This window comes from Strix aluco, chromosome 1, assembly GCF_031877795.1.
Source record: "Strix aluco isolate bStrAlu1 chromosome 1, bStrAlu1.hap1, whole genome shotgun sequence".
In the NCBI taxonomy this organism is placed as follows: Eukaryota; Metazoa; Chordata; class Aves; order Strigiformes; family Strigidae; genus Strix; species Strix aluco.
This window is the reverse complement of record NC_133931.1, coordinates 131,089,298-131,666,013: the sequence shown is the minus strand read 5'-3', so window position 1 is coordinate 131,666,013 and position 576,716 is coordinate 131,089,298. Positions and strand designations below refer to the sequence as shown.

The 576,716-nt window shown below is 41.2% G+C and overlaps 4 protein-coding genes and 1 long non-coding RNA gene across 15 annotated transcripts; 3 read left to right on the top strand and 2 right to left on the bottom strand.

The window, feature by feature from the left end:
• Positions 1–70,920: 70,920 nt before the first annotated feature.
• On the top strand, positions 70,921–77,220 carry LOC141928256 (uncharacterized). Its single transcript, XR_012624706.1, has 3 exons — positions 70,921–71,079; positions 74,979–75,072; positions 77,026–77,220. It is a non-coding gene; the product is annotated as an uncharacterized LOC141928256 (long non-coding RNA).
• Positions 77,221–184,351: 107,131 nt separating this feature from the next.
• SLC25A13 (solute carrier family 25 member 13) lies at positions 184,352–286,798 on the top strand. Of its 3 annotated transcripts, none has more exons than XM_074836169.1 (19): positions 184,386–184,421; positions 186,647–186,732; positions 207,779–207,832; positions 211,882–212,024; positions 218,627–218,742; positions 234,452–234,591; positions 241,592–241,738; positions 243,297–243,435; positions 244,267–244,360; positions 244,537–244,621; positions 246,806–246,890; positions 247,347–247,505; positions 254,313–254,365; positions 256,361–256,441; positions 268,690–268,830; positions 280,519–280,657; positions 284,355–284,513; positions 284,593–284,683; positions 285,581–286,798. In XM_074836169.1, exons 4-19 carry the CDS (start codon positions 211,915–211,917, stop codon positions 285,768–285,770), a joined length of 1,929 nt encoding a protein of 642 aa, XP_074692270.1. In that variant the 5' UTR covers positions 184,386–184,421; positions 186,647–186,732; positions 207,779–207,832; positions 211,882–211,914; the 3' UTR covers positions 285,771–286,798. The 3 variants fall into 3 exon arrangements, with proteins under 3 accessions (XP_074692259.1, XP_074692270.1, XP_074692249.1); XM_074836148.1 differs by having other exon boundaries at positions 184,395–184,421; positions 186,718–186,732; XM_074836158.1 differs by lacking the exon at positions 186,647–186,732 and having other exon boundaries at positions 184,352–184,421.
• Positions 286,799–293,113: 6,315 nt separating this feature from the next.
• Positions 293,114–493,539, bottom strand: DYNC1I1 (dynein cytoplasmic 1 intermediate chain 1). 9 transcript variants are annotated; one of them, XM_074836069.1, is made up of 17 exons: positions 493,400–493,539; positions 476,944–477,061; positions 473,639–473,753; positions 470,630–470,771; positions 452,864–452,923; positions 448,619–448,734; positions 387,629–387,718; positions 378,590–378,752; positions 377,330–377,429; positions 372,273–372,398; positions 344,422–344,568; positions 340,101–340,214; positions 337,177–337,310; positions 334,406–334,550; positions 319,186–319,326; positions 312,670–312,795; positions 293,114–294,078 (listed from the first exon to the last, which is right to left on the bottom strand). In XM_074836069.1, the coding sequence occupies exons 2-17, from the start codon at positions 477,049–477,051 to the stop codon at positions 293,968–293,970; spliced, it is 1,938 nt and encodes a 645-aa protein (XP_074692170.1). In that variant the 5' UTR covers positions 477,052–477,061; positions 493,400–493,539; the 3' UTR covers positions 293,114–293,967. The 9 variants fall into 9 exon arrangements, with proteins under 9 accessions (XP_074692170.1, XP_074692200.1, XP_074692219.1 ...); XM_074836099.1 differs by having other exon boundaries at positions 470,630–470,720; positions 493,400–493,538; XM_074836118.1 differs by having other exon boundaries at positions 470,630–470,687; positions 493,400–493,538.
• A 32,971-nt stretch (positions 493,540–526,510) lies between these two features.
• Positions 526,511–537,171, top strand: PDK4 (pyruvate dehydrogenase kinase 4). Its single transcript, XM_074836054.1, has 11 exons — positions 526,511–526,885; positions 527,745–527,886; positions 528,901–528,972; positions 529,551–529,735; positions 530,171–530,260; positions 530,765–530,842; positions 531,494–531,570; positions 532,292–532,390; positions 532,672–532,782; positions 533,499–533,612; positions 534,653–537,171. The coding sequence occupies exons 1-11, from the start codon at positions 526,732–526,734 to the stop codon at positions 534,794–534,796; spliced, it is 1,266 nt and encodes a 421-aa protein (XP_074692155.1). The 5' UTR covers positions 526,511–526,731; the 3' UTR covers positions 534,797–537,171.
• Positions 537,172–553,250: 16,079 nt separating this feature from the next.
• On the bottom strand, positions 553,251–564,519 carry ASB4 (ankyrin repeat and SOCS box containing 4). Its single transcript, XM_074849074.1, has 5 exons — positions 564,306–564,519; positions 560,400–560,699; positions 557,499–557,989; positions 555,724–555,837; positions 553,251–554,113 (listed from the first exon to the last, which is right to left on the bottom strand). The coding sequence occupies exons 1-5, from the start codon at positions 564,517–564,519 to the stop codon at positions 553,925–553,927; spliced, it is 1,308 nt and encodes a 435-aa protein (XP_074705175.1). The 3' UTR covers positions 553,251–553,924.
• Positions 564,520–576,716: the final 12,197 nt, after the last annotated feature.

Genomic DNA, 576,716 nt, shown 5'->3' with positions numbered 1-576,716 from the left:
TGGTTTTGTCCAGGAAAAACTCAGAGCAGAACTTTGTTTTTGAACAGTTACTGTCTAACTAAATCGCTTTTCTGCTAATGGTACTGGTTGCCTTCTTGATCAAAAGATGCATTTTAAAATAAAACCTGAGGGGGGTTTTTTGGGACAAGTAAATCTTGAGAACATTTCCAGATGACCACTATGAACAATACTGTAAGGAAAATGGCAGATTTTGAATGTGAAGTTTCAAAGAGCTTCTTCACAAAGGAGCCATCACAGTTTGCCTGCAAGGAAATTGGAGAGGCAGGGTACAGCCACCTACCCCTAAATGGAGCTCCATTTTATATGTCTTTTTCCTTTTCTTCTGGCAGGTCATTAGTCACAATGACAAAAGTATTTACCAGGTAACTTGAAACAGGCAGTATTCACAGCAATGGGAAGGAATGCGACAAGATTTCCAAATCAGGTGCCTTTCATCTGACCCCCTTCATTTGCCCACAGTGCCTTATCAGAGCTGCCTACGCTATGGTGACAACATATCAGGGAAAACTCCTGAGTTGGCACTGTGACCTAGATGTGACTGACCAATTCTTCTTCCCTGACGTGTTTGGTCATTCTGAAGCACACACCTGAGCACACTGCAGCAGTGCTAAAAGCTCACGCATGGGCAGCAATGTAGGATGTTTCCACACTTGTATGGAGCAGTATGGAGATGTGGGATGAAGATGCATTGAAATACGGCCCTTTCTCCAGAAGGAGCTGAAACTCTTGTGAGCATCCCATGGCACACCAAAGCATTTTGGCAGAACTTCAAAGCATAAACTTATCTCATAGAATCATAGAATGGTTTGGGTTGGTTGGAACGGACCTTAAAGATCATCTTGTTCCAACCCTCCTGCTATGGGCAGGGACACCTCCCACTAGAGCAGGTTGCTCAAAGCCCTGTCCAACCTGGTCTTGAACACTGTCAGGGAGGGGGCATCCACAGTTTCTACGGGCAACCTGTTCCAGTGTCTCACCACCTTCACAGTAAAGAACTTCTTCCTTATATCTAATCTAAATCTGTCCTCTTTCAGTTTAAAACTGTTACCTCTTGTCCTATCACTACACTACATGACAAAGAATCTCTCCTCATCTTTCCTGTAGGCCCCCTTCAAGTACTGGAAGGCCACTATAAGGTCTCCCCAGAGCCTTCTCTTCTCCAGGCTGAACAACCCCAACTCTCTCAGCCTGTCCTCATAAGGGAGGTGCTCCAGCCTCCTGATCATCTTCGTGGCCTCCTCTGGACCTGCTTCAGCACGTCTATGCTCCTTCTTATATTGGGGGCCCCAGAGCTGGACACAGGACTCCAGGTGGGGTCTCACAAGAGTGGAGTAGATGGGGAGAATCACCTCCTTCGACCTGCCACACTTCTCTTGATGCAGCCCAGGACAGGACAAGGAGATGGAGAGAAGGTTGCTATGGACATCTGAGTAGTGAAACCAAACAAAAGTAGGAGTAAACTGAAGAAAATTCTCCTTATTTCATATCCTTTGTGTCCCTCATGGATGTTTGCTCTGAGAGCATTTGTTCAGTTGCCTGTATGAATTAGCATGAAGATATCTGACCTTGAAATTCTGGCTTGAGGGACTGACCCCACCATTTGTACCACTTGAAATGCAGGCTTGTGCTGTCTTTGTAGCTAGAATTAAAGCCGATTTCCAGAAATGTGTCCTGCTGAAGTTAGGCATTGCACTTCTCAATATCTCAACATAAGGTATTTTCCATGTGGAATTGGCTGAACCCACTCTAAGTGATCACTGTATCTAACATATTTACCATGGAAAGATTACTAGGCCACTAAGAAGAAGGGATACAGTTCAAAGGCTCAGCTGGTATGTGTTCAGATTTCCTTGTGTAAGTATAAATAGCCCTGAAATAAATGCTTGAATCCAAACTGTGAAGCTTAGTGAGGGCAGCTTCAGGATCCAAACCTAGAACTGTGTAGGAATTTCATGGCTGGTCATTCTCATGGGTTGCCCTGCTCACAGACAAAAATCAAGACAAAAGGGCAGATTTCCAGCTCCGAAGCCTTCAACAACCTTTGCCAGGAAGAACAGGATTGTGGCTGTCACAGCACACTGGAGGTCCAAAGACCTTGATTCCCTTCCTAACATTTGGACTTTGGGAAGTTGCTCTCTCCTTGAGCCAAACTGTTTTCTCTCTGAAAATGGAAGATAATACTTCCCTAAGCATTAAGAGTAAAATCTGCATGATACTCGGTTGCTCTGATAACGACTGCTATTTTAAAGCCAAATAGAGAACCGAAATCTCCAGTACAAACCTATATAATCTTCTCTTTAAACATAACTTTCAGTATCCATACTACTTGCTTGAAGCTAGAACGCCACAGAGAAGCCAGCCAGGGTGGTCCTAATGTGATAATTTTGGGTTTCTGGTGGCAAAAGTTTCCTTTTCTTTTCCAAAAAAAAGTATTTTCCTTAATGCATTGAAAACCAGCCACACAAAGACCAACATTCCCTAGTGTTTGCATTAAAAAGAGATGTACTCATAAAATGCAGATGACGGGCAGCTTTCCTGCAGTCACAAGTCAGTGTATTCAAAGCACTAACAGATGTTATTTGCTAAAAGCAAATACCTAAATTTGGATCAGTTCTGGCTCAAGACTACTTTTATTAGTCATTGAAAACATGTCACCTTGTTCATCAGCTCTCAGATATAATTTTAAATAGATTCAAAGTTAAACTGAATACCATAAGATCTCTCAGTTTCTTTTGAGTTGATTTTTCTCCGACATTCAGAGTCTCCTCTAATTAAGATTCACTGTTATTAGATCCTCTATTTATGCCCATGTTTTGTGACTGTCAGTGACCAAGATGATTATTCTTTTTTTGCATACCAGGTCATCAGTCCCATCATAATTGCTTGGTTTATGTCAACAGTATTCATGATTTCTGAGTGGGCTTCCATCCCAGCACTGTTCAGGCCCACAGCATTTAAACTTCTAACATCAGGCAAGGATGGAGCCATTATAGCCAGTAATGCTAAGGCACAAATAAGATTAAGGTAATAAATATCAAATATCAAAGCAACTTCAACACAGCGTATATCAAAATCGTGGAAAGAAAGAATTTTTCTGATTCATCAGCAGCTCCAAAGCATAAAAAGCCTTTCTGACCACTTAAATGAAATATTCTGTTTGATCCCCAAATGAACGGTTTTATTTTGAAATTGAGATTTTAAAAAATGTTTTCAATTTTATTTCAAAGAAAGTTGAAAGGCATCTCAAAACAAAAAGTTGTTTTGTAAAGAAACACCAAATCCTTAATTTTGAAAGTGTTACAACAAAAGATTTTAATTTTCAGGGAATTTCTCCTGTTTTGTGTGTGAAAATAAGTTGGTGAAATGGGACATTCCTGGAAAGTTTCAGTGTTGACAAATCTGCATTTTTCATCCAGCAGAGTACTGATGAAAACATATTGCATACTCTAATTAGTCCATAATTTCTTAAATCAGTTGCCATTCCTTCACTTTTCCAATAACATTTATATTTTGAAGATGAATGCACAGTTTTCCTCAGGAGAATGACAGTCCTCGGCCGGACAGACTTCTAAATATCACTATGCTCAAACCCAGGATAGGCTGTCCTGGACTGTGCGAGCTGTCAACATTACATTGACTCCATGGGAATGATGCAACTCAAACCAGAGTTTAAAATAATACAAGAGTTTTCTATCAACACTAGCTCATTGAAGATGTTTCATCTTCTAAAATTAGGCAGGTAAGCCATCAGCTGATGTCACGGAAGTTTAGCTAAAGTCGGTCTGGTTTCCCATTGCCCTTAAAGGTCTGCTAGTGTCACTGGACCTTGGTAGGACAGCAGTGCAGCCTTAGACTTGTAATGCTCAGTCCTTCTCATGTCTCAGCTATGGGAAGCTTACAGAGGGATACAAACCCCAGTCTACTCAAGAAATATAAGATGCTGCAGCATATCCACCTCATTGTAGGTCATTATGCCATTAATCTCTTAGCTAGGTCTAATGTAAGTAACTTGCAAAAAAAAAAAAGAATACAGGATTTGCTCTTTTTTGGCATTAACACTGATTATTTTCTTTGAAATTAAACTCATTTTGAGATAGGATCAGTTCTGTATTTTCCACGAGTTTGGCAGATGGAGGAACATTATTTTCCCCCAGTGTTTTGAAGAACGGAAAGGCACTTCCTAAGGATGGAGTGTTAGGTACTTTTTGACTTTGAAAGCCAAGCTAAGGGAATTACTGGGAAAAAAAGGGTAAAGAAGTAGTAAAAATCACAGTTCTATGATTGGTATATAGTATTTTCCTTCTGAGACTCTCAAAGAGAGAATCACATTTACCCCTGCTCCTCTACAGAGGCAATGCTTTTACAGGGGTGTTTCATGCCATATGTGTGTGGAGGTGTGGATGTCCTACTGGAAGGTTTAGAGGAGAAATTCAGTAACAACCACACTCATCTTGCAGAGCAACAGGCACAGCTGCCTTTCAGTTTTTTTTTCTTTTTCTGATTCCAAGATGAAATACTTCATCTGTAATTATTATAATTTGTTTGTATCAGAAATGCCAGTGTGAAGAAGGTTTACAGACAAATGTTTTTATCAACTTCCTGAGTGAAAGAAATGCACCCTACTCCATTGTATTCTTTGCCCCATTACAACTCCATCTCTCATCACCCCTCCTGAAGAGATTTAGTTTGGTGCTGGGCAGCCTGAGAACCACAGCTTTGATCTGTAATTTCTGAATGTGGGCAGAAAGCATGCCTAAGTACTTATGGGTTACAAACTGGAGGTTAGGGATAATATCCAAGTTAGCACACTATGCAGCCTATTATGGAGCTTAATTAGTGTTCAGGTCATACTCCTCTGAGATGCTTTAGAAGCTGAGGAGAGCTTACATTGAGTTGGAGCTGTGAATCTGAATCTTCACAGGTTGAGCAAGCTCTGGTGTCTAGGTCTTTTTCTTCCTGAATGAATGCTAGGCTGGTGCTATCATCATTTCCTCCTCCTTTCTTGTCATCAAAAAGAGACATGCGTACACTGACCAAGTCACTCTGCCTCATTCCTGAATTTAGCACCAATACAGGGTGAGGGTGAGCTGCCACCTGAGAGATGCACCTTATGGCTGCCTGGGAGAAGGACGCTGCTTTACGTGTGCCTCTGTCTTTGGCAGCTCCAGCTGACTGCACTGAAGCCTTTCACAGCTGTGAATTTGATCATTAAAGTCTAACTTGGCACTGTGAATTTCACGCCTGCAACCGGCTGCTTGAGTTTTCAGTAGAGCAGGACTGGGTTTCACGATGCCTTTGTTGCTCTTTGGATTAAGCCTCAAGAGACTATTTCCAGGACTGAAGCTGCAATCTGTCAATCATGCCCAGCTCTAGGTGCATAAAAAGTGAGAACGGACACACTGAGCCTCCCCAAATCCCTATGTTGGTGTGTGCTTTTTCACTGCTGAATATCAAAGTATTTGAAGTTAATCCTGCAACTCTTCCTGCAGGACAAACAAGTCTCTGAGTCAGTTGTGCACACAGAAAGGAACCTCTTCCCCTCCAAAACAGGGAGGTGTTTTATAGCAGAAACTGCTAGACGCACGCACACACATCCAGCAACCCACTGAAATCAGAGAACAATGACGAGGGCTATATATTTTTTTTTCTCCCTCTTGCCTCTTTGGCAAAAGGAGAGTGGGTGGAGACAGACACTTTGGCTCCACATTCACCTAGAAGCCCTTTCAAACACCCAGCGCATTGAGCAACACAGAGGCAGCAGTTTCTGTCTTCATTTCTGTGTGTTGACAGGGAGAGAGGAGAATTTTAACTGGATCAGCTCGTTTCCTGTGGTGAGGCATGGTTCGCATGGGTGTAGCAGAAGTGAGGTGGATGCACAGCCATGAACAAGGGCCGCCATGACACAGGGAAGCAGCAGTGAACTCGTCCATGGTTCCATGTGGATGAAGTACTAAATAATGCTCCATATTCCAAACTGGATCCAAATCTGAGGCAGCCACATCAAAGTAGCAAGAGGCTCCAAGTCTGACTCACACCAGCCTGTGATGCACAAGAGATCTCCTGCGCGAGTGGAAAGGTGTGGGAGCTCCAAGCCACAAGGAAAAGGACTGTTTGGTGAAATTCCAGCCAAAACCACTTCCATACAGGCCTGTTAACGAGGTCTGTACCACAATCTCCTGCCCATCTCTGATTTTCACACCAGTTCTCTACTTAAGGAACATTTGTGTTATTTTTCTTGCTTGGACTGCTCAAAGTTGACCTTGTAGAGTGTCCTGCCCATCTGAAGAAAAGGGCCAAGCCCAGGAAGCTGATGGGAAGCTAGGGGGAAATAGAAGAAAAACTGGCCCCTGCGTGGAAAGCTGCAGCGTACTGCTTTCTTCTAAGACCAATTTGCCAAGATGGAAGTGTTTTGGAGGCAAAGGGATTACACCAGACATGAACCTGTCTTGCTGTGTTTTGTAAAAAATTGGGTGTGTAGAGTACAGCTGCCTTCAGGCACGTTCAGCCTGCAAAACCTGTTCGTCTCTGTAGAAAATAGGATTTACTGCCCTCAACTGCATCATGAGAGCTCTGCTCCCATACAGGGTAGTGTTTGTATTATTAAAAATAATTTCTAGCATTACTTTAAAATGTATACAAATGGAAAGAAATGCTTTTCCTGCCTCAGAAAGCATTGAAGAAAATCCTGACCACAGAGATGTGAAGCTAGAGTTCAGTGAGACTTACTGTGCTTTTTCAGTGGTGTAAGATGGATCTAATTTCTTACATAAACTTCACACAAAATTCACTGATGTATGAGGCCCAATATGACTATTCCTTGCAAATGGACCATCTGCTACTGCCAATTTAAATACAACTGCATGCATCCATACATGGACACTGAATTATTGTTGGTATTTATGACAATTTAATTTAATGACTGAATTTCTCTGTCTCTTTTAATGGTGCATGAACAGCACCAATAGCAAAAGTTCATGCTCCTGCTCTGTGATCATATTACACTATTCCAATCGATGCCAGATACATTTGTAGATTAAAAGCAACCTTTAAACTATAAATAACCTCTCTATTTCTCTTATGACAATTCAGTTATTTGCATTTTGTTCACTCAGGCCTATCATATAACATCACAGATGTAAATTTTTATGTACCACTTCAAAATCTGAATGTCTGTCAAACTCACACAGCAAAGAACTATTATTGCTTGGAAAACACTGTGAAAATGGATAAAACCCCAGATATGAATATCTGACCAGTTAGACTTTAGCTGGCTGGATCTCCAGCTCTCACATGAGGTTGCTTTATGATGCTTCATGTTTGGTGCGTGGCTCTGAGCTCATCAGCTGCACTTCCCATAGTGACTCATGGATGCATTTGGGCCCGAGGGGAGGAGGTGAAAGGGGAGAAGGCATGTGCGCCTGTGCGTGGGTACCTGCACAACAAAATCTGAGGCACACAGCGCAGGTGATGAAGCAAGGCAGGCAGGCTCTCCTGCATAGTCATTGGAGGAGGGAAGGCTCCCTGGAGGATGGCTGGCTGCAGTAGCCTACTGAAAGTGCACTGAAGGAGCCATTGCCCATACGACCAAGATAGGTCATACTCTAACATGGGCACTATGTGAGATGCTTGGGGTTATACGCTACAAAGACCTGCCAAGAGTCCCCAAGAGAGAAAATCCGTCAAGGCCAGTCAAAGGCACAAGCAACTTCAGGTGGTTACTTTGGGTCCTATACTTCTGGGGTCCTTGGGAGCCTGTGTCACCCATGCCTTGCATCCCTCCTGGCAATCTGCCTCTCATTAGCTGCTTTGAAAAAGCTGCTGCCTCTCTCAGCATGCTGATGGGAACAGATGCCTTTGATCTGCAGGGGTGGAGAGTTACCACAGACTAGCCAGTACAAGGCAACTTGCTCCACCCCGAGTCACTGCATGGACTCAGTCCTGGATGAGAGTAGCCCTTTCAGGAGAGGATCTGGGGCAGTGGGCTTGGAGGTGAGATCCTCATTGGGAGAGCTGGGATGCTCTCATTGGGAGACCCACCAGAGCAGTGGGTGGTACTGACAACAAGGGCCTGGAGATAGGAGTTTCACAAACTTTTAGAAGAATTTAAGATTCTGCTTTTAAATCTGTTAGTTCACCAAGAAAGAAAACAAGGGCCAGATTCTGATCTCAGTGATGTCATTGCAAATATGGATAATTACACTGATTTCAACTACTTCTAGAAGTGATGATCTTGCACCACTAAAACTAGTGGTAAAACTCCCCGTGATTCAGTGGAGCTGAGAAATCACCTCAGCAAGACACAACTGCAATGCATTTTCAAATGTCATCATGTCTGACTCCAGAAACCCAGCTGTGTCCTTGCCCGCATCCCAGCCAGTAATTTTAACCCAAATGAGATGCCCTATAGTTGCAGCTATCTAGACTACTGTATGCTTTAAAGTGAGGTTGTGCTTTTAGAATCATTTGAATAGTTGTGAAAAATATATCAATTCAGCTCATTCTCACATGCCAGTTGGCACACAGGACAACAGGACTGGAAAGGTACTTTCAGGGCCAGAGAATCTGACTCTGCTTGATTGTGGCCATCATCTCAAGCTCCTTCATGAAAGGGGAACATCAAACTGGTACACAACATTTGAGATAAATTCTCACAGGGAGCTTGTAAAATGTCATTAACACAGCCTTATCTGCTTTAGCCACTGGTCATACGGTTTCTGCAAACACAGGTAGACAAAGAATCAGATCATTGATTTGGAGCGAACTTGCAGTTGACTGTGAAATTAAATGTAAACTGTACACAGATACTTTGGGTAATTTTGTGGCATTTGAGAATAGTTAGCTTTCTGTCAATATTTCTATTTCAAAAGAATTTAGAAGATGGGTCAGTGAAAGCTTGTTACTTAAATTATAATGTGCTGAACAATAATGTATCTCTATCATCATCATGATATTAAGACTTCATCATATCTAGAATTTAAAATGATCAAATAACAATTATTCAGATGCCACAATCTATAAAGCTTCTTGAATAATCAATCTATAGTCAGCGAAGTGGTAACACCACTAATAACCTAAGAACCTAAGATAAAACATGTGTGTCCATAAAGAGCTACAATGAATCCTTGGCTTAGTAAGCATTACCAAGTTGTATGACAGCAGGACAGTTGATAGTGGGAAAAGATGGCAAGCTACTTTCATATTGGCAGTCAGTGATGTGTTGAGGCATGAGCCCATGGGGATAGATTCAGGTACTCACTCATAAGAGATCGTCCCTGGCCAGCAGCTCCTGCACCCCACTGCCAGACAGACCAGAGTGTGCTATCTGTCCATTGTAGATGACTCCACATCGCCTGTGCAGCACATCCAGTCGCCCTGCACACGGGCGGGCAGTCACTGGTTAATGCTCTGCAGCCCTGCCTGGGGTCCTGAACACTGCGCAAGGCTTTGCAGACAAGTGCTCAGGAGTACTACCCCAGCACAGCCTGGCAGTGCTGGTCATATTGGGAATCAAATTACTGGATTCCCTGCTCACCTGAATTAGCGGTAAGTGGTAAGTACATGTGGGGACCTTCAGCACGTTTGTCTCAGGATACAAATCCACATCTCACGTCATGCTTCATAAATGAAGGTATACATAGCTGAGCGGTGGGAAGGAGGAGCGGTGACAGGTAATATGGAATTGGAGCAATATGGTATTGCAGCACAGACCATAGACTGGGGCTTGCACACATGTGATGCTACAAATGGCTCTAGCACATGACCAGACACCCTCCTGAACCAGAGTACATAGGTCCTGTGACTGTATGAAAAGAAGGATCAGTAATTTTTGAGGTGAAAAGAATTCTGCAAATGCATACTTTCATGTGTTTCCATTCCCTCACATCTCCTGGCAGCATGTGATGTTGCCTGGCTGTGCCAGCAGTGGCTGCCTACAGCTCCTCTGACCTCAGTATCGGGGTAGACGAGAAACAGACCATTGAATATTTTGAAACCACTGTCTCATTCTGGGAAAGCATCTGTAGAAAGTATCTCAGCAGACTGCCCTCCAGGCTTCCCCCTTGAATTTTTCCATCATTACTAATGCTGGTATGACTCCAGTGATAGTAGCAGGGGCTACTGCTGGCAGCAGGAGTCTGCACCACCGTAGTGTGTCCTGGTTCATGTTAGGTGACACAAGGGCAGGAAGGCTGAAGACCTGTTTACACAAGCTTCCCACCACTACTGCAGAGGCACCTGTGGCCAGGTTGCAGGGAAGGAAAAAATGTTGGGTGGAGGTTCCTGGAGGCTGCTCTGCATGCACAGGGCTGGGCTGGCTGCAGGAAGGAATGTCCACGTGCTGCAGGTGCTACCTGAGGTTCCAGCCCTGAAGCCTGGCCCATGGGGCGAAGTTGTCCCTGAAGTGCTTGGGAGGGGAGGTCAAATGCCCCAGTCTCTCACCTAAGCAGTCCAGATGGATGGGATATAAAAATCTTCTCTAGCAGCAGGTGACCTGAGCTTGGTTTTTCCTGAGCTCTTGGCCGGTGAGGCTGGGACGGGAGGTGTGAGGGCTGGAGCAGTCACTTGCCCTGCTGGGTCCTCCAAGGCAGCAAGATGCTTCCAAACCAGAACTCTCTGCCAACTATGGCCCCCCTTCTCAACTTCTAGCTAGACTCTGCCATTGGCATTACTGTCCTAGGCAGTTCCTTGTGCATGAAAATTGGTCCTGATTTTCTGCTTCACTTCCTTTTTTAGACAGGTACCAAAGTGGGGAGTATCTATGTTCCCCCACAGCTCTTCCCAGTGATTGAAGTGAAAGTTGAGGTTTCTCTTTTTACAGTCCCTGTGTCTTCTCAGTGCACGGGAATCACATTTTGAGAGTGGTATGTATCGTGGCCCGATTATTTACATTCATTGCCTAGTTATTTTTATTTGCGTCTGAATGTGTGGGCTAATCACACAGGCATATGTGCACAGATAGGAACCACTTTGGCTCATTCCCAGAGATAAAGTAACCTAAAGCATGCATTACCAGCTCTACTGTTTATCTGATAGATCTTTAAAATAAAATGGTTTAATATGCCTTCAAATGAAAATACAGAACCACCATAACGAGGGTTTCCATGCTGAAGGCAACCAAATTACAACACATCAAAGTCTTTCCTAGCATAAGTCACACCACGTTTGGGTGCCCATCTGAAGCTTCAGAAACCACGGCCCTCCTCCACGTGGACACTGACACACCACGTGGCATTTCTCACCCTGAAGTAGGTGTCAATCCTCCCACCTTACCATGGTCCTGCCACACTTGCCCGCTATCTGCATTTAAATGGTGATGCTTTTTTTAATTGCATCATTGCTAGAGTACCTGGGCAGTCCCAAGAGGAAGATCCATCCATGTGGGAGACTCTTTGTATTGGGAATGTGCCAAGAGCTTCCCTGTCTCCAGTGGTCTGAGCCAGCTTGGATGTCCTTTTCCACCTCATCCTTCCTATATAACTAAATATCCTTTTAACCTTGTGGGAGCCTGACCAGGGAATCTAAAAGCCTTCTATAAATTACACATTTAGGGAAAAATATTCTGGACCATACCCTTGGAGGAGAGGCCATGGTGTGGTTGTGGGTAAGCATGGGTGCACCCAGCTGAAGGGTGGGAGCAAGTGGGGAGCTGTGGGGGAACAGGGTGTGTGGCTAACCTTGCTTTTTTAAAACACACTTGTTCAGTGGGAAAAAATGAACAGGATTTTTGGAAGCTTAATGAATATTATGTAAGAGAGCTTTGAAAAGTTTCCCTTCTTTAAAAAATAGAGAAAGACAGGCCAGAAACATGCCTTCCCTCTATTGTGTCTGATAGTTGGAGCAGGTGACTTGAAGGCAGAAAGGAGAGTTTTAGGGAAATACCTCCAGACTGGGGGTCCCAAAGGAAGGCAGGCAGGGAACTCTGGCCACAGGTAGGACTGGAAATGCTTCACTTCTGATAAGCTGCTGCTGTGGGTGACAGCACTTTCCATGTATTCACTGAACTCAGAGAAAAGCCAGAAGATTATGGGGGTTTAAGAATTGTGTTTTCATTGTAGCTGTGTTTAATTTTTGTTTTTAAAACTTGTACTTTACCAAGAGACCAGCGTTTGGGGCCGTTCTTCAGTTAGGCTTTAAGGTCTGTTATGTAAGATTAAACATTTTTCTTTTTAAACTGTGATAAGAAATATGACTTAGTTTAATGTTTGATAGCATCTCAGGTGAACCTGTTAAGGATGTCCCAAAAAGATGGAAATTGAAAAATACATCAAGATGAAGACAGTGTGATTTTTTTAAAGTAAAAACATAGATAATTTTCAGTAAGTAATAGTGATCAAGCCTGATAGAAGCAATTAGTGGTTTTGGGTGTCTGGTTCTGCAGGGCCATTTGTACCTTGGAATGAAAAGACATCAATACTTTTGCAAATAACTCTCTTTTAGAGTGTAACATCATGTATACACCTATATATTCACACTTATATACTAGCTGAAATAGGGCTTAAGAAAATAATAATATAATGGAAAAAAAGATTCCCTGTTTTCACAGTTTGGAGTTTCATGGATGTTGGAAGCAGAGAGTTATCTGTTTGAAACTTTGCCATGGCACACTGGCATATAGTAGCCATAGACTGGGCTATTTTGATCATAGTGCAGTAAGTGTATGCACATATAAAATAGTCATATAACATGTTTTTATCTTTCTGTACCAAAAAGCTTACCATTGCTTTGCCTCTGAATGCTATCTTCTTCAGTTTTGAAGGGTAAATCCTCCGTGGTTTTATGTGGCATTGGCCAGGCAGGAGGGTCCATTATGTTCTCACACCTGCCCATCCTCCAGGGCCAGGGCACACCTGCTCTGATGGCTGTGAGGGCTCATGAGGCCTCATATGTTCCCCTCTGCCTCTGGGTTTGCTTTTGGCTTTCTTCTAATTGAAGTGTCCTCTTTTCCTCATGGAACCAAACCAGCCGGCAGCACCAGGACAGAGATGCTGTCATTCCTCTGGCACAACCAAAATGTTCAAAATATTCCTGGCAGTTACTGCTGTGAGGAGAGCACAGCAGAAGGAAGAGGTTAGTGGGAAAACACAGTGCAGGCTGCAGTGGGTCTGGTGGTCAGGTAATTGCTTGGGAAAAGGTTACAGGACATAGTGATAAAACCACCTCCATGATGTCTACGCTGTAACCCCACCACTGCAAAGCTGTACTCATGCTGAATACAAGTTCAGAGGCACCTTTGGAGGATTTGGTTATAGAAATGTTGAGAGCAACAAAGGGAAAGTGTCCTCCCAAAGTTTAATTTTGTAGGATACAATTTTTTAACCCATAAAACCTGAGTAAGTTTAATATCTCACATCAAGGAGAAAGGAATTTGCCTTATGCCCAATATTAGAAAATGTCAGGACAACTCAATCTCCAGACAGTGCTGTGACCCTTTGAAAGCATTTTTGTGGTCAGGGTTTGCTTCTACATCTAAAATTAACTTCAAAGCGATTTTCCCTCTTTTCTAAAGAACCCAGTCTTTGGGTTCATAAATAAATAAAAGAAGGCAAAGTAAAGGAGACCAGATCTTAACACTTCCCAAAGCAAAGGAGATTAAGAAATTTTTTAGAATTGCTTTATGATCCATGGACTCACAGCCTTCCCTTGATCTGTGTGTGCACAAGAATGAAAAATGGCATATCTAGCTGGAAAGTTCCTTTTTAGATGGCGAGATTCTTTTAAAATCATAAGCCCTCTTGAGAAGGCAGACCCCACCTTTCCCTTCCTGGGTCAGACTTAATGTAGTATGGGCACTCAGTGTGCGTTGACAGGGACTATGGACGTATGTCTTCATCTTTTAGTGATGGCTCATTACCATTTATTCGTATAAATATCCAATTGGTTTGTAAGATTTATAGCAAAGGGTGCATCACTGCTTTGCCAGCCAGTGAACCTCAGCACTTCTCTATCTGTAGCATTAGGAAGGTTTTTCCTAAAGTGCTCAGCCTGAGTCTTTCTGGGTACAATTACAGTAAGTTGCTGCTTCTTGACACAATAGAAACAGAGGTCAGATGTTTCTCTCTTTGGCAATGGCCTTTTACATACTTGAAGGTGCTCTTTTGGAGTCCCTAGTCCAACTCTTTTGGTATTTCTTCAGTCCCTCCTCAAAGGGATGGTATGTCTCTGGGATGTCCTAACTTTCCTTGATGCACAGTAGCCAAACCTAAGTGCATCCTTGCAGCTGAAGCTGGACCAGCACTTCATGGAGCAGAAGGACGCCTGCAGTTGCCCAGCAAGCTGTGGTCCTGTATGGGAGCATACTCCAGACACCCAACACAAAGTCTGACTTCTTTGCCACAGCATGACAGGGTTGACTTTAATGGTTGCACAAAGTGATCTTCAAGGTCTTTTCCAACCTGGATGATTCTGTGATTCTGTGACTCACTCAGCCTGGGATCCATTATAATGTTTGTCTCCTTTTTTGAAGAACTGTTCCCTAACCAGTTTTTCTCAATCTTGTGCTTTTGCTTGAGTATTGCTACCTAAATTTAGCACTTTGCAGGTGTCTCTATTAAATTTGCCTTTTTTTTTCAAGCCCATTTCTTCAGCTTGTCCAGATCAATTTGAATTCAAGCCTATCCTCCAATCTGCCAACAATCTCTGCAGTATCATATAATCTGTAGCTGTAGTAAGCATACTTTCTATTTCATCACCCAGCTCACTAAAGGGGGGGAAAAAAGCAGTGTGTTTAAGACAGAACCTGGCAGGAGTGGGTTTTTTATTTGAGATTTATTTTTTTTATTTTAGTGTTGAAACACTAAACTCTTCCCTGGGTATAGTACCCAGTCAGTTTTGCACCTCCCCTCTGGTATTTCTCCATAGGTTCCTTACAAGAATGCCATGCACGAAGGTGACAAAAATCTTACTGAAGTCAAGCTAGACAACCCTGCAAGACCATGTGAACATACCAGCCTGCTGGCAGGCCTCTACTCTTTTCTATGCCTGTGTGGCTACACTGGGGAATGCATTGCCCAGACTGTCACAGAGGTTTGAGGTATTCATGTCTCAGAAAAGATTTAGACAAACTCATGGAGGATGGAGGTGGCTGTTCATTATGATGGCATGAATGCCATCTCCTGCAGAGAGACCCTGATGATAGCTAGAGGCTGAGGGGTAGAGAAGATGCCTTGCCTAGCACCACCAAGAAGTACGTCTTCATGGGTCATCTATTCATTAAGCTAATATCCATTTGTGGTGGATAATGAAAGTCTGATTTCATTAATTCATTGACCACATTTTGGTCTAGATTTGCCTAAACTAGGTGCTAAAAACCAAACACCCAGTGAAGTCTGAATGTTCCTAAATTCATGCACTGACATTTTGCTGTTCCTTCTTTAAAGGCTCCATACCACTTACATAATGCATAATGTTACATGAGTATTGGTAGATCTCAGTATGAAAAAGTGAAATTTGATTTCTATTATTTTTAAGTGGAATTTTTTTTCTGCAAAACTGTAAGCCAGAAGCATGTGATTGAAAGGCCAGAGTAAGGTACCTAATGTTAATTTCATTGTATGGTATGTTATATGTTGGAAGTGAAAGCCAGAAATCACAAGATTTTCAATGTGACATGTAATATGATTGGTCTTAGCTACTGGCCTGCTTTATTTCCAAGATTTCAAAAATTACATTGTGAATACTCATACTGATCATAATAAAACGATTGCCTGAGAAGTGTGATTTCCATTTAGCCTTTTCAATGAAGCACTTAGTGGGCTTTGCACTGGGTGGGCACGACCTTAGAAAAGGCCTATCATTTGACTATGAAAACATGGCTTAGTTCCAGTGCTAACAACATAGCTCTGCTAAAATAACTTTGGTGGGTGCAATGACCTATAATTTTTGTACCATCATTGAAAAAAGTGTTTTCCTTACAGCAGTGTTACTTGTGTATGGGATAACTTTTTTGTACGCATTAATAATATTGGTTTGATTAGATATTTTTAACAAAAATGGTGAACAAGCGTCTCTGCATGCTTGTTCCAGTGAAGGGTGAAAGCACTCAGGCCTTACGTTAGCAGTGCTCGATTCTATTATCTCTCCATTTGTTTTTTTTTTTGTGAATCTCAACACAGCAGTTTGAGCCACATCAGTCATATATTACTGGTTGATATAAAAATATGATGCAGAGGAAAATATGACACTGTGCACTCAGAATTATAACCTGAAAAAGGCACTGGTGGAATAGAGATTGTTCCTCTGACCCTGTTTCCACTTGGCCTGGTTACAGAGCGGTCTAACTCTGAATACCTCAGTACTAATTCCTGATTGTCCCCAGAGTGAATCCAGCCCAGGAAATAATGTATTTGCCGTCAGTTCACACTGTTCAGTGCCTTTTCTTCATTTCAGCTAATGTGGATGGTGAGACTGACTATCTTTCTAGGTTGTGTCCTCTAACTTATGTCATCACTGATGTTGATGAAAAGAATGTAAAATGCAGCCATTTCAGATGAATTTTGAGCCACTATGACTGCATGAGGTGGAGGGCTCATGACAAGTATGCATGCTCACTGCAAAGGCAACAGAATAGGTGTTTTTATATTCACTCCAAAGGATTTGCATGAGGGCAAGTGCCTTTTTCACATTTTGGTTCTGTTTGCCTTGATATAATCCTGCTATCCAAAAGCCCAAGGGGAAGTATTTCAACACAGGGACAGTCTTCAGTGATTAAACTGTCATGAAACACGGACGAAGTTGGTAGGGTTGATTGGCTCTCACTGTGCCTTGACGCAGCTGTGGTTTGGATGAAGCAGAACTGGTTATGAGTCAATCAGACAAGGATGGGATTGTGCTAGAGGTCAGGGGAACCAGCTAGATAGAGAAGCACAAATGGCTATTTTCTCCTTCAGGTTTTATTTTTTTTAATGCTGGTGATTTGTGACACTTAACTGAATGAAGAAGGTATCCTCACCACAGTCCCCATCATCATGGATCAGTGTTATTCAGCATGGTACTGCTGCGGTCCAGCACCTCCAATCCTCCCCCTCAGCAGGACCAATGCAGGGCCCTGAAGGAGATTTTTGCAAGAGACGGTCAAAGCCTGGGGACCCACCCTGGTTTGTAGGTTACGTCTGCATACAGGCCAGGAGCTCATTTTAAGGGGTTCCTATATGGCTTCATCACTAGAGCATCTGCAAATCAGGGAAAACGTTGGTAAAGGTGATGTCTGTCATTCTACCTCTCAGCTCTGCCCCATTTTCTTCTTTGCACTTTATTTTATCCATCCTGAAGGAACTGCATCTCAGCCACATCAGATAGTGTCCTTCCTTGTGTAATAGCAAGGAGGCCTCAATTGCTGACTCTGAGACATGATGTGCTGTTGAAAAGTGAGAGAACTGTACTGTGGAGCTAAATTTCTGTCTCAGTTCACCAAAACCCTTGATTTGTTGACCAGCAAATTATGTCACGAAGCACATGGGGCACAATGTGCAAGGAGGTACTGGTGACTTCTTTTACACAGGTTTGAAAGGATCTGGAAAGACTTGGATACTGCTATGAAAAGACTGCTTTAAACACAAATGTATGTATTGCAGCAAAGGTTAAAGAAACTTCAAAATTCTGAACTAACGAAGTAAAACTGGAATGGTGTGCATATCAATAAAGGCAAAGAAACTATGTCCACGTGCCTTGGCTTAGTGGTCCTTCTGTGCTGTGGGAGGATCACTAAACAGGAATGAATTTACTCTCTGGTTGGGTTTTGTTAGAGTTTAGAAAGAAACTCAGCTAGCTGAGATACAGTTGATACAGACCGATGCTGCTCAAATGGAGTCTAAGCTGTAACTTCCATAAATTGTGTTAGCAGATTAAACAGTCACAATTGAAAGGTCTTGATTTGTAGGCACCAGACTGTAAATTAGCTACTAAGGTAGAAGGCTGTGAGTTTAAGAACCTGACTGGGAACACCCATCCTGCAGTACATGCATTTGCCGATAAGCCTCTATTAAGGGACCAAAGGAAGACAACATGGCTGTGACTGATCAAGTGGAAGAGAAGTAATGCAAAATACACAGCAGTTTTGTTGCTTATAGAATATCTGAAGGGATTAAAGAAGTAAAAAGTAGGCAAGAGAGTCTGAATCATGGCCTTTCAGTAAATGGTCACTGTTCTGTTAGTGCATTTCTTAGGTATTGCAGTGTTCCTGCAAAAGTGTTCTGAAGTTCCTTGGGCTGATTTAGGTTCATGCATATCTTTTCCAGCATGTAGGCCATCTCCCCTGTTTACTATAGAGACCCTATCTTTAAAGGTTAATTGTGGATGCTATGTTGCAATCATCCTCATTTATATCAACTTTTATGGTTGCCTGTGCTTAAGATGTGGAGTTCAGCTTTGCATTTAACACACTCTTAAACTATCTGTAATTCCTCTTTAAGCTTTCTCTCTTCCCTCTAGTTTAGCTGGTTTCCTTCATTATTTCTTCACCATAATATTCATTCTGTGCTCATTGTTTTTTATCACACAGTCCAATAGATTTACTGGTACACTATCTGTTTTAGTAAAGCCTGTCTGTTTCTTGTGCTTGGAAAAGCTGCAGATAAATGGCATATTCCTCATGCTGGGAGGAATGCATGCAGAATATCATATTAATCTCTAAATACAGAGCTTCTTAAGCTTTCTGATTCTCACTGGAAAGATATGTGGCATGAAAAAGGAGGTTGAAGATTTTTTGAGGATGGTTATCTAACAGCATACAAATATCTGGGAGCAAATTATGTCATGACATCTCGTGATACACTTCATGCAGAAGTGTCTGACTGTTAAATGGTCACACTGCAATGCTGGCTAAAGTTGTGGAGGACTTTCTTCTGGAAAATGAAGTTTGTAACAAAACCCCCCAAGCACTTTGAATAATCGCTAACAATAACCTGGACTATAGTGCTTCAATTGTACAGTTCAGGAACATTAAACCTCTTAACCTTTGAGTTGCCTACTTGATTTTAAATGAATATGATACTCAAGATGATAACAACTGTGCTGCTTCGTTCTTTATTAAGGACACACATGATTTCTCCCCTGCACATTAACACTCTCATTATAATAATAAAGAATGGCAAAAATACAGATATCAAAAGATTATTAGTACCTTCTAGACACGGTCTTTTCACAGTTCCTGTTTCTAGAACTACACCACTCTAATTAGTGTAACAACTATTGCTACATTCAGAGTGTCAACAATAACATTTGATGACACAGAAACCTTGAAGAGACTCATTTCATCCATTGTTCTGTCTGGAGTTTGTTTGAAAAAATCTATTTTATGTCTGCTCTTCCCTTGTGTTTCTTCTACAGTGTGCAGAGAAAAGCAACAACAATAGCACCCCTTTTTGGGGTTAAGGTGAATCGATCTGTACATCACAGGGAAAATCTTCTTTCTTCTAAACACCACTGTGCAAACACACTGCATCCAACACAAACCATTCTGTTGAGTTTAGATGCATTTGCATGCTAAAAGATCTTCTCCACAGCAAAATGTAGATGCCACACAAAAGAAAAGATGGGCCAAGAAGTAAAACATGTTTTGCTAACAACAACAAAGGCAGCTCAGCTTTTAGTAATGGATAAAATAAAGTATTTTGCCTGGATTCAGCTAACTCTAAGTATAAAGTGTAACATTCCTACTACAGAACTTAAAATAGATGCTGGTTGCACAAACCAAAACTCAAAGGACCTCTGAGAAGGGTGCCCAGACTGACTGCCCTGAGCCTCAGCAAGGGGGGTGGGGAGAAGGCAGATCACAGCCACACAATGTGCTCTGGGGCAGCCACGCTGTAGTAGCCCGTAAGATGTTATCAGAGTAACATCAATGCAGCCATGGGAGATGAGGTGAACAGGGCTGAGCTCCCCTGAAGTGCCATGGCTGCATACATCCATCTGCAAGCCCGGTGCCAAACGAGCGCAGGAAGCACCGCTTCTGGCCCTAAAATGAGCAGCATGCAGGGTGCCTTTATCCTATCCAAAATCCTGCTGGATAACCCCAAATCTGAAACACAAGGCAATTTTCTCCAAAATAAAATAATTTTCACTTAAAACGGCTTGAAATGCTCTTACCACAAGAAAGATTTGACGAGCAGGCACAGACCAGATTAATTATCCTGCCTGCAACTCAAAGCAATTCTATGCATCAAGGTTTGAGGGAGGCAGAGGCACTTGTGTTTTTACATAAACACAGTGTAAGATTTCAGTCTATTCTTGGGACATGATCGATTCTGCCAGCCACGTTCTAGCCACCCTTCTCCGTAACTCAAATTAAGCTACAAGTGCAGAGGGTCTGATTTTTAACAGAAGATTTAGTATTGCTACACAACCCTCACTGGATGAGCTCATTAAATGGAATTTTTCTTTTCCATTAGTTCTCTCTTGGTGTTATTAGCCTCCTCCTTTTCAAGTCCACACCTCCTTCAGTTCACTGTTCCAGCATTTCAGATATTATCCTTATTTACATGTAGTGGATTTGGACTAGATTCACAAAAACGTTTACTTAGCTAGCACCACTTACCTGCCACTGTACTTCTTAGCACCACCATTTGCATTCCCATTGAGCTCTTGCATATGCCTGGAGGTTTCTATTTCCCTGCCAGAAAAATTCCTAAATATCGGCCCAGAACTTGCCAAGGTCTTAACAGTGTGAGCCTCTGAGCACCTAAATCACATCTAAGCTCTTCTGGGATTTGCAAACAAAGCGTTACCCCCACTTGCCAGGCCTGACCTGACATGCATTTTCAGAGCACATCTTCCAGATCAGGCACCATGCAAAGTTCAGTAAGAAAAATGGTGGTGAATCTCCATGGTTCAGTGGTCAGAGAACCTGTGCAGCATGTGTGAACTGAGGTTCATCCCCTTTGAGTGAGGGAGGCCTGTCTGTCTTACAGACTCTAGTCTCAAGTCATTTCTGTGATTGAAGGTACTCTTGCTCATGAAGATGCCCCTGTGGATGGGCCAGTCAGGAGGTACTCATTGGGCCAAGTGGGGAGCAAAGTAGGAGAGAAATCAAGTGCAATTAACATGGATGAAATTGCTAGCGGTGGATTTACTGAACCAAAGTGAGCGCTACCCTCTTTCTCTGTCTGTATCCTCTCTGAAAGGGTCAGCATAGGCACTAACTGTACAAGAGAGGACTCGCTGATGTAGAGACAAGAGATAGGCTGTCTACCAACTTGGACAAGTCAGAAAACTCTTTTTGAAGGAGAAAGCTCATGCTTTTCTATCTCCTCATTTCCTTCTCCTTGCCTTTTGTTGGCCCTTTTTTTCAGCACAACAGCCTTAGTACACTACATAAAGAGCTTCAGTTCCAGCAGGCAACACCACCAGAGACCTTTTGACTCTTCTCTGGAAATCACTCACTGGCCTTATCTAGTGCATTAGCCAGGCTTGAAGTGTCTGGAATTGTGTGTTTCCATGACACTTTCTTGTTGGGACAGCATGTGTAGGGCTTGTCAGGTCTCAACGACTTGTTTGTTGAGCATCAGTGGACCTTCTGTAACATCATCCATAGAAACAGAGGGCATCCACTGTTAGAAATAATCATTATTTTGCAGGTACCACCCTTCATCTTTCACTCTATCTTAAAAGCACTTGGGATTTTAACTGCCCTTTCCCCTGTCATCATATCTTATCCTTGTACTAAAAACCAGAAGAGATATTTTAGGTCTGTCAGTGTTGAGTGCAGCTGTACCAGCACTGGCTGTTTTGCTCGGAGGGTAGAGGAAAGAGAGACAGTGCTTAACAACTGCAGAAGTCTGGCAGAGGACAAGAAGCAGATGGTTGGCCTCCAGTCTCTTAGGAATGGTGAAAGGGAAAAAAATGTTGCCTCCGTCGCTTCAGGACAGCTATGTAGGTTGCTGTCTGAAAGCATCCTCAGTGTCTGAAGGCTAACTCAAATTGTATTCTAAGTGGAATGAAGCAAGTTTCCAAGAGCCTATAAACATCATGGGGCAGATGAAAGGGCCCTGTATGCCTGTTGTGACTTTTCCACTACTTTGACTGTGTAATTGTCCCACAGCTTCTCTGCTTTATTGGTTAGGTTTATTGTGCTGTGAAAGATGCAAAGACTAAGCTTTACAAGAGTAGATATCTGGAATTATAGTCATAATTATTTTAATATTTCTTAAAAAACATTCCAAGTCAGTGCAGATCAGTTACGGAGTCAGTCTTAGTGTAAAATGGATTTGCGCAATCACTATGGGTTTCATAATGTCCTATGGACACAGCTAGTGTGTCTGATATGCTTGGGGAAGATGTCCATTGCTGTATCTCATTACGGGACATAGGACCTGATCCACAGTAAGCACTCCACAGCCCCAGATGGAGAAGAGCAACAGGGCAGCTACAGCTGCACAACCTGTGGGGCTTGCTCATCCTGAGCACCTTAACAAAGAGCTTTGCCAAACCCATCCTCTACCACCATCAGGAGCACCTCTACTGAAGTAGAGACCTCCTCTACTTTGTTTCTGATTCTGCTTACACTGAAGTGAATGGAAAAACTCTTATTCTCCTTAGAATCACTAAAACCAGATATGACTGGTAGGGATCTCTGGAGGTATCACAATCCAAGGCAGAGTGGGCTGTTACTGTCATCCGGTCTTTACTGATCTCTTCTTAAAGACCTCCATAGATTTTTCAAGCAACATACTCTGCTGCTTTGCTACCCTTACTCCTCATTAATTCTTCCCACTGAAGCTCAAGCCTTGCTTTATCCCCTACAAATATGCAGGACAAATCTTTCCTTTCCTCTTTGCAGCAGCCTTCAGTATAGACTCATTTTGTTACCCCTTAGCATTTGTTTTAAAACTAAGAAACCCCAATGCTTTTGCCCTTCCTTCAGAGATCCTGTTTCCTCCAGACCTTCTCATAGTTGCTCCATAAAACTTCCCTGGTTGTCCTGTGCATTCTGAGAATGCAGCACACAGGACTGGAAACAGCATTTGCAGCACCATGAAGTCCAGCAGCCCAAAGAATGAGACCTTGACGTACGTCCAGACAGTCAATAGAGACATTTCCTCAATTGCAGAATAGGGGTAATTTAAAAAAAAAAAAATGAAAAGAAGCTTCATGTGCAGGCATCCCATCTTTCAAGGAACCGTTCTGGTCATCTGAAAGCCATGTCTCTGACTATGCAAGGCAAGCTTTGCTGGATGTAAGGTAGAGGGATTCAGATACTGTCGGCATCCCATATCTCACCTGATAAAGCCTGATGTGGGTGAAGAGGGCAAGGAGAGGGCAGCATGTGACTCCTTACCAGTGCAACAAGCCAGGTGCATACATTCATGTTCAGCTGCTATTTCTTTGGCTCTGAGACAGCAAGTGGCATGTCAGCAACAGCAGGACGCAGCTGGGAGGGGGCAGGGCATTTTGGGTTGCTCCTGGGATGTTGGGTCCATACGCACCCCCTTAGTGCCTTTCTATATTAAAATTTGGAATAAAGTAGGATACAAATTCAACACCCAGCAGCTGTGATGAATCAAGAACTGACTGAGTCAATCCACAGTAAGGGCCTTGCATTTCAGAAGTACCCACACATGGCACGTTATTAAAAATAACTACTTGGAAATAGCTGTTCTGGCTCCAGTCAGAGACAACCCAACTGGTCATGTGGTAAAATTCAAATGTAGCCTAGAAAAGTGGACAGGTGAAACCATGTTACTGGTGAAACCACCACCAACAAAATCTTACCAATTTCAACAAGGCTAAAATCTCCATCTTTATTTGAGTGTGGATACACCCATGCGATGGGTGCTGTGAGAATTTATAATCATAGATGCTGTGACTGAAAGGAACTGTCAGGTCATTCAGTCTCTTCTTCCAAATAATAAATAATTTGTTCCTTAGTGAAACCAGAAAGGAATTACAGCTCATACTGAATTCAATTATCTGCCTAAAAAGGCAATGAGAATCTAAGGACTGGCAAGCAACCTTTATCATCTTATTTATTTCCAGGTGATTTCCTGAAAGTAGTCACAGCTTGATGCTTTTGTGAGGTCCCATAACTCCTTTCTCAGAGAAGATGTATTTAAAGTAATCATCCATTTATGCCATTTATACCTGGCAGATAACTGAACACTAAGCACCATTTTAGATTTGTCTGATAAAAAAATTTGAGAGAGATTTCTGTGAAAATAGGATTTCAATGATATTTTGGGGAAAACACTCTGCTTATACTGTTTCTCTAATTTAGATGCTAAATTTCTACTAATGGACCACAGAAGAGAGTCATGTATGAGGCTTTGGTGTGCCATGAGCTCCTTTACACATGGAGGGGGGTTGTTAATTAAAAAGAAGCATTTCTCTCATTTTGCACAGAGGTTCCCGCAATGCCATGGAAATCAACGGGATTACAGCAGCACAACCAGGAGACATGCAGTCGTGAATCAGACCCTGAGCTAACAGCCTATTTTAAGTCATGTTCAAACTGTGTTAATTGGCAAAAGATAAAACATCCACACTGTTTGTTTTGCTGCTGTAAGGAGTTTGTGTTGAAAACCGTGACTAAATAATAATTAACAGGCTTCAAGTAATCAATCAATAGTATTTCATGAAAATAAGTTGTAAACTAGAATCTTGGACTCAGCTTTAAAGTTTGATGGTGTGTTTTTTTTTGTTTGGGTGGGTTTTTTTGTTTTTTTAGGACAGCAATGATGCAAAGCTGAAACTAAATCCAGGCTTGCACTTGATTAGCAATTCCTTATTGTGGTTTTACAATGTTAAATTTGTACAAACAGATTAAGTGTGTTTTTAAGCTGTTCCTAAATAGCCTGGGAACTGAGAATTAAGTGCAGATTCTGCCCAGCCCCTCAAAAACCAACACACCCTTCTCCAAGCCCAACACCTGCTGTTAAAAATACATCACACAATGGCTCTGATCTTATATACCAGCAGATGTGAAGATGCCCAGAGGTCTCTCAGATGTTTGTGTTCCTGGGTCACGTGAGGGCACCAGGAAGGGGAGGGAAAATTATTGTGGAATTCCAGAGGTCACTGCTGGACAAAAATAGTGAAAATTGCCCACATGTTGAGAAAAACAAAAGGTTCAGAAATCTGGAAATTTGGCCAAGAAGCTTTACTGAGGGCAATGTTTCATCCCTGAATTAAAAAGAAAAGAAAGGAGAATACAGAAAAGAAATGGAAAAAAAAGTCACCATGAGAAAGAAAGGACTCTTAGAATGGTCTCTATCCTCAAGCTGAAAATAATTCAAAAGTTCTAGCCAAGAAAAGCGAAGATGATCCTCTCTTGCCAAGGCTTCCCTGGGTGAGCTCTTAAATATTCCTACCTGCAGCTAGCTGATACATTTTCAGGTTACAATTAATAACTACCATTAATGATCTGCTGCACGTTTTTGTATTTGGAAGCATTTTATTTCCAGCACACCTGGCTGGTCTGCATTTACTTTACCTGTACATCTTTATCCAGGGAAAGAGCCCAGAATTTGGCCCCACGATTTTACTGGTGTACTCACCTGGCTGATAAAACTGGTTTTAGGGAGATTGTTCACACCAGCAAGTCACTATTTAAATCAGAAAAAGCTTTGCAGCTCACGCCATGGTATTTGTAATTTCATTAGTATTAGCCTTTTGTGAGTCTGCATCCTTTTCCTTGCACCGGGGAAGGTCTTGTGCAGTCCCCGCTGGAGGAAATGGTGTTTGAAAGGCTCTTGTACACATGTGGAGGGGGATGAAAGCCTGGGCCGTGCACGCACAACACATGGCAGCACTAACAGTGCTCAGAGCTTCTCAAAATAATCAACCGAGCTGTAGTGACACAGCAAAATACATCATAATCACATCAATTATGCAATCACTATTTTGTGAAAACAAGCCTCTGGGATTTCTTTTTAAGTAATCAGAGAAATATCAGACAGGAAAACAATGAACCTTCCTATTACAAATGAGCAAGTCTCCACTAAGGAAGGGAAAAAAAAAGAGAGAGAGCGAAAACCAGCCCCAGACAGGCCATAAAAGTGTCTAATTCTGCCTGCAAGAGCATGACCCCCTTGTCTTTAGCCCTGGGAGAGGGCAGAGCTGCTCAGTGCCAGCTTGCCCATACCCCTCCCCACCCGTGGGTGCTTCACAGCCCCTTTCCTGGGGATGCCACCAACATGACACTTGTGTTGGGCTTGGCAGGGAGGAGGGAGCAGTGCTGGGTACATACTAGTGCCCATCACCACGGATTTCATACCCGGCCCTCCTCTGCCTGCCCCTGGGCACTGCATGAGCATCAGTGGCTCATGGTTCCCATTGACTGGCAGGTAAATCCCATCCTGGGAAGAAAGGAGCCTGCAGCCTGCACCCTGAACTCAGGGGAGCCTGCAGTGCCCCCAAAACGTGCCTCAGAGCTCGGCTCCCCCCGGCCCCTGCAGCAGCCAGGCTGTCAGGGCGTGGCGGTGGGATTTTGCCGTGACCACGTGCATTTTGGCAAACCACTTTTGCGAAAGCTGGCAAAAGCCCTTACAAAATGCTCACAGCACTGCATGCGCAGGGGCCTTAGAGAATACCAAAATCTTCTGCCCGCCAGACTTATGCAAGTGCTCTTAAACACTCCTGCCGAACTGCTCCCAGACCAGGGGTGTGCAGGCCTTGGGGGATGGGTTACAGCTGCTGCAACCGCAGCCTGAATTTGGCAGCAGCGCTTTGGAAGGAACTATAAAGAAACACTTTGCCCTGAAGCTAAAAAGCCTGATAAAAATCTGTAAGCATGTGAATGGTAAGGGGAAAAAAGGGTCAATTCAGTCCTCTCCCTTCCCTCTCGCCTTCCTCTTGAATTTTCACATCATCCCTCGTGCCCCTGGCCGCTCAGTGGGGCAGTTGGGTGTCCCTCCTTGTCTCCTCGTCCCAGGGCTGACTGCCGGGAGCAGCACGGCTGGCGTGGCCCATGAACCTTGTGGCGCCCGTCTGCCGCCGCGGCACCCATGGCTCCCGCCTGGCCGACGGCTGTCACCCCGGGGAGCTTGCAGCCTGTGGCAGGGCCAGGAACAGCCACTTCTCGACAGCCACTGCTGTCCTTCGGAGGCCGACGGAGTGATGTCTCCTGGGACATGGGATAGATGAAGCGGGCGCCGCGTGGGGCTGAGGGTGCCGGCCCTGGGCCCCCGCCTGCCTGGCACCCTGTGAACCCCACCCCGAATGGGCTGGTGCATGTCGGGGTAATCTGGCCCCTCGGGGAAGGGATCTGGGAGCAGCAAGTAGCAGGGCCCTGCCTTGCTGACATCAAGCGTGAATAATCGGGCTTTAATGTGGCTGAAAGGTGGGAGGGGTGAAGGCGGCAAACAAACCACCTTTCCGCCCGGGGCCAGGGCACGGGTGGCTGCCGGTTCCTACCCCTTCCCTTCAGCCCTCCTTTCAACCTGGGGCTGGAGAGGCAGCCCTTCCCCACCCCTCACAAAATGCTTTGAGCTCAAAGAGCCTCATAAACCCACTCCCCTGGCACTCCCCAGGTCTCCCTACCTCAATGTGGCCTCTGCCACCTCGGCTCTGCAGGGCGGCTGAGCTCCCACATTGGTGGCCACCGCAGCCCATCCCAGGGGGATGCTCTGCTTAGGCTCCTCCAAGGCATGACCCCAATGAGCATCTCTTGCCCATTACATTTCATTGAGGGTTAGTGCCTAAACCCCTTGGATGCTTCTGGACAGCGAACCCCAAGAGTCATCCCCTCTCTCTCCCTTCACTGAACAGAGGGAAATCCCTATAAAGCTGCCAAGGGTACTCAGAGCTCATGGTTTCTCTGGTGACACAGGGGATGCTTCCTTCTGATGTGCTCTATCACCACCACCTGCAGCACCCCCAGCTTGCTATCCATGATGGGGTGCTTCAGTTCATGCCCAGCAGGACAGGTTCTTCACAGCAACATTAAAAACTGGGCAAGTGAGATGATCCAAGTTTTAGGGGTTGAAAAAAATAGTTGTTATTTTCATTAGCTCAGATAGTTTAATCAAGGTGGCGGAAACCTGTTAAATCAGCTTTGCCACCAGAGGAAACTACTCCATGCGTCTACCCCTTTCAGTATCAGCTCATTCCTGTAAAAGACAAGGTTAAAACAGGAACTGGTATAAGCTAGTACTTTGTATGGCTTCATATTAAATGTCCCACCTGAAGAGTCTTCCAGTTCAAGTGTGAAGAAAAGATTTCATACTGCATCCCCATTACTTCTTCCTCTCCCTCTCTTTCCAGACTAGCTGTTTCTATTCCTTACTTTCATTCTCATTTACTCCCCTCATTTTCTTCCACCTTGTGTGTTGTCAAAGTTGCTTATCTCCCTTTTCCATAACCAGACTATACAGATCTGGCTCAATAGATTCCAGTGCATTAACAGGGTAGCCAAAGGCAGGCAAACCAATACACAGAAACTCATTTATCTCAGAGTGAGATCTTTTCTTTACACTTCCCTACAAATCTAATTATAAGATTGTTCTGCTGTGAAGTCTTTTCTATCTGCTTGCATTTTCCCAGCTCTGAAGGATGTCAGGGGGCATTGAAGAGATGGGTTACCATGTTGAGCTTTCTTGTGTTCGAGTTTCAGGACTTTTCAGCCTTGCTGTGGGGTGAGGGTGCAAGGAATCTCCCAGTAATCCTCTCTTTAGATTGTGTGTAAATACATACTGAGAACATAAAGTTTGATTCTGCATGGGAAGGGCACTCCAGCTAGGTGCTGCTACTGACCCCAGTGGAAAACTTTGGACACTCAGCCCTGTGCAGCACTGACCTCTACTAAAAACAGCTAATATGTCAAATACAAACACATCCTAATCATATATAAAGTAAAAATTAATATATGTAAGGGAGTCATCCTTTTGTAAACATTTCCTGTAAAAGATGATCAAAACAGCAAATCAAATGCACCTTTGACTAATACCTAATAGCAATTCAGAGCTTTTGAATTATGGTTTTGAAGCAGAAAAAAAGAAAGCTAATTTGGCAGAGTGGAGGAGATACAACACATTGTATTGTACACAGCACACAGTATGAAGGCCAGCTAATGAATTCAGATAGCTTGAAAGGAAAGAAAAATGAGTGCCTTATGTACAGATGCTTCTCATTGTCATTTCATTTACTCTAATTCTGTGTATATACAGTCATATTTCTTCAGTTTAAATTTATAGTAATTCTTAAGGAAACCAACGATACGTTAAGATGCAGTAATTAAAGAAGAACTGGATCTATAGTTTGCAGTCAGTATTTCATGCTCTGAAATGCCTAGATATCCAAAGAAGCAGGGGGAGAAACTATAATAAGTTTGAGGGAATCAGTCTTGAATTGATCTGGCAACTTTCAATTACTGGAAATTCTGCTTTTGGTTTCAATGATAGTAGAAGAGAAACAAATATGGAAGCCCTGCCTTCAAACCTGACACGTACTTGCAGAGGAAGGTTAAAGTAGCAGGTAGGGCATTAGATTAAGACTCAGAAGACCTAGGAGGAAATCCTTTAACCCCTCTCTGTCTCACTTCTACATCAGTAACACTGTCTGGACTGGAGAATTTCTGTGTGGACATTCTTTTTTTGTAAGCAAACCTCTCTATATCCATCAATATCAAACAGAGCAACCAGACTGTAGTGCAAGGATAGCCCAGATTATACATACACACATATTTTGCCTAAATAAAATGCAAGCACAGATGTAGAGCACAGGAGATGCAGACACTGGGGCTTAGCTTCTATTGCATTCCCGATAGGGCACGTGTCCAGTCACATTACATGATACGCTGCAGTCACCCCTTCCCTCTGATTCAGCCAGAAAAAGCCCTGAAAATGAAGGTTTTATGCTGACTTTAAAATAGTGCTAAAGCTTTCATTTAAAATGTGTAAAGGCACAGGGTAGAGTCTTAACTGACACCTCACGAACACGAAAAAAAATAGAGGAAAGAGTGCACCAGATTCAACTGTTTTTTTCTGTGGTTTTTTTAGAGAAGAAAAGGGCATGGGAGGGAGAAAGAAAGGTCCGAGCTGAATAAATGTAAATGTATGAATGAGACACTTCTAAGCATACCCAGGTGTCTTGCCAGCTCAATGCAGAGAGGTCACAGAGAAATAGAATGTCTAATCATTGGAATAAACACAGCTGTGCATACTTACATTTTCCATACCTATTTTGCTAGTGGGGAAAAAAAAAATCACTCCTCAGAAGATCTTTTCCAGCCACTTCTAGCTTCTTTATTTTTTATCCAAATTTTTTGCTTAAGAAGTGTGTGAGAGTTATTTTTTTATTTTTTGGGGGAAAAAAAAAATTAAGCTCCATACCCTGATTGGTTGTTCCCTTTCAGATGTTTTTTAGCATTTGGAATGTTGCTTTGCCTTCCAAATATTTTTGGTATTAAATTGTATGGAAGTGTGTGAAGACAATTTTTCAGTATGGAATTTAATACTTGTGAAATCTTGAGGCAGAGAAGAAAGAGACTAAAAGGATTTTTGGATGGCAAATGCAAAACTGGAAGATTTTGTTTGGACGGAGCCAATGGGGAAAAAGAAAAAAACTAATTCTGCTCAACATGAGGCACACAAAATTCAGCAGGAGCCACTGAGGGTTATAATTTTTAAAAACTTCTACAAACCTGAGAAGAATATTTGAAAACCTTTGAATTCATCATGAATAGTTTGAATAGATATGTTGTTTTGAGATTTTATACAAACCAAATTCAAACCAAGAAATCTGGCTGTAAAAAACCAAACATGCTTTTGGATAAATCGGCTGGTCAAATAACAGATATTAACTCTCCCTAGAAACCTTACCCCACTTGTACTTGCTTTTAAGGAATTCATTTTGCAAAGAGAATTTATGACACGGTAGGAAGGCTCCTTGCAAAATTAAGTCAAATAACTGAAACTATTCTTGTCTTGTGGCCAGAAAGCTGCTTTTAGCACGTCATTTGAAAATAGGGGGCTCAGCCAACAATTACTGCTGCACTACATGCAAAGTATGTATGGATAAAACTTGTAGATACCAGTTTGCTATTGAGAATTATAGCAGCTGCTATCTGCATTTCCATAAGAAACCACATTTTTCTTTGTTTACTTTTCTTATATAACTTGACCAAAAATATTGCTCCAAGCTGAAAATTTCTTTTAATTTATAGGATGGGGAAAAGAGTTCTGTTGTTTTATTAAAATAATCTTGAGTCTGTTACAACTCAAAATTAAATTTTATAAAATGAGATTTTACCGTTGTTTTAAGAATGTGATACATTCACTACTTTGGAGATTGAGCAATGAGCGAACATGTTTACAGGGCTTGATGGTTCTCTGAAGTCCCATAATTTTCAGCCTCCCTGCACAACTGTTTTGTCTGCAGTGGGCAAATGTCCTTTTGGGAGACTGCTCCCACCCAGCTGAGGAATCATCACCCCTTTCCCGACTCATGGGATCTCCATGCAGGCTGCTTTGTTGTAACAGAGAAGCCACTGACTAACAGGGCAAACTGACACGCTGAGCACCCCTTGAAGCTGGACCTGGCTGACCTGTTACCTCTTTGGGGGTAGCAGACAGTAGTCAAGATGGCGAGATTATACAGGAATGATTTTGTTGATGCGGCTTTCCATCTCTATAAGTGCCCTTAGCACTCCTTCCTGGGGCAGACATGGACGCAGCAGAGAGATTGGTCGGACACAGGAGATCTAGGCAGAAACCCCAACCAAACTGTGTTGATAAACCAAATTAATTTTTTTTTTCTGGGAAAAGTAGAAACAAAAGGAAAGCGACAGAGTGAGATCATTATGGCTAATTCTCTTTTAAATATCCAGGCCAATTCAGATAATGTTATAGCGAGGGCCATATTGAAGCAATTTTTAAATAACCTTTACCGCCTGCTTCTGCACAACCTTATCACTGTTTTTCCTACACAGGGAAGCAAAACTCACACCAAGCCTTCAAGCAGTGCACAGGGCTTGCAATGTGCTCCAACAGCAGCTCCCTTGAGCACTCCAGGCAAGTGAAGGGCTCTGCTTCACCTTTTAAGGTACAGCTTCATAGTTGTGTGCTACACAGGTTTTAAAAAACATTTTTAAAAACCACAGTGCTGGCAAAAACCCACATGAAGTGAAGTAATCTCTTTAAAATGTATTTTTAAACAGTTTCCTCACACAGTGGAGCTCATTGAGTATACAAATAGCTAGTTGTAAATAACTGGGACACTCAAAGCTGCAGAGCAGATCAAATGCTCACAGGCAGGGGCAATCCAAAGCCAAACTTTGATTAGGTGCATTTAAAAGCTTTGCAAGTTTACAAGAACTAGAACCAGCTTTGTCATTTTAATGGCCCAACGCAGCTGTTGACTTCTGGAAGTCTAGTTCAAATCTGCTGTGTAGTGAGAACATGTCCAGACACTTCTCCATCATAGCAAGGGGAGGATGAGATGGGCACTGAACTTCCTGAAGGACTGAGACTGCGAGAGAGCTCAGGAGAGCAGCAAGAATGAGACATCTGTATAACCTGCCACGTGGGAAAAGCCTAAGGGATTGGGGCAGTTCAGTCTGGCGAAGAGCTGAGAGGAGTAAGAAAATATCTCTAGATATGGAAAGGAAGGCAGGGACCGATTAATCTCTAATCTACAAGGCCAGAAGAACAAGTAACAGGGTTTGAATTACCCAAGTGGTACAATAATAAAATGCTGCAAAACATACTCTGTTACAAGGAGTGAGAAGAGAAAGTGTTGTCAGGGCATGGGACTAAAATGCAAAGGGCTTGATTTATTTTCTAGCTCTGCTGTGTATTTCCATCATGTCTTCAGCTTTTCCTTTGCTGAAGGAGGCTCCAGGAGTATCAATGAGTTTATATTGATGTACGCAAGTCATAATAGAAATCGTGATTGAACTTATGTTACATCAATTTTACACCCATATAACTACAGCTGCATCAGTGTACATGAAAAGAAGATAATAAACAAAGAAGCCATGTAATTTCTTTACAGTAAAGGCCATATAAAAAAAGCACATCATCAGATAAACCATTCCTTGTGTACAGCCTATTCACAAGTCATTCCTAGAAAGACAGGATCATCCGGGGTTATTAGCTACTTTTTGGTTCTCTGATTTAGCAGCCAAAAGAACAACTCTTTAAAGAACAGTTTAAATGACTTTTTAAAATGTTTCAGTTCTTCTGTATCAAAAAATATTTTGCTTTGGTCAGTATGAAATATTCCTTTTGGTCATTTCTAAGAGAAGCATATGAGACTACAGTCACAGGGAGGGAGAAGGAGACAACTTTTTTCATCCAATGGCTCCTACTGCAGAGGAGAAGGGGTTCAAATAGTCCTCTTACCAGGAGCCATAGCTGGGAAACTCCGTATCTGACAGGCCTCAGCATCCTGAGGCAAAGGAAGCTGTCAATTTGTCTTCTTGGCACTGTTCCACTTTTTATGCCTATATTTAAATTTTTTGCTTGAGGTGAAATGTTCCACCTTTGGAATCAGGGTTCTCCCCACATGTCCACTTGCCACCCCTTCTGGCTAAACGATATGTCAGCATCCCATGCAAAGAGCAACATCAGAAAGGACTGCTGGACCCCCCACCTAGAAACACCTAGTGCAACTGTGTCAGAGCCATGCCAGGCACTGGCAGGTCATAACCCTCTCAGACAGATAGCAAAATTGAACTTGGGTTCAATTCAGCCTGGAAGAGTGTCCTGGTTGTTGCCTAAAAGGGGAACAACATCATCACCCTTTATTTAGGCTGTCTGGCAAATCTATCTTTCCTGCTCCCAAATGTAATTTTACTGAAATTATTCAATGAACTAGAATATTCAGCTGGAATTAACTAGCAGTATCAGTCCAGCCAAAGTCAGGGATGCTAATTTTTTTGCCCAGCAACTGAAAATCAGCAAAAGTAAGGAATATCACAGTTCATTATCATTACAGAAGGTTACACGTGCAACTTGGAGAAAAGGCTACTGAACAGAAATAGGACTTCTTTTAAGGAGAGTAATTAACCCCCAGATCAGGTCAGATAGGAATGTGGTAGAGCTTCAGTGATTTGTAGCCTTTAAGTCATGATTGCCTGTCTTTCTGAAATGCAGGCTGTAATTCAAGCAGAAGTTAAGGGCCCGATGCCCAAATTATTAGATAATGTTTGATGAATTGTGCTGTGCAGGTCAGACCATGGTGTTCCATTACGGCCTTAACGTCTCCAACAGCAGATGACATGAAAGTCAAGAATATGACTGTGACCATGACCAGCTTTACTCTTAGCATTGCATTTGATGTGTCACACTGAGGGCTACCTATGAACAGGAACCCACTGGAAAAGCTAGTTCTGGTTTCATTTATATATTGAATTAGTTGAAGGTAATTGTGTGATTATTCATTTTCCATTCACTCCCTGAGCTCTCACTTTTGATTTAATTTGAGTGACTTTGAACAAGTTTGAGCTCCATTGAAATGGAGAGCGCAGAGATAAGAACATCCACGCACAGGCTCATGCTTAAATTACAATGTGAATTAAAACCTGGCTTGTTGTTCCGCTCCCAGGCTGGATGCAAACAAAATCACTTGAGGCACCACAGAGCCCTGAATGGTGTACGATTTAATTGCTAATCACCACTGACAGCCTGTTGGCTCAGTAGGCAGGCGACACAACATGCAAACTGCCAACAAGAAGTGAGTTGGCAATAAATAAAGTTATAGATTCTGGGATTTCGGCTGATTCCAGCCAGCCCATGGGGATGACAGAAAAGGGAATTGTGAAACCTCTGATCACTTAAGAAGCCAGTTGCAGCTAGGCCCAGTGGAAAAGGAACATGGGCCAATTGCTCCATGTTGTGGCCCCAAACTGAGCTGGTTATTACGAAATGCCATTCTCTGTTACTCAGCTGGTGTTTCAGAGTATCACTGATCCTGAATTTACTGGTACAATCTGCCTAAATTCGATTGCCCTGCAGTCACTTGATTCAATTTCATGGCCAATTTGCACTACGGGTCTGGTGCATGGCAGAGGCTGTCCTGGACACTTCTCATGGCAGCATCCAGTAGAGATCTGCTGGACCCAAACTAGAGTGACTCAGTAGAGAAGTAGGTTTTGTGTGAGCCTGACTCATCTTCCAATTACCAAGGAAAAGGTTTTATCCAGGAAATAGCCTACACCATCAAGGCCTTTTCACAAAAGATGCTTTCCTCAGCATCGTTCCTAGAAAACTATTCAAACACACGCTCAAAACCAAGACAGATTAATCTCTTAGAAAGAGAGATTACAGAATTGCGTGGAGAGCTTGGGGGGGCAGGAACACACATTTTCCAGTGGAGATACCAGAGCTCAGTGGCAGATGAAGACATGAAATGCCGAATTGGGGGCTGTACCAGAGAACGTTCCCTAGTGAGGGTTCTGAGATCTGAGTAGTTGTCAGGGAGGGGTTAATCTAATGCAGGCTAACCATCACCTCTGAATGACCAAGCAGAAAAAACTTTACCTCCCTTGGTTCTAACCTCGCCTGTCCTGCAGTGGGAGCAGAGGGCAGCTCATCTTCCAGTATCCTGGCATCTCCCAGGTTGTGCTTCTGCTCCCTGCCTAGCAGGCACACAGCCCTGCTCAGTCCAGGGAACTGCATTTACTGCAAAGCAGAGGGAAAATACAAAATAAAGGAAGTTTCTCTGAGAGAAAGGAGTGATCAATGAAACCGTTGCTTCTGCAGTGCAGCTGCTTGATCCTGCAGAATATCGATGAACTGCCTTTTGTGGATTAGTAGAAAGAACCAGCACTGTCATGTTACCAAGATAAAACTATTCAGGTGTGAATTTCCCATTCCTTTAAGACATAAAAACACCCCTGACAGCAACTTCTGAGCACATCCTATTCTTCTTTCCTCCTCAGAACCATGGTAGAAAAACAGTTTATTGATCTCTGCTAAGAAATCAAATGTTGTTATAACTCCGAAGGGTGTCCAGTTACAGAGAAAATCGGTGGTAATCGGAAGTTTCGCACAGACCTCGCGTGACCCTGCTCATTCCGGCACAGAAAACTGTTTTTGTCTAACTTCGAAAGAAACCAGACAAACCCTGTGAGGTTACTTATAATCCTGACACTGCTCTCAGAACTGCCATATGCTGGGAACATGCCTTCTTGCCTATCTACAGTATATATCTGAAGGACTTTGTTACAGCCCTGATATTTGGCATATCTTAAGCCTATTTAGAACATCAACACCATCAATCACTTGGTACGGGGCCGAGCAGCTGGATGAACCTTGGCTATCATGCGAAGGCTATTTGTCATCTGGGCAAGTCTGTTTGGCGTATAACGCTCCAGTCCCAGAACAATTTTCCCTCTCCAAAAATATTCTCTTTGATTCAGGAAACACGTGATTAATAACAAACAAGGGCTTAAAGATGGAGGTCAAGGCTGAAGTCTTAACCAAACAAGTGCATTGCTTACTAATGTTTGCCTCAGTCTTCAGACATTCCCTTGAAGAGCACCGTCAGTGGAGAAATGCAAAACTGTTCCTAAATAACAAGAGATTCAAAAGACCTGCGTGGCTGTGGCCACAACAGAGGTTTTCCTCAACTGTGATGATGCTGTTCTTACAAACTGGTAGCCAGACAACAAATCTCTAACAGCAACCCACATTTAGGATGAACTGTGCCCACATTACATTCCCATTCTCTCCAAGACAAGCAATACTTGGCGCTTCTGACATTTAGGCAATTAGCCCTCTCTTTAAAATAAGAAATATAAGCTGAAGTATCTTAACCATCTGTGTGAGCCAAAAAAAGAGCAAGGGAGTTTACATAAATAATCTTAGCATGCTGAACAAGCATGTAGCTAATGATTTATTTTTTAAGCCTCAACAATAGAGACTACTGGGTATAAGAAAGTACTTCATCATTTGTGTCTCTGTGCTGTTAATGGAAGACTAGTAATTAGTGGGTGACTAAACTTCAAAAGTACATGTTGCTTCAATACATGGTGTTTTAAAAGACAGATTCTGCCCAGCCATCTGCAGAGCCAGAGGAAAAGGGAGCAGAAAAATATTTTGAAAGTTTGCCTTATCAATTAAAGTATTTTGTTCATATCTTCAGCCCCACTTCTTAACCTCTCTTCATCGCTTATCTCTCCCCATCTTCTCTGCCTTTGTTAATTGCCTAATCTTGTTTAGAGTGTAAATAGACAGGGAAGTTGTGTGTCACTGTATTTTTATAAACAGATTCCAACATAAAGCAGTGTAATCTAACATCTAACTTGCTGCGAGATTTCCTGGGTATAAGGCATAGGCAACGCCTGTGGTTACAGGGACGACCCTGTTAAACAATGACAGTGCATGCAACCCCCAAATTTGTTAGCACTCATTGTTACTAAAGCAGGGTGAGTGACCTTGTCATATTTAACAGCTCTGAGCAGACACAGCAGTGGAGATCCTGAGGGCAAAAACAGAATTTCCACTAGTGATGTAATAATATACCAAGATAATTAACCCCCTTTCCACTTCCAACGGCTTGAATAACTGCATAGTCTATCTGGCAAACTCCCGATGCTTGGAATCTGTGCAGCCAGGATTTGTACAAACAAAAACCAAAACAAAAGTCATAAGCTGTCTGTCTCGTCTCCGAACAAGTGCAGCATTCAGAGGGGAGTGTGGCTCTAGACCGGCAGCAGTCACGCTAGCACGGACACCACCACCTCCGTCTCCCAGCGCTGCTGGAACAGCAGCAGCAGACACAAAGGGTGCAAGCAATGGCAAGAAGCGACCCAAGGATATGGCAAAAGATGCACGTTTTAAAATGTTTTTCAAATGGAGCTGAAAACCCTAGGGACTGAGGAGTAAAATACCTTGTTTACAGTTAAATTCCTGATCCACGTAACTAAGCAACACAGCACTATAGCTCCATAAAATGGAAGCAAAGTTAATTTTTTAACAATGCCACATTACCTTTGTACATCTTGTTCCTACTCTGCCTCAGGGTCTTACATGAATGAATCAGAAAATTGCTCCCTTATGTTAGGCTTGTGTCTGCACCTGCATTAAATTCATGTCAGAGAGGGGTGGAGGAGGCAAATGTTGGGAGAACCAATAGGATGGTACCTCCAGATTTCAGCTCTCGGTCTGTCCAACATGACAATTGCCTTTAATAGCTTTTTGAGGCACTAAAAGAAATGATCCTCGCACCAGTGGTGGTCCCTTCAGATAAAAAAGAGAATAAAAGCAATTTGGGTCTTGGTTAGCTTAATGCCTGTCTCCCATATGGCTGGTCATCCCCCGCAAACAGTCAGAGAAACAGAGTCCATGCAAATGGAAATGAATTACTTACACTTATAACATTTCTGTAAATAAAAGTACTTTCTTTGCACCGGGCTAATACTTTTGACAGTAGAAAACTGGAGTTTCAAGCCACTGAATCTGGGGCCTGTGGGTGTCTCAGCGCTGGATTCCTGGACCAATGCCTGCAGCCCTGGTGTGGCTTTGGGCCAGATCCAGAGCTGAAAGGGCCTGCTCTCTGGGTCGGGTTTTGGATGTCGCTTCCATGATTTTGGCACAGGCGGATCGGAACGCAAGCTCAGCCTTGAACCCCAGCATCAGACTAAACCTAATCCGAAGCTTCAGCCTGCTTCACATTATTCCTGCTGGTTAATTCCAGCTGTTAAACTTCTCCCCCCACTACCAAGCCAGAGAGTGTTTTGTTGACAAATTTGCCATGCATTTCAAGGAAAGAAGGATCTGGCCAAGGCTTTGAGGTTATATATTTTTTTTCCGCTGCAGGAAATGGAAGTGTTGGCAAAAATATTCACTGTTGTTTAGGATAAGAGTGTGTTTGGACATATCCAGTTTTAAGCGGTCTGCTTAGTCTGATACTCTTGATATATGAGACAGCAAAGAAATATGTCTAGGAGTCTTGGAATGAGGCATCTTTTTTATAAGATGAGTGAAATACACACGAAGATGAAATATTACTTGCATATTACCACCAAAGCTGGTTAAAATTCACTCAATTGACTCCAGATGTGGGTTTCTTCAGCAATTTTAAAGTTAGCACTACTGTAACTAGGTGTGAGGCCAAGGCAAACTACTCTAGTGCTTTATAGCACTTGGAAGCTACAGTAGTCAAATCAAAATATGTTACAAGAGAATCAGTTTCTTTAAGCTTAGCAGCAGGAAGGATTTAATATACTGAATACAGCCAACCCATCTTCATTTGAAAGAACATAAAATAAATCCTTACCACATTTGTGACTTATTATTTGCATAAAGGACCCGGTTCAAGAAGCAGATCCCTGGCATTACTCATGCAAGCAGTGCCATACAACTCCACAAAACTTTTCATTTATTTTATTTCCATGAGATTGCAACTGTACTTAAGGTGAGCATGCACCTCCATGTTCTACTGATGCAGGTCAGTCGTTTGAATATTTGAAGCTACTTTTTGGCATTTATTAATGGAAGACATTAATTCTACTTTTTAACTTTTTTCCTCTGTGTGCTCATTCTCCTTGCAATTAGTAACTCCACGTAAAAAGAGGAATCCACTGTGGTACTCACTAGCAAGAAGTCTGACTCATCCTACAGTGATGGCACGGTATATTTTAACAACATCCTTTCGTATCTTATCTATTCACTAACCGCTCGTATTTACACTGGCACTGAACATTTCAGTTACTGCCTTCACCTATTATTTCATTACTAAGCTGTGAGAGTGATCCCATAATGAAAGGTAAGCAGCTTCCTCTGTGCCTTCCTAACTAACAGCTGATGTCATCCTGGTCTCCAGCCCAGTTCATCCTGGTGGAGCTTTGAACAGGCAATGCCCATCCTCTGCCATGTTCAAGGGAGAGAGGGTTTCCATGGTAATAGATATTCAGACTCATCCTTGACCCACTGACACCTTTATGGTGATAAACCAACTACATTTCCCCTGCAGCTCCAACCAGTTCTGATTTTTCCATTGCCAGGCTGGTAAGATCTTGCTCATAAAGCCCCAGGTCCTGGAGCAATGAGGTTGCCACCTTTCCTGAAGTTGATTTTGTCTGCTTTTTTATTAATTTTAAGATACAGAAGGGGCCTGGAAATATGACCCTACGGCACCCTGAAAAATAAGAAACTGGAAGAGAAAATTATTTATTTTAAAGTAAGGACCTTGGTCTGTGTAAGCCAGTCTCCTGACTTCTGAATATTTAATGCTGGCAATATTGCAGCCGTGCTATGATGGAATGACAGACATGCTCCACTTCCACGACAGAAAAAACTTTCCCTGGCTTCAAAGGAAGAAGTAAGATTTGCCAAAAATTCCACAACAGCCTAAGTGTTTAAGACTTTCTCTAAAACACTCAAAACCAGCTCCTTTCTTCCTGACATTTCCAGTGTGGGCATATTGCAAGAGGATAATTTTAGTATATAATTTAAGGCGGTCAGGTAAGTCTGTTTTAATATATTTCACAGAGTAAAGGTTTAGAAAGAAAACCTGAGTTCATTTAGGGGTTTTGATTGACCTACTGAAATAGTTTTATCAGAAAACCGCCTTAGTGTGTGTTGGTGATGTAAGGACATATCCTCAGCTGGTAAAAATCAGTTTGTAGCTCCACGCATGGCAGGGGGGCTTTGCCAAGTTACAACAATCTCATGCAAATTTCCCCTGATGATCTTAGAACTTTTTAGTTCTTCAGTAAAAGATCACTTTGCTAAAAGTTTAGGGGAGATGTAAGTAGCAGAGAAGAGAAAAAAGTGACAACAAAAAAGAAGAAAATATCTTACACTTAAGAACCCTTGGCATGCTACACAGTACTATTTGATTAAGTGAAGTTGTAATACAAAGACAAGGATTAATCACACAAAAGAGCAACATAATTAATTGCAAAAGCTAAGGGAGAATTTCAAGAAAGAATGCATCCTTTCATTTAGCTTACAAAAATACAATTAGTAATTATTACTGATTTCCTGGAGAAAGTCCAGAGCAGAATTAAAAATATCTCGAGTCACAGGGAAGTTCATTGGTCCGCAGGGACAGACATGCTGGGCTGCGGGAAGCTTATATTTGTTCAGCAAACTTCTTGTTTTTAAAATGATCTGTGCTGAGTTACACATCAGGACACCCATGACTGGGTCTGTGCCAGGACTGGGGAACTCTTGTTTTTAAATCCCATTATCTATTTTAAATAAAAAGTAAATCGTATTTCTGCCTGAAAATTTTGTTACAGCTGCTGTTACGAGTAGTATTTAAAGATCATTGTAATTCAGAGAAATCGTTACAAGCAATCAGAAAAACCATGAGCAGATCAATTTTACCTAAATTATTTTAGCTCACGTGGGGCAAATTGACACATTTCAGAGGAACAATATCCTTTAAAAATTTATCTGCCTGGGATCATCTGATCAGCCTTCACATTTGTTCCAGGCTGCATACACATGAACAATGTTCAGCCACAAGCATCTAGGCAAAACTTGTAGCTGATGTTACCCACCCAGGGGGTCTGTTTCATTCCTCCCTCCCTGGGACAACAGCAACTCATGCACAGGGCCGCTGCCTCCTCTGCAGGGACGTGGGAGGATGCCACAAACACAGAATCACCACACACCCAAAACACCACTCTTATAAAAAAAAACTCCCACAAAAGCATTTGGCTTTATATCTCTGCACTCACTTGCAGCCTTTACTTCCACAGGGTCTGCTCGGCAGCCCTGGGGTTTAGTGGAAAGCTTCCAGTTGACTTTGATAGGAACTGAATCATACCATAATGATGTGCATTCTGAGGGTGATCAGCAAAATGACCAGCCTCACATTTCAGATTCATGCAACATGTGTAGGATGAGAAATTATTGTCTATGGAAACTAGCGAGGAAAAATCAATTGATGTCAACTGAGAATCTGGTCAGGCAGTTTTCAAGTGCATGGAATATGCCTACAGCATCACACTGGTGCAAACAGCTACAGATTCAGATAAATAAGCAGTTAGCTTGGGTATGCCGAGATTGCAGTGAAATGAACTTACTTACCCCAACTCTCAAGACAAGCTGCATATGCAAGTTCACTTCCAGGCTTGCTTCATACACTGTCTACCTTCAAAGGCACTCCCAGCCAATTCTGTTTCTAGCGGTATATCTCTATTATTGAAAAAGGGATTAGCGCCAAACTTGATCCTAAATTCCTGTTGAAGCTTGGCCCATTGGTTACAAAGAGCCAAATTGTGATCTACATCCCTGATGCTTTGAGCTGCTGACTGAGAGCTGCCCTCTGCTTGAGAGACCCTTGGTGGGAGCAGAGCCAGCACAGCCAGGCCTCCTGCACAGACCAGCAGAAAGGACATGGGGGAGAAAAAGGAGCAGGAAAAAATTATTTTGGGAGCTGAGATGGGAGAAGTCTGAGCAACCCTAAGGTTGTTCTAGCCTACCTTTGAGGTAAAGACAACACACAACAAACCCCAAAACTTGGCAGACACAAACATCTCCACATGCCCCTTCCCCGCTTAGCTGAGTACAGTCTGGTGTCACCCAGAATGATTCTGGTACATTATTTCACTGTAACCAAGCATCTCCCTTTGCTTTCTTTCTGTGCTGCATGAAGAGTTTGTACCTCTTCTGTGGCATGTAAAAGCAAAGACAACCCATTGTATTTAAAGTTGTAAAGCAACAACATGTATTTTAAGCTCCAGGTACTCATAGAACCAAAAGTCTCTCCAGAAGGACGTTGATCTGGAAGAGCAGAATTGATGTAATTGTATTTTCAGGTGAAGAACAGATGTGGTAGTTGTAAAGACTTCTTACAAATGCCCGTGTGAAGTGGCACTGATGAAAACACAAACTCAAGCAGTGAACTGCATCTTACAGAAATCATCAGGGAGATTCCTGTATTTACAGGGAGCTGGACTAGATGTTCTAATAGGTCCTTCCCATCTCAGATTTTTATCACTATGATTCATGCTAATTGTTAGTGGGAAATCACTTAGTGTCAGTAATAGAGGTGACACGTTCATTTCTTTTTAGTCATTGCATATATATTGTATTTGAGGTGAAAGAAAGGATTTATTTCTCCTCTCCTTTCCCCAGAAGCATGTTTGGATTTCATGCATAAATAGTCTCTCTTCCCTTAATCTGATTCACATGACAGTGTGCATTTGCATAAAGCTTCTTCTTGGGAAAACCATTCAAACCTTTATCTAGAGACAGTAGACATGTCGCAGAATTATGTCCTGCTTTACAAGACAGGTTTTTTTTTTTTTCTTTTTCTGATGCATTATTTGTATCATATGCTAATTTATTATAATGGTTATTAAGAGCACCAGGCCTTGCCTTTCAGCTTCCCACATTTCCCCAGGCATACCCTAACGTTCCTCTCTTTTCAGATATGCTCATCTTCTCCTGTCAGGAAGCAAAGAACAATTAATACATACTGCAGATAAAAATGTTCACACCAACCCACTTGTTATTTGTTGTGGCTACAGCTCCAGTGTGCTTTGTGCTTTCTAGACATCCAAGCTGGATCTGCCCCAGCAAGAACATGAATGGTAACATACCATAAAGGTGCTCATTTTTACTACACTACCTGTGGTGGGCCAGAGGGCCAGTACTATAATTCAGCCTAAAAAACAAGTTCTGGGTCAAATAAAGCTCAGATTCAGACATGGGACTTTAAATTCTTCCAGTCCCTGCTTCAGAGGTACTTACCAGTTGAAAGGGGATGAGGGGTGAAGCCAGGATAGCAGTTGCTCTCACTGGCTTTCTGCCACTCTGAGCTAAAATCTTACCCCTAGTAGCTCCACTCAGGAGAAGCTGAGCCCTCTAGACCAGTGAAGAACAGGCTCCCTTTTCACTTCAAACACACTCAGTTCCCTAATCAAGAGGAAGGTTTCAAACTCCCATCCTATCTTCCTAAATTCCATGTGGAAAAGCTCCCACCTGAGATGGAATTCATACTTTAAGGCTTTGAGCTGCTATTCTTGAGTCAACAGAGTCACACTGTTATAAAACTAAGCCCCAACTCTATCCCTGGCTTCCACTTTGGCTCCTTTCTAGTTCTTGGATTCACAGCAATATAATTCTGAACTCTGACAAAATGTAGTGCATGGGATAACTTATTTTTGTGGCTATGTAACTGAAGAAAGAGAGATCCAGTCTATGCATTTTTAGTTTTGAAAAAGCCTATGATTTATAATGTAACATCAAATCTAGATATATTTTACGGATTTTAATAAACAATAAAATTGCTCTGGACACTTTCATGAAACCAAGGTTTTTTTGTCTCAATCCTGAAATAAAAGTTTGAACAGAGCCAGTATCAATATTTTTCCTCTTGATAAAGTATTATATGTTTTACAAAGCTAAAATCTATATAACTTCACTAAAACATTATTTTTTCATGGAGTCACGATGTCTCAAGCTGATACAATATTTACCATCATAACAGAATTATAAAGTGTCTTCTTGGGAAAGAGAAGTATACGATAGATGTTATATCAACATTAAGTCAATAGTTAGAATAAGAATACATTCATATCCATTCAACAGAGAGCTAGAATTGTGTCAAGGGGTTTGGTGACACTATAAACCACAAAAGCACAAGTCAATTAGCCTCTCCTATGGGAAGACTTTGAATCTGCAGCTCAGCTGAAGTGGCTTTTGGTGAACTAAACCAGTGATAAACATAGCAATACCTCACTATGTGCATGTTTAGATACCCACATAAAATAATTTCAAAGCAGTCAGAAGGATGCAGGGAACTACCTTCCAATGAAATGAATAAAGGCAAAATTCTAAATCCAATTGTCTATATATTAAAATCACAGCTATTTTTACACCAATTATTCCACTGAGATAATTTGTAAGAATAATGGTTTTCAGAATGGGGCCCCAAATTTTCAAAATGCAGCAACAGTCCTTAATTATCAGGCCTATTTAATGTGCATGCAAACCAAAGGAGGTGAAGGTTAAATATTATGTTTAAAATAATTCAGTAATTGGGAAATGAATCCTTTAAAGAGACACAAATGATTCAGAGGGAGGCAAGCATTGTCCATCTGCTGCTCAGTGCAACCTTTGCATTCCTAATTATTTCATGTTGAGTAATATATTACAAAAAGGAGAAAGTAATATGTATGTGCAGAACCAATTCACTTATGGTAAGGAGAAGTAATGAGAATACATCCATTATGAATGTTCATAAGGTTTTGCCATTGAAGGTTTACAATTCAGGATCACTTTGGTAACCAACATACTGAAGTCCTGAGATATATCTCCTTGGCTGATGGAGATAACCATCCACATGAAGACTTAGTTTTGTTTTTTGGATCTGGACAGCTGTCATTACCACAAAACCCCACAATGCTATGTTACTTGGACAGACCTAACCCCCTGTCTGTAATCGAGTTTTTTCTGCTCAACAGAGAGAGAGACTCAAACACACACTTGTGTTTTGAAAGAGCAAGTGCTCACAGCGCTCATGACACTGCCAGCCACCTTATAGCCCGTGGATCTTACAGTCTCTGGTGAAACTGGAGGTTTATTTGAAGCGTGCAGGGTACTAGCATACACAGTGTCCACAGACTAGCGAGATTCTTCCTTAGTAAGGAGTTAGCTCTTCCCACACCCTCACAATCCTGTTTTAACACACCCCAAGACCCAGAGAGAAATTAAATGAAAAGAAGAAGGGAGAAGTTCACTGAAAAGGGGACAACTCTTGACAAGCACACCTCAGATATATTCCTTTGTATCCCCTGTAGCGAATCATGTACTCAGCCCTTAGGTATAAATATCTCTCCTATAATGAACAAGCAGCTTTCCCTGGAGACCAGGGCCTGCTCTAAGGCTCAGGTTGAATTACACTCCACCTGCTCGAGTTTTTCTCTTGTTGACAATGGTACAGCCTGCACAGCTGAAGACGGGAGAGAGAGTGCCAATGAAAGAGCTACCGGAGCTCATCCCTGTTTCTTCCAACAAGCTGGATCTGCAAAAGGTCTGCACAACATCCGTTTAAGGAGCATGTGTGTCCACATGTGGTTCCTAGTCTGTCTACAATGTGTATTTCCCAGGGAGATGAAGGGGAATATCCTGTGGCTGGGGGACAGCTAGGAAATGGTGACAACACCAAGTTATCTCTAAGCTTTTGTTTTACCACAGTATATTTCTCTCCATCCTTTATTAATAATTTATTGCCAAATATTAGAACAACCAAGAGACGAGATTCTCAGTTTAAGAATTCAAACCAGTCCCTGAATGGGACTGCAAATATACCACATCCTACAAGGCAGAAACTCTTAGAAAGTGGGGTGCACAAGGGCAACCACTGGAAAAGGGATGGAGGAACTAGCTTTGCTCTCCGCACTGCTTCATTGCTCCTGTTCTCCATGAAAATCCCTGCTGTAGAAACACTTTCCTGCTTTTGGTGTGGTGTGGCTAACAGAAGAAAACTGCAGCAATGACAGAGACATTCATCTCCCACTGCCCAAAATGCTTCCCTACTCTACCTTCAAATCAATAAAAACCACTCCAATTGTTTGGGTTTTTTTTTCCTCCTGTCCAGCACATGAAGACAGCCTAAGACTCATTTGCAGGATGGTTTGAGTAACCACTACTCTAAAGCATTGAGGGATCAAGTGACTAGTGCTAGCTGTTGAGACACTTGCATGTTTCTTGCTAAAGAGATGCTGGGGAAGAGCATCTTGAGTGGGACAACTGAAATGAGCAATGTGACAGTGAGCCCAAAAAACCTATTTATGGATAAGTCCCTATAGTCATAGCTATAGAATAATGGCAATACCCTAGCAAGCACTAAAGATTGCTCTTCTCCCAAATACAGATCTGCCAGACCAGGAGAGTGCTATCTGTTGAGTGTGCTCATGCTCGAAGAGGGCACTGAGGACACTCGACTTAGGTGTACCTGTCCCTAGAGGTCTCCCATATCTGTAGGTAACAAAAATCACATAAACCTCTGTTAGTGGCCAAAGTTAGGACTCAGGTTTCTGAGGTGAGGAATGGCTGCTTTTTCTTGCTACGATAAGTAACAGCTGAAGAAATCCAACAACCTCTTTTTATGAGCCCCTTAGAGCTTGTAAAATGGTATTAGCTATTATCATACTTAATATTGCTTGATGTGGAAATATAAACTTGGGAAAACAAGTACTAAAACATTTGTGTAAATGTAACTCCTGACATTTATATTTATTAATTTCCTTTTGAGCAGTTTTCCATATTAAAAAAAGAGATTGATTACTCTGAATGTGGAAAATACCACGTTGTCACTAATATATTTTATTTGATTACAAAAGCAATAGAAAAAGGTTTTTAATATTATTCTTATGCACAATTCAGTATGCAAGATTTTTTTCAAATCTAACACACACTTGACAAGAAACAGATATGTTGAAAGACATCAATAAATGTACTGATTAAGAGTTTGAGACACTTACTTTAAAAATCTGGAGCAAAGGATGACTATTCTAATTACCTGAGACATGTGAAGTCAATTGTCCTTAATACTTTAAGAATGACAGATTACAAATGAATAGATATTAGGGCTTTCTGCTCTGTTGCTTGCTGAAGAATCTGTTGAAGGACAAGTACTTGGATATGTCACCTTGTGTCTGGGGAGGGGGAGAGTGAAAAAGAATGAAAGGATGATGATGGGAAAAGTGAGATTATCTCAGTGTTGCATTCTTTCCTAAATCCAAAGTGGGAACTGATTCTCCAAGAGAAAACAATGCTTTGCTTTTTTCAATTAGAAATACTTAAAGGTATATGCAGCTAAACTCCAAGCGTTACGTTCTTGTTCACAGTTCTGAGTAGTGCTAAGAAACTGCACAGACCGTATTTCCCATATATAAAGAAAAAAGGAATTAAGTCTCTTTAGTGCTCGAATGACATGGCCCTCTGACCAAGTTGTTTGCTGCTTTCAAAGGGCTCAAAACAACAGCTAAACTTCTAATGATGTTAATACAAACCCTCAGCTAAATAAAGATTTGGTCTTTCTTCTAAGCAAGTCTGTGAGCAGCTTTGCCTTCAAACAGAAAAGGCACACCTGGCATCCAACCCTGCTCCTCTACAGGTCAGGAAGAGTATGGATTGAGGTTAGCAAGTGTGGCATTTCCTTTAAGTAATGATTTTTACATTGAAACAGACTGTGAGAACTACAGTGTGAGGCCAGAGTTAGCACAGTCATCTAGTTTACATCTCCTGCTTAAAATAAGCCATAATTTGCTGCTTCCAGCACATAAGCCTGTTAGGGACTCTTTGCCATTGCATTTGTACACAGCTGTATGAGGTAAAGAAAACCCAGCAGAAGTCGCACAGCAAACACAGCATGTGCTATGGTCCGCAAGGTCCTCCCAGGACAGCTACCACAAACAGCTGCAGCCTATGCCAGGGTATATGGCAACAGCTTGCCATGGCAGAGGGTCCCCTTGGTCATGGGACTGGTGTGAACCTAAACAACACAGCCCAGTCTTCACAATTCTGTGTCAGACAGAAGTGGTGTATGACCAATGCTCATGCATTAATGCATTCCTGCCACTCTTGACACAGACCTCATTGAAACTGGTGACCTTGCCATGGAGGTATTTATGACACGTTCATTACCCAGCATCTGAACACCTGGAAGAGAAAAGGCTCTGGATACTATTACCAATCCTCTGAGTTGTGCTGTTCCACTAATTACTTTTAATTCTCATTTATTATGAATAACATGTCTATTTCTCTGCCCTTCTTTCTCTTTCCACACAAAGTGCAATGTAGAAAAATTATTTACTCTTATGCAAGTCACCAAGAGAGAAAATAAGACTATATTTTTCTTCAAATCCACAAGAAAGAAAATTGTTTTAACAAAAAATGCTTTTGCAAAAAATAATAATGTTTATTTATGTAAGTAAATATTGTCATCCATTGTCCCCAACACAATTAACATTCCATTTCAGGGGAATAATTCAGGGGCAGTGACTGAACCCAAAATGCAGCTCTTGAGAAGGAAGATTTCAACAAATACTCATAGAAATGCACCTAAGTACATCATAAAGGATAAGGGACACAACAAAACCAGTAAATCACTGGTAGCCATTATAAATTCAGCAGCAGATCTGCAGTCTTTTAAACACAAGGGATATTTACCCTGCCTGGGTTTTAGCAACACAACCTCCCTTGTAGATACAAAATGCCAGTTAAATAGGGGGCTTGTTCTCCTGTGGCTTTCCCAGAATTTAACCCAAGATGAACTCTAGCTAATATATCTGTGCTGCTATCTGGTACAAATACCCCCACTGCACACGAGACCAATGATAAATGTTTCTGTGAGATTTTTTTGCAGAAGGACCGTTCCCTTTAGAGTGAACAAAGTAAAAAAGCAGCAGAAAAAAGGCATACATTTAGAAGGCTCAAAACATGGACTACTTATTCTTTCCCCTGTGAGAGGCTTAGAAAAAATTGTGGGTAGCAGCAGAGCCCAAAATACATATTACAAATTTTAAATAAATGTATTTGCTCAGAAATACTTTTAAAAAGAAAACAGGACTCAATGTTATTTGGTGATGTTCTCCTCAAAGTGTATGAGATAAGAGGGAAAGGTGAAATTTAAAGGCAACAGAACTGTACCTGTCTTCCAGGACCAGATAGTAAATAGAAAACAGTCCTACTGAAAACAGTACCACTTATTTATAACATGAAATGAGTGAAGAGGTAGAAATTGCACTGGAGAATTGTCTTCTCATCCTCCCACTTTACTCCTTACTTGAGAACAATCATAAAAATTCAAAGTAATTTGGCGCAATGGCCCGTTCTCCAGTTAGACTCCTTAATGTATTTCATTTCTTCTAGTTATTCTTAAGAGCTTCATTAGGCAAATAATTATACAATTCATGCACATCTAGGACAGCAAATATTTTAGTGGACTATTACGGTCCTTGACTCTACATTCTTATGCTCAAAACCACAGGGAGACAAGACAAATTTACTTGTATAACCACACAAACCTTTTCATTATCCCCAAGGTATAACAACTAGGTTCAACTATAATTAAACCTTTACTTTAATGAAAATATTTCCATATTATTTCTGTCCAGGTGTGACAAACTCATCTGTATTTCAAGGACTTAGTGAAAAAAGAGTTCTGACACAACTGAAAGACTTTAAGAGACTGAGCGTACAAAAAACAAGGTAATTTCCTCCAACAAAAAGTGTCAGAATGTGGATTTTAGGAAAGAAAAACCCCAGCACATGTTCCAAAGCACATTTGCTCCCAAGAGTGCTTGCTAAAGGAAGAAAAATACAAAAAGAAGAATATTACAAAAGAGAAAAAAATCCACCTAACTCAACCCATAACCATTTTCTTGTCTGATAAGTGTCCAGAGCCAGGTGGCTAGAATAAAAGATTGGTTTATCTGTTGGAAGATCAGTGCTGATTCATTCTCATTGCTGCAGCAAGCTCACCTGTGAGGCTTTATAGATGCCTTGGGGGAAAGAGCTCAGCAGGGGTTAACTTTTTGTTGAGGGGGAAGAAAGGAGAGGTGAGATTTGGGTTTTAATTGCTGCAAGGGGAAATCCCCTCTCTTTTATATACCTGGTTCAGAGAAAAACACAGGTAATAATAATAAAAAGTCTTAGGACAAGAGTTTTGCTAAGCACAATTCCCTAAGCATTTCCAGGTCAGCTTGGAGGTGGGGGAAGGGAGTTATCATTATAAAAGCTTCCCCTGAGGTTCAGTAGGGAACTTGGTTGTGAGATTTGTAGGAAGCTTTGGCTTCTGTGAAATCTGTGAGTTTATTGCTTGAATTAACTCTGAGCTGAGGAATAAAGTATACTTAATGCACTTTTAAAGAGTTTTACTTCCCCGTTTGTTTCTACAAAAGGATGTTTTCCAAGCTGATCTGTGCAGTATATTTGTCCCTCCGTTTTACCTTAATTTTCTTGGTTGATCCAGAACTAAGAGACTTGAATATCTGGTCCCAGAAGTTATTCTTTCATTGTGAACCACTCATTTCTTTCTTGCTTTCCATATAAAAGACTCCAGCTCACAAGATTGCAGTTTTCAGGTGCCGGAAACCTAAAATGCCAGTGCTTCTTTCTAGAGTAGTAACTGCACAGATAAAAGAAATCAGTTAAAAAACCCAGAACAGTTGCTTTAGCCCATTTTGCAGGTGATGTGGAATCAAACACCAGACTGTTTAAAACTAAAAGTGAGAACAAAAAAAACCCCCAACTTTTACATATGGCTGCAAGGCAGTTTATTTTGAACAAAACCTCTCTAAAGTTATTCCAAAAGTATTTGCTTGTAGAGGCAAGGCCTTGCTGTAGCAGTGAGTGTGTTTAGGTGTGTTGGCCTCTGCAAGGTTAGCAGATATGCTCTGACCAGCCTCCTTAGCCATCGGCTGCCAAAGGCCACCCCACCTCAAATAGCAGAGCAACAGGAGACAGAACCAGCCCTCACCCCTTTTATGTCAGACACACAGACTTTTCCATTTCCTCCCCCCTGGATATATTGCCTCTCCAATAAAATATTAGAAGAATTATATTACTCTCTCTGACCAATTTGATCAGGAAACACTTACTGCTCGCAAATAACAATGTTTTATATTTGCAAATTTGCTTTTTTTTTGGTGCATCTAGCTCCTTGTTAAGGTAGGCAGCTGCCTACTTTGCCTATCCTTAAAGTTGGTCCTGGCAAATGCTGTGTTGTGTTCCCACTGAGTCTGTGAAGTTAACAGAATAACAAGGCTGTTTTAATGTGGCAAATGGAAAGGCCGGAGAGAGGCCAAAATTACTCTGACGTTTAAAAATTCCAGCATCTTTTGCTTTACACTTTCACTTTGTGCTGGAGCTGAGACACATTTAAAAAAATAAAGCTTTACAGTTTCCTGTTAAATCTAACTATTTCATACTGTGTAATTAATTGTGCCCTTGCTCTTTCAATCCTCTCAAACTGAAATTAATAACACTGTGGGAAGCTGTGACTTTTACAAAGATGTGTAGTTTAAAAATTGCAAAGAAATACTGAATCAAAGAACAAAGCAAGAGGAACACAATAAACATTCTGTCTGGGGGAGAAATGAGTCCACTTCTTCACTTTTTGTCAGCTGGAGTCTCTGAATTCCCCCACCTCAGTACATCTTGTGAAGTGAGTAATTTGTAGTAGATGACTGTGGATGTACAGTATGGTAGCATGGTAATCTTCTGGTTCCATTCCTGTACTTTCATCTTTGTTATGCTCTGTCAGGTGCACAGAACTCAAAACAATACCCAGTTTACCTTTCCATCCCTTTTAATATCTAGGATCAATTGAAGATGAAAAATTGGGGACCAGAGTTATTTGTCCTTAGTCCATCTATTTGTTTCATAGAGCAGGATAAGTAACTCCATGCTGTTGATTTTATTATACTGTAACTCAAAAAGGAAACACTACTGTGTTTTTCCTTACTATTTTCCTGCAGCCTGGCCTGCCCTGAGCCACACGATTGCTGGCAAAAGCACGAGGACAAGCAGTGGGATAAAATGTGGGTGGCAAATGCTCTTGGCAGTGCTTCCCACACAGGTCCTACTGGTGGCCTCTGTGTCCCTCATCTGGGGGTCTTTCTGTCTCTGGAGGCATGCACTATCCTGCTGATAAAGGAAACAAAGAAAGTTCATTACTGCAATGCCAGATCAAAACCAACGTGAATCCTGATGATCAGAAGGGTGATGACTCCCCAGAGCTAGTCATTACAACTTTATCACACTGTTAGAAAGATTGAATAGTATAATCCTAATTTAAATGCCTAGCCTCTGGCTCTCTCATCCCCTAGCAAAGCAAACAAGAAAATAAAACTAAAGGTGCCTGAAGTTTCTGGCAATGTTATTGACATGTCAAAATACTCAAAGAACCAAAAGTGAATCTTGTTTGAAGTAGTTAGGGAAGAAGTTAGGACTTACCACCAACTCCGGTAGAAGCAGGCTGTGTCTGCTTTAGGGCAGGATGAGGTGTAGTTGCTTTTATCCCATAACCAACTAAGCAAGTACACAGGGTCCTATCAGCTTTCTCTAAGAAGTCCTGGAGAGCTGCACCCAGTGCTTCCCACCAAGAGGACTCGAACATGGCTGCTGACTTCAAGGAGATGGATGCAGGGTCTTTCATCTCAGTGGCTCCTCTGCTGGTACCAGTGGATTACCATGCTGACTGGAGAAGAGATCTCCTTGAGCTTGCTACCTTGAGCTCTCCAACTGACAGAAGTGATTTTTCCTGGCATCTACCTGTGTGTTGAGTCAAATTCCACTGCAAACTTTAAATAGAAAATGTAGCTAATAATCAAACAAATCCTTTGAGGGCAGGAAGAAGAAATAATTGCAATAGGAATAACAGAAAAGGGAAGAAAGGTTTGGCTGGGATCTCTAAAAGACACTTGGGAGGTATTTGCCATGCCTGGTGGTTAAGCATCATGCTAGCCGCATGAGTTTATTACCCTGAGTTAGCTGCTGAGGGTCTGTACGGAAGGTAAGGGCTTAGTTTCTCAGAAAAATTAAAGCAATTAAAATTAGCTGCTCAGCATCTAGGAAAGAAAGTCCTAAAAGCCAGCAGTTGGAGGAGGGAACTGCCCAACCTAAACTCATAAGAAAGGCCAGTATTTCTAACTTGCAAAGAGAACGTGTTACACCAGAGCAATTTTCCCTCCTTTATTTATCTACAAATATACTGGACACCCTCATATGATTTGTACGTGCCTGTGGAGAACAGTAACCTGGATTTAACGGAAGCTGTTCCCAAACTGTGGGTAAAACAAAATGCAGAAAGAGATGTTGATCTGCCTTCTCCATTTGTTGTTCTTTAAATGAGGCAGTGAGCCTGCTCCTAATGAGTAACTCCAGAGACAAAAGAACTGGGAGGCAGGAAAACAGAAGGCACTTAGACTTAGGTGGGAACTTCCCAGGAATTCAGGAGTAAAATCCTGCTTTTCAGTGAGGTGAAACTATTTTCTGCAGTTTTACCCCAAGATAGCGCAACTCAGACATTAAAAGTCTGTATTGCTTAGGGAATCAAATCACTTGCTACAGTTCCGGGAGTAATTTATTCCTGAAACAGAATATATTTTAGTCTTTTCACTTCTATTTTTAAAAAAAGTTAAGATAGTCGACACACATGCAATACTAAGGGAATTCTTGTTTGTAACAACAGTGAGAATATAGTGAAATCCAAAATACTCCAAGTGGTAACATTATAGGAACACAAAACCTCTGTCCCTCAGATATTTCAATCTATTGGACAAAAAAAAATAGCTGACACAAATCACAGTCCTTTAGCACTGATTAGCTTCACAGACACCTCCAACTACTCCATGCACCGAGCCAATTTATACACTACACGAGCTTTTACCGTTTCCTTTTTCCCTGCCTTTCAGAGTGATCCCTATTGATCTTAATTCCCACCCTTCTTTTCTAAAAGTCTTGTGTGGGAATACTCTGGGGCAGGATGTACTTGCTGGTTTGAACAGGGATCGAACAGAAAATGCCCCACTGCTGTTGTCTTGGCAATATTTCACTATCATTATGGAAAAAATAGATTTGCTGGATGTCTAATAATTATTGCTGGTGTTAATACTACTACTAACATTATTTTTTTTTTAGTCAGCTACTGTTATCTATTTACATGATCCTATTCAAATCTTAACATGTAAATTAATAAAATAAAAAAGAATACTGCAATACAGCACTCTCTTCTAACTTAATTTCTTTTGGTTGCTCTTTACCTACTGTGGGACAAGCCAAAGGATATAGCAGGGGCAAAAAAATATTTTACAGGTGGGAACTTAATCCCATTGGGAGAAGAATTATTTGCCACAGCTGGCTGTAGTAGAAGACAGCTGAACCCCAACAGCTAGAACATTCATAGCAGTCCTCCATTTCAAGCTTTTTCAGTAACGTTTCTGATGTGGAGGACACTTAGTGGCTCAAATCTGCACACACAAGTTGTTTCAGTCACAGGAATACCATGTGAAGCGTGTGCAGAAATGTATCCACAGAGGAGTCACTTTGCACAGTGCCTTGCAGCTGCCCTCATTTTCTGAACGTGAGTCCGTTGAGGGTAAGCAACTTCCCACCTTGTTTCTCATGGAAAAGATATTCCAACGCAGTAACTCTCAATCTTTTTTTTTTTTTTTTTTTTTTTTTTATGTGAAAGCCTGAAAACCCTTCCCAGGGGGAGAAGTGGATCAGGGTGAAACCTGTTAACAATAAGGCTGCTTTTCATAGGGCTTTTTGCAGACTTCCCTACGGTAATTGCTCTCTCTTCTCCTTCCAGACTGTCTCAGACCATTAGTTGGAAAACATTGTTCTAAAGCTAGTTTCTAAAGCTAGTTTCCAAATGACAATATAAGGCAATGAAACAGAAATCCCTCTGATATTAGAATATTTTAGAACTGCAGGGAAAAATGATGTTTCACCAAAGAAGAAAATGGTAAAGTTGTTTCATAGGGACATAATCTAATATTGACTTCAGAAAAATGTAATTGAGTCATAATCGATTAGACAATTTAAAAGTCTTTAATGAGTTAAAGATGTGATTTCTTTGTGGTTGCATTACGGTTGGAAAATTGATTTCTTAGAGACAAGACAGCAAATGCTTAACCTGGGTTACTGTGCTGTGTCACCCCACAATCCTCAGACAAGATTGAGTTTTTGAAGCAATTTTACTTTTCGCTGTGTTGTTATTTAGATGTGAGCATCAAAGCTGTGCAGTCCAAAAGTTACAGGTGTGAGGATTAACTTCTTGCATCCTTCCTTACCCCCATAACACATATCAGATTGAGATGGGTTGGTGACCAGTTTTTTACTATAGCTCTTTTATTGTGGTACTTTTGTCAACTGTCTTAGAGGAAAAGTGTTGTGGTTTGAAAGTGTACCTCGGGGATTTAGACACTTTCTTCCTTCTGTGGCATTATACAAGTAATTTGGTGGCATCTCAGAGCATAAAAACAATCGTCTGTGGATTTGTAATGAGCTGGTTATCTTATTTCCCTTTGCAAATCAAATGAAAGAAACAAACTGGAAAATGTCCTGTTTGAAGGATGGGTGGTTTTTTTCAGGGATGACAAACAGACAAAGTAGATAAAAGCTGATATTAGCATTCCTATGTTTAGTTCCTGTGACTATAGGCATTATAGGCATTAACCCGTTTAATATGAATACCGTCTCTATAGCCCTCACAAAATGCCCATAGTAGGCTTTATGCTGGTAATAAGAGCTAAACCGTGCTGTATTTCATTTCACTCCCGCTGATAGCATTTATCAGCAAAATCTGGATTTAAAAACCCCCAAAATATGCAATTTAAGCCTCATCATAACTGGACTGCTGAGGAGGAAAGTGAGGGGATTATCTGGAGCCTGGAAGCACAAATATAAGAGTGTATTGTCAGCATGGGCTATAGGCCTTTTGGCAAATAGTAGTGTAAGCTTCAGCTGACAGGCCTTTTCGCAACTGACAGATGAAAATATGAAACTTAAATTCTTCATGACAGATAGCTGTGCTGAATGAAGAGGCCAATGGGACAGTGCTGGGTTGGGGGTGAGAGCAACATATACAGGCCCTGTGTCTGCAGTGCGGGGCGGCTCTTTGTAACTTGCACACAATTAATTTCTCCTTAAGACTCTCCCACTTTGCCAAGCAAACTGTTATAGCAGACTGGGTTTTTTTTCCCCCTCTCTTTTTCTTTGAGATCAACATCTTTTTTTCAGCAGATGAATGCCGAGTCTTAAAAGAGAGGGATGGCAGGTTAAATTTAATATGCAGACATGAAAGATGTTTCCTGGATGCTTCTCCATCGGACCTTTCCACCCAATCTAACATGCTGCTATTGTAGGAAGCTTATTCACTGGTTTATGAACTGTGCTTAATCCTCAGTGATGGCAAGCTTTGTCAAAATTTAGAAAAAAATTGTATTTTGAAATGATTGCTCTGTTCTGTCAGCACCCCACCCCTCCAGCCCTGCCTGCTCACAGGGTTGCACTCCCAACCAAGATGCCCCTCGGTGCAGGATGGGGCTCCTGGTGTGAGATGGAGGTCCTGTGAGCAGAACCCAGCCCAGCCCCTGCCTCCAGATGTGGTTTCAGGATAGCAAGGAAAGCACAACTTCCACACCTGTGGTTCTCTGCAGTCAGAGGCTGACAGGGGCCATGGCCACCTTCGCTTGCTGCGCCACCCCAGCCCTGCTGCCTAGCTCTCTCATGGCCCCACCACCGGCGCTGGCAGCACCTGCCCATGGGAAGGTCACTCTTCTGTGGCCCCTGAGGAGCCTCCTGAGGCTGCAGTCGCCCGCCGTGGCCATGCAGCTCCTGCTCCCGCTGCTACCTCATCTGCCAGCACCAGTTTCCAAGCCAGGTTCCTTTGAGCCGTGCTCCATCAAAGACACGGCCAGTGTGGCCGCCAGCTGGTTTCCTGGCAGGAAAGCTCCTGGCTTGGCGTCCTGCAGGGCCACACCAGGTGATGGCAAAGGTCTCCTCTGGCCTTCAAGTCTATGAAAAAGAGGAAAACACTCAAGCAGGTTTTGTTTGTTTGTTTGCTTCTCCTTTGCAGAGGGAAGGGCCTTGCTATGGAGCCGTTATGGTCTCCCCTGTGCTTTCAGCCTCATTACTGTGCTATAAAAAGGGGAGACGGGAGCCAAGAATAACAAGGCATAGTACGGCCTCTGGCCAGTGCCGGAGTCATTACCTCTGTAGAGTTCCCTCTGAAGTCAGTGGACTGTAGGATCCAACCCTTAATATTTGTCTTCTTTTATACAATTTGTAATTATCAATACAAAAAAAATAGAAAACCCTAAGGTAATATGTTAATTCTTACCAGATGTACTGTACGTATCCTTATATGCTAGAAGCCTGGCAGGACTGCAATGTCACAACAGACATTTACTGAAGTACCTGGGGAAATGTAACAAAAAGTGTTAGTAGAAAATGGTCTTTCAGCTAAATTACCTAATATATTTGCTAATGGTATCTGATTTAAAAGCCATAAAAATACTAAGTTAAAAGCACATTAGAAGATGTGGTATATTTATAAGTGTTTGTCACCTTGGCAACAAAAGCGAAATTCCAAATCTAACACTAGCTTTGATGGGCCAAGACCTTTGAAAATTGATAAATACCTGCTCTTTATAGCAATGATCTGCTTTCAGTGAAGAAATACTGCACTGTAAAAGGAAGTTCTTCATTGCATAACAGGATTTCTGTTAGCTTTCAGCTATGGTTTTGCCCTGTCTGCCCACTGTAGGATAAATTTTTTAAGTCTTCACAATGAAAACAATACATTTTCAAATATGGTAAAGCACTGATCTTTGTTGTACCCTTTTTTGTAACTTCAAGCCATGATTTCTTGTATACAAACTAGGTTTGTTAGTATCACACTGAGCTCTAAGCTGCCCTTGGTCAGTTTGCAGATCTATAGCTCGGATCTGATGGCTGTGATGGGGGTTCTTTTTTTCTTGCCTATGAATAATTGTGCCACAAGCACTGAACTATGCATGCCCTGATAAATGTAGTACCATTTTCAGCTCTGCTTTCCAATATAACATATAGTCCCATAGAACTGTGCTTTAAGACTAAAAGGAAAGCTATTTACTCACTTGTAATGCAAATTCTTGCAGTGTGTTACCTCTGCATAACAACTGGGTACAGATCCTTATTGTGCTAATTCTCATAGCTCCACTGGTTTGCCCACTGACCATGGGTGGAGAACACAGGGACAGATCTACACAAAGAATCAACAGTAACCAACAAGATATTAATTCTGTCTAGTGAACTCCCTTCAACACGCAAAGCTCTTGTTCTGTGTGATGGCAACAAGCGCCTCTGAGGAACTGGGAGTCAAAGTAACCATGAGAAAGAATGTCCCCAAAATTGAGCAGAAGGGCGGGGGGTAATGTGTTTTCAGAGGTATGTAGACAACACACTAATAACACCCTTTCTCTGTCGAGGAGTGTTTCCACGAATTCCCCTCTTGTGAGAACAACTACTAGCAACCCACCTTTGCCAGATAACGGTAAAGTTAATGGAAGATACTGATACTGCCTAGAGTAAGCCTCTCATTTGGCCCCTTCCGAGACGGAGAAGCATTACCCAGCATAATTGCCCTTCACCTTGTATCCTCACATCTGATGGAGCTGATTAAACAACTTGGCCGCAGAAAGGAAAGCAGAATCTCTTGTATGTGGGTAATCTCTGAGCAGATGCAAACCCCTATGGGTTCAAGGGTCCAAAATGCCTTTAAGGATTAGAGAAGCCTTTAGAGAGCTTTAGGTAGTACTAGATTAGACACTGTTGGTCATCTCATATCCCTCTTTTTCTTCCTGTTTTGTAGATGCTTTCATTTTCCTTCTTCTGTTGATTCATGAGGTTTACAACTGGCCAAGAAAGCCAAAGCAGGCATGAAAATCAACAGGAAAGGAGAGAACCAAAAAGGGCACGTGAAGGGCAAGGAAGGAGTGGAAAGTAGGAGAACTGGAAAGTGGAAGAAGTTTCCATCAGCAAAATTAGGTTGGGACATGTTCAGAAACATGTTTTGTAAGTTTGGCTTGTGAGATGGAAGTACCTAGGATTTACTTAAGGCAGAGTAAAGCACAGCTGAATTGCTCATGATCTCAGATGACACTGAGCTGAGCCGCTCAGAAAATCTGTATTTATTTTTCATTCGAATCAAGTATCCAGGAGAGAGAGGAAATGTGTGAATATCAATGAAGACTTTGGAGAAGTTGCTTTGGAAGGAAGAACTTTTTTCATTTCAGAGTTGTTTAGGATATCTCATAGGATATCAGAGGATATCTCATAATTCTGCTGTCCTGACTATAAACAAATCTTTTTTTGACATTTTATAGGAAATTTAAAAATACATATTTCTATTCTGATTTAGATCTCCTAGTGGAAGTGGTGGTGTCTAACTAATTTTCATCATGAGCATACTTTACTTTTGTTAAAACCTATGAGGACTGAGAGAGTCAATCAGACTGGACCTCCAACCTTGTACAGTGTTTCAGTGGATTGAAAACCAAGCCTACATCTCTATCCATCTCTATCCATCCATCCAGTTGTGCCCCAACACCTCCTGAGTGAACATCTCCAGTGAACCATGGAACTGACCCTTATATTAGTGAAATTGTTTTCTAGCGAAATACATGCAATTTATATGGAGCTGATAAAGCGTCTATTAAGACACTGGTTAATAGATGTGGTTGGAGCTATTTTTCAAGTATTGATAATAGGGTGGAAAAAGGGTTTCAATTAACTGAGGTAGCAAGAATCATATGGATAGACATGTGCTCTTACACTCAAGTGCACAATTTTCACTGATTGATAAACCTAACACACCACTTGAGACTATATTCTAGTTACATCACTTCACCATTAAACTCTTCATTTACCCCCAAATGAATAGATTAACATTAAATAAACTCTACTGAAAAATTGTCCAATTCAGTGAAGCTTTAATATAAATTTGTAACAGCCATAAAAGAAAATTACAATTTATCATTTGAAAATCATTATTTAAAATGTACAATTCAAGGTTTCTATGCAATAAGTGTTTCAGATGTGCTTGTTAAATAAGTTTATGCAAAACTGCAAAGGACCATCTTCAGCAGGTATATAATAAAGTATATATGTATATAACATACACAACTACCCATGTGAATAAAAAAAAAGGATTAAATTTTATTATGAAGATTATCAGCCACATTGCTTTAGCAAATTTGTATTCATAGTTTTTACTTGTTCTTATGTATGCCTCAAATAGATTGGATTTTCCTGTTGTTTGAAATAAATAAGGTAGGTTTTATGATTCTGTCAATCAAATCAGCATTTTATATCCTGAAGAAAAATTGCTATATTATAGGGGCATTTCTGAAAGTCATTGAAAATGCAGAGAAGGTGGACTTACCTTAAGAAGAGGTGTAAAACCAGTACTGTTAAATGATCGTCAGTACTGTGGGCCAAATTTTGAGGAATGTGGAGTTGTTCTGTGAACACCAGATAGCTGAAATCCACCTTGTAATATTTCAAAGAATTTGGACTTCAGTATGCAAGTTTGGCTGCACACAGAACTAAAGGCTAATTGCTACTTGCCTTGTGCTTTTAAGAGAACATAGTTTTCCATTATACCCAAAAGGCAGCTGTCACAAGTCCTTGGTGAATATTTGGAGATCCTTAGAGTCATTAAGAGTATGACAAAATATGATGTTTCTAAATAGTCTTGTATATCTTAGTTAGGAATTCTGAATTCTGACAGCATAGGAGAGATCTGTCAACCTCTCTTTCTCTTTTTCTTTCAGCATTAAAAATATACCTATTTTTTCAATTCTCATTTTAGCTTTGGGTTTAAACTCATATAAATCAAGAGTGAGGCATTGGGATATATTCAGTTGCACTGTGCCAATAAACCATGTGTGTGATAACTGGTTGGGAAATCAAATTCTAAATTTAGTCATATTTATGGGAATTGAGGAGCTATTGCTTCAGTTGCATCTCTCAGATCTGCATGTGATTGTTTAAATTTATTTTTTCTTGTGGCTTCCATACAGCCTGCATAAACACTGAACATACAATTTCAAACCTTATTGTTTTGTTTTGGTTATACTTCAGACTGCAGCCACCTCAAACCACTTCTGAGGGAAGACACAATGGCAAATACGGATTTTTCCTTACAGATGACAAGGCAATGAAAGACAAAGAACAGAAATGTTTTTTATTTTTGAGGCGCTGACTTTTTATATAGCCTATAAATCATTTGCCATTAATGTGCAGAAACTTTTGTGAAGATAGTGCCATAGCCAGGCAGAATGATGCAATGTAGAGGATCTAAAAGCCCCAGCATTGCAGAGATCTGTTTTTTAAATAATTAGTGTTATCTTAATTTTAAATATACTATCAGTTTCCTGGAAGAAGGGAAATTGTTCTACTGACTAAAGTTATTTATCTTACCAGTTAGCATAAATCTGTTGCCTTAAAACATAGATATCTGTTCTGAATGTTTTTAATAAAATCTGTGCTACTACATGGGAAAAAAAAAAAAGACTTTGTAAATTTGCAAGAGCATGAAAACAAGATTATAAAACAATCTTTCAGACCTCAAAGATCTGATCTGCAGAAGTGCTTAGCATTGGCATCTCTGGGTGTTCGGGATCTTTCAAAATCAGGCCCAGAGCCTGAATAAGAATGTCACCACAAGACATTTTCATGCTATTTGCAGATTTTCTTTACAATACCTCCAGCTTTTGATTGTGCTAAAGCCTTAAAAGCAAATCAGAGAAAAGACTCTCCTATTGTGTATTACAAAAGATACAGCCAGAAACAGTAAAACTGAGGGAGCTGTTTCTTAATGCACTCCTTCACATGACAATCAGTTTAGATCTTTCACTTTCTTTCTCAGCCAACCTAAGTAACAATGTACTCAAATCTAACTTTTTTTTTCTGTAATATACTGCTGTAGGTGATCCTACTTACTTTTAATTTACTTCGTACATTAGAATAATAACTAGCAACACTGTACTATCATATGAGCCTGCTTAATTGTGTAGTTTACCTGTTGAGTTTAATAAGTACTGTACACAAAAGTATATGAATTTATATATACGTATACATAGGATTTTATATATATATTCTGTAAAGCCATTGGTTTTGTAGACTGGTTTGACATGCTCACCATTTACTCTGATGCTGGTTTTATAAGCATTCCAGCTGTCACTGGTGCTATCGTATTTGCTATGCGGCTAAGAATTAAAGTTACAAAAGATTTATGTGCTTTGGAAAGCAAGTCAGGAACAGAGAGAGTCTGTTTTCTAGGATTTTCTTTAAAATACTATTCAGAATAAGCTATTATCTAACAGAAACAAAAAGGACTATCAGTTTTGCATGGTTGTATGTAAAACGGCCCAGAGACTGCCCTGGGCTGCTGCACTCATGTGGAAGGGTTGGATGAGCCAGATTAAGATCAGGACTTGACCCAATAGCTCCCTGTGGTTCTGATTTGACATACTGCATCAACTTCACTTGGTAATCTAAGATAAAGAGCAGACTTTGATTAAGCTCTCAAGAGTGTCCTCATTTAAAAAGAAATTAATTGATGCCTCTGCTAGTGGCATAGCATTTCTTCATTCATTGCTGTGGAAAACCACTAGATGGTTCATCAAAACCTCCACACATGCTGAAGAAGGTGTGACAGGTTAGCAGGAGCTCTGAGGAAGAAGGTATCCTCTGCTTTGCAGGACAGATGAGGAAGAGCTTTGGGGCTCTGTGTGTTTCTGCATATAAAAAGCAATGCTTTGCATCACACCACAGGCACCACAATCTGCTTTTCCAGCTGAAGTGGCCTTGCAGCCCCTCTACTTGTGTGACAGCTGGCAGTGAGGGAGCTGGGGTGGCCAATGTGGTGGTCCTGCTCTGCTGGCACCTGTGCCATATCTCCCAGGAGCTACATCCATGGTTTCAGCATCAAAATATACCTTAGATACCTGATCTTCATTTACTGCATAAGTCTATGTGATAAAATACACCCTTCTTGCTTTCCTGTCGTGTTTGCAATGAAGACGTGTATGCAAGCTTAGGAAGTAAGCCACCAACTACAGATCCTTCTTCACAGGCCATGGGTGACCCGTGCTGGGGCAGAGGAATAGCGAGAAGGAAGGAGCAGTGGAGGACAAGGAGTGAACTGTAAGGGGCAGCAGACAGAAACCACCATGCCTTGACCCCAACTGCCTGCGTTGCCCATCACCTCGCTGAAGGTACTGGGAGGGAAGGAAAGTGGGAGCCAAAGGTGAAAACAAGGGGAGTCGAGGTGAGGAAGGAGGGAGGAGAGGTGTTTGTCTGAAGCTAGGCCTGAGGAAAGGTGAGGAAAGGTGAGGAAAGGTGTTTCCCTGAGTGTTTGTTCAATAGTAGATTGGGTTTTTATTTCCTCAATACCCGAATCAGTAATTAAAAGTTTGTGTTAATTGGCAATAAATTATGTGAAATTCCCTGAGCTGAGACTGTGTTGCCTGTGACACTGCAGAACAGCTGAACGACAGCCAGGGCTGGTGAAAAGCAGTCCCCAGGGGAATGGAAGGGCAGTGAGTATACTCTGCCTACGAGCACGGAAAAGCCAACACACAGCAGCAAGCTCTGAGTGACACATAACTGCCACTGCCAGCTGCCACCAGACACTGGTGAAGCTCCTGGGGGAGAGCTGAGCTGATAAGCAAGCTAAACTGATACATTTTGGGCTAAAAATGCCCTGGAGGAACTTTGCCAGAGGAAAAAATATGACCAATGAGAGTGACTGTTGTTACCTGAACTTGTAAGAGATTATGACGTCCCCTGACTTTCAGCACATAATTACGGGACAAGTCTTCCTGGGCTCCTAATACAGTCAGAGATGAGACAGGTTCCTTCAAATTACATTTCAGGGCTGGTACTTAACCCAGGTGCTCTGAATCTCCACCTGGAAGAGCCCATTTATCTCTGTTTTCTGAACTGAGAATCCAGAGGTGTTGTCTGGCTGTGTAAGCTCTCTAAGGTGAGGGTGGCCTTGTTTGGTGGCCTGGCTCTTGTCCTTGCAATGGTCTAAGCATCACTAAGTCCTTCAGCTTGCCAGGATTGCTAATGAGTAGCCCTGCTTATCTATCAAAACATCAGAAGTAACACTTGGTAATTCTTCCTAGGCTACAACATTTGATTTTATTTGAGTTGAACTTCATCCTGGCCCCGCCTTAACCACTATCTAGATATGTAAAGTTAGAAGTGTGTTTTACATGGAAAAAAGGCCTAGTCTGTTCACCTGATTCCTAATGATTCATACTAACCTATCCAGTGAATATCTCATGTTGAGGTTATCACAGCATAGTATTCTCAGGGTAGACTTGGCAGAAATAAACAAAGGCAGTTGTGCAGTAACATGAAAAAGACACGTAAGCACCAACAGCTGTTATTCCAACGTACAGCAGAAGTGCAATTAAGCTGCTTAAACACAGGCAACTGGTACCATTTTAGAAACCCCATGGTGTTTTTCCCCCATCTCTGACTGCCATTGGGAAGAGCCAAGGTCTCCCATACTACACCAGGCAGTCCTGTGTTTTAGGGCATCTTGATCTATGACGTTAGAAACTCTTGTTTAGGCAACTGAATTGTACTCTGACAGTCTTGATATTTGCATGGAAATGCAAGTCATGGTGAATGGTACCTAGTAATTAATCACATTGTGATTACCCCTTTTATGTTCAAAACATCAATACAATTTGCATTGAGGCTCAGCAATAAACATTCTGCTGATATAGCTACGTGGGATATACGGTTATCCCAGGATTACTTGGCTTGTCAAAATCTGGTTCTAGATGCATCTGCTACTTTTCCAGGACGTAGAGCTGGGAAGCCAGAGGTCGAGTGGCCAGAAAATTAAAGGGGAACAACATATAGGAAGCTTCCTGCACCCTGTATGGAGGAAGATTGTAAGGAAAATAATGGTGAAAATTTGCTATGATGGACTGAGAGGAGGAGAAAGATGATACTAGGAATGGTAAACAAAGACAGGAAATAGCCTGCTGATGGTGTTAGTTCTTGATTAGGAGCCCGTTAAGTTTTGGCTAGAGGGCTAAACCCAAGGAGACATTTTGTCAGCCCAAATGTGGAGAGAAAACAGAAAGACAATAGAACAATTAGACAGAGGAAGAGAGCAGAAGTGAACAAACATATTGCCCCTATTACAATGACACACAGCTAGAGCTTTGCAGCAATACTGCCCAGCTGCCTTTAGACTAACTGAAAATGAGAAAATAAATCAAACTTTCTTTTGACTGTCAAGGGTAAAGAGAGAACTGTTTCTTTTTCAGCCACCGGTAACCCGATAGCTTGCCACAGTGTATTTCACATAAGGAAGTCTGTAAAGCAACATCTAAGTGTTCCTTGTGATTAATATTCCTTATGATCTCCAGCCACCTAATCGCATCCTGACCTCAGTGAGGGTCAACTGTGAGAAGGGATGGGCTGTGGGAGCAGGGTGGGCTACCAGGAGGTGCTGGTGAATGATGGAGCAGCTGGAGAGAAAAAGAGGACCTCTGCAGACATGAACAAATAAATAGTGGCAAACCAAAGGCACTGACCTCAAGAATAATGCCATGCGTCCAGAGTTGCACACAGCTATTGAGAGAAGTGGAGCAATCTATTCCTAACATCCAGATGCACTGAATGTAGGATATGCTTTTTTCTTCAATTTAATCCAAAAAACTACAGCATGAAATGCAGTGCTATCCTAAGACACAGAACGCCAACTCTGCAGGGATTCCCAGGATGCATTAACCAGTGCTTGGAATGCCAGATATACTATATAATGCAGGATAGATATTCTGCACTGCACAGTTAATTCTTGCATTCTGAATGGTAAAAACAGCAATAAGATTTCATGCATTTTTTTTCAGGAACTAGGTGCTTTCCTGGATATCTAACAGCCTGGACTGTAAGACATTCCCTCTCCCATCCGGATAAATTGCGTGGGCACTGCTGGCCTGAGCCACGCATGTCTGAGCTGGTGGTCCATTAGATGAAGTGCCTGTGCGCACGGATTTTGCATTACGTCGATGAGGCCATCTGGATGAAATACACACACTGCCAATTTTCTTTGCAGCATTGGGTTTCTCTGAATAGGCACTGTTTGGTAGCCTGGGACCATGAAGACCTCCAAACCTGGGGTGTCTAAAATCCTAAACATGGCTCTGAGATTTTTTTCAACAGGACACCTTTAACTGCTTATAAGCAAATTCGTTTCCAATCTGTTCTATTTCCTCTTCTTAATCTTTTCCTCAGAATATGCTTTCAGCCATAAAAGTGTCCAAGTCGAAGAAAATGGGCCCAGGCATTGAAATGACTAATAGTCCCCCTGAAAAAAATCTGCAAATCTGAACTAGTGTACTACACACATTTTTGTTTCACCTTGAAGAAAAAAAAGGTCTCTAATTCAGAAAAAATGCTCTATTTCCATTTTTCATTTATGCAAATTACACTCTGAATAAATAAATCTACATAATCTCACCTCCCTGCTAGACAACTTGCAGTAACATTTGCCAAGAGAAAGACAGGCTTTTCTGATACTAATGCATAAAACATGCTGAATAAAAAAATTAAAACAAATCATATTGAGTAAATAGCTGCTGTGCAGCTCTGGAAAGAATAATAGAGGGACTGATGAGTTACTCAGGATTGTCTTGTTCAATTATTTCAAACATGCTACCAGTTAAGGGTATATTTAAGTTAAGGACTTAATAATAATAGAGACGGTCATACCCCAAACCACTGAAATCTATAGGAATTTTTTCCTTTAATTCCCATGGAACAGGCGTGTAGACCTCTCTGCTGAAGCACCCAATAGTGTCAGGCTGTTGGTCCTGGAAGACCAATCTATTCAGCGTGTAGCTGAAGTACTGTGCAGGGGCTGCAGCTCCAAGAAAGCAGATCTCTTATGCTGTTTTAGGAATGTAGGAAGTGCCTTTCTTAATTTGATCAAAACCATTCCTTGCTCTGTGTGTCCTCTGTCCATGTGAGATGCAGGCTTGGTGACTGTAAAGATTGCCACTGGTCTTGGGACTACAGCAGGGGAAGGATCAAACAAAAATCAATGGCACTATGTTCTGATTAGGTATCAGTGGTCTTTTCCCAGTCTGACTGCATAGGGTAGATGCTGAAAGGCAACTCTTTTTCCTGATTGCCCATCTAGAAAATATCAAACTCCAATCGTACTTGGGGCTTGGACACTCTCCTGTAACATTTCAAATATCTTTTCACACTGGAAAATTTGTTCTGGACAGCTGAATCCTTATGTTCTTTTCTCTAAAGAATTAAGACTGGTCAATGGGGCAAGGTCCACCAACCAGCTTGAGTAGTATGAACCGCATCATCAAATTTTTAGATGCTGTGATGCTTTGTGGAATTTGAAGATGTCTTTTCTCAGTGGAGAAATTTAAGTTCCTTACATGCTTCCTGGGAGCATGGGTATGGGATGGGATATACAAAGCCTGCAGGCTGAGTAGGAAGCTACCTAAGAATGCCAGTAAGAAACTTAAGAAAATATAAGACTGTGCCTCTGGTAAGAAATCACAGTCACAAGACTGGCACTAAAATCAGTGTTTTCTAACAACTACCTGCAGGAGGATAAGTTCTGTCTACTTATTTAATGTATAGTCTGGTTGTTAAGAGCATGCATCTGGGATATGGTATGTTACCCACATCAACCAACTGCCAGAATTTCTCTTTGGTAGACTATTTGGTGTTGCAGACTGAGTTATTTACTTGTCACATCTGCTCCACCATGACTGAAAATACCTAAATATACTTTGCAAGAGAGAAAAAGACTGACCCCCAAATAACCAGCAAACAGCTTGGTGCTTGTGGCACTTGTCTTTGACATCAGGTCATATCCAACTTGGACACAGTGGAGATTTGAAGGCAAGCCTGTCGCCTTGCCCGCCTCTTCCTGCAAGGTCTAGTGGGCTGGCTTGGAGAATGCCTCACAGATCAGGTCCTTCAGGCAACGTAGGATGGGCATAGCTTCACGAGAGAAACATGGCATGGCAGATACCTGTGTCCTTGGAGACCTTACTAGCTTTAACTAGAGAGTTAAAGGGTTTGAGGAATTACAGTGAAGTCTGCATTCATCTGCTAGAAAGGCTAAATAAGGTAATGTAAATTCCAGGATTTCAAAATCTGTGGTGTTGGATTTAAAACAATGGATTTAAAGTTTTTATTTTTAAATCAATTATTTTAAAGCAATCTTACAGGTAAAACAGATAAATCTGAAATACTTTTTGTTCATATTTTCAAGCTCATTTCGAATTGCTTGGGCTAGAAAGTTATTTTTCTCCTTTTAAAAGACGAGCTAAGCTCCTTAGTAACCACAAAACTCCAGAAACCACAAATTTAAAAGAACAATCAAAAATTTTGAGATTTATAATAAAAGGAGGAGAATTTGACATTACAGATTTTTGTAACAACGTAAGATTAAATTTGGCTTACTGGTGATATGGGAATACTCAGCTCCACAGATGGGAAATGCAAAGGAGGACTCAGATCCGAGACTGACTGGTCAGTCCCTACATAAGTAAGACACTGCTTCAGGAGTCCCTGATTTTCCTTGTTTCCTGGTGCAGTGGCTGGCCATATCCCCTAGGGAAATACAGATTCTTCTCTCTGCTGGCACTCCAGAGCTTCCTAACCAGCAGCTTGGCACAGAAGGAGGAGAGAAGAGGGTGGAAAGGACTGCTGTATCTTTTCATCACAGCAGATGTGGGTAAAGTCTTCAAAACAAGTTCAAGCTGCTTCCTGCTCCAGGGCTAATTGAAGCTACTTGTCCATAGGAGTTTCCAAGTTACATTTTTTCTTAGATAATCTAGGTGCAGTTGAGCATCTCAGTATTCCCCAATGTGCTGCAAACTCTATAGTTTAGTTCTAGGTAAGGTAAAAACTAGAGGGTTTGAATATGGGCCTTAGTAACTAAATGATCACAGATCTTTGCAAGCTTTTCGTACAACAGACCCCTATCCACTTTATGACTTCATCTTGTACTCCCTGGATAGAGCAGGCTATCTATTGTTCCAAAATGCATGGCTTGCTAAAAATCCCAGCCAAGTTATAACTAGATTCCACATACTGATTTATTAAACTGGAGTTTTCATAATTTTCACAATCATCAGTGTCAGTCAGTCCTTCCGTCACATAAAAATAAAATGTGACCGCTTGATTAGACTTTTCATCTGGCAGAAGGACTCATTTCCCACCTTGCTTTAACTGTGGCCACATGCCAGAACATGCTTATACTGGGTTGAAACTGAACTATGTATGAATTCCCACACGTTTTTTGTTCTGTGTTTCCCTGACTTTAAATCTAGGACACAGTATAACCCAGCTGTGCAAGTCATTGTCTCGTGAACCAGCTTCTCACAGTGCAAGGGAAAGAAAACGTATCGCTCCAACAAACTGGCAGGACTGCTAGAAGGTGGTTGCCTAGAGAGAAGCCATCGGAGCCACCACACGCACAAACTTGTTCAGGCTAGTAAGCGTTGAACTTTGCCTTTGTTTAAATCATCAACAGAATCTAGAATGAAGTGAAATGAATGCACTCTGGAATATTTAAAGAACAAGGCATTTCTATTTTTTGTACAACATCCTAACTCTTATTGAATAGTTTAGTCAGAATCTCCTTTTCAAGCTGCTTCCTTGCTTCTCTGATGTGATGGATAAGGAATTTAAAAGATAGTAAGTGAGATGTAGGTTTTGAAGCTGTGTGTTAAAATGCCAGAAGGAAAAAAAGACACCACCGCAGGTTATAGATTAGAAGGACAGAAGGCTGAGACTTGGTAGGTTTTGCTTGAATATAAATCAGTAATGAAAGATTGTAAAGAGAACAGTAGCTTGTGTAATTCTGCCTAACGTTGCGGTGGACAGATTTATTCCACCCGCAGTATTGAAAATACATTTGACGCTTTCCACACAGGGTATCTGCTCTCAGCTTCGGCCCGTGCGGCACGTCAGTCAGCCAGCTCCGGGGAGCCCCAGCTCATGCCGGAGCCATAAATCCCGCCGCCACCAGGCCCGGCCGGTGTCCCCCGGCCTGGCAGCCGCAGGAGCCGTTGCGGAGGGCGGGAGCACGAACCGGCGGCGGCGGGCGCATATCCCGCTTCCTGGCCTGTTCTTCCCGTTCCAGCTCCCCGGCACCTGCTCCCTCACCGCCCCCCGGGGGTGAAGGGGGCCGCGGCCCGCCTGCAGCCGGAGCTGCCCAGCGGCTCTGGGGTAGCGCGGGTGCCGGCGGGGAGCCAGGGACGGCGGGCGGGCGGCCGGCGCCAGGGAGGCCGCCCTGAGGGGACCCCGGCGAGAGGCGGGGAGGCCAGGCCGGGCCGGGGAGGCCAGGCCGGGCCGGGGCGGCGGGAAGGCCGGGGCAGGCGGGGAGCGAGGGGGCGGGAGCGCTGCGGGGCGGCGCTGCCAGGGGGCGGTGAGGGCGCGGGGGCGGGGCGGCGGGAGGGGAGGGGACGGCCCGGAGCCGGGAGCCGGCGGGGCGCAGGCGCGGTGGCGGTTGCCGCCCGTATCCCATCAGTCTCCGCGGGCGGCGGGCCGCGGTGGTCGGGCGGCGGGCCGAGCATGTCGGAAAAGAAGCAGCCGGTGGACCTGGGGCTCCTGGAGGAGGACGACGAGTTTGAGGAGTTCCCGGCCGAAGGTGCCGGGCGGGGCGGGGACGGGAAGAGAGGCGGCGGGGGCGGCGGTTCCGCCGGTTCCGCCTGTAGGCCGCGGCCTGGGCCGGGCCGGTGGGCCGAGGCGGGGAGGGAGCGGGCGGCCTCCGGCGGGCGGGGGCGGTGTCGGCGGGGCGTCGGCGGGCGGTTTGTCAGCGGTCCCTGCCCGCAGAGTAGCCCTCGGGGCCTCCGCGGCGGGGCGATGGGTCTCGGCACGCAGCGCCCCAGCGATACGGAAGCAGCTTCGCGGTGCCCCGTGGGTTCCTGCGCCCCTCCGCCCCGGTCAGCGGTGGGGGGCTGCAGCCCCCTCGGGGCCGGGTTTCAGCACGAACGTGCTGCCTGTGCCCAGCCGTGCCGGTTCCGCGGCGTTGGGCGCATCGCACCCGAAGTGCTGCGTCATTGTGCGGGAGAGCTGGAAACAAGTGCGGGAGGAACTTGCAGCGTCTCGGCTCTGGAGATGAGAATCGCTAGGGAGAGGAGGGGTGAGGGGCGGGAACGGAGTGTAAGGTGGAGAAAAGTGTGAAAAGGAAACAACGTGCTCTGTAGTTACTCTGAGTCTCTTTACCTTTTGAAGCACAGATATTTATGTGTTGGTTTGCTTTTCATAGGCACAGCTATATTCAAGGAGGAAATTAAATCTGAATTCAGTAAAACAACTCAGTGTCTTTTTACAGATACAATCTTGAAAAGATCCCCATCAGGGCATGATTGTTTTCTCCATGTCGTTAATTCTGGGAATTGTCTTAAGCTGTGGGTAATGAGAAATGATACAAAACATGATGGATGAAATGTCAGCATTTTTCTTCTGTAATGTCTTCATTATATTGTGGGGGTTTTTTGGGGCCTGACAAGCCTTAGATGTTCTGAATCCTTCAGTACCAGTAAAAATACTATTTTTGCACTTACTGACAGAAAAAGTTATTAACATAGTTGAGATGATAGCTAAACTAAACTGAGAAGACTAACCTTTCTTTTCCATACGTGTTTCCTAAACAGGCAAAAAATATTTATCTTATTTAATGTAAATTAAGCATTTGCAGTAGGGATGAAGGAAGTCTTTGAAGCATGCTTCAGAACCTTGTGTTGGTCAGAGCGCTGAACTGCTGTTACAGAAGGTGAAACTAATTCTACTTGAATCAAGCTGTACTACAAAAGCCAAGTACTTTGCAAACTTTCTGAGTAGAACAGAGATTTTTAAAGAGTGACCACAATTAGGCTTTGTGCTGATCTATCTTGCAAAAAATAAGAACCTCTAAAGAGGCCCATTTAAATCTTCAGGGGAGATAGTAGTTTTGAGATGTTATAAAGAATGTTCAGACCACTTTGAATGTTATCTTCAGTGCTTAGGAAAGAATTATCATAACTATGTGCTGAAACCCATGCCAGATTGTTGTTCTTTCAAATTAAAACACCATTTTCTGTGCAGCAGAAAAACTCTGTGTTCTATTACCCAGTTTTTATCCAAAGGAAATTAGATAATGCAAACCTAGGTTAAGGGATAAAAACACTGGCTCTTTGGGAATTTTTTTTATTCAGATGTAGAGTTTTTCTTCAAATAATTTATCAAATCAAGTTTATGTATTCAAAGCAGATGTGCTGTATTTTTGTAAGATACTTTATTTGAAGTATAGCATAAGTATAGCATGATAGATACAAGTGTATGTGAATTGGTCACGAACTTTTTGTACACTGCTTTTCAGAATGTAAAATGTAATGTGTAATATAATAGGATTTCAGGTTTTTTGTCCTCTACTCTTAAACACTATTTTTTGTTTTCCTTTCCCAAGTGCAAAATATGGCAATCAGTGATCAGTATACTAAAATATTGTTTTAAAGGAGTCCAGTCGGGACAACGTTATCAAAATTGATTCTGTAATTTTGGTGTATATTGATAATACTTAATGGTAGCAGGCTCTCAAATGTTCTTAATACTTTCAATCCCAGATAATGCTATATTTTATTTAGTCACAGGCTTATAATGTTGTTGGGAATAATAACTTTAGTATGCAATTCTGGAGTATAGTGTCAACATATAGATACTGTAGAATCTTGTAGATACAGCAATGAGAATATAATTTAGGCTTTACTTTCACTCCGTCCCCCTCAGTGTCCAAAGGTCCCTTTTGGACTCTTCTTCATTCAGTGCAATTTGGAACATGGTTTTGTAGTCTTCTGAACTGACCTTTTATGATTGAAGCTGCTGTTCGTTGGGCTGGTTACTAGTTACTATGACTTTTCTCAGATTTGTAGATCTGCCTGGGCTGCTTGTAAATTAATAGATAGAAAGGTTTGACTTTGTGTTCTTTTTAAACTGTTTTGAGCTTTGTTATTTTTGTATCTTTGAAATCCAGATAAATGATGTGAGTGGTAAAGCTTTTATTTTGACAAAAATAAATCCATTGCCTATAAATAGGCAAAGTTTATTGCAGATAGTACTAAAATAAAATCCTTCCATTTGAGCAACTAGTAGTACAACTAAATTAAAATAATGTGCTTTTCTTATACTGCATTTTTTTCCACTTTTTTGTCCCAGTTCCTTCTTTTGCTGTCCTTAGGACCAGTAGGATTTCTATGGTCCTTCATCTTTTCCCATTATATAATTTATTTGAGTAGGGAAGTTTAATTGTAATGCCTTGTCTTTAATCAGTTACAAATGGATTTTCTTGTTCTGGTTAATCTCAAATATTAATTTAGTTGCCTGTCAGTGTTAGAAAAAGGATGAGCAAATGCAAGGGCCAGCCCTCATTCTTGTAAAGTTAGTTGTTCACAGTGAATTAGTTCTTAATCTTTTGCCTTACTAGCTTTTTTCCATACTTCATCATAATGTTACTTTGGGCCTTAGTCCTCAAAGCTTTCTCTGGATAGGCAGCAGATGGCTTACTGAATTGTAATGGGAAGAATGGTGTTATCTCTTTAAATATACTGATAGACTTTGAGAAATACAAGGTCACAAGTGTCAAAATTGGAGTGCTTCTTTTTTTGGTAACTTTATAAAAACTTGGTGTCTGTCAGTAGAAGAAAACCAAGAAACTGTGTTACCCAGTGAAGTAAACTGAATTGTATTTACACACAGATTCTGAGCCTTCCTGATTTTTAATTTTTGGTTTTAAACTAGCTAGTTGGTTTGATGTTATTTTTTTTAATGAAACATGAAGTGGGTGATCAGTAGTTTGTCAAGTAAGATGTGCCAGGTTACTTTGTTACAGGAAAAATAGAAGTTAGGTTAGCAAATGGACATTTAGTATCTTGCCTCTCTAAGGAAATAGCTTCTGCTGTTTTGTGAACCCAGAAGTGGTTGGTTACAGGTAGCGACTGCTGTTTGCAGATGCTTCTCTCAATTTGCCTTTGCTTCCGCATCACAGATACATCTTTGGCATTTATCCATAGACTCTGCATCTGATCTGAGTGAACTGAGGATCCGTGTGTATGTGTTTTGGCAAAAGCATATGATATATGTTTACTTTTTTAGTTGGAAAAAACCTATTTAACTACAAACCTGGAATTGCACACCTTTTATTGAGCTTTTAGGAGTCAAGTACTCACTATTGCTTTCTTTTTAAAATGGTGCTGCAGCTTGTCCATTTGTATGCAGAATGTCTCTAATGAATGTGTAATCCTGCAAGCCATGGTGTGAAGTGTGTAATGATTTAACTTTTTTTACCAAGCTGCATTTTTATTATAGTTCAAGAAATTGCAGCGTGTTTGTTAGATCTTTCTGTGCTGTTTTGTCTCATAAATGCTTAAATATGATCCAGACTCTTCTGTCAAAGAGAAATTTGTTACCAGCAGAAGTCTGCTTTGTCCAAAGGCTGAGCTAATGTATCAGTAAGACACAGTACCAAAGCAAAGCAGCGTAGAATATTTAGACCTCTTTTTTTGTCTTTAGATTGGACTGGTTTAGATGAAGATGAAGATGCGCATGTCTGGGAAGACAATTGGGATGATGACAATGTAGAAGATGATTTCTCCAATCAGTTAAGGTAATTTTATTTTTAATTTACTGTTCTAGAAGATGGGTAAAATGTTTAAAATGGCACTGTTAATATCTGAAAGTTTGAAGTCTGCTTACTTTAAAAACAAGAGATCTGAAACACAAATAAATAAATAAAAGCTCTGCTTTGTGCTTTTCTGTCTAAAGCCTTTCAGAACCAGATTTAAGGGACTACAGCAGAGTGAAGTACTGATAAGCATTTAATCTTTTAATAATTGTACTGTGAACCCTGAAATGTGCCTGATGTGTTCAGGCACCCTGTGTGCCTGAATATGCCTGATGTGTTCAGGCTTTTGCTGTGCTACACAACTTAAACAGTACAAAGATCATTGGAACTTGTGATACAGTTGACACTTTTTCAGTTTAACATGAATAAATCCTTTTCTAAGGATTTGTTTGAATATGTGAAAATTCTGAATCATACTGCAAAGATTAATGTCAAGGGATCCAAGATTCTCTTCTGTGTGGTGTGGTATGCAAAGTGTGTTGTTATAAATTTTTTTTCTGTACCTTCAAATAGTATTGCTGTTCTTTGTCCAAATGAACAAATTTTCTAGAGATCAGTTATCTATGTTAATGTTAAGGTTCCCTTCTTGTGTGTGGTGAGCATGCTGTTTATGAGCAACAATAGCAAAGTAATTGTTCATCACATGCCTTAAAAAAGGTGATAGCAATTTGGGTACCTCTAATCTAGTTGTTTAATCCTCTTTGTCACTTGTAGCTTCAGTTAATCCTTTACTGATGCATAATTATGACTTAAATTGTTTCAAGCAGCAATACAAAGTCACGTTTTATAATTAATCCCCAGTATTTGCATGAGGAGCAAACTACCTGTAGTACAGCCTGGTTGAACTATTCCTGGGCTGATCTCCCTTGTTGTACTTGGGTGAAAGTGATCCTTTATGTAGAAGATACAACAGTCTGTTGGTATAGTTGTTTCTTTTAAGATTGAAAGGCAGTTAACCTGTAATATTAGAAAAGAAGTTGATATGTAGTGAAATAGCCTTTCAACAGATGGCATAATTCTTGATTGACGTAGTTCATCTTGGCTAACCTTCACTAACTGTAGCCTGTAGTATTGGTGACTGCATACTAGTGTTAAAATGATAGTTTTTAATGTTGCTTCGTGGCAACATGTTTTTATTTCATCTTTAGAAAGAAAATGCTGCAGTTCTCCACTTCTAAAATTACGCTACTAATATGTAAACTAACCTGAAATAATTTTAGAGATTTGAACTACTGCATTTAGATACGTGTATGGTAAGACTAGGAGATAAAACAGGATGTAGTTCTGGCTGGTGTGTTTGGAGGCAGGTGAGAAGCAAAGTGGCGACAGGGCAGGAGCAATAGCTTGAGGTTGCTGACTTGCTGTCCTGGCCACAACTAAGGGGAACAATGCAATCCTTTTCCCTCAGAATTGTTCCTTGGAAGGTGTATTGCACCAAGATTTAAAAATAATGCAGTTTGGTATTTTTATTTAAAAGAAACAAAGAAGAAAGTGAAAATTATTTTGGAAGTGCATGCATTTAAATTACTTAGATTAACAAGTTTTATTTGGCTTTCAGAAATCTTGAAAATAACTGGTATAAGAATATTTTGATTTTTTTTTTTTTAATGTGTCTGGAGTTGTTTCAGGCTCACAGGTGCTGCTTTGTGCCATATAGTTGTACTCAAGCCATGGTGGGTCAGAGGACAATAACTATGATTAAAAGAACCATTTGAATTTTTCACTTAGAAGTCACTTCCAGTGGTCTAAGACATTAAGCTGAAGTTGAAGAACTATAGAGTAAGTGAGGTTAAGGTATGAACCAAAAAGCAGTGTCACATGTTCATATTATTTCTAAAAGATTGTATATTGTGCAATATATTTAGTTTTTAAGAATGCAGATGTCTGACAGTGTTTATTTGTATGTTTTAATATACTTTTCTTTTTTCTACACAGAGCTGAATTAGAAAAACATGGATACAAGATGGAAACCTCATAGTTTTTGCTGAATATGGAGTGGTTTAACATGGAACTGTGGATAGACTATATTGAGAAAAGAAAAGGTCGAAAATGAGATGACACACTTAGTTCATTATCTGCTTGGATTTATTGTTGTTTTGTATAAAAAATAAAGTTTTTAATCTTAGCCTAGTCATATGTTCAGCCTCTACTCACCTGGTAGCTTGTATTTCAGTTCTGAAATGCCTTGTGTGACAGAATTCATGGACTTGCCTAGAACACTACCAATGGTGTCAGTGGCTGATGCTATTGCACCAGCTTCTGTCCTGGGGAACCAAATAAGCATTACCAAAATGAAGAGTGGTGAACGTTTGTCATGGGGGTGTGGAGATGTCAAAAAGAAATAAAATACCCATGTATTCCAGTTAAAATGCAGCGGAGGTAGAAAGGATTCTGGGGAGTGATAAAGCTTATTTTGCCTCAAGCTTTGTTTCCTAATGACTTGTTTTATTTTTGTTAATAACTTCATGTGGGTGCCAGTTTGATAGACTCAAAAGATAAAACCCCCCTTTAAAGTGCATCTTGCCACAGCAGAAATCCAAACTCTCCAATCCTGTCCTGTCACTTCTTAAGCCTATTAAAGAGGAGCCCTCTCTGGAGGTGAAAGAAGTTCTATGCTCATGCTTATTTAAACCTAGGAATCTCTGCTGAAATTGCCTCCAATTTGCCAGTTACAGCCGTTCATCTGTATCACGCAAACATGCCTGCTGAGAACGGAAATCGAACTTCCAATTCATTTCATGGAGGCCAAGAAGTAGTTGCCAGATAGATACAGCAGTAGTGACTGGATTCGATTACTCTCTGAACTAGAAAACAGAAGGTGGAAATTATGAAACCTATTACCAATTCCAGGAATCCTCCCCAAAGGAGCTGGTGTATGCAAAGACAGAGGGAGATATGGCAATCCTGGAAGTGTAGGCCGTGATTGCAAATTTAAAAAAAGTTTAATTTTAATAAAGGGGCAAATATAATGATGTACTCCTGGAGTTTGAATTAGCTGCTTGATTTTCAGCAGTTTACTGTAGAGAAGCAGAGATGTAATTGTTACTTAAAGTGAGCTTTCAGAATAAAGGTGTTAGTCGATGGACCTGCAATAATGGTATTAAATGCTTTAACCTTGTTAACTGAATGAGTATCTTATAATTGCATCTATTAATGCAAAATGCTAGGAAGCTTCCCCCTCCCCAAATTATTTACATGGTGCTGTATTTATGATGGAGACAAGATTCACTGTGACCCTTACTGCTTTCTGAAGATGACTCTGCAAAGCCTGAGACCTTCCATCGCCATCTCAGTGGTTCTGCAAAACTGGATGTTTCAGATGGTGTTGGATGCCTTCAGATTGTCTGGTTCTGTGCTGCTTGGGGAAAAGAAAGGGAGGTCCTGTCAAATAGACTTGCGCTGTGTTCAAGTGAGTGACTTGTTGGGATTGAAATGTGGGGCTCATGCAGCCCAACTCCGTAGAATAAAGTCCCGGAGCTTGTATTTTGACAAGTAACAACTGAAAAATCTGTGTATGGAGTGGAAAATAGCAATGCAAACATATTCAAGTTAGTGATGGGAGTTTAAGAAAAAAGTGCATTCAGTACAGTTCTGGGATTGCTGCTAGTGTTACTAACACATCAGGATTGGAAGTTGAGTAATGACACTGACCAAAAGAAGATGACAGAAGAGTTATGGAGATGTCTGGTGCAATCTTAGGGTAGGGACAGCTGCTTTCCATTACAGGATTCTGGAAACCTGGCTAAAGCAGCCCTGTCCCATCAATTGCTAGCAGCAGGAAGAAACCACGGATGCGGAAAAGCATCTTTGCCTCAAGAAATCTTAGTATTTTGCTGAGCCACAGTTCTCTCAGTATCTTTTTCTACTTTATTCACAAAAGCAGAATGGGCAGGGAAGGCTAGGCTGGGTTAGTCTGATGGCTCCGCACGCTTGCAGTAATAACCTTCCTTTGGCTGCTAGCACATGACCTGAAACCCCCCAGCTGGAAAATAAAGAGCAGTCTGCTTTGCAGGTCAGTTTGATGATACGGTCTGTATAATGCTGTCTGCACAAGAGAATTTGTTATGAAGGAGTAAACAGGAAATCCTGTGCAAAATGGTACCCGAACGTAGCTTATCGTAGAATTAAGCATTTCACGGAGGCTGATGGCCTGTATAATTACCACTCTAGTCTTAATTTTTTTGCCCTCCAGTTTATTGTGTGGCCATATGGTTCCTTTTATTTTAAGCTTACCAGTATAAAAATGTCTTGGGAACCTTTCTACTTCAGATTGGCTGCTTTATTTCTTTCTAAAAATTTTAAAACCCAGCTGGTTTTGAGCCTGAAGCTAGATATTTTTGTGCCATTTTTTTTCACCTTTGACAGTTTTGGTGTTCTAGAGGGAAGTCGAGGTGGTTGTCCAGCATGTCACTGTAGCGATTGACCCTAATTTACCTGCCTATACAGCTTTAAAAGGAAATAATCTTCCCATGTGCTTGGAGGCTTGAGTTTTTGATTGGCCGTGCTGGGAGAGGGTTTCTTTGGAGGTCTTTCCTGGAGATGTTCCAGCAATCCATTAGCTGAGGAATGCATGAAGTGTGGGACATAGGAATGCTTTGGGGGCTGAGGGAGAGAAGACAGGCATTTGGGAAGGAGCATCTGCAGCCTGGCAAGGGTGGGAATGTGGTGGAGAGAGGGAGGTTTGGCAAAGGTGTAAGCACAGGAGAAGTTAGGCTTTCTAGTTAAGAAAGTAGGACAACAGGTAGAGGGGTGTGTGTGGTGGGAACAGAACTGTGGACTGTTGTCTGAGTGTGGGCTGCTGGGTAGTCTCTGTTCCCTGTTGTGGGAAGGAGATTCAGGTCACAAAGAGGTTGACCTTAGGTGTTTGGGGACCTAACCTCCTCACCAGCTCATGCCTCAGCTGAGCCGTACAACTCTTGGACATGGTGTCATTAGTCTGAGCCATGCCAGTGTATGCAGCATGTCTACAGCTCTCTGCATGAAGACTGAGGTGGCATTCTGCAGTGTGGGGAAGGTTGACTTGCTCTGGCCTAGATGCTGAGGATGGCCCAAGGCAAAGCACTGTTCAGCTAACTCAGGAAAGCTCTGAAGGGTCCATGAGTGCTAATGAGTTTGGTGCTCTTGCTTTACCTTGATCCTTAAAAAACAATATGCACATAAGAAGAAATGCAAAGGCACAGATAAGCACACAAAATGGTGAGCAGTCAGAATTAAGGCTGCCTAGAAAGCCTTCAGTTCACCTCTTTTGTCTCAGAAAAGCCCTGTTTTCCCATTGGGTCCTTGCCTCTGTTTGCACAACAGCACGAGCCGCTTCCCTAGATACTTTCTGCTCCTGGGTCACAGTCTGTCCTGTTCCCCACTAATTGTGCTGTGTCCAGGCTGTGCTGTACAGAACGAGTAAGTTTGGGTCACAGCAGTCTGTGTGCTTTGCAAATGCTCTAATACATTTTCCACTGTCCCTGGGAGACGGAGAAGTGTTTACACCTATTTGAAGTGTACACTAATTTTAAGTGCTCGGTGTAAGACCCCAGGACCTCATGGTTCAAGGGATTCAGTAGTATATAAAATGCTCTGCAAGTTCGAATGTTTCTTTAGCGTCAGTTACTGCTGTGCATGTTCAGCATTTCTGCCGATCAGGATTTATGGGGTATCAAGTCAGCCACCCAGAAAAGGAGGAACACACATTACAACCTTTTCAGCTTTTTTAAGGAGTGGGGCAAAGACTCCACAGGTCACTACCTTCCCCTGCTAGCTTTTTCTTGAACCTTATTTTTTCTTATCCTGTTTTTTCTTGAACACTAACAAGGACTAATAAGTCCCCTGAGGGAGGGAGTGAGTATAGGAAAATATATGATCATAAAACTAAAGACTATGAGAATACATATGTATGGGAAAAGGAATTTATATTGCACAGAGTTACAGTTCCAGCATTTATCTTTTAAGTGTCTGACTTTACAGCCCTAATAATAACCTTTTAATGCAGGTATGATTTTGTGTTTGCATAATAATACAGCTAAATTTGATTTAATTCCAAGGCATGCAGGGAAGTAAGAAGATTGATGCCCAGAAAGTTTTTGTGATGGAATTTTACTAAAGAATGAATGTTATGTAACATTTCAAACACACCAAGATCCTTCAAGATGAAGTGTGTGATATAAATGTAAAATATTTGCAAACTATAATTTAGCAACTGTTTTAAAATCACAGTCAGTATTCCAACCTCTCACATGTGGTAGGTGAGATCCTTTGTCAGCTGAGAGCTAAGGGCAGTGAATGTGAGATTCATTAAGTAATTATATAGGAACATTAATTTCAAATTAATTTCAACAGTTGTCTTAGACATTAGCAACCAAATTAGGAGACCAAAGGCAAACAGTAATGCAGCTTAATACTTTTAATAAATGAAGGCATTTGAAGTGATTTACATAAATCAGATGATAAGCCCTCATTTAATGGGCTTCCAAATGCTCCCCACCTCCCCTTCCCGTTCACCTTTGCATGTTTCCAGGATGTGGCAGTGCTCCGCATCTCCCTGGCTCTCTCATTACATAGTGCTTTTCTCAAATCCTTCCTGTGTTGGCTTTATAATAAACGGTCAGACTTTCTGGAATTTGTTAGCGTGAGCTGGAACCTTTTAATGCTCTGAATCTGCAGCTCTGGGAGGCCTGGGGAAGGAACGGAGCCATCACTGACAAGGCCCCCAGGAAAATAAATGGCGGAGAATAAAAAAAGCAGATTAGGGTATGGGAGGATGCTTGCCTACAGGCAGGGCAGGGAGATGAAAACCATGCCATCAGCAAGTGAATGGGTCACATGTAATGGGTAATGACCAGCCCTTTTCATCTTTTCTGCAGTGAGCTCGAGGCTCTTAATGAAAGGGAAGAGGCACTGGTCTGGATTTACATTGCACCTGATAGAGGCACGGCAGCTCCGTGACTCACTGAGGATGTGAAACCAGCCCTGCCAATACTCCAGCCACTGGCCTTGGGTTCCGCCTGCCATGAGCAAAATAAAAGTGCTTCCTTCCCGAGGGAGCTGGTAGTCTGTGAGATGTAAAAGACAAGATAGGGCAGCTGGGAAGGATGCGTGGTGGGCTGTGTTTCCCTTTCTTGTGGTATTGGTTTGCAGTGTGTGAATAGGATGTGGTGGAACTATATAATCCAAGCCTCTAACATGCATAAAGACTAAAAGGATGAATTGTCCCAGACATGGGGCTGTTCAGTGGTACTGTCAAGCTGACAGTAATGTTGGGACCTTGCTTTTCAAGACTTGGGTAATGAACTGATGCTATACAGTCACTCATTCTCCCTTGCAGAAAGCATTGGGATGGCTGGGTGGTATCAGCAAATCCAGAAAGAGAGGTGTAATGATCCTGTTTGTGCTCAGCTCACTACCGCTTTCTTATGCCAAAGAGAATAGGTTCTGGTCAGAAATGCACGAAGAGGTGTAAGCTTTAGCAGCAGAGTTTGATCAATCTGACTCTGAAGTATTTAAGATGTTAGCTTTCCTCCTTCCTTCCCAAGCTGTCTGTTGTGCCCTCTGTGCAGGTGAGTGTGAGCTGGTGCTTAAACTGTCAGAGCTGACACCCAAGCACATTTCTTCTTGGCTGACAGTTCACCATGGAGGAGGATCCCAGCAGGGCGTCAGGACAAACAGGAAATCGTGGCAGCAAGGGGCCAGATAAAAAAAAACCCAAACCTTTTCTACCTGAAGGTTAAAATGGGAAAGGATGAAAATCACTCCTAAGCAGAAAGTAGCATGTGAGAGGGTAGGTGAGCACATCACATGGCACTACTGTTGAATCACTGTAAAGAGGAATTCACTCCAAATTATAGGTGTGACATGGCAAGATCTCTAATGTAACCAGTAGTGTAGATGGATCCATTACAACACTATTACTTCAGTGGCTTTTTAGGGCATGTTAGTATTTTTTTTCCTGAGGCATATTAAAAATCAGAGGGTACAGTATAAAGCAGACCTCATCCCACAGGTATGAGCTCAGTTCTCTGGCTCTCCCATCTTCTGAGCACTCAGCACTGCAACCAGGTGTGGCTCTTCAGTCTCTTCAGAGCCAGGTTTTGGCAGCAGCTGATTCCTGGTACCACAGAAGAGAAATGGGCTGTGCAGATGTGGCAGCAAGACCGGTGCTACTGTGTGTTGCCTACTGGGAGCCTCAGCTCAAGCCTAGGAATGTGACTTTCTCCCAGTCTCTGACTTGACATTTCACAGATGAAGCATTAGGTGCTAAAAAGTTTAAGGGATTTCATTAAAATGTGCATTAGATTCTCTTCCTTGCTCAGCTACTCTATGATCAATGTCCATTAGAAGAGAGAGAAAAATACTGTTTCATTGCCTGTGAGGACAGGTAAGGTTACATTGGTACTGCATGTCTTTACCAGGGTGTAATTTCTAGGCATTACTAGGCTGAAGCTTGCCTCATTAGGGACTGTCTGTTCCCCTTTGCAGGTGCTTGCTGTCTGTACCGCAAGAAGGTCTGGCATGGGGTAAGCCTTAGAGGTATTACAGCAGTTATAAGAGTAATTATAAAACCAATGGGTAGAGATTTGTTTGTAATTTGATGGAACTGCAGAAACTGTGTGACTTATCTTAAATAGAATATATATATTACAGTTATAAATAGGCTTTTTTTTTTTTTCCAGTTGCGATGACGTATTTAGAAATTGCTATTCTTTTTAAAAATAACTTTGATGTTATACAGCTATCTAGGGCTTGCAGGTTATATTGTTTGTTGAGAAAACACACACTTCAGCAGTAGCTTTCTGTCACGCCAGGCATGCATGGTGCTTTTACAAACACAGCATCAGACATGGCCCCCCTGCCCTGAGACTCTCAGTGAGACAGAAACAACACACAGGATACACTACAAAAGAGGATGGAGTGGGTTGCGATGACCATTGGTAAAACAGCACGAATAATGGATGTTTGGGGGCAAACAGAAGAAAGGAGAGTGTCCTGAGTGAAGAGGTTAGGATGAAGCAAAGGACACCCTGATTCAGCTTCAGTGCGTAAAATGGACTGGATCCAGGTTGCTTTGGGATTAAAAAGGCCAATATGAAATGAGCTCTCTTTCTAGCTTCAAGAAGAGCATTCCTGAAAGGCATAGGGAACTTGGTCAATTTGTTTCATCTAGGAGATGGTTGAGTGGTGATCTGATCGTAGTTCTCAGGTTCCTTTATGGAGAAGAAAATTGTCCCATAAGGAGATGGCTTTTTAACATCACAATAAAGGCAGAGTAAGACTGAGAGATTGGAAGCTCAAGTTAGACAAATTCAGGCCGCACATTTTTACAGCAGGTTCTGCATTGAGCCATTGAAAGATTTTTCTCCCTCAGATGTAGTGATCTGTCCACCACGGAGCTGGTAGTCAAGATTAGGCTGCTTCTTGATGCTTTGTGATGGCTGAGCAAGAGGGTGTAGGTGTCATGCAGGCATGGCAGTATGGAAATATGGACATGGTAAAGGGGATAAGTGCAGATGCGCATTTCAGTCCTTTCTCACCATCGCTTTTCTGTTCTCTTGCTCAGCACTGCAGTGATTTTTGCTGTGCGTTAATGGTATGCAACATGAGTTTGTGTGGTACCATGTCTAACCTCTTCCATGATAGAAGACAGTAAATTATGCTGTCTGCCTCCCAGGTCCTTATCTCCTCCTGCTTTAGTTTCATTGATGTTAAAGGCTGTTTATCAATTTCACATTGGTGTGGGGCCAGAACCTGGAGTCTGAGAACATGGAGGAAAAATGATCTGCAGCCATGGACTCAAGGAAGCACCACAGGGTTGTTTGTGCTGTGTACGGAGCTGCTCCCTGGGCACCACTGGACTGCTGGGTCCTTCTGTGTGTAAGGAAGGGGCACAGGTCTCCTTTCAGTCTTCCTTCAGAAGACTGCAAAGGTAGTTATTTAAATACAGCATCTTAATTAGATGCAAACTCCTTACAAGCTTTCAAAATACTGAGTAAGGTGTACAAATTCTCAAATATTTGATGTTTCCAAGGAACACTAGTTGTAGTCCAGTGGCTGGAGTCCATCCTATTGGAATCATGTTGTGAGCTTCAGCTCTGTAAATTTGGAACATAGAAGTGATTTTTCCCCTAGGAAGTCATATTAGCAAGAGCACTCAGGGAGCTTCCACCTCAGTTTTGCTGAAGCCAGTTCCAGCAGGTGGACGAGTCTCATGCTGGTCTCACCTTTGCTGTTTCCACAAAGATCTTGAAAATGGGAGAAAGGGGTAGGGAAGAACCACAGAACTGACTCAGGAGAAGATTCCCCATATCAAGAAATGCAAATATTCTGCATATTGACAAGGTAACTCAGAGGTAAGTGTCACAGTACGAAACCACCTTAATACACTGAAAGCCCCACATGCTTGAAGAGCAGCTGTAAGAGGTCAGCCCAGAGGCTCTGTGCCTGGAGGGGATCAGCTGCTGGGAGAGCCTGGCTGGGATGAGCATCCCTACAGCCAAAGCTTCCCATCAGAGACATGCCTCTAACACTGCTGGCAGGTAGACACTGGTGTCTTGTTTTGAGTGGGAAAATGGTCATGGAGGAGCATTTTTGCCTTCACAGGAGGATGTCTCCATGGTGCAAGCTGGTGACTTTTATAGCTACAATGAGCGACAAGCAACAGTGATCATCTGAGGCACTTCAGCATCAGCTCTGTAGTGGGCATCGTTAATCGTCATCACTGATTGCTCTTACTGAGACTTCAAGTGATTGGAGAAACTGCCCCACATTCATGAAAGGAGTTGAACCTCTTCAACCTACTGCTGGAAAATCTTGAAAACAAGTATATGGTTAGTTTGGGAGGGGATGGGGTAAGTCAAATATTGCATTAGTGGGTTTGGAAACACATATGAGGAAAGAAAAAATGTGAAAATGCAGAGAGGTAAAAGCCACAACAACCGCTGAGCTGAAGACGGTAAGAAATGTTGACTTCAGGCTGGGACCACCTCAGAGGCAAAGGATCCGGCATTCTTCAGGGAGATACGTGTTGCATCAGGATGAACGCTTGTGCTTAATCCCCATGCCTGAGTGCTGTAGGTGTTTTGCCAGTGTCTGGTATGCAGAGTTGCACCAGGGCCTGGGCTGTGCCTCTTTGTATATATGTTAACATATCTGTTTTACAAAGTGATGGCAAGCTCCCAGGTGGATGTCCTTTGGGGAGAAACCTTCCACGGGGTAGATACTTCTCCTGCAGGAGGGTGTTCTGGTTTTGCTTACTTTGAAATGTTGGAAGTAGTTGCTGGTTTTCCAAAGACACCTCATTGTGCAAGCCATTATGCGTCCTCACCTGGGCACACCCTGTGGCATTAGCCAGAATGTCTCTGGACAGAAATTTTTATTTTTTAGAAAATATTTAGTTCCTGAAGCCAAGAGTCTCTGTGGGAATGTACCATGTAGAGCTACACGTTTCAGATCTGAGATTAGGGTAAACATGGAAGAGAGCAGGAGACTGTACAAGGGTTACTGGCTACTCCTTAGCCCAGGGCAGGGAGTGGCTGGGTGGGTGGATGTCCCCTTCCCCACCCCTACACACCACCCACCAGCAGATGACCTGTGCCCTGGGTGTAGGGGTGGCAGCCAGACCCACTGGTGATTTGCCAGGCAGGGTCTTTCACTACGTCACTTGTTGTGCAGTTTCAGCAACTCCTGGCCCTTTGTTGAGGAAATGATAATAAATGAAAATTCCATATTTTGGGGGGAATCCCACACCGCCTATTTAGGAATATTTCTGCTGGTTTAAGGAATTGACAATCTGAGACCCTGTTGGTCTTTTTTATCTAGTGAAGTTTACTGAATTTATAGCAGTGTAGTTCTCACTATTTTCAATCACCTAACACATGTATCTGAAATTTGTATCTTCTCATAAAAGATACCTAGTTTTTTTTGCTTTCCCCTGCCAAAACAGTCTTGTTCAGATTGCCAGAGCTGTCTTTTAACAGGCTTACAGACTGCAGGAGAGCTTCAAGCTCAGTACAACCCCTACCCTCCCTGGGACTCGACCCAGATGGGTCCGTATTTTGTTACACCTCCTGTGGATCCTGCGTCCTCCAATCTGCCATCTGTCCTTCCCCTTCATTCAGGGGATTTAGTAGATGTAGTTGCCCACAGATTTTTCACTTCTAGTGTGCAGGGTTAAAAACTATCCCCTGCTCAGAAATGGGGCAAATTATGTGGAGGGGTATCAGGCCAGAGGAAGGGGCACAGAGGTCTGGGACACCAAACAGCAGAGGTGAACCCTCTCAGCTGCCACCTCAGAGGGGGGAAAGGTGGTGGGGTGGGAAGAAGAGCGGACATTGCCTTCTCAGCGGGGTCAGCACTGTGATAACACAGGATGCCATTTTCAATATTCCACTTAACTACTACCACTGGCACTCTTATAATTAGCAAATAAGTGAATTACATGCTATTAATGATCACTAGAAATTCCTATAAAACTTTCCTATTAAAGTGGTCTTTCATGTTATCAGAGGCCAATGCTCTCTTTGATAGTCACTCATTGCTTTGATGGCTTTGAAGTTGCATTTCTGTTTCATTTGAAATAAAACTGAGCAAAGGCGATATTACAATCACAGGCCTGTGTTTGTTTTCAGTGGGAATGCATTAGCATTTCAAGGAAAAAAAAATCGGCCTAAAAATCACCAGGTGATCAACAGAGCGATGCTCGAATAAGGTTGTAAAGTGACAAGGTGGAAATCTGTGCTCCTGGTAATGAGATGGAAGTTGAGTAACAGCAAAAGGAACGTACATAAAACAGGAGGTGTGCAGAGCTGCATTACTATAAGGGCCATTGAATCACACGCACGGTGTTGGGGAGTTGGCACTGCTGATTTTGCTGGAGATTCAGCAATTTAAGTAACCTAATCAAGTGTTATAATTGATTGGAGGTTCATTTCCTCTCTTGGAAATCATTAAGGGTGGTCATTGCTTGCTAAAAGCATTTAATACTCCCCGCAATGGAGTGAGGGCGTTTCTCCTCCTCGCTGACAGAAAGCCATTGCCAGCATGTGGCCGGGAAACACAGTGGCCAGCAGCTCCATGCCACCCAGCATTCAGCCCCTAAAAAGGGGTGCTATATCTCCACATGCAGAGGGAGCCCCTTCGGGAGGATGACAGAGTTTTCACGGCAGCTTTGCCAACCATTAACAAGCTGCACTCAATGCCAGGGAAGGATGTGCATCGGGAAGCAGCGTTGCGTGACATTGCTCGCTTTTTTGTGCGAAGAGTTGAGATGTCGGGACTTTATTATTCAACTTGCTGAAACGCAGAATTTCCTATTAAATCCTCCCCTCTGAGGCCGACAGCTGCCCCATTCACCCCCCACCTCTGCACAAGGGGTCACAAGGAAGACCTGACTTCTGTCCTCATCTATGAGTGCTGCTGGGACACATTAGCCCCTGCGTTTGCTGGCAACCCACTGCCCTGTTTGCAAGGGAGGTGGGAGAGGTTGAGCTTGTGAAGCCAGTCCAGCCCCACGTTGGCAACATTCAGCTGTGTACAGGTGTTTGCATCTATGTGTAAAAAAGATGTCCACGGGCAGAGGTGCCCAGGTTTGCTCCTCGCAGGCGTGGCGGGCACTGTTGGTGCAAATTCACTTCTTGCTCCTTCCTCCCGGTGACGCTTGTCTGAGTGCATACCTAAAGCTGAGCAGCAAAAACCTCTGTGGAAGAGCACACCTCCAGCAAAGGGGATCACCATTGCAATGCCCTATCCAGATCACAGACAAGTTCAGTGGTGTTGAATGCTTCCCATTTTACATGTAGAGAGCAAAGTGTTACTTCTTTAATGTGTTTTGAAATAACCTTTCTTGGATTTAGCCCATACAAGCAATAACACAATCTTAACATTTGGCAAAAGGAATATTTCAGCCAATAGGAAAGGGTTTTTATTTTTTATTTTAAGGAGCACTTGGAAAACAGTCAGCTTTATTTTTACATTAAATGTAAGCAATGTTAAAAAGCTGCCATCCTTGTAAATAAGAATTTCTGACCTCCAAACATACAATATGGTCTCCAGTGAGCAGATTTCTGTGGGCTCTATAGAAGTACTTTCACCAGATAGCTATACTATTGTGCCAACTTAGTGTAATCATTGTAATCAGCCAAACCAATTACAGAGTAACAACCTACTATACACATAATATTCTAGGTATATATTAAGGATGTTCTGTTAAAATTGGTAAAAGTCCTCTATTTCAGCAGCAGGAAGAAAAGCCTTCATCACTTTTTTTTCATGCTTCATTTCAGTGAAGACTTAAATACAGTTGCATTTATATTTTGCACCTTTGAAAATATTTGTATTTTAAAATAACACATTAAAGCTCTGAGCCTGAAAACAGTAATGCACAAGAGTAACTTTATTTATACATTAGGAATATTTCAGTCAAATGGTCTAATGTTTGCAGAATCAGATTCTGAAAAATAATGTACTATTTTATGTTGTACCACTATTGGTGCAAAAATTAATGGATGCATTATTTAAATCAGGCATTTAGAGAGAAGCTTTGCAGCTTGGTTGTTTTTTGCTATCAAACTGTTGGAAGACATAAGTAAATAAAATCTGAGGAAATGGGAATTGAAAATAGAGGGAATGAAATGAAAGCACATGAAATGTTCAAGATGTGAGGCACACTTGCTTCAGCCTGAAAAGTCCCAGATTCAGAGCAAAGGCAATTTTCAACCTTCCCTTCGACCCAGGATTTAGTAAAACTCTTGATCCGTCTTTTCACATCTAAAAAATCCTTTCATCATTTTGGTCTCTATCACTCCAGAGGTTAAAGCTTCTCTTTCAGCTCTGATTATCACAGATGTGGCTCTGCATGAGTGGAGACCCTGGTTTTATCCAGGGCTGGCCTTTGCATTCAAACTCAAATGCCTTTTCTTCCAAAGCTCACACACATCAATTTGTTTAATGCGCTGGATATTAAGTATAGTCTTCAGGGAGAGCGTTTGGGACTTCACTGAAGCAAGATCACTTTTTAACTAGAAGAGCGAATGGCCTGTGTCTTCCGCCAGGATGCCAAGCTGTGCTTGCTCAGATGATGGAAGGAAGAAGCTGAGGTCAACAAGCAACACTGCTAGAGGAAACACAGCAAACCTTTCCCATGAGGAAATGAAATATTAACCCACACGGGCCAACAACAGAACTGTTGGATTCATTAGGCAAGTGAATCATGCCTGCTGCCTGATGATGTCCTACACCCAGATAACCATGTTTGCTTCTGGGACCAATCCTTACTATTAGACCTTTTATTAGAGATCTAACTAGCTGGTAATGGGATAATACACCACCTGCCTCCATCAAAAGCACTTCTTGACTTGTTTAAGATTAGATTTTGGCCCCAAAGTTGTGGTACCCTTTTTTGCTATTTCTGCCACTCTCAAGTAGCTGCTGTGGTCTTGGTGCCATTGTGGTGTCTATAGAAGGTGTCCCCGCATGGAGGCTGGGTCTGTAGCACACTCCACTGGGTGCTGAGGTGGGTGAACTGTAGCTCAGAGCCAATGTGGAGATGCAGTGCTCTTGGGTCATTAAGCAGTTCCTGCCATCATCACTATAATTTACTGGTGGCAAAAAGAAACCTATATTTTAAAAAATGTCCCCATTAAAACACCTAGCTAAATAACTTTTATCTTGTCCTATCACTTTATAGTCACAATCCACTGTTTTCTGCCTGAGCCACCAAGCTGTGGAGACCAGCCCTCCTCATACACTCCTTTGGCAATACTTGGACATTTCACTCAGAGGTGCACCAGGGAGTTCCCAAAAGCAGCAGAGTTGGTTGTGTGGGGAAGCTAGGAGTAGAAATGCCAGTATGAATGAAACAATGACAGTTGCAACCCTCCGCCTAAAATAGCATCCCAGTTGCACAAAGTGTAGTATCACGGTGACTCTGACTCCCTCCCAGGCCTGAGGTCTTCACGGAGATGAAGAAGGGACAGAAAGGGACCCCTGGATGGGATGTTTTGTGCTCACTGAAATGGGTTATTGCTTTTCTGAGTAAACGCAGTGCGAACTTGTTGAGAAACAAAGCTGAACTATTTCACTTTCTACATGGTAGGTGGTTTCTACTGCATCATGACCCACAGGAGCTCGGTGTCCCCCATGAAGACCTAACCATCTCTGTTTTTTTCTGTTTTGTCTCTCTGCACCTGTCCAGCTCTGCTTCCTGCTACAAACATTTTGGGGTAAAGCTTTATTATACACTTCATGGTGTATATATACTCTTTGACTAAAGGCTTTCAAAAATGGTATCTGCCTTTTCTTCCTAAATAGACCCCTTTTACACAATAACTACCATGCATTTCTGACTGTGAATATGTAAATAGGTGAAAATGAAAATGCATCCACTGTCACACAGAATAACATTGCAGGCTTAAACTTCAGATCCATTCAGGATGATTTGCTAACATTTGGTACTCCAAGCTGAAGTGCCAAAATTGCCTGTCTCGTGCAATTTTCAAACATTCCACCCGCACAGAATGAAGAAAAAATAGCTATCTCCAAGAGAGAGCAAACTCCATTTAACATGTTTTACAAAGTACTAAATAGCTTTCCTATTTCAGATGAAGAGCAGAGAATATGTCCTTTGTGCTGTACTTACCAAGTACTTGCAATATCATATATTCCAGGTAGTTTCAAAGTTACTATAACATACTGCATTACTATGATTATTTATCAAAATGACAGTCACGTAACTTTGTACAATCCATAAGCTCAGTGGGGAAAAACTTAATTTCTATTGCTTTTAATTTATTGAAGAACCTCTCAACCTATGCAAAAGTTTTTCTTCCATTTGTGATTATGCACACCATGTGAGAACTTCAGCTGCAGGCATGGTCTGTGGATTCAAGGCTATATCACATCACCACTGTAAATAATGGGCAACAGTGGTCCTAAGGTCTTAACTGTACAAAGTCAGGAAAAAGACTTCATTATACAAATCACTTGTACCCCTTTGTCTTGAATGCTGGTTTTGTTTCCACTATCCTCACATCTATAGCATATTTATCAGCAAAATAAGAACCCCAACAAAAAGGTAAGATACATTGTCAGAGGGCTGAAGCACTGATATGTGAGGATACTAGAAGATTAGGTCTATATAGATTAGAGAAGGGCAAATAAGAGATGAAATACAAGTATGCACAGCAAAAAGGGAAAGACTGCTTGCTAAATACAATTGCAACTACAGGGTGTTTTGGGTATCATTCAACAGAAAGCTGAATATTCAACTGTAGTCAGTTATCCTTAATCCTAGGACTGGTACTGCCTTCTGTAGTCTGGGTCTTCTGTCACATCAGAGGTTTTTATAGACACAGGTGATTATTTTTCCATATGTAGAGACATTTACAGAGTGAGCTTCATAAAAGAGAACTGCTGTTTAATCTGACAGGTGAAGGGTGACTCCCTGTAAAGTCTATTTGTCTGTACAACAGCCATGTTTTTACAAAGAAAACCTGATTTCCACAAATGCAAACCTGAATTACAGAAGAAGGTAAAGGAAAGGCCCAGTAAGCCTTGTGCAATGGAGTCCAGGCTCAGTGGGGGGGTTTGAAGCTCTACAAAAATTATTTGTTACTAATAAATATTTTATCTGAGCCAAGGACTGTCCTTGCTGTTCATAGAAACTAGTCCACAAACATGGATAACCACAGAGCATATACACCATTTTGGTTTATACTACTTTTCTCCAAGAATATTGTTGCTTTATGATTGTTTTTTGTTAGTAATTGTGCTTACAAACTTTTGGGAGAAGGAACCATGGTTTCTCAACATGGATGAGAATTCAGAAACCTTTGAGACTACTTTGTATTAGGTAATCTTCCCACATATCCATGCTTCCTAAAAATATCTAAATTATTCCCATGCCCTTTAAATTGCTTAATTCAAGCAAATTTTCCCTTAAAATAATTGAAGGTTCCATGCCAAATTGTTGCTAACTTGCAATTGGTTTGTATGTGATGCAGAGTACCTTGGAATTGGATATAAAGAATTGTGTGTTTTTTTCCATAGACTTGATGTATTTGATCCAGGTCAAAACCTGTAGTCAGGACAACCGGCCCTGGAAAAAACGAACTTTTCTAAGGCAGAAGAAAAGCAGTCTTTTGAATGGGGGATGCTTAATTTGTGAATATGACATAGTGCAGACTTCTTTGTCATATTTCCAGCGTTTTGTCTTGCCCTCTGGGCATGAACTACCAGGAGAACAATCTGTTTCGCATTTCTGCTGCTGATGCCAGAGTAAACTAAGGAGAGAAGAGGCGAATGGAAATTAAAAAGGCGTCACATGCAACTCAAAAACTAACGTTAAACTTTAGATGCCTTTTATTTTAGCTTCTGATTTCTCTCTAATATCAGCTGAAATATATGGCAGACACCTCTGAGGGTAGGTCTCTGTGGTTTTTGCCAAAACAACCAAAAACCACACAAACACCCTAGAGTGAAGTCCAGTCAGAAGCAATGTGAATCACCTCAAGCTCTGAGCTGATGCTGTCTCAGACAGAATGTCTGGCACCTAGCCAGCACATCCTTCCCTGAGCTGTGCATGTCCCCACCTGCATGTCCCACCATCTCCCGTGAAGGTTGTGCCATGCTGCTGAGCCAACCCCTGCTCTGAGGAGCTGCCACGATGGTCCCTGCTGCCAGTGCAAGTCTGGGGTGCATACTACCAGCATCCCCAGGGAGGCAAGGTATCCTTCCCTAGGGATGTGGCCGTGACACTGGCTGAGAGCCAGGCCCAATGGAAAGCTGCCTTCTGCAGTTGAGGCAACAGCAGTTTTCCCTGGTGGGAAGGGAAATCAAAGGAGAATTTGAGTCATCTGCTTGGCGGTTGCCTGTGAATCAGGAGTGACGGCTGGTGGCCTTGGCAGCTGTTTCAGCCCTAGCCTCTTCAGTTTTCCCAGCAGCAGCAGGTGTTGCCACATGGTCATGTGGCATAAGAAAAACCTTTGATCCAGAGGAGGTAGATTTGATGGAAAACTGAATAAGGAGGATTACAGCCATGTTAAAGGACACCTGAAAGCTTAAAAAACATTACTGATCTACCAGCACTGAGTGAGGGAGAGCAAATCAATAGCTTAGTGAGAAACTGTGATGATGTGCCCTTCATGAACTTGAGGCTTTCTTGTGGTGGTGCAGGAATCTCCAGCACTGTGGCTGGAAAGCCAACAGGACTTTTGCTCCCAACGTACTGGGCAAACACCTACAGGGTCTGCGCTGTTCAGAAAATGTCTTCCTGATCAGTTCCTGGCAACTTAGGGAGAGTTCACGGCTAACCACTCAGAAATAGCAAATGTTTGGCTGCACTTACGGTAATTTCTCACTCTCTGCTCCCTCTGCGTCATTCTTCAGAGTCGATAAAGTTACTCAGCTCTGAAGCCAAAAACATGTGTTGAAAAGCTGAGGTACATTAAAGGCTCTTTTTTGATTCTAGCCATTTCACACACATTTTCCTTAAGCTGCGGCAGGCTTCCAGCATAGCTGAATCTAAATGTTGCTCCTCTCACAGGCACATAGTTTGTTTGCATAGTAAATATATGTGGTACGTCTCATCCAAGGCTCGGGTTATTTCTTCTTGCAATGCAATGTTTGTTACTGACCACCGCTGCATAGAATGAACCTGGTGACACCAGTTTGGCTGCTGCATGTGAAAAAAAAATGCTGATCCCTCAATTTTGGGAGTTTTGACATTTTTTATTTGCATTTTTTATTTGCATGTATTTTCACATCTCTAAGTACTATTCAATTGTCAAACAATCATGTGTTGGTGGTGAGGAGGCAGCTAAGTTATAAAAATGAATTGGCAAGATTCTCATTTGCAGAGAGTAATTTGTCTCCACTGTAATACATGTGTATATTGTCAGGTCAGTAGAAAGGAGCCTTCTCAAGAAATGAGAATCAGATTTATCAGCTCAGTTTCAGAGTCATGTTCACTTGCTTTATTTGCATAGCGTAGCAAAGAAAATCCAGCTCTCCTGCTGTTTTCCATTTCCCGAGAGCCCCCTTTGCTAGTCCCACATAAATAGAAAATGGTGCTGGCATATTTTTCTAGGTAGAAAAAGCAGAGATCTTGTAACCTTCCCCTCCTGTCAATTATCACATGAAACCATGTAGTCCTACCTCAGCTGAGAGCTAGGGGGTCTATATAGCTACATCATTGTCAGAAGGCATTTCTTCCCAAGGGCACACGATCGCTGCCTCTATTTCCTGTCTTCACCATAAACCTGCACAAAAAAGGATGCTTCTTTTTTGCTTTGCTTTCTCAAGGCCCTGATTTTGGCAAGAGTCTTTGGGCAGAGTCTGGTGACACAGAGGATGAGGTTGCATTGTGTCCTTTTGGGGCATGTCAGTCATAGGGCATTTGGCTTGCCTGAAGGTCACTACATGTCTGGGATGGTTATAACAAACTGAGATTCCCAGACCATCTGCTTACTCCTGTCTCATTTTTCCTGCTGCACCTGGAGATTGCTTCTTGGTTTTACTGAGATCATAACTGGTACATCAGGACTCTACAGCCACAGTATGGCTCTACTAACACTACTACTCAGCCATGATATGACTCTACTAAGTATGGCTTGTAAAACCATACTTAGTTGGAGAGCTGTCCCTCACTTTATGACAGCAATGACTTCATCACAGTGTCTTCATCACTGCAGCATCTTTTGCATTAAAAATAAATTTGAAGCAATGAGACTGGCAGCAGCCACGTTGTCAGTGGGGTACAATGAAGTAAAGCAGAGACCTGAGCATGACAGGAGAAAGGCTGGAGTAGGCCACAGCTATTAACAGCTCTTCCATTCTTTTCAGAATAATTTTTCTGGCTTTTATTTTTGGGATCCTTAAAAAAGCCATGGGACCCTGCCTTTTCCTTGTCTAGGGCTTCTGCGTCTCAGCTTCTGGTGGCTGTGCTGCTTATCCTGTTCCACGGAATGTCAAGCAACATGTGATATATTGCAATTACCCCAAGGGTGGCAGGCCCTGGGGAGAGCTGACAGCACAGTTCAGAGTTATTTTCAGGTAGTTTTAAAGATCATTCAGTAATTCCCTTACATATTCTACAGATTCTGATCAAGATTTTTCCTCCTGCAGTTTTTCTAAGTCAGGAGCAAAAATCACTCCATTTCCTCTTGCAAGCAAGAGCAAGAGGACTCTGCACTTTGGAGAAGCTATGAATTTAGAGCACCAGACTTTGGAAATAAAAGTCCAAAGGAAAGGTATCTGGTCTTTTTTTCAGATTCAAAATACCTTCCAATGATTTTGAGCTAGTGTCCTTGCACGGTGTCCCTGGTATCTCCTTGGATGACTCCTTCTGCATCTTCCCTTCCCTCACTGGCAGTCACAGCTTTCTGCCTATGTCCTGATAGCCACCCAGAGCCAGTGAATTCTGTCAGACATTTTCTTTCACTAGACATACTCCACCACAGATTGTGAAGCCTCTGGAGTCCCTAAAATGTCAATGGATTTGCCCTTCTCTGTCCTCGCCAAGGAGATTCAATCAAGCACTAGAACAGGTTGCCCATGGAATCTGTGCAGTCTCCATCTGAGTGGGTTCAAGATCTGGCTGCATAAAGCTCTGAGCAACTTCATCTGATCTCAGAACTGACCCTACTGTGAGCTGGAGATTGGATCGAGATCTCCTGGGATCTCTCCCAGCCTGACATATCCTGTGATCCCATACAGTGAGTCAGGTCAGTATGGTATGGTCTACCTAAAGCTGCAAAAAGCTAAAGGAGGTTCTTTACTGAGACATAAGGAGGGAACCCTGAGGAGAAAAACAAAAAAAATCCATCTTCCTCCCCATGAGAGGTAAGTGATAAGTGTGTTTGCACAGAGTGTCTTTCTCTTCATGCTGGATTAGTCAGATAATCCATAGCCTGGCTGTATGGTTTGAGCACACAGCACTGGCATGTAGTTTAGGAAGACCCTCCTCTGGCTGTAAATGATACCTCACAGTGTGGCATTGCAGTAGAGCTGGAGCCCTTCTAGGGTTAATCACCACTGCTCTGGATATCTGCTGGCACCTTTGTCCTAGCACCTTCCAGCACAGCCACACTTTGGGCACCCCAGGTGCCTGCGTGAGCAAGTGTAGGCTGATAGCAAGGAGTGAGAAACTCAGGTCTCTGCATCTGGTGGGTCAGGATAAGGCCCTGCATATCTGTGTTTTTGTCCTAACAGAGGCTGGTGCGGCAGGGAAGGGGGAATCTGACCCTGAACATTGGCTGTGGGACTGCTCACAGTTATCAGCAACTACTCAGGATATGACTGCGTCAGTAATTTGCCAACATCAAATAGTTATTGTGAGCAACATGTACCAGGGACGATGGAGGTCTAAACACTGAGAAGCTTTGGATCTGAATATGGGATATGACACTGAAATTTGTGGGGTTTTGCAGCTTCTTGTGATTTTTCACTCCTGTATTGTAACTGCCCTATAGCTGGTATGATTGCTAGGAGAAATAGCAATTTCTGGACTCATGGGAAACTCCCTGATACCAGTAGAATGATTCTCACTGATTCCATCAGGAGATGATTAGATATGTAAACAAAAGTGTTGTCAATTTTTGTATATTTGCTGTGGCCATGGAAATATTTATTCTACTTAGAGATCCTACTGCTCTTGCTATTTCATACCTTTAACTTTTTATTTGAATGAAGAGTACATTTCTAGCCCTTATGGCTGGAGAGAAAAGCTTGAGGTCCAATAACTTGTGCAAAGACTCTGGCAAAGGAGATGTGTGATAACTTATGAGTGATCTCCTTCTTGCTTCTAATTTTGGCCAAGCTGAACTCAGTACTTCCTAAGCTATGTTGTCACCTGCAGGACTTGCTCTGACTGTTGAATATGGCTGTGAAATCAGTTTTTCTATTGATGGTGCCCCCATCCCAAGAGTTGTTTGTTACGATACCACATTGCTGAATGTTATCCTCCAACTGAGCTACTAAAGGGCACACTTGGGCACCCCTTAAGTGTCTCTCCAGCAAAGCCAGCTAGTTTAGATAAAGGACTGAGAATGCTGATCTACGCTTACCCAGTCAGCTTTGCTGGTTGAACTCAGGATAACTCACACAGTAGGAGGGGCACAGCAGACCCAAAAGGTGACCGTGGTGTGTGGCCATTGCTCCCATCATTTAGGCTGAATGGAAGTCCCAGGTGAAGCTCTCCACACAGGCAGGGTCTTGTCCTCTCTTCACAGCAGGGACGTGATGTCTGTATTTTCCCCTCTCGGATGCTGTAGCAACTTATTCTGGAGAATTTAGTTTCTTCTGCCCAGGATACCTTTTTCAATCCCTTGCTTAGCACTCCATCAGAATTTCACTGCAGAAGGAGGTGGTGATTTCTGCATCAGGGCTGCTGGGCACAGAGCAGGACCCAGATGACAAATACAATAGAATGAAGGTGGCAGATAAACACCTTTGCAAAGCCTTAAAAAACAGCTGATATTCTCCTTCCACAAAATTAAGCTGTTTCCTCAGTCCATATGTATTGATCATTCATGGTCACTGATACCTAGCTGGCCAACGAGCTGCCCAACAGATCACAGGGGCATGGGGCTCTGCTTCCCAGCCACAGCACTTAACACCTTTTGTGTGGGTAACCCGAGGCAGTTAAATTGCCTGGTTAGCATCCCTTTTGCTCACCCCCTGCCATGAAAACCACTGCAAAGGAAGGAGAGGTGGGGAGAGGGAAGGGGGAAGGGGAGCTCTTGCAGGAGTTTTCACCTGGATACAGTTGCTATAGGAACCACTTACGGAGCATCTCAGTGCCTCCACTATACAAGGAAATTTGCTCGCGGGTAATAGCAGGCGAAGTGGTTTACCTGCAAGCGTAGACATTTGGCCCCTGCTCACCCCCCGTGGGATCGGAGCTTCTCGGTCCCTGCAGTGGGGCAAGGGGCTCCCTCACCCCATGGGGCAGGATGTGGAAAGAACGATGCTGTCTCTGCATCTGCAAAGACCAGTGGTGGCGGTCAGAGGGCTGCTGAAGTAAATGGCCAGTGGTGGAGGGCTTGGGATGGAGGGGGAGGATAAGAAGAAGCCAAGAGGTAGTGACAGAAATCAGGACTCTTATTGCAGAGGGAGTAGGAATAGAGAAAGTTTATGTAAGCTCTGGAAGAAATGGAGTAGTGGAAAAGAAATCAAAGCTGTAGGAGATGTGGGTGGCATTAAAGGTAGAAACCTTGGAGAGTGAAGCAGCATTAGTGGAAAGTGGCCTGGTGTTTATAATGTGCACTGGGATCCTTGGATGGAAGGCCTACGTAGAAAGAGCAATACTGTGGTTTTTAATATAATTTTGATAGCTTTTGCAATAGCTATTGGTTTCAGTCCTTGAAACTTCATCTCAATGGAAGCTCTGGTGGTGGCTCTGTGTCATTATCCTGCTGCCAGGTGTACATTTATACTTGATGGTGTGGTACAAGTGTGAAGATTGCAGCTACTGGAGCAGGGGCTTATCAGCTGTACATTAGGGCAGCTCTTGACCCTTGGTTTGTGGGGAACAGTTCATTGGCAACCAGGAATAGACTGCAGACAACAAGTTAATGACCTTTTCCTACCAGTTCAACAAGAAAAGTAACTGCAAAATTGACATTGCTGGAAGAGCCTATATCAGAGGAGAACAGTACTAATCACCACAGGGCAGTGAGAGGAGACTGCGAGGCAGGGAAAAGATTAAACTGAATTACACACAGGACACCCAAGTTCAGCAAAGCACCTAAGTAGCTGCCTAATTTTAAACCAGAAGTAGTGCAAAGTATGAGACAATTTGAAGCGATCAAAGAAGGAACACTCTAAGGGTGGCTCAACAGAGCAATGTCACTTAAGCAGGAGCTCAAATGAGTGGAAGAAAAGCAGAGGAAAACTTTAAAATGGCTCAGAGTAGACAATGAGTAGGTGAGCAGAGGTCAGGTGAAGAAGTGTACCATGGCAGAGGAGGAAGGTGGCAGCAATAGCAGTGAATTATAAGCTATTATGATAAATGACAAATGGATTATGGTAAATCTTTTTGATGGCCTATTTGTAGGCTGCAAATCAACAAGGGTTGGAACCCATTTACCATGTGATGTATTTTAACTTCACAAATTAATGGTATAACCTTAAACAACAACTGCTAAATGCACCACTTCACAAAATTACACAATTTATGTAAGGAAACCCAGATTTCACATGTCAACTGATATAAATACAATATTGATGTAATTGTATTTTTTCAAAGATATGCATTAAAAACCCCACACATGTAAATTGAGCAAAAGAAAAGCATATAGACTATCGTGTACTGTTTGTGCACTGCCAACAGAACTTGAATCAAAAGTGTTTTTCTTATAGTCAGCTCTGCAATGGTCTGCCACAATGGAGCTCCTGACCTCAACAATTAAATATGTTTCTGGATAGATATTTATGCATAGTTTCTTTCAAAAATATCCTGTCACTACTGCCAATGTCTTTTGCCTAATCCCACAAAAGAAACAAACCAGAGCATTTGGCAAAAGCCAGGAGCCAGTCATACACTGGCAGCTGACATGCACAAGACTACTTCAAGTGGCGGTGCGCTTTAAAAATGCTGGCAGTTGTGGTCTGCTCCCAGACATACTCTATACAGGCAACGAGTTTCCAAAAAGTACTGCTTGTGGTCAGTGGATTCATTGGTTTGGGCTCAGCATTCTCAGAAATCTGGGACAACCAGTTCTTTCTTGACCTTGATGGGCGATACACACATCTAACCATCAGGCCTCGCAACTGATCTCCCAAAAATCAGTCATAGCGCAACAGATTTTAAATATCTGTAACACATGAAAGGCAGGAGTCCAACAACAAAACGATCATATTATGGGCTTCTGTAGCAGAAGGATGTCATACAAGTAGTGGAAGAGAAACAGTGGGGAAAGACATTTATGTTGCCAATATTCAAGCTAAAGAAACAGGCTGAGCTCTGGGTAAGGGTGATAAAGACTAATTGAAGAGTTTTACTACTACATCTCAGGGAAAAGCATATATGGGAGAGAAAAGGTTGTCATATGAGAGAACTCCAGCCAAAGCACCAAGCTTATCCTGTCTCACCAGCGGAGGTGGAGGTAGGAAGAGATGATGAAGACAGCACAAGTATTTCAGCATGGAAATGCTCCTGAGGGTCAGGAGCAAGAGGGCGGGATTCAGGAGATGGAGGAGAGGTTAGCGGCAAGAGGGGTGCTGCTGCGCCCGGGCACAGACCCTGGGTGCCCTCCAGCCCAAGGGGACTGGCAGCTCTTCCCAGGCAGCAGAGCTTCTCTTCTCTGTCATGTGGGGATTGCCTTCCACAGGCTTCTGGGAAGAACTCCTTTACATTAAGCCTCCTCCTCTGCTCTGCTAATTAACTGTTGACCTGGATTCTCCTCCAAGAGATCCATTGTCTCTTCTGGTTCTTCTGGATGTGTTTTATATCCATACAAATTGAAGTATCATAACATCCCTGGGACCTGGTGATGGCATGGAGCTCTGCAGACTGACTACAGGTTGTGTAGAATAAGCATTTCTGTGTTTTCTAGTTCAATACTCTCTCTTATTAACAAAATTGAATGTTTTCTTTTTCTGGGTTATTAGGAGATGGAGAAAACAGACTTTCCCACTGTAATTTCTCTCATGCATTCATTCTTCTATTATCTACTTTTTTTTTGCAGCTCCTCTCTGTCTCTTATTGAAAACTGACCCTGTCTTTTCATTCTCTCTTCAGAGGACAGTTTTGCCAGCCCAGCTCAGCAGGCATCCCTTGGCCAGCAGGATCTCCTTCTCCTCTGAGGTGGGAGGAAGCAGAGCTCTACCCATCTTTGCAGATGGGAATCTCTGCTGCTTTTTACAAAGGCTCTGCAGCATTCTCCATACAACTGAGCATGCTGTTCCTTACACAGCAAAGTGGTTATTTGATTTTGCTCTGTAGCTGCACATTAGGCTGAAGTCTTCCCTGAACTGCCAGTAGCGGTGCCTGTCTCCCTTTCACCAGTTGCTAGATTCAGTGCAAACACTGTAGGATATAAGAGTCACTATTTCTGTCTTCCTCCCACCCCAGTGTGTGTTATTTTGCTTCTCTGTTGTAAAGCAATATTATTTATTACTAACATTGCAATCTCACTGGCTTCCTCATGCATAACAATTATTATTATTACCAGGGTTGAGTGGCGTAATAATATCCAGCATGTTGTCCCACAGGATTTTTATCCTGAAATGTGAATTCCTGGCTCCATTGAAATCCTAAGAGTTTTCAACAGATTTTCAGGATTTTGTCTCCAGTAATATTTATAACATCACTTCAAAACTCACAGCAGCCCAAAGCAATAGATTCAGTGAAGTTCTGCTCATTCAAATGAACTTACACTGGCATGAAATCAGTGTAAAATAGTAAGAGATCGTGTCAGAAATATTCAGTGTTTCTAGGTTACCTTGCACTAGCTTTCATTACAGCTAGAAAATTTTCAGATGTTTTGCAGTGTTAGTAGGATGGGTCATGATTTTCAGGTTTGTTTTTTATTTTCCTGAGACTAAAGTCACATAAATAACAATAGACACAAGCCATTTATTCCCATAACATAAAAACAATACGGAAATATTTTCTTCCCATGAAATCCAAGAGACAAAATATCCTGTTTGGCAAATGAATTTTCAGTCCTTTCATCAAGCAAAACCTGGATCTTGAAGCTAAGATTTGAGACACTGACTCATTTTTTTGAAGGAGCCTGTCCAACAAGAGATCTTTGACAGGCTTGAAACACTGCAGCAACCTCTAATTTAGAGAAATTATTTCCAGTAGGGAAAGCGGCTGGTCATGTGCAGGACTCAAATTAGGACCAACAACAACAAAACCCCCTCCCAGAAATCAGGATGCATCATACTATCCAGGCTTGGCTCAGCTCTAAGGCTGATTTGTGCCTCCCCAGCAGCTGTTCAAATAAGGAGCTGCCCGGAGGAAAGATCTGTACAAATGACTGGGCGTTTTTTTTTTTTTTTTTTTTTCAGTTCTTTGCCTCTCACCTAAAACCCTGAAACAACTAGTTGCCCTTGTGGTGGATGATTATAATAATTATTGGAAAACAATTGAAGTGTGATCAAGCAGGGAGGGCAGTAATTGAAATATTGACAGGTGGTTGCTTTGTGCCAAACAGGAATTTTTAAGATCAGCTGTGCTTTGAAGGACTTCCAGCTAGGATCCTTCTGATAAACTCTTTAATTAACTGTGTTATAGATTTTACTACAGGATCTACAGAAAGACCACAGCAAGGCTTTCTAGAAGAAGCTGTGAATCTCATACAAGTAATTTTCTGTAAAGGAATGCTTTAGTGCATATATTTTTATATCAGTTTTTCCTGATTGTTCCACCTTTTTGTTTACATAGATGATGTGTATAAAACCAAAAAGTTTGTCTATCTTCTCTGATGATTAAATATCATTGACACATGATATTATCAAAAAACATCATTGACACATGATATTATCACAACTGCGTGATACTAAGGTAATCACATCATGAAGCCACAAGTAGGAAGGGCAGAATTTGATACCCAGACAACTATGCCAATGGTAAGAGGATGACTAATTTTTAAGGGTTCTGTGAGTTTATTTGTGGATGGAATGCAGTTTATGGCCTAAACAGCAGATGTTGTGAATTACTGAGAAACTAATAATGTTAAAAAGTATATTTTTGTTCAAGCATTGCACATAATAGAATAAGATAATAAAAGTGTTTCCAGGATCCTAACAAATATATATTCCTCAAAACCTCCTGGTAGGCAAAAATACTTCCTGAAAGGATGCTAAATTTGAACTGCTTCCTGAGGAATTCCTTTCTCATTAAAGATAATTTCATCAATTATTGTCCAAGAGTTGTACAGGAGATTTAAACACCCTATCTCACAAAAGTTTCCACAAATGTAACATTTTCCTGAAGCATGAAGTCTGAGACAGATACTGTCCATAATTTCGGACCTTATAAATAATATATGCACTTTTCCATCAGCTGGTGAAATGGTATCCATTCCTCTGCCATCAGAGAACACATCCCTGGAAAAAAGGCAATGATCAAGTGTCATAAGTAAGCAAAACATGAAGGATGGGGCAGGGAACTGCAATTCAGTGTGCATAGGTAAGTGGCTTTTACAAACATACACTCACTGGATGAGGCTCCTGCACCAGCTGAAACACCTTTGTTGTTGCACTTGATATTTCTGAGCGAGCTGATTATTTGTAATTTAAGGCTACTGATCTTCAGTAAGTGTTGCAAGTAATTGAACTATCTTTTTAACTGTCTGCACAACTTCTGCCAGGCCCACAATTAACTAGGCAATTTAGAAGTATCTCTGTGGTAGCATTTATTGTATAATTTATTGCTTCATTTCTACTATTTTTATATTAACGTTGTTAATAAATTGCAGTATCCTTGCTAAAACCTTGGAAACAGCACGAGAAACTGTTTTCTGCCATGGCTTCCCCGGAGAGCACACGCACACAGCCTCCCTGAATTTCTCTAGCAGGCCAAAGGGGCATGAGCAATGGGTCTTGCTCCATTTTTCTCCCATTTTTGCTTCACTTGTGCCTGAGTGAGGCTGCTCTCTCCCTACAGCCATCAAGGACTGCATTTACCAGGGTGTATTCCCTGCTGCTCGACTTGGTACCTCATGGCATGTTTCAAGGGAGGGGCATTAGCTATGGGTCTGAACCATGAATACAATTGAAATGTACCCTGCAACTCTTCATGTCAAACCAAGTAGATGGCTTGTGTGCTGCCAAAGTCCATGGGAAATGGATGGGAGAGGAAATGGGAAGGGGATTATCATGCAAAAATGGAACACAAATGAGGATCATCACCTCTGGGGGACATGAGGACTCTGGCTGAGGGACAGAAAGGGAAAAGGGACCTGTACCCCTGCACCAGCTTCCCAGTCCTTTTCTAGAGATGATTAATGAGATTTTTCAGGTGGTCAGTATGTTCCCTGAAAAACACAGTGTTAGGCAATGGAAAGTGTTTGTAAATTCCAGGTGAATTCAAGGGGAAATTTCAGTGCCACATACAGCCATAATGCAGTGGGGGAACAATTCAGAAAAGCTAAACCTAATGGGACTTTCCTTCTATAAACCCCTTTGACTTTCTGAAATAAAATATAACTTTGAATGTTCAATTGATATAACTCATTATTTTTTCTGATATGGATAAAAATACCTTCCCAGGGCCTCAGAAACACCTCACTTTGGGTGGACTGAAATTATCTGGATCTCAGTTACATCTTTCCTGTTGAAGAACAAAATTTTTTTTCAAGCTACTTGGAAAAAAAAAAGGAATTTAAGGAATTCTGCAAATCCTGCCTCTAGCCAGCAGAGCAGGTCACGTGTTGTGGGACCCAATGCGGGAGAGACTGTGCTGGCCCACAGCCCTGTCCTCCTCAATACACAGTCAACTGCACAGCCAGACCTCTTTATGAGCCTCTTCCCATGCCTGGCAAGTTGGAGCAGATTTACCTTGTCAGTACCTGAGGCTTTCTCCTGCTTAGAAATAAAATTTGATCATCCATTGCCTTGTTTTCTCACCCTTCCTTCAATCCTTCTCACAAGTACCTGACCAGAAGAACACATGAGAAAACAAAACAGGTCTGCTGAAGTTCAATCAGTCCCTTGACTTCAGTTTGTTCTTATCTGTTTTGGTTGCCAGACCCTGCAAAGTACATGCTCAGAAAAATCAGTAACATAAAGCGTTAAAACCACAGGCCAATGTTTCAAGGCTGGGCAGTGTTTCAAGAAGCAGTTTTGGATTCCAACTCATAACGAGTTTTCAGAGGGGTTGCAACTCTGATTTAACAAGAGTTGAAGAAAATTAGGTTATTTATTTGGGTTGTTAACTTCAGCCAACACACAGCTGAAAATGTTGGCTTTGGTGCTTTGATGGTCACCTTTTCAGTGGAGAGAACATGTTTTATGCTACAAGGTAAATGCTGAATTTCTCCTCCAAACAGGTGATCAGCTTTTGCTCCCATTTGAGGGCACTTGGTGATTCACACCACTATGGTGATTTTCTCTCAAGTGTTTCTAAAATGTACAGTGCTAAGAAGACCAAACAAGATGAACATTGTGGTGAATGTGGGCTTTTAATGTGGAACAAATCATATCACTATGTAATTGAACCATCAGACACAAAACTGCGTAGTAGCTGTACTTATGAAAGATATGGTGAGCTCTAGCCTCCCATTTAATGTGCACAGGTAAGAATCCAGAATTATGGAAAGAAAAGAAAGTTTCCCAAATAATAACGAATGAAGAAGACAAGAATTCTGAGATTCAGAAATATGATCTTTTTACTGACTAGATTCTCTAATGTGTTAGAAAAATGTGTTAGAAAACAAATATAATAAAGACATCCAGAAAAAAAATTGCAATATTAAACTGAGCTTCTTGTGTCCACTCTGGAAGGAGTCCCACCAAGCTGCAGTGATTATTTAGAGCTGGGTCCAACCTGAAGACTGCGCACAGATGTAGAAGATAGTCCTACTTTGTACTGATATAAGAGTAGGAGACTCATAACCACATTGTAAATGTTGTCTCTTTATGACCACATAGATTTTTCTTTTTAATCAATGTATCTATTTATCCATCTACCTACATATTCAAGGAAAATTTCTGTACTTAATAAAAAGATAGGGCATTGATAGAAATAATTCAATCAGTGCTTATTTGAACAGCACTAACAATAATGTTTTTTTTAAACAAGCATCTCACTGCCTGGCAGTAGAGGTAGACACAGAAAGCCCTGATGTAAACAGGGATAGGGAGGACAATATCCTCAGACTACAGCATGTGACCTGGGATGCATCACACTAGCCTTGTTGGAGGAGAAGGACGTATGGGGGTGAGGACAGGGGAAGGCAAACCTCTCCTTCCCATTTCCTCTCTGCCCCCAAATCCAGGAAACCAGCTTCTGACTGTTTTTCTCTTAATTTTCCCATTCTTAAAAGCTGGGCTAAATCATGTTGCCTGCTGCCACCTAACATTGCTTTCTGCAGCACCTTAGTAATATAACAGGTATCAGAGCATTACAATGAGCACTTTTTAAAATGACCACACAAAACTGCTACATAAACGATTCTGGTGGTGTTTTGCACCATTTTAGCTCTGCTGGCTCAGACCTGGTGGCCAGTAGCTCGCTGGCTTTGTTTCTCCGTTTGTGGAATTGCCTTTCTGGTCTTTGTGTAATCGCCTGATTCACCAGTGTCGTGGGAGCAGCTGAAAAATGCATTCTCTGTACCTAGGAAGAACCTGTATAAATATTCTCAATAAATAAATAACAGTTGTCATTTTCAAAATATGACAATCTCCAGTTGCCTGTGCTTAAATTGAATGACATGTCATTTATCCTAATAGATGTGAATGCATGTATAGCACATATGAGTGAGTCACCTAATTCTTATTCACCTCAGCCTTGGTCTCAGTTGGGGGCAAGTGCCTCTAACAGGGTTTGGATGGATCAAATCACAAGCAGAAAAATCTTGGTCAATTATAGACGCCTAAGGCTAAAAGGGAGGTGTCTTTTCCTCTTCTTTTTTTTTCTTAATCTTGTCGAACACAGAATGCCCCTCCTATCCATAGGCTTACTGAAGGAGCAAGTCAATCTCCGATCTGTGGAATTTCTGGGAATATCTCTTCCCCCTGTAATTTAACATGACTCAATTCTCCATCCTGATAATACAAGCGGTGAGAAAAGCTCCTAATCCTATTGGCATACCCTCTTGTCAGCACCTCTTTATTTCACTGCTTTAAAGGCTCAACATGTTTTCATTTACAATAAGCACTAAGATAACTGCAGGTGCCCTCTCTAAAAGCAAGGTTAACTCACCTGAGATGAATTCTTTTATTGCAAACAAAAGCAACACATGAGCAGGAAATACAATTAATACAGGTGCTTCCCTGAAACTTAGCAAATGCCATTTGTCTTGAAATGACATAAATCCCCATTATATAAACAGGCCCCAGAGGCTTGATTTGTATTATTTCTAGAGAGGAAGGATTTAAGCAAAAGATAAATGGAGTGGTGGTGGTGGAGGGAAAGAAATCCTTGTACTTACAAGGTATTTATTTGACAGTAAAACTACTAGTGTGATATTTTATGATTGTATTTAAAAATATGCAAATGCCTTAATAGAACCAGAAAAAGCCCAGTCTAGATGGGATTTCCAGGTTAACTGATTTTTGGAGATGATGTGTAATATCCTGTGTATTTGCAATATACCACTCAAGCATTCAATCTGACACATGAATCTCTTAATGATTTGCTGTTTGGTGATATTCTTCTGGGTGTGAAGCATTGCCAGATCCCGAGTGCCTTTGATCTTCACAGCAGCAGAAGGATGGTCCTTCCCAGATCTTTTGAGGAGGACCCAGCAGGGTACAGCCTGAGCTCCTGCTCCTGGTAGGGCCCTTTGCACTACCAGGAGTGGAGCTCCAGCCCTCCTGGAATCAGGGAGCAGGGACAGGTCCACGAAACTGCCTCTACACCCACCATCTGCAAGGATGCTGCTGTTCCTAGGGATGCTGGAGCTTAGAGCTGGGATGTCTGGTGAGCCCATGCCACTGCCACAGACCTGGAGAATAGGGCACCTCCTGGACAAAAGGTAATACAGATGTTTGGTTTGTGGCTGGCACCAGGGTTCCATGTTCATAAGTATGCTAGAAATATGTCAGCAAGAAAGGACACAGGAAAGGCAGCAGCCTGCTAGAGGAGGTATACTGTCAAAATACTCTCTTCTCCTTCCCACTCTACTACTGACTTACACTGAGCAACCTTAGAAAACCACCCCACCTCTCTGAGACTTCTCATGCGCCTTTCCTCTGCCAATTTTGTCTAGCTAGTCTTTCACTACAGGTAGACCACAGGGCCCCAGGTTTTATAGATCCAGCAGCTACAGTACTATGGACAACAGTCTGTATTGCATGCTTTTCTGAGAAATGCATGTTGTTTTCTTGAGACCATGTACTTCCTTTTGCAATTAACAGTATGAACCCTTGGTGTTTATAAACAGTTAGGAGGAAAGTGTAAGGCTATCATAGCTGCTTACAGTCTAAAAAGCCAATTCAAAATGGTATTTGGATTATAATTTCTCTTATTTCCTTTATAATTCATACATAACTGCTTAAAAAATGCACTCCAAAATTACCTAAAACAAACAAAAAAAAGGGGGAAAAAGAAATTGTAGTACTTAATAGGATCATCAAACAACTGCAATTATGTTGACAGGTTTATTACACTGTTTTAGATATTCGCTGCATCATCACCAAATCCAGTATCCTCTCTGTCTTCACCCAAAAGCTGTGTTTTGTCTGGTGAGTGATCCTGATCCCCAGTTTTTAACAACTGAGGCTCTGCCTGGTTGAATTTCTGTAGCCCTGTGGAAACTATTGCCTTTAGGTTAACTATGACCCCACCAGGAGTCAACCTATAGAAAGCCAATTGCATCATCTGGGCCAAAGCTGAAATACTGAGTCGAGCTGGTCTCCTTTCTCTTCCCTGTATTCTAATAAGCTGATAACTTCCAGTATCAAGAAATCAAAGGGGCAAAGCTTTACTGTTTCCCCACACACACCTCCCCAGGCTTGAATACTCTGCACGTCCCAAACGTTCTCCATTATCCATTGGATCTTTAGGTGTCAGAAAAATGCTGGTCGGTCCGTTTCCCCTGAAAATTCAGGACTTATTCAGACAGCTACAGCAGCATTTATCAACCCCAGTCTGCAGACACTACCTGCCTCAGGAGTGACAAGTTGACATGGTTGTATGCTCAATTAAACCTGCTCTTCCTTTTTAAACAAGTGCATTAGACTACTAAATTATGTGCAAGTTTTCTCGTACACTTTGACTACATTAAACTTAAGATGCCAAACTTTGGCTGCAAACCTTAACTTGGTTATTTGGAAAAGAAATACTTAACATAGCTTTTTTGACAGATATTGAACTAAAATAAAAATTGCCTTAGAATTTTTTCCATTTTGTAGAAAACATGAAGCTTCTCCAGGAAACAATTCTTAAATGTGTGATGTGTAAAACAAAGTATGAAAGCCCTGCTTTCTAGAAGTCTCAAGAACAAGCAATTCCAGCTGACGCTGGAGATGGAGAATCATTACCCAAAAATCTAGTACTGACGTTCCACAAAACCTGCTTTGAAAACTTTACTAACTATTCAACTCTATACTCAGATGGCAGGTGTGGTATTTTTGCTTTAGGGCTCTTTTCTTACAATTAGTCTCCCATGAATGGGCCCTTTCCTTCATGTAGAGCCCCACTGAAGTCAGCAAAGGATTTACATCTAAAAATAGAAGTAAGTGTGACAATTTGCTAAAATTATATTCCGGGCTGGCTGATTGACCTGTGGATGTAAATGTCCTTTCAGGAAAATGGGACATTTTTATGAGAAAAGCTATTCCTTCTTGAATTTCTTTAGGGTTTTTGTTGTCAGATAAATGAATGAAAAATTAACATAGCAGAATCGGCAAGCTTCTTCTGGTGTTGCTATCTCTTTCTAGGGTATTTGTAACCCTTTCTTTAACAGAATGAAGAGTCAAACAAGCCTCTCTGAATGCCAAAATAGTTTCTAATTTTCTCTTAAATTAGAGGTGGGTGGGGAGGGTGGAGGGGTAGTTTCTGAGGAATAAAAGGTCCCTGAGGATCTTTCAGAAACTGAAGGTCATCACCAATTCCTTATATGACAGATTCAGACTTCCAGAAAGACCACCTTCTGCACACTAAACATCCCCAGGAGAACTAGATGTAGATAGCCTACCTGTCCTTCTCACTGCCACGAGCAGCCTCAGAGGGACATGTCATGTCCATCACCACAGGTTGGAAGTGTCACCTTGCCACAGTTCAGCCTCCAAAGTTGGAGGCTTCAAACTCTTCTCTGCTTCATGAAGCTATTTTATTTTCAAAAGACCAGAGTTTGCTGTATTTTAGGAGGTCACTGAGAGGCATTCATGCCTGCGATACCAAATGCTGAATGGAAAAGGCTGATGGTAGGAATAACACCACTGTGCTTCAGCGTTGGCTTTTACTGTAGGAATCAATCACATTCCCTGGTCTTCCCACCCCACCTGAGAAGGGAGCCACTTCATTCATGGGCATTTCAGTGGTCTAAATTGAATCTTAACCAGAAGTAGCTGATGGTGTAACGAATTCAGATGGGGGAAACTGAACTACAAAGTGATGAAAACATCATAAGCGATGGGCACTGACAGCAGAGGAATGGGAACTGATTCTTGTACCTGGGCACATTGGCCCTTCAGGGATAGAGGAGTAACCAGACCTGTTTTGTTACAGACTACTCAGGGCATGGTTCCTGAGCATCAGGCTTTATTTGAGGGGGTGAACTACATCTTCCTTATGCTGGATTGCAGAGTACAGCCTGGTGCTGCTGTAGCAGCTCCTCAGCTGGGCTGGTCACTGGCAGTGGCTGCAATGTAAAATGTCCTATGCCATGAGACAAGAATAAATGGCATGGGCAGCAAGAGGCAGCAGCAACCATCAGAAATGCAGCAGAGGTACATGTCAGACCATGGTACCTGATACATCTTACTCACTCTTTTCTGGGGAGTGGGAAGTTGTCCTACCAGTGCCCCACACCTTTGGCACCTGAGCCAGCCCAAAGCAGGGAGTGGGTGCTCGTTGCCAGTGTTAGGGGAAGGTACACTGTTCAATAATGTGTGACATACTCCAGCTCTGTGAGGACTCTTCCAGAGACAACAGTGGGGAGTTGTCCCAGTCCATCCCAACCATTCTTCAATAGTTGTTAATATGGTTTGCAGTCACTGGCTTTAAATGATATAAAGAGAGTCAGAGAAGATGAGGATATAGTTGTAGCATATTTAATTTTCAGTCTCTGGATATCTCCTCCTAGGAAATATCCTCAAAGCCTTTGGATTCATAAGAAATAACAGGAGAGGAATTTCTTCCGCCAGAAAGTATAGAAGCAGAAGAGGTCTCTTGCAAGGTCATGATTTTCAGTAGGGCCAGAGGGTATGACCTTCAAGCCCATGCAGCAGAAACACAAACCTTTCACTAACATTTGCAAAAATCTGTGGTGAGCCAGAAGCAGAACAACACTGTCCTTCTGCTACAAGTGATAGAAAGGACTCTGTCCCCTAAATGGAGGAGCACTGTAGTAGTGCTCAGGGTTGGCTCCAGGGGAACCTCTTGGCCCAAAGAGTGATACCAGGTAAGCCTGTGGGATCCACCACAAGGAAAATCTGTGTACAGCTGAAGACTTTTAGTTCCTAAAGACCAACTAAATCTTAAATATAATCTTAACCCCTCCTTCAAAATTCCATGTGAAAAATGGGAAAAAAATCTGCTACCAAATGTTCTTATGATAGACCTGGGAATGTCTTTTATTTCTTCCAAAATGTAAAACACTAAAAGATATCTGGCAAGGAATGGAAAAGACACATGTGTCTGAGTCTCCCAGACTTCCAGGAAGACTTAGGTGCCTTTGAATGCAATGTGACCAAAATGATGATAATATTTTGTATATTAGTGTTTTGATTTGAAATATTTGCAACTGAAATAAGCAATGCAATTCACACCCTTTGCCCAAAAATTTGTGTGGGCTTTTGTTAATTTTAAGTTGGAGGATATGCACTACAGAAGATACACAAACATTTAAAAATGCCGTGTTTAGAGAGCACTGCATTCATTGAAATGGATCTGGAGAATGAGAGCAATATTTCCATTTGGATCCTGAAAGAGGACTGCAGGCTCTGCTGTGGGGAGGGGAAAGAGTTGCATGGCCTGAATGAAACCCTGAAAGAGCAACAATGACTGAAAAGATGGAGAACCAGAGGAAAACAGGCTTTCAGAAAGTGGGCCTGGTGGTATCAAAACAAGTTAAATGATCACTGAGGAGGAAGTAGAAGCTACAGATATTTGATGCAGGAGAGGTCATTGGCCATAAGTTTGGAGCTGATCAGACAAAGTAAAGGCAGAGGAAAACAAGGACTTGGAGAAGGAAAACCACATTCATTTTTTTCTGCAGCTTAAATGTGCTAAAGATAAACATCTTAGGCATGATATGAAACTTATCTACCAACTGTTTGTGAAGAACTTAGAATGAGAAACACTGTTATGTCAATAAAAAATACACTTTGTATCTTCAAAAATGTGCTGTTATTTCTGGATATGATTTTCAGATGTGCCTGATCCCCAGCTAGTATTGCTCTCAGTCAAGTCAAAAGGAGTTTCAGTATAAAAGTTTGATTTTTTTGAAAATCACACCTAATAATCTCTCAAAAGTTATAGGGGAAGTTACACTAAATCTAGGGAAATGCAGTATCTGCAGCACAAATTGACAGGATTAGATATAAAAGATGCACATGCAGATAGAGAGACACAAATGCTCATTTGCAAACAGACTGAGACAGCCGTTACCAGGCGCTGGTGCTATTGAGCTGCTGTGGCAGATTTGGCGTTCTAATCTCATTTTTGCTTCAAAGTCCAATTGTGCTTGCAATTGTTGTTCTGATTATTTAGCAGAACACAAAAGTAATATTGTTCTCCATGTTGCTATGCTAAGAGATGTTTCTTATGCAGGAGATAAACACATTTCCTTCTTTTTGAACACTGTCTTCTCCCCTTCTCTTTGTCTATAAGCCAAAATGTATATTAAAAAGGTGTTTGTCCCCTAATTCCTCTAGTTTAAAAATCACTTATTGTGACAGACCTTTTCCCCTGCTTTTATTCCTATGCCAACATCACGTCGTACACTACATGAGCAGAAAATACATGTCAGTCTCCTGCTGGGGATTTTTCCAGCGTGGCAGATTTCCCCAGTGTGCAGAAGGATCCTGACTGGTGCCCATCTCGCTGCCCCTGCTGCCTCCAGCGTGGGAGCAGGATGTGGAGAGGGGGGGTGTCCCAGCCATGGCTCGGGTAAGCTGCATCATGCCAGAGCTATGGGGAAGCAGGAAGCCAGATTTCTTTTCAGACCCTCTGGTCTCACCAGGTCTTCAAAACAAAGCCTCCTGCCTGCCCTTAAATATACTGAGAATTTTGAAGCTGAATACAATTTCCATCCCTGTAAGCTCACATGTGGGATACACACAGGCCATAGCCACTGCCAAATTTCCAGTGTCTTCTGTGAATGACACCAAGGTGATAGACATCATACGGAAGAACAGATAACTAGAATGTGTCCTGAATTCAGAGCATGCAAAGAAAGAGTGGAGAGACGTAGTAGCTAGCTGGCACTATTTTCATAATTATAAGTAAATAGGTTTTTAGCATCAGCAAAGCCCCCATAATCTAATATTAGTAATCTAATCACAGAGCCCGTGAAAAACAGATTCTATATCCATATGATGATGTGATGACCTATAAAATGATGATAGATGTTCCTAGCTGGCATTGGTAACTAGGAGAGAAAACCAGGTTTATTGTGTGCATTATCTGAAAATGTAAATTCCGTAGTTATATGCTGATCTGTCTGCAGAACTCTGGAGTTCCAGTTGTTAAGTCTGCAGATGGGTTGGATGGAGATATATGAACTAGGAAATAAAAAGGCATTATAAAACATAGACTAGACTAGAGCAGACTAGACTAGAATACACTGTGTCAGTTGGAAGGGACCTACAGTGATCATCTAGTCCAACTACCTGACCACTTCAGGGCTGACCAAAAGCTAAAACATGTTATTAAGGGCCTTGTCCAAATGCCTCTTAAACACTGGCAGGCTTAGGGCATCAACCACCTCTCTAGGAAGCCTGTTCCAGTGTGTGATCACCCTCTTTTCAAATCTTTTAAAACATCATTGCTGAAGGCCTATGCTAACAAAAACAACCCCTCTCCCACCTATTTTCCTAGCAACAGACAATATCAGCAAAAAAATTTGCACCATAGCCAGCAGAAACCAACCCTGCCTAGCACATGAGAAGAAAGTCAAGACTGGCAGAAATAAAGGACCAGTGTCTCAGACTTTATCATATTTCACTGCAAAGATAGGACATCTTTTGACCAGGTCTTCTGCAAAATAAATGCATTTTAATATGAAACATTAAATCTAGAATTGGTACTACCAAGACAAGACACGCTTTGTGTATACATCTGTCCATAGAGATTTCAAAAAATGAAAAAAATATTGAAACAATAATGAAAAATAAATTATAGGATTAACAGACTGTATTGGGTTTGCATGGCAAGATTTTGGTAGCGGAGAGGCTACAAGGATGGCTTCTGTGAGAAGGTGCTAGAAGCTTCCCCTATGTCTGATAGAGCCAATGCCAGCCGGCTTCAAGACAGACCCACCGCTGGCCAAGGCCGAGCCCATCAGCGATGGTGGTAGCGCCTCTGGGGTAACACATTTAAGAACAGGAAAAAAAAATCCTTGTGCAGGAGAGAGGAGTGAGAATACGTGAGAACAACCACCCTGCAGACACCAGGGTCAGAGAAGAAGGAGCAGAAGGAGGCACTCCAGGCACCAGAGCAGAGATTCCCCTGCAGCCAGTGGTGCAGCCCATGGTGAGGCAGGCTGTGCCCCTGCAGCACATGGAGGTTAACGGTGGAGCAGATCTCCACCTGCAGCCCGGGGAGGACCCCACGATGGAGTAGCTGGATGCCCAAAAAAGGCTGTGACCCCATGGGAAGCTCAGGCTGGAGCAGGCTCCTGACAGGATCTGTGGACCCACGGAGAGAGGAGCCCATGCTGGAGCAGGTTTGCTGTCAGGACTGGTGACCCCACAGGGGACCCACACTGGAGCAGTCTGTTCCTGAAGGACTGCACCCCATGGAAGGGACCCACGCTGGAGCAGTTCATAAAGAACTGCAGCCTGTGAAAAGGACTCAACATTGAAGAAGTTTGTGGAGGACTGTCTCCCGTGGGAGGGACCCCACGCTGGAGCAGAGGAAGAGCGTGAGTAGTCCTCCCCTAAGGAGGAAGGAGCAGCAGAGACAATGTGTGATGAACTGACTGCAACCCCCACTCCCCATCCCCCTGCGCTGCTGGTGGGGAGGAGGTAGAGAAAATTGGGAGTGAAGTTAAGCCCAGAAAGAAGGGAGGTGTAGGGGGAAAGTGAGTTTAAGATTTGGTTTTATTTCTTATTATCCTACTCTGATTTGATTGGTAATAAATTAAATTCCCCAACTCGAGTCTGTTTTGCCTGTGACAGTAAGTGGTGAGTGATCTCCCAGTCCTTATCTCGATCCATGAACCTTTTGTTATATTTTCTCTCCCCTGTTCAACTGAGGAGGGGAGTGATGGAGTGGCTTTGGTGGGCACTTTGTGTCCAGTCAGGGTCAACCCATCACACAGACTTACCTCAAAGTCAGCTGGCATTCAGAATAAGGAAGGATGGATTTTGTCTATGTGAAATGTATAAGAATGAACTGCAGGTCTTGCTTCTTTTAAGTACGGAGTACATATTTAGAAGTACTGAATATTTCAGTGTTTGTGTTAAATTCCCTTCACTTTTATATTTCATAGCTTCCTTCTTTCTATTTTCCATTTACTCAGAAAAAAAAAAAAATAGGAAACTTTAAGTTTAAGAAGAAATCCCTGCTATCCAGCACCTTGCAATTAGCATAAATGAATAGGAAATGAGTTCCTGCTGCTCTGGACCATTGTTAATCCATATTGATGGTGTAGAAAACATGACATCAACTGTAAAAATCCAAGAACATTCCTTAAAATATTCAAATGATGTGCCTGGCCCTGTATTCACTGTGCATCTCAAATTCTCATTGACTTTGTGGGTGCCTGGAATGCAGGAGGAATGCAGGATTAGGTACAAGGTGTGATATGCCTACCTTGACAGAGAAAACAGTTTTCAATTCTGTCTCAAATTCTCTGAGACGAATATTCAGGTCAAAGGAACTGTACAAAAAATACACACAAATTTTGTACGGCTGCTGTTTGTTCTGGGCCAGATGCCACCATGAGTTGGATGGGGCTCTGTTTAGCTGCTGCTGAAGTGTATGTGCATGTCGCACCATGCAGTGCTAGAGGAATGTGGAGCTAACCACCCTTTGAGCTCCCTCACTAGACCCACACCTGCTTGTTCTTTTTTATAATCTTTTACAATTTTTATGCAAATTGGTAGCATTACAAACTTGTCTTTATTTGACGGCTTGTAAGGGTGGAAGAAAAATATCGTCAACCTGATGATGGTTGAGACAACAATTCTGTATTTTCTGGGAAGTTCTCAAGAATTAGCACTAAGGAAGTGCCTTGGGAATCACTGGGTAAAGAAGACTCAGGAGCCATCTCAAGTGGTGTATATTAGAGCAGCCCTGAGGCTGAACTTAAATGCAGCCAAAGCCAAAATTAGCCCCTATAGCACTAGAGATAGAAGCAGAGTAAGAGGTTAAAATCACATTCACTTTCACCATTCCTCATCTTTTTTTGTCTTCTTCTGTGTAGAGAGAAGTGTCCCTTTTCAAGCCAACAAATTTTATCTGTGTAACTTTGCCTCCATTAAAAAATGCACATAGAAATACCATAATCCATAACACGATGTACCTCTGAGTTCAAATCTCTTGGTGAGAGAATATCTGAGTATCCCTAGAGTCTCCAATGAAATGTATCTGTCTACCTAATGTCAGCCTGCCATGGTGTGGGCTGGCTCAAAGGTTTTCTCTCAAAGCCCATTTACTTAAATCGTGGTTCACAAATTGTTCACCTTCTCAACTTTAATGACATCTTCTGAACCATTATTATTGATAGGGGAAGTGTGTGAGCTGTTTCTCATCCAACAAATAAAGGTTCAAAAGTTTCAAGCACAAGATAGCCCTTTACTTTTCAGACCAATCTTTCTACCCCAAAAAGTCAAAGCCATTAGTCCATTTTAGGATTTGCAGGCTGCGAAATGTCATTCTAAAAAGAACATCCATTTTTGAGTTATTGGAGTACAAAAACTGCCTTATAAAGGTATCACAGTACCATTGATAATAGCTTTGGAAAAGACCTTTCAGGTCATCTAGTCCAAACTCCAGTAAGGAATGGTTATACTAACCTTTTGTATTAGCCTCGTTTTGAACACCTCAAAACTGATGCAACTCCATGACTGAAGGGTTCGTTCCAGCACTGATTTTCTTCTCCTGTAATCCCCTAAACCTGACTTTTCCTTTCTTTAGTTAGGCCTCTAGTCTCTTTTTTATTAAATTCAGCAGCACAAAATGTTTCTTTTCTGAATTTTTATCTTAGCTGAGTGGCAGGTCTAGTTTGGATGGGTAGCTGGGGAACTGATGGCTTCCTCAAGCTTTATAGGGCTGTTTTCACCCTCTTATAATTTTGCTAGGCTTAAACTATTTGAGCTGACACTTTTCTGCCTCTAGGTGATTTCTTTGAGGATGCAGAACTTAAGCTGAAGGATCCAAGAATTTCCAAAACCATCGATAGGAAGAAACATGATGTTAAGATATTTGGGTGGCATTTTTTGGCAGAGGGATCTCAAAATACAGGAGGGACTGCTTTCCATGGAAAAAAAGTGCTTTTTTAATCAGCACAGAAACCTGTTCATCATAGTATTTGTTTCTGGAAAACCTGCAATGAGAAAGGAGTAGGTTGGGACAGGCAATCTGTCAAATCAGTATGGAACACCTGAAAAACTGGCAGTCTTTAGGCAATAAGACCTGACAGGGAAATGCAGTAGAGTGTTAAGTCACTTGGCTTCAGGAAAAACTGAGCTTAGTAGTTCTCACTGACTTTGTTGGGATACCAGACTAAGTCTCAAATAACTGTTGCAGAACAGCAAAAAGAAAATGTCAAAGCATTTCAAGGGCAAAAGTAAAATCTTTAACTAGGAATCTTAATTTTTAATGGATTTCTTTTGTGTAGCCTAGTGAATAAAGCATAGTGATTGCAAATCCTCATTGGATTATACTTTTAGAACAATTATTTATCTTGCTGCAATCACCACATTTACCAATCAACTAATTCATACCAAATTCCAGCTGAAATCTCAGAAGAATCAGTTTTCTCATGATATTTCAGTGTTTCTTCTCTGCATCAGCCATGAAGTGGAGAAACGCCAAGTTTAAGCCTACTGAAGAATAAGGAGAGGTAGGAGGGCCTCTGAGCAATGGGATTTAGAGCCATCCATGCACAGAGGACACACAGGCCTCCAGAGGTGGGATCACCTTCCAGTCCTCTCCTGCCAGACCCCGTGCCCTGCTTTCCCCTGTCCCCCCAGCTGCCGTCTCCCACAGCCCCCATGGGGGCAGGCAGGCGGAGGCAGGCGAGTGCTGTTTATTTCCATCTGCCTATTTCCTAGTTGCTACGACAACCCACCAGAAAGTACATCAATACCTATATACATCGAACTTCACAGACCCAGTGACAGGAGGTGTCTGTCACATGAGCCTTCAGCTTGGGCTGTACGTGCTGGCAATGCTACCCTGCTCCCTCTGCGGCAGGGCAATGACACACAGCCAGATCACCCTGCTCAAAGCCACAACGTGTTAGCACGTGGCAGATGCAGTAGCTGGCTCCCTGCACTTTGAGCTGCTAACATTAAAATGACTTCATGAGGTTTTGTTTTCTACGCTTCCTATCCAAACTTGGCATGAAGTCTATGTAAAATGAGTCATTATTTTCTCTAATGCCTTGCTCCTTCCCTGGGCTAGATATCCTTTCATTCTCAGTGTTACCATCAGTGTCTTTCTTTTTCTCAAAACACATATGAAATTGAATTATTTTTTCAAACTCTTACCAAGTTCCTGTCTAAATGAGATATCTTTATTAGATATTGCATTCCCTGCTTTGTGTGCTTGGCTGTGTTTAGGAAGTGAAAGCAGAGCCTACCTCTATTTCTCAATGTAATAAAAGATCAAAGCACCACAGAAGCTGTGTCACATAGTGTGTTTTCCCCCAGTATGTGTTATTAATTTTGTCCTTCTCAGCAAAGCTGTGTCATTTCGACTACAAGAGGAAGGGATAGCTTCTCCCTCCATGCAAGTAGGTGGCAATGCTGCCATTGGTATATTAGACAATGGGTGAGTTTATCCCACCCAACCTTTGGGAAAAACTGAAGAAATGAAAGCCTCTTTAGTCATTGTCGGATATCAGCTCCTAATTTTAGCCCCTCAGCAGTATTTCTGAGGGTAGATGATTGCTTTGAAAGGCCCTTGTGATGTTTCCTCAGCCATTCAAAAGCAATGTATTATTTTTAAGTTGGGGCATTTTACCACCTTCTTGCCCACCAGCCTGCCTGGATTTCTCCCTTATTACAACTCCTACACTGGAAACATTTTCTTCACTCATTATTTGAAAAGTAGAAGTTACCAAAGCTATATAAATAATTCATGAGCAAGCATGCCTGCCATGTGTGGGAATAAATTGTATGTGTGTGAGAGAAAGAGTTCAGGGGGTACAAAAATTGGAACAAACGAGTGCAAAAGACACTAAAACCAGGCTGGATTTGTGGCTAATTTTTACCAGGCCAATAAAATGCGAGAGAGAAAAAGCAGGGGAAATGGGCTTGAAGTGACAACCTAACCTGGAAGCAATTTGGGGCCAGGACAGCATGTTACGTGTGTGTACACCATCTGAGTACATGCTCTGTGTAGAGGGGGAGTGAAAACCGTTTGTCTATATACATACCATAATATGGCTAACCACGCTTATATTCACTACTAATGAAAACCAGTAAGTAGTACCTTTTACCTCCCTCACAGTAAAGGGGATTATGCAAGCGGGAGACAAGGAAATTAGTGGTGGAAGATGTCCTTATTTCAATAAAACTTAAAAATAGATTAAAAAAATTAAAAAATAAAAGCTACTTTGAGTAGAAATAAAAAATAATAATTTTAAAAAGCTACTTTGATTTCGATACATTTTAGCTGACCGATTGTGTGTTTGGCAAACTTTGCAGACATGTTGGCCTTCATAGTCAGTTTTGTCTCTTTCTTTATCCATTGATACCACTAGAAGAAAAAGAGTTGAGATACTGAGTGCCCAGCCACTTCAAAAGGTGAGGAGAGGGCTCAGTGCTTTGCAGATTTTGGTCCAGGATTTGAACTGGAGTGCAGGTGGTGCAGTTGTTTCCCGGAGAGATTCTTAACATATTCATTTGAATTAAAAAATATCAAAAGCTATAATTTGCAAAGTTGTAAGGATGCATAGGACAGATCTGTCAGAGGATTTAATCCTTTGTATGTTGGGTGCTGGGATTTTTGACTCATGAATCCATCTGCTTTTGGCTCCATCATGAGTACATTTGGCACAAGGACAGTGGGGTGTGTCCCAGCAGTAATCTGGACATCCAGCCCAGTGAATTGGGAGCTTGTAGGCAGGTGAGTGGCCACTCCTGAGAAGGCTGTGTGTAACACGCTGTCCCTCTCCAGGACTAATTGCCTGACTCAGGATGGTGGGGAAATTCTGCAGAGTCCTTGGGACACAGCTAAGGTCCCCCTCTGAGTTTCTGGACATGATAAGTTGGGCTCCATTTTAGCTCCCACTGTTTGTAATTAGGAAACTGAGAGGTGGATTATGCATATTTCCCAGTGACTTTTTACTGTGAAGTACTGAAATAAGGTCAGGAGCTGCCAGGCACTGCTTCCCAATGACCCCCAACAGCCAGGCTACATTGACAGTGGCCTTGAAGGGTATTTGGGAGGGGTGCAGGTACTCCTGCCTCCCTCTTCTCCACCCACCAGCTTCACCCTGAACTTAGGGAGACACTCCTTGAGTCCTTCAGACAGATCAGGCCCCAGTTGGGCTCCCTCACTTGATGAACAAGTGTTGAGCCCATGATATCTCTGAATGGGATGGAGAGCCAGCCCTGCATTCTCGGGATGGGCCTTGGCATGGGGCTTGTCCCATGAGTGTGTCATGGCCAGTCTCTGAGAGCATCAGCTGAATTAGGCCCTCATGGGACTTAGGTGGAGGGAAAACTGTATTCTGTCTTGAGTTGGAGAGGAATGCCAAGGGGTCCAAGCTGAGAAGAAAAGTGAAGTTAATGGGTTTAACCTCAGCCTGCCAGGGATAGGTGTTTTGGTTAATACCTGTCTGAGCTCCTGCTATAGCCACTGGAGATAAATGGGATGAAACACCTCAGACAGACACCCATTTCTTTCCAATGACTATTGCCATCGTTTAGACAACTTTCTTCAACTATATGTGACTTCTGGTTACTTCCAAATGGCTAAAAGGAAATCAGCTGGATCCTGTTCCAGGTACCTGAAAACAAAAGTCAAGCAGGGGGCACTGAAACATCCCTCACCTGTTTTAGGAGTTAAGCAGGCCCTGTAAACAGGCCTTTTGGCTCACAGGCTTTGCTTTAAGCAACTCTATCCTGGCCAACTCTTCTTTCAAGCAAGGCTGCTGGTGTGTTCACTTCCTGACAGGAGGTTACGAGGAATAGACAAGGCAAAGCAAATGCTGAAGATTTGGCCCACTGAGTTTTAAAATAGAGAGAAGTCTTAAAGAGCATGTGGACTGGAGCGTAGAGGTATGTGCAATGCAGCACCAAGATAAGCTTAGCATTTTCCTGTTATCAGTATGCACATCACCTTTGACATTGCTTGACAAAAACATATTTTATAAAACAGGCACGTTCCTTCTCCACAGCTCATACAGATACAGAAACTGAAATCATATTTTATGAATGGAAAATGAAATTAGCCTGAAATTACAGTGATAAATGTAGCTTTAGAAAATCTTAATTCTCTTCAGTTGAGTGATTAACTTCTGCCACTCCACAGTGCTCAGTTATTGCAAAGTCATTTGGTGACATTAAACAATTAAACTTTAGACCTGGGAATAATTTTGCAAATCTTTATAGAACCATAAAGTTCATTATTGTTTTACATGCTTGCAATGAAATATGGTGCGTAACTCCAGCTGTTTACTCTAGCATACAGCCAGCCTCTGGATAGAAAATGATAAGCTCTGGGCAAACTACCAACTCCCCATCAGTCCAGCTCTCCCAAATGGCTATTCTCTGCAGGGCAGAGAGTTTCTTTGTTTCTCATAGTGAAAAGTTCCTGGAAAATAGTTTCTACTGTAATAGTCTGACCAGAATGGTAACTGTGGGCAACAGTGGTCAGAAACAATCCCAGGGGTGACCGGGCTCTGCTGGGGCCAGCTCTGCAGCTGGCGAGCACCGGTGAGCCTTGTGGTGTTTCAGAGGCTGCAATTCACCTCACCTGGCATTCAAAGCACTGGAAACGCAGGCATTTTAACTTTGCTTTGCAATATTCAGCCTGGTGCCTTTCTTCGTATCATTATTCCACCACAACAGGAACGTTTTCATTGTAAATAGCCCTATTTCTGAGGAAGAAAACTGGGGCCCTTTAGGAGGAAAATTGTTGTTTTACTGAAAACACATGTGAAATGTCATGATTTCTCATTTTTTCACCACCAAATTACCATTTTGTGTGACACACAACAAAACCAGAACATATGTATGGGTGTGAAAACGGGTAATAACATAGCAGAAAAAATGTAGTGAATGTTCTCAGTGATTTTTCAAGACCCTGCTCTTTTTAACAGAGTAGCTCTAATACACATTAAACTAATAAGCAATAGGTATTTGATTTCTGTAACGTCCTTGTTGACAGTAAAGGCAGCTAATTAGCATAATTGATATTTGTATTTACTTCTCGACTGTTTTCTTGTGTAATTTTGGAGAGAGGCTGTTCCTTCTTGCTATCCAAGTGCTGGGTATAGGCAGCAAAAATGCCAGTGGCACAAGGGATTTTTAGGGATGAGCATGGACCCTGGGAAGTTTCAGTGAGCCCACAAAGTCCCAGTCTGTCGCGACAGCAAACCTCCCAGGGTCTGCACCCAGCCACCATCCCCACCTGGCCCTTCTTTATTCCTGGGGCCATTGCCCAGGGTCTACAGCTTGGAAACTAATTTTTGAAGCCTGGAAAAGCTAATTTCCAAGCAGAAGCTTATTTCCACGCAGAAGCTTTTTTTTTTTTTTTTTTTTTCTTCCTTCACATTCTGGCTACCAAATGTTATTTATAATAAGCTGCAAGACTCCAGAGGTGATATGAGCGTGCCAACAAATCGCTGCATGACAATTCTACTTATTGTAGCAAGAAACAGCTTTTCTCTGTGACCGCATTTCTAATTGGCCTGTAAGAAATAGCATTAGAGCAGTGGTGTATAAGCAAGAATCATATTTGTATGAGGCTCATGGCTCACTGTGGCTCATCCAGATACCACTTTACAACTTCAGTCATCAAATCAGCAGAACCACAACAGGCTCTGGTACAAGCCAAAGGGGAAAGTGCCATTGTAAAACTGAATACAGCTGCTTCCATAATAGAACTAATTGCATATTGCATCGCAGAGCTAAATTAGTAGTGAAAACAGTTATAAAACCAACAGACAGTGAAACATGACTCACCGAGGAATTGCTGCCAGTTCGGTGAATTCTCATTGGCCCCAGTTCAACAGCCCACACCTGCATTTTCTGAATAGTAAATATATAATAAGGCATAATTACTAGAAAAATACGCAGCACTCCAAATGTGACAACACACTACTTGTTTATTGGGATAGTGAATAGTATATAATAAGTTTGACCTGAAGTACTTCTGAGCCACCTGGGGTCACAACGCCAAGGGGAGATGGACAGCATGATCCCAAACCATGTAATCCATGAGAGGTTATCTGTAACATAACTGAGGGCTGCTTCCAATTGACATGCTAAAGTGTTACAAACCTCCCCATGCTACTAAATCAAAGGAGAGTAAATAGGAAGAAAGCATAAACAATAATCACTGTTAAAAAAAAACCCCAGATATTTATAGCCTGGCTTAAATATTCAAGCTGCAATGACTTGGGATGTCTCAGCTGACTTTACTCACAGTAATAGCTTCCTCAATAAAAAACAGATGTAGAAAGTAAACTTCAACTGTTCCTTCTGCTTATAGTCCCCTTCTTCCCTCTCTTTCCAGAGGAGTTTTGTGACTGTGCTGCCCACAAGTCCCCAAGAGAGGTGGAAATCAGACTCAGGATTCAGGGAGTGCATACGTGGGGTTTTACCCTCTCTGCATCAGACCTCGGAGCCAGTGCTGACTGCCAGAGCCAAACTCCTGCTCAGGCTCTGAGAGTGGCAGCACCTGGGCACAGCTCTAGGCCCAGCAATGATTCCCAGTTTGATCAATTTTGAAGGATATTGATGTGCTGGGGTCCAGCCTTCCTCTTCTCCCATAAAATTCCTTCCTCACTTATTTCTGCAGAGGGTACGTGTGAGATCTTTGCTTCTCCCACACCTTTATCAGCCCAAAGACATTGCAATACCCTAACTTCTTCTTTCAAAATCTACTTTTATGCCTGTCTCTGAACATGATTGGGGAATAGCTCTAGAACAGACACATTAACTTTTCTCACCACCAGAGTAGCAGCTTTCACTGACCAAGAAATTCAGAGATCTAAATTCATTTAGCATTTCCACTAGTGCTTCTGCATGTAGTTCATGGAAACAATCTCTCTCCTACAGCTCAGCTCTCAGAGGTGCTGGGGTCTCTGCCCTGAGCTACTTCAAACTCACAAGTAGTCTGACTGAGCTCAGGTAGTTTGATGGCTCAGGTCACAGAGCTGAGCAGCTGGCAGGACTGACCTTGTGAGGGGAGGAAAAAACTAATTTGGGTACCTTCAAGAAACAGCTCTCCCTGCTTTCAGCAGTCTGATGTGGCATCACCTCCTCAAACAAACCCATATTCTTCTGGTTTTCACTCCCACGAGCATTATCACTTGAAACTGTTCCTTGAGCGAAAAATCCTCATCATTTCAAGGTTATTCCCTTTAGCAGAAAGGAAGCGGAGCTTTACCTATGCTTCTGGGGCAGCACGTGCTACAGCTGACTGTTGCCAAGGTTAGTAAAGCAACTCCATGCCACTGTGCTCTGGGTCTCAATACAAGCTATGCTCTGTGCAGCAATTTCCTTTATCTGTTCTGTTCTGGACTTTGGATCCTTGTAATGCCTCTTACCACATTGCTTTTGGGGAACAACAACAAGAGGCGTTGGTGGACTGCACCTTAAATTGGGCATGGTTGGTGATGCTTCACTCCATACTTCCAGAGTCTTGAGGACCAGCTGGAATCAGGGGGTCTCGTTCACTTGATAGGGCACATATGGACATTTTGCAGTACATCACACTTCTGCCATGACTTAAAAAAAATGTAAGGTGTTTAAAATGTGTCAGATCAGAAGCAGGTACAAAGCAGAAGGCTCTCTGCCTTCCATAAGACAATGCCAACCTATATAAAGGTACATTATTATGCATCAGGGCTTTCCAAGCATCCCCTCTTTTTCTATCCAGAAATTTTGTCTTGGCAGATTTTTAGAATTGCCCATGTTTATCTGGGATTTCCAGACATCTGGGAGTGCTATCAAACTGGCAGCCATGCTGAATCAGATTTACTATGCATGCACTGAACTGTATGCAGTCTAGAAATGCCATACAGGGATAAGGTAGATCTATTCCTGTACGAAGTAAAGCAGATGGTTGAAACAATGGGAGCTTTATTACTGACACAACAGGGCTAGGATTTCACTCTGCATTTTGATAAACTTTTTAAGAAGCAATATTTTGCCCATGATAGTACAATTGTCAGGATTGTTGAGTACAGTAGCTTTTTACTTGTAGAGATACAGGTTCAAATTCATGTTGTAGGACTATAAATCCTCTCTGGTCCCACTTCTATACATTTTCTTTTAATTTTCATAGAAATTTTGGGGGGCATACTCCCTGTCCTGAAGAACTCAGATTACAGCAAGAAGAGATGTTATAGTTAAGACTGAAAGGCATCAGGAGCACTGTGTAGAGAGCTGCTTGCCTTACATTATATGCTGGTAAGTAGCAGAAGCCTCACACACAGTTAGAAACAAAAATTCTCTTAGCTCTGAATTAAAACTGTACTACCAGGAAGGAAGGAAAGACAGAAGGGAATGAAAAGAGCAGGCATCATGCTCTGAGTTCTCACTTGGTTTAGGACACTGAGAAATAGCTAAAACCTAAGTGTAGGGTGACCAGGAGCCTAAATCCAACTGAGGTGTTAAGCCATTTGTGTGCTACAGGGGAGAAATTAGAGTGCAAAACAGAAACATTTGTCCTACTGCTTATGTTCAATCTGCACATGTTAAACATTAGTATTTTCTTGTGTACAATGTCAGTTTTTCTCCTGCTATGCATGCATACATATGTGTGTGGGGTTCTTGCACATATCTAAAGCCACTTTTCTCTGGTAAACTGTTAAGAGCTTAAGCGTAAAGTATTAAGCAAGCAAGGATTTCTGTGAAGCTTTGGAAGATATTCAGAAAGTCTTGTTATCAGCTTCTTGTTGGCAGGCTCAAAGTATTGCTTAAAACCCGGTGCCAGCCAGTGCTAACAAACAACCTTTTATTCCTCCACCACATCAGTTCCTCAGTGCTGAATATTTCTACTCATATGGCAATATTTTAGCAAGCTGTTGAGTTTTACTTCAGTGTAACTTCAGGGACCAAAGAGCTGCTCTTTTTCAAAGTTTCAGAGGAATGGAATAAATTTAGGCTAAGTAATGATGATTATTCTAGGCAAAGATTTCCTTCATTTAATCTTCCCATAACCAAAAAATGCAAGCAGCATTACTACTCATTAAAAGAAACTAATGAATTTCCAAGGGAAATTAGAGAATCAGTCCTAAAGTATTTGGATTAGGGAATCTAATTCTGCAGCCTCTTTGCATATGAAGCAAAAAGCAGAGTGGATGAGAGCCACATGCTATGCAATTTCTCAGCCTGGCAGATTTATTTTTCATTCCCCCTCTCTCTGGCCAGAATGTCTGTTTCATTCTCAGCACCCTTCTTGCTTCAATAATGTTGTTTTTCTTTAATTTCCCTAGAGCAGCTGTAAATTCAGACCCATATTTAAACTTCTGTAGAGGTCTGACCTTTATTTTTATGCTTGACCTCCAGCGCCAGGACTTGGCCTCACCTTCAGAAACAATCTGGGTGTTTGGTCACCAGCAGGTGAGTCTTGGCTGCACCTTAGGTGAGGAGACAGTGGCTGCTTTGCTGCCTAAAGAGATGTTTATATGCTTAAAAAACACACTGACTAGCACAGTGAACTTCATCTTTCAAAAATTTCCCCATCTCCTTTCAATTTTGAAGCATTCCCAAGGAAAGTCAACAAACCAAGACCAGATGTATCTTCTCTGGCAGTGCTGGGGGGGGCCGGGGGGCTGCCCACGTTCTGAAATTGCCATGGTTTTTAATTGCCTTACAATGGGGCAGCACCCAAGAATGTGGGGCGCGCCGGTGGCCTCCAGCACCCTCCTGGCAGGAATGGCAATGTGGTGACTCCCCGGGAAACTGTCTCAGGAGTTGTGGCACTAAGAGCTCCATGTTTTTGGCATCTCCATATCATATTTGCTTAGTTTAAAATGTAACTCTTTCTTCTGTCTCTGACTTTCAGTTCCACAAACCTCAGTGTGCGGTAGGAAACCAGTGAATGACATTTTGCAACAACTATATATTTGCAGAACAGTACAACTACCACCAGGTGCCCCTTTGTTTTCATATAGCACCTCTGCAACAAGTCCATCCTACTTTGCCTGTACAACCTCCCAACTGGGCAATTTTCTTCAGACAGTTAATATTCTGGACATGCTTCTGGGCCACCCAGTCTTTCCTCAGCTAAAGTTCAGTTTGACTTTAGAAAGGTTTCAGGCAGTGAGGAGTGCAGGACATGGGAGGAGGGATTTCTCCCATGCTGAGGAACCAGCCATCCTCCCCCTCCCATAAAAATGAGCTCAGGGTCAGACAGAGAAGGGGGGGCAAGGGAAGGAGAAGGTTCTTGTGGCTACGTTGATGGACAAGGTCTCAGAGATCAGAATTTAGTTCATTGCTGGACCTCAGGTTGCCTGGGTGTTCTTTAGAGTTTTATCCTATTCATACTGAGCCTTTCCACTGATTCAAACGTGCTGTGGGTAGCTCTGCCTCAGCTCCCAAATTGCCAAGCAATGCTTCTTCCCCAGTCCTGAGCCTCTGTGCCACCTTGTCTATTCAAATCATAACAAGTTTGAGAGAAAATATGTTTCGGACAGAACAGCATGCCAAATTTTGTTTGTGAGATGGGACCTGCAGATTTTTCTTTGGCAGTTATCAAGTGATTCCTGCTCCTGCCATGATGTTGGAGCCCATGAGGGAGGTGATGAGAGCGAAGATGGGGAGGCAGGGACCTTGGGGAGCTCTGTCCCCGCTGCTGAGGAAACTGCACCCAGAAGACATTCATAATGTCATTTCAAAACGATCGTCACATTCCCAGAAATTTGTATCTCTTCACGGACATTTGCTAGACAGAAGAACATGGCAACATCCTTCTAATAAATTGTTCCTGTGAATGATTTGGCCAGCATGCATGCGCACATATCAGGCACTGCTACGAAGATCTATTGTAGGGATATCTCAGGCTGTATCCTGAAGCCCTGAAATATGAGGGTGAAAGAAATTCTGGAAACCAGGGTAAAACCAGGAATGGATGCAAACACAATTAGAATATATGGTGTGCCGTCTGCATCTTTAATAAATGTTTGTCTGCAATGAAATACAATTAACGTGTAAGATAATGCAGTTTACCTCATTTAGCTCTTCACTGGGTTTATAAACAAATTCTGCCAGTTAACTGTCCTTGTTAAGCAGATGCACTCACCATACATGAGCTAAAACACACCGCAGACCACAAACTGAACAGGTGCAGGGATTATAATGGGATGATGAATTTGTCAATTTACCAGCTCTACATGTTGACAACAATGAATGCATTTTATTTAAAACACTCAACATTGAAAAGCACTTTTTTTCTTGATCTACGGAGTCTAAGGTGAGGGGAAATAATGCAATAAAACTTCATAATGCATGCTAACTTCTAATTTTAAATATTGGTACAGAAAATGTCAAAAAAATATTTCAGATAAATTCTACGCACTAATTAAGAAGGCCAAATATGCCATTCATTTTGAAATTGAGGGTTTAGTGGAAGAAGAAAACATGAGGGGAGCTTCTGATTCCTCTAAGAAGATCCTGTGAGCAAGGAAGCTATCGCAGACATGAAGCTGCATAGGGAGAGCTGCTGAGGGAGAAGGATGCGCATAGCACAAAATTAACTCCACAGAGAACTGACTACTTATGTTAATATTTTGTTCACATCACAGTTGATCCCAATGCTGGTTTTGTGCTTATCTGAATTACCATAAAGTCTGATTTCCACAAGCATCCCGTGGCTGAACGATGCTCATAGGTGCCTTTCCAGTTCAGAGACAACAAGAAAGGTAACAGCTCTAAGTACCAATTTGCATCTTTGGGCACCTAAATACCTTGAAATCTGGGCTGTAGTGTCCAGATGCCCAACAAGCATCAATGCTTCATGGTCAGTCCTGCTCAGAAGCATGCTGAAGGACAGTCATCTCTCTCCAAGATGTCTTATTGAAGCCCACACCTTTGCTTTGTGTTGCTAGCTTATACTGGAGCAAATTAGTTGGTATTATTTGTTTCATCAGTCGTTATGATTTCATTTAGTTCTTCAAGAACAATTCAGTTTAGGTGAATTTTCTTTGTCTTTGCTTTTCAGCTATGGCTGGGTCCTCACCCAGCATAAATCAAGGTACTTCCATTGTAGTCAAAGGAGTTACTAGGGAACATTGTGCCTATAGTGAGAATAACAGCTGAAATGTTACTATTCTCAGCTGCTTTTTCAAATAAATTATTCTAGGTTTAAGTGTAGATAATGAAAGCCTGGAATCAGTCTTGGTGTAAATCGGTATAACTCCTCTGACAGCAGGAACATTGCATTTGGTTACCCCACAGCTGAATTTAGCCCAGTCAGTTCAGCTTGGCATTATCAGTGGGAAGATGTGGCTGTGAGTTCATGAAATGTCACAGTCTTTTAGCTATAAAGGTGACACTTTAAATTGTCTTAAAGAGTAAGTGTGCATTTAATTTACATTTAACAGGATGGTTACTGTATATAATTTAAATACTAAATCAGTCTAAGGTTTAGTATGTGCACTAAGGTTTAAGAGTTACAGCAACTGGGAAGAACAGGCCAAATTCACCCCTAATAAAAGGGTGTTGACTCAGTGGAGCTCCAGAAGGGAACATCTTTGCTCCCTTTTTTTTTGTGGTATTTTTTCAGAATCTTTCAGCACAGAACATAGAAGAAGCTTGAGACAAGCTAAACAATCTCTTGCTCATGTTTTCTTCTACCTAGTAAACCTAAAGAAAGATTAGCATTCCTAAAGGCTGACTCTTCTACTGCTGACACAGTTGCCCAAAAAATTTGTGGCTGTATTCTTCAACCACATTTCAGCTGGTGATGCGCCTTTTAAAACTGCATATCTAGGTCCTAAAGGCATAGGATAAGTAGCCAGAGACACAGAGGTGGGCTTTTTTTGTGGGGGGAGACCGATTTTTCATTTTGAGGTGAAATTTCAAAATGTAAAAAACCGTGATCATTCCAGAATAGAACAAACCCCAAAGCATTTCTCAGAAATGGAAATTTCAGAGTGCAAGTTGATAGATGTGTTTGTTCCAGTATTTGTTTTTTTATATCATTAGAACTATTTTGTTATAATATGCAATGAAAACTTTGTAATAAAGAGTCATCTTTCAAAGAAATTGAAGTGCTCTGTGCTAAGACAGTAGAAAGATTTCTTTTTCTCCTGTTTCAAAACAGATTCACATCAAAAGTTTGAAATTTCTGCAAAATATTTTTGCCTTTGACAGTTTTAGGAAGGGAAACAGTCTGTGTGTAAGGTTGCTGCTAGCTTTGGCAAGCAGAGCAGTATCAGGCGTACACATGCTAACTGCCTACATACACACAGAGATGGATGTTTGAGGTAATTGTGCCTGCAGATACTTTAACTGAGTGCTTGAATTTCTATCCTATGCAGAATGCTCTTCAGCTTCCCTTTATTTTCCTCTCTGCAAGATTTCCAATATTGTTGGATATTAAGGAAAAAGATGGAGAGGGAGGGAAAAACATTCTCCTCTCCTTTCAAAGGTGAGTGTCATGGCTCTGCATCTGAATTTTTCTTTCAGGAATTTAAGGCTGAGAATTACTGTTCCTGGCCAGAGCAGAAGTCATTCTAGCTCAGCTCCATGATTGTAGCAACAAATGAGAAATGGATTTTTACACTTTTTTAAAGCATATACCAAAATCTCAAGAACAAGAATGCGACAGCAGGATCTTCTATCTACAGAAGGCAAATGGAAACTTCTCAGTGCCTGAACATGGAAGAAACAACATAATTTGAGACTACCAGCTTCTTCTGTTTGTTTATTTTTTTTACATCATTAGACAGAGAATATCAGATAAGGTCCAACATGCTTTGGAAATTTGAATTTCACTTTGGCACCCACATTTACAGCTGTATGTAACAAAGAGGGTATATCAGAGAACAAGCTCAAATTCGTATTGAATTGAAAATTGTCATTAATCGAAAATATGTTAGAGGCAGTTTGTACTGATGAAACATTATGACTAGAACGTGTTTGTTTTAGACTTCCTTTTTATACCTTTGGATTTACAGAAGGTAGTAATATTCCTGTGAGCCACTGATACGAAGCCTGCCCTTGTTTTAAGGCTTAGGGTTGAGGAAGATGTTGGAAGGGCAGACTCCGCTAAAGCCACTGAGAAACACACGTTTGCTTTACTGGAACCAAAGTTTCATCTGAGGTTTGGTTCAGACTGATCTCTAACACTACATCTTCTGTTGCAGCTTGACAAGTAAAGCTAGGATTTTCCTATGTAAAGGATAAAGAACTTAATGCACATAGCATTGGGAGATCATATATTAAACAGAAGATTTTAAAAAAAACCCTCCTTTGGCCTTGAATTATGATAGAAAGTATTGGCAAACAGTGCGTTTACATCCAAGAGGACATTTTTTATATCCTCTGGGGATTTAGGATCCAAGGGTCATGTCTGGTTTGCCAACCAGGGAAAAAAACTTGTTACTGTAAGTTACTTTAAGTCACTCCTGCTCTGCAGCACGTACCATGCTCATGCTTTTACTTGATGGTATGTGCAAAGTATTTTAGAGTGGTTTACCTTGACTAGACTGACTGTCTTTACATATATATATATGGGAATATATATAAATAAATATATGAATACATAAATAAATAAGATTTAAACTGTTTTCTCTTAACCAACCCTGAGAACCTGTGGAGTTACCTGAGACTGAGAACCACCAAGGATTTGGCTGTGTATGGTAAATAGTTTTTCCTCAGCATGCTCTGGAGATCATCAGCCTTTGATGAACCCATACATTGTTCAGCAACTCACCCTGTGCTCAGCACTGGCTCTGTGAATCTTGCAGCGCTTCCCAAGCAGTAATTGTTCATTAGGCAGCACCTCACCACTGCAAGGCAGATAACTGCTACAGAAAGGCCTTGGCAGAGGTTTTAAGTGCCTTTGCAGCATCGGACGGAGGCAATGTCCGGGTTGGAGTCCAGGGCTCTTCCACCTTGCCGTTACCTTCAGTCCTTAGACTTCACAGTGACAGGAAAGAGGATGGATAATGTTGTAAACTTCTTCCTTAACAGCTTATTTTGAATTTTTGAGCTTGTGTATCTTGGTAAGTAGCTGTCAAATTAAGCAAAATAGGAGTGGAGGAGGAAGCATTAGATGTCAGAGCCCAACTTAGTTGCTTCCATTTAGTCTAGTTCATGCACTGACATTTTCAAACAATGCATTCAATTTTTTTATGTTAGAAATGAAAAAGCATATTTTCCTCTTTCAGCCTGTGACCTTGTCTTTTGCTGATGACTTCAGTCATTGTTTGTAATAGTCAACTCCCTGGGGCAGAGAACAGAGTGATTCATTTCTACTTGGGGCACTTGGATTTATAGACCACTAAACAGACTGAAATTATTCTTACTTGAAGCTTGCATGAGACAGTCTTCAAAACTAGAAATGTTGCCAAACCAAAGCCCTAGATCCAGATTCAGATTTCAGTGGGCAGTGCAACCTGTTTCCATAGCAGGCCAAGATGTATATCAAACTTTTGGAAAGATCTCTGTTTTGGTTATTCAAATTTACAAGCATTCACTTTATGAAGGAACGCACCAGTATGTAAATATTAGTCAGCTTTACTGTCAATTAAGGTAAAGCATGCTGTAAATCTCTGTCAACATATTTGTGCTAGATAGAGCATAAATTAATACTCAAAAAATGGCACTGGCTTAAAATGTTGCAGTGTTCCCTGTCAGCAGCTGCTGACCTCTGCAAGTTGCCACGCTCCCTGGTGGGCATTTCCTCACCCACTTCATGTACCATCAGTAGTTTTGCTTATCTGGCTCCTATAGATATATACCAGGCACTAGAGAGGGCTTAAACAAAGGGCCAGATTTGATAAGTCACAGTGCAACTTCCCAGCAGCGAGGCAGGTTAAACAGGTCTACAGCACTGTGTGGGTGCCAGGAGCATCATCTCATCTGTGAAGGGACATCTTCCGGGCAATACCAGCTAACCTGTTAATGAGAGAAAGTTAAAGCCAGGATTACATACTCAGCTTCACCCAAATCTGAGCCAGCACTGGTTTTCATTTTGCAAACGAGGACCTGACAGGTGAGGATTTGCAAATCCAAATCTCCTTTGGTTTTTGTCTGTAATAGAGACAGGTCAAACACAGAACTCACTGCTAACTCTGAGGAAAATTTTGAATTAAATCGGAATTGGCCTGACCTCCCTTCTGGATTCGACTTTGCAAAACCAAGCTCTGACAGACAAGCTCTTGTGAAACCCAAACACACTCCAGTTTGGTCATCTCTGCTTTGCATATTTCAATAGCTCTTTGCCAGCTACAATGCTTATGGTAATAAGAATAACAGAAACCAAAGTGAAACCACAAGTTAAGCTGCTTATTATATAATTTAATTAGACTCCACTGCACTTTCTCTTCCAATTCCCAACTTACAAGGATTGAATTGTTAGGTACATTTTTCACATTGGGATTCTGAAGAGTTTATTTTGACCTGGCAAATGATTTTAAGTCTGAGGAAAAGCAGGTCGAGCAGTGCTGAAATAAAATAGGAAGTATGCAGTTTCTTCTCACTAAGCCTGGTATCTGCGTGACTCCAGCACACAAAGAGCTGGTGTGAATTTCAGGTCCTGCGCCTGCCTTAAATCAAGGCATTTGCACAAATTAGTCGTGACACGGTTTACCCAGTGGTCTTTGCTAAAGGAGCATTTTTGGGGGGAACTTTTACATCAGATGCTCATAACTTATTGGCTTCATGAGGTCACATGTGCCATTGAGTTAGGAAGGAAGGAAAAAACATGTTGTTATTAGCGAGCCCCTCACCTCCCTGCCCCCACCTTCCTCCCTCCCTTTATTCCTCTTGCATGTGCTGTTTCCTCCACAGTATCTGCTAAACCTGCACAGGCATGACAAAATGGTCCCTCTTTCTTTGACAATGCAAGGTCCAGTGTTTCTTTTCTGCGTGCAGAATGTTGATTTATACCCCTTTTTGCTGATTGACTGATTGTCCCATAACACACCATTTAACTTCTATGTCGCCAGGACATTCGTTGTCTCCCCTTCATTCTTCTTTCCCCTGACTTTGGCTTTAAAGGCCACATTTTCCAAGAGGGAGACAATCATGAGAAATAATGTTTTTTTGAAAAGGGAGTGATTGTCACTGAAACCGATACGTCTGTGCGATAACAAAAACTGTCATTGCCTCACATGGAACATGTGCCCTGGGGACTGGGAAGAACAAAGAGATCCTTAGAGAGGAGCAGCGAGCCATGTGCGTCCTCTCATCTCTGTGGCACCAGGCAGAGCCCACAAGCCATTTTTCTCATACGCTACTGGGACAGATAAATGAAGGAAGCATTTGAACGGTTTCCATTTAAGGAAGGAGTTAAATAGTTGAGTCATTCTTTTCAGCTGTATTATTCCTTCTGCAGTTTTAGAGGCACCCAGTCACTAGAGGAAGGACCAGGGAGAAGCTGCCTCTTCCAAATTTTGGGGCTAATCCTGCAAGTTCTCCACATATTGAGAGAAATATCAGCTAGGGAATCTGGCCTTTTCTCCCATCCTCCTCCTACCATCAGCTCTTCAGTTCTCAGGAGGGAAACCAGTCACCTTCTCCTCATGTTTGCTTTTTTAGCAGACTGAAGTGATAAAAAGTACTCTTGTTTTCCTGAAGCATTTCCTAGAGAACAGATGAGAGCAATATACAGAGTTTCTGGATGGCAAATGCCGAGCTTTCTGCCATCTGTTTAATCAACTGATCTGCTGCTATCTGCCAGCTATTAGCTGTTGTGAATTAGCTTTATTGCATCAACTGCACAGTGTCACCACTCACGTCCTTTGTGTCACTTTCCTCTATTATTACGAGATGCAAAATGAATAAGTTGCAAAACGGTAACTGCAATCACATCTGAAAATGAGCCCTAAATAAAATTAAATAACGTTAGCTGTGCTGATCAATGATCGCTATTAAGGCTGTACAATAAAAGGAAATGTAGCTCAGCTCTAGTTGGAGAGAATAGGACTCTGTGGGCCACTCGGAGGCCTGTAACTTCTCCCTCTGAGGGATTCTGTAGGCATTCATTCAAACAGCCATATTTTCCCTGGCTTACATGAGAGTAACAAACGGGGCTTCTATTACTGACAGCAGTATATGGTTGAGCTCATGGACCAAGATGTGCAAGCTCTGTCTGCAGAAGCTTTGCATACCAAAGTGAGGATGCTGAGGGAACAGGGACATAGGGCTGGCTTGCCTAAGCTAAGTTAGAGATATAGAATTCAGGTGAAGCTCAGGTAAGTGACAGATTCCCATACCTCGGTAAGCGTACCATGGTACTGAGGTATAGATACCATCAGAGGCTTGTCGGCTGTTTTAAACAGATAGTACCTGTTGCCACTGCTGCTGTTGTTTGCAGTAACTGATATTTTTGCCACTGTTGAGGGTGCACCTGGCCAAAAAAAGCTTGGGAACTACCGAAGACAATTAAATTTTGAATTGCTTTTTTTGTGCTTCTTACAGATGAATCTTCCAGACTATAGGACACAAAATTAACTATCTATTTTAGAGGTCAGATTCTCAGAGTTTTTAAAGTTTTTAAATATTATTCACGGACCATGGCTTCAATTGGCTTCTACATTTCTGAGAAGGATCTGAAAGCCCAATACCTTGGAGAATCGTGGCTAAATGAGTATAATCAGGTGCGAAGCAGTAATTCAGTACAGACACATAAGGGAAGATAATTCCTCACGCAAACTTGTTGCTTGTCTTATTTTCTAATATGGTAAAATCTCCAAAAGAATATTATGGTTCATTATAAGATTGCATATAAAATGAAACAATCCTGCACTACTTCTTATTTCTACGTTCCAAGCCCCAAAGTTAAATTATGATAATATTCAGCAGCAGCAAGTGCTTACTTTTGTCAAAAGGCATAAAGCAGTAAGGAATGTGTTTTGTTGAGAACAATGTAAGAAATTATATCTATGTAGGGGGTTAAACCGAGGGAACTTAAGCATGTGTGCTAGGAGAAATGGAGAGCATGAAAGGTCTTTGCGCCTTCGTTTGTACAGATGGCTGGAAGCTGTTCATCTAGGACAGACATTCAGGCTCACAGAAAACCTTCCCAAAGGGCAACCCACAATAAAATCATATTGATAAAATCAAAGAGAGCTTGTCCATCTAGCCCCGTCCCACTACTTTGGGCTGCAGCTGTGGAGGTTCTAGGGACTCAATAACTTCCAGTGGTGCCAGCAGTGCTCACATGGCCATACTGAGGTCGTACTGGGGCTGCACAGAGCCACTAGATGGGAGCTCTCAACTCCCTTTGCAATGCTGCCGAACAAAAGACCATTATTCTGAGAATTTCCATGTTATAGACAGAAAAACAACAACCACACAAGCCGAATGGCCATCAAGAGCAATTACGACTACAGAGCACATGATGCACTATTGATTTAATCTGTTTCTCTTTTAAAAATGCCTCAGACTGTGTTTGTTTACAAGCTGTTTTATCAGATTCAGGCAATGCTAATTATAAAACAGAGGCAACAGAAGTGTGCTCTCCACGAGGGCTCTTGGGGCTCAGGAAAACTTGCACCCTCTTCCCAAAAGCCCTGAGGCCTCGGTGGGATGTGTACTTGGGAGCTGTGCTGGAGCTGTGGTATGCACCGAGGCAGGATGGGGAAAGCACTGAGGATGTTATGCAAATGGGAATCAGGCATGTTTTGCTCTCTTTAAGTCCAGATAGACAAATCATATATATAGCATTAATGGTCACCAGTGAATAATTTTGCAACACCATAAATGTAACATTTATTGCAGGGCATGGATTTAAGAGCAAATCCAGCTTGCTGCATGCAAATAAATAAGACAATCCAGATTTTGCTCTGTCTGGATACTTACAGAAAAGAGGGAATTAACTCTGCTGTTAGGTATGGCTGTAACACCCGCACCTCTCTCATGGCAGGGCTCACTGGTGCACAAGTCCAGAAAGGGAGCAGGTTGCAGGGCTGTGGCATCGCTGAGGTCCCATCACTAAACCTCTGGGAGATGCCACCAGTGCCCCGCCATAGTATGCTGGTCATAAGTGCGTGCTGGACAAAACAGCGGTCCTTGCTCTGAGGGGCTCACGGCATCAGATTTTTAAAGGAGACAAAAGTCACACCAAAAGATCACATGAAAAAGAGCCCAAAGCCCTAGAGGGGCTGGAGGTGGTGTCCTTGGAGGGGGCATGTTCCTGTTCCCATTCACCCCACCGAGCTTTTTCCCAGAGAGTCCAAGGTGAGCCAGAGGAAGGCCAGGTGTACCAAAACCAGACTATCCTCCTACACACATTTATTTATAAATTTACACCTATTTAAAAAAAAACACCCCCCAAAGCCTCTGCCTGGCAGTTATTAATCACAAGTCAACTGATTTTCCTCTTAGACACACTTCTGCTCATATACTTCATGTTTAAAATCCAGCACTAGGTCTGGTGTTACAAATTATCCCCATACACTTTGTCTTCAGTGCTATCTGCAGATACTGGCTATCATGGTCTGTCAAAATGCTTCATGCAGAATTACTCACAGAAGACGCCTGTACCAGCCTTGCTACATTATAGTTTCTGAATGACTCTGTGCACATGCAAGAAACATCCTTCTGAAACATGCAGCTTGTGTATCTTGTAAAAATTACTTCTAAATCTTACATTTCCCTTGCAGCTCATCTATTATTTGTGGGGAAAGCAGAAAGTTTCTTTTTATTCCTGTCTGTCTTCCATTAAACTAAAGAACTCTATAAATCAATAATAACCTTTTAGAGATGAACCTCTTTGTAATTATGTCTCCAAAGCCAGGTAATTGTTTGCATATTTTTATAGAGAAATAAAGAAGGGAAACATGTGTTCGGTTGGGATTGAAATGGAAAAAAAAAAACCACACCGAAAAAAAGAATTGAAACTGGTTATCAGCATTCATTACATTCACACTTTTCATCAACCTTTTATATTATTCGTTGCCAATTAATTTCTTTTGCACAAGAGTCAAATCACTCAATCAGACAACAGTACATGCACTGGAGAAGGGAAAGTACAGTCTCTCAATTGGGATCTGATTTGGATTTTATTACAATATGGTCTTTATTAAGGATAATAATCTACAACCCCTGAGTTAAGAGAATGGTTGATTTCAGTCAAATCAATCTCTGTGTATCTCTCTGATGCCTTGGTGACATTTCCCAACAGGAAGGGGCTAAGAGCCCAAACGGGAGTGATCTCCGATTAAGAAACAACACAGACATCTTGAAGGCACTTGGTTTGTAGAATAAGATGACAGCAACCAGAGCACCCCGGGGCACTTTTCCAGGATGCCTACTCCCTGTGTGCCAGCCATCTGGGTTCATTTAAAGTCCCTGCATGTGTGTGTGTGTGTGTGTGTGCACACGCGTGTGCGAGAGGAAGGTGGGGGACCAGCAGCTGGGGGGTGGTCTCAGGTTGCAGGCCTCAGTGTGGGCTGTGCTGGGGGCTAAATCCTCCCGCCTGGACCTTCTCAAATCCACCAACATCATCTGCTGGTCCCTCCAGAGGAGCAATTTCAGCAGAACCAGCTGCAGGGGGGATGTTTAGCGTATTCTTTATTCAAAGTGAAAGATGTTAAGCAGGAAAATTCAGGAGCCCTCTTGTTCAGAGAAAGAGAAAGGAGGATCGTGGGGAGAAAATAGAAACTGGAAAACATCCATGAAATTAGTCCCAAATCATTGCCTATACCAAGCATTTCCTGACAAGCTGTCTGTCATATATTTGCAGCAGGTTATGCAAAAGTCTCCTTTGCCAGTAGCATATCCACATGACTAATGTGAAAACTCAGCTACCAGCGTTTCAGAAACTGCATCCACCAGTGTGTTTTATTTGGAATTAATTTTAAAAAGGAATGTAATATTTTTTGAAGGCAGAACTCACATAAGATCTGGCCAGCAGACAGCTCCAAGCCATACATTCCCTCTCCTTATTACTCCTAGAGCTAAGACATTTTAAAAGACAAGTGTATCAGTCTGAACAGATGGGCTGCCCCTGTCCCTCAGCTTTCGGGTAGTTTGGCCATGGCAAACAAGCTTCAACATGGCTGGGGGAGAGCTGCAGAACTTGGAGGGAGGGAAGGACTTAAATTCTGCAGTCCCACAGGGATGGAAAACAGGCAGAAATTCAGTAAGTCAATGTCAATTCACAAGACATGAAGCCTGAAAAACTCCTCAGGAAAAAAATCAAGTGGATTCACATCCTACCGTACCGAGTGACATGACACCAGGGATAAAGAAGGACCATGCGGAACACATATACTGAACACGCATGACTGAATATATAACAGAAAAATCGATAATTTCATTCTTTTTGTGTTTCTATGCACTAAATTGTAATGGAAATTGAATAAATTATACAATTTTGATAGCAATTTTTTAAATTTTAGAACCCCCAAGTTACTTCCAGAGCTGTTAGACTGGTTTCATTAAATTTAGTGGATTTGTTCAATGGTCTTCACCAATCACAATCTAAGAGCCTAATTGGATAAATAATAATGCCGTGCAGGTAGGAGGTAGAGCTGTGACAGTAGCATTAGCCACAGGGCACGGGGAACAAAGGAATGACCCACCTTCACGCAAGAGCAGCTCAACTAGACCTTTTATATCCCAATAGAAAAAGGCAGGATCCTTTTTATATCCCAACAGACAAAGCACCTACAGAGAAAGGATGGTGCTGAAGCTCTTCCCAGAAAAGGAAGGTGTTTTTTGGTTAAAACTTTGTCTCTCCAGTTGTGCTGGTTACGTCACTAGGTACCAGTTTTTCCAGTTTCAGGTGAGATCCGCAGTGGATGGCAATGATTTCACTGGCAGGTCTGTACTTCTGGCTGGTGGCATATCTCCTTGACAAGTGCTGGAGGGCAGGTGAATAAGAAAACCCATCCAAATCCTGTCACCCTTTACCAGTCTGACGGATGGGGAGATCCTTGGATCTCACTACATCTGTGGAGGTGCAGAGAAGACTCTTCTCCCATGAGTGGGGCCTCAGTAGCCATCACTTAACAGAGCCTCAGCTCACCAAATTGCTCATTGCTTGTAAGGAGCTGTATTATCCACTGGTTCCCAGTGGAGTATGATCAAAGAAAGTGGTAGCACATAAGCAAATGCCCTCCTGGGGCTTTACAGTAAGGTTAGATTTGTGTATTCAGGTTTATATGTGTACATTTTCTGTCTGAGCCAAAAGGAAAAATGAATGAGGGAGGATTTAGCCAGATGGGACTTTGCCAAGCCTGCTGAGATGTGTCCAACTTTTTAAAGCAAGAAAGCAAAACCAGAATAAAATTGTGGAATTACCTACCAGTTTCACCTGTATCCTCTGATGCCATGTGGTGATAGATGCACAGCAGGGCCAGCTACCTTGAGCTGAGCAAAATCCAACACAGGAGAGAAGATTGGACTAATTCTGCTAATCATTTCTCCAGTTAACTTGTTGTCCTTTCAATGAACAGGTAGTGTTAATGTCTTGCAATTTTTTATATGATTATTTTTAGAAGCCTTTAATAAAGCAAAAACCTGCTTGCTTATGTAGTGTAAAACACATGATAAGAAACAGTCCCTGCTCCCCAAAAAGTATGTGGGGCAAATAGCTACATATTAGAAATAGCAATTGTGACAGAGGCACAAAGGAAGAACCAGAAATGATATACAGGTCTTTGCAGTCCCATTTCTGTGTCTTATCAGCTGGACCATATTGAATAGCCCATGAAAAAATAATTATGTTTTGAATGAAGTGGCACTAAGAGAAAAATTGCAAAATCATTCCCTGAGTAGCTCCTCTGAAGCTGGTGGAGTAGCCCTGGGGATGAATTTGGTCAGGTATATGTCAGCTGGCTGTAAGACATAATTTGAACTTCTACCTTTGCCAAATGAGCAAATATACACACACCATTTATTGCCAGTTCTGTTGGTTTAAGAGGTGCTCTGTATTTCAAAGCTAACATTTGTACCACTTGTTGCTGTGGTTGTCTCTTATTAACACAGCAAATACCTAATGAAAATCTATGGCCTTGGAAAAACCCAGCTCATAAGTTAGGACTTTAAATTAGTCTGCCTGTCATATATACGTAGCATGGTACCCCACTACTTTTTGTCTCATTCAGTCAGCCCATTTATAAGGACACAAAATCACTGGGTACAAAGGTTGCAAGGAAAATTTTTTCCAAGAGGAAACAAGCCTGGCTCAACTGCAAACAGCTCATGCTCTATTTAAAGTCAGGCAGCATTCATTTCTCATGCCAGAGAACCCGATTCATCCAGGGCGTAACTCCACAAACACCAGCAAAGTTCCACCAGAGACTAATTTAGCCTGAAGTGCTTTAAAATCTTGCTTAATTTATACACATTTCAGTTTGGCTTTAAAGCTGTCAGTCCCTGTGCTTCACCCCCTGCCTTCTCCTACAGGACAGGATGCCGCTGCGCTGACCCACCCCTTCAGTTCCAGTGCAGGGGGGCTTGTCCTTGTTGTCGCTTGGCAGAGTGCAGAGGGAGATGCTTGAAAGCTATCTGCTTTCTGAGCTGGTCTCCTTCCACAAGTGTCCTCTTCTGCAGAAGATGTGACACCATCCTGGCTATGAGAACAACGTGACCTGTCCAGCAGGCAAGTCTGTCTCCAGTTTTGGGCAAGCATTTTATGAGATTACACTTCCTTCAAGGAAGCCAAGTTTGTTTTGAATAACAAGGTGATAGTTCTTATGTGTGTCCATTTAGCATAGTTTTACATTGCCACACATGCAAAGATGCATTTGGGTAAAGCAGTAATAAACTGTGTCAAGTTCATCTTAGCAATAACTCCCTAGCCTACATCAGAGACTAATTTAACCCATAACATTTAAACAACATCAGAAACTTGGATTGTCTGAAGTGTCCTTTAGTTTCCTTTAACCTTGAATATAACACTCCATCTCTTAACAGGACATTTGTCTTGGAATGTCCACCCTAAGAATGTCATTAACACATGGCATGAAATCGTGGCCCTCTCATGAGGAGATTGCATCCAAGCTGTTATCACCAGACTTTCCCTAATAGGAACTATATGCAGGTTGGATTTGCAGAAACTCCTCCCAGGATAATTAAAGCACTGAGCTGTTAGGATTTTTTAAACAAGGTTTCTGGCCCTTCACAAAACATGTGTGCTATATATCCTTAAACATGACATGTTTTCCTCAAGGAGTTCCTTGTCAAGATTCTTTGTATTTAATAGTGGGTGATGATGAGAATATGCCCTAAATGAAACATAATTGAAAATGAGATTATGTAACTTTACTTCCTCTGTTAAGTAGACTTTCCCTTGACATATTGTAGTCAGGTTTTGCATTGAAGTCTTTAGTGTTAAGCAAACTGACAAATACAAGATTTCTTCGAGAAATGAAAAAAACCACCGAGATCTGATTTACATCTGCAGGTCTTCTGCAGCAAGAGGAAGCAGAGTTGTGTTCCAGAGGAATATATTTGAAAGGATAAAATCCAGTAGGTGACAAATTATTAAAAAAGTAAGTTTAGAGTGAAAACCCTGATGTCACTCAAAAAAATCAGACATCAAAACAAACTAGCTTTAATTTACTAATTACCCTGTTGGTTGTCAAATAAAATTTTAGTCACTATTAGTACAGCTGCATATGTTCCTTTGCAATAGCTCTTGAAGAAAATGGACTGAGTTTTTGTTTGATTATAGACAGTTAAATTGAATAATTTTTTTTTACACCCAGGCTTGAGAACATGAGGCGATATTTTGCTTGAAAGTTTTTATACCCTTTCAGCAGGCAAAACATGAACTCCGATTAACTGATTCTCAGTGAGACCTCAATCAGAGGTTGGCTGGCAATTCTCATTCAAACCAAAAAAAAAGTGTTAATTTACAATTTTGAATAATGCAACAATGCCTATACTTTAAATGTCCATACGCTGTCAGAACAATAATGGAGTTTGTTGTTTACAAAATACCAACTTCCAAAAACACTATAGAGAAAAAAATTGGTACGCTACTCTTTTGCAATGGACCTGATTCTTTTTAAACTTGGTCTGTGATTCTGCAAGTGATATTATTTCTGGTGTGTGTGGCAGGTCCCTTTTTAAATTTTTTTTTTTTAACCCTTAAAGACTTGCAATTTGCACTGCTGAGTGGCTATGGCAGCAAAAATTATTCTTTTCTCTTTGCAAAACTGATAGGAGTTAATAACAGTGAATAGTTTTACTCACCACGTTTATCATAAACATGCAGCAGGGTTACTGGCTTGCGGGATTTAGTTGAAACAGTCTAGATTTTCCTCATACAGCTTCTTTCTGGAAATGATGCTGATACCTGCTCCACCTTTCCTGTCTTTGCCAGGGGAATAGTGCTTCTGTCCTTGAGTGCAGACCACATGTGAATGAAACGATCAGTAAAAGTAATTACAGTATCAACAGGAGCTAAGCTTCTGCCAATACTGCTGTTCCCATCTCAATTTTCAGTTAAACCAAAACACTATAAAGTGTCTGGGGATGAGGTTTAGGCATCTGATATTCAGATTAGAAATATCCTTTTGCTGGGGGTGGTCTCCTCTGACCATGTATTTAACATATATCCAGGTGGAAGGAGATGCAACTTTGGGTAGAATAATTGCTCCTGCTGTGCTGTGGAAGTTACGATAATGCACTTACGTGAATCACAGCCGTAGCAGCTCAGCAGTGGTTGAATGGCCAAGGAGAGGAAAGAAATAAAACAGCTGTTGATCTCTGAGCCAAACAAATAAACAGCACTAAAATTATACTGCTGCAGCTTGCTGGCTCAGGTCCTGCACCTGAGAAGCTGTGATACATGGGTCAAGCCTATGCAAGAGGGAACTGGGTTCTGATCTGAACACAACTGCACTTTGTTACATGCAAGAAACAGGCAGCCCCAACAGAGAAGGTCACTGCCTTACTCCCCTGTCTAGGGGCAGTTAAATGTGGAACAAAAATTCTTTATGATAAGGTAGATTTACCAACCTGCATCTCTGAATGCTGTAAAAGATGAGTAGAATGACCTTTATGTTCAGAGATGGTTTCTTATTAATATATTTTCATCTGCTTAGGTAGGTTTGTTGACCAGAGTTTCATTGTGATTTAGGACAGTCAACAAACCAGAATTTTCCTTATATAGAACTAAAGAGGACCTCTACCAAATACACCTTAGCAAAGGGGTAATTCCACCAGTCTATATCCTTTCTTACATTTTGAATGAGAAATTATAATTTTCTACTGCAGGTTCATTTCCATTTTCTAAAAAGTTGTGCCTGAGGCTTAGAGACAAAGCTAGGCACAAAAGAGCAGCTGAAGGCAGCAGAGTGCAGCCACGGCAGCCATGGTTCCTTATTCCCGGCTGGGTGAATGCCAAGAGCATCCCACTGAGACTCTCCATGTGCAAAACGTACGCTTCATGTTTGTGCAGTGGTAAATATGTGTGTGTGTGAATGGGACAGCAAATGCTCTGAAGCATTAACAGACTGTGGAGCTGGTACCTGTCACTGAGGAGCTGGGGGCTCTCTGGGACCTCCTGGTACCAGTTTTGACCCTTAATGTCCCAGTTGGGGTAAATAGGACATCACCATGATGGTTAAATAACTCCAAACTCAGCATGGACTGAGTCCCAGAGGCACAGTTCAGCAGGAAGAGCTGGGACAGCCTCTCTCCTCAGGCTTCGCACCAGGACTATGACTACTTCGGCTTCAGCCTGTCAACGGAGGGGCAAGGGGCAATGGCTGGGGACCTCCAGTCAGTGTGCCCAGGGCTGTTCTGGCCCTGAGGCTCACTGGCATGGGATGGCCTGTGTCCATGCTATTAAACTGTCTGACCCCCCAGACAATTTAAAAGGATGAATGATTGATTTCTAGTGCCTGGAAACATTCTTTGGTACTATTTAATTTATTAGTATGGACAGAGTCAGTGTGAACTAACAACCAAGTCCAGACAAGGAGCTGCAGTCCAGCTGTGCAGGAGGAGCATCATCAGCCATGCACCGCCAGGAGGCAAGGATAGGGAGATCAGAAGTATTGCTGCAATTTACTACCATATTGCTGTTTTTCTCTGTTTGCCATCCCCTATCCCAGGAAAATTTTGCTTTCTTCTCCTTTTGGACTCAATTGTTGTGAGTGGAGAAATATTGCCACCTGTGAGCACTCAGCCATGTCACCAGGTTTCGGGGTTCCTTTCATGGGATAGATACTGAGCCTATAATATTTAAAAGTAGATGCTTATACCCACCCACCCACACCTCTGAACACTAGATTATTGCTGAATAGATTTTGGAATAAATCTATGTGATATTAGAGAGATGGTTTTTCCATTTCAGTAACTAAGTTAGTTGAAAAAGTGTGGAAAACCCACTTGTCTCCAGCCATATATTAATTTTACAGCATGCAACTAACAGAAGGGAGAACTCATGATGATGGAGTGCAGTTTACCAACAAACTTTTGATGACAATGCCATCAAACTCTAGTATACAGCACTCTCTATTAGGGTATCATTTTTCAGCAGCCCCAGTGGAGCCCTCCAGCCTTTCCAGTGAAGCTAACACCATAATTATTCTTTTATTTGGGCTGGTCTGGAACATATCATCTTATCATGCACATATGCCATTTTATAGCCTGATTCTCCCTTGTAGTATTCAGCTAGAAGCTCTTTCACTCAAACCACCACCTACAAGCATGGTGAAAGTGGACCACAAAGCAGCCAGGGTCAGACAAAGCATAAAAAGCATTTGAAGAGAAACTGGAAAGCAGAAGGAATAATTCTGGCTGAGACTGGGGGGAAAGTTTTGTTATCTCTTTCTTTCCAGTGTCTTCTTGTCCAGTGTTTGCTCTGTTTTTTATCTTATCCCTTGTACTGCTTTGTCCTTGCATCCCCAGGATCCTTTTTTTTTTTCTGCCAATGCCTGGATGTCCTGCCCCACTCTGCACAGTATATTCCTTGCTTTTCTATTTTCACTGTGCTTACCAATCCTCTTGTAGCCTTATAGCTTAGAGAAATGGATGTAAAATTCTTTCTATTACATCTGACTCATTTTCTTTCTATGACTGCTGCATTTTCTACTTCTTATCTGTATTTGTATGTAAATATAATTTCAAATTCCCTTTATATAAAAGAGGGGCAGCTAGCACAAATGGCCAGCAGAGCTATTGAAAAGCCACCACAGGACATACATCTGTATGAAAGAATACACTGCTTTTTGATACCGGTAGTTGCAAGGTCATTAATGGCAGGAATAGGAGACAAACAGTGTTAATAACAGACTAGTGGGGAACGGACAAGGGTTCACACTTCCCATGAAAGCTTTTAGGATTTTTTTCAAATCCTCCCCTAACAGGAAAGGGATGAGAGGACTGGGAGATTTCTTCCACCCTAGTCATTTCTTTGGTACACCATAGCCAAAGCAGGATGCCATAAGCATCAGTGCTTCCTAACCTGGCCAATGAATATGTTTTGCATTGACCATGGAGGCAGTAGAGCCACCTTTATCTGCTGCCTTCTACCTGCAGTCCTCTGAATTCATAGAGGATTTAGATTCTATCTTTTAGGGTAATTGTAGAGATCCTCACTCTGTGAGGAAAACAGAGAGATTATGAGAGAAGAAAGAAGGCAACAGAGAAAGTTACAGTCTGTTTCCTTTGATACTTTCCATATTAAGCCTTCATACTCTCAAGACTCATCCATCTGCATAGAGATGGGTGAGGTGGCTTGTTCTTATGTGACTGTGAACCAGAATTTGGCTCAATGACATAGTTGGTTTTAAAATTTGGGAATAAAATTTTCTCCAACAATAGTTCAATTAAGAACATCAATTAGTTGGGATCTGGCTTTCATTTCTGCTGTTTATAAGTTTATAAGTTTAATTTAGGTTGGGTTAGACCTCTACAAACTTCAAAATGAGCAATTGTGATCAGCTGTTCACTGACCAGCTGATCAGGAATGGCTTGCTTAATTAGGGAAGAAGAGTAATTAGCTTGTCAACATTTAAACCCCAGAAGTCTGTAGGAAAAGTCTACATTGAAGGATTCCTATCACTGTATTTATTGACCTTTAAACCCTTCAGCTCTTCTGTTATTGATGTTTAATCGAGTCACTTAGGCTGTCAGGCTAATAACTAAGATAATGAAGTAGTTTAGGACCTTGGTTTACTACTTTGTTATTCTAGTGCTAATTTTAGAATGCTAAAAATAGGTTCACTAAAAATAAGACATTGTGGGTGGGTTTTTCTCTCAAAACAATTAGGCTTCTGTTACTTCCCTCTGAAAACTATTAAGACATTATTAGATTTCAAAGAGGTTCTTTTGTAGTAAAAGTTAATCATCATTTTTGTAGTGAAGGGATTTATAAACCAACTTCATGTGGTGATTATATTTGAAGAATAAAGAAATGTGGGATTTGTTACTTTTTTAGAGATCTATTTCTAAATAAATTTCTAAACATGAAGGAAAAATAACATGGTGGAATAAGTGCATCAGAAAGGTGAATAATTTTTTTTGAAGGACAGTATCTTTAAAAATCAAAGTCATTGAAGCAGAAGTGATCACTACTAAAATGTTTTAATAGGATGCTGATTGCATGGAGTGCCTGTAAGGTCAATTCAGGTTCTTTAGATATTTACCTGAGCATTTTTTTATTAAACACAAGTTGTTCAAATTTATTTTTAAGTGTGATTCTGTTTAGCAAATTTCTGTGCACACACTTGGGCTTCAGATAATGTTAATATAGCCGCAATTTCTTTATTTACCCTTAGGTTACTAGTATATATTCTTAACTTTACAATCATTTTAATATATTTGTATTTTGGTATAAGTAGTAATAGGCATAGAGGAAAGCAGTGTGTGACTTTGCAGGAAAAAACATGCTACAAGAATCAAATTCTGAGGAGAAATAGCAAGCATCTAAGTATGTTTTTAAAAATACTTTCTTTGCTTAACACATATTTTTAGCAAATCATTTTCTTAGAAAACCTTCCTCTGTTTTGGTTTTATTTGCAGATTTTTTTTCACACAAAAGCTCTGTCTCTTCTGATACTCTTTCATGCCCAGAATGTTAAATTCATTTATGAATTTTTTATTTTCTTTTAAAATAAAAACCATTTTCTTCTCCAACCTAGACAATGACGTACCGTTAATACCTGTAAAGAGTTCTATGAGATTTCAGACAATAAAGAACATTGAGGGATGTGTTTTTTAGGAAAATGTGTTGGAGACTGTTTTAGGTATTGGAAAATTGTGTTTCAATGGGATTTTACTTAATGGTAATAAAGTAAAATAAATTTCTTACATTTTAGATCTTTTTTCCCAAAGTGTTAGCTGCTCTTCTTCATTTTAAAATTCTCCATTTGTTACACCAGGGCAGTTTGACCTGTCAGCTTTGCAGCCATAAAGATGCCTGGCTATTTTATCGGCTGGCAGGTCAGCAATTGCTAATTTTACTTTTTCCTCCTGTTGAGAAAAATAATTTTCTGAGTTCCCATCTCTTCAGAAGGCATTCTCTGAAATGGAAGTTATGAGGACAACCTTAGATGTCCTATAGCCTGACAAATTTCTCAGATTATTATTTTGGAGCACACAGCTGATGTACCAGATAGGGGCAATAACGCTATTGCTACTCACGGAGTCTGTGGAAACCCCCATCTCTCCCAGCCCCCTACTGACTTGTGATTTAATGCTGTGCACTATGTCTAATAAAAAACCTCCTTCATGCTGAAATCGTATCAGTTTTATTTGTCTGGTAACCACTGTGCACACATTAAGACACAACACAAACAACAGTAATGTCTTTGAGACTGGATCCGTTATTTACTGCACTTTCATACAGTGCTTAAACCTGGTGGCAGCTTCAGCATTAAATAATTCAGAACACTGCTATGATCTTCCATGGTGGTGGCTTATACCATCTTCTGGGTCACATCTTTCTCCTTGTGGATCCCTGGCTTTGAATGAGATGAGATTTCGCTTTTAGTCAAAAATCTTCTCTGGAATTTCTTCACTATTACTCTGGGCCAAGCAGGCTGTCAAAGGCTTTATTCAGCAACAAGACTTTTACCCAACCAAGCTAACTCATGCTGATTTCTCCCCAAAGGACATCTGACTGAAGGTACAGTTCCCTGCATAACCTTCTGATACATCGATTCCCATACTTCCATCCAGCATCACCAGCTGTTGAAGTTAGTAGGCAGCATGGAGCATCAGCCCCGTGGGATATTTTTTTATTTTTAGTCCACAGCAATCCTTTTGTGAACCATCCATGAGTTTCTTGACTTGCAGTTTTAGGGAATGAGGGGGTTCTGGGTTAGAGATCAGGCGGCATCGGAGATAACCACATTTCACAGGTGTACTGACTCACCCCCCACTCATCAGGAATGCTTACTGACCTTCATGCTGTATAATGTGACGGCACTTTCGTGCCCCATTTTATAGCTGCTGATAGAAAGCACATGGGAGCACACATACCTGGTGAAGTAGTTTCTGCCTGTCAATATGACTGCTGTCAATGGGTATCTCAGTTAGGCATGACTAATAGGTAGCATATATAAGAGAGTATTATTCCCCATATTTCCCATACAGAGAAAAGGTATTTTGTGTCATCAAGTGCACCACACATAGATCACAACACCGTTGTAGACAGTGGACTTGGGGGTTGCTACTCTAAAATAAGATATACTCCTAAAAAAATATATATCCATTACTATGCCAGGAGAATAATTTTATATCTGTAATTTGCAAGAGTGTCCTGGTATTCCATGAATTATACATTTTTCATTTTTTAAAAATTGTGCTGCTGAAGAAATGTTACATTAAGTCCACATTTCATCTGCATCTCCAAGTTATTTCTCTGATGAGCATTCTCTCAATTCGCTAACTATAACTCTGAATTTGTCCTTGACAGATACCTGATAGCATCTCTGTCCTCAATGCTTTGGGAACAGCTGCTGCACTTTGGTTTTTCTTCTCTTAGAGGTTATTATAAGGGAATTCACCACTTCCATTGAAACTTGCAGGCTTTCCCAGCTAGCATGTGCTAATCAGCACCTTGTTAGACTAAGTTTACATAGGAGCCTAGTCTCTGACCTCCGTGCAGCTGAGAGCAGGTTGCACCACTAATTACGAGGGAAGGAGGCTTGTGTCTGCAGCCCTGCTGGTCTGACCCCACCAGAGCACAGTTAAGGACATATTCCCTGACTAAATATTGCCTCTGCCTTAGCAGAGATCATAAAAGCAGCCCCATGCAGACAGAGGTACAGGAAGTAGAGATTATCTACACTGAGTAATGCTCCTTTGCATCCTTGCATGCACACAAGCCTGAGGTGCCTCTGGATGCTCCTTGATCCTATGGCTATGAGCCTCCCTACCTGGAGTCACCTCCACCCACCAGCATAGACCTCCTGTGATAACACATCTGAGTTTACACCTCCGTGCCCTTACACTAAGTCTTTGCTCCCAGACACAGCGTATTTCTTCAGTTTCTGTGGTACAGGCAGGGAACCCAGCCTTCCCATCTGCTGGACTGACCACGCAGATGTCCCACCATCCCTGCCACCATCAGGAAGATGGTTTTCTGCCACCACAGGTTGTCAATCCCACACTGGATTCCAAGTGCACCAACAGTTTATATGTATGAAAAAAACTATGTGTTTTTGGCTCTTGCTGATCATTATCTATTGCAAGACGACATGCCTCATCTGAAGAAGGGCTCACCTCCATAAATCCTAGAAATGTCCTTCCTCCTCTTCCCAAATAGCTGATGACATGTTCTTGGGCAACACTGGTTTCTGCTTATCTTTGGCCAGGCCACTTGACTCCACCAGAAAGAATCAATCAAGGCCTTGGACTGTGGGCCACAGAGAGGGTGGGGGACACTAAGGGATGCAACACCATGGCTGCAGAGTCCTGCAGAGTAGAAGGGAGTGAGATAGTGGTACTGCAAGGTATAGAGCAAACTAGCTGTAAGGTCTCTCCAAAATTAGGCTTCTGCCCCAAGTTCCCCCTTCCCCCTTTTGCAAAGAGCCACTCTGGCCCAATAGAAACAAAGACTACTAGCAGGAACCTGCTGCAGATTTGCTGCATGATTTTCCTAGTCCTAGGCAGGTGCCTTAACTACCTTAAGGCATCTTCCTGGCACTAGGTTTAGGCACCTGAATCCTGCCCTAGATGGCAGTAGTAGGACAAAGAGAGATGTGGAGCATTTATCTTCAGTGGGTGCCCTACCTTGGAAATGACACTGCAGCATTGCTTAAGCTTGTATTTAACAATGTACATGAAAATGAAAACTCATTTAGGTTGCACTCCCAGCTGTAGCTTGTAGGCACACCAAGATCATAAAACTCAGTATTTCTACTCATAGTCAGCCAGAGTCCATTTCTCAATACGTATTAAGATTTCTCTTGCTTGTTATCGTCTGTAGAACATAATTATATGAGCTCCTCATTAATGGATAGACTTCAGTGTCTGATGCTGCCCCACTCTGGGCTTACTACAGAAGGCTTAAATTGTCTACCACACTCGGTTGCGAATAGCACATGCTGGTACACTCGTGACTTGGGTTAGTGCTGGTTCAGCACTGCCCTGAGTAACACTGCAGCCACTCATCCACCCTCCTGTATTTGCATTCCTGGATATTTCAGGAACGCATCTGAGTTACATGCTTCACCGCAGCTGTATTGACTCTGAAAGAGAAATGGTGGCCTTAGAAAAAAAACCACCTCTCCAAATTGTGAACTGAACTTCTTTAATGTCAAAGATATTACAACTCTCTTTGGCCATTCAAAATACTTGGATGAGTTGCCTATTTGTTGTTCCCTTATGGGCTTTGTAAAGCTATTCCTTTTGTTTAGAAAACACCTTTATTAAACTGTAGGTACCTGAAAAATATTTTGCCATGAAAAAGAATTCAAGTGACTAAGAACTTTGAAGGAAGCCAGAGTCTTTGCCACAGATGCCTTTCATGTGAGAAATAGCTATGCTTTTATTTATACACTTATATATGTGTGGGTATGTCTGTGTATACATATATGAAGATATTTATTTTAGAAGGTTTTAAAATGTATTCATCAGTTTTCTTTCAATATGGATTCTTCTCTTACAGTTGCATTCATTGCACTTAAAAAGTTTATAAATATAAGGGTACCAAAAATTACAATGCAGAGTTTTTAATCTCACACATTTTAGAAATAGCTGCTTTTCCCTTTGTGGGAATGCGGTGGCATTCTGCCATCACCCATGCACACAACTGCTTGACTGTGGGATTCGTTAAACAGGCATAGCTGACACACAGTCTAAATGGCTCTACATTTTCATGAATTTGACTCAAATGTATGATAATATAAAGACAGTGTATATGCAGTTGATGTGTCATAGGGAATAAAGGATTAGCTAGCTACTACAGCAGCAGCACTGCATTCTCCTGACAACAGCATGATGACTGCATTTTTGGATGTTTGAGTAAAGAAAGGGTTTGTATGTGCAGGGAGAGATTGGTTTTCCCTGGAATAGCTGGAAGTCCTGTAGGTGCTGAGCTCAGCTTACATAAGATTTTTCTCAGAAGGCAAGCTGGGAGTTGGCTTTATGTCCACAAGTCAGTATTTGTTCTCTTCTCTGTGCCAAATCCTTCCTGCCTCTGTGTACTGAATTGATCACTGGTTTATGATTCTGAAAACAATAATTTGAGTCCATACTTCAGCCAGCAGTCTCTTTTTTTCTTCCTCTTTTTCCTCCTGCTTGTAGTTTGCCAGTGTTTGCCTCTGTGCAGTGACCTACTGCATACACATAGTTCTGGACATATCCCAAACTGGTTAATGATACCCTTCCTACCTCAAATGATTCACCCTTTGCTTCCAAAATGGGAAGTCATTTCTCTTTTCCTCTCCTAAGGACTCTCATATGGTGCTGCTGGAGAAAAACTATCCACTATATTTAAATGGTATGGGTGGCTGTATTTCACTGATGTTTGAACCAGCCTTTTCAGGATTGTTACAGATGAAAGCATGCCGTGCTAATTCCTGTTAGTATTATCCAGAAATGCACCAGAAAAACTTTATTTCAAAGTGGATGCAGATGTTGCTCCCTAAGAAAGACGCTGGGGGTGACATCCAAAGGACATTGGTGGCACTTGTCATCTTCAGCCTGCCACTGGAATATAAAGCCCCGTTGCAGCATCCTAGAACAGATTAACCTCCAGAGCAGCCTCGATTCTCTAACAGACACCTCTCAGCCCAGGGTCAGGACACTGCCTTGTAGGGCCTTAGAAAGTATCTTCGAGAAAGGACTTTTTGAAGTCCTGTTGCCATTTCCTAGTTCCCACCAACTGGACATACAAATAGAAGATAATGAGATTTTCCAAAGTAGGATAATTTTAAAATGATGTCTGAGGGTCACGAGATTTTTCAGAAGAAAATTTCTAGTCAGTAGATATTGTAGCAGCAAAGTTCTTCAAAATCTGCTGATCTCAAGAATAGGTTCTCATTAGTAAGAACAGGCACTTCATTAAGAAGGACCATGGTGCCATGACTCCCAGCTGTGATTTATCTAGAAATGTTTCAAAAGTGTCTGTCACTGTAATATCTAAACACTGTACAGGGATTATAAAAATGCTTAGAGAGCCACTCAGAAAGACAGTAGATCAGTTCAGAGATGAGAAGTCATATCGTATTTCATCAAATATAATTCTATTCATTTATTCAGTTGTACCCCACTTCCAGCCATTCTAGGAAGCAACAAATGTGGTGTTCAAAATCTCAAGCCTCCTCCTAGAATAAGTGAATACCAATGGCTCAAACCCCACTCAAAATTTCTGGGCTCACTAAGCAGCCTCCCAAGGGGCCCTCAGAAGACGCCAGCTCCACATGTGCAAGTGCAGAGGTTACGCAGCGAAGGGAGGATCTTCATGGAGGGAATGGTGCTTGGCTTGGGAATGCACACCACATCATGTCTGGGGCCACATGACAGCATCCGTTAGAAGGAACATTCCCATAGACAAGTGCCCCATCATTGCACCTCTTCCCATGGGCTGACAAGTTTAGTGTGATTACATTTGACGCCCCTCCAAGTCCTTGAAAAGTGCAACTTCTTCCTGTTTCTGCTAATTCCCTGTCTGAACCAGCCATGGTAACCTTTTGGTGCATACAGAAAGGTCACTCAGCTCTGCTACTCTCCTCATACCTCTTCCCTTCACGAGCCCTGCCAGTGTTAGGGGCTTCTTGCTCGAGGACTACCACAGCTCCCTGTGTCCCTGAGCTGGAGGCCTGCATTGCCCACCACAACATAGGACCTTTTCTGCCCTCTTTCTTTCATCTGTTCTTCTTAACCTCTCTGTCAGTTCTCCATTGTGCAATATTGTTTTGTCTCTTCCCTGGCGTTTCTTGTTCTGGCCTTCCCTGAGCAGCAGGCCACCGTGGTACTAGCAGGCTTATACTGCTGAGTACTTCCAGCACATGAAATAGGATTTCTGTCTGACCTAGCTCATCTAGTGATTGCCTGCAGGTTTTGAAAGGAATCAAAGAGAAATCAGTCTCTGTGGCTGTACAAGATCTTTTTGCACTGTTACCACTGATAGAAAACCTTATTAATCAATGAGCTACAAACTCAAACAAGTGTTGAACCAAAACCATGTGCTTGTAATATGCTCCAAAGTTCAGGAGCACTCAGGAGAAGGTGGAAGAGCAACAGAACCACAGGGCTGGGACCTCTCCCTGGAAAAGGTGTCATCTTGCCTTCTAAGTGGACATATCACAGTACAGTCAACAAAAAGCATTCAGAAAGATCTCCTGCACTGCACTGCAGCATTGGATCAAAGGAAGCATCTGATCAGATCTCATTTCAAGTCCTGAGAAGGCATGGCAGGTGAAGCAAGCACATGGGACTGCAGGGTCACACCAATGAAACACATTTGTTAAATGTCTCTTCTCAAATCCCAGCAAGGTATCCCAGCATATATCCAAAATGCTTATAAAGACCAGAAGTAATTTAACTGAAGTTTGGTGTAATCTACTACAAAAAGACAAGCTGTAAAAAGTAGCAAATTTAAGCTCAAACTTTAAAATGTTCAGAAATGTAAAATTGGACAGTGGGACAACTAAAAGCTTACCTTCTTTGTAGTAGCTTAAATTTTCAGTATGTTAGCACAGAAGTCTTCATGTTAAAAGAGGGCTAATAATGTTGTTAATTCTTGCAATTCTATCATAGAATTTTAAGTACTTCAAAAAGCCAAATGATAATACAGGTCTTCAAGTTCCATTTTTTAAAGATGATTCTCAACATCACAGCAAATAAAAATCTCATGTTGTTTGAGGATTTAACTCACTCTTGGCCATAGTGGGTTAACACAGGATATTGCAAGCATATACCTATCTGGGAGCAGCACGGAAATAGATGCTTTTATTATGAAAGACATTGGGTGTAACTACAGAGGACAAACATCACCCTCCATTCTGGAGATGAATCAGGATATAGAGAGTTTTAGTTCTCATTTATTGCAGTGTTTGTTCTTATTTAATGTAGCAATGGGAGTCATTTCATGGGCTCTGAGCCTTGCTTCTCTGCTTGAATGCAAAGAACACCGAAGTCTCCCTTAACCAACAACATAAATCTGGGTAGCCTTCCCAAAGAAATCAGCCAGATGATCAGGGAAAAATGATTAGGCAGTCTCAGCAGAGGTATTTATGCCTCTTCACTACTAAATAAAAAACTAATGGGCATGGAGCATTAACAGCTGGAATTTGCCAATGTATTGACTCCTGGTTTAACAGTTCTCCCACAGAAGTAAAGGGCAGTCCTTTTCATTACAATGACAAATCTCACTGGCATCAGAGGGACCAGCATTAGCAAAACCTGAGCGCTTTTGAATATCCCATCAACAGTATTTTCAAATCAGACTCAGCTTCATTGGTGAGTTGTGCACTATCATATAAAGTAATAGACACAAACATCTTTTTTGCTCAGCCTATGGGAGAAGAAAGTGAAAAGGGAGATGATTTGCTTTTTGGGATGCTGAAGGACATTTACCATGGAAGGTAGAGTGCTCTCTGCTCTATTTCTTCCCTCAGTTAAAGCAACATTCACTATTTTGTCCTGCTTTTTCCTATTTCCTCTTTACATGATTACCAAAGCAAAGTTTGTTTTTTGTCACCGTAACATCTTTACACCAGACAAGAATGCATCTAAATAACCGCTGTGAGCCCACTGCCAAGGCCACTCTGTGGACGAGCTGGCAGGGGATGTCGTCAGAGGCATGCAGCCAGGACCCCCTCCCAGGGACACTGCACCTAGTCCTCACACTCTGCCTGTGTGCCCTTGCTCACCTCAGGCTATGGCCTCCCACCTGGACGGTGGTTTTTGGCTTCCAGCAAAACAGGGCAGTGGTAAAGAAGCCCTTTCGTTGCTTGACCCCATCCACAGACTCTATCCATCCAGGCATCATCACCCACCAGAGACTGTTTATTTTTTTCATGTCTTCATTTTTTCATGGCTCCATGGTGAAAGCTGTAAATACTACCTTTTATCCCTCTTAAAACTCAGAAGAAATGTGAATGTTGTCTTAGTACATTTGAGACTGAACTCCTTTGAGAGAAAAACAAAACACATTTTGCATCCAGTTATTAAGAGTTCTCTCCAGCATGTGTGAAGGGCTCTTTATTTTGCAGAAATATGAAGTGGAAAAGGCCCATGGCCCATAGTTCTACAGATGTGGGGTGCTCATACCCTCTGGTTGGCTCAGAGCAACAGGAGGGGTGTTTGTTAACCTCCCCAAGAACGGAAATTTCTGCATCTACAGTATATTTAAATCACTTTTAATGGGATGACTGAAAATCCAGGTAAAGAATTTGGGTTCAGCTATTGGCAGCACAAGAGACCAGGAGAAAATAGAACAGAGGATTATATCCGTTGAGGGACCAGGAGGCTGGGTGGGAGAAGTTGATCCTGATCAGGTGTGAGACCAGGACTGCAAAGTGCAGAGCTCAGCCCGATGTTCATTTCAAGCAAAGAGTTATAAAAAAATAATATAAAAATATAACAGAAAATGAGTGGGAGCTTAGGGAACACAGCATTTGTCCTTTTGAAAGTTCTCCACCCTTTGGGATAGCCAAAACACAGTTTGCATGAAAAGGCTGTTTCTAGGCTCTTGCAGAGCTTTTGCCTGTGCTTTTGCAGAGTTTTTGCTTTTTCACACTGAATTTGTGCAGCAGTGGCTTAGCCATGTGCATGTTGGAATTGAGACAATATGTTTGTTCGTTTACTCAAACACAGTCTGGTAACACAGGTTCAAAATATTATATCCTTCCAGTCTTGTAGTAGAAGAGTGACAGGAAATAATACGGGCACAGAAATATGCATCATCATTCTACTATTTTGCTTTCTTTCTTTTCTCCTCCTTGTTTCTGAAAATTGGCCTTTCAGCAGAATCCCCTTTGATTCACAGCAACCATCAGTGCACATCACGGAGAAAAGATGGACTGGGCAGGGATGCTGCTGAGAGTCTGGACCAGTGCAACAGCCCCATGCACAACACATGCACCTCCACTGCCCCTTCCTTTTCCACACCTTTGCTGAATGAACCACTGCTGCCTCTCTTTGTTTTGGAGATGTCCCTTTTCTCCAATCACTAATGTCCTATCATTTAACATGATGTGAATGGAAACACTGATTTTGCATTGACTTAGCCCTAGCTGCTCAGCTCTGGGAGCTGGACCATGGCTGAAAGTCTCTGTGAATAAGCACTGGGCTAAGGAAAACCTATTTGGATACTGCAATTGTAAAAGCTTACATGTAAATGCAAGTGATTGTACATGCTTACAATTACTAATTTGTGCTAGTAGGTAAACAGAAATGTCAGCGGTCAGGGAATAAACAGGTTTACACATCCTGTGTGGAAAACCGGGTCTGTGCGCTTCTTCCATTGTTTGCTATTTACATTATGAAAATCAAATTGACAGTTAAGATGCCAGAGGTTAAAAATATTCTGCAAACTTAGCTGAAAAAAAACAACTGTCAAGAGTTCAGGTAGTTTCTATTTTATTTTATGTGCTGTCAGTAATACATTCACACTTCAAGAGGCTCTCGTATAAATATTTGCTTGCAAATGCCAGCAGAACGGAAAACTACATAGTGACTCCTGATGCTTTGAATCAGGATCCAAGGCTAAATTGACCAACTGTTTTAAATGGACTGCCTTCATAAATCTACTACCTCATTTCCAAACAATCTCATTTACTCTTTATCGTCCAAATATTTGTGGAAAAATTGTTTACTTCTAAGTTTGAATAAGCCCCTATATTTTCAAGTATCATCTGCAATGTTGTACAGTTGGAGGGCTGCATGCTCAAATGTAAATCAGAATAGCTACGGTGAACTTAAAGGAGAGACCTTGGTATAAATAAGCTGAAGATCTGGACAGCCTAACCTATGTGAAGAATTAACTGGTTTATTTTTAAACTGTTTGTAAATTAAGTTAAACTGCGGTGTAATGATAATAACGTAATTGGTAATTGGCTTCTAAGCTTTACCAGATTCTTATCGTAATAGCTATTAGGAGGCAAATCAATGGCCTTCACTGATGACTTACAAATACACTCTGTAATACCCTCTTCCCTTTAGCGTGGATGTTCTAAGGTTCAGGGTCTGAAAAATTAACTTTGTCTTCCCTGTGGACTCCTGTCTGAAACCTCAACTGTCTTGAGATCAAAGAAGATCCCTTGCTTGTGTTGTCATTTTGAGTGACAGATCAGCAATGTGTAATTCAGTAGATCAGCCCTACTATGAAAATAATAATACCTCTTCCTTAGTTAGATCGGTAAAATCAAAGTGATGGTCTAGCACAACTTAATTCCATCCTTCAGAAAGAAGTCATTCTTGACCTCACTATAACTTCAGAGATCTTTTTTTGTAACTGTTTCCTAATTAACCATTTCACTGCCCAAGCCTGTGCTTCATTTGTCTTTTATCACTATACTGCATTTTCTTCTTTCTTTTCTTCTTTTTCTCCCCTCTTTTGATAGTTGGGAATTTTTTTAATGAAACAATTCAGAGGGAAATCTACATATGGAGGCCATCAGAAAGCAGTGAATATTTGTGGCAGCAGGGCCAGGAAACCCTAATTTCTGTAAAATCTGCCAACAATGTCAGTCAAGTTCTCCCTGAATATCTGTGTGTGTCACAGAGTTCTTCCTGGGGTCATAAAAATACATTTCTACATGCTGCAAGAGAAACCTGCTTTGTTAAAGCTCAAAACTGGTGAAGATGAGAAGCATAACCGAGCTTTTGGGCTGTAACTAGGAGGTGAGTTGACAAGGCATTTGTTGGGGTACCACATTTCCATTTACAGGAAGAAAAAGGAGGTGCACAACCTCCCTTTTGACAGTGTGATCACCATTTTTCTTGCCAGATTTGAAGTGAAATTTCTCCTAGATACTCACTTTAAGACATACTTAATCCTTAGTGCACTAGAGGTGTGAATACTCACCTGGAAAATTTCTAGCACGTGGGCACAAATAACATTTGTGACCCAAACATCTCTGGCAGCTGGGCTTTGTACCTGGAAATTGCAGAACGGCCATATGGGATCAAGTGGTTTACTCTGCACTAGTGACTGGTAAGTACCAGCTGCTTCAAAGGAAGATGCACAAATCCTTGCAATAAGGTTTCACAGGATAGTTTATCCCTAAGGTAGTTTACCTCTCATTTTTGTTTGTTAAGCATGGTTCATGTGATGGTGTGAAAAGGGTCAGCAATTCTGAAGTTCTCATTACTTAATTAAAAAATATTTTCAAGCTATTAAAGTTTTACAGAAATATATATTTCATGTAAATGTCCAATCCTTGTTTCTTTGTGTTTTTAATCTTGTTAATTTTTTGGCATCAGGGTAACTTTAGTAACAGGCTCCTAGTTTCCCTAGCACTTTCAGGCAAAAGGAGAAGTTCTGCCTTTTTGTCTGTCTGGGGATGCAAATTCTCTTTCCAACTCTTGCATTTGCAGGAAGGTCTGGGAATTACTTAGGTCAAACCCAACTATTCAGAAGAGATGGCTACCTCTAACCACACCAGTTCCACCACCCAGTTCATTGTTTCACAAGAGCTTTTGTAAACTTACGGGGGACAAGAAAGAAGTAGCCAGGGTCAGAAGAAAGAGGGATCTAATTTGCATCACCTTGCAGGAAGAGAGAGACCCAGAGAAATATTTATGAACATCAGTCAATGGGTGACTCATTCCTTCCTGCATTTTTTTTTTTTTTAATTTTAATTTTTTATTTACTTCCTTACTTTGGCCAATTTTTCAATTATTCTTGCCAATGGCTTGTACAGTCTGTGATCCAAAATGTGAAAGGATTATTTCTATTTAGGTTGAATGGTAGATTCCCTCTCTCTTGATTGTTCCTATAGTTACTCTCATTCAGAAGGACCCAACATGTTATCTGATGTCTATTTTGTTACTACTACGTATTTGTGTTACTGTGGTCTTAGACACCTGGCCTGGTCCTAAGGTTAGGACTGTTAGGTGCTATTATACACTGTATAACAAGTAAATAATTTTAAGGCCCTCTAGCATTGTCAGAGTAGTACAGGAAGGTCAGGATCAGAGTAGGTGTGAATGTTGGCCTGAAGCTTTGTTAACTTTTCCCCCTCAAATGAAAAGCCTAGCCAAGGCTGAAGCAGAGGCACTTCTGCTGTCTTATATCACTAGTTCTAATAATTTCACACTGTCCCTTTTCCACTGCAAGCTGTCAACATGAACCCCATCTTTCACCAGCCTTCAAGCTTTCAGCTACCCACACCTGTAGTTGCTGGGAGGAGGTCCCTCAGTCTCTCGGGGAAGTCTCTTCACATTTGCTCAATCAAGCCATGTACACGCTGTGTCATGATGACATGTCGTGTCAGCTGGATAATAAAGTGCCACCACCTAACTGGAGGCAATGCAATAAGATACTTTCCACCATTCCTAACTGCCTTGTCTGACTTTGCAGATAGAATCATGGGCTGTTTGGGATGCCGGCCTGCACAATGTATGAACTGCTGTGTATCCTAAAGCAAGGCGAAAAGATAAAATTGAGTGTAATAAGAAATAAGTTCATTGGTTTTCTTTATTGATATTTCCTCCTGATACCTTTCCATAGGCATAAACTACTCTGATATTTTCAGACTCCTGCACCTAAAATACCAGGATATGCATTTCCTTCTGATGAGAACAAGAGACTGTTTCACGTCACAACATTGGATTTGCTCAATTTGCCCAACTGAATTAATGTCAGGATTTTGTTTATGTTAAAAGTTCAGGATGCTTATTAACTTTTGGGAGAAAACACAAAAGCTCTATTATATACCTTTACTGTATTAAAAAAAAATATCTTTGATGTGTTCAGCATGCGACTTTTTGAAGTTTCAAATAGTATAGCAGGCGAAGCGTGGAGCGGAGAGCCTTTACTTTGGTCCCTGAGTCTATTGACCTGTGATCTCTTGCAATAAGCAACTAATAAAAGCAAAATTTAGATACTGGAACAGATTTCCTTATAAAATTAGACCTTTTTCCCCTTCTAGTATCACAAGTCAGGGTATGTTTGTAATTGTTTTAGCAGTCTCAGAGTCTCAGCAGCTTCTGCATGCTTATAGAAATTAAACTACTTTCAAAGGGAATAGCAAGCTGTACAGTCAGAGAGAGGGAGTTTAAAACCCTTCACATTCATTAAAATGTATTTGAAGAATGATAAATCTTCCCTGCATGTCAGACAGCCATCTTTTCTGCTTTATTTTAAAAGCTACTTTTCAGAGATCTGAGAGTAAACAAGCATGCAAAGGCTTCTTTAACTGCACAATTTTTTACTTTTCTCCCCCTCTCTAATAAAAGAGTGTTTATGGCTTCATACACAGGACTGGAAAGAAAAGGATGTGAGTAAGAAAGATTAAAGGTATAAAATCCACAGGCTACACTTAAAGTAACTTTAAGAAGCTTTATTCAATAAAGAATATGAAAATAAATTAATTCCCCTTTTTGTTTAAACCAAACTATTGCAACCTCCTTTTTCTTTTTGCATTTATATAATTTTATTACTTGGCATCAGCTTTTATCTGAACCTAATGAAGTTTTGGCAAAACCTAAATACTGTAATGGCATTTTCTGCATTAACTGAACATATAACATCAAGTGATAAGTTTTAGAAACAATTTCACATTTAGCTAGAAGACTAACCAACTTTATGCAGATACAGCATTGCAATCAATTGATTCTAATTTCTTGCTGTTAAGTGGGATAGCTAACTGTTTCTACTGTCAGATTTATGGTGCTGTTTGTTTTCATAAACACAGATTATTTAGAAAGAGAAAGAAAATCTTCAAGCATTATAACTGTCACCATTCACTGACCTCACTAAGGCAGCAGAGTCCCAGGGTTTTCTTTTCAACTTGCTTACCCATAAAACTATAAAGTGCCATCTCTATATTGTCCTCAGTGAAGGACTACATAATTTATGCATTCTTACCATATAGTATTAAGAATGCTACTCTAATTTACTTGAAAGGAGACATAAACCACATCTAATATATTTTGTAATTATGGCAAGTGACTTTGCTCATTCTCTGTGTTCAGCCATGCCTCCTATTCAGGGCAATGGGAACAATGTTGCTCTATACTCCCTTTGCCATGTGCACCATGGAACTCATCATCTGCTTTAATATTGCTGTCCAGCTCCAGATAGTCCTCTCACCTTCTCTTTCATTCACAGTTGCCACTGCCCTCTGTGACAGCCACAGTGAATATCTCATGCTGAGACATCCTAAATTCACTCCCAATGCCATCTGACCTTCTAAGTGTGATTTTCATGCAAAGCAAATATGCCCTAAATGATCTAGAATTGTGCACTTTCCTGCCTTCCCTACAGAAAAAAAGACTTTTGCATGTAAATATGTACCCCTTTTTTGAAAGGCATTTTGCATTTGCTCTGAAAATAGGTAGCTTGCTAATGATGTTCCAGTATATTTTAGAGCACCAAAAATCACCATTAGCATATTACAACAGAAAGCAGCTTCTTGGGAAGGATATTCAGAGAAGCAAAGCTTTATTTGAGGATATTACCGAATTTCAATTCCTTCTTCTCATAGGTTTTCTACATGACCTCAAGACATTCTCTTAGGATAAAATTTCCAAGAGGGATTTGGACATTAAGCCTAGATCTAGAAAAAGGCTTATGTGATTAAAATGGAACTTAGGGAGGTTTTAAGTACCTGTGACCGAGACCGCAATCCTGCCAATTCCTGCTCAACTACAGCTTAACCTCGGAGGCCCCTAAGGAACATATGGGCCTGAATTTTTATTTTTTCTTAAAATGCTTTAGAGGCATAAGGTATTGCAAAAGTCACGAAAACACCCATGCTGTAGCACACAAACATCCCTTAGCAGCGTATATGGAAAATAAATGCTTAATGAAAGGCTCAGTGGTTTAACTATAGGAACTGGGTGTCTGTTTTCTTCTCATTCTGGGCTTGCAAGTGATAATATTAGTGACTTTCAATGAACAAGGTTACAATATTCCCAGGTTACAATATTCCAAGGCCTAATTCCCAATTATTTTAGTAGGAGCTGACAGCCCATACAATACTGAGGTTTGTTCTTTGGATGCATAACCTGCTTTTGAAGATGCAACTTACATGTTTTTGGCGATGTTACTTGTGGCATGTCTGGACCTCAGTTATTCATCTGTGAAGGTGATTCCCTGCTAACCAAGCTGTTATGCTAGTTAACTACATTAAAAACCATGTTGTTCCTAGGCACTAATGGAAAACTATACTAGATTAGTTTTGGCTGAATTCTACCCAGTTAAAATTTATGTTACATTAAAAATAATTTTAAGTGCAGAACAGCTCCAGGAAGTGTCAGGAATTAAAATTACACAATGATAAGTGCTGGAATTGCCACGAAACAGCCACCTTAATATTCTGGTCCTTCTCTGAAATGCTAAAGGAATTTGGACATCAGTATTGCCTTTTTTCTTAAGCTATTAAAATATATTATCAAATTTGTCAAAAAAGTAGAACAAACAAGTGTCACATATCAAAAAAGAATGGCTTCTTCAGAGTCTTTTGACATCTGACAGAGTAGTATATTTGTTGTGCTAATATGACAGTTATTTGTCCAAAGTTATGTGCTGGTCACAAGAAATGATGTACACTGTAGTTTGTAGGAAATTATTATATTTTGCAAAATGTCTCACTGCTTGTCTGCAGAATCTGCATAAAGAATAGGAATCTAAATGTTGCAGATATCCTCCTGAGGTAAAGAGATATTGACCTCTGGCACAAACAAGATCTTAAAACTGGATTTTTTTTTCAATCTGACATACTTAAAGTTGGTTTTGTTTTGTTTTCTAGGCAATTGTTTTACTAGGTAAGAAATTATTTTCATTATTCTTTGCAATATTTCCTCCCTGGTTTTATGTGTCTGTCCAAATTAGTTTAAAATAACTCTTAACAAGGGAACTTTGGGAACCATTTTTCTTTGGAAATTGTTTCACAGTCTCATAGACATTACTGCTTGGAACTTATTCCTGTTATTCTTCTCAAAAATGTAATTTGTTAAAATAATCACATTAATTTTTAATCCTTGCAACCATTCCCTTCCAAGGCTTTTCATGGTAACAGGCAGCACTTAATCCAGCTCTCTACCCTCCTCCTTTGGCCTCTTCTGCAGTCCCTCACACATGCTTGACATCTTACTCTTCATTTGGTCCCTGGGCTTTCTAGCCCCTGGTGACCACCAATACTAGAAAATACTGTGAGATGATCCTGGAGCTCAGCTTCAGGCCAAACAGGTGAGGAAGCTGGTAAAATTCACTGTTGCTGTGAGTTGCTGCCGTTACACCCAAAAGAACAGGTCTCTTTCCAACCTTGCTGGCATATGCCTGGGGGACAACTCCACCTGAGACTTCTTGTTATCCTCACAGCAACTTCTTTGCACACTCTCTGCTCCATGAGCACTGAGGGCAAAAAAAGCAGCACCTTGACAATGAGCAGTATTTTGCAGAGCAAGTCATTCAGACTACACTATTGCTGTGCTAAGCCCTGGTTTATCTTCAATATTCTCGCCTATTTTTCACTAGCTTAAGCAGCTCCTGCCTGCATGTTCTCCTGTTTAGCAATAGCCACTCTCAGCTGGCTGTCCTGGCTCTGTATCTGGGAGACTTTTTGTCTTGCTGTGTATACTGTGTTGGTTGTTTGGTTTGCAGGGTTTTCCATATCTGAGCTCAGCTGTGGGGTTTGTTTAGTTCTTGGGGTTGGCCATTTGAATTCCTAGGTCTTGTGTGTCTGAAGCAAACCAGTTTGGTTTTACAAAAATATTCTATGGTATGACAGGCTCTTGAATAGCAATCAGTGTTCAGGAGCAATGACAGACAGCAGTATCCACAGGAACTGGGTAATCAATGGAGACTCGAGTAATTGACATGCTCATGGTAAAAAAAATTAACTCATTCTAGGAAAATTAATGGCATGGACTCAGGAATGGTACTTTATTCAAAAAGGTTGTGATATCAATATCAATAACTGGCCCCTAGAATATTAGCATAATGGAAATATTAGCAATGGCTGTGTCCCTCAGGGAAGAAAACAATCTGTCACAAGGAAACATAATGGTAAATTAGTTACAGTATAATAAAAACAACATATACTCGAAGCCTAAAACAACATATACTCAAAGCCTAAAGGCTTATTTGTATGTTCCAATTAATACAAAACCTCTTGTTGCATAATTGCTAATGACTTCATCAAGTGTTTGAATTTTAAGCCCTCTTCATGACAGCAAATTGAGACCTTTTGAAACTGGAAGTTCTTTGGGGCAGGCACCTATTTTTGAGAATGGGCATGTGTACTGCATTGCACTAGCCCATCCAAATCTCTGCACTTAAGGTATCTCAGTAATGTTAACTGTCATTAAGACTAGACCTCTCAGGCACATGAGATGAAGAAGGTCTTGTCTTCTAAGGGGTCACACAGGGTTACAACTCATTGTAATGTATATTGCAAGGTATGACATTTATACCATACCTTTTTTCACTCATTGGTCATAGCATTATTTTTCCTTTCTTTTTTGAAGTTATTTATCATAATATATGTACATTTTTTAAGTGCCTGAAATGACCTAGTTCTGAAATGACATGATTTTCCACACCTTGTTAGCATGAAGATATCAATAAAAACAAGCAGTTAGATTTAGTTTTATGTTGTTCTCTATAAGCTAACACTGATAAAAAAGGCCTCTGCTAACTCCCGTTTCCAGCTTTCTGTAGGAGAGGAGATGCTGGTTTATTCAGGAGATCTACTTCCTTTACCATAAGAGTCCTCTGTTACACATAAATTAGTCTGTATAAATACAAACCGCGTTTGAGAAAGTTATTCCAAAAACGCTGGTATGCTGATGTCTCACAGTAATGCAGCCAGTGGGAGCAAAGATGTATAGTGCTGCCATTTTTCACAGAGGGAACAAAGGGACATGCTAAGTTACTACGTCTCTTCTTTGTTGATATTGGACACTTATCCCGGACAAAGTGATCCCGAGGAAGATAAATAAAAATACTTTGATTTTTCAAAATAGTGACTTTGAATTGGCCAGAAAAGAAAAATAAAGAAAGCCAGTACCATGTTACCACATGCCAGGAGACAGTGGTAAGTTTTTATTTTTATAACACATTCTGGAAAACATCAGGGAAGGAAAAAAAAAATCATAGAGTCACATAATTATAATCCTCTATATTAGGAATTTAAATACATTTTTATATCATTTCTCTTATGTCATATTTTAGAAGCTTTTGTACATTTTAGATAATTAACAATACTAACAATTAAAGAGATTAATGAAAAAAGAAATATAAAATATGTCTGCATTTTGACAGTAGGAAAATATCAAAGTAAATCTGTCTCAGTTTCTGAGCTTATACCTTCAAAAGTGATCTTTGATGTTTCTGTTGGCTGCAGTGGGTCTCTGGACACATGGGAAGTTCCCCTCGTGTGTCTGATTGCAAGACTGGGACTTCATGTGGTAGGTCTTTGAATGTTCACCACTTTACACAGAAAAGGCTCTGGTCTACTGGTTACCACACTGTAACTATTGCAAGTCTAGAAAAAGGGAAAATGGAAGAACTGCATCATTTTTATCCTCGTGTCCAAAATAGTAAGCCCGTTAAAATGTCAGCTATATAATATACCTTTTGTTAGTGTACAGTGAAAGTGGCTTTTGGGCTTTTGTGGAAAGCTTCATTCTTTCTTCTGAAGTTTATAAAAAGTTCTGTCACTCCTATATAGAGATTCAATCCTGAATGACCTCCACAGGACCTCAGTGGACTACATGTGGGTTCCTCTGGCCGCACTGGAGACCATTTTGCCTTCAAGACCTTATGTGTGAAAGGCTATCTGGACTGTGCTGTGAAACCAGTCTGACATTTCATAGAGCTGAGCACCTTTGAAAACTTTGAAAAACAAAACCTTGTAAATAGAGAAAAGCAGAAGCTGAGGCTGCTTGAGGCCAGGGAGGCACTGAGCCAAGCTGGGGCTGCACAGCCACATGGCTACAGGCATCTCATGTGTTGTGACGGTAGAAGGGCCAACGTGTGCCTAAAATGGGCATATCACAACAGTTCCTCATTACAGAACATGGCTAATACTTACCTATTGGTAATTGCATAGAATGAAATCCCTTTTATACCAGTGTAAAGGTTATTCTTAAACAGAGTAATGTACTACCAGGCAGAGTACTACCCTGCTCGCTCTGAATAAGACAACTCAGGCATCAGAAGCAATACAGTCATATTTTCCAATGCTTATGCTAGTGGAAAAACACCCCCGTCTCATCAGCATGGCTCAAAAACTGTGACCAAAGGGCCAAACACTCCACAGAAGTTACTTCAGCGTGATTTTCAAAGATAAAGAAAATAACAAGCAGATCTCTAATATTTTTTAGAGAAGACAAAATTTATAATGTATAAATTAAATTTATAATTTTGCCTTCTGTATAAATAAATAAATAAATTTTTAAAATCCTACTGATAGATTATATCACACGTAACACAGTGAAGGCCCAACCTCTGCTGGAGTCACTGCTAATAATATAAAATGAATGAACAATAACACCAATAACAAAAAACAGCTGAAGACCTAGACTGGAGTATTTAAATGCTAGAAATCCATGGGCTTTAGTAAAAAGTGGAACTAAAGAGATCATAAAGTTAAAAGCTCTTTTGAAGTAATGTAAATGTTTGTAATCAAACCCAAATCTAAAGAGGTAACTCTAAAGAGGTAACTATCTGATGAACAAAGCATCCAAAAGAGAGGAAAAAATGATGAAGCAATATAAAAAGAGAACTTATTTCAGGATGTATGCACAGCAACAGAGTCTTTCCATCCCAGGCAATACAGCATTCTTATTACTCAAAAGTAGTCATTCTTTGAAATCATAATAAAAATTACCCACAGAACACAGTTTTAAGTAAAAAAAAAAGAAAAAACAAACCAGAAAGAAAAAATCACTGTAGAGAAGTTATCTTCTCTTGGCTCCAGAAGCATTTTCTAAAATTCAAACACAAATTGTGGGCTGAACACAGTTTTATTCTAGTAAATGTAACAGGATGGGATCCTTAGTATTCATATCAAAAAAATAATCCTTTTGGACTTTCACTGAGTACCTTAATGCAGCAGTATTTTGTAGTGGTGTGTTCTAAAATGTAATTATGTGCAGTGGAAAAGGGCATATCTTTTTGTAGTTTTAGATTTATTGCCTTTCAATTTCTTTGAAAGTCAGTCTGCTCTTGCATTTTTGAGAGAGCAGAGACTACCAAGCTAATTTTTTTTCTGGAACAATCCTTTTTTTACAATATAACTACCATATCCTTCATGAAGAAAAGACCTTCAGTTGTTATCAGTGTCCCCTCAGACTCTCCTCTTTTCCGTCCTCTAACACCTTGACTTTTGCTTGCTTTCACTTCATCAGCATTTTGAGATTAACATGATGGAAACCAAATATGATATCCACAGGCAGATATCCACAAATGCAACTGTATCAGAAATGCTATAATTGTTTACTGCTATAATTCCAGTTACATTATAAGGACTATTAGCTGCTTTCATTCTTAATCACCTACCATGTTGTTTGCTCCTGCTTTCTGTTTTCTCCCTGGTGGACTTTGATGTTTATAGTAGGATGCTGAAAGCAGTCTAAGGACTTTAAGCGAGATGGAATGGGCTAAAAGGAGCAGGTACCTTTTCACAATTTTCTGTTTTTCTTTTAATCTCACAAAGTGTTATACACCAGCCTATATGAAAAGAGAGGAAGTAGACAGACCAGGATTTAAAATATGTTTCTTCTGCTCGCCATCACTCCTTTTCCCATAGACCAGAAGCAGTCATAAATTTCTGAAGGGATTTCCTCACCATTCCCTTCATGCACATGTCCTCCGCCCCCTTGTTGTTCTACCTCAAAAAGGAGTCCCTACAGATGCCGAGTTCCAGCTAGCCATAGCTGGAAACAGGCAAAAGAAATGCAGACAAACAAAAGAAAATTTATGTGTAACATTATGAATATTCTAATAGCAGATTTTCCTTCCAGTTTCCAAGGAAAATATTGTTGACATCTGTACCACCTGAATCCATTCCAGCTGGACTAGACTAACCATTAAGAAACTGAATAGGATGGTCCTATCCTCGGGATGAAAATGGCTTAAATACTCTTTGCTATCTCCACTTTCTAGGATTTACGACAGATAGTTTTTAGACAAGTAGATATGATCCTATATATGAAGGTGTATTTATCTATGCAAAGCTCACAGCAAATCACGAGAGAGATGCTGGAGTTCATGGTTATTCAGCTGAGGAGACACACTTCTGTAAATTGCTTCCTGAATCAGCTATGACTATGGTACGACAGGTCTGAAGAAGAATAGGACACCCCTGTGACTGCATTCTCATAGACAGTGGTCAACTACTATAAATGCCAGAACATACAGTGTGGGCAAATATCAGCTTTACCTAAAGCTGTAGACTGTATATAGGGTTTGGATCAACAGCTCATAGAGTCTTCTCCACTCCACCAAATAATCCTGTTGACTTCAGAAGGATTTTAACTCACACGAATCAAGGCCACTAGATCTGCTCCTGGAGAATGTGATTAGTTTACTTAACAAAATCTTACTGTGGGTATCCTTAATTGTAAGCTGAATTGTAAGCTGTCATGCACCCCTTGGCAGAAATTGCCTGCTTGGGACCTTAAGGAAAATATACATCACAAAACTGTCCCAACAAGTAAACATGTTTGTGACCTGAATCTACTTTTGCTTTCTAAAGGCTAGTTTGAGAGAGTCATAAAACCTCAGACTCCCCCGGTTCATTCATTGCAATTGTTGTTCATAGTTGTGGTTGTTCTTCTTTGGGTGCTCATTCTCCTTTTCCTGCTCTGTGGCCTGTTTTGCACAGTTCACTTGCTCAGGCTATGGAAATAGCCTCCCTTGGAAAACAACGCTGGAGATCTGCAGCTTAAAAATGTCGCAATGGTGCAGAAAGAATTGCAGAAAAAAATTCAGAAGAAAACCACAAGTTTTCAGGAATGTCCTTCAGCTTGAAAACTGGTCCTTTACAAAATGGGATATGCTGAAGATGAACTGAATTTCTCAAACTACCAATACATCTCTGTAACAGAAGAATACCTTTTGTATTTGCTTTGCACTAGTAAGAACTACGATTTACAGTTAATGACACCTTCAGGTTAAAATTAGAGCACTGTTCTGGTTTGTTTCTTGAAGACTAGTGAACATTATACAATTTATAAATAATTAATCTATAATTAACCAATTAAATCTTTCAGCCTTTGGTTTATTCTTGGATAACTTTGTTCTTCAACAGCAGTAGCCTTTAACCAGTTATTTTCTGTGCATCTATTCAAAAACTTTTCCTTCCACTTCCAGGACTACTGCAGTGTGAACTCCGAATTTCCCTCAGGCATCAGATGAAAACAGTCATATATATGTGACTTCCACTCCAGAGAACTCTGTAAGAATACACTGCAGCATGTCGAAACTTCAGTTCCCACTAAAAATGAGTGGTGCATATTATCAATGCAAACTATTTATTTTTTTACTTATTAAGCAAAAGGACTGTGCGGAACTAAAGGTGGGATCTGTCATCCTTATTAACACTAACTTCTAAATTCAGGAGCGCACGTCTCTCCCCCGTGAAACTAATTATCCTTTAGGGCACTGTTCATCATGAGGAATTAATTCATCATCACGAGGAATAAGGAAACCATTAAGAAACAGTGTATTTCTACAGAACACTGCTAAACCATGGGTGTTGGAATAATATCTGTAATCTTTAAGATTTTGTTTTTAAGTCTGGGATCATAACTTTTACATCAAAAGCCGTATTCAAGTAAATGTTTTTATTTTCCCCAGTAGTGTAGAACTGATATTTCTTTTGTATTTGCAAGTATAAATCTGTAATCCATTTGCATACTACATCTACAGTTAGTTCTAAATTAAAGAATATTAGACCAATAAAATTGGATACCAGCTGAAGCAAAAGGCAACAAAGAAATTAATAATTTGCATAAATCCCATTTCTAGTTGGAATGCTTTCTAGTGTTACATGATTACTTATACAACTGTGTCAGAAAACATTTTGCTTCAAAAAATTTGGTTCTGTCTTGCCAAAGTAAATATTCTTAAACTGTTCTAATTTTCTGTCTTTCTCTAAGGACCAACGTACCTCTGTCTGAGGCTTTACAGTGTCTGATCAATGATTGTTTCAAGGGATGTCAAGACTGTCTATAACAGACCATTCTGTGCAGTCATTTACTTCTCTAGAAAACTGAACATAAAAAGCACTTTAATTCTGACAATAAATACTGTTTTTTCAACCTGTCTTTTTCTTCAAAGCAAGTGGAATCTCTCATCTAGCATTTCGATGCCACAAGCAATCACACTTATTTTTCTGCTGTTGTAGTGTTTCTAATTGTACCTACTTACATTCTATGTCTCAAAAAAGAAAAGAATGAAATAAAGAAAAAAATGGGATTATACAAATAATTTATTCATCATACAATTGGAGATAAAATATAAAATTTTTTCAGCGTTTTCCATTATAAGATCTTATTTTCAATTGCTTACATATTAACCCATCACTCCAGGCCAGATTATTCCATGGTAGCTGGCTGGCTCACAGTAACATTTTTTTGAAAGTTTTAGCAAAACGAATGCAGTCATTCTGAAGAACAAGATGAAAATAATGTTTTCTCAATGCTAGAAAAGTTTTCAGAAAGTTAGCTGTGGTACCCACCATACTTTGGAACAGATGCTTGAAAACTAATAGACAGCTAATGCTTGTATTAGGGATGTGCTTTTTATTACCTCATGGCAGTAAAATGATTTAATTTGGACAAGACGAAAAGTTTGGAAAATTTGAAATCTGCAGATCCTCAGTAATGGTTTGCTCAGGGTTGGTACCTAAATTCTCCAAATATTTGTTCTAAGTTGAGCCAGCAGCTCAAGGATGTAGGCTCTCCGCATTTCCATGGGATGACTACTCTTTGCTATTGTTGGCTAATGCAGCACTTAAGAGCCAAACTAAAATTAGGGAATTTCTTTTCTGCTTCCAGTGCACAAAAGAAGGGGAAATGGCTCGATTAGGGTGCAAGAGAAACAAGTCAGAGCTGATATGTTGGGAGACAGCAGCAGAGTTTGAGGTAAGAAAATGGAGGCTGAGGAAGAGGAGCCACTGAAAAACTGTAAAAGGAGTTGGCAAAGGGCTTCAAGCACTGGGCTAAGAAGGAAACTAGACCAACTGAAGAGGGATGAGGTTGCAAATAGCAGGATTAGAAATTAGAGTGGGGAAGGCTGCTCAGTGGCAGACAGAATGAAATGAGGACCAAGGAGAGAAAAGGCGATTGGTCAGATAAGGAGTTTCATGAGGACATAGAACAGCTGTGGGGGAGAGATCAATATATGAAAAGGAGGGAGACAGGGACAATAAGTTATCAGGAGGGTAGTAGATGAAAGGCCAACACCGACCTCTGTATGACTGGGCCAAAAAATACCCATCTGAAAATACAAGCACTGGACTACAGTCCCTTCAAGAGCTAGAATATTTTAACGTGTCCAATGATCCTGAATTATCTTCTGCACCAGAGGAAAATATGATAGGAATAATTAAAATCAGCTGCCACTAAGCAGCTGGGGGCACCACCATTTCCTTCTTCAGGTTCTTCTGAAGCTTTCACTGGCTGTCCACTGCAAGCCACGCTGTGTGAGAATCTGTTCAGTGTCTGAAGTCCTTGCTGGATCAAGCCCTCTGAGGCAAAGGAATGCCAGTTTCTGGCCCTTAAAACCTTGGCTGAGCTATGAACTAAGCTGCTCAGCTCTGACAGGAATGGGCCAGGTAAGGACCTGACTGAAGACATTATCTTGGGCGCCTACAGAGCTGTACAAGGAGGCTTCTGTGGATCTCCAGTGCTGACAGACTCAATTCAAGAAAAAACACAGCTTTGAGATCACATTAGGATATCTCTTCAGGTAGCACTAAACAAGTTACAAAAAAGACCCAACCAGGCATTTTAGACCCTCTAACAGAAGCTGGATGCAGGTTAGTTATGCAAAGAGAGCCAGAGGTACTGACCTCTGAAAAGCTGTCAGGAGTGCTTGGAATCACCTTCTGATATGCAGCAAGTAGCTGACGAGTAATGATTAACAGATTCCAAATATCAACTTTAGACCATGTAGCTGTGGTCAGAATAAATGGTTCATGTTAATGATTTACATAAACATTTCAAACTCAGTGGACCAAAGTGAGTATCTTTCATTTTAGCAGCAAGAATACAGAAGAACTGCCTGAAGGGAAACTGAAAGCTCAGCTATTGTGATACTTGACCTAAGCATCTAAAGTTCCTCCCCGAAATACAGAGTGTATCTTAAATGCCCAGGCTCAGCTTGCTTCTACATAATCACTCCTGGAATATTTTTCTTTCCTTCAGATAACAGTCTGGCTCGGACTAATAGGACTCAAAAGATCTGATTAGTTAAGCTTCACTTAAAACGTGCCAATGCAAAGTGAGATAGACAATCCCACAAAAACTGATCAGAACTCATCTCCTCAGTTCTTGTCCAAAAAGCACTGAACAACAGGCTCTGAAACAGGCACTGCAGGTCTGCAAACTCAGGCCTTTCAGGATGGAGCTGAAGGTTGTTTCTGCTTATGCCCAGCCTTTGCAGGATACGGGTCTCCTACTTGATATCAAGTATAACAAGGGAATAAAGAGAAGGCTGTTAGTGTGCTTAGTTTTTAAGGGCAAATAAACCAAGACCAGAATCTCCACAAGATACCTAAGAACTCTTTGGAAACAAACACAAGCCTGACGGGGTGGGAGATAGGCGTTGCATTTTGCAGTTGCCCAGAGCCAAGAAGTCTAACAGATGTGTTTCATTCACTATAAGAGTTTCAGCTGCTAAGTGCTATTCTACATGAGTTTCTGAACAATATAGCAATACTAGCAGGCTCCTTCAGGGGTCTCATAAAGATACAATTCCCCCAACAAGCCACACCATTAAGTAGACAGAGATACTGTTTTGAAGTTCCAAATGTTCTTCAGGTTCAGCTTCTCTGTGGACCTCATCAAGCCCAGTCTCAAAGAGATAAAATGAAAGTGAGTTGATCCACGCCCAAAGAAAATGCTGGTCCCTTATGGAAGAACAACCAATCTGTAGCTCTTCAATGCTGGTTATAATCTTAGCATCTGAGCTGTGGCTCAGGATTCAAGAAGGTATTGCTTTCAGATCTCAGTAGCAAAAGTTGCACATATTCTCTCAATCAATATACCCTACCTATTTGCGTTATCAGGCTGAATCTAGTAATAAGCCTCATGGCGATTGTACATATCCTGTAGTGACAGGCAAATACCAGAAGAAGAGGAAAGTACACAGGACTCGAGTGCATTTTATGACTACTACTCTGATGCTCCTACAGAAGGCTAAGTTAATGGATTCCCTCACCAGGCGATGAACGTTTCAGTGATGTGCACTTTAAGTCACTTGTATTAATATAAACAAGCAAAGCAGTACATGACAAAGTTGTTCTCTTCACCATGGCAGAGATGAAATTTTTTTTCCCTTTTGTGAGTTTTTCTCTCTCTCCCTGGAAAAGGACACTTTGCTGACTCACATCTGATTAGCCCTGTTTCTGTAGTAGAAACAGTGGAGAAAGAGAAAAGAACTGGATTCTTTTCTGCCTCATACATCACTATCCACCCACAAAATCTAATAGAGGATAAATCATATTCTCAGATGGGAATTTTCCTATTGATTTAAGTAAGCATAGCAATGGATTTTCTGTATTTATTGTTTAAATTTTGTTACCCACATAATTAGTGAGCTAAACAATCAAAACATCTGCTGCAGTTCAACTTTCAGGAACTTAGCCGAAAGCCCCTACAATCTCCTTTTGATATGTAGAATGTGGACATCTGGCTGGGAAAGCTCTGAGACACTGAGCACAAAAGCTGCATGACACATTTTTACTGAGTCACCGCAGATCGTACAACTCATCCTGAAATATCATGCCTGCTTCTGAAGCATGAGACTGTAGATCCAGGTGGTTTCTTCCCACCTCTCCAAGGCTGGTTCCAGCCAAAGTGAAAACAGAACAAATAAAATCAGAAAAGAGGAGAGAAACAATCCACCAAACAAGCAGCTATGTGGGCAGAGCAACACAGAAATCTGATTTCCTGTGGATTCTTCCAGAGTTTAAAGAGATCAGTAGCTGGGCTGATGCCTTCCCCTATGGTTAGGCTTTCCTCTCTCTTTGGATACGGATTCTTTGGAGTCTATTAAGAGATGAACTTACAGTGTAGTCTCTTCTTCAGTGGGAGCAATAAGAAGTCTTTATTCTTTATCAGGCTGCTGTTTTTTACAAAATCTGGAAGAATGTAATACCTCTGAGACCGCTACTTTTCTCTCAGGCCTGGTTGAAATGGGCTAACAGTTGACTTTTGACCAGATGCATACAAAAGCAATGTGATCTGCTGTTCTTGGTAATCGAATTAAAAACAAGTGCTCCAAATAATTAGAAGTTATCATCTTCCCTAGGTAAACACACTTGCTATAAATGCTTCCCAGTCTTGTAAGTCATTAAAAACCTTTTGAACTTTTGTCTTTATCCAGCTCTTTTTAACAAAACAAATGCCGGAAGCTGGCACATACTGATAACGAAGAGCTGTAAATACCTGGGTGGGTGATATCCCTAGAGTCTATGCAAAGTGCTGAAACTAATGGAAAAGCTCCAGCTGGCTTTAATGGACTTTGGGCTAGACCATCTTTCTTGAGGTGTGGAAAAAGACTAGCTCATAGTGGGTCCTCTGGAAATGTGTACTAATCATTAATAAATGTCGTATCTCCATGGAAAATAAAAAATGATGGGTTTTGGCTAGAAAATGAAAGAAAACACTGAGTTTCAAGATGACCAAATGTTTATCTTTTCAAACACGTAGGTTTGCTGAAGTGAAGAGAAAGTCAGTGCTCTGTACAAAACTTTGAAGAAGTTCTATCACTTTCTGCAAAGTCTTGGCTAATTAAAATCCAGCTGTCTTCTTGCACGCACTGTATGTTCAGCGTGTGCAGACATTCATACATACACTTTACAGTCATACACATGTTCTATGAAATGATGCCTAGTCTCTTCTGTGAGTAAAGTCTGGTTAAAGTAGTGCGGCTATTCAAATATGACTAACATTTTGGCAAATGGTTTTATTAACAGATTTCAGTCAATCTTGTTATGGATAATGCTTTACATTCTAGGTATTTTGGTGACTAGGTTAACTTTATAAATAGCAAATTAATATGCTGTGTTGAAAATTTGATCTACTTTTGCTCTTTATTTTGCAGTGATTGACAGATTTATTATAATTCTTTCCTCTTCATAAATGCTTCAGAATTGAGAAGATCTAATCCTTCTTTTGACATTTTAACTTGGTGTTCCAATTTTGTTTACTTAATAAATAAAATTGCAAGAATAATAAGGTAATTTTCCCCTTGATAAACCTCCTTCTTGTTAACTTCCCTCTGTGAATAATGGCCAATGAGCATGCAATGCGGCTGGTACAGACTGGATTGGTGTAAGCAGAAACAATTCTGATGGTATTGTTAGGAGCTGGCATTTGCACTTATGCAAATTTTTTACTGGTTCAGAATAACAATGACTTAATGCAGCAGCACAGTTCAGCACTTGACATGCAAACACAACTGTTACTGTGTTTTAATTTATTTTTTTAATATTCCTGTTATTAAAAAAAACCCAAGAAAAATATAGATAACTCCTATATCTGTAATATAATTTACACTGAGTACTGAGCTTAAAAAATGTGATACTATTAGTACACAGTATGATAAATATTCTAAGCATACACAACTTGTGCTAGGTGATAAAATATTCTGAGCATGTCCTAAACTGATTCTCTCATCAGAGATGGCTTGTTACCTCCACCATCAGCAGATACTGATAATTAATCAACTGAAATGAATCTTTACAGAATAAACAAATCTGTTATACATGAAGGATGATTATGTTCTTTTGGCTGTGAAGATTTTTCATAACTTATTCATGCCAATGGTGTGCCTGAGTTATGAAGTATTTTTCACTTATGAAATAAATATAGCATCCTTTGTTTGTCATATATCCTCTCTATTTTCTGGGCATTACCAACGTAAATCAGCACAAATCTACTAGCTATGGTGATTTACACCAACAGAAGAATTAACCCTCTATTTGTCAGCAGCATCAATGTTTCCTGAGTTATTTCAGATGCATTTCTAAAACATAGCCCCAGTAAAGCATTTTCAACTGTTCCATTTTAACCATAATGTCTGTGTAAATGCCATCATCAGCCATAAGACAGAATCATAGCTGTCTCCTTCCAACTTTGTGAATTCCACTCTCCTGGTAGACGTAATACACACAATGGGGGATAGTGTCGTATTTTCAGATGGGAAAGCCATTAAAATATACTACTATTTGTATGGATTTTTAAATGAATTCATACTTCTGTGTGCTGCTTTTATGCTCACCTTTCCTTGAACTACTTAAATGACCAGTTTGGTTTTTCATTGGCAGAAACACTGATAGACAATGAATTTTAGACATGTGTGTGAAAGTATCCGAAAACCTTATGTTCTAAGGAACAGGAAACAAGATCATGCTTGGCTGATCTCCTCAGCAATCACAGATAAACAACAGGGTTTAAATTACAAATATGTGTGATGTGTTAAAAAACAACAGCAAAAAAGGAAACATTGGCAATGTTGTAAATTAACCAGAAAAACAGCAAATATATTTGAGGAAACCATGATCTGCTGTGCATATTCTTCAAATAGAGAAAGAAGAATTGTGAATGATTCATTCAGACTGAGTCATACTTTATTTTATTAGTGAAATTCTCAGGGTTAGGCCTACTGTGTGAGCACAGATTCTTGGCTAAGATTCAGTAAAACTGATGTGCTAACTCACATCAGCCAGACATCCTTTATTAAAAAAACCCAAAACACAAAACCACAGAAACAACAAAAAAACCCAACCAAAGCCTTGACCTAAGGAAGGGGATACTGCTTCATGCCCTTCCTTGAGGCTTCACTGACGGAGAGGAGTCCATAAAGAATTTTAAGAACTATTTAAACAAGGTCTGCTCAGGAAAACCTTGTGCTCATTTCTTTTGAACATTTAGCTCTTTCCCACTAGGAATGAGGCCACTTGTTTATTTCTACTATAAGCTATACTTTATAGGAAGACATACTTGGTACAAGTTTTGTGGTAAGTTAACATACAGCATGCTACCCATACTGCTGTATGTATAATGTAACACAAAAGAAGCTGTCAGGAAAACAGTTACTATGTTGTGGGGCAGACAGAGGGTATACTGAGGAAAACAGCTCAATAATTTGGATAGTATAATGGATCTGGAGGGCGTTGGGTCAGTCTTTGCTTTACCTCAGCCTTTCACCAAGGTACTCAGTGCATCCAGATCTTTCCAGATCTGATTTTTCCAGATCCAGTCCTTTCCATATCTCTCCCGATGCACTCAGATCTTTCCAGATCCAAGAAGATATTTTCTTGCCTTTAAGCTACATACTGCAATGCCTACATTTTAGACATCTGCCAGTGCAAAATCCAGAGCATTGTAAGAGAAATCATAGAGAGAGTAATGAATGTCAGAATCAGATCCAAAATAGCTAGCACACTGAGCTCTGCCTTACACTAGTCAACAGGAAAATGTTGATCCTTTATCAGCCCTTTATCAAGTCTAAAAAATCATAAGCCCCAGGCTGTCAGTCTCCTCAGCAAAGATCATATGTGCCTACTGAGATATGGTCGCCCTGCTATACGATACCTTAATAGTAAAAACACCCAGTAGTGAATCAGCTCTCATTCTCTCTTCTACATGAAAACAATCAAAACCTAATTTTTCACCTCAAGGACGGTGCCCAGATACTAGGTTGTGGCTTATTTTGGAAACAAGCTACAGCTCTTTCTGCAAAACCTGTCCCCATACGTACAAACAAACTCAAGATGCCCTGTATCAGAAGAGGGCACAAGAAGGAGCTAACCCTAGGTCATTTCTCATTGCAGAGGGGAGCCCTGGAATGACTGTGCTCTGTTTTGTGAGTGTTACATGTAAGATACAGAAAAAGCCACTGGTTAAGGAGACAAAATCTCCTAACTTCTCCAAGAAATGCTTATATGTTTTGTAATGAAAATTGACTCACAATTTTACCCTCATCCCATTGCATTTTACCATACAAAAAGAGTCTTGCTTCTCTCCAGCCCAGCTGATCTTGGATTCTCCTCTGCACAATGACGGATTCACTAGAAAGAATGAAAAATGTTCCTCCTCCATTCCCCAGAGCAGTCTATGGCTTTGTGGTTAAAACATACTGAAAGGAGTATGACACATGGGCCTGAATCTAACCTCAGTCAACAGCGGACTTTGAAAGCAAGTTGCTTATGTAGCCAAAGAGAGTGCTGTAATCTGCTACAGTCATATCGCATGGCATTTTAAAAGTGAACATTAGCTTTCACTGCATTTTCTATGAAGATAAGGAGCTTGGGCCTGTATGTGCGATTGGACACAATCAGAGACCTGCCAGGCCAAACCCTTTATGCTGATTGCACCCAGGTTTTCATGTAAGCTAGGCAATGATCTTCCAACCTTTTTGGGACCATGGCACTGCTGAAGGCATGCTCAGGACTTGAGGCACCTGGAGCTCTTGATGGCTGGGAAATGAAGTAGATTCAGACTAAATATAGAACGGGGCCTTTAAAGATCATCTAGTCCAAACCCCCTGCAATAAGCTCAGAGCCCTATTCAACCTGATAGTAGATTCTGACTAGATATAGGGAAGAATTTTTTTACGATGAGGTTGGTGAAACACCAGAACAGGTTACCCAGAGCGATGGGAGATGCCTCACACCTGAAAACATTCAAGGTCAGGTTAGACAGGGCTCTGAGCAACCTGATCTAGTTGAAGATGTCCCTGCTCATTGCAGGGGAAGTGGACGAGATGACCTTTAAAGGTCTCTTCCAACACAAACTATTGTATAATTCTATGATTCTAAGTGCTAGAAGAGCTCAGGTGCTGTCACATTTAGGGAGCAGTTGAATGAGGCTTTCTAGGGTCATCCTTTCATATTTGCTTCTCTGAATTTCACCATCAGTCTACTTGAAACATTGGCAGTTTTTTTGCTTGTGTTTTTTCCTGGCAATTGGCTCAAGACTATGTGGCAGTATAACATGAGAACTGTAGTAATTTTCTTAGCAGTCTCAATATGGGAAAAAAAATCCCATTGAAGACTGTTTTCACAAAAATAAAGCTCAATAGGACAGACTTTCAGCCTCACATCTAAACATCCTGGATTCTGTATATTCACAGAATGTTGAATTTGTATTCTAAGACAGTTATGCTATTTTCTCTCTGTAATTTTTCTCTTCTTAGTGGTATTATTAAAATAATCTCAGATACTGTTTTTCTGTTGTTTATAAATGGACTGCTATTATCTATTCATTTATGACAAGGTGTCAGTATTTACTTATCTGGTTGTTTGCAGATAGGCACTACATAATCTGTTTTCTGTGTTTATTTGAAAAGGTGTGGCTGAAGGAAGGTTCCAAGTCTGCTTTGCTCTAACTGCTGTTTTCTAGGTCAGGGAGATGCAGCAAGAGGAGAAAGGCTGTGCTGTCTCACAGAACAGCTGAGCACATGCAACAGGCACACGGATGCAGGGCAGGTAGAAAAGGCAGAGAATTTAGCAAATGGGAGGGTTTTACAAGAAGCAGAGACTAGACGAATGCTGAGAAGTGAAGGAGGTAGATACACTGCCAGGCCTCACGGATGATGGAGGAAACTTCTGAGGGACAAAAAAGAGACTGTACAATCTGCTGAAAAAAAAAGTCATTAATTCATTGGACTGAAAACAAACATAAAAAGAGCCATCCTGCACAGATTTATAGTGGGCAGGCGCAGATGCGTTTATGCATCCTTGTAATTTCTCTTCCGTCTCCCTCTAAGACAATTAAAAACAATTAAAGAGTTGTTCTGGTTTATATTTTAATAGATCTGTCTTTGAGAACCTTTGCCTTTTTCGTGTCTTTACAAAACTCACTTTAGGGAAAGCGCTGGAAGATCCACCTCAAAGCTATCACTAACTTGATACCCCATTATAAACACAAAACCTCACCCCCGAGCTACTCTTATAAGCAACTTTCAGTTACATACAGGTGACAAGTCCTCTGTCTGCACTACCAACCTCAGGCCAGCCTAATAGCCCCCCCAGGAGCCAGAAGCCCCGAGGCCAGGCAGCTTGGGCATCGGCAGGGCTGGCAATAGCCCTGGTCGAAGCCGCGGGCCTGCCTGCCAAATGGTATGCTGCCAAAGGCGCCCAGACAGGCTGTCTGTAGACAGTCTGCAAACTGTCTGTGAGGCTGACCGTGCCATGCTTGTGGTCATCCTGGGTACAGCTGTGGGCTCTAGTGGGGCTGCTTACGTGTCACGTTCATGCTGACTTAAGAGCTAAAACGGCATTAACAAAATTTGTTTGAAAGCACGGCTGGTGCTCGGGACATCCCAGAATGGAGCCTCGGGGTACAGCAACTCGGTGAAACCTCCCTCAAACAGCTGCCTGACTCGCGGGGAAGAAGACAGCTCTGGGCAGGAGAGCAGGGTTTGCTGAGAGGCGCAACACATGGCTGCTGTGAAGGTGTTTGGCATTCTCCCGCTACTTGCCCCGGTGTGCTCCGAACTCGCCGGAGGCATCATTTCCTCGGGTTAACAGCACGAGTCACTAATTGGCGACATGGTCACTCAGGACTCTCTCCAGCGGCTGGAGGGGCTGCAGGGCCCCTCAGAGCTCCGAGTCCCTCTGAGGCGACTCGGAGGCAGTTAGGCCGCCAGCCGTAAACGGAGGAGAAAACCTGAGGTAAACCGGGTCCCCCTCCCAGGGGCGAGGCGGTGCCCGCCCCGAAGCGCCCGCGGCCCGCCGGTGCCTGAGGCCGCATCTCCTGCCGCCTCGCCCACCGCGGACGCCGCAGCCCCCCGCCGGGCTGGGCTGGACCGGGCCGGGCGACCCCGCGGGCTGCAGCCGGGCCGGGCCGGGGTGCAGCCAATGGGCTGGCGGCGCCGAGCGCCCCGTCCGTGCCTGGGAGAGCGGTGACGGCCGGCGCTGGCGGGCTGGTGCGCAGGCGGGGAAGCTGCCTGCCGCGGTCGGAAGGGAGGGGAGGGGAGGGGAGGAAGGGAAGGGAAGGGACGGGAAGGGGGTGGCCGCGCCGGGCACAGCATGGCTGCCAAGGTAAGTCCCCGCCAGCGGCGGCGGGCGGGGAGGCGGCGCGGGCGGCGGCGGCGGTGCGGGCGGCGGGTGGCGGCGCGCGCCAGCGCGGCCGTCGGCGGCGGGGAAGGGGCCGCGGCGGGAGGCGGGCGGCTGCCGGGTTTGACCTCGGGCCTGTCCTTGGCGAAACTCGGCGAGTGGCGCCTCCTCCTCCGTCTCGCGGCTTCGCGGCCCCTCGCCGCCGGCCCCGGGGGAGGAGGGGGGCGGGCTGGGGGGCCGGCGAGCGCCCGCGGCGGGGGCGGCCTCCCCCCCGGCCGGCGGGGTTGGGTGCCGGCGGGTACCGAGGCGGCGCGGCGGGGATCCCCACCTGCCCGCCCCGGGGAGCGGGCCTGCTCTCTGCTTGTAATGCACCATCTGCCTGACACTGCGCGGCCGCCTGCCGCTGCCGGCGGGGTGAGAGGCGGCGGGTCCCGCCGGGCCGGCGCCGCCGCGGCTCGGTGCGGCCCTCCCCGGCGCGGCCCGCGCACTGCCCCGGCCCGGCCGCGGCTCCGCCGGGCGCTCTCGGGCCCAGGTGTGCCCCAGAAGAACCCCGCCATACGCACAGTGTGGGGATGCATTAAAATATGCAGCCTGCGTGTTCTGGGTACAGTTATTTTTGGACGAGAGGATGCAGGGGGCCCTTGGGACGGCGGCTGGCGGGGCTCGCCGTGCCCAGAGCGGGCACTGATGGTGGCCCTGCCCTGCTTGCAGGCCTTAGCGTGGTGGTCCCATTTAGCATTTTCTCCCATTTTCTCCACATACCTATTTTTACCTTCTGTTTTCACATTTGATATAATTTCCAACCGGTTTCACTTCTTAGTGCTCTCTTGTCAGAGAGAGATACCTGTTAGGCTTTTCTCCTGTTTTAGAAGGATAAATGAATTGAAATACTTTTATCAGTTGGTTAATAACACACTTCCAGAAAACAAATACATTAGCCATTAGCTGGATCAAGGGCATATAAAAAGTAGGTATTCCACTTCTAATGGCAGATAAAATTAGTGTTGGTGTTTCAAACACTTTTATTAGGTTTCTTTTTTGAATACTGAGACTTTAAAAAAAATAATTGGGCCACATCCTGCTTTTGATGAAGTCAGTGATGAAACTTCTATGGAGAAAACTTCCCCAAGCAATCCAAAGCAGCACATGTGCTCAGTCTGGTGGGAGTTGCATGCTCCTTTATTTCAGAGAGTCCGTGACAGAGCTGCTCCTGTCAACAGCTTGCTAGTAAGAACCTGGGTTATCTGAAATGCATGCTGTTTTAATGGACTGGGCAATATGTGATTCCTCTTTGCTAGGCTGTATGAAACAGTCATCACCAAATCTTATGTTTATTATTTATAAATCTTAGATGTCCTGTCTAGCTTTTTTTTTTCTTTTTTTTGATTGCCCACCTGACCATACGCACAGCGAATCAATTGCATCTTACCAAACTACTGGTGTTAGATGACTTAAGAGTCTTCCATTCACTGAATTTATGAACCATTTACTTACCTTTTCCTCTCAAAGCAGCAGTTCTTAATCTGCAATCTATTTGAATCCATACTACTTACATATACTTAAAAAATGTTGCGTATGTAGTTCGTGTTTGTCTAATCAGGTAGACATGTGTGCTCCATGCTACACATTTGCATGGTGTCTTTTTTTTAGCTTGGTTTATTACACAGTTCAGGTCACCAAAATCTATATAAGCATATGTTGGAAAGACTCAACACTTAAAGAGAAAATGAACTGAGTATTGTATGTTTTCGATTACATCAGGCTTGGCAGAGAGATACCTGATAAAAAGAATAATGGTTTGTCACTAGTGTCATAAGCATCCTTGGTGCATTGCAAGACAGAGATACAGCACTTTGTACTGCAGTGTTTACAGCCCTCAGGTAGCTTCTGAGGAAGGCTTCTGGTTGCAGGCTTTAATGTGTTTTGAGAGACTTATGCTTAAAAAAGCCCCAAGTAGAACTGGGAGCAGCTAGAATGGATTAATTATTAAGTTACCTTGTGAGACTTCAAGAGGTTTTATCTTTTGAGGTGAAATAGTTGCTGTTAAACACGGGTGAATTTCTATTTTTATTGAAGTCAGTGGCAAAATCTAAGTAGCGTTTTGTACTCTTAACAGTAACGTCTGAACTCAGGTTCTGCAAGCCACACATATGAATAACTGTGCCACATAAAGAGCTTCTGGGCCTAAAGTTATTCACATGTGCTTGCAGGCACGGGCCTTGATTTGTGTTCTAACTTCCTCACTGATGCATCTCAGTAATGTTTGCCTTTTTCACCTCAGCCAAACAATGGACTGGTGAGTCGAATGATTTTTCTAAAATCCCTCCAGTACCTTTTCCTTGCCAGTGTCCTGCATGACCGCTTCCTGTAATTTTTTAATTATACCCTTTTAGGCATATGAGTCTTTGGAATTGAATGTAATTTTTCTTCGCTAGCAAGATTTCAAATGTTGACATTTTAAGCAGACTTTTGGAATTCAGTCTGTCAAGAGGAAAACCCAAATGGGTTAAGGCTGCATAGTTAAACACTCAGGTATCAAGAAATGGGCAAAGCTTTTATACGTGGAATCTTTAATGTCCATTACGGTGCCATTTAATTTCTTCGTTGTATGTTATTCAGTGTCTTACAATTTATACAGTGTTTTAAACAATGTATATTGCACATCAGTGTCTTTTCTTAATCTTTGAAAATGCTTTCTGAAAGTGTTTTGTGAAACCTGCACTGTAAATTATATTTGCACAAATTGCCAGCAAAAACTGCAGGTGAGATGTTCCAGTAGATTTTTACCCCACTGGTAACTAAATTACCATCATAGATACTGGCTTCTTTTTCTGAATTGCACAGAAAACAGACTATGTGGAAAGTCTCTATGGTAATACATATACAGAGCAATAATGACATTTTATATAGTGTGTCATGCTTTATTTCTTCATTTTGAGTGTTTAACAATGCAAGCACAATGTTTTTTCTGCCCTTTAGCCAGATATTTCTAAAGAGAAGTTACATAGTCTAGCTAATGCCCCTCGCCATTCACCTGGTGTGTATTTTACAGCAGAATTAACTATGCCTGTTGAGTGAATGTAAGCTACCCTTGGTCCATATACTGCTACACAGTTCTGGGCGTAGCTCTTGTCTCATGCATGTGCGAAGTGTGACGTGCTATCTTTTTGAAGTCCTACTGCTTGATAAAATATAAACTTATTTTCAGTGGGAAGTTCTAAGGTACTTCTCAATGAGACCTCCTTCCATAGCTGATTTTGCCTTTGCCACTGTGCTACTTTGTCCGTTCAACTTAAGGTCAGAAACTGATACTGTGAGCTACTATAATATGCTATAAAATGAGCTACTATATATATTTTTAAACTTTTTATTTCATAACCACTAAGTGACGTTCAAAACAGTTAAAAATTGCATTAACGAAAATACCAAACTTTAATAATTTCAGTAGATAAAGCTTAGAAACTGTGTAAAAACAGTGGGTTTAGCATGGAAGCACTTGTACACCATCTCTGCTATGGATAGCATGTGAATAAATGTCAATACTTGTATTGAACTGCATAGTGTTGATATAAGAGTTGATTTTTAAATACTGTGGAATATCTCTCTGTTTCTAATGTAATTGGTTTTTTGTGCATGTGTGTTTTGTCCATTGGTCACATACTGGTTGCCTCTGTAACCCAGAATGTATAAGTTATTTTAAAATTATTGTCTTATGAACAAAGTGAACACAAATGTCACATGCTGAAAAAAGCTAAATGTAAAATGACTGTTCAAGTGAAAGCATGAACTTTACATCAGTACCTGATGGGACTACTTGCATGCTTAAATTTAAGTGCATGTGTAAGTCTTTTGAAGAACAGGTGCCTGACTGTCAGAAATATATCAATAAGGTAACATGAAGAGATTTGTTGCTGACTTTACTTACATGACAGTATTTGGGATGTTTGTAGTGCAAGGTAAAGAACATTTGTTACACAGTTTTCTTATATTAACAGTTTTTAAATTCTCTTTTGGCTTGTGTTTTTCTGAAACTGTTTACTATGGAAGCTGTATCAGTGGAGTTACATCTTCTTTCTGGTTGCTGCCATATTTACCTTTAAAGTCCTAAACCTTGTCATGTCAAATATAGTTAGTCCTCATCACAGGCTGCTTGTATGTCTTGGTTTTAATATAGCCAGACATTTCCCACTGAACACCCCAGTCCTGCAAGATGCATCACACTGACTGAATTAATTTGAGTTCTGTGAAGGATTGATGCCGCTGGCCCTGGCTCTGTGGGTCTTTTTGTGTGCAGAAATGATCCAGTGCCTGCACTGGGTGATGTGAATTAATGAGGTTTGGATAAGCAGTGGTTGAAATACAAACACCATGTCAATGCGGTTCTAAATGAACGTGGTTCCAAACAATGCTGAAACTGTTAGATGCTGGTGCAACCATGCCACCTTGATTATTTTGCAATCTCGCATGCCCAGCCTGTCCCTTTGTGCATCGTACTGCTCCATTGTGCCTCTTCATTCAGCTCTTTCTCTTGTGCTCCTCTCCCCTGTGCTAGCAGTAAGGTGGGGTGTGTCTGGGAACGGACTGAATTCACTCCTCTTGCCCTTGATGATGCATTCTTCCCTTCCTCCAGCAAAATGGAAGAGAAGAATTGCATTGCAATGCATGTGGATTCATTGGGCCCTCAGAAAGGAACATAGTTAAGGTGAGGGATCCTAGCATCATGATGGGCTACTGTGTCTGTGAAAGGAGTGGAGTCCCTTGTGGACAGGCTCTAGCCACTCGGTGAGATCAAAACCATGGGGGGAAAGTGGTTGGTGAGTAAGGAGAGAGCAATCTGTTTCCCTGAAGCATCACTGAGTTTGTGTACTGTAGACTTAATAGTGTCATGATACTTAATGGCACCATTTAATTTTTCTGGATGTGATAGTCCTATGCAAGATCCACGTGGAAAGTCCTATTGCTAGTCTGTACAGAAGTTGCTGATGTGTAGTTACATTTTGGAACTGTGCATACGTGTGTAAATTCTTAAAACACCTTACGTATCATGAGACTCTCTTTTCCACTTTCCCCCTCAGAAAAAACGTGTATTTATGCTGCTTATGACTTCTTACTGCATCTTGACTTCTTAGGAGACCAGAATTTGCCTGATAAAGGGACACTGAATTTGTATGAGTGCTGATAACTTCAAACCTTTTCTAAGTATGAAGTAACATGCATGATGACTGCAACTGAAACAGAGGAGAAAGCAAATCATTTACTCCCCTTCCCTGTCCTCCTTGCCATTGTTTTATGTGTTTAGTTTCTTTGGTTTCTTTTACTGCACAAGTCTTTGCTTATGACATTTACCCATAGGAGCGCTGCTTGAGTCCTAATCCCACAAGGTGCACAGTGAGTTACGGGGCCCACTGGCAAGAATAATCCCAGGGAGTGCACTCGTGGAGCGACTTTCTTGTGGAAAAAGTCTATACAGCTCTATTCTGCAGTGAACACCAAGTAACCCTGAAAACGAACTTTTATTACACTGGGATTTTTGTATCAATTGAGTTTATCTGTTTCTTTGAACTACTCTTTCTCCCCCACTTTCTTTATAAGAGCAAGGTGGGGGCTAGAGGAGGTGGTGAAAGAGGTTGATTTGTCTTTAATATGTTAGAGAGTTAATGATGAGTTCGCATGTTGCAACTGCCAGTGGTTTTAACAAGTTTTCAAAACTTGCTCTTTTCCATTATGGTGTCCCTGTACGAGGAATTTCAGGGTGACCTTGCTTCATGTATAGCTCTAGGAGAGTGTTACTGGACCCAGCAGTTACGTGTACATCCTTACGTGCATCTCGTCTGTTGTGATGTCCGCTGAAAAGTGTTTAAAGTTATTTGGATCTTATCACATTGGGAAGTGAATTCTTCTTTCTATGCAGCTTTGTGTCCTAGGAGGTTAGAGAAGCCATTCCAAGTGTGCTTCAAACGATACATTAAAGGCGCCCCTCCTGATCCTGTAATGTAGACAATCTTACAGCCCTGAATAATAACAATGTGTCTTCTGACCAGCTTGTTTAGGCCAATATCTATTTTATTTATGTTGTCCAAGGAATATGAAAAGGAGGTATGTGATACTGTATTTCCTGGAAGATGGCATGAATGTGCTGCTTGATTTTAGCTTCATTTTTGCTTACAGTCTGTGGAATTGCTGCTGCTTTGGATATAGAATGGCTTCACTGTACTGAATAAAGCCTGTATGTTTGTATGGCACCAAACCTAAACTTGCATAAGGCTTCTGGGCTCTGCTGCGACTTTGCTAATCATGCTGTTTTGCTTCAGCTACAACACAGTCTTCAGAAACACAGCAGCTGATGTTTTATGGTGCTAGATGACTATGGCTAGTAAAATGTAAGGTTGCATATTTTCTGGTGCATTCTCTTTCTGGAAAGTATCTGTATCTCAGTCATTTGCTGGGAGATAAAGAGGTCCTTATAAAAATACTCTATCTTCGATTGCTTTGGAATAAAGCAATTTCAACTGAAGCTTTGTTAAAACACTTAAAGGAACACTGCAAATGCATTTTTCATAACATTTTAAAATAATTTCATGCTATTTACAATACCTTAGAAACGTGCAATTGCAATTATATTCTTTACCGAAAATGTTACTTGGCCTGCACAAATCCAGTGTGTTAAAGGATGAAATTGCTCAGGAGGAGTGGGTTGTTGGCATTTTTCTTTTTCTCTGAAGAGGGAAAAAAAACATTTGAGAGAGAGTGGAGAAGTGAATGGGTGTACACCAAACTGTGTACATTTAGATAAGAAACAGAAGAAATAGAGCTTGTCACAAGCCTGATCAACTACCTGTTGTTGGATACTCGTGAGGTCCCTAACCTCAGTTGCTGGATACATGTGCTTCTGGTGTCCTGCATGGCTAGGCAGCCTGCAAGAACTGTTCGCATGCTGACCAGTAAGGTCACTCTTTGGATCTCTTTGAAGATACTTGCCTTACTGCCTGGCTTACTCTTGGCCATGTGAAAACCAGAGCCTGAAATTTAGGCTAAGAAGACTTCAGTGTTCTCTAGGTCAACATCTCCATGCCTAACTTTTGTCCACTTGTCTTTGGAAGTAGAATTAGGAAACCTGTCTGAGGTGTCCAGGAACAGGTACCACAACAGCCAACGTGCTGAATTGGGACCATCTAAGTCAGCCAGTGGGAAATGAAAAGATAGGGATGTCCCAGAAGGATCTTCAAACAGCAAGGCTTGCATCTTTGTTTCAAGCAGGGATGCTGCATAGCTAGCAACTCAAGGACTGGGGGGACAGAGGAGTGGGCCAGAACCCCATCCAGTTCCTAGCAGTTAGGGCACCCAGCTGAGAGGGTGGAGATTTGGATTCTCTGTTGCCCATGGTGTTTATACATTTTGCATGAATGATACCTCCACCTGCCACAGTTTCAGAGGATTGCAGTGCTTGATGCTTACTGCAATTCTGCCAACGCACGTTAGATGTGCTGCATGCATGGTTGCTGGGCTGGAGCGGGGGCACCTGGTCATTGTGTCTGAAATGTCTGTATGTGCTCAGCCAGGGCTGCGTCGGTTCTGGATGTGCACCTTGGTGGAACTTTTGGAATCCTAAAAATCTTAAATCGCATGTGCCTTTCTGCTCATAGGTGGATTGTTTTTTGCATCATGCTGTGACTGAGGTAGTGGAGTGTGCTAATGGATCTGACCCTCAGAGGCTGAGGAAAGTGGAGTTTGCAAACACACAAACACATTTTATTTGTAGAGAGCACATTGAGATTGGCAGACTTGTGTCCAGTCAGCCAAACCTTTTAAAAATAATTTTAAAGTCTTCTTAGTATCATCACTGCTTCCATAGTTTTAGGAAGTTACCTGTTCTTTTTTTGGAGCCCTAGCCTAGGCTGGACCAGGCCTCTGGGACTGGTTCTTTGCCTGTTTTGCCTTCCTGATACTGGGCTGATTGTCTTTCTGCTCTGATGCCAGGGCTGAACTCAGTGTAGTTGTTCTGTTGGTTGGGTTGGTGTGGAGAGGTACCTGTTTGTTTCCTGAACCACTAGGTCACTGCACAAAAAGCAAAAAAAGAAATGTGGGAGAGTAAAGGGGAGTGACCTTAGTGGTGAAGATGCTGGAACCTTGCATGTGATTGTTTTTTCCTTATATTGGTAGTTTTTGAATTACTGATACATGTGTGAATTGTTAAGCACTATGGCATCTTATGAATTATCCATATTAAAACGTATAAAGGTCAAAATGAAAAAACTAGCTACAAAGAAATTTCATGCATTTGTGTTTTAGGTTACCGGTGCCTTTATGACTATGACCTCCTCATCACTTCAGTACTGCTCCCTACCAGCCAGTCCATATTAGCATAAATAATGTTGGTGCTTTGTTCATCCCTTCAGCAGGAGACCCAATCTCAAAGCCTTTAGACCAGAGCTGCAGGGAGGTTTCTATCCCTCTGGGAACAGGCACCTGGGGCCTTTTATGAGAGTTGTCATTGTGGTTTTTTTTAAACACAGACATTGTATTTGGAAAACTTATCCAATCCGAGTTTATTGTAATAAATAGTACTACTGCAACTTGTGATTGCTTTAGTTATTCTAAAATATGTTTCCATTCTTAAGCAACACATTTTCTTTACTCTCCACATCTCATGTCTTTTCTTATGACTGACAGTTTGCGTTCCTTGTCAGGCACTGTTGCTTGAGTTTACTGAATTTAGATGTAGGCTTTTTGGAGGATCTGGGGCTTGCCGCAGTTAGAGCTTCATTTGGTTTTAGGTAGGGCGTAGTTACACCACAGTGTTTGCTGTGGAAGCTGAGAATTTTGATTCTCGCCCAAGCTCTCAGTCCACTAGTGTCCAAATAGCCTCTTGTTTTCAGTAGGTGTTGCAGATTTTTATATGAGCCTCTCTTGTCTCCTTAGTCTTTCCACATTTTTGGCATTCTTACTGTTAATATTGTAGGTGGCTGTGCTTGCAATGAATAGGACAGATAACTGCTCTTGAAACTGTTAGTTGTTGCTCCACAAACTGTCATCATGACAGGTGAAGACTTCCCAGCCATATTAGTGCCCTTTGAATTATTACTACTTCTCTTTGATAAAAAATAGATGCAAATAATGAAAAAAGATGTTGACGCTGCATCTTATCGCATACTGCTAAATTAATTAAATTTGGTGTAACGTGGAGAGAAATGCACAGATGTGTCTTTATTCAGACATGTAGGATCATCTTTTTTGTGAAGTGCAGTGCTTCACAGAAAGCAGATGAAGACTGTACTGCTCCAGCACCTGTCTCAGGTATTTGGCACAGGAATGTCTGACAGCAAAACAGACTGATCAGGGAGGCAAATGGTTAATGATATGTTGTAAATTGAAGAAGAGTCTTTTAGAAACTGACCTTTTTAAAGCACATTAAGTGCTTTTTGACCAGTGTATCTTATTTTCTAAAAGCTTCCAGAATACAGAAGTAAATTCACCTGCTAAGGTCTAAGTTTTGGTAAACCAGCAATGGTAGTCCTAGAGCTGTAGTAATCTGTAGAGCTATCGTTAGGTTATATTAAGATTAGCCACAAATTATGTAGTTGGAACTTGATTATGTCTTCTGTTCAAAACAGAAATATAAAGAAAATAGTTTTACTTGAAGGGTATTAGCATGTAGTCTCTAATTTTTTTTCAATCTTCAGATCCCACCATAAATCAAACTCATAAAGTCTAGTTTTTAAAAAAATTCTCATAAGTATAAAAATTTCAAGGCTTTTAAAGGCTATTTTTGCAATTATGGGAACCTATCGGAAGGGTAGTACATGTGCTTTTTACAACTGTGATTTTTATGTCCTTGATGATTAGGGCAATTGAGGAATTGTGAAGAGCAACATTAATTCCAGAGCTAGAATATGGAAGAAGGTGTTGTGTAGCTAGATGACCATAGTTATTAACCAACTTTATAAATAGGTAGAAGCAGGCCTTTTTTCCCCTCCTCCTTCAGATGCCTTTATGTAATTAGTGTTCTGGAGTATTAAAACCTTGGTAGTTGAGCTGTTGAGCGAATTTAAAAGATAACATTTCTGAGCAGTTGTGGAACTGCACGGGGAGGGAAACATAGGGGATCAAAGTCTGAATATTACTGATATAGTTGAACAAGTTTTTCTTAAACTGAAAACTTTAGGAAAAAGATGATTTGATGCATTTGAATTCAATTTGTTATTTCCCCAATAGAGTTTATTCTTTCTCTCTCTCCATTTGTGACACTGTAATCTTGTTGGTACTTCCTTTGTAATTGAAATTGATTTACTGGAATTCAGATTGTTGTGTAAAATGCCATTGACCACAGATTTTTCCAGCTTCTTGCACAATTTTGTAGTTATCTTTTCACATATTTCAGTTTCTCTAGGTCAATACTACTTGATCTTTATTCACTGAGGATTTAAAAATGTTCTTTTTTGGAGCCAACCTTCATTTCTATCTGAGAGGATAAGTTTAAACTTACCAGGAAGTAAAAGGTTCCTTCACGGGTTGGAGTCTTTTTTAAGTTCTAGCTCTACAGACAGATGAGGAGAGAACAACAAATAGCACTCTCTGTTCTTTGTTTTTCTTTCTGATGTTGTGTACTGGGAACAATGTCTGTAGATTTCAGAATATGGCGTCACAGAAGGGCACATATTTTTCTACCTTCTTCCTGATAGAGTTTGCCTGAAAGTGCACTTAGTCACTTAAGGGGGACAGTGCTTTCACAAGGATGATCCTGAGCCAAATGCCAATCACCCAGACAGTAGGAGGAAGAAATTCTAATTGTCTTCATATTTAAGTTGCTTTTTCTTATCCCAACTTCTCTGAACTCTCTCAACAATAGAACCATCCTTTATTTGGGGTTTTGAGGTTTCGCCTCAGTCAATGGATATTTAATTCTGGGAAGTTAGCAAATGTGCCCCCTTCATCTAAGTAAAGCTGTAAATTAGAATAGTTTTGAAGGAATAAATTAGAGCAAATTATTCAGTGTTGGAGTAGCTTGAGCGGCATCTGACTACATCTTCCATCAAAGACTGATAGGTGTTAATCAAAATGCAGGTAAAATCTCCAAAATATAAAAAGCCATCAGCAGGATCATGACACAGAGATCCTATGTCTATGCACACAACGCTGGTTTGGAGGTCAGTGTTCAAATGTGTGTACACATGGTTTCTTACACTGAGAAATGAGATCTCCTGCCTTAATGCTTCTTTCTACTTTTGCATGTTTGTGGTTCTTTGCATTTTTTCTGCAGTTCTTTTATGCCAGGTGCCCGCTACAACTTCTTAGTCGAGTCTCTGGTCTGGTGTGTGATGTTACTGTGTAGGAGAGAGACTAGGATGTTGTCCTGTATCAGTAGCAGAGCGGCAGGCTCCCGACTTAAGGGACTTAATTGAAAGGTTTGTTCTGCAGTAGCAGTCACGCATTATCATCTGTCCTTTGTTACATGACTTTCCTGTCACATCCATCCATCGCATGACCTGATACATAGGTCTGATTTTAGGATAGAAGAGAAGAGGTCTGAAAATTAGTATTACTGAACAAACAGCAGGCTGTTTGTTATTATTGTCATCTTTCTGTGCCTTGGAAATATGACCTATTTCCACTCTTCCCTGGATCCTTGGCTAGTAAAACCTCTTGGTCACGTATTTTATTATTGTAGGCCTTTATCATGTTTGACAACTACTGTTTGATGGAACATCACCGATTTAACAGATCTTTGGCAGAAGAAACCTTTAAGTGAGGCACCAAATATGAAAAGCCATTAGAAAAAATGTGGTATGTAAAAATACCGTGTCTGGCTGATTCCTGCTCTCAGCCCATTGTGCAGTCTGAATCTGACTAGAGAAATCTTCACGTGTTTAGGGGAAGAAATTTTTGAATAATTTCACATTTCCATTAAAATAGTTTTTGTCACTGACATCAAGTCAGCCTTCCTCCTTCCTGTCACTTCACCTGTCTAATGCTGCTTGCCATTGTGTGTCAGTCTAACTGGAAACTACTTTGTAAAGATCATGAATTAGTCCCATGTTGATGCTGTTCAAAAGGAAGAAAAACATGGCAACAACAAACTTTCTACAATTGCTTTTATGCTGTTCACATGCCCAAATCAGTTACTTGGTCTGGGTCTTTTCTTTCAAGTCTGACTGGTATGAAGCAGTGGGTTCGGTCTTTTCTGCTGGGCTTCTCTTTTCTTCTCACAGTAAAGAAAATGATAGTGACTGTAAACCTCTTGAGAATTGCTTTTGGTGTCCCATTACATTTAACCTATAGAGTCAGTATCTCAGTTATGAGAATAGCTCAAACTAGAATACTTAATTCTGAAGTGTGTAAACATCAACCCAAATAGTATATAGTTAAAATAACACTTAAATAGTTCCTTATTCTGTGTGTCATTTACAAGTTAAGGATAGTAAACCAGCTATTTCCCTTTTTCTTGTGGTTGGGTGGGGAGAGAAGGAGGGAAAGAGGGCACTGAAGTTTTGACGATGATGGAAGGAGCTTAGCAAAGTATGCACAAAAAGACTCTGTCAAACACCCTATTTTCCTTCCGTCTTTTTAGAAAGTTTTATACAGAATATGTGTCTACAGTTCTTTTGTGGCTTAGTGTCATGGTTTAACCCCAGCCAGCAACTAAACACTATGCAGCCGCTTGTTCACTCCTCCCTGCTTCCAGTGGGATGGGGAGGAGGGTTGAAAAAAAATGTAAAACCTCATGGGTTGAGATAAGAATGGTTTAATAAGTAAATAAAATATAATAACAACAACAATAATAAAATATAGTAATAATAACAAACATAATAATTGTAATGAAAAGGAGTATAATAAAAAAGAGAAAGAGAAATAAAACCCAAGGAAAGACAAGCAATGCACAATGCAGTTGCTCACCACCCGCTGACCGATGCCTGAGCAGTGATCTGCCCCTCCCGGCCAACTCCCCCCAGTTCATATACTGATCATGATGTTCTATGGTACGGAATATCCCTTGGGCTAGTTCGGGCCAGCTGTCCTGGCCATTTGCCCTCCCAGCTTCTTGTGCACCTGCTCGCTGGCAGAGCATGGGAAACTGAAAAATCCTTAAGGTAGGATAAACCCTACTTAGCAACAACTAAAACATCAGTGTGTTAACAACATTATTCTCACACTAAATCCAAAACACAGCACTGTACCAGCTACCAGGAAGAAAATTAACTATCCCAGCCAAAACCAGCTTGCTTTATGTTTTGTGTGACCCACAGTTCGATTAAACAAAGGGGTATATAATGAAAACTAGTGTGAGGTCTCCTGGCTTTTCTGTTCACTGTTTGAAGACTTCCTGGGCTGGCACAGGTTGTGAAAGCTGTGAGGAGGAACCACTGGTAGATCACCCAGTGTTTTCATGAGGCAAAGCATTAATTTTTTGTATTTCAAAGGGCTGGATCAACTGGTCAGAAATAAGTTTTTGGAATTTTACTACGTTTTTGACAGTTGATGACAAAAAGTGAACTCCACTGTCAGCTAATACCAGTACCTACTGTGGGGTGGCAGACATACTGCTCTGAGTTCATTTGGTGATGTCGGGGTGCTGACAGCAACCCAAGTGTCCAAGGAATGACACAAAAGAACTCCTGGTTAATGAGACATTGAAAGAATAGTGCTAGCATTTCTGTAGTATCTTAAACTCTGCTTTATGTTTGGTTAATCTGGTATTTTTAGATTAGTTTAAGTGCCCTCCCCAAAAATGGAAATCCCTTTCTTGGCAGAAGATATTATTTAGTTCTGTTTCCCCCTCTGCTAAAGACGTCTGCCTGAAAGTAATCTTATGATTTTTTTTTTTTAAATTCCTGCCTTTAAATCAGAATGCTCGGTTTGACATCATCATCATTTCCACAGCAACCAAGTGATCTCACAAAAATATTCTGAGGGCAGTGCAGCAGAAATAAATTTAATGTTTTAATGAAACAGTTACTGCTTTATGCAAATATATGTAATAAAATAGACTCAGAGATGAGAAGCCAAAATCATTCAAGCTAAAATCAGAATAGTTTCTAATTAAAATGTATTAAAATGCTGGAAATATTTCTGCAGTTTCTTAAGGAGATGAGAAGTTCTTAATTATTGTTGTCAGGTATCTTACAACTTTTGAAAATTATGGAGAGTTATTGTGAACTCTGTAACAATTTTGATTGAGTTGTGGCAAGTCACTGGCAGATAAATCATTAGTATTACAGTCACTGCCCTACTGTGATTTAGGTCTTCATTGGATTATTTGGTATTCCCACACGAAACTGAAAATTACTTCCAAGTACCCTCTCTGATACCTTCAACTTTCTGTTCAGGTCCTTAGCAAGAATGAAGGTCATACACCCACAGTGGCCTGTGGCAACTGTGTAATCTGCTAATATTTAAGCACCAAGTATTTGTTTATTGTTAATACTGAAGGTTAGAATTGTAAAAGAAAATGTTAAACGGCCTTTACTTTGTAATTGCCCTGTCTTCGGGGAGATGATCTAATAATTTCAAACTGAAGCCCATATGATGGGAGTTGGACAAACAGTGATACCGTTGCTTGCAAGCAAAAGAGAGCTTGTTTGCAAACTCATACTTTGGCATATGTATTGTGAGACGACAGGCAAAAATCTTTAAGGGGAAGAGAGATATTTTGTTATTTGAAAGTCCAGGTTTTCCATCGTCAGAGGTTGACTAGCATGTTTATTTGGAAAAGGTATATAGTTACTGTGACTCTTTCAGCTTTCACAGAGCATGGGCATGGTCCCCATGACCCAGTACTCTGCTGTGCTGAGTGCTGTACAGACAAAAAAGAAAAGAAAAAAAGAACCGATGTTTTTTGCTTATTGCTTCAAGTAGCACAGTGTTACTTTTTGCCCAAGTATGTGTTGGAATGCTGCTGTTATTTTTGTTAGCTATGAGGAAGGATTCTGACCACAGGACTTAAGATTTTCTTTGAGTCTCATCATTTACAGCCTTTAAGTTTGCTTTGTGTGTGTGATGCTGTTTCCATTGTACAGTTGTCTTTTGTTCTTTTTAAGGTTGTGGAATTGGATCCATGCAGACATAGGGATTCATGCCCACTCCCACACCCTTCCCAGATCTCTGAACTGCTGAGGTGTAGCATTTTGAATAGAGTTGAATAGATGGATTTGATTATAAAGAGGATCTTGAAAAGTGAACTTCTATGTTCAAAGAAGAAAACACAACACCGAAACAAAATACATTTACCTGTCAGTTCTTCCTACATAATTCCTGTCACGCAATTATTAGTCAAGACGTGTAATGTATAGGAACTTTTCTCCAGCACATTTCTTTTACTTGCTCATTCACAAGCATGAAGTCACAAATAACAGTTACTCTAGCAACAACTTGAGACAGAGCTTTCCACAAGTTTATAGGCACTGATTGCACGTTTGTATAATTTTTTTTCCTTATCACAGAATTAATAGTTATCTAAGAGCAGATTATTCTGTTATGATACCCCTATTACCCCTATATGGCACTGCTCCAGATTTGCTTTCTTCAAAGGGCAGCAGGTTTTTGTTTATTGCTGCAAATGATCCTGCTCACTCACTGGGACCTTTGTGTCACAGTATAACTTCCATTGCGTTGACATGTGGGAGGCAAAATCACGGAGAAACCTCTTGTAACACTGCTCAGGGTGTCTATTCCTGCCATTATTTGCTGTCCTGGTTCTGTAATTTATGAAGGTGTCAGATAAAGCCTGGCTCACTTCTTGTTAGATTGCTGTATGCACTTCATGGCATCAGGCACAGCACAGGACTCTCAGGAAGTTCCCTGGTGGTGCAGCATCATATCTATTGTTTTGAATCATTTAATTGTGACTCATCTTGGTAGGAGCACCTGATCATTTAGGCTATAAAAACTGCTTTGTGCCATGCCAAGGGGCAGAGTGAACATTTGGGCATTGGGGGCTGGAACTAGGAGCCGGGTGAAACCAGGAGTGATTGTCTCTGTTGAGCTGTGAGCTGTTGGAAATCTTAAGCACCATGAGCATGGGGACCTTGGAGAGACTCATTAGTAGCTTGTATGTTGCATTCAGGGATGGTTCTCCCAGAGCTCACTGGTGCTCTGCATAGCTGTGAGACAACCTTCCTGAAGGTGTCACCTTGTGAGAGCCGTGGTGTTAAATGGCATTCTGTCTTAATTGTGGCTTATCCATTGCTTAATCCTGGTCCAAATACATATTTTATGCTAATAACATTGGATGCCAGGTAAAATTCATGCTGCACTAATAGCCTGCCACTTCTCCCTGACAATTTTTGAGTGACAACAAGTATCTAATCTTCTGCTTCCTCCAGGAACTACTTTTGATCTTGCTGTTACACTGGAGAATTTTCCTATCCTTTGCTTCCTTGGGTGAGGTGACTATTTTCCTGCCAGAGTAAGCCTGAAGTTTAGCTCTAGAAGATGAATTGCTAGCACTGGGATGTGTACAGTACTGGGTGTACAGTAGCACTGTTGTAACAGAACAAGCCTTGGGAGAATCAAAAGGGAAAGTCAACTGGGCTGAGGTAGCCACCAAATATGTTTTAGCAGGTTGACATTCATAATGTTTAGATGTACCTCCATTTCTGAAAGGTGTAAGGAAGCAAAAAGGAGAGCCAGGTAACAGTGTTAGCATCTATTATCCCATCCATCTGTGGTAAGCAGGAGGGGGTATTTTTGAAAAAGTTGATGGAGTTTGAGTTGATGGAAATGTCATTTGACCATTTTGTTAGTAACTCATTTGGAAATAAACTTTTTTATTGAAGAATGCCTAATATATCTCACATATAATTATTGCATTTCTTCCAAGTGAGCTCTGGTTTGCTGAGATACATTGAGATATGTTAATATTACATAATGGCCATAGCAAAGTAACTTGCTTGTGTATCTTTGGATCACAGTCCTGAAGATCATCTGCGTAAAAATGTGTTGTAGAGGATCTGTGAAACAATAGGGAATGTTACTTTGAGGAAGAAGATGGAGCGATGCAGTCAGAGTACTTTAGCACTTTATGATAGAGAGGTAGAGAAAGTGATTGGAGAGCTGAGCTTCTTCTGATAGCAACATGAAAGGTGAAAGAGAAATTCCTGTTTTTCCCAAAGAATTGGTTTTTAGGTTCAGTTTCTCACTGTAGTGTACTACATCATGTTTTGCTGCAGGAATGACAGCAGTTGTATCCTTGTCCTAGTCCAGAGGCTGACTACGAACTAATAGTCCGGTTTGTTCCTAACTGCATGTTCTGATATGTGCTTAAAGGTTGGAGTGAATAGTATTGGTCACAGTATGATGCTTTTTCCTTTTGTTAAACAATTTTGCTGAGTGATGACAATGTCTAACTATTTTTACCACAGTATCGGGCAAGTTTTATGGTCCATTTTCCAGGTCTTTAAGTAGGCAAATTGTACAAGTGTAGATGTATTTTTACATAGCATTAATTAGCTTTCTTGGAAATCCTTGCAGCACTTTCCCTTAAGGTACATACTACTCCCACCTTGGTTTCTGTACCTACTTGGAAGCATTGGACAAACTGGGCAAGTGTTTTCCTGTGTGTATGTAATTGATAACTGTGTGTTGGTCCCCAATCAGTTTGCATGCAAAAATGCTGTCGTTTATTGGGAATCTCCTTGTGTGAGAACCATCTTATGAACAAGCCAGCTGCATTTGCTTTGGGACTTTGAAAGCAGGATCAAAGCTAGCAGGTAATTGCCCAATAAAGTAGGTCTGTTAGCTTTGATGCAGTTGGGGGAAGTGAGGCTTCCACTTACCATGGTGCAGAAGCTGGACTGGGAATTGCCCGGAGATTTGTAATTGTGACAGAGTGAAGATGGATGCAGATAGTTTTGCTTGAGATTTGCCGACTCTGTTAGCTAGCAAATTTTGTTCTGCTTCACCATTGTGTGGGGTAGACTCAGCACAACTGTCTAGTTTCAGTAGTGTTTATTCTGTAGTTCTGCATACTGGATCAGCCTGTAGGATCTGAGACTTTGTTGATCAATGTTAATAACTTTTCTTTTTCTTATGTTAGCTAGGGTTATTAGATTAAGGAATGCAGTAACTGCTACTTAGTGTAAGGTTACACTTTTGCAAAATGTAATGTTTGACTATAAGGATGAGAACTGTTTTTAGAAAATAAATGTGTTTGTCTCAAGGCTGACTGTGCTCAGACTGATCAGACTGAATGTACCTGCTTAGTGATTATCAGCTTCTCTTACAGTGCTTCTTACCCTAAGCCTTTGGGTAGGTATGCCAAATGCCATCTGATTGTATTTTCCTAGGAGAAATACTCAGCTTACTGTTAGGAAATTTTGGTGAAAAGGTCTTTTTGAACTGCATTCTGTGCCAGCTCTGCTTGCAGTTGTCTGGTTCCCTGCTTGGTGAGCTGGTCCACATCTTCCTTGTAAACTTCCCCATGATGCCGAGTTCTGCACAGTTCACTTCCCATTGCAGATCACAGTCAAGTTCTTTTACTTGTAATCCATCATGCAGAAGCAACGGCAGTGCTTTTACTGAGGTGAGAATATGCTGAAGCATGTTGGGCTAATGAAAAACGGTTTTGGGGGCAGCTGAAACAGGAGGCAGTGCCCTGGGCAGATGTTGATGCAGAACACTGTTGTAACTTACGATGCTGCGTGTGATGATGGAAAATGACCAAGGGGAGTTGCTAGGTTAGAAGAATGATTATGTATGTTTGTGATAGTATTAGTGTAAATATGGAAGAAGGGCGATTTTCATCTAAGTAAGCAAGTTAGTTGTATTAAAATACAAACTGGAGTGTTGTTTTAGCGTAATACCCAGTATTAATAGATTTCTGGTCTGAATTCAAACTTGGCCAGTAACTGCACGTTAACTGGTTTCCAATATTTCAGTCACTCATTTAAACAAGAATGTAAGGTCAAACCCTGGTTTGATCTCCTTTGGAGTCGCACATTTTGAGTGTATATATTTAGACAGAAAGAAAATATTAACAATGATCTAATCTGACCTCTTACATAAACCCGGCCACATGTGTTTGAGACTTACAGGTGAACTGAATAACTTGTGATGAAACTAAAGAATACCTTTAGAAGACAGGAGGTTTCAATCTTGATTTGAGGTCTTTTAGTGGTGCCAAATACATGCATTCTTTAGTTGTATTCAAGAATGGAAGAACTTTTAAAAAATAATCTTAATTTCAACATGAAGCTACTGGAGTTTGTGATCCCTTGTTAGGCCTTTCATCAAACATCTTCTCTCTGTATGTGCCTGTAGGTGGTCTCTAGAATTAAGCAGACTGAACTCACCAGTGCCCAGAAGCAAGGCAGCTCCACCACAGCTCCGGTTCTCTGCTTGGAGAGGGGCTGCTCTCCAGCTTTTTACCTGCTCAATTTCAGGAGTTTTTAAAGATAATGAGGTAGAGGGGGACATCTTTACCTCCATCAACTCTCTCCTTTGCACTTGAGCTCTGTTCAGCTTAAACTGTGGGGAAGAAACAATGTGAGAAATGTTTATCTCTCAATCTTTGGTTAGGACTTGCTGTTGTCTCAGTAAACCTTCTGGAATATTGTAGCAATTCTCAAGTATTCCTGAATCCCCATCACCTTTCTACCCTATCCAAACGGTGGCTAGTAGAGTGATCTTTGCCATAAAGGTGAGAAGGTCGGACATTTTATATTTGCCATTAGGTTAATGCTGTGTTGGCATTAATTGATTTTCCTACTGTCCTTTTTCTCTCTTGCCCATCCCTGGTGTTGTTATTCTTTATTGGGTGGAGCATACTGACTACTTTATTAGTCTTTTTGTATCTTTTGATACCGTATACCATCTGACAACCTGTTCCTTCTGCCTTGTGTATGACAAATATATTAATACAGTGGATTGGAAATGTAATATAATTTTCTTTGATTCCCAGTGGATTCTGTTTTCTTGCATTGTTACACAGTTATATTTTTCTGGGAAGAGTCTGTTTGCATTTGTTGTTGAGAGTGAAAGTGAGACTAAAAATGCATGTCAGTGTAAACTGGGCAAAAGTCAACATGGAGAAAAGAGCTCCGCTGGAGAAAATGGGCTGAAATTTAGATCAAGGTGCGAGGGAGTCTAAGGACTTGAACAGCTCCAGCGTGCAAATCAACCCATGTGTTACTGTCCCTCACAGAGCTTTCCCTTTCCCTGTTCAGCCTCTGTCTCCCTTTGCTAAATGTTATTGCTAATGGGAGGGATTTGGCAGTTTAAAATTCAATTCTTACATGGCCTGTGCTGGCTGGTTCTTCATATACATTATAATGTACATATACACATAGTCTGTGGGCTAAAACTTTCAAGTACCCACTTTAGGAATGAAAATCCCTGCTGACATTTTCTGTATGTTATCCCAGTCTTTTCTGTAGCATGTCTTGACTTCGTTATAATCCTGCACTTTAGTTTCTGTACTCTCTGTTGTCTGCTGTTTTTTTGAAAATAAATGTTGTTTGTTGGAGAGATTTCTTCACTGAACCTTACTTAGTAAAAGTTACTGGGTTTTTTTAAGTGTTAGTGTCTGTTACAAAGCATTTCTTTGTAAAGAGCAGTAACAGACATTATTTCCCTCAGATCTGCTTTATCAAATGCCTCCTCATGCAACTAGAGAGCTATCATGCCTACCAGCTCATCGCTGGTTTTATCTCAGGCTGGTTTGCCTTTATGGAGAGAAGATAAAGTAAAATGGAGAAGTCTTTCCAGCAACAAAACACATCACCTAAGCCCAGTTGTATGAAAGTCAGTAAATATCGCCTGAGTTGACTGAAGGAAAAGCAGCTTGTGTCTGTGGGTTATTTTTCATCAGGCATGCTACCCCGTTGGCTTTGCAGTCTTGTTGGCATCAGGTTACTTAGCCTAGCTTCAACTGATAACATAACTGGGAACAATTTTCAGAATGGTATTGAAAGTGATATTTTGACCTTTTTGAGAAGGGGAATCGCTAGTAACGCCTGTCATCGGGATCAGTTCTTGTGTCTGTGTGTGCAGCTTCAGCTGTGCCCACAGCAGGAGATGAATGAAAGCTGAATTAAATACTTCTTCTCTTAGCACTGGTATGGCTGCATTAGCATCGGTCCTCCTGAAGCTGTAACATAACATAATAGAGGCTCTTTTCCTTAATTGGGATCAAACAGATCTTTCGAGATGGAGATTGGTGGATGATACATGGACAAACCAATTAATGCCGTGCTAACCATCCCTTTCCTCTCCTGTTTCCTGGGAATTGGAAGAATGTGGAAGTAGACTGTGGGAAATGGAGGGAAGCCATGGTCCACAGCCACTGCTTGGCCTCTGGTCTGCAGTGTCTCTATGCATTCATTGACTTGAGCAGCTTCAGCCTGTCTTTTAGTATATGGTTTGAAAGAAACTTGCTGTAAAAAAAATCACCCAAATCCCCCCATAATCAAAAAGGGGCTGAAAAGTGGCAGCTGGGCTGTGAGCACATTATGTCTCCCAAGTTTCTCAAGATTGTTCGTGTCAGTGAAACCAAAGGAAAAAGAGTGTAAGTTCAGCTATCAGCATGTACCCTTTTCCTTTGTTCTTTTCGTCCCTGGTTTCTTTAGGCTTAGATTTCTGGGACAGTATAAAATTGAAACTTTAAGGCAGATTATTTTTAATGGCTATAGGTGTGTGAAGTGTCTTTTGTTTGTCTGTATAGTGGCAAGATTCTGGATTGCAGCAGTATAGAAATGTTGGGGGTTTTTTCCACAAAGTTCCCAATTGCTCTAGAGTACCAGATTTTTACAAATGGGGTTAAATTAAATCTCTGCTTACTACACAGTGATTACATTTAGGACAGCTTGTACTTTAGAAAATACACATTTTTAGATTCCCAGCTGCACAATTACACTTTGATTTTTTGCAACTGCCTCCAAACGGATTTCTGTGCAAACACAGAATTGGGACTCCAGCTGTGGACTCTGTCAGTTGAGTCCTAGCATAACTTCAGGTGTGGTTTTTCCCTTTTAAAAAAAACCCTAAAATTTTATGAGAAACATTATTCATACACTTTTCTTAAAATACTCTGGGGTTTTTTTTGGGGGGAAGGGGTGTTTCTTGTATTTTTTTTTTCTTTTTTTAAGTTTTTAAATGACCCATTTAGGGTGAGGAAAATCTTACTAAAGATTCTTCATTAAATGTACATGTGATGATATAATGCTGTTGTACAGACTTACAGAGACTCCTACCATTTTCTGCAGTAGTCTAGTGTGCTACTAGAAATGCACTTGCAGTCACATTCGCCCTTACAGTCTACCATTGCCCTGGAGCGTCAAAAAAGTAGATAGTAATGTTTTATTGATAATGTTTCTGATGTTTAATTCTTAGGTGAGGGTAAGATTTTACATCTTACCCTTTGGCTCTTTATTCCCCGTTACAGAAGTGTTTTCACAAGTTTCGTGAAAATCCAGGTTTGCTTACAAAGTAATTTATTTTTATTAGAAATAGATTGATGTGCTGAATTGACTTATCAAATGATGGTTATTATGTTGGCAAGCAAGATTTTATCAAAGTATCCTGAAGAAGCAAAGGGAAACTCTATAACAGGCACAGACTGAGGGGATGAATCCACTTACTGCCAAAAGCAGCAAATGGATGGCATGGTATGTCAACAAGGAAAGTACTGATGGGCTTTCTCCATAGTGGATATAGAATATTTTTTAATTTAGTGTTTTGGGAAAGAAAAAAATTCTAATTACTTTGGGTTTGTGGTGGTAAATTTAACTTAGATTTTAGTTGGAACTGGCTAGTTGTCTGATCTGCAGAAAAATCTAGATACTGTACTTTCTGAATTTACCTCATCAAAAAGGTCTACACTGTGGGTTTAAATAGTTTAAAATGTTGGAATTAGGGAGTTGAAGTACCAATAAACCAAATAATTATGTTGGAATTCAGTCATTTAGGGAGTTGCTTTTTTGGACAAGTTTGTAAGTCTGAGTATTTTATTCTTGCCATCTATCAGTTGGGGGCTGCATGTGGTACTCTGAAATCCTTAGATGAAAGGTGCTGGAAGTATAAAAATCTATATGGTAAAGATGGTATAATGCCGAATCCCAGCAGAGAGGTATGTTGAAAAGATTGATACTTGAATGTCTTTATGACTGTTAATGTGTGCTTGTTTAAGAACTGCAGGGTTGCGTAAGGGAAGAAGTTGCAACAAAATGTTGAATAACTTAGTGTAAATATGAAGTGAGCAAAATAAGCATGGCTAGCTAAAGCAGTACCTAATTTATCTAAGGTGAACATTTATTTTCATCACTTGTTCCATTGTTTGAATTCTTCCTTTTAAATGACACTTTGACATCTTTTGTATAAATTATGCATATTAATGTAATTATATTTACTTGTAGGTGGCTCTAACCAAGAGAGCTGATCCAGCTGAGTTGAAAACAATATTTTTGAAGGTATGTATAAAGTAAATATTTTACTCTTTCTGCTTAAATTTTTCATATCTTTTGCTCCTTTATTGCAGCATACAACTCTTGATAGTTTTTCCAACCATTAATCATTCACTGTATTATTACCATGTTACACTTAAATACCATTATGGGAATTGAACAATGCTCACCAAGAAGTCAGATACATTCCTGAGTGATTATTGTATTGACTCAGAAGTAGTATTACTATCTTAGAAAAAAACCCACATTGTTCGGAGAATGTGGTGGGAGTTTCAGTATTGTTCCTACACGTGGTAAAATGTTCGTGTAGACACCTTGCTGTTAGACCATTTGGTAAACTTCGTTCTCCTATCCTTCCTTCCTTCAGGGTTATCTCTGCTTCTCTTATTTGCAGAAGTGTTGGGAAGATCACCTTGTGAAGTGGTGGCCATATTTATTATTTAACTAAAAGTCCTTCTGTGTTGGCCTGCTACAGAAGTATACCAGTAAAGAAATGACTCATGTACTTGCTTGTATAGTTGAGAGAAGTGTGCTTTAGTGTTTTGCTAGAAATTGACTTTCTTTGACCCATTTCCTAAATTTAAATACCTATTCCTAACCTTCCTAAGATTTATTAGTACAGTGTCTGTATAGTTTGGTAGTCTGGTATGAAAAAAGAGTACAGAAATTGGTGGGTCTGTAGAATATATATGGGGTAGGTGCCACAGTGCTACAGGGAGCTGTTGTATCTGAATTATTTTTATGACGGTGTTGAGTGCCTAAGAGAGCTCATACTTTTTCCAAGTTCCTCCCTCCACCTTCCCTCTCTCCAGCATCGTGCCCCACTCTCTGTGCACTTCTTGGCATGTTTTCCATTGTCCCTTGTGAGCTATTATTAACTATATGTGTAGGTGTCACTATGTATATTGCCAGTATTTATAGTTTTATCATTTACTGTCAGTATTTATAGCTCTGAAATCAGATTTTCAGTTGAGAAAGCCAGGATTTAACTTATGAAGTCCTGGAACTTGTATCTGTCAGGAGAGCAAAAAGACTTAAAAAAGAATGGGATAATGTGATTTTCAGAGGTAAATGCTTAAAGAGCAGAAGTAAGGCAGCAGAAAAGGCAGACAGGGAGTAGACCACTGACCTGAAAAGATGGTAGCGTTGAGGAAGGGAATAAACACGGTAGAGAGAAGCCTGGTCCCTTCTACTATATGAAGTGGTATTCAGTTGTGGTGGGAGGGTTGGTTGGTTGGTTTGCTGAGAACAGTGTGAAAATTGTTTCCTATCTGCCTGTGGGTATTCACCTCTCTTGTGCTTCTGAAGATGGTAGCTCCCTCAGCTTTCAGTTTTGGTGGATTGAATGGGTCATGGTTGAGCACACTAAACATCGCCTCCAGCTCCTTTTTCTTCCTTTTCTGCTTCCCCTTCCACTGAAAAGAAGGGGTCTCAGTGAAGTGGAGTAATGAAATATAAGCTAAACATTTTGTTCAGTGTAATACAGAAATTGTCATGCCACTTACTACTGAGAAGGAAAAAGGATGAGTGAATGTGGTATGTTGTTTTGTGCTCTGCAGTTAAGCGATGGCCAGATTGTTAATTAAGCTGCTTCAGACAATTATAAGTGGTGAGGCCAGTACAGTTGCTTCTGCAGATTGTGGGATCTTCACTTATAAAATAACTTGACGGACATTCCTTCAACTTCAGTTAAGAATTAAAAAATAGATTGCCAGGTAGGAATGTAGAAATAAATATGAAGCTATCAGTTTAAATACAGTTGATTACAGTCAACTTTTAGCATATTTAATACATCAACCCCCCAATAAAATGTTTGCAAATCTTATTTAAAATGGGGTTGAACTGGTTAATACTTGACTATGTAAAATGTATGTAAATAAGTTACCAAAAAGCCATTAAGTACTATTGTATAATATCAAATTCTCCGTGGGTATAATTGCCAAAGTGGGGAAAAATACAATTGTAAAGAACCATTTTTTTAATGTCTCTCCTCCAAAGCCAATAGAATTGATGTTTTTCTCTTTTTGTTATGATAATTTCCAAGAGTAACTCTACTTTTTCTAAGTCTTCTACCATAACCCCTAAGAGATTAGATTTTAGTCAAAGTGATCAAGCTGACATTTTCCAAGGTCATTTTCTATATGTAGTATAGAGTACGTGATTGGATTTCAAATACACTTGAGTAAATCACAATGACAAGAAACAGGGGGACACTGAAACCTTGTGCTGTTTTCTGTTATTGAGTGCCCTAGCAGGGGGTTAGCCTGGATGAAAAAAATGAAATATAGAAGCATAGGCTGTCTGACTTATTTGATTTGTTTCTCAATAGCAGCTGTGTTAAAAGTTTCTGAGGCTGGGATTCTGAAAGATTCTGTCTCCCTGCAAATGATTACATTGAAATCAATTGATCTGCTAGTTCTTATAAAAGTATACAATTCAGAATTCCTTGCAGTGTATCAACTAGAAAGCTTGTGTTACAAACAGTGTCTATTGAAACAGGAATCCTTAAATGCTAACCAATATATAGATGCCAAAGCAAGTTATGTTTTGTTTGGGCTTGCTTCTCTGAAGCCTTTTTTCTTGAAGATATTGCTGTACCTGAAGACTGTATTTATATAGCACTAGAAGAAAATAATCTACTTACTGTTACACTTTGGCATCCCTCTGAGAGTTATATGCCTACAGCAGGTATAACGGTACTCTGCAGGCACCAGTGTGGCTCTATGAAATGAAAACTGGCAGTTTCCTTCCCTTAGCAGAGCCATAGCAATGTAAAACAAAACATGTCTTTGAAGTACGCTACGAAATAGCAATAGACATCTAATTTATTTATTACTTTAGTGTGGATAATGCTCTGTGGGGAGCTGCAACAATGGTTTATCATCCTACCTTGCCTTAAAAAAAAGAAATTAACAGTTGCTTTCCTGTTCTCAGTGCACATTTGTTATCCCAAGACAAACTGGTTTTTCTTAAAGCAAACACGTGGTTCTGCAAATGTTGCCTGGGATTTCTTTTGCTCTTAATTATTGTACTTAACCTTTTGCTTTCCTTAAAAAACATTTTTAGGGTTGATTTCAAATTTATCCTTCTACAGAAAATGAGGGCTTTAAACTTTGAGGAATGACTGAGGAATCAGGGTAAGGGTGGTAACAAAGAAAATTTTATTTATTTATGTACTATTTTCAAGATATTTCAGTGTTCTTCCTTGATATGTAACATGTTACTGGAGGCTTCTCTTGAGAGCAAATACGCTTGGGTCCCTTCGATAGCTGTTTTCTGGAGTAGTATGCTGGTAACTATGGTATGAAGCAGAAGTAATGTGTGCCAGTGGTGTTTGGTAAGGTGTCAGACTTCTTTTCTTGTTTCTGCAGTGTGCTGAACTGTCAAAGTTCTTGTTTTCTGTTATGTTTTTCTGCAAATGCTATTCTCTGGCCTTCTTTCAGCAGTTCAACCAAGGAGGAGTATCTGTAGGTTCTGCTTTACTTACTGACCAGCTGTGGCTGATGGTGATGCTGTGGAGTTCCTCCAAAACAGCACCCCCAGGTGGACACTCTAGTGGGATCATTTACTCCACTGGCACTGCAATGTTATTTCGCAGGTGTAAACCTCCCTCCTCATCCCGAAGTAGAATGGCTACACAGAAGAGTCATTTCAGATAAATAAGATATGCTGGAGTATCCCGTTGCTGTCAGAGTTTCAGTGGGCCTCACATGCCACATGCAAGTTTGCAAATGCATGTGTGCTTCTTGTTTTACTTCAAAAAGGCATCCAGTACTGGAGCATTTCTAGACTACCATGGAGAAATTGTTGACATGATAAACAAAAAATCATAAAATCATGTAGCTACTGCTCTTCTGGCTGAGAAGCCAAGCCTTTGACTGCTTGAGTACTCTCCTCTTACTCTTTTCTGTTTGGGTGTAGGCTATAGGTTCTTCAGTGCAGAACTGTTACCTGCTGTAACGTAAGCCTGCTCCTGATTGGAAACAATGAGTGGTGGTAATAAATGCCTGGAGAAAGATGTATTTGATGCACTAAATATTGCATTCATTTAACAGTATGCAAGTGTGGAGAAGAATGGCGAATTCTTCATGTCTCCTAATGACTTTGTCACACGGTACCTGAAGATAATTGGAGATGGTTTGCCTAATACAAGCACGGTACAGCTCCTTGCAGGTGTGGTGGATCAGACAAAAGATGGGTAAGTGTGTTTTTCTGTGTTATTTTTTTTCTTTTTCTGTTGTTCATTTAAAAAACACAAAGCCATTCTTCCAAAACAGTCTGATCCCTGAAGAGTGGTGGGGTTTTGTTATGTTTTGTTTTCTCTTGTTACTTTTTTTGGCCTGCAGATACATAAAGCAATACAGTATCTTTTACGTGGAAAGAGGAGAAACAATGTTTTGGGCTGTATGTACCACTTGACTGAGCAAACCATTTTCTGTCTACTACCTATTTTTAATTCCTTGAACCTTTCGTGTTTGTTGGCTAGCCCCCCTAACTCTTGCTTTTCTTTCCTTCCCCGAGGCTTTCTGTCTCTGTTTACTTTATCTATCTGTCACAAACACATTTAAATAGCAATCCAAAATAAGTTTAGATGGTGTAGGAAGAGATCATAGAAAAAGTGCCCCTGCTTTGTTTTGCTGTAGCACTGTTAAAGGTTTTTGCCACTGTTTTTTCGCTTAAGAGGGAGGAGGAGCAACTAAGGTATTTAGGGAGCCACTTTGCAATCTTGGGAAGACAGCAGCAAAGTTGGTTGCACATGGTTTGCATTTGAAAGGCTGACTTTGCCAATAGGCAAGATTAGCTACCCCTCCATCTTCCTCCCCCATTCTTTAATGAAATCCTAGCTTTTGCTTTTGGTACTTGCCCAGGCAAGCTGTCTCTTCACCCATATGAATGCATTTTTTGAACCCTGCCTTTAAAGTATCTTTAGAGAAACTTTAGAATAATTAGCTGTGGACTTAAAGTCTGTAGTTGTGGCATTTTTAGAAACCAGAAAACTTCAAGCATGACTCATATCAGTGGTTGCAGAGAATAAAATGTGAGATAAATAAAGCATGACTAGAGAATGAAGGCTTCCTATGGGACAGATGCATGCATAACTGAGAACTTTTGTAATAGGTTCTGTGCTCTCTTTTCTGCTCAGCCAGCCTCATGTATCTGGCAGCTGGGCACATTAAACCTTGCGGATGAGTTAATGTGATGATTGTTACCCCTTGTAAAAGAATTCTGTAAAAGGTTATATTGGTAACATTGGCATGATGGCAGCAAGAAAGTGGTGGCTTCAGATAGCATTTGACTGAAAATGTTAAACATTTCTCCGATTTCTTCCCTTGGCCTGATGCCTGCAAAAATGGCATTTTCCAAATTGCACAGCTTCAAATCCATTTTGTAATAAGAAGATTGAGAGTATAATCCACATCTTGTGATTTGGATCTCCCTCACAAGAATAAGCTGGTGTCAGGAAGAGCAAAATGTAAAACTGTAGCTGATGTGAACTTGTTGACAAGGTGGGATTTCATAACCTGCCGTGATCTTGTAGGAGTTTTGTGGTGTAGAACTGAGGCTTCTAATTGCTGCTTTCTGATGTGGGCAAGGACTGGCTTTGCAGTCCAGACTCTGCAGTGACAGGGGACTGCATGTTCCTAACGTGTCTTTGGAGAGTCTCTTCTGGTATTCAGGCTGTCTTCTTGTTTAGCTGCTATATGAATATGTGGAAGAATGGAGAAAGTTCAGGAAGTGATTGGCATCCTTCTCCCTCTAACCTGGCATTGTAGCATTTTTTGCCATGTGGCCAGGCATTTGTACCTTCTTCTAGTGGTGTATAAAGTAATTCGCAGAGTGGTCATCTGAAGCAAGGGTCAATTGCTTTTTGGTTCCTGGAATGAAATCTCCTAGGGATGGCAATAGAACCTGCTGGTCTTCTCCTATTGAATTCTTTCCAACTTGGCAGTCCAGAGCTCCTAGTTTTAAAGTGAAGTACAAAACTGCTTTTGTTAGTGTTCATTTTTAATAGGCTGCTCAGTGTTTAGAGACTTAACACGTGTTTAAGGTCTTGAGAGCCTGTTCCATAATTTAGCTTTATTTCTAGTATAAAATAGAAGGTAGCTTGCAAGAGCAATGACAAGTTAATTTTGTTATACTGTTAGTGGCTTAAAGTAGTGTGGTTCTGAAAATACTGCTAGGCTATTTCTAGAAGCATTTATCCACTGTCTTGGATCCCTGTTTTACTTTGAAGAAGCATCTGTTCTTCATGACTGGTGAGCATGACCACTCTTTACTAAAAGGGTCTGAGCCCAGAATCACCGGGGTTGTTCCTAGCACTTTTTAAAATGCTTTTTAATTCCTTCTGATTTTGGTGAGAAGTTAGGTATAGGTACCAAGTGTAATCAGGGAGAAATACAAAAATGGGTAGGTGACAGATGAAAGGCAGACAGCACAAGAGCTTCTGACTCATGAGCAGAGCAAATAAATGGGCAAGAGTTGCTTACCCCACAGCTGAAGAAGTCCTGAGTGTGAAGTGTAAAGAACAGTAGCTCTTATGTACAATCTCATTGTGGTTGCTGTGGACAAGATCTCTCATGTAGCTCTAGCACAATTCCTGCATTGCCAGAGGTTAAGGATTTGAGAGTATCTATAGGAGCTGCTGTTGGTGTGACAAAGGTATGAGACCTCTCAAGGCAGACTGTCGTTCAATGAATATCTGTTGCCATGGAAGCAAGTTTTGCCTCCATCTTAAATCAGGGCACAGGGTTATTTGGAGGTAGGCTTTCCTTCTGTCCTCTTATGGAAGCATCTTTTTAAGGTTTTCCTTAAGGAAAGTAAATGCTTTTCTTGCCGATGGCCAGAAAAGCCTTTCAAAGTAGTCGATCAATAATAGCACAGATTTTTTAAAAGAGTTGTATTGTGTGGCTGTAGTTTGTATGAGCAGGCTTAAGAGCCTTCACTGGTTCCTGGCCTTAAGCTTCTCATTTCTAATTTTAGATTAAAAAAAATACTTCAGCTGGATTAGAAACTCCCCCAAAATACAGTGGCTTTCTCAAGGCCTATCAGCAACAGGCCAGGCATTTTTCATCTTGCCTACTGTAACATACTGTTTTTCAGTCATTTGTTGTACTTTAAGCATCTGCCTGACAAAATAAGTATTTACTGCACATCTCTGTTTGGACTGTAGTAACTAACACTTTACTGAGAAATACTGTATGCTTTATTTTTAGAAAGGACAAACTATTCAAAAATAACACTTGGAAATGCAAGCATTTTCCATTATTATTGGATATAAATTTATCTTCTAATGCACCAATTTACACTATACTTAGTTTACCTAGGTGCAGCGTAAAATAATAGATGTAGCTTCAATTTGTGTCCCATTATGTTATCATGTTTAAATTGCTGATACAGTAAAAACACATGCATTGATTTCTGAAGAAACCTCTTCATCATTGCATTTCTATGTATTATTACAGTGGGTAATGCCTTTTTTTTTTTTTTTTGCATGGGTACATGCGGACTTTCTCTGGTGGGAATGCATCATGTCTGTGTGGTGCACAGATACCATGGGTGTGAAGTAGAAGCATGGAATAAAGGAGAGAGTAGTAAATTTTGCTGCACCATACCCAGTTGTTGTGTTTGGACGGTAGCTCTTGTGTGTGTATTTTTTTAAAATATCAAGATTTCAGCCTTTCCGAAAAAATTATGCAATATTGGCACTGATAATGAGGATGTGAAGGCGAGGGAAGACTTTGACCAGTTGAGTAGGGTATCTTCAAGACTGAAATAAGATTTTGTAAACATTTCAGCTTCCTCTCTTTGCGCCGTTAAAATCACTAGGCTTTTCTCTGCTTTTGTAACATAAATGAGCACTTGTTTAGGTAGATAAAATAACTCCTAAGTAGTATATTGAAGTCCATGTTAATATGTGCTGTTTAATGACACCTAATGATATTCAGTGAAGGGTTATGCTGAACCCAAAAGGGTGATGCTAAACCAGAGAGAAAATGTGTTACCCAGGCAACTACCCGTGTGCGGTATAGAGAAGGGAGCATATGGCTATGTAGTACACATTATTTCAGCATCTTTAAGCATTAAGAATCACACGTGTAATTGACTGTGAAAAATTACTGCTCAGTTACTGTATTGTATGGTCATAATAGAAGTAAATGAATACGTCATTGTTGTTAGAATAGATCTGTTGGGAATCACTACCAGGCTAGTCTACTTAGGGAGCAAAAATACAATAAGAAGAAAATAGCTGGTTTAATTAACATGTAAAAATTGGGTTAATTTGAATTCAGCTGGCACAGCAGATATTAATGTCTCTTCTTTAACAGTCTGGCTAGAACAGCACAATTTGTACATTTTTAATCTTCCTAGTACTATGAATAATTGTTTTTAAAAATGGATATGGGGTTATTTTAAGCACCTATCTCTGACTTATTAGGGGGTTTATTACTTGCAAGTACTGACAAAGAATGCTTCTACCAGTATAAAATCTTGTAGCAAGGTTAATAGGTGGAGTTTCATCAAATCCAGTCCTAATAACACAAAATATGTTCTTAGCGTGGTGCTAAGATTCTGCTGGGATAGGTGCTGTATTTCTTTTTTTGTGCTGTCATACTGTGTTGGGATCTGTTGGTAAGGACATATGCTGCTGTTGTTTCACACAAAAAGCAGCTTTATCAAAATGATGTTGGCAGATACTTTACATTTTTAATTCTAAACCTATTCTGGAGTCTTGTTGCCTGCTCACTGTTTTGTTCTTTCTGTGTGTGGGCTTTATAATCTTTGGGGCAGAAGAACTCAGTGCTTTGTATCTGTTTGCTGTTGTGGAAGTTGTCAGGTATGTAATCAATAATAATGGGTAACAATGAGCTTTTATAACCTGTAAGTCACATAATAACAATAAATATGCATAAATGCAAAACTAAGTAGGTTGTGATGTATTAGTTTAAAATTGAAGGAAATGTTGCATTTTTAAAAATTTCTTTTGCCTTAGGAGAGATGGAAGTTTTCTTTCCTATAAAGACTGAGTATCTGTGTATTCTGTGTCTTAAAAGTGGCGAGTACTGAGCGCTCCTAAGGAACTTTGAATAAATGACTTGATGGCTTACCCATGTGCTAACATGTGCATATGTAGCAAGTCATTGGCTTCTTTGCCAGTAAAGCTTAAGGCATGCTTATATGTTTACTGGCATCATCAATTGTGAGTTTAATATTAAGAATACCTGAGGAGGTTTCTTCTTATTTGTTTCTCACACTGTATAACCTATGGTGGCAAGTTCCCAGAGCTAATTATTTGTTAGACTATTTCTGACTCTACATATGCTTTCTTTTACTTTTATTTAGTGCATATATATTGAGGGAGGTAAAGTAGAACAGCTTTTTGGCCTTCTCTGTACCGTGGTTTTTTTTAATGTCCTCTTTTGTTCATCTTCTCGTGTTCTTCACGGAAATCCGCTTCTGTTACCCTGTGGGTGTTTGGCTTCTGATGTTCAGCAAGCACACTTCTGTGTGGCTTGAAATTAATTCCCTTAAGACAGGGTGACTGGAAATTGCTGTATAGTCATGGGTCATCTTAACTTGATGGAATGAATGTCTTTTCCAACCTATTGAAACACTTTGTTCTTCACTGTTATTGCATACTGAGTGGAAGTTTTAATTGAACTGGCTGCAGTGTCATTTTGAGTCTAAGTCCTAAGGGTACAGTTAGTTTCTAATTAAAAAAAAAAAAAATTTGTTTTTGTGTGTGTTTCTTGACATTTGTTATGCTGAATTTTGTGCTTCTCAAAAATAAATCTTTGTTTTCAGCTATTGCCATGTGAACCCATTAAAGCTATGTGCTTGCTACACTGACATAAAGCAGTCTTGAGAGAAGGCAATCTTAAACCTCCCAGATTGCCAGCAGGCCCTGCAGCCACACATTTGAAGATGATTTTAAACTGTGCAACCTAGACATTAAAGAAGTAGCAAAACAGAAGAGTGGTTGGCCTTTGCCTCTTTAAGAATAGAAGTTTGATCTCCATTTGAACTTTTGGGTGTGATCCAGAGAAATTAGAACTACTCAAGGTCTTTGCTGTATCAAATCTACTGCTGGAAACAATGCCAAGTTGTCTAATTATGTATTTCTGCTTATTAGCTAACTTAGGGAAGGGCACCTTTGCTTTTATCTGTGCTCTGCTACTGCACTTGAGTATTGGGAACCTAGCTGTAATGATGAATTTGAATAAACTGCTCTTGGGCTGAGGAAGAATGTGCAGACTACTGCTTGAAATTTGTGACTCAACACGCAGGACTGGAGGGCTGTGATGGATGACTAATAAGTTGCTAGCAAACAGATTACACATTCTGATCGGTTCCTTCTGAAGTGACTGGCAGCATGTAGGTCTTGAATGGATTTGCTTTCCAAAAGCCTTAAGTACCGATTCTTGAGGGAAGTTACTCATATCTTTATTGGCTCTCTGTCTTGCCAGCGGAGGGAGGTAGGCTCCCCCAGGGGGCAGTTCAGTTAGACATTAAAGCTGAGGTGAGTAGCCACACTGAGTGCTTTGCTTATTTTATGTTCTGTTGTGACTTGCTGAGAGGAATAGTTCCTTGTTAACAAAGTCATTTCCATCTAGCAATATAAAGGCCTCCTCACAGCATTGGTGATAGGACCTTTTAGGATAAATTTTAATCCCTATTGATAACATTTTGTACACACTTTGGTTGTGATCTTATTTCTTTTGTATAATCTATGTTATATTGTATTTCAGTTTTGTGCAAGCAAGTGGTTTCATAGCTCTTGCTTTTTCCTTCGTCCCTTAGGTTGATATCCTTTCAAGAGTTTGTGGCATTTGAATCAGTCCTGTGTGCTCCAGATGCATTGTTCATAGTAGCCTTTCAGCTGTTTGACAAGACTGGCAAAGGAGAAGTTACTTTTGGTAAGATTGTTCTTAAATGTACACTCTGAGTTTAAAAATACCTACTTATGCCAAACTCTATTTCACCTTCTGTTACTGTAGGAAACAGTGATTGGTAGTGGAACTACACTAGTGCCAAGCAACTTTCTGGCTGAATTTTTTTTAATCACTTACATGTGTACGATATGAAGTCAAGGTCATGGTCATCTTCATGGTTTTCTCTGGAGAACTGGTCACATCTCTTTTTCTCTTCCCCAAAATGCTTGTGCAGGTCTTCAGAACAGCAGTGGAAGGTGACTATAGGAAATGATTGTAAAACTGCAAGAAATTTGTCAGAAGACTTGGGTGAATGTTGAGTCTGAAATTACTCTGAATTAATTTTTGTTGAAATTGGCTATATTTCAAGCTGGCTTCCTTTTAAGTCTTAAAACTTTCTTCTGTGAGATTTTAGAGTAATAAATCCATTATTACCTGTTGTGTCCCGCCCCCCCCCCCCGGTGCATTGGAGGTGTGGTGTTTGCACTGACAACATGAGAAATGCTCAGGCCAGTTTAAAACTTGATTATGGGGACTATTTATTTCTAAATACCAGAGAGACAGCTTTTAATATCTGCAGGACGATCTGCCACCTGCCTAATGATAAGGGCCGTTATGTCTGGAAGAAGGATTCAGAAATTAGCAGTTTTGAATAACTTCAGACATTGAGTTTGGACTTCAAAAAGTATGGGGGATTTTTTTGTCCTAAGTACTTATGCGGGATAAAATTTCTATTTCTAATCTGCTACATTTGGACATGGTTATCCATATGTCTCAAGTTTTATTAACTGGTTGTTAAACAGTTTTAAGTAAAAGGAAAGTTGGATGACGTTGACTTCTGTCTTTCCAAAATGTATGGTTCACATGTCCTTTGTCTTTTGCTAGTATTCCCCACGTGTTTTATGCTCAGTTAAAAAAGCCCTTCCCTTTCCGTTTGAACTGAAAAGATCCTGTTACCATTGCTTGAAGCATCATTGTATTCCTTCTACCATCTCCAAAAATCTGTATTTGAAGTTGCAGCTGGTGAGAAGACTTGCTGTCTCTTCTTGTGTCTATTTTGGTTTTTTATTATTTTGGTTGTCTGTTGAGGTTGTGAAAGATGTGCTTTTTGTGTGCAATATTACTTGTTAGAACAGCTTTTAAAAATTACTACAGATGCTAAAAGATTTGAAAGAATTTCAGGAAAAAGTTATGCTGATCATAACCTTGATGAAGGAAGTATTTTGTGCCTAACAGTCTTGTGCATGTGTGTGGACAGAGAGGCAACGAGAGATGGCATGCTTTTAAATCGGGAGGGTGCGCATATTTTGCAGAGGTTTTGTTCCAGTGCAGACAAACCAGGGTTCCTGGAATGCCTGTGATGTGCAGGTTCTTGTCTGCGTCAGAGCCCCCGGTTGCTTGGAGCGCTCGTTCATAATCTAGGAAAAACTGTAGTTGTTTGATCTGAATGCTGAATCAGTCCGACTTAACTTTTTAACTCTTGGCATTCTTGTTCATATTTTTCCTGCTGGCAAATGCTTCCCTTGGGGTTTGACACAGTGAGTCAAGAGATTTGTTTGGCATTTGAAGTCCGTTGAAGTCCTTCTAGTGATGCGAGAAACTCCTGTGCTGGGCTGTATTTAAGGTATTTGAAAGAGGAGACAAGCCAACATTGGCAGAACCTCAGATAGTTTTTTCTAATTCCTTCCTCTCCCCCTTTGAAAGCATAAATGCATTTGTAACTTGTGTATAGTACCTTGTGGCTACCACCCCAGCAAATGCCTGGAGTGGCAAGGATGTGAGGGCTGTCTCAGTGTTGTGTATTCTCAGCAGAAATGGTTGACCTTTACACAAAGCTAGTTTCTATTTTGTGTCGTAAGAAAAAAAGCTTTTTTCCCCCCCTATTATGGAAAAAAACCCTAATATTTTCACAAATAAATTATTACAATACTGTCCTGTAACTTTGTCACTCAGTGCCTCAGTCATGTGTCTTTGAGGTTAATTATGAGATCTTTTTCCATTGACTTGAATGAGAGTGGGATCAAGTCCTTATCAAGGTTAGGAGACTTAAATAGGGGTTTTGTATACTGTGGAATTACAGTGTGAAAGGAACAGAAGAAAAGGGAAAGGATCGTTTTTCACTATATTGCTGTTAAGTGTAGTATCTCAGGGATCCCATTATAAGTGTGTATCTCATTTTATTGTTGTAAAGAAACAGCATGGCTTATCTGTGCAGTCATTGTTTTTCTGTATACTGAGATAATGGTATAAATATTTTAGCTTATACCGAATGGAATATAGGGCTTCCCAGCTGTGAACTTCACATTTTCTACTAAGGAAATCATCCAAATCTTATTCATCCACAGGTGCACTTAGCTTGGCACCTTTGTAAAACAAATTAATAATGGGCTTTGTGTCAGTGAGCTTTTACACTGAATACCACATCCAGGCTGTGGATATTTAGAGAAGTGTTCTGAGTAAAGAAGTTCCAGTATTTAATACTTTGCACTTACTTTTCTTGCAAAATGCTGTACTCTTACTATAGCTTCTGGGTTGGAAATGCCTTTGCATTTAAACCATATGTTGACATCTCTACAATTCTAAATGTTTCATTTCTTTCAAGTTGCAAGTTAACTGTACCTGGTTCTTTGACAGAGCTAGCATCTATTTAAAAGGGCTGATGCACTAGCAGTGTGGGTACATGGAGCGGCGGGTGGGAAGTATTTCTAGTTTATTGCTTTTCAAGCTGAATGAAATGGCCACTAGTAAATTAGTGGCCAGTGGCTGATTGAGACTACACCTGGCCGTTGCATCATGTCGTAGATTTATCTGCTGCTGAAGTGTCAAAGCTTTGACAGTTTGCAAGGAGTTAAAGCTCTCAGCAGGAAAGTGGGAGGAAGTTTAGCTGGCTTTTAAATTCGAGGCAAAGAGCAAACCATTGCTTCTTACTGTTGAGTGTTGACAGGCACATAAAAGCTGATAATGTAAGTCCAGGGGTTTAAGAGACTTAGTAGAGTTGCTTTTTTGTCGTATGACTGTATTTTAATGCCTCATTAAAGAAGCAGAGCCCTTTGAAATTCTTTACTAGATGGCGTTTAAAAAAAGACAAGGTGGTTGGGTGAAAATGTCAGTGTTTAAAAACTAAGTTGTCTTAACCTCCATCTCTAATTTTGGGTGGATAAATGAAATGATGGGAGCTAACAGTTCTGAGCTGTGAATAATGCAGCAGTGATATTCAGGGACTGGAACTTTCCTTTTCTTATACTGGTTCTCACAGCCCTAGTGAAGGGCAAAATAAGTGGTGTCCACGTTGGTTTTGCTCACAGAGAAAGGAGAGGCACAAAAAGAGATGTGATTGCCTGAGTCTGTGCTGCCAACTGGCGTTGAACCTGGCTTTGAAAATTTTCATTCTGATTTGTTTTAAAGTAGAATTTCCCACCAGACAGAAATCCTTGCTCTTGTACTTAATGAAACGTAGATGTGGTATAGTGTGTGTTTTTCTGGTATTGGGGTTTCTTTTAAAGGTCCTCTAATTCAACCTAAAGCTGTTTCAAAATGGATGCTGTGCTGTGCTGCTTTGAGAAATATGAGTATGCTGTAAAACAAGTCAGTCCTTTAATTTAAAAAAAAAATGAAAAAGCAAAACAAAACTCCCCAAACCCAGCAAAAACGCAAAGGGAATGGAGAACCCAAACCCAAAATTACTGTTTGTTTAGTGTAACAGCTGCAGAATCGAGCAATGTATTCTGATTTTGTCTCAAAACAAAACTTTATTTACATGTAGACAGCAGCTATTGTGGGTCTCTGCTTCTGTTATTAATTATATCAGTACAGTTCTTAGATAAACACATCAATTAAGGATACATCCTACTAAGCTCCTGTTTGCTTATCTGATACTTGAGTTGCCTGAATACTTGTTTGTAAACTTTCTAAAAGCACATAGCTTGTAACAATATACAGCTACACAGCTATTGTGATGAGCTTCAGAGTTTTTCTCTATGATAACGCTCTGATACTTTTCCAGTATGCAAAGAATTATTACAGGAGTCTCACAATTGCTTTCCTGACCAAAGGATTAGGTTCAGACTGTGTGAGCTAGCTCTTGCTTTTGTCGCAGAGGATTATTTATTTTATGCTTTGCCTTGTAATTGCTTCGTATGACTTGGCTCTTCTTATGGGATCTGTAATTCTTTTTCTTGCTCAACACCCAGCATAGTGATGCCCAGCCTGGTAACAGTCAGTACCATGTAAAGCAAGGAAAAGCTAAATCTGAACTTCCAAAATAAATTGCTGAGGCTGTAAGCTTTGATCACTTGATAAATTGTGATATTCAGTATTTCTCAGTGAAATTTCCATTGCTGGTTCAAATTGGTTAGAAACCATTTGTAGCTAGCGATGTGTTAGCTTACACCTACACAGTGAAACATTTGTTGGTTTATAAATGACAGTTGCCTAGATATGATGATCCCAATGGCAACATTACAAATGCAAAATTTGTTTAGTCTCTGGTATTTTTTGTTGTTTGTACTATATTTTGCACAGTTTTAATTAAAAGAGGATGTAAGGTAGACTCATTAGTATATTTATTTTCTTCAAAACAATTTTTGAAATCTTCTTGATAGTATTTTTGGAGAACTTCATTTCTAGACATATGTCAACTTGGCAAGTTTTTTTTGTTTTGTTTTTTCTTTTAAATAAAATGTTATGTAATCAGGAAGACTTTCATGAAGGCATCTTAAGTAAAACAAAGCCTGTTTAGTCACAAAGTGAATCTGTCATTTTAAGTATTAGGAGAAGCTCCATCCTCATATACAATTGTGTTTCATTTGTCTAGAAAATACGATTGAGTTTTCTAAATCATCCAGAACTGAAATTTGGTGTTTTGGTTTGTTCTTTGTTGTTGGTTTTGTTTGGTCTTTTTTTTTTTTTTTTTTTTTTTTCTTAATCAAAGTTGCCTACTGACAAACATCAGGCTGAAGGCTGAGCATATCTCTTGTTCATTACCAAAACCCAATGAATGATCATAGAATCATCAAACAGTTTAGATTGGAAGGGACTGTGACAGCCATCTGGTTCAAACGCTTGCAGGGCCATCAAGACCAGGTTGCTGTGGGGCAACATCCAAATAAGGTTTAAAATATTTCTGAGGATGAAGACTGCGGCCTCTATGAGCAAGCATCTTCCAGTGTTTGACCACTGTTATAGTGAAAAATAATTTCCTGATGTCTAGTTGGGATTGCCCATGTTCCACCTTTCATCCATTGCTTCTTGTCCTTCTCCATCTTCCCTTCACCCTCCTGTTGGATAGTTGTAGACAGCAACGAGGTCTTCCTTTAGCCCTCCATTCTCCAGGTTGAGAAAACTTCATACCGTCAGCCTCTTCATGCATGTCATGTGCATCACCCCCCAACTATCTTATATGGAGAAAATAGAAGTGGTATTTTATTTTAGTTAGCCAGGTTATGATGTTTACCTTGGTGAAGTGATCTGTTTTTTTTTTTATTATTATTCTTCAGGGCAAAAGGAGTAAATTTAGTTTTTATGCCCTTGTGTGGCCTAGTGCTTTCCAAACCTGTGGTCTTTGGGTTCTGGCAGTTTGTTGCTCACTTCTAAGGAGGCCAGGAAAGGTAATAAAGAAATGTAAGGCTGTTGCCAGTAAACTGAAATTATGGATATCGACGACTCAAATAGAAATATTTTTAAGGGATTGCATCTTGGAAAAATATTGAAAACCTTTTCTGTAAGCCAATTATGTAATATTCCGTGTATAAATTCATGTTATTTCCCCTTACATCCAAGGAGGACAGAAGCAGCAGGCAAGCTTGGAACCAGAGTCTTAACTGCTGAGAGTGATGGTACTCTTGGAAAGAGCCTGCTTTTTTTGTGGGGTATTTCCAGTGTTTACCAGAGGTAACAGAAGTGCTTAGGTCTCTCAGTGAAAAAATGGGGCCAAGCTGAATTGGACAGTGTATGGGTATGTCATGAGGAAGTGAATTCATTGTTTTTAGAAGTGAGAAGAGCGCAACCAACCAGAGCAGGGGGAAGATAAGAGGATAAAAAAGTAAGAACATTTTCAGCAGGGGGGTGAAACTTGAAGCTTATCATGGACCTTGTGATTGGGAAAAATCATGAAGGCACAAGCATGTTGTCTGTGATAATGTTTTCATTAATGTATAATTAACCTGTAAGGCTGCTCTGTTCTTGTTGAAAAGTTTGGATAGGGCAATGAAGTTATAACCAAATGAATTTTGTTCAGTAGCTAGTGCCTCTGTCCTAAAAGGGAATGCATGCTGAACTTTTTGTTAGGATTTGTATTGGACTTTATGGCTTGCTGGGGTTTTTTGGGGGATTTTTTTGTTATTGTCATCTTTAAAGTCTACTTCCAACATCTGAAAGACATTTGGTTAGCAATACTGGTCTTAATCTTACCTCTGCATGCAACAGGTGCCACACAGCCTTTGTTTCTTCTTCCAGCCACAAAATGGATGTGGTTCATATCTGAACAGAAACAGCCACTTTTAGTGAGAGACTCCAGCCTTCCACTTCTCTGCCCTGCTGTGACTGCCTCTAAGGGTGCTAGCACTGTGTTGGAGCTGTTGCAGTACAGTCTCTTTTCTGCCTGGAGATGTGCCGAGTCAACCAATTTATTTTATGAGGGCAGCACAACAAAAACGATAACCTTTTCCTTTCCATTGATGTGCTCCAGATGTTAGTGTGTTACATGGAGGTGAAAAACCATTGTGAAGACATCCATTTTTTTATATATGTGGAGCTTTATTGCACTTTAAATGATCAGTTTGTACTACAAAAAGAACTGCCCTGATTTCTGGAACTTTTAAAGTGACTTATGAGAAGTGTTTTCGAAAAACTGAATGTAGATGCACACCAATATCAGCTTGGCATGCATGTGCTGTGTGGTATCTTGTCAGAGATCAGAAGAACTGCTCAGAAGCTGTTCCAGTTCAGTGGGTCAAAAATCCACTTTTTATGAAAGGCTAACTGTAGATTTGCACGATTGACTATAATGGCTCCAATTTTAAAAGATAGAGGTAACAGAGAGCACTTCCAGTTGGTGGGATAATTCAAGAATACTACATGCTCAGATGGCTAAAATATTGTGCTTTCTGCTGCTACTTCATGCTACTTAAAAAGAAAAAAATAGGTGTGGAAAAGGTGAGAAAAAGCCAATTTGAGAGTAAATTTCAACTATATGAGGTCACTCTTTGGTTAACAGTAAGCAGAGTAAGGTTAGCTGTCTTTCATACAGCTGTATATCTTGTTGCAAAAAAAAGCCCAACATGATTACTAGGCAGCATTTGGGGAGGATCCAGAAACTTCCACACCAGATTTAAACTGTGGTGGCAGCAGCAGTATACCACTTTAAGCTTGATTTTTATTTTAATTTTTTTTCCCCATCCCCTTTTCAAATTGTCCTGGAATTACAGATTAGAAAGTAAAATCTTTAGCAGACCTTAAGAGCTAGGAAAGTGTTTTGTTATTACAAATTTTAATATGAAACTTCAGATAGCAAAATACACATACTATTGCAGTGTGTGTAATTTAGTTTTCTAAATTGGAAAATCTGCTGTTACCTAGCAGTTAATGACTATTTTTTTTCCAACATTTGGAATGCAGGACCTGATTTGATAAGCTGATAAAAGAAAACAAAACTGAGAACGTGTTGGAAGTGCTCAAAGTGAAAATTACAGTTTAGGTAGGTTTGGGGGTAGATAGTTAGACATTTTAATTGAACTAAAATAGTTTTATACTAATACAGTACTGTTGTGGGAGTACATTTTGTGGTGCATTTGAAGTCGAAGTATTTAAGTGGGGGAAAATGTATGTTAATGCTTTGCAAGAAAGTGATTTTTTTTTTTTATACCATCTATCTAAGCAAAATAGCTGTTAAAGAAATAGAGCTCTCAAGTCTGTACTGGAGAGTAAAGTGTCAAGTTGAGGATAATTTCTTGGAGCCAGGAGTTTGCTTTTATCACTTTGGTTGGTATATTAAACTGCTGTAGGAAACAATCATATGAATTCTGAAGTAAATTTGTATTCCTGGATGACTACAGCGAAATCAGCCCTTGCCAGTTGATTCAGTCTGCATTCTGAAAGTCCTGTGTTTTTAACATCTCCGTGATAGGGATAACAGAAATGAGTCCAGATGATGATTTCACTTACCCACATGGAAACAGACGCATTGAATTTGATGTGACAGCTTTGGTTACACACAAGCAATTCTGGCTTATGTTAAGCAGCGGAAACCCCTGCTTGGCCATTACAATTCAGCACTGGTCCACAGCTGGACTAGCTCAACATAGTTAAATTGGTTAAAATTGCCATTTTTATTATTTGAGTTTTAATTTTGTCTTTGGGGATTTTCTCTGAATTTGGAGTAACTAGTCCTATAAACAATTAAGCTACCACTTACACATGCATGCATACACACAAAATTATCAAAAGAAGTGAATTCTGGTTTTTTATGTGTTTATATGAAGGTGTATATGTGCAGCTACATTTTTCACATGCAGGTGAAACTGAGTTTAAATGGATCGGGTGCACTAATGGAGGGTTTTGCACTATTCTGAATGAATCTGTTTTAAAACAGTAGAGGTACCACATGATAGAGTGCAGATAAATTGCACTGACCTGAGCTGCTATCTTTTTTCAAATCACACCCCCCCCCCCTTCTTGAGTCATGTAATACAATCCCATTATCTTCAAATTATGTGCTCCGTTTCTGCTCTGCCAGCTTCAGTTTGAGTGTTCTACCAGATACTTTCCTTGTAATATTTGAAGAAGGAAAGAACCTAATTTAATTTTTATTCAGAATTGCAGAATAGGTTGTGGCCTGTGTTTTGCAAGGAATTAAGAGGCAGTGAAAATACAGCATTAGTGTATTATTTCACAGCTTCTAACCTGTGGAAAAAGATGGCTATAACAGCCCTTCCTGCTCTTACTGCTTTGTTGAGGGAAGTTGAAGGGATGAGTATCTTTCCTTTGCAATCCTTAGTAATCAAGCTATTCCAGTGTGTTATTTAATTTACAGCATGGCCACTATAAAACTATTTCAACTCATTTTCTTGACAAAGCAGTGGGGAGATTAAGAAGGTGATTGTAGCGCTTGTACCTCCCAAGTGCTGTACCTCTTCTGTACCTCCCGAGTGCTGTACCTCTTCTGGCTGAATGGGGATAGATGAACAACCCAGCCAAATACTTGGACTACCCATCATTCTACATCTTAGCTGAGCAGATGTGATGTCCAGATATGTTGTCCGAAATAGTCATCATTATAGAACCCTTAGTGCCAGACCGTAGAAGGATGGAAATAAACTATAACTAGTTGTGTATTTGAACTTCACAACAGTAAATAAAAAACAACAAAAGAAAACAAACAAAACAAACAAACAAACAAAAGCCAGCCCAAACCTTGGATAAACCCCAACAATTCCAGTAAAACAAGATAATACAAAATATTATTACTTGAGTGTTTTTGACATGTATATATGCAGTGTCTCTACATGTGTGCTTTTGCACAAGTTTATTGTATTATTTCTGTGGCCGGGAGCAGCCAGGGCAGGCTGCTTCACCAGGCAGGTGAGCCTGCTGCCAAGCCAGGGTGCCAAGAGGCCGGGGCATGGGCACAGATCTCACTGACAGGGGTGCAGTCCCACACTACCTGAGCAAGGACAGAAGAGCAGGTCTGGTGACAGTGACCAGGGTCAGCCAGACAAGTCCACAGGGAAGAGGCAGGTCTGAGGTAAGGCTGGGAAGTCAAGTCAGAGGGTTGGGGACTCTGAGGTGCGGGTATCCCTACAGCATGACTCGGGCAAGGAGAATCAGGAACCTGAGATGGGGCTTCTCCCAGCTGTTTCCCCTGCAGCTATTTGCCTGGACCCTGATGCCTCATGCTCATGGGTGGGTCATGGGGAAGAGGTTGCAGAACCTGGTGGTGCACTTAAGATCATGAAGCTTATGGAAAATGTGGCATTGTTTCACATGGTCAGTTAGGACCAAAGCCTGTGGAAATCATTCTGTTCTCGTCTCCACTGAGCTTTAGGTTAACTCTTGCTTGGCAGTTGGCAAGGTGCTAGGATTTCCTAGTCATGATGGTGAGGCAGCTACTCTCATTGGTAGTTTAATTTGACCAACTGGGCTTGTTCTTTGCCTTTTCTTCTGTGTAGGATTTATTTTAAATGACTTTGAAAAAAAAAATGCACTTTTTATTAGAGCCATTTAAAGGAAACTGTTTTCAAATGCATGAACAGAAGTGCTTAACCATTAACAAAACATGATTTTATAAAGGTATCACCTTTTGTCTGAGCAGAATGATGGGGATTTGCATATTCAGGTTTAAAAACCTTATCTCTTTATACTAAAATATCTATTCCACACTCTTTGCATTAATTTTGCTTTGTTTAATACAAGTTGTAGCTATAATGTTCATGTGTTCCCCTTCAGGGCCTTAAGTGTGATGAATATAGAAGCAGTTACTGCCTGAAGGGTTTGAAAAGGTTATTGGTGCATACGGAACTCTTGTTGACTTATGATAATTCATGTATTTTCAAATTTGTCTTTTGTTTTCCTTTTTGTAGAAGGTAGCCTGTGTTCTTTACAGAAGTTGCTATTACCAATATCATTGGGGTAATCTCATTTTTTTCTGAAGGCCCAGGGTTTTGGTACAGGTTTTTAATACCATGTACAAATCGCTTAATTGTGTAAAGGTATAACATATATATAATGTACAGAACATTTAACGTACAAAATAAAGCCAATGATGACAGCTTTTATGCAAAAATGTTGCAGCTATTTTGTAAGGGCAGAGAGGTTTTTGTATATCATGAAATTTTTTGTAGCTTTACATTGAGAGAGTATTAACTTTATGGGACTTGATGACGTTGCGTGAAAAATTTATGTACTTACACAAACACGTAGTTTGAAAGAATTTCAGATTTAATACAACAGATATTTATGGACTGTACCCTGTAAAGATTTTAGTAGCTTGTTCTGTCAGGTGACTTTTCTTAAATGTAAAACGCAGTGGGAGAATGACTTTCAGTTTTTTCCTTTTAAAATTTCAAATTTCCAAATAGATAATTTTCACTTGGGTAAAATTGGTGGTCTGTGTTGTGTCAAGAGTGCCTGTAGTTATTCCAAAGCATGCTTCATTTCTATTATAATTCTTAATCACAGCATGGAAATGTGAATGCAGTATACTTGTTTGTACAGTAAGCATTTAAGCATAGACATCAGTACACTGGAGAGAAGAAAGTCCTCACGACTCAAAGGACCAAAAACGCCCACTGTAAACCAGCAGGCAGTTCACCTGGAGGGAAAATAAAACAGCTCTTTTTGTACAGGGATCAGAAACCAATGACAAGGTATCTGTTTTTTTTTAATTAGAGACAGTGCAGGGACAAACAGTTATTTGTTTTAGAGCTTTGCAATTAATTTTAAAATTGAGTTTCAAAGTTTAATTTTTTTAAAGATTGACAAATGACAGCATGGATTTCTAAAAGTGAATATTTAAAATCTTCTTCAATCTATTGTTTGTTTTGCTTTCCAACAGCTCTGGTTCAAACAATGCAAACACGGAAAGGGTTGTATCTTTTTCTGGCTTTAGATCTTGTGCTCTTCTGGCTCTAGATGCTGGAGCATTAACATTTTGCCTTTTTAAAACTAAAACCGTTAAACTGTTTTAATATGCATTTAAAAGCTTCTGTTTATCAGATATTTTGATTAAATAGCGGTTTAGGATCAAACCACAGTTGCCCAGAGAAGTTGTGGAATCTCTACCGCTGGAAATACTCAGACCTCAGCTGGCCATGGCCCTGAGCAACCTGACCTGGTTGGACCTTCTTTGGCAGGAGGTTGGACCAGGTGACATGCAGATGTCCTTTCCATCACAAATTATTCTGTAACTGTGAAATGGGTTCCTTTAAAAAACAGTCTAAACAGACAAAATAACTCCTGGCTACTGAAGGACATTGCTGCTTCTCTGTGTTTTACTGTGTTTAATTCAGTGACTTGTGGGTAGCTGTGGAACTTCAGCTGCAGGTTTAAGGCAAAACAACATTTTAAAATTGTCCTTTTTTTAATTTAAATACTGGACTTAGATGATTAAGAGATGATACTGTTAGAACTGAACAGTAACTTGGAGTGAGTTCTAGTATGTAACTGGATACCTTTTGTTGGTTAAATCACAGGCTAAAACATGTAAGATTTCTTCATGGAGTATGAATGGTCTTTAATGTCTGAATCGGGGAATCTGACTATAGATGAGACTTGAGTCAGTGACATTGTTGTAGATGAATGGGTGATGAGACCTAGCGAGGAAGGAGGAAAACCACTGTCCGCTGAGCATATATAGGAGTTTATGAACCATAAATAGTTGTGAAAAGGAAGTACAGGGTGTGTATAAAAAGGCAGTGGCAAACAGGATACCATGTCTCATGCCATCAAAGAATCAGTAGAAGCACAGTAAGCAGTCTTCCAGTCAGCTGCCTGCACTGTATAATCCAACATGCACTCTGTCAGAAAAGTATCTGGTATTAGTTGCCAAGTGATATTGACATCAGTACGCGGTATGATTTTGAAAAGATCGAGTAGTGTGGGGAGTTGTCAGACTATTGTACTAAGTACCTACACTAATGCGGTAGCCTGTGTTTTCCAAGTCATAGCAAAAATTAAGTGTATATCTCCTGCTTGAACTCTTCAGAGGGATATTTGTAGTTACATTAACTTCTGAGGTATGCATGTAGCCTTTAATCTCTAAAATAGACAAGGGAATGCAGATGCCCTGGATATAGACTGTACTATATTCCTAGGTGGCTTGATGAGGTTTTAAGTTGCATTGCCGTGGGTTCTTTTGCCATTTATAATGCCAATAATTAAACATTGTATTTAGTCTGACATTACCATTCTTTCCACTTCTTGATGTTTGATTTTCTTGAGCTGGAATTCTTCTTTTGGGCCCCAACTAAGGAGGGTTTACAAGGCACAGAGTTGGGGGAGCAAGATGCATTGTTTCTTCAAGATGGCTAGTGTATGATAATGAATTAACATAAAATTACAGTGGCATAATCAGAGGACACTCTGTAACTTTCATATGTTAACAAGCTGAAGTAAAGATTGTGGGGAGCCTGGCCCCATCAAAAGGAATTTGAGACTGCTTTTATACTAGCTAAGATTTTCCTATCTTACCTTGCATCAAGTAAGAAAGCTCATTTTTTACTCTGACAAAGACAAATCTGGAGTCCAACCAAACATAGCTTTTGGTAAATGGTGAGTTGTTCCTAATCTCATCCAAAAAATGTCAGTGTCTCGCTCTGGGGAAATTCAGGAGGTGGGATGAGAGGAACAGAGGAAGCAGATGAGCATCTGATTTCTGGGCAAGAGACAGATACTGGAGCTGTTCTGAGAATATCTTCATTCCTCTGGAAATGCAGAGTGCTCACTATCAGGAAGAGACAGCCTTCATTTCCTTTTGTCTGTGGGCAAGACAGGCTGTCTTCTTCATGCTGGTTGCTTTCTTTGAAGGAGGTCTGGCAGAAAGCAGGCCCTTTATAAAGGTGATCTCCAGTGACATGTAGCAATGTTCCTTGAGCTGTGTCAGTAGGAAACATCCTAAATAAGAGACTTGCAGTAGAAGGACAGGACCTCACCCTGAACCAATTGGCTTTCCTTCCTGTTGCCTTGAGAGCAGAATTTTGCTCCTGGAGAATGCTGACGGTCAAGATCCAGGCCAGCTGTGATGGAGCTTGAAGACATGAATGAACAATGCTGTCCTGGGGGCACTGACATTGCTTGGCGAAAATTCTCATATGATATTAGGACTTGAAGTTCTGAATTTTAAGAATTTGAGGTTAACTGGGGTCAATCTTTCTGTTTGTAAGTTAAATCCAACTTGCTCTTTCACCACTGATTCCCTGGGATCAGCGGGTGGTATGTTTTTAAAGATGAAACTACCTACTGTTTGAGGGATGGGAAGAGGTCTGCAGTATCATCTCTGCTCTCTCTGTAAAGCCCCCTCACTTTAGAACAAGCTGTCTTTGTGGGTAACATCAACTGCAGTGCTTTTGTGTCTGTGCAGAGGACTCCTGCCCCTTTCACCTCCTTGAGACCATTTTTTCCTGTGTCTTTATCCTTCATTCACTTGGGCTCTTCCTGTCATCTTCCTGGCTCTCAGCCGTACCACCCTGCTCTCACTTTTTCCTGCTTCCTTGCCTACAAGTGGAAGTTTCGCCCTGGCTGAGTTTCCCGAGGTCAGCAGAGCTGCTGTGCCTGACTGGGATGGGCTGAATCAGAAGCCAGAACTCACCTTGTGCAGGAGACAGGACCTCACAGTCCCAAGGAGTCGGCTCCCACCTTTCCTTGTGGTGCTGGGATGAGCTGGAAGGCAGCTCCCAGGCCTGCCTGGTAGGCAGAGGCTGGCTCCAGTGCGGTGGCTCCCAGCTTGTTCTGCACACAGGCAGGAACAAAGCTGTGCTGATTTCCTCAACCCCAGGCACCAGCCACGCTTGGGAACTGGCTTCCAGCTCTGCTGCTCGCCGAGACAGACAGGAGTTCAGGGTTTGGGCTTCTGGTCTTTCTTCCACAAAGCGTGAAGGGAACAGGAGACCAGCTCCTGGCCCAGCCTATGGGTAGGGAGTGTCTCCTGGGAACCAGCTCTCTGCACCCACAAGAACTAGCAGGAGACAAGAACTGGCTCTTGGCTGGTGTTGCTGGAGGAGTCGTATGGCAATTAGGAAGGTGTGTAGCAGTTGGGAACCTCTGGCCTTGAGCTTGTCTTCAGAAGATATCTTTGCCCTATATTTTTGGCTGAGACAGACTGACATCGAAGCAGGCACCATCATGTGAGACAAGCACCATCTGAGGAAGCTCAGATCTTGTTGCTGTTTCCATCAGTTAAAATAGGTACAGTCCAGTTTCAGCACTATATGGTCCTTTTACTGATTGTACAACTTGGTGTGTTTTAAATAGTTGTTTCTTCACCAAAAATGCAATGTATTACCAAAAAGTCTGCCAAGCCCGTAATAAATCATTGCCCAGTTATGACTACTGAATGGAACTAAACCGTGAAACTTGCATTTAGGTGTGACCAAATTTGTCGTGCTGCCCCCCTCCTTGTAGCAGAGGTCTAGGGTTAAAGTCTGCTTATTGCTGGAAGTGGTGATAAGTTTGCGTTCGTGCCTGCCATGTCCCCCCTATCCCCTGTCCTGCATGTCACTGCTCCTGTAAGGTAACTGCAGAAAAAAGGATCTTCAAATACTGGTATTTTTGTAGTTGATTTGTTTGAATGTAGAGAACTCTGGGAATAATACAAAAGCCTGAATTACAGTGACACAAAACTTTCATTGTTAGCAGCTTGAAAAGATTATGCTGAAAATTGGTTAGCTTTAGTCATCTTTTTATAAATTGTCTTTTAATTTTAATCCTTTCTTGCTTGACTTCAAAACTTGAAATATGTAGTCGAGTCTCTTCTAATCAAATGCTGTAAGCATAAAACGTCACAAATAGAAAGATTATTCAGAAACTATTTATGAGGGTGTTCAAAAGTTTATGATGATTTTGGTAAACAAAAAAATTATGTTTGTTTTACAATATGTTACTAATTTATAGGAACAGTATTGCTTTCCTGTTAGAAAATGTCATATTTGTTTATATGCTTGTCTCTGTTGTTATTATTAAATTAACATTTTTCTTTTCTTCCCAGAGGATGCTAAGCAAGTTTTTGGCCAGACCACGATTCATCAGCACATTCCTTTTAACTGGAATTCAGAGTTCGTACAGCTGCATTTTGGAAAGGATAGAAAAAGGCACCTAACATATGCGGAGTTCACCCAGTTTTTACTGGTGGGTCTAATACAATACAGTTTATCAAGAGTAATAAGAAGGATGCAAGAATCAAAGTATTTGCACACTTGCCAAATTCCACACTGGTAGGAAAGTTGAAAGATAGACCAAGTGTAGCTTTTACAGAGTGCTGGGCTTTAACAGTGTGTTGATAAATAGAATACCCTTATGGTAGAATTGCTGATTCAGGCTAACTAGGTTTTTTTCCTATTGTTTTTGGCACCTGTGTGCAGAAAGTGATCTTTTCTACACTGTTGGGTAGACAGAGGCATGAAATTAAAAACCTAGAACTCTTAAGTCTGAAAGTCTCCTGTGTATTTAAATCCATGAGTCAAAGAATGTTAAGTAACAGTATCGAACATTTTGGACCCAGTTGCCAGACTGGTATTAAGAAGTACTTCTGTCTGTTTACCAAACGTGTATTTAATTCGGTGATGATATCCAATAAAGATGTTTTGCTGCAAGCCCTTTCCACACACTTCTTTACTTTTGACATTTTTAGAATGAAGAGTATCTCAGATAAGGAAATGCTACTTAGCTTTGCTTGTGGTATATAGAGAATAAAATACTCTGTTTTGGAAGGAATTCTTGGCTATTTGTACTTTGGGGTACTTTGTTACAGAAAGTAAAATAATTGTGCTGATAAAAAAATAAACAGATTATCTGCATTTCAGCAGTACAGTTAAAAAAAGTCTTCAGTAGGAGAAGTGATGGAACACGTGAGTTTCTTATTTGTATTCCTTCTGAATACTTAATGCCTGTATTAGTATTTACACTAGAGAGTTTTAAAATGGGAACCTGATTCAAGACTGCAAGGTTTCTTTTTTTCTTGTTTACACAAGTATGTTAGTTCACAGTAGGGGGTGGTATCATTTTGATGAGGAATAATTAAGATAATGCTATTGAGACAAATGTTTTAAATTGACTTTGTAGAACAGAGCCTAATTAACTTTGTATGAAGAGGACGTCGGGTATCACATGATTAAGTTGTATTCCCTTAGGTTTTGTATTGACTTTTGTAACTCCTAAGCAGCTAGGACATAAACCAGTTCTGTGACAGAATAGTGAACTAGAACCTCTTTTGGATAAAAAAGCAAATGTGTTACTTGATTAGGAAAAAATGCCTCTGGCCACATTTTCTGGTGTTCTAGTACTTCCTTCCAACTACAGAATAAGCCCCGGATATATATCCTGATTTTGGTGGATTAAAATCACAATCTTAGTAGAGTACCGATCCTGTTTGCCTTATGTGTCTGTCTGTTTAGAGATCTGAGGAAAACCTGAAGAAAAACCCAGAATGAAAAAAGGGACAGTTTTTTGCCAAAAAGGGGTGGGGAAGGGGAGCAGTAACAGAGTTTGGAGCCACAGACCTAGAACAGCCTGTAACCTCGTGGCTGGGTATTTGGAATATTTGAGTTTGTTCTTTGTGTCTTTGGGTTCTTTTGTGTTTTTTCTTTGAATTAGGAAAAGCAAGAGGCAAAAGGCAGTTTTCTAACTTTGGAGATGGGTCCTAACTACTAGGCTTTCTCATCCCGTGGAGGGGTGTTTCTCTTTTCTTGTCTGAAAGGACTTTTCTTGGATGTAATTATATTCTGGGGAGAATTTTATTTGGTTTTGGTGTGTCTTGCCCCTGCCTTTTTTTTTTTTTTTTTAACTGGCTCTACTGCAAAAGTGAATCTTAGCTAGTTGCAGTGCAGAGTAAGAGGTTGTGCTGGAACACGTCAGTAGTCCTCATGAGCCAGACAGCCTTTCTGGTGTGGATCCATATAGGACAGAAAGAGGGAGGAAGAGCAGAAACCTGGAGAATAAGGATGACTATTCTGGGTGTCCTCTAGAGAGGTGAAATGCATTTGGAAAAAGTTCTAATAAAGATGTTGTTGGCATTGGTGCAGGCAGCAAGAACTTTCAAATAAATTAATTGTCCTAAGACTCTGCTGAAGCTGTCTGCTATCAGTACAGTCTGTTAGGATGCTCAGTGAGTCACAGTAATTGGGTACATCTGTTTATCCAGTTTCTAGAACTGTAGATCTTTGAAACACCTAAGTTTTCCTGCTGATTCTTGCCTTGCAGCATTGTATTATAGATACTGAAGTTTGGGCACAGAAATGACTTTCAGCACAAATTGGAGAGTTAGTGTTCACAGACATAGAAGTCTTCCTTTAAGCTCTGTAACCTTTGGTACTCAGCCTTTCCTTCTGACATTCTGCCTGTGCGTGAGTCAGTCTCCTTAGTCTGATGTCTAGACCTTGGACCTTAGACAGCAGGAGACCACAGTGGATACCAAATTACCTTTCTGCATTCCTGATGTGTGAATGCTCTTTACATTGCACTTAACATGGACCAGATGGTTCTGTAAGGCGCTTCAGGTACTGCTTTGTAAGTACAATGCAATTTGCAACTTTTAATGAAATAATCCAGCTAGATTCAAATTCATTCATGTTGGGTCCTATTATGCCACATAAAGTTGTTACATATTCATTATCTGTCGCAGCATTTGGGCTAATCATCACTTCTGGCAAAGCTGAAGGTACATGGAAAAATAACATTAGTATATTTTATCCATGCACAAGATGGATCTCTTCTGGCTTTAAATAAGAAGAGTTTATATGGGATTCTGAATATTTATATCCTGCCAGCACTTTTTTGTCTGCAGTAACAGAGATGCCCAAAAGTATAGCCTCCAAACTGCTTGACTCTAATACAGTTAACAATCTATTTACATAAACCCGGAGCTCAAGGTATGTGGTTTTATCCTGCTTCTCATTTTGCTAGCTTAAAATTAGGTCATATATCTACACTATGTATCTGTTTGGATATGGTCATGTTCCATCATTGCTTAAGTGGCAAGTCTGCTTCACAAAGAGCAACACTGGCCCCTTTCTCAGCGTGTAAATCTATTCCGCAGGATGAATTTTAACATATGCTTATATGTGGGCCTGGTAAATCCATTTCCACATTGTCTGGGAATTTATTTGTGCCCAGCATATTAGTTGATGAAGTAGTACTCTTTATAATTGAACCCTGGGATCTACTCCAGTGGAAAGGATTGTGCTGTGTCTGGTGACTTGTAGATCCATTGGGATGGAACCCAAACATAAATTTCTATCTAAGTGGAGAATAAAGAAGCTTTTAATGAGCTGTAAGTGAAAGCTGAGGTAAAATCTCTAGATAGGAAATAATTTCATCAAAATTCTGGTGCCAGCATGCCTGCCATGATGTGCAAATTAATTTTTCATTAAGTCTTATGCTACCTGGGGGAATTCTGGACTTCCAGCATCAAGGGAGAAGCTTGTTTTGTAAATGTATCTAAGTTTACAGAAAGTCTAGTTGGAAATGGTTCTTTAGGATGTGTAATTTATATTGCAAAGCAATGAGGATTGTATTTCTTTAAACCTTAATCTGTCTAGGTAAACAATATTGGACTGAAATAGGTGAAACAGTAAAAATTATTGCAAGTCAGCATCTCTAAACACTACAATTTTGCTTTATTGTTTTTCAGCTTATTTTTAAGGTGTTATTTTTTATATTAGCTGCATGTACACAGCATAGGCAATGTTACGAACATCTCAAAGATTTCTGTGAAAAATTCGTAGTAGCTACTGAGCCTCATTTTGAAACATAATCATGCTGTGAGATGTCTCAGCTTTCAGGCTTGGAGACTAAGGGAATAGGTAGCCTTTCTTTTGAGTTAAACACTTCATGGAGTTTATTATATTGTTATGCAATGTAGAGTCTTTAAAGAAGTGACATCTGTCTGTTTTTCTTGTGACAGAGTATAGGTGAAATTTAGTTTTGAGGCTAAGTGTGTTACCATGTAATGATCTGATCTGCATGTTCTTGTATGCCATGTCACTGCCATGGTCATCGTTTGGGAATGTCACGTGGCTGAAGGCCCCTATGCTTTTTTTCTGCTCAGTGCAACTGGAAAATGCGTAGCACAGCTCAAAATAACCGTAGCCTAAAAAGACCCTACCTTTCTGAGAAGGTGGGATGAATCTTCTCCATCTATTTGAACTATGCTTAAACCATTCCATTTCTGAACTAAGGAGGAGGTGCAAATAGGGAGCTCCAGGAGACTGACATCATCCTATTCAAGCATTTTGTCTTGCTGTCTATCTGCGGCTAAGTGGCTCTTTCCTAGCTGACAAGAACATGGGCAAATGGCAACGCTGAGTCCTTGACCATGTGTTTAACCAAGTGGGATAATTCTTTTCTCTAGTGGGTTCCACAGGTACCAAGAAGATTGAAGGGAATCAAGGAGAGGATAGGGTGTTTTGGCTTGTACTCAGCTGTAGTACTAACAGCCTTTTTGCAATTAGCTGGGTGATGACAAGAAACATGCACTTAAGGTATCTCTCTGGAACATGAGCCTGGCTTTGCTTCTGTGGCTGAGACACCACTGTCAGCCAAGGTGGCACCAATGGTATACACACCTCCAAACTTGCTGATGGGTGTATGCAGATGGTAATAGACTGGACTGCTGCAAGTGGTGCCCATGTTTTTTACTGCATTTTAGTACTGGATTCTGCCAGCACTACACTGCCAGCAGCTTCAGTGGTTAAAACAAATTGAATGAGAAGGAGAAGAAAGCAACATTCACAGTTTCCCATGTAATCATTCTGCTAAATTAAATTTATTTTTTCTTTGCTGATGTTGCCACTTAATGACAAACAGTTTTGTTAATTTGTTCATACCTGTCCACCTGCCAGGTGGTGAGTAGGGATACAAGAGTTGTTATACTTAACTCCTCTTCAGAGCTCATACTTAACTCCTCTTCAGAGCTGTCTGCCTCCTGAGTAGCTGCCTGCCTCAAGTATTTTTGTGTTCTTGTGCTCCTCCCACTGTAAATCTCCCAAAATTGCTTGCTTCCAAATTTCTGTTGAAATTATAGTCACAATTGGAGTGAAGCAAGAGCTTACATGGCTGCATCCAGCCAGAGTGAATATTATTGCTGAATTATAACACCTCCACATAGGGGGCTGTAATGTAAAGGAAACGTGACAGAACTGAAATTGTAACACTTCAAATTATAACCCCCACAAGCGTTTCTCATCAAAAGCAGAAATTTCTGAATAATTCTGTGAGTGAAACACAGTGTTGAAACAATGATCAGTCCTTACCCCCCCACCCCTTTCCTCCTTCTGCCTAATTTATTAGGAGGTTTTAATCATACCTTTCAGGCCAGGGTACAGTGTTTTAATTAGAAATTAGGACTAAAATTGGAGAGGTCCGGAGGCTGAAATGAAAAGACAAACATGGTTTGAGTGGCAGCATGCATCGGTGGCCATGGTGCAAGCCGAATGAGCAGAAGGAGGGATGGTGGCTGGAGGCCTCCAGCAGGTCTGATCCTATACTGGCTGAATTTGCCTTTCACTCTTCACTCTCTATTCCCTTGAATGCTGCTGTGAGATAAATACCAACTTACAGGATATCGTATTCACTGTGAATACATTGTGCTGACGATTCTTGACTAGTCTGAGTCTTGGCTTAATATGACTTTTAAGGCATATATTTGCAAATACAATGTAATTAATAGGGTAGTGTCATGGTCCGCTGCAAAACTTGCTTAGTATTGCTGGCATACTTTTGCTCTGATTCCATTTTCTGAACAACTGATTATAAATATGTATTCAGACTAAGCACTGTATTTCCAGTGAATAAGTTTTTATAAGCCTGAAATTTAAAGAGAGTACATGGCAATGATTTCTTTTCCTCCATTCAACAAAGAAGTATAGACTGGGAAGTCTTACTACATCACCAAAAGGTATTTCTGGTTTTAGCAAACCTGTAGAACTGAGCAAAAAGCTCATATGTATTATCAAGTTACTATCTGTGCAGGATTGTTCCTTTTAAGTGAAAAATAAAAAAATAAGAAAGTAGTCTAACAGTAGTTCATGAAGGAAGGGTGAAGGTCACAGTAAGAAAAGATACAGTTTTGAGAGATTAAATGCCTTTTTTTTTCCCTCCCCTTTTCTCTCAGAGATACATTTGAATCACAAAATGAGATTATCAGGTGGTTGCATCAGATAATGCTTGTGATTGATCTCTGCCTGTTACTACTGCTGAAATATTGAGAACTGATCTTTAATCAGTTGCGATGCAAGGAGTCCTAAATTAAACTGCTGGTGTCTTTTGTAGACAAATAACTTTGTTTTAAATGAGGATGCTTTTTGAGGGAATGCTTTCAAGATTAGTGGGTGTCTATGTGAAAATCTCTGATGATTGCATTGTCCTCGTTCAAGGAGTAGCAAACGCTTTTACAGAAAGTATTTTGACCTGCTGTGACACATGCAATAAACTGGATAATGCACATCAGGGAACACTTTAATGTTCATGAGTGGGAGATTACCTGCACTGTTGTGTTGATATGTGTCCTCCATTTCTCAGTTAAATGAATTGCATGACCTAATGTCCAGACAGCAGAGAAATCATGATGGTTGTCCTAGATACTGAGCTCAATGATAGAGACCATATATGCCACCGATAGAAAAGGCTGAAAGTTACACATCCAGTATCCAATTAAAATTAGATTACATGTAGTCGTGTTTTATTAAGTATGAGATATACTGTAGGATTGCATTATATAAAACTGTAGTGGTTTAGCCCCTGCCGGGGTCTGAGACCATGCGGCCGCTGCCCCTCCCCCACAAAGGGAGTGAAATACAAAGCCCCGAGACTGAGATAAGGAGAGGTTTAATACAACAGTGCAACAGCAACACAACAAACAATAACAATAAGAATAACAGTGATAACAATGAACAGAGCAAAGTATATACCGATACAGCAAAGAGAGAACCGGCTGCGCCAACCCACACGATCGCCGATTCTTCCCGCGCTCGCGCCAGGATGTGACGTTAGCATGATGTATGAATAACCCGGCTAGAGCTTCCCCCCACTGCTGGGGAAACTTAACCCTATCCTGGCTAAACCAGGACAAAACCCTAACTATTAAGGTGATGATTTTGAACCTAACTTCTTTTTTTTTTCCATATGTTTTCAGGAGATACAGTTAGAACATGCAAAGCAAGCTTTTGTGCAGAGAGACAACGCTCAGGCTGGAAGAGTCACAGCTATGGACTTCAGGGACATTATGGTCACTATCCGGCCACACATGCTGACACCATTTGTAGAAGAATGTCTAGTAGCTGTGAGTAGTTCTGGTATCCCAACTGGCAAAGACCTGGGATGCATTTTTTATGTACCTCGACCACTATATATGGCATGTAGTCCAGGTTATGGATTCATATTTTAAAGTTTAGCAGTTTTTATCTACACATACGAAAGTTAGCCCTTATTGCAGAATATGTATCCTCAACGTTCCTGGTCTCCTGAGACAAAAGACAGAGCAGGTAGATAGACCTTAGTAACAGCCTACAAATGTAGAGTTTGCCTGACTATTTCCAGTCTTTCCATCATAGTAGATGGTGTCAACTATGTCAAAATGCCATTGCATCCCAATCAGGAAGTTATCCTCAAAGGACTTGTTTTGTATTGTCAATTCTAAGCTCCTGAGTGCAATTTCCAAGCACCTGGGACAGTGTATGAACTGGAACATCACCCAAGGACATTCACTATATGTTAACTGATAGTTGTTACTCTTGAGTGTACATCTTTCTTCAGCTTGAAGTGGATAAATCAAATGAAATATTATAATTCTGCAATTTCACTGAAGTAGAAAAAAAAAGGTACATTCAGTTTTGACCACAGTTTCTAATCTTGGGAACTTGTAGCAGCACTTTCCAAGTAATCCAAAGTCTGGCCATATCCAGATTTAAAGAAATCTGTTCTGCTTTGACTTGCAAGGGAGAATTCCAGGGAGATGTGTGAAGTGATGAGAATTGCAGACTCTGGGTAGAATATTGGACGCATACAGCAAAAAACATAGCCAAAAGACTTTGGGACTGACAATGAGATCTGATAACTTTCTTCCTTGATTCTCTCCCCAGTCTTGTTATCAGCTTTCCTGGGTCATATATTCTCTCATAAAACATAAGATCTGATTTTTAATTCTCCCTCAAGGTCAATTAAATTTTGACAAGTTTATGCATTATTATCAGAAATTTGCTTGATCACCAATCTTATACTTTAAATAGGGAATTGATCCAATAATTCTTCTGTGTGCAGATCCAACACCACTTTAAAGTAAAGGTTTATGCTCAGTTCTCATTTGAGAATGAATAACTGTTCCAACCTTATTGTTCCCATTTTGTTTGACTGCCTGATATAAGCCTGAGAGCTTACTGCTGGTTTTCCATGACTAGAAATGCCTATGAATTTAAATGTTTCAGTTGACCTTTTTCAGAATATGTTTTGATTTTGTTGAAATTTTCTGTATAGTAATGTATTTTACATGTAGAAGTAGATTTCCTCATTACTAGAAGTAAGTCAACTTATGAAACATTTCCAACTGAAGCAGTACTGAAACTTAAACTTTGTAAATTACTACTGGTTTTGTTGTTATAATCCTGCATATGTATTTGTTTAGGTTTGTAGGGTGGAGAGAGTTTTACATTCTGGTCATGATTAGTTTCAGTAACATAAGAATCTTTCATAGTTTTCTTTATTTTGCAGTTTTTTAAAAAAAGCAAGCCTGTGCTACTGTTGCTCTTGTAAAATAACATTGTTTGAAAACCTTTATCTCAAGATTTTTCTTAGTCTTGTAACAGTCTTCTTTCTCTTTTCTTCTTTTACTGTTTCTACTCTAGGCTGCTGGAGGTACCACTTCCCATCAGGTCAGCTTTTCCTATTTTAATGGATTTAATTCTCTTCTTAACAACATGGAGCTCATTAGAAAGATCTACAGTACTCTGGCTGGAAATAGAAAAGATGTGGAAGTCACTAAGGGTTGGTAGAAATATTTGCAGTTTGGAAGTTTCCTTGGGCGTTTCGTTGGGGCGGGTGAAGGGAAAGACCTCATCTGTATGCTTTTAAATCAATAGGAGGGGGGGAAAGCCTGCCTCGTTAGCATTCCTTGGTATGCCACTCAGTTTTGTACACTCCTGTTGGAGTCCACCCTCCAGGTTTTTCATTTTGTTTCAATCAGAAAAAGGTCCTAGTAAACTGGCAGTGGGGGCAGGGTGAGTAAAGTATGTAAAGATATTTAAAAGTTTAAAAAACTTCCTAGGACTCCTGCCAAATTGGCAGCCTATTAAAGTGACCTTCAAGGGTAGTTGAAGAATTCCATAAACTTGTATTGGCGGCACAGTAAGCTGATCTACAAGCTTGGAACAAGATGTTATCTGCTATATCTAACCACTTTTATAGAGAATTCCCCGTGCAATGCCAAAGTTTCATTAATGTGGCCTACTGGGACTATGCATGAAAAGTTCCACATCTCTTGACTCCTGGGGTTTTTTTCTGTTTGCTTTTTATTTTATTTTTTTCCCTCTGACCTGCAACTGATTGATACCGTATGTCAAATATCCTAAATCCTGCTGATAGTGCTAAGGTTTAAGACCAGAGAGTTGTACTTATTTGCATGAAGGGTAGACCATTTAAAATATATATTTATGTAGTGGCAGGAACACTTTTGTGGTGGGTCACTTTTATTCTCCTTCTCTCTCCCCCACCAGCATCTTCTACTTAATACTAAAATGAAAAACAACTCGGGGGTGCTCTGGATTATTTGTTATGGTTTGATTAGGTTTTCTTTTCTGTATTTTTATTCTGTTGCAGAGGAGTTTGTTCTGGCAGCTCAGAAATTTGGTCAGGTTACACCCATGGAAGTTGACATCTTGTTTCAGTTAGCAGATCTGTATGAGCCACGGGGGTAAGTGGAGAATTATCTTTCCTCCTCTCTTTCCTTTCCTCCTCTTTCCTCCTTGAGAGGACTGGGAGGTGGTGCTGGGAAACAGGAGACTGTAGTATAGTGGCCATGTGCAGGTAACTTCTTGTGATCTCAAAACCCATCTGTGAGCAAATGCTAAGCTGAATTAATTTCTTCAGGCGCATGACGTTAGCTGATATTGAAAGAATTGCTCCTCTGGAGGAAGGGACATTGCCCTACAACCTGGCTGAGGCTCAGAGGCAGGTAAGAACAGAAGCCAATGTGATGCTATTATCTGCTTCCAGTGCCAGGTAAATAGACAGCCAGCCTCCTTCTGTGTTGTTAGCTAAGTTGCTTTTCTCTTGTGTTCTTTAATATCTGTGAGGAATACCTTCTTGTTAGAATTTATTTTTAACCAGTTGAATGTCCTCTCCATCTCTTCTCTGTGCCCTTTTCTCTTAGGCTGCATTTTGACAGAATAAATGTAATTTACTTTGGAAAGATAAATTGTATATGAGTGTCATACAGCCATTCAGTAAATATTAGGTGTATACCTAATTAAGGTGTTTATGTTTTGTGATTCTGTTGCTCTCTGTTCTTTTTAATGAGGAAAGAAGACTTCCTGCTTTGAATATGGATGGTAAATTCAGCATCTAGCCTATTAAAGGCAGCCCTTGTTCTGACCACCCGTGCATGTTCCTGGCTTCAGAGTATTCTCTGCATTATCTTATGCTCTGCTGAATATCAAAATGGGAGAGATGATGTTTAGTCTACCATCACAGTTTCAGTAAAAGCATTAATATTCTCTACACTTCCAAAAACTAAAGGATATTGACTTTCAATGGTATAACAGCAAATGAACTTTTATTGTGTTTGAGGCAAAAAGAAATAGGAGTGTTCTTTAAATGTCAAACCTGTTTATCTTTTAGTTTTCATATTATTTTAGCATATCTTATATTTTCATTGACACAAGTTTCTATCCAGATAGACTGAAAACTAACCCTCTGTTTCTGTTTCTCTCTGTCTCTATTTTAAGGCAGTCTTAACTTTGTGTCTTATGAGACTAAGGGTTTTTTTGTTGGGTTTTTTTTCCTGCTCTGGGTCTGTGCGGAGACGCCAGTTTGACCACAATGAGTTGATGCAGGCTACATTTTTAGGACTACCAGGCCATAAGCCAGGCCTGTGTGTGTGCGTGTACACATGTGTCTCTTTTGCTTCTCTTTCTTCTTCTCCTCCCTCCCCTATGTGTGGACACCCCCACCACTGCTCCAAGACAGTATCTGGGGTGGTGGTTTTCTTGTTTGTTTGAGCAGTGACTAAATGTTGACTATGCTGGGATGGATTCAAATGAGTTGGCTTCCGAAAGCTCACCATCTATTCCTAGAAGACTCCTAAAGGAGTTGAAAGCATTTGCATTGGACTGAATATCAAGTAACTTAAGTTACAATAGGTGGCAGTAAAATGTAGCCAAAAGCAAAGTGCTGAAATTAGCAGCTTCTTCAATTTTTGCTTTGGGACCACTGCCTGCTAGTATGATATATACCATTTTAAGAGGCTAGGACATATGAACCTGCATAAATCTTGCCATTTCTTCTATATATGTGTCCTACCTTTTCATTTTTCCATCCAATTCCTTTTTAATGTCAGCTGCTTGATGCTGAGACTGAAAAGATTTTTCAGCTACATTGATTCCATCCATTTATTTTCTGACCAGCTCCAGCTATGTTGGAATATTAGCTAAAACCTGGACACATTTTCAGAAAGAAATATATCCTTATTTTTATTTTGTCCTTTTACTTGTACTATCCTAAAAAAAAGTATTACTAAAGGTGATAGTAAGTCTGGAAGGCTTAATGCCTCTGCAGAACTTGTGTTTTCCTAATTCTTTTTTTTCATTAGAAAGCAATTTTAAGTCTGGAGCACTTCTGAAATTTGCTTTTCATTGGGTTGAATCTAGTACTCATAGACTGTAAGCAAAATGAAATAGTGGAGGTGCTTTATGAAACCTTATTTTCCTTTAGCTAATGTGTATGAACAATGCTTGCATACTTGTTTTGATAGCCTGAAAAGTAATAGGTATACCTGGTTTTGGTGACAGTAGAAAGAAATTCCAAACTGGTGTTGCATTTAGCTGTAAAAAATTAATGACTTAAGATGCAATATGTGTGCCCTCATATGCACATTTAGACCATCGATTTTGGAGTTGTATAATTTTGTTGTAGCATCACTCTTTTTCTTTGCTGTTCCAATCTGAAGAGGCTACCTTATGTGGCACTTAGAAATCAGTGGAAAATAAATAATTGAAAACAAAATCTCCAGCGTACTGTGGGATTTTTTGTAGGTATCTGTATACTTACATCTGTCTGACCATGAGATATTCCCTCATGAAATACGATGTTCTGATTATTTTTCTTGTCTTTCTTTTTGTTTTAAATCCTGCCTTGACAGAAAGCTCCAGGTGATGTGTCTCGACCTATTCTCATCCAGATTGCAGAATCAGCGTACAGGTTTGCCCTTGGTTCAGTTGCTGGAGGTCAGTCATGGCTGAGCAAAAGAATATTCATCTTCATTGTTTGAGTTTTTCCTTCTTTCTTCTGCCCTCCTTCCCCTTCTGCCTTTCATTTAAGTGTGGAAAGCTTCTCAGTCTTTCCCTTGGAGCTGTGTCTAAGGGATGGGATGACTATAAGATCGAAGGGGAAGGGGTTGGGGTCATCTGGTCTACAAGAGTTTTGGAATTTACAAGCCATTGGAGTTTGCAGATGGTGTTGCTATCTGATTTGTCACCAAACCAGTTTCAGAAGAATCGGATTAATAATGAGGTAGAGCCAGGAAGTGCTTTTGGTTAAAACTGTGGGAGGTAGTTCAATGTATCCAGAATATATTGTGGAGAAAAAAGACACAACTTGATATGTAAATTTGGAAGATGAGTTGTGGTCAAACGCTGCAAATGCCAAATCATTTTTTCTTATAGTGTGATTTTTATTTGCAGCTGTTGGAGCCACTGCAGTCTACCCAATTGATTTGGTAAAAACTCGAATGCAAAACCAGCGCTCTACAGGCTCTTTTGTGGGAGAACTTATGTATAAAAACAGCTTTGATTGCTTCAAGAAAGTGCTACGTTATGAAGGTTTCTTTGGGCTTTATAGAGGTAAGTTTAAAAGGTAGTATATACTAATGATAAGATACTAATAAGAATTCAGTGGGACTCTGGATTTTTAAGACTTTTTTGTTAAGATTTCAGTTTTGCTTGGATTGTGCTTTCGCTTCTACTCTGTTATAGGTGAAGGGTTTGCAAACTTCTTGATAATTAAAACTTAATTTTAATGAGAACATTTCTGTAGGACCTTTCTGTCCTTTCCTTCCTCATCTGAAACAAGGCAACAACAGCAATTTCCTACAGCAAAAGTACACTGTTAGTCAAGTGTTCATTTCCTTAGCAGTCCTTAGTACCAAGAATGTTTTGTCCTGTTTGGTAAGAAGTTAGATCATCCATTTTTGAGTTTTTGTTTCAGTGTTCTTTCTTACCTGTTTTCTTTCTATTTAAAAACATGAAAACAGAGAAAATATGGTACCTTGTTATTAACCAGATCTCTTTTTGTGGTGTCTTTTGTGACAGAAAGGTCTCTCTGAACCAGTTGCATGTGCTTCACTAATCATTGGGAATAGTCATCTTTATCAAGTTTTATGTATACCTCTTCTTAGCTTGTCACTGTTGAGTCAGCCAGAGAGATTAGCTGGGTTTCAACCCACTTAGCTTTATATATGTAACCAATACACCCAAGTTACGAAGTTAGCTGTTCTAAGCTCCCTTTGTAGTCAATGGAGAAAGCTCCAAAAGCTCATTTACTCTATTCACAATGTAAATCAGCCTCACTTTGAGTGTCTTAGGTAAGTGCCTGCAGTTAGATGGTGGCTTTTTTTTTAATTTGCCCTTGTCCCAGTTATGGCATCAGTGGTGTAAGTTCAGGTAACACAGAAGTAGTCATAAAGAATCATGAACTACTGCATGAGACTGTAGTTCTCTCTCACAGAGATAAAGCAAATTATATTTCTGGTATCCCGGTTACTGAGATCTCTATCCCCCTCTGCCATATTCATTGTGGAGGATTTGAAACCTGCGTTACTACTTATTTCATTTTTAGCTGGTTTGCTTAGAAACTTTTTTTAACTTTTGAAAATAAGTATGTTGTAGTGACAGAAATTAATTGCTAAAAGCAGTTGAATCAGGAATGAAGAGTGGAGGATTTCAGTAAAATACTGTTATGATCTGGCAGAGCTATATGCACCTGAAAAAAAAGAAAGTTTATAAGGCAATGTGTGAAACAACATTAAAACTAAGTGGTGTTATACATGTACACTCTTTAACATATGACCTGAGTTACTGGAGGTTAGCTAAGTAGCTCCTCCACAAAATTATTTCAGCACAATTGCAGATGAGAAGGCTCTGTTATTATTGACTGAGTTTGAGGCAATTTTCTGAGTAAGCCTGATAATTTAATAAAGAGTATTGACATGGTTTCTATTTTGTAAGGATTTGTAGCAATCAGAATTTTTGTAAAAAGTCCCAGTTAGTGGCTAAAGAACAAAATGTATTCCCTGAAAATGTTTGTCTGCTTCTTCCAGGATCCTAAAAGAACAAATATGCAGAACTCCACTATTTATCTGCTTCTGTCTTATTGAAACTCTGAAGCACAGTGATTTTTTCACCTGGAAAAAAAACCCTCAGGAATTTCATAGATGTGTATACTTAACTCCATTTGCTTGTTGTGTTTCTAGAGTGATTGTTTTTGTTGCCAAATTTGGGGAACTTTATGAACCTTCAGCAGTATAGCTCATCCTTCTGTTCCCCATCCCCTTTACTACTTCTCAGTCTTCCAAGGAGTACTGAATAGTGAAATCTCAGTTTGGTGGAGCTGATCTTCTAAACCCAGCACAGTAATCTCATTTCTGAATTATATAGTAGAAATCATGTGATGACAAAGGACAGCATCGTTTCAGAGGCAAATTGAGACCTGCATTTCTACAGATTCTCTACTTAAAGTGCACCCTGATTTAACTTCTCTTTTTAAAAAGTCAAATAGAGAAAACTCCTTAAAAATGTGGAGCTTCCCCTGTGCAGTTCTGTAAATTTGGACTGTTGCTTGCTTTCTAAGGAGATGATGTTGGAGAAAGTTGAGCAACTGAGTGCAGAATGAAAGTTTCTGGTTAAGCTTGAGAGGACAAGAAAATTTAAAAGGAACATTTTATGGATTAGTATATTGACCCAGTTTAATGCAGTAAATTTACAGCATCTCATTCTAGTCTTAAGTACTACACTAGGTAAAACAAACTATAGAATACATTACTTTTTGCTGCTCATCAGTAACTGGTATTCTTTCTTACACTGTGGTGCATTCAGAGTTAAGTAAATGTGGGGTTTTTCCCCCACTGGAGGAGGGAGTAGTCATTGGTAGAATTCTCTTGCTTAGCTGAATAGTGATGCAAAACCTTATAAAAAACATATAGTAGAAACATTTGGAGCAGTGTTCTCTCTGTCATGATGTACTGCAAGAAAGCAAGTAGGAATTGTAAACCCTACTCTGAACTCAGCCATTTCAGATGATATTTTTAATACAAGGCGCATATTTCCATCCAGTGAAGTGAACTGATTTTTTTTTTTATATCATTATTTTATTCTAAACTTGGAAAGGGCAAACCCACCATATTCTAACCCACCATCTCAGATAAGGATAAATTACACCATCTTGTGGATATAAAGAGAGTACTAAATTTTCTTTAATGTCATTTTGGGTTCTAAGGATAATCAGTGTTTCCATCAAGAAGATACTTTGATATTAAAAAAACCCCAACAAACATGATATAAACCCCTGTAGAATATGATATGCATTATTTGAATGCTGTGTTGTTAGATTCATTCTTTTTTTTAAGACTGTACATCTGAGATAAATTTGTCATCTGTCTCTTTCTCAGCATGGCTGAAGAGAATACTCATCTCATATATCTATAATTTACTGTTATGTCTACATTTATATCTGAAATACATATTTAGAAATGCACAGGTATTTATATATATGCAAATAAAAGAAAATTTTGTAAACGGTGATTTGTCAACATCTCTTCCAACTGATGAGGTCACCTACATTTCTTAATATTATTTTAATCAGAAGTCCATCTGATGAGTCACAGAATGCTTCACAGTCTTAAGCAGTGCATCTAGCAGAGATTTCACTTATACTTGGTAGAGATTCTACAGGAAACTTAAGTGCCAGAGATAAAATGTAGCTCCTGAAAATGTTCAGTAGCCGTGCTGTTAATGCCACTTCTCCTAGAGGATGAAAAAGGCAGGAAATGCTGCTGAAGACTGTCATCTGTGATCATTAGCTGTTAAGGAACTTGTTTTATTTCTTCTGATGGTGCTTCTAGCACTGCAGTGACTCCAGATGCCATCTAATCTTAGATATTAATCATTCATTCATCATCCAACTGCAATATTACTGATGGATTCCCATGCTAATGATACAAGACTGTGGCAGAAACTTTCCTCCGGAAGTATGCAATAAAGTGCCGGAGGTAAAAGCCTACACCTATCCAAAGTTCTGTCAAAGCATAAAATCTTCAAGAAATACCCCACTTCCAGCCTGGGGAGCTGTGCTTGAATGGCAACTGCTGGTCAGTTGTCCAATTTCTCACGTGAATCCTGTAATAGAAAAATTTGGCAGTATTCTGTTACCGCCTTTCTATCAGATGTCCAAATGGTTTCAAATATTTTACCTAGACTGAGCAACAAGTCCTTCAGTCAGTGGGTTTTTCTAATATGAAGGGACAATGACGTCCATTACAGTACAGCATGAAACTGAAGTTTCATTGTTAGATGTCTGAAAAAATACTTTGGCCAAATAAGATTTTTTTTTTTTTTTACTCAATGCCATCACTACGGCTGGGCTGGATGAGCTATTGCTTGTATATTCACAACGTATTTAGACTGATTTCAGAAAGTAACTTATATGACATTGCAAACTGAATGCAGCTCTTGGAGCTCTCGTGCATATACCTTCACCTTCCCATAGAGTCCTACTACGACAGTGTGTCAGATATAAAGTGGTACATGGTAATTGCTACTAAAAAACCTTGGATATATAAAAATGGGTTGAATAGCATGTTTGCTGTGTACTATACTAGCAGGCTGCTTATGTGTAAAATGTTATTCTCTGATGTTATAAGAGGCATACCTTTTTAAGATGCTGTCAGACATTTCTAAGCCTGTCCTACATCTGTGTATGTGTCATATTGCTGATCTGCTAATGCACAGTAACACTGAAGAATTTCCAACATGTCAGGATAACCCCAACAGAAAAATGACATTTTCATGTGTCCCTTGATGTGCTTTCTTTCTTCCAAAACTTACCATCTTTATCACATTCAGAAATATTTCAACGGTGTTTCAGGGCTCCCACCAAAATGATAAAGAAAATAGAATTTAGTTTTGATGGTCATAACATATAGAATGCACAGGTACCACTTACAGATAGCTTTATTACATTGATATGAGAGCAGATGAAGAATCGCTCTACTTCCCTAAGCTGCTGGAGACAGTAGGCCTAGCTATAAAATTTAGTATTAAAATTAATGCTACCTTTTTTAGAGTACTGTATGCTATCTTGCAGTAAAAATACACAGCATTATCAGTAATTAAACTTTCAAAGCACTTTTATACTATAAAATCACGTGTGAAATAGAGAAAAATGCTCTGGGTTTTTGGTTGTTCAATTGGGTTTCTTTGGTGGTTTTTTTTTTTTTGTAACTTCTACCTATTCTATTTAATCTTTCTCTTCTACTTTGAAGTTTTATGGAAAATTTTTGAGATGTAACAGTCCCATTCAGATTTGAGTGCAAAAGGAATGGATCAGAGGGGGGAAAAAAACAACTTGTACTAAGATAAACATGTTTTTCCTGTGTTTTTACAAGTGTCTTAGGAGATGAAAAATGGTAAAAAGGTCATCTTCAAATCAGTCTAGTGAAAATGAATTTGATTTGTCCTGCCTGTGTTGCTTCCAAAACTGGAGGCTCATACAGGTCTCCAACTGAACTATTTTTATGATTTTATATCTTGATATTTTAGAGTGCCTTTTTGTATTTGATACAATACAGCTTCAAAGTCATGTTATATATGGCTTAGGTGTAGTAATATATGTGATTTTAAAATTAATGATGTCCAGGTTGTTTTGGAATTACATACCTGTTTACAGACCTGCTCTAATTCTACTGGATTAGGTTTAGGGTCAGGTAGTGTGCTTGTAAAATATATGGGATGTTTTTTTAATCTCTGAAGAGAGAAATTCATTAGCCATAATGTCTATATGAAGCCGCACATGCCCTATAGCAAGATGTAAATATCATAGCTGTTGCAAAGATAATTTTGCCTGTATAAGGCTAAAACTGAAAAAATCCTTGTGTTTTCTTCAGAGTGCTGCAGAAAATGTAGTATTTAATTACACAATTCTGTCTGTCTTAATGGTTTTTCATTGAAGTCTGGATTCAAGTCACCTTTGCAACTAAAACTGTTTAAGAAATCCAAATTTTGAAATTCATCTTACTCTACAGAATCTTTTTTCCAAACAACTGTATGTGAATGTAGTGTTACTGTATTCTTTTGTTTGAGTATTAAGCCATATGATCATTATTCAACATAGCTGTCTTGGGTAAATGTTAGGTGTATATGTACGTCAGGGTATATGCAATTTATTACTCTTTTTGACACTTGAAAAACAAGAATGCTAATACAGGTGCAAAATTTTAAAGGCATTAATATATAAATATGGCTGGCCCTCCTGCTACCATAAGCTAAATGGTGTTCTTCTCCATTGTCATTTCCTTATTCAGTACATCAGTAGTAACCAGTATAAGCTGATGGATGGTAGCAGGGTGGAAGAATACAATAATCCAATGCATGTACTTTTTTCTCTTTGTTATTCTGATGTTTAGCTCTTTGGGAGAATTCTTTTCGGCAAGTTAGCTCTTACAGGTGGAACCTTAATTGTTGTCTTTTCCCCAAAAACTGAAATCATGGAGAGGTGAAAATGTCAGGCATTGTAGAAAGTACCCAAAGATGCTGCCTGAGCTACTAAAACAAACGGGGTCTTTGCGAGGAATTCTAGCTGAAGTGATTTTCTCACATTTCTGAATGGTGTCCCAATGTCATTTTCCTGATGAAAGCTGGCAACACCATTCTAGTCCCAGGCTTAGCTGGTAAGCTTTGCATATTTTTAGGTTATGTTGTCCAAAAGTTTACAAAATATCGACCGTTCATTTCAAGCAAGTGAAGCTGGTAGTTGGAGATTCCCGCTTTCAGTTCTGTAGCGCATCACTTCTAACAAAATAGAATAGGAAATTCCATACCAGGGAAGAAAGCAGCATAACTTCCTTTCTTTTAAGAACTGGTGAGTTAGCTGGGCAGAGAGCTCAAGAATGCAGTCATACATGTTTGAATGTTTTTCATTATTTTGAATCCTATCCCCTTGGGTCCTGCCACCTAATGCCATTGTTTTTGCCAGAAAAAGGTACTGCACACGTGATTTTTGAAGTAGAAGCATTGTGTATCTCACAAAATTAATTAGAAACTCTTAACTTTTATGTGAAGGTGCAGAAAGTAAATGTTAGTTTAGCACAGAGTACTAAAACACAGTTGGCAAATCTGTATTAGTGTTTGAGCGTGAAGTGAGCTCATGTCACAGATTCAAAAAAGCTAAAGAAATATGTATAGGCAGTGATAGCACTTGAAGTGGTAGCACAAAGTTTGTTCTCAAAACGGAATGTTTAAGTACTCATTAAATATAAGAACACACAATTGCTGTAAAAATTGCCCATTTCTAGGTGGTGATCTCTACATATATTTTTTTACTTGTTTAGTTAATACCAATTTACTTGATGCATTGAATTCTCTATTTCCATGCTACAGGTCTGTTACCGCAGCTATTAGGAGTAGCACCAGAGAAGGCCATAAAACTTACCGTAAGTTTGCAAATGGATTGTTTTCACATTTCTCCACATCGTAAGGTCCATCTAATTACAATTAGTGTGTAAGGATTTTTATCCTTAATGTGTCAGCATATTAAGAGTGTTAAGAGTGGTAGCGTGTTCCCCAGGGCTCAGTATTGGTGCCTGTTCTGTTTAATATCTCTATCAGTGATCTGGATGAGGGAATCAAGTGCACCCTCGGTAAGTTTGCAGATGACACCAAGCTGGGCAGGAGTGTTTATCTGCTTGAGGGTAGAAAGGTTCTACAGAGGGATCTGGACAGGCTGGATCGATGGGCTGAGGCCAGTTATATGAGATTCAACAAGGATAAGTGCCAGGTCCTGCACTTGGGTCACAACAACCCCATGCAACGCTTGGGCTTGGGGAAGAGTGGCTGGAAAGCTGCCTGGCAGAAAAGGACCTGGGGGTGTTGGTCAATAGCTGGCTGAACATGAGCCAGCAGTGTGCCCAGGTGGCCAGAAAGGCCAATGGAATGCTGGCTTGTATCAGAAATAGCATGGCCAGCAGGACTGGGGAAGTGGTTCAAGTGGTTCCCCCTCTACTCAGCACTAGTGAGGCCGCACCTCGACTACTGTGTTCAGTTTTGGGCCCCTCACTACAGGAAAGACATTGAGGTGCTGGAGCACATCCAGAGAAGGGCAAGGAAGCTGGTGAAGGGTCTGGAGAACAAGTCTTATGAGGAGTGGCTGAGGGAACTGGGGTTGTTTAGCCTGGAGAAAAGGAGGCTTACTCCCTTTCACTCTCTACAACTACCTGAAAGGAGGTTGTAGCGAGATGGGTATCAGTCTCTTCTCCCAAGTAACAAGTGATAGGATGAGAGGGAATGGCCTCAGGTTGCACCAGGGAAGGTTTAGATTGGGTATTAGGAAAAATTTCTTCACTGAAAGTGTTGTCAATCATTGGAACAGGCTGCCCAGGGATGGGGTTGAGTCACCGTCCCTGGAGGTATTTAAAAGGAGTAGATGTGCTAGGTTAAAGCTAGGTTGGACTTGATCTTAAAGGTCATTTCCAACCTAAACAATTCTATGATTCTGTGATTTTTGCTTGATACAAACTTAATTACAAAAAGCACAAAGCAACTGTTTATATCTGACTTGTATGCCCTTGTAATGTTCACAAGTCACTTTCAGATAGATACATACATATATATATGTACGTTTTAAGAATCTTACTGAAAACTTATTTTTAGACTCGCAAAATATAAAAAGCTTATTCAACTTGTTCAGCTCATCTGCTTGTTTGTAAGTAGTGCAGGCCTTTGGTTTCACTTCTTAGCAAAAATTAATAATTATTTATTGGACTTGGAGGGCTTTTGTTTTTGTATCTCCACATGTTTCCTGTATGTTTAATTCTAGTGCAACAGGAGATAATATGATCATGTAGTGAGGTGTTGGTAAGAAAGGAACTTGTTTGCATGCATTTTTTTTCCAAAATGTTTTACTTCTGTAATTTTGTTATTTCTTGCATGATTTTAAGGCACTGAAGAATTTCTTATTACAAACCAATTGTAATGTATTGGTTATTCACTGATAAGCTAGTATTCACCACAGCTACTAGTATGCATTTTAAAAAAAGAAAGGTACTGAATGCTATTAATTGAATTACTATTGTGTTAAAACTTACTATTGAACCTTCTGATGTTAATTGAAATTATATTTAAATTTGTAAATTTAGTGAACATTTCTAAAATCTGAAATTATTTTATCGTTAATTTTCAGATAATTATTTAGTTAGTGATTGTTATCTTTTTCAATGGCAAATATTTGAATTATGCTGCAAATCTTTGTTAGAAAGAAGGACATAGTGAGCTTTACAATATTTCGTATAAAATCTAAGATTTGTTTGATATCTGCTAGTTTGGTAGCTTCATGCATATATTTGCATTTTCAGTTGCACAGAATTTGCAGCTGATGACTGTTTTCTCCGACCTGTTAATTTATCAGCTTTCATAAATGTTTGTTTTTTAAGGTTAATGATTTTGTGAGAGATAAGTTTATGACTAAAGATGGCTCTGTCCCACTGGCTGCAGAAATTCTTGCTGGTGGCTGTGTAAGTATCCTTGATTTCCTTCATATGAGATTCATGAAAATGCAGTGTGTAAGATTAACTATGTGGACTAAGGCTTTTGTTTAACCACAGATCCGGTTCAAGAGCAGACTCTACTAGAGCATCTCAGTTCTTTCCTAGATAGGCCAGCCACTCTTGATGAAAGGGTAAATGTTTCTGTGCATCGTGCCTTTTAACTGCGCTGTATAATTCCCACAGCTTAGAGTTTGTTTCCTTAGTAAAGAATGTGTCTTTATTCATGTTGGCTGTAGCTTATGGCCTAAGGAAGATTCATGCTAACCTTTCCAGAAGTTAATAATGAGTTACTGCTTTGTGGCACCCACTCTGCCACGTCACTTCTTTCCTGATGTGTTATTGCACCCACTAACTTTCACTTTTTGCAGTGATACTGACTTTGTGAAATGGCAAAAACTACTCATGCTTCTTTGAGTTCATAGCAGACGTAGGCTGTGTAATGTTAACTCAGTGCATAATGCATTCCTGAATGTAGGCTGTATTTAAAACCCACTAAGTTTTTAAGAGTGTTTTGCTTGTACAAAGTAGTACCTTAATGAACAACTGGTATATTACTGGGTAGATGATAGTACTTCACAGTTTGGTCTAGTTCTGTCCATATTACAGCTTACTTTATGTGGTGTATTGATTTTCTTCAAGCAAATGTAAATACTTTAGGTAAAATGAATAGTTGTTCAAAGACCAGTGCACTTTACAGATAAAGAACACTGTTTATTTAAACCGCCTTTGATCACTGGGGCAGAGCAATGTTGGTATATTTTCAATCTATCTTTGTTTCTGCTGTCATAAGACAGATGAGGTCACATTTTCAATCAGCTTCTACCTGTGTCGAAAACTACAGTGAGCAGTGACTTAAAAACAAATGCTTGTGTCTTAACCTCAGTAGGTGCGGAGATTTGTGTTGTATGTGCTTGCAGAGAGCGTACTATGATTATCTGAGCCTCAGGGTGCAGTGGCTCGGTTGCGTTGCAGGCTGAGAAGCCCTGGCTTTCTGTAATTCTCAGGAGATGGGGCAGGATTTGGCTGCTGTCTCACTGCTCCTTCTGTTTGATCACTGACCTGTTGTAGACTGCCAGGTAGGATCCCCTTGTTCTGTAACTTTAGGAGCATTCAGGGGAGAAAAAAAGAAGGGGAGGGAGAGAAGAATGTGGGTCTCTAAAGCCCTAAATAAAAAGCATGCTGTAAATGAAGGAAAAATGCAATAAAGTGCTTGCAGAGTAAAAAGTATTTGCCCCTTACGCTAATAAAACATCTTATGAACATAGCAGCCATAGAGAATTCAGCAAAATTTTCATTTAAAATGTCATTTGATCTAGAGTTTTTATTTTTACAGACTGCTGTGAATTTTTTAATGCAGTACAAAAAGCACTCTTTACAGAGACCTGTCATTCATGAGAATGCTGCAGCAAGCTTTTTGCCAGTAGTTCATTGTAAACTAAGGATCTGCTTTAAGAGATAGGTGGTTTGAGACGTATTTTAAACATGCAGTAGATATTGGCTTGTCCTATTTGGTATTTGAAATACATATTAACAATGAGATGCTGCATGAAGTTGTAGCAGTAGACGTGCGGTGGCAGAATGCCCTGAGTTTTCTTTTAACTGGAGTGCTCCACTTAAGGGCATAGTCTACTGCCAGGTAGATAGGTTGCAACTTGTCTTTTCTGCAGGTGGTCTTTGGGTTTTTTTGTAATTTTAAACCCAATTCAGACTAGCAACAGAGACTCATTACAAGTAGTGCCTAGTTTTTTGGGCTGAATTTTTCTCTCATGGTGTAAATATATGCATAAAATATGAGATGCCAAAGACAGGCCTTTTCCTATAGCTTTCAGCATTATATTGGCCTAACTTTTTGTCCCCTTTTAAGCCAACATGAAGTCTGTGATTTCACTGTAGAAAAAGTAAGGAGACTGTTCAATGCTTTTGAAAATTTTCAGTCTTGGATTTTTACCTCATTTCACAATGTAGTAATCACCTATGTGGGAGGCAAAAAGACAGGAGTGCATGATGTGTTAAGAGTCTAAAAAGGGGCAGCCAACTAAGATGAATTTTATAAAAGACACCTGCCCTATTACCTTCCGCTCTCCACATCTAATTCTCAGCTGTGATTGTGTTACAAACACAGGTGTTAGATTTTCCTTCTTCAGTGCTTCTGTTTCCTTGGAGTGTATTCATTGCTTAGGCAAGGGCTGTGTGCTGGGATGCATGCTAGATTTTAATGTTTTAAATACCAACCCTTTGAGTACAGTATAGCATTAATACCTAAGAAAGGGAGGACAGAGCAGATACTTGGATGGTTTGGGTTGTTCAGCAACACAAAGGGCTTTGAAGGGGTCAGTATCACCTGAGTAGCTCCACTCTGCTGTTTGCCCAACCATTGCCAGGCTTGACTTTTAAGTCCCCAAGGAGTTCGGTTTGCATCATAATTACGGAGAATTAGTACACATGGCTGACTTTTGCACTTGTAACTAAAGCTGATTGTTTCATTGAACAAGTCTTTTTCTGTTTTGTAAACTGTTTTCCCTGCTGGAAAAAAAAAAAGAAGGAAAGAAGAAAATAGATCTTTTACTTCTTGACCTCGTGGCACTTAGTTCAGTTAACAGCCTGTTTCATAGCTTTTTATTATGTGAAGATGAAAGTGATAGGTTGGTTGAGATTTATTTTTTTTGAGACCCCCAAGAATATAATTAAAAGTATAACCATTATATTTTTATTCAGAATCTTAAGGAGGGCTGTTATGTAAATTATTAACTCAAAATTTCCATCTCCTTTGTTTGTGAGACATTTCACTATTGACTATGGTATTTGTTACCCATAAAAATATATGTAACTTCCAGATTAGCACGATGATGTCCAGATGACACCCACCATGTATTCTGGTCTGCTGTGCATTTAGGACTCTTCATCACTCATGCGAATCCTATATAGCCCTTATCATTATTAGGCTACTAAAAAACTTCAGTTCCAAGATACAGTGTAATGATAGTTCAGAGCTAGGATCTGCTGAGCATCTAAACCACAAATCCGACTTAACCTCCTTGAATGAGAAAGTGCACAAATATGCTAGGTTTGATTTCTGCTAATGCTGTAACTACCTTCAGGGATTCTTTAATAAAAGGATGATCTCGGGTAAGCTCTAAGTACAACTTGAAGTCTTTTTTTTATGGTGGCAATAATCTTGAAGTTTTTGTAAGCTTTTTTCCCATGGTCTTTCAATTTTTTTTGTATTTTAAATAAAAGATAATCGCTAGTCATACCAATTTTAGCTGCTTGCTTCTTTTAAACTTAAGTCGCTTAAAAGCTTCTATTAAAAGTAACCTGATTTTTTTGATACAGCACTGGTCATTATTATTTTTTGAGTTATATTAACCAATTGAAAACGCTGTAAAAGTGGCATAAGTATTATTTTGGGGGTTTTAAGGTGTTGCGTTTTAACACTAAGCTTTTAGGTGAGAGTCATTTTGCTTAGTTCCTTAACTAAAGCAGTTCCATGTTTAATTGACAAATTTACATTGTGTGTCTGGAAGTAACTGGGAAAGAGATGCAAAGATTCAAAATAAAGAGTGCTCATAAACCACAAAATATTAAGAAAAACAGAGTAAGTATTATAACATGACTAAAAAGAAATAGTTATATAATGTATGTTGCCTTGTCTGCATATAGTAATACAATTATATAGGTAAATTGGAGGCTTAATTTTCAGCAAGAAAAGACAAAAACATTTTGCTTTATTAACTTCTGCTCTCCCTTCTCTTTCTGAGCACACACAGTCTTTTCCTTCCCAGCTGCTCAGTGTGTGCTCACTATTAGCGAGTTTAAATCATGTAGCACAGTAGAGTTACAGACCCTGTACAGATCTGCTTTTATTTAAGTTGTCAGGACAATTTTAGGCATATTTCTAGAGACTTTATAGTAATCGTAATAAAGTTAAAACATATTGGACCTGCTTGGACAATCTCAACTCTGCTATGGAACATAAAAATTAGATACAGTTAAGATGGAGTTCATCTAGAAAGTGCAAAATCCTGTCTAGAAGCAATTTTTATAAAGGAATATGATGTGAAATTCCAGATGAATTGTGCCAAATAATCGATCCAGTGCAAATAGTTTTATTAAGCTACTTAGATTTATTTTATGTTTCAGAGAGTAATAAAGATAAGTCCACATCTGAGCTGCATTTTCTCTGTGGCATTGCAGTGGAGGTAGAGGGTGTATGGACTGCAATTCCCACACTTCCTAGATCTCTTACTTGCAGAAATTCAGACATTTCTAAGTTGTAGGCTAAAAGAGACTGAAGGTGTCATTCTTGCTTTCATTATTCAGAAACCTAAATCTGATAAAATTCTGTTCTGTTTGGCAAGGAAGGCTGAGCTATGGGTAAAATGAAACTGAGCAAAAAAAATCTCTGCATGTGTATCTGGGGGAAAAAAAAAAGAAGGACTGCTATTACATGGAGAAGTTTTCGTATAGTTAAGTAATGATGGTCTTCTTTATGATTACTAATATTAGCTTTGAAAGCAAATGGCATACATTTCTTGAACCCTTTAACAGATTTATTCTCAGAGGTCTATTCTCCCTGTAGTCAGGGAATCTAACTTCCATTACTTTCAAAGGGAGTTCTACTTGCCTGTGTAAAAGCACAACATTCACATTTCTTGTTAAGAAAAGTTCAGAAGCTCGTAATAAATTTTTTTAATTAAATTTAAAGCTGTTTTCTTTTTATGTAAAAATTCATGTTGTTAAATAAATTAATTAGATTTAAAGGCTATCTAATATAATTAATATAATGTAATAGAATATACTATAATTAATTAGGTATTTTTAAAGTGTAGTTTTCTCCTCTGAACCACTGTAATTGTAATTATTTTCAGCATACTGAAAATAATTTAAACTAACTGTAAACTTTCAGTACAAAAAAACCCAGCTAGATCTGGACTTAAATTTAACTTCATAGTTGCAAACCCATTGTATTTCAACACTTGCTCTGTTTTAATTGTCTCTGATTAATTTTCAGCTAATCTTAGATTTAAGCCTTATAATGACGTTTGGGAAGGCAGCATACAGTAACATGATAGCCCTTACAAGAGGTTGTACCAAAGGGTGGGGAAGTTGCTGGTATAGAGTTCCTGCTTTCTTTGACCTCACCCCACATTTCCTTGCAGGTTTGGATGTTTTGAAAAATAGTTTGCTGAAATTTTCACTCAGTCATACCTGTTTAAACTGGCCTTTCCTGAAAGCAGTAAGGAGTTATGCAGAATATTATTTTACTCTATTTTGAATTTTCCTTTTGGATTAGTTCATTTAATTTTAATCTTTTTCCAAAGATATTTTCCCATAACAAATTAGAGGTGCTTTCCTCTTTTGCTTCCCATCTCCTCTTCCTTTTCATTTCCCTTCTCCCCTTAAAAAAAAAAGAGAGAGAGAGGAAATCTTTCAAACTGTAAAATAAAGAGGGATGCATAGGTTTAGGTTAACACATTTCTGTTTGCAGAACTGAACAATTCTGAACTGTTAAAAAGCCCATTTTTTTCCAACAAATATATTTAATATTATTTCCATTTGAAACATATTCTTTTCTTTCCTATTAGAAATAATGATGGCAAAATTTTATATGAACATACATTACAGTTTAAAGCATGTATTTGTTTTGACAATTATATTTTATTACACATCCCTTTCTCCTATTACTCCTTCTTTTACTGGCAGTAAAATACTTTAGTGTTTACCAGTACAGGTTCAAAAAACCAAACCAAAACAAAAAAGCCTCAAACTCACATCAGGAATTAAAATAGCTTTCTACGAGAAAAAGGAAGATATTTATGATGTCACAGTAATTTATGATGTGACCAAGAAATAATGGGTCACAGTTTTAATACAGCTACCATGCCTTAAGACTTGAAAGGTCTGTAAATCATTAAATGATTCTACAAGTAGTCAAAACAGACAAGTAGAGCAGAGAGAGCCAAATGTTAACATATTTGACAGGTCTGTAACTTAATTGCTTTTATAATGCCAATCAAGTGGGCTCCACTTTGATTTTTTGGCTAGGCTTCTGAGAACTGAATTACCTATAACGTGGAAAATATCAAATCCACAATTTTAATTTTTTTCACACTGCAGACTTGGTCAGTGCTTATAAACAAACTATATTCCTGTTTGTTTGTGTTTAGCCAGGTCATCAATGTACTATCATAGGACAATCGTCACAACTTGTATCCAGGTCTTGGAAATCTGTCTGAAGCAGTAGCAGGAATGTACTTCTGTTCAGACTAATTGCAGTTCTATTTATGAGCACTTTTACATGAGCGTTTGAAGGAGCTTGCTTTACATTTTATGTACACTAGGACATTAACAAGACTCTGCGATTCTAGCAGTATTCGCTGTTTGAACTACCCAAGGTAAAACCTTAGCCAGACCAAGAGAAGGCTGTCTTCGGACGACAAGAAGGATTAGCTGGAGAAAACCGCAGTTCTGCCTGAGCAGCATGAAAGCTGTTTCTGTGCTAGCCTGGTCAGGGTAGTGAAAAGCAGATGACTGAGGGCTCAGGAAATCTCCTCATGATCTGAAGAAAAGGTATTTACTCTGTTAACTCCCATTGCTAAAGAACATTATCAGAATCCTGTATAGATAGGACCACAGACAAGAGGACAGAAAATAGCATGAGGTGGCTTGTCTGGATTTTTGAAGTCTTGCTTTATCGAAGAAAAGGTAACATAGAACCACGCTTTTGAGAACCCAGTGTGCTTTGCCCTTGACATACAGCGCCACATAATTACAGTTGTCATCTTTGAAATGGATAAGAAAAACAGACACTTTGAACAGATGTCTGTTACTCAGTAGCTCTTCTGGTAACAGGCAAGTCCGTAGTGAAATGCAGCAGCTCAACATAATTCATCTGATGCTCTTGGGATCTTTTGCCATGCAAACACCAAGTCTTTCAGAGGTAGTTGGAAGCACTGCAGTGGCACTCCGTAAATCTGACTTCTAAGCCTTATTCTGTCATAGAGTTAGTATGTGATTTTGTGGTAAATCACTGAATGCTTCTGTGCCTTAGTTGCCCTTTATTATACAATGAGGATGGTAATTCTTCCATTCTTGCATCCCTTGAGTGCATTTTTAATTTAGATTTTTTTTTTTATGACAGGGAACAATCTTTATTTTGTGTCTGTACAATGCTCAGCACTTTAGGAACCTTGACTTTAATTAGGATTAATGGATGCTAGCAAATGCACAGGGAAACAAGCTGCATCTGGCAGTTGGCAAGGAGTAAGGGCCTGGGACAGTGTACCATATTCAGTATGACTGAATGTGATAAAGAGCTGACTAAAATTTTTGGAACTTGCACCTGCTTATCTTTTTGTAAATTGAATGAGTAACCAAGATTTTGTAGACAATTTCTTGCAGAGGTTGATTTTGGATAATTATATAATATGTTGCTTATGTATTTTAATGGTTGCCATTACTTGCCATAATCGCTATCCCTGGGTGATGCTGTTGGGAAATATTAACAGTCTTAAGAGTAGTAGTAATACTTTCTTCATCCATGAAACCTTAAAAGGTAATATGTGACAAGTTACATGGGATGCAGAAGAAAGATCTAGGCTGACCCTAAATGTTAGCTGAGAACAGAAAAAAGGCTATGATTTGAAGTAGGTAATAAGGTTAATTAGAGGCACAAGAACAGTTGATGGTCAGTAGCAATGAAAGGAAAAGACTCAGGTACTTTTTGCTGGTATGAAAAACACAGAATTTCCTTCCAGAATTGCAAGCTGTATTCTCTTCAGAACCTACACTGAAGCTTTCAAAAGCCATAGGAGAATTGGGTCTGATGTGCTCATTTCTTACCTAATCTCATAAGGGCACAAAATGCAGTTATATTAAAAAGAACAGGAATTTCTTGTCTTAATGTAATGAGGGGGGTGAAAATCTGTTTATTTTCCAGTAAAGTTTATTACAAGGTGATTTGAACACGTGAAGAAGTAGAAAACATTCTGACTTCTTAAACTGGAGTGTTGTTAAGTGGTTGTTATTAAACTGATTTTTTTCACTATAGAGTGGGTTTTATTTCCCCACGGACAAAAAAAAATACCTCAACTATTTGCACTTCTCCCTTTCGTTCAGTAAAGTAGGAAAGTAGAAGGAGGCATGCCATAGACAGTTCTGTGTTACTGTACAAGACTATACTGCCATCGAGAGGTGTTGGGTGATAGCATACCAAGTGCAGACTTGAAGAACTGCAAAAATGAAAGAAAAAAACGGCTTATTTTTAAAAGTTCATGTGTGTGGATGCATAGCTAGCTGTCCGTGTGTTAAAGCACATCGAACATTTTATAGGCATGCAGATTTCTAGCTCCGTGTGTATGAGGAGTTCTTGGATGACAGAGGTATTTCCCTTTTATTTTCTTGCCATCAGTGCTTGTGATTAGGTCAAATGTTAAATTCTTTCAGAATAGTATGGGCCCTTTGTGGGCTCTTACAGATAGTTATCTGGGCAGTACCTCTAGGTATCTACTTCTCTAAGTAACTCAAAATTGCAAGTTTTATTTTAATCACATGATAATAACTGAAAAGTAATAGATTTGCTTTTACAGTCAGATCATTTGTTTCCTTAAAAAATGATTGGAAGAGGTGATAAGGAATTCAGAGTTGAGGGTATTCAAGCTTGTAACTTCAGTACAGAAATATTGGTGTTACTGGGAACTATATATATTAAACAGTTGATGAAGTTGATTTTTGTGACATTTAGTGGAGAAAACATCAAGCTTGAGCAACCTGAGCTTAAACTGTGTTTATTCTGGGGAAAAAAAAAAAAAAAAGTGTTCAGATTTTGACCTTGGGAACATACTTCAAAATTTTAAAATGAGATACAATTCCAACTGCAAAGGTTAACAAACAAGAAGGCAATGTTCTTCAGCTTTTGGCCAAACAGAATGAATGAGCAGGGTGATATGATGTGCTGAGGATATTTTGTCTGTTTTTTCCGTAACAGTTTATACCAGCACCTTTTCCGTAACAGTTTATACCAGCACCTTGAAGAGACTGGAAAAAAATAGATTGATGAGATATCTTTCATTGCATTCACTATGCAAAAACTCAGAAGACAGAAACCATGCTATTGTGATTCAAGCTACTGATTTGGAGATCAGGATACGTGGAGACTCTTAAAAGTTGTGTCTATCTGTGCTAGTGGGATGCACATGCTGGGCATACAATTAACCTCTTTACCTCAAGTCCCCTTCTTGTAAAACTAGAGTCATTGTACTTTCCTCACAGGAGTACTGCCAGGAAATACCATTAATATTTATGAGACACTTGCTTACTATGATGATGAATAACACTATAGGAGTTACCAGTACTAGACAAGAAATAATTTCATTAGAGAGTATAGTAGCCATCTCGGGTTTGCTTCCCCCCCAGTTTGAGAGTAAGGAGCTGCAGTTACCATCATAGATGGTTAAATAACAGAGTGATAAAAGCTTCCCACCAGGTGACTGTACTTATGACCGCTAGAACTGCCTCTGCACGGGCTAATAAACTAGCCTTCCTCTCCATCACAAAACAGGCAGGTGGTAGAAACTCTCCTACTGAGACCCTCCGTCAGGTATTGTCTGGCTCATCGCTTTCAGTTATTCACCATTTGATTTTTGGAGTGTACCTTTGCTCAAATTCAGAGGATGACAAAGGTTATTCAGGGAGCTCTGGGTTAGTACCTTGACAGTTTTGTGGAAAGACTTCACTGGAAACTTCCAGTATCTTTCTACAGAACTGCTTTGTGGGCAGCAAAGCCTGCAGTCTTTTTAGTAATGCCTGGTGCATGCAGGTCTCAGCGTTTTAAAAATTTGAATACAGCAAGCTTGATTGTATGAATTGGGTAAATAATAGCATCCCCATTTTTAAAATAGCGAGCTGAAGCAAAAGAAGTCGTCTTGTGTGATTTACCCAGAGCCACAAGCCATCTAATGCTGCAAGTGTCAACACAGTCAGGTTGGACATGCAAACATAAACGTTATACGTGCTAGCACCTGAAGTACTTCCTGTTTGAATTCAGAAATTATTTGCCTTTATTCTCCTTTGAAATCAGATATATGTTTCTGTTTCTTTAAATATGGCATTCACTTATAAACATTTTTATAGATTTTTAAATTGCTCAGTGTTTTGGTGCATTAATAATAATAATAATAATAAAATAAACTTAATTTTCTTGTCATCTTTTAAATCTTAAAATGGTTTTCCTGTAGTGAAAAATAAAGAAACACTTCCCATGGAGTCATGGCACAATGAACTGCAAGAATATCATACTGAGGGAAAGTAGTTTATTTGTGCTAACACAGATCAATCGGTATGAGTTTTTAAGTAGTGTGTTTTAGAGGAGGGCTGTGGTATAGCAAACTTGCAAATGAACATTATCACCTGCAATTGGGATTTTATCCTTTTAAGAAAATATATGTGATGGCATGTGGGAATGCTTAATATTTGTAATACATAGACCAAAATGTTTATTATATAGGAATCTGTAATTCACCATAAGGACCTTTCCAGGATTTTTTTTTATTTTATTTTGAGACTTTGCAAGATGAGTAGACAAGTAAAAGAAACATTTTTTTCCTTTGAATGCTTACTTACCTAACAAGTTTCAGTTTAAGTGCAAAGCTGAAGTCAGCATATGTGCCAAATAATTTATCAGTCTAATTTCTGATGGCAACAAGAATAGCAGTTTTATATGTACCAGGATTCTGGTTTGGTAAAAGCAGTTAAATTATGCCAATTTGAAAGTCAAAACCAGTTGAGTTACATAAGAGCATGCTTTTTCTGGTCAAAATAGGAAACATTTGGGATATTTTGGGGGTTATGTAAAGACTTTAATTTGTAACCACACTGTGTATGCTCAGTCTAAGTGGTAGACAAGAATAGTTGTTCGTGCGATTTGCCATTTCTTCAGTGCATTATTTAAACCATATTACTGTGCATATTTTTGATTTTCAATGATAGTTAATCTGAGCTATGATTAATTCTTTTAACATTTGGATAATTTAAAAAAGATGTGCATGTAGTGTTTACATACTAGACATGGCTAGATGCAAGTGCTTTTAAACGCAGCTTATTTCATTTTAGTCATTACCTTCTAGAAAAAAATAGTTGTTTTGTTGTGGGGAGGATGAGGGTCAGCCTTTGCATAGTTTGTGTGATTTCAGAGCCTATAGAAGGGCATAGCTGTCAGACCACATGATTAAGAAATTGACAGAAGTTAGAATTACACTCTGTTGTATTTGGGCCAGATGGAGTTTGAATGAGTATTTTTGAATACTCTTAGATAACCTTCATGTTATATTTTTTTTCTTGTTTCAGATTTTTAGCTTGGGATCTGTCAGAGTAGCAGAAAGGTTATGCCCTACATTACATATTGTGAATGAGATGAACTTTACAAGAACTAGTGGGGAGTCTGAAATGCTTGCCACCATTGTGTTTTAAATCTAACTTTCAAAATCAGTTGAGTGATGTCTTCCCAACAAATGGATATGTTAAAAACATTTAGCGTTTTTTGACTAATAGAGTCCTTCAGTCTGTAGACCTTTTCTTTGTTACCTGGTGCACAAATAATGATGTGGAGCTCAGATTCTTGAATCAAACAGCATTTAATGGACCTGAAACTGGTAGTTCAGTGGGGTTTTAAGAAAAGCACAATATATCTGCAGTTTTGGAATCCATGTATTTTTTGTTTTATGAACTCATGCCAAAATTGAATAAACTTCTGTCAGACTTTTACTCTTCAGTAGTATGTTTTCACTTTCTAAGTACTGGCATGCACATCTCAGTTTCTTTACTTAGTTACTGATTCTTCCTTTCACTTCATTAGTTGCTTTACAGTGTTCTTGGCTTGTCAGTATTGCATAAATTGGTGTTGGTGAATGTATTCTTGCAGCAAGAATTGAGCTAGTGTCTGTCTGATGTCCTGCAGTGTTCTGCAGGGGCTGACCTGCTGCTTCTCCATTTTCCCTGACCACTCATCTCAGATGGGGGGGTGTAGAGTTGTGTGGGGGGGTGTTGGTGTAGGTTTCTTACCTTGTGAGCTGCAGTTTATTAACGAATACTAAAACTCTTTTCTGCTAATTGCTTAACGGACTTCAACAGGATTGAAAATGCCTTCTTTTGAATATAGCAGGATGTACACTGCAAATAATGTAATGGGTTAATGTACTGCCTTCCACTTTTCATTTCAGGCTGGAGGTTCTCAAGTGATCTTTACCAATCCACTGGAAATTGTCAAGATTCGATTACAGGTGGCTGGAGAAATTACTACTGGTCCACGAGTTAGTGCCCTCACCGTATTACGGGACTTGGGCTTCTTTGGTCTCTACAAGGTATGGGTTTTTTTTAAATATATACATGCATTAAAAGCCAATTATGAATATTTCAAATCAAAACATAATTTAATTGTTCTCAGAAACCTTCACAGGTGTACGTAATTGTACTTTTAAAAAGATTCTTCCTTATTATGTGATAGCATATCTCCATTTTTCATTTCTAACTAAGGGAAGAAATTGTCTCATGTTTTTGAGCATGTGGTTATTGTGAATCTTACTAAGATTTCTTTTCTCACTTCAGCAGGTACAAGTATTGTTCATGGAGGATTAGTCTGTTATTCCTGATGTTCTTCTGGGTGTAAAAATAAACTTATTTTCATCTGCTTCACAATGTAGAGCTTACAGTTTTGGAGCTGTGCTTTTGCTCTTCTGTGTTTTATTCAGCAACTTTCCCAGATGTCATTGTTAATTTGGAGATGGAAATTATTTGCAGCACAATAGTAGTGAAGAAATACAGGCAGTGGGAGCCCAGCATAAAAATAAACTCCTAAAGCAAGCTTCCCCTTGCTACTTTAGAAGAACATGGCCACAAATAATATCAGGAAAAGCTGGTTTTGTTAGTGTATACTACAAACTCTGCAATTCTGCTTTCTGCATTACTGTCCTCACATAGATATGTAAATATGTAGAAATAAAGTTAGGTTTAATGTTAGACTGCAGCAAGATTAGAAACAACTTCTGTTGAATCTAATAGGATGTATGCTGCAAATAATTTAAAGGTTTAACATTTCGCCTTCTACTTTTTGGTGAAGGAGTCTAGATACGGGGGAGTATGAAAGGTTTTGGAATACTTTGAGATAGCCATTGTACACAGTATTGAGAAAAAACCAGTAATGAGTGCCATATACTGCAGAGCACCACATGGTGTTTCTTCAGATTCTGCAGCCTACTTCTCTGGAGGAAGCTTTTCACACTGCCCATTTGTCCCAGTATTTCCAGTGCAGCAGGCAGTATTTCTCTGTTTCTTATTTACAGCAGTACAACTGTAAATTGAAGATGCTTCAGAAACCACCAAATGAGCCCCATAAGATGGAATATTTAAATTCCATCTCCATTTTTAGGCATCCAGTCCTTTTAAATTGTTCTGTTAACATTACAAAGAGGAAGCTTGCCCCTGAGTAGATGTATGTATGTTTTGGCCTGGAGAGAAGTTGCAGGTCTGAATAGGATTTAATGGGGAGTTGTTTTTCCCTTTAAATTGAATTGCTAATTTTTTAGGTGTTTTACTGAAGCTGATGCTATTGTGTAAACTCTTAGTAAATGGCATTATGGTGTTGATCAGGTCAACATTTACAGCTGAAAACATGTATATGGTAAACAGTCTGCATCCCTGAGGCTGTGCAGAAATGGAGGGCAGCTACTGACTTTTACTTGGAGTAGTAAAAATAAGAAAAAGAGACGAACTAGTTTACTAAAGTTAGCATTTCTTAGATTTTCTTTTCTTGAATACCTGTTCTTGGTGGCTGAGCAGAATTTGCTACATTTTTCCATTTTTAAATGTAATTAATGTATTGGGTCATATTATTAATTCTGTTTTCTAGAGTAGATACTTGGTTAATACTTGTAAGGAATACACCTGAACAGGAACTGGTTATAGCACTATGTTGCATTGAAACAGGCAGTTATTTAGCTACGCAGTTTTGCTGGTTCATTAAGTCCATTTACCTCCACAAAAAAAAGCCACGGAAGGGTTTTGCTTTGCTTTAACTCTTCTGTTGTCTCTGTTTCTGTCTCTCTCCACCTCTCCACCCCACTCCTTGTGTTCATGTCCTTTTTTACGTCCAATTTGGATTCATCGCCTACAAAAACTTGACTGATTTGACAAAACTAGAGAACTTAACCTGACAATCACATTCATCCACCCAGCAGAGCACAAGCCATATCGGAACGCTTGTGTCCAGGTGCACCCTTCGTCACGGCTAGCTCTGTCACTGGGCAGGTTGGTGCTGTTGTCCACCAAATGCTTTGGCACTGTAGCAAAGAAAAAAGGCAATCCTATCTGCCCCCTCTCCAGTATGCCAGCAAGAGTGTTGGTGCTGCCATATAAAGATCTGGAACAGGAAATTCATTAAAACTAAAGCCTCCTCATCCTTACAGCCTTGTTTACTCTGAACAGAGACCAGCTCACTCTGTAGCTGCTCAGAATGGTTGTACCCAGGTGAAGGGACGAATGGCTTCATGGCACGGGGAGTCCATCAGTCTGTATCAGAGGAGTTTTAATCTGCCTTGAGGTGCTTGTGGAACAGCAGTGCTAGAGACAAAAGCAGTCCTCTCCTGAATGCTTATGCTGAAACTGGCAGTGCTGGTGAGGCCAGGTAGGGATTAATAACTCATTGTATCAAAGTCACCAGCCCCAGTAAATGCTACCCAGAGATGTCAGTGGTCTACAATGAATTTCAGGGGAGACTAGATTATGTAGGTGCTACATTCCCTGGTTGTGCTTGTAGTATATTAATTTTGTGAGTATAATGACCAAGTGAACATCAAATAATAATAAATGTTCTACTAATAAGAACTGAAATATCTTGGTATATTTGGATTGCCTGTACTCTTAACAAGTCAAATTAGCTTTAAAACGATAAAACAGGAATGGGGATTTTGTGTCTATCTCAGTATTTTTCATGCTGTTGAACAGCTGTTCATTTTCATCTTCTTTGTTTTAGCTTTGTCTTTTGTGTCTCAAGACACAAGGCTTGTATCTCAAGCCCTGGATGTAGTTATTGTAGTAGATCTAAGTAAGACTCCATACATACTGCTGCAGAAGAATAAGAATAGATACTTCCTTTAGAAAACAGTTTTATTTGTGAATATTTGTGAGTTTCTTTATAGACTTAATGGGCCTTCTTGTAAGTATTCCAGCTGTTTAAACACTGGTCTATCTTAGCCATTATTTAGGACCAACAGATTAACTTTCTTTTGCAAGTGTTGAAAGCAAAATTCTAGACTTTTCATTTCAGGAATTTTCATTTTAAATAAATGGATGTGTATTTTTTTCCTAGTTTTCTTTTAAAAAATTGTTTAACAATCCAAAATTTAAATGTAATATTTCATAGTTGATAACAAACTTTTTTGTTTCTTTTTTTTGTTTGTTTGGTATGGCCTGAATTTATTTTCTGTGGGTTTTTTTTTTTTTTTATTTCCTTTTGTGGCTAAAAGAAAGTAAATCCAACTAAAATTAACTACTCCATCTATTTTGGCTCAAGACCATAATATTCCTTCTTTTCCACTTGACTTGATAGAAATTCTTGTAAAACTGCTATAAAAAGGGTTGACTGCAGTTTTCTGTAGCAGTTTCCACCACTGACCACCCAAATAATTCACTTCTGATGCTTGGATTAATGGATATCAAGTGCCTGTAGTGCTGTGTCCCTGAAAAGGGTGAAGATAGCCACTGTCTAGATGAGGCCAAGTAGCGTGGGCTAGTACGAGAAGCTGTGCAGAGGGACAGGATCCTCTGTTGCTTACAGAATTTCCTTAAAGGTCTTGCTTTGAGATGAGAAGAAAAGGGATTCCCTCAACCTAAGTGTTGGCTGTTGAAATCCACAGAGAGCAAAGATCAGTGATTTGTCTGTACTGCCAACAGTGGAAAAAATAGGCTTGTTATAGAGATAGAATAAACAGAGGGATATCACATATTTAACAGGAAGGTGGAGCCCAGAAGATGTGATGTTAACTTGAAACTAATATTTCCATAATGATAATTTTTCAAAATAGGAGCACAGACATTTTTAAGCAGTTGTTTTTTTTGTGATGAATGAGAACATTACCAGTCAGTCTGCAAGCTCATAGTAGAGCTGAAGTGTTTCCATTGCTCTTCGATGTGAGTTTCCTTCTGTGTTGATAAGTTACAAACCTTAAATCAGGACTGGTCATCCAGTCTGCTGCACAATGGCTTTTCTGTTTCTCTTGCTCCATGTTCTCTACCATGTTGCAAGGACTGCAGTGAAAATTCTCTTTTCCCAGCAGAAACAAATCATCTTGAAAGCTGTCCTTGCCACCATAGATCAATCCGGCATCTGCTTAGTTCCTATGAATCTTCTGTGCTGAAATTTGAGTGAAAACCTGTAAGAGTCCTATATAGATAGTGAGCAAGGAAGAATGTACTTTCATTAATTATAACTGCAGCCAGAAGATGTGAATTACATATGTTGCTCTTAGTTTCGTGAGGCAAATTCCTCCATGTCTTAACAAGATCTGCTGCTTGTTGTTTCAATTCTTATATTTTGTATTAATTTCTGCTTATGAAGCACTTCCTGTGGATTTTAAAATAAAATGCCCATGCACCCCTGATACAGGTAATTTCAGTGTTCCTGTTTTGCATTAACAGAGAAAACCAAGGCACAGACAAATAAATCTTACATCTCATGTCAACAAATTAACAAAGGAAATGCTATGTAAATCCTTCTTGCATCCAGCTGAGTGAATCTTGTATTGATTATGATGATAATTATTCCAGCATTCTAGTCCAAATGAATAGCTTTTTGAGGATCACCAAGAAGCTGTGTTGTGTAGGTTTGATGCCTCTCTATATTAGTGAGATCAGTATTCTTTTGGGTCATTCATTGACATGTTAACATGGTGCTCTACTGTGCTAGTGACACAAAACAATTCACAGTACTATTCTGATGAGCTCTCTATTCTGTCCTCCACTCTACTTGCAGACTTGATGTTAGAATCGGAATAATTTGTGTTGAAAGCCAGTCTGGAGGTCATCTGGGCAACTCAACCCCGTATTTGACCATCTTCATGGTTTAAAACAAACTAACAAAACCAAAAAAACCTCACCCTTTTTCTAATGCCTGATGGGAACTGGCCATGTTCCAGCTTCTGTGCATTGCCTCCAATCCTTCCACTGTGCACCTCCAAGAACAGTAGTTGAAGAGAGCAATAAGGTTTCCCCCTAGCCTGATTTTCTTGGAGTTGAGCACACTGAGTTCCCTCAGCCTCTCCTCATATACCATGGGCTACCCGGCTGATTTGATGGCCCTGCACTGGACTTACTCCAGCATGGCAACGTCTTTCTTGTACTGGAGAGACTTTCTTGTACTGGACACAGGACTCCAGATCTGGTCTCACCAGTACTGAATGGAGGGGAATAATCACATCCCTTGCCACTTACAGCCCAGAGTGCAGCTGTCTGTCTTCACTGCAAAGAGGCATTGCTGACCCATACTCAACTTGGTCATTACTACCCTCCAGACTTTTTCTCCAAAGCTGGTTTCTGGCCACACAGCGTTAGCCCATACTGCTGCATAGGGCTATTCCAATCCAGATGCAGGACTTTGCATTTGCTGATTTGAACTTCATAATGTTCTTGCCAGCCTGTTTCTCCATCCTGTGAAGGTCTACCTGAATAGCAGCTTTGCCCTATAGCACACTAGCTACTCCCCCAATTCAGTATCATCCACTATTCTGCTGAGAGTGCAGCTCATGTTCCACCGATTTAGCTATGGAGATACTATGGCAGACCATCTCAAAAGCCTTGCTCATAGTCGGGGTGTACAACATCCATTGCTTACCCTCATCCACAAGTCTGTCAAACAGGTTGGTCAGCCATGATTTGGTAAATCCACATTGGTTGTTCCCAATCTCTCTCTTACCCTTCATATGTTTGGAAATGGCTTCCAGGAGCATTTGCATCATAAATCTCCCAGGGACAGAGGTGTGCCCAAACATCTTGTAGTTTCCCAGAGCTTCCTTCTTGCTCTTAAAGATGGGTGTGATGTTTGTCTTTTTCTAGTCATCAGAACCCCCTTGACTGACTTGACCTTTTGAAGGTAATAACAGCCTCACATCAGCCAGCTATCTTGGCACCATTGGAGGTATCTCTTCTGGTCTCATGGATTGCGTATGTGCAGATGGCTTAAGTGCTCTGTCTGTATGTAGTGCTGTGCTCCTGCAGACTTTTCTGGTAAGCTCGTGGAGCTGAGAGGTCTGAGGGCAGATTTTACTAGTAAAAAACAAGGCAAAGGTAATTTCTCTGCCTTTTCTATGTACTTTGTCACTAGGCTTCCTGCCCCCATTGAGCAACAGCCTCACAATTTATTTAGTTGTCCTTTTGCTGCTGATGTGCTTACAAAAGCCCTTTTTGCACACCGCCCCCCCCCCCCCCAATCCCTTACTAGATTCAACTCCAGCTGACCCTTGGCTTTTCTGACTCAATTGCTGCATGTCCAAGCAGTGGTTCTGTATTTCTCCTGGGTAGCCCATAGCCACCTCTGCTTCCTTTTTGCTTTCTGCATTTGAGCTCAGTCACAAGTTCCCTGTTGATCCATGCTTGCCTTCTGACATGGTTGCTCATCCTTCTGCACAGTGGAATGGACCATCCTACTGCTTTGAGGAGACTCTCCTTGAAGATCAGTATTATCTTGGTGTACATTTGTAACTCTGAAAGTTTTTATTTGGGGGAAAATTTGTATCACAGTGCATAGAGGGAGGTCCAGGTCAGATCATTTAGGTCTCCTCTCCTTCTCTTCTTTCCCCGCTGAAGAGCTAAAGACCAGTAAGTCTGGAAAAACCTTTTTCAGTTTATCATAGTAAGTACAATAGTTTAAAGTCAAAGCTTCCTCCCAGACTCACTGCACCTTCACTGGGTGTTCAGATACTAGCAATTCTGTAATGATATGCAGCTTAGAAATAAAAATGCATGTTAATTCCAGCAATAAAAAGATTTGACACACATACAGCTCGTTAGGCTAACTGCTGGGTTGAACCCCTGTAGTTCTTTAAAGCTAGAAAGCAAATATTTTTTTCTGCCTTTGTCTAAAATTCTGAACTTCTTGTGTAAATAAGTATTTTAAAACATTATACTTCTCAAAACCCAGCTGCTCCTTCGGGGAGGCACATAAGAGCACTTTTGCAGAAGGAATTTGTTTCCTCTGTTTGTCTTCTTTGTGCCAGTAATTGTTGCTGTGAAAGCACCAGGGCATGGAAGCTTAGGACTAGTAAATTCTTCTTTAGCTACAGATGTTCTGTAGATGACAGCTATTCTTAAAAATATAGAGACAACATATCCCAGTCAGGGAAAATATCATTTAGCCTAACGCAAAATGTCATTTGTGTTGGCAGAAATGGGCAAGGATACATTTCTGGTTTTCAGTATTTTTAATAGATTTTATTTAATTTCTGGTCACGGTTGAATATTGAAGTAATCGTACAAGATTAGCTAATATATTTTCTGTCTTCAGCCTGTCTTACACAGTAATATGGATAAAGTCTCGTTAAAGTCAGTTGAATGTATATTCTATTGGTTTTGAAACACATCTTTAAAGTGCTCATGTAAATACACATTGTAAGTGCACCTACTTATTTTGTACATCACAGTAACTCATATCCATATAATATCTGCCATAAAATGTTTAATTACTCTTTTTATAAATAATCATTCTGCATAGTGCTTTACAGCTTAACAGACAGTGCCACTCCATAATTTTGCACAACAAAGTTATTCTGTGATCCCAAGAAGACAGTAAATAATATGGTAGTAAATGGTTCTCCGAGGAAAGGATACGTTGGTTGTGGTAATGTTTATGATTACAGTTACTAGAAGGTATTTAGCTCAGATTTGTGCTTTGGCTGATAGCGCCAACACAGTTTGCATTTCCAAAACTACTCAGAAAAGGTTCCAAAAGTATCTTAATTTTTTTTTTTTTTGACAACTTCATAAGCAGGCTCCTGGTGTGTTGACCTAGAAAGTGTAATCTCAGGTGACAGGATGTGTACCAAGCTCCCAGCTGGTCGCTTTGATAACAGCTGAGTTATTTCACCTCTTGAAGTTGTGGGTTTACAGCAGGACGATAAACATACAAAACAGAGTAGTAAAAGTTTTGAGTTACATTAATTTGCCTCCACCGTGCCTATTTGTGACTGTGTTCTCATATGTGAGAACCTGCTCTTCAGAGATTTATTTGAAAATAACAAAAAAATAGCCCTTCCAACTAAGAAGTGCTACAATTTTTGTCTGCAAACTGAATTGCTGGCACAGCATTTAAATCAGCGTTTTATTCCTCTAACTTGATGTACTAAATCAGTTTCATATTTTGGTTGGTATAAATACATGTGAATAAAAACCCATAGCAGCTTTTAAGGCGATGTCATTTTACAGTAGAAAAAATTACAGCCCTTGAAAGCAAATGCCAGTAATATTTGACTGACTGTTACAAAACCTGTTCGGTGCTGTTAGGGCTCCGATTCCAAAGGGTTAAGTCTGTAGTAAAGCCCAAGAAGAATGCAAAATGATCAAGAAATGACATGCTGCCTATTGTTTGTAGCTATAGGATCAAAATAACAATTATACATGCCAAATAAATTCTAAACCTGTAAAGGAGAAAAAGAGGGGGTGGCTGTAAGTACAGGTGCCAGAAGCATTAAATAACCCTCTCAGACAAGGTGCACCACTGTTGTCTTGAATGCTGCTAGGTCCCCCCAGTCTGGCATTTTTCCCCCTGCACTAGACAATGTGCATTCACTGCAGGAGACTAGGTTAAGCCTGCGTCTCCCAGACCTGCCGGCTCCTTCTGCCCAACCCGACACAGAGGTGCCTTTGTCAGTATAATTACCCTCTCCTTGTAGTAGAAATAGTTTGTTTAGAGCCTTATTTGCAGGTAGAGCTGGTATAAGCAGGAATTAGCATGCTAAAGAACCTGCCCCAGCACTGATTTGGGCTTATTTATCCGAATCTTTGACAATCGGGTTTTTTTTCCTCCGCTGGTTTATTCAGTGAGATACTATCCGAGATTAAGAGCTTTAAGGTTATTAAAGAGATTGAAGATGGGAGCCAACTGGCTGTTGTGTGAGGGAGGCGCATGTCATGGTGTGCAGGATCTCCTAACAATTTCATGCCTGGCAGGTCTGCACCTTGGCTGCCAGAATAAACTTGGGCGGATGATCCTTACAGCTTTCTGGGGATTGATTAAAACTCCTTTTGGCTTTCAGCACGTTGTCCACATCAAAAAGGTGCAAGAAGTAAAATAAATGTTTCTTTTGCTTTTCAAGATACTGTGGCCAATCTCCCTAAGCCTTCCTAATTGGCCTAGGCTGGTTGCGGATGATTAACTTGAAGTTAAATGAGGCCTGCTTTTAAACATGCTTTCCCAGACTTTAAACGGAACGATGGGGGGAAACTTTAGACTGTTGCGATGCTGGACCGGAGCCAAGCTGGGTTATTATTAAAGTGGATCCAAGTTTTGATCCAGGTTTTGTTTACACTGAGCTAAGTTGATGGACATCCCTCCCTCTCTGCGTACCTACGTATATTATTAGTGATAGTAACAATATGCCGTTTCTGCCCCGTGAAAAGGAGCCTTTTAATGAAGGGGGGGGGAATATTAGCAGCTTGGGCTGAGTTAAGAGTTGCTTGCATTTGGAGTTTATTGATTTCCGTAAGTTATTTTAACTATGTTGAGATATTTCAGTATGAAAAAAACGTGGAGGAAAAAATGCATGCAGTGTTTAATGACAACATTGCAAAGAAAATAAAAGTAATGTGCCCTGAGGGCAAAGGCAGTGAAGAGATTTGCTCTGAGGAAAAGCATGCTCTAAAAATAAATCTTTGAAGAAACCATGTTGGTCTGTGAATGTTTTGTTAGTGACTTTCATAATTTTTCTGTGGGGTAAATACAGTGCAGATATTTGATCATTAAAAAGTTGGGTTTTTATACAGAACTTGGTAAAACCTGAGTCATTTCTTTTTATGTGAAGATTAAACGTAAACTGTAAAACGGGCTCCTGTTGCGCACGAGAGGCCAGAATTCTTGTGTCTCTGGTGAATGCGAAAGATTCACCTTCTCTGTGCTTTCAAGGTAAAGTGTATGGGCTTTGCAGGTAATTTTGAGAGGAGAATCCAGCCCAGCATCGCTTTGTTCCATGGCTGATAACCCCATTCAGGGCAGTCGAACAGTGGACTCCGGCAGTGCTCCAAGTTCCTTTATGGCATTGAGAACCAGCGACTGGCAGCATAAATCAGACAAACCCAGCTAAGCAACAAGGCAAAGGGTCCTAACAGCAGGAGTCATTAACCTCCGAATGGACTGTTGGGGGAAGCGGTCAGTTCTCAGTCTGAAAGTGTCAAGAAATAAGCTGAGAGAGTGTGGTGGAAAGCAGCTGGGGTTGCAGCTGGGGTTGCAGCAGAGCGTGTTGCGCTCCTCGCATTCGGTAACTGAGTCTGTGACACACAGAAAGTCTGACTAGAAGATCTAATGGCTGCTTTTTAGGTAAATCTTTGTTTTCTCAGAGGCATTCTCTGACTGCAAACTGCTCTTATTAGCATCTCCTGTGAACTGGCTCGCAGGACCTGGTTTTCCGGTCACACATCCTGCTCGCCTGCCCCTGCCTTGCTTCGCTGAAAGGCGACTTTTCAGTTTTTCTGACACCTTGCAGCTCTTGTGTCTTTGCTTGACAACCAGCATCCAGCTTGGAAAAGCGCTATATTTTAACTGCTATTATAGTACAAGCTGAGCTTACAGATATGTCCAGGAATATCCTTAGATTTAATTAAATTCTGTGAATATTAGCATGTCCCCTGTGAAATGTCTGGCACTGAGCCATGCCCCAGTAGACCTGTACACAAGAGAAATACAGTAACAAGGGCACCCCAGGAGGGCTCATGGATGAACCTCAAGCAGTTTCACCATGTCTCCACCCTTGCTTCAAAGAGAAGAGGCTTAGGCTCATCCGTGAACCATTTCTTTCTCAAGCTTGAAAGATGTTACCCATTTTCCAAAGCCATCATCTGTTTGTGCCTTCCTGCTGGTCTCAGTCGTGGTGTGTTCATGTCCTCTGGATCTCCATATTGAGGAAAGGCAGATTGCAAGTCCCTTTTGCTGTTGGAGCATGGATATTATTTGGTATTTTATTGTGGTTGACCTTCCCTAGTGGCGTTTTTTGCTTTCCCCCCTACTTGGAAAACAGTTGATTGCATGTTGCCACCCCAAAACTTTCCTTGCCTGTTTGCCACCCTCTTAGATTTGAAACCAGCTGTATTACTGGTAACTTCATTGGCTGTTTGTACCACTTACACAAACTGATAGCAAGGCAAATTTAACAGTAAGACCCGAAACTTATTTGAAACAAACTGTATCCCAGATAACTTGTACTTTAAAAATCATAAGTAAGTAATCCTGTTACTGTTCTGTGAAAGTGTTAGTGTTATGGCCCTACTATGTTTCTTTCCCTCTTTCCCTTGATATATGTTGCATTATCAATTAAAGTGCCTTGCATAGATGCATGGACTGGGCACTGTTTTCCCTGAAGTATTTGTTGTAAGTGGGAATGAGAGGGGGTGGACCTGTCCTGTGGCTCAATCTACTTCAGACACATCCTAAACTCCCACTACAGGTGGATGGTGACAATATCAACTATTTAAAATTCTGCAAAGGTGTTATCAGAGTTTACTCCAACACATGACATTTTCTCCATTACCAGCAAATAACTACAGTACTAGGGAGTGAGGGAGAACAAGTAGACAAGATAAATGCAATGACAGAAATTACTGAACCAAGAAACGATACACAGACACTCCTCAGCAGGGTGAAATACATGGATCTCAAAATTTTGAGAGGAAAAATGACCTTTTCTGTAAGCCCTTTGCAACAAAACAAAAATACAATGTTGCTCTGTTCTCTTATGTTCATAGTTCATCATATTAAATTTGTTCATTCTTAAAACTTGTTCTCTTTTTTAACACAGGGTGCTAAGGCATGTTTTTTGCGTGACATCCCCTTCTCTGCCATTTACTTCCCCTGTTATGCTCATTTGAAAGCTTCATTTGCAAATGAAGATGGGAGGGTTAGCCCTGGAAATCTGCTCTTGGCTGGATCAATAGCTGGTAAGTGCCCAAATTTCTTTTTCGTTGGACTGTATTGCACCTGCAGTGCAATAGTCATGGCAGTGAGAACTTTGAAAAGCTCAAAAGAACTATATGCAGCTATACTGCATTTTGCAACCTCATGCCCAAATAACAGAAAACTACTATGCTGTAGAGTTAGTTGCTGTTAAAAGTAAAGATACTGTAAGTTCCTGGTATAATCATCATGTTCAGGAGGTAAAAGAAAGGGAAAGATTTAAGTGCTGATGTTTTGTTATCATATATCATCATTCCTTGTGAAGTTACTGTGCTGGTTTTGGCTGTGTCTGACTGGTAAAGTTTTATTGAAATGGTTTATAAATAAAATCATGGCATTTCTGAAATTCTTTATGATCAAAGGAATTTTGAATTTTGGTATATGGAGTCCAAAAGCCATTCTAGTAGTACAGCTCTCCAAACACAATGACATAACATGACAAAATGATGATATTTACTTGCTACCCACAGTATCCTATGCAGTTACTTGATTTCATGAGGATTTTACCCTTATTAATTTTTAAAAATATCAAAACAAAGTGGAGAAGCTTGAAAACATTTCTGCTGTTCCACAGGTTGCTGATTCTTAGTGTACCCAAATATGACAGAGGTGCTGAGTATGATCTTGAGCACTCGCTTGTTTTAGTCTGCTACATAGCAGATAGGAGAGCCAAATCATGCATTTAACTTGAGTGTGACCGAGCGTAAGTGAAAAGACAGAGACACGCTTTGTAGCCTCAGCTGGCCTTTGCGTCTGCTGTGTAGCTGGTCCCTGGCACGGCATCCAGCTTCTACACCCAAAGGCGACAACCATTTGGTAGCTGCCTCCTGTAGAGGGCAGCTTGAGAGTCCTGCTCTTGCTATGTCTGTGGTTTTCCCTTCAGGAAACAAATGGGCTTGAAAATTGTGCAACAGAACCTTTGGGGGAGTGAGTAGCAAGCAGGAGGGCTCATATCAGCAGGTATTTCCATTGTGTTCAGCAGGAGCTGCTTGGTCTTTCCGAGCTGGAGCTGAGTTCTTCCTCCAGCATGGCCCCTGACAGGCTGCTGCGACTTGCCGGGTGAGAAAAATGATGGAGTGGCATGAATCCAGTACAGATAGTGGTTTAGCTGTGTTTTCTCGCTTGAATTTAAGCTTGATTCTCCCTGGGGAAACTGTTCTTGGTCAGGATTATACATGGGACTATGTATCTTGAGGAGCAGGAACGTTTTATAACCAGTATCTGGTCTTAGGATGTGGCTAAGGTCATTTATGTTGTCTTATTGAAGCATATAGCTCTGTATTCAGTAGCTCGTAGTCCAGAGGAGTCGTCCTGGCACTAGGAAAACCAGCTGTCTTCAAACGACTGGTGCTTAAAACCCCCTCGTCCCCTACCCTCCCCCACCCCGAACTAGAGCCAGCCTCCGAGCACCCAACAGGAGCTTACAGCCAGGTTATTTCTCACCCATTTTAATGGAACAAAACAATTTTTGAACTTTAGATCATATTTACAGACTTGAAACATAAGCTGGCATTTTTAAGCCAAGTCATTTCTTAGATTTTCCTATTTTTCTCTTTCTAGCCATTGTCAGGTGATTGCAGACTGAGATAACCGTCCCTTTGAAGTTCAGGCACAGAAGCAGTCTTTATTGTTGCTGATACGCTTACCAAACTAGCTATAATGTGAATTTTATCCAGTGCTTCCTGTGAATCCCATCCTAGGTTAACTCTCATGAGCAAATTACAGTGTTAAAGATACAACACTCACCGTACTGTTTACAAAACCAAGGAATTTCTTTTATTTGGTACAAGTAAAGCATGGTGGGGGCATTTGTGTCTGCTCTCATTTGCCACGACAAAGTCAAGGGGAAGACAAAACATAAACCCCACCACCTCTGAAACGCTGGCTCAGTCTCTGGGCTGATGTCTCTGCTCTGGTCGGGGATCTCGCCTGGCCATTGGACTTCAGATACGTTCATGAGCTCCGTTTGGGTGTGGGAAACTCCACCTTCCCACAGCCCGTGGTGCTGGGACGTTCAAGCTGGCCATGCTCACGTGCTCACCTGCGGCCTTTGCCAGTGGGTATTGCTTGTACTGGGTATATTTTCTTCCTTTTTGTGTTGTCAGGGACACATGCAACATGCATGTCATCTATCTTGATCTGCTTCTGGCTTTCACTGTTCGCCAGATGTCTCAACCTGTTGTGCCACAGCATTTTCTGAGGAGATGATTCCATTATCAGCTACAGGACCCCTCTTAATTTGCTCCATCTGCTTATAGCCTCCACGAACTTCTTCTCCTCCCCTCACTCCTCTTTTTTATTGTCAGTTCCTGCTGTGCCATTTGTCTCATTTTGATTGTAAACTCCTCACAGCAGCGACCTGTAAATTTTTGTCCTATACCCATAGCTCCTAAAAACAGGATTAAAAACATCTTTAACTGCAAAATATCCTCAGTAATAAGGGATGAGGAATAAGGAGGTGGAAGTCAATGGGCAGTAAGCAGAATTGTTTCTAAGTATATCTTTTGGTTTTCCTTGAAAACACTGGTTGGCTTTTGAAGGACAAAAGTCCAGCTTTAAATTGAAGACTCAACCAATATCCTGGTGTGGGTAAGGCTAAGCAAAGAGGAATTTCAACATTTCTGGAGTTCAGAAATCTTTTCCGGGTTTTAGCACTTGCCTGCCAGACTGACCACTGTTCAGGTTCACTGTGTGCGTTATTTTGGGGGGTCTGGGAGGGGAAGAGGAGTTCTTATTTTGGTGACACGCACATGCTTACATCTCTCAGAGCAATCTGCGTGAAGGGTGCTCTGGTGCTTGAAGCCAGACCATGCTGGTTTGGACAAAAGTTGTTACAGAATTATTAAGCCTAAAAAAAAAAAAGCAAAGGAGATTTATGCATCTACATGTGACCAAGTTGGTTTGGAACAGATGCAGAATGGAAAAGTAATAAAACCATAAGAGACAGCGTCTTTTGGGTCCGGTCTCAGTGCTTTTTTTGCCCTTTTTTTTTTTTTTTTTTTTAAATTCTAAACATGGGCAGCCCCAGTTTGGATAGAAATTATTTTAGAAATACCACCCATTGGTAATTTGGTATTTTTTTCTTTCAGTTGATTATCTGCCAGGGTAAATTTAAATCTTCCTCCAAATGTTCTGCCGAGGATGTCAGCTGTGGCTTGCAGCTGAGCAGTCTGCCATGCCTAATGAGAAGAATGACCCTTTTTTTAAACCTTAGCTCTCATGCCTTACTGAGCGTGCAGGGCATTATCTGGTTCTCAGTACCATTGCTGCGTGGGGGGGGTGTGCATGTACAGGCTATTCTAGCACAGTGTGCAACCAGAATGCCAGGAACCACAGAGAGGTGTGAAAAGGAAAAGGAAAGATCGATCTCACCTCCAAAAACTTTGTGCTTATGAACTATGCAAGTTTCTGGTTAGTGCTGAAAAATCCAGCCCGTGCCTCCCAGCTCGGCAGGAAGCATGTGATACGGTTGTTCCTCTAGGAGAAGCTCTCTCTGGGTGAAGCCACGTCCACAACGGCTGCCTCTTGTTGCTAGTTTTCCTTTCCAGCTTCTACTTAAATCAACCATGGCCAGATTCTCCTACTACAAGGATGAAAGGCACAGTTACCCCTGGGTAAGTGAGGTGTGTAGCATATGTGACAAATCAGTGGTCCCCACCCAATGATTTTTGTGTTGCGTAGGTATGCCTGCAGCCTCTCTGGTAACCCCTGCGGATGTCATCAAAACACGGCTACAGGTGGCAGCCCGGGCAGGACAGACCACCTACAGCGGCGTTGTAGACTGTTTTGCAAAGATCCTTCGAGAGGAAGGTCCCAAGGCTCTGTGGAAAGGAGCAGGAGGTGTGTAAAGGAGCTTTGGTTATGAAGTGGTTTCTGATTGTGGTTTTGTCACTTAGGAACTATTTTCTTTTCTTTCAAGCTCGTGTATTTCGATCTTCTCCTCAGTTTGGTGTAACTCTGGTGACTTACGAGCTACTGCAGAGATGGTTTTACGTGGACTTCGGGGGAGTGTAAGTATGTGGTGTCTGAATCTGCCTGGGACCCTGAAGCTGCCCTTCGTTCTCTGTAGGTCTTGGTGCCCCTCAACATGTCAGAGTCAGGGTCTTGCTATTATGGAGGACACGTTGCAAAGGCTTTGTAAATACCATTTAAGCCACACTACACTGGTGGAGGTTAGAATGCTATGCCAGTGGCCGTTTCACAGGAAGACATTACCACTTTTTGTATCACCATTTCAAGCTGGAGACCTGTATTAGTGTAAACAGAGACAGTGAGAGGCTAAATAACGGGCTGGGGATATAACTGCAGGGGAAATGTGACACGTGCCAGGTCAGGATACGCTCTGCATTAATCCTCATTAGTTTCGTGGAGGAGCTGTGGCCCTGATTAGGCAAGACATTTGACATCCAGAAAAAGTCTATGGGTGTCACCAAGTCCAAAATCTATTTGTTGGAGCTTCAGCTCTGCCTCCCGTCTTTGTTGACAGTACAGATGGATTTGCATATTGCTGTTCAACGTGATCCTAGGAGCAGCTGCAGACCATTTGCAAAACTTTGGGGACAGTAGTTTGAAAGCCACCGCAAAAATTACTTCAACTCTGCTGGGTTCCTGGATTGGTTGTGCACTGTAGCAGAGACTTACGAACCCCTTCTCCCCTACGCTGCAGTTTTGATTAATGCTCCACAAATTTTATCTGGATTTGACCATACTCAATCAAAACATGAAGGCTCGTAACTGTTCTGGAAGGTTTTAAAACAGGGTATTTCTCATGACATTGTAGCATTTAATTTAGTTACTTACTGGGAGGTACACTCAGATGTCTCATTCAGCCTACTTTATGGAGAAGCTTTTTGTAAATACTGGTTTTACTCTATGGAAATTAATTTATTATTTTTATTATTTTGCAGAAAACCAGCTGGATCAGAGCCAGTACCTAAATCCAGGATCACGCTCCCTGCTCCTAACCCTGACCATGTTGGTGGTTATAAATTGGCAGTTGCCACTTTTGCAGGGATTGAAAACAAGTTTGGACTTTACCTACCTCGGTTTAAGCCATCGCCACCTACCTCAAAGGCTGCTGCAGCAGTAGGACCCTAAGTTTATTGCTGTAGGTTTTTTGTTATTAGTTGGGAAAGAGCCACTTTTCTAATTGGTTAATACTTTGTTCCTTTAGCTTCTCCTCATATAACGGTTTAGCTTCATTTGAGTTTTAAGGCAATTTTCTTCCTAAACATAATCATTTGTCTTCGTGCTTCCTTAACCAGATCACTGTGAAATTCTTACCAGTTGTTTTAAGTTTGGGACCATGAATGTATTTGTCCACATCTGACATGTGCTTGTGTTGGGAAGACACTAATTTTAGGTTCCATTTATGGGGAGGGCTGGGTGAGAGCTGTGAACCAGCTCATCTTACAGGCAATGCTTGGTTGCAGATTACCAGGGCGGATGTCGCACATTGTCACTCAAATGGAAAAACTCAGTGGATATCACGGTGCTCAAAGCGGAATGATTTTGACTGTACATGTAAATTGGTTATAAACTTAGTGTGTGTCTGTAGAGGTCAGCAACTATATACCCGGTACCTAAGTATGCCAGTACAGCTTCAACTTTTAAAATATGTACACGCACAAGTTCTGTTTCTGGATTGTATTATGAAGCTTTTATGTGGAACATGTTTTTGTAATGGGAACCACATTTATAAATGTTTAGCAGTTGTATTATGTTACTGGTATCAAAATGCTCAAAAGAAAGTGTTATTGTCCATAGTCTTTGCACTTTATGGCAGAACTTTTGGCATTCTACTACACATACAAGGAAATTTCATAACTAGGTGCCTATCTTGGGTTGCTGGTGTTTGGAATTCAGTTTGTATATGCACTTCTATAGTAAAACACTGCTTGTTTAAATAACTGCAATAGAAAATTCATGCACTGTATCAATGGTACCTGCCTTAACTGCTGGCTTGTAATTGGCAAATAGGTGGTTTCAGATTCTTATTTACTTCATTGAGTCAAAAGAGATTAAAATACTCTAAAAGAAAAGATTTTACTTAATTTTTTTGGTGCCTTGCACAGTGTTTAGAAAATTATGTATTTATGAAGATAGAAATAAACCTTTCAAAGAGACGCACACATGGTATTCTGTTACGGAAATAGTGTAGTACATCAAATGTCTTGTTCAACTTCAGCTATAAAGTTAGGTTAAAATAAAGTTAATATTCGGACATGTAGGCTGTAAAAACACCTGCGGTTTGAGAACAAGTTACCTGAATTCCCCTGTGCAGAAAAGACATCTGTTGGTGTAGATGTCACTGAAAAAAAGAAATTTTTCCTCAGCCTAAAACCAGGACTGGAGTAAGCTTTGATATTTTCACCTTTACTTTTGGGGGGAGGTCAATGTGTTATGAGCAGTGTGACTACCCAATCAGTTGACGGTACTGTTGGGTGTCGTCTGTGGTACTTCTCTTAAGACCAGAAGAATTGGTCTTGTTTGTCTTCTTGGGGTGGGGGTTGGTGCCTTCAACGTTGACTGTAAACTGAGGGAATTCATAGATGCAGTATCTTTGCGGAAGAATGAGTTAGGTATGCACTATCACATTGCTGTACTATAACTTGTGGGAATACCAAAATGGAAATCGCTCTATTACTGTATTTGTGTTTGTGTCATCATGAAAATAATTCTCTTGGACTGATTTGCATTTTGAAGTTACCAGTGAAATGAAGTCGTGGCAGGAGTAGCATCTGCAGTACTCATGCACGTGAAAGTGAGGGGACAAGATGACATCTGCCTGCAGCTGCATCTTGGAGTCTGGCTAAACCAGTGTGCAGAGACTCTGCGCTGGGCTCTCACAGCTGCCAGCTGCTACCTCTCAGCCCTGTATATCAGAGTGTCCCCAGATGACAGCTCCTTCGTTTCAGAAATGGGGAAAAATGGCTGCTCCTTGTATAACTCCAAAATTAACTCTCAGGATTTTTGGTTAAGCTTGTCATAAAAGTTAAACTTTCTCACTGGGAGCTGCCTGTGCTTGACACTTGAGATTTTAGGCTATTTAGGAGCTGGTTTTACACTTCATCCCTCACTTTTGCCTGATGTACCTTGTCAAGGGTTGCTTTGGGAAGTGAGCAGCTCAGGGAAGATGTCCCAGTACTGAGCTGCACGTTGCCCCCGATCCGGGAGAGGAAGCGCCTGGCCACGTGCGTGGCTTCAGCCAGCAGCGGCTCCCTCCTTGTGTAGCCTGGAGAGGGACACCTGGGCTGCACCGGCCAGAGCAGGTCCCTCGGATGCCCTGACGCCGAACCCCAACGCCGCCGGGGCCTCACAGCCGGGAATGGAAGAGGAATGAGAGCTGGGTTATTGTGAGACTTGCACAACTTCTTGGCTTGTGGGAAAGAGACCATTGCTTGTGTTTTACAAAGTAAATCATAACTTGGACCCATTCCCTTGCCTACTGCTGTCCTCTCTGCCCCAGGCCCAGCAGTATCTTTATGTCTTGTCCTTTTCTGTGGCAGGTCCCTCTCAGAAGGCCACAGCCTTCATCTTCTCCCTGGCAGGCAGGTGAGCAAGGCTGGACTGACGCCCCCACCACCAGGCCCTTCCCTTCCCTGTTAACTGTCTTTTGGGGGGTTGTTCTGTCCTCTGCCCTTCTTTTCCGGGCCAGTAGATGATGGAGGCAGGGGCAGAAGGGTTGAAGAGCCAGTTTCATTAACACACAACCCAGTTCAGAACGTTTCAAAGCACGCTACAGCTCTGCCCAGAGATCCTGGGGAAGAGCTGTGCCCACAGTCGGCTTCCTCCAGACACAAAAGGAAGCATTTCTGCTCTGAAAAGTTTACAGGCCAAGAAATTGTCAGATTGCCTTACAAACAAACAAAAGGCCCTGAGGACAATGTTTAGATGTTTATCCTCTTTGGGTTTCTGGGTGAGTTATGCAAAGTGTGGGAGGAATGGGATAAAATGTAACCTCACTTGCTTCCTGCAGTCCAGCTAACTCCCCATGACAGCACTTCCAAAACAAAGAAATTATTAAATATTGGTGATGATACCTATCAGCATGAGAGTGGGGTGAGGGTGTCCCTGAAGCAGTTACCCCGTTTGTGTTTCTCAGTCCAGCAGAAACTGAGGGATGCTTTTCTGCCTGGTCCCTGGGGAGTGGGTTGGGTTTAAGCTGACTTAATATTGACGGTTTGCTGGGACGCTTTTGTGAGCAAACATACCACAGGCTTCAAAAATAACTTGGGCAGGTTTTTCTAAACCTGCTAAAAATACGAAACCTGACAAACTGCTCTGAATCTTCCTTAGGAGGGGACAGCCTGCTCAGGAATGTCCCTGCCATACACTCCATGATGTGCATGCATGTCATGCTGCTTACTGCTGAGCTCAGCGCTCCCAATGCACACGTGGCTGTTTAAACACTGCTCTGAAATCCAGACTGTTTTCCGTTGAAATATTTGCCATTTTTGCATAAGCTAGAAGACGATTTCCAGAGATGGTGATCATTTGTAAGTTATGTAATGGTTGAGAATATAGAAATCTCAAGACATTTGTATTTTAAGTGTCTCCAGAGAGCTTCAAACACAGCAAATAACACAGAAGCAGCCTGGGATGAAGTGGTTTCTTTAATGCCACGTGCCGTACAATGGTTCTGCTTTCTGCGCAGTGGGTGGTGGAGAGCTCAGGCTGTGAGCACAGGCAGCCTCTCCCAGTGCTCAACGCGAGGGTGTCATCAAGGTGTCTGTTGCTCTTCAGACAGAGGTGGCATTTTAAGAAGTGTATGCATGATTTTAACTGCTCCTTGCGCTGTTCCTGGTCACACCAGGAAGCAGCACCATTGCTTCCAAGATTCATTCCAACTGCTCTAGTTCTATTGCAAAGGGCCGTCTGGCCTCTCTTCGTGCTCACTTATAAGCTCTGCTTATGACATTGAAGGAGAACAGTCCTGTAAGCTTCCTGAGGACAGGCTGCTACTCCTGTAGCACCATTAGGTGCTGAGTCCTTCTTTAGGACTGATGCTGCCCTGGTGATAGCAGAGTCTCCTTTGTCTGTCACAGGTCAGTGAGGACCATCCCACTCTACATGGGATGCCGTCTTGCTCTGTGAGGGGTTTCCAGTCTTCTACTCTGTTTGCTTTGTATCTGAAGTTGCTAAAACTCTTGAGAGCTTTCCCCATACATCTTGTATGAAAGAACCTATTCCCAGTGGTAGCCATAGCACTAGAGATGCAGGCTGCCATTTGCAGTAGGAGCTCATGATGTTCCAGGATGTGGCAGGGGCTCCTATGTTTTCAGAAGTAGCAAATGCTTGGGGCATTGGTTTTGAGACCCAGGAGGAAGTACCTTTCATCTTGGAAGATTCACCATGAAGCAGTTGCTGAGTACCCTGCAGAAAATGCTGCAGCTCTTGAATCATTGCAGCCCAGCACCATTTGTCCCGTGTGCCTTTTCTCTTTGAAGTAACAAGCTAGAGGGGACTCTGCTGAGGCTAATCTCAAGCAGCAAACACTTGCTCTGATGGCCTTTCCATGGAGATGTCTGTGGTGCTCTCAGACTTCGGAGGCAGCCCATTTCGTTTTCACCTTTCAAACATCCACTTGGTCCAGGTGCAGTGACTGGCCTGGCATTCCAGCCCCAGGCTCGGTTTTTGTGTGACCTGGCCAGATTCCAGGTTGGCCAAGGCCGTGCACATGCTCTTTCAGAGTGCCCTGGCCATCATCATCTTCCTCTGTTCCTATGGGGATCTCTTGAACAGAGTACATGTCACAAAGGTGAAGTAACCATTTCCCCTTTTGGCTAATGCCTTCAGCTGCCACCCCCAGTGCCACCTGCCATGTCCCCCCATGTCCTTTTGCAGCTCCTTTCAGAACAAATCCCAAGTCCCTGGCCACGCCATTCCTCTGCCTCTCACATGTGTTGGTGTGGCTTTGATCTTGACACTGAAATCAAGGGAGACTCTGATCTTCCCTTCATCAAGCACAGGACAGTTGTCTCTTCCACATCCACCTCACAACCCTCTCCTCCATCCTAAACCTCATTTCAGCCTTTCCCTTCTTAGCCCACATTGCTCATCTTCACGTGCCACTTGCCTGCTTCTTCCCTGGTTGGGTTTGCTCTTTCTTACCCTTCTTATGATGGCGCTCTCCAGCTCAGTCTGAGTACGCAGGTTTTGTCCTTCACAGAAATCTCACTTCCAATGGCCCCAAAGTAGAGCCAGGCTGTTTTCTAACTCATTCCATGCCTGGAGCAGGCATGGCAGCATCCCGGCAGCACTAGAGCATGGGATGTCCTCTTCATGCTCTTCTTCTGTTCTCTGGATGTTTGTAGGTGGAAGAGCCTGGAGAAGATGCTTTCTCTTTGCTCAGAATAAAGGGTAATTTTGTATTTATTTCCCTGCTGGACAGATTCTGAGGAACATCTCATCATTGCTTAGCAGCAGGAAAATCAATCAAACAAACAAAACCTGTTGGCGATCCCTGGAAGGACAGCAACAAGGCTGGTCAGAAACTCCACCGCATGGCAGTGATGACCAGCAGAAGGGGAGTTAATGCCTCGTTCTTGTTGGGTGCTCTTCCATCTGCTTCAGCTGCGTGTAATGGCCCTTTCAATGTCGTTGCTCTGTATATACAAACCTGCTAATTTCTGTGGAAATCTGGATCTTTTCCTTGTTCCCTCTGTGTACTGCTGAACCCCAGTCAAAAAAAAAAGGAGAGAAAAATAAAAGAGGGACTTTGGTCATACTCATTTGCACACAGCAGCAGATGCTGAAGGTCTTCTGAGGCTGCTCTTAAAACTATTTTACAAGCTATTAATGCCATAAAGTAGGGAGAGCTTGGAAGGTGACCATGCAGCCCCCACCCTTAGGTTCCAGAAACTGCACGGTAATATGGAAAAAGTGGAAGCAAATTTGCCAACTGTTTCCACTGCAGTGGTTACAATGAATGGGAGACAACATCGATTAAACACCCTTCCCTTTACACCGCAGCGTACTCTCACACTGTGTCCCCACGCTTTCAGATGTGGATTTACTGTGAGGGGGCTGAAGGGCAGCGAGCTGCGCATCTCTTCTCCCCCATGACAGCAAGTTTGCTGTGTATCTGCATGTGCAGGTATTCCTAATCTTGTGGCCCACTGATGGCCAAAATGTGCCTCCCACGTTCCACTTTGCCGTGCATCTGCTTTGCCCGCATACATAGACAACACCTACATACGCTTTTTGAAAGGATAACGGAGAAACTGAGGAAAAAAAAAAACAACACCTGGAGATGATGTCTAAACCGCTTCTTTACAGATGTCTCCTTTGGTTGTTTATTAGCATTCACCTTTAAGCCACAAAAGTGCAGCGAGTGCTGCAGCGGTTCTTCAGGACAGCTCCCAGAGCACCCAGGGGAGCAGCAAGAACACAAGGTTCCCTAATGCCTGGCTCCAGTATCATGGAGCCACCAGACCAGCAACAGATTTGCCTCTGCTGAGTCAAGTAGTGTGTCTGGGGGAAGACCCCGCTTACACCAGCCCAATGGGCAGGATGCTTCCATGGGCACTGGGGGATCGCTTCAGGTCCCACCATAGAGAAGAAAGTAGCCTGTGTGCTCTCACTGGGAGTTATTTCTAACCACCAAGAGGGTAAGGGAAATCCAGCTTCTCCAAAGGATTCACTTTCTTAGCCTACTCCGGCTTTTAGCAGTGCAGAGACTTCTCAGCGGTTCTGGGTCTGACCATAGCACTGAAAAGCATTAGATGATATATTCCTCGACATGGCTGCCCGAAGACGAGATGCGGTTCCCTGTGAACTTGCGTACAAAATCTTTGTTGCCGTCTGACTTTCAGTGTTCCTTGCTGTGATGGTTCACCTGCCTGCCCAGGTGAGCGTGAACCACTGTTAAAGCCAGGTGTCAGCGCCGTGCTCTGGCTCAGCGTAACATTGTGACACAAACATAACTACCAGCCTCACCACCAAGGTTTGCATTCACCAACGTCCCCCTGGGCCGCAGCACTCGATGAGATCAGTCTGCACCCTGTTTCTTTGCTCAAGCCACAGGAGTTTGTTGTTAAAGGAGAACACTGCCTTGTCCCCCATCCCAACCTGTCTCTCAAGACAGGCTGAGGAGGCCTCGCTTTCCTATTCCTTTTCTTTTAGTGCATAGGGCAGCATGGCACTGTTCTGTGTGTGCATGTGTGTGCACAGCTAGGGGCGGAGGAAGAAAATAAAAATAAATCAAGCCTAGAAGCTGACACGGGTTAGCATCTGCTCACGTAAAATGTGTAGCAGGATCTGATGCATGCGAGTCCATCACTGGCCTGTCCCCGTAGCCGAAGGTATCTATTTACATAGCAGCTGCATGAGCATTCTGCGAGTCAGGGCAGTCACATTTTCCCAGTGCCTCGCCAGTGACCGGTAATGAACACGCTGAGCGCTGCTGGCAAGGAAAGATTAACCACACTGCAACAGAACCGGCTTGATACATTTTATTGGCAATACTAGTGTCATACTCGGGAACCACAACCCTTTGTCAGACTGTTAGTGTTAACTTGCATGACAAGTATCAGTGACCAACTGTATTTGAAATATAGTTAAAGTGCCTAGAAATAATAGGCATCTTAAAAAAAAAAGGAAAGGAAACTCATTCCATCCACTCAAGCCAACCTTTATAGATCTTACATCTTAAGCACAACTGATGTACTGTAATTGTTATGTGGACTTTAATGTAACCTCTACAGCAGCACACAGACAATGCAGTTCTCTCATTATGCACATGCTTTAGGATCGTTTATTTTAATGCTTTCAAATAAATATGTTCCATGCAGCACACCGCAATAAATAAGGAGCAGCAACTTTCGTATAGTACATCCATTCATAATGTAAGTCACCATGTGAAACACCACATCTGAAGTCTTTGGCCCAGTCCCATACAGTGAAGCACACCACATCTGCACATAATCATATCTGGCTTCATATGGATTTAATAGGACTATGCCAGAAGGGCAATGTGAGCACAAGTTAAACCAGGGGTTCCTAGCTATTAAATACAGCTACTAAGTAGTGAAAAGGCAACAACTAAACCCATAAAGGGTTGATTTGTCTTTTCTTTCTTACTTCTCAGGCAGAAATATAAAGAATGAAAATGCTCTGGATATTTTCAGCCTTGTGTAAAGCAGCATGATTAATACGGAATGCTTTGAGCAATACTGGCACGTACACTGGCATCAAAAGCCACAGCAAGACTGACTCTGACACTGAACACCGGCGTACTCAGCGGGGGAAAGCTGCTGTTCTGGCGGCGGCGGGCGCTGCTCCTTCTCTTCCTCTAGGCCGACAGCTCCACCGCCCCTTCCTCTTCGCTGTCTGCTCGGTTGGCGCGGATTTCCACCAGGGTCCGAGCGAAGCGGGTCCACTCATCGTTGTGCGGAACAGCCAGCTGGGGGAGAAACCGACAGGGAATTCAGAGACCGCGTGGGGGGACCGGTTACCCCTCTGGCCCCACAGCGAGGCACCCCCCTGAGGAGAGCTCCTGAGGAGAGCTCCCATCGCCATCAGCGCGGCTGTGCACAGCGAAGGACCGAGGCCTGGGCCTCACCGACCCACCACGGGCTGCTTACACTGTAAAGTGCTGCCGAGCTCCCAGGACAAATCTGGCAGCTTCCTATTCAGTTCCAGCTAGAAGGAGCTTTTACAGGCAGTGGCAGAGAAAAAGAGCTCTACACGTATGTTTAACTTCCCACACGTGAGCTGGCCATCTGAAGTCAGCGAGGCTGTGCTCAATGTAATTGCAGGACCAGGGTCAATGTGCGCAAGGTAACAGAGTTTTTACAGCACTGTACTGAAACTATTTTCTTCAAGTTCATTAAAGCTCTTAATAGTAAAATAAATATATTGTGTTATTTTAGTTACCCTCCTCTATGTTAAGGAATTTACAATTACAAGAAATGCGTTATAAGGGAAATGCTATACCAACTGGATACCTCTCTGATTTTTTATATCATCATGCAAGATCCATTTCCATTTAATACCATTGACATTTCTAATGAAGAGCTCTTGAACATTAGGCTTCAAGAGGGATGTGTAATCTAAATAGCTAAACTTCCAGACAGAACACTTTAGTGCTATGGCAAAATAATACTGCAGTCATTTCCAGCTGGATCCAACACTGCAATTTCTGGACAATAATCCAAGCTGGGATTGAGATGATTGGGAAAAAAAACCCAGCAAGCAGTTTTCTCAAACTTTGTTTTCATTAACTCAAATTCCAGAAAACAGCAACAAGCATCCAGATGAACCATGCACATTTTTACTGCCCTCTTGAAGCCCTGTGATCATGTCCTGAATGGAATATGAAAAAGTAACTGTTTCGAGATACTACGCAGTGCTTAGTACTGAAGAAGGCAACTGGTTGCAAACTACGGGGCATATAGCAAACTGCTGTCCACCTCGCAAACGGATGCCTTTAGGCTACAGAACGAGTCTGACCCGAGCTAATCCAGTCTGTGGTACCCAATATTCAATCTGTACCAACTGACTTCTTTTAAAACACCACGAAAACCGCCATGCAGGTGGCTGGCTAACTACATCCATTTGGCACTAGCAGATTATAGGTGCACACGAGGCTGTATGGTACAACTGTACTGGAATACAGTTAAATTATTCTCCTCTCCTTATATCCCAACAGCGATACATGTAACTGGAGACTAAAAAAAGGATCTATTCCCTGAACTAGCAAGCCCAGCTGGAGAAAGAGCTTGTATATGCGCAACGCTAATCACACGTGGAAGGGCCACGTACACTGCTGCTAGTTCAGCGTCAATCGTATGGACAGGAATTTGCAATACTGGATCGGAGTATCTCCTCCATATCCCACTGGTGCCAATGAGTTTTTCAACTACTGTATCTAGCTTTGCATCTATCCAATATTTGGGGGAAAACCAGCGTGTTTTAAAGCTTACCAGGTATAGGGCATATATCAGTGATCCATTATGAACGGCTGGTGTACAAGTTTGGTTTTTTGCCTGTTGAAACACTGAATATAGTACAGTTCAGCATGTACTGAGGCTACAGACTGAGAAATGCAATCTGTGTGAGAGCCATCTCGGCCCTCAGTGACAGGCGTCGCTGCTCTCTCTGGGTTTTCCCTTCGTTCCCTTCCACTTTTTGCATTTTTTCTCCTTCACTTTTCCCAGGAACGGAGACCAGGGTTTCAGGAGTAAATCATTTGAGACAGCTGTCTGTCATGCTCACACACACAGATGTGGATCTACTATGGTCTTTATTTGAAAGACAGCTCTGTTCTTTCAAACACCTTCAGCAGGAGGAAATGTAACACCAGAAGGGAGGTCAGTGCACCAACACACAAGTACCCATAGCACAGGTTTGGTCACAGCCACACACCTATACAAGCTACTGTACAGTAAGTTAAGGGACAGTGCAGAGATCACTGTATCATAAGATGCGACCAAAACCAGCTGTTTAGCAATTCCCCTGTTACTATTGCTGGTGTCCTAAAAGATTTTATTCCTTGTGATGTGTACAACGCTATCATTTATCCAACTCTTGAATGAAAACATGAAATGAGTCTCACTTATTTCAAGTAGTAAAATCATTAAAGTGGAACAATATCCTAGGCAAAGGACTTACTGAATTTAATAAAGCCTCATTTCTCCTTGTCTTTTAAAGTCCTAAACAGCATTACGTTATATTAAATGGCTGAAGAAGACAATATGTCACTCTAAAGAAAAATAAAAAATTATGACATTGAGATCTTTTAATTTCCTTTACTCCACAGCATGGCCACAGGCAAATAAAATCAAAGTCCAGCCTGTTAAACCAACTTGGTGTCTCAGACTTGAAAAGTCTCCCCACAAATGTATGCATTACATGCATTACTGTTAGCTGACAGCGTTAGCAAGACCTAGGCTGTTTTTAATGACTCAGTTCACAAAACAGTTCATGACTGAAGTGAATACCTTTAGCACAGAAATAAAAACATTTGGTGCCCACAGACAATCTAATTGGCTAGAACTTTGTCTTATTTTACTTTATTTAATCTCATGCACTGCATCATGCTTTCAATGAGGGGCCAATCCTGCTAACAGACTGTTAGGAGAATAAACCTCTCTAATATAAATTCCTCAGGGATGCAGAGAGAAACCTTGGCAATAATGAAGTCAAAGGAAAAATTGACTTTTATTCCCCCCCACTTCTTTCTGTGAAGGCCCTAATACTGAACCACAATAGTTATACAGCAAAAGACCACAAATAAAAACAAAAGCATCCACAAACTCCAATTCAAATTCTTGTCTGAATTAATGCTTCCCTTCCAGTCATTTTCCATTCAAGTTCCTTCAGCTGGGCACACTGACACCCACAAACGTCTGGGTCTATCTGTGGAATCTCCCTTCCAGCCTCTCTGCACAAGTTTTTTCTGTAAATACCAGGGCAGGGTTGGAAGAAACGAGGAGGTACTTCACAGAGGAAGGGCAGAGGTTTACAGCTATCTGGGTGTTCCTCACTCGTTTGGTGGTTTTGCCATTTTTCTGTCCGCTTCCAGTTACTACAAAGCAGCACGTGTTGAGTCCCAGCAGTCATGATGTCGACACCGGGTAAAAATGTTCACTAAAGCATAATAATATAATAACTTATATTAACATTTGGGTCAGAAGGTTATTTGAATGAACTGACACTAAGGTATGGAGCAGAACAAGAAAATAAATGCTATTAAGTGTTCTCCTTTGATCCCTTCACAATGGAAGGTAAGTGCTACCCACACCTAATTAATTGACTGAATTACTCACACTGCTTTAACTTAAATACCATGGTACATTTAGGTTGCATCAGATAGTAATTCTAATGAGGAAAACCAGTATTATCAAAGCACGGTGGTGACTTTAGCCAAACTTTGTCTGTTAAGCTGTTGGAAGAGAGATACTTTTGTGTTCTGTCTGACTTTTAAGATACCGAAAGAGTTCAGGCTGCAAGCCTACCGACCTGCAAGTGTGACTACAAGTTCACACATCCAAAGAAACCTGCTTCTGCTTGTGAAGTTACACGTGCTCAGCTGGTTACAGGAGCGAGAATTTAGTACAGGAAAACATCTTCTCAGGATGTTAGGATGCTGACCCATTTTTAATTGGGTGAAGATATTTAACTCAGGACAATTGGGGTCTCTCATTTCTCAAAAAAAATAAATCTAAGTTTTCTTGATATCAACTTTTTAGATCTCCTCCCCCAATTCACTTTCATAAAATATTCTTCCAAAAGCACTCAGTATCTATGAGTATCTCTTAAGTGCTTCCTACATGATCAATAACATACAACAAATAACAAAGACATGTAACATACTAAATACTAGACACATTTAAGTTTTAGCATTGAAACTAGTTCACAAACGGTTTTTCTTGCTGATATTAAAAAGCTGACTTACGTGATGCAAACTGTCAGAATTAATTTTTCCACCACCTCCATTACTATGATTTTAGATAAGCAGATTTTGGGTAAGAAAAGACAACTCTGCAGCACGCTCCTCCTGGCTGAACGGTGCAGCACAAATAACATGGCTGGAAAAGGAAAGCCTCCCTGGGCAGCACCCCCCAGCCAGCAGTCTTCAGACCCCCATGCAAAGCGAGCTCAGTTGAGCCCCCAGACTGAGACTGGCTGCATGCTGCACACGAGGCCTGGTATGCAGCAGCCATGATTAATATTAAGCACTGGAGAGGTGGGTTGGTAATTTCAGCAAGCCCTGGGGTGGCCTCCAGATAGTAACACTAAGTAGATTTCTGCCTGTTCCTGCGAGGCATTACAGTTAGCAGTTTATCTTATTAGAGATAAATAACATCAGACCTATGTGAATCTTTTCCAGTCTGTGCTTCCCCAGTCCACCACACGTACATATCCCAAGGGAAGCCAACTCTTGACTGGACCGAACAGCATACAAAGGGCCTAGAAAGCGAGATGATGCAACGCAACAGCAAAAGGATTGTAAATTAGGAGCTGAGATCTCCCTGTCCTCTTGTTCTTCTCCCGCCCATCTGCTAGAGGTGGCTCGTTCCTAGACAGCCAGAAGCCCCTTGCCTCTGGTATCATTCTCATGCTCTTTTTCTTGGGGTGATAATGCACTGAGCTCTGCTTTCAGGACTGGAGAGGATCTAAACAGCATCTAGATTTGGAAAGAAGGGATTTGTCCAGCTGGGCCACACAGGCCACAGTACGTCCCCCCAGTTCATTTTTCAGAGTCATGGGGTTGGAGCAGACTTTGAAGCAACAAGGCTTGTAAAGTTTAAAGGCAAGATTGTTCCAACTTGTGCCTATTCTCCACTGTAGATAAAAGGATAAAATGATGGGACCCAAGGGAAATGACCACCAGGATCTTCCTGACAAGCACCTGGCTTTGCCTTGCCTATGTGTCACAATTCTATGTGATTTATGCAGTGCACAACAGAACTATATAGCTCACAGTGCCACCACAGAGCCTGTGGATTTTTGAACCTTCTGAAGCTTCTCTGTGTTTCCTGGGTGATGACACTAGCCAAGCACTTCACTTACCTGTTAGCTTTCCAGCCCTGACGCACAAACATGTGCCCCCTCGATGCTAGTACTGACCAAGGAGATGGTTTTCGTGCATCTGGGAACAGAGGCCTCTCCCCCGGAGGCTCGTCAGGCCAGCTAGTCGCGGGTAGCAGCATGAATGTGAGTTTCATCAGGAACAGCCTCCTTCATCTTCTCATCAAGGCAGAGATTTTCTGTGTGCAGAGCTTCCAACCCATACACCAGAGATCTTACAAACACAAACTGTGTTTCCTGTGTTTTCCCAGAAACAGTGCTATTAGCAACTTCACTGAACACTACTACTCCTAGAACTGTAAGACAGAACTCAGGAAAAGGAGATGCTCTGACCAGACAATTCCTGATGCTGCCATTTGTGTCAGCTAGTGTTGGGCTCCCCAAACAAGCAGAAAAGCAACACAAAAACATTGCCTGAAGAAACAAACATAAACTTTCTTTCATTTTCAGATCATTTAACACCTACTAGTAACATTTGCTTTTTTAAGTTAGGTCTACTAAAAAAAAAGAAAAAAAGAAAGATTTTGAGACAAAAAAAAAAAAGGTTTGAATGTGCCTTTTAAAGGAATCTATCCAGAAGGCTGAAATAAGATATTGCAACATATTTCAAGATTTTCATATATTCCCCTCCTATCCATCTTTTTTATGGCTGAGAGTGTTTCAGCTCAATTTGTCCAAATCTCTGTATAGCTTCAGTTTCCCTGAAAAACCACTTTCCAGCAAATGAATTATTCATTGAGGATATTTCACTTTATTCCTGGCTCCCCGCCTTCCCTGGAGCCTGTAAATCTTTGGGATGGGAGCGGACAAACTCTTCCTGCCTTCATCCCTCCAAGCTCTTGCCCAGCACAGCTCTCCTCTGAGGGCTGGGGACTCTCCCGAGAAGGAGATAAAATGCAATTTCAGCAGGAGCAGCCTCCACTTTAGAGGAACCAGCGTCCCATAGGCTCAAAGGGAACACAGTTGTCTGTGTTCAACCTACTGCATTTCCTTTTAATGACTGTACCTCAGGGGTCAGTCTACCTGTAACTGAGACGCTGGTTCATAACCTGCAGCGCTGATCACTGGTGAAAGCGTCGTGCAATCCTGATCACCAGGTTAATAATCACTTTTTTTTTTCATCTTCACCTAGAGTTTGGATGCCTCAAAGCAAAAATAGCCACGGGAAGAACTTCCTCAACGTTGTCTCTGACTGAGGGGTTGTTCTGAAGAGACAAATTTTTCCAACCAGAATGGTCTGCAGTCGCTACTAACACACACGTCCCGTGGACACAGGTGTAAAAGGAGAATCTGAAAACGAACCGTTACACCACAACTTGGAACGATCTGCCAAAATATGTGGTCTGCAGCCGGCCTGCACAACTGTATTGCCACACACTGTTTTCAATTAGATGTTTGCAGACAAGCCTGCATGGTGGTCCAAGATACACTCCAAGGGTGACAGCGGTTCCCAAGTCAAAAACCTGTGACCCGTTCAAACACATTTCATAGAACCAACATGCTTTCTTAGTCTTCTATATAGAAAACCTTGTTCTGATCTATGTTGATGGGTTTCTATAGCCAGTCACCTAGAGATCAGCAACATTCTTATTAACATGCATCTTTTATTAGTTGCATTTGGGTTTGTTGCTGTTTGGAGGGAAAGGCTGATCTTATTTTAGACAATCCTGTTTACTTGTCTCCACTTCAACATAGCCGTATTTGCAAAAAAATCTCATATCCAGCAGGGAAAATAATAATATGAAAATTAACGTTCCTCTCATCTCTAAAATAATCTGTTGCTATTATAACTTTGAGAAGGGCAAGTTAAACACTCTTTGAAGAGACAGCTAATTAAAGCTTAGAAAATATTCAGATTAATTTCAGTTTGTGGAAAACAGCAAGTCTGGTAAACTAATGACTAAAATCTCTGACTTCACACCAAGTTATTTGTGTATGTGGTTTATCACCATTTTTATACTCTTTCAATTTAATAGCATCATCAAATAAATGTAGCTTCGGGCAAATATAATTTCAGCTATTTTTTCTAAGCAGAATTTTTGTCAACCTATATTGTCCATATCACCCTCTAAAATTAAGTGCTGTATTGAAAAGAAATCTGCTGCAAATATTTTGTGCAACAGATTATGAAATTGTAGGTAAAAATATTTTTAACGATGGTAAAATATAACTACTTCAGCTTGATGTTTTCTAAAAAGTAGAACAGACGATTGGTCTAATTTTCCAGATAAAAGAGAGAACTGCAGAATGAGGATTGTAATACTTACAAATGCAAAATAAGAATTATAGTTCCGCTTTAAGCAACTGATCCTATCTTCCAGAGTTCAACAGCTGTTTTGTCACTATCACTAAAGTGAAAACAGATATGTAAATATAAATATTAAATATCTTGATATGCGCACATAGAGCAAGCAGGCAGGCACCTATTCTGGCCCTGGTCTTGCCCCCCAGAATCAATTACAGACTGCCTTTGATATTTTTCTCAACCTATATGGATTTTTTTTTTTCCTGAAAAAGCCTATATTTTTCCAGGCAACACCCTATGCCACACACATGGATGGAAACAAAGTGGGAGGTAATATGCAACGAAATGGCCACCAAAGTAACCAAGAGCACCCTTTTCACATAACTATAGTACCACTGTATTTAACTCTTGGGAGAGCCGAGCATCACTGTTAACAATGGATGAAACCACTGGCAGGAACTCAAACCCCACATACTGCATGCAGATGATTTTAATAAGATACAGTGTTTCGACCACAAAGGATACACTCCAGAGTAGCTCTATATATATTTGTTTACTTAATTGAAGGGGTGGAATACCATAGGCAGCCTAAATACTGCATTTATTCTATGCACAGCAGTCAATCTAGTGTCACAGACACAGTATACACCACCCTTCTATGAAGTTAATTACTTAGCCCTCATCTAGATTAATGTCTGTTGTGATTTATTTCTTTGCAATTCACCAGCAGGGTCTGATTTAACTAGTGCTGCCATAGTAAAAAGAAGACAAAATATTAGCTTATATGACAAAGAAAAGCTTAATCTCAAACAGAAACTGAATCCATTTTCAGCAAACTTTGACTATTTCTCCTAAGGAGAACAGTAGCTGCTGAATTGTTACATAGTTGATGGTAAATTATGTTTTGAATACCAAGCAAACAATGGTGTTATTAAAATAATTTATATGTAATGTGCAAAGATACACTGTATAAAGGGCCTACATAGGAACTCAAGCATTTAAATGCCCATTCATTCTTTCCTAAACTTAGTTGTCTTTGTCTGCAGCACTCATCTTGATGACAGTCTAACAGGAGAACAGACTAAAAGGCAGTCCATAAATTATACATACATGACGCACAAATGCATGCTAACAGAACATTAAGACTGCAGACTGTAACACTTCAAAGATAGGAAATGTCGGAGTTAAGGCTAACTCCCTCAATTTGAACATGTTATTTATTTTGCATTATGATACTGTCTTTAATCTTTTTTTTTTTTTTTTTTTAAAAAAGCAAGAAACAACAAAACCTGTGCTGGAAGCAAACACCAATTATGGGAAACTTCAGCCTGAAGGATTAAAACTTGATAGGGCATATGAAAAAGAAAACAAGGAAGTGGAAAGTATTTTCAACTGTAGACAATGCTACAGTTCCACCTATAATATCAGAGTTGGCCCAGGCTCTCCTGAATTAACCAGGAAGAATGATGTCCAAGCTATCAAACAGATTGTGAATCCCTCAATTAATGTATCAAAATGCTGCACTCGATATCAGCTATAGAGGGTTAAAATACTGAGTAATCACTAGTCATCTTGAAAGAGATGACTAAAAGTTGAAATTTAGATTACTTTTGTTTCCTTAGATCACCTCTTATTTTTAAAATACAACCGTTAAGCTACAAGCTTACAGCCTGTTCTTAAGCACACCAGAGTACTTTCACCAGTCACGTTGAGGGAATCCTCTCCTATGGATCTCCTACAGCGGTACCTGCAACAGCAGAGACTATTGGCCTGTTTAAGTCCTTGGAAACAAAAGAGATTTAATATAATTAATCAGCTATGGGAGCAGAAAAAACATCTGCCATGCTTCAGAAAAGCTAACCAATTTGCTTCAGAAGAGGTGGTGCTCTAAGGAGCACAGTTCCTACCTTCCCACCACACCTGTAATGCCATCAATTTACAGGTCGATTAAGAAAAACAGTGAGACACGCTGCCTGCCATTTGTCTCCCATGGGGATCGGAGTCCTGCTTTGATTTCCATTTCTCAAAGTCATTGAAAACTCCTAATGCTTGGAACTAAGGGATCAGAAGAATTCCTGCTCTACCAAATTACGTTATCAGTTCTCATCATTGCACTAGAAAGCCTAAAAATACTAAATGGATCAAAACTAGAAGGTAAGGAGCCTTCAACCTATTGTTCTTTCCAATATCTACTTTTTTTACTGACAACTGCATTGATTGGAAGAACTGTCCCATCATTTTTACTTGAAATACTAGAGCTTCAGTCTGTGGGGTAGCTACACTGGCAAAGGTGCCTCCCTGAAGTTCAGCTGAGTGAAGGACTACTGCCTCAGGGAAGAAATAAATCATGGTGTCCTCAGCCCAGCTTGCTTCCTTTCCAAACCAAGTCGGCCATGTCCACACCATGACTCATGCCAGGAAATCTGGCAGAACAGGAACTGTGAAGGACTTTTGCCACGGCTTTTTGACTCCCAGTTGGCAAACAGACTCTCGCAGAAGTAGATTATGCACTGCTCAAAGATTTTGGTTTGCAGGAGAGTTGCTGTCTTCCCTGAGATTTTGTACACATTCTATAATCTGCAAAAGTTTATCCATGAAATAACAGAGGTTTTTGTTTTGTTGGATTTTTTTCTCTTTTCAGACATAGACTTTTCCATCTACTCTAGGCACTGGAGGATACATTTCACATTTAAATTAAACACTGAATATGGAATTTTAGCCACCAAATAGGCCCAGAGTTATCCTCAGTTGATATTTTAGGTTTAACCATTACTTTCCAAGTCATGAATTAAATATTTTTCATGTTCAAAATACAGACCATTTTGCAAACCATAAAAAAAGATTGAAAACGTAGTTAAGGATTCTCAAAATGAAAACTCCTACTAGATATGACAGGTTGCAACCACAGAAACATCACGAAGAAAATTAATTAGATCAAGCAGCTCTTGTTTCAGAAGTGTTTTAATACCACAATGATAACACATGAATTTCAATGAAATTTGCAAATTGCTACACACAAATTGAGCTTAAAATAAATTTTGCATTTGGTACTTCACCCCATTCATAGTCTCTGTTACTTAAAGCTATGAACATTTTCTAGTAACACCTCTTTTTACATCAGAAAGAGGGTAAAATCTTTCAGAGAAAATATCGCCCAGCAGACTAACTAGATATTTAAAATACATACTATGTGATACTATTAACAGGCACTGACTGCAGCTCAGTCCCCCACCGGTGTTCCAGAATGCAGGGTGAGGACAGGGCAGACCAGCTAAAGCACTGGCTCGGTTTCCACTGCCTCACCTACAACTACCATGGAAAACCTGGACCCAGATTATCTTTTCCACTAAGTGTCTTGAAAGTTTTTCAGGAGAAGCAGTAACTGAGGAGCTAGTAGTGAAGCCACCAGTAGTGCCAATGCATCAAACATACAGTGGACGGACTGATATGTCCTATCTGGAGCCTGCTTTTCTCTTTTCTCTCTTGCCCTTTACAGTTTTTCCCAGCTCAGCAGGAAAATACCATCAGGAATATTGTCACATATAGCTCTTCCTTCTCCCCCTCCTGCAGGCTTTACCATGCAGAAAGGGAATGATCTCTTATGGCTTCTCTTCTGCCGCTCTCATCACTTAGTTATCTGAGTGCCTTCTAATAGTGCATTAAGCTACATGATTAACTCCTGTCACATGTGGCTTGTTCTCTCTGATCCTCTCTGCAGGGGGAGGATCTGGGCCTTTGCAAGGGAAAAGGAAACATACGTCGGCTTTAAAAGTAGTGTGCAAATGAATAAAAAGGACTGGAGCCAGATTTTTGTTGGTTGGTTGACTGGTTTTCTTAAGCTTTTTATTTCATATGATGAGGAGTTGAGGAATTCTTATAAAAGATATTCATATCATATTGGAAACTCATGTCTTTTTAACCCATGAAATTCGCCAAGGATCTAGTAAGCTATCTCTAGAGAACTACTGAAGTATCTCATCATAAGCAACTGGAAGGTAAGGATAAAGAATCAACTGAATTTTTAGCATGACTATTTAACCCCCCATCCTCCCTTTCTGTCTGTTTTCACTAATAGCTATTTAATTCCACTGTCTAATCAACAAATGAGAGAAAGGATATCTCTGTTAAATCTCGTACTTCCTCCTTTAGTTTTAACAAGTAATATTCCGGCAGTAAAATGAAAGTGGAATTTCATGTTCATTTATATATACAGCAAAACAGAAGAAAGTCTGCCATTACCACGAACAAGCATACATCACGGCACAGGCAGCAGAGCGACCCTATATGCCAGGTGGGACCCACTGCTGTACCACACACAAGCACATCACAAAGACCCCTTAACTGGTTCCACTTTGAGAGGCTGTTTGTCCCACTATCCCTACCCGCTCTGGAACTTCAGCCTTCTGACAGTCAAAAACATTCTTCTAATTTGTGACTTGAATACATGGCCAGCTTGCAGCCACATGCGCTGGTGGGAGTGTGTCCTCAGCTTCACTAGTCCTCCCTCTCTGGCACCAAGCACTCCTACCTCTGTAAGTACCTGAATCACCTATATTGCCACCAGGCTCAGGCTTCCTTGGCTAGTCACACCGAGTTCTTCAGCCTCTTTCTACAGGCTGCTCTCCTCTCCCAGTAGCCCAGATTCACATCCCTCCCTATGTTTCAAGCGCTCTTTTGAAAAACACACATTTGTAAACAAGAGGTGAAATGATTTTGCGGTCATCTTTTAAATAACATCAGTTTTACGAAGCTGCTCTGTAAGTCAGAGGGCCACAGCGAAGGTGACTGAGAAGGGCGGAGAGGCAGCGATGCTGCATGATGTGCAAGAGGTGGCAGGGAAAGGGAAGTGCAAGGCCCTAGCCTGGCACTGGAGATAAACAGCTCCAACCCTCAGCAACCAGCCTTGGGTAAGTCAGGTAAGTTGGATCATGGCTCAGTTTTCCCTTTTGAAAAGTACTTCCCTAATAAAGATTGTTATTAGGAACGTAAGCCTCCATTCCAGCTTATTTAAGTACCAAAACTTACTGAAAGAACAAGGGTAACTCATATCCTTTTCCATTTCTTATCAGACTAGCACGACTGTACCAACAAGCACAGAGCCGTGACTAGGAGTGTATAGGGGCACTCACAGGCATAAATATATGCATTTCTATGTATGGATGTAGCCAAGCCTTGTTTTAAACTATGAAAGTATATAAATGCTTGGTTTTAACTTATCAACATAACAACATTGTTTTTCTACAGGAGAATAAACCAGCGCTTACATAAAGACCTCAAAGCATTCACAGTAACCTAAAGTAATGAATATTGTAATGAGAAACACAAGTATTTAGGGTGATAATGACTGGACTTTGCTCTACTTAGATCGGCTCACCCCCTATGGAGGCTACCAAAGCTTAAAGATTTTATCACCCTAGTAATCAGCAATGGGTAATGGCCTTCATAAAACACAGTAATTAAATTGACTGATTTCAAACTAGTGCATTTTTTTCATTAGGGAGTTCTTATTTAACCTACTTCAAAAATCCCTTTGTGAATACTGGCTATGTCGTCAAAATTCAAATGATGAGGGACGAAGAGCTTGTTCTGTTCAGTATTTCAGATATTATTCAAGTAAAAAGCTGGAGTTCCTAGTATGCTGTCTTTCTCTCTTTTTTTTTTTTTTTTTTTTTTTTTTTTGGGCATCTCTCAGAGCTTCCAGTTTTAAAAGTCTCTCAAGACTGAACATTATAAAACTGGGGGCGGAGTGGAAGCAAATCAGAACCTTACCTCTCTACATTTTCCAACAACTCTTAAGAGATTCTGCTTTGTTAAAACATGTTTTCAAAATTCTCCGAGGCCAGTGTTCCAACCGCCCTAGCAAAAATATCAATGGTGAAATTCAGGCACAGCTTCACAATCCATTTAATTACCCTTCATGCCTGGATTGTGTGCGTTGTTGTAACTACTGTATCTTACCTGATCTCTGAATGCTTCTGAATAAAACTTGGTTGTAAGCACAACCCCTTATTATTGCTCAAATTTGCCTTCATGATATGTGTGCGAGCCATTTATCTGTGTTCCAAGAATACTTGTAACTCAACACAGATTTTTAAAATAAAATATTTTATGGTGAGTCTCAACTCTGCTTTTGTGGCAAAACCATTTCCTAACTCAATATATGCTCTACAGGAGCTTTATGACAGCAAAAGTAAGCCTACTGGAAAATCTACCTGGATAACTACATGACACAAAACCTAGTTTCATATTTCTCTCTCTGGGCTACAGCAGTTTTTAACTACCTGAAAGAAATGTTGTTTTCCATATGAAATCTACAGTGAACCACAGGGATCTCAAGATAGGAATACAAAGTACCAACCCTTCCCCACTCTGCCCAGAAAAAGAAGTGACTCAGTAGCCATGCTGAAATGTGAGAGTTGGTCACAAATACGCATTTCTCTCTAAGAATCTCTGACCAGCTGTTACAGACTGCTGAAATCAAAGGAAATGATTTTATAGGCACCAGTGGGATATTCCTTACTGTACCACTTCATCCACATATTTCAGGCAGTTGCCAGCTTCTCCCTCATCAGTCACGTACTTGAAAATGAGATACGAGATTAACACCCATCAAGGAGCAAATGGGGAAGTACATGAACAACATAACGCAGCAACCCTAAAAGGGCTTAAGGAGAGATTAACTCTGAAACCTAACAAAGTCACATAAACATCAATGTGATTCTGATTTCACTGCAAGGAAATGAGGACATGGGTAGTAACTGTGTAAAGAATCCCAAGTAGCTGCTTCCTTTGGCACAGCCAGCTTTCCTGGATGGTCTAGGGAAAGACCTTTTCTTACTTTTCTCCAGTTCCACCTGTCATACTAGTCACCCCTTAAAAGCATGAATAGAATCAACTGTCTAAAAGACTGCCAAACAGATGCAATAGTTTGTCCTGTAACTACTTTAACAAAATAATGTACAGTAATAAGCTCCTTGTGATTACAGTTTCAAGCTCTCCAATCCTGTGCTGCAAACTTACTTTATATTTTATTACAATCAAATAATAAATCATTGATTTACAGTTTCTATCTATTTATGTACAGTGCAAGCAGAATATGACCTGGAAGAGATTAATGGAGAAAAAAAAAAAAGAAATAATGGAAGGTGGATGAGAAGCTGCTTCTTTCACAACCAAAGGTGCAAAGAGCATTCTCAATAAGCCAGGTAAGCAACAAACGTGGTTGTTAGAGAATATTTATGACAGCGGCAACTGTGTAACATCACTGAAGCATGCACAATGGGAGCAAGCTTTCTAGAAAATATATCTACAAAAGAGACATGCAGTTAGGGCTAACTATCAATCATCTGGACATGTGAATAAATCTGTAGTCAGTGGTCCATGTTCTGTTAAAATCAACTTCTAACATACGAAAACTTGCCGGCCAGTAAACAAGCCATACGACCACAGAAGTTAAAATATGTTACACATACCATCACAGTAATGATATCTCAACTACTAGACCAGCAAAGGTCTGAATATTTAAATCTTACAGAGAGTAAAGTGTATTTATAGTTATATAGTTATATTCTCTGGTTATATTCTCTGGTTAAGTTATCTAGGTTTAAGATCCCACCACACTGAAACAATCAGATTTTTGTGTGTTTGTTTGGGTTTTTATTTCATTTTATAATTCACATTCTTTAAATCAGTGGTTACTGATCCACAAGAGCACATCTGTATGGACTATTTAAGTCTCCTCTCCCCTGGAAGTGTGTGTATATCTCCCATTAATGCTAATGGGCATAAAGCACACGCATTGAGGAGAAAATAGACCCCTCACTGTGAAAATAAATGTGTTCAGTTATTTTCAGACACGATGCCAAAATCAAACAACTAAAAGTACATACTCTAAGGAGATAACATTATATAACTTAACTGAAAATGTCAGCATTAGTTTTAACTCCCTGGTCATGGACCCTGACACGTTCTCCATGTTTCTGACATTTTTTGAGTCATAAACACTATAACTGGATAACATATCAAAAAGGGCCAAATCCTAAATTCTTACAGAAGCAAAACAGCCCTGATCTCACACTCCTTGCCTTCACAAAGGATGCAAGGTTAGGCCTCGTGTCTTAGGTTTCCACTTTGGCCATATAATGTTTTCTCCTTACACCATACGGGTTATCAGCAGCAGTAAACTTTAATGTTCTCTAGAATAGTTCCTTAAAACTGCGATGAATCTACCAAAGTAAAGATTCCTGTCACTTAAATTTCTTCTTTAATAATTTGATATCCTGATGTTTTCTGCTCTGATCAAAATTCAGAGAGTCAATTCTGTCTGTTCAAACAGGTAAGAAAAATTGGTTATATAGTAATGTGAAATTCAAAGACACTGTGCTTTATTATAGTACAAATATAATCACAATTTTTTCTGACGGAACCAACATTTTACGAATTTACAGCTGATCTAATGTGATATTTGGAAGAATCATGAGAAAGGTTTTAAAAAGGGTGCAGTATAAGTGCAGCATTAATGTTTTTGGTGAGTGTATTTAGGGTCTTTGTAAAGTGGCCTGCTGACTTTCTAATGTGAGTAATCACATCCATCTTCCCAAATCAGAGAGCACCTTCAAATAAGTGGATGTTACTGAATTATCAGTCAGACAGGGATGAGTTCTTCCAGTGACAAGGACTTTTCAAAAGTTCATGCTGTAGGAGACGGGTAGAGTGCTATTGCTGAAAGGCCAACTGTCACAGCTTCGTGGCAGGCTTTGCAATGCTGCTGCATCAAATAGGAAAGCTAGGTGCTGCCCGCTCCCTGTTCCTTGCACCCAGCCACAGGCTCACTCACCTACTCTCACACTGTGTCAGTTCATGGAGAAAAATATCCCAAGGAAAACAAAACAAAACAATAGATCAATACTTCTCTGCTGATCAACGTGGGTGGTGACAAGCACTGCTACTGGCACAGAAACTGGGCAGCGAGGGATATGGGTGGGGATGGCTGGCTGGCAGGGGGAAATGGACTGTCCCTTTGAAACTGTCAGACCAGCCCCATCATATCCCACAATCCAACCCCGTCAAAAAGGACAGTCAAAGGAGGACCCCAGCTGAGCCAAGGAACGGCTGGTGTCTGTACACTGAAGTAAAGAGAGTGCCTTAAAGGCTGCCATATTTTTGCCAGACACTTCCAAAAGTGCATGTGTATGCTGTAAATCCCCTGTGTGTCATGCCTGAGGACAACTAAGCACAGAATAACTCATCTGAGAGCTCTTTATGGACTGGCACAGAGGGTTAATGACTGAAGAGGCTGTTACTCACTGTACAAGCCCTCGGTTCCAGGCTCTTGAGCTGCAAAGTCTTTCTGCATCTCACTTGAGGCTTTCTAGTGAGAAGAGTTGTGCTGGAGAATATATGAGCACCCTTCTTTTTTTTAAACCAGAAAAAGCCACTAACAACACAGCAGTCCTGGTAGTATCTAAAGCTGTTGCAGTCCAGCCCACCTCTCCTAAATTTGGTACAGGAATTGCTGCAGAGACTGATACTGCCAAAATGAACCGGGCAACAAATTAATGAGCTCCTTCATTCGTTATGGAGGAGGAGAAGGGGTGGCAATGGCCCACGACCTGTCAGCAGCCACGTGCATGGGCATCCATCTGTCTGCGTAAGTGTATATGGAGCTGAGCTGGAGATGCTGGGGCTCTGCATGGGCACGGCCATGCAACATCCGTAAAGCAGAACACTTTATGTAACGCTGATCTGGACTCACACAAATAAATACTGTTGAATGACTCCTTCCTTTTTCCTTTTCAAGTAATGGAAGCCTGTCTTTCTTTTTGATCTGAGTGTATCACTGTGACTCATTTTACAAGTTGAAGTCTGATTATACAGAGGAAAGGCCAAAACCTTAAATATTACTTCTTCTGCATAGAACACTAAATCTATTTTCTCCTGGGTAAGCTTGCAGGGATAAACAATCCTATGAATGATTTGGTGTATGATATGCAAAAAGAGACATTTCTACAGCCCGTCTAGACTCCCAGACAAGATCAGACTGCGCTGTCATCAAAGACATTTCCATAGCCTGTCGTATCACTTGGAAGACAGAAAAACCACCTCTTCAGAACAGTCATGCAAAAAAGAAAAATAAATAAAAACAGCCTGACCTGCCAGTGTCACAGTGGAAATCTGAACACAGTAACCTTAGACAATTTAGAAATTATGCTAACAATACGGCCAGAAGTTTCAGCAAACATTTGTGAGGAAAGGCAACTCCTGCACAAGTGAATGCAATCCAAAAATATGAGTCATGCACAAGCAATTTTGCTATGGGCCACAAAATCACTTTATGAGAGTTACAGATAATTCTGTATGTATTCTATGTTTCCCTACTGTGTAGAGATGGATATCTCAGTATTCTATCACAGATAATGATGGAAAACAAATTCTCTACATAAAAGCTGATTGCTCAGATTCACCCTTAACTGTTCCAAGGGATTGTAACACCGACAGAACACTTTATACCGTATGCATCAATAAAGAGGTAGATTCCATCAGTGCCAAATACACTGCAGTTTAGATGGTTTTTATGAGATGTGGCAGGGTGAATTGAGAGCAGCCTTAGACACAGAACACGCATCCTGCTATTTCTCAGCACCTACCTACTCTTTATCACGCATGCACCTACCATCCTCCACAATGACACCTCTCATTTCCTCCTGTTAGTACTCTTGCACATATTCAGACATATTCAGCATTATTCACTATTAAAAAAGCAGATGTATTCTGTACATGTCAGCTGAGAAAAATCTACAGCATCAAGCCAGTAATGTAATAAGAGATACTGGAGTATAAAAGGTGAACCCTTCAGGATCAACTTCAGAACAACACAGCTGCTTTTTGCACCTCTATTTTCCTCTTTTTGTTCCTTTGTAACGTTTGCCAACTGTACCCATAGAAACATTGAAAAGAAGTTTTATAAAACTTTTATGAAAACTTTCAAGAGAGACTTCTCTCATGAGACTTTACCTAGTTAACTCTCTTGCAAGGTAGCTTTATGACTAACACACTGTTGGCAACCCAAAATCAATGGGGACTCCACTGAAGAAATCTGGCTTATTCTTTGGAGGTGCCCTACTCATGTGTTATGATACGCGAGCTTTTATCAAACTTGGATGTGGCGTTCTCCAGGAGCTGAGCTTTAAAAAACCCCTGAAACAATAATAATACCTCTCCAACGTCATAGATCCATATGCGGCCTTCTGAATCACCAACTGCTACCTCCTTCCCAGCCTGGGCCCAGCGGACACGGTTGAGGGCAGAAGCTCCTTCTATAGTGACACTGGCTGTGGGAACCTGTTGAAACAATAGCAACAGAAAGGACAATAAAATCACATTGCCTGCAAACCTGGGGGTCAGTTTTGGATGTCCTGCTTAGCTGGATGAGTCACAAGTCCCTTGACGTTGCTGGAAGTAACATACAATCCTTGTCAGGGGGAGAAAAAAAAGGGTTCATTGTTTCCTCAATCACATGTGCTAAAAAGAGGAAAGAGCAAGAGATTGCTTGGAACGAGCAAGGAAGACTTTTCTACAGTAAAGGGCAGTAAATAAAAGTGTTTTTTCCCCTTAACCTTGGAGACATGTGAAATCACATCTGCTTCTTTCTCAAAAGTCCCTGACTTATGACCAAGAACCAAATGAGGGTAGGACTTGGCTTCAGTCCTGTCCTGGCTTCTGGCCTCTGACTCGGGCCCAGATAACCTGACAGTCGGCAGATACATCCCAATATTCACGCTGACATATCCTTTAAGTCCATACACACCTCTGCGGCTAGATACAGAGGTCAAAACTTAAGTATTACGTCAGAAAAGTCCTGAGCTAATCACTTCAGAGCGAGGGCACATCAGAAGTGAGAACAGCTGAGCTGACATTTACAAACTCCTACAATATATTCCCACAATTCTCTTCTACATCCCCAGGAGACGGCTTCTGCTTTAAATACACCTGGATGCTGTCTAATTTCCAATCCCTCTCCCCACCCCAAGTCAACCAATTTAACAGGTGATCCACAAAACTACATAAAGATTCTGGTTACTGCGTGGGATGAATAAAGCAATGAACACGATCTTAGGAGAAGTATTTGTAATCTATGCTGGAATGAGGGCATCAAAAGATGCTGCAGGAGGAAGGAACTGTGTGGGTGTTTGCCCCAGATAGGTAGATCATGCAGTTGATGTAGGTCACCTCACAAGACAAATGACAGTAACCTGCAACCCTGCTAATGCTCCACCCAGCTGCCTTTAATAGGAGAACCTGCCTGAGCAAGGAGCCTGCAGCTTGGCATGACGGTCTTCCAAACAAGGCTTTTTAGCTTCAATGCTTTTTAGGTCAGGGCAAATGGAACAGGACAGCTGCAAAAGCAGCTCCTCCACTAGATCCATCTGTGGGAACAAGTCACGGTCACACGGTGAGATGGGGACAAGGGGGTGTTGCGGGATCTATAAATGGACACAGAATGGGAGAGCAGTCCAGGCAAGAAAACATAGTTGGGCAGGAATCAGAGTCCGGGCTACCTCTGGAGGAGTGACAGGTACTCCTTCTGTCCTCATTGTCAGCACAATGCAGCAGAAACAGGAAGAAAGCAGCTTGAAGGTGGTATTAAAGCCTAGTCTGAACATTGACAAACTGGCAAGATTAACAAAACCAGTGTTTTGCTGACTTCATCTCGGTTCTCTGGCTGTAGTTTTATATTGTAGTTGATCCAGGAGAAAAATTATTTTAAAACAAACATGATATAGTTCCCATGTCAATCTCCTCCTCAGCTCTAACGCCTTCATTGTGTCACAGAAGATGAGTGGTGGTAGGAAGCTGAACCTTTGCAGACTTCCTGAGACTCTCGTTACAGCCGCAGCGCATGTGCAGCCACGCCAGCAGCAGGACAAGGACTGGGAAGCAGGGCTGCCTGCCTTGCCCCTCTCCCCCTGGAGACTCCCTGCTCCTCCTCCTCCTCACTGACCCTGACACAAGGCTGCAAAACCAAACTGGCACCTGGAGCACAACAAGCCTGCCACGCTAAAGCGTCATCTCCGCAAAGGGCTTCACCGTAGCGTCCTGAGCCCCACATGTGAAATACAACAGGATTTTGTTTGCAGAACGATGTAGAAATAATAGGATAAATAATTGGATAGCAATCAGAAAGCAGATACCATCCTTCCCCCACTTTAAGAAGCCATTCAAATGCAAATAAGCTACTGGACTCATCTCCCCATTGTGCAAGATCCAGGTCCTGTCCAAGGCAGTATTGCCCAAAAAAGTTGGCACACTCTTAACTCCTCCTCCCAAGTCTATTACTGCTTTGCGGGCAAGAGTCAGTGGCCTAAACCTGACATGGGGTCATTGATCCATGATAAAATCACAGTAGAGAAGGAGCAAGTTTTACTCCTGCGATCACCGATTTCTTTAAAAAAAAAAAAAAAGAAAAAAAAGCTATTTTAATTCCAGTGAAAAATAATTTCATAACATTTGGAAATGGGTTTCTTCAAACAACAACTAAATGCCACATTTTAGAGGACTAATCCACTAACCAGCTATGTTTCTCAGAAAACTGGAGATCAAAGATATTTGTTTCATATACAAATATACACAGTGTGTATTTAAGGCACTGAATTTTCACAAAATCTTTCAGAAGGCTGAAATACATAACTCTAGAGCTGGGGTTTTTTTGTTAGTACAGCATTCTTTCAGTGTTCCACATAAAAATAAGCAGCATGCACACTGCAGACACAAGACACAACCCATGCTTTTTTTCAAAACCCGACAGTTTTGTAAAATCCTGTTACTACTCCACAAAGCTATCTAACAAAATAAAAAGCAATAATGAAACAGTCTCTAAAAATCTAAAGAGAAAGCTTTTCTCCAGTTATAGGGGGAGAAATATAGTCAAACCGTAGTATCTTAAAATAGATTTGTCTGCTCTCAGTAGTGATAGGTTAAATTACACATGCCTATTTTAGATTTCAAAGATAAGAGTTTATTTTATAATGGCAGCATTATGTTTTTAAAATCACATTTGAAATACTTTGTAAATTCTCCAAAGTTGGTCCTTGTCAGATTTTTAACAATTTCGAAATGAGATTTTAACAGGTGACAGATGAAGAAAGATGCAGTCAGAAAAACCTGCATGATAAGAATATACCTTTTATTTTTTTTTACTTTTATAGCTTACGTAGTGTCAAAATTTGCTTGCAAATATGTCTGTTATCTCTTTCTAGAAACAGACACCATCTTCACACTTTCAAAGCTAAGGTATGGCATGCAAAAAGACCCAACAAACATTTGAATGGGATATAACAGCAGAAATAAGCAATTTTGTTACGTCAGTTTAGTACCAGTTCATAGCCAAGCAAGACTCATCAATAACCTAGAGACCTTCTCCAATCTTGATCAAAAAAGAAATGTTACAGACACATAGGTAAGAAATTGGCATTTGGTATACTGAAACTATCTGCAAACCTCACTATACTGATCCATAAAAATAATACTCATTTTGCAAAAAAATGAAGGAGTGGGTAAGGATGTTTTGCTTATTAAGGTTTTTTATATTCATTTATCAAATATAAAATAAAACATGATGACTTTCCTTGCTCGTACAAAAACAATTTCTGGTATCCACAGATCAACATGAAGCACACAAATACCCTTGTTAATTTACAATGAGATTGTGAGAATAATTAGATAGATTAAATCTGTGGGACAGTCAAATGATTTTTGTTATTTTGATCAGAAAGCATCTAGCTCTCAGGAGAAATGTTTTTAATAAATATGGGGAGTAACACTAGTGGAAACTGTTGCAGTTCAAAAATTTGAAGGTAGCATAGTGTAACTAAACCAAGGTATTTTCTTAATTGGTTTACAAAATAATACCTAAATAATAATGTGGCTTATTTCCCAAATTAAACAAAACCAGGTCTCATTAAAAACAATCATATCTAATTCTTACACAGAGATTTTTATCAATAGCTAGCAGTTAAAAACACATTGATATACCTGTCATTTTCTACTGTCTTCACAAATACTTTGACATCACATATCTGACATCTAAAAAATAGGTGTTTCAAGATTTCTTATTACAAAGACAGAAGTGCTGACAAGACTTTTCTTAGCAAACAGCAGTGCAAACTTAAACGGCACAATCAATTACAGAAGTCTTGAAAATTATAAACTAATTATGACCTACCCCATAGAGGATAAAAGCAAACAGCGATCACTTTCAGTTACGAAGTTTAGAAGAGCTGCTTACAGTTCCCTCTTTCAGTGGTACTTTTGCTGCTTCTCCCATATAACAAAATCTCACACCTATTCAGAATCTGGTGGTTTATCATTTATACGGATTTTAAATTGTTTCATCATTGCTCAGTAACGAAACCAAATGGTGTTTCTGCCTCCAGAGACCCAAATTTGATTCTTATAAAAATACAAAGCTCAGATACCACAGAAATAGTTCCAGTCTGATCCTTACATGAGAGCTGATTTTGACCTCTCAGAAAGGAAATCAGTTGTGAAATCAGGGGAGGCCTTGAATGCAGAAGAAAAGCAGGATCAAGCTTGATTTTTTTTTTTTCCTGATGTTCCTATATATTTATATGTAAACACACTGAAAATGTATCAGCAGTTTTCTATGTACAGCCTTATTATTGATGGGAATGGGATCAAGCGGTCCATACTAATTTTTTGGAAAGAAATTTGGTCTCATTGAGTGAAATGGCAAAACATCAGTTGATTTCAAGCAGAGCAGGATTTCAGCCCTGGTATTTGGGGGGAAAGGGTTTTTTTTTTTTCTCTTCTTAAAATGCTGGGGTTTATGCTCTGTGTTTAAGCCTGCATTAATGAGAACACCTGAAGGATATGTCCCTCCCTTCCCAAAATAAATTCTGAGGAGACTCCTCCTGTATATCCTCCAGCTGTATGTGCTCTAATTAAAAAGGCTGCGCCGCTTCCTGCTCAGAGCACTTCAAAAGGCCTCACTGCTCCCCCTGACAATGCAGTGCCCAGTGCTGGTTCCTCTTACCTGTCCATGCTTATTTATGGCAAGCACCACTCACTAGAAGCCATAAACTGTGCCCGTATTTTACTCTGTCTGAAATGTACAGCATGTTTATGTGAAAGGTGTATTAATGATCAAACTAATGTTAAAAAAAAAAGGTAAAAGACAGGGTGTATGGGGGGAAATACTGCCCTTGCCCTTTGGTCTTGTCTTTTTTGGGAATAAAAAGAAACTGCCAGTTAATATTTTTTTTTTACAGTCTGTATGTTCTTAATTTTACATGGCACTAAGTAAAAATACACAAGACTTCAGCTGTGGAAAAATATTTCAATTCTCGTGCTGAATACTGATGGCTGGCCATCTAAGACTGACCTCAAGCAATATGACAGGTTTTCTCAAAACCATTTTTGGGGAAAATCCAGAAAAAAATTGTATCAATATAAGTTTGCAGCATTTTTTAAAATCTGAAATAATAGGAGGAAAAGGGGGTGTTCTGCACGTTTACAATATGACTTTTAAAAAAAATACAGTATTTATCATTCTCAATCTTTGCAAAAAGCTCTGATTAATCCTTTCTTATCAGTGAAATTCAAAGGTGTGACATTTCCACCCCTACAGTCCCGGCTACTTAGGTAATAGCGATGGAAAGAAAACTTGTTATTTTTCATTTGCATTTATGCCTTTAAGTTTCACATCAAATTTTAAAGAGAAAAAAGGTGAGGGTATAAAAATCACAATTAAGATGTGCGAAAGATGCCTGTGCTTAAAAAAAACTCAAGCGGAGCAGCTAGCCACTCCGAAAGGCGGGAGGCAAGGGAAGACGCAGGGCACGCGGGGTTTCTGACGCGCTGGAGGCACTGGTACCGGGCTTGCAAGTTACAATCTCCAGAGGATCTGGAGCAGAGGGAATAAATACGAAGGGAACTAAGTGAACGTGTCCCTCCCAAACACGAAGCAGCTCCCGAGGGCGGGAGGCCGGCGAAGGGCTGCCCGGCGCCTCGGCCCTCGCCGCAGGCGGAGGGCTGGCAGGCCTGCGGTGGTTGTGGCTGGGCTGCCGAGGTGCGACCACCTGGGTTGGGGGAGGCATCGGAAACGTGTGTGCGGTGTGACAGAAACGGATTGGGGGGTGGGGGGGGATAAAAGAACTACAAAACGGGCGCGGTTTAGAAGAGCACCTTCAAATAACAGAGAGGGGAGGGAGACGCTTTCCCGAGTCGGCACCGCGGCTATTTATTTGTGTTGGCTTTCTGCCGGGGGTGCCGGAGCCGGCCCTCCCCACCCCTGACAGGTACCCGAGAGCAGCAGCTCCGCCGCGGGGGAAGGAGGGAGGGAGGGAGGGAGGCGGGAAGGCAGGAGGGCGGGCGGGGGTGGGGGGCGGTCAGGCGCCCCCGGCAGCGGGACCTGCCCTCCCCGGCAGCGGGACCTGCCCTCCCCGGCAGCGGGACCTGCCCTCCCCGGCAGCGGGACCTGCCCTCCCCGCCGCGCCCCGGGGCGCGGGCGGCGGCCGAGGGCGGGTTCCCCGTGCCCTGAGGGAGCCCGGCGCCCCTGCGGACCCCCGGCGGGGGCGGGGGGGCGAGGGGGTGCTGGGCAGCGCCGCGCTGCCGGCCCTCACAGGGTTAAGGTCTCGCCCGGCGCCCCGCCGCCCGCCCGCCCGCCCTCGCCTTCCCGCCACCGGCCGCCGCCGGGCCGCCGCGCCGCCTCACCTCGGTGTCGTTATTCAGGTTCCACAGATCCAGGCGCCCCATCCCGTCCACGCAGGCGAAGAGCGCGGGATGCACTGGCGACCACATGACATCGTAGACATAGTCGGCATTGTCTTCAAAGGAGTAGAGCGGCTTGTTGTGCTGTAAAGCAGAGAGAAGCATGAAGACTTCGTGGCGCTAGTGCTGCCTGGGGCTGTCTGGCGAGTCTAATTAAAAACTTTGCACATTTACAAAGTGTCATAAAACTTCCCCAGATGAAAGGTCCTCGCGAAGGGTGGGACTGCGCTTTAATGGGGCAACAACTGTCCGGTGGGATAAATGAGATGCCCGGCGTGAGGGGTGTGGGACGCGCGGGTGACTGGGCGGGGGGAGCGCCCGCGGCCTCTCCCGCTCTCGGCCGGCACCGCGGTGGCGGCGGCGGGAGGGGGGTTGCGGCAGGCAGGCAGGCAGGCACGCACGCACGCACGCACCGCCGCGCCCGCCCGAGCCGACCGCGCTTGCGGTGGCAGCCGATAAGGATCGTGAGACCGGCGGGCAGCCGCGCTGCGCCCTCCGCGCCCCTCCGCGCACCGCGGGCGGCGCCTGCCACCTAGCGGCGGGCGGGGCCAGAGCCCGCACGGCCCCGGCCGCGCGTGCCACCTCAGGGCCCGGTTTCCCGCCGGCCGGCCCGGCCCGGCCCGGCCCCGGCCCGGCCCGGCCGGCAGCGAAGGCGGGCATCTCCAGCGGGCGGGAAGTCGGGGGGAAGTTCGGAAGTACACCAGGAATAGAGTGTAATTGTCCGTCATGAATTATTCATCGCATCTGGCGTGTCTAATTTTTGCATAATAGCTTCGCTAATCCCCGATCAATTAATGGAAAATGAAATTTGAATGATAATGAAAACTCCAGAGATGAAAGAAATTACGTATTCTCATGGCTTGTGACAGAAATCTAAACAATGGGACTTCTCCGAGGGTCTCGCCTCCCTCCCCCGCCAGCTGCCTGCGGCGGCCCTGCCGCCTCCCTGGCAAGCGGGGCACGGCGGGGACAAGCCCCCTGCCCACCTCGCACGAAGACTTCTGCCAGAAATAAAGATTCCCATAGGGTGCCTCTGTAAACGGCCAAGTCGTATCTATAGGATATCTCGGTCAGGTCCCTCTAGAACGCACCCCCGTTCATTTTACAAAGGAAACACTATCGGGAACGCCGCAATGCATTAAGTAGCTGTGCATTATTTTTCCGAAAAGTGGAGCAACTGCAATTATTACACAGCTTTTCTTTTGTATATTATCAATTTAGAGCAATAAAGTAGTCGGTTTAATCTCTATTTACAGCTGGGTCCATGCCAGTTTGGGGTTTTTGTCCTCCTGTGCTACGTGGGGCTTCGCTGGCTGTTGGGGCTGCAAGCACGTGGACGGGTGTGCGTGCGCACGCCTGTCTGTTCCGCTGTACCTGTGAGCATTCACACGGCGTGTTGTCATTGTGGTACTGTATTGTAAATAATGCTGAAATACTGCTGTTCATCACAGGTGTTACAAAAAGTATTCATAGGTTTAATTACACGACTCTGTCTTTTGAAAAAAATACTGAAAATACAAAGGGATTGATTCTATAGGCTAGTTTTTCCTCTATTTGACTTATTGAAAGACACTTTGAATATTTACAGGATCAGGTCCCAAATTTTCATAACTGGCCTAATGTTTTTTTCGCATTTCCTAAGAATAGCAAACATTTTGTTTTGTGTGACAATAGCATGAAATTAGAGCTTGAGCGTATTACCTCAAATTTATACAATATTTTTATTCCTTTTCCAAAGCTGGGAGTTTTGCAAAAGAAAAGGAAAAGAATTACAAGCATATTTTCTTACCTAAACAAGGTCTTGTTCTCCAAACGCATATGTATCTGCTTAGTGTATCATCAGTACCAGTGGAGTTACTTACACGTGTTAATGGAATTACTTACATGCCTGTGCTAAAGCATTTGCAGGCTGAGGGCCAAATGAAGACTAAGCTTTTGAAGAGGCAGAGGTATTTCATAGGAAATTTCAAAGTGGATCCTTACAGTTGTGAGCTGGGAAACAGTATTTAGAGCAGGCCATAATCTGCTGTATTGTGTATTTTCACTGAAAACATCTAATTTAGGTTCAAACTCATCAACCATCTAAATACTGGAAAAACGGGCATTGAACACAATAGTGTACCAAAGGGAAAGGAAATCTGTTCAACTGCTAGGTGGCTGGTATTTTTCTTATTAATGGGAAATGTACTGCACATATAGCACTTTAACATTTAATGTCATGGGAGAAATAAGAAAATTCCACAGAAAAGGACTGTTCAGATATCAATCAATCCAGTGCAGATTTCAATCAGCATTTCCTTTTTGTTGACATATCAAAACTTGTTTTGATCTTATTTTGAATGTGGCACTTTAATGCTCTTTTTCGTTCTGCCAGTTTATTTTCCAATTCATGCCTAAAGACCAAAGCATTAGAAGGAAGGGTCAGGAGATTTGGTTCTAGTCTGTACCTTGCTGTTCACATGCTGGCTAATAGCTTTAGTTGATGTGCCTCAGTTTCCCTGTTAGCAAAACAAAACCACTTTTGGAGTACTGGTATTTGAGGTGAAAAGCATAGCAGATATGCAGTGTGTATTGCCTTTACCATAACACTGGAAATAGATGGAAAGAGAATCTGGACAACAGGATTAATACAGCTTTTGAGAAAGATCTTGGACATGTAAGGAATGACACACAAATTAATGGAGATGAATAGGGAGTGGAGCGCTGTAAGGAAATAAGAAATTGCAGCCACATGAGTAGCCCAACCAAGAGGCAAGATCAACTGCAGTGTGGCTGGGAAAACAGGGAGAAATTATACCAAGCAATGGTCGTGGAGCTGAGCTACAGCCTTCATAGTGCCCCCAGTATCTCTGCCCTTCCAGCCTGACTAGCCTCCAGTGGAAAAAAAAATTATTTTCCATACTATGTCTTGCTCTCTGTTTGACTAGAGAAGAACGTAACAACTGCATCAGGTCAGGCTGGAGGTCTCTCTTGCCCAGCATCCCATCTTCAATAGTAAGAGTGAGTGACCTTTCTTAAAAGCTGACATTTCATCCTGGTCTGATTTTGCCCACTGAGAGCAGTTATGCTGATTTCATTGTGAAGACTCGATTTGTAAGGTTAAGCATGTATATAAATGTTTGCAGGACTTCCTTACTGTAAGCCTGTTAACTAAGGGCCCAGGCCTGCAGATTCTTTTAATGTAAGGATTTATGAGTAAGGACCGATACCAACCACTTTTAGAAAATGTTGAAATGTGGAACCATGTAAAGGTCACTTTAAAGCAGTTTTAAATTACCAAAACTTCAGACTTACACAATCTATAACTAACATATGGCTATTATTATAAAACAACTGAAATTTAAACTTGATGAGCTTTCATTCTTAAATATCAACCCACTCTGTTATTCAGTAGAACAGAAGAAATAGTTTAGAGCAGAATCTTCAGCCAAATTTCTTCAGCCAAATCTACTTATTACTAAAAAAGAGAGTTTGGGGTGAAAATGTGGCCCTACTGAATCAATGTAGTTTTGCCATTGATTTCAATAGGACAGGATTTCAGCATTTAGTGGAAAAAGCCAATTCCAAGACACGTGGTTTTGTTTCATTTATTTAAGCATGTTGTCAAAATCTATTGTTCATCCTCAGTGTTTGTATACGGACATTGCTTAAAAGAACAATGCAGACTGAACATTTTAAATACATGGGAGCTGTCTAGGAATTAGCACTTGTCTACGAAGTAAGAAACTCACCTAAATAAATACTATGTATTTATATAAAAGAGGGGTTTTTTTTCCACATATAAATTTGACCAGTCTATTCCACTTCTTATTTGCATAGAAGAATTTTCTTTAATCCAGGAGGCGCCACACATAAAGTAGCTAATTATCCATATAAAGGAATGTATACATATCCACAGGTTTTAACTAGCATCTGACTTCTGAAAAGCCATGGAAAAAGCTATTGGCTTTGCCTGTTTCATGAAAGGAGTATTTTACACGTTGGCACAATTTCTGTGGGTGTCAGCTCCACCTAAAGGTACTTCCCTAGACTGTACCTTCAGCAGTACAGATGTATGGTGACACCACATACTCCGTTGTCTCCCCTTCGTTCTTTCCACTCCATTGTCTTCCATTCTAAGGACAATAAGCCAAACCCGTACTTCTCGCTCACACTGTATTAACAACAGCCACGAGTGTTGTGTGGTATTACAAGTTGACTCAAGCTAATTTGATTTTTCTAGGTGTGCAGCAAACATGACAGATTCATTAGTCCTTGGCATAGAAACTTTCCGAACAAGCTGATGTGTTTGTTTAGGCTCAAGCTCTGGCTCTGGGGCACTTGGAAAGAGCAGAGCCAGAGGGGTCCTGAGCACAGTGGCTGCTCTTGTGTCTGGCCCTTGAACAAAGCAAGGAATAGGGGGCTGGAACTAGATGATCTTTAAGGTCCCTTCCAACCTAAGCCATTCTATGATTCTATGAATTTGTCCCCTGTGGGACCAAATATTATATAAATAGCCTTTATTCATTAAAAAAACAAAACACCTACAAAATGGGCCAAAGGAACACATCTCTGCTGGCATAGTTAACACATAGGGAAGCAAAACTCTGCTGTCTTTAAGTTATGGTGTCACACTGACCAGAGGGATGCAAAAGAAACCGGGACAGGGCATAGCTTGTGGGACTTCCACCCAGGTTAGGATCTGAGCTCTTTCACTGTTTTATAGGCCCCAGCTGCTAGGCCCAGTCTTCTCCACCCTGAGAGAGACATCTTAGTACTTTGCTGAATCCATGCTCATCTTTTCCTTTCTGACCCTGCCAATTAGCCAGGCCAACCCCACAGATGCAGACAGTATAAGCAGAAACTAAAAGCTGCTGGGAATTTTGAGGCAAATACTCCTCAAATCAGCTACACTCTGGTCTTGACCTTTCCTCCTTCAATGGTCTCCTTCCTGGGACACCAGCTGTTAGCTGTTTGGGATTACTTGTGCGTACCTCTTGTGGCGGGGAGTAAGTCCTCTGCTGTGTATAAGGTTCTACTACTCTTGTAAGCCTTTATGTTCTCCATTTGTATGGAGTCAAAAGGGCCCTGGTTTTTACTCACACTGATTGATCTCCATGGGAATTTTGCCAGTTCTGGACTACCACGTTTCTCCCAAATCTGTTTTCTAACAGTTATGATAATTTAGGATTAAAGTAGTTCCTACTTTAATACTATACTTGTGGGACTTGACTTAGTTCAGATTATGCTAGCTTTTAAAAGCTACAGCAGTTCCAGGAACTGTTACAAGATGCCATAAATCAGAGGCACTAGTTACAGGTACATCCCTGATGGCTCAGCAAAGCCTGTGTGCATTCTTCCCGAAGGGTATCATTATCCCACAGACCCTGACACTATACAACTCACAACTTGCAGTCTGCTCTACCTTCTCCAGGACTAGCCAGACCTTCAAGGATGGCAATGGGAAAGCATAAGGGGGATGTTTATGCTCTTTAGCTTTAGCCAATGTCACTGAGGTGCCCTAAATTGAGTTACATGCGTAACAGCTCCTGTACCTGTCTTTAAATTCCTTCTGGCAGTCAGACTCTGTGCTGAATCACAGATGAGCCTCTGGGGCTCAACGGACATTTCACTGGGCTATGACCTATGTACATGTTATGTCATCTCACTGTCAGATGATTATTAGGTCACTGAATAAAGTCTAAACTGCATTTTTGGGCAAGGGAACAGGCTTCATTTTTTGATTCAGTAGCAACAGGGGGAAAGAAATGAGTGTGGAAATGATCCCTACACTCTTCACAGCCCTGTTTTATTTAAGTGCTGTATTACTACACTGATTGGTTTTTGGCATCCTGAAAATTGCAGACAGTCAAGGCAGAAAACTGTTCACTTTTAGAAATGATTGTTCTTGCAGAGATGCTGAAACTGTTGCCTCCTTTAATTGCCAATAATAAAAGAAAGTCCAATATTTTTGCATAAACATGTGGGAATTATTATAGATAGAGGAGGGGACAAGGGTGAGACCGAAAGGAAAGGGGCTATGAGAGCAGACCAAGTCTGGAGATAACACGATGATTACATTTTTGTGGTTTCCTTCAAAGGCAAAGCGTCATGGGTGAGCACACAAGAAGGAAACAAAGGAAAAAAGGTTTGATGATTGGCACAGGCGGTTTTAATGAGAACCGATCTTAATGTCTAATACTGTGGCATGGAGAAAAAAAAATAACTTGGGAAGTCAGACATCACCTTTTAGGAGTGTCAGAAAGTCAAACAGCAGAGTTTTCAGGGTCTGTGGAGATAGCCTAGAAGCTACACTGACAGCTAAACTGCTTATTTGGTTAATCCTCCTCAACTGTTTTAAGTCCTCTGCAGGCGTGCAACACATTCAGGCTGTGCTGCTAGACTTCAGTTGTTCTCTTCTACTCTGCCTTTCCACTTACTCAATGGAAAAACACCTTTTTATTTTCTGAAGAAAAAAAGCAGAAAGCATGTCATTCCTCTTCATCACTGCATATTACCCAAGGAACTATTTTCAGTGAGTTTCATATAAATGTGTATTACTTGATGTCTAATGTAAATTTAAATGAATTAAAGATATCTGCTTGCAACAGGTGAACTTTACAAACATTAAGAAGGTATGTAAGGCCTTAAAACTCTACAAAACAGGCTTAAGAAAGATTTTATGAAGAAGCTGATATGCACACTGGGTTATAGTGAGGCACCAGGGAGAACAGTGTTCCCCAGCTCACTTTTCTCCCCAGTTCCTACTGGCCAGTCTGGTGCATGCTTGTTTCTGTGTTTTAGATCATCCAGTTTCATCCCCAGTCTAGAGCCCCTCTTACTCCACACTTGTAAGAGTTGTACCTACAGGTTTCTGCTGCTTGAGGTTTAACACCTTCTGCTCCACTCACCCACATCAAGCTGGATGCAGTGTGGATGGCAACAGTGGAGAAGCCTGTACAGGTACTGGCCATTTGTTCTGTATTTCCTCAGACTGCTGACTTCATCGCTAAATGTTAATCAAGTTTTCCACCTTTTATTTAAAACATGCTTTAAGCAAGCCAGCACTTCTTCCTATGCTACTAACTATGCATTTCAGTCACAACATTTCTTTAGAAATACTATACTTTTCTTTTGGAATTTCTACCTACTTCTAAAGACGGCTCAATTTCTTCTTTTAAGAAGCTCAAAACACTATAGAAGGTCTTATTGTCCCTGCCTAGCAAACCGATTCACAGTTTCTGTAGCTCATACTCCTGCCTTTGTATTACTATATTCCTCGATTTTTTTCAGAGGAGCACTTGGGGGACTTGCTGAGAAATACAAGCAAGGTATGGTTTTCCTAGACGGCTGGAAGAATCACCAAATCCTGGTCAGAGGAAACACTGAACACAGAGTGAAACACCGAAGAAGGGCGGTTTTGGTCTTCTACCTCTAGTTGTCACTCCCTGTTTGTATCCCACATAGGTGGGATCAGGAAGCAGAGCTGGAGAGCGAGTGGGATGCTGTGGGAGAAGCTGGACCACTGTGCTAGTGCTCTCCCGTCATGCAGGAGAGGCAGTGGCATGCACTTAGGTCCTGAGCCCACCTCTGTTGGAGTCAATAGGACTGGTCACCCTGCTTCGGGTTTCAAGTTGTTAAAGAGTTTAGCTCAAATTGTGAGGTGAGGAGGGGAGTGGGATAATGTAGCTGTGGTTTCAGGGGGTTGTTACCCACCCCTGTGATTCTGATGGGAACATTCAGTATGAGGCCCCTGAAAATTCAGTTTTTAATGGAAAATGTTGCTTCATCACAGGGTACCCGGCCTGGCATTGCCTGTGGACTCGGTGAATTACTGGGCTTTCAAGTGACTCTGCTGCTGCAGTTCCAGCTGCCAGGAAGCGCAGGCAGGAGCATGGGGGACACTGCAGGATGGCTGACACAGCCTGATGTTACAGCACCGTCTGCTAAACAGTCAAGATTAATATTTGTAGCTGCTGCCACCAGGATGCCTGCAGAGCTTTAATGGGTCAGCAAGCAATGATTTTGAGGCTAATTATTATTGAAGAGAACTCCATCTTGTAGGATTTTGAATGCAGTTCCTCTTTTTTTTTTTTTTTTTACTGATAACAAAAATCTCTCACATAGCAGAGAAAGGACGACTGCATGAAGCAGGTGGGAGAAAATTTTCATTAGGGAAGAAGTCCTGAGCTTTATATATTGATAATTTTCCTTAAATGTTTCACTATTACATGTGAGCCTGATCCTCCAGTGTAATTCTGCTTCAGAACAGTCAGTGGGAGGTTTGCATTTTGATTTCAGGGGAAAAAGGAATGACTACTTTGTTTTGTACAGATTATATGAGCTCCTGAAATCCAATTCTGCTTTCCATGTGCAAATAAAGCTTTCACTGCTACAGCTGGATTTATGTTAGGGTTTTCTGAAATACAGTTTAGCCCACTGACTTTTTCAGAACAGCCTCGGTATTTTAGATAAGTGTTTTATTTTTATGTGTGTGTGTGTGCCATTCTTTACAAAACGTTTCACAAAGAAGCAGCATGGTTCATGTGAGTAAATGAAGTATATTGGCCAGCTGAAGAATATTTTCCTATCACTTTTCAAATATCGCTACACCAAAAACCAAAATCATGAGAAATATTTCATGTGAAGAACTTGGGGCTGATCTCAAGCCACCTGACTTCACTTTGGTTTTGCTCTTTAAAATTACCTAGAAAATACCATAATCTTCTTTTTTGTACAGCTGGATGAGAGCCAGACCTCTGGCTCCAGAGGTAAAGGGCAAAAACTAAAAAAATCCTGTCTGAACAGGCAACTCCACCCTCTTCCCCAAGTCAGCTTGGCCTTTTGACAGAAAGTGAGCTCTGAAGCAAATTCATTCATTGCCTTGTTTTTGGACAAAACTCAAAATTCTGAACTCACACCACAGAGAGACCATTGCCATGAAATCCAGCATGCTATTTCATCACCCTTTGTCTTTCTCTATAATCAGATAAAATTAGCATTTGGACAGTGATTAATCAGATTAATAATTTTAATTGCTTTTATCAAAGAGAAAAGCCTGGACTGGAAATGCAATGTTGTCAAAGGAAGCTGATTGCCTTATGAGCAGAGTTAAGAAGGAGCTCCGTGTTGTGATGCAGCAGTGAGGGGGATCGTTCTAGCCAGGTATCCAAAATAAGAGGAATGAAGTCATCCCCTCAGATAGACAGTTGAGCCCCACCAAAATCAATGGGAAGGAGGAATAGTAAAGGATTCCACAGAGAGAAGAAAACAGGAAAAACTGTCTGTATTCAGTATACCTACTCCCAAAATAGACTAAAGTTCTGGTCTCCCTCACAGTACATTTGTTTCTTTTCCTCTTTTTCTTCTTGATGTTATTTCTTATGCCTCCCTAAACTTTCTGAGCCCTTTTGAGATCACCCACCATGGCACTAGAGACAGATTCAGATTGTGTCCAGATTCAGTGGTGTGGTAGGTGCAGAGAGCCAGAGGTCCTGACACCCCTATAGTTTGATTTAGCAGCTGGTAGAGCACTCACTGGCTTTCTTCTGCTTTTCTGGCTGCAGAAGCAAGGTATAGCGCTGTGTGTGTGTGGTGTCGGATGAAGAGGCTGATTCCTTCCTGGTAGTGGTTTGGGAGAAAACTAGAATAAGAAGACAGACCCAGGAGCTCAGAAGTGCTGCCACATCTGCCAGTTTAGATACAGCCTGCGGCTGTCCAGATGCACAAAAGCCGTCAAAAGCTACAACTGATTATCTGCCAGACTTGGCCTCCTGTACAGTCAGTGGTGCGAAGTAATGGTGGTACCTCCAAGAGATGTCTAATGTATGCACTGCAATTCTTTCTGGTGGCTGCATAGTAAACCGAAGTATGGAAGCCCTAAATAATAAAGGATCCAGGAGCCTCATGTGCTAATGTGAGAAGACTGAATATGGCCCAGAGGGATTTAAGAAAGCTTAGAAAATAACTTTAAGAATGAACAGGTTCAAGACTGAAAGTAGTGACACTTTCTAAATTTCACAAAGTCCAGCTCTCATCTACACTTAGGTGTGTGTATGCAAGCTAAGGTACATGAGTAACCTCTGCATTTCACCAGTCCACTTCTCGGAGACCTGTCTGATCCTGTTAGGAACTGGAGAAGTAGGGCTGGCCCCAAGTGGACAAAACTGATTTTCATCAGGAAGCGTCAGCGCATTAAAATCAAAGCTTTACTCTGAGATGACCCTACTTTCAGTAAAACCAGAGTTGTTCAGAGGCACAAGATACAGCTCAGAGCAAAATGGCAAGATCACCGCAGCACTTCCTCCCCCTTAGGGAAGACACCTTTGCAGCATGGCCTGGTGCCCAAACCACTGGCTTACAGGATACTCTCATGAAGCTCCTACACTCTTCATAAATAACTGCATATTCACTGCAACAGGAACATCTTCCATAAGTCAGGGGAATGCTCCATGCCATTAACCACCAACATCAGTGTCTCTAATCTGTGATCCACGCAAATCACCTGCCACAGGACTTCACTAAATCAAGTCATTGACTCCAGCATTTCCAATTACAGTTAAAACAATTTTCATGAGGGACAATTCACCAAGTTGTTGTAATGGTTCACTAGGTTTATTGTCCTTTTATCATGATTACATGTTTGACTACATTTCTATTTGGATCTTCAGGCAATGCTACCTGTAACATAAGAGGCTCTCACTCACCCACTTGATGTGATTGAAATTATACTAGAAAAAAATCTGAACCAGTAAACAGATCTCTTGATACACGGTATTTGTAATGTAAAAAATAGAAAGTTCTTAATCTTAAAAAAAGTGACGACCTGACCCTGTTATTTTAGTAAACTAATAACTGCCCATTTGTGAGTGCACTGTTTTCTTGGTGACTAACCACGCAACCATGCGATACTCTGATTCATTCTGCTACACCGTTGTCCATCACAGTAAGTTTGGTCTATCAAGTTGATCCTATCAGACCCTATCAGCTAGGCTTTTGGGAAAGGGGACTAGGGGGGTAGAGGTACCTATCTTTAGCAGCAGCACCACCACCTGCTTGTTTCCATTGTTCTAGTGACAGGCTTCAGCCTGACCTCTGAGGAGACAGTGTTCAACCTCTAGACCAAATTAAAACCAGTGGAGTTGGAAGTTATATGCTGATAGGAAGGTATGAAAGTGCAAGGTAAAATAATTTACTCCAAGAGTCAGGATGACTGGGCCATACCAAGATAATCAGCAAACAGATGGGCATAAGACATGAAGGTACAGAAATGTATGTGAAGGCGCATAGTATAGAATGAATTTTTCCCGTTTAAAATGTGGTTTCTCAAAAAGCACAACAGACTGCAGACTGGAACAACACAGGACACCAAAAGAGAAGAGCAACATGTGAAGAGCATAAAAAACAGAAGACAAAGAAGAGGGACTAGGGAGGAGCTACCATTGATGCACATGCTACTAAGGCAAAACTGAGCACGGACTCAAAAATAGGTAGTCTATCGCTGAAGACACATGCATCCTCTGGCTCAATTAGTCCTTGCTAATGGTTATGTGGTGGTCCTATTACCAGTCTGCTCACCTCTGTCCCTCCTTCTGATTATGGCACTCACCACTATTACTTAAACATTAGGCAAAGAGAGAGATAAGCATGGATGGGGATACAGCAATGCTGTTACAGTTATTCCAATCTTTCTTCAAGTCAACTGTCCATCTGAGCATGACTTAGGCACAGATGCAAGAGGAGGAAAACAGTCATTAGCACCTCCCCTCAGTGGAAGGATAAGAGATAAAGGAGACATATGAAGGATGAAAAAGCTAACAAAATCCATCTCTCTATCCAGACCTTTATTAACTCCCTCAGCAGCAAACAAGCCATCTTCCAGGCTTTAGCTGAAACTAGGTTATGTTTTGCTATGCTTTAACAATTTGAAGCTAGCTCCTGTCCCTTGACACAGTATCTAAAAATTCGCACTCCAAACAGCAATTGCTGTAATAATAATAACAATACTTACATTTCATTATTTAACCTCATGCTATTCGTTCATGAGAATTAGTGCTTAATTAATTAACAACACTTAGCATTTCCACTTAGCACTTTACCTCTTCAAAGCATCATACAGACAATACCTAATTAAGGGCAGAGCTCCGCAGACACTTCGCATCAGGACTTCCCTTTGACAGCTCTGCATCCAAGACTTGCTCACATGGTGTAACATAAATTCAAGTTGAAAGCCCTACTGACTTCATCAGGAACCAGGTAATGCCCTGGATATCAAGTGACTATCTTTGCAAATTCCTTTTCTTTTCCTGTTGCTTCTGGTTACTTACTGTTCACCCAAGGATCTAATTATTGGCTAATGTGATGGGTGATAATGTGAACCTCGTATTAGTGTTATCTACAAAACTCGTTCTTCCGTTAGTGAAAACCTTATTCTCAGTCACCTGGTTGAACTGCTTTTGGATAGAAAATGTGTTAACCACAAAACCAGATTATACAATGTCAAGCCAGAGTTTTTAAGGGAGACGGTGCTTTCAATCCATCAGTCAAATGCCTGCTATGAAAGTGCCTTTCTTGTAGGCACCCCAGGGTGCTACAAAACATCAACAGACAATATAAACACAGAGCTTTTATGGTTCACTTTACAATCGGACATTGACTCTGAACCTGTGAAACAGAAAGGAATTGAATTTCGTGACCAAAGAGGATAATGTGCGCAGGATTAAGTAGACAGCACGGGTAGAAGCAGGAAAGCAATACGGCATCAGATGCTGATAGAGAGATTAAATTTACAAATAAGAAACCAAAGGAATAAACCACTTCTGAGCAAACTCTCATAAACCAGCAGCAGCACTCAATGCTTCGTATCAATCCATTATTTTTTTCAGAGAATCAAACATGCTGCTGGGTTTATTCAAAGACCACTGATTGACTAGACCCTGACTATGGGAACTGAACAAAGAGCCCTAAATATGTAATAGCTCCAGCCAAGAGAATTATCCAGACAGTATGGAAAGAAACTTCTGCCGGAGTCAAACTGGAAGAGAAAGAAAACATTCATCACAGTTCAAGAACTTGTCTAGTGTCTCAGAGGATGTCTTCACAGGGCAGTGGTTGGCAGTGCAGCAGCCTGGGGCTGCTGCTGCTCAAACCTGCTCCAGAAGAAAGCAAGTGATCCAATACAGCAATGTGGCTTCCGGCTCTGAGTGGTGCTGTGGTGTGTCACATGCACGTCACAGCTCACATCAGCTAGGTCAAACAGCTTTCTCAGGAAGCTGCTCATGCCAGATGAGCCGCAGCTTGATAGATATTAGAAATTTAAATGGTTTGGTTCTTTGAAAACTGACTGTATTGAACAGAATCTGACCTAACCATTTTGGCACTGAATTCTTCCACAAGGATAACTGTGTACTGCTAACTGCAGCGTCTTTGTGCCCAAAATATGCTGTGCTAGTGTTACTGCTAACTTCTAAAATCCCAGGAGTTTAAAATAAACAACAGGCCTTATTATCCCTTAATATGCGGATGGATGAGACCGTTATTGCCATATTCAACCTCAAGCTGAGGGTCAGATACTCATCATAGATTTTTCTGGACATGTATGTTTGGAATTCAGTACCTGCCTTTCATCTGCTCCCCATTCCCCACAAATTCTCTTCCCCTTACTCAGTTTCAACTTCAACCCTCCAATATTCCCTTGCCACCAGTTACCACTCTCCAGGACTCCCTTATCTCAGACACCAAACAGCCTAGCCAGCCCCAAACAGCTAACACCTAAGCTCTCCATCACTTGGTTCTCCTGCAGCCCTTTCTAATGTTTACCACCTAGGGCCTATCCCAGACCCATTCCAGCCTGCCCATGTCCACTCCCCTGGACCACTTCTGCATTGGTTAAGGCTGGGTCCACTGATGTATATGGTTACATGTGAATTAGGTAAATCATGCACCTTTCTTACAATGGGTTTCCTAATATGTAACACTCAAGACAAAACTGTCATCTGTGGTCATTGTTGATCAGGAAAAGATACTTGTTAATTAGCAGGCACATTGGATCAGGCCATTAACAAATGCATTGTGAAGCTACTATGGAAACTGATTCAAGTTACTATCTAGGTAATTGTGCTTCTGTTTCCAGCACAAGGCTGTCACATGAGCCCTTCTGATCACTTTTGTATTTACATTTGCTGTGCATCTGTCCTAGCATCTCCAAGCCTTGGAGGAACACATGCTGAGATACTTCCTGACTGGGGTCAGCTTCCAGTACTGGAACTCTGCTGGGTGCAGCTCAAGATGTGAACCAAACACAGGCATAAAAACACAGTTAAGACAAAAGCCTGGCATTTGGAAGGCAGTTCTCTATGACAAAAATAACTGTTTAGATGGCTTAGATAATTAGGATTTCACCTGTCATTCTCCTGTTTTACTCAGCCTGTACAATGGAACAGGTTGGTCTGTTTAGTCTGTCCCACAGTGTTCACTCGTGCTGTCATTACCCTGTATTCATACAGTTCTATGGGGTGCTGGGGTTTCAAAGCTTCCCAGGACTATTCATTTCTGCTGTTCATAGTGCTCTCCCTGTAAGAGGTCATGGGGACATGTCCATGGAGTAGTCAGGAACAGATCCATGGTGGCCATGAATGTATTACATTCCGGCATGTATTTCCTCCTTGCTCAGCCATCAGTTTCTAATGTCATTGGGACAATTTATACTTTTTGGCTATCACAACCTCCTACAGCAATGAATTTCACAAGTGATATTGATTGCATTAAGTGGCACATGTGCTTCCCCTGTTGCTTCATCAGAAGAAAGTGTTCCTGCTGCTGCACCACCATGGTGCATTGTATTAGCCTTGCAATTTAGTCTGCACAGGGAGTTCTGGATGGATTGTTTGATGACTTGCAGTACAAGACGTCCTAATCTCCTTGCCTAGGGAAATTGCTCAGCACTAGGGTTAATACTGAAGTACAGGCCAGCTGAAGCTACCTTTAAAGAGCAGGGTACGCACCAGGGTGAATATGGCTGACACAGGTATATATTTTACTTATGATTTTATCACTACACCTGTTCTAAGCACAGCCTTTCAATTAACTGATTCTTAGGACTTGATATAGACAATATTGAAATATTTCTGACAACAACATTTTCACAAGTAGTATTATCCATCCCACCCCAGCTTGGATTTCTCACCTTTGTGGTCCACAACTTGACTGTCCAGTCAAACGATGATGTGACAAAGAGATGGGAAAAGTCAATTGGGCCCACTGCCATGTGACAGTTAATTCCTGTGACAGGTCCTTGGTGGCCCTCAAAAATTTCACCAATGCCAGCTTTACTGCAGGAAGAAGACATATTGGCATTCAGAGAGTGATTTAATATCTGGTGATTGAACATAATTTTTCTTTACTCTTAGATTCCTGTTTCCTTTTAAAGTTCCCTTTAATCTGGAAATGTCTCTCCTTTCAGTAAGGCCTTTGCCTGCAGAGGTTTACTCCTGTGGACACAACTAATGCTCAGAATACAGCAATGGGAGACTTTCTCTTACTTCTGAAGACTTGCATTACTCACTTTTACATACACTGTCTACTACTGTAGCTTGAAATAACATTTATGTATAATTATAAAATAATTCTAAATTATAATTATACTATAGCTTATGCCTCTGAGTAAGCCATTATCACAAGGAATAACCATTAAAATAAAAATGCAAATATGTTAATGACTTATCATGAGCAATTCTGTTTCTCTTAAATATCTAAAATAACTTTCCACAGCAGTCAATCAAGTCACTAGGAAGTAAATCCTTTTCCACAAAAAGCAAAGGAACCATTCCTGTGATTAGGTATCATAGAGTCATTACTTTGAACTAGGGGAGATGTGCATTTCATTGGCCTGAGGCTAGAATAGCTGTTAGAAAGGAAAAATACAACACTGTGTAAGAGAGAATGTGCGCAGTTTTCTTCTTCCTGGAAGCAGATGACGCCAGATCAGTTGTCAGTGCTGTCTCACAGTGTATACAGAAAGGGGAATCATGAAATTACCCTTTTAGTTACATTACAGAAAAATTGCCAGTGGAAGAAAATACATTTAAAATAGCCACAGCTCTGACAAGGCTGCCAGCCCTGTGCCAGTGTGAAATAGAGTGTACCCAGAGATAAGGAGCTGCACTGGAGGAAACTGGTCCCTCATATCACAGTGTGGCCTCACTTAGGTTCCCTCCCCTGCCAGACCTCGCAGCATGTGCTGGAGCAGGTGCTGTGTTCTGCAGTGCTGGGTACAAAACACTATTATTTCATCCCCATTTGTCTGACATGTAGTTGGCGGGATAAGGGGAGTTCTGGAGCACTGAGAACACCTTGTGTATCTGCTGTGCTTTGACACACCTTTTTCTAGAACAACATATGGCTCTCCACTCTGTGCTGGGCTGAAGGACACAGGAGCCTCTGGAAATGGGGATGATAGCAAAAAGCTCTAGGAAAGACAGGAAGGAGTAGAAAGGGAGTGCATTTGTCGATGGTCAGCATGAGGTTTGCTAAAAACATAGGCTAACGAGAGGATCTGGCACCTTCCTCCTCTTGTGAGGAACAACCCAGGCATGTCTGAAAGATGTGAGAAATGCCCTGGGGCATGCTTCATTTATCCTAGCAGCCTAAAACTAATTCAAACCATCAGCTGCCACACAGCCTATCAGTATAATGCCTAAATAGACACAATTTTGCAATATTGTCAGCAGTCAGGCTAAAATAAAAATATTTTAAAATAAAAATTATAGTGAACAAAATATATGTAAAACAGCATTTATACAACATTAGGAATGTGTAATAGAAGCCTTACAATCTTAAACCAGTGTATTGATGTCTATCGATTTGGTCAACAGAAACACAAAATATGATAAAACATGAATTCAGAGAATATTGCAAACTATTGAGTGTGGGGGTGAGCTTTAAATCTATCAGTGAAAAAAGTTTGTTCTTTACAAAAGCCTTTCAAGCATCCCAGAGAATGAAAGTACTACCAGGAGCTAACAGGACTCCCTAGCATCCTGCAGATTTACAGTATGCAAAGCAAGAAACTTGCAGTATTAAACTACAGCCTGGGTTAGGCAAGGAAGGGATATGACCACCGTGTATGAGAGAGCACAGGGTACCAGCCCTAAGAGCAGGTCAGCTAGAGCTCCCATACCCCCATGGCACACTGTGGCTCTGTACATGTTAGCAAATAAACCAGGCAGCAGCCCAGACTGAGGGCAAAAGGTGTGGCATGGCCCCCTTCTGTACACCAAAACCCTCTCACCCTCCTGGAGAGGGTGGGCATGTCCAAACTGCCCACCGAGAGCGGGGCCCACCAGGGCTGTCTCTAGCCTGGCCACGCAGACAGAGGAATACCTGCGCTGCGTGGCCATGCACTGGGACATGCATGCTCTGTTTCTCACATGCACGTGTGCCCCTGGTGGCTCTTCTCTGATATATGCCGGTGGAGACTGAAGACGCAGCTGAGAATGGTAAAAAATAAAGCAGATTAACATCTCTTATGAGTGGTTTAGGCCTGATTACTCTGCAACAAAACTGTCTCCTAGGGCCTGGTTCGATCTGCCCAGACATAGATACCTACATCTCAGCTAGCTGTCTACTCTCACCTCATGGGTGAGAAAGAGGCATTTCTGAGGTCCCAGTCCTCTCTTCTTCAGGCAGTTGTCTGAAAAAGGTAAAGGAAATCAAAGCCTAAGAGCAGTTGTTGCTCCCCACCAACTACATAGGGAGCCTGGGGCAACTACCCCAGTGTAACAGGCTGTAGCACAGATACTCAAAGTCAGGCAACTCCTGTCCTAGTCATGTGAAGCAGAACAGCACAGACACTGTTGATCCAAGAGAAAAAACATGAAACACTCTCCACACACACTTGGCTACCGCATGCCAACACTGGCACACAATGTTATTTAAGTACAAAATGCTGAACATCACCTTCCATGACGACAGGCTGTGTAGACTGTTCCCTCTTCGCTGCCAACGACAAAGTTATTGACATCTCCAGTTGGGAAAGCCATTCCTGTAACCGCCACTGGTTTGGACTTATTGTACACCAGCTCCATGCTCTCCTACCAAAACAGGTCTTCATTATTATTCTGCAATCATCCTTTTGTTTGGCTGTTGGTTTTTTTTTTTTTTCTAATTTCTAAATGTTACAGAGGGTGGCAAGAGGGGAAGAAAAAATCATTTGACCCAGACACAGGACTTGGGTTTCTACGTAGGACCATTGCAAGAAGATGCAATGTCACAAACTAGGATGCACTGCTCCTGCCATCCCCCCCGCTGTCTGTCACACATTTGAGAGTGGCTGGAAGGCACTGGTCTTTGCTACATCATCTTAAATCAGGCAGAGATGACAGGTGAGGATTTAAATCTAATGGTGCAGAAACTAAAGATAATACCTTAATGGTTACACTTGCCAGCCCCAGGCTCTAATAAAACATGCAATACCCTTCTATTTACAAACATTTTTGAAATCAATTGTTTATCAGGTAATGCATGTAATATCATGTGCACCTGAGGCATTTATCAGGCTGCGCCATTTGTCCCTTTGCAGAACAAAATTTAAAAGTTGGGGTCCTGTCACTACCACCATTGTAAGCATTGCTTTTCAGGGATTTTCTGAGGTAACCATAAACACTCCTTCTAGACTCTACCATCAAGCTACAGACCAGCAAGTATATTTTCTTTTTTTCATTTGGTAGCTATATTTCAGAGTAAATCAGCATGCTCCTTTTTGCTATTGCAAGTACAACCAGCATGAACAGTTTGTGGCCGTTGCAAGATATGTACGCTTTGAACAGATTTTCCACAACTTTTTGATTGTTCAGCCTAAATGGTGTAACCCAAGAATCCACAAAAGGGCTGAATGATTTAGCAATTTTCATTTTTAGCTATTTAAGTGGGTATGTTTTATATGTTTAAAATGTCTAATCTGCTATTCTTCTAGGGCCAAAGCCTGTAGTGTTTTTCTCAGAAGAGATTTTTGCTGTAGCTAAAGAAAGTGGGCATCCCTGTGAGAGGAGAGGGATGCAAATCCGTAGAGAAATATTTTTGCTTGGTTTATACTTTTCTTTGAGATACATTTGGTTCTACTAAAAAGGCAAAACAAGATCTGGAAAATGCATTGGTAGAGCACCTGTGGACCATATATTTCTGTGAAAATCTTCTGGGGTGTGATCATCATTTAGTGTCTCTGTGGAGAAATGGCCAGATACTGTGGTGGACTCTCCTCCCAGTGCCTACACCATGGCTGTACACAAGTGCTCTGGAGCTGTGTCTTCGGAAAGTTTCAGACTGACACACATCAGCAACACTCTACTCCTCCCAATTTAAAGCTATGGCATGTAGCTTGACGTCAAGTCCTGTGCCTTTCTTTTCTACATCACCATGAGCCATGTGCCAAACTTCAGCGTAATGTGGGGTGTGTACCCACCCTTGTTGAAAGCCAGTTTTGGAGCAGGGAAATTCCATCTGAGTGATGAAGTACTGGAACTGATATGTTCACAAATCTCTGCTTCAAAATTTAGTATTCCAGTAAGTGAATACATAACGGTGGGTTTTACCTTCTTAATGTCTAAGAAGTGAGAAAGGGGAAGGGATTCAAGTGCCTAACCATAGATGTCTGGGCCATTTTAGATGCCTCCACTTCTATTCCAGAAGAGTGTTGGGTTTTGCATAGTCCCAGGACATAACTACAAGACCCATACTATTGTCTTAGATGAGAATGAGGAACATGATCTAACTTTGAAGTTGGCCTCACTTTGAGTAGGGGAGTAGATGGAATGAATTCCAGAAGTCCCTTCCATCCTAAGATTTGACAGTTCTTGTACCCCTGGGTGGGTATCTGAAATGGTATTTCACACTGGGATGGCATGAGTCATCCTCCAGAAGTGCCCAGTCTGTAACACTAACTGTAAAGGGAACTCAAATTACTAGCTTAGACTTGACACGGACATAACTAAGGTTAAGGTAGAGGAGTTCTACCTCTTGTGTCAACACTGAAAAGCAAATAATTTGATAGTAATTGCACATTATTGCACGACTAATGGATGATTAATGGAATCATTAAGATGAGTCTCTACACAGCATTTTGAAACAAGATCCCATGACACTTAGCAAAAATTGTATTAATTTTTTTGTTCCTAAGATATTATGTATAAAAATGAGTGATGTGTTGGAATAGAAAATGTACTACTCCAGAAGATAACACTTAAAAGATGCTTTCCATAGACCTTTTTCAGCATCAGATTCTTTGTTTAGTTTCCATTATTATAATCACTAGTGGTTTGGACAATTTTCCTGGGTTCCCTTTCATTTCTGATACAAAGGAGAGGAGCGGTGTGGGGCGGGGGGGAAAGACAATAGTAGCAAACATTCCAGAGGGGGGAAATTAGTTCTAAAACTTTTGATTTGCATTGTTTGTTCCTTTGGCTACTGAAGGCAGTCAGCAAAGTAAGCTTTCTGACTGTGTGCCTTGGAAACCCATAGTGCCTAGGGTGTGTTCAGCAGCAGTGCAATCTAGTCCATATTTGTTAAACAATGCTGTAGAGTAAGTACAATTTATACCACAGGCGACTTCTGTAATTACCATGCTTTAAAATGGATTATTTCATTTTCACTTGAAACTGACCTATGTATTAACGTATTACAATAATTACATGATTTGTGGTAAAGGAAATGGGTTTTGGCTCTTAGCAGAGACTGCTGGAAGCAAGCTGTACTCTTTCAAGTGCATCCATTGGTTTTAGTTTGTATAGGACATGAGGTTTTGGCTTTTAGGAGCTACGTTCCATTAAGCAGGTATCCTGTTCTACTGAAGGTGCTTTTTTCCCCTGTATAGGTGAAAACAAACCCACCTGTGGAGTTGAGAGCATGTCCAGGCTCCAGGAGCACATTTTGCCATCCGTGGAGACGGTAATGAGATTGTGCGCATTCTGTGTTCCAACTACATTCACGCAATACACAGGATGCTGAAAACACATTAACACGGGAAATCAGAGAGCCATTCTCACATCTTCACAAATAAATTTCTAATGCCTCGTATGTTATTTTAAAGAATGATTAAGTAATCACATAATGCCTGGAAAATATGGACTTAGCTTTTGCCAGATAGGAATTGGATTTTTTTTTAATTTAAATTTTAAGAGGTATGCTATAGAGGTGGAAATGTTTTCAAAGTTTCATTTTCCTCATAATAAAACAACCCAGCTGAGTAATGCTGTGAAAATACTGAATTATGTGGATGAGATTTCACCCACAGGGACATGTATCATTCTGCTGATGGCTTTTGACACTGAAAATAACCGTCAGAAAGAGGCAAATTGTCCAAATGGAATCAAAATGAAAACTTTATTCAAGAAAACAGCTCCATAATTCTTGAACTCTTCCAGAATTTGGCTTGCATGCTAAATATTTGCAAATGTACTCCAGTTGAAAAACATGAACAAGTCCATCAGCGTTCTCCAGCACTGGCCAATATACCTTTTAAAATCTGTCATTATAAATGTGCAGTGACTAAATTTAGGGTGTTACACCTGGTTTACCATAGCATAGTCACTCCATGGAGGCTGAATTCCACTCAGTATGCAATAATGAAACTTGGCCTATTCCTTTTCCAAGCAACCTGGTAACATTTTGAGCCTAAAGCGTCATCTGATATCTGATGGTGACATAGGAGGGATGGTTCAAGTTCAGCAATCTCCAGAGTGAAAAATCAGTCAGACTGAACAGTAAGATTTAATCTCCTTTGACCAGGACAAGCGATACTGCTGAATTAAGGGTAAGACATATACACAAGTCAAGCAAAGAAAAATTGTATTTCTCTGCCCCTTTTGCAGATGAATAGAAGACCTGCATCTCCAGGAAGAAAAAAATACTTTTCATTACTACTTCCCTTATTTAAACAAAATTAGGACTAACTTACAGATCCCTGTAGAGCTTCTAAGCCAGCTCCATGCAGGGTTATAAACCTAGCATTTGCTCCTGCTGAAATGAATGGGCAGAACTACCATTTATTTTAGACTACTTAAAGATCCAGCTGCAGGTCACCTACCCAGTCAGTAGGGAAAGGTACAAATCTTCAGAGCGCTGGCTAGCTCTCAGGTTTGGTACCCAAGAGGGCCCAGTAAATGCCCCTTCCCTGAGCGCAAAAAGGGCAGCATCTGAATGCACAGTGTGTGTGTGTGCACGCACATTGAAGATGGACTCAGCAATTTCTGCTGAAATGGTATCTTGTGCTCGGAGGCCACCTGTACACACCAGTAAGTTGCAAGGTCCATTCTGATGCTGATTTTCTCTCAAGATTGTCAGGCACCTGGCTCCCCCCAGATCATCGAATGGACCCCAGTCTGTCCCTCACATGTGTCTCATGTCTCGTACAAGGGACCTTCTTGCTGCTTAGTGGTGAGATAATGACTCCAGTGCTAAACATGACTAGCACATACTGATGTGTGAAATAAGCACAGACTTATTTTTTCATGGGTGTTTGACCTCCAGTAGTTCAAACAGACAGGGACAGTGGGTAGGGGGAAACTAAAGCAAGCATGGGAGTGTCTAGAATATTTAGCGGGGAGGGAGAGAGCGAGCCATGTCTTTCCAGCACCACCTCAGTGTGCCAGGTCTGGCTTTAATCAGGGCTACCAGCCATCAATTTCATGCACAATAAAACTCACAGCAGAAATGAAAAGATGTAAGGAAAATGGATGAAAAAGACAACTAACTGTACATAACAGAAAGTCTAAACAGGCTCCTTCCTTTCAAAGGGTTGCTGCCAGCTTGCTTTTATTTATTTTGGAAATGAAATCATCATGCAAAAGGGTTTTGTCTTAATTAAAATTTCCTGTTGTCCCAAGTGCAGATGTGTGGTGGGTGTGAAAGGAAATTAGTGAGTAAGCTGCGGGTAGAATTCTCTTTCCTGGTGAATCCAGGCGGCAATCAGTGATACTAAACTTCAGGTTTAAGTCAGTGATAACAACACACTCTATCTGTTTCAAATAAACAAAGTGAGAGAAAGAAAAGAGAAAAGGCCTTTTTTCACATATGGCATAAGTTCAAATGAAAAAATTACTATTCAACTCACGAATCTAGCAGTACATAAAGTAACATTGCTACAGTAGAGTTGACTTAATTTATTCATTTTATTTTTTTCTTGGCAGCTAGATTTCAAGCCAGCCTTTTGCAACCAAGACTTTGTTTACAGTTTATGTAAATGATTCCTATATATGAACATAAAGTAAGCATTCTTTTATTGTAAAATCTGATCACTCCTTAAAAACATCATGCTTCCTCATATTAGACTGTGTAAAACACTTATTTATACCAATCCATGACAGCACATAAAGTGCCCATCCACAGCTGAAAGTCATTTATTTATATTTGTCAAAAGCAAAACATCACATATTGTTCTATTGCAATAATAAAACTAGCTTAACATATAATTCCAGGAGGTACAATTTTGTCTTAAATGTTTTTTCAGTGTAAACAAATTACTTCCCATTAATCTTTTCTTTTCCACTAGATCCTGAGTCCCAGTTGTTCAATTTTCAGTGATAGCTTCTTGCCACTAGTTTTCTGGTCTGATACATCTCTAAATTGCACTTCCAGGAGAGACTGTTTCTTTTCATGCAGATTGAACAACATTACTGGTGACAAAATGAGCAAAAACATGAGGGAAATGAAAAGCAATGTTGAAGTTGAAACCCATGGCACAGATCATTAGATTATTACATCAGCTTTCATGATAGTGGAAATTCAGGGAACAATATTTGTACTGCCCGGCCCTCTAAGCATGTCTGTGCACACCTGTCATTTTTTAATATAAGAGACTTGCCATCTTAATACTGGCCCCACACTGAATCGTTTGCATTAATTCATGTGGCATGGCTTCTATATTTGTCTTTTAACTCCAGGGATTATGTTGTCACAGTCAACTAAAAGCTGACCCTTGATCTGCAAATTCCAAAGATAAGAATGGCACAATTGTAAAAGCTGGAGGTGCAAAAGACCTATCACTTCGTCTGATCCTTAGCTCTGCTAGAACAAGATTATTATCTTTCAGACTGCTTTGTGTAGTTCAGCTTCTTGTTTCAGGAAGTCTGCATTTTTCTGCATTCTTATATCATACTTTTATTACATTTTTCTCCTCCTTTCAGCCTCTATTTTCTTCCCCTCTTCCCACTCAGGAATGATCCCAAGCCCACTCCCAGGATGACATACGTTTACCATCCACAGATTACACCTTCCAGCTCTTATGAAGAGGCTGCTTGAGCCCAAACTCTGGAAGAGGAGAGCTGAAGAATGCACAACATCATAGTTGGAGGGACTGGAGGTCAGCGCCATAGCAGAGTGAGGACTCTTTAGCAGGCAATACAGGCTTGTCTCACTCCTCGACACAATATGAATACCTTGCAATGGAAGAAAGTCTTCTACCACATACATCATCTTTGTATCACAGAGAAACCCTCTGCCTTCTCAGGTATTTTGTGCTAATGCTCTGCCTGTATATCTCCCAGACATCACCAGAGCCTTGTGCCACCATCACTGTATCTGCAGGTTCTGTGTGTGTTGGCAAAATGCTTGTCCACATTGAAACAAACTCCCCCTCACTGTGCAAGCTCTGCCCCATGGTCCTGTCTGGAGTAGAAGACCACGACAGGCATTTATGCATTGCTTTACTGAAAAACAGAAGCAAACTGCCCCACTCTCTTCAAGGGCACCAGTGTCTACTTACGGGACTCCACTGAGACCAACACAGGTGCCTAATCTGGTTCAAAAGAGAAACTCAGGTACAATGAGATAACAATAAATGGTTCCAATTGCCTCCATGTCGGACTGACTGACACACAGTCCCCTGCGTGACTAGGCTCTCTTTACAGCCAATGGAGAGCAACAGTCACAGTGCTCCTGCACTGGCACAAAGGTGCCTCACTCAAGTGTTGTAATTGATCCTGCCCTCTTCCTTGGAAAGGAGGATAATCTCCTGACCTGACCATATGAAGTGTGATCATTAAGCACTTACAGGAGGTGGTTGTACATCTCTCTTATCTGTTTCTTTCTCTTCAAGGGCCACACTTAGGTTTTCATCTGTGTGGCAACCAGCATTGTAGACAGAACTAGAGAGCTCCACTTCCCTGTTGACCATTTCCTCTAAGGACAGGAGGAGGTGATTTTTATCCTTACCGTGTGAGCAGCAGCAGATAAGGGAGTTCTCTGAACCGGAGTGCGCCTGTGACTGCGATTATCCCACAAGACAATTTGGCCGGAGTATGTTCCACCGACAACCAGGTTTGGGTGAAAGCGGGCAAAACAGACAGACATCACGGAGGACTGGAGTAAAAGAGGTAGAAAAGAGAGGGGTTATATGGTCAGTCATCTTCAATTCTCTCCTTAAGGAAGCATATTGTAATTAGCATTTTGTATTTTAGAAATCACTGTATGAGCTCTACTCATATTCCTTGCACACCAGTAATTCTGCTAAAGTCAATAGGACACATGTAAAGAGCTAATTTTGACCCTAAAATGTGTAGTTCCATTGGTCCTTGGGAAAATAAGCACCATAGGATTAGCATGATGCTAAAAACCTGAGATAACCTCTTCATGACAGTGATGGGAAAACGCTTAATTTAATTTCCAAAAGTGAGAACTTCAAGTTACCAGGTGCCAATCCAACAGAGGATGGCATCCTGGCCCATGATTTCCCATTAGGGAGAGCTCTTCCCCTATTGCTCCTCTAGTTTTAAACTCTCAAACAGTTTGAGGTTAGTTTGTGAGAGATCCTCCAAAGTTCACCTCAAGGTGTGCTGCCTTGAGAGCATAAGCTGACAAACCATGTTTCGTTGTTGGATCAATGACTGATTTCTTTGCTACAGAGAGGTCCTCTTCTAACAGCACAGGGAATCACACTTTCCATTACACTGTTAGAGCGGAAATGAATTTTTCCTCATTTTAATGACAGCTGAGTTGCCTTTGTACATTTTCTTGAGCTGGGGATGTTGAGGAGCCAGACTGGCGTCACGGTTACCCTGGCTATCTAGTAGGGTGCCCCACAAGCCAGTATGGAGATGGGTATCTATCCCAACTAGTGCCTTTCAGTCTCTTTAAAATAACATATAACATCTGAAGTCCTCAAGGGAACAGTCCCCAGAATATTCATGTGCCAACAAGCTACAGCCAAGAGTAACAAGCTGTAACTCCTTCAAGTCCTCCATTCTCTTTCTAAGGAATTATTTGCCATTTTTATATAATTGGTCCTGGATATTATGTCTTTATTTTATGCAAATTGGAAAGCAGAAGTTACAGCACCCATGTTATTTCCCAAGAATTCACATACTAATAAAGACAGTTTGCAAACAGAAGCAAATGTCATTTTTTCATGGGCAGTTTTAGTGATGCATGCAAGTCACACAGCAAGACCCAAACTGCTGCAGCAATTACAGTCAGAAAGTTAAATTCACTGTTGGTTGCATTCTTAAAAATTAATTTTCTGGCTGTTTCCAATGAGTTTTGGTAACAAATCTTTGTCATAGTTTAATGACTGGATATTTTGAAGTGGTGATGCTCCTACATGTGAACCCATTTTACTCAGTGACAAGGGGTTAACTAAATTACTGTATTACAGTTGCATAAAAAGCACTGCAGACATTTAAGTAAACTTTGTTGAATTGGGAACACAGGAGCTGCCAAGCTGAACTAGACCCAGTGTCTACCTAGCTGACGACCCTGTCTCTGGCAGGAGTAGATGGAGTTGTAAAAACTTTGATGTGGGCAGATGTGTTGTCTTCTTTCATTACTGCTTCTCATCCTGATTTCTAGTAGCTAGAGACTGGTTTCAACATTACACCAGAGATTTAAAATCCCTTCTGATAGGGCTAGAATTAATTATGCTGAATCTTGATGTCTATGACTAGGTTAATAAGAATAAAGCAAAATGTGAAGTTTAAACAGTTTTTACTGAATTCATGTGGCTGCCTGATATCTACTGTTTAAAACCAGATTACATGCTAAATTAACTTAGTAGACATACTTATAGCATACAGCGGTATATTCAATACTGTTTTTTTGACCTAATAAGATCGCCAAGACAATGAAATTAGCTGCCTCCACCTTTTTCTTCCTCATTCTCTCTGGATTCTCCTAGCTGTTCACTTGACATCTTTGATCCCTTCCCTTCTTGACTAAAGCTTTTGCTCATGTTTCTCTGATGTTATATAGTCTAGTATCTGATGACTAGATGATTAGTATATGCAATTGCCTATTTTAGTTCATATCTATCTAAGCGCTATCAAAGGACCTATAAGCTTTACAGGTAAGATAACCTCAGAGTAATAGGACTTTGGTACTGCTAAATGGGGCTTAAAACTCAGCTACAATGCAGCTGCCATCCGGTTTCCACAGATCCCCTATGCATTATAATTAAAACGACCCTACGGCACATGTTCTACATTTTATCTCTTTGTTTAATGGCTTTGTGAGTTGTTTTAATCAACCCCTCTTACTCCTTATAACTTAGCTGACAGATATTCTTACATGAAGTGAAATAGCCAGATGATTTTAAAATAGTACAGCTCCACCACTGTGTACACCCCGCAGCAGCTACAAGGCTCCACGTGTATTTTAAGAAACCCCAATTCAAACAGTCATTCCACAACAAAGTTCTCAGTTTGTCCGAAACAAACTTGGGAGACTCTGAAGCAGGGCAAAGAAGCCAAGTGGACAGTGTATTTTTAAATGTTGTGTTTTCATGGTTAGCATGTTTTTGAGTTCAGAATCCCAAAATACAGTTGAATGGTCAGGATATAAACTGCTAAAGTGTGTTTTTCATAAAGTTAAAAAATAACCTACGGACATAACACGGACTTAAGCCCTCTGTGCTGCTTCTAGTTTTACATATCACTCCAAAGTAACCTGCATTCTTCAACTGATGAAATGTTCACATCCTTTTAATTATGTCAGTATTATTCTTCTACCGAGGAAACACATCTAATAAATATTAGAATTTAACAATTTAAGGACTCCACTCCATAGCACTTAATATAGTGATTATTTTCTTAAAGTTAATGGCAGTACTCAGATGAGTAAGGGCTGTAAGATCCAGCCCATTCATTTAACAACCTTAAAAGCATTCATTTCTTAGCCTTAATGGGAGAGAGTGGCAGACAGGTCTCCAGTCTGTCTGAACAGCTCTGTGCTCCAGGAGAGCAGCAGAAACCATTCCCTGTAAGCCTCTTCTGCCTCCAGGCTGCCTCTTGTTTGCCGATTCAAGCAGTCTTGCTCCTCTAAAACAGAGTTTTGCCACTCACTTCAAAGGGGGAGGAACCAGCACATGGTGAGGCTTTAAAATAACATCGTATCCCTCTTTGCACTTCTACCACACCTTTCCAGGGAAATTTCCCGACATTCTCCAATAACAATGGTAAAGCTTCCCAGTTTCTTAGTTAGGCATATTTTATATTCTGTAGGTGCTTAGTTACCTGGTGCAGAGGACAGAAGCAGCTAGTTTCATAGTATATGGCAACAATGCATGAAGAAATGTAAGAGGGATCATGTCAGAAGGCAATCCCACAGGGAGTGTAAGTGTCTACAGTATAAAAGCAGCATTTCGAATAGGAGTTTCCCAGCATTATCTTTTAATGAGTGTCACAGAGCATCTGTGTCTGCAAGTTGTCGGGACCCTCAAGAGACAGACAAACCCCAGTGTTTGGTCACCTTCGTTTCTCTGAATTACTTTATGCAGTGAATCATTTCATTATTCACTTTCTCTTAATGCTCTGGTGTTTTCTTCCCCTGTGCAAATACAGTCTACTGGGTTTAGCTTTCTCTGTCTCTCCTTCGCTTTCTCAGCAACCCTGCTAAAGTATGTGTGGTACTTCTGTCTTTGTGATCTTCCACCCAGATTTTCTACTCCTGTATCTTGGTGATAGCTTCTGGTGGGCACCACCATGCTGGTGCTGCTGCCCCTTCCCCTGTGTGTGTTCTGTCCATCTGCAGAGGTGAGCGGCTCTCAAAGGGCCAGATGAGAGAGCCTGAATTAGCTCCAGGTTGGAGCACTGCCCAGGCAAAAGGGACAGCCAGGCCCAGGCTGATAAACCTGAGATTTCTGTCTGTCAAATGGGCGATCCTGATCCCCGAGCGCTAAAGCTTCTGCTCCCGGCTGTTACAAGAACTGTGCTGAAAATGTAATTAAGAAACAAAGCATGAAATGTCTACGCTCTTGTCACGGCAAAGAGAGGTCTGGCCTCAGAAACAGAAGTGTTGCCCAGACCTTGGAGAGGCCTGCAGTCGAAGGGATGAAGGCAGCCCACCCCAGCCCCCTGTTTCGGCAGCTGTCAGGTCTCCTCAGCCCACACGAAGAGAAGCACTACAGGGCCGGGGGGGTGGTGACTTTGCTCAACCGCCTCTGCCTCCTCCCTCCCTCCCTGCTGATGCACTCAACTCAAACAGGCCCTGAGCCCTCTTCAAGTGGCTGGCAGAGCTGGTTTTTATTTTAGAAGCTTAATCTGGCCCAGATTCGGATTAATGATGGCGTATCCCTTCAACCACAGATACACATGGTCAGGACAGACAGTCATTTGGATTCTCCTTACTGAGAAGCCTGACCTCAGTACCCACATCTGATGTGTGTAAGGCCCTAGAGACTCAGCTGTCTGTGCTCATGTCCGTAGATTCGGATGGCACTCTGCCCAGCCACCAGTTGAACAAGTTCACAAAGACCTGGGTGCTAAACAATAATGACTTTCAATAGGCAACGACTACTGCATTCAGCGAGACCTCTTCTGCAGGAAACCACCCCCGTAGGCAGCGCTGCCATACTGGGGCCATATGCCTACACTTGACACCAGATGGATCTCAAAACAATACTTTGTCAGTGGGAAGAAGCGATCTGAGGAGTTCACAGGCATTTCTAGACTCCAAAATACCAGGTTATATTGCAGCAGGCACTCAGGAAACTCCTGGGTAGATTTTCTAGCTGAGCAAACACATGTGAAAAAGCTTGTGGCATGCTACTATAGGTCAGCCTAACACAGACAACAGCGGGCAATAAAATTAACTGCAGCTGAGATGAACAGGCAGATCCTTTTCGATGCTTGAGGGAATTGGCTTAGAGGGACTGGGAGCGGAGAGACAAAGCTGTGGTACTGCGGCTTAGCTAGAACCACGAAAAGGTGCCAAACTTATAGTCCTTTATCCATAGGAACTGAAGAATAGGGACTGGACCTCTGATCACCTATGCTTGTGCTCCTGAGGGATAAATAAAGACAAAGGCCAAAAGTACACGTACAATTTACTCATAAACTTTTGCTCTCACTCCTGCTCATCAGGAACAGCATTTAAAGAATCTAAGCACTCCCAGTCCCTCTGAGAGCTGCCCTACCTTCTTCTGGCCAGGCAATCAGGACACCATCTCCCTATGCTTGCATTGCTACACCCACTTATATGTGGCCCCAGAACAGATACGGATGATATACCTCAACTACAAAGACAGATTAAAATCACCATCTAGAAACAAAACAGCAACTTAATTATTAAATAAAGTCCTTTTTCCCTGCCAGACCAAGGACTGAGAATCAGCATGGGAAGTAGCGGTATCAGATCTGAACACTGGTTTGTCTGGTTTAGTGCCCTATTACATCCTTTTTGAACCACAAAAGAAGGTGCGTGATACCTTGAAAGAGGCAATTCTAGGGTGACTTTGCCCTGGCTACCAAGATACCTGAATTTGTACACTTAAATAGAGACTATGTTCCTTCCAAGAGTCTTGCTTATTTTTAGTATCAACTATTATGAATCTGGATATTTCTGTGTTTCACATAAATATTTAAGTATAAGTAATACTAATAAACAACAGCAGAGGGGATAGCAACAATTACAAGTTTTTCCCAATGAAATTTGAAAATGTACCTAAAACATGATTTATGTGTACAGAAACCTTTACCAAAGAGGTTAAGACTTAATTCTAAAAGCTTAATACCAAGACTGCTGCATTGCTTCCCCCCAACTCTTTTCCTATTCAACTATGAAATAGCATCTGAAAGATTTTGTGCTAGAGATTATTTGTGGTACCATACAAAATTCATCTTCTACTAAAAATAAAATAAAAGCAGTTGACATCCTTCACGTATTTAAAAAAATAAATAAAACCAAACAAACACTTCTTCAAACCAAATGTCAGAATCCTGTTTAATTAAAAAAAGGAAGTTTATACTTGGTTATGGTGTGTGTCGACATCTATCCCTTTGATTTACAAGAGTATGGACTGGAAAGAACAGATTGCTTTATTCAAGAGAAAGAAAGGAGGGAGGGGGGCCCAGTGTGACAGGAAAGAGTGTAGGCTGTATTAACTTCAGTGCTTGTTAAAACATGAAGGATTAATGGTAGAAAGGGAGGGAAGAATTGTGAATGTCTCCAGTTTAGGATCTTCAAAAATGTTTGGGGATTCTAAGAATGTCTCACTCAACCACATGAAAGCTGCACAGAGAGACTCAGCCACACGACTGCTCTAAATCCAAAGCTGGTATTGCTCCACTTATACCATCAAACCAATGGAGCTGAAATGTAGCCACAAATTAAATTTATTTTTATTGAAAAAGTACTAAGTCCTTAAAAAGAAGGAAAAGAGTATGTCAGGAAACGCAGCTCTTTCTTAGCTGAGTTTACAGGGTAGGTAACTGACATCTAACCTCAGTGCTGACATCTGAGCATTGCAGCAGAATCAGAGTGCTCTGCCCAAGTCTGCAGAAAGGCAACATCCAGCCTCATGCCTTCATTTTAAGCAGGGTAGAATGCTGAAGCTTTCTACTTTCATCTCTGTAACTGCAGGTTCAGGCTGTGTAACCACAAGAATAAAATAATCAGAAGAAAGTCCACAAGCTGCCTTGCCAAAAGGGAATCTGTACTTCGGTCCTTTTGGAAAGTGCATTTGCTAATATTATTCATTCAGTGGTGCTGTGATGACTCAGAAAAGCAGCAAAAATGCTTGCTGTATTGTAAAAGCAGATAAACATGATACTTCTCAAATGCGATACAGGGAGATCCTGCCTGCCTTTATCCATGACTGCAACAACCAATCAATTTGGTAACCCTGAACTACTAGACATATGTGCAAGCTTAAGAATACAGTCTTTGCTGAATATCATACCTTCTTTGTTAGACTGACAATGAGAGAATTAAAGCCTGGAGAAATAAGGAGCAATTTCATAACAACAGCACATCAAAATCAAGGTTTCTTTCCACCCAACTGCTTACATGCTAAGTACCCGAATTTGTCTGTTTTCTCTGATTAGGACCTGGCTGCTTATCAAATTGCAGGGCCTGATCCTTAACATCCATGTGCCTGCATGTTGGAGAAGCAAGCACTTCCTTGGTTTGTCTCTTTTATTTAGGTCATGATGCCACAACAGTTATACGTGAGCACTCTTTAATTGCTTTGATTAAATTATTCACAAGCCTGAAGTGACGTGCGTCTGCACTACCCTTGCAGACCTGGAGCTTTAGGGCATGGGTCTGCGTGTGGAGCTCTGAGACCTTCTGCCGTCCCTGCTCATACCACAGGCTGACCAGAATTTGGAGCAGATGGTAGGTGTCAGCTTCAGCGTGGCACTCTGGCACTCTGCTTGCATGCAGCAGGGCTCACTAGTTTCAGCACAGTATTAGCCAGAGGCTTCTGGACCAGAGCTGCTGTACCTGCAGCCAGCTCAGGGCATGGGTAATGGTGTCACTGCCTGCCACCACCCATAACTATAGCTGCAGGTTCTCTGGGACAGACTGCTTTGTTGATGGGTTTGTAATACAGTTCTTCCAAAGGCATCTCAGTCTGGTGAAGGTCTCTAGAACTGACCAAATAGTAACATGACAAGAAAAATTTACTTGGTGCAGTGGTCAGAAATGCCATTAGGTAAGAAGCAGTTCTTAAACTGAAGTGTTCAGTTGCTTTCTGAAAATACAGGGCTGGTAGCAGAATGTCCCTATCAATTACCAGAAATCCTTTAGAAATCAGTCATCGCCTACATGGGACGTTGTCTGGTGTGTTTCTACTGACACTTTCGATTCTGTTAACTAGTGATTGCTGTTTTCATACAGAGGGAAATTCCAAGAGATTTTAAAAGAAGATTTTATTGTTGAATTGCGGCCTGAATAATTTTCTAGTGATGAAACCTTCTTAATGTTCTGCACACATTTACATTTAGTCACTTTGACTTCTGTTTTAAAAAGCATCTCAAACACAAAAGGTAACTATCCATGCACCAGCTGGTTGGTGAGACAAAGGTATTTAGGTGCTGCAAAGTGCACTGGCAAATCCCATTGCCTGTCTTTCTTTCCATCTTAAGGCACCTAACCACATTTGTAAATCTAGCTCAAAATCATAGAATCATAGAATCATTCAGGTTGGAAAAGACCCTTGGGATCATCGAGTCCAACCATCAGTCCTACTCTACAAAGTTCTCCCCTACACCATATCCCTCAGCATCTCATCTAAACGACCCTTAAACACATCCAGGGATGGTGACTCCACCACCTCCCTGGGCAGCCCCTTCCACTGTCTGACCACTCTTTCTGTGAAAAATTTTTTCCTAATGTCCAGTCTGAACCTCCCCTGTTGGAGTTTAAAGCCGTTCCCCCTTGTTCTGTCACTAATCACCTGTGAGAAGAGACCAGCACCAACCTCTCTACAATGCCCTTTCAGGTAGTTGTAGAGAGTGATGAGGTCTCCCCTCAGCCTTCTCTTCCTCAAACTGAACAGTCCCAGCTCCTTCAATCCTCCTCATAGGATCTGTTCTCCAGGCTCTTCACCAGTGTCGTTGCCCTCCTCTGCACTCACTCCAGCCCCTCGTTATCTCTCTCGTATTGAGGTGCCCAAAACTGGACACAATACCCAAGGTGTGGCCTCACCAGTGCAGAGTACAGGGGGACTATCACCTCCCTACTTCTGCTGGTCACACTATTTCTAATACAAGCCAGGATGCCGTTGGCTTTCTTGGCCACCTGGGCACACTGCCGGCTCATGTTCAGTTGGAACATGAAAAATCATTGGAACAAAAATTAATGTCTTAAAAGTTTTGGTCTGCCAGCAGCCAAAATTCAGATTCAGCAACAATCAATTCATTGCTAATTCAGGGCAAGATGCAAGTCTTCTATTTTCAGCTTGGACACTGTTTGCTATGGAAAATGTATACAGTTTTTCTTCCAACAGTAAGTAATATGAGGTTGCAATTGTCACCATTTTTTTTTTTTTTTTTTCTCCCCTGCCAGGAAAGGGCTTATTGGACTGGACTTCTAATATTAAAGGGCTGTTTAACACAGATATCTACTCCAAATAAGGAACCTTAACCAAACCATGACCTCCATCTTGCTGTAGTGTGACCACCCTCCTGTAGAAGTGGTCATACAATCTGCATGTTAGTTCAGTTGTGTTTGGGTTTCATCTCGGCTCAGAAAATGAGTAAGATCAGCTACAATGAATGGTCTGCAGTAATTCATGAAGAGACAATAAAGAGAAACAAAAGATTTTACATTCAACTTTTCAGCTCCATTGAAATACTTAATTCTCTATTCCCTACAGACTCTAAAGAAATTTGCTTAAGGACACAGTCTTTGCAGAATTTTAGGGGCAGTTTAACTAAGACACCAACAATTGCTGTAGCAAATACCCCGAATGCTATGCACTAAGTCTTGAAAACTATACCCTGTGCATGATCTGCTGTGTATATGTTAAATCTACTGTAAATACATGCTGATAATATAATAAAGAATGAAAACTGATGCTTCCCTAATCTTTCTTCTTTAGCACTCATTTTGGCAAGCAGGGAAGAGATTGCAGCATTCAGTGCCAAAAGGTCCTGAAAGAGGCAGAGTATTTAGTATAGGACATGTTTTCAAAAGCCATCTCTATCTTCATAGCCTTAAAGCACTGTTTACATTTCCATGCTTTATTATACATGCACATGGATGGCAGAACAGAGATAACAAGATTAGAGTCAATAGTAAAAAAAAAAAAGAGGAAGAGTTCATGTTAGCCTGTTTTGGTCAATATATTAATCATCATATCTCTTTGCATTCCTACAGGTTTGGGGTTTTTTTTGGGGGGGGGGATGGGGGGGAGATGGTATTTTCAGTACTGCAAAATTAAATATAGATCTTGAGAAGCACCTACTCAAAACATCACACAAACCAAAGCCCTCTCTAAGCTTTGCAGTTAGGCAACTCCAAGAAAAAGCATCTATGAAGGTGAAGCCACTTCTATCTAGCAAATGCCTGGGGAACCTGACTGGGATGGACTAGTCCAGAAGTTCTGGTCACTTTTCCTGAATTACTTACACATATTCTGTGATATTACCTAATATAAACCACAGATATAGTCTTGGCAGCTCAGCCCCATGCTCATAAAGTGCCCCAGCCATTGGTCTAAGGACTTCAGCTTCTTGTTGCTGCACACCTCTTCCCGAGGCATTCTGCCTTCTGCTGGAACCACGACCTAGCCTCAGGAGCAAGGCTCGAGAGTCCCCATCCAGGCTGGTTCCCACCAAACATTATGCAAAAGCAGAAGAGATGCCCCAGAGTGTGACGTATGGGCTAGGCTTGCCTGGCATCTTGGTGTCCTGGAGTCTTCTCACAGAGAAAGCACAACAGATGATCACTTGATGGCAAGTTCTGGAAATATGAGAGTTGGGCTTTACAGAGCACACAGAGGTAGCAAATTCCAGACTTGGAGAACAGGAATAGAAACACAAGTTGTTCTTGAGCTGTGGTGGGAGCTTGGTGGTTTCTATGGCAGCAGTTCCCCAAACCATGCATTTGATCAATCAAACTACATGAAGCCACAGATGAATTAGAAGCCAGTACAGATGCTGCAAGAATAATTATATACAACTCAGTCCGTGAAGTTGGGCATAGTAGTCACAGCTGCTTATAAGAGACTTGCAGATAAATCTCAAGTGTAGCACTCAGTCCAAACACCCACATAAACACACAGGCCATGAGAAGCCAGGCACAGTCAAAAGATCGAACATATCAGACCAAGAACACTTTAAAGCCCCAGCTGAGGATAGAACTTATCCATATACTTGTCCATCTTTTCTCAGAAGTCCATGAACTTACTGTAGTAATTATTCTAAGGTCTCCATGAATTCAATGACTCAAAAGCCTACTCACAGCCAAGCAAATTGGTAAGTGCATTCCTAAACAGGCAATTTCTTGATTCAGGACTTCTGAGAACCAGTGACCTCAGGGAGGAAGAAAGGACGCCTTGACATTCAGCTGGTCCCGGAAAGACTCTGTAGAATTAGAGACAGTCACAACCCAGCTGACTTCTGCATAACCTCAGAGACAGGGAAGGGAAAAGGACTATGAGTGACAGAGGCAGACTCACTGAATTGCCAGGGTTGGAAGGCACATTTAGAGATTGTCTAGTCCTTGCTCAGAGCAGGGTCAGCTGGAGCAGATTGCTTATGACTGTGTAGCTGGGTTTTGAGCATCTCCATGGATAGAGACCCCATGACATCTTTGGGCAACCCGTGCCAGTGTCAGTCACCCTCACAGTAAAAGAGTTTTTTTCTTACATTTAAATGCAGTTTCCTGTATTTCAGTTTGTGCCTGTTGCCTCTTGTCCTGTCACTGGGTGCCACTAAGAAGAGCCTGGCTCTGTCCTCTTCACTCCCCCATCAGATATTTATACACATTGATAAGATCCCCCTGAGCCTTCTTTTCTCCAGGCTGAGCAGTCCCAGCTCACTCAGCCTCTCCTCGTATGACAGATGATCTGGTCCCTAAATCATCTTAGAGGCCCTTTGCTGGACTCGCTCCAGTATGTCCAAGTCTCTCTTGCAATGCGGAGCCCAGAACTGAATGAGTCTCTACTTACTGGACCTCTCTTTACTTAACAAAGACCCTGCAAGTCTTTGACTGACTGGAGCTCTGCCTGATCCTGGAGATAGATCACTTGGTATTCCAGGTTAAGGCTTGGGAGCAAAGGGACAACAGTATATCTTAATTTACTTGTTTCTAAGCAATTGGCACTTTGTACTCTGTAGTCTCTGTCACTTGGGCGAACTTCTATCAGTTCACTGTCAAAATAATTACAGTAATCTTTTCTTATCTTTTTGATTTAATTGTAGCTTCTAGTGAAGACTGACAGGCTATTATATTTGCCCAAATCCATCACTTTCACTGATGTATCATTTATAAGTAGTGTCACTACATAATTGGAAATAACTGAAAATTAATTAAACGTTGCACATAGATATGAGGATTGGGAGACTGAGAGGCACAGATAAACAGCTATCTAGTGGAAACACAGAAGATACCACAGGCAAGTCTGCATTTAAGAATGAGGGCAGGAACATGAGTTGCCTTTGCACTGTTCATGTCTCCTACAGTAAATTACTGTACAAATTCTGATATCAGTAGCCTGGCTCTGCACCCACAGAGCATTAGGGAGTAGCTAAGGCCACACAGGAATAGGTTACTACTTCCCCCTGTAGACCCAATTTTTAATCCCCCTTTCTCCAAACAAACCTTAGTTTCCTGAAATTTCACATCCTACTTTCCTCCCCTGCAAGGTTCTGCTATTTGGTTTCGGCTCTTTTTTTCCATTAGTAGTCTTGAAGAGGAGAAAGGAATGAGATAAGAGTTTTTCCAGTCTCAGGGTCAAAACCTTAGTTGCAATATATCAGCATAGTTATGCCAGCTTACATTTGGTGACTCCTTGAGTAACAAAGGACACATCTTGCTCAAAAACTAGCTTGCCTGGGTCATCCACTCTCACCAGTGATGGGACATTTTATAATGCAGCACTATACTGCCAGGAGGTATGGATTTATCCCCAGACAACTCATGGCAAACAGCAGTTCTGCACAACTCTTATTCATTGTTAACTCAGTCCAAATTTGACTTAGTCTATTTATTTACATATGTACACATGAGACAGCAAATGCTAGGCATGTTCTTCTCCCCATGAAATAACTGAGGATTCAGTGTATGTTCATGAACAACATGGAACTAAAATGGAATCAATATTTATCATCCCTACAAAAATACTAAACATTGTTATAAGAGCAGTCAGAATGAATTAATCATAGATCCTAATGCACCTTGGCATATTTTGTAGTAGAGATAATGAAAACACTCTGATCTCTCCAATATAACAAGTTTTTAAAAGCATATCGCTTCTTGCATGTAGGACATTTGCTTGCCATAGAATCACAGAATCACAGAATCGTCTAGGTTGGAAAAGACCTTGAAGATCATCCAGTCCAACCATCAGCCCAACATTAACAGTTCCCAACTACACCATATCCCTCAGCGGTAAGTCAACCCTACTCTTAAACACCTTCAGGGATGGGGACTCCACCACCTCCCTGGGCAGCCCATTCCAACGCCTAACAACCTGTTCTGTTAAGAAATACTTCCTAATATCTAGTCTAAACCTTCCCTGGCGCAACTTGAGGCCATTACCTCTTGTCCTATCACTTGTTACTTGGTTAAAGAGACTCATCCCCAGTTCTCTGCAACCTCTTTTCAGGTCGTTGTAGAGGGTCATGAGGTCTCCCCTCAGCCTCCTCTTCTCCAGACTAAACAACCCCAGTTCCCTCAGCCGCTCCTCGTACGACATGTGCTCCAGACCCTTCACCAGCTTCGTTGCCCTTCTCTGGACATGCTCGAGTAATTCAATGTCCTTTTTGTAGTGAGGGGCCCAAAACTGAACACAGTAATCGAGGTGCGCCCTCACCAGTGCCGAGTACAGGGGTAAGATCACTTCCCTGTCCCTGCTGGCCACTGCTATTTCTGATGCAAGCCAGGATGCCACTGGCCTTCTTGGCCACCTGGGCACACTGCTGGCTCATGTTCAGCCGGCTGTCAGTCAACACCCCCAGGTCCCTCTCTGACTGGCAGCTCTCCAGCCACTCCTCCCCAAGCCTGTAGCGCTGCTGGGGGTTGTTGTGGCCCAAGTGCAGCACCCGGCATTTGGCCTTATTGAAACTCCTACAGTTGGCCTTAGCCCATCGCTCCAGCCTGTCCAGGTCTCTCTGCAGAGCCTCCCTACCCTCGAACAGATCAACACTCCCACCCAACTTGGTGTCATCTGCAAACTTACTGAGGGTGCACTCGATCCCCTCGTCTAGATCATCAATAAAGATGTTAAACAGGAGTGGCCCCAAAACCGAGCCCTGGGGGACACCACTCATGACCGGCCTCCAACTGGATTTAACTCCGTTCACCACAACTCTTTGGGCCCGGCCATCCAGCCAGTTTTTCACCCAGCAAAGCGTGTGCCCATCCAAGCCTTGAGCAGCCCGTTTTGCCAGGAGAATGCTGTGGGAAATGGTGTCAAAGGCCTTACTAAAGTCAAGGTAGACAACATCCACAGCCTTTCCCTCATCCAATAAGCAGGTCGCCCTGTCATAGAAGGAGATAAGGTTTGTCAAGCAGGACCTGCCTTTCATAAACCCCTGCTGACTGGGCCTGATCATCTGGTTGTCCCGCATGTGTTGTATGATGGTACTCAGGATGAGCTGCTCCAGCAGCTTCCCCAGTACCGAAGTCAAGCTGACAGGCCTGTAATTTCCCGGATCATCCTTCTTATAGATGGGCGTCACATTGGCCAATTTCCAATCTGTCAGAACCTCCCCGGTCAGCCAGGACTGCTGGTAAATGATAGAAAGCAGCTTGGCGAGCACCCCAGCCAGCTCCTTCAGCACCCTCGGGTGTATCCCATCCGGTCCCATAGACTTGTGTGTGTCTATGTGATGCAGTAGGTCACTGACTGTCTCCTCCTGGAATGCGGGGGGGTCATTCTCCCAGTCTCTGTCTTCTGGCTGAGGAGGCTGGATTCCCTCAATACAGCTTGCTATTAAAGACTGAGGCAAAGAAGGCATTAAGCACCTCAGCCTTTTCCTCATCACTTGTTACCATGTTTTCTCCTGCATCTAGCAGGGGATGGAGGCTCTCCCTGGTCTTTCTTTTGCTGCTCATGTACTTATAGAAATATTTCTTGTTGTCCTTGATTGCTGAAGCCAGATTAATTTCCAGCTGGGCTTTAGACCTCCTGACTTCTGCCCTGCATAGCCTCACGGCATCTTTGTAATCGTTGTGAGTCCCTAGCCCCTTCTTCCAAAAGCGGTAAACTCTCCTTTTCTCCCTGAGTTGCAGCCAAAGCTCCCTGTTTAGCCAGGGTGGTCTTCTCTGTCGCCGGCTTCTCTTACAGCACCTGGGGACCGCCTGCTCCTGAGCCATTAAGACTTCCTTCTTGAAGACTGCCCAGCCTTCCTGGGCTCCTATACCCTTCTGGACCGTCTCCCAAGGGATCCTGTTAAGCAGGTGCCCAAACAAGACAAAGTCAGAATCATAGAATGGTTTGGGTTGGAAGGGACCTTAAAGATCATCTCGTTCCAACCCCCCTGCCATGGGCAGTGACACCTTCCACTAGACCAGGTTGCTCAAAGCCCCGTCCAACCTGGCCTTGAACACTTCCAGGGAGGGGGCATCCACAGCTTCTCTGAGCAACCTGTTCCAGTGTCTCACCACCAGTAGAGAGTTTCTTCCTTATATCTAATCTAAATCTACCCTCTTTCAGTTTAAAACCATTACCTGTCATCCTATCATTACACTTCCTGATAAAGAGTCCCTCCCCATCTTTCCTGTAGGACCCCTTTAAGTACTGCAAGGCTGCTATGAGGTCTCCCTGGAGCCTTCTCTTCCCCAGGCTGAACAACCCCAACTCTCTCAGCCTGTCCTCATAAGGGAGGTGCCCCAGCCCTCTGATCATCTTCGTGCCCCTCCTCTGGACCTGCTCGAGCAGGTCCATGTCCTTCTTATGGTGGGGTCCCCAGAGCTGGACGCAGCACTCCAGGTGGGGTCTCATGAGAGTGGAGTAGAGGCAGGAGAATCACTTCCCTTGACCTGCTGGTTACACTTCTCTTAATGTGGCCCAGGTTGGCTTTCTGGGTTGCGAGCACACATTGCTGGCTCATGTTGAGCTTCTCATTAACCAACACCCCTAAGTGCTTCTCTACAGTGCTGCTCTCAATCCACTCATTGCTCATCCTGTATTTTTGCTTGGGATTGCCTCGATCCACGCACAGGACCTTGCACTTGGCCTTGTTGAACTTCATGAGGTTTGCACAGGCCCACCTCTCCAGCCTGTCCAGGTCCCTCTGGATGGCACATCCCTTCCCTCCAGCGTGTCGACTGCACCACACAGGTTGGTGTTGTTGGTAAACTTGCTGAGGGTGCACTTGATCCCACTGTCCATGTCACCAACAAAGATGTTAAACAGCACCAGTCCCAATACAGACCCCTGAGGAACACCACTTGTCACTGCTCTCCACGGGGACATGGAGCCACTGACCGCAACTCTTTTGAGTGCAACTGTTCAGGCAATTCCTTATCCACCGAGTGCTCCATCCATCGCATCCATGTCTTTCCAATTTAGAGATCAGGTTGTTGTGCAGGACAGTGTCAAAAGCTTTGCACAAGTCCAGGTAGATGATGTCAGCTGCTCCTTCCTTATCCACCAATGCTGTAACGCCATCACAGAAGATCACCAAATTTGTCAGGCATGATTTGCCCTTAGTGAAGCCATGTTGGCTGTCACCAATCACCTCCTTATCTTCCATGTGCCCTACCATAGTTTCCAGGAGGAACTGCTCCATGATCTTGCTGGGCACAGAGGTGAGACTGACTGGCCTGTAGTTCCCCAGGTCTTCCTTTTTTTCATTTTTAAAAATGGGCAGGAACTTCAACATACTGCCACGACTTTTCAAATATGATGGACAGTGGCTTAGCCACTTCATCTGCCAGTTCCCTCAGGACCCCCAGATGACTCTCATCAGGTCCCATGGACTTCTGCCCTTTCAGGTTCCTTAGATAGTCTTGAACCTGATCTTCTCCTATGGTGGGCTGTTCTTCATTCTCCCAGTCCCCGTCTTTGCCTTCTGCGACTTGGGCTGTGCAGCTGGAGCACTTGCCAGTGAAGACTGAGGCAAAAAAGTCATTGAGTACCTCAGCCTCCTCTATGTCCTGGGTAACCAGGTCTCTCATTTCCTTCTGGAGAGGCCCACATTTTCCCTAGTCTTCCTTTTATCACCAATGTACCTATAGAAGCTTTTCTTGTTACCCTCGACATCCCTGGCCAGATTTAACTCTATCAGGGCTTTGGCCGTCCTAACCCGATACCTGGATGCTCAGACAATTTCTCTGTATTCCTCCTACGCTATCTGTCCTTTCTTCCACCCTCTGTAGGCTTCCTTTTTATGTTTGAGTTTGTCCAGGAGCTCCTTGTTCATCCATGCAGGCCTCCTGACATTTTTGCCTGACTTCGTCTTTGTTTGGATGCATCAGTCCTGAGCTTGGAGGAGGTGATCCTGGAATATTAACCAGCTTTCATGGGCCCCTCTCCCCTCCAGGGTGTTATCCCATGGTACTCTACCAAGCAGATCCCTGAAGAGGCCAAAGTCTGCTCTCCTGAAGTCCAGGGCAGCGAGTTTACTGTGTGAGCTCCTCGCTGCCCTAAGGATCTTGAACTCCACCATTTCATGCTCACTGCAGCCAAGGCTGCCCTTGAGCTTCACATTTCTCACCAGCACCTCCTTGTTGGTGAGAACAAGGTCCAGCATAGCACCTCTCCTTGTTGGCTCCTCTATCACTTGGAGAGGAAGTTATCAACACATTCCAGGAACCTCCTGGCTTGCTTATGCCCTGCTGTGTTGTCCCTCCAACAGATATCAAGGTGGTTGAAGGCCCCATGAGGACCAGGGCTTGTGAATGTGTCTACCGAGGGCCTCATCTCCTCGGTCTTCCTGGTTGGGTGGCCTGTGGCAGACCCCCACTGCAATGTCTCCTGTCCCTGTCCTCCTTTTAATCCTGCCCCATAAGCTCTCGGTCGGCTCCTCATCCATCCCCAGGCAGAGCTCCATGCACTCCAGCTGGTCACTGACATAGAGGGCAACACCCCCTCCTCATCTCCCCTGTCTGTCCTTCCTAAAGAGCCTGTATCCTTCCATTCCAACACTCCAGTCATAGGAGCCATCCCATCACATCTCTGTGATGCCAATAGGATCATCTCATGCCAGAATAAATGAGCTTTAGCTTTTCTTCTCTGATACTTTTCATGATAAAGGCAATCGTGTTTTAATAAAATGTCACCATATAGATCTACTTCGTGAAAGTTAAATCTATGGTATTTGTCATAATTTGTATTCTGTTATTATGGTGATATAATGGATTGTGATATTTTCTCAAAACACTAAAAATTACTTCATGTGGGTATTTATTACTAACAAAGGCTCACTTTTTATAATCACCATTATAGTAACAGCAAATATGATACCATTATGCATAGTAGTACTCATACAATAAGAATTACTGGGCAGTCTCTGAGGGGGCTGATAGAGACTCCCCTTTTTGCTGCTTTCCAGAAGACTCTCTGCCCCATGGGAAATGTCTTCTAATGATAATATCAGTATCTCAGCTAGTCAGCATGTGCTTCCTTTCCCTTTGTGGGAAGCAAGGACCGTTAATCATCATTAAATCTGTGTTGCCCAGATACAAAAGTTCTTTTCAGGGAAGTACTTGTCAGTCATCAGCCATGGGGGCAGAGGGCGGAAAACTGTTGATTTTAAACCTAAGGCAGAGGACAATTGTATCCCAGGCTGTAATAATGGATTGCTTGGTTTCTGGGGGCTTTCACAGCACTTTAGAAGAGTAACTGGTTTATATTTTGTGCCAGGTAACACAGAAAGAGGCTTCACTCCTCATATAGAGCTCCCACAGAGACAAAAATCATGAGGTGAAATAATTTTCTCGAATTTGGGCCAAATGTACTCTCCATTGCAAGTAGCTTGCACTGAGAACATTTACATAACCCAGACAGAAAAGTCATGCCTATGGCTGTTTATCCATCATTTGCAGTGCAGCTAGGGAATTGCATGGTATTTTATATCCTTTATGGAAGAAAATTCTGTGGAAGAATCCCAGTGACTTATTGATTTCACATCTGATCCCACATTTCTTATTCACCTAAAACTCTTTTAGCACTGGGAGTTTCAGATATACAAGACAAACTTTAAAATGTAATGTTCACATCAACAAAGGAAAGTTATGTTCTTTTTTCCCTTCCTTCCTCCCATTTTCTTAAAGTATTTTACACTAGGTCATGTTGAAATGTAACCAAATCAAGAATACTAACCTGTAAAACACCCTCAGGAACAATTGCAGGATTTGATGATTTTTTTCTCTGTGATTTTGGGGTAGTGTGATAAATTTGCATTTTTTATCAACAGAGTTTTTCAAAATTCTGAGTTGAATGAATAATGTCATGCGTTTATAAGTATCAATAATCTAAGCCATCTGCAAAGGAATGGTTTTGCAAAGGCATCTCTTTCAGGACACTCTGTGGATTTTGTCACTGCTTGAGGTTTTGGCAAACCATCAATATCACTATAATTTTCTCTTATGAAATATAGTTTTTGACCGACATCTTTTTTTTTTTTTTGCCTTAGCTAGCTAAAGTTTAAAAATACTGCATGTCTAACTCTGCAAATTCAAAGGCTAGGTTTTCTCCAAATTGCATTATTTGCATATTGCATATTAGATGCCAGTAATTCAGAAAGGCACAATGCAAGTTATCAGTGAAACAAACTTTAAAAAAAAAGAATGCCTGACGTACTGAGTGGCCAACATATTTTTTATATTTTGTCTGAAAGGAAGAATACATGAACTTTAAGAAAAGAAACAGTATCTTTAAGTACAGATTCATTGCAAATCACTATTTTAATACCTACAAAAAGTACAGTGCTATTGCTAGTAGTGACAGCATATCATTTAAGCATATGATGCTCTACCCCCTCCAAAAAAGGCTTAGAAGCAGGAACCGCCTAAAATTTCTATCCAAGACAATCAAATTTGTCACTTCCTAATTCTTTTATTCATAATTGAAATCTCAGTTTCAAATGAGGAAGATGATCCATGTTAAGCACTGCTCTAAGCAAAGGAGCGTTCTGTTCCTAGCAGACTTTGTATGTATAAACACAGTCCTCTAGTAATTCAGAATGTTAATTACTAACAGGGAAACTGTACCCACCTTTTGTATTAGCAGTCATTTCACAGACTGATGGGATATGGCATACAATTACGCTGTTATAATGTACACATTGGTTTTGATTGGTGTGTTGCTCTTCAGGGCTCTGCACAAGATAGCAATAGATCCAAGTCATCATGGAAAAATCACCTTTGTTAAGGGTTAGGAAAGATACAGGTAAACCCAAGGGAAGGCATACAACTCTGTGAATCCAACTGACATCTCTTTAGTCTAAATAACAATGTTTAGTTTCTCTCAGACCTTGCCTGGAAGAAGGTTTTCTTCTCTCACTCTTGCTATGAAAAATATCATGATTTGATTTTGTGTGTAAATAAAACCAGTTTTAAGAGATTCTAGGGCTGCAAGGCTTTGTGGAAAACACGGCATACTTTTTCTTGAGCTGCAGATGCTAGCAGATGCCATATTAACAGCTGTGGCATTTCAGCAATAAAGCAGGACTTGGGGATACTGGAGATCTCAGGACTGGATAAGACACTGTAGCACCAAAGACAGAATATACCTTTCCACATTTTCAGTGCCTTTTCTGTTCTCCCCCACTGATGCCTCTGAGTTCAGTAGTATCAGGGAGACAACCGACTCTGCCTCTTGTAGATTTGGTCCTCTTTGGCCCCCTCTATAAATCTGCTACATGCAGGTGTCTCCTCTCACCTAAGATACCGAAAACCATTTTCCAAATACTACATTCAGCCTTTGGATGTGTGGGTGTAACTTCTACTGACTCACACACAATCTCTCCACAAGTATTGGAGCACTAACCTTAGGCCAAATTGTAGTTATTTTTAATCACCAAAGGCTAGAAGTGGTGTAGACTCCCATATGAGGAGCAAAAAAAGACAGCTGGTAGCAGCTGAGAACAGGAGTAAGAACCTAAAACAAAAGCCTAAGAGACAAGACATGGGCTCTTAATTACTGAAATCCTCACACAGCACAAACTGTACTCTGCATTTCTATGTTCCAGCATGGACACATACAACGGGACAGAGGAAAAAAATTTTAAAATAAGAGCAGAATGAATATGTCTTTCTATCACAAGCCGTAGCTGAAACTATTCTCCTCCCCCAGTAGCATAGTTAGAAATTCCCCAAAATTTTCATCCAAAATGGCACGCCTGTGCATCTGCATGAATTATTACAGTGTCCAAATGACCATGTAGTCACAAATGTAATAGCAACAAAGTGTCCTGGAGAACAGGCACTGAAGAGCTCTATGCACCTCCACAAAGATCATCCTACCAACGATGCATAGCAGGAAATGAAATAGAAATGAAAACAAAACAACATCTGTATCTATGTAAAGGCCCTACCTGATTAATTTTAAAACATTTTGGTGTGTGTTACAGAAATTCTGCAGCAAATTTGGGTCCCTGGGTACTGGAGCATTCCCAGTATGAGAGCTGCCCCCGTATCTTCAAAGGCAGACATTCAAAGGTCCACTTACCAAACTGCTACAAAAACAGGCAGATTCTGATTCACGTCCAGGATCATAGGATCACAGGACAATTCAGGTTGGAAAAGATCTCAGGAGATCCCTAATCCAACTTTCTGTTCAAAGCAGGGCCAGCTGTGAGATTAGATGAGGTTGTTCAGGGCTTCATCCAGCCCATCTTGAAAAGGCAATGATGGAGGCTGCGTGACCTGTCTGGATAACCTGCTTCAATGCTTGACTGTCTTCATGGGGAAAAGCCTTTTCCTTTCATGCAGTCTGAACCTCTCTCCTTCCATTGCCTCTCATTCTTCAATTACGCACCAAGTTTCAGTGATTATTTGTCAAACTCACTCCTCTGTAGACCAGTTCTATTTTAACAACTGGACACTTTTTAATGAAAAAGCCTTTTCAAAGGCAAGAGGGTTTTTTTTTAAAATTTGCAATCAGCTCAGAGACATGTGTCTTCTCTGAGATTTGCAGCACTTTAAAAACTGACCACAGATGCCCACAGCTCCTCTCACTAGAAACTGAGGAACTAGACAAGTCAGCTCTGGGACTGGACATGCTGCTGGTTCTTAGGACTGATTTTACTGAGGAAATTCTGGGAAGCTTGGAGGGATTTTAGGGTCTGTAATTTCTTTCATGGTTCAAGAGCTGAATCCTTACTTGAAACTTGGATAGCAGCAACAAGGTGAGGAAGCCTTTGTGGAAAAGCACCAATATAATTATCAGAGAAAATATATTTAATTTTTAAAGTATTCCAAGCATACTTTATTGACAATTAAACTTGTTGTAATACTGTTCTTCTTTTAAAGTTCTGGAGGGACTGAGCTCTGGTCTGGCTTCCACAGAGCAGGAAACTCAAGGATAAGAGAAAAAGGAGGATATTAGTCATTCATGCTGTTACCTCAGCCTGCTCCACACACAAGTCACATGGATTTAGGCGCTCAGCACCTTTAGAAGACAGGCTGCTGGAGCAAAAAGCACATCTGAAGGAATTTATGTTGATTTTGAAAGAGCAGACAACAACAAAGGAACCAAATCAGGAAAAAAAAAGGCAACTCTGGCCAATATCAGCCACTAAATATAGCCCTTCACTTACCTCAGTGCATCTAATTCTAAGATATGCATTTCTGACTCCATCCATTCAGTTGAAAAGGGAAAGACCACACCAGGATAAGCAATGAAGAGTGGTCAAACACATAACTTAATGACAGTGTATAGAAGCCACTACAAAAAAGATAGGGGAGAATGAAACATTTTGTGGTGTGGCTGAGTGGCTGATTTCTGTACCCAATCCACCAATATTTTCCAAGCATGGACAGCTTTTCTTGAAATTAAAATAGAAAACACAAGTTCCATATACCACAAAAAACTGACAGTTTAGTAAAGAGATGGAACCAACCAAGTAAATCTGACTGCATGGCATTTTAGGAAAAGGACATAAATAGCTGCAGCTATTAAAAGTGATATACTGCTGAAATCTTTTTGTGATTATGCTAAAAGTTGATCTGACTCCTTGAAAGAACTCTTAAATGGTTACTGCTTCCTCAAATAAAAGCTACTTCACATGTGCTACTTCCTTAAAAATATGCTGAATGGAGTTACTTCTAAGTGTCTGATTTGTACTTCTCACTGCCCTTTTGAGACATTTGGAAAGGACACAGCTGAGAAAGAGGAAATTAATAGATCAGGAAATAATCTATAATAAATCACAATGCAGGCAATGTAGTATTTTTTTCTTGTTGCTGCTATCATTAGACTGGGTGTAGGAAAGCAGAATTCCTCAAACTTTCCAAACACAATGCAGAGTCCTCCAAATCAGAAAGTAACATTCAATTTGGTCTATTTGCATGAAACTAATATCTTTAGCTGTCTTCGCCCACCCCTCCTCTCTTGAAGTGATGGATGTTTGAAGCTGAGGTCCAGATACCTCAATCAACTTTAATAATCCCTCTTCAGTTCCAGAAGAAAGGAAATGGTTTGCAATATCCTGAAGTCCACTAGACCCACTGATTATTTATTTCCCTGGTATCTTCCATGTCTGTATATGAGATCTGGTGTAAGAGCAGTGCTGTACCCATGTTAACAGGCCCTGCTGAAAGGAAGGGTATAATAGCTCATACTTCAACTAGCCACTTTAGGGCAAAGACAGTCTGAGTTCTCATCTGCCTCACTCAACCACATATGTTGGTTTCAGATACTGCTTCAGATCACTTTGGCTTAGAAAGCTTAGATCAGTCCACTAGGAAACAGAAACAACATCATGGGCAGAGATGACCAGTTGTACATAAACAATGGGCACTGCATTACAAATAATCCTCATAATTAATGGGTAATGCAGATTTTTATTTGTTTGTTCAGTGAAAAAACACATTATGGACATATACGTGCTTTCTAAGAAAGAGAGTAAGACTGAGAAATATCATTGACGCTACTCTATCAACCAACAGTATAGGAATGTTCACATACAAGTCCAGTCCCATGCATTGCATAAATCGATAGAGGATTGAGCTCATGTTGAGTCATATCATCAATAACCGTGCCATACTATTTTCATTTTTGTCACCCCCACCTAAACACAGACCACCAGTAGCTGAGAGAAGCAGTGTGAACCACTGCTTAAAATTCTCCCACCAAACCGAGAGAGAGTCAATGTGATTTCCATGTCTTTGCTGGAATTCATTCCCTCTCTGGATACTGCCAAACCAACCTAACCAGGGATGACTCATCTGCAGGGCCTCATAAAGTACTTCTGAAAGGCTTGAGTTTTGCCTTTGGAATTCACTGGATTACACTAAGAGTTTATGATGCTCCAGTGTGGGGGAAGAGGACATCCCTGACTCTTCCCTACAAGGACATTCCCATTCTGCACTCTGCAGTATTAACGGCATGCTCACTTTATTCCTCACTACCTAAGGAAAGCATTGAGCATTCATTCCTTTGGCAAATGATATCACCCTTCCACTTTGATTTTGCTTCTAAGACTTTTTTTGCTTGCATAAGAAAACAAATGGACGAATTGCCAGATCCCTCACTCTCCCTTGTTTTTGCATTTCTAACCTTGTGGTAAAGAGATGTATGATGAGCTATAGAGGAAAAAATCTGTGGGAGTCACAGCTGAAATACTGTCAGCACCATGGGTAAAGTAGAAATACAAAAACCCGAAGAAAGGCAAAAATAAGTAGAAGAAATATTCCACAGGAGGAGAGAGTAGAAGCCAATAGGACTGTTTTGTTCAGAAAGGATTTGATAGATCACATGGCAGTTCACACGATTTAATGAGTAAACAAGTCCACTTGGTTGACAGTAATTTCTCCCTTAATGCATATTAACTAAAACTGAACCCAGTATTTGTAACACAACATATAGTAGAGCTATGAACTTTACTACCACCTACCCTGTATTAACGAGCCAACAACCTAATATGACTTTAACTTGGGCACGAATTTCGTAACAGTAAGATCATTAGTGACAGCAGCTAAGATAAACATTTACAGAATACATCATCCCTCACATTTGAGGACTGAAATCAAATGTTTTGCTGATTGGAGTTAGGAAAAAACATCATCGCTGGTATATCTTTGCATCATTGTCTGCCGTGGCTGATAGACAACTTTAGTTGAAGACCCTGGGTTCTGGCAACTTTCAGCAAAGGCACGGGGAAAGCCTGTTGTTCTGATTATGACAGTTTCGATGATCCTATGTAAGATTAGAAAATGTCATAGAAAGAGGCAAAGAAAATTAAGAAATTCCTTGGTAATCATCTTACTTAAATCTATATAATACACCAGGAAAGACAGAAAAACTTCACGGTTCCTAGCTTCAAGAACGTACCAGATGTGTACAAGAGGTATCTAAAGTTCTACTTTTTGAAGTTCAGACAGGTCTTTAGCTGTCCAGAGATGCTTGACATATCTACTTCTATTGACATTATCAGAACTCCTGAGGCAGAATTTCTTAGAAGTTCCTCAGAAATAGCTTCATAAACCTATTTATTGATTCGGCTTCTCAGAAGCGGCTTGCATGAGCTCCTCAACACTCACATCTGAAATGAGTTTCTACTTGCTTATATCTTGCTCTGTGAGCCCAAAAATTGAAACACAAAAGGTGTATTAGTCAGCACCATACAGTATTTATTAAGACCACATTTTTATAGAAAGTCTTTGGAAAGGAAAATAGAGGTCTATTGGGAAAACACACTCAAAGTACCTGTGTTTGTCATATCTGGGCAACCTAGCTGTAATGATAAGGTGTGTGTTCATCTCTTGCTGCTGGGCTGGACTGTTATAATGTCATACATTGCAGAAGAAAAATTGGGCCTGTCTTACAGAAGGCCTAGAGAAATGACTGAATCAGGACTGAATAAGGGCATATTTCTCTTGCAAAATGGTAATATAAATGATATGGGGCTGACTAATAATACAGTTGGTTTCCACTAACTAACAGAATAACATGATCATCTACAGAACTGAATTCCAGACTCTGAGCTAAGATAATTTTTTTTCTTATTTTCCATCTGAGTCAGTTAGAACAGAACCTGTGTTCAAGAGACCAAATCTCCTGCTTTCTGCTTCCCCATTTAATTTCATGTGGGTATCCCCATCTGATCTGAGATGCAGAAGAGATTCCACACATCAGAAGCCCCATAATGGTGGTTCAAACATGGTTCCAACTCATCATGGACACATAATGCTAATTATCTGTGGACAGTTTGACAAAGAAAATAAATATTTCTTCTGGACAGAAGAACTGATTTAATTTAATTGAAGGATGATGAATCCAGGATGCATGTGAAAGCACAGAGACACATGTGTCTCTGAATTCACAGGTTTTAATGTTCCAGTTCTAAAAAGGGGGACATCCAGCTTAATGGGAGAATTAGACAGAAGTTCTCCCAGGCCAAATCTCTGGTCACCACTTTGTCCTATATGTGTTTTTCTAATGGAGAGTATAGCCTGTCTCAATGCTTTCAGTTTAGTGAGTCATACCTCCCCTGTTTAAGTGTACGTACTTTTAAAACTAGATAGAATTTTTAAATAACATAGCACATTGTTATGTCTGTAGTCAATGTTCCCTTTGTATACTCAAGAAGGGCTACCCTGAATCTGGTTATTATCTTGCAAAATCAATCTGGTTTAAGGATTATTCTTCCTGAAAATGCAATGGGCAATCTCTTCTCTTGAATATTTTGTTTAAAACATTAAGCTGCATGTACATCCTAGAAGAATGTGAACATGGGATCTGAGCTAAGATCTTAAGCAGTCTGAAAGAACATATCAGTCTGCTGAATACGATATCCAGAAGAATACAAGTTCTCATTTCAAAGGTAATACACACACACACACATACATATACATGTATATAAATCTGTATGGCATATTTGCTGTGCAGGCCTAGACTCCTTGTGAAGTTGTTTTTCAGTATAGCAAATTAGAAAAACATGCCCAGAATTAAAGGTTACTTAATCGGGTTGAAGCAGTAACTTCAATTCCAGCAACTCCCTCCCACTATGTTACATCTGATAATGTACCCAAGTCCAAACATAAACTTAGTTCAAAAAGATGTTTGGTCCTTGAATGTAAAATGACACTTAGCTTACACAATTAGCCAGGTAATACATATCCTTCCAAGAGAAGCAATTTCTACCACAGAATAATCTGCATTTTACTAATCTCTGATTGTTCAGTTTTACTTGCTGAAACTTTTCCATATGGCTTTTTGAATACCACTGTCCTGTATTTAATTACCACAGAAGGATATTAATGAAGAGGTTGGAAATTTGGCCCAAGCCCTGTTCCACAGTTTGGACAGTTTGATGGAGATAGAGCCTATGAACAGAACATTTCTGTCAAGATGTGGCTGTGCCATTTCACACACAAAAACAGTGGCAAAAGAGGAGTAAACAGACCTATAGAAATAAAACACCCAACAATTTTTGAATTGTCCATAAATTTCTAAAATAGTATGATCATAAAGCAGCACTGTGTGAAGTGAAACACTGGTTTGCTAACCTAAAGGGAAGTCAAACAGGAATTGCTGGAGTAGTCCTTGTAATCGAGACTGTTTTTATCAAGCTGTAAGTAAGACGCATGCCCAGAAATGCAAAGTGTACTTCCCAATTTTCAAGGCAAAACATGATATTGAGCAGAACCAAGGCACGAGTAGGCAGCTTGGAGTGCAGAGGATGCGAGGAAGCTAACGTGGGTGGGAAAGCATATGTTGCTGCCTCGATGAGGAAGTGGTACACCACAGTTACTTCATAAGTGCAAGGGCTTTATAAACTAAATCTCCTAGGGACTGTTTTAAATAGACAAAGAACGACACGCAGCCCTGACAGGCTTTCAGTATTGTTTGAGAAGTCTGGTTGCCTTCTAAAAACACTGGACTGCCGCTTGTACTTCTTCCAAAAATGCCTATTTTTAACCTCAGCCTCTTCATATAAACAGTGGGCAGATGCACCATGTAGTAAACTCTGTTCTGTCTAGCATGAAATTAATGGCTTCCTCAGTCTTACCTGACAATGGAAAACATATTCCGGTGTGGTTTTCTTGAACTTCATGTTCCATACCAAGGCTACCCCATCAGGCTCATGTGGAGCATCTTCATTATTGTTGTAAGATGCAACCATCAACTCAGGGTACTAGAAAGAAAAAGCAAAAGCAAATGAAGTAAGATGGATGATGATGAACCTATGCAAAATCAGATGAGACAGAAATAATCTCACACTAAATGTGCAATATCTGGTTTTAATTATAATACACACTAGACCAATTATAGTATTCAGCTTCATTTTGGTTTTATATTTTCCTCGTCCCTGACATCCTTAAAGCCCCTGCTCCTTGCTCTCTATCAGTTATTCCCAGATACCACAAGGGCAGTGTTATTTTCTGCAGCTAATGCTCAGAAAAGACAACTAGCAGGATATTTATAAAGGGAATACAAAGCGAGGAAAACTCTGAAAGTTTGAGTAATTCTAATGTATCTGCTTAACCATTTCTTCAGGGACAAACTGTCGTCTTAATTGATTTTGGTAATAAAAACACTATGACCATAGCGTTGACTTGCTTTTATTCTGAAATTCATTTTTTTCAGCGTCCCTGAAAACTATTCTTTCTTATTTCATTATGCGCTCTTCCTATTCACTTGAAAGCTCTTCTTGATGATTCAAATAGCAAACAAAACATTTTCTTCACAGAAGCTCAATTTTGCAAGATGCTGACGTCATCTTGTAAAGTACAGGGTGACCTCAAATTCCACTGACTCAGTAAGATTGATGCAATGAGCACTCTAAAATCAGGTCCATATTTTCTTGTACACCCATTATCTGCTGTTGTATAGAAGTAGATATGCAACACACACATACGTATTTGCTCTGTTTTTTAATATATATATACAAACATATATGAAAAATGAGATTTTCACATTCTGCTGATGACCTTGTATCACTTCAAAACACCACGAGAAGTAACAATTTGCCATAAAACATCAATTACTTTCTGCCTATACCATAGCAGCCAGCTCTCCACTCTCACATGTTTGACACTAGGCACCTCTGGTGGCTTCTGTCCTTACCTCTAAATGGTCAAAGTAAGGCAGTTGGCCTTATGGCATGTTCAGAGGAAAGCACGTGGCTTCTGCTGACCAATGAGCCAGCAGCCCAAGCTCTGAAGGATCCACACCCTCTTCTTGTAAACTAGGAATGCTTTTCCTCAAAATTTCTCAATGATCGTTGTCACTTTTTGCATTTCCCAGGTAAATTCCTGTCAAACTATTCATAGGGGAACAGTGCAGCTAGTAGATGTAAAGAAAGTGGGACAAAGAAACTGCCAATAGTGCTATTGGGAGCTGTGAATTTGGTCCAAACCAGGCATTTTAAAAATTAAAGAAACCTCACCACCCTTCGTAACATTATTATTGGGGTTTGAACCTCTCTGCTCTCAGAATCCATTTGGAAGAAATAATGTGCACAGCTATAACTTTTGCCATCAGCAGCTGTTTCTTCCCACTTTGTGTACACTTCCATGGATAATACATCATGGAGCTGATGATTTTTCTATTCAAGCTCATTGTTCCAAATGAGCCTGGACTCACGTGTGGGAGAACCAGCAATGACACGTGGCCACCATAGCTGCCTCTTTCCCATTTTTAGGCGGCTCTGACTGGGTTGTACCTACATCTCAGCAGACCCTGGCTGCTGGCACAGTTAGTAAGGGCAATTTAGCACCCAAATCACTTGCATGGGATTTCAGAGCATGCAGCAGTCCAATCATCTCTTCTCTCTCCTCAAGAGTTGAGGGAGACCTGAGGGTGGTTTAATCCCACACCTGAGACACCACTTCTCTGGACACAGTTACGTCAGCCTGCCCTCCACTGCTCTCAAGCACCTCACCCCCTCTTCTCTCTCTCTCTCCCGTGACAGAGATTACAACTACTTCTGAACAGCGAATTCACCCTCTCCTTTGAACCTTTTCATCCCACCTTGGCCCAGGTCCAAGCAAACAGTGTGCACAGCAGGCTCTTGCCAGGGCATCTCGTTTTGGCTGAACAGGTTAGGTACCATTCGCGCAAGCAGCTGAGCCCGCAGTCGTGAAGGGGCAGATACCCTGGCAGGCAGAAGCAACAAGCCCTTCCAGCGGCATGACTGCATCCAGCTAGGGTGTGTGACCAGGTCTGAAGCACCAGTTTTAGAGGCACTCTGGGGCTGGTTCATGCTCCTGGAAAGTTTAGTGAGCACATTCTGGTTGGCAGCACGTCTGGCCATAAACAAACACTGACTCAAATCTTGCTGGTCTGTATGTAGGTTTTGCAATCACAGTTTATGCAACTGGCTGGAAATACAGTTTCAAGTTTACACAGACGCCTGGGGTCATACCTAGCTGGGCAACATCATTATGAGGCTTTTTGACTCTCAAAAAACCAGAGCTAAGTGCAGCACCCTAAATCTACTCTGGCATGGCACACTCACTGCTTCACTCAAATCTACTTGCATCTGCAGCGTTTCAGTCCTCACCAGGTGCCCAGCTGTCCTGTGACTGCCCACGTGGAAATGGTGCTGTGGGAAAGAGCATTCAAGGCTGCTGCCTGAGAGTCAAGAGAGACATGGCAGTATCCCTGAGACTGTGGTTTTCTTGGCTTTAGATGAGCTAAGTTACCTCCTCATGGACAGAGCAAGTTGATCCCACTCGCCCTCTCTGTTTACACCCAGTCTGTTGGGCCTTTCCCTTAGATCCCTGATGAAGCATCTAAGCTGTTTTCCCTTTGCTCTGCAAAAGAATCAAGGGGTTGGTGGATTAGCTTTAATGGTATGAATGATCCCACATGTTTGGGACCATATTTTACATGTGACTGAGAACAGAATAACTTGTTTAATCAATGCATCAAGCTCCTTTGTTTGATTAAGCTTCTATTTGTCTCTAGGCTGTTTTGCAGCAACAGTTTTATCGCAGAAAATTGAGCAATGCGTTCTGCAGTTCCCATGATTATTCAAGTTATCCTTTGGCATACTGGACACTGACATGTCCTGGAGCGTGGGTGAGAAGCAGAGCTAGCGGTTAGGTGAAATACCCCGGTCCAGCTCCAGCTCCTGCCACATGATACACCTCAAAGCAGGCGAGAGGAGGCAATCCCTTCTCCCAGGCTAGCGTAGGGGTTGGTGCAGAAGCTTCCCAGCATGGAGAAGTCGCTGGGTGGAGGAGCCCCTGCTGGGGTGTCGGGGAGCTGAGTGTGAGGAGTTAACGGAGGGGAAGGCAGGAGGGGCCACCCTGGAACAAAGAGGTGGGAAGCAGAACATGCCTTTGAGCCCGAGGGGCTGAGCAATTACATTTGGCAGTGTGCTTCTGAGGCGCTTTTTTTCTTGCTGCCCTGGGAATACAGTAAGAGCTGCCTGTTAGGAAAATATCAGATAAGAATTCCATGTAATTTCCAGCCCCTGAACAAGTGAACAACCTAAGATAAGTGTTTCCTCAGGCTTATATTTGATTTCTGTGGAAATCCATATGTGCTTAAAGGCCACCCACGTCACACCAGTGCATACCTGTTGTTAAGCTGATATTCTGTATGAAAGCAAAGTGATAAATCCTTCATTTCACACACAGGTCATGAGCTGGATATTACAAGAAGCCTCTCTGCAGCTGGCTGTTGTGCACCACAACCAGTTGGACAGCCAGACCTGCACCGCCTACCAGTGATGCTCAGTGAGATCCTCCAACTCCCCTCCTCCCTGCTGCCTGCAATGTCTTCCGTGCAGTCATCTGCCTCCTTACCTGAGAAGCACCAGGAGGGATGGAAGCAGCCCTGCTGCCATTTCAAGGGGAAGGAGAGAAGGACAGATGTGAGAGTCACTATGGTGCTTATCCACTGCCTCTCTCCAGCCCACATGCACCATTTACATACCTGGCCTTAAACACATGCTGCCTCCACACACAACACCTAACATGGTGCAGAAAGAGCAGCTACTTCTAAGATTAGGCTAAGCAAAGCTTGTTCTTAGCACTGGGCTGAGCTACATCTATAGCATCTTTGCTACCCGGACCAGGCTGCATGAGGGCTCTGGACACACCAGGGCACACCTGAGGCTGGGGTTTGGGCCAACTAGGTAGACTGGCTTGCATTTGCATTTTTCAAGTCTACATCCTCCTGGAGTAGTTTCGTTATATTGTGGACCTTGCAGCAGAGTCTCCTTGGTTTCCTCCTCAGGGAAACCAGCTGCCTTGCTTCAGGCTGGAACTGAGGAACAGGCTAACAGGGACAAAGCAGAGAGGATGAGGGGGGCTGGAGCAAAACTGGGACCCAATGAATTTGACATGACATGTGGTGAGGTGTGTGTGCACTAATTCCAGCTCTAACAGAGTAACTAATTAACCTGGTTTCTGTGCTTTGCTGATGTGGCTGTATTGGTTTTGGGAAGCTTAAGCAGCTCTATCGTCAGTTTTATTTTGCAATGACAATGCTTCTCGGTGCACAGAAACTGGATACTTTCCAGGCATGCTGCTTTAGCATGCCCCCTGGCCAGCTGCAGCCTCCTCTTCCATCGCTTGAAGAGAGGACCCAGCATTTTTCAAAAGACCTCTTTTCAATCCTTTCAAGTTGTTCAGATACTTTCACATTTTTTTATTCTATCAAAAAAATAATTTTATTCCTCACTATTCTTATTTTTTATTTTATATATTATTATGTACAACTTTATTAAATAAATTGCTAGATATTTAGTAAATTATTTTTAATTGGTTTAATTTTAAACCTTTTTTTCTGAAAAAATTTCCATGTGCTGAAGGAGTGGAGGGGGGAGGAGAAGTAAAGACTCCTTCATCTTACTATGTTTGCTAACCTCTAGTTTTAATACCAACATCCTGGCTTTGAAGACCAAGTAACATATACAAAAAAATGACAACTTCATTATTGCCCACCACTCTTCTTTATGGAGAATCAAGCATTCCCTCATCCAGGGCCCTGCTGTTAGCTAAGAAATAACATCACTCTCTGCAGAACAAAGGGCAAAATGACACTGGCGGTATTTTTTAGGGAGAAGTTGGAAATATATGTGGAAACATATCTCCTGGCTTCACATCTTACCTGAAGAGACCAATCCATACAGGTGACGACACGATGTTTTGACCAGTGCTCATCATAAAATTGACGGTTAAAAGAAAGGTTGGCTCCTGCTTGAACATCTCTGTGTGAATTCAAACAAAGTGACACTCTTTGAAGTACCAGGGTTCAAATGCTGTGAAAAGCAATGCAAAAATTTCTGACTACTTCTCAAATCTCTGCCCAACCTGGGGAAGTCTGCCGCCTTGATTTAATTAATCTCACCAACTGTTTTGCTGATAATGAATCTGCACCAAAGAATTTTACGTCTGTTTCGCAAAACTACATTTCTTAATTTCCCACTGCCTTCCTGACTCTTCTGGGTCACCCCGGGCCACGTCTGCAACCTTTGTCTCTCAGGACCGAACCTGGGCATTCACCTCCCCCTTTTCTGAATCTTCACCTCCAAGCTATAACCAAATCTTTCTTATTTATGACTCCTGAAATCTTAAAGGTACAGCACCTCCTCCCAGTGGTGGAGATGGCAGATGCCTTCTGACACTGTTAGGATGGGCGGAAGCTTGGCGCTGGTCCAAGGCTGCCACACAGATGCATTTAGCAGGTCCACAGGGGTGATGCTCTAGAGTAAGCTCCAGTAAGTAACTTCAGTGTGACACAGCTACTGATTTGCCATGAGGCTTCAATGGATACGCAGTTGTTGAAACCTAAAAACTTCCTCTCCTAACGAGTTTTGCTGCTTCTTCTCCCCTATCAGTTGCTGAATACACAACCTGTCACCTCTTGTCTTATGTGTTTAGATTGCAAACACTTTGGGAGACCATCATTTTCACCTGCACAATGCATAGCACAGTGGGATCCATTACAGACCTGAGGCAGTAGTAGAATATAAACAACAGTAATTTGAATTTGTAAAAATATCATGATATAAGCACACAGATGTATGCTACTGGAATGTACACATGCACATACATATACATGTGTATACACACATTTATCTATTTCAATTATTTCTTCAGATTTTGAACTTTCATCCCAAAAATGAAACAAAAAATTAAACCACCTGAATAATATGTCAACCCCCCTCCTCAAACCCCAGAGCAGTAAGGCATGAAGCTATTTTACAAAATAATTTTGGCTAACAAAGTGACCCAGGCCTTCACAAAGAGACTTTAACCTTTTCTTAACTATAAAAATGTTTAATATACTTTTAAAATTAAGGTTTCCTGGCATTGGAATTCTTTTTATAAAGCTTATTTTACAAAAGCAAAAAAACCCCGAACTGACCCATCTTTCTCTTCTACATCTCTGCCACTGTAGTCAAAGAAGATGTCTGAATCTTCAGCCAAAGCTCGCTCAATTACACGTATTGTCCGGTCAAAAAATATCAGGAATTCTTCTGAATGGAGAACTTGCTGTTTTTCTTCTTCTGTCAGTTCTCTAGGAGGAGCTTGGAAAATGAAAAGATGTAGTTAAGAGTATGACATTTCACCCCTTTTCCAATGAATCAACATCTTCAGTGGGGTTTTTTTGACATGAAAGCTTGCTGTAGCAATGTCAGGACAAAAATCAAAGTTTTACTCTGAAAATCATGACTAAGAATTTTTTAGTATATCTAAACATACTCCTGTATATTCCCAGGATGTAGCATTTACATAGAAGAGATCCTATATATTTTATATTTATTATTCTGAAATGGAAAATACTTAAACCCCCCAAATTAAATAAACTCAGTGTTCCTATTTCAGGAAATGGCTTTGACTGACATTTTAGGCAATACCTAACTCAAAAAAGCAGAACACTTATGTAACAGGGGACCTGTCAGAGGAGCCAAAGATAAAATAATCTTCTTAACTTATACTACAGTTCTTTGTATTAAAAGGGCTCACATAATCTCTCCCTTCACTTCTTTTCTCCTCGGTGTCACTGATAAAGTCAATCTTTGCTGTAGAGCTTTTGCAAAGCAATGAAGTAAATAACCAAAGATATTCTCTGAGGCATCAAAATCAAAAGCAACCAACCGAACAACAGTTTCTTTAAGGCAGTTTTATTCCTACCAGAGGAATCCCAAGAGCCAGAGCAACAAATGCCACTGAGCTGTGGCCAAAGCTGCCCTGGGAGGGGGTAGGAAGTGCCTCGGGCTCTGGGCTTCGGTAGCTCACATCTCCTGGCACTGGTCAGGATAGCCTGGCCCCTGCAAGATGAAGTGGCTCCTTTACACATACACAGAGATGCTAAACCTTTACTTCCAAACCAGTATTTCCAGTATGGCCCTTCATTTGAAAAATACTATCTTTGCAGGATGCACCAATGCTACGTATCTATCAGTTTAATGACCTGTTGGTAAATTCCAACTCGAACGTGAGCATCAGAGGGAAAGGAAATGGGATGTTGCTATTGCTATGGTGCAAAATTCTGTTTTCAATTACACTAGCAGGGTCATATTGATATTGTGGAAATGTTGTATATTAATTATGCCTTTGCACACATGTGCTTTTAAGCCATCATTTTAGTTATATTTCAGAATTGTATTTCAAAAAATGACATTAGAATCTTCACAGTTACACCAAACCAACCCTGCAACTAGCTTAAATTCCCTCAGCATGAAAAGCTCTATTGACATCATGGGAATTACACTAACAGAGAATTTTGTTCCAAATTTATAATTAGGTACACAAACAACATATCACAAACAGATTTATTGCAAAATTACAGAGACTTGTACTTAGAGTTTAACTGTTGATCAAAGGTCTCCCTGCATTTGGCTTTACACTACAGATTTGAGGTGTTTACTTGTGAAAATGACCTTGCAGTCTCTCTAGGCCATATTGGGTTAAAACACCAGCAGCCAAGAAAGATAATCCAGCATGGTGCCTCAGAGAACACGCAGTATATATCAACTTTTAGCTCCAAGCCCTGTCATCCATAACTTAATGTTTAATTAAACAAGTGACAGTTTAAAGTTGCAGTTTGAAATTATTTTCCAGTTGCTGTGTCAGGCCACACAGCTACTTTCAGCTATCAGGGAGAATTAGCCCTTGCTCATGGTCTGATTTTCCCATGGTTCACACTAGATTCATGAGCTCCAGTGCCCAAGAACGATGCCACCACCAGCCCCAGAGGCAACAATGGATTGAAAGGCGCAACAGCAGGCAGAAGTAGTGACATGGTCAGCATTAGTGCAGTACTCAGCTCCCTCAGTTTTCAGTGTACTTGCTTTCAGAGCACTCTCTGTGGTTGGGAGAGGCTGTTACCACCATGTTTAGGTTTGCCTCAACTGGTCAAAGCATTAGCTCCGAAAGACAAAATCTCTGCACTACCCCTGGGCTAAATATAGAGGGCAGGAAAAATGCAAAAGATGGAGGAGCAATTTGGCCCTCAGGAGACAAAGCAGCTGAGAAGTTAGAAACTTGAGCCTTTGATGATCTCCTATGGCCTTGGCCCTATGCCTCCTACCACCAGGTTAGAGGTCCCTGTGGAGCTCCACACATCCAGAGAATATCTACGTTCCCCCCTCATGGTCCCCCTGAGTAGCAGAGCGACAATTACCAAGGCAGGACCACAATTTGCCTCTAAGTGCTTTAGACAGAAGCAACGCATGTGAAAAAAAAAGAATGACTAGCAAAAAGTACAGGTTGACCTACTGCAGCATCCACTGCTGAATAGTAATTGGCACTAAGGGAACTCATCTGGCAAGGAAGCCTGTAATGAGGCAATATCCCACTGTCACCACTAAAGCATCGCTTTCCGAGAATCAAAGACAACAAGCATGACAATGCAGCAAAATGGCATAAAAGGGGAGAAAATAACTGCAAAGGCAACTGGAAAACTCATTGTAAACTGCTCCAAATGGTAAAAATTATTTGCTAAATCAAATCCTCTCTACAGCTTGGAAATATAAATTTATTACTCAGTCATTTGCCAACTACAACTGGCAAAGAAAATACAACCAAAAATCAATAGAAAGGGAAAGGGCAAAAAATAAACACCTTTAGAGCTGTGGGGTGTTCACAAGCAATGGAGACACACATGATTGCAGTTCTACCTCAGCAAAATCTCCCTTGCAGTTAGCAATGATCTGTGGGAGGCCAGCAGTCTATTAAACCCTCTTCGGCATCAGAAACACCTTGGCTAAAGTTTGTAGGGCATAAATCAGCTTACCTCATTCATCTGACTGACACACCAGATGCCCCCTGGCGATATTAAGCTTCATATTTTAACCTTATTTTCTTCTTTCATTCGGCTGCCTCTGAAGTTTTATTTGAGGCAATCTCTTCTTACAAGAATGTTAACATCATTACTTTTTCCAGTGTAAAACATTGCTGCAACTACTGAAAATACATGAAGTATAAGCAAAAAACCCAAAACAGACAGACTTGTTCTTTCAAATACGAAGAGTTTCTAACCATTTATCTTTCAGAGCCACTTCCATTTTCCCCTTATTCCTTGTCCCTGTCTGTCCATTACCTCGAATAAAATAAAAAGAATCTGTGTAATTTTCTGCAATTTTTTCCTCCTATCTGGGAGCTTACAGTTACTTTGATCTCAGCTTTCAAGAGACACAGGCTCTCTTCAAGGAAAACTCTGAAAAACATAAGTAGCTGATCAAAGTATTTTTTTGTTTTGTTTTGTCACGGAGGCCTATGTGATGTGACAATATCTTCAGAAATTCCCTGTAAGAATACAGCATTTGCCTTCAAGTATCTGCTCTGGCATAAAAACCAAACAAACCACATCTAACCTTCTGTGTCTGACAAAGCCTAGTGTGATGCTTAGCTTACCAGTGCTAAAAGTTACGTGCCTATTGCCTGGAGTGCAATGAAAGCTCTTGCAAAGGAAGACCTATACTTTGCTCTTGTTTCTATACCGTGGTTTCGTAACGAACTGTTGTGGCTGTGCTCTGTTTCCCGCCTGTAGGAGCTGAACCCACCCCTGGCCCCGTACAGCTCATGGCAAGAGGACCCATAGTGCGGCCACCATGTTCTGCTTAACAGGGCCACTGGGCACCCTGTTTGTCCACAGACCCACTGAAACATCGATGGGATCATGTACCCACAAGCAGAGTGCTGTCTGGGTGGCTCTGAGGCTATGAGGACAACAACATGTATCAAAGAAGCCCTGTACTCATGTTAACATATAATACTGTACCAAATAAAATGGAATTTACATTTAAAATTAAAACACTGTGCAGTTAGATATGCATGGAGGACACCGCAGGGGAAGAAAATGTGAGATATATCCGTAATGAAAGACATTGTACACTTCGGCATGAGCAAAAAGGTCTAGAATATATAACAAAAATTGAATGTGACATGAAAACAACAGATTTGTTCAAGACTTATTTCTGAAAAATAAGAGCATTTTATTATTTCACGTGATTTAACATGATCCTCAGAAATACTGTATTTCACATCGGGTCCATTGTCCACAAATTTCTTCGGACAAAACAGAAAAAAAATTTCGTATTAAAATACTTTCTTGGGTCTTTAGGAACTAAGATAAAAAATGCCACAGACTTGTCCTTATCTGGCAGAAGTGGGTTTGTAGTAAATATAAATAGTTGTGATAACAGTGCAGGATCAAATTCACAAATATTTAAATACCAGGATTTGAGTCTTCTCCCAAGGGAGGCCAAAAGATATTTTAAAAAGAAACCCAAAACAACAAAACAGAAAAAGACCCACATTTAAATAAGTATAATAGAATATAAAAAATATTCTCCTGGAACCTCAGCAATTGTAAAAACCTGACAAAAGAAATGAAGTCCATTAAAGGCAAAAAAGAAAAAAAAGCACAGAAAGAGTAAGTGAATGAAAGAAAGGGCAAACTAATAAAAACAGTAAAGCAGGAAGCAGCCTTGTTATGAGCCCAGAGATATAACGAGAGACAGAAGGAGATTAGTAAAACCCTTTTAAGAGCTGTGTTATTTCTTTCAGCATGTATTTAAACCCATGTAAACTGTAGATGTGTTGACGACCGAGGATGGTAGAAATGTACAGCGTGAGAACTGCAAGGTGCTAAGGGGCTCTCAGCAGCTTTTAATCCTTGTCTATTGATAGCTCCTGGTGCTCTTGTTTTTCTTGTGCTTCTCACTTTCACGTCTGGCTTGATATGTGCTGTATCCTGGTTTGGTATGTGCCATATCCTGGTTTGGCATGTGCTGTGTCCTGGTTCTGTTGGGTGTAAAATGCAAGTCCCAGTGTGGCACAATTGCTGAACATTTAAAGGGAGATTTTTAGAGATTTTTCAGTTCTGGAGTAGCAGGGCCCAGAGCTTTAAATCTGAAGCTGTGCCAGGCAGGGCTGTTCCCACTGACTGTGCTTCTCCAGGGGCTGTGCTGAGCCATGTCCCTGAGCATGTCATCAGGATGGGTCAGCACACCCGAGCTCGCTGTGGTGTTGGTGGCAGTGAAACCGAGGTTATTACAAACCTCAAGAGAGATCACAGGGGCAAAACTGGCAACCTTGTCCTGCTTCTCCGATACTGATGCTTGAGCTGGTGAGAGCTAAACCATCTCCCCCTCTGCAGCCTGCTACATGGACACCCGAGCCCCATGCACAGGGCCAGGGTGAGAGGGGGGCACAGCAGTACTTTGAAGCTGCAGATCCCAGCCTCCCCCATCACAGCCTTTCATGCAAGTTTCTGTGGATATATCCACAGCTTCAGATAAATGCAGGTTGAGGCCCTTTTTCAAGACCGAGCCCGTCCCACTGTTCATGTGGTTTTGACTGACACAAAGAGGCACCTTAGGCAGAGCTCCAGAGCTCTCTGGTGGTGGAAAGCCCCAACCCACTTGATGCCACAGTTTGGGACCAGTCTCTTGTTTACATGGTCAGGAGAGGCTGGGAACAGGCAGAGCCCAACCCAGTTCACCAGCTTATATCCCACACTCAGCTCTTCCAAGGATGGTGGGGAACCATGCACCTGAGACATGGATGACAACAGGCAGCCCCGTGGAAGAAACACGGCTTCATATGCTTCAAACAGTCAACAAGCCAGGTCTTCACCTCCCACTCCAGAAACACTCTGGGGGGCTCGAGTTGCTCCTCTGCCCTTAGCACCTCCACAGCACTGAAGTGCCACAGGAGATGTTGCGCCAGGCAGGCTGCCCTGTTGCAGGTGCATTGTGTACCTTATGGTGGATGCTGAGACAGGTCCAGAACTAAGGTCAGACCCTGCAAACAGCCGTGTCTGCTGAATAATCCCACCAAACCCCACAGACCAACTTGGGGTGTGCAGGGGGAAGACGAGGAAATTAAGCATGCAATAAATGTCTGTAGAATTAAATTGGACTACCTATAAACCACAGAGAAAAAAAAAAATCACACTTCCTCTTAAAATACCATTATAAAAATAAAACACTCCTGTCCTGTTGGCTTGGGGAGAGGGAGACTGAACAGACTGGAACCAAGCTTTATTTTTCATCCTGACCTATTTCTGAGTTATGCTCATGAAAAAATTGTCTGCCTTTCTCTCCCTGCACTTCTCTCTCCCATGTTTTTTTTTTCTTACACTCCTATAACTCAAAAAAGGCCACGCTGATTTTTTTTAATCTGTTAAAAAATGTGCTCCCTGAGCTGAAACCAAATTTCAGCCCAGAGCAAATTTTTACGGCTGGGTTATAAATCCCTGAAAAACAGGATTCATAATGGAAGTGCTGACACAGCCTTAACTACTATATAGCAGTGTGAATGGCGCCACTATAATATCTATTAGAGATTCTTTAAAAAGTTTGCAAAATATTGTCTTGCCTTGCAGAGAAAAAGAAGCCAGAGTACTTAATGCCAACATAAACATGCTTTTAACCCATTATGTGCTAATTTGCAGAAAAGCTATTAATTCTGAGTAGGCACACAGAGTGCAGCACCGACAGGAAATGTTCTTCTAAACTCCTGTTTGACTTGTAACATGGTTTTAATCACTTCCATGAAACACAAACTATGGCTTCAAACTGAACATTGCTCAGAACATGAGAAGGGTGATTACAACAGAGAGGAAAACAGGATTTTGTTGGCGAAAGGGCTAAAGCCAACAGACACCAAATGCTAAAAAATGGGACTCCGTTCCCTGTCAATTTGGGGACTACTGCTTCATTTGATTCACAGCATTTAATGCCAGTCATCAGCATACCATTATTTTATCTGTCACAACATGTACTGCAGGTCAAGTTCACTTTCTATCAGGCAATGAGCATGTTTTCTTCTTCCTTGAACCCAGTCAAGTGTTAGCACCTCACAAAGCTGGTTCTGCTAAAACAAGCTGTGCCTTGCTTGTACAGCCTGCAGTTTGTGTGTCTAAGACTATTGCTAAACTAGCCCAGTTGATCTACCGTTCCGAGGGGGGTCTGCTAGGCAGGGAAGGGGAGCACTGCCCCAAGACTAAAACACAACAAAGAAATAAAAGATGTTGGCAGTGTCACTTTGTCAGCAAAGTACATAAAAGTCTAACTTGAAAGCCCAAGAAAAAGTGAAATAAATGAGATCAGGAACATACTTAGATTTTTTCTTCTTCTCTTCATGCAGGAGTTTGTGCTTTTTCCCCAGGTATAAGCAGAAGTATTACTTTTATGTGGAAATAAATGGGGGTGGGATCAGCTGTAATCTGGATACTAGAGGGACATTCAGCAACTCACGACAGTGCTTATGCACTGGGTGCAGTGATATCTTTTTTTATGGCTTCCTGTCATCATCAGTAAAAGAGATACTGTGTTAGGTCCAGTGACTGCTAGAGCTGACCCCACAGTTTTGGAAGGAAGGGTTATTTTCAGGAAAAAGTAAGTTTTTCTATGTTACCATGTTTCTTGCTTATGTCTTCATTTCTGCCTTTGCAGACTCTTGTGTGACTCCTGTGCCCGCTGTCACTGCTGCTCCCCTCTGCCCAGGGCAGTGGGAGAAGCAGAAGGATGAGGAGCAGGAGGAGTGAGTTCCCCACTCTGTATTTCTACAAGGACCTAATGAGCAATGGACACTGCAGGATTTATGGCATGGGTGATTTCTATGATGCTCTTAAGAGGGAAGAAAGATCAATTTGTAATCAAAACATCATGGCTGGTACTGCAACTCACTTCAGTGTGTGAGGATAGCTAATGTGGGCACTATACACCAGACTTAGGTTCTCCGGACACCGATGTAAATCATGCCAGGTTCCCCTGGATGAGAAAGGAGCATCCACTGCTGTATTCACAGTTAACAATTTCATGGGCTTCTCTGTAAATGACTCTGAATTTTTCCCCTAATGAGATTATCTTGTGAAAAACAAAGCCAAGGTCACAGAATCATCCTGATAACAACCACCATAGCAAGAAGTGACGTAGGCCCTACCTGAGGAAGTAAGTTACTTTTCAAGAGGGTAAACAGCTTTGTGAGCAGTCCTGGCAATACAGCACTAAGAAAAGCTGGAGAAGAAACTCATTTCGTCTCACAATGGAGTTGCTGGTATTTCGACTCTTTTCTCCTGCTCCACACAGGGGTGAGCATTGACTGTTCAAACCAACACACCAGAATAGCCAATACTTTAGTAAATTCCCAGATGAGGAAGACCAAATTTTACATCCCTCCTCTAATTATGAAAGATAGAATGGGTCCAAGAGAAGCAAATGAGAGACACCCAGCATATCTACCGTGTCCAGTGCTGACATGCACAACTTCATAACTTTGGGAAGTGTCTCTTGTCTGCACCAGAAAGAAGTAGTAGCCTGAATTTTTGTCTCTTGTAACCCTGGAGAGTGTCTCAATCTAGAGGAATGGACAGAAGGGCTGGACCTGTCTGGCTTCGGTTTTGACCTTAAGTTCCTTTGGGGCAGCTCCCACTAAAAGTTTTGATTTTGACAGTCAACATTTTTCATTGAAATGGTTTTCTGCTGGAAGATTCCTGACCACCACTAGGTTTAACTTTGCCCCTCTCAAGCAAGCAGACAGTTATGGGCTCTAAGCACCTATGGAGTCCAACCAACTTTATGGAGCTGCTGGAATGCCTGGCATTCACATTTTAAATCTTTCATGTAAGCAGGCTATTTGAGCCAGAGGACAAGTAAGCACCAGTCCTGGAATCCAAGAATCTCTACTTTGCTCCCAAATTATGAGGACATGTAGCTTCTTCTAAACAGCTGAAGTCTTGTGCCTTTCACAAGCTTCTCAGACCTACCAACTGAGTTGCTGGGATACAATTTTCTGCTTTTATTCCACTCATATGGTTTTGTATCAATAAAACTGGTGACTGTCTTGATTTCGCAGTGTTCTCAATAATGGGAACTACCTATGAGAATAACTACTTGCAGGACTCAGTCCTTTAAAGCTGTAACAAAATCCTTTTCATTTTTTAAAGTACCTTCTTTCACTTCCTGCTTCTGGTCTTGATTTTCTGTCTCCAAGTCATCCTGTGCTTTTGGTTCCACCATCTCTTCATCATCTTCATCCTCTAAAAAGAAAGGAAGAAAAAAATGTGATTCTCCTCTTTAAGGGGGATGGAAATTGTGTATCTTATGACTATAAACTGGCAGTAAACACAGGTAAAGCAAAGTGCACAATAAATAGAAACATCTACATTTATACTCAGAGCAAAACTCTCAGACATTTCCCCCCAGACTGCAAGATAATTTGCTAAACACAGGGCACCTGCCACTTCAGCTCCCTGCAGCAACTTCCCATCTCAGATGTTGGCTGAGTATCTCCCTGACCTTGGAGATGACTTCTTGGATGGCATAAGAACAGATGCAAGTATGTTTCAGCCTGGCAGCTATTCCACGGTTAGGACACCTGCTATCCAGATACCTCATTTCCAATTCAATTCTCACCAGATTAATTTGTCTTTTGACCTACAGGAAGGGGTTAAATAGAAATCTGACCTCAGGTCAGATGCCACTAGCAAGCAAACAAGCATGGTACAGTTCTGAGAAGTCATCACCATCAACTGGGGAAACACAGCAACCAAAAGTGGCATTTGGAGTTTAAGAACCATTCTTGCATTAATACGAATTTAATGAACACTAAAATTTGACACATGTCAGTTACTACTGCCAGATGTTTTAATGACCTTTCCTGACCTATGCAAATGCCTCTTTCCCTTCCCCTCTCTCCCCACACTCACATGTTCTCATTTTATTCAGGAGGGCAAACTATTCATTCCTTGATGTCTGTCTGAAGTTACAAGGGTTCTGATTGTCCAGACCAAAACATAATACAAATAGAGGTGGAAAGACAGTGATGTACCAAAATGGCTCAAAGCCTACCTAACCCTCATTACTTGTTCCCAGCTACAGCAACATGATTCATTCTCCAGTGCCCAGGGCTGGCACTCAACCCACTCACACTTCTGAGAGGGTAGGGATGCTCAGCCTTCTATATTCAGTGAACTACAAAGACTGAAAATAGAGCTGGTCCTAAAAGAGTGAGTTACAGTAACTAACAATTAGGATGAGCAGATCTGTGGGCTATGGAGGAAATATTTTGGAGTGATTCTGGAGCTTGACGTACCTTCAAGGCATAGCAAGCACCGCCGGTGCCTCGGGTCGGTCCATCACATGAGAGAACATGTGTTGTCCTAGCCCTGGGGCACTCAGCCGTCAGCAAAACCACTGCAGTTCCTTCAGGGCTTTCTAAGCAATATCCATGTTACCACATGGTTCCTCACGACATGGCACTTCTCCAGGCACACTCCCCACTCTAACACTGCCACACTAACATGGCCTGGAAGCAGGCAGGGGGCAACATGTCATGCTTCTCCAACTGCTCGGCTACCGGCACCTTCTCCTGCAAAGGCTGGCTGTAATCAGTCCTGGCTTCTTGGGGATATGTTGGTGCTGACAGGTTGCATTTAGCCAACAGTAACACACAGCTGTATTTTGTCTTCAATAATATAATAGGCACCATACTATTCCCACCATATTGCCTACCCTAGGACTTCTTCCCCCAGAAGCCCACGGAGTGCATGCTGTTAGCTGACATTTTGTCTGGAGAGCATGGCTTAGTCATGGCTCAGCATGGATAGATAAGTTTTTCTCTCTTGGGAAGATGAGGAAATCTTGGCGTAAGATCTGCCATCGCTCTCCCTACTGCTAGTGACTACAGTGAGGAGAAAGGGAAAGCTTGGCTCTTCAGCTGTCAGAGAGGAGGGATAACCACGTGCTCCCCAGGCTGGGAAGGGAGGAGGAATCCAGCATGGATAGAGAAGCATCTCCAGAATTAAAAGCATTACTAACAAACGCTACCTCTTTATTAGGGATTTTTCAGATCATGAAACTCGGAATGGGGAAAAGGTAGGGTATTCATTATGCCTCTCTTTGATGCCTCTTGACAATTACGTTTCCCTAGGTACCCTATATAGAAGGGCTAGAGAGAAGCCTCTTTTAGAGTGCAAGCCAGGGTGTTTCAGTTCAGCAGGGTAAACACATTCCTCTGTCCACTGGCTAAAAAACAGGTAACATCCAATGAAGTCAGCAGAGAATCAGTGAGAAAAGCTCTCCTGCTGTACACACATAGGAGAGGTAAAAAAGGTCCTTCTGCCATCGGTCTGTGGTGCTAGTGGAGATGGGGATGCATGAGAGAGGCACTCCCAGTTTCAAAGAACAGATGAGAAGTGTGAGAAGGGTGAAGAGTGACCAGTGCAGCAGGGAGTGAATACTCTGCTAACCTCAGGTACATACGCACACACAGATAGGATCACAATGGTGTACAGATATATGCACGCAGACACGCTTATGGTAGATACCTAACGAAGCCAACTCCCACAAGAGTTTTGTGAGTCTTGCATTACAAGTTTTCATTCCCTAGAGCACTAGCTCTTGGAGCCAGCTGTTTACATATGGATTTCAGCTTCCATTTTTAACCTGTTTCCAACCTGTCAGCTTGTGCAGGGAAGTTTCAGAAGGGCAAGGGTTTCAGAAAATTTGCAGGCAGCAAACAAAATATAAACCAATATTTTTAAGGCAGTGTGCTATGCTTTTTTCATGCCTACTTGTAATTTGGTAATGGATAGGGATGGTGTAGCAAATGTACAACTTGAGACTGAAGTGAAGCAAATTTATCCCTGTCCCCTAGAAGTTCTTGATCCCCTGATTTTGGGTTTCAAATTGCTTGCCTGCCTATAGCCCATTCCTGCTTCTAAAGCAGAGTAGGAATGAATGGCTGACACACAGCTGGAGCAGGGGGATGTACTGATACTTTGGCATCTATTAAGGTAGATCTTCTTTGCTTCCCTTCCTTCCTTTTCTGTGAACAATCAAAACCAAGTTTCCAGAGATTCCTCTAGACTTAATTGCAGCAGGAAAAATAAGTAAAGTTATTACAACACATGCCATGCCTTTTTCCAAGGGCACACACACCAATAAATTAGTTTTACTGAGAAGGCAGTGCAAGAGTTTTTAGCAGATTAGACACAGTTCAGATGTCCTTATTTATTTACAGAGAAATGTATACACACACAGAGAGAAAGTCAGCTAAAAGAATGATAGGGTTATGAGCCAAATGCTAAAATGCTAGCAAATGCCAGAATTTGGATTGCCTGGGCACGATTAGCTCCCTCCCCCTCCCCACGTGTAGGCATGATGACATCATTCTGGAATTTCCTCCCTCTTGAGTGCTTGGCCTCATTTTCTGGGTGCTCAACAAGAGACACCTGGGGCCTGAAATGCAGAAGTGCTGAGAGCTGAAGTCAACTGGCCCTGTGCTTTGAGTGGAGAAAGTGCTAGGGAAATGCTACATGTGCAAAAGCTCCCACATCTCTTTTTCAGTTTTCGCTGAAAGTTGTCATTCTGACGTTTTTGTCCTTTTTCCCACTGTGCTTCAGTGCTTTTGCATGACGGCAATAATATTGTGCAGATAATAGTATTCTCACCATGCACAGATGTGTTGCAGATACGTTCATCAGCATTTAGGGCACATTAGGATGCTCTCATGGGAGCAACAGAGAAACAAAAGCTTGGAAGGGGATTAATGTTTTCTGCGTTCTGTGTAACACTTGGATCATGTGCATTAACATGAGATCTGAAGCCAGAGCACTGAATGGAAGAAGATAAACACCAGAAGGGTTAAAAAACTGCCTCCCCATTGCCTGGCTGAAACAAGAATCTGTCAAGGAAAAAAACCCTAGGTTATCATGTAATTAAAACTGTATCATCATACATATTCAAAAGGGCTAATTAAGGATGCCCAGGAAACCTGCACTCTGGAATATCCAATGTTGCTTGGCTTTGCAACCTGAATGTTTATTTGCCTTTTTTTTTTTTCTTATATTGCGTGCTATTTAATGCCAATGTATGCATACTTACATATGTTCATAGTATATACATTTGCTGTTGTGCCTAAGTATGGTTATGCATTTGTACATTTGACTGTGCACATACACATACATTACAGAATAATGGGAAATGCTTCGGCCATTACAGAATAATGGGAAATGATTCAGCATTCATTTTCCTGTGTTTTACTTAAATGTGAAAAAGATAACATTTATTGTACATTTATTGGAGAATCTGTGAGCATCTACATCGTTATTTGTTTCCACATGTGCCTACTCGTATTGGATGTGCCATTGCACTAATTGTCCAGGGACATGAAGACACTTCTGTCGTTCCCAAACACAAATAGCCTTTCTCTATTTAAAAGCATATCTGACACTGGGAAGTTTAGAGAAATAACTTTTTAACTGTTTACATCACAGCAGTAGGAGTCTTCTAGTCACATTTGGCAAACACAGAGTTGCTACTGGCACCAGTGGTGTTACACCCTGTTCAGAAGATCTAAATCAGAACCCAAATGTCTATTAAAGGAACCACATGAAAAAGAGCTAGTAATGAAGAAGTGTATAGCTGCTGTATAACACTTCTTTGTAGATCTCAAAGGACTTCGCAAGGAGGCCAGTTTTAATATGCCCGTTCACCCTGCAAAAGCTGACAGATAGACCCACTCACTGCAGATCACTCAGCAGACCAGCAGCTGAGTGAAGAATAGAGCGTTGGCCTCAGAGTTTCAGCCTAGAGTCCTGCCTACTAAGGCCACCCTGCCTTTTAATGTAAATAAACAATTCCTCAATGGAAATGATCATTAAATGCTTAGGTTAAAGATGTTTGTCTGCTGAAGCTGGTGGAACCATATGTGGGATTAATATAGACTGAGATAGCTGGACCAAATACCTTTTCTTCTTAATTCAGAGCTTGATGACTCTCCAGGCTCTAGGAGGTGGCCAATCAGTCCTAACAGTGCTTTGTTTAACATGATGAAGTCAAAGCAGAGCAATTGTTCTCAGCTTGTACTTAGCTTTGAACACTCCTGCTTCTTTTCCAGATCAGAAGCGGTCTTGTCTGTCTAAAAGCTTGCCTGTTTTTCCAACTAGAGAAGTTACTCTAATAAAAAAGTATGATCTCTCCCTACAAACCTGGTTTTGTTTAATCTGTGTGTAAACTACTAATTTTCAAATGCTGCCCAACTACTAGCTCCAATGAGCCTGCTCTATGCCTGGCCTTTGCCTTGGCCTCCACAAGGATGGATCACCACTTTGCAATCGCAATAAATGGAGGGGGAAGCCCTGTAAACATGTGGCTAACTCCCTGGCACCTGCAGAAGAAATCCCCAGATGTGCTGAATTGGATCAGATGTTCAGAGGGAGCACAGATGATCTCACAAACACAGACCCTGCATTTCTACAGAGCTGGACTATTTATTACTTACTTGGACTTTCCAGGGTTTTAAATCACTGTATTTATTTTTACACCGTATAAAACCATACCAGGCATATTCAGGACAAACTAGACTACAATAATTACATCTGAAAGGACTGCACATGACACTGGCTTAGGGTTTTCATTCTTGAGATGAATACTGTTTTGCTAGGGTCAACATTTTCTTTGTTAGTTGTCTGAGTTTTGGATTGCCAGTTTTAGGCAGCTGGCACCAGTAGTGCTCCAATAGTTTACTAAATAGCTATTTTTTTGAGAATTTATGTAATTATAGGCCTCTGCTCTGCTAGTATATGTACTGCCAGTTGAACAGCAGGCAGCATGTTGTGCATTCTTCTTGGGTGGAGGATTTACACCTCTTCAGACCTGTACCTCTGAGATTAGCTAAGAAGTTGCAGCTTCTGTGTATTGTTTTTAGTATTGACAGCTATACTGAATTAGACTGACAGCTCTGTTTTTAATTCTGGGTAGGTACAAACAATCCCTTTACTAAACTCATATCGTTAAAATAGCAATTTAATTAGCATCACAATTATATATTTTATTGCCTGAGTCACTGATATATGAGAAGCCAGTGGGTTGTTATATGGGGTTTTATATCAGCATCAACATTCCTTCAGTGCATGAGAAGGATCAGCTGTGCATATGACATTCAATAAAATCAAGTGTCTTCACAAGAAGCAGACTTGATATTTGCAACTATGAAATACCAGAAACTGTTGTACCACTTTTATATTTACAACTGTTCAAATGAATTTTGCTGTTTGTTATGAAATTACAAACTGAGCAAGGACAAATGCATCATGTTTATATTGACATAAGCCTGGATCAAACAAGTTGAATATCGTTGGCATTATCCTGAGAAGGAGTTAAAACGCTGTCTTTCCTTTATGAATATGTTCTTTCCATCACTAGCAAAATATGCAACAAACAAGGGAACACATAGTTTTTCAAATAGGACTGCTTGACATTTCACATTTTTGAAAATCTATGATTTGCAAACTGGCTGAATGACCTATTTTTCATATAATGTAATTTTTGGAAATATGTCCAGTTTTTCACTTTCATCTTTTGACTGCCCTTTGAAGCAAGAAGAGAATTAATTCATCAGTGGATTTTGTTTGCAGAGTGGGATGTGAGACTGGACGTACATTGGGCACATGTTAGTCATCCCAGATGGAAATATTCTTGCATGAGGGCTCTTCTTGGCAATAGGCAGCTGCCTCCTAAAATGTGTTTCAGTTAGCCAAAGCAGGGAAGACTACTCAGCGCTGAATACTGAAAAAATTCAAGAGGTGAACACATCTTGGCCTAAGCTCCGTGCGACAGGCAACAAATTTCAGATGAGAATTTCATGTGAGCCTTTCTTGCAAGCATATTGGCATGCAAGAATCATATGCATGCAAGGTATCTCTGCCCCCTACCCAGAAAGATACTTAAATCTGCATTGCAGGAACATTAAAAAGTTTCAGGTCATCCTTCTAGAGTTTCCCATCCCTAATAGGGCATATTCCCAACCTATCATCTTGTCCTTATGAACTAGTACAGAGAAGTTCTGCTTTCTAACGGTCGTCAGATAAAAAAAGAACATTAGGAAAAGAAAGGGTAAAATTAGATGAACGAATATCTGGAACTATCATATGGCCACAGCGTCTAAAAGACTTGAACAGAAGCACGTGACATTCTTCCTTCCCTTTCCACCTATATGATTTTTAATAATCTGAAGAAAATGTTCTGTCTGTATATTCTTTGACTGCAGTTCTGGAAGAGCAAGAAAAAATCACAGCACTACAAGAACAGACTGCCTAGCATCTTCAGACTCCCTTGATTTTTTGTTATCTTGAAGTGTTGTGGTGCTCTTTTGTAAAAGAGAGGCTTCATATATTGATAAAATACAGGCTAGATGAGTTATATTACTTTTACCAGACTCAAGTATACTGACTGTGAATCTTTTTCAAGAAAATATTGTTTTAAAATTTAATCATAAAATAATACAATGTTTGACACACATAGCACTTTAATGCAGAAGATTGCAGGGCACTTTTGCCTGGAATTGACATACTTAGCCTAACATCTTCCACAGCCAGTAGACTAGTAATAATACACCAGATTTAGAAGTTCAGGACTAAGAGGAAAAACCCTAAGTTTTCTTGTTTCTTGCAAAATGAAGTACTACTCACATGTTCTGCAGTGCAAGTCTCTGCAAAGCTTCCCCCCTCATCCCGTAAGGAGCAGGTGGTATTGCCAGGCATTATGACCAGATCCCTAGAGTCCTCCTCTCAGGCTCCAGCTATCCTTGTACCAGCGCAGTGAAGGAAATACATATTTCACCCCAAAAACAAACACTGTAGCCTGGCTGACTGAGAGGAGTCATTTAGTTCAGAAAATTTATTTTGCCTACAGCACAGGCTGTGCCTGTGCTATTGCCACTTAAAAATCTGTCCTGAAATTTACTACACTTCCCTCTTAAAACAAGCACCCCGTAAGTAATTTTTACTCAACATTTCTTTTTAAAGCTCTCCTTAACAATTACCACATTCAATTACTCCTGGTTGGGGGATTCTTAGGTCTCCTTGTTATTTAAAAGCCATGTAGATGTGGTACTTAGGGACATGGTTTAGTGATGGACTTGGCAGTGCTAGGTTAATGGTTGGACTTGATGATCTTAAAGGTGTTTTCCAACCTAAATGATTCTATGATTTCTCATAACCATCTCCTGATCTAGGGTTTCACGACTCAGCTCCAGTCCCTATGCCTCTTCCTGACTTGTGTTTGCAGTCAGACTTCTTTTTGGTACACTATGAAGACAGATCTTATTTTTCCATTTTGTGACAAATGATAGACTATCACAGCCAAATGGCAAGAAAATGTCACAGAAAAATTTGTTTTACTGTAGCATTTCACTAAGCTCCATATGAAACTATCCAAATCTCTTCACAGCCCTTATTGACTGCAAACCTTTGCACCGGTTCAAGTGTTAGAATCAGTGCTTCAGAATATAATAATTTCTTAACCAATTAAGATGGAAAGCTGCCTCTGATTCTTCAGGGAAGCATTTCTCTAACCCAAGAAACTGATTTTCCAGTTACTTGGCCTGAGCACAGTTTCAGTTGTGGTGAGAGTCTCAGAATTCAAAGTGTCCCTTGTTTTCAGTTTCTGGTCGGTCTAGACCAGACATGGATTTTTCTCTCCTCTTTTGGACTGTTGCAACATCACATGGGTTGAAAGCATTTTTCAGTCCCCGGAGAACTAAACTGCAGAGTACCCCACTGAAGTCATCATCTCTTCTAGTCGATTCCCTTTTCTCCTCTTCCTCCCTCCCCAAAGCTCATGTTCAATTCTATTGTGCTTGAAAATATTCCAGTTGGAAGATGTAATACAAAAAGAAAAGTACAGAAGTTTCCTTTACTTGGCCATGGTTGGGCCTTCAAATAAAAATGCCAACATGAAATAATGGTTGAACAGCAGAAGCCTTACAGCAGCATTCACAGACCTCTAGCTCTGAAACCAAATAGCATAAATTTAAAATATCCTGCTTCAGTATAACTGCAATGCTGTTATCCTTGAGGAAGAAAGCGATGGAGACCCTTCATTTCTGTGGATGAAGAAGGGGTTGCTAAACTATGCCGGTTTTCACAACCTCTGAAACCTGCAAGGATTTCTTCCTGCTGTGCTGCTGGAAGAAATCACGTTGTGCCAGCAGTGTGAAACTACTCCTGCCCTGGGAAAGGGCACCGAGACACGTGGCAGATTTTGTGGATTGGGCCTGCTCAAGTAATTTTCAAACACTCAGATCATGTAATAGTGTTAAATCACAAAAGCCTAAGTATGTTAATGAAAACCAGTCCCCACAACCTATGGCACTAGCAGCAATTGTAAAACAAAAGCTGCTTTCATATTAAACATACACACACACACACACACACACACACACACACACACACACAATGTATCTGGCATTTACACAGTGCCTGTTTTGGAGGTCAATCACAGAAGATGGTTGCTTCAGCTGGGCACTAGGTACTTAAAACCTTAAGTACAATATAGACCAAGTAAATTCTGTGGGATTTTCACTGCTGACATGTAGGTGCTAGGACTTCACTCGTAGTCTCATTTATTCCAAGTGCAAATGACTTTAGACTCCACAGGCTGCCTCTCCTATTTTCCACTTTTGCTTGAGCAAGATTACAAAATCTTGCTATTGTGGAAGAAATTAATTCTCCACTTCCATACTGTGTCTCTGTCCGTGAAGCCACACTAATATGCTTTAAGACAAATTCTCCAGCCCCGACTCTGGGCTTAACTTCCCCTGCAGTCATTAGCATGCGTTCTGACCTTTCAAAGTTTCTCCTTTATTTTTTGCATATGAAATAAAATTTCAGTCCAAGGACTTGAAATTAGCTGCATGGCCACATAGTTGTTTGCATGACCATGGTTTAACTTTTAACTCCATCTTTTCCACAAATCTCTCTCTCTGTTGTATGGCATTTTATGAATAAAAATCAATGCTTAAGATGAGGATATGCTTTTGTAACCAAAATACCTGAGAGCATAAATCTCTACATTTATACACAAACCTCAACAGAGAGAAATGGAGACAAGACTGCTAATGTATTACAAGGATAATTGGAAAAAACAACTATATTCATAAACAATTACCACAGCAAATATACAAAGACTCCCTCTCTTTGTCTCCCTGACAAACACATGCATACACTTTGCTCAGTGCTTTAAAAATAACCATTAGTCATACAGCAAATGCATTTTACATGAGCAAAGGTTCATTTCAACAATTGTGTTAAAAAAGGCAGGCAAAAATTTTTTTTATTAAAAAATTAAACTACAGAAGCATAGCTGGGTCAGGGCCCTATGAGTATGTGCTTATTACTTATACGGGCACTGAACAGACCCCACTTAATTCTGTTTCCCACTGACGCCAGTTTGCCTTAGTCACTGGTGTTAAGCCTTGATTTGCATCAGTGTGTGCAAAAAAGGAATTCCCTCTGACAGTTTTGAACTTGCCATATTTTAATTTCAGTGTTTTTGTCCTACCACACTGGGAGAGTAGAGGCTTCCTCTTCTAGTGTCTCAGTTTCAGGGGTATCGAGGTGAGCAACACCTTTTGGCAGCAGGGAAACCAAGGCACGAGCACATCAGCTGCTTCCCCAAAGTCACTCCTGAAATAGCTGCAGATGATGGAATAAAACTCTGGTCTCCTGATTCCTAGGCTGATGCTTCAGCCACTGGTTCCCCCAGGGCATGTGATCAGGGTTCAGCCTTCATTATGTCAAACCAGCAGTTAAAAAACACAGCTGGTTTCCCCCAACTGCTTGTTGCAACCTGTCCAGCGAGCACCCAGCTCCCGGCACTGCTGTCCCCGCTGCTGGGAGCCTCCCCCCTGACCCTTGCCTTCCCCTCCCTGCCTCTGCAGCCGCTGCACCCCACTGCCTGCCCCGGCTGACCCTCGCCTCCGCTCCCACCCCGCTTCTGCTCGGGGTCACACTTCAAAGTCTCCTGCCCCCCCAGGAAGGCCTCTTCCTTCCTCCTGGCCCCTCTCCAGCCTCCCTGGCATCAGTCTTCCTGAAGCAGATATCAAAAATCCCCTACTTGCAATCCGGGGGTTTGTGCATGTCGAGAGCCATACCCACCTGCAGATACGTGTTTGACACAGAAATGCCCTCTGATTTGAATTCTCAGATGAACACTTCAAGGTTTTTTGGAGAACTTGGGTTGTAAGACACTAATTAAAAAAAAAAACCACAACCAACAAAAAACAGCCCCCACCCCCCGAGTTCCCAATTGCTATGGTTAAAACCCAGCTTAGCCGCTGCAGCTCAGAGGATCAGGTGTGTTTTTCTGTGCTTAAGCTCAACAGACTTCAGTAGCTTCAGATGTCTAAACAGGCAGACAGCATCTGCAGTTGGGGTACACGCAAAGATGAAACTGCACCGCAATCGGTCACTGGAATATGCTTCCCTTTCCCCACTTCACAGTTCAGATTCATCAGGAAAATAATTTCTGTGGCTATTTTGTATCTGTTACACTTCGGAAAATGGATGCTTTGAAGTGCGGTACAACAGGCTGCCTGTAAAACAAAATCCTTCCTTTCCTCCCGAAACACTCTAAAGCCCCTCTCCTTAGCCACCTTTTGGGAGCTCTCAGCTACACACAGGGCTGTTAAGTCAAGAGAACCACATGAAAAGGGAGATAAAATAAACTGGGTAATGCTACCTCATAGACCTTCAATTGAAGAAGCATCTTTGCATAGACCTTTTTTTAGAGGTAAACAAAAGAAAGAAGCTGCCTTCAGCCTCTAAGTCCTCTCGGTTGTAACACAGCTCACAGCTGCGAAGTTTACATGTGTTAACTTGGGATGCCACAAGCCAGCCAGCAATGAGGTTGTCATCCTGATCTGAGGAAACACAATGTGCATACATGCCAATGAATTTACCGCAAGCAAAGCGTTTTGCTGAGATAATTCAAAGCACACTATATTTCATCAGTTGACTATTCCATCTACAGCCTATCACAAAAGCCAGCAACACTGGAGCCATATTCCATCAAAAAGGTGCACCTCCGTAAAATCTTAGTCTTCTGCAAAATGGTGCTACTTTCTTTGTGGAAGGGGGAGGAAATTAAAAAAATCAAGATGAAGAGACAGTTCTAGCAATATCAAAATGGCTTGTTTTCTGAATGGATTGTTTTTGGGCTTTCCATTAAAAAGTACTTCTCATATTTTTTTACTTTTAGACTATTTTAAAATATGAGATGAAGCAAATCGAAATGAAAAAAATCTAGTTTTGTTAAAAGATACATGTCTTGCGTGACCAGACTGGAAAATAAGGCAAAATTTTACTTAAGGTGGAGTTTCAGTACATTGGAGTCTTCTTTCGACCTGGAACAAAATTGTATTTTGAAATTTGAAATTTCACAGCACTGCATGAAGAAGGGATTCCTTCTGGGCCTGACTTTAATGCTGTCACTGCCTAAGGCATGCAGTCTTAGTTGAGTGGGGATTTTAAAATCTGGTATTAAAGTATCACAGAAGCACACAGCGGGTTGGGGATAAGAATGTCTTTTATCACAGTAATGACAAGGTCTCTTTTCCTGTGATCTGAGATTCCCTCTCCTACAACTTCAGGTTAATAATTTCTTTTAGACGGGACAAACTTAAAGTCATGCTCCCAGTAGTGAGTGCCTTCCATGTCCTGAGAACAAGATAACAGACACCGGTGACAAATCCAGTTGGTGCATATTTGAAACACAGCCCAGTACACCAGACAGTGCCAATACTGGGAGGAAATATTGCTTTGAGGGCCTCATCCTGACTTTTTTTTTTTTTTTCATCCAGAACTCCAAATGAATGGGACAAATGCATTATGAAGCCCTCAAAGTACTACCAGTCTGTCTTGAAGGCCCTTGCATGGAGAAAGAACTGCCCAAGCAGGTCTGACAAGCTTCTCAGAAACCATTGTCTTACTTGTTGTACTGTTATATAGTTGGATAAAAAAGGAAAAATCACCACAGCAGAGGTGTTTGCTTTGGGGGTGAGCACTGGGGGTAGTGCTAAATTCAGCAGCCACAGCAGAAAAAATAGAAACTGTGAGCTTTCCACCACATTAATGAAACTTCATTCAAAAGGTGGAATGTAATGTTCTTCAAGATGGATAATTCACATAAGCTGTGATTCAAACACTATGTCTCCACACCAGCTCCACACCACCTCGGGATTTATGTTTTATTTCAGTTTTCATCGGACTGCTCATGAATGACCAACGACAAAAGAGCATGTGTGCATTTTTCTTTTTCACAGGTCCCTGTTAATGAGGACTCTGTTGCATTAAGACAGTCAGGATTGTCTCTGGCAAAATGTGTTGAACCAAGGTGTTTGTGCCTGCATAAAATTAAGCCACAAGTAAAGCACTTATTTCTGACAGCAGATTTATAATAGGAAAATCCCAGCAGGAATGAAGAGTTAGAAACCCCTGTTGTAGCCTTTTTCATAAACTTCACCTTGATTTAGTATCTCAAACAAGTAGCAGGAAAGGCTAACAGCAGAGGTAATCCTATCATCTTTTCTCCGACAGCACCATTCCATCTTTTTGACTTCCTCATGCTGCTAACATGAATTCAAATCATCTGTGTTTAAAGTTAAATGCAGTGATTGACAGATCTTTGTAGTCTCAGTCCATACTGAAGATTATTCTAGATACCTATCAGTTATTACTACAAGCCCTGTCTGATATTCAATACCTACAGGGAAAATTGTTTTTAACGGTGTAATGTCTGATCTATTTTGAAAGCTATTTTAAAATAAGAAACTAACTATAACCAGGTGGCTAAAACTCAGGTTTTTTACGGGTTGATTTTTGGCGGAAGAAGGTGGAAGATAACAGCAGAACTCTGTTATACTGCAGTAACAACCATGATTCAGAGCAAAACACAGACAAAAAAGAAGCATTTTGTTTTGATTCCATGACATCAATTTCTGTAAAAGCACCTATTCTAATAACAGAGGATACAGGAAAGTTTAGGAGTTTGCTCCTGGCTCTTAGTACAGACTCATGACAGTATATGATGCTATGAAGTAATTGCTTGCTTTCATGAGCACAAGTCACTTCAAAGCTCAGTTGCTGTGCTAGAAAACTGGGATGCTGGAAGAAACCTCTGAGTGTACTACATCTCTTACTGTGGACACAAATGCAAAATGAAATAGTGAATTCAGTGGTCAGACTGAATTCACTGTGCTCAAGGGCCAGTCATACAGAAAAGCAGAAGGATGCCCTTTCATAATATCCCCTGAGCTCAGCTCTGCCAACCCCACTGCTGTGATGCCTTGCTGCTCCTGATTACAGCATTACAGAACAGGCTGGCTTCAGGCACAAGAAGATCAGCTGGGTGGGTAGGAAAGCACTCCAGTCAACGGCCCTGCACTCGTGGGGAGGAAAGTGGAAGAAGTGCTCTCTCACATGGGCAGCCCAGCGAAGGTGGAAGATGGAGGAGTGACGGTCAGGCAATGCCAGCTGGTGCCCATCTTTGGTTCCTTGAGCTGATGACTCCACTCTCAGGCAGGCTCTTCCCTAAGCCTGTCCCATCCTTCCCCACCACTCAGTTTCGCTACTGAAAGATTTTGAATTGGTTCTGGCTGACGGCCTCATGCTCTCAGCACTTTCCCCTACAGCACTGAAATGTAATAGCAGAGAAAGAAGTACAAGAGAAGAAGCTTGGCACAAACAAACAGCGGGCAGGGCATTGCCCTCAAACTCCACCACTTTTCAGAGCTCCTACTAACATGAGATCACACCCAGATCTTTGTAAGACTTGATTAACTTTGTGCTCACAGTTAAATGAATCTGAAACTGTTAGACAAGGACTTAACAGTGCTGCTCAGTTCAAGGAAGTCTCTTTCCTGTTTTTTTTGATTGGGATATGAGGAGTGAGCACAGCTAGTGTGTTTTGGCTGTAAATTATGGTAGGAAAAGAGTAAGCAAAACTGAGGAATGGAGCTTGTGTGTCTTGGGTTAGATGGGATGGTTCAGGCTGCTGAATTCCTAGTGGCTTTTTCAAGATTTAATTTATCCCTGGTTGTTACTCTGTGTGCTTAGCTATGAAAAAAAAGTACAAAAGAGATGAAAATAAAGACTTTATAAAGACAAACTCAGCCCTCTAAAATCAAAGGCAGTAAAGGCATCAGTAAATGAATCAGTAGTTTGGCCAAATCGGAAAGACACGAAGATGAGCAAATTCCATCAGCAGAACGACAACTAAAAATAACCTCACATGGAAATGTGCGCGGAAGTTCATTTTTCACGCATTGGGCAAATAAAATCCGATCGGTTTTTGCATTCTCAGTATTATCCCATTACATTACATGGGAGTCTAAAAGAAGATGACGATTCAAATAAAAAGATCCTCCTGTTTGTCAAGTTGTCATTTTTCCATCTGCAAATAATGAAACATAAACTACTCTGAAAGAGAGAGAGATGGAAGGGAATGTGTTCCATGGATCTGTGGAGAACCACATAGAAACATATACAGAAAAAGAAGCTGCAGCACGGAGCACTTCCTGACCTCCTCTTGGCTACAAGTCTAAAAGAAGTCTCCAAGGCAAGAAGCATGAAAGAGCTTAAACAAGAAACCCTTCAGAAGTACAGCTCTTTGCTGCATGAATACCACAACACAGGGAAAATCTGCTGTGTAGGAGTACAGTCCTCCCACTTGAAAAGAGCTGGTAATGCCATCATGTCACGGAAAGATTTTCTTCATGGCTTTTGTGCATTGAAGGCATTAGCAAAGTGGGAAAAGTGCGATCTGACAAGTGTGCGAAAAGACGGGTTTCTTAATTACATTGTAAAGCATGTCTCATTTAAACATACAGCAGAATTAATGTTAAAAATACACGTCTTCCCATATAAACAGATGCAAAATCAGTGCAGGTTAATCTAGCAAATAGTGGGCTTGAGAGCTCTGTACAAATATTAAGGACGTAAGATTCATCAATGGCACATAAATATTACTACCACCCCAGCTTCCTCCTGTAGTGTTTGCTGCAGCAGTACTCACAGGACCCCTGTGTTACCTTCTGGCTGGACTCTGATACAAGTCAGTCCATGCCTCAGCATTTGGCCTAATGCTTTGTCTGTCCTGTCTGTTCATCATTTCCCACTTCACAAATCCCCAGTTCATGACCCTTTTCTATTTAGCCATGTCTGGATGTCTGCTCATGTTCCCTGTGCCATGTGGCTTCAACCAGTTACATCCATCCTGCTTGTAGAGGTGAGATTTGAGCTCAGATCAGTGTCTTGCTCTGTTCCCACCCAACTGAGTTTCTCCACCTGGAGATCACAGCTGGCTCTCAGTTGTGCCAGACTGCAAGTCAACAGTCATGCAATACGGAGCATCAAGGCACTCACCCTTGAGCAGAGACTCAAACTGTGAACCCTCATGACAACACAAGGACATAACCCAAGTGTCAGAGCCGAGAATTGAAACCAGGGCTCTGTATTTTGGTCTGATACCTTACACAAAAGGCTGTATAAGTGACCAAACAGACATCTTTAGCACCAGGAATGCAAGTAAGATCTGCTGGGTTTTGAACCAGTATCGCTGCCTGAAGACTATGCGATGATGATAGCAGATTTGCTGTTAATGCCAGACTTCCTGGGTATGCTGAATATGAACATGCTTATTCACACTATGGCCTTTTGTTACATGTTGGTGAACTGAAGCCTTCATCTCTACGCATGTCATTTTTCTCATTTCAACTGGTGTATCAAGTCACCCTGCTGAGCCTGCCTAACACTGTAAGGACCAAAGAATATTCTATATACATTAGTGACACAGACCACTTGTAGAGTACAAAATCCTTACATGAAATAAATACCAGAGACACACTTCCCTCCCTGTAATGGAATTCAGAATTAAAGGCCAGACTTGCTTTCTTTCTCTGCCCTTGGAAAACTCTAAATAGCATTATCCTCCTTCTGCCCACTGATCCTTCAAACAGCATTTTCTTCCAACAGCACGCTTTTTACTTCAGGAAACATTTTTTTCTTTTCCTTCATTTGCTTGGAAGTCCACTGTGACATATACAAAGCATAGGCTCTGGCTCTTGTGATATGTTTGTACAAGGTCTAATGTGCATGTACAAGCATACACATGCACATTCAAACAGACGGTGCTAACATGCACTGGTGCAGCTCAGCACTTCACCTTGCTTTGGGCTATGCTTTAATAGAACAGGCATCAGGGCCTTGAAGCGTCGCAGTAATGAGCTGTTCCAAACATGCTTTGTGTTTTGTTTTCAGAGGAGGTGTGGTGGGGGCACAAGGGATACTTAATCATAAAAATGCTGAATATTTAAGCCCTTTCCCCCTTCCACCACCCCATTTAAATCAGCAATGCAGTTGGAATGAAATACAACTCGGCTTTCAAACATTTTCGTATTTAATTCAATTTACTTCTAGATTGATAGCTAAACTCAAAACAGATTCTACCCCTTTTCTCCTGGATGGGGAAACAGAGATGACCAAGTTCCCTTTGAACTTAGTTTAGAATGTTTCTGTTTTTTCCTATTAACTAAAAACAAACAAACAAAAGAAAGCAATTATTAAAGTGGTCCATAATCTATTTCTAGTAGAGGATTGCAATGAATTGGGGTGAAGAGCTGAGTCTCTCTCTCCAAGCCTGAGGGACAGGTGTTTCCAGTAGCTGATGTATAGGTTGGTTGTCTCAGAAAAAGGACAGGATCTTGAATTAGCGTTTAGAAGCAATCTTTCTCTACAAAAGTTATGATGTATCTATGAAGTTCTCTGGGTGGTGGGAACTGTGATTTTTTTGGGGTGGGTGGCTCGCATATGTGAGGAGAAGAAGCCATGGGTGTAGATCACAGGAGGTGAGACTGAGAGGTGAAACTACCCAGCCATCATGTGTATTGTACCAGCTGACTTCTGTGAGGAATGACACCAAAGTAACACTCGATCACCTATTTTGGAAAAGACGTGAGTAGAGGGGAATGGAAATTGATAACAAAATCAGTTTCCACTGATGTAAATGATAAAATTCACAAGCTAGACCTATCTAACACTCTAAATTAAAAGGTTGTGGACAGGGCACACAGTTCACTTGAGGAAAAGCTCTACCTCAGCCCAGCCTTGACTGAACCCATGCTGCCAACAGCTCTGTCTTAAGCAGAGATGTTTGATTTCCACAGATGTCAATCTTGCTGCTTTCATAAACGTTCATTGCATTTTAATAGTCTTTTTTATTTTTTCAAGTCTGGTTTCTGTGACTATCCCAGAGTTCAGATATTTCTCCAAAGTCTAGAGGACTTCATTCCAACATCTATTTTTTTTTTTTTCTGAAAGTACACTGGAAATTTCACAAGAAAATCTTTTTGCTTTCAAATCTCCACATCATTCAGGTTTCATCCAGGTCAGAGACAGTATTTTGCAGCTTGCTCACATTTTTGTTTGATGGGTTCACTCAAGCCCAAAAGGTAATAGAGGAAAATGATGAGGAGATGGCCTCCAGAGGTTCCTCCCAGCCTTGACTATTCTGTGATTCTGTGAAAATTGTCTAAAAATGAACTTAACTGGGTCTTCAAAAATATGAGTTGTTTGAGTTTTGGACAGAAGATGAATCTGGGATTTTTTATTCAAACATTCTTATTGCCACCACTTACTAATAAAATGCTAAATGCATTTTTGAACAAACAACTAATCTCACAGTGTTTGTAGCTGAGACGTCTGTCTCACCCTTTTTGACAGCCTGAGACCAACATCCTCTCACTGGAGTTGGTTATCTGTATCTAGTAGGAGGAGAATGGAGAGGGCTGTTTTTACTTCTGTAATTCTTCCAGAGCCTACAATAATGAAACACATCTAGAATCTCCTTCTACATTTCATTTCCATTCAGAGGCCTGTTTTACACACCACAAGCATGGCTCTATTTCACACCTTTCATAATTTCAGTGAGTGCAAGTTCAGGCACAAAGCCAGTCCTGCTTCTGAACGACTCAGGCCTGCAAAGTCTGTTCACCCCCAGTTCTCCTCTGATGTTTAAAAGGGCCCAGCCTCCCTTTAGAAGTACTTTACAATTCAAAAGTGAGGGTGAACTGTTTTCTGTTTGGAAAACTTTGCTCTGGCCTTGCTAGCAGACCCAGACTTTCCATGTGCACCAGAATGGAATAAACACACAGGGAGAAAAATATCTGTGAGGAAAATCATTTAGAAATCAAAGGGTCATAATATACCACTGGAAGTATTTTGTGGATTAAATTACTGAATAATAATGAAAGATGAGAGATTAATGGCAACCTGGTCCAAAGCCCTCTATTTATACCCAGGCCAAATAAAACGGTAGGCAGGTGCACTGCCTACCTGACTCTATAGAGGACCTCTGTCTGCCCCTCACTTTTCAATCCCATTAAAGTTATTATACATGCTTTTGTAAAAAGACAAAAAATATTTCCCAGAGTTAAAAGCAAATATATTTTATCTTTAGTATTTACCTCCATCAATTACATTTTTGTGGCAGTACTATAAAACGATGAAGGGCAAAAAAATCTCAATCCATTCTAAGCAGAGTTCCCTCCAAAATTACTTTCATCTTTGTTTAGAGGAAATCCAGACAGACTATTAAAATATCTTGGTTTTTTTTTTTTTCCTCCTGGCACTAACAATCATCTGAGATTTTTCTACTCTTTTAAGAATTTCAGGAATTTTTATTTTGTTCTGTTTTGCCACTGCAGTGCCATCACAAAATTGCCAGAACAGAAAACTCTTCAACAGAACAGCAAATCATTTCTAGAGAAAATAAAACATTTATTTCCTGCCTCCAAATACTTTTTTTAAAGTTCATCCATAAATAAGGCCATGTTAATGCCTTCTATAGCTCCTGTTCCAAAAGCTCTTCCACAACTTTTTGTTGCACATTGTACTTTCTTATGCTACTTGTTCTGTAACAAATAAAAAGCCTGAACAAACCAATTTTCTGGCAACAAGTTTGCTCATTTATGAAGTCTTTTAAAAACAGGGGAAAAAAAGATGCTCTGTTAGAAATTTATGGCATCAGATACTTATTTTATTTCCCCTAAGTTAAAGTTCTTTGTGATAAAGAACCACACCAAACAGCATCAACAAAGATCAGAAGACTGAACACAATGGACTTTCTAAGCTAAATCTTAAACAAGAGAGCATTTATTGCAGTGTTCAAGGTATAAGGAAGAGTAACAACTGGGGAAACAAATGATACAAAGAAATGGGCTTGAGGAACTTTCACTTCTATCGATCAAATTCTGTCCAATGGCAAGAAGGAATTGCTAACTGAAAGCTGTTCACCAGCGTACACAAAGTAAGAAGGTGACCTTAGTCTAATTCCGAAAGACAAATACCAAGAGCATACAGCAATTACAAGTTATACATTGAAGCATGACAAGATCAGGACAGGCACAAAGAGTAGCAGAGGTTTAGCTAAAAATGGGGTTGTCAAAGAATTTTGCTGAAAGGAAGCTTTTGGTACAAAAAGGGCAGCTGCAGGATACATGCGATTTCAAACTCTGCATGCAACATATTTTAGCGATTCACTTTGCAAATGATATACAGGAAATGCAGCAGACATGACTGCAAAGTGAAGCTCTATAGAGAGGAACACAGTTAAAACCACTAAAAAGTGTGGGAGGACAGGAAAGAATGGGAGCTCAGCTCTATAAGCCTTTTTTAGGCCAAATCCTAGAAAATCAACCGGAAAGGCTGAGTGCTCAGCACTTTGGGTAACCAGGCTATTTGTTTAAGTGCCTGTATACAGATTTATGAGCCAAAGTTCCAGCTCTTTATAAATCCTTAAGCACAAAGGCCGAGGGTTAATATTTCAGAAGCGCTCAGTTCTTAATCACATTAAAAAAGATGAGGTGCAAATCTACATTGTAGAGAAGACTTTCAGAAGACCTCAATACCAAACAACTCCCAGTATGGCCACCTTGAGGCTTGTAGAGAATCAGTTACAAAGTCTGCTTGTCTTAGACCTAAATAAGGCCTAAATATATTTACAGACATGACCCTAGAACTCTATCCATAAAGACACTAAATACACTAATACACTAAAAATAAATTTCTGTGCCTACTACGATTAGATGCACTGTGTAAGACTTGCCCCATCTCTGAAGCTCAGATCTGCCCCTTCATCCAGCGAATTTCACTAACACATGGTGTTTTTACAAGTCCTATTTCATTGCAAAACTGCCATTGCTATGTGAGGGCAGGAAGGGCTGCAGAAGACATGGGTGTGTCAGAGATGCCCTCCTGGATGGGTTGCTGCTCTCCAGACCTGCCACTTGTCCACCAGACCACTCTTTTTGTGTGAATCCATGGTCTTCAGCACATCCTCAAATCAGGGACAAGTTCAAAATATGCAGTGCTGCTTGCATGGCACGTCTGAGAAGAGACCATCATTTTCCTAAGGACCACTGCTTTCTAAACAAATATGTTGCTGAAAGAAATCTTGAGGAGAGGGGTGGAGAAAGGAACTGAGGGAAAATAAAAGATGAGGGGAATTGACTGAAACCAACCTAAGGAATATTTTTCTTATTCCAGCATGAAATGTTGACAGAATTAAATGTGGGATTAAAAAAACCAACCTTCTAACGCACAGTTTCATGTTACCTCCGCAAGAGTTTTGATTCCACTTATGAGACTTCCCGAATGAAAATGCTGGCTGTGTGCCTGCCTCAAAAATACATTTTTTCCTCAGTAGAGTGGATTTGCCAGTTGTCAATGCCATTTCTTTGCTAGCCAGCAAAATATGTTCGTACTCACAGCAGGCAATTACCATTCTTTTCTCTACTGGTAAGGGGCATGACTTCACTCCTAGGCCTAAGATCCCTGGATCCTTTCCTTATTGCAGTCTAGTTAGCCAGTGTAATTAACCCTTAAAGCAAATGGAACAATTATTTCCTTTCTTTTTAAAATGAGTTTAAATGGTTTCATCTGAGAACGGTTTTGTAAACAGACGAATCTGTTTTACACATTTGCAGCCTGTTCCAAGGGGCATCAGTTGCTGGGAATGCCATCGGAACTAAGCCGCCTTGCACCACGGCTTGAAAACCGTGGTTACAGTCAGTTCTCCGAAAACAAAAACACCGGGGATCAGATCCAAAACTTCTTGAAGTTAATGGGAGCCTTTTAATTAGTTTCAGTGTCTTTGGGGAAGGCCCTTAGGGCAAGTATTCCTTTTTGAAACTTGTTCTCCAACTCATGGGGCCGGGAGGTGGTATTTTTCATGCATACACAACAGTGCTGCAAATGCTCCCAAGCACTCTTATTACAAGCCCCAAACCATACTGGGAAAAAAATTAAAAAAAGACCCAACAGGTCTCTGGAATAAAAATCTGATCTGCTTTGTCTGATAAGAGCAAGAATATTCCAGCGAACACTGAATGCGATAGAGCTAACAGATCTGGGCACCTCACTCACTGCGAGCAGACAGGACAAATGACTGTTAGGGTCCCGATTTGTGTGAGTAAAGCATAACATGCTGACTGCTGAAAGATGCCACAGTAAAAAAAAAGTCCTTATACAAAAGCAGTTGTGAATTCAGCTATATAAACCAGCTGCTTAAAAATGCTGGGCCTGGAGATTTGCTATGATCAGTCAGATCTTCCATAGGACACCTGTAAAGTTTGGGGCTGAACCACTAGACATTCACCTTCATTTCTTGAGTACAAAGATTACATCTTTCCTTCTCGGACAGAAGCATGATCTCTTATTTCTGCCACTGCCAGCACTGTGCTAGAGACAGAAAGACACACCTTGGTCACACTCCAATATTCATGTAACACAGCTCCTTGCTCAAAGGAGTAAAGTCAACAGCTTTACCCCATGTTTACACCACAAAAAATGGGATCAGAATCTGCATCACAGTACATGGGGTGCAACTTTCCAGCCCAAATATGGTCCTGAACTGGACATGTGTAGAACAACCTGTCTGTACCAGAAAATGCAGACAGCTTCTTAAGGGTTACATTTCCTTTTTACATACTTCTACATCAAAACCATATTGCAGCATAGCCCAGGATTCAAACACATCCTACAAAAACAGGCAGCATAACTCTGATATTGAACTCCAGCCCAGTTTTAATTGACTGCCAGCTCTCAGCCACTTCCTAAAGCTCCAGATAGCCAATACCAATGTTGTAATTTCTAAATGTGTGCTTCTCTCAGCTGGAGACCAAATCTAAGGGCTTCGGCTTGCCTTTTGAAATACAAATATGATATCTTAACTCCCACAATGGACCCCCACCTTAGACACCTTTCTGAAGGGAGCAAAAAAAAATTAAGGAGGGTGGCAGGCGGGCAGTCACTTATTAAGGGAATATCCCTGAAATATAAACAACACAATATTTTCATCATTCATTGACAAATAATTTACAGTGCTGCTGGTGAAATCCCTTAGAAACCTCTTCAGGCACTGGCAACAGGGTAGACTGATAAGTATTTTTAATTAATGCCACTGTAATCATGTGTTCCATATACTTAGGATGGTATTTTCATGCTAACAGTTAATAGCAAAAGGCTTTCACTGCACGCTACAGTTCCCACAGAGGCAACAGTCTTGGGCAAGAGAAATGTTTAATCGTGGGAATTCAGGTGAACACTTCACACTGTACATCTCTACAGTCAGGGCTTGCTGACAGTGCACAGACATTTTTTCCTTAGGTAGGTGTCTTAGAGCAGGCACACTAATATTTCTAGGCTTAAGATGCCAGACAGTGGAGCAAGTCAGCTGACAAAGTTAAACTGGGGGCTCATGAGTCCCACCCTTCTTCAAATGGTTACATCCCATTTTGAATGTCCATATTTTTCCAGTTTTGCTGTACTCAGTATTGCCTCCAAACGTCTTTTGAGAAAACACTTCCTCTGCAGAACCTTCTCAGAGGAACTGTCAATGAAGTCCTGTCCCTTCCTTTCAAGTCAGAATAAATTTTTAGGCAGACACTAGGGATTAAAACAGCTATGCTGAGGTCTGGAGGGCCCTCAGTTTGATAGTAGTAGCCCACAATAAGAAGCAACATCAGTGTTGTTTATTTATAGCACTGGTTGAAAGGTTTCAAAAGGCAGTGAAAAACGTGTCACTTCCTGAAGCAGGCATAAAGATGTATGAAAACATGTTCTCCAGCCAGCCAGAGAATGCGGTTTTGGTAGCAGTGAGGAGGCTGCCTCTGTCACTCTGGGAAATGCACTTAAACAAAAGTTGAGTTCCAGTCCTGGCTCCCAGTGTAAGGGGAGGGGTGATTTAGTAATTAGTTCTGTTGTTCGTTATAGCATCTCGTGCCTGCAAAGCTTGCAGAATATTGGCAGTATCCCAAAATATCTCCAGCGCTGAAACAACATCACAAAGCACCAGAGTGCAATGATGCATCATCACCTCCCCACACAGCAACATGACATGAACATCACTGAAGAACAAGGCAGTGACTTTATCACTGAGTAATTTAATTGATGACTTCAGCTCTAAATAGCCACTTCCCTTCACCTCCTCAGCTGCATCCCTCCTTCTAAAGATGTCATCCACACTTACTGTTGTGATACTGATTGATGCTTCATGGCAGCAAGTAACAGGAAAGAGCTCTAGTGAAAGTTCATTAACTTTAAGGTAATGCATTTCATGATAAACAACAAACTGAATCACTAGGGGAGGGAGAACAGCTTCGATTAACAGGAAATGATCAGTAAAACATCAGGAATGCCCAAAAGCCAGATGGAGCTAAGGGTGAAAGAGAGGAAGATGGAGGAAGCTAGGAGAAGAATGGAAGAGAATACTGTCTCTGAGCACAGGACTGGCAACAGAAAAAACCCAAGATGCACATTCCCTGAGTCTTTATTAGTCAGAGTAGGATCTCTGTCCCAATGGATGCCTAGGGTGTTCATTTATTTTATTCTTTTTCAGAAAAAAAAATATGGAGAAGCTTAGGGGAGAACTGGATATGAAACCATGTCAGTTTATGACTATTTCACGTACCATGACTCAAATGGTCTTTGTTGATCAACAAGCAGTTTCAAGATAACTCGAGTAATCAGGTTTCTGCTTAGATTGCAGAGAAGCTGTGAACCCACCTCACCGTTACACCAAGCTCCATGGCTGTATTGGAGGAAGGCCAGAGGTTTCCCCATGAGTGCATACACTGATGGAGCTACTCGTGCATCTCTACCTTTCCCATCCAGCCCCTTCTCTTTTCTACTCCAAAACTTTTTTCTCTACTCATGCCTTGGACCCACTTTGTCCCTTCGTGAGTATATTCTCTACATCCTGCGCTCAAACACGTGGTCAAAAGATTCCAAGGGGAGTCAGGACGGAAACCAAACTTGTGATCCTCTCCATATTTCTAGGTATCATCACATAACAAGACTAAGGTCTCCTAAATGTCCTGGAGTAGGGGGATGCAGACAAATTCCCACAGTGCAACTCAGAATTGCACAGGCTTCTAAAATTCCTCCAAATTTCTTTATTCAGTCTCTAAACAGAGTAGGGATGTGGAACATGTCAGTACTTGAAGCTTAGAACTACCACTTGGTTAATTATATAGCTGATTATGTAGGACTCTGTTGGCTGACTTACACACAAAAGCTTGGGCATTTCAGTAAAAAAAAAGTAAAATAAATAGAAAGACCTACTGCCACAACGTGGCAGGAGCTAGGAATGATGAGAAACAAGGTCCTCTGGCTTCATGTGTGGCATTTACAATATGGAAAACTCAATGCCACACATGAAGTACAGTAAAAGTAACAGAAACAACAAAGTGGCTCTTGGTTTCCTTATTTAAACACTTCAACTACAGCTGGAAGCTCCCCTTCTGGAAAAGTAACTCAGTCAGCACAAGCCCTCTGAACTTTTTCACCCAAGTTGCCTTGTAGAAAAAATACAGTTTCTTGCTTCTCAGTAACTCAATTTTTAAAAGTATATGTGTATATTTAGTGAGGTTGTTGAATTATGGAAAGCAGAGCTACACCCGGCAGATACTCCTTAAAAAGTAAAAGCCTTTTGTGCATTTTGATTGGGATGACTGCTAAAAATACTCCAATGCAGCTGTTTAATTTGCTGTAGCTCAAATGCTAGTTTTATACTTTTAATTGCTACTATACAAAATTCTTTGATTGCATTTGATGAAATTAAGATTTTCAGTGTTTAATGATTAAACCTGGGAAAAAAATGTAACCACATGCTAGTTAAAATGTAAATTGTCTTTGCTTGGAAACCTAGGTAAATCTTTTCAGATCATTGTCACAGATCCAGTTATACCTAGACTGATAAACTTCTCAGAAACTGTGCATTCTACAGTCTCCCAAGGGTCAAAAAAGGTATTCTCTTATTAGAAAACCTAGATCCCACTGCAGATCCAGTTATACCTAGACTGATAAACTTCTCAGAAACTGTGCATTCTACAGTCTCCCAAGGGTCAAAAAAGGTATTCTCTTACTAGAAAACCTAGATCCCACTGCAGTCACATAGCTTTTGCACTTATTTCTGAGCATAAAATACATCCCTGTAACAATGTCACATTTTCAAAGACCCAAGATAGCCTGGTTTAGATACACATGATTTTGTGGGTGCAGTTTTTACACACTGTCCCTCAGGCACGCAAACACTGGGATTCACATGGACGAAACCTATACACTGGGAGTGTGCAAATACACATGTATAAATAAGAGAGATGTTTACAAGAGCACACAGAGCTTAGTGGTTGAGGTGTTCTGCTATGTATACAGAGACACAGGTTTTGAATTCTTCTGGACCAATGCCGAAAGCCACCCACAATTAACCACATGTCCTTTTGTGTCTTGTACCTTGACCACATCAACGCAAGGGCCTGCTGGGGAGAGAGCAGAGTTTCCACCTTAGAACATCAGAACCCTCAATATACGATCACGGTTCAACCACTTTTTCCTTGTAAAAGATGCATGCCACAGCCCTTCTCTCTCTAAATTTTGGAGTGCTCCAGATTGTTTAGTCTTACTGTAAAGCTGCTGCAAGGGCCATGCACTTTGTCTGCCATATTTCCTCTACCTGGGATAGGTGACTGTTGTGTCAACATCTGGGATAATGAGGCTGATGTTCAGATTATCCTCTGGAAACTCAAGTCTGTTACCCCAGACAGCGTTACCCAAGCACAGCTTCAGCAGCAAACTAAATATATATTGTTCTTTTAAACAAGAGCAAGCCATATGAAAGGGAAAGCTGAAATACCAAGGAAAAAAATATAGTGGGTGTTATTAGAAGGATGCAGGAGCAACTGTTCTCACAAACTTTTTAAGAAATACAATGACTATAGCATGCTGTTATCTATTGCAGAATCTGAGTCTTCATGTAACTGTACCACAATCACCGGACTTTGCTGCTAAACAAAAATTGTGCTCCTATTTCACAAGCTACACAGGGACACCAGGAGTTTAACAGAAGCCTCTGCTCCTATGCATGTATGCAGTAGGCTGTACTTAATTCAGACATGCCAATTTTTTTCTTACACTGTTACATTTTTACCTAGTAATTATATTACAAAGGCACACAGGCAAAGGACAAGCACACAAAGCACACTCTCTTTCCATTTTCTTCCTCCCTGCAGAAAATGCCAGGATTTGAGACAGTCTCTCTGACTGATTCTTACAGTACTAAATTCTACCTTCATTTAGCAATCTAGTGTATTTTGCACCATCAAATTTTTAATTAACTTAAATTATTTAAGTAAGGCACAGTTGATTATGCCTCCTGAGCACTATACACTTTGTTCTAGTGTAATGAACTCATCATACATATATACATACATACAGTAATACTGCAAAAAGCTTTATAAAGTCAATTCTTTATGGTACCCCAAATGAAAGCAGTATGAAATCCCATCTTCATGTCAGTTGTTCACCTCCCACAGATTACAGCAAAAGTGGCAGGCATCTGGGGATTTTTGGTTTGGGGTTTTTTGTTGTTGTTTTGGTTTGGGTTTTTTTAGGATGGGCAACGAAAGACAATGTTGCATTAATGGGGTGCAGAAAGAACTGGATTAGTTTTCTAGCTCAGAAATCTGAAGGATGTGCTGTCACAAAGACTCAGAGCAAGACTGGGGTCAAAACAGAGACATGTAAACTCTGTCTCTGGCAAGGTGTTGATCATGGTATGCCTATATGACATATTACTACACTACTAAGGGTAGGCAGGGGATAAGTGTGGAACAAGAGTTCCTGTGTCTGCTCAAATTCCCTGTGCAGCCACATGACCATGCACGATCCATGATGCAACGTGTGCTTGTGTACGACCCAGAACATGGAAGAGGTGAAGCCTGAGCTCTCATGACCCTGTAACATAGCTGCCCTAGATATGTCCTACAGTGCACAATATGGATAGTGGGAGCACAGGTCAGGGACAGTGCTCTGCTTGATAGTTCAGACCCTGCCCCATGTGCCTACAAATGGCACAGATGTAGCCAGTGTAGTTTTAGAGAAGTCTCACACTTTCTTTGCATTGCTTTCCCTGCTATAGAGCATATAGGAAAATCTTGACTTGTCTAATTTTTGAGTGTCTAGCCATGGCTAGAATATTTTTAGGAAATCACACCAGAAATATTTCCCCTATATGTTAATAGGAATGGCACCCACATTAGGCAGTACAGACCTTCACGCTGATTTTGCTACATCCTCTGGCACTGATGCATATAGGTCCTTAAAGGATCATCATGACTTAAGTCAGTCCACTCCTATCCTGCTAAATATATGGTTGCAAAAATTTAAAAAATGTCATTAAGAAAGCTGTGATCTTCCCTTAGTCATCTCAGGCATTTGCTAAATCTGCCCTTTTCCGTGGTGCTTTCTGTAATCATTATGATGCCTGCAGCTCCAACAGAGGTGGTAACAACAGGAGCACTTGTTTATACAAGCCACAAAGAGCTGTCTACATTTGCGTACTGCTCTCTTTTGATCTCACACACACTTACAGTTTTACCTATTGAGTCCACCTTTTTAACTATGGCCACTTTTCCCATCATTTCTAGAAATCTCAACTAATTATCATAAAAATCAAATTTCTCTGAGAGACTGATTTTTTTTTTGTGGCAATGAATACGGAAAAATTCATGTTTCTAGTTTCATGTTTCATGTTCCTAGTTAAATAATTAAGATTGTATTAATGACACAGGCTTGTTTTAATGACAGACAATATTTTTTTGATACAAAGCCAAAATGATAACCTGGTGATATTCTCTCATTACTCAAACGTCTGAAAACAAGCCAAATTGTACAGTGGATACTGTGGAACCTAGGAAGATATGAGCCATCTTTTTGTGTATTGATTTTTACCAGAAATACAGATTAAGAACTATTCCAATGTTTTCTCCTAGTCTTTGCATTAAAGATAGAGGCTTATTCAAATTATAGTGAACAGCAAAACCCATCCACTCTGAGGCATGACTCATGCTTTTTTCTTTTGAACTCTCAGCCCAAAAGCAGCATGCGTGGTAGAAGGCATGGGTTCATTTGCCAACGCACGACATTTTTCATGCTGTCACAATACATCTTGTGCCAGCTAATCAGCCAGCCAAGAGTGGCACCCACCAGCTGCAAAGGACGCTCGTCACCTCATTCCCAGTTGGTGGGAAAGTGCCATGTAGGGAAAAGTTTGGACACATGGAGAAATGCTGTTTCTAATAAGTTATTTGTAAAAAAGTAAACAAAAAACAAACCCTTATAACAACATTGTAAAAGATAATATAGCAGTGTCACAGAGTCTTTCAGAAACAATTCATTAAACTACTTTAAATATTCTTATACAAGCTCTGGCATGAAAATACTGCAAAGTCTGTATAACCAAAGCAAAAGGCGATGAAAGATCCTGTACAACCTCAATTCCCCCTCCCTGTCCCTCCCCCAAATACTGAAGTTGCCAGGGTTTCACAGATGTTTTGAGATCATAACACAGGGTCAGAGGATAACTGGTAAGGTCAGCTGGAAAGGGGGAATATAAACACTTTTTTTGGACCTTCATGAATGGGAGTCTCAGAATAGGAACTTCAGGTTGAAAGAAATATTAGATAACCTGACTCCCCTGCTCTCCTATACTGTACTTCTGGCTCAGAGTCACAGTGTCTTCTACATGACTCAAAGCCGTTTTACCTGCTGATTTTGTGAGTTCCACTCCAGAAGAGGCAATGGTAAAGGGATATAAATTCTAACCCAGCAAGAACAGGTTTACATTAAGGGATAATAAAAATAAAAGTTATTCAGGAGATTTTAAACAAACCAAGGAATGATTTTTTTGTTTGTTTCATCATAAGAGAGCAGCACACTCTACTGGCTGTTTCTTTGCAGTTTTCTTGATAAACCCTTATGCATTACCGTAAATCAGTATATTTTACTGTTCTGCTGATACAATAAGAGACTATATGGTCTAGCTGGAAAAAATAAAACTGAAGGACATGGATGGCAAGTCCTACTTCGGCCACTGGCCCATGTTACTCAAGGCAAATGACTTGACTTGCAGCACTGCAGTTTCCATGTTAAAAGAATAAGGAGAATGACACCAATCATTTCAAAGCACACAGACACTCACAGTTTAAAGGCACAGACAGAGAGTATGAGTACTGTTGTTACTATATTAACAATGAAAATACAATGGTAGAGATTTGAATTTCATCTTTCATACCAGCTCAGTCGTTCAAGATCCTTCCACATTTTAGCACAGCACAGTCTCAGGAGAATGCCTGTCTGTATACTTATCAAGATGTTTGTGGTTAAACTTTTTCTGTTCTTTAGTTTTGTGTCTCTGTGCAAATACACGATTTTGCCTGGAAAGTATATAACTGATGAAACTGAAGACTGCTATTTTGCTGATTTTGCATGGAGTACATTACAAAGAGATGTCATTTACCCTCATGAATAGTCCATCTCAAAGGCATATGCCCTACATGCCAAGTTGTGTGTTAGACCACAAGAAACAGTTAAACTGGTGCTCCAGTGTTGTGTGAGGTTTCTGCTGTTAGCACCCGGTACACAGAATCCAGTTTCATGTAACTGATTAGTTTAACGTGTTTTTCCTTTCAAAATATACCGATTCAGTACATTCTAAAAATGTTACTGTTAAAAAAACAACTTGCATACTGAAACATCCCTGAATGTCATATACAGGGAACTCTTCTTTCAGGTTAAAATAAATTAATCTATTTTTTTTAAAAAAAAAGAATCCCAGCTCCTAAAGCAAAAACATTGGTTTCACAAACAACTATCAGTAGTCATTACAGTGTACTGCAATATTTTGAAACAAATCTGTAACTTTCATTTTACGCAGCTATTTGTAGTATTTCACTACTACAGACATCTTGTTTTCTTATCACAGCTCTACACTAACTTCTCTATAATTTAAAAGAACATATCTTCACTCCCCAGCTACAGCTTTGCATATATACAGACTACTTATATCACTGTTAAAAGAAATTTCCTAGAGACATAGAATTGAGAAGGAAAAAAAAGTAACAAAAAAACAGATCCTACAAATACTTTGTTCTTATTTACACATAAACATTTTTATGAATAACCTATTTCTTCAGTATAAATTCACTTAACATGATTTTGCCTTTTTTGCTTGCAGGTAAAGAAATATAACCAAACTCTTACAGAGTCTACAAAAGAGGCAACATGATTGCAAGAGACTTCCAGGCTTTTATTCTACAAAGAAAGAGACAATTCCCTGGGGTCACTGAAAGTCAAACTGGCTCTTCTGTGCAGCTGTAATTTTTAGTTTATATGAAAACAAATCAATACCATCTCCACAAAACCCTGACTCTTTATAATGGCACTAAACGGAACTTCTCCTTATCAAGTTCTCAACAGAATTTCAAGTTTATTTTTCTATATTTACAAGAGATTACATTCAATCAATCGCACCTATGAATAGAGTACCCAGATCTTTTATCCAGAAAACTGGACAAGAGCTTGCTTTATGAAACTACTTCACTGTGTACAAAAGAATATACGATCATATACAGTACCACAGAAAAACAGGTAAGATAGTTTTCGGAGAATGGCATCTTTGGGGCAGCTGGCACATTTCACACACTTTTTTCTGTCTCACAGCAAAGGAGGGATGAAATTTACCCCTGTAAGAGAAGATAAATCCTTCTGGTGTTGTAATTCAACCAGTCAGACTTCAGTTTCTTCATCCTTAGGGCTTGATTCAAAATCTTTTGAATTCAATAGAAAGACTTCCCCTGACTCCAGTAACTTTGGCTCAGATCCTAAACCATACTCCTATACCTTTCACTCACCCTTATGCCTTCCCTCCTTCCCAAACCTTGGAACCAGTGTGCATGTTTAATGGCTTAGAGGAGCCTCAGGGCTACTCTAAATTACTTTAGCTAATATTATCTGCCAAAGAACTAACTGGGAGGGATACAGCATCAATCTATTGTACCTTCTCCTCTGGTGTATCTCCATAATGGGCTCAGAAGAATGGTTGGCTTGAGACAGCTAAGATTTTTAGTGTGCCAAAGGAATTCATATCCAGAAACTAAAATTCAGCTGTTTTTATTTTACTGGCAGAAAATAAGGCCAGGTTCTGGCTGGAAACAACTACAATTCATCTCAGAAAACAACTTTCTCCCAGCCCTGCATTCCTTCCCAGCAAAGGGGACCTACTCAGAGCTGGGCTCTTGGAGCCCTTCACTGCAGGGAGTGTGCACGGCATAAGGCTCTCTGCATCCCAATGGCACCAATTAAGAGAACAGACACTTATAAATATAATAGTACGGGTCGGATGCACAAGGACTCTCCTTTTATATGGCTATTACAATCAGTCTAAATTTACAAAGGTAGAATTCACAGTGCCCATTACATGTGTTTTAAGAGTCTCTAAATCTGGCTGAGTCCTAGCAGGATGCTATGCAGAACCCTGGGTTCCTCTCAGAGAGGTGGTGCCTTTCTCTTTCTTCTTTTATAATCTGCATCTCCATGGTATTCTAGCAGCCATGCATTATTCAGTAGAGCACTGAGTAGTGTGAGTGACCTCTGTGGGTCTTTTTTCCCTTCATATTCTCACCAGAAAGAATTGTATTTCATTGTTATCAGGCCCAATGTAATGGTCAGATGGTACGGACCGTTGGCAGAGCCATTTGCCAGAAACAGCTCTCCCATGTCAAGTATGTGTGTCAAAGCCATTTGACCATATAAGCATTTCCTGAAATCACATTGCATCTCACTGTTAACTGAAATTAAGGCACATCCCACAGGTCTAAATGAGCAACACAAAGGAGCTGACTGCTGAACTACATAAAAATACAGTCAATGGTCTTATGATTGAGGGTCTAACAGAAAACCAGGATAAAATAGTACAGAAGGTTTATAAAGAATAGGGATAATGTGATAAGGATCAAATGTGTTCAGTTTGTACATCCAGAGAAAAACTAGCTTCATTAATTTATTGATGTCTTTTTCATATCCAGAAGAAGTATATAACTTCTTGGTAAAATAAGAAGTGCAGAGCCATTGAAGATTTTGCATTTAGTTCAGTACTGCAGAGAATACAGTGTACAAAAAATACCACTCTCCAAAGCAGAACCAAAAGAGCATAACACAGACAATCAATCTATCAAGTTATACAAACAGCAAAGCCACTGACATTTTTTTTGCTAGTTGCTGCTCACTAATTTCCTTCTTTTCTTCTCAGTGCAATAATAATATTGCATGGGTCCATTTTATTTACTTACCTCCTTTAGGATAATGTGACAGTCTACCAACTTGTCTGCATGCTTATACTTTTTTTCAATCTAATTAATGGATTTCCTGAACCACACAAAAATTGGAAGCTATGTGTACTCTGCTTTGTTTGTTCCTTTTACTGTTTCTTTACCAAATTTGTTCAAATAACTTTTCCGTAATCACTGAGCAAAATTCTGGAACACACACAGCCATGAAATTCCCCTTTAGGACTTCAAAAAACATGCCAATATAGAGAAAAAATCTAATTATCACATCAGCTCATCATCAAACACACACAAACATATTCTTCTAAAACATTCAGAATTATGTGTTAATAACTGTCTGAAATGCATGGAGTTATTTCTGTTGTATGACCCAATATTTTTTGAAAGTTCGATGAGGCATAAGCACAGCAAAAGAGAAACATTGCCACAACCTGCAATTGTATGAAATAGGAAGTAATCAGGGGGCTGTCTAGCATTACTTGCATCATCTAAATGTGGAAGAAAACTTTGACCACTGGAAATTCATTACTAAGCAAATAGTCAGCTGCGTGGATATGTTTCTTCTCTTTCCCAAAGCACCTTTCAAACACTTTGCCTGCTGCGGAGCCTGCCAGACAACGTGTGGTACATGACTGTGTTGGCGGGCCAGCGACCACTGCTGTGTTCTCCACAATTGCTGACTGCTGATGCAGGGTGGATCTGCTCCTACCTAAATTTATTCCTGTTTAAGCAAGCTGTCTGGGCTCTCCATCTGGTCAACAGGCAGAAATAGGCATTCCCTGAAGAAGGCAGCTCATCCCACCTTAGATTCTTATGCTGCTGCTCTCTAGAGATGTCCCCGACTACAGACGCAACCCCAGCAACTAATGTAAACAAGGCACTTCATAGAGAGCTGGGTAAGACAGATGCTGTGTTCAGTGATCAGGCTGCAGCTGGGGTCTTCAAAGGGGCTGGCTCAAAGAGTGATAAACACGGCACCCCTTGAAGTCTTCACCAGGAGCACCCAGCAAAACGTTAGGAGAGTACCTTCTCCTAACTAACCACTGACCTGGTCACTACTCCCTGCTAGGCATCATCATTTTTATTCTCTCCTTACAAGTGGTGGGTTTTGTCTCTTGCTGCTTTTATCTACGTGGATTTCCACTGGTGAATATGAGAAAAGCTTATAATATCTGGAGGGCCAGCTGATGACGAGGCCATATTTCAGGTACTGGTGTGTCTACAACATAAAGCTGCTAAGCTGCAGCTTGAAATTCCTATTGCACTGTACAAGAACAAGAGAACAGTCTGTGCAACTGAACAGCAGCAAATTCAAACTTGAAAGGAGGAAATACTTTTTTCAAAGAAGTTGTAATTGGACCTTGGAGCTCATTATGACAGGATGTTGCTGGGGTTATGGTCTTACGAGAGTGTAGGCATGTACTGAAACAGTAGTAATATCCAGGGTTGTAATAGTTAATGCTAAAAGGAAGAGTATGGGAACAAAAATGAAACCTTATGCTTCAGGATTTAAAGCAATCTCAATTTACTAAGAGAGATCTTTTCTGATTGTGATGAAAAGAGGGAGGAATTATCCACCTCAGCTTGCTCTGAGTTGCTGAAACCTTTCTCTGAAATACCTCATTCTGGATGTTGTTGAAAATAAAAGTACTATACTGGATGGATCTCTGACTTGATCCAGACTGGCATTTATGTTACTGAATATCTTCTGTATATTGTCCTGAAAATATATAAGATATATAAATTATATAATTTATATAAATTAGATACTGTATGCGAGGTGTTTTTCTTTAAGGGCAGGACATTCAGATGGATTAATTAATTCTTTGTTTATTTGCTTACTTTAGTGTCAGAGATGTCTTTTCAAGCCACATATATATTGATTTCATATAAAGTGTAATTAGCTTTGGAGCTCATTATCACATGATTTCTCTGGGGTATATGTACATAAGAAAAGATTTTGCATTCTTAGCTGTCTCTGAGGACGAGAGATGACAGTTCAGACAGTTTAGGCAAGGATATTCCTCTGGGAAAATGCTAGGATGTGAACAACTCCCACTGACACTGGCAGAGACAGCACATACAAAATGAGGGTACACACAGTCCAAATGAAAATGCTAGGGGCAACAAGGCAGGGTTTTACATACCCACAGGAAGGTTTTAGCCTGTTAAAATAAGATGGGTTATTGTTAGTACGAGGTGAGAAATTTTCCTCTCGTCAATTAATAGAAGGCTTGGAATACAGAACATGCTGACTTAAGTATTTTGCTGGGGAAATAATTGGAAATATTTTTTTATTGAAAAGGAGACAAGTGGATTTAAAACATATCATGTTTTTAGATGACTAAGTTTCCTCTGTATGGAAGAAGAGGTATAAATATTGCATATGAAAAATGTCATGTTGATAAAAAAGCTACAGTTTCACCAATATAAAATATGAATGTAAACAACATGTCTGTCAGACATGGCTATAACATACTGCTTAACACTGCTAACTTATAATATGCACCTATTATTGTTAGTTCTCTTAATGAAAGAAAGTAAAGACACTGCATAAATTCTTGAACACATGTTTCACTTTTCCAGCTGCCTTGTGCTGTAGAACATCATGCTAACAAGAAGTGATGCTAACAAGAAGCTAAAACCAGTGTAGCAAATGGGGCATTTAAATATATATAAACATACAGACATTCATATATAAATAGAAACTGGCTATTTTGGGGAAATGAATGGATCCCTAGACAGACATATTTCAGTTTAATATTACCTATATTTTCCTACATGGTAACCATTACAGTCCTGCTTAATCAGGAAAAAAAAAAAAAAAAAGGCTATGCTCACTGCTAAAATGGAAAGGCAATATTCAGTATCATCTCTTTTAGGTTCAATATGAAATTTTGTCTGTCAAACACAGGCAGCAAAAAGAATATGAATTTTGACATTTTTCCTCAGTCACTTCAAATCAAGACTTGACACCTATACCTGCTAGCAAAAGGCATGTGTTCATGTTCAGACCATTTCCATACAGACTGCCAGCATGTAATGGTACTGACAGTGTCAGAACCCCCAAATCTCGTTGTTTTAACATTATAAAAAAAGCATATTTTAATACCATCTCCAAATATGCTGTACTTGCATTGTCTCAAAGAGATCATTTTTGTTCTTTCCTGCACCAAAATCCGTGTTTTCTACTGTGATTTTCAATCTCCATTCACGTACAAAACATCTACATCGTTATTTACTGAGAATTAACGCTCAATCTTGCAGCAGGGTGGCATACCTCTATCTAACCACCATCATAAAAATGGTACCATTTGCACTTCACACTAAATACTGACTACAAAGTGATATGCAAGCATTAAGCTATATTCTTTCTTCTGAAACAGAAACAACAATCTAAAATCAAACCAAGGGGACTGCATAAAACAGGTTGAGATGTTAAATACTTGATGGTGATTACTAAGAAGTCTGTAGGCTTCAGTATCTGATTAAACAGAGAGGGAAAAATGACCCTTTGAACTTATAACCTACTGGGGGTGGTTTCTACTGCAATAACACCCTGTTTAAACCCTATGGCTACAGTACATCTGCGGTTCACTAGCTATAATTACAGCTTTAATACTGTAACTGTAGCAAACAAGTCCCATGGTGTATTAGACTAAACACACGAGGCATTCTGTCCTCTTGACTACAGCCTGGTTAATGGCATTTCAGGCTCCAGCACATAAGTCTGCTCTTGGCCACGCACTCCCAAGCAGTTAAAGTTGGCCTGAGCTGGTTCCAGAGGAACACCGATCCAGCCCAACTGGGCATTGGACAATTACTTGAGAATATCATTTAGGGTTGAAACTGATATTTATCTAGTGATTGAAATCAGTTGGGAACTCAGTTACTGTTGTGTCAGCATTATGTCTTTCCTGGAGCCTTCGGCACTGTTGGTTTGGCTTGTTCCTACACTGGGCATTTACAGCTGGGCTGACGTGGCAGCTGAAGAAGCAGCATACCGAGTGTATTTGTTTGTGTTTTTTATTATACTTCACTCTTTATCCTGGCCCCTCTCCTGAAAAAAAACAAACACAACCCACATCAGGAGAACCGAACTCACTTTGAATAGCCTTTCTCCTCCTTTTCAGAAGTCTGCCTGTGCTTCCCCCTTGCCATGCATCACAGGCAACAGTCCAGCCCAGAGCCATATTTGAGCCTCTTTTGTCAAACATGTTGCAATGCGCAGCCTCATCTCTGTAGCTTTCCCAAATAGAAATTGGTGTCTACTTAGGGTACGTCAGTGACCTACGGAAACTCTTTAAATGTGATGTTTCCCTCTGCCTTGATCATCCTTGAGGATGTTTCCCTCCTGGCTTTATCTCCACTGTTAAGGACCGGCCAGTGGAGCTCCTGCTGCCATGTCTCATGATGCATGTATGTAGTAGACCTCTGTAATCCTCCCTTTAGTGAGAGGTTTCATCTATCCAGCCCTGCCCAAAAGATCAACCTTTTAATAGCTTGAATCTTCCTTAAATCCTGCACTAAAATGAGTCATTAGCAGTCATTAGCCTTGTCCTGACCCTCAGAGTAGGAGCCAATTGTTTTTTTTCCAAGAAGGATTTTACTTTTGCTTTTCTTCAGTAAAATACAGATTTTCCAGTCTTCTGACTATCACTTGGTCAGTGAAACCCCACAGTCCTGTTAATGCTCCTGCCTCCTACAGTTGGACATTTCTCTTACTGACTGCACCTCTCTTTTTGGCATCTTCTTTCAAACCCATTATTCAGTACTGTCTCCTACATACCAACTTTATCTAAATGTGGAGTGACCCTGAATACAAAGGAGACCTGACTTTTTGTCTGCAGGGTTGAGACAGACGCTGGTCTTCAAAGCAAGGCCATTCCTTCACTTCCCCGCTGCCCATCCCTGAATCTCTGTTCCCCTGTAACCCACTCCCTTCCACAGCTCCTACTTCATAACTGTACTCTCCCATCTCCATGAAACACCTGCATTCCCATTCCCACTTTGTCAGCTGGAAAGCCCAGGGACATTGCTCTATTCCTGCAGGCACTGAAGAAGCTTGAAGGGGGCATGCTGTTTACTTGCCTCTGTGTTAAGTAGAAAGTCCAAGTTCTTGACCACAAAGAAAACATAACGAATATAAGGCAAGTATATTCTTAGGGCAACTATTTGGAAAAAAAAATAATTCTTGGTTTTTTTTTTTTTTTGAATGTAGGAGAAATGGTAGATTTTACAAATACCCAACAGTAGCTTACTCCATCAACTAGAGTCTAGTGGGAGCTGTTTCCACTAGCTGCAGGTAGAGTGCAAATCACATATGGAGACTTATGATCTCATACCACAACTACCAGCCAAAATAGTCACGGTCATTTCCTTAAAATACTGGAAGAGTATTTGACACCCGATTTGGCCAAGGAAAGATGAGAGCACATGAATATTTAGACTCCCAATGCATCCTCAAATAATGTAGGTTAGAACTTTAAAAAAATAATATATTGCCCCTAATAATAATAGTAATACTTCACAGGGTTGTAAGTACCTTTCAACCTAGGTTATCAAAACACTTTACAAAGGCAGTTAAGTAAGTATCATTATATCTATTCTACTCTGAGGTGACAATGACTTTGTGTCAGTTATAACTGCAGAACAATCCAATACTTATCCATTATTCAGATTCCCAAAATAACCCGTAATTCTCTAAGCAACTCTAAGAGGAAAACGAAGTTACAAATGGGGCAACTGAATGATTCATCCAACAGTGAATTTAACAGCTTATTCTCCTAACGGGCAGAACTACCACCACATTGCACTCGCACTGCAAATAATAATGACTTGCATCTGCATAGTATCTTTCATTCTGAATGATTGAAGAGCACGGGACAAACTCTCTGCAGTAACAGCTGAGGACTGCCACATGGCAGCACAACACAGCCACCCCTGGGAAAGAATGCAGATAGCATACTGAAGCAGAAAATTAAAGAAAAATCGACACAAACATTAGCTTTCTTAAAGGACATAAATTCTCCTTAGTGTAGAAATATAGCAGAGCTCTTTTTGGTAGGCAACACTAAAGTTATGGTGAGACAATCAGTTGAAAAACTCTGTGGGGTTTCCCAAATAAACACAAAAGCCAGGGCCTCAGCAGGTGGCCAAGTTTGATATTCAAATCATTAACATTTTACATGTGGAGTTTTCATTAGGACAAGGTTACCACATGATGGACAATCTGTATATATTTGCAGATGTGGCATGCAGGGGAGTCAAACCTGGGCAAGGAGCATAATTCACAGCAATCTCTCTGCCCAAGAATAGCTGAAGGCAATGTCCAATCAAAGTACTGTCAGTGCAGCGCTCAGCGAATAAATGAGTTGCTTTGACAGGAAATTCCAACAGCAATTTTAATTCTGATCAGGCTTCAGGAAGTGGAAAGAATAAAAACACATCAATTATAGTGACAGGAAGTTTTAAATCACATGGCAAGCAGCTGCGGCCAAAGGACACGTCTGCCAGCTTTGTTAAGAAGTATGGTATTTTGGTGCAACCAAAATTTTACACCAAAATTTTACAGGCTGACATCAGTCCCTAATTGTATGTTATCCCAATACACGGGTAAAGAAAATGACACAGTGCAGACAGCACACCATCATTACAACAAATCAGAGAGACCGCCTTTTTTTTAAAATCCTGACCCAAACGAGCATATTTATAACAACGCCAGAACACACCACCGACTAATGATATGAAGCCCATGCACGTCTACCTCAATAAAGCAAGAGATCCCAGCAGCAAGGCAAAGAGGACATCATTTCCTGAGTCAGCCTTAGGCTGCAGAATGATCAGCACTTTAATCATTTTACATACATTGCCTTTTTTAATTAAACAATGTCGTAAATGGTGACCGCCAAGATGAGTCAGTGGTGCACTGGGAGGAAGCCTGACGAGCTGTTTGATACCAAGTTCTTACTGTATGGTGCAGACTTGGAGTCTACCAAACAGCTTCCTTCAGTTATAGGGTTAGGTGCTTTTCCTTGTTCCCTGTGCAGAACCACATCTAACATGAATGAATTCTGGGCTAGATTTCTTATGGCAGAACCTAATTAAGATGGGCTGCAAATGGGATGGTGGGGCTGTGGTGGGCAGGGGAAGGAGGTCTCAGGCTAAATTGCTGATCTTCCTTCTATGGCATTATGGTTCAAATGGCTATCACTTCAGGGCAAATAATTCAAATGGATGCAAATTGTTCTGTCCTCACTTTCAGGTATGCTGAAGCTGTTTTACACAGCACTGGGACTGAAGAAGGGCATTAAAGAGAATGTAAATGTGATTTATAGTCTGACACAGCACTGTAAAGCAGCCCGGCTATACAGGGGATTTAGATCCCTAGAGTAAAACCTTGATCTCACTTTTGTCAATGGAGATTTTGTAATTGGCTTCAGTGAGTATTTCTGCTGTAGAGTCCAAGAAGGGAATGGCTATCGCTGGCTAAATGATACACGCCTACAGAAGGTTAGTCGGATGTGGCAAGTGCCATTCAATGCAAAGTGACTGAAGAAGTGTGTTGAACTGCCAAACTGATTGACTCATATCCTACACAGATAATTGATTTATATCCTCCACAACTGAATTACATCCTCTGCTACACAGCTTCCTGGCCTGAGCAACTCCTGCTGTCCCTCCACTGAAATGACCAAGAGTGTCAAGGGGCTCAGAGCTGAAGACTGTGTTTTTCAGATGGGTGGGTAAGTATAGGAGAGAAAAATGTGCCCTCAGAACAGTGCTCATGAGTTTTGCTAATCACATGGACACAGATAGGATAGTGTTTTCTAAACTGCAGAAAATAATACCAAAAGTGACAGAAATATTTATGCAGATTTAGCAAAGGTCACCAAAAAGTGTGTCATTTTGACAATACTGGCAAGCTTTGTATAAAGTTTTGCTTTTCAAAGGGAATATTTTTCAATAAAAAGACTACTGGAGGAAAGATTTAAACTAATTCTACATAAAATTTTTCATTATGTCTTTGGAGACAGTGTGAATATTGGATTCCAAAACAAAGAAAAAAAACCTGTCAAGATAAGACATGATACATCTTTTTATTTCATTTTAACTTCTACTTAAATAGTAAATGAAGCTAAAACATAAAAGTGCTCAGTTTCCTGCATAATTATCCACATTCAAATCTCTCCTCAGGAGAGATTCTGTGGGCTTTGATCCAGGGATTTTCAAGCATTTAAGGAAGATACAGGAGCCAAATCTCATATTTCTTCTGAAGAAAATATGGTATAATTTCCTTATGCTTTTAAGGACATTCCACACACGGACAATCTGGCCTGAAGCCAGAGATGAAGAAAAATACAGGCAGACTTCTTTAATGTCCATTATTTTTGTAAGTCTACTTCTATTATTTTTTATCTATAAGATTCTCTTTATAGTCCAACAGAATCGGTGTTTCCAATTCAAGAACACTGAAAAGATATCTATAGTGTATCTTACTAATTGTCCATATTTTTCATCAAAATTACCCTATTTCACCCTAAAATCATGTCAGTCTATGTACATACAGATATATATCTTTTCCAATGATCGTGTAATTTCAACTGCAAAGCTATGAAATAATGCACTAAAAATCACTTAACGCTCATCGCATGCTGCTGCCCTGCAGCAATATAAATGGCAGTGACAGTAAGTTTAGAAGAGTGTGAGAAACTCATCTTTAAAGAGTAGGGCTGAGTCCTAAGACACTTATAAGGTATGTAAAGAAATGGACATCTGTATATACAGACGAGTATGCAAAATATCCTTGGATGGGCACCTTGGCTGTACCTTGACTACCTACCACAATGTTCTTAGCAGCATCGTTTTATAGAGTGCCCTTGCTCTGCATAAGGACTGTGGCAGGTTGGGTTGCACTTTATTCTTCAGCTGAACTGAGAAAGCTCTGCTTTTTCAAGCTAAGCTCATTCTTCAGTCCTCAGTGTTGCTGTGGCAGTTTCATGTGCCAATAAAACCTGCTATAAATCAGACTCTCATGCATCTTCCTCCTTTGTTAATTAGCCACTTTGTGCAAAGTATCTACAAAACATGGAAATATATCTTCGGTTTTGGTGGTTTTACTTCTTTCCTGCTTGGTTTCTTCTCTTTCTGTTTTTAACAGCAACCTGCAACCAACACCTGGACTCCAACACTTTCTTATGGCCCTCCCTTTCTGCTTATGCCCACAAAGGACGCACTGGTTCACTGTCAAGACTGTCAGGGTTCACAGGCTGATGAAATACCAGCAGTGCGTCATGGGCATACACAACTGAAACTCAACCCTTGCAACCCCAAAGCCTTAGTCCTTCTCAGGTTTCTTTTACTTTGTTTCCAACACTGCTTGCCAAAAGTAACTCCAGGAACAAAGGTACTAGTTAAACATAATGTTGTTTTAGAGCTGGAGACCAGAGGAATATAGACAGGAGCCTCAAAGCCTGACCATTTGACAACATTAACCAAAGGCGAAGAGCAGCACTGATTTACCAAGAGGTGAGTTCTAGAGCCTTTGATGTCCTGACTGATACTACTTAGTGAAGTGCACACCCTCATGTTGCATGATGAAATTATGACCTTATAGCTGTGTGATCTTCCCTTCATCTGGCTCTGCCCACCTCCAGAGACAGAATTCCCATGCTGGGAGGTACAGAGTGGCAGTTCCGAGATTGTCACCTTCACTCCCAGCCTAAACCGGCGTTGTTCTGATTTACACTGCGCAGTATCCAGTCCACCAGCTGACAACAGACCCCCAAAGACAGAACATGACCAGTCAGCTGGTGGTACATGTAGCCCAAGAGCTCTCTGTGTTGACTGACAGAAGCCTTACCTTCTCTTAATGGTTGGACTAGATGATCTTCAAGGTCTTTTCCAACCTAGACGATTCTGTGATTCTGTGATTCTGTGATCACCAAGCTTATTTCTCATTTACTCTAAAGAGCAAAACTGCAGTGGAGACTGCAATGAGAGCATCTGGAATCAGAAGCAATGCAACAAGATGACTCATTAGCCCGTGGTCAGACTTCTCCCAGTGCAGGATGTCAGCTCCTCACATCCTTTCCCTCTGCCACCTCCAGGAGCATCCTCTTAATTTTTAGGGAAATACAAACATGTCTTTGTGGTTTTCAGGACTTCCTCCACATCCTCTTCATTATTTTTTCATTCTTTACAATCTATTATTCATCCACCTGCTTGTTCTATTCATCTTGATTTCTTGTCTATCCCTATCACCAGGAGTTATTCTTTCACTTATGATACTCCTGCATCTCTTCAGCTCTTTGTCATTCCACCAAGTGTCAAATGACATCTTTTTCAGTATTTTCTCCAAAGACTTTTTCTGATTTAGCTCAGGACTGGTCCTCTCCTGCATCATTTTATTTCTTCATCAGTTGGGGAGCAACACATATGGTGATTTACTGTTGTTATTACTATTGGCTAATCCTTGGAAAACTGTGTTAAAGATCACAGGTGGATTCCAAAACAGAAATCCCTCCCCCCAAGAAAATGTCTCATCTCCAGATAACCACTGATTATTGTTTTTCCAGCTGATATCCTGAAGGTTCACCTCCTGGAAAGCCTCTCCTCTTAGTCACCTTCCAACAAGGCCATATAACGGTCTCTCCCCATCTCAATCAGTTGGTCAATAATATAAAAAGGTGATGCTGGCACATGGTGATTTTGTAACCAGTTTCCTATCCAATTCCTCACAACCATTAGAACAAGAGGAATCATTTATGAAGATGCCTTTCAACATTCATCTAAGTTTTTCTGGTCTCTGCAAAACCACTTAAAGTTTGTAGACTCTATTACTGAGACTTTTCCAGGGATCACACTACTCCCTGTAGAGATGTGAGTTCTTCCTAAGTCCTGTTCTTTTGGTCCAAGACATGTTGCTTCATTCATTCCTTCCCTGAGGAAGTTGTTCAAGATTCTTGCACAACTGAAATCTCAGCATCCAAAGAAGCACAAAAAGACAGCTCTGTATTTCAGTTTGGCCACACCCAGACACAAGATTTTGAAAAGGAAGTGCTTAAAACAAATCAACAGCTTATCTCTTTTAGCAAGACCTTGTTTCTCAACAGAAGAAATACTGACTGAACACAGCTTGCAGGAAAGGAAGACAGGTAACTGCCCTTTTTATAGACCCTGCATGAAAGCCCCACCAGCACAAGAGATTCAGAGGATAGAACTCCACTAACTCTAACCAGCCATGGGAATGACCCAGCTTGTTGCAGTGTCTCAGCATGTCTCATTAAACGCACTGAAACATTTGCTAACAGGACTATCTGCATGTTATTGTTCATTTTTATTACAGCAGCACTAGGAGTGCCCATCACTATCAGGCCCTTGTGCCTGGTACAGATGTCAGTTTTCAGTGTGTTAACCAAAGGAGACCAGATTATTCAACTTCCTACCTCTAATATAAGCAGTCAAATAACAAGACCCTTTTATATCAATGTGCCATTTGTACAGACAAATGCTCAGCACCATGGGTCATAAAAGCTAGCCCACAAGGACTGTTTCTGGGGAAAAAAAAAGATTCTTAAACTTATTTTAAGATTCATATCTGTGCATTCATGCATGTGCATTTAACCATATACATAATTCACTTAAGTTTAAGAGACCTGCTTTTAAATACTTCACCACTGTGTCATACCATGGAAACTACCTCAGGGCTACTAGGAAGGGGGTTCAAACATCCCTCATATAAAACACATCATTATGCATTAGAGAAAACTTCATTCACCAGAGAAGAATGGCACACCAGCTGGAGGTGAACACCATAAACCACATAAAGTTTTAATTAAATTCATTAAAAATTCTTTGTCTCTCACTGTGTTTGGAGGCAGATAGAACCCTTTAACAATGGCCAGCACACAATCAGGTTTGTCAAAACTAATAATAATACAAAAGCATTTGCTTACCCTGGGACATTTTGAAAAAGTTTGAGTAAGTGTATTATTTTTAATATGGGGCATTTATAAATTATTGCAAGATGTGGCCAGTTTTGGAGCAGAGTTGTTGTTTCTATTGTTCATTGGATTGATAAAAGGTGTTAATAATAAAAGGCACATTTTTAGCAGTTGACAAAGTGAATCAACCTGGAATATAGGAAAGAAGCATATTTTCCCCTTAGAATTTATACATATATGTATTTTGTAGGGCCTGTTGTGATAGGACAAGGGGTAATGGTTTTAAACTAAAAGAAGGTAGATTTAGACTAGGTATAAGGAAGAAATTTTTTACAATGAGGATGTTGAAACACTGGAACAGGTTGCCCAGAGAGGTGGTAGATGCCCCATCCCTGGAAACATTCAAGGTCAGGCTGGATGGGGCTCTGAGCAACCTGATCTAGCTGAAGATGTCACTGCTCATGGCAGGATGGGGTTGGACCATATGACCTTTAAAGGTCCGTTCCAATCCAAACTATTCTATGATTTTATGATATATAAAACCATTTTTCATGATCAGTATTTCTTTACAGCATGTCTTCCATGTCCCATACTGATAAGTATGATATCTAACTACATTTCCTGCCCTTTGGGGTTTGCAGTCTATCAGCAAAGGATACAACAAATCAATGTTACGGCACCAGACCTCCTCCTGCAAACACATACATGCCTGATGTCAGACAATCAAATATGCCAGGGGACTAATCATGAGCACAGAGCATGCATAAATATTTGCAGAATTAAGCCTGCTAACCAGGGTAAAAGAGGATAGCTATGTGGTTGCTTAGCTCTTATGTAAATGACTTTGTTTTTCAAAGCTGGATAGCCTTGCAAAATACTTTTATGTTTAATCAAATCCAAATAAAATTATTCTACAATGTACTGAAGGGCTTCACATGATGAGTCAGTGACAATGTCAGCTATTTAGACTCATGGCAAGCACTTAATTTTGGTCCCAGTCCAGGTCCCACTGAAGTTAGTGGGAGTCCTTTCCCTGATTGCAACATGAGCCTTTGTTACTAAATTATCTCAAGCCGATGAACTGTGAAACAGAAAAGTTACTTTTACTAACCATTCCTAATCCAGACTTATTAAGGATAATTGTAAACCAGTACTAACTAATTCAGTAATTAGGTCTGAAAACATACTCACTGCATAGCTAATACATAAGGGTTGGGTATTTGTTTTTCATACTTCATCAAGATGCTCTGATACAAGAAGTATCACAGGTCAAATGAACAGTCCCACAACTTATGTGATATGGTTGAAAGTGGGGAAAGAGAAGACAAAAATGTGTATTCCCATCCTATACCTCAGCAAACAGACTTGTGGTTTTGTCCATTTCATACTCCTGGTGCTATAAATTTTAGGTTTAGATTTGTATCCAGTTGATGCTCAGTGCTCTTTTGGGCAAGGAATTTGACAGGCTTTAGTTCTACCTTTTCTGTAAGGCATATGCCTTGAGCATAATATGACAGAACCATGCATTTGAGCAACTATACAGTACAAAAATTAGCTTGGTGGATCAAAATCAATGTTAGCACATAAAGTGGAGTATTGAGTCTACACAATAAGGTATTCTGACTAGTGTGAAAACACTAATTGAAGAAACAAAAGAGCAAAGTATTTTTTTTTCTCTGTCCTATTGCCTTTAAATATCAGCTGTAGAAGTGCTCTCCTCAATTACACAGGTTTCAGAGGAAAGTAAGATGCCTGCTTTTTCACTTTGCTTTCACACAATCACAACAAGCATCTTCAAAGAAGAATAGCTAAGAGATGAAGAAGCTGAAGAAAAGAAATAGTAAGAGTAGTTCCAGAACTGTTTCAGGGCTTGACAGAAAACCACTGCAGAATGCATTTACACATATTCCCATCACAAAATGTTGGGAGTTACCTCATCAAACTCAATCATCTAAAAATGAAGCTTATAATTTAAATGTATTGGCAAAGTCCTGTAGGCAGTGGAGAAAGGCACAAATAGAAGGTAATTCTTTCAGTGTTATGACAAATACAACAGGTAGGATAAATTGCCTCCTGGAAGGGTCTGTCTCACTTTTTTGACCATAGAAAGTCTACACAAACAGGCTAGATCCCTCTAGGTAGAGCAATTGCATGTGATTACACTGAAATATTGAAGTATCTCAACAACGATGTTAACTAGTTAGCTTGGGCACTAGCATCAGTCATGCTGCTACATCAGGCAGCTCTGTGACAGCTAAAAGTCCTAGTAAATTTGGCTGCTGCGAGTTCACTTGGTTCATGTTTAAACTGTTAGTGGTCTCCACTATGGGTAAGTGAAGAGATATACCTAAGCCTCAGTTTGTGATTTGCTCTGCATTACAGATAGAGATTGTAACAAACATAAGACTCCTGATATTCACTCCACTGCTCTGTCCCCAAGGCTATCACTTACCAGGTGATGAGATACTGTAGTGGTCAGCTTTATATACATATGTACAAGTATCTGTACATCTATAAATATAATATAGACAGATAATACATTATCTAAACTTTGTATCTATAGCTACACCTATAGGTAAATACTTAAATAACTATCTAAATATACCTACAACCTTTTAATACAGTTCAGACCATAGACTAGAGAGACAGAAAGAGAAAAGGAAGACAAGATTTGTCTCCCAGTCTCTCTCTGTCTCCATAATGTTATAACCTAGGAATTGCAGGACAGATGTCTCCCAAGCATGCAGTATCAGCAGTGCACTCGTGCCTGCACACTCAACCATAACTCTGTCCAAGACCTTCTTGAAAATGGAAGCTCACTTTGTTCACTGAACACCTTTTCATGACTGCACAACTGAGACTAGATGTAAATTTATTGTATCTTTGCTTAAACAGCCACTCTTACAGCCTTAAAATGTATGCAAACACTTCAGTGCATAACTCCTAGGAATCCTGCCTGTTTGGAAAACCACAGCCCGGAATCCAAGCTCTCCGCATTACCCAACCTAGCAAAGAGTAAAATGCAGTCAAGAAGAGATCCTTATTCCTGATCAATCCAAACTGTAAGCATGTTATATCACGCCCAATTCACATCTGGACCAAATGAAGTAGTTCCACTGGCCTGGAAACTAGGGCACAGACTGAAGGGCAGTCTGGGCTAGGGTCTGTAACCTGCCTCACGTAGGTTCATCTTTCTTGGGCTCAATCATCCCTCCAAGTGAATCCCAGCATGTCTCACTTGCAGGTAAGAAGTCTCTGAAATGCATGCAAGAAGAGTTCACGCTGTCTCATCGTATAAGATGATGGGAGAGCTATCACAGTACACTGTGAGCCTGACAAGAAGCAATATGGGACGTTCCAAGAGATTCTGAGGTTTTAACACGGTAGGTGAGATGACCCAATCCATACCATTTGGCACAGGCATCACAGACCATTTTCTGGGATTACCACAGGCAATATATAGCCTGTGTAGTTGACCTGACAAGAATCAAGCTCCAACCTCTGGTCTAGGCAAGCATTTATCACTTCTCAGCATCCTCAGTAATGGATCTCCTCCAAGGTAAGGAATCTATCACCAGATTTTCTATCACCAGAAAACACAAGAGGGACCCAAATTAGCCAGTAACTTTAAAACATTATCTCGGATCCATAAATGCCAAGGTAAGACAGGATGGCTGCTCTAGATTTCCAGAAACCAATCAGTCCTATGTCATTGTGATAATGAACTTTCAGCTAGAATATCGAATGCTACATTTCTGGTGCCTGGTCCAGCAAATAACTTATCCCAGATCACCCAACACTTTACTGGTTTAAAGCATTTGCCTATTAGGCAAAGCAAAGCCTTGATCCCAGGCACATCATACAAGAAACATCTGAATTTTGGCTACCAAGCTACCAATTTTTCTAAATACATGTATGTACCAGGTGCAGGTCGCAAGGTTTTGGTAGTGGGGAGGCTGCAGGGGTGGCCTCTATGAGAAGAGACCAGGGACTGCCCTGTGCCAGATACAGACAGTTCTATAGTAGACACACAGCTGAGCCCATCAGCCATGTTGCTGGTGCCTCTGGGAAAACATATTTAGGAAAGGGCAAAACACCACGTGGCAGAGAGAGGAATGAGGAAAAAAAAGTGTGACAAATGGCCCTGTGAGCACCAAGGTGAGAGAAGGAGAGTAATGAGGTGCTCCAGAGGCGAGAGCAGATATTCCCCTGCAGACTATGCAAAGACCATGGTGGAACAGTTATTTCCTTGCAGCCCATGGAGAGGACCATGCCAGAGCAGATATCCACACTGTAGTCCATGGAGGACCCCACACTGGAGCATGTGACTATTTCCTGAAGGAACTGTGGTCTGTGGAGAGCCCATTCTGGAGCAGGTTTGTCCTGAAAGACTACAACCCATGGGGAAAACCTACACTGTAGCAGGGGAAAAGTGTGAGGAAAAAGGAGCGGCAGAGAGGAACTGCTATGGACTGATCACAACACCCACCTGGGGTGGAGGGGAGGTAGAGTTGCTGGGAATGAAGGAGGGAAGTTGAGTCCAGGAAAAAGGAGAGGGGAAAAGATATTATTTCAATTTTGTCTTTGCTTCTCACCATCCAAATCTACTTTAACTGGCAATAAACTAAATTAATTTTCCCCAAGCCGAGTCTGTTTTGCCCATGATGGTAACTGGTAAGTGAGTCCCCCATCCTTACTTCAACCCATGAGTTTTATCATCTTATCTTCCGTTCCTGTTCAGGAAGGGGGAGTGAGAGAGCAGTTGGGTGGGCAACCAAAGTCAACCCACCACAATGTAATGTCCCCCAGCTTCCATTTATAAAGACAATAGGCAATTTTGAGACTCCACTCTGGAAGGTTCATTTGAGCCTGCACATTATCTGTGATGCAGCAACAGCACATAAAGAGTTCTTCACACAGTCACAGGCAAAATCTTCAGTGCTTTTTGTGTTTCACAGCAGATGAGTGGTTGTTTTGAGCATGTTGTTGCTGAGTAACTGGTGCCTAGGAGAGGGAGAATAAGACCTGAACGTCAGGGTGGAGATGACAAGAAACAAAATATGAAACAACCACGATTAAGGGATAAAATTTCAAAAATTCTCCACAGTTGGTGCCAGACCTTCAGAAAAAGTTCAGCTCCAAACCAAGTAGTGAGATCTGAAAGAGTCCTAAAACCCCAGGAGCTGCTACTGAGACCAGTGAGGCTATTCATAAGTGCAGGGATCTGCTTGTGCCAGACTTAGAGGAGCTGGACCCATTTTGAGCTCTGATGTGGCAAACTTTACAAGGCAAGTGGGGTGAGGAAAAAAAAAAAGAAAAGAGTATCCACAGCAACAACATGCAATTATAGACTTAAAATAAGTGTGAAGCTTCATGGCTTGAGTGCAGCACATTTTAGAAAAATAATGATTATATTCTCACTTCCTGTGGGCCTTAAGTAGGGCATTAGCTTGCAGGAAGAGCAAGCAATGTTTTGGAGGTTTATGGCTAGGACATACATCTAAATTAATTGTGGCTCAGAGTGAATTTATGCTAAGTTTATTTAAAATAAGATAGATGGGCAAGTGGCAGCCAGGGTCTGGTTGAAAAGTGACATTATTTGTGGAGACAGTCTATTGTATTTCAGCAAAAGAGAATTCCATCTTCTATTAATAGCGGCCAGTGGGAATTCACGCTGAGACTTTTACTTCACTGACATATCCATTTCATTAAAAGTTTCTTCATCCAGATCTTTTCTTCAATTTTCACAGTAACTCTTAGTGTGTGTGAGCAAGCAAAAGGGTTCTCTGGAAATGATCCAGCTACTACTGTTTTTGAAGGAGGCATTCTCAAGTGCTTCAGATGAGAGCTACAATTCGTCATTATAATAAATACAGCTTTACACAACCTTGGGAGAGGCTCTTGGGAGGGAGAAGGGGGGCCCAGGGTTGCCATTGGAGGGCTCTGCCCAGGTGCTTGGGTCAGGCTGTGAAGACACACTTGGTGAACAAAGACCCAGCTTGGGGTGCATCCCCATTCATCTTTATGGCAGGTAATAACATGGGGTGTGGCAAACCCTCTTCATTCTACCCAGCCCAGCCACTTGGCTCCCTCTCCAGTTAGTCTGAGGGCAAGCAGCTGACACTCTATCCAAGGCAGGTGGCCTCTCCTATGGAAATCAGCCAATTAAAGGAGACTATAGAGGGGCACAATTGGCCAGCTTCTTAAGCTGTGGCTCAGCTATAGAATTGAAGATAGAGAGGCGACAAACAGAATTTTCAGCTGCATAATTTTTGACCCAGTACATTAGAAGCATGGGTTAAAACAGAGGAGGGGATTTTGGCACGTGAATCTTTTTCCTTTCTTTGAGTTGCAAGGGCCAAGAAACAAATCGAGAAGTGTTAAGTAACAGAGCAGTGGTTTTTTTCCTGTACATCTTTTTAACACTGCTAATGAAGGGCTTTCCACATTATGGCCTGTGTCTATTTCAGCCCTGATTTTGTATCTACTTACAGGATTAGAAAGATTAAGTGCTAATTAGAGCACTGAGGATTAATAACTGCTACTTCTGCAATGCACAATTTTCTTAATCTTGTCTTTAATTCCAGTGGAGATTGGTCCACATTACAAAGCCAGAGTTTGCGAAAGGTTACTAAACACGCAATAGAAGATGCTGAGTATTAGTTTTCTTGTATATACTGAATAGGTATCATCCATTAGGCTAAAGAAGAAATTAGAAGGATGGTAGGAAAAAGCACGCTTTGTTTCTCGAGAAAACAAAAAGCTGTGTCTTCATTGTTCTGTTGGAAGCACTGTTAACCCAACTTTCTCCCTTTTTACATTTTCATATCTACAACTTCTAATTTGAGCATTCTAATATGTACAACACATTGTTAATTCAAAGTATATTCAAATACTACTGAAATGATACATATGGTAAAGTAAGAACTAGGAACATGTGAAAATGGCAAATAAAGAGAAATTGGCCACTGTCTTTTCACTGACCGGGGAAATCATTGTGCTGTTCATTGGTGGGATAGCTTCCTCTTGTTCTCATGTTAAAGCTCAATTGTAACATTCTGATAGTCATATATTTGCAAATAAGTTTAGAACTATTTGGATGCTTGAGGGGAACATGTAACAAATCAGCTCGATATGGCAGTTGTTCATGTGTAAAACATGGCCAGGACCTTTTCCAGTGAGAAAAGACTCAGAGGAAGGTTTTCATTTCCAGTCAACAAAGGATTCAATTTGCATACAGGTGTTACAAGGCTTCTCTCTAAATTCACGGATCACTGCTAGTTTCAGATGTCAGGACACAAAGATGGGTCAAAGGCACTGTGAGATGACTTGCAGCTAGTTATAGGAGTTTGAAGTCAGGGCTGCTAACATCAGAGCACTTGTTTTTCCACCAAGTGATGCCAGATGTACCAGGATCTCATTCAATTATGTATTTCCTACTGCAACTAAAGGAGCAGGTTGGGTTCTGCATAAGGCAGCTGACTACAACATTTTTTGTTTTATTTTAGGATACAGTAGCCTCCCATCTCTTGGGGGAGGATGGGATCCACTTCCTCAAAAGCGTAGAGCAAGGATCATCCATTAGGATCAAGCAGGATCTGCAAGGAGGGGAGGTACAGCACGGTCCTTCTCCATGTTGTCTGCAGAGGCTTTAAAGCAGCGTTCTTTCCATGCACAGAATGACAGTTGCACAACAGTCCCCTTCGAGGCAGCCACAGCCTAAAACTTGGTTCCTCATTTCACTGAGAAGGCAGTTAACCTTTCTGGTTTGTTCCTCATCTTCTGGAGCCTGAATGGTTTAGAGAAGGTGTAGGCACAACTGTAGCAGGTCTGTTGTTCTCCTTCCAACCTTGTAAAGAATTATTACATATGTTTCCTGGGCTTACATTTAATGCACAGGTATCTCATGCAAGTGAAATTGGGGTCTGCAGAAGGCCTGGGCCACTTTGGAGCAGGCAACTCCCATGCATGTCAGCCTGGTTTTCAGGAGACCTTCCCAGGATTTTGTTAAGATTGTGAAAGAGCTGCAAAGAGTCAAATTACTCTGTCCCTGTGTAATGAAATGATCAGGGACAAAGTCTAAGATCCCTAAAGAGTTTTCCTTCCTCAGACCTCCTACTGTGTGTGACCAGAGCCAATCTTCCCTCTGTTAAGTCAGTTCTTAGTAGATAATTCCCAGAGAATTACTGATGCTTAATAAATTCTCAGATCTGCCTGTTCAAAACAGTTTAGCATTAAGAGGGCTCTCTGCTGAAAGCTATCTGAAAACTGTCTTGAGCATAAGAAAAACCATTCTCCAGAAGTCTTTAGAGAGGACCTCGGAGGAGACATGGGGAATGGGAGCAAATACTGCAGCAGTGATCACTGATAAATATACCAGTAGACTGTGGATGTAGCAGGCCACCTTTTAGAAATGGAGTGGGACTGTCTTACAGAAATCCCATTTTAGCCCACGTGTGCTGCATATTTCAGGAGATTAGACATTTGATGTCTCCTCGTGCCCTCAGACACCAAACTCTACATGACCACAGACTGCAGCCTCTTCGTTCTCCCTCCCAAAAGAAATTCTTGTCAGTGTCAAATACATTATTCTGCACAACAAAAAACACAGAAACACATCCTCCAAAGTCAAGCCCTTATTCTAATCTACATAAAATTATCAGGACCCAGCTGATGAAGAAAGCCTTTAGTGGTATACATCTAATGTCTGTAGCTTGCTAGGAATGGAATACAAACCCACCACACCTGGAACCTGCCTGATGTGGCTGTGTTGGAGAGTATGTATTTTAACAAACTGTACTTTACTAATTGTACTTCAAGAAGGGATTGGCAAGAACGAGAGATTGCAGCTGGTTTTTTTACTGTATTATTCCCCTGGATTTTTGTCATAATACCTATAACTGAATTTTTAAGGCTTTTTTTTTTTCCCCATTTCTAGATAATATCTTTTTCTTTTTTTCCAACTTTTTGTATAATAGCTTGGTCTCTTCTCACACTTCTTTCATCAGCACTTAGATTCACGCAGCTTTTCAGACATACAACTCAAGCATCTTCTATTAAGTATAATTCTTGCCTCAGAGAAGATCAGGGGAGCGTTTTTCTGCAGGTCACACCCGCGTCCCTCCCTCACTTCCAGCATCCCCTAGGCACAACGCGTTGGTACATCGCTTTCCCACCAGAGGGAGCTGTCTGAATGCCTTTGAAAGACTTTTATGCCCAATTTAAAATAAAATAAATAAACAGATATTCCACCTTTGAAATCTTGTTATTTAGAAAAGGGGATGCAGTTGTGACAGGCATAAAGGGGAATTATTGAAAGACTGTTATACAGTGCAATGCCTGAAATCTTTGCTCCGCTTCGTTCTAGTCTCATCCAATCTTGTACAGTCTGGTACAACAGTACAAAATAAGCTTTGTTGATTTAATCAAACAAAGCGGTCTTGAATTAGAGTGTTTATGCCAGCTATTGAGATCCACAGTATGACTCTGATGGACTGAGGTTTGGGAAGAAAAGGCAAACTAGGTTTTTATAGCTAACTAAAAACATTCAGTGATACATGATACTGTCTAGGATAGACCATAATATTTCTTACAAAATTAGTGTTCATTAGCACTAATACTAATGTTTAAACTATATTTTTTTAGTTTAACTAATGTTTAAACTAATTTTTTTTAGCTTAACTAATGTTAATACTAAATTTTAAACTAATGTTTAAAAACAGAACTTCTGCTTTAACACTGATTCATCTTTAGGTTGCCTCCTCTTTTTAGTAGTGATTTCCATCCCAGTTCTGCTCTGCTTTCCAAGGCCACCATTTGTTTACAACAGAGGGTCTCTGCTTCCCCCCCCCCCCCCCCCCCCCCCCAATTATGTCCAATGCCTTTCCATCACACATTTTCATTTATCCTGACACATATGTTGCATGCATGGTGATGCACAAATGTGCATCTGAATTTCTCTTAAAATGAGGCTTCAAAGCTATTCTTCAGTCCACACTTGTCTTGTCCTCTTCAGACTGGAGCTGAGCTGTAAGATTCTCTGGGAGGAAAAACCCAAAGTAAGCTCTTTAACTTAACCCCCAGCTTCTGATCCGTGAGCTCTAGACAGATTGGGCAAAAGCTCAAGTATGATCTTGCTTAGTTCTGGGTCTGGGTTTTCTTAAGTACAGCATTCATTCACAAAGCTAGAGCTGAGCTGCAGTCAGACACAAAAAGGCATAGCAGGCCTTGATGCAGAATTTGCTATAGACGCTGTAGATGTCTGCTACACATTATCTCATGGGATAGACATAGCCGGAGTGCCACACTGACTAAATCTGGAAATCTCAGCCTCTAATGATCAAAGTAAAAATAACTTCATCTATGGATTTTATCATGGAATTTCCAGAGGCCTGACTTGTTTTCACAGCATTGGGTCCTGTCAGTCTTAGTCACAGGTAACTCCTCACCCGATTACCGAAACTCAAAAGAGGACACAATCCTCACACAGTGTCAGTGTGTGACACTTTTAGTCATACGCAGTGTATGAGCTGGCACAGGCAGGATGCAGGAACAGCCACAAAATCATGGATGAAATGCAAAGAGTAAATTTATTTCCGTTATCTCGCGACTCAAGGGGTCTCCGCAGCAACACCCGGGCAGAGGCACACAAGTTGGGATGCAGGCACTGCAAAGCTCAGTCCTTGATAGTAAGGGAAAGGAGAAGGAAAAAGAAAAGATCTTGGGCCTGTTGCTTTTGCCTGGGTATATCCAGGATTTTCACAGGCATACTTTTCCACTGTGCTTTGATCTTTCCCACAGCAGGGCAGGAATCTCAAGGATAAGGTGCCTCTGAGTTTCTCACAGGCCTATGTTATCTAAGAGCAGACATTCTACCTGTCAAGCACACAGAGCTAAGCAACAATTAGTGGGATATATGTGTTTTTTGGCACTCCAGCTGCAAGTCACTTGAGCATGTTTACAATCCTCCTCACCAATCTTCCATTGTATACCCACACACAGTTTATTCAATAATAAGAAACCTACATTAATATGCCTACATGAAGTGCTCTGCTACCAAGCTAGTCAGTGAAAAACTAGTCAATGCCATCAATGGCACCTAGAGAGAGTTTTGGTTCACCCTATAGTTGTCACTTATATCTGGTATCACACACAGATACCTAAACTCATGCGTCTTGGTTTCATGAACCTTAGACTGTGAGCAGAATTCCCCTCTCCTCCCTCAGTGCTTTCAAAAGGATAACTTTTGGGAACATTATTTCAGAGAATTACACTGTCCGAGAGATGCAAAAGCCAACCCAGCCTCTGAATTTTCACCTCCATTTTGCCACTTCATTCCAGTCTACTTCCAAATGGAGCAGAGACCTTATTTTATCTTGTTCCCTAATAGCCAAAATATCCTCAGAGTTTGAATACAGCAGATAAACAGATGGAGCACGGGCCTGAACTGCATTCTTTGCCAGAACTGGGCAAACATTCGTGACATAGGATGAGGTTATCCTGCTCAGGAGGTGAGTGTTTTCCCCACATGAACAACCATCTGTTGAAGACGATAAACAGGTGAAGTACATAGGACCTCCATTGTCCTAGAAAGTCAGATCTTATTCCCCTGTATATGGGATCTACTTTTTCAGAAATGCATTTCAGACTAACCTATTTGCAGTGACAGTCTGGCAAGACAGAAAAGTGAGAATATCTCATTCTATTGATGAAGAAGTAGTTTCTACTTCATGACAGTAATAACAACATTCCTGACAATGGCCAGCAAAGCCAGAGAGCTCACAGACCTTCACCTCCTTGCTACCCCCCTGTTTTTGAGGAGAGCCAGATCAGAGGATTATCTCCCTTCTCAATGCAGGGACAGTGTTTTCCTCACTGAGATTTTACCTCCTGGCCCATTGGAGAGCAGGAGAACAGTAGGCCAGAGCTTAGGCGGGCACCCAGCAAAGCTTGAATGTGCAGGCTGTTTTCCTACCTGAAAAGGTAGCTTGCAGGCAGACATACAGACCTCCTTCCACCACTGTATAGCAGTGAGGGATTCATCCTGGGCAGAGGTCACGCCATGGCTTTTCTGTTGCTGCTTTCTCGTAGGTATGCCTTCAGCAAAGGGCAATTCTGCAGTGCCTTGGATGGTCCACGCATTGAAGGCTACATGGGGCTGCCATTCTGGGGCAGTGAGAGTCTCTCTACAGTGAAGGAATGTGTTCCAGAGACCTCTCAGAAAACATTTGGCATAGTCTAGGTCTTAATCAACTCCAGAATGGAAAAAGCAGCACAAGTGAAATGTCTCTCAATGCCTATGAATACCTAAATTCAAGTCCATTTATAGAAGGAGGAGGGGAAAAGTAAAGAGCACTTTTTTTCTCAGGCTCTGGAGCCAAGATCTGAGTGTTTTTAAAGTCATCCTACAAGAAAGAAACGAAAAGGCTGAAGCTTACTGTGACCTAAATAAAGCAAAAGAATTAGGTACTTGTGATCAAAGGGTTGAATGATGCATATACACATCTCCCTAAATAATAGAGTGGGTGGGGGAAATGACATGTCATTATTCCTCTGAAATAAAGCGAATTACCTGTTCCAAAAAGAGGAGTTAATCTGTTTTTGTAGAGTGAAGAATAATGCCACATTATTTTTTCTAAAAATAGCAGCTGACAGGCTGAGACTTCAGTGCTCATAGCATCTGGCTCTCTGGCACCACACTGTACTTATCACAATGATTCTTTCTTTTACCAGTTTTATAAGATTTGGTGGGGAATAGCCATTACCAGAAAGGCCTACATCCACTGAGCTCCAGAACAGCAGTAGGTCTAAGGTACCTCAGAGTTTCTTCCTTGCTTGCTAGAGAAGCACTGTGCAGAAAACCTGGTATTGACATTTCAAAAAAGCTGCAGAAGTCCTCTTTTGGTGGCTTAATCATACAGGCAAGATCTTTCCAACTGGCTGTACCCTTCATTAGTTGTCTTCCAAACCAGAAGCAAGCATGTGACAATCTAATCCTAAAATTCTGCATTTTGACATTTCCAGTGTCCAAGGCAGACAGTGAAAGAGTGAATTCTGAAAGCTGAAGTCAGACTCATCTAAGTAAGTAAGGGGTCTCTTCTTTTCTCAAACTCTAAGGCTTCAGATACTGAATAACTGACCACATAACCACAGTAATGGCAGAACAATTTATCTGGAAAAGATAATGGCTATATTTTATCACATGAATGCACAGGAACAGTATAAAGACTTCTTGAAACTGCTCTCTTGAGGAATTCCCCTCTGTTTGCTGTTCATGTTTAGAGTGACAGTATGAAGGGCTCAGCATTCATAAAAAGGGTTGGGAGATTGAAAACCTGAGAAGTCATTTCCATCAGACCTGGGAGACCAAAATCACAGAGCTTATTTGCCCGCTAGAGAGTTTCCAATTAAATACCATTTCAGTGGAATAACCAGACTTTCCTGACCCTCCATTACTGATGCAGGGCCATATTCATGTCCAAGTTATGTGCAGAGAATTCCCTAGCAGCAGATCGGAAAGGAAATATAAGTTAACTTTCTCTCCTCCCCACATCTGAGGGAAATGATCAGGTGATATTAAAACTTCACTTCTGTTGATGTTTTTTGCTTGACTATGATGACACAGAGAATATGAAAGATAATTAATCCAGTCACCAAAACCACTCACCACCATTTGACCCTTCCCATCACAGGTTTGGCCTAAGCAGTTTAAAAGCCATGACTTTTTATATTTGCACTTATCTTCTTTCATACAAGTGAGGAACAAGAGCTTCCTCCGTGTGGGAGAACCAAGACAAGCCACGTTGCCCCCTGTGCTTGCTGTCCTGACTGCCAGGCCCCACAGCAGCACACTTCTTTTTTTTTTCCCTTGAAGGGTAGGAGATTGTCCTACCCAAAAAAAAAAGGATTTTGTAATAGCTGAAGAGCTCCTTGGAAAACAAGCAAGAAGAGCTTATTGGAGGAAGTTGCTTCCTCAAGAGAAGTTGGCCTGTTCAGAAAGACATGGCAGCTAATGAGTGCTGGAGCTGCAGGCCTGAGAGAGGTAAACACATCAAAGCCATGTCTTCAACTCCCCATATCCATAGGCTCTTGCATTGGATAAAGGCCCTGTGTCAGGGAGGAAGGACATCCTCTCCATCTGACCTAACAATGACTCCATGATAACGCCCCAGGGTTAAGCACCCAATGGTCTCAAACCAGGAAGGCAAGGCCTCAGGGGCAAACACCATCTTCTTGAGGCTTCAGCAGCCCTTAGAGAGATGAGGTGGATTGAACTGAGCAGAGATGAGCTGGATTGAACTAGGGAGGCTTCTGAGGCAGCCTCTCCCTCTGAGAAGGTAGAGCTGTCAGGACATGCTGCTCAAGAAGCAGCATCCAAGCAACAGGAGTGTTTATGCTTCTAGGCACTATATCAGACAACAGATTACTAGGGTAAACTTGTGGTCTGGGAAAGTAGAATCTGAGAATCTAGCTCAGCAGTTTTCATTTCTAGTTTCTTAAAGGCAGACCTGGTAACCCAGTTGCAGGAAAAAAGCTGGCTATGTTTATCACTGTATCTTCCCTGACAGTAACTTACATTTAGACAGATTTACTCACAGACCTTTTGCAACCTACTTGAATCTTCTTCTTCTGTATGGAGCCTGGTGAAGTCCTACACTATCTGCTACAGAAAAGCACCCAATTGTTGAACTTTTCTTGATCCTTCATTGTTAATAGCAAAAATTACAGTCAAGACTGTCTTCAGTTTTTCTTCTTCCACCTGCTTTGTAATACTGTGTAAATTACATCAGGCTAATGTACAGTTTTACATTCAGTTTAAATGGTTTCAACTGACCTGCAATCAGTGCTCTGTAGTACAACACTGGCAAGTGTGTAGTCTAAGGAACCGATAGATCAGCACTCCCCTACTAACTACTCCACGTATTTACTTATCACCAGGAAAGCCAAACGGCTAAGGAACAGCTCCATGAGTACAGATAATACAGCAGAGAGAAAGCAGGACTGTCCACATCAAAGTGTGTAAGCCTCCTGTTTCAGCACATGGAGCTAAATTGTAATTTCTCCCAAGATTCACCTACTGGAGGGGGACACAATCACACTAACCAAATAGGGCAACTTTCCGTCACTGCCTCTTTACAAAGCATGGAATGAATAACTTCCTTGAGAAAGCAAGAAAAATGGAATAAAGCACTATTTTATTTATATTCATAATGATTTATTTGAAAATACGTTCTCGCTGCTATCTAAGCACAACCCATTGTAAGGCAGAAGTAGTTTGGTTCCACCTGAATTTTAAGTCATTATTATAATTATTCTCACCAGAACAGCCATTAATCACATAGACAATACCTGGCTTGAGAAAATACGTGATAAGTAGCTATGTTATGATTTGCTATTATTTTTCTCACATTCTTTAACTCTTACTCAAATACTTATTTTCCGTGAAAATGTTTTTTGAAAAAAATAAATCTTACCTTCAGATTGATGCGTGGCAAGAGGTGTCTGTGTCTCCTTGGAGTATGATACCACCTCCCGAGGTAAGAAATCAACCTGGGTAATCTTTGACACCCCTAGTTTGTGCAGTCTGCGTCTAAGATGAAATACATGACATCAAAAAGTTAGTCATGTTAAATGTAAATCAGTAGCAGGAACAAGAGTGTTTGCTTTTATGAACAGGATTAAAAAAATACTTCAGTGTTTGCTAAGATGAAACACAATACACTATGCATGAGAAGTCCCTAATTGCAGTGAAGAGAATTAACCTGGGAACCATTTGCCGTAATAAAGTAGTTACTGAACCTCCAGATCATGCTGCTGAGAGGGACTGTAAATGGGAGAGAGAAATGACCTGCCTGTGCCCCTCGTAACATGCAACAAAATTCTCTTTTGTGCCATCATTACTATAGTGTTCTTCCTGCTCAAAAGAGTTAATCCTCAGCCTGAGATACCCAAGAGTAGAAAGGGCACAGTGGCTGTAAACCAGGCTGGATTAGGACTGTCAGATATTGAACTGAGAACAATAATAGAGCCTTTAATCGGCAAGGTGGGTAATTTCTGTAAAGAAGGAGTGGAGAATCTCCTTCTTCCACTTCCAGGATTCATTAGTAGTGGAATTGATGTAGGTTTATGCAGCGGTTGGAGGGGAGCTCCAAGACAGAGCTGGAACAGGGCAAGTATAGATGCCTTTTTCTACTACTTCCCTTACTTTAATAAACCATATGAAATAAACCAGAAAAGCCAATTAACTGTAAGTGGCTAAGGGAAATAGAAGAGACATAGCTGAACGTGGTTATGAACACTTTTAGTCATACACAATTCACTCAACAGTGGTGGGGGGGAATCAATTTATTTCCTGAATATTATTTGACTATCTGTAGGGAGGGAAGAATAAGCAAACGGTTACTTGCATGTATTTTACTGGAAAAAATGCCAGCTTTCAGCAGAGAAAATAATATTCACATAATAAACAAATCAACTAAATAGGCCTAGATCAACAAGTGCAAGCACACTTATACATTTATGGGAAATAAATTCATGAATATGATGTTTCCGAACTGCCATGTCATTAGAGAGAGCAATTTGGAAAAGCAGAAAATTCATACACGTTATCCATATCATCTCCATTTTCCAGATTGTCAGAGGAACAGAGGTCAAAGGGGTTTTGATCTAATTCATTTACAATAGTTTAGGCTTTCAATTAAGATTGATGTCTGATAGGAAATGGGAGTCTCAAAAGGAAATTGTCATCATTGGATGACATCTACTGAACTCTTCAGCTGGTTAATGCTATATCAGCTACATATTTTTCTGATCTATCTTACTGGATGGGTTATTATTAAGGTGAATGCAATTAGATTCAGCAGATAATCAGTATGAATCAGCCATATCACGTAACAAACCACTAGAGCAGAAATTAGTTGTTACAGCTCTGAGTCTTTCTTCTTTTCAAAGAGGAAAAATTAACAAGTCTCCCTCCTTACAACTATCTGTGACAGCCAATACGAACAAAAACTACAACTGTCTGAAAATCCTACAGAAAAACTTCTACACCATTACTGTTGGCAGAAAAACTTATACAGCTTGTGATATACTTCAGCTAATGAAAGTTTTAGCAGTGTTACATTTTTGTAGCTGCTTTAAACTAAGAGTTTGTGTAAATTCAAGCTTTAATAAATATATCACCCCAGGAAAATTTAATGTGCTTTTCCCTTCTTCAGCACCAGATGTACAATCTCTGTTGCCTACTTGGTCAGTTAGACTTTCCTGTGTAATCAGTCCCCTGCTGCCCCACGCTACTGGTTCCATTTACTGAGATTCTTAAGCCTTCTGCATTGAAAGAGCTTCTTGACAGTGGTCTTGGTTAAGTATAATCTCTAATTATGTGTCTAATCTGGGCCTAATTAGAACCTCATCTAATTCTAACAACAGTTTCACATGAGGTCACTCCCTATCTCCTCAACTGCCCAAGGATGGGGAACATCAATCCTAATGGAGAGCTGGATTTAATCGCCAGTTGGGTTAACCTCTTTGTAGACTGCTAACCAAGAAGTGAGCTACATCCCAGAGCACAGTGCTGAGAGAATGCATGGAATTTTTCACCTAAGTCATTTCTAATTCAGGAATTGCTGGTGCTTTTACAAATGTCTAGTGTCACCCATATCCTGGTAGTTACTGCTGAAGACAGGGAGGTCTTTCTTTATCTGAAGGAATGTGGTCTCTTAGTTCTTTTTTGCCCCTGTTAAGCAACCTGTAATGGTTCTTGTGTAATTAAAATTGGCTTGGTCCCAAGCACTTAGGGACAACTGGAGCATTCTTTCAGTATCTGGACTCTACCAAATAAGGACTGTAATGTTCTAGTCTCTAGTTCTTTTTAGGGCACCACTAAACTGTTTATCGCTTTCTCATCCCCATTTTTCATCTGATAATTCTTATCATTTACATTTTGCTGAATATTCATCTTAAAAAGCACATAAGCTTTGAAATATTCCTTTCAAAACTGCCTATAGGATGTCAGTAGGAGGACAGTAACTTAAGTCCATCCATCCATTAAAATTGATTCCTCTGTCTATAGGTGCCAGAAGATATATCTGCTAGAAGTGTTTCGCTACACACATCATTTAGTTGCTGACTGCAGGATTTCTTTTGCATTGATTTTTTTTTTTTTTAATCTAGTCTTATGACACCAGAAGAAAGTCTGGTCCTCTCTCTAACTCAGCCTTGGGTTTGAAGACAGTTTTCTTTCAAAAGAGACAGGACTTCCATTACAGAGTATATCTTTGTTTGGTGTGCTTTTCTGTCTTTGCACTGACCACTCATAAAAGATTGAAGTCTTGTGGCTATACACACAGTTATCTTTTCACAAGTCAAATAAAGGAATTTGCCTTGCACAGCCGTTTGAGGAACCTTGCTCTTGGGAATGCTCATCTTTTAATACAAACTTCTGGGAAAGGCCTGCTGAGATTTCCAAAAGGTTTCTGTATATTAAAACAGCTCAAAAAACTCTACCCTTTTGGTACAGTCCAGGTAAAGTTGTAGAACCTGGATCTACTTGAAGCCATACTCAGGTGGAAATTACAAATAATCCTAGCACTTCTGGTCATAGAGAAACCCTGTTTAGAAAGCTCTCTGGATACTTTCCACTCCTTCTGATCTTTCCTGGTGAATAGCCCTAACATCCCTAACTGCAGCTGGGAGCACTGTCAATCAGTAGTTAAAGGGAAATTGTTGTTTTTCTTATAGAATGGTGAATGAATTTCACATGAACTAGTAAAAGCATAAGACACTTGTCTGGAGACTCAGACAGGCAAGCCTATAAATTCATATGTAGAGCAATTTCTTCAACATAGAGATTTGATTTTGCCTATGGCTCAAGAACTTGAGGAACTGCTACCTATCCTTTTTAGAGGAACAGTTTATCCTAAGTATCTCTGCAGGTAGGCATTTCTAAATTATTTAAATTAACTAATTTTTTCAGATGCTTGGGGCAGAGAATCATAGAATCATGGAATGGTTTAGGTTGGAAGAGACCTTAAAGATCATCTAGTTCCAACCCACCTGCCAAGGGCAGGGACACCTTCCACTAGACCAGGTTGCTCAAAGCCCCGTCCAACCTGGCCTTAATGTTCTATCCTTAACTAGAAAGTATTAGTTTTAGCTCTAGTAGAATTTAAAAAATGCTTGATTGGCCTGAACTCAACTAAGATGACAATTACTCTTGTACTATGATCACACTTAAGTGCATAATTATAAGCACACACACAGCTCCTAAGGAAAGGAAAAAGGGGAAATTGTTACTGCATGTGGAAACAACCTAACTATAGCAGACAGGAAGGAGGGGAAAAAGTACCTTGCAAATGATTCAGAGAGAAAAGTCTGAATCAACAGGTACAAACAAGGCTAATGTAACTGTACATGCACATTTAAGTGCCACAATAATAACATTTCATCTGTAATGAAATAGTTATTTGTATTGTGTTTCGGGCAACAGAAACAGCAGCTTATCTTTTCATGAGCTTCTTTAAATAGTTGGTTTTTTTCCACAAAGATGGCTTTGCTGAAGCTTCTTACCGATGAAGCTAAAAAACGGTAACTTAAATTATGGCCTTTTTGAGTCGACAAAGCAAATGAAAATCACATAAAACCAGCTCAACTGGGAAGCATTTTCAACATAATTCTTGCAAAGAAATGATAAATTAATAACAAAAAGAGCTGACATATACCCAAGTTCTGAGTCAGACTGGAGCTGCAGCACTGAGGGGTCTGTGTCCCATTGCAAGGTCCTAGGGTGGTAATCAGCCGTGCAGCACAAAGAGGGGGGAGGGAAAAAGAACACACAGAATTAACTGAAAGGATGAACAAAACCCCATCTCATTAGTTACATGCTCTATGTAGTACATTCAACCTCCAAGTGCAAGGGACAGCCACAGTATGTCAAACAAGGTTTTTATGTCAAACTGTGACAGGGCAGGCAACTTACTAAAATTACATATTATTGGTAAACAAAGGGAAGAATCTGGGTTTCCTTTCAGATACTGGTTAATGAAACATTTTTTTTTCTTTTTCTGAAAGATTTCTAACTCTTTAACTATGGTTGATGCATTCCCAATAACTTGTAAAATCTGCAGGCACAGTTTATTGTAGTCATGTTTTTATGATAAGGTGGACTAAGCACTTGCCATGAACTCCACGGAAGGTCTAGCCCTTCACACACTCCTGAGACTGATGGTAAGCCATCCTGTAAAACAGTGGTCTGGGCACAAGCATCACATATACCAAAAAATGGCACATGACACCAGCTCTGACATATTCTGGGGGCATCTGGGACAAATAAACAAATCCTTCTTCTTTTCCTCCGAGACAATTTCTGGGGAAGAGGGGAATGATACATCTGGGGAAATCAGATCTATGACAGTCTCTTAATGGACTGCATATGGTACTGTCACCAAATGCATGAATGCTCCAGAGGTGTGGTCTGAAGTGAAGATGTTGTTCCTGGCATTGCAGTGGAACTTGCCATGCTAACATCTCTACAACACTTTGCAAACACTCACAGAGCCTTTCTGGAGTCACAAAAACTGACATATTGAGGCCAACATTTTAAAGTGCCCGCTCGTTCCCTGGCTCTTGATTTTACTTTATTTTTCCTCCCCCAGGAAGCCACATCTCATATTCAAGAAAACTGTCAGAATCCATGATAGAATCAAGAATACAAGTGTGGCTCCTGAGCACCTTTTCCTGTAGTATGAACACTAGATTATGCATTGCCCTCACTAGCAGAGGCTAAAGCAAAAGGAAGTGCCCCTTCACTAAAGCAAACAAGTCTTGCAGACATGCTGGATAATGATAGTCCTCAAAATTAAAAACTCCACTCATTTATTCTGAATACAAATTTTGAGGATACAGAGAACATAATATTACCAGGTTCAGCCAAAACCAGCCGTAAAACCAGCCATGTTCAATTTACACAAGCCTTTCTGCAACAATAGAAACCTCTACCTCTATGAACCACTCGCATAAACTAACAACTTATTAAGTTAGAAATAGATCTCCTAAAGCCATATAATTATGCTACCTCCTGTACTTGGTAAACTCACTCATTCTATTACCAATGTTAACTCACTCTCTGGAGAGACAGACAAGGGCATGTGCTGCACTTTGTCATGTCATAGTGAAAGAGAATCAGTCTCGACACCCTGTACGTGCAAAAAGAATGAAGAGTTGTAATGCGAAGGTGCTTTCCCATGCAATGTAAGGCACTTACTCCCCTTGACGACTTATGATCCATAGTGATGTGTATTGGCATGAAAGACTGTACAGTGATACAGAAAGACTTCTCCAAAATAAAACTATATTACAAAAGGGTCAGAGACAAAACAATACAGTAATAAAGATTTTTTCCTTATAACTTGACTGTAGCTCAAGTATAGTGGAAAGGGGACATAAGGATTTGAATGCCTGATGGAAGGCAAAGGCATCAGTGACTAATGCATTATAGATATTCCATTAAAAATGCTATCTGTGTGAAAATTACTCCTGTAACGTCACCAAAATCAGTAGCGTATATTAGGATTTGCTATGTAAATGCCAGTTTCTAATCTTATAGCTGCCTAGGGGCTACTTACACATGCATATCCAGGTTTTCCAAACACTTAAAAGAAAACATACACAACTCATTTCATCGCCATCCCCCCCCCCCCCCAGCCCCCATCCACTTTCAAACCTACAAAATTTCCCAAGGGATAAAGACTATTCCATCAGAAATAACTCCATTATCATCTGATTAAAACAAGAGGCTGCAACAGGTCTCTAAAGAGGTACAGCCCCTACATTCCACCTCTAAGAATCCAGACCAGGTTACAAGAGAGGGCACATTTACCTAAACAAAATAAATTTAAAGATCTCACACACTCAAGACAGCACTCAAATCCCCAAAATATGAGAATAGCAACACCTATCGTTCAGGCCATCATTTGTTACATGCAGACAACACATGCAGTGGAGACATGTTCTTCCCTTAAGTACTTCATTATCTGGATTCTGACAGAGACTTCACCATTCTTGACACTGACATGTACTTTTAATAGCAATTCTCCTCGAGTCCTGATTACACCTGTTTTCAACAGTTTTAGTGCATCCGCAAAACATTTCCCAGATTTGTGCTTCAAATGGTAATTGTTCTCTCTGCAACACTGTGTTACCACTTGCAAAAGCTTGAAAAATAGATAAGGAAACAATCTGTTGTGTTGTCCTCTCAAACTTGGCTGAGCAATGTTATTGAAGAAAACAAGGCTGCAGGTAGCAGATCTTCAGGTTTCAGTTCTCTCGCCCTAGGAGACACAGAATGTGAGTGGCTACACTCACATAGTGGAGGCTGGAGAGCTCAGGGAGTGACTATACGTTTCAAGGAACAATATTGATTTTTCCTTTGCCTCTTCCTGGCACCTGAAGAATGTCTGCAGATCAAAATGAAAGTGAGTGAACAGTAAAGATGAAATCTGGACCTGCAATTTAGCCAGTTTCCATGGCAATAACATTGAAAAAATAAGTAAATAGATTCTATGAGGATTAGCAACCCAAAGATGATGTTGAATAGCCTGTGCTGTCATCCAGACTAGGAAATTAAAGCTAATCTGTTTGTGATGAGCAGACATAGCATATGACATTCCTTGATCATTTGGATGAGCATCACAATTATGCTTGTTCTCCTGTGGACAGTTCTCAGTGAGGATTGTGAAATGCCATTGGATCTCGAGAAAAAGTGTTGCCAATCTTTTTCAAATCTAGTGCATGAGTTCCTTCTCCAGAGATTTCTTTATGAAGAAAAGGATTAGGGCTGTTCCCCTTTTTTCTTTGTTCTTCATAAACGAAAACTGAAATTAGCTTTGGGACTTCTAGTCACCCAAAGACAGGGGCAGAGGGAGTAACGTCACAGACCCTGAAGACAAGTGCATGGCCTAAGAGAACTGCTTGACTAGCAGGTCAGGAGTCAGGCAGAGATGCTCCCACTCTGGACCCTTTCAGAGAGCACAAGTTGGTGAAAGTCCCCCTAAACAGATTCAGTGGATTTTGGCACAGGTCTATGTAGAAGAGCTATAAAACATTTTACCTTAACATTTTCATGTGGAAAAGGGACTTGAGCATTAGACCTAGTAGGGAAAAGTAGTGCTCCCTTGCACATTCCAGTCCTTCCACAAATCTGCAAAACATCTGAGCTGAGCCTCCTCCTGTGAGTGCACACAGCATGGGAAGGGTCCCTGAAAACTCACTGAGCATGAGCAGCCTGATCAGGACTAAGTCAGATCAGCCTGTTCCCACCGGACAGCACAGATACTATTTTAATCTGAAATACCCAACATTGTTTCAGAGCTGGTTACTCTATCAGTCTCCCACATAGTGACAAACAATAGCCCTGCTATCAATCTTCTTTTAGACATTCAGCGCACAACGGCTGCCCCTGGCTGATTGTCGGATAAAAAGCTGCAACTATTATCAAATAACAGATTGCTCTAAAGCAGCATGAAGGGAATGAGGGCTTTCAGACCTTGCACTAACTAGACAAGGTACAAGTGTTATTACCTCTCTTTAAACTGATCTGCTTTCACTCTCTTCCTTTAGACAGGTGTATTTTAGTATTCTCTATTTGCTCTGTATTATGATCTCAATAATCCATTTTTTTCCTTGAATTTAGGACAGTATTAATGCTGGTATCGTTTCAGCTCTCAGTACTGAAAAAGTACCAGATAATTTTGATACAATACATATTCTTTTTTTCCCAGTCAGTAAGGGAATAACCTGAGAAAGAAACCAACAGGAGGAAGAGACCCAGATGTCATACGTATATTAAAGGATCAGATGGTAAAGCAACTTGTTACATTTTTCTATTCTGAATTCATGTCCAAAGCATTATGGAGATACTCAGAGCACAGTTTTAAGAGGACAGAGACCATTTCAAAATGTAAGGTAGGAGGTGAAAGGAATTTGAACAGAAGCACTCCCTTTTCTGTATTATTATTACCATGGAAAACCAGGCACTCTGCCATCTGTTATGAAGCCCTGTGGAACCTTACTTCCAGAAAATTTTATTCTGATTGCATAATGTCAATTATGTAGATTAAAAATGTGGAAAAGACTAAAATAAATAAACTAAAAATAAAATAAAATATTTGAACTCTTTTGGAAAGTTCCCAACCTCAGAATGCATTAATGAAGCATGGAGTCTGTCATCTAAAACCGTCTGGAATCCATGACAACTTCTCAGCTGATTAAAACAACTTTGGGTCTGGCCTCAGTGATAGTATACGAAACATATAAGGCATAGGTGCCAATACATATACTTATTAAATCACAATCATAAAATGATATTTAATATCTGGAATCATGGACAGATTGCAGTACAACTTGGCTCTGGTAAGCACCCCAATCCAACACTTTTCATTCAACTGGTGTGCTATATGCTGTCAGTTTAGTTCTGACTCTGCTTCCCTGAAGCTAAAATCAAGTCCTCCCTCGTATGTTGCTGATGCTACAGAACATGTGTTCTGCATGACTTTTCTCCTCCCTTCCCAGCTCAAGAGCAACCAGGACTGAAAATCCATGCTTTTGAAAAAGGCTACTCACAGAAAATAACAGCAAACCCCGCTTTCCCAAGGGGCCTCTTGCAGGGTAGAAATCTCTTTGCAGCATTGTAAATCACACCTTGAAGCAGAACCGCAGGAAAGAAAACACCATATTCTGGCATGTCCTGTCACCAAGGGCTGTTGTGCTTTCCAGACCAGGAGAAAACTGCACTGACAGTGTACTGAGTCCCAAGGTATCTGCTGAACTGAGATATCCATATGTGTCCCTAATGAAACACCATCAGACCTGACAGTTTCCAAACCCAGCATCTTCCCTCGCAGCAATAACAACGTCCTAAAATGACCCTTTGTGTGGGAAATAGCTATGCCCTCCTAACCCTAAAATACAGTGAAGGAGTGTGCCGTGACTCCACAGATTAAGCTGCACTTGAGTTTTTCAGAGATCAAAGGCCAATCCCATTAAGCAGAGCATAGATTATTACTAAACTGAAACAGAGAGACCAGAAATGAAGGAGGGCCTCACCCACAGCATATGCAGTCACCCGCAGCATATGAAGTCTCAAAGCACCTTTGCTTACCACAGTCTAAAATGATGTGAATGTGACTAGTCTCATTTTACCCATCTGTGGTAGTAGGGGTTCTTGACACTGCAGTGGGTATGGGTATTTACACTATCTTCAGGCAACTAAATGAAGCACTCCAGCAGTGAAATGTGTCACCATGGGCCCTGTGCATATGAACAGAAAGACAGGGGATTGCTCTGTGCAGCAGTTCCAAGCACACAACTTCAACTCCAACTGTGCAGAGGTTTTAGCGGTGGTTGTCCACAAAGAATCTGGGGGGGACAGGCCAACTAACTTGGATGGGTGACTTGGGAGGTGAGTAAAGAAGTTGGAGCCAGACTCTTCTTGGTGGTGCCCAGTGACAGGACAAGAGGCAATGGACACAAACTGAAAAAAGGAAATTCCACTTAAACATAAGACAAAACATCTTTACTGTGAGGGTAGTCAAACACTGGAACAGCTTGACCAGGGACCTTAAGGTGGAGTCTCCATCCTTTCAGAGACTCAAAACCCAACTGGACACAGTCTGAGCAACCTGCTCTAGTTCACCCTGCTCTGAGCAGAAGGAATGCCTTCCCACCTCAGCCACTCTTGGCTGTGTGATCCTGTGCTCTCCCTTTCATCTTCCTACTAGCACCGGATGAAGAGCCAAGGGGCTATCTGCATTGACAGGAGAGCTACCTGAAAGCCTGCCAGCTTCAGTCTGCTTCTTGTTTTCTTTTCTTCTGACTTCAAATGCAACTAGTAAAAGAAGTGAGTTAGGAAAAAAAGAGCGAACCAAAAAGCCCAAGACTGCAAAGAACAGCAGGATTCTTGGTTTTGCGTTTGATGCAAGGAAGAGCCCCATGCTTAAAATACAGCCTTGGATTACAATTTCCAAAAGCTTCAGAATTGCTTACATTAAGACCTGTGCACCTGCACATGGATAATATACTGAAAAACAGGTTCCACCCAACTCATATAGTCTTATAAATACTGGATGCAACAACTGTGAGATATGAGACCTATTTTAAAATCACTAGTATAATACAATGCTTAAAATGTGTTTAAATGATTTTTTTCAATACGATACCAAGCATTGCCACCAAATTACAATCCAGTATTATTTGAAATTTCAATATGCAATCTATTGTGCATCTAAACTTTTTTTCTTTTAGTGTCCCTATATTGACAGTATTAATTAAAGGCTGCATAATTATTTAGCTATAAAATTTTAAAGAGTTTTACCTACTTTGTTGTGTTGGTTTCTCCAAAGCTCCTACTGGTTGTTGATTAATTAGAAAATCTGAACTAAGAAACTGTTGCTGAGAAATTACTGCAGATGTTTAAAAATACAAATGCGTATAGATAAACTGTTAGGTTTTACTCCTTTCATTACAGATTTTTATAATTTTCTCCACTACAATTTTCACTTTCTGATATTGCTGTATATTTAAAGTGTGTCTCTACAACAAAATACATCAAGAAAAGAAGATTCAAAGCCACTACTCAGAGATGGAAAAGTACCACTCGCTTCAATTGATGCTTTGCATTTAAGCCACTATTCTGCTGCCATCTGTGCTCTGTTTTGCAGAGCTGTTCGACTTTGAAAGGATTGGCAAAAAGATAATACCTTCCTTGTGCTACTTGTTTTCTGAAGCACATTATAAGCAAGGTGGCTATCAGCAGTTAGGGAGGATTTGTGCCTCACAAGAAGACGCTCACTTACACTTGTAGAGCAGTATGCTCTGACTTCACTGCACATTCCTGTGTTTGGAGCTGGGCTGCTAATCATAAAATAAAATGCCATAATACATTCAGCAAACAAGGAGTTTGGCATCACTCTTGGAGCACAGCCAGATACTTGGGTTTGCATTTACACTTCCAAGCAGGCTGACACCTCTGACTTCCAGTCTTCACCAATAAAAAGAGCAACTACGACATCCCTGAGAGCAGAGTTCTATCTTTCAGCTGCCTGGCAACCATAACAGCCCTTCTCAGAAGGGCATGAGTTTAAAATGCTCTTTTATTTTTTTTCCTTTTTCTTTTTTTTCTTTTTTTTTTCCTTTTTTTTTTTCTTTTTTTTTAAGGTATATTTATAAAAAATCACAGACAAATAATATTTTAAAAACATGTATATTTCAAAATTCTTTTTAAATCAAGGCTATGCTATGTAATGTATTTAATAATTCTAAAAATCCACTTGATTTTTAAATCAGAATGTACAATTCTGGCATGCCTTTGATTGTAAGAACGTATCACAAGACCAACACCTTGTTGATTCCCATTTCACAGAATTGCACTAATTAAATCAACAGTTAAATTCGATATATTTAAAGTCTGTCCTTTGATTTAAGTCTACATTATAATCTCCTGGCAATGTAATGAACCTTGTCATTCTCACAATTTATATGTTACAGCTACAGAAATCTTAGTCTGCAAATGTTGGTTTACCAGGAGGGTCACTGTGAGCAGCGCGCTGGATCTGCGAGGACAGAAGGTCAAATAGTTAGAAGCTTCTGCTGAGCCTATGAACTGACACAGATTTACTGTAAGTGCTGGATAGCATGAATGGTCATTTTGAAAGTGCAGTAATAAAAAACACATTCAGGAGGGGGAAGGCACAAGTTCTTTTGTTCTTGTAGCAAACCCTGAAAATTCTTTTTTAGAACAGTATTTTCATCTTGTTTTTTATACACAGAGTAAGTCTATGAGACAAAATAGAACTCAAGTGATCACAAATGTAAAGAAAGAACTTGGCAGGGGAAGTTTTACATGTTATCAGGTCCTGCAGATGCTTTAAAGGAACCTCAGTACTCACGTTAGGACACTGATCCATGGATATGCATACAAGGGATGTTTTCTCATAAACTTCAAGGGGCTTTGGATACAATCGCATAAAAGACAAAGTCACATTTATTAGTCAAATCTAGGAAAAACAATTCATAGCCTTTCAGAGGAGTCAAAGAAGTAACACGAAGACCTACAATTTTTAGGTCTGATACTATTCAGCTGAAGAAAATGATGAAAGATTTCAGCAAATTTTCATTATTGTTCCAGTGCTAAAATCTAGTAACTACTAGCTGGAAGAAGAGTTGGTGTTTCCCTTCCTTTATACAATTTATTTGGTTCTAGAAACAGCAAAATCATTCCAGAATGGGATGAGATTTTTGCTACAACTAGGTTGAAGCAAAAGCTCACTGTATGAGAATTATCAAAAATTTTTCACATCAACAGTCAACATGTTAAAAGTTTTCATGACCCAACTATCTGAATTTTAACAGACTGGCTCAGAAATTATATTCTGATTTTGAATTATTAAAGTAAATAAGTACAACTAAAATTTCTGAATAAAACTCAGTTTTAAATGGAACACCAAAATGTTCTGCTTATGAAAAATTTAATATGGGATCCTTAGACTGTTTCAAAACTCCTTGAAAAAGAGAAAAAAATGATCTGGAGATTTACCAATATCTTTCCAGTGGCAGCAATTCCCATCTCACAGATTTGAAGAAAATTCCTAAAAAATTAGTTACTGAAATAGCTATTCAGAGCCTCTTTTTATTTTTCCAGATTAAACATAAAATTGTGAATGGGGATTTTCTAAGCGGCTTGTTAATAGGCTAGCGAAGGAGAAAACATCTACATTCACAAACTGTATCAGTTTAACTATGTTAAACAGTTTAACATAGGAGGTGATCTCACACAGTTTAATTAAATCAAGATGAAATTCTGTGCAAGGAAACTGTTTAAGCCGAGCTGGCCTTAGCAAGTAAGTTGTTTTGTTTTAAGAGGATTAGTGTTTTAGTCCCTAAAATCATCTGATTGTCTGACTAAATATATGCATGATATGCCTGGAAATAACTACAGAGAAGTAACTACAGCTGGGCTGATAACCTAAATGGTTAAGTGGGGCTTTATACATTAATATTATTTTCTTCTGGATGCAGCTGGAGCTCAGGTTTCCAAGGCATTTTATGAAGCACCCTGGGAATGGCAATCTTTCCTTCTCCTTTAATTTATAGCATGGAGATGCTTGCTAATGAGAAAAATAATCAAAGATCTGGAGGACTGAACTCTATCCATCCTTTAGGAATGAAAGCATGAAAATCCTTAATGATGCCAGAGGCTCACATGCTAAAAGGATTGCAGATGATTCTAATTAATATGGACCATTCTGACTTTGTAACTGGCACGTACTGAAAAACACTCCCTACTTTCTAGGTCAGATATACAGACACTTGAAAGCAACTGCCAAGTATCAGTCCCTAAGGTGTCTGTTTATGTTTATAGGCTCAAAAAAAAAAAATTGGCAGGAAGAGCCTACAGATATCTAGGGCTAAATATACACTGAATATAAAGGAGAAGGATTGTAGTTCTTGTGCAGGGACAAAAGGAGGGAAAAGACTGCAAGAAACCCGCCTTTGTCCAGCCTTGTATATCAACCTATGCAGGGCAAACCATGATGTGTGCAAGCAGCTCAATGCAGCCACTCATACTGAGCAGCCCATGCTTGTGGAAGGACGACCAGCCAGCCCTGTTACTGTCCTGTAAATGGATTGGGAGTGGGAAGCATGAGAGATTTGCAGCATCGCTTTAAAAATCAGCAGAGCTTCTAGGGCAAAGATAGCTTGAGGTAGCCAGGGTCTCCCTGGGCAAGGGGAGGAGGCTGACACTGTCAACTCCTTCACGATGCCAGCACGATTCAGGTCAAGAGAGCTTAAGGACAATTTGGCCTCTAACACTGTTGAAAACCGCAAGATAAAACACGTGTGCCAAGAGGGCACAATGATGTCATGGTAAATTATATGGGAAAAAAATTAACAGCTGGGGAGTGTATTTCTGCCTTACCATGTAATGGCAAACATCCCATATCAAGCCCAAAGCCACCAAAACAGAGCGGTAATGCCAGTATCTCACAGGTTATCCCATTTGCCTCTAGCCACCAAGCAAATGGTTCTCTTGACTCTCTGTAGTCTCTGCACTCTGTGGTGCAGAAATGAGCTGTAAAAGACTCATTTCTGCACTACACAACAGTCCCTAGGATTACAATCCTTCTTTTTCTGAATAAAACACCATTCAAGCAAAGGTCACCATAAAGTAGTTATTTTCCCTCGGTCTTTCCTGTAGCTCCCTCAGAGTCTTTACATTGTTCCGTGCTTCCCTTTGGCTCAGCCCATTTATGAAATACGTATGCCACTAAAACAGCCATTTAAAAGCCATTTTGTACATATAAACCGATCTTAAAAAAACACCATAAAAAAAAATATCTGCTACTAATAACCATTACAGCTGCTACTCCCGAGGCAATACAACACAGGCCCACTTGTACTGGTTGCAACTGAGGAAGGATCCCTATCATTTGTGAACATGGTAACACAATGAAATGCTGGTAATGCAAAGCTGAGCAGCAATGATGAAACAGTGTCATTGCACAGAACCTGTCAAATGTATTTATTTAATGATAAAGTAGCTAAGCCCTAGGCGATACAGTTATGTTAGCAGTGGTTTTAGCAGATCTTATAGAAACATGGTTTTGTTAATGTCTATGAGAGATGTTTTCTGTAGCTAAAGATAGGAAATACGCTGCATGGACTGTAAAAGACGATCTACTACAATAATCCAACCTTCCTGTATAAATTAAATAGAGACCAGGATCCACCTTTTTTTTTTTTGCCTTCTTTTATCCATCTAATTAAATAGCAAAGCAGATATTTAAAGGGGAGAATGGCATTCTGATACCCCTTCCTCAGCTTGTTAATGTGTTATATTACTGCACTAGGTAAGGAGCTGTTTAAAAATAAAGCAGTGAAAATAAAAGCTGAGTTGCAAAGTCTGATTTTTCAGGCAAAAAGCCTAAAAAGCACAGAACCTAAAGACTTTGGTGATATTTAGATACACTCATGAGAGATCAGAAAACAAAATCGTTGCGATTTTAAATATTATGTGGTAAGAACACACTTCTTAACTAGAGATGCCTTTTTTTTTTTTTCACTTGACTGACAGTGAGCAAGACGAAATACAAAACTGTGAAAGGGCAAATACAATAATGACATGCTCTGACTCACTCAGTGCCCAGATGCTCCAGAGCTACCTCTTTCCTTTTGATTGTATATCTAAGAAGCAAGAAATGTTTGTCTTTGAGAGTCAGACATGAAGCAACACAGGATTAACACAAGTCTCATGTGTGTGTTTAGATAGTGCATTATAAAGCAGAACACCTAATAACTATTAAAAAATTAGTAAATAATATGCTGCAGAGAAAAAGGACTAGAATTACATCTGTTTCTCCCTGTACTGGGCCCATACAAACTGAGGGTGGACATCAACACAGTGGAACAAAACATACCCTAGTGTATTTCTTTATATACCCAAATGGCTCAAAGTGGCCATGGTAGATGGAATCCACTTGGAATCACATCTGATGAAAACATACATGAATGCAGACTAATATTTTCATCCAACTTCAAAACAGAATGAGAAAGAAGAAGACATGCTCTTGACTCTCTATCAGTAAGGACATCCAATCTGCTGTGAGAGCTGCTACTATATTTTCTGGAATACAATTAGGAACACAGTTAGAGGTCACAGTAACTGCAAGATGAACTGACATAGGAAACAAAAAATTATGCCAACAGCCAAAGCCAAAGGTGATATTGCTCCTCAGAGGAAAGTCCTCCAGCATTACAGACAGCTGTTCTATTTCTAGGATGTACTGTATTTTATCTAGAAATAAAAAACTGTAGTGATGATGAGGCAATAAGGACTCCAGAGTGGTCTAACTTCTATGGCATATTACTGCTACAAAAATGGCATATTACTGCTACAAAAACTCTTTGAGAAAGCCGATTTCCCTTTATTTTTTCTTTTCTTTGCTACCTAATGCTATGCTCAAACTCATTCTCACTGGAACTTTCATTAAATATTTACAGCTTCATCTAAATAAGGACTAACCCTGCTTTACTGCAAGCAAACTTCACACACTTAAGGAAGCTAACCGATTTCAGTCCATCAAACACATCTCAGAACTGTGATATCAATGGAACGACAACATCATTCAGGTAAGAACCATTTAAACTAAGTATTATGTAGTGCCCTAATCCAAATAAGAACAATATACAGAATGAGTAGCCGTAGCCAGACAAACCCACCAAAACCAATGGACTGTGAGAGAAATAGTACAAAATAATCCACCTTGCATTATTTTACAGCAGATAAAACACCACATTGAAGTAACCATCCTCTGAAAGAAGCTACCAGAAGATGAAGAATGCTTCCTATCATCTTTGTCTTTACAGAAGCCCACAAAATATTCAGGTATTTAAGCGTATGGGCAGCAAAATAGTCAAGTTAGAAAGTAAAAGAGCACAGATGAAGATGTTGCAGAAAGAAAGGCAACCATTAACCTTTACACATCCAAGACAGCTGAGCCTGGTGCAGTTTACTGAGCAGATGGAAGGTGGGAAACCTTATACACAGCCTAATGGGATTCTCATGTTCCAGTACAAAATGCACAGAGGGAAGTGCTACACGCATGGGACTTCACTGCACGCATGCACACACAACCCAGCTCGACAATAAATGGAATGCTACTGGGCAAATGTACCATTGTAGAGTAATGAAGCTAGCTGGGAACATACAGGAGCAGTGAAGGATACAGCGAAAAAATGGGCCACACAGATAAATCACACCTTGGTCTACAAATGGCACTCCTCCAAGTGTGCAATGCACCAGGCTGAACGCACCCTGCGGGTAATATAAGAATACATAATAATGCAGGCTAGTATTAGCACATAGAAGCTACTCAGGCACAGGAGCACATCCTTCCAGCACAGATATATTTCTGCTATCTTATGTTGAGCTGACATGCAAAGCGCAGATGGACCCTAGTGCTCTGGCTCTACCCATGACAGGGTACTGGGGCTTTTCCAGAGAGCTGCTCAGCCCACAAGACCTGGTATTGCATTGCCTGCCTCTGAAACACTGTACAAGGTTTGCCCTTGGGTACTCCCTCAGATGACAGAAACCTGCCATTCATGGCTGAGGGCTGAGATGGTGAGGTTTATGAATTTCTAAGGTATGTTGAGTAGTAAAACATGTCTCTCCACTGGCACTGTTTCATGACAGTTGTACTATAATAGCTAGCATCCCCTCTGGCACACTAAAGCAGATGGGGAGGGCTGAGATGCATATAGTTATCATGAAGAAGCTCCATATTAATAGCCTCAAAGAGGCAAATTTGTGTTTCACACCACACACTAAGCACAGGAGCTCTTGGCAAATGCCTTTACCTCAGCCCCTTTCTTCACAACATTTACTCAAATCTAGTTAACTGAAATCTACATTTCAGTTGTGTACGTCTATAAGCTGACCATCAGCAATAGGACACTGGGCATTAATAAAATGTTTACAAAATACTAAACAAAAAAAAAAATACTTATCCTGAAAGACCAAAGTATACTCTATTCCAAGGAGAATCTTCATGGGATCCTGCAACATTGTCTTGTGGAAAATGAGTCATGTCTGAATACATCGTAACAGAAAGCTTTGTGAATCAATAACCCATCTATCCAGAGTTAGGTATCTGTGATGTAATTTTCCTGTCCTATCTGTGTAGCACAAGCAACACAGCCATCAGAAAAGTGAAGCGGGGTGTGCAAAGCAATGTGGAGATAGGCAAGTTGCTCACTGTGCAACAACAGGGCTCTAAAAAATTGTTCAGAGCAGCCTGATACCTAAGAGAGGCACATACCAAACCTATTTCTTAAGCCCACAGTTATGGTAAAATATTCCAGAATCAAAGTATAACGCACCTCTGCCTACCCAGAATTGATCCCCAAGACTACCAAAAAAAAAAAAAGTTGGCTCTCCTGTCCAACTGAAAGCATTCAAAGAAAATTGTCGGTAGTTTCTAGCACTGTTATTCATCTAATATCTGCTCATTCTTACAGTTGCTGTCATGGCTCAGGGGGAAGCTGGAACACTCCTGAAACCTAGTGTTATCCCTAGTGAAAAGGCTATGACAAATAGCAATGTGTTACCAAAGATCAAGCAGCAAAAAAACCCATAGAAACCTGAGCTGCACAGGACAGAAATGGTTCCATTATTTAGTGCTATTACACAGTCCACCCCACACCTTCTCCTAATAAGCTGAATGGCATCAGGGAAAAGACAACGCTGCTCCAGCTATCGTGTTGGAGATAATGAACAATGGTCCTGCAGGATAGCAGCACTGCTAGTCTATAGATTGTATGGCAGAAGGGACCATTGTGACCATGCAGCTTTTCCTCCTGTGCAACAGAAAAGCTGTATGACTTTTCTGAATGAATTATTGTTTGACCTATTATCTGCCTGTTGGGCAGGCACATTATCCTGAATGACCAATGTCCAGTGATAGAAGATCCAAGAGAGTCTTTACGTATATTGCTGTATATTTAGTGATTAATTTCTCTCACCATTAAAATTTTACAAAGCTTTTCTGGTTTTATATTTGTCCAGCTTCAATGTCAAACACTTTGCTGCTCTCACACACTGCTTGCTGGAGCCCTTTTGCTCGCCATATAACTATTACACTTGCTGAGCAAGTTACCAGTTAGTTATTATCTTATGAAGTAAGATTGCATGAGGTCTGTTCCAGGATAACTACTTAACACTGTCCAAACTCTTCAATTTATCAGTTGTCTTTCCTGAAAAGTGGATGTCAGAAACCTGGATTTCTGGCTAAACTATGTTCGCTGTTCTGTAAGAAATCACAGGTGCTTGCCAATCAAAACATACCTCAGATATACTTGGTGATATTGGGACCAATAGATTAAGTCTGACAACTACCAGAAGTGCCAATAACTCATAGAAGTGTTAAATGAGAACACACAAAGGTCTCTTGCTTTCCTCAAAGCTTTCGACAGGGCCTCTTTCCTGTAGTGAACTAAAATCTATGACTTCACAGCTTTTTCTTTTTGAATGTCCGTATCTTCCTCTAGAGAACACTTCAGCAATGAGTAATCAGACTGTATGCAGGATTTCTGCCAGCCTGTGTGAGCTCGCTATTTCTGCAGCACTGTTAGCAGCCACAATGACAGACGAGCTGTGATCTCCGAGATAGAGGCATTAATAGCTTTGGAATTAATCTGCTCTCCTCTAATGCCTGTGCTCAGTCTACTGTTGTACAGCGAATTTGCTGCAAAATGGGGGAAAACGGGAAGATCTTATAAGCACGATGGCATGACAGGGGATACAGCAAAAGTGCCCTCTCTATCATAGAGGGTGAAATTGAAGGACACACTAAAATGAAGCAGAATAACCTTGCTTATACAGATACATGGGCATTCATAGATGCAGTAGTCAAAATAAGTCAGAAGTATGGTCTAGGCATCTCTCAGAGAGAAAACAGTGGAGGTGATTTCATCCTTTTCACCCACTGTGATGACAGGTCTACCAACATTTTGGTCTCCAGGCTTGACTGCTCTATCACACATGGACGCTTGAGTGTACTCATTCACACACCCACACACTGAACACATCTACCTGCACACAGCGACAAACTAATTCCCACCTAGTACTATTCACAGGTTACAGAAATTCCCTGAGGCCTGGAGCAGGTACCATCGAATTTCCATTCCCACAAACCAATCGCTCCAGGCAAACACCTGCAAGCGGCCTTCCCGACACACAACACAGCCCTTTCAATACCAGAGAGGACAGCAAGCAAACTGGTGGACTACAAACAAGGTCTTGAGATTCCCACTGAATTCATAGTATGGACACAACAAGACAGAAAATGGATCCAAAACAAAAGCCCACAACACAGTACACCGTAAGCTTTGAAGAAGATGACAAACTCCATTCTTCTCTATAAGGACACGTAGTCATGTGCTTTCATTGCTTGTTGCTGACAGAGTCAAAAGTGCTAGCATACATCACAGTAAAATAAATTCTTCCAAGAGCATTTCACTACCTTAACAGTTAAAGAGTTACACCATGAAGGTTCAGAAGAAAAGCAGGAATTCCGAAGTGTCCAGCCAGCATTGACATAGCTGCATGTAGGACTGTGGGAAATAACTTTATCCTGAACAGCAGGCTATATGTTGCTTAAAAATACTTTGTACTTTCATTTGCTGAAGTCTACTACATATATTTATGAATGTAGCATTACATTATCTTCTGTGTTTTGAACTGCCATATCTTACAGGCTAGGGGCTTTCCTACTTAACAACCTCCATTTCTTCCAGAGGGTAGACCTGGAAGAAGGACTGAGCAGATTTCAGCAGCATCTGTGCAACCTGCACATCACAACATATGGTGTCTGCATCTAGCTGAAGGGGGACCCAATATACTTCCAGCTTACAGAAGTGCGATTTTTCTAAGCAGAAGGTTGGTGTGGTATGAAATCTGCTGACCTGAAGCTCTGTGACATTGGTGTTGCTATCTGTAAAGGCATGGTGTCCACTCCTGACAACTGTTAACTGTGGAGAGCAATCACTATGTTTTCAAGCCATTAGCAGAGTCTTGGCTCACAGATTTGGATGAGCTGGCAGCTCAGCTTTATGTTGAATTAGTTTGATACAAAAAGAACTATTAGGATCCGTGTTTTTCATTTCTCAAAATATACAGTGTAGTTGCTTGGACCTCTTCTTCCTTGAACATATGCTCCTTTACCAGCAGCATCCTCCTTTCTTTTCTACTCCAGAGTAGGAATTATTTGATGACTGCCACTTTATTTCCTATTTCAGCCATATGAACAAAGAAGATTGTTCTTGTGCACATCCCTTACACACACCCCACCACCCCTTTCCAACAAGAATAGAGGTCCTTCCCTCCTATTCTGCATGAAACTCGCTGATATCTGCAGTTTCCAAGGCAGAATTGCCAGTTGGTCCTGGGGTGTTTCAGCACATTTCTGTACAAGCTCTTCCCTGCCACCGCAATGCCACACACTGTGATGAGCAGCCACACAAGAACCTGAGGCAGCCTGGCATTACACCTGGGAGGACTTCAAAGGGGACTGGTTATGTGAACAAAGATAACTCACATGAGTAACAGGTTCTACCACTGGGCACTTCCCTTGTTTTTAGTGTATATCCACACAGAATGACAGCTTTCTGTGGGCCATTTTAGAACGTAAATTCAACTCTTGCTTCCAGCATGAGGTACAGGACTCATAGCGTAAGATCCGCTTGCTGCATGCATTTATTTACCTCACATCTGAGACTAGTCTGACTGGATGGTAACACAGTGGAAAATGCATAAAAAAGAAGTACACATTAGGTATGGCACATTCTCATTTACAGAAGCAAAGGTAAAAATGGGGAAGTAAGAGCAAAGTGAAAAAAACCCACATTTATTCAACACTATTGACTCTGTGTCTTACCTTCCTATGGGTCCCAGATCTCCCGAGTCCTGGCTGCCTGCATCACTGGGTGTGCTCACTGATTTCGAAGAGGGAGACATAGGGGTTGGGACTAAATAATGAAAATAACAGGTATCCCATGTTAACACATGCAGCGACTGCACTGATGAAGAGCAGTGTCAGACAAATCAAAACCAATGGACCAAAATGATAGTGGATGAATGAGTAGGAGAGTTTGAAATGGTGAAAGCAAATAAGGAAGGAAAGAAAAAGAAAAGGAAGAGAGTCAAGTGAATTTTAAGTCTTTTGGAAGTGTTAAAACTGACATGAATTTAGACAGGACTGAAAGCCCAATGGGAATCTACAGCTAATCAATGGAGGAGATATCTGTGGAAATAAAATAGGACTTGTTTTCTTGAGTATAGTTTAAAGTTGACTTGTAAAAGATTTTAAAGGTATGAAGAAATATCAGGGGCTTGTCTTGTCAAAAAACTAAGTGAACTCTTCTGGTAAAGTCAAATAGGCAATAGTACAAGCATACTTTCCAAATTTTGAATTTAAATCGAAAGCCAGTGTCCATTAGATATGGTCTAAGGCTGCAGTGTGGAAATGACATCAAAAATGAAAGCTAAATAAGGAAATCCAGCTAAGTTAAAATCATTTCCCAAAGATGGTGAGAATAGACATTAGTTTGCTCGGTGATTGTGTTTTCTTAAGTAATTTAGGTCATATAAAGTTTCCATTTTGGGCGGGACATGATTTCAACATTCAAGGAAAAGCTTCCCTTGGTTTCAATACTATCTGCCCAAGCTCTATAAATGATTTTCTCTTTGGCTTGCCAGGGCTTTTGAAGCATATTTCATGCAAAGGCAGTTTTGTTTCCTGAAACAGGAAAGGAAGTTCATAGCTCAAGGTCAGCCTGAGTTGAAGCTCTTCAGCAAGGAAATAATAAATAAAAAAGTAAAAATATCCGGATTTCTTTTAAAATGGTTTCTCAAAAATACTTAAAATGCAGAGATGGCTCCAGTCAAGATTTAATGTTAAGTATTCTTCAGAGTAGCCACATTGAATAAAACACAAAAAGGGGGTTTATTGCAAGAGCGAAATTTCCCGTTTGGTTTAAATCATGTGCATTTTCTTTTATAGATTTAACGGAGTAAAACTATTTTGTTATGCTCTATAATGTATAATGACAGACCTGTCAAGAGATTTGGATTTTCCATGTGGTCAAACATTTCATGCAGATTCTCACTACAGACTGTCACAGAAATGACTGCAGCATGAGAAGTGAATTCATCTTCGTTGACAGCCCTTTGGCAGGTTACAGGTATGTCATGGCTGTTTATATTCACAGTGGGATCTGGGTATCATACATGTATATGAAGACAGAATTAAAGCCTCCTTTATTTATATTAATGTATATTAATTATGAGTGTATATACAGGGAATGAAAGAGGAGAAAATACTATTGTTTAATTAAAACAAATCATCTTATATGTGGATTTTCATGTTCTTTTGACAGTATCAAACACAAAATAATTAAGATAAGGATAATTTGCAACATGAATATATGTGTTTAGTTAATAATATGATAAGGAAATGTATCTTCATTTTTAGATAAAAATGAATATTTTAAATGCTAGAACATTAAAAATCTGATTTTATAATATCACTATATAATTTACAAAATTATTACAATTAATACAATTAATTAATTAAAATTAATACAATACAAAAGTGTTATGATACCTAAAAATAACCTAACCATTACTTGTCAGACAATTCTTCTGAGAAGTGGTATTTAAAAGCTTCAGTCGCTATATCATAACTTATAAAAATATTAACTTTTCTCAATTAATGTTGGTTGATGCAAGTTATAAATTGAAATCCCAATTCAGAATGTCACAATCTATTTGCACAGGCCCCCAAGCATCTGTATAAGGTGCCTTCCTAAATCAAGGCTTCGGTATTTTGCCAAATTTTGAGTTTTTCCTAAATATTACAGGCAAGAATATCTAGGGGTAAAATCCTAGATTTAGACCCAATGAATTTAATGACAAGGCTTGATACCTTCAGAGGGCCAATAGCTAAAATAGTGAGAGTGATTCAGGATTCAAGGGAGCAGAAAGCACGGGAAGGGGAGGGAGGAAGAAGGAAGAAGGAAGAAGGAAGAAGGAAGAAGGAAGAAGGAAGAAGGAAGAAGGAAGAAGGAAGAAGGAAGAAGGAAGAAGGAAGAAGGAAGGGAGGGAGGGAGGGAGGGAGGGAGGGAGGAAGGAAGGAAGGAAGGAAGGAAGGAAGGAAGGAAGGAAGGAAGGAAGGAAGGAAGGAAGGAAGGAAGGAAGGAAGGAAGGAAATTTCTCACTTTAGGGCCATGTAATAAGTGAGACAGAACTTAATTAAGATAACCAGTATCCAGATACTATAAACTTTGCCACGTATTTTTAAACTGAGGACTTCAGATTCTAGAATTGAAACATCAAAACAAAAAAAAATGTTGAGCACATGAAACCAGAGCTAAAATCTACAATAATGAGCTGATGATAAGCTTTTTGCTATTTGTGATTTGTCTTTTTATTTCCGCTCTCCAGTTTTGCTTGATTTTAAAAGAAATTCAGTGGGAGTTCCCACATGACTATGCTCCTCCTTCCTTAGCAAATGCTTAATCTGAATTTTTGAAACAAAACTTGAGGCTAATGAAGTACAGCATTTATAATAATATTTTGTGGGTCATCAGATAGATGTGAGAGAAGCTAAAACAGTCCATCAGAAAAGAAATCACTGCTGGTATGCAAAACCAACCTGCATTACGTTCAGAAAAATTTCTTGAAAAAATGAAACAGATGTTTTTGGCAATGAAAAGTACTTAAAATGCCATGAGCTGGTATATGTGAATGATATTGCAGGCATTCAAACAGAAGAGTTCACTTGACTAATACAGCCAAAAATCAAAAAAGCTGAGCATGCTTTAATAGAAAGAATGCATTCATTGTGGCAGAGCTGAATGCTTTACAGTGTGCTTCTCTTAAATACCTAGAGGTGGTTCTGGGGATATACCAATGCTCTGTAACAAAGCTTCTGTCTCTCTTCTTTTGCGGTCTAGGTCAGAATCTTCCTGAGCTGGCTCCTTCTTTTGCTGTAGATCAGCCTGAGTTAAAACAAAACAAAACAGGAAAGTTTCATCCACATATAATCAGCTCTAGCAATTAAGTGTGTGGAAAATATTTATACGCACCACTGCTTAGGTACACTTTGAAATTCACTTAGCTGCATGAAAAAAAACCCACATCATTTTTCCCTGAATGCACAGGAAAACTGATCTTTGCAAGGATATTTGCAATGATTTTTACAGCACACGGATGGAAATCTTCTGCCTCTCACTCATCAGATGCAACTTATTCAGCTGATATAAAAGCTGACCATAGAATAACAGATATCATCACCCTGAATAAAAATGGCCCCTTCCTATTTCCTCCAGGATCAAGAAATAAAATTCTATTGGACTTCAGTGACACAGCTGTTACAACTCGGACTGGGAGCCCAGGGAGTCCTAAAGGTTTTCTGTTCCCCTCAGGTTAAATTAAGGTTAAACAACACCAAACGACCAGTTAAAATGCTTTACTTGCAGTAGACAACTTATAAACTTGGAAAAGGATAATAAGCGATGTAGTCTCTTATCTATAAGAAAGAAAAATAAAAAGGAAAGAAAAGAAAAGGGAGGGAGAGAAGGTGAGTCAAAGAATGCGGATCACCACCCCAGGTTCCAGCGCTGTCTCAGGTCTGGTAATCTTGGGTGGTGGGTGCACACCCAGAAACGTTTTCAGTTCAGCTTATCAGCTGATTTGCATACTAGACAAGGAGAGGTGGGTTTTCCATGAACTCATTAGCATGAGAGACAAGGAAAGGTGGAGCATGGGTTCTGCGCATGCATTGAGGGGGAATGGGGTGCATTAACCCTTCTGTCCAATTGAGTCAGTGGTCACGATCTCCACCTGCCACCTTTGCCTTTCCCCCAGTTACTGCCGGTTTTTGCTGACTTCATGCTTCTTGAGCAACCACCCAGCCTTTGGTTCCTTCTGGGGCAGATGTTCCCCTTTTATCAATCCTTTAGTTCTTCTTCAAGGGCATAGTGCCTAGCAAGGCCTGCATCATTTATACAAAGTATCAGGATTACACAATAGAGTCAATATTCAGCTGCCTTCTTTGGAAGATCAGTTTGATGAATGTTTGAGGCATTAACTCCTTCAGTTCCTCACAGTAGCTTAAGGGCCTACATTTGGTCCCAAGCACTTGTTGATAATAAAAAGACTTTCTCATGAACTTCAACATTTAACAGGAGCAAAGGAAAGGACTAATGTGTCTAAAATAGGATTTTTGCAGCCTGGAGCACCCAGCCAAAACCCTTCCTTTTTGCTTAGATCTCTATACCTCCTTGGAGCTTCCACACATTAGCCTCCTGTCCCTCTGGTCTACTGGGACCTAGAAACAGGAGAAGCAACATCTGCATTAGCCAGAATCCATTATATTTGGCTCATTCCCCAATTTAGTACGGTGGAAGGAAAATACCAATACCCAAGCCTTGTGGTTAGAGCGCTCCATTGAAAGAAACAGGCTCTTGCAGCCCTTCTCCCAAGCAGATGGTGGAACTGAACCCATGTCCCACTTTGTAGCCTAGTGCAGTAACCAGTAATGCAAGAGGTCATATCTGTCATTTTGTCATGTCTTAAATACAGCAATCCCAGTATAGTTCTTATAGAGAATGTCTGGAGGCATCTGCCTCTATACTTTAGATCCTAAGGTTGCTTTTAAATTGGCTGATCCTATCTAGACACCACACAGAGAGGTTTTCCCTTCTGTTAAAACCAGAGTGTGGGGCACAGGGGACTCACACAGAATCTCAGCCTGCTGCTGATGTTGGTGAAGGCATGACAGAAAACCTTGAAGTTCTGAAGCATCCCCTTGTTCTCCAGTTTGAACACAGAACATTGCTTTTACAAAGACAAAATTCAGGCATATCCCTGTGTTCAGCTCTTCCCACAAGCTAGCCTGAAGTATCTCACAGTATGTAGGATTGCAGACAACTCTTCTGCACCAGTGTACATGGCTAAGCACCTAAGTGAATGTTAGGCTTCACTCCTGAAGGCCATCAGACATCACAGCACACTCCATTTACAGCACTGCAGCATAATCTGTAGAGCTGGGTGTCCCGAGCTGGATCTGGCTATCGGGGCCAATGGAAAGTTCCAACCACCACGAGATCTCCACAAGGCATAAAATCAGAGGCAGAGGACAAAGGAAAGGAGTTAATAGCTTCCTCGAGCCAGTAGCTTGGCTCCCTTCCCTCTAATTCATTAAAAGGCTAGTAATGAACACTGAAAATTTTAACGTTTAAAGTTCTGCTTACAGAGGACTCCCCTAGTGACTCCAGGAGCCTCACCGGGGGGTGTGCTGGTAATTGCACAAAAATGACTCAAATGAAAAAAGATTAAAAAGACAGCCAAAACTGGAACGCTGATTTTTTGGATCACATCACATTTCCACAGTAATTCCATGAAATTCATGTACAATATTAAAGTGTCAGTTTAAAAGGAAACCAGTTATTAGTAAAGGATAACAGGTGCTTTAAACTATAGTAAGTGTTGACATTTGAAGGAAAGGAAACATAATCACTTAATGCTTCTCTGACTTTGCATGAAAATGAATATCCACTCCCTGTCAATTCTCACCTCTATTCCACTAAGTGACTGAATAAAAAGAAGTACAAATCCCTTAATGAAAAACCTAATGCATATTGTCAAGGACAAATAAACTAATATGTCAATCAAACTTTAACAGAACTGAAAGATGCACCCATGCCAGAAGATGAAAATGCAATTGCAATTATGTTTTACTTTACTGGAGAATAATAATTGTAAATCTGTTACCTTAGCTAGTAATCAAACTAGTCTTCAGAGTACAAAAATACATATTTAGATTGTAATGGCTTGAAAAAAATGTGATCCCTCTTTCTGTCTTTCCCTACTCTCCACTCCCTTTCCACTGAAGGAGAGCCCAGGAAAAAGCATTGTGGCAAATCAATTTTTATTTCCACACACACATACACATCATGTTGTCTAAACTGTTGTCATCTGACAGTGCGTTGGTTTTAAAAGCAATTCCCTCACCCTAACTTTCTTGACTAAAAATAAGCATTTTGATTTTAAAGTTAGGCTGATGTGGGTTTGAGGAGCTCATTCCACATGACAGATACCTTAGGGTATACAATACTGAGATGTCAAAAGCTCAGCAAACCCCTTCTGCAAGCATGAGTTATCTAAAAGGCGCTTTTGCATATTTACCTCTTTCTTCTTCCTTTCTTCCTCCTTCCGTTTCTTTTCTTCTCTTATTTGAGCCAAACGTTGCTTTTTGCGCTCAAGTTCTGCTTTTAAATCACTTTTGTCTGACATTTTGACTCTGCTGGAGACAAAATTATGGAAACCAAGGTGAAAACAGAATTAAAAGTTTTCCCTATGTACTGAAAAAAGATACTGAATTATATAAAAAATAATGCTTCTACATTCCTACAAATATATTTCTATATAAACATCGGCCCTTGGACTATACTGACATTGCAGAAAGCAGGATATTTGATTCACAATTTTTATTTCAAGAAATTAGACCAGCATATCACCAAACATGGAATATATTTTCAGATGTCCCTTATTAGAAAACTACTTTTGTGAAGCAAACCCATTTTTGCCTACTGTTCAAAATAATGCTTTAATGCCTTTACACACTGAAGCTGAACTCTTTTGATTTTCATTGGCTCCAGCAGCTCTGCCAGACTGTAGGATCCAGATCCAGAAATGGATTTCAGTTTTAAGTACGAGAACGTGATCTGCCCCAGACAGTCCCATACATCTTAGACAAGTAATAATTTTACTCATCGCTTTCACTTCTGCAGGTGCCTTGAACGGCTGCCATCCCGGGACCTGCCCCATTCCACTGGCACGGCCCCACACAGACCACCAGCTCAGTCTCAGTATCCTTCACATATTCACCCCTCTGGGAAGCACCCTCTCCAAGTCATGGGCTATCCTGCACCAGAATCTCTTCCACCCTTTCCAGGGAAAGCTGGGCCATTCCCCCAAAAAGCTGCAGACAAGGCACAGAACCAGGCAACCCAGCAAACCTGAGATTCTCTTTAACGAAGCGGCACACTGCTCTGCCAAGTCTCATGCTCAGATCATCTTGTCAAAAGGCAGGAGACGTGCCTAATATTCCTGATTTGACTCCAATCACACGAACTTGGCAAAAGCATTTCTTCTGAGCTACTGAAAAACCTCCCCCACCATTTTAGTCTTAAACACAATTCTCTGTAGGACAGCGATGTGAAGCCATGTGCACTCTTTGTGTTTTAAATCCCTGCCAACTTATGCTGCTGTTAGTCAGCCTTGAAAATGAAGGCTAAAGAGATATAAAGTCACATCATACAGAAATAGAGCCAGACGTCTAAAGAACATGCAATATCAATCTTTTTCTACAGTTTTAAAACCCCATGAGTGTTGCACAAATCCATAACTTAAGTCACAGATAATTTATTTTCTAACATCATATTCATTATGGGCTGTCATCTAACCATATCAATACTGATTTTCTTATTAGCACTTTATTCCAAAGACAGTCCTGACTAATATAGACATTCATGAAAAGAGTTAACAGTGCCTTTTACACATCACTGACCACATACACCACTGCAACCCAAAATCAATCAGATCAATGGCAGCACCATGTATACGCAATGGAAGTCTATTGTTTGCTTGATGCATGGGAAATTTAAATGACAACTCTCCATTAATATAATGAGAACTCCACACACATTACTGCCTGGTGGGTGGATGACCAGAGAGTAAATTTATATGCTAAAAATTATATGGCACTTTCACCCATCATGAATTCCTCTGCTGTCATCAGCTTCCTCCTCGAAATGATAAAAGCATAGTTAGCCCATGATATGGAGGATACTGCCAACACCTGCACATTAAATGCAATCTTGGCCCCAAATGCTTTGTTGTCTTTGCAAGCATTTTCCTTTAATGAAAGAAAAGAATAATATTTGGAATCAGAAGAGGAAACTATTCAGTGAAAATGGCAGGCATAAGAGCAGCATGAGGCATGTCAGAGGGGCCAGTGTAGCTGTACCTGTGTGTGGACCATACCATGGATGCTAACATTTTCCAGTGTAGGAGTTAAACCAGTACAGCTCACACTGTCACAGACTCTGCACTTCATCAGAGCTGCCCATCCCAGCAAGGTACCCTGCAGTCCTTTCAAGGCCCAGGGACTCGTGGTTCAATACACAACAACTCACAGCAAACGGTATTGCTAGGAAGGACATTAAACTGCTAACAAACTGGACCACTGGGTGTACTGATTGTATGTGGAGGACCGTCATTTCATTATTCCTCCATCACTCTGGTCCTATTCATGATGATATTGTTTTCAATTTGGGAAAGAGAAATCAAAACTGTCAGAAAAATTGCATTTCATATCAAGAAAAATAAGCAGTAGCACCTTAAACAACATTAATCTGTGTGGTCAGCTAACGTCAGTGAGCTATTATTTAAATGAGAAATGCTGGGAGAAGAAAACAAGCTTTTTAGTGGCAGTGCAGGTAATACTTTGCCTACCAATCTGCTCAGGATTTGAGGGTCTCTCTCAGATACGGCTGAAATCCCATTTGAAGTCATTTCCTGATCTGTTGCACGCATTTGAATTCTGATTATGAAGTTCCCTCTCAGAGCCCTTCGGACTAGATAAGAGTTTTCACATCCTTTTAGTTCTGCAATTTGCCAACAGAGTGCAAGCTCTTGTTTCTATGTTTATATGCAAATGCATTCTAAGGCTCGTGACAGAAACCCTGAGGGTTTGGCACACCTTTCAAGCTGTTTGTCAGATATCAATGAACGGCTTTCTAAAAATTCGTTCCCTTAATGTCAGGGAACCTAACTAGCTTTTTCCCTGATTTGAGCATCAATGGCTTAGTGCCTGGCCCCTTCTTTACAATGCTGTAGTCAGGGTGATCAAATCCTATTATAGCTTTGCCCTATTTTTAACAAAACGGGTCTTATATACAACAAAGATGATGTTATTAAATTTCCTTAAAGAATGTTGCCAGAACTGATTTATAGAAAGAAATTAATTTCAAGTTACTTTCATCCTGCATATATTTTAGTCATGCCTTAGCCCCCAAACAGCTTACCAACCTTCAAAGTGGCTATTTACAATTTTAGCACAAATTGAACACCAAGGGTATGTAACCACCTTTCTCAGATGTCAGCAAGTCAGGAGTCAGCAGGAGGCAAGCGTACTCATCACTCTACTTGGTATTAACGATGGAGTTAAGACTTTGTATTTGTTACTGGGAACAAATTTCTAATAATTGCCATTCTGAGTGCCAAAAGGCATAAAAAAAGATTTACTTTTGACATTCTCTGTGGTGCAGAACGACAGCCCAAGGCTTATGTATGACCTAATCTCCTCCAGCCTGGGAGAAGGCACTGGGCAGAGGGAAACAGTAAGGAGCACATTTTGTAGTGAAGCAATTCACCTATCTGGGAGAAGGAACACATAGGAACAAATACACTGAACATTGCATTAAATGTAGAAATAGTTCTCATACCAGGGCAGCAGCCTAGGGCTCCCCTCTTCAAGGGAGGTGCATAATCTTAGATCAATTTTTACTTTGTTTGGCCCAGTTTACTGCCAAGTGACACAGTTTTAAAAGGAGAGAGTCCTCCCACTGCAGAAGAGCTTACCACCCACGTTCTAACATCGGTTCTTGGGATGTAGCAGGATACGTGGATATGAACCACCTTGCACAGAGAACACTTGTCTGCACTCCTAATACTCTGAGGAAATTCTCCTTTCTTTGAGCTACTGGAGAAAGGAGCCTGCTCCTCTTGGCATGACTTTTAATGAGACAGACTGTTCTATTTCAAGACGTCAGTTTTCCCTGTATGCATTAACTATGCCTCAGAGTTCACTCGTAGGTTTGGAAAGAGAGCCAATTCCACTTACACATCAAAGGGTCACCAGACCCACCAGGATGGCAGCCACCCGGGCACGTGCAAATGCAGCTCCGAGGCTTCTGAGGACTGCGTTCTGGGACTTCACCATCTACTGGGCTTATCTCACTAAATCTGGATGACCACAATGTAGATGCAGAGCTATCCTTACCATCAATGAAGGTAAAATCAAAAGAGTCTGGATATCCTAGGATGTGATTCCACTTTTCCTAAAGCAGATGTCTAAAAGCAGTTAAGATTAAGCGTGCCCCAAAGCCACTAGTTCCAGTGATGATAATGGGCCTTGGGTGATCAGTTAAGTTCTATAAATCTCAATTGTAAGTGTCTCAGACTGGGTGAGAAGAATCCTGTCCTTAATGTGCTCCCAGCAGTTCCTTTTAGCTTGTCAGTGTATGAAACAAGATCTCTGAAAGACCGTTTACATTAATCTTAAATAATAATGGTGTTTGCACAAGCTTCTCTGCTGTGCAGAACATAACACAGAACTACTCCACTAAGCTTATTACACAGGTAGTAACATCTCACGACCATTTCATCAGTGGCAGCAGTAAGCACATAAGCATGGAAGATGCAAACAGCGTTTTACCCTCAACTGGACCAAAAGCCATGCAAGTACTTTTACCAGTAAAAGCCAACAGACTTACTACAGTTTCCTCACAAGCTACAAGGTCTTTATCAATGATCAGTATCACAATATTTGAGCAGATATTTTTTCAAACCATTTATATGAGCACTTAACAGCAGAAACAGTCACAGGCATCTAAAAAGATTTACAATTGCAGAACTAATAAATTGATACTTGCCAGAGTTATGGAGGTACAAAGAGTGGCAACACATGTACATAGTGCCCAATGTAAAATGAATAAAATAAAAACAAATACAAAGAAAATTATGACAGAGCACACTTTTTATAAGCAGAAAAAGAAAATAAGGTATAACACCTCTCTCTTCTTAAAGCCTGTTCTTTGTATCTCCTAGAATACCATCTCTTCTGTATGTTATCACCGAGCTCATCTAAAATGAAACTTAAGTTTTCAAATCTGGTAGGAAATAAAAAAGGCTACAGATTTTATTGCTTTTTGGTGTCTGGGGGATTTTTACATGCTGTTCATTAGGTAGGCTGCACTAGAGTATAACTATATACACCACTTCACGACCCTCAAAGTCTTTCCTGTTTTGTGACTTCTTATGTTATCCTTTTCATTATTATCTCCATTGCAATTACCAAAGGGGTTCACTGAATACTGTTACATATGGCATTAGTCATCCTATATAACTAATTATAAATAACTGACTCATTAATATACTTTTCTAAAATAAATAGGCAGCATCTAGTACTTGTAGATGCTGTACATGTATTATTCATATCTCTTCATAAAGAAACAGTTACTCTTGTGTCCAAAACTGCAAAATGTCTTTAGTTTGAAAGGTAGAGGAGGTTGCACAATAAAATACATTACTCAGTGATTTTTGGTTTTAAAGAATGGGTTTATAGAGTGGGAACACTATTACTATTGAAACTATTACATACGGAGTTTTCTACTGGAAAAAACAATTCATTTCTATTATGTACCACATTTGTCTCTGTTTTGTACAAAGTAACACATTTTCTACAGTTAGGAATATTATGCATTTTTACAACAGAATAAAATTCCCATGGGATCTACCTATGACTTTTACAAGTGTAAAGCATGTACGCAAAGCATGAAATTGTACAAAGCACATAAACATCTTTGGTCTGCAAGAAACCTGAGGGAGCTGTTACCCTAGCATAAATGCATTCTAATCCATGGTATTCCTTTGAAAATAATGTTTGAAACACACTTCAAATGAGCAAGAGGGGCTAGAATCATCTACTTGACAGCAATTTTTAAGTAAACATATGAGTACCTCTTTTCATCATGCATCAGAATTTGTACTTGACTTCAGTCAAATAACATAAATACTTCTGCTAAATAGGCATATCAATGTTTACAAGATCACAACAATGGGCAAATATTTGCAGCTGCAAAAAGTCAGCATTTGCTGCATTTTAAGGAATCTCCTGTGTGATGAATTCAGGGAAACACTAAGTAAAATTGGAGAGACTTAAGTATTTTTTGCTACATAATCTTGAGGCAAAACAGTCAGGCTTTTTACACTGCATCTGTGTGTTTATCTATAAATAAAAATGGTTGTTAAGTGTTAGATTTCAGGGAATGTACCATTTTTATCCTTCAGCTTCTGAACACTTCTAGCAGATGGGCAAAGGTCTTGTACTTTGTTCTGTAAAGGTTTACAAATCACAGCATCCAGAGATTTGGTTCTGTGCTTCCTCTTGATTGCTATGAAACAGGTCAGTGCATCTCTAGCCTATTTATTTTGAGGCTGACACGGTGTAAGATATGTACCCACAACTGCTCAATTATACATCCCTTACAATCTATCACCATTTAATCTTTTCACTCCTGTTCTTCCATAATGGCCCTACTCCAAAATGAACTCGGTTACAGCAGAATTATAGGGTCCTTACAAAGTAGCATATGAGCAAAATTCTGCTATTGCCCATTCCTCCAGCACCAGGTGTAGTGTCAATGAAGCATCACCTTCTCATCATCCCATTCTCTCATGCCCCCTTAGCATCCTAAATTTACCGTGACCTTTTCAATTCCAACAAGCATAGTTCCATGGAAGAGCCATCAAGGCTGAAGAGAAAAAGCTGCTGGTAACAGTTTGCTAGAAATAAGAAATACATCTAGGATTAGAAGGAATTTAAGTACTACATACTGCCAGGTCACTCTAGCAAAGCTGCTGCACATCTTCCACCAGCTATGCTCCCTTTATATTGAGTTCCACAGAACCGACTGCATGTATCACCTCAAAGAAAACTAGATTTTAAATAGGTCTTTTCAAGTGTCTTGGATCTTCCCTTAGTAAGCATTAATGAGCAGAGTTATAACTGCACAATGATCTCTGATACAGTGCTGTGAGATGATCCTCAAATGATGCAGCCAATACTGATTTGTATCTCCTCAGGTTCTGACTCAGCAGCAATCTTGCCCCTTACGAAGAGCAGATGTTCTTAACAAAATAACCAATTGCATGCCTGACAACATTTTGATTTTCTCGAATACAAGATGTTTAGGTATTCTTGGTCAGCTCCCTCTCTATTAGCTTCTGTTTCTGTTATCTTCTACTGTTTGGCTGCAGTAAAACGTAGGGCTCCGTATGTGGCTCTGCATATGGCTGGGAATGGACTTCTGTCAATTCTGAATCTTTGTGACTATGTTCCCCACACATTAACTGGTCTTACTAGTTGCACTGTGTTATCTTCTGTGAATTTCCCAGCTTGCTTCAGAGAGGAACTGCAGGACCCAGCAGAATACTTTAAAAAAGTTTTCTTTGATTCAAAGAGAACCAAACACAAGCTATAAATTGATAGGATTTTAGAGATGGATAACATGAGAAACATGACATACTCTAATCTTCAAGCCGCAGGTCACTTATCTAGAAGAGAGAGCCCTGTATTTCACGTTTCTGATTTCAATTTCTTTTGTATGTACTTCTCATATAATGCTCAGATTTCAATTATATCTGCTCCTATCATTGATATCACCACTTCTTCAAAACCTGTATAAAATATCTGGCTCATCACAACAGTACCAAAGTGACTCCCAGGAGTATATTTAATGACTTACTAAGACCTAATGTAGAATTTCACTTCAAGATGTCTGCTAGTCTCTCTAGAAGTGGAACAAGGACTCCTTTTCTCCATCCTGCAAACATTTCAGACATTAAAACATGTATTTCCACTTCTTATGGGGGGTAAAACTGACCCCTCTGACATTTCTACCCTCCTCCTGAGATAACCCTACTGGTATATGGCCAGCAAACTGATACTTAAAGCCATTTACCCAAACATGAAAAATTCATGCTCTAGCGTCTGCTTCTTAACCCAGTTATGACAACTGCCAGACAGACATCAAAGAACAAGCTATGCTGCCGACATACAGGTTTTGCTGGAAGACTTACCCAGGTATCATTGCTCCCTTAAAACAAAAATATGCTTTGCTTTGTGGCTGATGTTTGTAAGGATGTAATCAGGCTAAAAATACTATACATCGATTTAATCTCTGAAGTCAATACACTTAAATATTTAGAAAGCAGGGAAGAGTCCTGGCTGTAAGAAATATGCCAAGTATCTCCTATGAGTCTCACAATTTTTAAGGAAGCAAAGTGGAAGAAACAACACTACCATTGCCTTTGTACTTCCCAGGGCTTCTTCAGCTGTAGTAACAAAGCAACACGCATGATCAGAGCTAGCCTTAGCCAATCATCCCTGTTGATCCACGTAAGTGGAAAGAGATATGCCAACATAAAAAGACAAGATGATAAATGCAGATGCCTAACAGCATAATTTAAAGGACATATAAAGAATTGCAAAGAATTTGAATATGAGAGAGGACTGTGAACATCAGACTGTGAAAGTCTATGTCTTCCATTTATCTTTTCTGTGGTTAAAGTATTCCACCCAAATGGGAGAAACATGGTTTTTGGCGGTTTTGTTTGGTTTTGTGGTTTTTTGGGTTTTGGAGGGTTTTTTTGTCTTGAGAGAACTGCAGCCCACCTCTGTAGGGTGACTGTTGGCTACTGGGTGAGAAAGACTAAGAGGAATAAGATTGCATTCTTAATAATTAAAGCTATTTTCTATTAATTTATTTTCTGCAAAGATTCATTGGACCAGAAGAAGCAGATGCAAGAGAGCGAATGTTAGTCTCTACCTGAGGCCTCTGCCTTCTGGTCTTTGTTTCAGGGTTAGTTTATATTATACGCAATGACTGTTTAGTTTAAAACACAATGCGGTATTTCGTATCTGAAGCCCAAGACATCTTTTGCTTGCTGAGTACTTGAAGCAAGGTGCTGAAGAGTCCTTTCTCTTCTTCCCACGTGCTCTGTCATGCCCAAAGAATCTTTGTTTCTTCATATACATACTTCATATATACAGATTTATGTGGAGCAGCCTCAGTGGGAAACACTGGAAGGGTGCATGTGGCAGAAGACGCATAGCTTGCTGATTCAAGCACAGATGAGGGCAAATATCTCTTTAAGCAAAGGCAAAAATTACCTGAGACTCCTTTACATTAGGTCAGTCCTGTTAAAACCAGGGTTCACATGCTCTCAGCTGCAGTCTGCCATAGAGCACAGAGTCTGACAGGTGGGCTCAAGAAATGCAAACTAGATGAAGCAGCCTAGGAGAGACAGACAGCGGACACCCAGGCTGTTGAGTCTGCAGGTTCAAGGGTAAGAACACATCCAGAAGCAGAACTCTTAAGGTGAAAAAGGAAGTTTTTAGAGACTGCATGCTCTTCAAGAGCTAGGTGACAGCCAAGCAGAGATTTCTGAGGACTGCAGTTTGGGTTTCTGTTTCTATACCATTTTGTCGGTATAGATTTAGCTGAGCTTCCCAGGCACCATAAAAACTTCAGTTTTGAGGGATTCAGGTACGCATCCCAGGTTCAAGATGTGGGCATGCTCTGTACCTTAAGCACCTACCAATATTGAAATCTTCTCTCCCATGCACACATGTACCTCTCCAGTGCCCTGGATTCCACAGAGAAGAAATGTGGCAAATGGGCTGACTGACAGCAGGAGAAAGCAAGTCCCATGACTAAATGATGAAGCAGTCACATCTCTGCAGTGCACTGCAGGGCTCCTCCAGAAGTAAGCCTCAGTGCATGATTCACTGCGTCAGGACCTCAGTTCCAGAACTTGAGACCAGGACACCAGTTAGATGCCACCAGTTCTCTTAAAATGAGGAACACAATGCTGTAGTTATTTTTGAAAAATAAATCAACTTTTATTAGTGGTTCTCAAAATATGGGACCACTGGTGGTCCATACGGCAATCAGAAATGGTTCATGTCTGATTTCCAGCCACATTAAACTGAAAAATGTATGGGTTTATTGGTTCCAACAGAAAGTCTTGATGATTAAGAGGGAAACATAGTTTAAAAAGTCTACAAATTGTTGCAATATCACAAGAGAGAACTGAGGAGAACCAGGAGTAAGTGGGTAATACAGTTAGCCCTTTATCAAAAATGGATATTACGTGATACAAGAAAACACAGCAGTCTCATTGCTTTATAGATATATACAGTATTTTAAGAAAAATAATACAAAAAATGAGAGGCCACTGACTTTAATTATACTCACACCTAATTCATCACTTAGTTCAGTGAGATCAGAAACTTTCTTGGGAAGAATAATTGGTCTATAATTAAACTTTAAGAACTTTAAAAGTTTACTGAATCAACACTGAGGAAGCATGACCTTCATTTAAAGACTTCAAAATCAATACTACTACTGACTAATATTAATATTGCATTATATTATGATTTTGTTTGAAAAGACTCGTATGTTTGTATGTCAATGTGGCTGTCTGTATTTTTTTACTTCCCTGTGTTCTGATTCACTGACAAGTAAACAATAAAACCCAGTAAGTGTTATGTACATAAAGGGCTGCTGTAAAAGGTGTGGAGGACATTAGTAGTAAGGCTGCAACATCTTTTTTTTTTCCATCTTAGCCCCTTCCAGAAAATATAATTTACCGTCATCTTTTGAGTTCTATGTTTTAAACATATGAGAAAAAAACCCCAAAGCTTTATAATTTATAATCATCTGATCAAAATAGTACTGAATTTGCACAGGGTGTTTTTAATACATTTGAAGAGGCCCATAAAGGCTGAGAAACTAGGCTTTCCTGTGTTTTCTTGCTATTAATCAACTTTCTGTGAAAAAGAAAATATTGTGGGAAATAATGGGACAGTTTTCCCACGGGCTCTCTCAGTACAAACAGAGAATGGCATCACTGTTTTTTTTTTTTTTGTCTTCAGTACAATACCCTCCTATCCCATCAGCACAATGTTTTTGTATTATTATTACTACTATGGAGATAGTGAAAGGCAGGAATACAACATTCACAGGCTTTGCCAAGTGCAGCAGATTACGTACATGAATAGCTAACTGCACACTAGGGGGTACAATTTAGGTCAAATTTCTTGTTTCATTCCAAAAGGTTATAGATTTTTAAGCCATTCATTGTTTAATGCACCACACAGCTTATACTCATACGTATATAAAACATGAACTACCTTTCCTCTATTTTTTGCAGAAGTAATTTGTGTACCTAGGCAATGAAGACTGGCAGAAGTTGATAGTCTGCAACAAACTGTTATGAGTGTGTAACAAAGCTGTAGGAGCAGTCAGAGCTAAAAAAGGACAAAGAAAATAAGAATTCATTTAGGGACAAATTGAGATCTGAAATCCTTCAGGATTATCATGCAGACCACCTTCTGGTTCAGCAACTGCTCAAAATGTAACTAGAAACAAACTGATGAAAAAACCCGAAGTCATACAACTTTGAATAGTGTGATTAATGAAAATGATGATTCTTTTCTATTACTTAAAGAGAAAACAAACGTATTACGAAGCAAGTCACATGAGTTTAGACGGTCCCCCAACTTTCTTTGTGCTGTGAGAATCAGAGAAGAAATTCTCTTAAATGCTCAGTCAGTGGAACAGTCCTTAAACTAGGAGAGACAGGCTCAAATACAAGGAACCATATTAGATAGCAGTCTGGGTTGGTTTTTTTTTCTGTGAGCCTGTTTTGTTAAATATTTTAATTTCTGAAAATATACAATAGCAATAATTTGAAATTACTTTGACCCAATTACCAAGTGACCTGGTAACCACTCTGATCCTAACAGTGGTGGCCTAATGTGCAAAACACGAAACAAGGGCATGCCTTGAATAGTATGGATTTAATACAGCTGTCTATGCACTTTAAAAGCTAAGATCTGTGTTAATGGATACAGAACGGAAGGGCTGAACAGTTTAAAGAAAGAGAGATCCATATTTTCCCTGCATGTGGTCTAGGATCTACAGTGATTAACTTTCAATAATAACATAGCATAGTTTGGGGTATAGCTTTTTCTGCCAAGTTCAGCCTGAAAATATTAGAATCAAGCATTAGAAAAGGCTTGGAGATATTGATATAAATAGATAAACAATATATTCTCCATTATACTTATTTGTATTTAATTGTACTAGGTAACTCTGTATCTTTGCCTTATTATAATCCCCATTGTTCGAACACAAAACAAACCACATCTTTCTGCTGGACTGTAGTGAAAAATGAGCAACTGAAGAGCAGGATTTGAAATTACGTGTACAACGCTGCAGATGGAGGGAGAAAAAAACAAGGAACTAAAACCAGTTCTATCCCAGGGAGAGAAGACAAAAGGGAAGAGAAGACCAGTGAGGAGGAAACATGGTGTTAAGACTAGTATTGGGCAAGGGAGAAAAGGATAAGCCTCAGAGAACGATAGCAAGAAGGAAGAGAAATGTGAAGAGAAGATATCACTGGAAACAAAAAGCTATGTCCTTAAAAGATTCCCTCTGTAATTGTTTTCTGCTGAGTGGCAGTAAATGAGCCCTCTTCCTCTGCCGAATTATTCATTAATTATTCTAGGGCCAAGCAGGGACAGTCAGCTGGCACCTGGGGAATACACAGGGTAGAACTGCACTGGTCCAGAAGAGCTCCAGGGAGGTTTGTTCCTCAGGTTGATGTACCCTGTCTCTCCAGGTAAGGCAAGCTGACCCACATGCATGGGAGCAGTGTTAAATATGAAAATAGGATAACATGTACTTTTACTCTAAGATTAATAGCCAAGAATCACAAGAGTCATCTGAGCAGTGATTATCCATCTGGTAACACAGGTTATCTGCACACAGGTCAAAGCAGCAGTTACACAGAACTTCATCCGAAGTCTGTTAAGTCAATGCAAAGACTCTCATTGGCTTCAACAGAGTTTGGAGATGTCTCATAGCTTTCAAACGATATACATAGCTGACTCCTGCCATCACTCTACAGGCTAGATTCAGCACCAGAGGAGTAACAAAGAAACTTCTATTACTGTCAGCAGTGATCTATTGTCAGCAGTGATCGGACTGAGCCCTCTGCCCTTAAAACTTCAGCATGGAGTTACAGTGTGCTGCCCACAAAGCACTTCCAGAACTGTCATTCCTGCCCCGTGCCTTCTGCTGCTGCAGTGCACTCCCAGACACTGACCAGAGTGCTTTTGCCTCAAAAGGGAAAACAAAAAGTGCTGAAGAAACACAGTGGGGGGGGGAAAAAAAAAAAAAAGGAAAAAAAAAAAAGAGGGGGTATAGTTTTAAGCTCAGGAGGAGTTGGGATGTCATAGCACTCACAGATGATCAGAGGTGTCTTTTGTCTCTGAGATCTAGCGGCTCCCACATCAGTCTGCTTCACAGCTTCCTGCAGCTCCTGCCATCTGCCTGGAAGTAGCCATTTCCGAGAAAAGTTGGCAAGATGATACCACCTAAAGTGAACAGTATTGGGGGAGCAAGCTCATGTATACTGTATGCTGCCTCAGTCTGAGAGCTTGCAGATGGCCAAGTGAACAACAGCTCCCAATGTCATGTCTGACTAGCGCAGTTTTAGATGGATAATTACCAAGTAGCAAAAGGGACATATTGTGTCTATCTGAGATTTAGACTGAGCCAGGGTCTCAGGCTGCCACTGCAGCTTTTCAGACACTTCTTTTTCAGATTTTTCAAATTTACTGTTTTTTAAGCAGTATCATTCCTGCATTACCATTTCTGCCTGCTTATACAGGTCAGCCGAGTGGAAGACCATACAATCCCTCATCTGGAAAGCAAGCCCCCTTATAGACACATAAATGTGTATTCACCTGTATAACTTGAGTTGCTCAGATGAACTAAAATAAGCTGCACTGGCAAAAGCACAGTTTTACTAATACAAGAGGCATCTGTACTAAGGGCACTCTGCCAGGATACTCCATCAGTATTCCTGCCGGAAAACGTCCCTTTTACACACAGACTACAACTACAGTCATTATGGTTTGTTTCATTTAAGGTTTTTAAAATAAAAATATGAACATATCAAATGAGTATGGCACTGAGGTCATGATGTCTGGCTATGGCTGCAGAAATGCCCGAGACCATACCTCTGCAGATGTGAATTTCCCCATGCACCTCAGTGAGGATTTCAGTCTTAGCTCCCTCTGACTTCCCTGAAAATTAAAACCCATGGGTGGAACAGGGAGGATCTTTCTGTTAACATCCCACCACTACCTCCAAGTAGCAGTCCATTTTGGCACTAGGCATCAGTCACTCTGAAAGATTCCTAATTACTACTGCTGTTGTTGGTCAAACCAAGCCAAAGGAGCTCACTCAACAGGGCACTTGAGGTGTAGCACTAGTTAATAAGCCTGAGTAGTCCTAGAGAGAGACTGTGAACATTTTTTAAACCTCTGTGTGAAGAAGTCAAGTTTGAGGAGCTGCAAGATACCACATGATTACCTGAATCATTAGCAGAAGTTGGGGAAGCTTTGAAAAACAGCAATGCCTTTCTATACCCTTATGTTTTTCTATTCTGCTCCCTTACCTTTTTCCCCTCACAGCCCATTTCACCTCATTGTCCAGAACCCTGCAATGGTGAGACCTCTACCACAACCAATTGCATCCAGCTCTATCTAGTATTCCCTCTCTCTCTTCTTGCAGATTGGACAACTGATGTCAGCAAGGAAGGAATGACTCTTGAAACCTGTCTTACAAAAGAAAAGGAGACCAAGAGACTTGATCTGTTAATTTATTTGAAAATACAGCAGGTAAGTTCTTGATTTAGAGTACCTACACTGAAGACAGCTGCTAAAGCAAGGCTTTTATCTATGACAAACATAACAGGAACCAGGAACCTGAAGCTGGAAAAACACAAACTGGAAAACAAACAAATGCCTTTCAATAATAAAAATAATAGACATTGAAATGCATCACAAAGAAGGGCAGCTCACTGCCCTTCCTCCTACAGAAAGAGCTGGAAGGTCGGATTCTTAATTTAAGATCTGCAGGGTACAGAGTATTTGCCTGACTATTCTTTCAGTAGCCAGATTTCCAAATTCTCAATAATCACTGCATGCGTAGGGTGTGGTTTATTGCTGCTCCTTTAAAGATTCCTCTCTTAAACTGTGAATAAGGCAGCACTGCAGTTTGACTAATTTGAGGCAGAGGTGTTTAGAGCTAGGATTGAGCTAATCCAACACTAAGCAACCTCTTGGACCTCCACACACCTGGCCCTCAGAGGTCTTTCAGGTATCAAGGAAAAGGATAGCAAGTCCCAATCCTCAAAATAGTCTGTGCACAGAGAGGAAGGTGAAGAAGGGGCAACACATTTTTGTATTTTCACAGACTATGAATGCATGGTTTGGGGAAAACAAAATGAAACAGAGGATGGTTATCAGAACGAGCACTCCCAGGGGCAAAGACCTTGGGTGCAGTCCCAAGTTTTGTGTTGAGGAAACACATTCTTGCTGAGAAGTGCTACACAGACATTACAGAAGGCATTTTTATCCACCTTCACCAAGCATGGAGACTGTTATTAGAGATGTCATCTCAAATGGAAAGAAAGTAAAAAGAAGAACTTAAAAGAACCAGAAAAAACCCCGTATAACTTCTTCCCATTAACTTAGCAAGAACAAATGAGGCACTTGAACAAAGCGTGTTGTTAGTAACAGAAATGAAATTCCTTGGTGGCTCTGACAATACTATCTCTCAGTAGATAGATGGTCCTGGGATTTGGATTTCCATTCTGAAACAGGTTTTGCAGCACTGTGCTTCATGATATTTAAAGCCATTTCAGAGGTAATTTGATGTCCTCATGCAGAAGCGAAGAGTTGACAAAACCCTGTATGTCAGGATAAATTACCAGGTGCAAGTGCCAAAGCCACGTGCCAACTTCGTATCAGGTCTTTCCATCTCATCCCCCCCTGTAATAGCAGGTTAGATTGCTTGGTCTGCTGAAAATCCTTATATCTATTTATAGTTGAAATTTGCACTTTCTGTCAATGCCAATATTGCCAGAAAAACATAGTTTGTTCAGGTCAGTAAAACGGGGGCTTTGTCTAGGAAATATCTAGGGGCCTTACGCTCTTTGCTGACCCAGGGGGATTCCCGGGGCGATGTAACCATCATAACATCTTTTTGCCAATGTATTTCAATGAACTACTTGTGAAAAAGGCCTCTCATTGATCCCCTCCTTCTCCCACCCTTTTAGGGAATTCCCTTAGGAACGGAAAAAGATCTAATTCTCCGTCTGCCGTCGTCGTGGACTTGAGTAAACCCGCTGCTTCTCACGCTGGGCAAAGAATTAAAGATGGGGAAACTTTCTCCCATCCCTCTTTGCTTTAAGCTGCTGAGCGCTGAGACACAACCCGGGGAGCCGGCGGCCGCCCCCCGCCGCGCAGCCGGAGGCCGAGGGGCCGGGCCGGAGCCGGTGGTGCCGGTGCCAGGAGGAGCCCCAGGGACCGGAGCAGGTGCCGCTGAGGCCGGGGGGGCTCTCCGCAGCCCTCCCCGCCCGCTCCCCCCCCCCCGGGGACGAGCTGCCCGGGTGGAAAAGCCCACCCCGCGGCGAGGGCCGGCCGGTTCCTGCGGGGCAGCCGGGGGCTGCCGCTAACCCAGCCCGGGCCGGCTGCTCGGGGAGCGCCGCCGCCCGCCGCCCCGGGGCTCCGCGGCCGAGGCGCATCCCCAGGAGCGTCCCCCCGCCCGGCTCCTCCGCCGCCAACGCCGGGCCCCCAAGGGGAGCCCCCGCTCGCTCCCTCCGCTGCGGCACGGCCGCCTCCCGGCCCCGCCGCCTCCCGCGAGTGCCTTACCTCCGCCGGCCCCCGGGAGATGCGGAGGGGCCCCCGCCGCCGGGGGAGCGGAGGGACGCCCCGCTGCCCCAACGGCTGCTGCCCGCGGCGCTGCGCCCCGCCGTGCCGTGCCGTGCCGTGCCGCGCCGCCTGCCCGCCCGCCCGCCCGCCGCTGCAGCAGGACCGCCGCCGCCGGCTGAATGTGCTGTCTCACGCTGGACAGGCTCCTCCCGAGAGCTGCTGCTGCCGCCTTCCTCCTCCCGCCTCCTCCTCCTCTTCCTCCGCCCGCGCGGCCCCGGCAGCGACCCCCGCCCCCCCCGTCGCCGCCGCCGCCGCCGCCCGGCAGCGCCGGGCTGGGGCGGGGCCGCGGGGCAGGTGGCGGCGCCGGGGCCTCCCGGGACACACAGACACACACAGACACGAGCCCCCGCCCTTGGCTCCGCCGAACCTGGGCCGCCGCGCCTGTCTTCCCCCGCCCCCGCAGCTCCGGCCTGAAGTGGGCTCTCGCGGCTTCTCCGAGGTCCCCTCGCTGTGACCCCTGGGTGTCACCCCCGCATTGGCGCAGGCTCCCCCCTGCAGTAGCCTAGCCGTCAGCCGCACGGCAGCCTGGCTGTCAGCCCAACAACCGCCTCACCATCAGCCCCACGACAGCCCAGCCGTCACCCACCACCGCCTCCACAGCATCCCTGCCACCATCCCCATGGCAGCAGCCATCAGCTTCACAGTGGTGCAGCCATCACCCACAAAGCTGCCTAGATATCCCCCCACAGCAGCCTGGCCATCACCCCCACGGCAGCCTGGCCATCACCCCCACCAGCAGTCTGGCCATCAGCCCCTATCATGGCCTGGCCATCAGCTCTGTAGCAGCCTGGCCAACTGTCATGAGGGCAGCAGGCTCCTGCTGAGGTCCTGTCTCTTTGGGGAAGAACGGGGAGAGCTCCAGAACAGGTGAATGATACCCAGCTTTCATGGTTAGACAAGGGCAAGGCTGCCTAAAAGCAGAGGTTTTGTTTTGTCCCTGTTTCTTCACATCACTCCTATGGGGACAGGTACCAGCAAGGAGGGCCAGACTCCTTCAGCAGCACACTTGGTCCTCTCACACCACCACGTCCATCTCCTGGGGGGGAGCAGCCAAGCGGAGCTGTTGGAGCCAGTCCATGTTCCTGCAGATAACATCCACCTCTGGTGTGGATAACCCAGCTTCCCTCTCCTTCTTACTGCACACAGGTATGTTGCCTCACACATGTGCCCTTTGGTACCATGGTTTGTTCTTTACAGACATGATGTCCTGGACATAGGGCTCACTGTTCTCCACCCCTCTGGTCCGAGAGAGCAGGAAAGGTACCATTCTGAAACCTGTTCCTGGAGCCATGTTTGGTTTGTTTTGGTGGAAAGCGCTAACTCCAGCCATTGTCATTCCAGGTCCAGGGCCTGTCCTGGGAAGATTGAGGTATACCCAGAGCATGGAAAAGCTATCAAGGATTCACATCACCTCCAGTTCCTGCCAGACACAGATGGACTGCACCTGGCCAAGAGACAAAGAACCCTGAGGAGGAACAACAGCATCCATTGCGGGTGAGGACACAGTGATGAAATAACAGTTTCTCAATTTAATTGGAGTTGAAGCAGGAAAGATTCATATCTTGCTCTCCCACAAGAGTCCTTAAAGAGACATATTTTCTGCTTGTGCAGGCTGGAGCATGCAGAAGAGAACCTGTGGTTTTAAATGCACAATTTGGAAAGTTTTGAGCTTGGGTCACTCAGTTTGCAACTCTTTATTAAAATAAGACCCTTTCAAAATCAGACACTCAAAATTGAGCTCCAGAAACTGTTGTTTGATTTTGGAAGTCTGGCCTTACTCTGAGCTTTAGCATAAATCCCACAGGGTTTGTTTAGATTTCTTTGGATTGTGCATCATTTGCAAATTCCCTGCAAACTCAGCAGATTCCTTTAAATTGTTCCTGACCTAAGAGGGCCTTGGGGTCATTTAGTATTCCTGAATTGACAGATCAAACTGGTTCTCCATGGTACCCGATGAGGTTCTGCTATTGTTAACATGCTCTCATATACATATAAGCATGATGCCCTGGTACCATATACATGCAACATGGTATCATAGACTATATCATGCCATTGCATTGTATGATGATACCAGGCACAGTGATATATATTGTAAATACGTCTTCAAAGCTGGTTAAGTCCTACATTTTTTGTTTTGAAGTAATGCTATTTTATGTTCTACCAGTAATTCACATGGAACGTTTTAAAAAACCCACTGTAAACCCCAGTTCAACGTGACACAATTTTGAAAGTATAAAAATAAAGCACGAAAACAGAATCATCAAGGAAAAACTGTAAAAAAACCCCATGAAACAAAATGATAGATCTGGTAAAAATTTTTATTGAATAGTGGGGAATTCTATACAGAACAGTTTGGAAAGAACTTCAGTGGCCGGGGTAGCATAAAAAGTACATAGTTTCTCCTCATAATCAACTATTGTAGGGAAATTTGGGGAGAAGCAAGCCTTGCTCTATAGTCTTAATAGGTGATCCTAGGACTGACAAACTTTGGGAACACAAGAAAAATACACAACCAGCCCAGTTAAGGAGTTCTCTGAAGGAATAGCTAATTTCCCTACAAGTGATGCTCTGTTCTGTTTGACCTCATACTCACTATTGTCTTCTCTAATCATCCACAGCAAAAGCTTTCACCATTTTTGTGGATTTCTTGTTCTAGGGACACAAGCTGTATTATCACTAGTTTTGTGGGACAGGGATGAAACCTTCATATTCCAAGAAGATATTATTACATTCATGTTTACAAAAAAAGCTTTATGATCAATAATGTCTTTTTAACAGCATTTCATTAATAACATCCAGTCATTTCAGTATACCCCAGGATGTGTACTAATTTTGCATTTTCCAATCAAACACAAATCCATAATATTATCCAACTTGTTATATTCAGCCAGCAAGCATTATCTGATTATGTATGTCTAAATTACCAGGTGAATATGCAGTAGGGCAGAGTTAAGATTATTTTCAAAACTTTAAAGTTCTCACTCTGTGAATTCAGAAGGTAGTTATGGTAGCCTCAAATTGCTTTATTGGATGAACAGAGGGCAAGCCAGTCAGCAATTGCATGCATCTGACAAGATGCCTTCTCTCCAGCAGAGGTCAGTTGTACATGGACACACAGCAACCATGCTGTCATCTAAAGAGAAATCAAAGATTAAGGGGAAGTTTGGGACTCATCACAGCCCATGGATTGTGTGGAAAAAAGGCTATTGATAAAATTTGAAAAATTTAATGTTTGCCTGTCTCCCCTCTTCCATCTTACAGACACACATGTAAAATTTAGCGGTTTCTGTGGACATTAATAAGTGCAATATGTGGTTGATTACTAGATTTGAAAAGTTCAAGGGAAAACAATTTGACATAATTTCTTTTTGAAGCTGCTTTATACAGAGTTGTTCACATGCAAGTTATTAATGAAGATTGGCATAAGTTGCTCTGACAAACCAATAACCATTTAGGATGCCACATGAGACAAATAATTAGTAGTGCATTGCATTTGTCTGCCTTAGGCACCAGCAACTCCTACTTCACAAAGGGCAGTAACAAATAAGTAAACCCTGTTGGAAGTTTGTGCCACTGGAAGATTAAAAATGAATTTCAAAGCGACATTTCTAAGGCTTAATGGAAATGGGCACACTTTTTAGACACTTTGCATGATAGACTTCTCCTGGGCTCTGCAAATAACAGAGAATGTTAAAAAATGCCTTCCAGCTTTTCAAAGGCAATGATTTAAACAAAGGATCAAAAGGCAGAATGAAAAATGAAAGCAGGCTTTAATAAAAATATGGAATATCACTTCTGAAGTCAGGTTTATTGTTATGGCAGTAAAGTCACTGTAGGGCAGTATTCCACATGGCTTCAGAAATCTTTCCTTCACAAATGGACTAGTTAGTTAGTCTTGGAAGAAATGCATGGGTGGTTACTTGGTTATGAAAAAGTTAAGCAGAAGGTATTGGAGAGCTTTTCTTACTGTTTGCTAAAAGCAGTTAATTCTCCAGGCAGATCACTGAGTTAACATTTCTGCAAGCCTGAATATTCACAATCAGTACAAGAATATAAATGAAGAGTTGAAATGTATCTGGTACACAGTCACTGATTAATTCCTCTGATAATTGATTTGCTATTGGTAGATCACCAGTTCCAAGATCTTTCCACAAACACCACGTACCTTAAAAAGGACAAATTATTTCTCAGAAAGAATGGGCAAAAATAAGAGATGCAGTATAATAATAGAAGGTAAAGGGAGATCTGTGGCAGATGGGTGAGTTCCATGTTCCGGATTTGGGTTACTCTTCAAAGATATTGCAACTCTGTGCCCTTAGAAACAATTAGTTTAGTGACAGGCTCTCTTCTAAGTCTCTTTTCTTGCTTTGTTCCTCACTTTCCTACAACATTGGCACCAAAGCAATTAGTTAGAAGGACAGGAAATAAGAGTTTCAATAATGTTCTGTGGGACCATGGGTAAGTAACTGAGGGACTTGGAAGATACAAGGTACTGGTTTCAGATTTGCAAATCGGTCTGATTGCAGTGGCCCACGTGATGCCTGGAGTGTCCAGGGAAGGAGCAGCAAGGCTGCAGCAGTATATTTTATTTTTGCTGCTATTCAGTCAACAGAAAAGGAAATTAAGGGTGACCAAGAACACACTGGTACTTGTAAGAGAGGAAAATGTGTCCATGCTCAAACAGAGCAGCATGTGACACAACCATTTGGATCTAGCGTTTGTTTTTTTTTTTCCAGAAAGCCTCAGCTCCATCCCTGCTGTTCATACAACCAGCACTCTGTAAACCTGACTTGTCTCCTCTGACAGGTTCACTTCACCTTGAAAGTTCTCTCAGCTTTTTTGGCTTGTGGAGATACAAAGTTGAAGGGAGGATAATGCATGGCCTGTTACCCTATAGAGGAACCCTAGCCCGGGTCAAGAGAAAGAGGAATAGCAGCATGCCCTCCTTTCCATCCTACTTTCCAAAAATAAAAAAGCTAACTGCATTCTCAATGTTAAATATACATTGTGATTGATGTACACTCTATATTGGTTATTTATATGAAACTATAAATTCTTCAGTCAATCTACCTATACAGTAGTTAGTAGATTAATGTGTCAACTGTCATTGAAAAAGCTTGGTGAGCTGTAGTTTAAATGTTAAGTGATAATAATAAGCATCAACTAAAATAGCAATTAGCTGGAAGACAGAGCTACATTTCTACAGATTGATCAAACCTTAGCAGAGCAACACGAAGCAGGACAACTCTGGATTCAACCTGGTTCTTAAGGCAGAATTCCTCCTAAGGAATCCTAGTCTTTCCATAAAAGATAACCACTGTACTCCATGAAACTGTCTTTTTCATGTTGTCCTAAAACTCAACAGTACTGTACATCTGAAATAGGAATCATGAACATGACTTCACATTTGAGACTCTGCCTGTTGAAACACATCATTACCCAGGCTTCTGGTTTTGCACTTGTAACTGAGGTATGGAAATGGTATGCAAGAAAGAAAGCCTCCGGAAATTTTGTTACTGCCTTTGTAAATAGCAGGTGCTTGCCACAGAATGCAACTAGTTCCTATAATTTGAAAAGGTTCAGTGTACTGGGAAGGGCTTGGAAACATAGCAGCAAAGCAGCTACCTTGGGAAGGAACTGAAAGGTTCTGGGAAACACTTCCCCAGGCTTCCTGGCAATGGTCTGTGGACTCAGCGGCCTGTAGAGGAATTCAGGCTTGAAGGGTTTTACTGTGCTTTGCTACTGTGCTCATGTTCTGAATTACTGAGAAAGCTGCTAAAGGAGAGCTGCACAGCTTGTATGATAGGGCCTGGAAGAGAAATGGGCTTGGGGCAGGACTAGATGAGTGTCTTAGAGAACATAGACTGAAATATGAAATACTCTCTTAAAAACCAAACTAAATAGGTGTCTCCATTCAGTTGTTTCAAGTTCCTGATGACTCAAGAACTTTGTCAAAGGGTGCAAAAGAAATGGCTGAGTTTCCAGAATTACTGGCAGCACTTGGAGATCGTTACAATATTGGGTCCTTTTTACAAAATGCTGTCTCATTTCCCTACACCACCTTTGGTGTGAAATCCAATCCTTTATGTTTGATTTAAAACAACAACAATTTGCATTTTTACAAACATCAAAGGATGCTACATTGCTTTATAGGATTCCTGAGACCTCCGAAATACTAACTTGAATCTTAGCTTTACCACTCAAAGTTAAAATCAGCAGTACATACAAGGTGATCCATGAATTTAATACATCATGAAAGATGTATTAAAATGTATGAAACCAGCTAAGTGCTATTTTTGACAACAAATTGAACCTTATGGCAAATTATTCATATGATTGAAAGTAGAAATGCATTATGGAGAATATCCTAAAGAGAAAGTATTTCTCTAAAATGTCTCTTGGAAATGTCCCTTATTTTTCATACTTCTTTCTGCCCAAGACAGTCATCTTTGCTGGCCTCTCCATTATGCCGTAACTGACATGGACTAATTGGTGTAAATTAATAGGAAATCGTGGCTTTAACGTCCCATCTACAGAGACAGCAGTAATAGGTGGTAATTATAGTAGTGATCTGGATCTCTTTAGAAGTGGCTATCAATGTGTCAGTGCACAACAAAAGTTTCCAAGCAGTGTCCTAGCTCTGAGCTGATGCTGTAGTCTTAGAAAACCACTTACCTGGGGCCTGAGACATCCAGCCCTGGCCATGGCTTCCATTCTTGAACCATGCTCTTCTCATACATACCCATTGCTTGTTGACAAATAGGTCTGTATTTTTCACTCTCTCTCCCTCATTTTTCCTGACTTGAAGTCTCCAGATGAGGATAAGCAGCTATGCTTGCCTGGAGGTCTGGATGACGCTCACAGAGGAAAGATGAAAGCAGCAGGAGAGAAATATGACAGTTTAATCTTCTTAAAAAGGGATAGCTGATAAAACAGTGCTGGGGTGGGGCTTGTTCCACTGCTTTGAATCACTGCTTAGTTAAGGGAATTTAATGTTGCAGTGTGTGAGCATGATTATTTCGGCATTGCTTCTGACAAATAGCTGTCAGTGCCTAGAGTTGTAGTTGGGTATGTTTTTCCTCACTGAAATCTAAAAATAAATGGTGGGGGATTTGGGGAAAACTACTGCTGAATGGAATGAGCTTTCAGAGACAGCAACCATCTTTGTAAGGTTGCCTTGTGGTCCATGACAATGATTCATCTTGACTACTCCCCACAATTCTTTAGCACACCCCTCTCCTGTGCTGAGATGTCTATGCTTAGTAGGCAGCTCAATTCCAACATTTATGCTTTGAGGGATGCCTATGTCACTCTCATGTATATACAACTGACACACTTCCTCTAATCCATCCCCTGTGATGTAGGCATTTCATGCCCAGTGCCATTCTCAAAGTCTGCCCGCCTGCTCTCTCCAGGCATGACAGAACTATGTCTGCACCAAAAAGTCATCTCTAGAATGAGGTGCCAGGGGGAAGTGTGAATCTTGTCCACTGGTAATAAAAACTCCCGCCCCACTGACTGCAGAAGAGATGGTGGCAGAAGGCTTGTTTAGGAGACTGTACCCTAGATGTGTATAAAGCCAGTGTCAATTAGAGTAAATAAGGATTAGGGAGAGTTAAGGCCTGGGATGAACTTTAGGTCTGGATAGGGTCAGAACAAGCAGCTCCACAAGATACAGCGAGCGTCCAAGAGCAATAGTGCTAAGGAGTGAGGAGGGTCTGAAAGGGATTGCTGCACCTTGCTTGTCTCCCAGGATTGTGCTGGAGGAACTCACTCCTAAGCCTTTTGAGGAGGAAGGGTCTGGCATGAGCTGCAGAGGCTGAGGTGGTGGTAGCTCCAGGGGTAGTTCTCTGTGAACAAATGACAGCACAGTCATTCCCTGAGCAGTGAAGGGAGAACTGGTGATAGTCAAGGATATTGCTGCTGTGATGTCAAGTTTCGTCATCCCTCTAGCACAGCCCAGATGATGTTGAGACAGTGATGGAAGGAGGAAAGACACTATGTCTGTGTGTCCACCACAGAAAAAGGAGATATCTGCCTGGAATTCATGGTCCCAAGCAGTGGCAATTTATCTTACATCTGGGACTGTGGTCATCAAGTACAGCAGAGGCTCACTTGAGTATTGGCTTTCCTTCTGCATGCCAGCTTGACAGAGTTCATTATCAAGAAGGTGCTGGAATAGTAATTGACACTGGGAAATAAATCTGTGAGGGATTGTACTGTTGCAATAGTTCTCTGCAGTGCCAAAGTGCCTCAGCACATCTTAGTGTGCAGTAGTTGCTGACCTCTGCTTTCTGGATCACATTGGACATCTTCAGAAGACAGCCCAAAGTCTGAGACGCTGATCGAGAAGATAAGACCAAGGTAATTTTTGAAGAAGAGTTCCTTCTGCTGGAAAGCTGTGTGCTGGGAGTGATGGGCTATAGTGGAGACTGCGGAGAGGAGCAGAGTATTAAGGAGGTCAAGGTCTGAGTACATAAGTCTCTCTTACCTCTTGGACTGTTAAAAGTGGCCAGACTGTGATGGTCAAATCATGTAAGTGCCCATCCACAGACCATATTCCCATGTAGCTTGTGACACATCTGACAATGGTCTGTACAGAGAAAGGAAAAATGTAGAGTCTGGTCAGAAGAGAAATACTGTGCGTTCTGGTGGTGTCTGAGTGATGAAAGATTAGTAGTAAGGTGTCATTAGTAGATGCCTTGTGTCTGCATTGATATCTTCTTGCTGGTCATGCTGGAAGCAACCAGTTGTATTAAATTACTTGTTTCTTGCCCTGTGAACCCATTCCTTAGCTGCTGCAATGCAATCACATCCTAGACCCCTGTCTCTATGGAGGCAGATGCAGAGTGGAGCATCATTTAAGTGCCACAGTAGGAAACCCAAGGACCCGCATTCCTTGTGGGACCAGGTGGGCACAGTGTAGGGAATGTGACAATCCCCAAACTGTCTGTCTGTTCATGATGCCCAATGTGAAGGAGGAAAGTGAGTTCTTGCCAGAGTTATGTCATCTCAGAGGCCCCACACCACACTGCTATCCTTCTGGAAAAGCTTGTTTCCTTGTGGGTGTCCTGGTTTAGCCAGGATAGGGTTAAGTTTCCCCAGCAGTGGGGGGAAGCTCTCACCGGGTTATTCATATATCATGCTGACCTCACATTCTGGCGCGAGCGCGGGAAGAATCGGTGATCGCGTGGGTTGGCGCAGCCGGTTCTCTCACTGCTGTATCGGTATATACTTTGCTCTGTTCATTGTTATCACTGTTATTCTTATTGTTATTGTTTGTTCTGTTGCTGTTGCTCTGTTGTATTAAACCTCTCCTTATCTCAGTCCCGGGGCTTTGTATTTCACTCCCTTTGTGGGGGAGGGGCAGCGGCCGCATGGTCTCAGACCTTGGCAGGGATTAAACCACCACAGTGGGGGAGGCAGAAGCCATGCTTTGGGGTGGCTAAGACAAGCACTGATTTCATGTGTGCACACTGTTTGACCTGCTTACAGGAGGTCCATTCAGCATCATTCACCAGAACTGATGCAGAGCTGCCACAGGTCTAATTTGCTATATGGTGCCAGGAGTCTGTGGAAAGCAAGGAAGGGGGGACCTCTTAATCCAGGATCAAATATTTTGCCCATGAAATGTTGTGTGTCAGCAGAGAAATCTGTCAGTGTTGTCTTGACTCTGCTGCCCTATTTGCCCAAGGTGCTGCTGTGCCTCACTGCAAGCCCACCCTACCCCAGCTGTTCCTGTGATAAGGTGTTTCTTCTTGCCGCTCATGTAATCAGCAGAAGGCAGTGATGTGGCTGAGGTGTGGGAATGCATGTGAGACTGGACATTTGATGTCCCTAACGGTGCTGCTGCCCTGCATCCCTCCAGCGACACTGGCATTTCTGTGACCTTGTGTTACACAGGGGGTCTCATCTGTTGGGGAAGAGCATGAGCTTCCAAGGCCTTTTTGCACGGGGAGACCTATGTACAGTACATGAGGGAGAGGGTAAGGAGTCTCTCAGCAGCTGCCTTGCCAAACAGCTCAGGGATGCTGGAGTACTGCACAGCTCCACCTGCAGCCTTCGATGCCTCTAGGCTTCCCTCTGAATGAACAGGGGAGCAAGATAACCTGCTGCATGGCTGAACGTGGGCCTCGGCTTTGGGAGATGCCTGTAGCCTAAATGTGGATGACATCTTTTAGTCAGATGAGCTACACATCAACTATACCCATCCGTTTTAAAATATCATGTAAATGCACCTTGTGAGAGATTCACTTTTAGCCACCTCAGGTCTCCCAGCCTACTCCTGCATAGTTGTGGCTAACAGTAAGGTAGAGGTTTTTTTACTGCAGCCTTGGGACTGTGTATTTCATAGGGCAGCCATGATGTGCCAACAGTTCATATCTCATGAACCCTTCCCATTTCTATGTCAGTGGCTAGTGTTGCCTCTTCTTCCTTGGGCTTCACCTGCTGTGCAGTATTTTCTATAATACCTTCTTTTACATAATTGCCTGTCAGCTGCCTGCAGTCCGTATGTGCTTTCTGGACCTCACGACTCCCCAGTAGCGCAGCTGGCAGGTCTGGCACATATTGTTAATGCCTCTCCAAAAGCATCCAGGAGCAGTAACTCATTAGCAGGAATTAGTTTTTGAAAATTAACTGTCAGGCTTTGCAGTACAGTACAGATGTAAAGCCCTACTCACCAACAGCAGCTTTTATTAATGTCCTATTAATATAACTATACAAAGGCAAAATGATAACACAGAATTATGTTGAAAGCATTGTAAGCATCTTATGAGTAAAAAGTTTACAAAGGTGCTGTAATTGTCCCCCAATCTATTACATATCCAAGAAGTCCTGTTCCAGGGATACTCAGGGAAAAAAACTTAGACCATATAAAGATCTAGAATGGCACTGCTGATTTTACACTATATTATTATGATGGAGTTTTGTGTTTGTAACCACTAATTAGAGTAGATGGATTTATAGAGGCAAACTGCTTTTCACCCCACCGCCTAAAAAAACCCCTTGTAGTATCACTATAAAGGAGACATAGAGTTAATAGAAAAGTAAACATCTGTGAAAAATGTCAAACTGTGTAAGAGGAACCATTACCTATGTGTCACACTCCACGCTAAGGAGATGAATCTATCCTCACCTCAGCATGGGTTTCTCACCATGACTATGATGAAAATAAAAAGAGTTCTGTGTATGTGTCTAGACAATATACATACAAATCTCTCCAGTAAATATAAATATCTTTTGGGGGCATGACCAGATACTCTGCTTTCCACTGGTTCATCCTATATATGTACTTTTTAAAATGACTATCTTAAGAAAGATATCTAATGTTCTACTTTTTAATAAAGGCTTTATTATAATACCTTCCTTGTTTTTCTGAAGAATGTTTCTCTATGTACAAACAGGAAACTTCATTTCAATGAATTCCAATGTGTGCTGAGATAGTTCTATTCTTTTATAGTAGGTATTTTGATTTTTATGGGTTTCCTTCATATTAGGGAGGTATGTTATTCTTGTCCCAAAACCTCTGACATACAGGTAGGCTGTGAAACAGACTGTGCAAAACGTTTCAGTGAGCTCCATGGGACACGTAAGCGTGCAACACTGCAGTAACAAACCTGGGGCCTACGTCTGTGTATAGGAGCCAATGCTGATTACACTAAAGTCAGTGCTAAAATCCCCCTTGCTCAGAGTGCGTATAATGTGCATTGTGAAAAACTTCACACCAAACAGATATATAGCATTACCATCTAGGTGCCTGCCATATTGAAGGAGAAGGTTTTGCATTACACACCACTGCCATGTTTTTTATTTCAGACCACCACCCTCCTTCAAGATAAACTGAGTTACATACAAAGCAACTCTCAAGCTGTGAGATCAGTCTGGCATGGCCATTCACATAGCGAGAGGGAGGCCTGCATTTGAGAACCTCACAAACGGATCATTTAGGCTCATGCCATTGGTATCAGTCCTGTGTTCTGCCACCCAACATGGCAGCCTCTCTCATGTTTTGGGATCTCTTCCCATAAAGATGCCCAATCTAAGTCTTACACTGTAAGTGCTTTTGCTACCTGTCTGAACAGTACATTTTCATAATCATCATCTTTTTCAGATAAGTCAGGATCAATCAAGTTGGTCGATGGGCATCGCTTGGATGTTCAGTCTCCAGATGAAGTGGCTGGGATCTTTCAGAAGAGTGAGCTGCTCCACAACGCCAGCCCCTGAAGAGCCAGCATCTCATCCAGTTGATGATCCTGCCTTCCTCATTCCTGTGTACTTACATTATGAATACTTCTTCAGTTCATGAACCAATCCCTTTAATTCTTATGGGAGAAATCATTTCACTACGCATTGTATCATCGACCATCACACTTTTCAGGAAGGTATGATGTGTGGATGAGAGGGTATGGACATATTCCAGGATAGAGCAAATACATGATGTAACAAAGTGACTGGAACAGCTGCCATTCTTTTTTCTCTCTCTCTTTTTTTTTTTTTTTTGGTGTGTTTACATTTAAATTCTTGTTTAAGCACTAAGTTTTATGTCTAATTTAGGAGACAAGAAAAACAGCCCTAATTGACTTATTAGAAGAACACTACTTTTTTTTCCTTATTCACCTCTGTATTTTGAGTTTGTTCAAATATTGGTGTTTTGATGTGTTTGATACACTGCTAGTAAAATACAGTATTCAGTATTCTTGATTTTCCTATTTAATCATGCTTCTCATTATGTACAAGAACTTTCATTAAGACTCTTGACGTTGATTGATGCTTGATCTTCCATTAGTACAAAGGGGTTTAATACATAGAAAAGAAACATAAAACATCTCATGAAAGTGTGAGAATCATATTAAAACTAATACCATAGACTTAATTACTGCTATACAGTGACATATTCCACTAGGTGGCAGGGCAACAATTCACTCCGTCAGGGTAACAGGTTAGCAGGCTTAATTCCTACTCACGTCCTCCAAGGATTTAGAGATAATATTGTCCACTCTCTTACACTTCTCAGTTAAAGGTTTTAAAACTGTAGTGGAACTGATCCTTTCTTTGACAAGGTCACTTTTTGGAAAACTCTCTATACTGGTGCACTTAGCTCTGCCACTCTGATAACCATAGTGAGGGAGTTACAAAGAGAAACTAGAGGCAAAGTATAAAGAAAGTGTAAAGACAAAGGCAGAGCAGTAAGTATTGTCTACCTGGACTTCAGTAAGACCTTCGACACTGTCTCTCAGAAGATCCTCAGAGAACCCGATGAAGCATGCCCTGGATGAGTGGCCAGTGAGGTATACTGAAAACTGACTGAACAGCTGGGCCCAGAGAGTAATGATCTGTGGCCCAAAGTCTAGTTGAAGACTAGGAAGTAGCAGTGTACCTCAGGGGCCAATGCTGGGTCTAATCCTGTTCAACATCTTCATTAATGATCAGGAGGATGGAGCAGAGTGTAACCTTAGCAAGCCTGCAGATGACACAAATCTGGGAGCTCGGACTGGCTGGTGCACCAGAGGGTCATGCTGCCATCCAGAGGGACCTTGACAGAAATGGGTGGACAGGAACCTTATAAAGTTCAGTACAGGAAAGTGCAAAGTCCTGAACCTGGGGAGGAAGAGCCCCATGCATCAGTACATGCTGGGGGCCACCCAGCTGGAAAGCAGATTTGCAGAAGGGTATTGAGGGTCCTGGTGGATGCAAAGGTGAACATGAGCCTGCAGAGTTCCCTTGCAGCAACGAAGGCTAAGGGAATCCTGGGCTGTGTTAGGAGGACTGTTGCCAGCAGGTCGAGGGAGGTGATCCTTCCCCTCTACTCAGCATGGGTGAGTACTGCATACCTGGAGTACTGTGTCCAGTTCTAGGCTCCCCAGTAGAAGTGAAACATGGATGTACTAGGGAGTCCACTTCTTGCCACTTATCACCACCCTCTGGGCCTGGTGATTCAGCTGGTTTTCAACCCACCTCACTGTCTGCTTATCCAGCTCATGTATCAACATCTTATCTATAAGGACCTTATGGGAGACAGTGCCAAAGGCCTTAGTGAAGTCCAGGTATCCACAGCTCTCCCCTCATCTACCAGGCAAGTAATTTCATCATAGAATTTTATCAAGTTGGTCAGGCATGACCCTTAGTGAAGTCATCCTGACTATTCCTGGTGATTTTCTCATTATTCATATGCCTGGAAATGGTTTCCAGGATTAGCTGCTCCATCACCTTTCCAGGGATTGAGGTGATGCTGACCAGCCTGTAATTTCCTGTGTCCTCCTTCTCGCCCTTCTGTAAGATAGGAGTGACATTTGTTTTCCTCTAGTCTTCAGGCACTTCTCCCAGTCACCATGATCAATCAAAGATTATTGAGAGTGGCCTCACCATGACATCTGCCAGCTCTCTCAGCACTTGTAGGTGCATCGCATCAGGGCCCATGGAGTTATGTACACCCAGTTTGCTTAAGTATTCCCTGACCTGATTCTCTTCCACCAAGGGAAGAGACTCAGCCTTTCCTTCAGTCTTTGCTCCAGCCTTTCCTCCTGGTCTCTAGGACCTGGGATTCCTGAAGGCTGGTCTTGCTAGTAAAGACGGAAGCAAAGACAGCATTCAGTACCTCTGCCTTTTCCATGTTCTGTGTAACCAGGTCCCATTTCATTGAGCAATGGGCCCACACTTCCCTAGTCTTCCTTTTGACACCTATGTACTTATAGAAGCCCTTCTTGTTGTCTCTGGTATCCCTGCCCAGATCCAGTTTCATTTGGGCTTTAGCTTTCCCAGCTTCATCCCTAGATGCTCAGACAATATTTCTGTATTCCTCCCAGGTTACCCATGCTTGCTTCCACCCTCTGTATATTTCCTTTTGGTGTCTGAGTTTGGCCAGGAGCTCCTTGTTTATCCACATGACCCTCCAGGCATTTTTGCCTGACATCTTAGTCACTGGGATGGAACTCTTTTGAGCTTGCAGGAGGTAATCCTTGAACATTAACCAGCTTTCTTGGCCCCCCTTTCCTCCAGGGCCTTATCCCACAGGACTCTTCCTAACAGATCTTTGAAGAGGTCAAAGTCTGCTCTCCAGAAGTCCAGGGTTGTGAGCTTGCTTTTCACCCACCTCCCTGCCCTCACAATCCTGAACTCCATCATCTCGTGGTCACAGCAGTCAAGGTTGCATTTGATCTTCACATCCCCAACAAGCCCCTCCTTGTTGGTGAGTATGAGGTCCAGCGGAGTACCTCTCCTCGTTGGCTCCTCTATCACTTGGAGGAGGGAATTATCATCAGTGCACTCCAGGAACCTCCTAGCTTGCTTATGTTATCATTATTATTTTGTAGATATTACTATCTAAATTTGTGCTGTATACTGAATCTGTTATGCAATGTGTTTTATCCTGCTGATATCAATTGACTTCCATGGGTTTGGCAGTCCTCTGTGCATGATCCACAGGACTATCCCAAATTCCTTTTGCCAAGTCACCTGAGGGTCATCTCTTTGTGCCTGGGGACTGGACTTGGGACTTGGGACTGGACCCTTTCTACTATATTTTTAATATTATGTGTGCTGTAGCCAAGATTCCTGTTTCATTTTAGGCCATCACTGCCACCATCAGAAACATGAGCTGGCTTGCAACTAATAAGGAAAACAGTGGACAAAAAGTTCAGGAAAAAGAATTTTTTTTTCTAGCATTTGCAATAAAGTCACCTCCAAAGTAATTACAGACTTTCCACACCCTGTAGGGCTGCCTGTTTGTCATATATAATAATGCTACACTAGGATGGGTTTTGTATATCTGGTGACACAGCGCAGGAATGTAAAAAGCAAAAGTAAGGGACTGATAAAGCAGCCTGGAGACTTTTCTTGAAAATTTGTTATTTCTGCTCAGAAATCTGTGACCATGATTCAAAGAAACTTTAAAAAAATGATTCTTTAGTGAACACCAGAAGACACTCAAACGACCATCTATAAGCATTGAAAAAAAATAAAAATAAAAATGGTAAATAGGAGTCTTAAGTATGACTGAGAGAAACCAGGCAAAATAAAGGATCAGCATTATGAGAAGAAAACATTTCAGGATCTCAGCAGGGAACAGCCTTGAGCTCAGACAGTTCTACACCTAACATCTAACCTAGGCTGGGTTAACTGTCATGACATCATGCACTGACACAGAAACCTGCTGGGGTGAGATGTCTTGAAGAACATAGCAATCATCTGTTGTAATAACGTCTAATGGCCATTTCAAAACCTTTCGCTCTCTAGACAAAATAACACTCTTTTTACAAAATCTTTCTTCTTCATTTATTAGAATACAATTAACTTAGGGGGTTTGCTACATTCCAAATTTTCTCTCTGATTGTTTACCAAGAATGGGTACAACATACATTTCTTCTAACAGCTACATAAATCATGCTTGCACAGTGCACATCAAGATCTTACACATTTCAGGAATAAACTCTAGTTAAAAGCACTTAGCAGAAACTTAGTTTTTCTGGGTCAGCAAGAATGAGCCTTTATGTTTTGCAGCAGCTGCCCAAGCAGGTATTTTCACTGTGCCAAAGACTGGGGATACATACAGTAGTGTCTGATTGCTCAGTGTAAGTCTGGAAGTCAACTTTCTCAAAGAAGGATTAGATGTCCATTTAAGATATTTTGAGTTGCACTCCCAGAAACTTGGACATATAAAAGGTGTTTGTCAGTTCTAAAATAATTTCCTTCCATTTTTGCACAAGGAGTGTACACAGAGATTTAGTGGCAATACTATTCCCCATAAATTTCCTAGCTGGTATTGATTTAAACAAAGGGACAGACTTCCAATTAGTGCAAACTGGCACAGATTTGAAAATTTTAGATGGAAAAGTGGAATGTATGGAATAGTTTCAGAAGAATAATCCTGAATTCCTATAGAAGTTTCCATTTTCAACTCTATAGCATTTTCCCCAAAATATTAAAGAATTTGTCTGTGTTTAAAGAGAAAACAGGTATAGCTTGACCAGAAGCCTAGATTAGACCTGACAACGACTTGTTTTGAATCCTAATCTATTTCTGTACACCTATATCATATTTTTCCTTACCATCTCTGCTCAGAGCCACAACACAACTCATGCTGCATGTGGATACTTGGTCACATGTAGGCATGCCAGGCTCTCAGACAAAAGCAGATGAATCAGGAACTGCTTCTTTCCAAGGTGGGAAAAGATTTATGTGTTATGGAAACATTGAAACTTTGTGAATGAGGAAAACAACACATCTTAAATGAATTCAGACATAAGGAGGGGGGAGAGGTCCATGGAATAGTAAATAATAATTCTCATTTTATTGTGTTCACTTGCAAGGTGATATTTAAATACTGTCTCCCAGAGTAAAATAGTAATGCCATGCCATTGTATTGCTGCCTAGTTTTCATCAATAGACTATTTCTAAAGAATCAACACCTACAACTGCCATGCTTCTGACAGAAACTAGTTTGTCTGAGCTATGTTTATACCTCTTTAATACCTTTATAAACTAAATAATTTCCATTTATGTGAGATAGTAGCTTTGGTTTTATGTCATACAGCAGATGTAATCCAGGCTCTAATGGTGTCTAGACTTAGTTCAAATGCTCACAGCCTGTTTGCTTGGAAACTAGATGATAATAATATATTACCTTGTTCATTGTCCTACCCATTTAATATCCTTAGTGCAGAATTGCACTGAAGTTCCTTGCAGAACTAGGGTCAGTTCTCACCAGCATTCTGTCAAGGAAAAGAAGTTATGTGAGTTTATACTCATGGAAAATTGATATCCTCAAAAATCTTACTGTTCACAGAACAATGGTACTTATTAGCAGAACTGAAGCTGAACTGGAGAAACCATACTGTTACATCAAAGATTGCTCATAAGCCATAGTAGCTCAAACTTTATCATTTGTTTTTGACATTACTCTTCTAGGTGTTGCCTGTTATGTTACATGATATGATATTCATATAATGAAGCTTATCAATTTATTTTGTAACAATTATCAAAAATCTAGTTTTTACCCAGGCAGTTCAAATCTGACATCACTTATGAAGATAAGTCACTTCGTTTCCCTCCACAAAAATTTTTAATCAGAAGGATTCTAGATCAGAAGGACAGTTTTTTTTCCCTGTCCATCAGAAGAATATGACACAACAGAAAGATCAGCCACAATCAACACATAAATGATGCAGAGATTTTTGTGTTGATGTGTTGGGTTTGCTTGTTTATGGTTGACTGGTTTGCGTGTTTTGTAGAGGTGAAGTATAGTGAAACATTACTAAGTACTTAATAAAATAGATAATGTTTGGGAAAAAAGGACTAAATCATTAACATTCTTTCAACTTTCTGTGAAAGTCATGATCAAGCAGGCTGGTAGTCACGGGTATGAAACACTAGTACTTCCTGGAAACATCAGGCTGGTAAACTAGCCCCTCTATTTGGGTTACTAGCCAGACAAACAGTTTGCATATGGAGACTTTTCTTTTGCTTCCAAAGCAGAACTTTTTTTTTTGCCTTTCACTGACTGTAACACTACTCTACTAGGTGATGGGAAAATTTCTCTGAGTCAAGGTTCAGAAAAAGTCTGGAACTGTTGGAGAATGAATGAACATAGGTGGCAGCACTGTCTCACCCTGGAGGTTACATTATCACTCAGACCCAGCAGCATCTATTCAGACAACCTTCCACATCATAGATAATTTTTGTTTCAAAACTACAGACAGGGGAGACCACAAAATATGCTTCACCACAAGACAACCAAGTATTCTTTGCAGAATGAAGTGAAACAAACATTATAAAAAAGCATTTTAAAATAAGGTTCCCTGATGTTCTAGAGATATTTTGTAAGTAGACAGGAAAATGAACAAAAATAAAAATCACTTTTACTTTTTTTTTAAACTGAATCTTTTCTAGCAAGAGAAACAGAAAATAAAACAAATGAAATACTTCTTAAGCTCTAGAAAGCTTTGAATTTAGGATTCGTAGTATTCAAAAAGACCTCGCTCACTAGACCTGAATTCTGCAATTTACAGAAATGATTATACCAAGAGAATGTTGAGGTCACTGATAGTGAAGGATGACAGAGAAAAGAAAAAGGTGGAATAAGGTAAAATGATAAGGGAAGTTAAACAAAAACAAAAGATGCAAGGAAGAACACATCACGGAATCTACTTCCACTTCTTCCTTCCATTTTCTGTCTTCCACTCAATTATTTCCTCTCTGCCATTCACTTTCTTTTCTCAGGCATTCTCCCTTCTTTCTCTCCAACATTTAAACAGAAATGGAACCCACAGGTACACCCCTTTCATCCCCCTGTTTGCTACCAGAAATTATTCTCAATATGCGCAATTCATATATTGTCAATATGGGTTTATCAGAGAACTTGTTTCATAGACATGTTATTTTCTGAGACAATTCCACCATTTTCAAAGCAGGCTGTCAGCTTTGTAATAATATTTGTAGAAGCTTCTCTGTAATAATGAACTGGATGATCATTATGAAAGGAAAAATTTGGAAAGTATGCGCTCAAGCAATCAGTGAAAGTAAGTAGAATAAGCAGGCAACATCTCCAAAAGATATGCTGTAGCAGCAAGCTCTGGAAGAGCTGATGGAGCTGATCAATTCAGTGCTACAAGCCAACATTCTTTATTTTCCCCTGTATTTAATGATCTTAGCAATGTGAGTAGTAAAATGACTTTTATGTCAGCCAGTCCTTGACATTAAAGTTCTCCCCCTCCCTTCCACCTTGGAACTACAAATTGTGATTTAATGAAAGACTTGACCCAAAAAGCTAGGCAATACCTGGGACCACACAACAGGTGTCAGTGCTAACTTTATGCCTGGAAGAATTATAAGATGCTCCTCAGAACAGAACTTGCTGCACTTCATCAACTAAATCTGGATCATGGGCTGCTGGCTCTGAAAAGTTGTATAACAGACCACAGACATGGGGAGAGAAGAAGGAAGATGCATGACATGGAGTGTGCAAATGATGAACTTTGCAATTATCCTGCCACCCTCCACCAGCTGGCATGATTTCAGGGCTATTGGATCAGGGTTCTTTCACTGAAGGCTCTTTACTAACTACCCTTCCAGAAGACTCTTTGCTGTCATCAGAGCCTTCCCCAAAACAGCCCACTCTGTGGATTGATTTTCAGGACTCTAAATTCCCATTAAGACAGGTTGATACAGGCCTACATCAAAAATCAATCCCAAGATGGGGCTTTTTTTTGGCAGTGTCACCCACAGAAGTCTCAATATATTAAATACATTGTTGACAGGTTTTGAAGTCAAAAAAGTTGGGAGAAATGGAGCTGAAGTGTTTCATGTTGCTTCATACTCAAGCCATCATAAAGAAGATGCCACCTCACTGATACTTGTGTGAAGGTGGAAATTAGAGAGAAGCCCTTTGTTTTCCATAATGGTTGCCATTCATAATCCCATTCTGAATCCAAACATTGCCTCCAACATACTTTGTGACTAAAGTTTCCACTTAATCATAAAACATTGTCCTGTATTGATACCAACCTTCATCTGAACTCTAAATTATATAGGTGGTACAAAACCACTCTGGGTTTCTTTCATTCCCTAAACATACATCTGAAGTAATCCTTAAAGTAAGAATAGCTAAGTGACTAGTGCCCACAAGGAAATACATGACCTGAGTACATAAATGCAAATGTTGTCTAAGTGCACTATCAACACCAGACCTGTCCATGACCATGCAGATCACACAGGACATGACGGTATCTAGGTTCTTTCAATTTTCCTTTCATTCTTCCTTTCCCTAACTGTAGCTCTACCCTAATTCTAACACCGCTATCCCCACCAGTATAAAGCATAGGATATTGGCTCTGAGCACAGTGCTGAACACTGCCCATGGGCAGTGAGAGTTGGGACTGAGGGTTTAGTGTCCACCTGAGACCCACCAGCCTTGCACACTCAGTCCAACCCCACCCCAGTCTGCAAAGTCCCTGACACAGGGGTTCATACAAAAACATGCCTCCAGCACCTTCTAAGCCCAGCTCTTACTGCAGTCATGCCTATGCAGAGCTCTCCCATCCCTGCATAGTAAGCATCTCTGTGCAGCTGACTGAAAAACAACTTCCCTAAAGGATAAGGCATGAGGTTTTCCATTTTGGCATCTTCTCCTCTTCCCCAGATTAACCATATTCCCTACCTTACTCAGAGGTGCATAGATGTGGCAAGCCTCAAGCAAAACTCAAGGCGTGGGCATTGGCCTCTATGGACACCAACTCTCATAATATCCCAGGGACCATTCCTAAGCCAACACAAAGAGGGGGTCAGCTATGTTTCTGCCCTCTCCTCTAATGTTCTTAAAGAGGCAGTCAAGCCATCTTCCAGTGTTATCTTTTGTGACAATCTGCTCAGTCTCCTTCTTCTAAAAAACCTTCAGCTTCTGATCACTTTGGATACCATTCTACAATGAGAGATGCCTTCACCGACTTGGACCTTCAGATTGGATGTCTGCAGGCAGCAGCAAATGGTAATTTTGGGCTGTTCTCTCCAGATGTTGACTAACTGAGCAGAAAGCTCACAGTCTTGATTTAGGGGCTAACACAAAAGCCCAGAGTAGGGTGTGAAAAACTTTCAAAGAATTTTGTTTAGCTTAGAGCTATACTGTTGCTATAGGACATATAATTTACAGAATTCTTTGAAGGGCCATAAGGACTTTTGCCCATGTTTCACTAAATCTTACTGTTTGGATTGAGGTAGCCTGCATCTGATTCCCTGCTGAGTACCCAGTTTTAGAATTTAAGGTAATGCAAGCAACAGAGTTACACCTGTAAAATGTCTAGGAAGTTTTCTAAACATCCATACATCAGTGAGTCATGGGAAAAAAACATTGTTCATGCTTACAGCAAGAGTCTCTATCCAAAGTCCAAGGGAGTAAGGGAAGTAAAGATGTTTTGACCTGAACAAGGGAGGAGGCTTGCATGCCTTGCTAGGTGTGTGTGCAGCATTTATAATCTGTGTCTCGTATTCTGACTAGTCTTATTTTGAGTATGGGCCTTAAATCCACTTTCGCTTCCAGTTCTTATCCCTCCCCAATACCAAAAAACCCCAGCAAGACCATCTCTTCTCAGTCATTAGCTATGAGGTGCTGAAGCGTAATAGCAACAGCTAATCAGAGTCCTTTATATTATAGTGGTATGAATCCTAAAAAGGCCTTGATAGACCATATATGGGCTATCTGTCCTAGAAGGAGTCTATATTGTATGGACACAACTGGGACGGCTTACTGAAGCTGTCTAACCTGTCATGCATGTGTAGTCTGGGAAGCTCACAAGAGCTATCTAACAGAACGCAGTGGCCATGGCCCCAGCAGCTGACTGAAAGTAAGAAGGAGGCTCTCTTCACTGAGATCCTGCGTAAAGCAACATACAGTGTGCTACAGATTTCCATGCAGAGCTCCATCCTACCTTTCTAATATTTTCTTACTAAGTACAGGACATCTGGAGAAGAGACAGGTAAAATGGCTGTGTCATTCAGCAGTTCCAAGATTAGGTGTCCCCCACTTCCCTCCTGAGCTCAGAGGGCACACAGGTGGTCACACGGGGAATCATGTTGGTGCTCACAGGGGGAATCATCAGTTCATCCTCCTCTCCTGCCCCCTGGTTCCTGGCACCAGATCTCCCTGCTGGTCTCTCTCCATTCAGACATCCTGTGCTTCTTTCCTCTGACAGCCCATGACCAATGATGGACATGACATCGTCACAGCATTTTTAAAACAAAGGTATTGCTTCTTTTAGCCAGAAAGAACAAAGCATGCAGAGAAAATTATTTCAAAACTAGAATATGAATGTCTGTTTTATTTTTCCTTGGTGTAAAGGTGGCCTAGGTTGCTGTTTTCAAGTTAGACAGTCCTAAGAAAAAAATTTTCAACTCACAAAATAAATCTATGTGCAATGTATGAAGCTGAACAAGGGGCAAATCAGACTCCAAAATACTTTTCTGAAAGTTTTCAAAAATTTAAAATATTAAGCCTAAAACTGACTTTTTCTTTTCAGTGGGCATTTTGCCCTCTCCTATCTTACAGAGGTTTGATCTAGTTCGCACTGAAGACTACAGATGAAATGGCTGGAAACATTTAACTGAGTGCAGTGGACATTGGATTAGGACTTCATTCACAGTCATTCACACACTATCCAGTAACTGGAAATAACACATACACAACTTCCCTCCTGCTAAGAAGTTAACCCATCATTTCAAGGATGTCCCAGTGATCCCCTCTAAGATCTCACATTGCAATAACTATGCATAATACTTAATACTATTTGCAGCTGGCAAGAAGATTTCATACCACCCTGCTGAAAATCGTCCGCTTTACTCATACATGAACTCATCAGTTGTTATCTGAACTCTGATGAGTACAGAACATCACAACAAGCTCTTCAGCAATGCTGTAGTTAGTGAGCACAGCAAGCCTGTCCATTCCAGTAAACAACTTCTCCTTAACCTATTTTCAGACACACAGCTATCAGATCCCCAAATATTTTAAAAAGCTTTTGAAAGTCTGGGTTGAACACTGCTGGTGACAGCCCAGTTTCCCAGTCATAACACAAGAATAAATCTGTTCTGTAAGAATGAAAACTTTCTCTTAGGCCAAATCAAGGCTATGTAGCAAATACATGCAGCAGTTGGGATCAGACAGTCCATGTACTTCTAGAATTAGGAAACGCATCCTTTTGACCATGCTGTAAACAGTGCATCAGACATAAAATTAATTTTTAAAAAATTCAAACATTAATAGCTTTCCTAATGGAAAAAAACAGAAGAAGAAGTCAATTATGTATTTCAAACACTAGTCACATTGCTCAGTGTACTTCTGGAAAACACATTTACTAAAATGAAAACAGTAGGATAGGACAGGACCAGACAGGGTCCCTTTCTAAAGGGAACTGAGGAAAAAATAACTCAACTGATGTGATTATGAGGGAATTCTTAGAGGCTATTTACATCAAGGAAAGCAATGCTTTTCTGGCTCTGGCCTGGGTCCCCTTCAGCATTTGCCAGCATCTAGCACACCCAGGCAATGTCTGTGTCATGGGACATACCCAATGGCATGCCACTGCAGTTTTGGTCCCTTATCAAGATGAGGAGTGAGACTTAAAATGCCACCCTCAGAATGCTGAGGTAATCGGCATGCTGACTCTCTACAACTGTGAGAGATGCTCCTAAGGAGAGTTAAAATGTCACCTGCATAGCTTATGCATTGAAATGTGACCTGCTATATTTTGATGTAATGCCAGGAACTATGATTCTAAAGCATTAACCATATTCTGCAAGCTGATCAATATCAGTATAAATTTGATAATGCTGACAGGAGTTTAGATTATAGTAACACAAACAGCTAACAAAGGGCAGCCAGAAAGACACTCAGAAGTGAGGAAGACAGCAAGGCACACAGCCTTTATCACAGCACTGAAAAAAGAATCAGTAGAAAAAGCTTTGGATGATCTGCATTTGTGCCTTTATCTGTTCCTCTGAAATGTTGGAATGTGTTTCTTTACCACAGAGGGGAAAGTTAATGGAAGAGGTGGTGAATGGATGGAAATAACCTGAAGTGATTTATGTTCAGATGACGGTGGTGAGTCATGACTCCCTTGAGCAGGAGCATTTAGTCTCTAAGGTATATAAATAACATACTTGGAAAACTGCAAGTTGCAGGTTGTAGCCTTGTTTTATTTGGCTGTCCTAACTTTAACTGGGGTTCAATAGATCCAATTTTTCAATTTCAGACCATTAGAGAGAAGAAGAAAAGGAGGTTGTAATTTTTTTGTCTTGACTACCTCATGATCTTTTCAGCACATAAAGGTCACCTACAGCGGATATCAATAATCACACTCTTTACAGTTTCCTTAAAGTTCATCATTTTAGTGAACCACTTCACAGGTTACTAAACCGAACCAAATTACTGCTCAGCAAGAGTGAATTGGTGCCTTTCCTATATAATTTTATGTGTTTCCTCTGAGTCTTCTCTACTCCAAGGCATTCAAGTATTTGGCACAAGACTTGAAACATGAACTGACTGTAAAGGGCTAGAATTATCTGGATGTTTCAAAAGTACAATTTTAGATAGATTTCTCCAGGAATGGTTAAACAGCGCACACACCCCCTTTTGATTTGAAAGAGAAAATTCTGGGAGTCAAAATGCTGTAATTGGTCTCTTTGAGTGACTTGGGGTGGAAATTTACCCCACATCTTCAACAGTACAATTAAATTCAGGATGTTGGTCAGACCCAACACCTAATTTTTCAAGGTGATATGGGTTCATAACTCTGACTGAAGTCCCTCAGAGCTGCAGGGTCTCATAGCCTTTATTAAGCAGCCAAAACTGATCACACAAAATTACAGACTGCTTTTCAAAATGCAGTCCACCACTCCTTTGAGTCTTTCTCATGGAAAGGGCAGATACCATATCCATTTACTGTATTACACAAAAAGAGTCAAAAATGTAATTAAGGTTTTAGTAAGATTTTTAAATGGGAAATGTGATAGAAATATCTTTATTAGTCCACTTTTACAAAATCTCTGATTTTTCCCCAGGCCTTAAAGAAGGTCATTTTCAGTAAAAATTACATCCCAACTAGGGTTCTTGACATCGATTTGATTTGACTTTTTAACTTAAATGCTTACAATTTAAAGACTCTGTGTTTCCATATATGAGAGGAGATTAGTATATACATCACTTGATGTGCATGCTGTAAGACAGCCCAAAATACCCACAAAAGTGAATACAGATATACCCATTCACTTCAGTGTAGCAACACCCATGCAGTATCAGTTTAAGTATCTCACTCAAATTATTATCCTGGAACTACATATGCATTTCTGAATTCCAGGTTGCTTCTTTGATAACTTCCTTATCCCTGTTTCTTAAGCTTCAGCATGTAGGAGTTGTTAATAAGGAACAGTTTCTCAGGCTTCCACAAAGCATATCTGGAATGGAAAGCAGAGAGAAAACCAGTGATCCAGCAGCTACCCCAGGGGAAAGTACTGCCCTCCCTCTCAGCGCTCGCTGAAAGCTAGCAAGGTCTCTTGTGGTGGTTACCAAGTTTTCTCTTGGCTAGAGTATCTTCTGGTGGTTTATAGTAGATTTATTGCTTGATCTTCCTAACAGGTGTAAACAGAGATCTTACACATTTCAATTAATCTACTTTTGTGCAGTGAAAAATCTATCTTTTTAATAACATAACTTTTCCCATCTATATTTACAATTCCACTGCTCTCACAAGAGATGAAGACATTTTTCATCTCTCTTTCACAGACAGTATCCTACTGTTAGTATGTTAAAATATTTTCTTTCAAAGGCAGCTTTGAGAAACCAATATCTGCAAATATATTGCTGGTTATTTGTACTCAGGTATTATGCCCCAGATAGTACAGAATCAAGATTTGTATTTGCACACATTTTGAGCTTTTTAAAAACAGGTAAATATGTCAGTTAAAACTCTACTTTCTTCACTCAGTATTTTTGAATGTCTAGAGGTCTTTTCCCATGTAGAAACTAAATAAAATATATGTTTGTGAATGCCTCCATATAACATGAATGCCTGCATATAAATATAACCATCACAGTTCATTTAGAATATTCGTGCAATTTCAACGAGTGAAATGAATAAATATTGAACTAGTGTGGGATTTTATGTCACTTTAGGTAGACTGAAATCTTGGAAACCAAGTATGACCATAGCTCTGATGATTTTATTTTTCAGTTCAGGGATTATCAGATGAGCATGACATTGAAAAATTAATTTGAAAATGACAATGTGTATTGATCTCGGACCTGCCGGGATCGGGGAGACACGCTGAATAATGACAAACTCACTCAAGTTTGTTGGAGGGGGAGCATTGCCAAGAGCAAATGCCGCTGCACTGTATGCAAGCTCCCAATATATTATCAATTTTTTACATAGTTTCATTTCTACTTCTACATCCTACTGACTTTCAGATTTTGTCTGTTTACTGCTCACACGCTCACCATGCTCTCTGCAGGTGGTGTTCCCACCTGCTGCTTCTCATGCTGGCAACATGGTGTTCCATAATGTTGCCTCATTTATCCAGAATCATTCTTCTAACCTAAAGGTCAGTTTACATTTTGCTAACCACCAATTCGTAATTCCCACAATGTGGGTAGAGTAATAAAGAATATTAAAAGAATTACAGTAAAAAGAAAACATACTAATACTGCATAGTGAAACTCTGTATTTTGCTAGAGTCTAGTATACCACTAGATTAAAATGGTTTCACAATTAATAGAAAGCTTCCCTTGTTTAGGCTGTTCTTAATGTTCCAGCAATGTTGCATCGATGATTTACCCATAATTAGATACCTGTTAGTCATATGACACAAACATATTGTTTTACTTATTCAGACTCAATGGCAAACAATTTTAATTGTGCAGTGCAACATTTTTTATTGTACTGGTTCTTTATCAGGACTATTTTAATACACAAGCTTCATTTTCATATTTAACTGCAGCTATTGTGGCTTAGTCTGTGGTTATACATTTCATCAAATCAGAAAGCTCCCATAGTGTGGATATCTTCTGTAGAGTACCTTACGGAAACTCCGTCTTTATGAGATCAACTTATTAATATCTGTGAGTTCACACTTCAGTAATAATAGTCACAACGCTGCAAACAGGAAACAAACTTCCCTTGGGTAACCCGAAACACGAGGGGGAAGCGGCATTCCAGTGATACCATAAACTCCACATCTCTTTTGAAAGAGTGACTGGATAACATCATAGCAAGTCCTCTCCTAGATGATGGCTCTTGTCTTGGCTTAGTATTTCCCAGGCGAAATTTCTCATTCAAGTTTCTATGATGTTGGACACGAAAAGAAAATAAATTCTTCCAGATCTGATGAAAGAAATACTGAGGGAACAACTGGGAAACCAGAATGCTTTCTAAAATCAGCCTCAGACAAATTAACTTGGCGTAACAGTTCAAGGCTATCATTCTGAGCAGAAACTCAAGACATCACATCCACTTTCCCAAGTGTTCTGCTACAGCCAACAGTATCAAGTGCAGCTGATATAAGAGTTAGTAAAAACATCTCATCTTCACCCAGTGTGGTCCACACTGAAAAAGAAAAGCAGTATGTGTACCAGTTCAAAGCCCGTGACTTGTGTAAGGGTTACAGGTAAAGCTAGAGCTCCTTCTTCTCAGGGTGAGGTGTTTCTTAAGATATCTAATCCAAAACTTTTTAATTGATCCATCTTGTTCCACTAACTCCCTTCCCATATTCCTACAGAAAAATGTAACTGTTTTCTGATTCTGCTGAAACATATTTAGGCCTTAAAAGTTGTATTATTTTGGTAACATTCACTTTTTTTCCGACTTATCACAAGTTGCCCACCTTTTCCCGGGTGCTCCTTCTCCAGAGCAGGACTGTTCACAGTAAAGGCAGCCATGGCCCAGAGTGGCAGCTGTCCTGATCATACCTTTCCTCTTTTTTTTTCCTCCGCATCAGCAGCTCCCAAAGGATGCCACATGCTCTTCTACAAGACCTGCTACGGTAGCCAGCTGAGGCTGAAAAAGGACATTTTTTTGTCTAGCTATATACTTTAGATCAGTGCCAGCCCACACTGAGAGTTCACCTCTATTTCCTCTGCCAGGGTGTACTTAGCGAAGATTACTATTCTACATAGTAAGCAGCCTCCTGAATTCAACATGCTCTAGTGACAAGCTTTTCAAGATAAACACTTTTGAGTGATATTTTATCACAGTTTGAGTCCTAGCTTGCTTTCTGAAGGGTACAGCTACGCCCCAAAGCAGTTTTCTCCCTCTCTGCTATCTCTGCTCTCCTGGTTTGAAACAGCGACAGTTAATCTCGTCCAAGCCTCTTGCTACTTCTAGAAAAAGTAGTTTTGAAACGTGATCCATTCTCCTTTTCCCCGATTTTAAAGCAGTTAACACAGTTTCAGACGTGGATAACAAAAGCAGGGAATGAGGAAAAAGGGTGCCTCCTGTTCAGGGCTGCTGGGTTGCCATGCCTACCCTGGTGTTTACAGCTCCAAGCAGGCGGCTGGCCGGCTTCAGCTCCGGCAGTAAAACGATCCAGATACTGTACTCTTGACTTTTGCAAACTATGAGCAGGCGGGGGAGATTGCGCAACCACCAGAACAGCTGCAGGACCTTTCCCTCACTGACCCGTCGCCAGGGCTGGGCACGCCAGCCTGTTTGTGTGCTGCTCCACAACCTTTCACCTACTTTGGCTATTTTGGCCCTGCCGGGAGCCTTCGGCAGCTCGACAGCTTCTGCGGCTGCAGCGTCGGGTGATAGAAAGATGAGAACGGGAAAATATGACTCTTGTTTGTAATGCTATTTCTGTCTTTTTTTTTTTTTTTTTTTTTCCCCCCGTGCAAAGGGCCGCATAAATATTTAGAAAACAAACGTGTTAGTGGAATAAAGTATCAATCCAATTGTATAAACGCAGACCCAGGTGCAGGCAGAGGGGAAGCGCTTTGCCCATGGCACTGCTGGAAATTTCACGAAGCGCTGCGAATACAGCTCATGCCCTTCACTCATCAGGCCATTCCTCCTGCTTACATTCAAAACTTTCTAGTGCCACCACTAATTGCCACCCTCACTTACTGCTCCTCCTGGGTCATCCTTTACCCTTCCTTACAAAAGCTGAGTTAGAAGTTGCCTTTGTTAGTCTGGTTTCCCAAGGGAAAAAAAACTTCAGTAATGTTGCCTGTTCACCTGTTTACCAAACCACCTCTCCTAACCATTTCAACCAAATTTGGATAATCAACTTCCTATAAACTTTGTACAAACTGCCAGATGGTTTAGGGAGGAGAGATTCAAATTTTGGCCCACACTGAGGAAAATGCAGGAGAAAATCAGCCAAGCCTCATTCTACTAGAGAGCATCAACCCCACCAGTTGTTGTCACAGGTATTCTGGCTGGTCAGGAGAGGGCACCCACCCCAGCACAGTATATTGTGTCTGCAGCGCTTGTTGGCAGGTGAGTTAGGAAGAAGAGCCTTAAATTTGTGTCCCCATGGAGAAAAAGGTAGGGCAAAATCAGCCAGAACACCTTCTAGCAGACATCATCAGCATGGCCAGTTATCACATATTCTGGCTAGCCAGGAACATGGCTCTGACCTAAGTACAACACGTTGTGTCTCCAGCACTGGGGAGGACATAAGGAGCATTGAGGAGGGAGACAGCTGATGGCAGTGGATAGCAATGAGGAGACAAATGGACAGGAATCCAGGCTTCATTTGTTCCACTCTTCTGGACCCAGCTGTTGTGCAAAAACCCACAATGTTAACGCAGCTCCATTATAGCAAAATATTACTGTGACAGAGCAACGGAAAGCGTTGTTACTGTCTTTTCAAAACTTGCCCCAGGGCAGTTCAGAAGAGGAAAGTTAAAATATTAAAGCAGCAGAAATGAGACCCCATCTGATGAATGCTGCAGTTCAGAATCTGGCACTGTCCTGCGCCATCAAAATGCTGTTCTCTGACACCTGCACTTCTGTCACGTGCACTGGGGCTTCAGGAGGAGGGGGGAAATGGTGGTTTGGAGAGGAAATAAAATTAGAACAAACAGTGCTGCAGTCAGGACAGATTGTGGAGTTATTTGAAGTGGTTACAGTTTTCACAGCCTAGTCTTCTTCACATGCAGCTTGGCTGACAATTAATCCTAATACATTGTTACCTTTGTGCCTACATCTTAGCTGTCTTGCCCAATATTCAGGACATCTTTAACAATTATTTCCCAGATGCATCATTTATGCTTACAGAAATGGAAAGTTATACTGTTCAGAACCTACTGTAATATATAACCTGTCATAGAAAGAGTGAGAAACAAAACTGCATTATGGAGACATGCTTCTTCCAGAAGCTCTTTGCAGTAGTAAAACTGTGTTAGTTGTTGTGCTGCTGATGTGTAAAATTCTTGCAGAAGTTTGTTTTGAATTGAAAAGCATCCAGGTTTTGAGTTACTGGAGCCTTGTCCTTTTAATACTTGGGGAAGGCAACATGCTTCCTGTATTTCCTGCAACTAGAATTTTACTCTTTGAACAGAGCTAAACTGAATAGGTAAGTTTTTTGTTCATCCCTTACTGCATATAACCACCAGGAAAACTATGAGAAAACATGTTGCTATAAAGAAAAGGAATGTAAACAGGAATTATTCCTAGCAGACTTTTTATCTATTCACAGAACAGAGTGTGCAATATGATTACTCACAAAGGTTATTCAACTTACTTATATTAAGCAGGGTCACCACACCAGCAGATTAGAGTACCTCAACAGGAACAGAAATACTGACTTCATATGCTAGAATAACTGCCTAGTGCAGAGGACTTTCTTGACTCAGATTTTATTGCAAAGTGTTAACCTTGAGCTTCTTGCTTGCCATTGATTAATGGCTTCAGGAATAACATGAAACAAAACTAAAGCTATCCTACACATGCTGCATAATTTATCAAATTTCCCATGATATTTTTACTCCTGTGAGTCATCTGCAACTTGTGGACAAAGTCAAAACAGTCAAAAGCAAATCCCAACATCTATTCTCAAATTTGCAACTTCTGGCAAGCGCAGAAAAAATCAAAATGGTTACATTTACTATTATTAGGTGCCTTCATTTTGCATCATTTCACATTTCATATGCCAACATTCAATCACTGTGATAAAACATAATATCCAATGGAACAATAACAGAGTAACTCTCCCAATAAAAAAATAAACCAGGGGCAATAAAATAATAAAACAGAAAGCACAGTGGGAGTAGAAAAGTAAGCAGGGATAACATATAATGACTAGGAAGACAAAAATGAGATAAAGTTCAAAATAAATCTAACGATAAGCCAAAGTGTTCTCCTCTGCCTATTTAAGTATATTCTTTCTAGGAATGTATCTTCCTTCCCATGGAAAAAAGTATTCATATTTGTGTGCGTGTGTAGAAATATATGTGTATAAAAATTGGACTGAGGAGTTATATGTAAATATTAAGGCTATATTCTTTTGTATCACTGCTTTATTGCCACATGCTCCTGCTGTTACTGACCAAGATTTAGGACGTCAGGAAGTCCTTTGCTGACATTAACTCCCTTCTTCAACGTATTATGCAGGGCCTGCCAGCAGTGAAATGGAAATGCCTGGGAGAAAGCCGGGCAGCACTGGAGAACAAAGTTCCCTCTCTAATGAAGACAAAAGGTCTGCAGGCCTTTCCCAGCTCGTCTGTGACCCTGGAAGATGAGCTGACCGAGAGAGAGCTGTTCAGCCAGTCATCTCTTAGGTCAGCTTGGAGAGAGTAAATAAGGGTCACATGGCGATCTGGGAGCGAGTGCGTCACCAAAGCAGCTGCCTGCAGATACCTCGTCACTATTAATCCAGGCCACCGTGATGACCTGCATGTCAAGCACCCCGAACCCTGTGGCGAGGATCTAATTTTGCTCCCTTTGCACCTCCGCGCAGTCTCTGCGCCGACCCTGGCCCTTCAGTAACTCCACCGGTAGCGTCCCCTGCACTCAGAGGCAGCTGCCCCTCTGCCTCACCCACGCACCCCCCGCCCTCACACCGCAGCCGCCGCGGGCCGCGCCGGGCCGGCCGGACCAGAAGGGGCGTGGCCGCCGCTCCCGCTCCCCGCAGCCCGGGGGTCCCCGCTGGCGCCCATTGGCTCCCGCCACAAGGCCAGACCCCCCGGAGCAGCCAATGAGGAGCGGGAGGAGCGCGGCGCCCCCGGGTGTTGCCAGGGCCTCCCCGCCGCTGACATTGCCCAGCCCCTGCCCGGTAAACAAGGTCGCTGGAGGCGGCGCAGAGCCAGCACCCCGGCCCCCCTCCCGCCGGCCCCGAGGCTCCCCCGCGGCCTCCCCGGCCAACTCGGCGCCTCTGGCGCTTCTCCCGCCGGGTTGGCGACGCGCCCGCTGCCCACGGGGACCGGGGGATGGGGGGGAACCCCGCCAACGGCGGTCACGAGCCGCACCGCGTGGGGAACGTTCCGTTAGGGGCTGCGGGGCGTGGCCTGACGGAGCCCCGCCCCCCGGGGACTGTAAATAGAGGCGACACGTGAAGCCGCTCGCTACAGGCGAGGGGACAGCACGAGTTCCCCTAGCACTCCATACCGACCGGCTTACCTGCCACCCACCCAGCGGATACCCACCCGACACCTGCCGGCCGGCTTACCTGCCGCTCACCTGCGCACCGACCGACCCGGTTACCTGCCACCCACCCGCTGACTGACCGGCCCACCCACCGGATACCCTCCCGATACCCACCCACCCACCCGCTGACCGACCGACGCCCCGGGAGCGATGAAGGCCGCCCGGATCGCCCTGCGCACCGCCGCCCCCCTGGCAGGGGCCAGCGGCGGCGGCAGCAGCAGCCGCGGCCGGTTGCCGCGGGAAGTGGAGCAGTTTTCCCGCTTCTCCCCCTCCCCGCTTTCCATCAAGCAGTTGCTGGACTTCGGTGAGAGGCGGGGACGACCAGGGGCGGGGCGGGGGTCCGGTCGGCGGAGGAGCCCTGCAAACCTGCTGCTCCGAGGCTTGTTTCCCCGCTGAGGGGCGAGCCCGGGGGGGGGCTGCGGCGGGAGAGGGGTGCGGGAGCGGCCCGGGGGAGTGCGGGCGCTGCCTGCCATGAAGGCGCTGCCGCCCCGCGTCGCCGGCGCCAGCGCGGAGGGAGGGGAGCGGCCCCTTCGGGCGGGGGGGCTGAGCCCCGCTCGGGGACCCGCCGGCCCGGGCGGCGGCAACGGGCAGGTCGCCTTGGGCCACCAGCCCCGGCCTCAGGCACCAGACGGTGGTGACTTGTGACTGCTTCGATCCGAGCCGAAGATAGGCCACGGCTCCGTGCCCGTGGTGGTCGCGGGGCGGGGGGGCCGAGAGTGAGTTAGCCCCGGGAAGGGCGCTGCCGCGGGCTGGGGTGCCGGTGGCCGGGGGGGGAGGCGGTGCTCCTGTCCTGCCGGAGTGAACGAGCTGTACCCAGCTCCCGTTACCGCTTTGGCAGCTGTGAAGCCTGTGCTCACATGACATTTTCAGACGTCACCCCGAAGAAGCCCGTGTTTACAAAGGCTGGAGTGCTTCTTTTAGAGGATTACAAATAAGTCCCGTGTCTAACTGGAAAATGTACAAGTATTGCTCCCAGGAACATGCTGTGTCTTTCTGTCATGTAAACAACTAAGCACAAACATATATGTCCACCTAGGAGAACTGGCCCGTGGTAGCATGATGCTTGCAAAGGTATATAGTCCTGCAGTCTGTGGAAAGACAGCAATTTGTAGTTGCATCTTGAAACTTCTTAAACAATGTTTTTATTTTGGGTTTATTCATAGGCTCAACTAATGGATGTGAGAGAACTTCTTTTGCATTTTTGCGACAAGAACTTCCTGTGAGGTTTGCAAACATACTGAGAGAAATTGATCTTCTTCCTGATAAATTACTAGGCACTCCATCAGTACAATTAGTAAGAAGCTGGTAAGTAAGAACTCCTTGAACTCAGGCTGTGAAATAACATAGCTTTGGCAACTTGGTTGTCATAGACTTTTCGAATAGTAGAAGACAATAACAAAATACACTAGAAATGCAGTTCCTTCTTCAAAGCTGAGTTGCAAGCTGTTACACACTGTCCTTTTCTAGTATACTAAAATTAAATTGAAAAGCAACATGGTAATACTGTTATTTTTAAATATTTTTTTTAAACTAACAGTTTGAAATAGTTGGTAGAGCAAATCTCACTTCTTACTCTAAGGAGGGAGAGAAAAAAAATGTGTTCTGTTTTCACATAGCATTACAGACCCTAAGACCTACACAAAAATGGGAAAGCAGACTAAATACTTGTTTGTGTCTGCCACTGATGGAATTACTAACAGTTTCCATTCGATAGTATATTGCCTTGGCCTGTGCAGCAAATGTTTGGACTTCAGTTAACATAACCTCTGCAGTTGACACGGTGGTTGAATCTGATTTAACCTTGTTTTCCTGGCACAGCTGCAGCATTTACAAGGATGGCTGACATAAAGGGCAAAAGTATTAGAGTGAGATCCAGAAACTGTTCTTAATCGAGCAAACAGTTGTGCCTTTGCAGTATGTGTCAGGGCTGTCAGATGTTAGCACAAGAGGCTCAAGTACTTAGCTTGTACCAAAGCTGTTTGGATTTGGAAAAATTTTGCTTAAGTGGCTTCCTGATCAGTATTGTCATTTTGGATCTTCTTTTGAAACACCTCTCAAGAATTGTAAGGGAATCCTACACATTTAAAGTGAGGATTTAGATTCCTTTCTGGGTGGCAGGCACAAGAAAAGACTTTTAAAACTTCTAGGGTTCAGGCAGTCAAGAAGTGTCCTTCTGTGATTCTATACTTGGATGGAACTTGATACTTCAGACTTCTATATGGCTTGTTAAGAGTAATGATTTGGACAAGACAAAGTATCCTGTTTCTAGACTAATAAGTCAAATGAATAGCATATATTTCTTGTGTTCTTTTTCAATAGGTACATCCAAAGCCTAATGGAGCTGGTTGAGTTCCATCAGAAAAGCCCAGATGACCAAAAAGTCTTATCTGAGTAAGCTTTTCATTTGTTTCTTTGAACTTTTGATGTCACATTCCACTTTTCACAGTGTAGTCAGTTTAGAATGAGAGCTGTCATGAGCTGAATTTGATAATCTATCATGAAGTGCTGTGCATAGAGAAAACTGGTTTAAATCTCCGATTATGTTTAGCAATACTGCTAATAAACATGACCCATTGCAGCTCAGTTTCAAGGGCATACTGCCCCTTGAACTGTCATGATGAAGTATCAACAAAAATTATCTGTAATGTCACGTCCCTGCTTCTTTCCAAGATGTCAGCTAGGGGTCTTTTTCCCTTCCTCACATTCTCCTCTCCTCAAACTATTATGAATGAGTAAACAGGCAGTGAATTTGACATGGCTAATGATTACACCTTTTGTATTAAAATTATCAAACTCTGCTGGTTTAGGTTGGTGAGGAATTACTTTTAAAAGAATGAAAAAACCAGACTGTATTGTAATATTAATGTTGTTATGCACTTATCTGTGCTGCTGCTGGATTAGACATTGTATAAAGCTTGTCTCCATGTAGTCTTAGAATAATGTTCTAACAAGATCTTTTTTTGACCTAGCTTTATAGACACATTAATTAGAGTCCGAAACAGACATCATGATGTGGTTCCTACAATGGCACAAGGAGTAATTGAATACAAAGATATTTTTAAAGTAGATCCTGTCACCAATCAAAACATTCAGTACTTTTTGGATCGTTTTTACATGAGCCGTATTTCTACCCGGATGCTAATGAACCAACACAGTAAGTAGAAATTTTTACCTGAGGAAAAAATTCAACCTAATAAGAAACACGTTAATGTAAAAGTTTCTTAAACCTGTTGGGAGATCTGCCTCAGATGGTTTTGTGTGACACTGAAAAGTCACAAACTGAATGTATGACTTATGAAAGTAATGTGAAAACTTGTTTTCTAGACTACAGACTAATTGTAATAAGTCTTGTGTGGAATATGTAGGGATCTCCTTCTGTACATCTAAAAAGCCTTTAGATGTTGAACTACAGAACAGCCAACACAATTTGCTGGCAGTAGATAGTATTTTTAACTCACAAAAGGCATAAACAACACTCAGTATTTTATGTGATTATATGTTGTGATCATACTGTATTAGTCTAAATTTAAGGCTTTTTTCCTAATACAATATTTGGGATTAAATACAGTATTGTTTTCATCTCAAACAGCACTTCTTTTTGATGATAAATCTGGCTCAGGGCACCCAAGGCACATTGGAAGTATTGATCCTTGCTGTGATGTTGCTGAAGTAGTCAATGGTATGTATTCAGATCCTTAATATTTCTCTTTGTGATCAGTATTTATATCTGATTGCAAGCAATTTGGGTGATGCTGACTGGCTTTTACTGAAATAGCTGAGAGCAGTTTATCAAAACAGGAGCTTTTATAGAACAGAATTTAAAATACAAAGTAGCAGTAAAAAAGGTGTTGGAGTAAGGCCTAGCAAGTGACAGATGAGGTAGCAGTTAAGGTCTGTGATGTTGAGATCGGCCTTACCTATTGATTGTGAAACAGACACATCTGTTACCTGAGTTATCAAATTGTACTGAAGATTTTCCCATGCTGCTGTAATTGCCTATTTGTTCTCAGTTTTTAATGCACACAGTGGATGCAATGTTGTCATTCCTTTGAGGCACAGGCTTAGAGTCTGGAACACCTTAGCAGCTAATGCGGTTAAAAATCATATTTTGCCATGCATTAGAATGAATTTCTACCGTGTTTGATATTACACTTCACAAATTTTATTTAAATAAATATTTCAGATGCTTTTGAAAGTTCCAAGATGTTGTGTGACCAGTATTACTTAACGTCTCCAGAACTGAAACTTACTCAAGTGAATGGTAAGATGAGAGCTTTCATGTCTGTCTTCCGATCGGTAGCCAGACTGCTGCTTTTACTGAATCAAAAGGCTCCCATTTCTGTAGCCATAATGGTACATACCAGTTGATCTGGTTTGGGCTGGTTCCTCTTCATTTTCTGTTGTAGGCACCTCATTTAATCGCCTCTGTTAGAACTCAAATATTGTATCTTGAACACTAGATTTTCTGAGGTAATATTTATGAATTTGAGAGAAGTAAGACTAAACTGTACTTGAAGTAACGTGATAAGTTGCTAGAGTGGAGCTCTGTATCTGGAGTGAGGAAGTGGGGCTGCTGACTGAAATGCTGGTTCTGGCCCAAGCTGCCTGCATGTGTCTGGTCTTGGGCAGTCTGCTTAACCTCTGAAATCCTTTGCTTATAAAAGGAAATTAATACTTGATTTTTTTAAGTTTATTTGAAAAGAAACTGTGATTAAGCAAGTGGCAATTACAATCTAAACACTGTTATGAATGCATAAGGTTGTTTGCTCATTTGGGGGGGGGAGGGAACCCCAAAAGTGAAGCTTTATTTTCTTGTTTTTGTCATACAACTTGCTTATTGTAAAATCTGGATACAATGCAGAAAAATTCCATCACCCTTTTAAATCTTGCTTGTATTTTTCCCTTCCTATAGGAAAATTTCCAGGAGAGCCAATTAACATTGTATATGTTCCATCTCATCTTTTTCACATGCTCTTTGAGCTCTTTAAGGTACGTCAGTGTAAACTGTTTCTTCCCTTAGTGCTCTGAGCTGGAGCATCAATATGTAAAATCTCCAGCTAGATCTGAATGAAGTAAAGCTTTGCATAGGGCAGTGAAATTTCTAAAATTTTCTTATTTGGGGAAATAGCTTTGGCAGTTGGGAAAGGAGTGATTGCAGTTTGTAGGAGAGTATTTGGACGCTTTTGTGCAGTGGTAAATGGGACAGGGTAAGTGAGAGGAAAGAGTAAAAGTGGCACATGGGGTTGTGACCATGGCTAGCCTTCTGCTTTTAGAGATTACATCTGTAGTGCAGGTTTGCCCTGGTGATTTTTCTGTGGAGTGGGTGATACATCTTCAAGTAGTGAATAGGGCTGAAGTAATGTGCTGCCAACATGGGGTGCAGAATTCTGGCAGCCTTTAGCAACTGCTGAACTCTACTCTTCTCCAGAAACCTGGTGACTTCTAACGGAGTTATGTTATTTAATTTACATTGGCTGAGTTATGTTGGGCAAGAACAGTGTAATCTTTCACGCATAAAAGAGTTTTGGCTATGCTTAGTCACTTCGAGGAGTTAGCATAACTCCTGTTATGCTAAATTGTTAAGTGTGTTCCTTGGACACTAGGCACTGATAGGAATAGGGTAACTGTGCTCAGCCTCTGCATAACAGGGGTATGATTTTAAATGCATAGATCCAACACTCTCTGATAATGGTAACCTTCTCTTCCATAGAATTCAATGAGGGCAACTGTTGAATTCCAAGAAAATAGTCCTTCCCTTTCTCCAATTGAAGTGAGAGTTGTTCTAGGACAAGAAGACCTGGCAATTAAGGTATTTTGTTGGCCTACTACAATATGGGCTTAATGTAATCTTTGTGATGGCATATGCTGCAGCAAATTCTATTAAAAGAACTTCCAGCTTCTGACAACAGAGCAGATACTATGCCTGAGCATTTTGTAGATAGCCTCCAATTTAGTGCAATCATATGATTAAAAATTAATATGCTGCAAAAAAATATTTGCATTTGTTACTATTGGAAAGGTTTATTCAAATAACAGCATTTTAAATACCATTCTTAATACATGATTGTAGTTAAGTTCATTCTCTCTTAGATCTCAGACAGAGGAGGTGGTGTTCCAGTGAGGAAAATTGAGCGGCTCTTTAGCTACATGTATTCCACAGCACCAAGGCCGAGGATGGATGATGGTCGACATACCCCACTTGTAAGATATTTTCAATACTCATGTTGCTAATAAGGTTGCTGTAGGTGTTGGACAGATTGGGAGGTTAATAAATAATGAGATGCTATGTCCACCCTACTGCTTTGTGGGGCATGCAAAGATTATTGAGCCTTATAAATACAAATTGATATTTTCTGAAACAGACTTTTAATATCTAGCTTAGCATTTAAAATATGCTTTTAAAGGTATAAACAAAGAAGAACATTCCAACCTAGGTCAAACCCTGGTTTTTTTCTTATACTCCAATGACAGTAATGTACATGGTCTTTACTCCCACTCAGTCCTGAGACTTACTATAAATTACACTATCTTTACGGAGGCAAACACAACTGAAATAGGCTTAGACTATTGTTGTTTATCTACCAGTAGCAAACTCCTTTTACTAATAAAGTTCTACTAGCAAAAATGGTTGTGGGATAATACAGAAATGTAATGCGTAAAAGTGGAACATGTATATAAACGCTCCCTCTTCCATGGAGATTTGTTTTTTAATTTCTTGTGGCTTTGGGTTTTTTTAATGGTCAGCTTCAATATTCTGTATGAAACTGATTAGTGATTTCTGGTTTTCTGTTAAGAGAAGAGGAAGTGCAAAGGACTTTGTAGCAGTTTAAAATCTCTGAACCCTTTCCAGCTATTGAATTTTAAGTCATAAGAACTAGTAAAAAATGAATTAATTTTGTCTTGTACTTTATTTTTAGGCTGGCTTTGGGTATGGCTTGCCAATTTCTCGTCTGTATGCTAAATACTTTCAAGGAGACCTAAATCTCTACTCCATATGCGGTTATGGAACAGATGCTATTATCTACTTGAAGGTGTGTATTTTGATTTGGTTAAATAGACAATAACTACTATTAATGCAGAGAGGTAACTACTCAGTATCATTTTTAATGTAAACAAATTCTCTGCTTGTGAGTAGAAAAGCTCTTATTAAGAAATGCCAGTAAGATTTGTAACTAGTATCTAGAATTAAGAAAGTCACTTGGCTTTACTTTACTTGAAAAACTACTAGTGAGAGTCCCATTAGTTTTTAGGTTGTATTAAGATTTGTTACCTACCGGTTCATCAAACACAAAGTACTGGAGGAAAGTGTAGTAACAGAAAGGTGTGAGCAACAGATTTGGTTTCTTTACTGTTTTTTCTTTATTCTGACAACCAGAAAGTCTGTAAAAAATTAATCCTTAAAGAGTCTAGTACCCAGTCCTATTCAACATCTGCCATATAGCCCATATATGGGATACAGATATCAGTAATCTTGAATACCTGGCATATAAAACCAGCAGTGCATGTTATAACTAACCTGGGAAAAAGGACTATGTGTTCTTTTCTACTCTGCGCTTATTCATGGGAAAAACTTGCTTTGAATTTCTTGTAGTAAATGAAAACCAGTTCCAAGCACACCAGAGAAGCAGTGTAAAAGGAAGAGATGGTTCAGTTATATACATGTTACATTTCTATTTAACAATTTCCCAGTGGAATATGAGTATTTTCTAGCTGTAAAATATGGAAGTAGGAAAGAAACATATTTTAAAGTTTTGTTGGAATTTTTGTAAATGAAAGATCTTTTCCACATCTTCCAGGATTATCTTAAAAACAGGTTACAGGGTAGCTCTTAAGGCCTATAAAAATGCATAAATGTGATTTGATGTTACTGCATTTGTCCTGCCAAATTATCCAAAGCAAAAATAGCTACCAAAGCAAATAAACTACTGCATCTATTGTAGAAAAATTTGTGTAAATAACTTTGTTTTGTAGTGTCACTGGCTCAACACTTGAAATGTACAGCATGAAATTTTGCAAAGTGACATTGTTGAGAGGTAGAAACCAAGTAACTTTTTCCCTTTTTGATTTTTAGGCCCTATCAACAGAATCAGTAGAAAAACTCCCAGTTTTTAACAAATCGGCTTCCAAGCATTACCAAGCTACCTCAGAGGCAGATGACTGGTGTGTCCCCAGTAAAGGCCCAAAGAACGTAGCAAAGCAGAGTGCAGCTCTCTAAAGAGAAGTTGGTATTCAGGCACCCAAGGGGATCAAGCTGACTTCTCAAAGACTAATGTTTGGAAGTATTCACCTACGTCCAAACAAGCAAATTCTTCAGTTTCAGGACTGACAGAAGAGAAAGAAGATAAGGATGTTACAGCCTAGGCTGTATACACTGAATGTGAAATCTTGCTGTGGACTTCAGGATGCAGAAAATAGGAGCACCTATGTCTCTTTAAAGAAGAGATGTGTATAGAGGAAAATCAGACTATTTTTTTTTCTTATGATCAAAGACTTGATGTGGTAGAAGTGTGCAATTTGAGTCCTGTTTAATGCTTGAATTCTGAATACAGATAAATGTCAGTTATGCTGGTGTATATTTTTCTCCTAGAATAGTTATCAGCTGTTCATCTTATTATAGAACTTCTCAGGTAGATAACACCTGTACTTTAAAGCTGCATTTATAACATTTGGAAATAATCCACTTAACATGGCAGTTTTGTAGCAAGATACAAACAGCATTCAAATACAGCCTGACTGGAAGGGAGGGAGCCTGGGAGGTAGGGAGAAAGTGTTTCCCATATGTAGGAAAGTCCCACCTAAAAAAAAAAAAACCAAAACTATATTCCAGTAATAATTCTTATGTGATGCCTTGCTCTGTGAGTTACAATGCTACAGTTTTTTTGTTAAGCTGTTCATGGAAAACTAGCCAAGTAAGGCTCCTATGCATAAGGTAACTAAGAAGGAAATCAGGATATTTTGGAAAGCTGCTGGAAAGAAATGGAAAGCTACTTGGTTATAGCAGCTGTAAGGTTAGACTGCATCTAGCCTACATCCCTGTGCTCTGGAAAGCATGAACCAAGTAAGTCAGTTAGGATTTTCCAAGAACTGAAGTCAGACATGCAAGTTGAACAGAAAGGTTTTGGTGATCTGTATTACGTAAGCATGACGTGGGAAATGGCATGTTTAAAACATGGTCTTGTGGTTCCTTTTTGTTGTGCTGTTAGAAGATTAGTGGCTCAGTACACTAACCCAAAATCTGCCTATCATCTTTGTCAAATTCTTATTGGACCACATTAGCTCAAAGAGGTACATGGGGATTCTACACCCTGGAAGCTGTGATGAGTGCTGAAGGTCTGTTTAAAAGGTTTTCAGGAAGAGTGGTGTTGGAGATGAGAAGTTCCACAATATGAACAGCACTGAAAACTACAGAATAACTTTTATGAACAGCAAAGTAATGGGGAATTGTCACAGGAACAGTGCCAGTGGAAAAGAGCTGTTGGGAAAATATTCCATTCTCAATAAGCTTCTTCCTTTCCCATCTTCTTTGTGCATTTTTCCCCCTGTAAGCAAGGTAAACTTAATGACAGAATAGACGTTAAACTATTGGACAGTGCAAAACTGGCCAAAGTTCATCAGGGCTGTATAATATTACTTGAATTTTTTTACTAATTAGCCTATTATCTTAAGTGTATATGATCCTTTGCAAGAAGTTGCAAGTACGGTATTTAAAGCATCCTGCTCAGTTGTATAACAATTTTCTAAAACAGATAGGTATTTGTTGGACATAAAGCCACTCCATACTCTACTGTGAATATCAGATATTTTTTAATAGGAATGAGAGAAAGCTAGAACTACCTTGTGTTCTGAAAGTCCTGTTGGAATAGATTTCTCAGTCAAAACCAGTATTCTGATATGCTTCGTTTCGTTAAAAAACTAAATTTGGAAGTATTGATGATAGCTACTGAGCATAATGACCAGTACTGCATCAAGTCTGTTTTTATCCCAGTGAATAAGCTGCAGTCATCAAAGGTCACCAGGTCATATATCTGAGCTCAGCTCAGTGAATGAAATGGGTAACAGAAATGAAATATCTTTGTCTAGAATATACAGGTGAAAAAGCTGCCTTCACTGCCATAATATACTTGAGTATTTGCTGATTTTCTTGTATTGAACACAAGGTCACAAAAACATACCTAGGTAGTCAGTGTGGTCAAGTAAACACAAACTATATCTCTCTGTCTGCACCCAGTAATGCTTGAATATGATATGTGATCTCATGGTATGTTGTACATCTGTAACGTAGCTGCAGCTCCTCCAGGTAGGAGCAGCTGAAGCACATGGGTGCTGTAAACATGTCTGTAATGTTGTTTGCAGCCAGCAGCTGCAGAACACATTCACAATGTAGACAGATGTGTGTATAGCACTTAAGGAACCCACGTGGAATCTCTGTAGTATTAAAAATTACTTAAGGGCTATCTACCAAAATAATACAGTACCTTTTTTCAGCATTTACTGAATTTTTATTCCTGAAAGTAGAGCTTTTAAAAGTTTTAAGCCTTTTACTTGGATGTAGATGTTGAAATAATTTTATAATAAAATCTTCTAAATGGTTGTCTAGTATCTTAATTTTCTTTTAAGATGTCTGGTGCAAGCAACGGCCTCCTTTAAATCTTACCAAATGGAGTTGAGCAAAGCAACTCTTATACTGTGTCAAAGAGATGTAGCAGGGAGAGAAACACTGAAACAAAGGTCTGCTTACTCTTAATGTTGCATCTGCTGAGAGTTTACATAGTGCTTAAAATCAGTGCATCACCTCACACATCACCTTACTCTTTCTAATTAGGATAGCATTCATCTTCAGAGATGAGAATTGAGAATCATTCATTGGTGCACCTTCTACTAGAGAATCAGTGCAGATTCTCTAAAATACCTCTTTTTTTTCTTTGTTCAGCTGTAAATATGAACATTCATCACTAGTTTTAGTTTTATATAAGAAAAAATCCATAACTGAGTCTATGTTTAACAATTTTTTTCCACAGATTAAACAAAAGCCTTTCTTCCAGCTCTGAAGCAATGGGACAACTGGCTTTTAATAGCTGTTTTGTAAGAGAATGGTAGTTACCAGACAGAACAGACTGTGCCGTGATAAAACAGTCCTGTACAACTGGTGCTGTAGCAAACTTGTGTTTGCCTGGGAATGTCCTGCATCTCCCTTAATTTTAAGAAGATAGAGTAACTGTAAAAATGTACATAGGTACTTTACCTGAAAGAGGAGAGGTGAAAACCAGCCAGACTCTGGGTGTCTGGCAGTAAATGTACAAGTGACAGCCTTGTGTGCCAAGTTTCCCCTTCCTAACAATGTTTTTTTACCTGTAATGCCAGGAAGGTGGATCAGATGGTGCAAAATCTAAGAATCTTGCAAATACAGAAATGTACTATGCAATATATCAGTATGTCAGGTGTGTTGGCAGAAAAAACCCAGAACTAAAGTACACCAGAGACTTTAATACTACTACAGAAAACAAAAGAAAGCCAACAACAAAAACACATGTTGTGTTTTCTTTTCCCTATCCACCTTTATTGTCTTGCAGCCCCTAGAGACAGGACTAGCACATTTCCACTCAGGTTTTTCCAAGCAGAAACATGCGTTCTGTACCTCACCCACAGCAGCCTCAGGGGACATACACGCTGCACGTGGGAGCCAGGCATGGCAGGGATGTGCCCGACTTGCTGTGCAGCCCGTGTTGAGCACGTGGCCTCAGCGGGCAATGCCCCATCTCTCCACAGCATGCTGCTTGCAGGCCATCAGTTCCAGCCAAGCTCCTGCAGTCCAGAAGGTGCCAGAAGTTGAAACGTTGTTTTTTTTTTTCTTTCCCCTGCCCAAACCCAGTGAGTAACAGAGGCCACGCACCCAACTCCTGATTCAGCAAAGCACTGGAGGTACAGGACTGGCTTGCTTCTAGCGTGTCAGAGGTTCAATGAAATCAGCAAGTTTACTCATGGCTAAAAGGCACTCTGGTTTCGCAGGAGATAAGCAAATGTTGCACTTTCCCCCCTTTGCCCCCTGATCGGGACCTTACAAAGTCAGGTTACTTGTGTCAACAGAAACCACGCCAAAGCACCCTATGTTTTCTCTTTCAGACCATTAGCTAAAACATGGACACTGATTTTCTTTCTGGTGCCTTGGGCACATGTCCAGATTAATCTCCCTGGAGCCTTGATAAGCAGTTGTTCACTATCATCTTTTTCCTATCGCTTAACCACACTTTCAAATCCACCAGACTTTGCCCTTAGTGTGCAATAATGTCCTTCCCAGCGCATTATTACAAAACCAGCTTTACTACCTTTGATAAGAAACATTGCTGGACTGGAAAAATAGATATATTTTTTCCCCCTTATGGCAGTGATGATGACTTGGGAGGATCAGGTTATAATGCCCAAGAATTATCTGCCCTTAAATTCTTGAGCAGTTTTAGCAAACAGAAGGTAGAATGTGGCAGTTTATGATCCCTCAGCTCAGCTAATTTGGGGGTGTGGGGACAGTGAAAAGGAAGGTACACACTTCTGGTTTAACATCTTTGGGTTTGCATTCCCCAAAGTTGACAACATAATTTTAGATGCCTATATCCCAATTCTGTATTACAGGCCCTAAGGTGGCTTTGCACGTCTGTGCTGGCATGCACATTCAGGACAGAACAACTGACTCAGTATGTGGCCAGATGCTGCTCCTCCTTGCAGTCAGCAAACGGAGAGCAGGACATCCCGGTAGGCAGTCTGTCAGTCCTGCTTCTCTCTACTCACCTCATAGGGAGGAAAGGGCAGAAAATCCCCAGAGGCAGCCTGAATTCTTCCCTGCAATCTTGAATGTTGGATGCCACAGCAAGAGTCTGGAACACAGTCCTGGGTCTTCAGAATATTCTGAGGCCTCTTAATAATGTAATGTTTTTATAAAAGTAGAAAAATATGTATGTGGTATCAGGAGCTGCTCCTCAACAACTCTCCTCAGTATTCCTTCTGCAGCTATGAAAGAAAACCAAAATAGAGTGCAACGAATTGGCCCATGTAGAATTAGCACAGATTTTCCTGTGTTACTCCCTTGCTTTGCAGTTTCCAGCAGGAAGAGGCAAGAAAAGAAAGGTTCTACCCAATTTCCTGCTGTGTGAGGCAGACAGCCTTGAGGAACAAGCCTCCTGCTGCCTTTCTGGAGTCGTGTCTAGTTGAAAATGGGGACAGACCTGTGATGCAGGAAACACAGCAAGAGGAGTGACCACCATTCCCACCATTTGGGGTTGTAGAGCATCCTCCTGGAAGGCAGTAGAGAGTTTCTAGTTTAGGATGGCCATACTTTAAGTTACATTAATATGATGCATCCAGATATGCCCTGTCTGAAAGGCTCAAATAAGAAAATCAAGTAAAAAAAAAAGGTAATTGTTTTCATTGTTGTTTAGAGGTTGGGCTTTCTGTACTGTGTCACATTAGGCTACTGGGCCTGAAAACCAAGAATGTTGTCATGGGATTCAGCACACCAAGCATGACACCTTATCATGACACTACATATGTGTCTGTATGTATGTGCTGAGATGAGAGCTGGATATCTAAGCTCCCCCTCTCATAATCAGGGTTGCTATATCCAGAGGACCCCAGATAGCTATCAGCTCCTCCTGAAGCAGACACCTATTTCTGGGCAGCTGAATAGCTCTTCTGTCTTCAGTGACAGAGTTCAACAGGCTTTAATGAGACCCTAGACACCTGGGGCACATGTTTAGATGGGCATCTGCGTTTAGATGGCTTCATCTGTGAGCTGGCTCCCAGCTGATCAGTTACCTAAATATAGCAAGGCTATATGAGGAACTCTGCCTGTCTCTCATCTGTCACTCCAAAAGTCCAGAGATCTTCCACAGGTCCTTTGTCATGTCTGCCAGTCCCATGCAAATACCTTGTATGGATGCTTTTGGTTTTCTCAAGTATCAGTGAACGTTTATGTTTAGGTAGCTGACTCAAGTCCCCTCACTAATTCTGTGTGGCTGTAGGAGGCTGGAAATACAGAACTCAAAACAACGTCACTGCTGTGTCATTGCTGGCCAGGGTGGATAGATAATGGAAAATCCCAGACAACATTTATCCTGCAGCAAATGCCAGTGGGATCATTGCAGAGGAACCCTGCTGGCTGCTGGCACAACCTGTGTCAGCCTGAAGCTGCCTTTGCGCAGCTCGTCACTACTGGCATTGCAGGCCTGTCTGGGTTTGGGGCTGGCCATGGTGCCACACAACTGCAGGAGACAGCATGAGGCTCATCACTCGGGGCTCTGCACCCCACAGGGCAGCAGTGCTGCCTGCGAGCTGTGAGCCATGCTTACTCTGTCTGGGACACCCAAATACCAATTACCGGGGCAGACCTTTTACAGAAAATTAGGAGCTAACTATAACTGATGTTGATTGTTAAATACCATGAGGCATATCAAGAAATCAGATGCACTGAAAGCTCTTTTCTCAGTGTTTATTCTTTAGAGTGGTTTTCTCTTCCTAGCAGCTTTACTGTCCACAACACTCCTGGTTGATTTTTAACAAATTAACTGGGAAATAGGGTGGAATACCTGGCAGGGATACTTGTCCTTTCGTCCAATCACTGTGGCATGCAGCACAATTAGTAATGTGCATTGCAAAGGGTATTGGTGACCCAGAGTCACTCCCCTGCTTACAAAGGGTATTACTGAGGAGTTCAACCTTCGTGCAGCGGTGGATCAGATCGTTTATACCCCTCTGGGTATTAACAAGTATGTGTGTCATTGCTTCACAGACCATAGGAAGCTGTTTGCTCAGGCATAAAACTTCATTTGTGTTGACACAGAAGCACTTGTTTGTGCTTAGTTAGGGCCTGTTACAAAACCCTCTGAGCTCACTGGACAACTTTCCCTTGCTTCTAATAATTTTTTCCTCAGGTTTTATATAAATCATGATGAAGAAATCTTCATTTTCAAGCTCTGACCAGGGACACTCTTAAGCTTTCATTATTCATGTAATTTGTCAAGATGCCCAGAAGCCTTCTGCTGGTCCAAATCCCTTCATGTGCTTTGCCTCTGTAGCCTTGCGCTCCTGTTCCTCTGTTCCTCCTATTCCTGCTGCTGGTGCCAGGCTGTGCATGCTCTGAGCATATCTTCTGTAGCTGAAGGATGGGAACAGTCCTTCGGAGGCATGTCACATTTTCAAAAGCTTTTGACGATTTTTCAAGGCCAATGAATGATCAGTTCACTTGAGGAAAAAACCCTAAATCATAGCACCTTCTGCATATTCCCAGGCTTCTGTCTTTTGAATGACAACATCCATGTCAGGACAGCTGGAAAAATGGCAGAACTATTCACTGGAGTGCCATAAATTTATGTAGGCTGAGCTTGGAAATTATATTACAGACATTAGAGTTCAGGGCTGACTGAAAGAGACGTTTTCATCCTTCTCCAAAGAGTTGTCCTTGCCTTCTCCTTTTCTCTGCAGCAGGATGATATTCTCCACCTACAAGTATTGATGTTAAGGGAGAGGATGTGTCTTGACTTTAAATCTGCACTATTGCAGCTGAACAGAACAAAGAACAACTGCAGATCCTTCCGTTTCTTCCCAGGCATGAACATACCCACCACTATAGGAAATGAGAGTTTTGGGGGAGAAGGTCTATCCTCGACAGCATGCTCTTTCAGAGGGGGGCTGTTTCATTTCATAAGAACAGAAAGATGATTCCAGCAAAGCTGTTGACAATGAAAGGCTGAAATAAATGCTCTTCACTATTTCTTTGAAGTATATTAATACTGGAAGGTTTGTTGGGTTTTTTAATGTAAACATTTCCAGCAGAATGGTAGTATATTGGTGTACATTGCGTTAAGCCTTCACTTATAAAAGTTTTTTTAAACTAATAGATTCAGAAGCAGTTATTCAATTGTTTTCATTTTTATAGAGCATGGATATGGAATACAGAATATAGCTGATGGATCAATAGGTTACCTATAAGCATGTCTGAGACCTTCTGCTGATGTAATTCACTGTTTTTTTCTGTAACGTGCCTCTAATGTATGCTAGCCCTTTATTTTCTTTTTCAAGTTTAAAAGAAGTATAATAAAATGTGGGATCAACATATTAACCGATGTAAATGATAAATATTAGAGTAGTAATAATTCATCTTTAGACCTTGCACCATGCCCACTGAAATCTGTGACAAGCTTCCCGTGGACACGAGTGAATTGTGGACAAAATGGTTTGAGCTGCTGATGAGTAGAGGAGACACATACACTCCTGAAGGTCTCTAGAAGACAACAAGCAAACTCATTTTCAAATCATCCAGACTCCAAGGCCAGACAAGAGGCCAGCCTCAATGTGTTACCTGCCATGCTGTCTGCAAGACAGCATGTGTTGTGCTGGAGGAATTTACAATCAAGCAACACACCTAGGGAAGGAAGAGGAGTATGTGACATACATTTAGACATTCAAGAGACTTTGTACAGAAACATGTGTATGCACATATGGCCAAATTAAAGGTACTGACCTAGCTGACAGCTTGTGCTTCAGCCCCCTCCTGCTTATCTAATGCAGTGAAATCCTTATACTGGAAAACCTTGAGCTCCAAACACCCCAGACCAAAGGAAAGTCAGCTCAGCCTTTCTGTTCAAACCAGCTGAGACCAAAAGCCCAGACTGACACTGCGGAAATCTGGGTGCAGTCATGCTGTTGTCTCTGAGGTGTAAGTATGTCCCTGTTTGGCAAAGTGGGCAGTTTGTCCTTGTGTCCCTGGTCACCGAGGCTGGGATAAAGATGCTTTGCCTGAGTCTGAAGACAGAAGGACAGGACTCTTTAACGGCACACAACAGTGACCAGCCACGGCTTGTGCTCATTTCACACAGCTAAGGCTTTTTTTAAAAAAGGATTAAGTGTCCAAACCCTCAACAATGTGAGGGGCTGCTTCAATACGGCTGGAAGATTATTCCAGCTGTTTGGGGCCTGGAGCCTAAAAAAGCGAAGCTTGCCTCCCATAGTCAGTGGAGCTTCAGACACTTGGATGTGAATAGCTTGATTTAAGAAGCAGAGGGCAGACTGGCAGCTAGTGCTAGATAAAAGGACACAAAACAGCACTGTAAATAAAGAGTGAACTATTATAAACCTTAAAAATACCCTTCAGGAAACGTGTGGCTGCTGTTCAGTTGCTAGCTGTTGGCTCTTTTGTTCTGCTTACAGCTTTCCATCCTTTTTTTTTTTAATTATCTTTTCAAGGACAAGCACTAGCTAAGTATACAGCACGGCCTCCTCTGGTCAGAGCTGGGGGCTGTGGGAAGCAGCAGTGCCTCTTTGCATTGTTCTGGCAGCTTCTCCAGTGAGAGGCAGGGAACCCACGGGGACAGCGTGTTCCCCGCTGCCTGCACTGGGAGCTTAAAAACATGTTTATGTTGAGTCAGCAAGAACAGCTGGTCACACCACTGCTCTCCCTCCCTTTCAAGGCTTCTGGAAGGAGCAGCATCAAAGTTCAAGCTCACATTCAAGTCTGTTCCAGGCACCGCCTGCAGTTTGATCCTGCCTGCCCGCTGTCACTTACCCGCCATCTCACCAGTGCAGCCAGGTCTCCTGAAAATAAACGGGAGCCAGGGTTGCCTCTCTGCCCCTCTCCCTGCCTCGCATTGGAAAGAACAGCTCTCCCTGTGCTTGAGTGGGTGCCAGCGATTGGGCAGGACTCGGTGCCATTTAATAGCAAATCCTCCCACAGTCACAGCACGGCTGGGTGACAGCCGATAGTGTGTCCCAGTCAGCTGAAAAAGGAGTCTTCCTTCTTGGTCTTCTCCAGGCAGGATGCACCCTCTGTCAAAGCTCTTGAGAGGATGGAAAAGGGACAAGAACATTAAGGGGACACCAAGTGCGTAGCTTGGGTACATCCCTGAAGCACAGAGGTGCTGTGTGCTGTGTGAAGTGCCTTGCAAGAGGGGACCGGGACAGCTGTAGCACTGTGTGCCAGGTACCGGTGGAGTTTCAACCAGCTGGAAAGAAAAGTAGGAGAGTTGGGTTACGGAGGCCTCCAGCGTGCAGCTCCCCACAGCCATGTCAGGGTGGCTCAGACGCCTCCATCTGAAGCTTGCTAATGCCATGTGGCTACCTGGGATGGGATTCGCCTATTTGTTTGCCCGTTGTTAAGGTCCCCCTCAAGAGTCCTCAGATGCCTCTAAGGACAAGTGCAGGAGAAAATGTTTGGGTTTGCCCTGAACTTGCAGTCACTGCACTGGGAAGCTGCTCTCCGTGGAGGGGCTGCAGCCCATGCTGGTGGCTTTTGAGTCCTTCATGCCAGAGACAGGCCTTTGGCGTGCCTGGGGGGAAGAGCACACAGAAATGTTGACTGGACCATATGGAGAGTCTTGTGTTCAAAATAACATTGTCAGCTTCAACTATCACAAGTCACAGTTCACAGCCCTCAAAATGCTGATTCTCATTGTTAAATAAATAATGTTTAATCTTTTTGTTTTACATTGGATTTGTTTTTTTCTTTTTCTAGTTTGCTGTTGGACTTCACCTCTGGATGTGCATGACCACTCTCCCAGGTTTATTGAGGCAATCAGTTTTCACCATGTGAAAATCTACAGTATCACTTCAAATGCCAGTTCTCCCCTTTCTCCCTCAGTTCTTCCCCACCACCACCACCACTTGGATCAGCTGAGCTCCTACACCTCCCCTGCACAGCTCCCCTGCCACATCTGTCCATTTCCATCCACCCAGGCTGAACTGGCTTGGGCAGGGCAGGGCGCAACCACTCCTCCAGCAGCACAGAAAGAAGCTGACAATGATAAATGGCTTCATGGATAGGGGCTTTGCTGATAAACCTCAGATCTCTAGAAGGTCCTTGGTGAGCCAAGGTCACTGGTTTGTACTTCCTCCCACACCACTGGAGGAAGCAGAATTTGATTTCGGGGAAAGCTGGCAGGACAAGGAGTTTCTCCCATGTTTCTGATTACAGGGTAGGAACCTCCCAGCACACTGGCAGATGAAATGTGTGAGCACATCTCTCCTCGGCTGGTGCTGAGTGAGGCAAGGCACACTGCCTGCCGTGCCCCCATCCATCCAGCATTAGGGTTTAATCCACCTGCCATATGAGTGAGGGGCCGTTGACTAAAGACTTTGTTTCAGCAGGCAGGGTAAATGGGTTGCTGCGATTTAGGAAATCCAGATGTGGTGGAGAGCAGCACAAACCTGCAGAAACACAGGGGAGCAGGGAGGGGTAGCGGTTCTGCTGCCCTTGCTAAAAGAAGGTGCAATGACGGAGTAGCAGTGGGGATCAGGCATCATGTCACATGTCAGAGGCTACACAGCCAGGGAGGGGAGGACACACCGCTCTCTCCCATCCAAATCCTTGGGGTAATCCAGCCGCCCAGCATGGCACAGTCCCAGGCACTGCAGCTGGCACTTGCTGACTTTGCTGGACACTCCACACACCCTCCCAAGCTGAGCACCTGAGTGCCAGAGCACACATCCAGAAAAACATCAAAATAATATGCAAATATTATTCTAAACAACATTACTGGGAAGAACTAAAAGTTCCTGTGTTAAACCCTTGTTTTGCTGATTAAGGATACCAATTAAACTCGGACACCAGAGTGAAAGGAGTAGGCGTACTTTACTGGTAATAACCAAGTAATGTAACAGCGTAATACAGAGAACATGCAGTAAGAATAAGCAGAATAGTGCACTTAAAGCAACAAACAGAGTAATGCATCAAATCATTACTACACGAGAGAGAGAGAGAATAGTAATTAAGAGAAATACATCACCACTTGCATATATAATCATCATCATCCAGATCCACAGATGCTGGGGAGCCCCGGTTACAGCGAGGATTTGGAGAGCCAGTCCTGGCAAGTGGGAAATCCTACGCGGTGTGTCCGCCCATAGGTGAGGCTTCCAAAGTCGCTGTGAACGGGCCCAGTCTTATATACCAGAGATCGACAAGCCAGAATAGCTGGCATCTTTGTTTTGAGCGGAAAGTTTCTGGTTTCATTCTCCTGTTGGATTCCACCCAAAGCTTGGCCAGGGCTCGGGGGGGGAGACCAAGGGAGTTTCTAACAAGGCCAAATACTTAGGTTCTCAGCCTTGAAGAAGGCTGCGAAAGGAAAGTCGGATACATTCTCTCCTCTCTACTGATTATATTTTGTCTTTCACTAGCGAGTTTACATATTTTACTAATGACTACATGCTAAGTTAGCAGCTCCAGCTTGGGGCCTGTTGTTCAGGCTGCAGTATTTCAATGCTTTACCACTTTTTACACCAGCATAAATAGGTTGTTATAACTTAATACAATACCTACTAGCACAATGGTTATCAGTTATAAAATATACAGGATTCATCTATAGGTCAACTCAGGCTTGGGCCTGTTGCCCAAGCCTTAGCACTTCAACCCTCCAAATTATTTCTAGATTAATACAGCAAAAATAGTAAGGCGATTGGGTCTCTGTTTTAGACTGGAATGCTGCGCATTCTGCAGGTCACACCAGGCTTGATTGCATCAGAGACCTTTAAGATCAGAGCAATGCTGTGGTGCATATTGTACTCAATCTACCCAACAGCTGCAAATTATACCATCAGTGTATCGACATATAAAAACCAAATGTTACAGCTGGCTGAAGCTCCTTTAGTTGAGGAGAGTCTGACTTTGTTCATGTCTTGTTGCTTTGTGTGTGTGCAGGTGCCTGTGCAACTCATTTCAGATTATATGTCACTGGGACAAACTCCCTTCACGGTATCAGAAAAATTATCCCAAACAAAAGCTACCAAAACCTGCTATCATGTGGGAAAGAAAGAGGGAAATCACTGAATTCTGTGGATTTATGGTGGAGGAAAGGGCAGGGCTGTGGGAGAAATGGACCCAGATGACAGGCTGGGGTCCAGATTTCCAGCAAGGTGTAGTTCAGAGCTGCTGGCACCAAGAGGTGTGCTCACCCCGGACATAGGCAGACAGCGTGCCCGCTCAGGGCAGCCACGCACCTTTTCCCCAGCAATGAACTTGGAAATAGCAGAATAGACTCACCAAAGGGTTGGCTCAACTTTGCAAGGTATATGTAATTCAGTGGACGTCACTGCAACTGGGTCTTTACAGTCAGTTTTACTCTGCATGGATGTTAAAAAAACTATATTACTTTTTGTCATGAAATGGATTTGCCCTGACTGCAGTGATGCTTCTTCGCCTGCGCTCTCCAGCATGCTGTGTGCTTGTAGTCAGCCCTGGCACTGCCCTGCCCTTCAGCAATGCCTGCATTTTCGTACTGCGTGAACCAATGCCCGTGTATTTACAGGGCACACAATTCTGACACGTCCTTTATAGCGCATTATTATAAAGTAGACTTCCTGCGAGTCTTGCTGCTCTTTTGTTCCTGCACCTTTTTCTCCAGACCTTAGCAATTATTTATTCTTAGTCCCTGACCAACTATCTGTTTTCACAGGGTCATCAGGAATAGGTAAAGATCCCTATCCTTGACCAGAGTGGTCTGGAGTCAACCCCCTTCCCTCCCAAAAATAGCCAGCAAGCTTATGGCTATACTGAGGCAGTGCAACTCCCCACTGACAGTTACTATTGACATCATCTAAGCCAGTGCTAATTGCAGTACCAACAGCCTAAGCAGCCACATGAACTGCGCTGTTACAAGGCTAAAATGTGGTGTGATTCTGGCACTAGGCAAAAGGCTGATACCAGCTTCCCTAGCCAGCCCCAGCTTGAAAGAACAGAATTGAATGGTTCATCAGCAGTGTAAAAATCATCACATGCCCTGCTGTCCTTGTTTCAAACACCTTAATCGTAATTTAGCCATGCTCCATAGGGTGCCGGTGCAAGGTAAAGGGCAACACGCAGCTGTTGCATGCTAAGAAAATGTTAACTGTGTATTAAAATCAAGCAGATCATTGGAATGAGTAATAGCCATCGTCACCTTTCCACTTTGTGTCTTACGAAGCTTAAGATGCATTTGGAGAAATAGTCAGAAACAAATTTCTGAGCAGCCAACCAATTTCATCTGACAGTTGCTGTATATAGCAATCTTTTCTGACCCACTCATCTGCTGTACCAGAGGTCCCTGCCGTTCTACAAATAGAGACTGTGGTAGATCTTTCCACTATTTTAATATAATTCTTGGGAAGGTTAAGGTGTCAGACGCTAGCTAGGCTTTGGCAGCTCTGCTAATAACATGTTCTGCACTGTCATTTTGTAGAAGAGCAAACCCTAGGGAGTACAGGGAAATTCTACTGCCATATCCTGAAAGTAAATGGAAATATTGCTGTGTCCGACCCATCTATATCTTGTAGCATTTCAGAAAACCAGCAGCAGCCCTCCAAGAGCCCTGCAAACCTTCCAGCACGCTGAAAAGCTGACGTGCCTCTTTGGCTTCTCAGAGTTTAATAAAGGTATATAATAGCATAGGCCACCCCAGACTCTTTCAATCTTCCTTCCAATCTTAAAGACTGAACTCTTGTACGTTTAATTTAAAGGCACTTGTCCCATGAGCAAAATCTACTGCCAAAAACATTAGCGCATTTTCAAAGGACATTCCTCAAATATGAATGAACCAAGCCCCTGTGATCATTTTAATTGATCCAGCAGTGCTTGCAGCTAAAAGTAAAGCTGCCACCTTCTATGACAGACCAGACCTTTTCACCTACCCCCTAATATTTGTTTTCCTGACATTTTACAAAAATAGCCATCAGTCTTGCTCAGTCTGGGAGACTCATATAAATTCATGATCACAGCAGTTCACTTGATTCTGTCAAAACTGGTGTATAGGCTGCAAGATACTGCCCCATGGAAAGCAGAGAAATGGTTTTTCAAAATGATAAGTGGTTTTGATAAGTAAAATTTCTTTGATGCCAAAACACTTATGGGAATTTATTGGTTTCAGCTCTGATACCCTGATTTGAGTTGAAAAACTCTGCATGAAACCAGATCAAAGATTTTGACTGGGATCTCTCTGCAAGTCTCCTTATGCATGCACACGCATGCTGATCCACACATGCTGATGCGCACACAGACTTACACAGAGTTGCCGGACATGTCAACGTCATTCTGCTTTTGTGTAGTCAGGAGTTTTGGTCCAACACCTTACAAGATGATGCAGACAGCCTCGTCATCCTCCACTCAGCCCTAGTGACAATGCCATGTACCAGCATGAAAAGGGGCACAGGCAACCCATCCCTTTCCTCTGCTAGCTTTTCGAATGCTAAGGGCAGAAAGGCATGGAGATCCTGGCTGCCTGTGCCAGGTGGCCCTAAGGCCCTATATTTTGGTCTGGGCTTTGAACCTTTTCCTCTTTATAATGCAAACTCATCTCAATGCAGTTCATTATGAGACGAGCAAGGGATGTGGAACCAGCATCCCCTTGTGCTGAAGGTCCTGAGGCTGAGTATTGCTGCCATTCAGCCAAGCAATAGACTCTCATCAGGGAGCTTGTTTTTGGAGTAGCAGTGGGTGACATTGACAGTTGTACCAGTAATAAGCACATTAATAAAACATGTATCGTGCTCTAGAACCAGTCTGTATGTGGACGGTTGTCAATACTTATCCAAAGCCACCTTTGTGGAGAGAAGACCTACTTATCACATCTCTAAGCCTTGTGCAACCCTTATGGTCTTGGTACCACTGCACAAAGTAGAAGACAGCTGAGAATATATCCTTCCCCTCCTCCTGCCAGCAGCACTGGGAAATTAGCCTGTCTCAAGGATGAATGGTGAAGGTTTTAAAAACATGTTGACTGAAGGCAGAGCGAGAACTGGTCAACATTTACTGCTTCCTCTTCCAATGTCCTGAGTTGCTGCTTTGCAGCCTCTGGCTCCTCTTCTTGGCATTAGGCTGGCAGGACAAGCAGCAGTGTTGGAGAGCTGAACCAGCCATGCTGTTTTGGGCTCACTGTCCTAGTATCTAAAGGCTGACCAAATACGAATAGACGTTTAAAGGTTTTGCAGGAAAATACAGTCCTGGACACTGTTAGACTTCAGATTCACCTACATACTCTCTGTGGATAAATTATTGGAGTTTTGAGTCAAGATGGATCCAATCACACATCAAGGGTTAAGTGTAAAATTATTGCAAGAGCACTTTACAAAGAGGATGTCCATATTTTCATGAACAGCTGAATTATGGCTCTGCACTTACCCACAAATACATGCAGAGTGTCCCTATGGTCATAGATGGGATAACTTCTTTTGTCAACAATGCATGCAGCTTAAGAACACCTCTTCGTATACACCTCCTAAAAAGTACAAGGACCAAAACATGTAATCTCATTGCTATCCATTGAGAAGTCATTAAGGGAGCTGTGGGAAAGGGCTGCCAATGGGAAAGGATAGTTCAATCTTTGTGCCCATCTGTGTTTTAAATATTATAATAGGCTGTGAAATGCAGTGAAAATGTCTCAAACATGGCTACATCTCTACTAAGAAGCCAAATGGCAAAAAGCAACTCATTTCTCAGAAGACACCAAACAACCATGAAAACAATTTTCTGTCATGACTAGGTTCAAACTTGCAGTGTAGGGGTGACAATTCGGTCATTATTTCCAACTGCAGCCATCCAATCTTTTGCAGCTTTGAAAATATAAAAGCACTATGAGGAGTTTTATGACAGTATGAAATTTCAAAGCATCTGCACCAAGTCAGAATAATAAGACACTACATCCTATAAATTTAATAAATTATGAGCTTATTATCATGGTACCCTCATGCCTCACATGAGCAACTCCATCCAGTGTGTAGGAATAGAGTACAGTAGAGAAAAAAGGAAGTGCTGAAAGGTAACAAATAATAAAGGTTTGCTTACTATTGGTCTTTCTAACTCCAGCAACAGAAGCAATAAAAGTGCATCAATCAGGTCTTTTTTCTGTGATGGGGATGTTCTCCAGTGTTTTTAACAGCTTGCAAATTCCTATGACTATAATCAGCCTGATCCCACTGTGCTCCCTGTCAGATACCACAATGGCTATAATCTGGCACCTGCTTGGTACAAAGCTTCTAAGTGAGGCTGGGTGCCCACAGAATAAAAATTAAGTGTGTTCACTACAGAGGGGGAGGATCAGAGGGAATTTAGGAGCACTGGTGACAGCCTTTTTTCTTCTCTCTCAGCAAGACAGTCCTGACTACGACAGGTCAGAAAATGCTGCTATTGTTCTGCCTTAAACCTCCCTCTTCCAGATGCAGAATTTCACTTCCAGAAGCAGCCAGCATGGGGATGTATTCCCAATAAAATCATCTACCTCCATCTGTCTCTTCTGGACTACCCAGCTTGCCTCATTGTCAGACTGTTCAGAAAGCAACAAATGTTTTCTCGCCTTGACCAGTTTGCAAATCCTCCTCCTCATGCCTCACTTACATAGGTACATCACCTAGAAAAGCAGTGGGTTTAGATAACCTAAACTTTTACATCTTTCCAAATTTACTGGTTTTCCTCAGTGCAGAATTCAGTGGATTCCATCAACCTGAAACTGCCTCAAGCAGATTTTTCTATAGACAACCTGCCTGAGATCCTGATCATTCTCCCCTGTAAACTGCTGTAGTGTCTTTGATAGAGATATCTCTGCAACTCTATAGAAATCTTTCATCAGTTTAAAGTACAGGGACCTGTATTACAACTTCATTCATATGAGAAAGCATTTTCTTATGGTCTGTGTTGTCTTTGAAATTCTCCATTGGAACTGGAAATTGCTAAATAGCAATCTATGTTGCTGTCTAGCTAAACATGAACAGACCCATGAATTGGATTCTCTCCTAACACAGTGTGCAAGATTTGATTCATGAAAACTGAGATGAAAAGAGAAGTAATTTATAACACTAAATAATATGCACATTTCTTCAAATGCTGTTATTGCCACTTTGTGAGAGACAGAGACACTAAACAGCTTTGCTGCTCCTGTCCATCTGGGAAGAGCCTAACGTGTTGTGGGCTCTTTTGCAAAGAGGTAATAATGATGAGGACGGACAGCTTCACATTCAGAGATGCAATGAGCAGTCAGGAGTTACTGGCTCCCAATGGTGGGCACAGCTCACCTCCCTTTTAACAGAACCCAGAATTGTCAGGGTATAAAAAAAAGTGGAACAGCCCAGATGGATTGCATCAAACTAAAAAAGGGAAGGAAAATGGGTTTTATCTGTAGGTCAGATCACACACTTGCCCTTGCTGTGGCATACTTGTTGTGTGAACTGCCTCTGCCCTGCATTTCGTCCTCCTGAACTGGAGACAGTAGCTCAGTCAGGAGCAAAGGTTTCCTGCTGAGCAGGGAAACCAGTGCTGGCAGGTCCAAAAGCACACGGCCTACAATGCAGGGGGAGTGGCAAGTCTGTAACAGCACAGCCAACACATCTTCATCTTGGAAACACCTGTCAGTTAAGGTGGGATTCCTCTCACCTGCACTCAGCTGCCAAAAAAAGAAGTGTATAGTCCATGTGAGCAGGCTAGGTTCCTTTTATAGTCAATGAAGAGAAGGGTTTATATTCTTCCCAGATCCTGTCCAACACCATCCTGAGGGATATATGGATGCATATAGGTACAGCTATGCAGGTTGCAGGGGCAAGTCCATTGTACCTGCGTTTCTTGACACCAGGATATGAATTTATCATCGGTCACAGCAAGAGTGGAAACAAATGCAGCATCTGCTAAAAGCTGCCTGGGTATGAATATCAATGTACAGAAATTTCAGTGCTGCAGATTTCAATTCTGTTCACATACTATGATTGATAATGGAAAAAATTCTTACAATTAAAAAGGATATTATTATGACAAAGCTTTATAAGATACAGACAGGTATAGTGAACAGTGAACTAACATTGAATTGAGAGTCATATACAGGAAAATAGGAAAACTACTGAAATCCTGTCTGTGGTCACATTTCAAAGCAGTTCGCTCATTTCTTTCTGGGAAAGCATTCCCGTGACTCTAATAAATGTCCTATTTTTTGACAGTATCCTTTCTTTTACTCCTAAAATGGTAGCTGCAGAGAATTACAGTGAAACAGTATCAAAGGTTGTTCAGATTGAATCTAATGCTGTCTAGAAGGCAGTGGAATAAATACCAGAGGAAGCAGCAGCATCATATAAACTAGGCTGAACAAAGCATGGAAGTATGCACCCCTGTGTTTGTTTGGAGTGGGGGGCCTTTCCAGCTCTGCCTCCCCCAGCACAACCTGCAGTCTGCAGCTGTGATTCCTCAGTGCAGGGAAAGACAGTGGCTTGGAGAAGAGCCCATAAATCCCAACCCAGCTTCAGGCTGGCCTGCGATGGTACGAAAGCAAAGGGCTGTGTCAGGGTTGTGCCTGGATTCACAGCACCCCGCAGAGGCACGCAGATCTGGGAAGGGAGACGCTGGTGCCGGCTCGGCTACGGCTCAATAGATGATTCCTTCTGGTTCCAGCAGCAAGTACTTCTTCATGGTCAGGGGGATGGAGAGCAAGGGGACTCCTTGGTGGCACCTTTCTGACAGTATCCCCCGAATAGCACATCTGCATAAATGCATGAGTGACCGTGGTGAATTGCTGCACACAGTGAACAAAGAGTCATAGAAATCCTGGTGACGCTGTAAAAAAACACAAGAGTGTTTTAGGGCAAGAAGGCTGCTTTCCTTCCCTCCCTTTTCCCTGCCCACACGCAGGCCTTGGCAGAACAAGGTAACAAGCACAGACAGCCATCCTGTCCCTTGGAGACACATCAAGCACCAGGGACTTGGTTTTGCCAAATGCCTGCACAAAATTCTTATGCTTTCCTCAAATATTTAGTGTTAAGTTAAAGACCATGATGAAATCTTTCGGTTTGGTATGTCTTACATCCACCAGTTTGAGGTGGGGGTTCCTCTGTGGTGTTAGTCCTGATCTGAAGAAACACTGCAGTCAGCTCAGGGTCAGTGCAGGTGGACAAGTTAATCCTCTAAACCTCACCGCAGGGCAGCAAGGCAGCATAATGCTGGTGTTACCGATGAGTTTTCTGGGTCTGCAGACAGCAAAGTACCTTTGGTCTTACTCATCGCCCCAGTGGCCTTTTAAAATAAATAAAATTGCATCCTCACGAGAAGAAAAGTGCAGATGCTTTCAAATGATGTTGAAATAAAAGAATCAAATAGTAAATACATGTAAATTGACCTTATTTTATAATCTTGCTACTTGACAGATCTGGTTACACATATTTTCAGATACACTTTAGGAATGGAAAAGTACAGATTTGTGTCAACAAAAAGTTTTCTTCAATTTCATGTCAGATTCATCAAATAGCTTTGACAACAAAAATGAAAATCTCAATGAAGAAATAGAGCAACTGTAGAATTTTCCAAATAAGAATGTTCCAATATTTCAGATTAAAATTTTTGTTTGAAGAAAAATTATTATTATTATTATTTTCATTGCTAAGGTGAAAAAAGACCTTTAACTTTTAATTTTGTGTTCACCCACAATGATTTCTTTTAATTCTTTCTGAACAAATCTGACCCAGAGAAAGTCTCACAGTTCCTCTGGCTATATAATTCTGCATTATAATACAGATAGAGTTCCCTAAACATCACTGATAATGTATAGCAGATATTGGTGCACTTAACTTCAGCACTGATTTGAATATTTTGAAAAAGCCCAGTATTCATAAAAAGCTAGGTTTGAAGTGGAATATTTGGACTATGAGGGTTTCTGAATTAAAGGGATGATTATGTCAAAACACGTAGTTTGTCCCAAAGTTTTGCCTTTTGACAACATCTTTTCCTCTTTTATCTGTTATTTTTCATTTATATTCTCCTCTGTATTTGTTCACAGAAACCCAGTCCCTGCAAAGAACCTAAAGATACATAGTCATACCCATGTAACATGGTACTTTTAAAATATTTGCTAACTTAAAAAATATAGAAATATACACATTGAGAGATCTGAAGAAACACCAGTCACAGCCAGAATCTTTGCACTTGCTGAGTGCAGGGACAGCTGAGCTGCTGCAGCACCCCTGACAGGGGTCCAAAGGATGATGTTGCAATGAAAATTTCTCAAAAATATGTCTTTTGTCGGTTTTGTCAAGTGAGTAATATTAAATGGGGAAGTCCCAAATCCTCTGAGGTGTTCTTTTCAAAAGCATTGTCACTTTTCTGTGGCCAGATATGGAAAATGCAAATAATGAGCTTGGATTTTACTCGGTTAAAACTCATTAAGAGCTTACCTCAAAGACGTCATCAGGTATGGCTGCTTTCCACTTAGATGTTGATTTAATGTGTTCATAGGTATTGATGACAACCTCCACAGCTCTGGGATGGGAATGACAGGCTTGTAGCACCTGCAGGCAGGATGCATAGAGACCATGAGTACCACCAAGAAGCTGGGGCTAACCTGGGTGCTTGGCACTGTGCAACGGCATACTGGGACCGACACAGCCCAAGAATTACAAGAAGATAAGTTTGGAGATGCAAAAGACATGAGCCCTGTATACACTACTCAGTGCAACTACAGCAAGAAATCCCAGGCTAGCCCCCAGTTTAACACCATACAGAAGTACGGGTTTAGATCTCCAGAGCAGCAAAACTTGCTGATGGGGTGAGCTTTATCACCCAAATCTGAAGATAACTTGTTCATAGTTGGGTTGAATGACTCAATACTAGGCAAAACCATGCACAAAGTCCTTGCTCCAGATCATGCAGCACAGGAACAGAAAAAACCCCTCATATGAGTCAAAAATGCATTGTTACAGGAAAATTTAAAAGAAGACTGGGAGATAACACAGCTCAGAAGTCAGGCTTCCAAGCCAAACGAGGCCCTTGAAGCAACTGCTCTGCTCAGTAACTTTAGCTCAGTAGGAAAAAAAACAAAGTCTATTGTCACTCACACTCAGAAAATAACACTTTGTTTTCACACCTTATGATGCACAATTTTGTCCCACACAGTCACCAGGCTTTCACAAACAAAACTGCAGAACATCCCTCTGGGATAAATGTCATCCTACATATTTTACAGATGTCAAATGATGGTTTGGAAGGGAGAACTGCTCCATGAAACAAGACAAAGGCAGAGGCAGGAAGATGAGACCCCAGACCTGGCCCTAGGAGGGACCCCTCAAACACGCCCTAGGACACTAAGTGTTGTTCTGTTACAGACAGGAACAGCTCATCCTGGGCTCAAGAGGGCACAACCAAAAGTTTGACATTTTAGTCAAGGGCTGATGGTTGCTTGACTTGTTAAAACTTTACACATAGAGTGGAGGAGCTGCAAAATGTTGCTCAGGGCACTGGATGAGAGAGATGAAGTCCTGACTACAGCAAGTTTAGTTGTCTGATATAATAAGACTGTCAGCTACTTCTGTCAGTGCCTTGGGCTTTGTGGATGTTTATAAATTCTGTAGAAGGGATTCTGCAATTATTTTTCTTTTTTTTTTTTTTTTTTTTCATCAGCTATGAGCCCAGGCCCAGCATTTCACCTTAATTTCTCACACTTCCTGGGAATGACCCAAAGCTTTATTGAGATTCATTTAATTTTGAAAAGATTTTAATAGATTTTTAAAGGTCAGAAGTGGCAAACAGAATGAAATGATCTGATCTCCAGTCTTTGGTAGAGGCCATGAAATATGCATTTCATATAATCCAGTTAAGCTTGTATGGAGTCAGGTTTGACAAAGGCATGTAGGTTTTCTGAAATGAGAAAGTGAATCAGCTCTGAAAAATTAGGCTTGAACCAACATTTAGAATTTGGGGTTTCAGGTTGATAAAGAACAAAAATGGGGTCTGGGTCTGGTTTCTGGCATTAGCAACTGTAATTTCACTTCAGTTAGATGATACCACTCTTACAACAGGTTGGCCCACAAGCTTTTGGGCATTCTGGGCCCACAGTTTACAGGATTCCAGCAAATCCAGATACCAACAAACCCTGAAGTTTGAATCTCTCATCCCATTCCTGTTCAAGACATCACCTCTCTCCATATCCCTACTGTACAAAGCCGTCCTTAACCTTGTGGAATTGCAGAGGATATATCCTAGCTGCCCCGTGATTCAGTAGCAGCTGGTAGCAGATGTCAGGCTGGGCAGCTGGCCGCACAGATGTCACTTTTATGATATACTGTAGGGGTGCACAGCCATTGACATCCATGATGTTTGCTTCTGCTCCTGCCTCCAGCAGCATATGCAGCAGGACGTGATCACAGTTCCAGGCAGCTTTGTGGAGCGGTGATTTGAAATCCTCATCACGAGCATTCACTTCAGCTTTATAGTCTAAGAGCATCCGACAGATGAGGTGGTGATCCGGGCTGTATATCTGATCCTTATAGTGCAGGGCCCAATAAGCTGCACAGGCCAGGGGAGTCTCCATGTAGGCATTGAGAGCATCAACGTGTGCTCCTTGTTCCACATAAAAGGCCACAAGCTCAGGGATACCCAAACGTGCAACGATGTGCAGAGGAGTCTCCTCATCTTGGTTGTTTGTTTTTATGTTCACATTTGCTCCTGCCAAAGAAAGGTAATGGGAAAAAATGAAGGCAATGGAATCCTAGTTTGGCCAGCTCTCTACTTGAGCCCTGCCATCCAAGGAGAAGGTAAAGGCGAGCAACTGACATGAAAGACACACACGGACATGCAAAAGGCTAGGGACGTGGATTCTGCATATCTTAAGCCTCCAGGAAACAACTTAGAAACTTCAGGTCCTTGGGTCCAGCTTCAGATGTGATGGCTTGGCCCCGAGCTGGCAGAAGACCTTATCTGAATGCTTTATTTTGGAGCGGCATGCAGGTCCAAATCTCTGTGTAAAATGCTTTTTCCTATAAATTAAGAACTGACGGAAAAAGGAGAGCTTTACTCCTACTCCAGAGAAGAGCTCTGCTCAGATCTGTACCCTGACAATGCTTCCCACAGCACCTCATTAACTGCGAGCCTGGAAGCAAGGACATTTTATGAACGATCCGTAGATGATATAAAAAAATTCCATCGCCCAAGTCCCCAGCACAGGGTCTGGATCCTGTTTTGAAGCCGGCGGTGGGGGAGCTGGCGGGGCTGCTCCCTGTGCCGAGCGGCTCACAGCTGGAGCAAGAGCTCCATCTACTGAGGAGCGAGCGGAGCGGGGCTGCGCCGGGGGCGCCTCCAGGCACGGGGGGGGACGAAGGTGACGGCACCGGCTGGGTGGGCAAGGGCTCCCTGAACCTGGGGCCTTGGCAAACTGTCAGTAAAACACTCGTGCAAGAGCAAGAGCACGCTGTGTGGCCACCCTTCTTCTCTCTGGGCTCAGGGAAGCACTTACACGCCCAAACTTACAGGAGGACTGAGGTTTAAGGATTGGGAGGGAGGGAGAGGAGTCAGAAATTACCTCTGGGCTGGAAAACCCGAGTGCTAATGCTGTTAAGCTCTGCTGTTGTGTTCGTGGTGTTAGATATCCACGAGAGTATCAGCAATCTAAGTTCAGAGGTGGTAAACGAACATGGGATCAGTTTTCTTGGTTGGCGAGTTGCCCCAAGCGGAAGCGGTAAAACTGCTTTTACCTGAACTGGCCCAGTGTGACACCACTGAGTGAAGATGGCAGGGTGGGAGATGCCTCTTGGAAACTTTGGTGCAAGGACATTTAACCGAAAACCTGCTTTGGGCTGTTGGGTGGTGCTGCTGTGCGTGTGCACACCTGTCGTGTTTTGCTCCAGACCTTTCCCATTTTGCCTGGAGTCTCGATGTTTAGCTCACATGGAGATTCAAGTTTACTGAGTGCTTTGGGATGAAGGTTGGCTTGTAAAGTATTATTATTCTGTTGCTGATGGGTGGGTGGAGAAAGCCTACAGAATACATCCTTTCATTTGCGTTCATCTTATGCTACATTTTATAGGAGTACATTTGACTTTTAAGCTTTTCCATGGTAGGAAATTCAACTCCTGCTGTCAGGACTGTTTGCTTTGGGCAGGATACAACTGGCAGCATTTATTTTCCACTCTACCAAACAAAATAGTATGTATCTTTCCAGAAGAAAAGCGATGTGGTTATTCATTCGGGACTACAGATTGCCCTGCCCACAAAGCATACTTGGGCTCTGCATCTTAGGAAAAGCCTTCAATAACAACACATGTAGCAAAAAAACCCCCAAAGCACTTGTATTTGTCATGGCACAGTGTGACGAATAGGGGAATGAATCTGTTTGTAACTGAAGACTTGAACTGCCTGACTTTGCTCTACCTTTTATGTCTGCCTTTTACTGTATCCTGAGTCAGCATCCTTGTGTTAAGGAAATAGTGTGTGACACCAACATATTTATCCAGGAATTATGTCTATTCATAGCTTCCTTTGTTATAGATGACTAGCAGCATAATGTATCTTACTTTGGGAAAACAAAAATCTTACTCAATAGCCTTTTTTTTCCCCAATCCCTACATAGGCTGCTGACAAAGAGACAGTGTGAAAAACTGTATCCAATTTTTTAAGGTCAGGTCTCAAAAAACAAGTGGTTGGAAGAATTTTACTGAGATCAAGGAAATTTGAACAAGAAGAGTAGAGAGGTGCACTTTTGTGTGACTACATCTCAATAATAAAACTGGATGATGAAGACAGAAAAAAATTAGAGAAATAGAAACTCCCTGATTCAGAGGAGCTCTTCTGCTGAGGGACTGACCAGGCAATGGGCTGGAGGCACTGAAATGGGAAATACCCTGGAGTAAGGGCCAGTGGCCAGGAAGAGGGAAGAACAGATGGGGTGAGAAATCAGAATGGGAGGAACTTCCTCTGATCAGAGATGGGGAAAAGGAGCCTGAGATGAGGATATGGGTCAGCTGTGGATGGAAGGGATAAATACACATGTGCTTTGACAAGTTGCCTTCTAAGAGAAACCACAGACCATGCCCACCATCTCTGGGCATGCTACAAGAGATGCTCCAGAGCTTCACCTTACCTCTCCAAACCAACTGCTGGGCACAAGGCATGGAGGTTCGTGTCGTACAGAAGTGCAAGGGTGCCTGCCCACTCATTGAAAAGCAGTTCAGCTTAGCTCCATGGTTGCAAAGGATCTTGAGACACTCAACATTTGCCATTTCACATGCTACATGGATTGCAGCTTTTCCGTTGGGCCGGCAGTTGATTGTAGCCTTGTGATTGAGGAGAACTGAAAGACTCTCCAGGTGTCCATACATGACAGCTAGGTGAAGTCCAGTTGCCCAGGATATTTTTAATTTGTAGCTAGGCAGCCAGTACCCTGTACAAAGTGAAAATGTGTTACCACACTTGGCAAAGACTTTTATTTGGACTATCTACCTACTGAGAATAATTGAAGGGGAAGGAAGGGTTGGAGTTTTGCTTTAATTTACTGTAATTTCACTAGCTACAGCTACAGCACACAAAGTTCTCTCAAACATAACTTTCATAAGCATTTTTATTATGTGTGCTGAATAGCCTGCCTTTTGGAGAGGTAATTCTCATGTAGATATACTCTGAAGGCGACTTTTTTTCCTTGTGATCTGTGTAGACTAAATAAAAAAAAATATGCTTAGAGCATTTGAAATGCCACCAGCTAAAAATTATGGGGGAAATAGGATCTTCAGCCTGCCAATAGCTGAACAAAGGTGGCATTGGAATAAGAAGGCAGCATTTACTTAGGTCACCGACTCAAAAGATAGCTCATCCTACCCTTTCTGCATGGGAGATGGCAGGATCTTGCATGTCAGGAGCTGGATTCAGACCTCCAGTGATGCACTGCACATAAACAACACCTGGCAAGGTGGCTGCAGCTCTATCACAGACCTCCTGCCAACTGCTGCCTCTGAGGAGCACGGAGTGAGGAGTTTGGATGCTGATGTAAATTAGGTTAAAGAGCCAAATAGAAGCAGTGACACTTTAGCATGAAATTTGGCTCCAAAATGTTTGGTTTCATACTTATATTTTTTTTTTTTTACTTACAAACAGGTGTAAGACCAAATAACACTTAAATATTTGTTCCCAAAATAGGACTACATGCTTAATGACTGCACAGAGACAGTCTCAGAAGTGATTACTATAATCATTTGTTTAAAAAAAGTAAAACACAATAATAATGTGCAGAAGGGCAGGAGAAGTCTAAAACTTCTTTTTTTCTTTTTTTTCTTTTTTTTTTTTTTTTAGATACAGCAGCTGCATAATAGCTAAAGTGTGCCTATAAATTTTTTCTGTTTTTTTTTAAATCTATTTATCCTTGGACAAATGCCTGGTTGAATACTGTTATCATGTAAAAGACACAGAAAAAGATACTAAAGGTGTATAATAAAGTCAAATTAATTCAGACCTTCATTTTTGAACCTCTGGTTGTATATAATTTTTCAACCTTAATGTCATATAGATACGTTTTTTACAGTATTCATGTGTGTTGTATTAGAAAGAAGATGGAGAGGAAGGCAAGAGGTAGATAGAAAAAAAGTGCTGGTGGCAGGAAGAAACTTTAAAGTTTTTCTTCCATCCCAGTTAAATTGCAAGTATATTTTGAGATAGATTCCAGTAATGCAGTTCGTGTATGCCTCTGAATAATGCTAGATTTCCACTGAAAGGTTACAGATACAAAATGGACAGTCATGACAGAAGCTGCACCTCCTGCTCTGGCATGGCTGTAGTGACTTCTTCCTGACCAATATAAGCATTTATTACTACCAGCGTGTGAAATGTCAGGGGTGAGGAACTGTCTGCAGACCACAGCATCTGCTCTAGGACTAAATTTTGGGGACTACCAAATCCAGTGCCCATGGAACCCACATCGCAAATGGCAACAACAGGCAGCCCTCAGGCACCTGAGTGCCCAAGGAGGGCAACAGGCTCCTCTGCAGCCTCTCAACCCTCTCTCAACCTCCTGACTCTGCAGGTTACGCTGGCAACTCTGGTAAGGTAACCTTTTCATCATATGCCCCCAAACTGGGCAAAGTAGGTGGGCTATATCCCAAAGTCTGTGCATATAGCAGACCAAGTTTCTTAAATCACCCCCCCATCCGAATTCACATGCAGTATTCCCCCTTGTTTCCAGTGAGCTGTGGAATACTGCAGGCTTATCCCACATGGAGCTGGGCCTCACATTTAGGATCAGATATGAGCCATAAATGATATGTAACAGCAGGAAAGTGATCCTTAAAAGCCAAGTTATCACCTTATACAGCCACAATATTCCTGCCTGAGACCACCGTTTATTTCCTTTGCCTGTGTTGCTGCAGGTGAGCTGTGCTCAGACATCCCGAGGGAGCATCTCCCATGTCCTCTGCCTAAACCCACAGATATCTCTGAGCCCAGAGGGACAGGGACCAGGCACTGAGCAGGAAGAAGATGTGGGCTCCATGGGAGGCCTCGTTCAGCTTGCTTGATTCTTTGGATAAAAACATGAAAAAGCCATGGCGCGTGCAAGGTCAGTGTCCTTGGGAGCTCTCAGTCTCTTTGGAAGAGAGGAAGAAAAGCCACTCTGTCACCCATGTCATCCCTTTTCCACTTCATTGCTTGGGTCTATGGCAAAGCTCAGCTTGTCTGAATGGTGGGATATTGGGGTTTAATTTTTCTCCCCTCTCCCTCCTCAAGGAAATCTTCCTCCCATATCATAGTTATCTGGTATTCAGAACAAAAGTAAAACTTGCAGGAAAGTTGATAGAGTGCCTCCTGTCTTTCAGACAAAGAGAATACACTGCTGTGATTTAGGCCAGAGGGTGCATTTACCTCTCTACTTTTTGGAGGAAGGAGAGACTTCTCCAAAGAGACAGGTTAATGCTTGTAGTCAAATGATCTACAATTAAAAATCTATGCATTAATCCTGTAATCTCAAACCACAACCAAAATGCATCTCAGCCTGCTGAGGACAGAAGAAAAGGTATTTTAAGATTCATGCATCACTCCTTGGCTTAGTTCAGACACTGTCCCCAGGGGAAGTACGCAATGACTGTATCATCCTTGCCCTAATGAAATCAAAAGAACAGGAGCTAATCATTAAATAAGAGGTAAACATAGAAAAGGAGAAGAGGAGGGATGTTGTCCTTTCTTTATGCCACAGAAAAGAAAGTGCGTTTGCTGTGCTGCTGGCTCTGGAGGTGTTCATCTCCACATATGATTAACTTCTGGCAGAGGCTGATCATTACTGCTTTCTAGATACACACAAAGAGTCTGTTAGCAAGTAGGTCATGAAGTATGTTGATTTTAGCAGAGAGCAAACTTGGTTTATTACTTTAAGTTGTAAGTTTTTGGAAACTCAGCCAGTGTCTGGCTGAGAACTAGTTTGGGTTTTCTGCACTCCAAAACAGACCTCTTTCCTGGTTGTGTTTTTCCAGATGATGTTTCTCTTTTAATAAACACTTTCTGTCAGCTTAAAAAACAAATCTCCTCCCATCCAGTAACATCCAAGGTCCACAGGATTTCCTTAGCTCTCCTGAGCTAGGAAGAATTCACTTTACTACTACTGTAAATTGAAAATGGAAGACATTGAATATTTCATATTTCTAAATGGTCTGGATATGTGACTGGGTACATGCAAGAAATGTTTATACCACACTTAGCCTGCACATATCTATTCTGGGCTTTGCACCCAAGTTCTCTGTGAGGAAGTGGCAAAGGACTCCTCTTTCTGGACTCCCCTGAAGCTGCAGGAGCTGCCTTGACAGCATGGAGGCTCAAGCTGGTCTCCACCAAGCCTGGCGGTTACAGATGATAATCTGCCCTACTGCGGTAACTGCGGCTGTATGAACCTACTGAGATGTTACTGCCTATGAATCAGCTTAAGCTACAGCTTCAGAAGAGATAAAAGACAACAGTTTCTTGAAAATCACTCAAACCCATCTACTTCCTGGCTGGTGAATGCTGCCACATTTACCTTGTTTGTAGGATGCCAGAATCAGGTTTTCATCTTCCACTTCAAACACCGTGTCCACGTCTATTTTCTTTTGGCTCAAGAGCTCCTCCAGTGTTTCAAAGTCATTGGACTTCAGGGCTTCGAGAAAAGCCTTTTTCACCAACTTTGCAGCTGCAGCTCGAGTAATTTTCCCCTCTGTATTCTCTCCCTCTTTGTATGTCTCTTCCAGATCCATTTCCAAACTTATTTGTTTGTGCTGTGGATAGGGGTACACTGAGGTCCCTATAGCGCAGTTGCATGCTGAAGTTCCTGAAGACCAGAACGTAATTTTATCACTCGGTCATGCTGATCTGCTTGTTCTATTTATATGAGGAGCATTTCAGGCATTGAAATGCCACTCTTAGATATCACCACACTCTTTTTCATGAAAGCGAGGACAGACACACTAGCAATAACACCAAAATAAGAGTTATCTCCATGGGCTTTATACACATTAAGCTTCATTAACCACATGGTTACCCTCTGCTCCTGCCATACACTTACATGAAAAGATACTAGTCCCGGGTGTTGTTTCTCAGCTGGAGAAGCACTCACATTTCCTTTAGTAGTTACCATTGCTGATTTATTGACTGCAATGGGATGCGATGCTCTGCCTGCAGATGTCTTTTAACTAGTACATTTCAGGGAAAAAAAAAAATCCCTAAGGCACTCTTCCTGTGGGAGGTAGCTCACTCTTCCCCAGGACAGCATTTGGCATGTTGGTCCTGGTTTCATTCCTCCAGCCATCAGGCAGGCCTCCACACCACACAGGTCTCACTGGTACCGTGATCTGTAAAGCCCCAAAGGATCATTGTGTTGATCTAGCCCGGTCTCCTCTATAATACCCTGAGCATCAGGATTTCCCTAGTTTGCTCAGGGGACATGAATATTGCTCCTAGGAAGAAGAAATGCTGGGGGCTGCTGAGCTGTACAGCCATGTTATGGGGTGAGGGATCTCACACACTGCAGGGGCCTTACATGTGAATTAACTCAGGTACAGGCACAGGAGGCTGCGTGGGTTCACAGACTCTTCTCCTTCCCCTGCCCACCCTTCAACTAAATTCAGACCTTCTCCCTCACAACCCCATCACCCACTGAACACTTCCCCCTCCCTCCCTTTTCTTTCTATCTTTGCCAGTCCTGTCCCTGTGTTGACAGCAGTCTGCGAAGATGCAAACCCACACATGGCTAGCATGAGCTGCTGCCATGCATCACATAGAAGTGGTTCACACCTGCACCCGCTTGGGCTGCTGGATGACGCCATAGCCAGAAGGAGACTATCCACCCTTGATTTAAATCACCCAGCAAAGTAGACATCACCACAACCATTAAGAAATTTTCATGTTTATCCTTCCTGGGAATTTGGCTACCAAGTGACCTGGTGGGGAAATGTCAGACAGGTGATACTGGAAGTCAGAGCAGCCTCTGTGCTTGTAGGGTTTCCAGGGGCCGGGCTCCTCAGGCAGCCTCATAAGGACATGCAGGGCCCTCATCCATAGGAATGCTCATGAGCTCTCTCCTAGAGCCGGTGCTCAACAAAGATGTTACAGGACAGCAGTTCATGGAGAACTATGAAATTTGGGAGTTCCTTCTACCTGTGTACATTTGGATGAAGAATGTTTTATAAAAACTACTTCCCTGAGGTACTGCATTTTGTAATAGACACAGTGGAAAGGAAAACAACTTGCCCTGGTGCTATAGGTCCCAGGCTGCTCATCTGCGTCTTTTTCGGCTTACTTAAGAGGAGAGTCAGCATCGGGCTGTCCATACCTTTACATTCCCTCCTGCATGACAGCCTCCCTCTTACTTTGCTACTTTCAGTAGTGGATGACTCCACTTTATGCTTTAAAAAAAGTGTAATGCTTGTCTGGCATGAGCAGAGTGACAAGATGTTACAGGCTTCTTGTTACCTGCACCTTATTTTTTAAACCACTATATTCCTGAAAAGTCATGGATGCACAAAGAACTGATATGTGGCTGCAATTAATTGTTCACTTCAGCTACACTTTATGATTTGAAATGGACTAGCTCTTCATCTATCATCTTTCATAAATAGTATTAGATAACAATAGACATTCAATCTAGCTGAAAGGATCATGCCAGTACATCTCCATGCTGGTCTGCTTCTTGAAGGTTGAGATGCACAAGCACATTGCTGTAACAGATAACTGTACATCTGCTGATCCATCGTGCTTGCTCTTGGTTGACAAGCGAGGTGAAGTAATTTGTGATGGCTTGGCCCACAGTGAAAGCTGACTAAAATTACCTTATATCTGTCACGGTCCATGACCATGCACACGAAAAACACCTCAGACCACATGATGCACTATTACTTACTCACCTTCAGCAATTTGTGTGGCCCTGCTCTGACTCTCACAGAAATTTTTCTTAATATTAATGATCTTAAAAGGGAGAAAGGAAACAATTATAGATAGCTGTAGCCTTTATAGTTAGTGTTTTCCTGTAAGCTGCATTTGGGTCTAATCTTGACAAACCTACTCATATGAGTACACTGGTGGTTTCAGTACAATTACAAGAATGAGGAAATGGTTTTATGTTTTACATTGACAAGCAATCACAATGTTAGATTGACTTTTTAAAGCATGACATAAGAATTTTTATTAATTTTCCTATAGTTAAAATATATTTAAGAATACATAAATACTCTAAGTCATTGGTGGGGCAAGGGGACCAGTTTTTACTAAGTATCTATATTCTTGTTATCCGTGTGATTTCCTACAGACTTCTCCCCCACCATACCACAAGGTGGCAGTTTGATTTTGAAAGTCAAAACTGATGTCACCCAAGCCCCAAAGCTGCCAAATATTCTGAACATCTCACTGTGAAACAATAGCTTATCCTTTGTTTAATATAAATAACGTTACTAGTATTTAAGATATTCATAGATTAGGCTTGAGGCCACAGGGATGGGCACTGTGCACTCACACACTGTATCCACTAAGAAAATATGGTTTCCACTTTTAGGAACAATTGTCTAAATTACACAGCTAAGTCAAAGGCATATTTTTACGGTGGAGACAAATCCTGCCCTCAGGCTTTCTTTCTGCTCCACACAGTGCCACACAACATGCTCCTGTTCACAGGACAAGCCACAGGCACACAAACAGCTGCACCTCATGGATATGCCCTTCATAAGTGATTACAGCAGGTCAGAAGAACCAGATATGACAGGGCACAGCAAGCAAGAGAAGAGCAGACAACGCTCTTAGGGTGCACACTGCTTTCCACTTCAGGCAATGGGACTGTTGTCACTGTCTTCAGATGTGCTGCTAAGGATCCTCTCCACCAGGGTTATCACAGGCTTGTTTGAAAGCCCACTGAAATCATGAAAGTACTTCCACTGATTTCAGTGGGCTGTGTCCTTTACTAGGTTGGGCACCAAGCGGCAGAGCTGAGGCAGGGAAAGCTGCCTGGAGGCGAGTGCATGAACACCATTGGGGTGGTATTATGAGAAGGATGATGGGTGGCACAGGAGTGTGTATGAAAATCAGAGTTGTGACTGCTCATAGAAGACAAAGACAGCCTTAAGGAGAAAATGAGAAAAGATGTACTGGCAGGCTGTGCAGACAGTGTTTCCTGAGGAGCCAGGGCCCTTTCATTGGCACTTGCTGATGTAGAGCAATAAACTATTGGCAGCTACATAACTCACAGCAGTGCTGGGAACAGCTCGAGCAGGTTTAGGAGGTGAAAACCAACATCCTGAACTCTATGCTGGGGCAGACAGTCAGCGAAAGGAGAAATGCTCCAAAAGAATGATGGTGATGCAGCCAGAGTGGTGGAGTTGTTCCTAGCTCAATACAAAAATGCCTGGCAGCTCCCTGCCAGACAGCCTAGTCTGCAGCAACACTGTCCCAAAGGCAGCACCAGTGGGGTGGGTGCAGAGAGCAGTAATAGGTGCAGGATCACCTACCTGCAGCTTTAGCAGGGTTGTTACAAATGTTCTGCCCCCCAACTTACAGAGGGAACCTTGAAACATTGCCTGCAACCCCCAGCTCTGAGCCTCGCAGCAGTGTATTGGCACGCTGGACTAGTGAGGGTTCAACTCTGCCCTTTCTTTTCCTCAGCAGGTCACTGGCTGAAGTGGGTTACTTAACAGTGGTAACACAGCCTCTGTGTGAAGCAGTCTGTCCTGCCTTGAAGTCTTCTTAGGGAGGGAAATGTACTAAACATCAGATCTGTGGGCCTGAAGCAAAAAACAGATCCCACAGTTAATCCCACACTTTCATCTCTTCTGAACAGTATATGCATGTAAAAATACTGTTGCAGCAGTGACCACAGTCCCCTTGCTTTGCTGTTGCCCTTACAGCATTTGCAGCCTCAGGCCACGTCTGCCACACTGCTGCCCACTCTGTGGGCAGGGTTGCCTTGTATATCCCTTGTGTTGCCAAGTACATCCCTTGTTTCTTCTTGATAGCTCTCAATTCCCAGGCTGGATTAAGCACTGCCCTCTTATTTATATCACACATCTTTTTGCTAATATTAATATTGACTTTTTTAAACTGCTGTACATCTTTCTGCCTGCTTTAGCCATCGCTATATCTTATTTGATTTTCTTCTTCCAGGATGCTGACTCCAAGTGTGAAGATTACATAAATCTTCCCCATGCTTCTTGATTTATTTCTGGGTAGGAAAAAAGTTCTTTAGCTGTGCCAGGTGCCAACTATTTTCTCCAGGTGCTCAGCTATAAATCATCTTTTGAGAAAAGTCCTCTCTGTACATTCATCCCTGTGGCTGGTTAACCCAAAACCTTTTTAGTATTATTAGTTTGGAATCTTCCACTTGTTCTTTGTTGTATTGTTTCACTTTTGCTCTCATTTGCTAGGGATGAGGAAAAAAATGGTCCCAGATCCTCAAAGGCATTTAGAAATAAAACCCCCAAGTCACTGGAAGTCAAATTCCTAGGAGCTGGGAACCTATGTATCTGTGAGAGTCAGGGCCTTCTTGTTTTGTTTTCAGTAAAGCAAGTATAATTTCAAAATATGGATCAAGTGAGGTACTTAAGCCTTAAGGTACATGCGTGTTATGAAACAAAAGGTTGATGCCAACAATCCTGAATTCTGTTCTCATGGAACTTCATGTCTGAAGACTTCATGGCAAAAGCTTAGCCCATCCTTCCACGGGTTTCATTTTGGCTTTTGTGCCTGTTATTTCCATCTTCAGCCCAAGGGATCTGTTTCCTTCATTCCTGCACATTGTTCCAACTCCTGCTATCAATGTATTTATTAGGATGTCCAGAAGCTCGGGATTGGATTAGCTATTTGATGTTAGGGTGTTAGCTGTTGAATTTAGGATGTTTTAAAATGAGGAATAATCTCTTGAAAATTGCTACTAAGATAATATTAGTTTGTCATCCTATAAAAAGTATACACAAAATGCACTTATTCTGCAAAACAGTTAAAACAAATATCATATTTACCAAGGCACAATGCTTGTAGGTTCTCTTTGATTCAAAGGGCATGAGTATTGTAAACAGGATGCATGTACACAGACAGAAATTAAAATCAGGTGGACAGTATTTTCAAGGCATGGAAAAAACAAATCTTGCCTATCTATGCTTAGTGGAAAACTCTTCTCATATTTTTTGCAGTTTGATGTCATAGTATCTGACAGTATTTAAAACAGTGGGATTTTGCAACCAAACTTAAAAGGGGACTCTCTTCCACTTCTTTCCTCCTGATGAAGTGAAGCATGGACTATGGGTTTAATTGAAGCCTGTGGAAAGCAGTTCTTTGAAGACAAGTGTTCCTTCACAGCAGAGAGACAAAAAAAATTCATTGCCCATAGAAAGGGCCTCGCAGGCAGCTGTATCTCTCCTACCCTCTCTCATGCCCGGCTGCCTGCTGCTTGGCTGCGCTCCCTGGCAGGGCTGGCCGGGGCTGAACCTTGACAGTGGCTGGCCAAAGATGAGACGTTCTCACCATGTTCTTCTGAGCAACTTTTGCCGTGCCTGCCAGAGTGAAATTGGTGCAGAGCTGAGACGGTGCATTTGAGACAGTTCCTATATATTACATTATTTCCTATATATTATTGATTTATCAAATAAAGTGACAGGGGTTTTAGGCTAGGCAAACAGCCAAAGAGTGAAAGGATCTCCAGTTTTGCAACTGCTCTAAAATGCCTGGGTTTTTGGATCAAAATACCAACATATGAAGGAATATGAACACATTCGAGCAGAAGCTATATTGGTATTCTTTGAACAGTCGTCAAGCAGCCGGCACTTTGCTGGCCTAGGAATAAGACTATTCCTGCTCTGAAGGACTGAATTTGAAGCAATGCCAAAATAAAGTATGTGGAAGAATCTACTGAAAGGGTGGAATATGTGGAGAGGGAAGAGAAGACACCATGAAATAAGCAGAGCATCAGAAACAGGATGGACACAGTGGTGAGGCAGATAGGGACAGTGCAGGTCTGTGGTGCCTCCATAATCATCCTGCGCCTGTGTGGTCATGTCAGCAGTTTTGATGAATGTTTTCAATCTCCACTGTTGCCTGTGCTTCCCACCCTTTCCTGATAAATCAGTCACTGATACACAGTGTCTGTTTGTTACCTTTCTAAGCAACAGAAGCTGTTAAGCTTGCTCCTTCGGAGTGTTGGCATCTACCTTCCCTGAACGTAACGGACCAAGTCCTTAGGTACAGAAGTGACAACATAGCTGTGTTAGTCTAAACCAGAATGTGCATATTAGATGCTGGTTTTATTGGTATGATAGTAGATAAATCTTGCTCCAACAGCAGGAATTCCAGCTCTTACTGACAGGCATCCAAAATTTGTGTGAATGATGCAAGGCTGGCTTGGCCTTGATGCCTTTGTGAGGGGTGCAGAGCAAAGGGGGTGAGAAGTGAATCACTTCCCTCAGAGTTCAGACTGCACGAATAGATTCTTACATCATGGAATAGAGCTCAATATGTTGATTCACCCACCTGAGACCATTAGTATAAAAGCCAAGAAAACAAAAGCAAATATTTCTCATTTAAGCTTAGTCGCCTTGATTTACACCAGTTATTAAAAGACTCCCTGAGGAAAGAAAATAACCAATGTTACCATTTACCTCCTGAACCAGTGATATGGTAAAAACATCAACACCTTATAGCTATTTATGTTTTGATTCTCTGTGTATTGGTGTTTCTAACATTATACAGATTACCTATTGTAAAATTATATTCACTTTAATGAGGTCTGACTTCATTTACTAGATCTGTATAGAAAAATGTGCTTGCAGTATTTAAAGCATTTTATTTCCATTTAAAAATCTGTTGCCATAGTGACCAATCACAACTTTCTCAGTAGCTTTGTCTAGGAATTGGATGTAAGCTTTATTTTTGCTTTGTTTTATTTTTTCTCCTGCATTCTCTGGGCCAAGTCCTCGTTTAACTCATTTTTGTTCTTTTTATAGTGTGTCCTTTTCCAACCATATTCTCAATTAAGTCAGTAAGAGTTCTGACTGAGTTTAAAAGAAAGATCATGACTTGGGCTCTTCCTTTTAAATAATTATGTAAAACCCAGGAAAATACAATGCTGCACACTGTGGCTTGCTTTATCATCAACAGATCATCCAGTCCTAATATAAGAAGGAGTCCTGAAGTATCAAAAGCCTTGGGAGTCTGATACCTTTTAGTATCAACATAATAGTCACATCAAAGCTATGGTGAATTGCATCTAAAACTGAAAAGCTCTTGGAGAAAAGCTTTGACATTTCAAGGAAATTTTTGTAACCTAACTTTAAAAAATTCAACCCACTTATCACTCCGTTGCAGCCCAAATCTTGTCAATAATGTACCTCCTTCTGAGAAATGGTAACTTAAAGGGGTGGTTTTATTCCTGCTTGAAATATATATCTTCTCCAGAAGAAGAACAGTCTAAAGAGCCTGCATGCCACTTATCCTCTCCTCCTGAGGCTGGTGGAAGATTTTTGCATGGGAAGAAACAGTGACAACGTTTCTGAAGCAAGGGTAAGTAGAGAGGGGAATAGGCAGTTACTCATTTTTGCCATCACCCTTCTCAAGATGAGACTTCTGTTTCCTTGATAGGCACAGAGAAGCATATAAAATCTATGCAAATATAGACACCAGCCAGAGTGAGCGTGTTGGAAGGATTATGTGACTCCTGCAGCACAACAGCACTCAGATCAGACAAGAAAACGTTTTCCTCCTTTATCCAAACATAGATACCTACAGTGTAGACATCTGACTCTCGACCTTGTCATGTCATCTCCTGGAGAATCTGTGGAGACGGCTATAGGGTGCAATTTCACTTTCCTGAAGTTGGAAATCAGAAGCTGATCAGACATACTCTAGAAATATTAATTTTCCTCCATTAAGTATAAAGTAAGCCAAATATAATCTGGTTCTGTAGGAGGGTACTTTTAAAAGTAAGTTACAGATGTTTGTTAAAGACGGTAATTGAATCAATATTTAGTTTAACCAGCTGATTTTTAGAACATGTTTAGTAAAATTATGCAGAAATAAAGTTGATTAGTATATAAGGTGTGTGTCATGGGGATATTAGAAACTGCTTTCAAATACTATGAAGAAATAGAACATTATTGTTTTTCTTTTATTATTTAAATTTATTACTTATCTAACAGTCAAATCAAACTTGTGATACAAACAACTGTTGTGCTATTCAACACAGGAAAATGTTTTTCTTAATCCATCTAAATGCTTACCACTGAGTAAATGGAAAGTGCACTGAAGGAGTTAGTCATCTTGCAAATATGCCCAATTCCTGGAGGACAGGTCTGCAGAAGAAATCAGAGAATTCCCTTTTGAAAAAAATCTTAGTATTTTTCCTTGTAAGGATATTTATTTTTGGTCTTTTTTAAAATGACCTAAGAAGTGGCAAATTTCCCCAAACTCGAATTATAGAATTCTGAATTATTTCCTTACAACTGTTCTTTATTGTTCACACATTAAAAGAGCTGAGAAAGTTTTACTTTCTGAAAAAAGTGAGAGTAAATGGTCAAAGTGCTTGCAATCTAACAAATTCCAGAGGAAATATTTTGGAGAAGATTTCTCTGACAACATGCAGTTCTGTGAGTGCTATTTTGTAACTGAAGGCTGGTGGTTCGATGAGAAAAATGTAAACCAGGATGGAGAGCCCAAATATTTGGATTTGCCCCAGTTTGGCCATTGATGTCTATGGGACTGAGTGCGGGGGATCCCTGGGGCAGATGAGGGAAGGCATGCAGCAGTGAATCCCCTGCCCAAACTCTTCCCTCCCAGCACCCAAAGCCTACCTGAGACCAGCACCCTGGGGGACATACACAGCACTGTGTTGGCAGTCTAGTGGCACCTGCATGTAACAGTGCCCAGTGTACTCCTAGGAGAAGGAGATGAGTAGGAATGCAGTCTGCTCTTCCTGAGACAAATCCCTGAATCAGTTCCATAAAACACAAGAGACTTTAAGGGGTTTTAGGACTCAGAGCAAAACTAGACTCTCAACACAAAACTTCAAGGAAGCAGCAAGCAAAAGCCAGTTGTGTGAGCCTCCAGCTCAGGATGCCAGGGATGATAGGTCTCCTTCCTGTGCTCTCGCTGGGACAGCCTAAGTGCCCATGGTTGCATCTGACCTGCTGTGTGGAGAAGTCCCTAAGTCAGCCCGATGCCAGCAGACTCGTCTGTCCATATTTTCTTTTGAGCTTTGTAAAGCACTTACCTGTATCAGTGAAGACACTTTACGCAACTCTTGAAGCACCACCTAGGCTTTTAAGGAAGAGTGTTGAAAGTTTCAACCATGTGCAATTTTATTGAATTACAAAATTGTGACATTAGATTGCAAGAAAATATTAAATCAACAACTTTTGAAGCTACTAGTATGAAAAAAAAGCCACCAAACCCACTTATATGGATAATAGAATTTTAAAAGTCAGAATGTACATACTGGGATGAGACCTTAGCAGTAGATCACAAGAACATTTTAACAGGTGGTACTGGAGTACTGTACAGCCTTCTGATCATTGTGTGTAAGATTTCTAGAAGATGAAGGTAAATGAACTGATTTCTTGTTCATTGTGCTCATATTTGTAAGTCAAACTAATGTGGTCAAAATTGGAATACAATATGTTCTACACTGTGTGTACCTCCACAATGTGATCAGAAAGTTTCCCTCAAAGATGCTAATCAAAGGTTTAAAATATAATCATTGCTTCTTTCTTATTATAAAACAGAAATTACATTTTGCTTTTGAGTTCAAATTTATGCTCATATTAGAACAAAAAGTGAACGACAGAAAAAAATCATGCAATGTCTCCTAAGAAACTGTTGCCAGCCAAATTCTAATAGTTTTGATACCACATAGCTCAAGCTGTCTGTCTGCTGGAGGTCTGCTGGGACTAGACACCCAGGAGATGAGGAGAGATATCAGTGTTTCTGGGTGTCAAGTGTACAACACTCCACTCTGTGGACCTTCTAGCTCCTCTTTGTCTTTTCCTTGTGATGATATTGGGCAAGAAAACACAGTCTAGCTTCTTTTCTAAAAGGCCCATCACGGCCTGATGGGATCCATGTGCAAGCTGCTCTTGAGCTGAATTAGGTTGCAAGTAAGGTGGATGTCCACATCTGGCAGTGCTCTATATCATCCCACGGGGGCCTTCCCATCCGCCACTCACACGCTGCTTCCTCCACAAAAGCAGAGTGCAAGAGGGGTGGGTGTTTTGGACGCTGTGGAGGCTCTGGCTCCACCAAGGCCATATTCTTTGCTCTTTGGCACATGCTTGCAGAGGAGAGGCTACGATGTAGCAATTCTCAGTGATTTCAGTGAGTGTTGGATCAGGTCCTACAGTCTTTTCCACATTATCTGCTCGCAGTTTATGCTTAAAAGTAAAACAGCTTACGAATCTGCATGAATTATACTGCTACATGCTTATATACTGTTATAACACCCATATACTGTTATCCTTGGATGAAAATGTTTTTAAAGTTAAATATTAAGAACATAACTGCAAATAGGTAAACTGTATTTAGCTGTATAACTACAGGAATCTTGACTTTTTCAGACTTACGGTGAGATCATTTAGACAGCCTCTTCTGCAGAGACAGTATTATTTTCAGTTTGCTCTTACAGCTTAAGTAAATCTTAGCTGAAAGATTTTACACTTTATTGTCATCTAAATTCCAATGGAGCATGGCTAATCATACTCTGTGTAGGGATCAGATCTTAGGTGCATACTCTGTATTAGTTGTCTGTCCCACCCTATATACTCAAAGGATTAGATAATAGTATTCTTTGTAAGTTGTAGGTTTATGACAGTATATTTAGTTTTCACATCAGTTTTACTAGAAGGTTTTGAAAATTCAGAAAACAAATCCAGACACAAACAAAAACAATCTAACAATACCCATGTAAGGTTCTTCCCACTGAAAGCAACGACAAGAATATGTCATTCCTCTTGCTTGTGCTTAGGCAGGCTTGTGGGCTGGGCTTGCAATAACCTAGACTAACTGCCAAATATCTTTTAAGACTGCAATTACTCAAAGCTGCCAAAAAAATGTGAGCAAAGTTGATTCTGTTACTTCTCGTGCACTGACTCTTCTGTCTTGCTCTCTTGGCCTCCAAACTACTTCTGCTAGGGATAGTTCCCATGCTAAAGGAAATGGCTGCTAGTTGCAAGGCTGCTCTCAGGTTTGTAAACACTTTGCTCTGTACATTGGTAATAAAATGAAGGGTGTGGATGGATGTGTGGTTTTAGATGTATATATAATCTCCCTATCACAGCAACTCTGGCTTCTCTCTGCATCTGCGATTCTCACACTGGCAAGGGTGAGATCTCAGTTCAACCTCCCTGAGCCCCCTCACAATACTCTTTGCTTCTTCCTACATGACTGCAGCTGAACATGAAGCTGAACATGAAGCAATCTATATGATAAGAGTGTGGCTCAGCCAGTTCAGTGAACACAAGGTGATCAGGTTGAAGAGAACTACCAAACACCTGATGCCATCTCTCCTGGAGATAAGGTTGTTAATTTGGTCTCTCTGCTGCTTCTGGTTGTCTGAAACCCCAAATATTCCAGCCACACATTGCATATAGTCCCAATCCACTTGTACATTTTCAGGATGTGGCCACCCTCCCTCCAATGAAGAAGTATGAAGTACTTTCCACAGCACTAGAATTGATGATTACTCCACTAGAACAGTCTGGTTTGAAGGTCTCCTTACCTTTTTGACATGTAAGAGCCTCCATAACCAACATCTACACTCGTATATTTGAAGCAACTCCAGTAACACCAGTACTAAGACTTGGAGCTGTGACATAAGGTAAACTAATCTTGGTGATGTTATACTGGATTTACACTGATGTAAATCTGAAAGTAGGCTTGGGTGTACATGTGAGATAGTCCAGAAAGTGAGAAGCCAGGTGTAGAAAACATAGTTCAA

What these genes read in the sequence shown, in the direction of transcription:
- DYNC1I1 (XM_074836069.1), bottom strand. Translation starts at nt 477,051, where the DNA reads ATGTCAGACAAAAGTGATTTAAAAGCAGAACTTGAGCGCAAAAAGCAA. An exon ending in TGCCACGCATCAATCTGAAG is followed by an intron (nt 387,719 to 448,618) that starts GTAAGATTTATT and finishes CTTTCTTTTTAG; the next exon opens with AGGATGAAGATGATGAAGAG. An exon ending in TATCTGCTGCTGCTCACACG is followed by an intron (nt 340,215 to 344,421) that starts GTAAGGATAAAA and finishes ATGTGTTTTCAG; the next exon opens with CATCCTGTGTATTGCGTGAA.
- PDK4 (XM_074836054.1), top strand. Translation starts at nt 526,732, where the DNA reads ATGAAGGCCGCCCGGATCGCCCTGCGCACCGCCGCCCCCCTGGCAGGG. An exon ending in CAAGCAGTTGCTGGACTTCG is followed by an intron (nt 526,886 to 527,744) that starts GTGAGAGGCGGG and finishes GTTTATTCATAG; the next exon opens with GCTCAACTAATGGATGTGAG. An exon ending in GAAACTTACTCAAGTGAATG is followed by an intron (nt 530,843 to 531,493) that starts GTAAGATGAGAG and finishes CCCTTCCTATAG; the next exon opens with GAAAATTTCCAGGAGAGCCA.
- SLC25A13 (XM_074836148.1), top strand. An exon ending in AGTTCACCCAGTTTTTACTG is followed by an intron (nt 234,592 to 241,591) that starts GTGGGTCTAATA and finishes ATATGTTTTCAG; the next exon opens with GAGATACAGTTAGAACATGC. An exon ending in GATCTGTATGAGCCACGGGG is followed by an intron (nt 244,361 to 244,536) that starts GTAAGTGGAGAA and finishes TAATTTCTTCAG; the next exon opens with GCGCATGACGTTAGCTGATA.
- ASB4 (XM_074849074.1), bottom strand. Translation starts at nt 564,519, where the DNA reads ATGGATCTGGAAGAGACATACAAAGAGGGAGAGAATACAGAGGGGAAA. An exon ending in TCTGGCATCCTACAAACAAG is followed by an intron (nt 560,700 to 564,305) that starts GTAAATGTGGCA and finishes CACTTTGTACAG; the next exon opens with GGTACTGGCTGCCTAGCTAC. An exon ending in CCAGCAGTTGGTTTGGAGAG is followed by an intron (nt 557,990 to 560,399) that starts GTAAGGTGAAGC and finishes TTTCTTTGGCAG; the next exon opens with GAGCAAATGTGAACATAAAA.